The following is a 472,190-nucleotide window of genomic DNA, read 5'->3' as shown; positions in this document are numbered from 1 at the left end:
CCAGCGAGTCGAAGAAGCCCGACAGCTCGCCCAACAGCAGCAGCGTACCGACAGCCGACGCTGCAGCCTCCGACGACGCTACGTCCAGTACCAGCGTGGAGACAATTTTTGGGTTTGGACGCCAATACGTTGACGAGGACTCAATCAGAAAATCTTGCGACGCTATTTCGGACCATACAAGATCACCCGACGTGTTGGGGAACTGGACTATGAGGTGGTGCCAGACGGCATTTCGCATACACAGTGGCGCCGCGGTGGATCTTAAGTTGTCCACGTGGTTCTTTAGTTCCTTCCTTAGTTTCCTAAACTTCCTTAGTTTCTTCAGAAGAACTTCAGTTTGGCCTAGTTGGTATTTACTGCAAATCATATTGACCGCAAAAAAGACGGGGACATAGGAAGAAAACACATAAACAGCACAGGCGGTAACTTTCAACTGCTGCTTTCTTTGATAATTTCTTTGATAATTGGTTGCCACGATAAGCTGATGTGCATTCTTGTTTGCCGCGATCTGCGCATGTTCCTTTTGCCTATATATGCCCACTGGCTGCTATGAATAAATCAGTTGAAAGTTACCGCCTGTGCTGTTTATGTGTTTTCTTCCTATGTCCCCGTCTTTTTTGCGGTCAATATGATTTCCTTAGTTTCTTGTTTCTTTGCTGCGGGTGTTCTTGTTTATTACTTTTGTTTGTTTGCAGCATCGTGTCGATGCTCTTTAAGAAGGAGGTATTAACACGTGTACATGTTTATCTTTACCGGGTGACTCCGTTTCACTGCGTAACAAATGTTATCGCTCAGTGCAGGACGCGCCTACATGTATCGGAAATTTCTAGAATGTTATCGATGCTTCTATCCGCTGTCTGTTGTCTCCGAACTTTGTGTTATCTGATTGCATGTATGCGCGATGCGAATGGTGTAGAACTATGTGGAAGGCACGTTGGTCCCAGGCATTACTCTGTAGCATTCGACGACTGATGTGTAAAAGCCGACGCGCTTGACCCGCTGATAAGATTTTGACGATTGCAGACTGTGTTCGCCGTTGTCGCCGTTCTTTAAGTGTCGCCTGTGTTTGTGGGCGCAGGTTCGCCATATAAAAGTTAGTTTCGTCTTTCAGAGTATTGCTACTGTGATCTTTATACTTCACTACCACGTGGCAATATGTCTGTTCTTTTAGGTATGGTACACGGTTGTAAGTTTGTGCTTAGTGTACAAGAGCTAAGCAAACTTTCGGTAACCTTAGATAAAAACTATGGAGCCCGGTCTGTGAAAAGTTCTCGACGAGATCCGTGAAGTAAATTCACGTGTTAGAGCAGGATGTTAGTGACGTCTGTAGCTCGTGTGACGTCTGTAGCTCGTGTGATGGCGCAACAGGTAGAATAATTGGTAGCATCACCAATACACTTATTTACTGTACCTCAGGTGGAAAAAGGGCCGCGGAGGCCTAAGCCATCTCAATTAAATGGTTCGGCAGGTATTATCAACTGGCTTGAGGAATGCAGCAGAAAACAAAGCCGGCATTTTTAGACGTTGGCTTGCCTTTAAGGCAGCGACATAACGTCGTGCCGACTGGTGGAGCACAGGTAACAAAAAACACCTTCGGACCGGATATCAGCCGATTGGGCATTGCACTCCAGCGCTTCAGTCCCTATAACGACGAATTACGGCTTCTTCGCTTGGGAAGTTGACTGCCGCTCTGCGACCTCCGGGAAGTTCCAATCACCATATTTATTTTGCTTCCTGCTTCCGACATGCACAAAGTTGCTGGTGAATAAAGAATGTCAACGACTTTTACACGCTAGCCTCAGTGACCCTTTGGCTGAATTGAGAGAAAGCTTTTGGGTACTGAAGGGAAGGCAGGTCGTAAAGAAAGGAATTCGCGAATGCCAGTCTGCCAGGAATATTCCCACAAGCAATATTCGGAGGCCTTCTTGCCTCTAACAGCAGACAGTGTTCCGCTGTCTCCTTTCGAAGTCGTTGGTCTTAATCTGGCCGGATTCCATCACTAAGACAACAGTGAACCAAATATGCATTATTATTTACTCATCTTCACGTGTTAAGTCATGACAGGGTTTCATCTGGAGCTCAATTGTCGTCAGTCACGACAAATTGCTACTAACATTTAAACCACTTGCGACACGATGCAGAATGCGTAAGATTGTATATTTTTACGACTCCAAGACATTCAAAAAGGCATAAAGGGAGATTTAGCGTCTTTATGGGTTAATAAAATCATACAAAGTAGAATCCTGTTTCGGAAGTCGCATGATTATTTGCAAATATATCGCAATACATGTGAGGAGCATTTTAGGAACGACTCCTTAAATACGTACCTTACATTGAGGAAAACATTGGAAAATCATTTATTTGCATATGAAGAACTTTCGACCATGCTCATTCAAGTTGAAGCGGTGATAAATTCACGACTGATAACATATGTCTGTGGAGAAAGCGCTGAACCAACTTCGCTTGCGCCAAGTCATTTCCCTATAGATCAAACAAAGGTTGACTATGATTCCTCCAGGCTTATCAAGCACAGCATGAAAAGAGACAGCGTCATCGCTCGAAACACTTCGACGAAGATAGAAACACAGAGAACCTATGTTAAAGAATACATACAACGGATGGCGACGACAGTGCCTACAAAGGCTTCGTTCAGCTCACGGTAATGAATCTAGACACTGAGAATCAGTGAGGGTTGGGGACATTGCACTGATGAAGGAATTAAACTTGCCAAGAGAAATGTGGAACATGTGACAACTGACAGAAGTACTTGGGGCTAGCGACGCGCAAAGTTCCCTCATTTAAAGTGCGCACTTCTAGTGGCACCAGGTTGCGGAGACCGGTACAGATGCTGTACCACATAGAAGTAAATGAACAAGCTCCGATACTTGAGAAACGAAAAATCATCTTGAAAAGAAAGAGAAACACGCGAATTGTTCCACCGGGAGCTGTTGAACATGCTAAGCAAAAGGACAGGAATTACAAGTTAGAGTGCACGCGATCATGTGCCCGCATTATTTTTACTTTTTTATAAAGCGTGAAATAAACAAGTACTCTACTTCGGCTCGGCTTCCTCGTTTTCAACAGTATACCTTAATTACAGGAGCAAAAAATATTTATCCACACACCTGCGCTTTATGCCATATATTTAAGGTTGCTGTTGTATATTTATATTGTTACGTAGGAAGATACCGGCGAAAAGCTATTTACAAGTATATTTACAAGGCAATACGCCGCAGTTGGCCAAGAGGCAACAGCCCGCGCTAGCTTCCAATCGTCGTCGTCGTCTTCGTACGGCTCGGCTCTTCGTCATTGGAAATGCTATCCCGTAGCGCTACCCCCGGCGGCAAAAGCGCCGTCCCGGAGCGACTAAAGGCCGGATTCTGAAGCAGTGTAGAAGGTCTTGAGCCTACTGACATGTACGACATCACTAGATGCCAGAGTAGATGACGAGGTTGAGCTCACAGGAGCAGTTTCGTACGTCACAGGCGTCACCTGGCGCAGCACGCGGTAGGGCCCTGTGTATCGCGAAAGGAGCTTTTCGGAAAGTCCGACGTGACGAGAGGGCGACCACAGGAGCACGAGTGCACCAGGCGAAGACTGTACGTCATGGTGGCGGGCGTTGTACTGACGCTGCTGCGTGGTTTGTGATTCCGTCAGTCGAGCACGGGCAAGCTGGCGTGCAACTGTAATCAGTTGCGACGGCTACCCATTTGTTCCCAGAAAATGAAGTGGGAAAGGGACCGAGGAGATCTAATCCAACACGAAAGAACGGTTCCACAGGGGCGGTGATCGGCTGGAGATGACCGGAAGGTAGCACCTGAGGTGTATTCCGACGCTGGCAGGGATCACAGGCAGCAACATAGCGTCAGACGGAGCGAGCGAGACCAGGCCAATAGAAGCGCCAGAGGACGCGGTCGTACGTGCGGGTTACCCCAAGATGTCCTGCAGTGGGTGCGTCATGCATCTCAAAGAGTACAGTTTGACGTAGATGTTTTGGCACGACAACAACAAGATCAGGGCCATCAGGGTGGAAGTTCCTTCGGTACAGAATGCCGCCCTGGAGGACATATCGGCGAACGGATGCGTCGGTAGGTGTAGAGCGCAGACGCTCGATAAGTGCTCGCAGCGATAGGTCTCTGTACTGCTCATCGGCGATGTTGGCAAAGGCAGACACAGAGAAAATGCCGTCGACGGTACCACTGTCGGCGTCGTCAGGCTCGTCTACCGGGTAGCGAGACAGGCAGTCAGCTTCCTTGTGTAGTCGGCCAGATTTGTAGGTGACAGAGAACGAATATTCTTGGAGGCGTAAGGCCCAGCGACCAAGTCTTCCTGTACGGTCTTTCAATGAGCATAACCAGCAAAGCGCGTGATGGTCTGTGATAACGGAAAAGGGTCGGCCATGTAAGTATGGGCGGAACTTCGCAACCGCCCAAACTAGGGCCAGACACTCACGCTCAGGGATGGAATAGTTGCGCTCCAAGGGCGAGAGAAGCCTGCTGGCGTAAGCGATAACATGGTCGTGGCCACGCTGGCGTTGTGCCAGTGCTGTGCCAATTCCGTGACCGCTGGCATCAGTACGGACTTCGGTAGGCGCAGAAGGATCGAAGTGGGCATAACGGGAGGCGTTGTGAGAAGGTCGATTAGAAGCGAGAATGCAGAGGCCTCGTTATCGCCCCACTGGAAAGGGGCGTCTTTTTTCAATAGCTCGGTTAGTGGTCGTGCTATGGCCGCGAAATTTTCGACGAAACGGCGGAAGTACGAGCAAAGGCCGATGAAGCTGAGCACATCCTTGACACACTTTGGAACAGGGAACTGCGTAACAGCATGGATCTTGCCTGGGTCCGATTGCACTCCGTTCGCGTCATCGAGATGTCCAAGGACGGTAATTTGACGACGGCCGAATCGGCACTTAGATCCGTTGAGTTGCAGACCGGCTCGCCGAAAAACGTCGAGGACTGCTTAGAGGCGCTCGAGGTGCGTAGCGAATGTTGGGGAGAATACTGTAACGTCGTCCAAGTAGGACAGGCACGTGGACCATTTGAAACCGTGAAGAAGGGAGTACATCATGCGTTAAAAAGTGGCAGGAGCGTTACATAGAACGAACGGCATCACTTTGAATGGATAAAGACCATCGGGTGTTACAAAGGCAGTCTTCTCGCGGTCGAGATCGTCCACGGCAATCTGCCAATAGCCGGAGCGAAGGTCAATAGAGGAGAAATAGCGAGCACCGTGGAGGCAGTCAAGGGCGTCATCAATCCGAGGTAGGGGATACACGTCCTTTTTGGTAACCCTGTTAAGGTGCCGATAATCCACGCAAAAGCGCCATGAGCCATCCTTCGTTTTTTACCAGCACAACAGGCGACGCCCATGGACTACATAACGGTTCAATAATGTTCTTGGTAAGCATTTTGCGAACTTCGGAGTGAATAAGTTGACGCTCAGCCGGTGATACTCGATATGGGCGGCGATGAATAGGAGGGGCATTGCCGGTAATAATGCGATGTTTAACAGCTGTTGTTTGGGCCAAAGGACGAGCGTTAAAATGAAAAATATCTTGGTAGGAAATCAGAACGCGGTAGAGCTCACGAGCATGCTCGGACGGCAAGTCGGGCGCAATCATTTTCTATAAGTCGGCCATGGTACATGTTGCCGACTGCGATGGTAGAGGAGGATCGGCTGAATTGTCGTCTACTGAAATCGATGCTACAGAGTGATCCTCGAATGGGCAAAGTTGAGCCAGAGACATCCCGCGTGGCAGCACTTGTGTCGTCAAACCAAAATTGTCCACTGGCAGGCAGGCGCAAATCGCCGTAATCGATAAAACTCTATGAGGTACTGTGATTCCGTATGTAAGGAGGACGTCTTGTATAGGAGCCGCGATGTAGTGGCCGTCGGGGACTGGTGGGAATGACACGAAGTCAACGTAAGTCAGAGCCGAAGGTGGCAAGCGAACGAAGTCGACGGAACTGAGGCGAGTAGGGTGTTGTTCAGCGGGGTCCAGAACAGGCAGGTCGGGGCGGAGAGTACTAGCGGAGCAATTGATGAGAGCAGAATGTGCGGTGAGGAAGTCTAAGCCGAGGATGATGTCGTGGGGACAGTGAGCGATGACTGTGAATAGCACGGTTGTGGAGTGATCGGCGAAGGAGACGCGGGTGGCACACATGCCAATTACAGGGGCTGTTCCGCCATCGGCGACACGGACAACAGGCGTCGTGGAAGGCGTGATTATTTTCCTCAGCCGGTTACGAAGGTCAGCGCTCATTACCGACAAATGCGCCCCAGTGTCTATGGGAGCAGATACGGGAACACCATCGACTTGTACGTCAAGAAGGTTCAGATGAGTGGGCAACGTCAGGAGAGGATTTGGCGGCGTAGGGAGCAATGCAGCGTCACCTCGGGGCGCTGCATCGTCTAGTTTTCCGGCTGGGAGCGGCGTCCGAAGGGCGTCGGCGAATAGGAGCGACGGGGCTGGGGGGAGTGAGATTGTCGTCGTTGGGGCGAAGGCAAACGAGAATAGGGGCGGTTCGGCACAGGAGTATCGGTGGCGGCATTATCTGTGCGGGCAGCATAGGGACGAGAAAAGCCACCTGGGGGGCGAGAGTAGGCAGTATATGTAGACTGGTTCAGGGAACTCCAGCGACTGCGACAGTGCCGAGAAATGTGCCCAATTCGATGGCAGCGAAAACAAATTGGCTTGCCGTCTGCAGTGCGGCATTCAGAGGGGTTGCGGAAACGTGATGGGTAAGAAGGTGCTGGATGGGGCGGAATCGAAGAAGCCGGCTGGGTATCAGGGTGATGGGCCGAGCAGATGGTGTGAATACCCATGTTGGCGAACTCCTGGCGGACAACTGCCTGAATCAGGGAAACAGTGAGTGCAGGTGCATTGGAGGGGCTGGAGTCGAAGGCAGCTCGATAGGCGGCCTCGATCTCACGCCGGACAATCCTGGTAACATCGCCAGTGTTGTTGGGACGAGGAGCGTCAGCACAGGAAGTTGTCGCTGGGGTGCTGGGCAGACGGGCAAACTGTTGGTCGATACGTCGGCTTTTGGCGACTTCCAGGTGGTGGCACACTTTTATAACGGCATCCACCGTGGCCACGTTGTTAAATACGAGCAAGTTGAAGGCGTCATCGGCAATGCCTTTGAGGGTGTGGGAGACCTTGTCGGACTCAGTCATGTGTGCGTCAACTTTGCGGCACAGAGCCAAGACGTCCTGAATGTACGTGACGTAGGGCTCCGTTGACGCCTGCACACGAATGGAAAGCGCCTTCTGCGCGGCAAGTTGGTGACCGTAGGGGTTGACGAACAAGTCTCGAAGCTTTTGCTTAAGCGAATCCCAACTGCTCAGCTAATCTTCGTGCGTCCGATACCAAACTCTAGGTGTTCCACCGAGGTAAAAGACTACGTTGGCGAGCATGATAGTAGGGTCCCCCCGGTTATTGCTGCTGACGTGTTCGTGCAGGCTGATCCAGTCTTCGACGGCTTCCCCATCTTTAGCCGAGAATATGCCAGGATCACGGGGAGCGGGGGAGTGATATAGGTCGTCGAAGTGGCAGCAGGAGTCGGAGCCGGCGGAGTCGGGTTGTCGTCGCCGGGAGCCATGAAGGAAGGCTCGACGTACCGTCCACTGCGAAGCTCCGTGACAAGGTACAGGGAACGTCCACCTCCACCAGATATGTTACGTAGGAAGACACCGACGAAAAGCTATTTACAAGTACATTTACAAGGCAATACGCCGCAGTTGCCCAGGAGGCAACAGCCCGCGCTAGCTTCCAATTGTCGTCGTCGTCTTCGTACTGCTCGGCTCTTCGTCATTGGAAATACTATCCCGTAGCAATATTTTAGCTGTGCTTTTGCGGAACATGAGAAGGAAAGCTCTATTTGAATCAGTAAAGACGAGAATATTTCAAGCTGACAAGTTTTTTTTGTTTTTTGCCAGTCGCTTGCTCAAGTGAAATCCAGCCAGAGCATTTCTGGGAAGCTTGCTGTGGTGCTTCTGCAAGGATTATTCCATTCAGAATAATGCTGGCGGACCTATAACATTGTGTGCAGCTCGTTTTATTGGACACCAATGAGCTTCGTCGAATTGATAATCGAAAGCGGATTTCACCATAGAATGGCGCATTAGTGGTTCAACACGGTGTTTTTTTCCAGGGGTCTTGTGTTACATAGTGACTAAGTTGCTCGCTTGAGAAATGGTTTAGTAGTCTGTCGTACATAATAAAACGACTTAATTTTAGTGGATTGGTGCATTTAGACAAAGATACTGAAATATACATTTACTTTCTTGTCCATACTTTTTGGTCGGCCATTTTGTTTAGCCCTGCACTAGATAGTTGTGGTTAGTGATACCATGTACATATTGTCACGTACGAGTTTGTACCGCTGTAGGTAAAAGGACGTTGAGGGTGAAGAGGCGAATGCTAGATGGTGTTACCCTTACTATGAGCTATAATCTTATAACTGTATATATTGCAAATACATATATTTTCTCCATGTAACAATATGTCTTCGAATTATGGATCTGTATTACCGACGGTGAAAATATCCAAATGCGCCAAATGAAGCAGCTCAGTCGACATGCAAATGGTAATTTCTGTTCACGCGCACTTTCACTAAATGTATATACCTAATTGTAACCACGCAAGGCAGAACTACGTTCGTGTGTTAGATTACTACGTTAAACAAAATGGATCGTTGAAGACCCAATCACGTGTCTCCGAATCAAGTATATATTCAAGAGAAATTCATTGAACTCAATAGTTAGACACATATCACTCAGTACATACCATTGTCGACAAGAACCTTGGATCAAAGTGCGAAGAACTACAAGGTAAACATACACCAGACAAATAGGACAAGAAGAATATTCACTTAAGTATTAAGAGTACAAGGAACACAAATTGCCTCATGTCCTCCGCGATATTTTTTTATTCAGTTCTTGCAGCACCTAAGCTTCCTTCTGAGATCGGAGCTAGCTGTCACCACGAAGATATATGAGTCGCTGAAACACACTATTTCATAAACAAACTTACCCCTCAGAAAGTTCGCCCCACAAAGGTTGAGTTTAACACAAATAAACAAAATTGTTTAGGCTCTCTGTCATCATCGCTGACCACTGCCCAACTAACATTAGACCTGGAGGGGCCCACGCATCCCATACGCGCGCTTACCAACAATGACCGCACCTGAAGCTTGCACCTGAAGCTTCTCGGCTTTGATTAGAAAGCAATCGCCATGCTTACTCTGACATGCGAAGACCATCAGGTGGCCAGCTTTGCGTCGCCATCAACGCCGGCAGCTCACGCAGCGGCTGAAGCTGAATAACTCTTCTGATAGGGATTCGATGGCACGTCAGCAACCTCGACAATCTGCAACGCTCGTCCACATATTTCTTTTTTTACTGCGCATTTCTGTCCACACAGGTGAAAAACAGTCATAAAAACTTCCTGTTACCAAGCGGAACTGTATTTAAAATCGGCCTTAAGTGTACATTCGTAATTGTGCATTTTCCGGATGTGTTAGGGCTAACCACAGGTACAACTAAAATTAAAATCATGCGTAAAATGCTTTAGAAAGAAGGTCATAGCCTAGTGCCGGTGGTTTGTTCCCATGATGGCTGCGATAATATCACTGGAAACTTATTTAGGGGCGCTAGGAATTAGGAATGCCGGTATAGTTGGAGATTGGTCAACACGGCGCCAGTTCTGCCACACAGAAACCTGATAATTCTATCATTTTAAGTCCTCTAAAGCGAAAAGAGACAAAAACATTAGGAAGCAGACAATGTTTATTCAGGGAAAATTATATTCTTTATTCTTCATGTGCCAATACGCAATTCACTTTGTGCTAGTATCTTGGTATTAACATCCGCTTTGCCATTAAGTAGACTGCGTGTAGGATGCGTTTAGTAGAATACTTCCTGCAAAGAAAAAAGGAAGATAGATCAATATTTATTTCAACATCATCATCTTCTTCTTCTTTCTTTTTATTTTTACTACTGCATACAAGGTGAAAAAGAGAGTCGCAATAACAACGTTGGCACGCTGTTTATACAGAGTTTGGCCCTGTATCACAATGCAACCGTAGCAGCTGTGCAATAATTACATAATATTAAAAATACAAACCTTTCTATAAATGAGTACGTAGGTACACAGTTTTACACTGATACCATACCTATGGATGAGCATTTCACGAACAATATCTTCTTCTGTTTCCAAGATGACCATTTTATTTGGCGCTATACACTGACGTAAAAAATACACCAAAACGAAATAGCCGCACGTGGAATTTATGTAGCTATAAGCAGTGCAGCTACTGTTGGAAGTAGGTCTTTATTGAGGAACTTCAACAATATGCAATTTCATTGTTGTCTTCCTTCACCTGGTGTAGCAAGAACGCCTATGTGCCACTTTGAAATGCTTATCATATTGCGTAAGCAGTGTCGAAACGGCAATATTTTTTGTACCTTCTTTGTCCTTTTTGGGCCTTGTCACGAATCCTGACCAGCAAGATATTTACAATTTCGTTAAATGTTGAGGATTATTTACATCGTAGAGTCAACGTGCACTTGTATATCGAAAACACGGACAAAGAAAATCTGACGCTTTGACCAAGGAACAGTACGTTTGCACTAAGAGGGGCAGCCTTCTTTTGCAGTAAGTACTGTCGGCGTCACTCATGTGTAGAGAGCGAGAACGGCGGCCGCCGGGCCGCTCCGAGGGCAGTTAGCGCCGTCTAACGGTAGCTGCTGGGCTCCGGCGGCCGACGCATTTATTCTCGGGCCCAGCCACTACCGTTACATTTCGCTGGCTGGCTGCGGAGCACCCGGCAGCCGCCGTTCTCCCGCTCTACACAAGGGTGACGCCGACTATGCTCTTTAGACACATTAGACACTCTAGTAGTATACCGGAGTTTTATATGACTCAAACCTCGACAGTACAGAAGAGACAAATATTTCAGCCTTAAGCTGAGGTGAACATTCAGCACGCGAGGTGATGCACAGAGAAGAAGAAATTTTATATATAATTCACTGCTCAAGCATATTACATCTCAAATATTTAAAGAAGATGGCTCCGAAACTTTTAGCGGTACGAACACTTTCTATCGCTTGTATAACTAAAATAACATGTATACGCAATAGAGCTTTACCTTAGCACTACACACAGCTGCTTACTGCAAAGGGTGTACGTCCACCTATATTTGTAGGTTATGTAGTGCCAAAGATATAATCTGTGTGATTTATGTTCAGACGCACCAGTAGCGACAGGTGTGGTGTCATCTGCCTGCAAGATTGTTACTCTATAGTTCATAGGCATCAGGAATCCAAACTACCCTAATGTTGTGCCCTGTAGTACACCAGTACGCGCTTGCAATGATGATATGTCATTGCAACCCTTAGAAACTTCATTCTCAGAGAGCGATAAGATAGATCACTGGATAGCAACGGGCTGGCCAGAAATCCCGAGACCGCCTCGCGCGCTGGGCGCCCGGCTCGGGCCGGGTAAGCAATTGTTGACTTACACCCGGGCGGGCTCGTGCCTGGCGGCGTCTAACTCGCGTCGCGCCCGGATTATCGGTCCAGGCATGCTATCTGCGACTCCACAATACTGAAGAATATAAAAAGTGCAACCCTATGTAAACTTTAGTTAGGTGTTGGGGGTTTGTTGTATGGGAGAGTCGAGGCGGGCAGGCCACGACACAGAAGCTCTATGCTGTAGACATTAGTTTACATTAGCAGCATTTTTCGGCCATGGAGAAAACGGTTCCAGTTATCAACTGCGCCAACTTTTTAATGCGATCAGCATTCGTTACCAAATTGAGGTACTTTTATCGATCGCTTTATCTGCCTATGTATCGGTCTATTTATCTATCTTTCTTACACCAGCTGACCGAATGGTTGTGTGCTAAATTGAGCCACTGCGTATGTGCTCGAGGTTATGGTAGCTCCATCGTTGTCATACGGTAGCGATCATCCATTTGAAGTAATTTTGTTCTCATAAGCTGTCCTACCAATGTCATCATTTCAGAAACTTGATGAAATTGTCCTCCAGCCTTCCTGGTCACCGCCTTAGCAGTTACATCAGCGTCATTTCACCGTAAACATGCTATTGTAATTCAATCGTGGTTATGTCGCGATTGTTGTGCCACTGTCGTCATTGCGTCGTTCATATACAGCCATCGTCATGCATTTGCTGACATACCGCGGTCCTGATCGTACCTCCGTCGTCATTCCTGCTTCATCCTCTCATTCTTGTCATACCGCTCTCGTCCCACTGTATTCGTCTTACAGTCGTCACGCATCCATCCCTATGCCATCATCGTCGTACACTTGTCTTCCTGCCTTGGTCGCTCGGCCATGCCATCGCGCTGTTGTCGCACTATCGTCATCATTGAAAAAATTACATGCAATTGTGGCCAGCCGTCGTTGTCAAACCCGTTTCGTTGCTCCATCATCATAATTTCTCCTTCATTCTGTTATAATTGTGCTATCCTAAATTGTTTCTGATTTTGCAGTTATCTTCATGGCTTTGTAATTCTGTCGTGTTCATTTATCATAATCACTTCAGCAACATTCCGTCATCGACACTGAATGTGCCGGCGACATACGGTCCTCCTCCTAGCGTCGTGAGAACCATGTTGATCGATCATCATACGTAAAAAATCGGGTCAATCATGCACACAGTGTATGTAGCATATTGCCCAAGCACTTGAAATCCCAGGAGGACCACTGCCAATTCTCAATAAAGTTGTCCAAGTCAATACCGTTTGTCGCTACGTGGTCACTACATTGCGTGAACGCTGACTGCATTAACTTCGATTGTCATCTCAAGATGAGCTCTGGGGTGATCCTTTTATTTTCACGACAATAAAAAGCAGGTTGAGCATTTTTCCAAGGTTATTAATATGTCGGATTCCTAGAGGTGCTCGTGTTCAAAAGTCACATGTACGACCCGACATTCGATGAAGGTAGCGCTGTAAGGTCGACAGCGGCCCCGCCTATCAACAAGGCCAAGCGCATTGGGGAAAGTTCCTTGCAATCACAGAGTCGAATAAAAATGACGAAGGGTTAGAAATGTATTTGCATAGCGATCGCGCTAATGAGGTTGAAAACTAATTCATTTTTGCGAGACACGCCGCAAAAACAAATTCTCTGGAAGCTCTTCAGGTACCTAAGGTATCCGTCGTAAAGCAACCACAAGACGAATATATTAGAGGACTTTCGGTGCAGCTGGGTATATCTTTCAAGAGAAGACATGCCTAGAGACGCAGTCGTTTGCAATGTTTTCTTGCTGCGCAAAAATATATAGATTTAGATTATAGCCATCACTGATGCGCAGCTTTGCGTTGCTTGTGCACGATCATTCCAATGGCAAGACAGAAGTTCATTTGTGGACAAGCTTTTAGTGAATTTAAATAAAATGGTAACAAATAAATTTTGCAAAGTTCATCACCAAATATTGTTGTGTGTTAGCGGCTGGAGCCAATCCCTACAGGTTTCTGTAATTTTTCGTGGTTACCCGTTCAAGCGAGCTCAATATTCAGCTATAGTTCCTCGCAAAATTATTCTAACTAAATTCCGACCTTTAACTGGGTATGGTTCCTAGATAAATACTTTCAGCCTACGATTATGCAGTAAAATGTCTCAATATCAATGAGCGGGATGTGAAAAAGAAAACAGCACACAGAAAAGCTTACTGTATCTGTGAATTTTTATTTTAAATGCAATTTTTACATTTTTCGTGGCTCAACTCACGTGTTCGTTGGCTTTTATTTGTTTTCTAGCACGAGGTGAGTGTGCTGCGGATTTACGTGAACGAACAAGCGATCATATCTCAATCTGATGGAAAACAACCAAACCTTGGTTCTAATGCCATGTACTGGAACACAACTATGCATTGCATAAACTTCTATATGTGGCGAAATAACGATCCTAAGTTGTCGTTTCAAACACTGAAAAATTATAGCGTATCCAAAAAAAGCAATAAAAATGGTATCCTGGATAGCAAGTCATGATTGCACTTGAGCTTTAGCCACGCGGACCATCAATTTCTATTTATTGCACTATGATGTTTCCGGAAGCCAATATGTCAATGTGTTTAAATTTGCGATCGCGCCAGATATATTGGCTTGACTTTTATCACTGCGCATCCCAGTGGTTATATAAGATTCACAAGTGAGATGAGATGGCTGGCGATGGGTAAGGATGTGTTCACCTATGCCTTCGCTATAGTATATTGCTGCGCTAGCCTCTGATAATACTAACAGTCCGTCAAAGTTCGTCTGGCAGTTAATCGAAATGAAATCGTTATATCTCTCACAATTAAAGCAGCCAGCAAGATCAGACGCAGGAAAAATGCTGCTTTGATGCACCTTGAAGACCACGCACGGCTCGTTGATCACATGCCAGCGTCTCCACAATGACCGGAATCTCGAGCTAGCTTCGAATAGGCTCAAGGTATAATCCGTCGAAAAGAACTGGACTGGCTACCACTCAGGTTTAAAATACGCACGCCCGGCTCGGGCGGGCCCATGCAATATACATTGGGGCTCCAGCTCGGGACGGGGCCTGACAAACGGGCCCGTGCGGTGACTAAGATTATCAAGCATGCGTGGAATCCTCCAGGCACCTTACTTTTCTGGTATATATAGCAGTATTTCTTGGTTTATAAGGTGAATACTAGGGGCATACAAAGATTCGCAGTTTCAAAAACGAATCAAATAGACTTTTCTAATTGGTTTGTATTCATTATCAAAGTTCGCAATTCAAAATTATCAAATGTTGGTTTTTCTTGAAAATGTAAGGAATACCATTTAATAACTTCTCAGAGTAGAATAAATCGTAGTAGTGAAGACTCTTCTGAATGACTCTGTTCGAGGAGCAGCAGTAGCTACGCAAGGGCAGCAGTTCCTGTGTGAAGATATGGAGCAGATAACGTCTTCAGAAAACTCCATATATACAGGGTGCTTTTATTGGCATAACGATTATATTGATGCGTACGTCTATTCTTCTATGCAGACGACAACGAAGATAGGGACATTAACGGATTTCGTCTAGTGGGTCAGTGGGATTCTGCGTGGACGAAGAAGACGTGTCTCTGGCATGTTTTTTATTTGAACAAGTTGTCCTGCGGCTTTTGAACGTCTCCCTGTCTACTGTCCACGTTGTACTGCGACACTGGTGGAGGTGCTGGGTACTGACCGCGCCTGAAGCTCGGCATTCCTTCTGGGAGTCGCTCCTCTAGTCCGGACGCATTATTACCTAGTTTCAACACCCGTGCATCGCTTTAGTCGTCGACTGCTACGCCTTGCCCTGCAGGCCTCCCTCTTCAACCACCTCTCTCTAGGAGCTCCACACATCTCGCAATGGCCGAAACCAGCCCAACGCAAGCACCCCAAAGCAGCCGGTTTTCCAGTCCACAGCAAGTAACCATTCTGCATCCTCTGGTTCCCGATCGCTATCGCAGAGCTGTCTTCGAACACATTGAAGACTGGCTTGACAAAAATGAACGTCGCACAGATTAATCAGTGGAGTCAGCAGCAAAAGCTCTCCCACGTCTATTTCGCCCTTGACGAAAGCGGCCGTACTTGGTACGAAAACCGCGAAGCTAACCTAACGACATGGAATGACTTTCGTCAGAAAATCACAGATACTTTCGCGAGTGCCGACCGACGCGACCGTGCCCAGCAGATGATGGAGCTACGCGTACAACAACCTAATGACTCGGTTGCAATGTTCGCCGAGGACATGGCCCGCCTCTTTCGTACAGCCGACCCGAACATGACTGACGAAAGAAAGTTTCGCTACCTCATGCGAGGTGTAAAAGAGCAGTTGTTCACGGGACTTGTGCGGAGTCCACCAGTCACCGTCGCTGACTTTATCAAAACGGCTACGGCTATCGAGCGGGCCCTTCATCAGAGATGCAGACAGTACGATCGACTGTCCACCAGCACCACAATCAATGCCACCGCAGTGACTGGCGAGTATCAGAACCCCTTGCGGGAATTGATCAGAGAACTCGTCAGAGAAGAAATTCAAATGATTCTGACACCGACAGTGGAAAGACCCGTAGCGTCAGTCGCCAGAGTTGTGCGTGACGAAATCAGGCAGGTGTTATCGGCAGCCGATCTGCAAGATCACCAGCATCCCATGATCTACGCAGCCGGTGTCCGATGTCCACCACCCGTTACAACCACACCGCCGTACCACCAGCCTTCGACAGTCGCTCCTTGGTGACCGCCGCAAAAGGAGGCTTCGAGGCGCGCACCCGTCACGCAGCTACAGTCATACCACCAGCCACCGTTCACAGCGCCTTGTCCAACGCCGCAAAACGACACTACGGGATGGCCGCGATTTCGGAGAACCGACGCATGGCGCACCGTCGATTGGCGCCCACTCTGTTTTCACTGCGGAGGCATCGGCCACATTTCGCGTCATTGCTGGCATCGCGACACATCGTTTCGACCTTTTCGTCCGTGGTCCAATGGTCCACGTGTAACTGACGACTCCATGCTATGCCGCGACGAAACTGCTTTTCAGGGACCTCCAATAGCGCACGCGAATGACGAATCTGTGCCGCATGTTCAGTCCGATTTCGTCCGTCGGTCGCGCTCTCCAACCCCTCCACGTCAGATGCCTAATTTCCCTAGTGGACGTACTTTTGCTGACCTCCGAGGACAAAGGTCGCGCAGCCCATGCCGGGGAAACTGAAGGCGGCGACCTCTGGGGGTAAGGCTGCAGGTCCACCGCAAGACAATAAAAAGCCCCCGACACTCACTCTCGCCGCAGAACGACGTGCAGCCGATAAACCCCGACACCGAAGAAATTATGAGCGCCGACATTGATGTTTTGGTGGATGGACAGCCGGTGACAGCGTTAGTCGACACTGGTGCCGACTTCTCTATAATGAGTCAGCAACTCGTCCTCCGTCTGAAGAAAGTAAAGACGCCATTGACGGGAACCCACATAAGGACGGCAGGCGGGCAATTACTGATGCCTATTGGAAGATGTACTGCTAGAATTAGCATCCGGGATTCTTCTTTCGTAGCCGCTTTCATTGCTCTTCCTGTGTGCTGCAAGGATTTGATTATTGGAATGGATTTCCCTAAAGAATACGGCGCCGTAATTAACATTCCGGACCACAAGGTGACGTTTTATAAGAGCCCTGGTTTAGTCCATTGCTTATCGCCGCAACGCAACTCCTTTCGTCTAGCAGAAGACGACGTCGTCATCCCACCTCGATCATGCACCCTTGTTGTAGCATGTGACACACCGTTTCATTGCGAGGGAGTTGCCGACCAAATAACCACGTTGTTGCTTACTCACGTTATCTCGGTCGCACGAGGAATCGTAAATATCACCGACGGGCGCACTAACTTGTTGCTAACCAATTTTACCACAGAGAGACGGTACCTTCCAAAGGGTACGGCTGTGGCTTATTTTGATGGTGTTGCGGATGTTCGAGGCTGCTGTTCGCTACTCGAAGAAGCACCTACGCAAGGCCCAACTTCTGCACTAGACGTCAGCACTGCTTTGTCGCAGCACGAACGAGAGCGACTTCTCACGCTATTGTCGCAGTTCAATAACTGCTTTGCGTCGACGTACAGCGTCAGACGGACGTCTCTAACGAAGGATCGGATAATTACAGAGGATACGGCAAGACCAATTCACCAAAATCCTTATCATGTGGCTCCCAGACAACGTGAAGCCATACAACAAGTGGCAAAAATGCTGGAAGACGACGTAATTCAACCATCAACGAGTCCCTGGGCATCTCCTGTAGTTCTAGTTAAGAAAAAAGAAAGCAGCTTGCGTTTCTGCGTGGACTACCGACAACTAAATCAAGTGACAGAGAAAAACGTGTACCCGCTTCCCCGTACAAATGATTCAGTCGACAGGCTTCGTCAAGCGGGTTACTTCTCTTCAATGGACTTAAAAAGCGGATATTGGCAAATCGAGGTAGATGCGAGAGACCTTGAAAAAGCTGCTTTTGTGACGCCGGACGGCCTATACGAATTTAAAGTCTTGCCTTTCGGCTTGTGCTCTGCCCCTGTTATATTCCAACGCCTCATGGATACTGTGCTTTCGGGTCTGAAGTGGAAAACCTGCTTAGTGTACCTGGACGACGTCATCGTGTTCTCCGCAACTTTTGAAGAACACCTCCAACGGCTTGAAGCGGTTCTGCAGTCCATCCGGTCCGCCGGCCTCACCCTGAAGCCGGAGAAGTGCCACTTTGGCTTCGGGGAACAACTACAGTGTCTCGGTCACGTCGTCAGCCACGCAGGTGTTCGCCCAGATCCTGAGAAAATTGCCGCGGTAGCACAGTTTCCAGTACCAACCGATAAAAAGGCTCTCAGGCGCTTTCTGGGCCTCTCTGCCTAGTACCGGCGGTTTATTGCGGACTTTGCTCACATGCGTCAGCGTTAACTCGCCTGACGACAGACGACGTTGCTTTTGTATCAGGCGACGAAGGGCAAGGTGCATTCACTGACTTGCGGGAACGTCTCCAGACAACTCCAGTGCTTGTTCAGTTTGATGAGACCGCTCCTACATTGCTCCACACTGATGCCAGCAATGTTGACTTGGGAGCTGTTCTTGTGCAGTGGCAGGAGGGCACAGAAAGAGTACTTGCCTATGCAAGCAGAACACTCTCACGCACAGAGGACAATTTCTCCACAACTGAGAAGGAATGCCTCGCAGTAGTATGGGCTGTTATGAAATTTCGCCCATATTTGTATGGCCGCCACTTCACAGTTGTCAGCGACCACCATTCACTGTGTTGGTTGACAAACCTTAAAGACCCTTCGCGACGACTGGCGCGTTGGAGCCTACGGTTGCAAGAGTTTAACTGTCAAGTAAAAGTCGGGGAAACGACATACGGATGCTGACTGCCTGTCTCGATCGCCGATAGAGTCGTCTGCTCCACCCGAAGAAGACTCGGCATTTCTTTGTGTTCTGGACACATCCACCATCGCCCAACAACAACGGGACGACCTCGAGTTGCTTGAGCTCATCAGTTACTTAGACGGCAGATCTGCTAAACCGCCTAGAGTTTTCGCAAGCGGCCTGTTATCGTTTTGTTTGCGGGCCAAAGTTCTCTACAAAAGAAACTTTTCTTTGACCGGGTCCCCCTCTCTGCTCGTCATTCCTGCAGCTCTTCGTACGGAAGTACTTCAAGCCTGTCAAAACGAGGTGACTTCTGGTCACTTAGGCTACACGAGGACGTTGGCCAGAGTGAAGCAGAGGCACTACTACCCCAGACTTAACACCACCGTGAAACATCACGTCCGCACTTGCCTCGACTGCCAGAGGCGCAAGTCACCTCCATCGAAATCAGCCGGCCACCTGCAACCCGTCCAGGTTGCTCGAAGACCATTTCACCAAGTCGGAATTGATATATTGGGTCCGCTTCCTACTTCTACTGCCGGGAATCGCTTTGTCATCGTAGCAACCGACTATCTCACACGTTACGCTGAAACAAATGCAATCCAGAGAAGCACAGCGGAAGAGGTGGCGCGCTTGTTCATTGAGCACATTGTGTTGCGACACGGTATACCAACCGTCCTAATAACAGACCGAGGAACCGCATTCACGGCTGCGCTTTTAGATCACGTATTGCTGCTAAGTGGAACGACGCATCGGAAATCAACCGCCAACCATCCACAAACCAACGGATTTACAGAACGCCTAAACAAAACAATTGAAGACATGCTCTCCATGCACGTTGATGCTGAACATAAAAATAGGGACGACATCCTACCGTATATCACCTTTGCATATAACACGGCGAAACAAGAGATGACGCGCATGACTCCGTTCACCCTTGTTCATGGGTGGTATGTACAAGCGATGTTGGATACTATGCTTCCACATGACTTTGACGACACTGATACGGACGCCGCTGTGTTTACGCAACGCCCAGAAGAGGCTCGGCAACTCGCGCGGTTGCGGATCTGCCAGCAGCAAGACTACGACGCCGAGCGCAATGACCTTCGCCGTCGAATAGTAATCTACGACGTCGGCGACATAGTGCGGGTTTGGACACCCATACGAAAACGAGGCCTCTCCGACCAGCTGTTCAGGCGATACTTCGGTCCATATTGAGTATTGCGCCGGCAGAGTGACGTCACGTACGAGGTCGTCCCCGATAGTCCCAATTGTACGCGGCGCCGCACGCACCATCCTGAACTTGTCTACGTTGCCCGCATGAAGCCGTATGTGAACGAATAACAATGCGAGAGACCCTTAATTTCGCAACTCACACTTCTGATCTAGCGTCGGGACGATGCTCTCTTAGGGAGGGACAAATGACGCGTGCGTCTATTCATCTATGTAGACGACAACGAACATAGAAACATTAACGTATTTCGCCTAGTGGGTCAGTGGGATTCGTTGTGGACGAAGAAGACGTGTCTCTGGCCTGTTTTGTATTTGAACAAGTAGTCCTGCGGCTCTTGAACGCCTCCCTGTCTACTGTCCGCGTTGTACTGCGACAATATGGACGGTCCGTGCGCATTTCTGCAATCGCAGAAGCCGTCGCCCCGAGGATTCGTATAAAATCCAAAGGCGATAAAATCGTCGCACCGCGCCGGGTGCTCTTTGTGCGAGTGAAAGCCTTCGAGAGTGTGGCGGCGATCGCGGTTCAATCTTGAGCGCACAAACGACGGAAGCGGAGAGGACGCGCGCCGTCTTCCGTCGAGCGCAACGTTCCGGGGTGAGGTATAGGAAAGGGTGCGCGTTCTACTTCGGGCGGTCGGGGCTGCGGGGCCGTATTTTATGCGAAGCATATTACTAGAGCTCAACCCAGCTCCTCAGGCGCGGCGGTGTCGCCTTCAATGACCTTTGACCCCATGCCATACCACGTCACACCGTGACGTCACGACACAGGAAAAACGGGGCTCCTACTCGCGCCGTCGCTCGCGGCGTCGCGGCGGTATATAAGCAGCTGCGCTTGTTTCTAGGTGGCTTTGGCTCAACTCTTGCAAGATGGGCTGGGTGGAAATCGAACCAGGGTCTCCGGAGTATGAGACAGAGACGCTACCACTGAGCCACGAGTACGATGCTTCAAAGCGGTACAAAAGCGCCTCTAGTGAATGCGGTGTTGCCTTAGAAACGAGCTGTTTCTAAGGCTGAGGCGTGCGTCGCTTGCTCAGGCGCACATTTCTTTGCCGCGCCGAACGCTGCGTTGTTCGACGCTCACCGCGTCCAATGCAGGGCGCGTAGTCGCTGCGCCGTAGCACATTGTCTTACACCCATTGGCGGGTCGACGGGAACGCTGTTGCGTTCCCCTCTTGAAGGCGAGGCAGAGTAACGCATGAGTTGTTTCTTCGTCTAGCCGAACCAAATATAGCCAAGCAACAGCAGTTCACCAGGCTAAACAGTGGTTCAACAACTAAAATAAAGGCTAGTATGCTTCGCATCCTGGGCTTAACCTTAGCTAAGCCACAGCCATTTTTTTACTATTGCTCGTACGTACAACGTGGCGTGACGTTTCTCCAGGCGCTAAGCGTTTCTGCGTAGGCACGATTACGAGTGGGTTGGTGAGAGAGAAATGTGGGGGCCTTTGTTCCATGAATATCTGAGTCTGAGTAGGCACTACGGTGGAGAAGTGTCTTTTCGCGTCTTGTATGCATTCGTCCCTAGGCGTGCGGACATTGCGGAGTAGGGTCTATTTTCTTCACGCTCTGACGATGTCTGCCGGCACGGTGAAACAGGTGAATCAGTGATGAATGACGCCCCATTTGGTTGTCGCTGTGTCTCAAGATACGTCGGACAGACTTTCTTGCGCCTGCCAAGCTTGTGCTGGACCAGTCATGTCGGAGTATAACTTCGTCCCACCTTACGGCACTCTACCTCCAAAAAATTTAGGAAAAAAAAATTGGAGGACGCTTAAGCTTCGCCTTCAAGAGTGGAACGCGACAGCGTTCCCATCGACCCGCCAAGGGGTGTAAGACAATGCGCTACGGCGCAGGGATCACTTACGAGGCGCCCCGCATCGGACTTTGCGCCCACATATCACACGGTGAGCGTCGAGCAACGCAGCGTTCGGCGCAGCAGCGAAACGTGCGCCTGAGCAAACGGAACGAACCAAAGAACTCGGTGTCTCGGAGGGGGAAACGATCTACGCCAGCCAAACGTCGTGATCGGCACGGGCAGAGAGATAGATAGATAGTAATCTAAAGAAAGGAACGGTGCTTGATTCTGCAACCCGCGTGGGAGCACGGCGAAGCGTCGTCAGGGGAGAGGGAGTCGGGGGAGAGGGAACCGGACCGCGCACAGCCCCAATGCGCGTATGGCGCGCCACCTGTCGGGGCAGCGCCGTACATTGAGAGGAGGGGGTCTTCTGTGTTTGCCGCAAGATGGCTCTGCGTGTGCAGTAAGCGCAGAAGAAATGTAGCGGAAACGTACTTCTTTATCGTGTAAATGCGACTTCTGTACGTTACAGACTCATAATTACCGATATACACCGCAGTATAACTTTCTACGGCACGTTTTAAGGCAACACCGCGTTCACTAGACACGCGTTTGTACCGCTTTCAAGCATCGAACTCGTGGCTGAGTGGTAGCGTCTCCGTCTCACACTCCGGAGACCCTGGTTCGATTCCCACCCAGCCCATCTTGGAAGTTGCTTTTTATTTATGAAGTGCCTGCCATGATTTATCGCTCACGGTCAACGCCGCGGACGCCGACACCGACACCGATGCCGACGACACCGGATTTTCTGTGACACGAGCTCCTTAACGCTATCGCGTTAAAAGCATCGCTGATTTTCCAGGGGTAGACAGAGGTGCAGTAGTAGAGGCCTGGCCTGCTCTCCTCGATTTTAAGCACCATTTTTGTGTGGTCACCTTCGAGTGAAATAAACGCACAGCGCCTTATCAACCATGGTCGAACGCGAATGCCTGGTCTCACGCCGTGAGGATTATTGCAATCACGCCTAGTCACCGTTAGACTGTATTTGCTTAGGTTTAGGTTAGGTTTATGTTATCTTAGGTTACATTAGGTTAGCGTAAAAGGGGTTAGGGTGGCGCGGCGTATTCCCACAGCGGTTACACCGTGCGGATTGTTGTCTTTGCGTCTAGGTCATTTTAGGCAAGGTTAACGTTAAGTTAGGTTGCGTGAAACACGTTAGGGGGGCGCAGCGTATCCTTGTAGCGGTTGCAGGGGCGTCGAGAATCACCAGCGCCTCGCTTTCAACCACCGTTGCTAAGGCGCTCTGTCTCCTAGATTTTTATTATATGTGGCCCGCCGTCTTGTACCGTCCCTACTGCTCTCATTGAAACATCTACATTGTTATCACTTCTTTGACCATGCTGGCAGCCAGTGTCGGAGCGTAAACAAACTGGACCCCACTCCGCAATGCCGGCACCTCTAGGGACAGACGCATAGAATAGGCGCAAAGAAACTCCACCGTAGCGCCTAGGCAGAGTCATATATTCAAGGAGAAAAAGCCCCCACATTTTCTTTCTCGTACCCGCTCTTGCTCGCCCATGCGGGCAAACGTCCGACGCCTCCGCAAGTGCCACTCCCTACTGTACTTTCTAGCATTTGTAATTTCTTAAACGTTCTTTATAACTTTTTTAGTGCTCACCCTATTCTCCGTTCCTTTCATTACCCCTTCCACCTTCCTCTCTCGTTCGTTATCAGCTGCGCTACAAGCCTAAAGCAGCCATGACATACACCAACTCGCCCAAACTGCCACGCTTGTGAAGCATCTGCAATGTCGCGGCCGCGCACGCCCTGCCGGACCACTGTACTAGAGTGTACTAGATTCGAGAGTGGGTCCAACGAGGGAACCGCGCTGAGGCATTTTTTACTGAAAATCCAGATGGTGCCACCGTAGCCTTCTTCTGGACGCCACGCCTCCGCTCGCGGCGGAGGCCGCGGAGGCGCCATTCGGCAGCGTGCCGCCGCGGTCGAGCGCAGCGTTGTAGTTGCGTTCGAGGATGATCGCGCCTGGATTAGCCGGAGCCACGCAGTCAGATGGATCGCGTTTGCAGTTTGTTTTCCTTTGATGCGATGCATATTACTAGAGCTCAACCCAGCTCCTCAGGCGCGGCGGTGTCGCCTTCAATACCACGTGACACCGTGACGTCACGACAGAGGAGAAACGGGGCTCCAACTCGCGCCGTCGCTCGCGGCGTCGCGGTGGTATATAAGCAGCTCCGCTTGCCTCTGCTAGACACTCACGAGGTGAGATTCCTCCTGGAGACAGAGCTGCTCGTTGGAATGAGAAGCGAAGGTTGCGGCGTGCTACAGAGACTGTTTCTAGGTGGCTTTGCTACGGCGCAGCGACTACGCGCCCCGCATCGGACGCGGTGAGCGTCGAGAAACGCAGCGTTTGGCGCGACAACGAAATGTGCGCCTGAGCAAGCGCCGCACGCCTGAGCCGACGACACCGGCTTTTCTGCGACAGGAGCTCCTTAACGCTGTCGCGTTAAAATAAAGGCTAGTATGCTTCGCATCCTGGGCTTAACCTGAGCTAAGCCACAGCCAGTTTTTTAAACAGTATGTGCGTGTTTCACGGTGTGAAGTAAGAACGAAATGCAGAGCTCATATTCCGAAGAAATGTGGATCATGTGCAGTAATGGGATGAGGTACAGGAATAAATGAACTATGTGGCATAATGAGGGGCCAAATAAAAATTGCAAGCCTTTGTTTTTTTTTTCTTTCTCAAGGCGATATATTGAATGCTACCAAAATTTCCCCGATGCCCTAATAACGGCGGCAATTTGACATTTAGGGAGCATGTGGGCCACATTATTCGTCACGTCCAGCAAACATTTTTTGTAGTATAATTGTGTGTTTTGAAAATATTTATGGAGTAGTCGTTTTCTTTCCCATATTTATGCGTCATGTGCCTGAGATGTAGTTGGTTTTCCAGATCCCCTAGGTGAATAAAGCAAAACACATTGTTTATATTTGCTTGGATTATGAAGCATGTTATCGTTCGTCTATGCCTTTGAGCTCGCGCAGGTTTCCATTGTCACATGCCTCCAATCAGAATGACGGTTCATCTGAGAGCGGGAGCGTTCTCTTTCATGACTAGCCTTCATCTGTTGCGTATGAGACCTTTCTCTTTCGCGTGGGCTGCTCGGGTATAGGCTGTTCGTAGCGATACTCCAGAAAATACTGCAAGAGATTGTGGGTACCGCATCAGATCGAAGCACAAGCTTTTCACGCTGTAGTAGATACTCCTGGCCTTCCATGATATGCACATAGTGTATCAGTATGTACTTTACATCAAAGTGCACCTCGCAAATGGGGTTGGTGGCTTCCAAAGGGTTGATCGGTGAAGTGAAGATGGCGCTCCCACAACCGGACCTTTCTTCATCTTTTACGACGCCGAAGAGCGAGAGCTTGGCCTGGCCTTTCAACCTACTGTATGCGGTTTCGCAACCCACTACGCCGCAGTAGTTCTTCGCCGAGATGTACTGCGTGTGTTCATACTCTCATCTTTGTTGTTTGTTTGTTTGTTTGTTTATTGATTTCTTCCTTTCTGTACATCAACAGACATCGGAGCAAAAGCAAAAGGCTATACAGCCTGACGGAGGTTTTTGCTCCGAAATACAGTTCAGCACGCAGTCATAATAAATGTAGAGAAACCGCAACAATGTACAATAGGTAACATAAGATAATCATTGAACAATCTTAATTGTCTCTATAGATATATAAAAAACAACAACAACGAAACAGAAATATCACAGAGTAAAGAAAACAAGCAGATGGACATAGATATATTGTGACAAGCAGCAACAAAAGAAACAATGTGCGCTCAGAAATGAAACACAAAGTGCACATTGAGTAAGATAAAAAAGTCAATACACATGGAAGTTGTAATCAACGCTTAAACAGTGCTTAAACATATTCAATGCAGTTTTCTCGAAGAATTTTTTTAAGCCTATTTTTGGAAATTTCATTATTTAGGTTAAATATGTTGCCAAGTTTATTACGCAGACTGGGTATATGGTGCAGAATATGCTGCCGACCATAGCCAGTTCTAATTTCCGGTGTTCTTATAATTTGTGTACGGAGTCAGTATTCAACACCTCTAGAAGAAGTGTACCTGGGATATAGCTTATTATTTTGGATATGCAAAAAAAAGCTTGAGATAGTAAATTTGGTTAGCTTGTAATATGAAATGTTTTGTAAATAGCGGACGCGTGCTGAGGCATTGCGGGTGACCATAATATCCCTCAAATATCCGTAGCACCTTTTCTTTAAGGTGAGTAGTGTGGTATAATTCTGTGTTGTCGTTCTGCCCCATATCAACACGCAGTAACCAAGCCTGGAATAGAATAGCATATAACGTAGCGCTTCTTTGAGCCAAAGTGGTAATAATCCAGTTAATCTGTACATACATCCAACATTTTTCTTTAATTTTATAGCTAATGTATTTGCGTGTTCATTCCAAGACAGGTCTTCCTGAAACCATGCGCCCAGAAATTTTTGAACCTTAACTTGCTGAAGCGCCTGGCCCTCAAAGGAAACTTTTAAGTATTATTATATTCAGTGGTTAATTGATAGGTGCAAACAATATCTATTTAGTTTTTCCCGCGTTTAGCCGTAACATCTTGATTTTAAGCCAACAAGACAGCTTACTTTGAGATGTATGTAAACTTCCTTCAAGGTTTCAAATGGAAGCACCAGTAAAAAAAAATGTTAGTGTCATCGGCATGCATAATTATTTTAGGAGAATCCGGAATGCGACACAGGTCATTTAGGTAATTTGTAAATAACAGTGGACGGAGTATAGATCCTTGTGGGATATCTTTGTTGACCTTAGCATGTGAGGATGTCTCCTGATTAATAACTACATATGTTAACAGTCTGTCAAGCGTTTTTGTAGTAACCTCTTGGCAATACCATGGACGCCGTAATTATTAAGTTTTTGTAGAATAACGCTATGACACACGGTCTCGAATGATTTACGGAAATCTACAAGGTCCCCCAGCGTGTAAAGCCTTCCCTCGAAATTATTTAGTATCTCACTTTTAATACCGAGTAAAGCAAGCTCAGTGGATTTGCCTTTTTGAAAGCCAAACAGGGCCTCACTTTTGACATCATACTTATTAAATAAATTTGTAATCTCATATTAATAGCACTTTCAAACACTTTCGACAGTATCGGAAGTACCGATATTGGTCGATAATTTGCAATTTCTTTGTCGTTACCACTCTTGAAGACCGGACACGCACGAGCTATTTTCGGGGTTTTATACATACCCCGAGAGCTTGCACGACTGCGTGTCGAAAATCGCTTTTGGGAACAGTGTTACGCCTTCTGTAGAGAGATGAAAAAGGTATCCATCGAAGGCTTAGTCTTCGGACTACATGCGCTGCAGTAATTTTTACGATCGACGCCGTAGCTACAGATACCGTTCTTGTCTCAAAATCCCGTACAAATTTTCGACGTTTGCATATGCTTCCGTCGCTGAATCTTTAACCGCTCTGGGCACAACAATCTTACTTGCCAGACAGATTGTTGGACAATCCACACTGCACTTGGCTAGTGTGGATTGTCCTGCAGAACATGTATGTCGCCTGCCTTTTTCAATAATCAACCTGTAGCTTTTGTTATTTGCGAAAACCCCGCTCGTTCCATTGAAAACACGCTAGCTTTGTGCCGGGGCCGCTTGGGATGCTAGTTAGTACGTGTCCAGAAAATCTGGATGTGTTACACGGAAATGTCACGTTGGCGCCGTGAAGTCCCAGTTGCGATGATCGTTGGAGATGTACTTCCACAGCATCTCTGTGGATGTTCGGTTTACATGTTGATAGCTTGTATTCAGTGGCGCAAGAACGGAGGATGTCGTCAAGACATCGTCGACAACATCGGGACAAAAACGAGCGGCCGCGGTCTCCAAGTAACTTTCTAGATAGACCGTGGTGAATGATGGCGTGGAGGACAACATTTCAGACGTCAATTGCGCAACTAGCCGGCAACATTTTTGTTATCGCGTAGCGTGTCGCGTAATGACTAGCAATGGCGATCCACTTATTCCCTCTAGTTTTGGTCGGAAAACGGCCCAGCAGGTCAAGGCCTACACGAAAGAAAGGTTCAGAGGGAACGTCAATTGGATGGAGTCGTCCGACAGGTTGCGACATAAGAACGCACGGAGTATCAGATACCTGGTCAGAAGAGCCGGCGTCGTACGCGGTCGCACTAACGCAAAACTGCATCATGTCCCGCCGTCGGTGCATCATGAAGTTTTTGGAGAGCGATGGATCGCAGGTGACGAGGAGGGACAAGGAGCAAGACAGGGCCGTCAGGGCGGGTACTGCGGCCGTACAGGATGCCGTCGTAAAGCACGAACATGTGGCACGTGCTGTCGGTGCTGCCAGATTCCACTCCGGCGATGATGGGCTGTAAGTATTCATAGCGTTGTTGCTCAGCGCACATGTCGGTCATTTCACTAAAAGCCATCACGTAGGTCGCCGGATCGTGTGCAACAGGATCAGAAGGGTACACGTGGTACGTGAGAGGCAGTAAGCATCCTTGTGCAGACGTTCACAGTTGAAGCTGACAATAACTGAAAATTCCTGGAGCCGCATATCCGAGTGACAAAGCCATCTTGTCGGATACCGGAGGGAAGGCAGCCAACAGAAGGCGTGGTCGTCTGCAACGATCGAAAACGTGAGGCTGTACAAATATGGCGGGAATTTGGCGACAGCCCAAACTGAAGTCAGGTACGCCCGCTCAGTGATGGAGTAATTTCTCTCGGGAGGTGCCAGCAGGCGGCTGTCGTAAGTTGTCATGCACTTGGTACCATTCTGCTGTTGGGCGAGAACACTGCCGATGCCATGGCAGCATGAATCAATGTGGACTTCGGTCTGTGCAGATGGATCAAAGTGAGCAAATATGGAAGGCGGGTTCAGAAACCCAATAGAGCAGAGAATGCTTGAGCCTGTTCCCGGCCGCATGAGAAAGCCGTGTTCTTTAGAATCTTTGTCAAAGGCCGAGCAACATCCGCGAAGTTTTTGACGAAACGGCGAAAGTATGAACCCAGGCCGGACGCGCGTCAGAAGCAGAACCTATCACGGTACTGCGAACGGTGCAACTTTTATCCGGATCTGGCGTGCTATGTGCGATTCGCCGAGTTTGGTGAAACTCGGAATCTTCACGAGCTCTGGCGAAACCCGAAGATGAAAGCACAAATGGTGCCGAGACACACTTTATCTTTCGACAAACTTCCAGTTTCATTGGTATATGTAGATTCATTCTGGGTGGCTATCATTCGTTGAGCGTTGCCTTCTGTGCGGTCGAAAACTGGGGCTCACGTGATCATACCGTCGTAGAATGGTCGTGCCTTCTTTCACTTGTTTGTCATTACACCGAGTGCATTGCATACAGAAGCAAGTAGCAAAACAAATGCATTTAGTACAATAGCCTTAGTTATTAACGTGGTTTAGAAGCATTTTAAAGCATACAAGATGTACCTGAATGCGTATTAGACTAACTACGCTTCACATTAGACCACGAGGGAACGCTGTGGTGGCATCATCACATCCATTCACCGAGTGAGCATGGCGGCTAATCATCAGAGAGGCCCCGTGTAAACAAACTCGTACAACGAGTTTGCAGTGCGCGACATAGTGATCAGGCACGATGATGGCCACTATCTTTTGGATAGTTCTGTTTCTCGGTGAGCAATCTTTTCGTGCACCGCAGAAGACTGCCAATGGCTTCGGCGATTTTACAGATCGCAACGCACTCCTACCGTTCACGGCGTAATGCTGAAGAAACAACTTGTCCGGTGCTGTTGCTGTGAGTGCGCTGAGTTCCTCCACTCTGCGTAACTGCGAGCGTCACGAATATTACATAGTGTGTGCAAAAGGGAGACAGCCTATATAGCTACGATGCGACAAGGAGGTGGCACCGACGATGGATCTCCCAACCAACACAGTGAAGGAGACATCGACAAAATACGGATAAGAATATTTGTACTGTTTCATATTTAGCATAATAATAGGGCGCGGATTAAGTTACGTTCGTAGTAACGAACTGAACGTCCAGCAGTTTGAAAAAGCCATTGAGAACCAATGAGTGCTCGTGCTTTTACATGGACGTTGGCCTGCGAAAATTTAAATGTGATCGCGTTTGCCCGAGCTTCGAAGGCATGGCATGCCACGTTCATGTCATCAATCAGGTAATTGAAAAATCTGCAGAGCGCAAGGCTTCATTTATAGCAAAAAGGCGTTTGGATAAAATAGATACACATGCAGTCGTAAACGTTGTGCATCATAGAGCACAAGAACCACAATATCCTGGGAAATATCGAGACTATGCAGCTATAATAATTCGCCACTAGCAAAGTGGAATTGCATTAAAAAAATGGCTGTGGCTTAGGTAATGTTAAGCCCAGGATGCGAAGCATACTAGCCTTTATTTTAGTTATTGAACCACTGTTTAGCCTGGTGAACTGCTGTTGCTTGGCTATATTTGGTTCGGCTAGACGAAGAAACAACTCATGCATTACTTCTTCGCCTTCAAGAGTGGAACGCGACAGCGTTCCCGTCGACCCGCCAAGGGGTGTAAGACAATGGGCTACAGGGCAGCGACTACGCGCCCCGCATTGGACGCGGTGAGCGTCGAGCAAAGCAGCGTTCGGCGCGGCAACGAAATGTGCGCCTGAGCAAGAGACGCACGCCTTAGAAACAGCGCGTTTCTAAGGCAACACCGCATTCACTAGAGGCGCTTTTGTACCGCTTTGAAGCGTTGTACTCGTGGCTCAGTGGTAGCGTCTCCGTCCCACACTCCGGAGACCCTGGTTCGATTCCCACCCAGCCCGTCTTGCAAGAGTTGAGCCAAAGCCACTTCTCCTCTGTCGTGACGTCACGGTGTCACGTGATTTCATGGTCACCGCCGCGCCTGAGGAGCTGGGTTGAGCCCTCGTAATATGCTTCGCATAAAAAAGCGGTCAGGCAAGAAGAGAAAATCACCCAGGTGCTATTAACGGCACGGTTAGAAGTATTCGAACTATTACACTTCGGCGGAAGTAGAGTGAGCATTGGAAGGTTGAATAATATGGAAGAGAAAAAGGTAACCTTCACTAAATTGGTGAGATAACAGAAATTCATGAGTGACATTCAGCACACAAAATCTACGGAAGAGTACCTTTATCCAGGTGAAATATCAGTAGCAGGTACTGATATAAAGCAGGAAATTTACACAAACATTTCATGGGTTGAACAACACAGGGTAGGCGTTACCGAATCGTGATCACCACGTTACCGATATCCTTGAAAAAAGTTTAGAATCATTCCATTCTATCGGTTATGCAATATGGGACGTAAGCCTGGAAGTTAACAAAGAAACTTGAGAAGCCGAGGACTGTGCAGAAAGCGAAGTAACAAAAACTGTTGGAGATTGCATTAAGGCAGAAAGACAGTGGCGTAGTAAACCGTGGCAACTGATATGCTACTTGAGATTAAGAAAGAAAAATTGAGTCGGCGGGCAGGTCATGCACGTCTTCGATGAGTGTTGCCAATTCATAACAGGTGATTACATAAGCATGACAGCATGGTCAAGTCAAGGAGAAAGAGAGAGAACTGCAGCTGAGAATGGTAGAAAATTGCGTAATGGGACAAACATATGATGTTTGTAGGCATAGGATGCAATCAGCTCGCATAAGACGGGATTGTAGGGAGAGGCATTTGTTTTGCAGTAAACAAAAAAAGGTTTTTGTTGCTGACTGTAGAGACTCGTGAATGTGCGGGGCACCTCAGCTGCTGGCACGCTAATCAACATGACAATTGGCTCTGAAAAAGACAATGCCAGTTATGCAAAAAAAAAGCAACCTTGTCCCGACACATTGTTTTATTATGGCTACCGACGCTGAAGGCTTGCACACATAAGGGCACTTAGTGGCAATAGTGCAACGAGCATTTTTTTGGTAAATATTGGTTTGTGTGCGGTTGATTCATTCGCACAATCTCCTTTTTTGCAGCAAAACGTTCTGCCGGTGGAGGCGCTCCACTGCCTGGTGGCAGTAGGCGAGCGCCAGGCACGTGCTCTTGAGAGTGTGGCAGAGGTCCAGAGGGCTGCTCTGCAGCAGCAGTAGCGGTGCCCTCACTGCTCTCCTGTCGAGCCCCCAGATGACACTTTGTAAAGGAGCTTTCAGTTTATTATTTTGTTTATTATTCAAGAGCATGAATAAAATTATTGCAGTAAACATTGTGCTGTGCATATTAGGACGCTTGTAACACGCACTTTGTGTCTCTTCAAAATGGGTAAAAAAGTCAGACAACCTGTGCCACTCTTGGACTATGCAAATGAAAAATACACTAATGCAGCATACACGTCATTGTGCTGTTTGTGTTTTCTGTGTGCAAGAATACAGTGCGTGTTCATTAGCCACAAGATGAACGCTGCGTGTAATTCACAATGAAAAGACAGGAAACACAGCAGTAGCTTAACAATGCTATCACCTATTGGCTCTGCGTATGAATGCAACCCCCCCCCCCCCGATTCAAACGTGCCATTACATGCACGTTCCATACCACATATTCTTTAACAATGTCATACATTTGCATGTACTAATTTTTACACAATTTAAGCCCTCGCCTAGCTAACTTGTGGTGTATCCGTTTTATAGGCCAAATAATTGTACACTTTGATCTTTTGTGTTGTAGGAAAAGCGGCATGCTCTACAGTCGGATACAGCTTCAGAGGAGAGGAGAGGCCCTGCCCAGATGACCAAAGCGAAGCAGCTGATTTCCTCCCCGTCTAAAGAAATAGTCCCTCCCCAACGAGCAGGTACAGTGTGTTCTGCGGCACGACGTCAGTCTAGAGTGCGTGCCCATGGGCGTCTTGCGCTGGAGTTTGAGGTATAGTAGCGGCGCCTTGTGGCGGCGTGGCAAACGACATCTGGGTCGTACCAGCTTGGGTCGTATTGAGCCCTGGCTGTGGCGAAGCATGTTTCTAGGCCGAGTTTTTTGTCGATTCGCACTTATTTCTGCCCTGCTGCGAGTGCGAAAAGGCTCGTCACTTCTCACAGACCATGCTGAACACGCTGCGTGCTCGCCGCAGCCTATAGTTTAACGAAAACGGACTCTCCGTGTGCCGTGGGACGTAATGCTGGGAGCAGAAGGAATCGGTGACGTCGATTCGGAGAGACCTAGCCCAGCCGCGAAAAGGCGTCACCGTCATTACTTCTGCGTCGTGGGCTGCCATCAACAAAAAGGCCTGAATCCCAACATCAGGTTCTACCGTTTTTCTTCAAGGCCTCACGAAGTGGAGCGACGGGCGCGCTGCATAGCTGCAGTTCGTCGCGCTGAGTAAGCGAAACTTCGCGCCATGCTGACTGCTTCGCCTGTCTTGAAGCTTGCTTGATTATCTGCGTTTTTAATAATTTGGTCTTTTGCACCTACAGTCCCGACAGCAGACCGACATATATAGCAGCAGGCATGGCTTGTGATTCACGATTAGAGACCCGGCCACGGCGACAATTAACAATTCGACAGATGCGAAGTGGTGAAGTGACCAGGTGTGTGCAAATGACCACAAATGGCCGGTTCGACTCGGTGACAATTCACTACCGCACTACGAGCAGCACAGGTTAGAGATTTAAATGTGCTCATACTTGACCTCAAACCAGCATGTTGAGGTGGAGAAGCAAGGTAGTGTTGATGAAAGCAGATCGATGTTCGAGCGCTATCATTAAAAGCTACATCAAGCCAGCAGCGCACGAGCTCCCGCTGCAGCGCGATTAACACGCACGTGCGAGCTCATATGCATTGCATCAGTTATTACCAGCTACTAAAAGGGACAGATGGCCGCTACTACAACGCAGGCATAACTACTTGTTTAGCGGCATGCAGTCAACAAAGATTGCAGGAGGCCCGCCGTTTCGCGGCATGTCGAAAGACCGCTGCCGTCGCGGAGCGTACGATTGTGCGCTCGAGCAGTTCGTACATCGCGGCGAGTACCGTCGTGTGCTCGAGCCGTTCCGTACACATGATGTCTGCTTATCGCTGCTGCGGATTTATTTATAGCGAGCATTTCGTCGCATTTGTGCGCCTGAATCTAGCAGCGTGCAAACCTTACCTGAAGTTCTACTTCGTACGCGACTCGCTTCAGTTGCCATTGACACCGCGCTAAAACTTCACCGCTTAATTCTTGAACGGCGTACACGTAATCGGCACTGCATAATTGCTTGCCTTTACGCAGCGTGCCATCCCTGAAAACATCTTCGGCGCCCGACATTCGCTGCAGGCCGTGATACAGCACAAACGAAAGTGGGGGGTCCATATTGTAAACGTGCTTTCCGAAGCAGACGACTGGGCTTGGTACGACCCATTTTAGGACAGAGGGCGCTTTTTAGCACTTTTTTCGCAGCGCCCTCTGGGCAATGCAAGAGCCCCTTTAGTGCAGGCTTGTGTTCACCTCACTTTGAAATGAAGATTCCGCGGCCTGCTAAAGTTGTATCCGACTATTGAATCACGTAATGCCTTGCACTGGTTGCGTAGACTTTAGAACCTCGATAGCACACAAAGATCAGTAACAGAAATCTTTAAAGGCATCCAAGCAAAGCTGGCTGGCCACACTTCCTCTATGAGGGGCTGTAAAAAGGTCTCGCCAAATATTTCCATGACTTCCTTAAATATTGGTAGTGTTTGGCACTTCTTTACAGTCAAGAACAGATTACAGTGAATGTTGTGTACCACGTCCAAACAAACTGAACTTGGTTATCCGTACAGCATGAAATGGAAGCTTGTGTTGATATCCGAAAGAAATTGCACTGTCCAGTACAATTGTTAAATCCGGTGTGGCGCCTATTATGTCAACAGCGTCAATATACAGATTACACTTTTCAAAGGCCATTCATTTTACCATTATTTTTCTACGAAGGTTCTTTCAATCAGCGCTTGTATTACATGTGCAGGTGGATTTGAAAGCTAAGCTTTGTTTGCAAACTTTCAGACTTCCATATTTGTGTGGTAAGGCCCTGGCATGTTGTCGAATTGTTCACACTTCCTCGGTCCTGCACGAAAGAAGCTTAATGCTCTATTTGAAGTTGGATCGCGCAACAATTCGACGGCACACAAAGAAGAGTAACACGCACAGCAGAGCATTCTGCTGAGTGTATTTCTGTGTCCCGTCGAATTTTTGCGCAATTCAACTGCAAGCTTCTGTAGCAATACAACCAGTCTTCAGCCTCACCAACGGTCTAGATATTAGGCCACAATGGCGCACATCTTTGAAATATCCCCACACAAATTAGCTCTCCATAAAATCACCACAACCGTTAAATTTTCCAGCGCAGGTGTATGCACGTGCCATATTCTTTACAACTAAACTAAGATGAATCAAAGGGGCAAGCATTAACCAGCGTTACTGCTGCCGTTACCATCACTATCATGACACCAATGGAAAGAAGGTGCCACGTTTCAGTAAAGGGAGTAAGGGAGGGAAAGGCGTCACAGCAAGGTTTAAATTAAAAGTAGCAGTTACATGACACGTTCAATGTCAAAATGTGCTGCATGTCGCTTATCCTACTATGGCATTGCGGCAAGCTTTTACACGTTTGAGCATATCACGTTTTGTGTAATCATTGTTCTAAAGCTGTACAAAAGGTCTACTCGCTCTGCAATTTTTCTTTTTATCATGAAGGGTTAAAGACCCACTTTTTCTTGGGCGTCTGCTGCACACTGCTCCCGATATGTAATTTTGCCTTGGTGGTTCATGACATCTCTACGCACACCGAGTCCTGCAGAGCATTCGATCTGCATTGTTCTACTGCTTCAGAATTAGAGCCCCATTATGAGACTGATATATGTGATTTATCCATCCACAATAACGCTTCCTCCCCCCCCCAAAAAAGTACATTGAACCTCTGGCACATGCATCAACAGTGAACGGAACAAATGCCCTGAAGTATTTTCGTCATGCAAGGCAGCGCACTAAGATTCTCAATGCATTTTAATTGCGCCACAAGTGCATAGGCAGAACCGGCTTGTCGCAACATCCGCATCTCGCGCTGCAACGAATTGTGCAACGCCTCGCTGTTTCATAGTGCGGCGGATATATGACGCATGACCACAATTCAGCATTATGCATACTAAGTAACTTCACCAATGAATAACGCTAAGTTCTTTATGAGATTAGCATTCATAGGGTACTTCACATTATTTGTGTTAACCATTTATCTATATATACTTAATCAACCTCTTTCACATGAAAGTGAGCCATTTGGAAGGCATACGACAGACAATTAGAACAATTGCCAAAAAGTCAGCAACCAGCTATAAATTCAGTATCATAGGCAGCTGCATGTGAGATATTGGTAACACAAAATTTAAGTCGGCTACGCAGAAGTGACAAATTTGGCAATATGACGTGTCCACACATTGCTTCAATGCTAATCAAAGTAACGCTGACTTTGAAGGTGCCTTAATGCCTACCAACGTTCCGTCGACACGCCCGACTACGTTCGTAATGTTCCCGCGAAGCAGGAAGCGTTCTTCTATATATGCCCGCTAAGCCGCAGTCTTCGGGAAAGCCAGCCAGCACTAACGCACCTTCGCATCGATAACCGCGTCAGACACATCTCTGACACAGCGGCTCACAGTAGTTTGATGACCTCCAATGTTACGCTCGGCGCCGACGCTTTTCAGAAAACTCCCAGTCCCGTAGAAACGGAAGGCGCAGAGGACTTGCTCTTCGACGGTGAGTGAATGAAGCCCGCCACGCAGAGGAGTCTTCGCGCAGCTCGTCACACAGCCAGCGCACCGATGCCTTTGACAGGCGAAAATGACGCTGAAACTCCACGTCAGTCATGTACGCGAACGGGTCCAGATCGTGATACTGCCGCTTGCTGCCGTTGGATGCAATGACACAGGCTGCTGCTGCGGCCGCCATGCTCCCGAGTTGAACTCGGAGGGGGTTTCGCAACGTACGAGTTTTGCACGAGTTCGCCTGTCAATCAAAACCAGATCTCACTCTCCACGCGAGCCATGTAACCCTTGTGCGCGCACCCACCGCGGTTGGGCCACGCCACTTATTTTTTGGCAACAGCGACGTGGTGCCGAGCTGAGAGGCATCAACAATCTTCACCAACGACATAAAACATACACAACGCACTCTCATCGGTGATGTACTGAGTAACACTATGAAAAACAGAGCGTTGACTGTCACTGGCTTATGCATATATCTTCCGGGCTGAGATGGCCCCACAACACGGTTTCATTGCCTGCATTGTGGTTACTTAGCTCGCAGTACATAATTATCGGCACGTCACTGTAGCTGCTTGCATGGCGTCGAAGCGCCAAGGTGGACAACGATGCTGAGGAGTGCGTATCACAGCAGTCATTATAGATGACTGCTCTGTCATCAGTGATTTATTGGAGCCACAGCGTCGCAAACGCGATCAGCGTCCAAGAATCGCACACTTTTCTACACCCTGTGCAATGGCATTTCTTCAGCACGAGCACTGCGCACTCAACATTTCCAACACGTTCCTCCGTTCGAAGTCTCATTTCATAATTGCACACAAGAGCCCTCACCTGCCAAAATGCAATTGCTGCGGTGTCGTTACGATATCCACCTGCGATCGCTGCTGGCTCCAGCAGAGGTAATCCGCAAGCACATTGGAGTGCACAGCACATTCAAGTACTGCGTAGATTCGCTCAGAGGCACCTTCACTGGGCAAGCAATGATAAGCGATGAATTGTGTGGCTCGGAAGCACGTACTTCTTCGCAATGTATCGCAGAGGCTTCGCGCACAAAGATAAACTGGTACATTTTCACTGCACTGCGTCACTACGGACCGTAAAATAACGTACAGCCATTTTGCAGCGACAGCCGTTGTTCGCGTATCTATGACTAGTGTGTCGTTTTTAGTTGATAAACCCGACCCTTAACCCTTGGAGGGTCGAATTATGTTGACGAAAATTTTCCCAGGTGGTCAAATTACCTCATTGCGGATCTTGAATGTACAGAATGTATAAAGTCGCGAATAAACAATAAAAAATAATTAGGAACAGTATTTTGGTGTCCGCATCACTCAGAACTGCGAAATGGTCAATAGTATTTCCGAAGGTGGTACTCCTTGAAACACGGGTCTACACAAAGCGCCTTACCGCGCTCTGCACAACTAAAATGCGCGTCAGTTCTCTTGGAGCGAAGAGTTGTGTTTGCGCACACATGACATCTCTGCGTGCTGCTGCCTTGGGCAGAGGTCTGATGCACCCTCTCGCGTAAGCGCGTTGCCGCAGACAGCGAGAATACCTCGTGAGCGGTGGTGCTAAACAAGCTAAGACATTGCTGATAAACAAGCTGCGAGAGCGTGCCGACAAAGAGAAAAACCACGTTTCGCACGCCTCCATTGCGATCACGTGGCGGAACCTGAAGCGCGTTGCCACTGAGAGCGAGAATACCTCCCGAACGGCACTGATAAACTTGCTAAGAGCAGCGCCCATCAAGATAGAAATCAACTTCCACCGCCCTGCAAGGGAGTGCCGACAAAGAAAATGACGTTTCGCGCGCTTCCGTTGCGATCACGTGGCGAAACCGAAACCGCCAAAGGGGCGTTGCCGCAGTCTGAGCGAGCGCTGAAGCTAGCAATCAGTTCTGTTTATCTCCCCAAGAAGGTAGCACAAATTTCAAACGCTTCTTGTAAGTGCTAAGAGGTGGCAGCACCCCCCGGTGAGCACGCATCGTCATTATGGCGCGAAATTTCAAATGGAGGGTTGGACCGTACCCGTACGGCCAAGACCTTGCGGGACAGAAAACCGCAGCCGTACATGTACGGCTAAACCTTCAAAGGGTTATTAGCCTACTGAAGCGCCTGCAATGAACAGCCGTACCCCAGCGCGGCGTTTCCGTTACCCAATAGAGAAAGAATGGTCATGACTGACTTTATTGAGAATAGCACTGATGCGCCCCTGGGCGTCTGCTCACCATATGAACATTCTTGTGCGTGCGACCCTCTTGAGTGTATACGATTCTAACCTTTCGCCTCACTGTCGCCACTCGCGGCAAGAATGCAAAATTTATTAATTTGCTCGATCCCCGTTTGCAATCAGAAATTTCTAGAATTCAAAACGGAAAACAGATACTTCAAGAAATAGAAATGTTTGTTATTTTATTTGTTGCATTTTAACGTATTCGATTGAGCAAAAGTGTAGGTGGAAGAATGCGCCGCATGTACCCTGTTCGCATTCGATGGAGGATAGAGAGATAGTGCCCGAACGAGGAGGCACGCCCTTGACGCGCCCGAGTAGGGCGCGGCAAGCGGCTCACAGCAGGTGTGCAGATAGACAGCGGGACAGTCACGGTGTTGCTAAGTTGCGATAATGCGTTGATAAGACTACGCGGCGCGGCAGCGTTTCGCTGTGGAGGCTTCTGCGCTTGAAACTTGGAAGCAGCGTGCCGCGCAGGTTGCGCTCATGTTATATGCGCCTTTTGTCTACATTCTTTTTTGCCTATAGCTTTTGCGCATTGCACACTATCTTCGTTCACTGACTGCCGTCGAGCAAATTCGGGTAAAACACGGGCGAACGAGAAACTCGGTGTATCCTGCATAGCACCCCTGGTTGTACACCGGATTCGTCACCTGGTTGTACACCGGATGCGGCACCCGAATTCACATTTCGTGGTACTCCGTTGGAGGCCGGCTTTTCGGAAGACTGCAAGAATTGCAGTGAGTCAGTTAAGGTGGCTGCCGAACCTGTGAGAAAAAACAATAACGCCGTCAAGGTAACAAAGAGAGATGGTCCATTTTGTGCCTAGCAGAAGCGAGTCAATCGTAGGTTCAAATGTCGTAGAAGCATTGCATAGGCCAAAGGACATGTCTTTTAACTGATAAAAACCGTCAGGTGTGATGAAGGCCATCTTCTTGCGGTCCATTTCATCAACTGAAATCTTCGAGTAGCGTGATCGAAGATCAATGGACGAGAAGTATTTAGCTCCGTGCAAGCAGTCCAGGGCGTCATCAATGCGTGGTAGTGGGTAAACATCTCTTCGCGGGATCTTGTTTAAATAGCAATAATCGACGCAAAAGCGCCAGGCACCATCTTATTTTTCACAAGCATGACAGGCAAAGCTCATGGGCTGGCTAATGGTTCAATTATCCCATTGCGGAACATTTTTTTCCGCTTCGGAGTGGGTCACTCTACGTTCAGCATGTGATAGACGACAGGGACGCCGAAGAATCGGATTCGTGTATCCAGTGTTTATACGGTGGTCAACAACAGATGCTTGGCTTAAACGCCTGTCGCCGAAATCAAAGGTGTCGCTGTACGATTCCAGCAGCAGACGCAGGTCCGTGTCCTGTGCAGAGGTGCGGTCAAGTATAATCATCTTCGCGAAGCCATCCGTTAAAGAACAAGAGCTGTGAGCTGCAATTGGCGCAAAGAAACAAGTCTAGACATACAAACTCTCAATGCAAATTCCGAAGTACTAGAAACGCCGGCCAAGAACACGGCGGCCAGAAGCACTCGAAGGCACATTCGGAAATCAAGAAGCGCAAGGACGACGCCGTTATTAGCAACTGTGACCAGCGTATGAGGAAGAGCAATGTTCCGGTTCAAAGGCACGTCGACGATCGGGTGAAGCACATATTCAGCGTCAGAAATCGCGGGCTGCGCGGTCAAAGCGACGTAAGTGACTGCCTCGGTTGACAGACGCACATCTTCAAGCGAGCACAAGTGCAGTGGGGCAGTGCTCAGAGCATCGGCGAGTTGAGGCGGTTCCAACTGAAGAACGCCGATTGCGTAGTGGATGAGAGCAGAATGATTGGAGAAAAACTCCAATCCATGGATAACGTCGTTAGGGTATAGTTGTCTATCGCAGCAAAAAGAACAGAAGTAGGGAAGCCGGCTATGCTTAAAGGCGCAGTACACATTCCAAGAGCAACCATCACGCCGCTGTCTGCCGCACAATGCACTTTTGCAGCTTCTGGGGAGTGGACCTTCTTTAAACGTCCACGCAGGCGAGCAGCACGGATCCCAAATACGTGGGCTCCAGTGTAGACGATTGCTTGGATAGGTTCGCCATCTATTTTAACATAAATGACACTTCTCTTTATGGACAGAAACAGAGGATTTGCTGCAGAAGTCGGCAATGCAGCACCACCTCCGAGGGCTGCATTTCTTAGTTATGCGAAAGGGTGCGGCTGAAAGTCACAGGTGACGAAAAGTGACGAGGCTGCGGCGAACGGGAGGATATTGCGGTGTACAAGACTAGTGTCCGCGCTGCGACGGTGAGCGACTGTAACATGCGTTCGTAGCAGAGTTGTCGGCGTTGTTAGAGTCGCGCTGGGTGAAAGCTAGCGGCTATTTCCATCAAAACCGCTCAGGTTGTTAAGCATGCGAGGTGTCGAGCTCCGCGGAAACGACGTTGATCCCACGTGCTCGCCATCATTCATGGTGAGCACGGTGATGCGACGTCCACTGCTAAGCTTCGTTTCCTGCAGTGGTACCGACCAGCTCTCACAAATTCGCCAGCGTGATGCTGGGAGTATAGACAGACGGTATTTACAATATATATACAGAATCAATGTGGTTATGATAGCTGACAAGCAACGATGCGCAGCAGGCTGCGTCTCGCGATCTTGTTCCTTTCTCTTCTGTTATCCATCAACAACAGTCTGAAGCTCAGCGTAGGCTCAAAAGTTAGTTTTTAACGGATACCTGCTTTTATTAGGAAGCTAGTAACATGTGTGATATCGACAAGTGCATATTGGCCTAAAATCAATGCTGGGTAAAAAGAGTGATGTTCATTGTAAAATAAAGTAAAGCAATTTTTTCTTCTCATTGTTTCGAGTTTCACGCATGATAATAAATGTGGTTTATGGTAAGTTCATTTCCGCATTTTTCACAAGCTGGCTTGTTTGTTTTGTACTAAGGAAGTTGTATGTAGCACGCGTTTGTCCAATACGAAAGCGACATAAAATGACTTCGATGAAGCCTTCTCGGGATGAACATTACTCCCATCTTTTATGACAGGTGTTACTAGGGGAAGTCCATTGTTGTATTATTTTTCCGTGTATCTGCCATTTATTTCTCAGCTGATGGTGCACCAATTGCATGCAATCTTTATAAAAAATTCTCGCTTTGATGATTTTTGGCATGTCGAGCTTTCACTGCATATTCGTCGGCTTTCTCAGTTCCACAGATTACTGCGAGGCTCGGCGCCCATCAAAATTTTATGTTGTGTCCTTGTTTTGTGACTCTTCTTATGCGAAGTAGGATGTCGCCGATTAATGATGTAATTGCATTTCCAGGGTGAAGTTATGTTAGTACGCTTAGCGAGTGTGTTCATGATGCTGTTCTGAGTGCTCTCATTGAATATTTTTTCTACAGCCTAAGATACTGCACTCCGTAGAAAAAATTATGCACACTGAGGTAGGCCTAGTGCTTTTTTCCCAGTGGTATCGTATCGCGGTACTTCTAAGGTAGCCTCCTGATATGGAGCCATCAGTATAAAACGCCATGTAATTCGCGTATTTTTCGTTTAGTGCTAAATTTTCTCGTAATATATCTTCGTGTTCTGTTTTTTTTTTCTGAAAACATGTTCATGTGAAGTCACACACTGAAGGCTAGCAATACCATAGTGGGAGTGGATCGGGTTTCCGGGCTCTCTGTGGCAATGTGTGCGTTATGTGTAATTCTTTGTATCTCTCTTGGAAACAGACGAGGAGTGGTCTTAGTGCTTCGGGGATGTTGGTTTCGTGACGGGCACCTTGTAACTATAGGTAACGACATGTTTACGCAGTGAACGAATTTTTAGGATGTATGAGCATGTGAGCATGGTTTTTCTGTCCGAAATTTGCGGGTAATTGGTTTCTACATACCTAGTGTTTATAGGCACACTCCTATATGCGCCAGTTGAAAGACTTAAACCTAAATTGCGTACGGAGTCCAGGCGGTTCAAGGATGACTATCTTGCCGAGCCATACACTACGCACCCATAGTGTAGGCAGCAGCGTATAAAATAACGATAAATTTGTAGAAGGCAAAATGTGGTTATAAAAAGGCATCCTCCACTAATGACCATCATAATGTTCATCTTGAGTATACGGTCCAAGAAGCTTTTATGCGAAAACAATCCTGTCTTGCCGTCATTATTGATATAGAGAAGCCATAGGACAGAGCCTAAAGGTTCGGGATTCTTAAAGGCTTGGTCAAGCTTGACATGTACGGCAGCATTATTTTGGCATTTAGGCATTGCTCTCAGAAGCACACGGTTTTTGTGAAAGGACTTTATGAATTTTCAGAGATCGAAATGCTTTCTTTTTCAGGCCGTTTCTCTGTGGAGGTAAGTTTCTTGTCAAAAGTTACACCTAGCAATTTGTGCTTGTTTTGGATGGGTAATTCGGCTTTGTTCTGGTGTCGGGTGGGGCCTGTCTGTACGCCTCGTTTGGGTGAGAAAAGAATGGCCACTCTATTCGGTGGAGAAAAGCGTAAACCATTTCTCTCTGCGCATGTCGCTAGTTTATTTATTGTTAGCTTTAGTTCTTTTTCACTTGTTGATATGTTGGATAACGCGCAGGCTGTCTGACTGAGTACCTAATCGATTTAGGCGTTATTTTGCTAATAGAATTAATATTTAGTACCAAGAGTGTTATGCTTAAAGTACACCCCTGTGGTTCTCCATTTTCCTGAATGAAACTCTTCTAGGCGCACATGGAACGAACGGTTAGACAAGAAGTTTTTGGCAGTTTAACATCCTGCCGTAGATGTCAAGCTTGACCAAGTCTTTAGGAATCCCGAACCTTTAGGCTCTGTCCTATGGCTTCTCTATATCGATAATGACGGCAAGACGGGTTGTTTTCGCATAAAAGCTTCTTGGACAGTATATTCATGATGAAAATTATGATGGTCATTAGTGGAGGATGCTTTTTATAACCACATTGATAAATATAGAGATTTATAGATATAGAGACAGATATAGAGATTTATACAGTACCAGTGGCACCCGCGACGATAATGTAAGGGAAATTAGTCTAGAGGAACTCGAAATCCCAAAGGTAACGCCGGAAGAAGTAAAGAAAGCCTTGGGAGATATGCAAAGGGGGAAGGCAGCTGGGGAGGATCAGGTAACAGCAGATTTGTTGAAGGATGGTGGACAGATTGTTCTAGAGAAACTGGCCACCCTGTATACGCAATGCCTCATGACCTCGAACGTACCGGAATCTTGGAAGAACGCTAACATAATCCTAATTCATAACAAAGCAGACGCTAAAGACTTGAAAAACTATAGACCAATCAGCTTACTGTGCGTTGCCTACAAACTATTTACTAAGGTAATCGCAAATAGAATCAGGAACACCTTAGACTTCTGTCAAGCAAATGACCAGGCAGGATTCCGTAAAGACTACTCAACAATGTATCATATTCACACTATCAATCAGGTGATAGAGAAATGTGCGGAATAAAACCAACCCCTATATATAGCTTTCATTGATTACGAGAAAGCGTTTGATTCTGCCGAAACCTCAGCAGTCATGGAGGCATTACGGAATCAGGGTGTAGACGAGCCGTATGTAAAAATACTGAAAGATATCTATAGCGGCTCCACAGCCACCGTAGTCCTTCATAAAGCAAGCAACAAAATCCCAATAAAGAAAGGCCTCAGGCAGGGAGATACGATCTCTCCAATGCTATTCACAGCGTGTTTACAGGACGTATTCAGAGACCTGGATTGGGAAGAATTGGGGATAAAAGTTGATGGAGAATACCTTAGTAACTTGTGATTCGCTGATGATATTGCCTTGCTTAGTAACTCAATGGACCAATTGCAATGCATGCTCACTGACCTGGAGAGGCAAAGCAGAAGAGTGGGTTTAAAAATTAATCTGCAGAAAACTGAAGTATTGTTTAACAGTCTCGGAAGGGAACAGCAATTTACAATAGGCAGCGAGGCACTGGAAGTAGTAAGGGAATACATCTACTTAGGGCAGGTAGTGACGGCAGATCAGGATCATGAGACAGAAATAATCAGAAGAATAAGAATGGGCTGGGGTGCGTTTGGCAGGCATTCTCAGATCATGAACAGCAGGTTGCCATTATCCCCCAAGAGGAAAGTGTATAACAGCTGCGTCTTACCAGTACTCACCTACGGGGCAGAAACCTGGCGGCTTACGAAAAGGGTTCTACTCAAATTGAGGACGACGCAACGAGCTATGGAAAGAAGAATGATAGGTGTAACGTTAAGGGATAAGAAAAGGGCAGATTGGGTGAGGGAACAAAGGCGAGTTAATGACATCTTAGTTGAAATCAAGGAAAAGAAATGGGCATCGGCAGGACATGTAATGAGGAGGGAAGATAACCGATGGTCATTAAGGGTTACGGACTGGATCCCAAGGGAAGGGAAGCGTAGCAGGGCGCGGCAGAAAGTTAGGTGAGCGGATGAGATTAAGACGTTTGCAGGGACAACATGGCCACAATTAGTACATGACCGGGGTTGTTGGAGAAGTATGGGAGAGGCCTTTGCCCTGCAGTAGGCGTAACCAGGCTGATGATGATGATGATGATAAATATCAGGACGCTCACGGGCTTCAAGCACAAAAGTTATCTAATATTGAAGACACTGTCAAAGGGTTTTGCAAGACAGCTGGTGAGGGCTATAGGCCTATAGTTGCTGGGGGAGGTTGGCGGTTTCCCCGGTTTCAAAAACTGAACAATAATAGCTTTCTTCCAGGCTTCTGGTATTTTCCCCGATACCAAAACTTTGTGAAAAAATCTTAAAAGGCTTTTGCGGCAGGTACACAGAGATGGCCTAGCATTTGATACTGTATTTTATCGGGGCCAGGTGTAGTCTCTCTACCAGCGGACAGTGCTCTGGATTTCTTGAAGTGCAATTAAGCTATTGTGAGGTTCATTTCTAGTGCCATTTATTGGTGGCCTCAGCTGTATTTTTCAATTTTAGAAATGATTCTGCATAGTGCGGCGAACTGAAGGCTACCAAGAAATGTTCACCCAATATGTCGGCCTGTTCTTCAATGCTTGTCTGTATACCGGGGGCTATGAGAAGGGTAAGTGTGAATGGAGAGCAGCTGTTATTTTGCGTTCGCACCATCTTCTACATTTGTTTTGATATTGTTGAGATGTTTGTAGAGGACACGTGGCTATGCTAGAAGATTTTCCGGCACTACGGCGGATATATAGGGATTTTACTTTCACTTTTTCAATTTACAAAATTTTCTACAGCTGGGCACCTGCGAAAAGTTCCCAAGGCATTTTATTGTTCTTTTTTTCGTTTCTTTACATTCTTGTGTATACCAAATTTGGTTTATTGCTTTACTTCTCCAGAGGAGTGAATCAATGTCCAGGTTACAGCGTCAATAATATATTTGTAAAAGCTTCATTAGGTTAATTTATGCTGATATTATTTGAGACTTTTTTCGAAGGTGGCCTTTCCTTGAAACAGTGCATAGTGGGCTAAATTGAGCTTCCTCCCTCGTGATTTTCTCGGGATTACTTTCAGCGACTATGTTAAACTAACCAGCACAGGTAGATTTTTGTTTCGATATGGGTTGTCTAGGATAACGTATTTTAGGTCTGTAAACATAAAGTGTGAACTAAAAGGTAAATCAATACAGCTTATTTTTCTTCAGCTAGCTGAACGATAGGTTGTATTCCTGGTGCTTAGTAGACAGAGGCTATTACTCTGTTTAAGATGCTCAATGCCTTGGCCTCTTAATCGGTTTTGTGACTGCTCCAAAAGCTGCAGTGTGCGTTAAAACCTCCGACTATAAAATACGACTCTGGTAACTGTTCTGTAAGATTTTCGAATTCATCTAGTGACTCTAAGATGTGGCTTCAGGTATACGCAGCATAGTGTAATTCTTTTAAATGTGCGCAGGATGGCTGCGATCGCTTCTAATTTATTTTTAAGGTCATATTCTTTAGCAGCGACCCCACTTTTAACAATTGTAGCAACACCAACTGAGAGTTTGCTCGAGTGCTCAAGGTCGCGGCGGAAGACTTGGCATTTTTTTGAATGTTTTCATCTTATAACCTTAGTTTGTTTCTTGTAAAGAAAGGGTCACAGGTGAGAGTGTGTCTAGTATGTCTTTTAAGTCATTTAGGTTATCTAAAATTTCCCTGCAATTCCTGTGTATGAAAGCCATTTGGTAGTATAGGTTGAAGGTTGAAGGTTTATTTCCGCAACTGGTGTTGCGAGGACAGCCAGGGAAAAACCTGTATAGACAGCTTGAGAGGTCCTGCCTTCCTCTTACAGTGCAGCATTGACGGCGGCGGAGTACAACAACAAACAAAACGTGAGGAGAAAAACAAATAAAACAAAAAAACACGTACGTTCGGTACAGAGAATGAGACATGCACGTTCAGTACGCAGTACATTGTACTTGTACAGTACAAAACTACACGAACATTTGGGGCAATTCTTTCAGAGAAATATTAGATAAATCAATATTCTCTTAGCAGTACAAATGGTTCAGAAGTGTCGGTAAGGTGTGATGCAACATTTGTTTGCCATAGTTTGTGCGGCATTTCTTAACATTCCAAGGTTCTGTTGTGCGGGTATCATACACAGTTCTGCTCTGCTCTAACCCAACAAGTCTAAGCAAGGAGTCATCATTTTTCATCATGGCGAGTTTATATTTATAGCACAGTCTGTAGTTATACATGGACTTCATCTGTATAATGTTGTGTTGATGGAAAATGCCTGCAGTGTGGAAGAAATACGGCACTTTACATGCAATGCGTATAATACGTTTTTGTAAGACAGTGAGTTTGTTAATGTTTCCAGCTGTTGTTGTTGCCCACACCATTCATCCGTAGTTGGCTATGGAAGAGAACAAAGAGTGGTAAAGTAACAAGTTAACTGATGTAGGAAAATTAAAGCAATTGCGGCGCATGATACCAACTGTTCTGGAAAGTTTCTGAACTACGTAATTAATATGATCATTCCACGACATATCTGCTGCAAAGTAAATGCCGAGAGTTTTCACAGACTGCACAAATTCTATTCTGGTATTGATTAATTCAATTAGAGGAGGTTCAAAGTGTTTGTGACGTGGGTGAAACATGACTGCTGCAGTTTTGCTAACGTTAATTCTTAAGTGATTATCAACCGCCCAAGTATTTATTTCTTTTAAGGTTTTATTAGCTCGATTTGCGAGATCAGCAGTTGAAGTACCCGAAAGAAACAAGCTGGTGTCATCTGCGTAAATTATGTACTTAGCAGTGTTCGATGTGGACAATATCATTGACATAAAGAACAAAAAGAAACGGACCCAAAATGCTCCCTTGCGGAACGCCGGAAGCTACCGCTTTCAACTGGGAGCATTCACCGGCAATACTAACAAACTGAGACCTATGTCGCAAGTATGAGGCAATCAGCGTATGGGCTATGCCTCTAATACCGTAATGATCCATTTTTTAAGCAGCACAGAGTGATTAACAAGATCGAACGCCTTTGAAAAATCTAGAAATAATCCTAGTACCATGTTTTTTTATTCAAAATTTTCTAGTATGAATTTTTTTTGAGCAAGGAGAGCTAACTCAGTAGATCTATTTTTACGAAAGCCATATTGAGCTGAAGTGATAATGTTGTATCTTTCACTAAAACAAGATAGCCGTTTTAGAACAACTATTTCGAGGCCTTTAGAAAACACAGGTAAGATGGATATCGGGCGATAGTTTCCCGCTACATTTTTGTTCCCTTTTTTATATATTACTATAACTTTTGCCCTTTGCATCAGACGCGGGAAAACGCCGGAAACTAAAGATAAGTTGAAGATATGGGCAAGGCAAGGTGCAAGAATGTGGATAGTAAATTTTATGGGCTGTATCTGGAAACCTGACGCATCTGTAGCTTTACTATTATTGAGTGATAAAACTTCTGTAATTACTTCATTTACTGTAACCGGCACTAGAAATATTGTTTCGCTATTTCGGGAAGTCATATTAGACAGATTTACATCGCTGTTTGATGTGTCCGCAAAAGAAAGAAAGTAGTCATTAAAGGCATCTGCTAGGTCAGCACCTTTTAATTCAATCCCTTCATAAATAATTTTTCTCGTCGGTTCGGAAGAATTACCAAAGATAGATTTTAAAACCTTCCAAACTTTTTCGGACTGTCCACCAGTTGAATTGAATCGGTTATAAATATATTGCTTTTTAGCGATGCGAAGTTGCTTTGTAACGAAGTTCCTAAATTTTTTGAACGTGTTCAGCGCTTCAGGACACCTACTCTTTAAAAACAGTCTGTAAAGTTTATCTCGTTTTCTTATCAATTGCAACATATCTTTTTCGACCCATGGTTTTCTACTTTTCTTTGATTGGGAGAATTTCTTCAGTCGAAAGGAAGCGTTATAAATGTCAGTAAATATCTCTAAAAATTTTTCGTATGCTTCATCACGGTCGGTTTCCTCAAAAACATGTTCCCAGTTAAGAATAGATAAGCGTTCCTTGAACTCGCATAACGTCTGATCATTTATAACTCGATAAAATGACGATTGGTCCGGTTGTGGTTGGGAATTCGGAGTGAGATTGACAGATATGAAAATTGGCACGAGTTATGATTGGAGTCAGAGATATAGGTTGTGTTTCCAGCCTCTTGATCCGAGGCCTCTCTTTGTGGCGATCCAACAAGTCCCGTCCTTCATCCGATGTCGACGGCACAAGGGCGCCTTGATTGTGTCTATCGTTTTCTCAGATACACTGGAGGTCCATGCTGGACACATGGGTGCGATCAAGTTGGGCCTCCCCGATTGGGAAGAGGCCTTGGGGCATGCTGACCCGGGGTCCGCACAGCCTGCTTTCGAGGGAATGGTGCAACGCTAGCTGCATCCACTGAGGGCACGGGAGGCTCTGGCCCAGCCACACTGTGTGTGACCTGAGAAGGCTGTGAAGGTCGATGTGTTGCCGCACCCAATTGCCGTGCAACAGAATAGTTTTTGTTTTTCACCAACGACAGTCACTTCCACCCTTTTCTGAAATTTATATTTCCCTTTACATTCACTATGATAATGTCTTTTTCTTCTTTCCATGTTCGGCAGGCACCCGAGTTAGCTGGATTACTGCCCTCGCAGTTCATGCAGAGGTGCTCTTCAACTTTGCATGTGTGTGAAGGGTGGTCATGGGAAGCACATTTAACGCGCGTGGTTCTGCCCCGGCAGTACTGTGAGCCGTGGCCGTGCCTGTGGCACTTGCAACAGCGCGCGGGTTCGGTGTAAATGGTCGAAGTTTCAGTTTGGTGTAGTCTACCTCCACAGAGTGAGGCAGTAGGCTGAATGCGAACGTTAGGACGAAGTGCATTGTTTCTATTTAATTTTTTCCCGTCTGATTTTCATTGTCTACACATTTGCAACATTTTTTTTTCCTTTGATCGGTTTAGGAGTTCTTCTTCGGTCAAATATTTGAGGTGATTGTCAGAAATGACGCTAAGAACACTATTCAGTGATCGTTGAAGGATGATAACTAGGAAATGTCCCCAAAGGCTGCGACTCCTGAAAGGTACAACAATTCCAAAAGAAGGTCCCCATTTGCTAGATTTTTCATTTTATAACTTTGTCCAATGGCATCGGTTGGAGCTCTTGTAACATTGAAAGGAGTGGCACATCATGCAGCAATTTCTTCGTGCTCACTATGCCTCACATGAAATCTAGGAAAGTTGATTATGTTCTTCAGGAACAACTACCAGTGACATCAGTATGCCTCTTCTTGTGAAGAGGGTGATCGGTTCAAGGAAAACAATTAGCCATAAGAATTGCCTTTTTCGATCACGGCATCAGTCGCCCACCGCGGAGCCCAACGACGTGACGGGGCAGGAGCTTCCAAGCTAGACCTGCCTACGCCAGCTGCATACCGCGGCTCTAACGGAATAGGGCGTAGCTCAGGGTAGTTAGCTACGCACGGTAAACCCTTGCCGCCAGAAAATTTTAAAGTGATAAGATCTGAAGGGAAGACAGGAATAATTTAAAGAGGAAGACAAAGGCTCAGTATGGAGAGGAGGACAGGACAGGCGACTGCAGATTTCCTCCAATTGGGCCAGTCTGGATGCGCCGTCTATGTGAAGGAGAGGACAAATAGGTGTGTGGCCTCCGCTGGTGGGCCTTAAAGGTCCGAGTCCTGCTCAACCCCAAGGATCCCCCTTTCCCCGGACACGGCTAAGCCACACGCGGCTACATACGAAAGGTTCGAACTCTCGTGTGCTCGGGTAGGCGGTGTGGAAACACATCACACGGCTGCTTAAGCAAGCGGCCCTACCGGGTCCCATGACAAGGTGGTGCCATGGAGCCCACCTTGTCAAGTGTTGCAGATAGAGGGACGTGCATGTTCCCGAGTGAAACGGCCCTAGAATGTTTGTGCGCAAAAAAATACTCACTTGAAAAGAAAGTGGTGGTGAATGTTACCTCTGAGAGAAAGCGTGTGGCAGAGAAAGGAGTTACCTGAACGCCAACGCTGATTTTTGCTTTTTGTTTCTCTAACGCGTCGGACACTCCACATTGAAGCTGTCCAAGCGGAATTTCAATATCAGTATACATTAAAAAAAGTACGTTGCTTAATTGATATTCCACTTGCCATATTACCCCTGCCTCGAAACTTGACATATTTTGCACATTATGGTTCTGAAATCTAGGGGCACTTCTAAGCGAATGTATTGCTAGAATAGCACACCGTCGACCACGCTCCCCTATCTTGCTAGCACAGGTTTTTAAGCAGCTTTCTACGTAGTTTTGCCACTGTACTCGGAAGGTAGCGCGAAGCTTCGCGGGACGTGGTTGCCCTAAAAGCGTTCTCCTTATAAATCCACCATTTCACCCTATATTTCAGGCAACAGACTGATTGGTCGCTTGTAGGTCTGACCTAGCCTTGGACACTGCGTTAATTTTTTGAAAGCGAGCGGTTGACTTCTGGCATTCCACTCGATTTCTGGAATTTCTGGCATTACACGGTAGAATATGAACGCTACGGTAATTAAGCTGGAACTATCAAATGAGTTTGCTGACTTTTATGATCACTCCTGGAATGTTATTCATTGATGTCTGCTTGACGATTGAACATACTTTAACGTCTGCGGTGTAGACGTTGCTTGTGTTCCTCGTTCTGGTCATGGGCTCCGGTCACTTTTTGTCGGGTGGCCCATCACGCTTTTCAACACCAGCCTTTTTCACAGCAGAACAACGACGAGCTGCCTCGGGAGATAGCTTCTTCCTCCCTTCGGTCACAGCAGGACTTCATAAGCATTTAGGATGCGCTCTTTTATATTGGGCATGGCGACTGCGTATTATGTACAAGTGCGTAACGCTTCCAGGGCAGCAGATGGTGTTATACTCAGTGACGCAAGGTCTGTCGAAACGGTGGTAAAAATTCACCGTTATGGGAAATAGTCGTTCAATATATTGGACTCACATATGAGTTTCATTTGCCGTACAAATTACTCTGAAGCGACGTGATGTGTATATGACTTTGTTGTGACTTTAAATATATCATGCGGAACACAGATGCAGGCAAATGCAACTGCATTTGTGGTCAGTACAGCGATATTGGGTTTCTGTGTCTAATAAAGCTGCACAAAACGTTTTTTTCCGTGTGCAGAAATAGTCCTCTCCTAGAATTGTTTATTATAGATTGAAAAAAAAACATTGAATAAATAGGCAAATTTCCTTCCCTCTGTAACCAAGTGTACGGGATAGTGGCGTAACAACCGCGCGCTCCTCCATATCATTCTGATGTTCCCTGATGTCTTCTCCTTAATGTTGTCCTCTTTGAACGTGGGCGACAATAAATAGTTACCTGACCACTTTGATATAGTTACTTTTATTAAACCCCTTGAAATCTTGATTTTTGTCTATGTCTGTACCGTAGCCTTGCACATGAATGCAACAATGTCTACTCCACCTCATCGCAGATTTTTTTATACGGCCACTCTAATCGCGTTATCCAGACTGCCGACATGCTAGGGCTCCCATCGGCCTTAAAAAAGTTATGGGGTTTTACGTGGCAAATCCATTTTCTGATTATGAGGCACACCGTAGTATAAGACTGCAGAAAGTTCCACCACCTGGGGCTCTTTTACGTGCACCAAAATCTAACTACACGGGCGTTCTCGCATTCCGCCCCCATCGAACTGCGGCCACCCTGGCCGCAGTTCGATTGGGGCGATGAGCGATGGGGTAATTCGATCCCGTGATCTTCTGCTCAGCAGCCTAACAACATTGCCACTTAGCAACCTCGGAGGGTCCATCAGCTTCAAACATTAGTGCTTATGAATGATGGACGTTCCCAGCCGTTCTGTCTGGTTGAACATCTTAGCATTCCAACACAATCCACTGTGTTCCATCCAGACTTTTTCTGCAGCAAACAGATGCTGGGGTGCCGAATATGTGCCTAAGCATATCATTACGCAGCCAGCTTGTCCATCAAATAGCAAGCCACTGCCGCTTTTGTCACCGTGGAAATGTTCCCTCCTGATTTCTTCCTTGCCATAGTATATTCTCGGGATCTTTTTGCAGCGAAGCTCTATATGGCTAGTTTCAAGCAGACTGATGTCCGCACACCACAGACGTGTGGGCCGATCCCGAACATCATGCAATACCAGGACGACAAGCGTGAGAGGTGATGCTGGCTTCAAGCGCTCCACCAACTTGCAAAAACAAGTGTAATATCTTGGGCAGAAATACAACCCGAATCGAATATTCAGCTACAGATACAACACTTCGACCAGCACCGGCCATGCCTACGTTTACACTGCCCTCTTTTTGTAGGAGTTCCAAGCGCTGTGGATCTCCTCTCCTTTCCTTCCGCTCTCCCGTGGGGGCGGCCCCGTGTAAACGTCACACGCGCCTAACTTTCTCCGGCTCCCCAAGGCGATGGTGCCGTCGTCCTCGTGAACGTATCTAAATATCACAGTAAACGAGTCCATACCTATGTTCAAAACTCTGTAACCTCTGTGTTGTATGATAAACAGTTTCGCTGATCATTCACCTTCACAGAGTGGAATGGCTCATGATTTTTTTCAACTTTGCATCCGATTTACCGTCTCTTTCTCTAGATTTTTTCAGAAAATCTGTACATGGCTAGGGTTCCGTGTATTTTGTTCTTCGCGGACAAAATCTATCATCATCAATGGTTCATACCTCCGTAAGGAGGAAGAGGAATGAACGTTTATTGTGAGAAAGAGTGAGAAATTGTTCTTTCTTTTTCCTGGGTGGGCGGCTCTGTTAGTCCAGAAAGCCGGTGGCTAATGCCGCACCAAGGGTCCATTCCACCAGACTTCGCGGATCTTCCACGCTCTGTGCTTTAACATTGCCTCCCACGTTTCTTCGATCGCTTGTAGCTGTTCTGAGGCATCATCTTGGCTGTTTTTCTCGCGACATGGCCACACTAACACCATGTGTTGGGGGGTGTCTGGTATACCCCAATATTGGCATAGGTATGAGAATTTGGGGGGGGGGGTGCATCCGGTGCATGATAGTTCCGTGGACATACGTATTGGTTTGTAGTCTGCTGAGGGCGGTGGCTTCTTCCTTGCTTAGTTTTGGATGTGGTAGAGGATGCTGCCTTCCTTGCAGTCGTTAATGTTGCAATATTACGGCTTGTTGATGGGTATGTCCTACTGCCTCGTGATTTTCCGGAGACCATGCGGTAGGGAATCACGGCTGGTATGCTCTCGGGCGACAGCATGTGCTCCCTTGTTTGTGCCCAGGTGTTAGTCGCCTGGGGCCCATGAGAAGTATCTTTCGGGTAGCCCTTGGCTTCTTGTTATTACTTTTAGAATCTTCACTACTGCGGCAGAAATTCTGCCTTTTCGTAGGTTTCTACGTGTCCTTTGCGGGTCACTCTAGATGGTTGCTGCGTCTTTCTATGCGGCGATGCCGAGGACGATGGCTTCTTCCTCCACCATTTCTGGATTTCTGGCAGGTATGCTGGCAGTGACAAGCTCTTTCCCTTGATTGTTGGTCACGGTAAGTTCCTGTGCTTTTCTACATGAGTATTTTGCCGCATCTGTATATCTCGTGTTGGGGCTCTTTGAGTATTTCTGCTGAAAGCTCTAACTCTTCATTGTTTTCTGTTTTTGTGCTACGTTGCATGCATCTTGCCAGGAGTTGTGCGACTGAGATAGAGTCACGAAAAAGTGGCGGCGATGGGGCTTTCTTGTCCGAGTCTGCTGTGAATTTCTCCCTGTATGCGAGTTTGCGAAGTACTGCTGTGTCTGTTTGAGTCAGTTTAAGGGGTTCCAGATGGCTGGCTCTGTGCGCTTCACTATTTACTTCCCAGTTGTTATGGAGGTCAAGTTTGACGAGTGTCGTGGTTGAGGTGGTAGTGGGAAGTCCTAGTGTGCTCTCGGTTGCTCTTCTGATGACCATGTTGAGTTTTTAAATTTCAGCTTTCTTGAGGAGTAGATGCGGTGCACCATATGTGATCCGTCTTATAAGGAGTGCTTGGATTAATTGGATGGTTTCATGCTCTTTAAGTCCTCTTCTTTCGGTGGTTATACACTGAGTGAGATGGGTTACTTGTGTTAGGCTCTCCTGAAGCTTCGGAAGTGTAGCTGTAACAGAACCATCTTCATGTATTGTGAGGCCAAGGACGCTGAGGGAGCCAGCTTGAGCGATATCAATTCCATTGAGTCTGACGTTGCGATCTGGGGCGACGTAGGCTAGTGGTCTTCCCTGGGTCCTTGCCTTGAGTATAAGTAGCTCTGATCTTTTGGGGGCGCTCTTAAACCGCATCCGGAGAGGTACTGTTCTACCTAATCGATTCCCTCTTGGAGGGTAGGTTGTTGTTGGCCGGTTGTGGGCGCTTTTGCCCATAACGTTATATCGTCGGCGTAAATTGCATGACTTAAGCCTTAGATGTCATCGAGTTGCTGTGTGAGCCTAATCATGGCGAGTTAGAACAAAAAGGTGAAATGGCTGAACCTTGTGGAGTTCTTTGCTTGGGCATTTCGAACTTGTCGCTTCGGATGTTGCCGATACCACCGTAGCCATGCAATCGTTGAGAAAATCGTGTACGTATTGGTAGGTTCGGATTCTGCAGTTTGTGTCTTGGAGATTGTGGAGGATTGCTTGATGCTTCACGTTATCTCATCACGCCTGTAAGCAAGCAATAAGTGAAATGGCTCATGATTCTCTAGTTGAACGCTGACACTTGCATCCTTATTCAATGACCGATTTGGCAGAGCCTTGTGGCTCAAATCGCAGTTTTGTTGTTACCAGTGTATTTGTGAAGGTGCTAGGAATCTCCTAAAACCCAATTTTCGGTGTAAGACAAGCATTTTGCCATTTTCTGGAACATGATCGCCGGCGTTGGTGTGGTGGTGACCTCAGCTTAGGATTGCTCCACGGCCGCCGGGATTGAGCGTGATCCCGGTGCGAAACCATGCGACATGGCGTCTGAGATGGAGAGGGCCACGTCTCCGACGACGTCGAGTCCTGGCCACGGTCAGACGTGCGTCGCGGTGCAAGGGGCAGAGATTTCTCCGGGGGAGTTCCACAATGGGATGGGTGGGTGGCAAGTCAGCCAGCGCATAACTGCCCCGGTGAGCGAGGGCTCCGCCAGTCGTCAGTCAGGCCTAAACCGAGAGACCACTTCAACAGAAAAGTGATCGCATCGACGACAAGGGCAGCTAGGATACCAGACGTGCTGCCAAGAGAAGGCACGAAAGTGATTGCGAGACCACGGGGAGGCCTACACATCGCAAGAATGCAGACAGGGATTGTTGAGTCGGCCATCATGGCGGCGGCGAGGGTTTTGAAGGAAGACGGTGCGGTGGATACCTTCTGCCCCAACCTACGCCAGATTATCATTGCGATGCGTAGAAGAAATCCATTAGCCGGAGCGGCATCACGAATTGGCAATTTGCCTACCGTAATAGTAGTTTTTGAAGGCCAGAAGGTTCGAAATTATGTATGTTACGGCAGTGTGTTATCAAGGTCCAGTCTCTACCGCAATCATATCGATGTCTGCATACAGTGCGGCAAAGTAGGCCGCACAAGAGACGTTTGTCCTAACTCAAATTCTGAAAGTCTGCTTCGACTGTGGGGCCAACAATGCTGTCGATGGCCACGAGTGTAACCCTAAATGCAAGCTCTGTAGGGGACAACACCTAACGGCCAGTAGAAAATGCCCAACAAATGTAAAACTCCCTACGTAGTAACCAAAAGGCAGTGGGTGCGCAAGATGGTGGAACAGCGCGTACAGCAACATCTTGCGCGCAGAGAGTTTCCACCATTGCTGATGTCAGATGAGCGAGTGGAACAGCTGGTCGCCATGAGTCACGCTTGCGCTTGGAGAACAGCGAAAGCCGAAACAGAAGCATGAGCCGCCGCCGCCAATCCAAATCCAAAGGCAGAGTCGCCTCGGCAGACGCAGTAAAGCCGGGAGTAGCCAAGAGAGAGCAGCAGCAACAGCAGCAGCGACAGCTGCAGCAGTCACCGACAAAATGGCGGAATGAAATTTCAAGACAAATGTCAGGCGATGAAGGCGCTTACAGAAGCAATTGAGGCGTTGCGGAAGAACATTGAACTAAAGGCGACAGTCAACAAGATCAGTGAGAAATTGGCAGAGATTAAGAGGATGCTGCCCGTCTAGCTACAGCAGCAGCAAGCACAGCAGTTATCGCCACCACCACAACAGATGGCAATGACCGAGAATAAACGAGAAGTAGCGGTGAACTCGAGGACAGAGAACGCGGCCGCGGGGGGTCCGGCACCCAAGAGAAGGGCAATTGAAAATCTCAAAGAGCGTAGATTCACCTATAGGGTAGACAACCTTGAAGATAGGCTCAACCGCTTTGAAGAGTGTATTCGCGCGACGTTCACCAAGACAATCACTGACCGTTTAATAGCAATTCAACAGACGTTCCAGCAATTGGCTACGACAGTACAGAATTTGGCGACGCAAATGGATAACTTTCAGCAAACATGGATAGGGCATGAACCACCTCAACCACAACAACAGTGGAAGGCCTCCTGGTCTGGCATTGGAATAGCAACGCTTTTTCTGAGACAAAGGCTGTACTTGGGCAACACTTGGAGCAAGTATCAAGAAAGCCCGATATCATCATTTTGCAAGAGAGCCTCAATGAAGAGGTCAAGCTCTCATGTTACCGCTCCCAAACCTGCCCGCCAAGCCTCCGGCGGCCGGCAGTAACGGCAACGGAATTTGCCCCTTGGTGCGAAAAGGAATCACGTACGACGAGCACGACTTGTTGGTCAAAAGCACTATTGAGCACACCGTGGTAGAGGTGGTTACCGGGAAAAGGCAGAAGGGAAGCACTTTTCTGATAAGCGTGCACAGTAGCCCATCACACGGAAAGCAGAAATTCAAAGCACTGTTACACAAAGAGTGCAAGAACGCGGGTCCCGACAGCAGGCTGGTAATCTGTGGGGACCTTAAGGCACCAAATTAAGCCTGCGGTTACCCCAAAACATTGGCAAAGGGCAGGGACTTGATGCAAGATGCTACCGACTTGCGACTAAATCTAGTCACCTACCCAGCGTACCCTACAAGAATCGGGAACTCGATCAATCTGAGACGCATCGCACGATCTCACTTTCGTCTGGGGTAACGGCAGCGTTACGGTGGACTTTGAATGGCGATACACGAAGCACGAGTTCGGCAGCGATCATTACATTGTGGAAGTCGCTGTCCCGCTCGGTGGCAACGAAGAAGTCGGCAGAAACTTTCGGAAACATACATTCGAATTGGGGCACGTTTCGTGAGTTGTTACCCCCGGAGAAGAACGTAATTACAGACATTGAGGAGTGGTTCACCGAGATTGTAAACAAGGTAGAAGAGGCCACCAAGGAAGAGGAGACGGACGAGCGAGTCCACAGGGTAGACGGCCACCTGGCCCACCTCATCGTGCCCAAGCAGTCCATCCTGTCGAGGTGGAAGGTGCAGCGGACAAACAGAAAGCTACGCAAGACGGTCGCCGAACTCAACCGCGAAATTGAGCCCCAAAGCACAGCGCTATGCACTCAGCAATTGGATGTTGTTTGGAACGCAGTGGACGGCCAGGTTCACGGTGTCAAGTTACTGCGACATCTTTAGGTTACGACCACGACTAAATCTTACCAGCACCACAACCTGGCCAAGATCGTCCACAGGACGCTAACCGAGCACGGGGGAGACGAAGTGAAGAAACGCCTCCATGACAAGTACTACCAAAGCGAAGCAAACAAGTGGCTAGATCGAGACATTGAAGTATGGAAGTAAGGGTTACCTTGCGCTTTCTCAACAGCAAGTGCGCCGCTGTTCCCGACCGCGTTAGAAACAGAGCGCTGAAAAATCTTAGCGAAGCGGCCATCGAGAACTTCACGGCATGCTTCCACATTTCCTTGCGAGCCGCGTCGCTACCCCGGCAGTAGAAAGCAGCCAAGGCCATCTTGCTTCCCAAGCCGGGCAAGCCACCAAACATTGAGAACCTCCAGCTGATCTCGCTTGCGTCCCGTTTGGGCAAAGCGTTGGATCATGTACTCCTGTACAGGTGGCAGAGGTACCTGGAAAATTCGGGGCTTTACCCAAACGCCTTCATCGGTTTCCGAAACAAGCTGGGAACTCAGGACGCCATGATCCAACTGGAAAATGAAGCCCTCAATGATACTACCACCACGAAAGACGAGTGAGCCATCTTGGGTTTGGACCTGCAGACCGCTTTGGATAAAGTAGGACACTGCGACTATGGCCCAGGTCTGACGGCTAATCACGGGCAAGAGAACATAGGCGTGCATCAAGGATTTTTGACGGAGTGGACCACCGAGATCATCGCCGGTGACCTGCGGCTCCAAAAGAAGAAGCTCGGCAGTGTCAGGACCCCCCAGGGCTCGGTCATCTTGCCATTACTTTTCCACCTTGTAATGATAGGCACGGCCGAGCGGCTCTCGCGAGTGGCGGGGGTCCGATAAACCATCTATATCGACGACATAACGTTCTGGGTCCCAGGGGGAAGTGATGAACACATCGAGAGCACCTTGCAAGAGGCGGTTGACGCTACCGAAGAGCAGCTGGACGGGTCTAGGCTTGTCTGCTCCCCATGCAAGTATGAACTGTTGGGAACTGTTGGGAAGCAGCTAGGAAGACGAAAGGCAACCAACCTGCGAGGAAGCAAGAGACAATAAAGGCCAAGAAGAGCGGCGGTCACACGATCCCAGATGTCGAGAAAATCTGAGTGCTGGGGATGCTGATTGAGCGCAAACAAGTGAACGGTAAGACGGCCCACCATCTCGCGGCCAATATCAGCACGGTCATTCGCTTCATCAAGAGGGTGTCACAAAGAACAGCAGGCATGAAGGAAGAAAGCCTCACTGGGCTAGTGGAATACTTCGCTATAAGCCACATTGCATACCTTGCTATTTTCCACAACTGGAGGCAGTGCGAGATAAATAAGTTCAATGCACTCATACGCAAGCCGTACAAGGCAGCACTCAGACTTCTCGACTGCACAAGCACCGACAAGTTCCTGGCCCTGGAAGTGCAATGCGCCCTGGAAGAAATCACCGAGGCGCAGAGGACCGCCCAGGTCACGCGGCTATCGGGAACAAGAACGGGTCGACAAGTGCTGCGTGACCTATGCCTGGGACCAAATGAAGGGGGACCGGAAAATACAGGAGCTAATGTCCCAGACGCAATTATCAGACGGTTACAGATATGTTCGGTGCCAAGCAACATGAACTCTGCGTTCCACAAAGAGCGGTGGGCAGCGAGGGTCAAGGCGCTCATCGATCTCCATTCCAAAGACGCACTGCCGTGTTTGTGGGCGCGACAGAGTATCCAGATGACAGAAAGGCGTTCGCCGCAGCAGTGGTAGGGGCATCGACTGGTGAAACGAGAACTGCGGCGAGTGTGCAGATTCGGGGGCGCATAGAACCAAAGAGGTGGCCATTGCCCTGGCCATCGCCGACTCCGAGTGCACCGTTGTGCTCCGTGATTCCAGGACGGCAGTGAGAAATTACGCCAGAGGAAGGGTGTCTGGTGAAGCCTCACCTGTGTTGCGTGCTGTCGATCTTGCGAGTGAAAATCGGTGCGTCGTGATAAAGGGGTTTTCGGCGCACATGGGCAGCGATGTGTCGGATAGCGGCAACAAAAATCACAACGAGGCGGCGAACGCGGCGGCGCGAGGAGTAACCAATCCTGCCGCTGCTACTGCGGACGACCCATCGTGATGGTGGGAAACCAAGGAGAGACTGACCTTCTACAACGAAATTGTGAAGTGGCGCAGACTAGGGAGAAGGACTATGCGGCCACCTCATCCGGGCTTGACCCGTGAGGAAGCGGTGTTATATCGACAACTTTATACGGTATGGTTATTTACCCCGGTGCTGATTACGCACGTGTCTCCGAGTGTTTATGTGACTGACCTCTGTTGTGTGTGCCGAAAGGAAACAACCACTGCAACTCACCTCCTTTGGGACTGTTGCAAGAATCCTCTCGAATCTACAGCGATGACAACCATCCCACCGTGGATCGAGGCCGCAACGAGGTGCAACGATCATGAGGTCCAAGCCCAGGCCCTCCAGCAGATCTCGGCGGCCCTCAAAAGGCAACGACCGAGCGAAACTGGAGGGAGGCTGCCACCCCAAAAGAGGGGCAGGTGCGGTCGACCGAAGGGAGTAGTGCGGCTGCAGGCGGGGCAGAGGCGCCACACGCCGGGAAGACGTCGTGGCCGCGTTACGATGGCGCCTCTGTTACCGGGGAAGCCTAATTGTGTTGCAGGCATTCCTAATCAAGTTTCTTTGTCCCTCGCTCGCTCATAGCCCCGTAAGCAAGCTGCTACGAGCCCCCAGCAAAGTTAAGCGAACAGTGCTCAAATTATTTTTCATCGCGCATACAAAATACAGAGCAGCAATCAAAATAAAAAATTCAGTGTGTGCACCTTTCGTCACGATGACCAGCCATGGAGACCAAAATTTAGTTCTTTCCTTTGTTGAAAATAATGTGTCACGTCCATGTCGTGGGAAAATCAGCTTCGCTGGGCAGCCACCTTTGCAGAGTGGAATTGTTCACATTTTTTTTTCTTCAGGACTCCGTGCCTCTATTTCCACTTACAGTTTCACTCCACATGGTTGCTAACTTTCTTAATCTCTTCCCTTATTACGTGTCCGTGGCTTTGGCGCAGCTATTTCTCCAGAGTAGTCACCCTTTCATTTTCATGTATTCTATCAGTCTTTCTTTATATCTGCCTTGACAATGTGTTTATTTTACTTCCAAAGAGGCCGAACCCACGTCACTCTGCGGTGCCCCATTTGTATATTTACCGTGAGCCACCATTGCTAATCAGCCAACCCATGTTTTCTCAAGTTCCAAATCAGACATGATTTGTTATTTTAGGCACAAAAATCACATTTGCGAACTCTAGCGGTGCTGATGCCATTGCTTCTTTCCTATTACTCGTACCGCCATATGTTGATTGTAGTTCAAACATACGCTAAATAGTTTCGTGAAAAACACACGTTTCGGATTGCAATAATTTATCAAATATGAACATTTCAAAAAAGTTACGCAAATTGTATGGTCCTTTGTAATACCTCAAATGGAGCGGGGAAATTGGGCTATTCTGTCTAAAGGAAACTACCTATTATCATAGCAGCTGCTGAAGTTTTCAGTTTTAAAAACAAGCATTCAGGTCATATGAATACTCACCATATGAACTTGTCTTACGTTGAAGTTCTTCGAGAACCTTGGTACATAATGGTGGCCAGTCGACACGAGATCGTGAAAGGCTGCCACGACCGGCCTGGAAAGGTAGTCGGGGAAAAATATGTACCTGCCGAGTGTCTTCCTTATTGAGATCCTGATGGTCATGCCAGAGTGTTCGGGCCTTCCCATGTCTCGCACTGCGCCCGCAGCTATGACTGTAATTCTGTAAAATAAGAATCACAAAAATGAAGGCATGCCCTTTTGAGCAGGCAGAAAGTAAGAAATGCCGGGATATACAGTATCCGTGCAATATGATAAAAAAAACACATTAACAATTAACTAGCTTATTTCATGCGGCAGAAAAACATATCAAAAGACAGTTCTCGCAGCATAAGAAGACACAGTGTACAAACTTGGAGGCTTATGCGGCTGCCTTACACGCTATTTCACTGTGCCTCCATGAGCTCATTGCATTTAGGACTTGCATTTCTGTATCTACACCTCTATGAAAAATCAGTAAGGATAGCGCAGCCCGATATTAGCACGCCTGTGCAGTTCCGTATTATTTATTAGCCGAGGCGGTCGAAGCCCGGAAATGAAGTTCTCGGAAAAAGCTTGGGATCTCTGCATGTCTACTGAATGTAAGGTTATAAAGCAGCGGAGCTCCAAGAAAACGCAGGCCATTACGAAAAACTCGAGGCCTGATCACGTGGGCAGCGAAAGCCCAGGCGTGTATCCGAAAACCCAGCATTTATCACGCATGTAAGCCTTTTTGGCCTTTCTAGTGTCCACCATACTATTGTGTCCTCTGGTAAACAACGCCTTCTTTGCAGGATACCTAACGCGTCCAGTTTTAATTCAAACAGCATTCTTTGCCTAATTCCGCCTTTTAAAGTCTATCTATCTATCTATCTATCTATCTATCTATCTATCTATCTATCTATCTATCTATCTATCTATCTATCTATCTATCTATCTATCTATCTATCTATCTATCTATCTATCTATCTATCTATCTATCTATCTATCTATCTATCTATCTATCTATCTATCTTCTTTCGCCGACCAAGTTGCCCAAGTTGTGCACTGGCTTGGTCCACAAGGTAAGGGATGCAGTCGTGGTCGCTTAACTGTCGTCATTTCAGCTTCGTTATCTCACTTTCGCCAAGCTGTCGTCGTCCCGCCTTCAACTCTGACCCAGGGTTCCAATCGTTTAACAGCTTGGGCTATAGGATGGTGACGTGCTCTCTGCTTCGTCATCCGAATGTCGTCATGATCCCGTCGTAATCACGCCATCTTCGTGACACAGTAGTTGTCATGCCCCGTCGTCACGCTGCTGTTATATTATTGTCATCACTTCAGTAACGTCATCGAAATTTCACCATGCCATCACCGTCATACCGCCTTCGACGCTCCATAAACGTCAATCTTTCTTCGTCATTGTATTGCACTCGTATGCTGTCACCATTCTATTGCGATTATACTGGCCTTGTCCTGCCGTCATCTTCAGGAAATCGCTACCATGGTTCCATTGTGAGAACATCGTCGTAATGCCGTCGCTGATGTACCATGCTCGTCAATCTAGATTCGACCTACGGCTCTCGTTATGCTGTCGTCGTCTCGCCATCATCGCCATAACGGTGTCGAGAGGCAGTCATCAAAACTCTTTTGTCAATATACGCTCGTCGTCTTGCGACTGGCGTCATGCCGTTTTCATGCCATCGTCACTGCATCATCGTCATGGAGTCGTCGTCATGCATTCGTTGCCATACCGTCAACGGAATGCAGTAGTGGTCTTCGTCGTTTTAATTTCGACATTCGGCTTTAGGCATGCTGTGGTCGTGATACATTTGACGTCGTGCCATCATCGTCACGCTGTCACTTCATCGTCGTCATCAATTCAGCATCATCATCTAAATATCGACATACCGTCCTCATCATACTACCTCCGTCGATGTGTCAACATCATTCCTTGCCCGTCATTATGTCGCAATCATGCTGTCCCCATTCAATCGTGATAATGCCGCCGTTGACATCCCATCGTCATCTTTAGTTGTCGTCACACAGACGCTATTACGGATCCATTGTCATGCCTTCGTCATCATGCCGTCTTGGTTGTGTCACCCTCATCGTTCCCGCTTCTTCCGCTTGTCATAGAGTAATCATCACGTCATCGCTGTGATAGAGTCATCATCGTATAATTGTCCTCATGCCGTCATAGTCAAGCTTTTCTGCTTATACTATTGTCGTATTTCCAAACTCGGCATCTCAATGTCGTTATATGCCTTTGTTGTTCCGTCGCTATCATTCCTTCATTGTCATCTCATCGTCACAGTGTCAGCGTCATACAGGCGCCTTGAATCCTCCATGTTCATGTGCGACCTTGGCAAGTTACTGCCAAAACATAGTGGGACAATATCCGACTATGTGTCATATATTCGAAGCAATAGAGATATCAGAATCACCACTACACGTGTCAAAAAAACATGACTTCAGGAATGTTCTCTGTCGCTACATTACTAGACTGATATTCGCCTCACCGTCGACAGTCGTCGTGAGATGTGTTCTGCCGTAATATATCTTAAGGTGCAGCACCTAGGCACCCGTTCCTGGGTTGAGTGACGCTGTCCCTAGGCGTCCTTCGTGGTCACCGAGCAAAAGAGCACAGCGAATGATGAGAGAGCGAACGCGAATAGCATCCTGGGAGGAAAAACGACGATAACAAAGCGAGCGCAAGGAGGGAAGCGGAGAAAGTGGGCGTGGCGAAAGCGTGAGAAGAAAAGCGGTGTGCCGCGCAAGACTTGTTCTGTGGCGACGATCTCTTCAAGATGATGCCTGAGTAACGCGCCACGCCTGTTCAGCGATGACGCCATCAATAAGGCATACGGCGAGTGCGTCTACTGATATCATATATAGACACAAAGCACTGCATAAGCAGAGGTCTGCCTGCGGCGGTTGCGGCGAATCGCGCCCATGCGTCACCCATAATCTGCCTCTCGCGATCTTCCTACAAGCGAGGAAGTCGCTCCATATTTTGCTCCGTTACAATATTGCTCCATGATGGATATTGTCCGTGCTACTCAATATAGCGCAAAAAGAAACACGTATAGAGCTGCGCTCCGGTATAGCAATGCGGATTATCATAGTCATCACTGAATTTGTTGTGGCAGACTTCCCTTGTATCAGGGAATGGGTTGCATATTTTGCATAATTGTCCCACGTAGCTTTCATACGTTTTCACGGCCCCCGACAAGTCGGAAAAGCTATGCCAAACCGTGGCCATTAAGGCTCGTTTAACATTCACTGAATGTTGGGAGTCGTATGGCAGGAAACAGTTGCGTGAGCGCGTCTCATGCTACACGAAGTGTTTCTCTTCGAAGGTAAGGCCCATTGCGCCATCGTCACGATTGTTCTACACGCCGTTCTAAATAAGTCGTGCCGTCACGTATAGAGTCAAATTCCATTCACCAGATCACCGCACTCTACAGCGCTCACTACCCCCAAAGGCCTGTTGTAGTGTGGCTGAAGCAACTTCAACGTCATGAAAAAATCGGTTATTTGGGAAGTTTATTGCGCCTTTGGTTTCAGCTCATGAGTGCATCACCTTTCATCTCGAAAACGTTTTCCGCCAGACTCCGGAAATCTCCAAATCTCGACTTCGAAAAAAGCTGAGAGTCAATTAGGTATCCTTAGGTGATTTTATTGGAAAAGTGTGAAGACTTGATTATGTTATCAGCCTAAATTAAAACTCCACCTTAAATCACCCTATATGTTACGAGGAGTAAGGGGTTTACCGAGGGGCCCGATCTTTAGTAATCATATAACGAGAAGCGAACAAAAACGTCAAGGACAATATAGGGAAAAACTTGCACTTAATTATTGAATTAACGAAATGATAATTTAATGGTAATGAAAGTGGATGAGAAAAAAAACTACTTGGCGCAGGCGGGGAACGATCCCACATTTTCGAATAACGCGTGAGATGCTGTAACCGATCGAGATACCTCGGCGCCATTTGCCCGTCCACTTTCTTGCGTATTTGCGTTTTACTACCACAACTAATGCGGGGATTGTTAGCAAGCGCCACCTCACACAAACCATGGCGGCGGATTGGGAACATCCTTTCTGCCGCAGGCGTCACAAGTACGTTATTTTTTTAAATGAAGGTAAGTGGCCAATAAGCACACACGTGCTACCTGAAAACGCCTACGTTGCGGGATTCGAGACCCTCGTTACGCAAAGAACGAGAAGAAAGGGGGTTAACCGAGGGGCCCAAATTTTAATGATGATATCATGAGAATCCAACAAACGCGTCAAGCTCAACGTAATGCGAACACGAGGAATCGTTCCCCACCTAAGGCAAGTTCTTTTTCCACACAATTTTATTCGCATTAACCTATCATTTCTATAATTCAATTGGTAAGTACAATAATCTCTCCTGTGTCGTCCATGGTGACTTTGTTCGTTAGCTTCTGATGATGTGATTAATAAAGATCGGACCCCTCAGTTAACCCCCTTTCTTCTCATTCACATAACGAGGGTCTTGAATCCGACAACATTGATGCCTTCAGGTGGCATGTGTAGGCTTATTGGTCAGTTGCCTTCATTCAAAAAGGTCACGTACTCGTGATACCTGCGGCAGAAAGGATGTTCCCAAATCCGCCGCTAAGGATTGTGAGTGGTGACGCTGGGTAATACACCGACGGTTAGTTGTGATAGAAAAAACTTATATACCCAAGAAAGTAGACGGGGAAACGGCGGCGCAGTAGGTCAGTTGTTTAGAGCATCGCAGGCATAACCCGTTGGCGTGGGATCGTTCGCTACCTGCGGCAAGTTGCTTTCCCATTCACTTTCATTGTCACATATTAAAAAATTTCTCTAATATAATGAGTAGGCGGAAGTAATATAACCTATGGTGCCCTTGCCGTCTTTGTTGGATTTTCATGACTTGTAATAATTTATAACAAGCCATGATAAATTGGGCCAGCGTTATTTCACCTCTATTCATCTTAGGTCACCTGAGTCCACTTTATACTGTCTAAATCTACCTTAATCTTTTTTGGAGTGGGCCAGGTTTGTTTATTGGGTGTGGGCCATGGCGTCTGGCCAACGCCGTGGCTGTTCAACGTTGGAGTTCACAGTGCGAACCGCAGCAGTTCCAGAGCCAGGAACGCGGCGTCATCACTTGGTCACGTACGAGTTTTCTTACCATCGGAATTTGACGCTGGAGGGCACATCGTCCGCTTCATTGGGCGCTTAAGGCTATCGCCGTAATAACAGAAAAAGGGCAACGGCGTAATTTCGACACCGTCGCTTGCACTAGCTTTTTCGAAGGCGAAAGCCCGATATGCCTCATGATGCAAAAATCCGGTGTCTGGCATCAGGGCTTTATCACCCGATTATACCAAATCCCACGCGACCAAGTGATGACCTCACGTTCCCTGCACTGCGAATTCTGCGGCTCAGACTGCGAATTCCCACGGTGAAGTGAATAAAACAGGATTAAGGTGGCTTAAAGTCGTACAACGTAGGGCAAGGTGAAATATGTCGGATTACAGTGGATTAAGAGTGGTGCGAATCACAGCAAGGAGAGTCAAGGTGTACTAAAGTGGATAAAAGTAGGGGACGTGGATTAGAGTGGCATAAAGTGGATTGAATTATTACAGGCAAGAGCAAGGTGGATTGAAGAGGATTAAGGGTTGTGCAAAATAGAGCAAGGAGGGTTAAGAAACAGGACTGAAGTGGAATAAAGTTTGGTTGAATAAGTTCAATTAAGGCGGATTAAGGTTGGTACGAATAATAGCAAGGTTGATTAAGGTGCACTCTCAAGTTAAGGCGATAACTTAAACAAGCAAGTGCTCATGCTTGCATTTTCAAATTGCGCAAGTAAACTTAAATGTTTGCCAATATCGTACTGCACGGCAGCTTGCTAGCCGAGCCAGTCGCTACGCTGGTCCACGATCCCCCCCCCCCCTCCCCCGGCCGCAATTATCTCACCCCCTTCTTTCTATCACCGCTCGCGCACTTCCTCAGCTGCGCGCTACAATTTTATTGTGGCCTACAAGTCGGACTACCTTTAAAGGGACCCTGAGCCACTTTTTATCGAAGTGGACAAAGGCATTTGAAGTGAAAATAGACCATTTTAGAAACACTTTTCCGCAAGAAGTACTTCACTGCGTTCAGCAGAAGCGCATTTACTCGCAATCAAACACGGCCTCCGCTGTGCTCCCGTTCCTACTTCAATGCGTTGCATTGCGAAGTCTACGGCACAGTGAGGCGTGCCAACAATTCTCTGCCTTCTAAATGTCACGCTGGCGCGCAGTTCAAATTTGATTTTGGAGATGCCATGACTTCCGCCTTTTGTGCCTACGACGCGCTGACCTTTAGCTCATCGAGACGCAGTGCGCCTAACCAGTGGGCTCGGGGCAGCACCCTGCGGCCGCGGCTGTATCTACGCCATGTAGCCGATTGCAGCGCGATGTCAGCTATCGGCCAATAGCAGCAGTCTAAGGGGATGAGGAACAAAAGCATCAAGAAGGAAGTGCGGACAGCGCTTTCTGTCAAAAAGAGGGCGTTTGAGAGAAAGGTGACTTCGCGATCCCCTTGCGGGGACCACTCACTGAGGACGGCACCAAAACTTGGCTGAGATGTTCGCAGCGGCGCATGCTATCCGCGGACTTTGTTATTTCAGCAACCTCGAGGGCTTATTCAGGGCCACTTTAAGACAAAACCAATTATGCCCTATGAAACGAAAAATCCGGCGTCCGTCGTTAAATTTGGATGGTGAGAAAATTAACGTGACCAAGTGATGAATTCACGTTCCCGGCGCTGGACTAGCTGTGGCTCGCACTGCGAAAGCCCACGGGGAACAACCACGTGATCGGCCGTGTTCAGCCTACGTGCTGCACCGAAAGAAAACAGCGGGCCGGCCCACGCGTTTCAGTGAGATCACAGCTGGAACAGGGCGCTCACTTCGTGCTCATGCGACGGGGAGGTGTAAATGCCTCCCGACTCGTGGGTGGCTCATAAAGGTATGACAATTGCGCTCTTCCGTAGTTTCGGTTGTCGAAGTTAAATTGCCCGGAATTCATTATGACGCAGAAAGTAGCAGTGTTAGGTATGCGGATGTCAAACACTGGTTATTCTTGGATGATTGGCTTCAAGTATTGCATTAGAGTCAATAATCTTGACTGTATTCGCCTCGTAACAGTCTCTGGTGAAGATGCACGGCACAATGACCAACAATATTGCTAGGTGTATTTTGGAAAGGGTCCATGTTGTCTATGCCTGACTAATGCAATTATACTTTCATGATTTCGCTTATTCGAAACTCTGCTTATCTAAATGTTTTCCTGTTTTTACAGTTTTGTGTGAACGGGGGTTAACTGTATTTGCTTGAGGTTTTCTTATATGGAATATTATGACTGTACATCGCTAATGTAAACCTAGCCGCACCAGCAGAAGAAGAAACGTAGCTTTCTGCAGCAGTTCAAAGTGTCGTATGTCACTGACAGGGCATTACGGGGTGGCTTGTTATCACGAAATCTGCTTCGCCTCTAGTTCACAGCGGTGCGCGTAAATATTCCAAAATACTTCGTTCATTTATGCCCATGCCCATGTACGCGGGAAGTTTGCATGGGCGCTGTGAGTAAATTGATCACTCAAGTGCAGGAAATTTATGTGAGGGGCGCATTCTTCCCAAGTTAAAAACAAGGCTGTAGAAATTACGCTGTGAGGTTAAAAAAGGCAAGTAAATTTTGCAGCAAGAGAGTAGGAATTACTTGAGAAAATGACTCAGGAGCTAATTATGAGGCAGGAAAATGTAAATTCAGTTATTTTAGCACCAATTCCTAATGCTAAGCTCCATTGGCGCCAACAATCCGTCTAATATAGCGTAAATGACGGTCTTCACAAAACACCGGAGGCCGCAAATTAAAATATTTATGCACACATAAGCACTCACTCGCCCGTGCCGATGTATTCCCCGGTGTAGTGTGCTATTGTACCGAATTCCATCAAAACAAAGTGGTTCAAAAACGGATCCTGTAAATATAGCACAAAGATTTCTTGTAAAGATGTGAATGGGGGCAACACATTTAGAGAATGGACTTAAGAAAACGTTAATTAATTTGAGCACTACGCCGGACCAACTGTTGAAAGATTATGCGACAATAAACGCTGCACAGTAACATACACAGAATCCATAAATAGGAGCTTGAATTATCCATTGTGCTGCCGTTTAGGGCAGGATGTCCACTAGAAAAAATAGTTGTTTAGGAAAAGCACAACAATATTTTTACTCAACTCGTCCAGAACATCTTTGTAGGCAAATTGAATTGTTATTTATAACATGTAAAAATTTCTCAACATAACATTTTTTTTTTTAAATTCGTAACAGATGTGGTTGTGAGGCCGGCATTTAGAACTCAAATTGCGCTCGCCCTCTAATTATTTTTAGCAGTAACATATAAGTGACATGATCTGAGGAAAGAACCGAAACTAATGAGATGGGAGGAAAGCTGAAAGAAAATTGCACAAAAAAAGATGTCTTTTGTTGTCATTCCTGGCCATAAAAATCAAGCCATATCAAACCTTTTTGGACGTTTGTTGCCCAGCCAGATATGTGTGAACTAAGCATGAAAGCATCTTTGAAAACTCTTTATAACAAAAGTAGATATGCTTATTCGCGTACGAAACAGTTGCTGAAAATTGGTTTAGCGAAAGTTTTAAGAAAGTGATCAGCTGCACCAATTCGAATAAATATTATGGAGAGGTAAAATTAATCAGATTCGTAGTTTATAGGCTTCTGGTTCTTGCTTTCTGCATGACTTAGGCAATGGTGCGGCTCATTATTTCACCAGCTTCTTTGAGTCTTTGAGCGATCGGTACTGTAGCGGGATGCCCTCACATTGAAGTGACCAGTAAAGCTGAAGAGAAGTTCTTGTTGTGTAAAGGTCATGTTCTATTCTGACTAGTTTCAACTTATCAAGTGTGTATTTCTTGACATTGCTGAAGTGACTGAGAGCCTCAGATAGAGCAAACTCGAGAATCACTAGGTCCAAGTCGTACCCTTGAAACGCTCGTTAAGGGAAGACATCGCTCGGCGCAGTGCCAAGATTTAAATTTGCTTCCATCCAGTATACAGTTTCATTCCGGAATACTGAACCCTCCTTGTACATCAATAACCAAAGAGCAACGTATTTGTTGAAAGACTGCTATCCCCTGGTTTGTCGTGCATGGTAACTACCGCGGATTGATTTCTGACAAACCTTCCTTTCCCTCGCCTTCGCATCCCAACTTGGTGATACTGTAGCTACTTGTGCAATTGAGCAAGCGACCATGCATATACAAGACACATAAAGACAATCTTGCACTTATATCAGCGTATAAAAAGCCAAGAGGGCGTAAAGAACATGTTTTGAGCGCAGGGTGTCACCAATGTGAGAGCTTTTGCCTATCACATCTGTGATAGGGATAAAATGTTATCAATGATTTTTTGGCTTACCCCTTACTCGACCACTAAATTACCGAAAAAAGACAGAACAGACCAAATGCCAAAAATATTCTTCTTAAAGAAAGAAGGTTGCGTCTTCAACTTGGCGTGTAGCCTTAAAATGACAAGAAAAAAAAACGTGGAGCAATTACATCCTTTAGAATAACTGCTTCCCTCGCGTATTTCTTTGGCCTCAAAGCAATCTTGTCTCATAGTTTCAATATCATGCGTGACCAACTATCGGGCTCTTCGTGTTACACTTCAGCGGAGCAAATACGGAGAATAAGCGATACCCTTTCGGTTCGCTACGCATGATTGCTTAGTTTTTTTTACGGTGTGTATGTGCTCAGTAATGAGTATGCAATGTCTACTCAACATGGTTGATTGCTGAGCAGGAGATTGAGCGGCCACTGATTGCAGCAGAAATGCTACATGCGCAAACCCCAGTAATCCGAGATACATCTTGTAACGTACACCACGTTTTTTTTTCTGTTTCGTGTAAACTTGTGAGCGCAAATGTAAGGAGCCCAAAGCGCGTGCCCAACGCTATGCAGAACTGCATTAACGCGAAATCTTACGACGCGCCGCTTGCTGGCGGAAATGACACCAAGGAAGCGGTCTGCCTGCGCGTTCAATTTCGAAGCGAAATTGTTTGCTTGAAATCAGGCGTGCAATCAGGACAGACGGCAGCGAAAAATCTCACTCTAGCCGCCAGTTGTTCCATTGTTTCCGAAATGACGCAGACGCACAGAACTGTACACTTTATTTTAAAAGTACGCTTCTCTTATATGAGTGTGTTAGTTCAGTACGACGAGTTAAGACAAGCTTTTATGAGTATCTCACATTAGGAAGAGTTGTGTGTATAAAAGGACGAACACAAGAGAACATTAAATAGACGGGAAGAACGCAGTTTTCTTGGCTCATCTTTCTATACGCGCAGCTCTTCCTGACATAGCCATGCACCAAACCGCCCACCAAGAAGCTTTAAAATTTTCTGAGTACATGAAGATTAACAATACAGATCAGTACCGCATGCTGCTATAAAGTTACATTCTCAGTTGGCCCCTGGCGAGTAGATTAGTTTGCGTGAATCAGGGAGGCCTAAACATGCAAGTTGTTCACTTGGCGATTCTCGGATAATTAAAGCGGTGTTAGGAGATTATATTCTTGATTCATTGTCTAACTCAGTTTGCTCAATAAAGGGCACCGATTGAAATACCGTGCTCGAATAAGCAACATTCAACGTTGGACGCCATTTCAATAAGATTACTTCACGGCAAACAGCAAGGGATTATGTGCGAAGCTTCAAGAGGCACGAGAGAAGGCCGCAGGCTAAGCGGTAGTGGAAGAACTGTGATGCTTGACGGAGGAGCTTGCAAACACTGTGACCAACAAGCAGTGAAGCAGCGGCAGAGATGCGGGGTGGCACAGGGAGCGGCAGCCCGGTGAACGTTTCGTTGAGGAGCAGCATACCTCCTTGGGTAAAGTCGCAGGACACTTGACCACATGTGATGGGACGCGCGTACGTACCGCCACTACAGCGCCACTGTTGGTTCATTGTTGGTTCCTTGCTCCAATAAATACGCGAACGTCAAGAAAAAATACGATGGCAGGAGTAAACGGCAAGTGTAACACACAAACACACACACAAACACGCACGCACACACACAGACATAGGGACACACACAAAAATTAAACAAATGCACAGATTTGGCGTGCCATAATAGTGATGTGATTATGAGCTTCAGAAAAGTGACTAGCCAGGCTTGTTGGTACAAACACGTACTTAGCAAACAGCTTAAATAATATGACGCCGAAAAAGCAGGGGGGGGGTGGTACTGCGGAATAATATGTTTAAATGTTGGGTTTTACACGCCAAAACCACTTTCTGATCATGAGGCACGCCGCAGTTGCGGACTCCTGAAATTTGGACCACCTGAGGCTTTTGAACGCGCACCTAAATCTAAGTACAAGTGTCTTTTCGCCCCAAACGAAATGCGGCAGCCGTAGCCGGGATTCGATCGCGCGACTCGTGCTCAGCAGCGCAACACCATAGCCACTGCGCAACCACTGTGGGAATGGAATAATTGAGACCACCCCAGTTTCGTTAACGTGCACCCAATAAACGACACGGGGCGTTACTGAATTTCCTAGCTATCGAAACGCGGCCGCCGTGACCTGGATTCGATCCCATTCCCTTGACCTTAGAAGCGCAACGCCTAATTCATCCCGTCGGGTACACACGCACACACTCACCAACACTACTCGCAGCAGTTGCTTAATGACCGTGGTGTCGGGCTGCTAAGAACTACAGATGGCAGGATCGAATCCCGGCCGCGACGGTCGCATTTCTTTGGGGGCAAAACGCGAGAACAAACGTCTGCTTAGATTTAGGTGCGTGTTAAAGAACGCCGGGTGGTCCAAGTTTCTTCGCAATCTCCCACTACAGCGTGCCTCACAATCAGAGCGTGGTTTTGGCATGCGAAATCCCATAATTTAAAAATAAAACACGCGCCATTCCAAGGCCATTGTGAGAGAACAGATATATCTTTTTTTTTCTGTTCATGAATTAATTAATTTCGAGCATTACTTCAGAAAGCATTCGTTCGATCGTATGAGTTGGGTAGGTATCCTACGCGTAAGTATGTTAGACATTGGAGAAACTTAGCATAAAAACAAGGAATGTGGATTTTCAGGCTACTTGGTTAGTTGCATCAATTGAAATCATATCGCTGGATGGAACGCTCAAGAAAGACGATAGGACATGCGCTAAAGTTTAGGTTTAGGCGAACGTCCTGTCGTCTTTCTTGTCCGTACCACTCCAGAGCTATGCCTTCAATTGATACGACCTAGCATAGCCATTGACTTGGAGCTCTGCAAGCCAGATGTGGAGCGTACATTTTCCTAAATCAATTTTCTTACCACTCAGTGCACGGAACACAATTGCGATAGGCGTCTGACGCCATTCTGTAGAAACGGCGGTGCTCGTATTGCCGTTCTATCAAAGCCTTGTCTTCTGAGGTTCATTGTGTGTCAAATGTTGAAATTTTACAAGATTTAAACCAGCAATAGAGATGACTGCCCAGCACTGTTTACGCGCACCAGCAAAGAAGAACGTTTAAATGGCTACACCCTATTCAACATACAAGGTATAAATAATTGCTGCAAGAAAAATTTAAACTGAGGGGCTTCATCATTCGCTACAAGAAATATGGAACCACAAGAAAACTAAAACAAGGAAAACACAGGGGAAATTTGCGGGATTTTAATAAAACACAATAAATAGTATGATCACCGCAATATGAGTGGGCGAAAAGATGTCCTGTTGCCAGTGACAGCTCAAGCCACACCTCCCACATTGTTTGGGCATTACCAGTTTAACTAAGGTTGCGGCCATCCTTCAGTCAAAGTAAGCAGACTGAGATTTATTTGTCTTCCCGTTCATTTGTAACAAATACCTTGACTCTGGCAGCATCAATGGCTTCAGGCAGCACGAGAGGGTTAACTGGCCAGTTGGCTACTCCTACAGCTCTTGCACCACGGCACGCCTATTGTTTAAAATAATCTGCCGCATGATCGACCACAATCACGAATGGCGTTGGTTAACACAGCCCGGGCCAGATCTATGCTGTGTATACATAGATAAACAAGAACGTGAATGGAGTCGCCATTGAGCTACGGCCGCCATAGCCTAATTGGTAGAGTATCGCGCAGGCAAGGGCGAAGGTGCGAGTTTCGCCCTAACGTGCGGGAAGTAGCGTTTTGTGCTCTAGCATTTCCCTGTTCCTTAAAACTGTACATTTAAATTGAGACAAAATGTCTAAATTCCAAATAGTCTCTTTTTGTGGCTTCAATCACAGCTTGACCAGAGACTGCGCCTCAGTGCAAGCTATGTGTCGCCGGATATTTTCCGTTGGCCCTGGCATTCAGGTCAGTGACCTGCATGACTAATTACTATAAACGGTGGAAGCATCACCTTCACTACCAATATCGACAAAGAGATTCTAGCTTATGCGTTATGACTCACGAGTCCGCTGCTTCTCGGAAATCTTTCTGTGCCACCCTCAACTGCAACGTGTTTCGACAAGTGCACGATGCTGCCCTTGTGCATGGTCTCGAAGTGGAAAACACCTGCGCAAAAGAATTTTTAAATTGAGAATGGACAGGTGTAAATCGAGGTAGATACAGTGAGTCCTAGCTGATATTATCCACGCTACTAATGAGGGAAAAAAATGTGGCGAAATAAACGAACATGAGCCTCATGGTGTTCGGTCGTTTTTAGTCTCTCGCCACGAAGACAAGTTTTGTTTACTATTTATGTGGTGATACAGAAAGTACTTATTTACCTTGTTTGTGATCTCTAAATTATGGGCACATCTTCCGACGGCATAATTGTTATTACCTCTTAAAACAACTTATTTAGTCGTCTACATTGTGTTATGTTCTGCATAAATAGTTTATCCGCTCTCATAGATTACCAAATGCAAACAGTGCAACGTGATTCTGCGCCTACGTGCTGCGACAGAAGTGGCACTTAAGTAAATTGAACAAACAAAGTCCGCTTATTGTCTGAACCATCAAACACGTCGTCACTGCGTTAGGCTGCAACTATTACGAGTATCACGCTGTTCTCAATCTGCGGAAGCCAACACCGAGATCTGGCCACTTATGGCCGGTTGCTGCGTGATGAGAGAAATTGTTTATTTAAGTTGTGAAGTAGTGTGAAATCATGTCTCCAGTATTTACATCGTGTTATGTGCAAATAAAACAAACAGCTACTGCTCCTACGCCCTTTGCCGTGCCGGCGCCTCTCATTACAACCAAAAAAGTTTAATTTCCCATGTGACCTACTGCAATGTCTTGCTGTCAACTATGACGTCATCATATCAGACCCAGTGGAAACCATGACAGCTGACATGCATGCGACACGAACGAACTATTTGTAACCTGCCCGAATTTTTTGTATTCAATGCGATTTTAAGGCTTTTCCAGGAAAACGGATAACTAAAGTCGAATTATTACACAAGCCTACAATAGACGGCGCCCCGCTAGGGCCTCTGCGTTAGCAGGTGCTTCTTGGTTTACGACACCATGGACCCTAGCAGCTGGGGTTTGTATCCTTTGTCCCTAACCGTGTGTGGTCGAGCTGTGTCCAGCAGAACGGATACGGCAGATTGAGCCTGTGCTGAGTACTTAAACCTTTCAAAAGCCTCTTGGTGATGGCGGCACATTCCTTTGGCATTTGGGCACGTAAAACTAGAGCTCAATTTAATGCAACAAACCTGTAAATGCTCAAAGGTACAAGTAAGCCCGCACGATATTTCTTGGTCGTCTTTGTGTCTCAGTGGAAGAACCTGCCGGCGCTGAGACAAATATGAAAGAACTTGAAAAAGAGGGTACCGGCGAAACACAAAGGACGCGCGCACAAGGAAAATGCGCTAGACACGGACTGCTGCGTCCGTCCGAGTCTAACGCTGTTTCCTTGTGTGCGCGTCCTTTGTGTTTCGCTGGTACCCCCTCTTTGAAGTTCATCATGCACCAACTGATCCAAGAGCTTGAGCTATGCACCACATTTTAAATGTTGATTTTTCAATGCTATGCTGGAGTTTTAGCGCAGAGCTACTCAGCGGATGAACAGCCACGTTCGAGCGCAACAATAGAGGTAATGAGGCCTAAAAAGAAAAGCCAGCTCATAGGCTATAGTCACGCACCAAACGACGGCGCTTTCACTATACGACTTCAATGAAATGCACCTGTCTCGATCATACTCGTTAACAGCAGAACGCCGCAGCAGCTGCATTTCCGTCACGGGCGCCGATTACGAAGGGGCCAGGATTGAATTGTTGACCTCATGCTGGGCTCTGTGCGGCACTAGGTGACGGGTTAATTTCCCCGCCGTGGAGTACCACGGCGGGGAAATGAACCCAGAAACTGAAAATGTGAGTGAATTCTGGTGTGAAATGTGAGTGAAATGTGAGTGAATTCTAGTGTGAGCACTAGAAAATGTGAGTGAGGCAGAAACGCTTGCGCGCCTTCCTTTTTTTTGCATGCTTTACGCGCAGAAAAAGGTCACCAGGTGGCTAAAACAAATTTTGACTCCCCCAGTTGACGTGCCTCATCCTCAGACGGTAGCTTTAGATGTAGAAGCGCACAGGGTAATTTATTAGGACGGATGCCTTAAGTGGTTCATTGCAGCGGCTAATACCTCAAATACGCTGCGTCTAGTGAAGTGGTGCAAAAATATCATCGTCAGCAAGGGCTCCTATACCCGTAAGCAAGCAAAGTTCCAACGGCTCATACACCCCGTTAGAAGAGGCTCATACCCCCATACGCAAGCAAACATTCAATGGCTCATACCCTCTTAAGGCAGAGGCTACCAACACCCAGCAAAGTGAAGCGAATAGTGCATGCATCTACTGAAATCACCCATGCAGCTCAACGGACGGAATACGTTTCACTAAAATAAAAGCTCAAACGTAGCATCAAAACCATCCAAAACGAACCAAAACAGCATTGCATACTCACATTGAAGAACGCTTAAGGACAAGTTTGCTTGCCAAGCGAGACACAAGATACTACGTGCGAAGCGGCAGAAGCAAGGCGATTGACCGTCATCGCAGCTTTCCCCTCCTGAAAGGATCATCTTTTGCCGAGGAAAGAAGAAGAAGAACGGAACAACAGTTAAGAGTTTCTGCTAACGTCCCTGTGTTCCACGTCGGGGACATGCACCTCTCATGCCATGGCACCTAGAGCATCGAGGACTCCCCCAAAGGCCCACGTATTCGATGTTGTGGTCCCTACGGAGAATATTCCCGAGACCGTCGTCGACGTGACGGCCTCAATGGTTGTCCTCTGTGAGGTCTACTGCGTTCAGCACATGGGAGGCCTCAATTTTCAAGTCACCGTCAAGAGCATGGCTTGCATGACTCTAATCGTCGATGCTGGCTGCCTTGTCATCGGTGGTAAGTGCTGTCCTGTCGTTCCCGTCAGCCTGCAGGTCACCAACGTAACCAGCCTCGTTTTGCCGTCCTTCGTTCCGAACGAAGTCCTCCTGCAAGCACTATCAGCATACGGCAAGGTTCTATCTGTCAATGCTGGTCTTATGAGGAGACGACGTGGCGAGCTCACGGGCACACGCTTCGTTCGTAAGGAAGTGAGTACTACAACCGCAGTCCCCAATTATCGGCGAGTCTCTGGTCATCGTGTGACGTTTGACCACTACGGCGTGCAACGCGTGTGTCGTCGGTGTGGTTCCAGCGACCACTACCGCGCACAGCGCACCGGAGCGTTATGTGGCTGTTATGGTGTCCATGGCCAGGAAAGCGACGGATCTGACCATCCTTGTCGGGGATGGTCACCCTACGGTTGCGTGCCCTGAGCGGCGTTTATACTCTGGAGTCTTTCCATACTGCTGCTGGAGTCTTTCCACCCTTAGCGCCGGCGTCAGCTGTGGTTGCGACTGCGCGTGACGCATTGTGCAAAGAAACTGCCCTGACACCACATCAACCAGCATCGACAAATGAAAAATAAGAGGCATGCAGCTCGGGAAGTCATAACGTGCCACGTTCGCCGGCCTCCTCTACTGAAAAAGAAAACCGTGACGTGGCGAATCGCAACACGCCATGTTCGCCGGCCTTCTAAGCAGCGTAGGACACGCATGCTGTGGCCCACAGCGCCTCCACTTCGGCTGCTACCGTTAGTCCTCCTGATCACAGCGAGGTTTTAAACACAGACAAAACACCTGATCTTGCGATTACTATGGTCGATACAACCACAAAATCTGATGTGGCTTCATCCGCCTCAGTTACATCGCCTATAACGCCGCATCCGTTACATCTTAATGAGCCCCCGGCTGCCGAAATTTTCGGCGGCGATGAAATCAATCCCGCCGCCCTACCGCTACCGACATCTTCCTTATTAGAGAACAGCTTCAGCCTCGGAATTGATATCAGCGTTGAACTGTTGCAAGCCTGGATGAACTCGACAAGGAAATGGCGGCCGCACGAGACGTGAAGCGTGCCCATGCGTCAGCTTCTGGCTCGGACGGCGGCCCGGATCGCCGTGCCGTGTTGCAGCTGCCCAAAAAACCTCGACCTTTTTTGAGAGTGTCGAAGTGACGTGTGCACTGCATAACCCCCGGACTTATTGCCGGGGCGCCATTTTTTAAACGCACAAGGGTTCCGAAGTCCTGCAAAACAAGCCTAAATTATCAGCGTGGCCCGCGCAAGAAAATTGTGATACACCTTGTTTGCAAGAAACAAATTTTTTCACGATTGGACATGTTCTTACTTTCAAAGGCACTTTTAACCTAGACTGTTTTTTATCATTCGCAACATCAAGCTCTAGTGGAGTTGGTACTACTATTTCAACAGAACTCTCTCGAGCACGGATATTGGCATTTGATTGAGTACTATATTCATTTAGGTTACGAATTTTGTGGATATATGGGCCCTCACAGGCCATTAAGTCCAACAATTTTTTTCGTGTCCTGGACGTGTATTTCCTGGACGTTCGTCACGTAGTGCCTGTTGAGGATTTTTACTGCGTCTCAGACACGCGAGCAGATGTGCAAGGCCCGGGCTAGGGTCGCCCTGAGTGGAAGGCAGGGGAGTTGTGTCACCTCGTCCAGCACTTTTCGTTGTTGGATACAGATCGATCTTTTCATGGTTCTTTAGTGTCCTGGACGTGGCAATGCGGCGTGTCATCAAGCAGGTTAGAGCGTACCTATCTGCCAAGCTATTTAGCTCGGTATGTGACCCGATCTGATGTGATAATATTACCTATATCTCCCGTTTATATTTCCGATCACAGACCAGTTAAACTCTAAATTCGCTTCCCTACTTCCTCATCAGTAAAACATTAGCGCCTAGACATTCGCGTTCTACATGACGCGTGCTAAGGCTCTTGTTTGTGAAGAGTCTTGCACGCCTCTGTTTCTATATCTGAGCCAGTGTCATGTGACGCGTTCAAGGTGCCGCGGCGTCTGCATTGTTCAGTTGAAGGACGTGCACTCAGACAACGTATGCCGGAAGATCTTGCGGATACTGCCACGAAGTTCTGTATTGCATTTCCGGTCAGTCTACTGACACCGTTGATGCGGTCATGGCAGCGTGTGCTACGGAAGCGTTTCCAACGCCTCACCGAAGCGTCGTCTTTGTCAGGTGCTGCTTGGTGATGCAGACGTAATCCGTTTGCACACCCTGAAGTTCTGCGTATCGGAAGAGACTCGCTTTTTAGACAGGCGAATGCATTCGGGTCTGCGGCCCCAAGAGCACGTTCTGTTACGTCGCCTCCCACGCGTGATTGTTCGCTCTTTCTAACGCATTTTGAAAACATGGTACGTACGACTATGCAAATAGATCCTGGCTCTCCAGGATTTCGTGCAATGCCTAGTGGGCTGCCTCAGGTTCCACCTGAGCCAGCTGACTGTCTTTGTGCACGACCATCAGCTGATGAAGTCAAGGCAGCATTATTTTCCATGAAGCGTGGCTTGGCCTCAGGGCCAGACGGGTTACCCTTTGAGTTTTATCTAATGTTCAGGGAAGATATTGGTGCTGCTTTCGTATCTGCTATCAGCCGCTCCTTTCAGAACCTTTAATTTTCGTCTAGTTTTCGCGACGGTCGTATTGTGCTAATAGCTAAGCACGATCCATCAGCAGTTCGTCAAGAGGATTGGAGGTCAATCACGCTTCTCTCAACGCTGACTACAAAACCTTCACAGCTATTGTCACCCTGCGTTTGGGAAGCCCGATGCCTTCTTTATTAGGACACCATTACGCATGCTAAGTCTCTGGCAGAGAAATACACAGTCTTTCGTTCGTTACGCATGACGTAATGACATACACGCTGACCAGGTCAGCACATTTTCTCTTAGTTTCACTAGATCAAGAAAAGCATTCGATCGCGTTGAACATAGCTACACATTAATTGTACTGACCTCGTTTGGCTTTTCGTCAAATTTTGTTGAACATATTAGGGGCCCTAAAACGTAAAACTATTCCAATATGTTTCTATTCCAACCACCAACGAAAGCACTGGCGGTCACCCGCAGGGTTGTGTGAACAGACCAATCAAGCGCTCTCCTCGTTCATAGGAGGTCACTTTTGTTTGCTTGAAAACCGAATAACATTGCCTACACTGAGTGGCTTGTCGTATGTAATTGGCTGACAAGAGGCGAGGAGAACGCTCAAGTGGAGAGGGATTCACTGGGGCAGAGCCCGTGCTCTGAAATTGATAACCGGATGAAGAGGGATGGTGCCGGCGTCTGCGATTGGTCGGCTTTCCCTTACTTAGCTTGTGGTGGCTAGTGGAACATCACGGCGGCATGCAATGCAAGCTTAAGAATGACGCTAAAACTGACCCTCAGCAAAGAAGAGTTGGCAGAACGAAGTGGTAAACGTGCCGAAAAGGCTCGAAAACGTTACACGGCCACGCAAGAAGCTTTATTATACGCAAATGCACCCATGCTCTCCGGCAGGTGCGAGTGGCCAGCGTCTCAGCGATCGGCGGCAGCCATCTTTTATTCCTTTCGGAACGGGGCAGCCTGCGGGTATTCCGGAGAAAAGTTTTCTTCGGCATATTAATGCATCTTTATCGCGTGCACGTCACTTAGACGCGGTGAGTTTGTGCGGTTTTGTGACGTCGCGTGACAGGCAGCTGAAGTGGGTGCAGCCCGAAAACTTTTTACCAATAGCCGTGGGCTAATGGCGAAAAAGGGTTGAATCAGAAAGAACTGTTTTTTTTGTCAAATCATGCATAATCAGTGTGTACACATCATATGAGTTGGGGAGATATCGCGGTTTTCGTGACGCCGCGTGACAGATAGGTGAAGTGGGCGAGGTCGAAAAAAGTTTTTGACCAATCGTGGAAGGCTGATTGCAGAATTGGAATAGAAAAGTTTGGAATAGTTTTACGTTATAGCGCCATGGGAATGCCTATTGAAATATCCGGAGTACATTGTTCCTTGATGGTCGTGAAAGTGCACCAGTTGCCGTTAATTGTGGTGTTCGTGCAGGGTTCGCTCTATCCCCAGTACTATTTCTGCTCAGCCTTGAGCCATTTCTGCGCTCAGTAGTGAGAGACCCTTACGTATGCGGTCACCCACTGCCTTGCAGCGGTGTTGTGAAGGTGACAGCCTTCGCTGGTGACATCACATGATATCTCAGGAATGAAGGTAGCTTAACCCGTAGCTTTCCAATTTTCATTGATTACGGAGGTATTTCAGGTGCGGCACTACATTTTTCAAAATGTAGTTAATTGTTCATTGGTTCACCGCAGACACACCTAAGTCCTTTTTCGGTTTTGAAAAGAGCCGTTCTCTTGGTATTTTAGGCCTTGATTATACCTGTGATGGCATATCAGACTCTGTGCGGCTCTCAATTCTTGCCGTTCTAACGCGAAATATCCAAGAATTTCAAGGGTATGATTTACTCTATTGGAAAGAAGGTACATAGCACAGTCTGCATTTTGCGGCCGCGCGTTGCAGGTTTCTCATCATGTACAGTGTTGTGCCATTACCACAAGCCCGGATTCCGAATCTACAAGATGCAGAAATGATCCTGCGAACGCCCTTTGGACGAACCCGGGGATGCGCCGAAAGGCACAGCGCCCTAATTCTCCCTGGACAAGTCAAGATGCTGAGCCGTCTGGCAGCGTTGTCCTGCGGAGAAGCATCGGCGAGCGACATGTCCAAACATGCAACCAAGTGCCAGACAGCCCGACGCCGTACCTCCTTTTGCCTGGAGGTCACCGCGCGCGGCAGCTTTGAACTGGGTGGCCAGTGCGGTCGCTGGTTGGACCTCTCGGACGACCGTGGAGTGCTGGCTTTGTATTGGGCCGTTTGAGTGACAATGTTTTCTCGGGCATTATAAGGCCTGACGCGGCCGCCTGGAATACCGGATGCGCCGACCCACCGGGAGCAGAGTGCCGCACTCGAGTGGAGTGAGATGTGTCACGCGTTTTCGCCGGACGTCGCCGCGCCGGAACAGTCGCGTTTGTTGTGAGCTCTCGGCCACAGTGCCGATCCCATCTTGTCCTGTATGACCTGTATATAATGTATAAAGTCCCTTTCGTTATTGTCACCGACGCGCTACTCGGAGTCTTCGCTATGAACGCGCTGTCACGAAACGGGTGACGAGCGCTACGGAGCCACCTCAAAGTCGTGGTGGTGGTGCAAAGTCGTAACAGTGGTGGCAGCGGTGGGATTGACCGGCATCGGCTACCTCGGCGCGGTGAGTGCCTGAAGTTTACCTCAAACACCAGACTTTCTCTGACACAGGTTATAGTAGCTTAGGGAAGGATTTGGTGTTGCATTGGGTTAACCTTGTGTAATTCAAGCCTAGTGAGAGTGTTCTGAAAACGAGGGGATGCTGTGGGGGTAAACAGGGCAGTGTGTGAAATACTTGCGGATGTCTTACTAGTAGCGTTATAGTAGCGTACGGCACGTATATTCAGAAAGGGTAAACAGCAGGAGGACAGTGTGAAGGATACAGAAGTACAAGGTCAAGGAACTTCTCCAAATTTGTGAGGAGTTGGGCATTGAGTTGGGCTCTACCAAAAGAAAGAATGCGATGCTTGAGGTCATGAGGACTGGGGACGTAATGGCTGAGGAAGCCGAAGAGGCCTGGGAAGAGGCGAGGAGGAAAAGAGAGAGAAGGAACGCTGTGAGGTGGAAAGGAAAGAAAAGGAACGTCGGGAGTGGCGGGCAGAAAAGGAACGTCGCGAGGAGAAATGAGGGAGAAGGAACGTTATGAGGAGGAAAGGAAAGAAAAGGAACTTCGGGAGTGGCAGGCAGAGAGGGAACGTCGCGAGCACGAGCTTAAAATGAAAGAGTTGGAGACCCGAAATAGCTCGCCGGTGCCTAGTCTCACTTCTAACGTACCCAGAATTCGCGATCAACCTCCCCCCTTTGTCGTCGGAGAGGATATGGCCAAATACCTCTTGAAGTTTGAGCACGTGTGCGAACGGAATAGCATTGAGCGCTCTCTCTGGGCACAGAATCTGTTAGCCTTGCTTCCTGGGGAGGCATCAGACGTAATAACTTGCTTATCTAAAGAGGCGTTTGAGAGCTACAGTTATGTGAAGGAAGCGCTACTGTGGAAGTACAAATTGTTGCCTGAAGCTTTCCGGCAGAGGTTCCCGTATGCAAAAGAGGGCAGGGAGTCGAATGTTGACTTCGCGTTTCGTCGAAAAGCCGACCTGGTGGAATGGCTGAAGGGCGAAGAGGTTTACGACGACCGCGACGAAATTGTTGAATGCATCGCGTTGGAGCAGTTCTACCGTTGCATTGATGAGGAGGTCAGGCTCTGGCTGCAAGATAGGCTAAAGGAGTTTAAGCTAAACAAGGCAGCAGAGTTAGCGGAAGAGTATTACACCCGCCGCAGCTTGCACAGCAAGGCAGTGCGCGTAGAAAGAGCAGATAGGAGAGATGGGTTTTCCGGGGAGCCCGACAAACGGAAGGAAATCAAGCGTCGCGAGTTTCGGAAAGGCGAGTCCCTTACCAAAGAAACTGTAAGGGAAGGACAAAATGCATTTCAGAATGATAGCGATGGTCCAAAACCGCGAAACGATAAAACGCATTCTTTTGAAAAACGGAAACCATTAACCTGCTACAATTGCAAAAAGCAAGGGCACATCGCTGCGAACTGCCAAGAGAAAATTGCTTTTGCAACAATACAGTAAACGCACAAGAACATACGACTATTGCAGCCCTATGTGCAGGAACCTAAGGTAAACGGTAAGAAGTGCCGAGCACTTTGGGACTCTGCAGCAACTATGGACGTTGTCCACCCGTCTTTCGTCTCCTCGAGTGATTTTACGGGAGAGTGCGCTAGGATACGGCAAGTGGCGAGGAGGAGAGTGTCTGTTTACCGATCGCAATGGTTATCATTGAAGGAGAGTTTGGGAAACTTAACACAGAAGCCGCTGTGTCTGCTGCCCTCCCGGAGCACTTTCCCTACCTCTTCTCAAATAGCTCGAGCAGCTGCTGAAGGATCAGGACAAATTATTCTTTGCCTACGTGGCGTACATGGCACTCACTCTATCCAAATCGCGCCCGCTGTCGAGGGAACTTGACTTTGCGTCAGTGAGCGAACAGCGGCGCCGCACACGGACCGATCAAGGTCACTTGAGTGGCGAGCGGCCACGGGAGAGGCAGAGTTCCTAGGCTGGCCTGGGCGAACGGGTCCTGGAAATGAGTGGGAGTGACACGGGCAGTGCTAGCCGCGATATGGACGCCACGCCCCAGTTAGGCGACGCGGGCTCCACACTCGCTCCGGTTTCCACCAGCCGGCAGGAGCTGGCTGCAGTTGAAAGAGAAACTCGGATTCGCGAGCAGCAGGAAGACTCTTCACTAGCCGATCTGAAGAAGAGCGTCAAACGGGGAGTGAAAAAAAAGACGGTTTAATTTTACGAGGAATCTGGCTCATTGTACCGCCGCTACACGGATAAGCAGGGTCGCAAATATAAGCAGCTTCTGATTCCTCGAAAATATCATCGGAAAAAAATGAATGACCTCATTTGCTTCCTCAGTAGTATGTTTTCGGTCCAAGTGATTTCAGGGGGACCATTCTATTTGTCATTATTATGGCTGATTATAAATTGCTCCTGATATTTTGGTGTGTTGTTAATTTGAAAACGGGTTGTTTGAGCCTTGTGTACCAGATCGTACACCTGCCTCTTGTTGCAGCGGAAGCAAAAAGAGGGATAGCAATTTAGTTAGGTTGATTTGGATTATGGGCTTGTCTGGTGTTTGACGGCAAACAGAGGGAACTTGTTCGTGTTGGGTGTTCCCTTTTGCCGGTCGGTTTTGCAAGCTGCAGAACGACCAACAGGGACCAGTGGCGAGAAGCAAGGGCTTAGGAACGACCCGAGCGGAGCTAGTCGATGTGCCGTGGCGACAACGCGGTGAGCAGAGCTCCTGTCCTGGCGAGTGGGACCTGGGCACAGAAGTTACTTGGCATCCAGACACTGGACATGAACTTGGACGAGCCTGCCGAACGTGCGCGCCTGGCATCCGAGGCACGTGGAGGCAGCTCGTCTTCCCGGCGCCTTATCTGATGGAAGGTATGCTGTTGAGATATTTCCACAAGCCTGGATTCCGAATCTACAAGATGCAGAATTTATCCTGCGAACGGCCTTTTGACAAACCCGGGGCTGCGCCGAAAGGCACAGCGCCCTAATTCTCCCTGGACAAGTCAAGATGCTGAGCTGTCAGGCAGTGGTGTCCTGCGGAGAAGCATCGGCGAGCGGCATGCCCAAACGTGCAGCCAAGTGCCAGACAGCCCGGAGCCATACCTCCTTTTGCCTGAAGGTCACCGCGCGCGCCAGCTTTGAACCGGGTGGCCAGTGCGGTCGCTGGTTGGACCTCTCGGACGACAGTCGAGTGCTGGCTTTGTATTGGGCCGTTTGAGTGACAATGGTTTCTCGGGGCATTATAAGGCTTGACGCGGCCGTCTGAAAAACCGGATCCGGCGACCCAACGGGAGCAGTGCCGCTCTCGAGTGGAGTGAGATGTGTCACGCGTTTTCGCCGGACGTCGCCGTGCGGGAACAGTCGCGTTTGCTCTGAGCTCTCGGCCCCAGTGGCGATCCGACCTTGTCCTGTTTAATAGCCTGTATATAATGTACAAAGTCCCTTTCGTTATTCTCACCGACGCCTGACTCGGAGTCTTCGCTACCAACGCTCTGTCACGAAACGGGTGACGAGCGCTACGGGACCACCTCAAAGTCGTAATAGTGGTGGCAGCGGTGCAAAGTCGTAACAACAGCCACCATTACGGGCTACTAGGTCCTTGCAGTCCTTTCTCGGTTCCTTCTTCTGGTCGAGCCGTACAGCACTTGTCTGTCGCGTGGCGCCTGGGCTGCCACACTCTCGCAGTGGGTTCGCGTTCCCATCAGTGTCTGTCCTCTTCCGGCTGCTTTCTCTGCGATTTCTGCTCCTCCTGTTACAGCGTGATCAGTGTCCTACGCGTGAACTCGATTGCTATTGTCTTGGCGCAAAAATTCATTGCAGGTTACCGGGGTGCACTTAAATCGCGGACCGAAAGTTTCAAAGGTACCTACACTTTAATGTACGGCCGTGGCATTTTATCGCCACATACAACAGGTATGTCCTAATGTAGAAGTTCTCGAAACCCGTGTAGTAGACGCTATGGCAGCCTTACTGCTTCGTCTAGTTCGCCGAACGTGCCTCGCATATTCCAATAATGTGTCATGCGATGCGATAACGCCGTCATTTCTGCCTGGCCACCCAAGCGACTTCATGTGGCGTCTAGGGTGGCGAGAGATTCCAACTTGTGACAGGCTAGAGTGGAGGGGCTTTGTCCCATCTTCACATGCGCTACTGCACTGCGTCATTGCAGGGATATTCGGGAAGGCCGTCTATACTGGTTTCCGTGGCCTTGAAGTTAACCACTTTATTACACCTGGTCGCTGCTAACGTGGCGGCTTCGGGCGACATTAATTGCTGCGGGGGCATTTTGTCTATGGCGTAACCGGTGCGAGGCAGTTGCCGTGGGACATCGTTGCCGCGCTTTGTTTCCACTTATGGCGAGGCTTTACTCTGAGCAACTGTCGTTTCTGCCAGAGGAGTTGTTCTTCCTTGGAGAAGAAGAGTTGCTTCGACAGTGGTCATGCTGTTTCCTGTCCGTGGCTCATGGACGCGAATGGCTTAATTTTCGACCAACCTGGTTCTTTTAGCCAGGCCATCAGATGTATTGATTTAATGCACATAGAATGTAGGTGCCTGTGATTTCTGTGTGTTTGTGCTCTCGTATACATGACCATTTTTGTATACACACATCTCGTGCAAAATTGTTTAAAGTGTTCTGTCACATCATGATTGTACGTAACCATTGTGCACACTGTACATATGCAACATCTTTTGTACATGTGACATTTAGTTTATGTGCAACTGTGCTTTTCCGTGGGTATATGTGTTATAGTTTGGTGAGTGAGGACTTGGACATTACTTTGAAAACGTACCGTGTTTCGTGTTTTATATGTTATCGTCCTGGCGGAATTGTGCCGGGATTGTAACTCAGTGTTCATATCGTCTCTTGTCGAAACAAACTTATTCTAAACACAGAAGGGAAACGACGTTGGCGCGTGTCCGACTCCACTATACGAATGTGCAAGGGCCAACCAAGGGTCGAAATAAAGCCGAAGTACCTGAATTGCGAAGGCAGCAAGGCCACGATGCAAAACGGCAACGTTGAGTGGAGGACAAAACTCGCAGACGACGGCTTTCTGAACATTTACTTCAAACTGAGGCTTGTTATGTCTTACCTCAGGAAGGAGAATAAAACACAGATATAAATGGGGACGGCGCTGCGTGTCTTTTCTGGACTTGAATAGTGCAGTCGGCGAACAGCCAGGTTTTAGACAAATCAGACTTAAGCAGAGGACTGCAGAAAAAAATCTTTCTATTCCGTCGACAGGACTTCAGTGTGGAAGCGCAATCTCACGTATTCAAGAAGTGCACTGTGTTGTGACCGCATATTCTAAGGCTGACGCTAATACCCGGCTCAGACATCCCACTTCTCTGCCGTATTCAGAAGTGGAAGAATGTATCACTACCTGCACCCACCACCGAAGCGACCTGCCACAGTGGCCACGTATATGCGACAGGCCGCCACGGAGACTCACGGAATGAGCAACGCTGTTGACGTCACCCATGATATCACTGAGCTGTCACAACAGCTGAAAGCTATGGCCAACTGTTTATTTAAGACATTGGTGTTCTAATACAACTTCTGCTGAGACAACAGCTCTCGAATTCAATGGTTTCCAAGAAAACCATACGTTCCGGATACGAACCGTTGATTCCTTAGGCCAACATTATGCTTGGAATGAAAACGTCTGAAGATTGTTTGCTGAAAGATTCTACGGTATGCCTCCAAAGCCTGGCAAGGGTACTCCTGGAAGCACAAAACCATGTGGCCCAGTCGGCCAGCTGAGCTTCGCAGTGACAAAATCCCGCGAATGACTTGATGATGCATGGCGAAATGTGTCTGTTCGCCAACAAATACGAAAAATAACATTTTTTACTTTTCGTTATCGACATAAAATTTGTGCTAATTATTTAACTACTTTCATTCTCAGGGAAAAAAAAACTGCGTAGTCATGTCTATGGTAAAGTTGACATTAAGCGGCTTCAACCCCATGGCGGTTGCATCATTACCAACTTCCGTGAGCTCGTAGTCATCGTAATAGGCTAGAATCGGCAGTGATTCTACGAGGCTGGTGAGCGGGAAAAAAAAGGTGAAACTTGCAGCAGGCCTCAGGAATATAAAAATACTTTTTGTCTAGTATCATCAAGAGGTGTGTTTTAATTTCAAAGTCGATAAAAATTTTTCAAAATATGAACACAGGCCAGTAAAAAAGCTGGCATTTTGAGAAAGGTGAAATCGCTTGAAATCTTAGCACAGTGCTAAACTTGTCAACTTAGTGACAAAGAACTATATTGTTGACAGGGCGGCCAACTTTCGGGACGAGTTAATTGACAGTAGAAGGAGTTTGGCTAAAACTCAGAGTTGCGAAATAAGGTGCGAATGCCGATAGAAAGTGAACAGAGACGCAGACAGCCCTGTGGCCGACGCCAGGGTTCGGCAACTGTCGCGCGATTGCCTATATAGGCGAGATACGTGGCTGCCAGTCATAGCAGGGTGAGTCGGGGCTAAAATGTCACACCCTAACTCTGGCAAATGACATAACATAATTCCATGGTGCCATTCTTCGATGACTGCACGGAGAACAATGTTCGCGCATTCACTGTGCGAACAATTTGTATTGTGTGTCCCCTATCACATTCTTCAAGTGGCCAACATTCCTTACTGATGCCCTTGAAGGTCGCACAACTATTGAACACAAATAAGTGTTAGGAGTTATTCACGATGTCTTTCCGTATGTGGATAGCCTTTTTGGCTGTCATATCTGCTATTGAAGAGTGCGGATATAGTATAAATGATATAGGTATAGCATGACAAGGTACAGCACGAAAGACGATTAGGAGAACTGACAAATCCTGCATGTATACTGGTCAAGCTCCTCGCAAACGCGTAGCATTTGCGAGGAGCTTGACTGAGGAGCAAGTATTTTGACAACTACAAGTAATGGGTACATCCTAGCCAAACATATGCCCGGCCTAATGGCCAGTACATGTGACGTAGTATGACGTACTACCAGTGAACAGCGACGAGCACGGACCAACAGCGCGCTGGCCTTGCTTGTTGACGTAGGTCCAACGCCGCTTCAAAGGGCGCGGCCTAGTGCTCATTGAAGCTTCCCATTTTCTGTTTCGTGTGCTCTGACAGCCCAAGTTCCTCATGCAACAGTTCCGCAGGTATTCGGACGCTGCCAGAGAACTTCGCCAACTTGCGCGCAAGAAGTCCCAAGATCTCTGGATTTCAAGTGGCTTCAATTGCAGATTACGTCAACTGGACCCCACGCTACGGCTACAACTACCATCTAGCCTTTCCCGCGGCGAAGCAACCTTGTGTCGCTTGTGGCTGGGAGTGGCGTTTACGAACGCATATTCCTACCGTATGGGAATGGCCGAGAGCCCGATGTGCGACTCCTGTGGGTGTGAGGAGACCATCGAGCACCTATTGTGTACCTGCCCTCGCTACGATGTCCAACGCCTCTCTCTGCGGGCAACTTTACGCAGACTGGACTCGAGACCTTTCACCGAGTCAAAGATACTCGGACCGTGGCCACACCCGTCACTGGCTCGAAAAGCGATTCGTGCACTAGTGCAGTACTTGAAGTGCACGGGCTTAACAGACCGTTTATAGTGTCCTTGTGTTTGGTGTCCTTCCCACACGTACTCAGTGTTTACTCTCTCCCTTTCTTCCGCTTTCTATTCCCCTTTCCCCCACCCCAAGTGTAGGGTAGCAAACCGGATGCTGTTCTGGTTGACCTCCCTGCCTTTCTTACCCTTGTTTTCTCTCTCTCTCTCTCCGCAGGTAATAATATTTGCTCACATCAAAAGTTGATATGGCTTGTGCGGAGAGTTTGCTTCAATTTGTCAATTGCGATAAGGCTGCTAAAACAAAAGTTGAAAGGTTAATGCATATATTGTTTTTAATTAGTGCATACTTGCTGCATATCACCTTCACATTGTGGTCGCCACAACTGACGACATGTCCTTGAAGGCTGTGGCCTTTCATTTGAAAACGGCCATTTTTATAGCGAAGCACTCTAGGGCTGTTATCCAGGGATTTCTTCGCGGCGTAATATCGTCCGTAAACTATCATCAATGGCTCATACGCGCAATGCAATGGCTCATACCTGCTTAACGCCGAGGCCACAAGCACTCACCAAACTGAACCGAACAGTGACTACATTCCTTGCACTTACGCATACAACAAACCGGCCAACACACATTTCAAGAAAGAACCAGCTCAATACAAGCATCCAAACCAGATAATTGATGATAAGGCGCTCCTGCACCTGCGTGCAATGCGCAGCATGCAGCCAACCCCACATCCGTTTCCCCGTAAATATTTGTGTTAGACTAGCTGCCGTGGTGACGGCAGCTTGTAACGTCGGGAGTGACGACCCTAGGCTTTCTTACAAAATATAACGAACCTATGAGCTCATTGCAATGCTGTTCCAGCACTGCTATGGTTGGCAGCGTGCTGTCAGAATCACCATTATTCCTATTACTAGCATTACTCTAAGGTAGCATTACTGCTATTACTCTAAAGCTATAAACCATCGCACAACCATCAGCAGTCGCAATTGTGGTTTTCAACTGGTTCAGAATCAGAATCAGAATCAAAAATTTATTATTAGAAGTTGGGTCACAGTTACAAGTACTTAGTATGCAGAAGGAGGTCCCATAGTCAATGACTGTATCGTAACCTCCTGTACAAGAACCGTTATTGTAGTCAACATATAAAAGCAACAACAGCGTATAATAAGGAAGTATACAAGCAACAAGAAAAGAACTGTTACAGAACAAAATACATGATTGATTACAAAAAATAACAAGGTTTAGCATATTTCATGGTAGCAGCAAAATTTTGCGCGAGCAAAATACCAGCAGTGTATTTACAACAACAAAAGAAAAAAAAGAGGAAAAAGAAAAAGAGAAGAAAAAAGCGAACAATGACCGACTACTGTAATCCTTGTCGTTATTCTGCCAATAAAAAATGCATTTCTAGTTCTCTTTTAAAATGTGATAAAGATCTTGTGTTTTTTTTGTGAAAGGAAGCGTGTTACATATTGATATGGAAGAGAATTCTACAGTCTCTTTACAATAGCTGGTGCGGATTCTTGGTAAAAGAAAATTGTTCTTCAACGCAAATCTGGTGGTACGATGAATCATCAGGTTAGAAAGCGAAAATGAGATCGTTGGTAGCTCATTATTCACAAAACTGTAGAAAAAGATACCTAGGTTGTATTTAGTGAGTCCAGATATGGTAAGTATGTTATTCTTATGTAGTAGGGAAGTGGCATTAGAAAAGCGTGGGCTCTAAGTAATTATTCTTATGGCTCGGTTCTGAACTGTCTGGAGAGATGCAGTATGAGTATTAGAGCTGTTTCCCCAACACATTATGCCATAAGTAATGTGAGAGTGGACAAAAGAGTGGTAAGTGAGAGTAGTGTGGCACGTGAGAAGTAAGCGCGTGTTTTAATTAAGACGCGTATACCATAAGCTATTTTCTTTTTTATGTGAGCAATATGATTGTGATATTTCAAACTACAATCAAGTAGAATACCAAGAAAAGATGAACATGAACTTGGAGGAAGGCGGTCAGAACCGGAAGTGATAGGTGGAATGGATGGCATGTTTCGCTGATGAGAAGAGAATACAACAAATTTAGTCTTAGTTGCATTAATAGATAGTACGTTAACATTACACCACCTCAGGTTATTTTCTAAGTCAGCATTTCACTTATTAACGAGAGATGAGATATCTTTATGAAATGTGAATATAGTGGTGTCATCTGCACACAGAATGCATTTTGTGGAAGAAAGACAGTTAGGTAAATCATTAATATAAACCAAGAACAGAAGTGGCCCCAGAATCGATCCCTGGGGCACACCAACGTTAGTAATTTGCTGTCTAGAATAAGCGTTGGAAATGGAAAGAACTTGAACTCTGTTATATCAGTAGCTTTTTAGTAGTGAGAGGGCAGGCCTAAAAATGCCATTAGCTTCGAGCTTCGCAAAAAGCATATTATGATTTATGCTATCAAATGCTTGCGTTAGATCGATAAAAACTGAGGCGGCAAGAAATTTTTCGTCGACTAATTTTTTTAGTTTATCAGTAAGACGAATAAGTGCCATGTCTGCGGGATATCCGTGGCGAAAACCAAACTGGCATGAAGAGAGAATATTAAATTTATAAGGGTATATCGTTGGCCGTATTTCAATTAGTTTCTCAATAATTTTTCCAAAGAATGCTAGAATGCAAATAGGTCTGTAATTATTTAATATTGAGCTATCACCTTTCTCAAAAACTGGGATAATCTTGCCACGCTAAGTTCAGAAGGAAATAAACCAGTCTTGAAAAATAAATTAACAATAAATGAAAGTATATTTGAAATTAAGTGCACAATTAATTTAATGTTAGCAGGACCTCATCAATTTCAGCGCGTGTCACTTTTAGATTATTTATAACTGCAGTTATTTCTTCCGGCGTTGTAGGAAATAAAAAGAATGAATGAGGTAGACGGTTCATGCTGATGGTCTGTGTAGGGGAAGGTAAATTGTTAGGAAAGAAAAAGCTACTAGAAGCCTCAGCCATATCTGCAGGGGAACTTAGCTCGGCTCCATCATTTAAAATTCTGGATGCATGGTTCAGTCGTGTGTTGCTGTTTAAGAAACAGTTGACAATCTCCCCCTTTTTTACTGTTATTAGCCACCTGTAAACTTTTTTGCTCGAAATACAATCGCTTAGCTGATTTTCGTTTGCAGGTAAGAGTGTTACAGAAGTTTTTATATGGGGCACGTAAGTTCATGTTAAACGGTTGCCTTTTGGTTTTCCTGTATTAGTTATCCCGTTTACACAAAGCTGTTAATAACTGCTGCGGGATCCATGGATTGTGAGAAAATGGTACAGTTTTTTTGCATTACTTTGTGCAGGTGAACTGTCGTAGGTATGATATAATACGTGAAAAAAATGTAGAAAATGCTTTCTGTGTGTCGTTTAGTGATTTAATTTCAAACCAATTTGTATTAGAAACAGCACTTATGAAGCCGACTTTGTCCAGAACGGCTTTAGTATGTGAAAGTGGGCAAGGTCGTAGGTTGGAGTTGAAGCGTAAGAGCAGGGGATCATGAGCAGTAATGTCGATGTGCAAAACTTTTACCTCTGGGGAATGAAGGCGGTTAGAAAGAAGAGCACGTTGTTGGGCGAGTCGGTCGTACATACTTAAAGAAGGGAATTGGGCTAAAGAAAGACACGGGCGAGTAAGGACATGGACTTTGTTTAGCGCAATTCCCTTCTTTAAGGAGGTTAGAAAGAGCATGATCAATAAGTGTGCCTGTGCCGTTAGAAACTTCACGTGTTGGGACGTCAATTAAACAATCATACCCGTAGCTATGGAACAAACAAGTATAGTGAATACATATGGCTGATGTTTCATGTACTAAATTAATATTTATATCACCCATTGTAACAACATTCTTATTTTCTAGTGATATAGTGTGTAAGATGTGATCAAGATTAGTACAGAAATCATTACCTGATGATGAAGGAGAACGGTAAATGCAGCCAAATATGAAATCCTTTTTGTCCTGAGCAAGGAAGCAGTTACTCAATTCAATACAAACAGATTCGCAATTATTAATGGTTAAAGATAGGTCATGTCTTTTTCGATAAGCAATATTGGGAGAAACAAATATGGCCGCACCACCGTGACAGCTCGTTAATCTATTGCAGTATTCCGATTTATACTTAGGGAAGCAATATAAATTTTTGTCGTCGTCAGATAACCAAGTTTCAGTAATGGCAATCAGCGAAAACGACCTAGTTAGCGATGCGAGGAAATTATCGATTGAGTCAAAGTGCTTACGAAGTCTTCTCGCGTTAAAATGAATGATGGAATGAAATCCCCTCAAAAAGGAATTCACTTGATGAGGTTTCAGTAGGGAAGCCATAATTGTTATGTCAATTGCTTAAGCAATGAGCTCCAGTGTATTTTTGTTAGGTCAGATTCGTCTCGAATGCGGAGAACGTTGCTGTTAGTGGTTTTCCTAGCCTTGATTTGGCAGTTGTCCGTCCAAAGGAACATTCAGTTCATTTCTTTCTTCAAAGTTAGGGCATTCGAAAAGAGAGCCTTCTTGGATGGGGTTAGATGCTCATTTAAAAAGACGGGAGCATTAAATGAGCCAGAAAATCTAATGTCAATAAGACAGAGTTTGGTTTTACGCGCTTCGCTCACAAAATCAGCTTTCTTAGCTCTGGAGCAGAAGCGAGCAATGATAATTTTTCTGTCGTTAGATCTGGTGGGTACGCGATGAACAATGTCCAGATCGCTAGGCGATACGGGACAGCAAACTTTGTCTCCTACTGTTGTCATTATTGCGATATAGTCCTCTCTTTGGGAGCAGGGAATGCCCTTGACCTCAACATTGCCAAGCCGAGAGTACTGCTCAATCTCCTCCATCCTGCGAGTCAATGACTGGTTTGAGATTTTAATTGTTTGTTCTCGGCAATTAGGGTTGTATTTAGGCTACGCAGTTCTTCTACAAGAGCGTTGAAGTGCTTGGCACTTGTATTTAAGGAATCAACTTCTTTTTTTAGCTCGACAACGTCAATTCCAGACTCCTTCATTCTTAGGAGGATCTTACCAAAGACTAGTTCGTGCGTGCTTTTAGCCATGTTGATAATCTTAAGTTCCAGCTCCTCAATTTTCTTTGATAGTTCTGCATTCTTTGGCATGTTATGAGTATTAAACAAAGACTCGGATACGGAAAAAAAACAAAAAAACAGTTGATGGCAGCAGCAGCAGCAGTGGCAGAAAAATGGAATACAAAAAAACTCGGGAATACCTGCGCAAACAGAGGAATGCCAGCAGCAGACGACGAAGTGGCTACGCAGTCGCAGATTCACCCAGTGTGGATGATTCAGTGCCGTCCAGGGAAGCAAGGCGGCGTGATGGCACCACGAAGATGTTCGCCGAAGAAACAGCGGCCGAAGTGGCTACGCAGTCGCAGATTCACACAGTGTGTATGATTGAGCGCCGTCAAGGGAAGCAAGACGGCGGGATGGCACCACGAAGATGTTCACCGAAGAAACAGCGGCCGAAAAGACAGCTGCGCAAACGGAGGAATCAGGCTTCAGATGTGGGTCATGCAGTGCCGCTGCTGCCAGTGAAGAGCAGGCGTCGATGTCGGCTTGTTTATAGGGAGCGCAGCGATAGCAGCGATCTCCAGCGGTGATTTTGCCGATGCCAGCACCAGACCACGAAGTGGCTACGCAGTCGCAGATTCACAGAATGAGGATGATTCAGCGCCGTTCAGGGAAGCAAGGCGGCGGGATGGCACCACGAAGATGTTCACCGAAGAAACAGTGGCCGACAAGGACAGCTGCGCAAACAGAGGCATCAGGCTTCAGATGTGGGTCATGCAGTGCCGCTGCTGCCAGTGAAGAGCAGGCGTCGATGTCGGCTTGTTTATAGGGCGCGCAGCGATAGCAGCGATCTCCAGCGGTGATTTTGCTGATGCCAGCAGCAGACCACGAAGTGGCTACGCAGTCGCAGATTCACAAAGTGTGGATGATTCAGCGCCGTCCAGGGAAGCAAGGCGGTGGGATTGCACTACGAAGATGTTCACCGAAGAAACAGCGGCCGACAAGGACAGCTCCGCAAACAGATGAATCAGGCTTCAGATGTGAGTCATGCTATGCCGCTGCTGCCAGTGAAGGGCAGGCGTCGATGTCGGCTTGCTTATAGGGCGCGCAGCGATAGCAGCGATCCCCAGCGGTGATTTTGCCGATGCCAGCAGCAGACCAGGAAGTGGCTACGCAGTCGCAGATTCACACAGTGTGGATGATTGAGCGCCGTCCAGGGAAGCAAGGCGGCGGGATGGCACCACGAAGATTTTCAGTGAAGAAACAGCAGCCGACAAGGACGGCTGCGCAAACGGAGGCATCAGGCTTCAGATGTGGGTCATGCAGTCCCGCTGCTGCCAGTGAAGAGCAGGCGTTGATGTCGGCTTGTTTATAGGACGCGCAGCGATAGCAGCAATCTCCAGCGGTGATTTTGCCGATGCCAGCAGCAGACCACGATGTGTCTACGCAGTCGCAGATTCACCCAGTGTGGATGATTCAGCGCCGTCCAGAGAAGCAAGGCAGCGGGACGGAACCACGAAGATGTTCACCTAAGAAACAGCGGCCGACAAGGACAGCTGCGCAAACAGAGGCATCAGGCTTCAGATGTGGCTCATGCAGTGCCGCTGCTGCCAGTGAAGAGCAGGCCTCGATGTCGGCCTGTTTATAGGGCGCGCAGCGATCTCCAGCGGTGATTTTGCCGATGCCAGCAGCAGACCACGAAGTGGCTAGTCAGTCGCAGATTGACACAGTGTGGATGATTCAGCGCCGTCCAGGGAACCAAGGCGGCGGGATAGCACCACGAAGATGTTCACCGAAGAAACAGCGGCCGACAAGGACAGCTGCGCAAACAGAGAAATCAGGCTTCAGATGTGGGTCATGCAGTGCCGCTGCTGCCAGTGAAGAGCAGGCGTTGTTGTAGGCTTGTTTATAGGGCGCGCAGCGATAGCAGCGATCTCCAGCGGTGATTTTGTCGATGCCAGCAGCAGACCATGATGAGGCTACGCAGTCGCAGATTCACACAGTGTGGAGTATTCAGCGCCATCCAGGGAAGCAACGCGGCGGGATGGCACCACGAAGATGTTCACCGAAGAAAAAGTGGCCGACAAGGACAGCTGCACAAACAGAGGAATCAGGCTTCAGATGTGCGTCATGCAGTGCCGCTGCTGCCAGTGAAGAGCAGGCGTCGATGTCGGCTTGTTTATAGGGAGCGCAGCGATAGCAGCGATCTCCAACGGTGATTTTGCCGATGCCAGCAGCACACCACGAAGTGGCTACGCAGTCGCAGATTCACAGATTGTGGATGATTCAGCGCCGTCCAGGCTAGCAAGGGAGCGGAATGGCACCACGAAGATGTTCACCGAAGAAACAGCGGCCGACAAGGACAGCTGCGCAAGCAGAGGAATCAGGCTTGAGATGGGGGTCATGCAGTGCCGCTGCCGCCAGTGAAGATTAGGCGTCGATGTCGGCTTGTTTATAGGGCGCGCAGCGATAGCAGCGATCTGCAGCGGTGATTTTGCCGATGCCAGCAGCAGACCACGAAGTGGCTACGCAGTCGCAGATTCACACAGTGAGGATGATTAAGCGCCGTCCAGGGAAGCAAGGCGGCGGGATGGCACCACGAAGATGTTCCCCGAAGAAACAGCGGCCGACAAGGACAGCTCCACAAACAGAGGAATCAGGCTTCAGATGTGGGTCATTGCAGTACCGTTGCTGCCAGTGAAGAGCAGGCGTCGATGTCGGCTTGTTTATAGGGCGCGTAGCGATAGCAGCGATCTCCAGTGGTGATTTTGCCGATGCCAGCAGCAGACCACGAAGTGCCTACGCAGTCGCAGATTCACACAGTGTGGATGATTGAGCGTCGTCCAGGGAAGCAACGCGGCGGGATGGCACCACGAAGATGTTCACCGAAGAAACAGCAGCCGACAAGGACAGCTCCGCAAACAGAGGGATCAGGCTTCAGATGTGGGTCATGCAGTGCCACTGCTGTCAGTGAAGAGCAGGCGTTGTTGTAGGCTTGTTTATAGGGCGCGCAGCGATAGCAGCGATCTCCAGCGGTGATTTTGCCGATGCCAGCAGGAGACCATGAAGTGGCTGCGCAGTCGCAGATTCACCCAGTGTGGATGATTCAACGCCGTCCAGGGAAGCAAGGCGGCGGGATGGCACCACGAAGATGTTCACCGAAGAAACATCGGCTTACAAGGACAGCTGCGCAAACAGAGGAATCAGGCTTCAGATGTGGCTCATGCAGTGCCGCTGCTGCCAGTGAAGAGCAGGCCTCGATGTCGGCCTGTTTATAGGGCGCGCAGCGATCTCCAGCGGTGATTTTGCCGATGCCAGCAGCAGACCGCGAAGTGGCTAGGCAGTCGCAGATTCACACAGTGTGGATGATTCAGCGCCGTCCAGGGAACCAAGGCGGCGGGATAGCACCACGAAGATGTTCACCGAAGAAACAGCGGCCGACAAGGACAGCTGCGCAAACAGAGAAATCAGGCTTCAGATGTGGGACATGCAGTGCCGCTGCTGCCAGTGAAGAGCAGGCGTTGTTGTAGGCTTGTTTATAGGGCGCGCAGCGATAGCAGCGATCTCCAGCGGTGATTTTGTCGATGCCAGCAGCAGACCATGATGTGGCTACGCAGTCGCAGATTCACACAGTGTGGAGTATTCAGCGCCATCCAGGGAAGCAACGCGGCGGGATGGCACCACGAAGATGTTCACCGAAGAAAAAGTGGCCGACAAGGACAGCTGCACAAACAGAGGAATCAGGCTTCAGATGTGCGTCATGCAGTGCCGCTGCTGCCAGTGAAGAGCAGGCGTCGATGTCGGCTTGTTTATAGGGAGCGCAGCGATAGCAGCGATCTCCAACGGTGATTTTGCCGATGCCAGCAGCACACCACGAAGTGGCTACGCAGTCGCAGATTCACAGATTGTGGATGATTCAGCGCCGTCCAGGCTAGCAAGGGAGCGGAATGGCACCACGAAGATGTTCACCGAAGAAACAGCGGCCGACAAGGACAGCTGCGCAAGCAGAGGAATCAGGCTTGAGATGCTGCTGCCAGTGAAGATTAGGCGTCGATGTCGGCTTGTTTATAGGGCGCGCAGCGATAGCAGCGATCTGCAGCGGTGATTTTGCCGATGCCAGCAGCAGACCACGAAGTGGCTACGCAGTCGCAGATTCACACAGTGAGGATGATTAAGCGCCGTCCAGGGAAGCAAGGCGGCGGGATGGCACCACGAAGATGTTCCCCGAAGAAACAGCGGCCGACAAGGACAGCTCCACAAACAGAGGAATCAGGCTTCAGATGTGGGTCATTGCAGTACCGTTGCTGCCAGTGAAGAGCAGGCGTCGATGTCGGCTTGTTTATAGGGCGCGTAGCGATAGCAGCGATCTCCAGTGGTGATTTTGCCGATGCCAGCAGCAGACCACGAAGTGCCTACGCAGTCGCAGATTCACACAGTGTGGATGATTGAGCGCCGTCCAGGGAAGCAAGGCGGCGTGATGGCACCACGAAGATGTTCACTGAAGAAACAGCAGCCGACAAGGACGGCTGCGCAAACAGAGGAATAAGGCTTCAGATGTGCGTCATGCAGTGCCGCTGCTGCCAGTGAAGAGCAGGCGTCGATGTCGGCTTGTTTAAAGGGCGCGCAGCGATAGCAGCGATCTCCAGCGGTGATATTTCCGATGCGAGCAGCAGACCACGAAGTGGCTACGCAGTCGCAGATTCACACAGTGTGCATGATTCAGCGCCGTCCAGGGAAGCAAGGCGGCGGGATGGCATCAGAAAGATGTTCACCGAAGAAACAGCGGCCGACAAGGACAGCTGCGCAGAGGAATCAGGCTTCAGATGTGGGTCACGCAGTGCCGCTGCTGCCAGTGAAGAGTAGGCGTCGATGTCGGCTTGTTTATAGGGCGCGCAGCGATAGCAGCGATCTCCAGCGGTGATTTTGCCGATGCCAGCAGCAGACCATGAAGTGGCTACGCAGTCGCAGATTCACACAGTGTGGATGATTCAGCGCCGTCCAGGGAAGCAACGCGGCGGGATGGCACCACGAAGATGTTCACCGAAGAAACAGCAGCCGACAAGGACAGCTCCGCAAACAGAGGGATCAGGCTTCAGATGTGGGTCATGCAGTGCCACTGCTGTCAGTGAAGAGCAGGCGTTGTTGTAGGCTTGTTTATAGGGCGCGCAGCGATAGCAGCGATCTCCATCGGTGATTTTGCCGATGCCAGCAGGAGACCATGAAGTGGCTGCGCAGTCGCAGATTCACCCAGTGTGGATGATTCAACGCTGTCCAGGGAAGCAAGGCGGCGGGATGGCACCACGAAGATGTTCACCGAAGAAACATCGGCTTACAAGGACAGCTGCGCAAACAGAGGAATCAGGCTTCAGATGTGGCTCATGCAGTGCCGCTGCTGCCAGTGAAGAGCAGGCCTCGATGTCGGCCTGTTTATAGGGCGCGCAGCGATCTCCAGCGGTGATTTTGCCGATGCCAGCAGCAGACCGCGAAGTGGCTAGGCAGTCGCAGATTCACACAGTGTGGATGATTCAGCGCCGTCCAGGGAACCAAGGCGGCGGGATAGCACCACGAAGATGTTTACCGAAGAAACAGCGGCCGACAAGGACAGCTGCGCAAACAGAGAAATCAGGCTTCAGATGTGGGTCATGCAGTGCCGCTGCTGCCAGTGAAGAGCAGGCGTTGTTGTAGGCTTGTTTATAGGGCGCGCAGCGATAGCAGCGATCTCCAGCGGTGATTTTGTCGATGCCAGCAGCAGACCATGATGTGGCTACGCAGTCGCAGATTCACACAGTGTGGAGTATTCAGCGCCATCCAGGGAAGCAACGCGGCGGGATGGCACCACGAAGATGTTCACCGAAGAAAAAGTGGCCGACAAGGACAGCTGCACAAACAGAGGAATCAGGCTTCAGATGTGCGTCATGCAGTGCCGCTGCTGCCAGTGAAGAGCAGGCGTCGATGTCGGCTTGTTTATAGGGAGCGCAGCGATAGCAGCGATCTCCAACGGTAATTTTGCCGATGCCAGCAGCACACCACGAAGTGGCTACGCAGTCGCAGATTCACAGATTGTGGATGATTCAGCGCCGTCCAGGCTAGCAAGGGAGCGGAATGACACCACGAAGATGTTCACCGAAGAAACAGCGGCTGACAAGGACAGCTGCGCAAGCAGAGGAATCAGGCTTGAGATGGGGGTCATGCAGTGCCGCTGCTGCCAGTGAAGATTAGGCGTCGATGTCGGCTTGTTTATAGGGCGCGCAGCGATAGCAGCGATCTGCAGCGGTGATTTTGCCGATACCAGCAGCAGACCATGAAGTGGCTACGCAGTCGCAGATTCACACAGTGAGGATGATGAAGCGCCGTCCAGGGAAGCAAGGCGGCGGGATGGCACCACGAAGATGTTCCCCGAAGAAACAGCGGCCGACAAGGACAGCTCCACAAACAGAGGAATCAGGCTTCAGATGTGGGTCATTGCAGTACCGTTGCTGCCAGTGAAGAGCAGGCGTCGATGTTGGCTTGTTGATAGGGCGCGTAGCGATAGCAGCGATCTCCAGTGGTGATTTTGCCGATGCCAGCAGCAGACCACGAAGTGCCTACGCAGTGGCAGATTCACACAGTGTGGATGATTGAGCGCCGTCCAGGGAAGCAAGGCGGCGTGATGGCACCACGAAGATGTTCACTGAAGAAACAGCAGCCGACAAGGACGGCTGCGCAAACAGAGGAATAAGGCTTCAGATGTGCGTCATGCAGTGCCGCTGCTGCCAGTGAAGAGTAGGCGTCGATGTCGGCTTGTTTAAAGGGCGCGCAGCGATAGCAGCGATCTCCAGCGGTGATATTTCCGATGCGAGCAGCAGACCACGAAGTGGCTACGCAGTCGCAGATTCACACAGTGTGGATGATTCAGCGCCGTCCAGGGAAGCAAGGCGGCGGGATGGCACCAGAAAGATGTTCACCGAAGAAACAGCGGCCGACAAGGACAGCTGCGCAGAGGAATCAGGCTTCAGATGTGGGTCACGCAGTGCCGCTGCTGCCAGTGAAGAGTAGGCGTCGATGTCGGCTTGTTTAAAGGGCGCGCAGCGATAGCAGCGATCTCCAGCGGTGATTTTGCCGATGCCAGCAGCAGACCATGAAGTGGCTACGCAGTCGCAGATTCACACAGTGTGGATGATTCAGCGCCGTCCAGGGAAGCAACGCGGCGGGATGGCACCACGAAGATGTTCACCGAAGAAACAGCAGCCGACAAGGACACCTCCGCAAACAGAGGGATCAGGCTTCAGATGTGGGTCATGCAGTGCCACTGCTGTCAGTGAAGAGCAGGCGTTGTTGTAGGCTTGTTTATAGGGCGCGCAGCGATAGCAGCGATCTCCAGCGGTGATTTTGCCGATGCCAGCAGGAGACCATGAAGTGGCTGCGCAGTCGCAGATTCACCCAGTGTGGATGATTCAACGCCGTCCAGGGAAGCAAGGCGGCGGGATGGCACCACGAAGATGTTCACCGAAGAAACAGCGGCCGACAAGGACAACTGCGCAAATAGAGGGATCAGGCTTCAGATGTGGGTCATGCAGTGCCGCTGCTGCCAGTGAAGAGCAGGCGTCGATATCGGCTTGTTTATAGGGCGCGCAGCGATTTCCAGCGGTGATTTTGCCGATGCCAGCAGCAGACCACGAAGTGGCTACGCAGTCGCAGATTCACACAGTGTGTATGATTGAGCGCCGTCAAGGGAAGCAAGACGGCGGGATGGCACCACGAAGATGTTCACCGAAGAAACAGCGGCCGAAAAGGACAGCTGCGCAAACGGAGGAATCAGGCTTCAGATGTGGGTCATGCAGTGCCGCTGCTGCCAGTGAAGAGCAGGCGTCGATGTCGGCTTGTTTATAGGGTGCGTAGCGATAGCAGCGATCTCCAGCGGTGATTTTGCTGATGCCAGCAGCAGACCACGAAGTGGCTACGCAGTCGCAGATTCACACAGTGTGGATGATTCAGCGCCGTGCAGGGAAGCTAGGCGGCGGGATGGCACCACGAAGATGTTCACCGAAGAAACAGCGGCCGAAAAGGACAGCTGCGCAAACGGAGGAATCAGGCTTCAGATGTGGGTCATGCAGTGCCGCTGCTGCCAGTGAAGAGCAGGCGTCGATGTCGGCTTGTTTATAGGGTGCGTAGCGATAGCAGCGATCTCCAGCGGTGATTTTGCAGATGCCAGCAGCAGACCACGAAGTGGCTACGCAGTCGCAGATTCACACAGTGTGGATGATTCAGCGCCGTGCAGGGAAGCTAGGCGGCGGGATGGCACCACGAAGATGTTCACCGAAGAAACAGCGGCCGACAAGGACAGCTGCGCAAACAGAGGAATCAGGTTTCAGATGTGCGTCATGCAGTGCCGCTGCTGCCAGTGAAGAGCAGGCGTCGATGTCGGCTTGTTTATAGGGCGCGCAGCGATTGTAGCGATCGCCAGCGGTAAATTTGCCGATGCCAGCAGCAGACCATGAAGTGGTTACGCAGTCGCAGATTCACACAGTGTGGATGATTCAGCGCCGTCCAGGGGAAGCAACGCGGCGGGATGGCACCACGAAGATGTTCACCGAAGAAACAGCAGCAGACAAGGACAGCTCCGCAAACAGAGGGATCAGGCTTCAGATGTGGGTCATGCAGTGCCACTGCTGTCAGTGAAGAGCAGGCGTTGTTGTAGGCTTGTTTATAGGGCGCGCAGCGATAGCAGCGATCTCCAGCGGTGATTTTGCCGATGCCAGCAGGAGACCATGAAGTGGCTGCGCAGTCGCAGATTCACCCAGTGTGGATGATTCAACGCCATCCAGGGAAGCAAGGCGGCGGGATGGCACCACGAAGATGTTCACCGAAGAAACATCGGCTTACAAGGACAGCTGCGCAAACAGAGGAATCAGGCTTCAGATGTGGGTCATGCAGTGCCGCTGCTGCCAGTGAAGAGCAGGCCTCGATGTCGGCCTGTTTATAGGGCGCGCAGTGATCTCCATCGGTGATTTTGCCGATGCCAGCAGCAGGCCACGAAGTGGCTACGCAGTCGCAGATTCACACAGTGTGGATGATTCAGCGCCGTCCAGGGCACCAAGGCGGCGCGATAGCACCACGAAGATGTTCACCGAAGAAACAGCGGCCGACAAGGACAACTGCGCAAACAGAGGGATCAGGCTTCAGATGTGGGTCATGCAGTGCCGCTGCTGCCAGTGAAGAGCAGGCGTCGATATCGGCTTGTTTATAGGGCGCGCAGCGATTTCCAGCGGTGATTTTGCCGATGCCAGCAGCAGACCACGAAGTGGCTACGCAGTCGCAGATTCACACAGTGTGTATGATTGAGCGCCGTCAAGGGAAGCAAGACGGCGGGATGGCACCACGAAGATGTTCACCGAAGAAACAGCGGCCGAAAAGACAGCTGCGCAAACGGAGGAATCAGGCTTCAGATGTGGGTCATGCTATGCCGCTGCTGCCAGTGAAGGGCAGGCGTCGATGTCGGCTTGCTTATAGGGCGCGCAGCGATAGCAGCGATCCCCAGCGGTGATTTTGCCGATGCCAGCAGCAGACCAGGAAGTGGCTACGCAGTCGCAGATTCACACAGTGTGGATGATTGAGCTCCGTCCAGGGAAGCAAGGCGGCGGGATGGCACCACGAAGATTTTCACTGAAGAAACAGCAGCCGACAAGGACGGCTGCGCAAACGGAGGCATCAGGCTTCAGATGTGGGTCATGCAGTCCCGCTGCTGCCAGTGAAGAGCAGGCATTGATGTCGGCTTGTTTATAGGACGCGCAGCGATAGCAGCAATCTCCAGCGGTGATTTTGCCGATGCCAGCAGCAGACCACGATGTGTCTACGCAGTCGCAGATTCACCCAGTGTGGATGATTCAGCGCCGTCCAGAGAAGCAAGGCAGCGGGACGGAACCACGAAGATGTTCACCTAAGAAACAGCGGCCGACAAGGACAGCTGCGCAAACAGAGGCATCAGGCTTCAGATGTGGCTCATGCAGTGGCGCTGCTGCCAGTGAAGAGCAGGCCTCGATGTCGGCCTGTTTATAGGGCGCGCAGCGATCTCCAGCGGTGATTTTGCCGATGCCAGCAGCAGACCACGAAGTGGCTAGTCAGTCGCAGATTCACACAGTGTGGATGATTCAGCGCCGTCCAGGGAACCAAGGCGGCGGGATAGCACCACGAAGATGTTCACCGAAGAAACAGCGGCCGACAAGGACAGCTGCGCAAACAGAGAAATCAGGCTTCGGATGTGGGTCATGCAGTACCGCTGCTGCCAGTGAAGAGCAGGCGTTGTTGTAGGCTTGTTTATAGGGCGCGCAGCGATAGCAGCGATCTCCAGCGGTGATTTTGTCGATGCCAGCAGCAGACCATGATGTGGCTACGCAGTCGCAGATTCACACAGTGTGGAGTATTCAGCGCCATCCAGGGAAGCAACGCGGCGGGATGGCACCACGAAGATGTTCACCGAAGAAAAAGTGGCCGACAAGGACAGCTGCACAAACAGAGGAATCAGGCTTCAGATGTGCGTCATGCAGTGCCGCTGCTGCCAGTGAAGAGCAGGCGTCGATGTCGGCTTGTTTATAGGGAGCGCAGCGATAGCAACGATCTCCAACGGTGATTTTGCCGATGCCAGCAGCACACCACGAAGTGGCTACGCAGTCGCAGATTCACAGATTGTGGATGATTCAGCGCCGTCCAGCGAAGCAAGGCGGCGGGATGGCACCACGAAGATGTTCCCCGAAGAAACAGCGGCCGACAAGGACAGCTCCACAAACAGAGGAATCAGGCTTCAGATGTGGGTCATTGCAGTGCCGTTGCTGCCAGTGAAGAGCAGGCGTCGATGTCGGCTTGTTTATAGGGCGCGTAGCGATAGCAGCGATCTCCAGTGGTGATTTTGCCGATGCCAGCAGCAGACCACGAAGTGCCTACGCAGTCGCAGATTCACACAGTGTGGATGATTGAGCGCCGTCCAGGGAAGCAAGGCGGCGTGATGGCACCACGAAGATGTTCACTGAAGAAACAGCAGCCGACAAGGACGGCTTCACAAACAGAGGAATAAGGCTTCAGATGTGCGTCATGCAGTGCCGCTGCTGCCAGTGAAGAGCAGGCGTCGATGTCGGCTTGTTTAAAGGGCGCGCAGCGATAGCAGCGATCTCCAGCGGTGATATTTCCGATGCGAGCAGCAGACCACGAAGTGGCTACGCAGTCGCAGATTCACACAGTGTGGATCATTCAGCGCCGTCCAGGGAAGCAAGGCGGCGGGATGGCACCAGAAAGATGTTCACCGAAGAAACAGCGGCCGACAAGGACAGCTGCGCAGAGGAATCAGGCTTCAGATGTGGGTCACGCAGTGCCGCTGCTGCCAGTGAAGAGTAGGCGTCGATGTCGGCTTGTTTATAGGGCGCGCAGCGATAGCAGCGATCTCCAGCGGTGATTTTGCCGATGCCAGCAGCAGACCATGAAGTGGCTACGCAGTCGCAGATTCACACAGTGTGGATGATTCAGCGCCGTCCAGGGAAGCAAGGCGGCGTCATGGCACCACGAAGATGTTCACCGAAGAAACAGTGGCCGACAAGGACAGCTGCGCAAACAGAGGAATCAGGCTTCAGATGTGCGTCATGCAGTGCCGCTGCTGCCAGTGAAGAGCAGGCGTCGATGTCGGCTTGTTTATAGGGAGCGCAGCGATAGCAGCGATCTCCGGCGGTGATTTTGCCGATGCCAGCAGCAGACCACGAAGTGGCTACGCAGTCGCAGATTCACACAGTGTGGATGATTCAGCGCCGTCCAGGGAAGCAACGCGGCGGGATGGCACCACGAAGATGTTCACCGAAGAAACAGCGGCCGAAAAGGACAGCTGCGCAAACAGAGGGATCAGGCTTCAGATGTGGGTCATGCAGTGCCGCTGCTGCCAGAGAAGAGCAGGCGTTGTTGTAGGCTTGTTTATAGGGCGCGCAGCGATAGCAGCGATCTCCAGCGGTGATTTCGCCGATGCCAGCAGCAGACCATGAAGTGGCTACGCAGTCGCAGATTCACCCAGTGTGGATGATTCAACGCCGTCCAGGGAAGCAAGGCGGCGGGATGGCCCCACGAAGATGTTCACCGAAGAAACATCGGCTGACAAGGACAGCTGCGCAAACAGGGGAATCAGGCTTCAGATGTGGGTCATGCAGTGCCGCTGCTGCCAGTGAAGAGGAGGCCTCGATGTCGGCCTGTTTATAGGGCGCGCAGCGATCTCCAGCGGTGATTTTGCCGATGCCAGCAGCAGATCACGAAGTGGCTACGCAGTCGCAGATTCACAAAGTGCGGATGATTCAGCGCCGTCCAGGGAAGCAAGGCGGTGGGATTGCACTACGAAGATGTTCACCGAAGAAACAGCGGCCGACAAGGACAGCTGCGCAAACAGAGAAATCAGGCTTCAGATGTGGGTCATGCAGTGCCGCTGCTGCCAGTGAAGAGCAGGCGTTGTTGTAGGCTTGTTTATAGGGCGCGCAGCGATAGCAGCGATCTCCAGCGGTGATTTTGTCGATGCCAGCAGCAGACCATGATGTGGCTACGCAGTCGCAGATTCACACAGTGTGGAGTATTCAGCGCCATCCAGGGAAGCAACGCGGCGGGATGGCACCACGAAGATGTTCACCGAAGAAAAAGTGGCCGACAAGGACAGCTGCACAAATAGAGGAATCAGGCTTCAGATGTGCGTCATGCAGTGCCGCTGCTGCCAGTGAAGAGCAGGCGTCGATGTCGGCTTGTTTATAGGGAGCGCAGCGATAGCAGCGATCTCCAACGGTGATTTTGCCGATGCCAGCAGCACACCACGAAGTGGCTACGCAGTCGCAGATTCACAGATTGTGGATGATTCAGCGCCGTCCAGGCTAGCAAGGGAGCGGAATGACACCACGAAGATGTTCACCGAAGAAACAGCGGCCGACAAGGACAGCTGCGCAAGCAGAGGAATCAGGCTTGAGATGGGGGTCATGCAGTGCCGCTGCTGCCAGTGAAGATTAGGCGTCGATGTCGGCTTGTTTATAGGGCGCGCAGCGATAGCAGCGATCTGCAGCGGTGATTTTGCCGATGCCAGCAGCAGACCACGAAGTGGCTACGCAGTCGCAGATTCACACAGTGAGGATGATGAAGCGCCGTCCAGGGAAGCAAGGCGGCGGGATGGCACCACGAAGATGTTCCCCGAAGAAACAGCGGCCGACAAGGACAGCTCCACAAACAGAGGAATCAGGCTTCAGATGTGGGTCATTGCAGTACCGTTGCTGCCAGTGAAGAGCAGGCGTCGATGTTGGCTTGTTGATAGGGCGCGTAGCGATAGCAGCGATCTCCAGTGGTGATTTTGCCGATGCCAGCAGCAGACCACGAAGTGCCTACGCAGTCGCAGATTCACACAGTGTGGATGATTGAGCGCCGTCCAGGGAAGCAAGGCGGCGTGATGGCACCACGAAGATGTTCACTGAAGAAACAGCAGCCGACAAGGACGGCTGCGCAAACAGAGGAATAAGGCTTCAGATGTGCGTCATGCAGTGCCGCTGCTGCCAGTGAAGAGTAGGCGTCGATGTCGGCTTGTTTAAAGGGCGCGCAGCGATAGCAGCGATCTCCAGCGGTGATATTTCCGATGCGAGCAGCAGACCACGAAGTGGCTACGCAGTCGCAGATTCACACAGTGTGGATGATTCAGCGCCGTCCAGGGAAGCAAGGCGGCGGGATGGCACCAGAAAGATGTTCACCGAAGAAACAGCGGCCGACAAGGACAGCTGCGCAGAGGAATCAGGCTTCAGATGTGGGTCACGCAGTGCCGCTGCTGCCAGTGAAGAGTAGGCGTCGATGTCGGCTTGTTTATAGGGCGCGCAGCGATAGCAGCGATCTCCAGCGGTGATTTTGCCGATGCCAGCAGCAGACCATGAAGTGGCTACGCAGTCGCAGATTCACACAGTGTGGATGATTCAGCGCCGTCCAGGGAAGCAACGCGGCGGGATGGCACCACGAAGATGTTCACCGAAGAAACAGCAGCCGACAAGGACAGCTCCGCAAACAGAGGGATCAGGCTTCAGATGTGGGTCATGCAGTGCCACTGCTGTCAGTGAAGAGCAGGCGTTGTTGTAGGCTTGTTTATAGGGCGCGCAGCGATAGCAGCGATCTCCAGCGGTGATTTTGCCGATGCCAGCAGGAGACCATGAAGTGGCTGCGCAGTCGCAGATTCACCCAGTGTGGATGATTCAACGCCGTCCAGGGAAGCAAGGCGGCGGGATGGCACCACGAAGATGTTCACCGAAGAAACATCGGCTTACAAGGACAGCTGCGCAAACAGAGGAATCAGGCTTCAGATGTGGGTCATGCAGTGCCGCTGCTGCCAGTGAAGAGCAGGCCTCGATGTCGGCCTGTTTATAGGGCGCGCAGTGATCTCCATCGGTGATTTTGCCGATGCCAGCAGCAGGCCACGAAGTGGCTACGCAGTCGCAGATTCACACAGTGTGGATGATTCAGCGCCGTCCAGGGCACCAAGGCGGCGCGATAGCACCACGAAGATGTTCACCGAAGAAACAGCGGCCGACAAGGACAACTGCGCAAATAGAGGGATCAGGCTTCAGATGTGGGTCATGCAGTGCCGCTGCTGCCAGTGAAGAGCAGGCGTCGATATCGGCTTGTTTATAGGGCGCGCAGCGATTTCCAGCGGTGATTTTGCCGATGCCAGCAGCAGACCACGAAGTGGCTACGCAGTCGCAGATTCACACAGTGTGTATGATTGAGCGCCGTCAAGGGAAGCAAGACGGCGGGATGGCACCACGAAGATGTTCACCGAAGAAACAGCGGCCGAAAAGGACAGCTGCGCAAACGGAGGAATCAGGCTTCAGATGTGGGTCATGCAGTGCCGCTGCTGCCAGTGAAGAGCAGGCGTCGATGTCGGCTTGTTTATAGGGTGCGTAGCGATAGCAGCGATCTCCAGCGGTGATTTTGCTGATGCCAGCAGCAGACCACGAAGTGGCTACGCAGTCGCAGATTCACACAGTGTGGATGATTCAGCGCCGTGCAGGGAAGCTAGGCGGCGGGATGGCACCACGAAGATGTTCACCGAAGAAACAGCGGGCGAAAAGGACAGCTGCGCAAACGGAGGAATCAGGCTTCAGATGTGGGTCATGCAGTGCCGCTGCTGCCAGTGAAGAGCAGGCGTCGATGTCGGCTTGTTTATAGGGTGCGTAGCGATAGCAGCGATCTCCAGCGGTGATTTTGCAGATGCCAGCAGCAGACCACGAAGTGGCTACGCAGTCGCAGATTCACACAGTGTGGATGATTCAGCGCCGTGCAGGGAAGCTAGGCGGCGGGATGGCACCACGAAGATGTTCACCGAAGAAACAGCGGCCGACAAGGACAGCTGCGCAAACAGAGGAATCAGGTTTCAGATGTGCGTCATGCAGTGCCGCTGCTGCCAGTGAAGAGCAGGCGTCGATGTCAGCTTGTTTATAGGGCGCGCAGCGATTGTAGCGATCGCCAGCGGTAAATTTGCCGATGCCAGCAGCAGACCATGAAGTGGTTACGCAGTCGCAGATTCACACAGTGTGGATGATTCAGCGCCGTCCAGGGAAGCAACGCGGCGGGATGGCACCACGAAGATGTTCACCGAAGAAACAGCAGCCGACAAGGACAGCTCCGCAAACAGAGGGATCAGGCTTCAGATGTGGGTCATGCAGTGCCACTGCTGTCAGTGAAGAGCAGGCGTTGTTGTAGGCTTGTTTATAGGGCGCGCAGCGATAGCAGCGATCTCCAGCGGTGATTTTGCCGATGCCAGCAGGAGACCATGAAGTGGCTGCGCAGTCGCAGATTCACCCAGTGTGGATGATTCAACGCCGTCCAGGGAAGCAAGGCGGCGGGATGGCACCACGAAGATGTTCACCGAAGAAACATCGGCTTACAAGGACAGCTGCGCAAACAGAGGAATCAGGCTTCAGATGTGGGTCATGCAGTGCCGCTGCTGCCAGTGAAGAGCAGGCCTCGATGTCGGCCTGTTTATAGGGCGCGCAGTGATCTCCATCGGTGATTTTGCCGATGCCAGCAGCAGGCCACGAAGTGGCTACGCAGTCGCAGATTCACACAGTGTGGATGATTCAGCGCCGTCCAGGGCACCAAGGCGGCGCGATAGCACCACGAAGATGTTCACCGAAGAAACAGCGGCCGACAAGGACAACTGCGCAAATAGAGGGATCAGGCTTCAGATGTGGGTCATGCAGTGCCGCTGCTGCCAGTGAAGAGCAGGCGTCGATATCGGCTTGTTTATAGGGCGCGCAGCGATTTCCAGCGGTGATTTTGCCGATGCCAGCAGCAGACCACGAAGTGGCTACGCAGTCGCAGATTCACACAGTGTGTATGATTGAGCGCCGTCAAGGGAAGCAAGACGGCGGGATGGCACCACGAAGATGTTCACCGAAGAAACAGCGGCCGAAAAGGACAGCTGCGCAAACGGAGGAATCAGGCTTCAGATGTGGGTCATGCAGTGCCGCTGCTGCCAGTGAAGAGCAGGCGTCGATGTCGGCTTGTTTATAGGGTGCGTAGCGATAGCAGCGATCTCCAGCGGTGATTTTGCTGATGCCAGCAGCAGACCACGAAGTGGCTACGCAGTCGCAGATTCACACAGTGTGGATGATTCAGCGCCGTGCAGGGAAGCTAGGCGGCGGGATGGCACCACGAAGATGTTCACCGAAGAAACAGCGGCCGAAAAGGACAGCTGCGCAAACGGAGGAATCAGGCTTCAGATGTGGGTCATGCAGTGCCGCTGCTGCCAGTGAAGAGCAGGCGTCGATGTCGGCTTGTTTATAGGGTGCGTAGCGATAGCAGCGATCTCCAGCGGTGATTTTGCAGATGCCAGCAGCAGACCACGAAGTGGCTACGCAGTCGCCGATTCACACAGTGTGGATGATTCAGCGCCGTGCAGGGAAGCTAGGCGGCGGGATGGCACCACGAAGATGTTCACCGAAGAAACAGCGGCCGACAAGGACAGCTGCGCAAACAGAGGAATCAGGTTTCAGATGTGCGTCATGCAGTGCCGCTGCTGCCAGTGAAGAGCAGGCGTCGATGTCGGCTTGTTTATAGGGCGCGCAGCGATTGTAGCGATCGCCAGCGGTAAATTTGCCGATGCCAGCAGCAGACCATGAAGTGGTTACGCAGTCGCAGATTCACACAGTGTGGATGATTCAGCGCCGTCCAGGGAAGCAACGCGGCGGGATGGCACCACGAAGATGTTCACCGAAGAAACAGCAGCCGACAAGGACAACTCCGCAAACAGAGGGATCAGGCTTCAGATGTGGGTCATGCAGTGCCACTGCTGTCAGTGAAGAGCAGGCGTTGTTGTAGGCTTGTTTATAGGGCGCGCAGCGATAGCAGCGATCTCCAGCGGTGATTTTGCCGATGCCAGCAGGAGACCATGAAGTGGCTGCGCAGTCGCAGATTCACCCAGTGTGGATGATTCAACGCCGTCCAGGGAAGCAAGGCGGCGGGATGGCACCACGAAGATGTTCACCGAAGAAACATCGGCTTACAAGGACAGCTGCGCAAACAGAGGAATCAGGCTTCAGATGTGGGTCATGCAGTGCCGCTGCTGCCAGTGAAGAGCAGGCCTCGATGTCGGCCTGTTTATAGGGCGCGCAGTGATCTCCATCGGTGATTTTGCCGATGCCAGCAGCAGGCCACGAAGTGGCTACGCAGTCGCAGATTCACACAGTGTGGATGATTCAGCGCCGTCCAGGGCACCAAGGCGGCGCGATAGCACCACGAAGATGTTCACCGAAGAAACAGCGGCCGACAAGGACAACTGCGCAAACAGAGGGATCAGGCTTCAGATGTGGGTCATGCAGTGCCGCTGCTGCCAGTGAAGAGCAGGCGTCGATATCGGCTTGTTTATAGGGCGCGCAGCGATTTCCAGCGGTGATTTTGCCGATGCCAGCAGCAGACCACGAAGTGGCTACGCAGTCGCAGATTCACACAGTGTGTATGATTGAGCGCCGTCAAGGGAAGCAAGACGGCGGGATGGCACCACGAAGATGTTCACCGAAGAAACAGCGGCCGAAAAGACAGCTGCGCAAACGGAGGAATCAGGCTTCAGATGTGGGTCATGCAGTGCCGCTGCTGCCAGTGAAGAGCAGGCGTCGATGTCGGCTTGTTTATAGGGTGCGTAGCGATAGCAGCGATCTCCAGCGGTGATTTTGCTGATGCCAGCAGCAGACCACGAAGTGGCTACGCAGTCGCAGATTCACACAGTGTGGATGATTCAGCGCCGTGCAGGGAAGCTAGGCGGCGGGATGGCACCACGAAGATGTTCACCGAAGAAACAGCGGCCGAAAAGGACAGCTGCGCAAACGGAGGAATCAGGCTTCAGATGTGGGTCATGCAGTGCCGCTGCTGCCAGTGAAGAGCAGGCGTCGATGTCGGCTTGTTTATAGGGTGCGTAGCGATAGCAGCGATCTCCAGCGGTGATTTTGCAGATGCCAGCAGCAGACCACGAAGTGGCTACGCAGTCGCAGATTCACACAGTGTGGATGATTCAGCGCCGTGCAGGGAAGCTAGGCGGCGGGATGGCACCACGAAGATGTTCACCGAAGAAACAGCGGCCGACAAGGACAACTGCGCAAACAAAGGGATCAGGCTTCAGATGTGGGTCATGCAGTGCCGCTGCTGCCAGTGAAGAGCAGGCGTCGATATCGGCTTGTTTATAGGGCGCGCAGCGATTTCCCGCGGTGATTTTGCCGATGCCAGCAGCAGACCACGAAGTGGCTACGCAGTCGCAGATTCACACAGTGTGTATGATTGAGCGCCGTCAAGGGAAGCAAGACGGCGGGATGGCACCACGAAGATGTTCACCGAAGAAACAGCGGCCGAAAAGGACAGCTGCGCAAACGGAGGAATCAGGCTTCAGATGTGGGTCATGCAGTGCCGCTGCTGCCAGTGAAGAGCAGGCGTCGATGTCGGCTTGTTTATAGGGTGCGTAGCGATAGCAGCGATCTCCAGCGGTGATTTTGCTGATGCCAGCAGCAGACCACGAAGTGGCTACGCAGTCGCAGATTCACACAGTGTGGATGATTCAGCGCCGTGCAGGGAAGCTAGGCGGCGGGATGGCACCACGAAGATGTTCACCGAAGAAACAGCGGCCGAAAAGGACAGCTGCGCAAACAGAGGCATCAGGCCTCAGATGTTGGTCATGCAGTGCCACTGCTGCCCGTGAAGAGCAGCCGTCGATGTCGGCTTTTTTATAGTGCGCGCAGCGATAGCAGCGATCTCCAGCGGTGATTTTGCCGATGCCAGCAGCAGACCATGAAGTGGCTACGCAGTCGCAGATTCACACAGTGTGGATGATTCAGCGCCGTCCAGGGAAGCAAGGCGGCGTCATGGCACCACGAAGATGTTCACCGAAGAAACAGTGGCCGACAAGGACAGCTGCGCAAACAGAGGAATCAGGCTTCAGATGTGCGTCATGCAGTGCCGCTGCTGCCAGTGAAGAGCAGGCGTCGATGTCGGCTTGTTTATAGGGAGCGCAGCGATAGCAGCGATCTCCGGCGGTGATTTTGCCGATGCCAGCAGCAGACCACGAAGTGGCTACGCAGTCGCAGATTCACACAGTGTGGATGATTCAGCGCCGTCCAGGGAAGCAACGCGGCGGGATGGCACCACGAAGATGTTCACCGAAGAAACAGCGGCCGAAAAGGACAGCTGCGCAAACAGAGGGATCAGGCTTCAGATGTGGGTCATGCAGTGCCGCTGCTGCCAGAGAAGAGCAGGCGTTGTTGTAGGCTTGTTTATAGGGCGCGCAGCGATAGCAGCGATCTCCAGCGGTGATTTCGCCGATGCCAGCAGCAGACCATGAAGTGGCTACGCAGTCGCAGATTCACCCAGTGTGGATGATTCAACGCCGTCCAGGGAAGCAAGGCGGCGGGATGGCCCCACGAAGATGTTCACCGAAGAAACATCGGCTGACAAGGACAGCTGCGCAAACAGGGGAATCAGGCTTCAGATGTGGGTCATGCAGTGCCGCTGCTGCCAGTGAAGAGGAGGCCTCGATGTCGGCCTGTTTATAGGGCGCGCAGCGATCTCCAGCGGTGATTTTGCCGATGCCAGCAGCAGACCACGAAGTGGCTACGCAGTCGCAGATTCACAAAGTGCGGATGATTCAGCGCCGTCCAGGGAAGCAAGGCGGTGGGATTGCACTACGAAGATGTTCACCGAAGAAACAGCGGCCGACAAGGACAGCTGCGCAAACAGAGAAATCAGGCTTCAGATGTGGGTCATGCAGTGCCGCTGCTGCCAGTGAAGAGCAGGCGTTGTTGTAGGCTTGTTTATAGGGCGCGCAGCGATAGCAGCGATCTCCAGCGGTGATTTTGCCGATGCCAGCAGGAGACCATGAAGTGGCTGCGCAGTCGCAGATTCACCCAGTGTGGATGATTCAACGCCGTCCAGGGAAGCAAGGCGGCGGGATGGCACCACGAAGATGTTCACCGAAGAAACATCGGCTTACAAGGACAGCTGCGCAAACAGAGGAATCAGGCTTCAGATGTGGGTCATGCAGTGCCGCTGCTGCCAGTGAAGAGCAGGCCTCGATGTCGGCCTGTTTATAGGGCGCGCAGTGATCTCCATCGGTGATTTTGCCGATGCCAGCAGCAGGCCACGAAGTGGCTACGCAGTCGCAGATTCACACAGTGTGGATGATTCAGCGCCGTCCAGGGCACCAAGGCGGCGCGATAGCACCACGAAGATGTTCACCGAAGAAACAGCGGCCGACAAGGACAACTGCGCAAATAGAGGGATCAGGCTTCAGATGTGGGTCATGCAGTGCCGCTGCTGCCAGTGAAGAGCAGGCGTCGATATCGGCTTGTTTATAGGGCGCGCAGCGATTTCCAGCGGTGATTTTGCCGATGCCAGCAGCAGACCACGAAGTGGCTACGCAGTCGCAGATTCACACAGTGTGTATGATTGAGCGCCGTCAAGGGAAGCAAGACGGCGGGATGGCACCACGAAGATGTTCACCGAAGAAACAGCGGCCGAAAAGGACAGCTGCGCAAACGGAGGAATCAGGCTTCAGATGTGGGTCATGCAGTGCCGCTGCTGCCAGTGAAGAGCAGGCGTCGATGTCGGCTTGTTTATAGGGTGCGTAGCGATAGCAGCGATCTCCAGCGGTGATTTTGCTGATGCCAGCAGCAGACCACGAAGTGGCTACGCAGTCGCAGATTCACACAGTGTGGATGATTCAGCGCCGTGCAGGGAAGCTAGGCGGCGGGATGGCACCACGAAGATGTTCACCGAAGAAACAGCGGCCGAAAAGGACAGCTGCGCAAACGGAGGAATCAGGCTTCAGATGTGGGTCATGCAGTGCCACTGCTGTCAGTGAAGAGCAGGCGTTGTTGTAGGCTTGTTTATAGGGCGCGCAGCGATAGCAGCGATCTCCAGCGGTGATTTTGCAGATGCCAGCAGCAGACCACGAAGTGGCTACGCAGTCGCAGATTCACACAGTGTGGATGATTCAGCGCCGTGCAGGGAAGCTAGGCGGCGGGATGGCACCACGAAGATGTTCACCGAAGAAACAGCGGCCGACAAGGACAGCTGCGCAAACAGAGGAATCAGGTTTCAGATGTGCGTCATGCAGTGCCGCTGCTGCCAGTGAAGAGCAGGCGTCGATGTCGGCTTGTTTATAGGGCGCGCAGCGATTGTAGCGATCGCCAGCGGTAAATTTGCCGATGCCAGCAGCAGACCATGAAGTGGTTACGCAGTCGCAGATTCACACAGTGTGGATGATTCAGCGCCGTCCAGGGAAGCAACGCGGCGGGATGGCACCACGAAGATGTTCACCGAAGAAACAGCAGCCGACAAGGACAGCTCCGCAAACAGAGGGATCAGGCTTCAGATGTGGGTCATGCAGTGCCACTGCTGTCAGTGAAGAGCAGGCGTTGTTGTAGGCTTGTTTATAGGGCGCGCAGCGATAGCAGCGATCTCCAGCGGTGATTTTGCCGATGCCAGCAGGAGACCATGAAGTGGCTGCGCAGTCGCAGATTCACCCAGTGTGGATGATTCAACGCCGTCCAGGGAAGCAAGGCGGCGGGATGGCACCACGAAGATGTTCACCGAAGAAACATCGGCTTACAAGGACAGCTGCGCAAACAGAGGAATCAGGCTTCAGATGTGGGTCATGCAGTGCCGCTGCTGCCAGTGAAGAGCAGGCCTCGATGTCGGCCTGTTTATAGGGCGCGCAGTGATCTCCATCGGTGATTTTGCCGATGCCAGCAGCAGGCCACGAAGTGGCTACGCAGTCGCAGATTCACACAGTGTGGATGATTCAGCGCCGTCCAGGGCACCAAGGCGGCGCGATAGCACCACGAAGATGTTCACCGAAGAAACAGCGGCCGACAAGGACAACTGCGCAAACAGAGGGATCAGGCTTCAGATGTGGGTCATGCAGTGCCGCTGCTGCCAGTGAAGAGCAGGCGTCGATATCGGCTTGTTTATAGGGCGCGCAGCGATTTCCAGCGGTGATTTTGCCGATGCCAGCAGCAGACCACGAAGTGGCTACGCAGTCGCAGATTCACACAGTGTGTATGATTGAGCGCCGTCAAGGGAAGCAAGACGGCGGGATGGCACCACGAAGATGTTCACCGAAGAAACAGCGGCCGAAAAGACAGCTGCGCAAACGGAGGAATCAGGCTTCAGATGTGGGTCATGCAGTGCCGCTGCTGCCAGTGAAGAGCAGGCGTCGATGTCGGCTTGTTTATAGGGTGCGTAGCGATAGCAGCGATCTCCAGCGGTGATTTTGCTGATGCCAGCAGCAGACCACGAAGTGGCTACGCAGTCGCAGATTCACACAGTGTGGATGATTCAGCGCCGTGCAGGGAAGCTAGGCGGCGGGATGGCACCACGAAGATGTTCACCGAAGAAACAGCGGCCGAAAAGGACAGCTGCGCAAACGGAGGAATCAGGCTTCAGATGTGGGTCATGCAGTGCCGCTGCTGCCAGTGAAGAGCAGGCGTCGATGTCGGCTTGTTTATAGGGTGCGTAGCGATAGCAGCGATCTCCAGCGGTGATTTTGCAGATGCCAGCAGCAGACCACGAAGTGGCTACGCAGTCGCAGATTCACACAGTGTGGATGATTCAGCGCCGTGCAGGGAAGCTAGGCGGCGGGATGGCACCACGAAGATGTTCACCGAAGAAACAGCGGCCGACAAGGACAACTGCGCAAACAAAGGGATCAGGCTTCAGATGTGGGTCATGCAGTGCCGCTGCTGCCAGTGAAGAGCAGGCGTCGATATCGGCTTGTTTATAGGGCGCGCAGCGATTTCCCGCGGTGATTTTGCCGATGCCAGCAGCAGACCACGAAGTGGCTACGCAGTCGCAGATTCACACAGTGTGTATGATTGAGCGCCGTCAAGGGAAGCAAGACGGCGGGATGGCACCACGAAGATGTTCACCGAAGAAACAGCGGCCGAAAAGGACAGCTGCGCAAACGGAGGAATCAGGCTTCAGATGTGGGTCATGCAGTGCCGCTGCTGCCAGTGAAGAGCAGGCGTCGATGTCGGCTTGTTTATAGGGTGCGTAGCGATAGCAGCGATCTCCAGCGGTGATTTTGCTGATGCCAGCAGCAGACCACGAAGTGGCTACGCAGTCGCAGATTCACACAGTGTGGATGATTCAGCGCCGTGCAGGGAAGCTAGGCGGCGGGATGGCACCACGAAGATGTTCACCGAAGAAACAGCGGCCGAAAAGGACAGCTGCGCAAACAGAGGCATCAGGCCTCAGATGTTGGTCATGCAGTGCCACTGCTGCCCGTGAAGAGCAGCCGTCGATGTCGGCTTTTTTATAGTGCGCGCAGCGATAGCAGCGATCTCCAGCGGTGATTTTGCCGATGCCAGCAGCAGACCGCGAAGTGGCTACGCAGTCGCAGATTCACGGTGAGGATGATTCAGCGCCGTCCAGGGAAGCAAGGCGGCGGGATGACACCACGAAGATGTTCACCGAAGAAACAGCGGCTGACAAGGACAGCTGCGCAAACAGAGGAATCAGGCATTAATTTGGGTCATGCAGTGCCGTTGCTGCCAGTGAAGAGCAGGCGTCGTTGTCGGCTTGTTTATAGGGCGCGCAGCGATTGTAGCGATCGCCAGCGGTAAATTTGCCGATGCCAGCAGCAGACCACGAAGTGGCTATGCAGTCGCAGATTCGCACAGTGTGGATGATTCAGCATCGTCCAGGGAAGCAAGGCGGCGAGATGGCAGCATGAAGATGTTTACCGAGGAAACAGCGGCCAACAAGGACAGCTGCGCAAACAGAGGAATCAGGCTTCAGATGTGGGTCATGCAGTGCCGCTGCTGCCAGTGAAGTGCAGGCGTCGATGTCGGCTCGTTTATAGGGCGCACAGCGATAGCAGCGATCTCTAGCAGTGATTGTGCCGATGCCAGCAGCAGACCACGAAGTGGCTACGCAGTCGCTGAATCACACAGTGTGGGTGATTCAGCGCCGTCCAGGGAAGCAAGGCGGGATGGCACCATGAAAATGTTCACCAAAGAAACAGCGGCCGACAAGGACAACTGCGCAAACAGAGGAATCAGGCTTCAGATGATCGTCATGCAGTGCCGCTGCTGCCAGTGAAGAGCAGGCGTCGATGTCGGCTCGTTTATAGGGCGCGCAGCGATAGCAGCGATCTCCAGCGGTGATTTTGCCGATGCCAGCAGCAGACCACGAATTGGCTACGCAGTCGCAGATTCACACATTGTGGATGATTCAGCGCCGCCCAGGGAAGCAAGGCGGCGGGATGGCACCACGAAGATGTTCACCGAAGAAACAGCGGCCGACAAGGACAGCTGCGCAAACAGAGGAATCAGGCTTCAGATGTGGGTCATGCAGTGCCGCTGCTGCCAGTGAAGAGCAGGCGTCGATGTCTGCTTGTTTATAGGGCGCGCAGCGATAGCGGCGATTTCTAGCGGTGATTTTGACGATGCCAGCAGCAGACCACGAATTGGCTACGCAGTCGCAGATTCATACAGTGTGGATGATTCAGCGCCGTCCAGGGAAGCAAGGCGGCGGGATGGCACCACGAAGATGTTTACCGAAGAAACAGCGGCCGACAAGGACAGCTGCGCAAACAGAGGCATCAGGCTTCAGATTTGCGTCATGCAGTGCCGCTGCTGCCAGTGAAGAGCAGGCGTCGATGTCTGCTTGTTTATAGGGCGCGCAGCGATAGCAGTGATCTCCAGCGGTGATTTTTCCGATTCCAGCAGCTGACCACGAAGTGGCTACGCAGTCGCAGATTCACACAGTATGGATGATTCAGCGCCGTCCAGGGAAGCAAGGCGGCGGGATGGCACCACGAAGATGTTCAACGAAGAAACAGCGGCCGACAAGGACAGCTGCGCAAACAGAGAAATAAGGCTTCAGATGTGCGTTATGCAGTGCCGCTGCTGCCAGTGAAGAGCAGGCGTGCATGTCAGCTTGCTTATAGGGCGTGAAGCGATAGCAGCGATCTCCAGCGGTGATTTTGCCGATGCCAGCAGCAGACCACGAAGTGTCAACGCAGTCGCAGATTCACACAGTGTGGATGATTCAGCGCCGTCCAGGGAAGCAAGGCGGCGGGTGGCACCACGAAGATGTTCACCGAAGAAACAGCGGCCGACAAGGACAGCTACGCAAACAGAGGAATGTGACTGCAGATGTGGGTCATGCAATCCCGCTGCTGCCAGAGGTTCAATGTTCAATAAGTTCAATGGACATATGCTTTCGCAGGACCTAGATGGTGATTCAAATTTTTTGATAATAGTTTTCTCCACAGAAACACACTGTATAAAATTTGTTAATCTAGTAATTAACAAAAATCAGTGTGAAATCATATTTTATAGCCATCGCTCAATATTATAAACCAAATATTTTCATATTTGCACGAGCTCCCTAGAAGAGTACTTACTGCTCCACGGAAATATTACCCAATTCACATGCTGCTGGTCCACCATGATCTGAAGAAACAGAGGAACGTCATACGGGATCCAGAGCGTGAGCCACAGCCGACGCGGCGCACCCCAACGTACGCCGACGTACACAGGCAACACGCGGTACACAGTAGTGCACTGCGAGGTGCGCTGCGTACACAGTACGCAGTGCACCTCGTCTACTGGAACCACCGGCTGCCTATCAGCCTTTAGCACGTAGTGCACCTCATTTTGTGGAACAAAGGCCCCGGAATAGTGACGTCTGGCGTGACCACGAGCGCAGGCCTCTGTGTTTCCACTGCGGAGAAGCGGGTCACATGTATAGGTTCTGCCCATACCGTCAAGTTGGGTTAAGGGGTTTTTCCTTAAGCGCACCATGCCCCCGAAACGGTGAACGGCCAGCGGAGGTCGAAGAATACTTGTCGACGCGCCAAAGCCCCGTTACTCCTCGCCAGCGTCAACCACGATCACCGTCGCCCATGCGCTACCGATCGCCTAGCCAACGCGCATCTCCAAGATTGCCTAGGCATCGTTCACCAAGCCCACACCAGGAAAACTGAAGCAAGCGACCTGTGGAGGTGAGACCGCTGATAACAAGAGTTACGAAGATCCTCCAACGCGATTCCAGTGCGGTGACGAGATAATTCTAGTCTACAGGTGCAGGAACAAAACGATTACGTCAGATTTGCGGTTGATAATAGACGGATATGAGCTGAATGCCTTAGTCGACACTGGCGTTGATTATTCGGTAGTAAGCTTCAAGATGGCGAAGCACCTTAAAAAAGTTGTGACGAAGTGGACTGGTCCGCAGATACGCACCGCAGGCGGCCATCTTATTACGCCCCTTGGCCGATGCACCGCAAGACTTACGATAAAAGGCTTCACTTAGGTTTCTGACTTTATTGTACTGCCAGAATGTTCTCGGGAACTTATATTGGGAATGGATTTTCTACAAGCTAACGGCGCCGTAATTAACTTACGTAGGTCCAGTGTATCTTTCTCGACAAAACAAGCTATACCTGTGGAAGAATCGGAGGAGCGACGTCTCGCTGCACTACGCGTCGTTGACGATGACGTAACTGTGCTGCCACTCTGCAATATAATGGTTCTTGTGGAGAATCAAAGATTTTCCGACCGCGAAGGCATAGCGGATGGAAACATAGAGCTCCTTCCTTTTCAACAAAGGTATTTGCGTGGCTCGGGGCCTTGTTCAGTTAAGCGATGGCCGTGGAAATGTCGCACTTACAAATTTCGGTAATGAATTCCATCACATCGCACAAGGAACAGCAATTGCCTATTTCCACGAGTTCTGTGAAGCGACCAACTTATGCAGCCTAACTACGTCAACTACCCCGCCAGGAACCTGCAGTGTCGACAGTTCAATTACCGTCAGCCCAAGACTCCCTGAAGCCCAAAAGATACAGATATATGCCATGATAAAGGATTTTTCTGACTGCTTCTCCACGTCCTCGAAGGTACGGCGCACGTCTGTTGCGAAGCACAGAATCATAACAGAGGACGCCACAAGACCGGTATGCCAGCACCCGCATCGCGTTTCACCAAAAGAAAGGAAGATCACCGAGAAGCATGTAGAGGAGATGCTTTCAGATGACGTTATTCAGCCTTCCAGCAGTCCATGGGCGTCTCCGGTAGTACTGGTTAAGAAAAAAGATAACACACTTCGATTCTGCGTCGACTACCGTAAACTGAACAGCGTAACCAAGCGGGATGTGTACCCCCTTCCGCGTATCGACGATACGTTAGATCGGCTCCGATGTGCTAAATTTTTCTCCTCCCTGAATCTGAAGAGTGGATATTGGCAAATAGAGGTGGATGAACGGGACCGTGAAAAGACAGCATTCGTAACCCCTGATGGCCTCTACGAATTTAAAGCACTTCCATTCGGCCTCTGTTCCGCCCCCGCAACCTTTCAGCGAATAATGGACTCTGTGCTTGCAGGGTTGAAATGGCAGTCATGCTTAGTGTATTTGGATGATGTGGTCGTATTTTCCACTGCACTTGACCAACATCTAGAGCGCCTGCGACTAGTATTAGAAGCTATTCGCGCAGCCGACTTGACAATTAAGCCGGAAAAATGTCAATTCGGCTTCGATGAACTTCAGTTTCTCGGACACGTCATCAGTGCTGAAGGCGTTCGGCCAGATCCCGAAAAGACAGCAGGTGTTGCGAGGTTCCCAACACCCACAGACAAAAAATCAGTGCGACGTTTCTTGGATTTATGCGTATACTACAGAAGATTTGTGGAAAACTTTTCAAACATTGCTGAGCCCCTTACAATACTGCCAAGAGAAGATCAACCTTTCATGTGGAAAAACGAACAACAAGACGCCTTTGACGAGTTAAGGAAACGCCTGCAAGCTTCTCCAATCCTTGCCCATTTTGATGAGACAGCCGACACTGAAATTCATACCGATGCGAGTAACGTCGGCCTCGGTGCCATACTAGTGCAGTGGAATAATGGGCAGGAGAAAATAATTGCTTATGCCAGCCGTAAGCTCTCGAAAGCAGAGGCAAACTACTCCGCAACCAAGAAAGAGTGCCTTGCAGTCATTAGGGAAATGTGTAAATTTTGGCCCTACCTCTATGGTAGACCATTCAGAGCAGTCAGCGATCACCATTCGCTTTGCTGGCTGGCGAATCTCAAGGATCCATCCGGACGACTAGCAAGATGGAGACTTAGGCTTCAAGAGTATGACATTACTGTCGTATACCGATCCGGGAGGATACACAGCGATGCCGACTGCTTGTCACGCGCACCCGTCGAGACAACTGTGTCAGAGGAAGAGGATTTCCTGTTCCTTGGCATTGTTGACGCGACACAAATTGCTCAACAACAACGAAATGACCCGGAATTGCTTCCACTTATACAGCGCCTCGAGGGACTCGACGTTCAACTGCCGCGTATTTTCTCTAGGGGGCCGTTACGCAGAAACTGATTCCCTGTACAATGCAAGGGCTCTCGAAGTTGCAATATTCTTTGTCCAGTTGTTATTTATCCAGTTGTTATTACCGATCGTGGAACGGCCTTTACTGCGGACCTAATGAAATGCTTGTTGCAAATGACACATAATGATCATAGGAAAACTACGGCGTACGACCCTCAGACAAACGGTTTAACTGAACGCCTTAACAGGACACTGGCCGACATGCTTTCGATGTATGTCGACGTTGAACATAGGCTATGGGATGAAATTTTGCCATACATCACCTCCGCCTATAATACGGCCGTTCAGGAAACAACACAAGTCACCCCGTTTGAACTTGTATTCGGCCGAGCAGTAACCACAACTTTGGATGCTGTGTTGCCGTTAGATGAAGAAAACCATAACTCATCATACCTAGATGATTTCTTGCAAGGAGCCGAGGAGGCACGACAGATGGCAAGGTACCGAATACGCCGCCAACAACGCATCGACTCCAGCCGGTACAACCAGCGCCGTTCTGAAGCTCATTACCAGCCCGGTGACAAGGTGTGGGTCAGGACCCCAGTGCGACGCCGTGGACTGTCGGAAAAGCTTCTGGGCCGATACTTCGGCCCTTACGAAATACTTCGTCGTATAAGCGACGTCACTTACGAAGTGAAATCCGCTGGACACGAGAGCCCAAGACGGCGCAACTCCACGGAAGTTGTGCATGTTGTCCGCATGAAACCCTACCAGGAGAGTTCATGAACAACAACAACAAAAAAAGTGAGAGCCCACAGGAACCCCTACTTCCTCTCACGCATCGGGCCGATGCGGTAAGGAGGGGGATAATGCCACGACAAACTTGGTGACATTCATGTTGAGCGCCCTTGGCATTGGGCACTGTGCACGCCGTACAGTGGTGTTGTTCAGCAACAACAGGCAGTGATCTTCGTGGCACGGGCAGCCAGTTGGAGCCGGCTCGCATGCGCCACGCGCACGAGGTGTCACGCGAGGAGAAGAGGAAGACGGTTCGACCCCAGTTTGAAAACGCGACTGCCGCGGATTTCTGCACGACCGCAGTGACTTTTACTTGTGGGCACAAGTTTGCCTTTAATAAATATCCTTGTTTTACTAACATCGTTACAATATGTATCTTCTTTTCCAGGGCGTGCAGCTTCCACTCTTGTGCATTAGTCAATTGTAACTAGAAATGACTGTTTTTAGTGCGCACCTACGCACTTCTTTTTCAACTCAACGAAGTCCACATGCACTACTTCAAGAGGTGCGTCTGAGTGACGCGGGAATACGAGCTTGTCGGGCTGGGGACGGTACTTTGCCTTATTGACCTCACACAATGATATGGCCGAACATATTTGTCTGTGTCTCTTTTCATATTCTTCCCTGTGAACCTTTGTAGAAGTTTATTATAGGTTCGCCCGAAACCATCACGACCACTAGAGTCGGGAGTGTCATGCTACATGTGGAGCACTTTTGGAACGAGAGTCCCCGGCACCAGGAAGCTTCCATTGGCAAACTGTAGACTTTCGGATCCTTCCCATAGTTTCGTCATGCTTAACACTTCATGTGTAACTTCGACCACCAGTCTAGATAACGTATGTGCATCCGTCAAGCCAGTGCATACCCGGTGGATAACCTCAAAATCATACTGCTGCAGTTCGTTTATCCAGCGTGCCAGCTCTCCTCTTGGCTCCAACTGACTGAGGCGATAGGTCAGAGCCTGATGGTCCATATACAGTTTGAACTTTCTGTCGTCTTTGTACGATCTAAAGTATCGCACTGCCGTGAAGACGGCAAGGACGTCCTTCGCCGTCGTAGAGTAGTTGAGCTGCGAAGTGTTAAAGGTGCAGGAATTGTACCCTACGACAGAAAGTTGTTGATTTAGTGAAGAAGTGCAAGCCCTCTGATACAACACTGCCCTGTACCACAATTTGACGCGTCTGTGTTCATATCAAACGGCAGGCTCAAGTCAGGTAAAGTTGGTACAGGGTCAGACGAGATGCGGCACAGTAGTTCTTGATAGGCTACTTCACAATCACCCAACCAAATAAAAGGAATATCCTTTTTTGTCAACTCGGTCAGGCACTTTGTCATCTTGGCAAAGTCCTTGATGAAAGCCCTGAAGTGGCCTGCTAGTCCAAGGAAGACTCCCAGCGAATCAAGGTCGTGCCGCTTCTTAAGTGTGGAAATCCGATGTGCAGACTCTTGCTTGGTGCTTTTGGTAGCACCGTCCAACACTCTACCGAGAAAAATGACCTTGGGCTGAAATAAATTACTCTTTTTTTCGTTTATCTTCAGATCTGCATTGCTAAGTGCTTGTAAGTTCTTCGCCATGTGTTCGGTGTGCCCCTGCTCAGACCTAGAATACACAATGATGTCATCAATGTAAACATTGCAAAAAATTTCCATATATGGCTTTAGAACATTGTTCATCATCTTCTGGAAACATGCGGGTGAGTTCTTTCAGCCAAAACGTAGCCTCTTATATTCGTATATATCGAATGGTGTCATGAAGGCGGAAAACCTTTTAGTCTCCTCTGACGGTGCCACTTGCCAAAAGCTTTTGCACAAGTCCAAGCGAGAAAATATCTTACAGCCCCTGGTTTCATTGATGATTTCGGCGATAAGTGGCATTGGTAAGGGAAATAAGTCAGTCTGTTTGTTGAACTGCCTGTAATCAGTACAGAGGAGAAATGTGCCATCTGCTTTAGGGGCAATAGTGATCGGAGAAACGAAGGCAGAGGTTGATGGGCGGATTACACCGGCGTCGAGCATCTTCTTTATTTCTTCCTGCAACCAATGTTTCTTCTCTCGCGACATATTGTAAGGCTTGCGTTTACCTACAGTCTTGTCGCGAAGTTCACATGGTACTACAAACATTGATATAGCGTTCGGATAGCCCCCGACGCATATTCGCTCTGGGTACAGCTTGATAACGTCAGCCGCTGTAATGGGTTCCGTTGATGTTCAGCAAGTGAAACCGAAGACATTTGGTGGTCATCTCGAGCAGTGACTTCTCCATCCCAGAAGAGGTAAAGTCGTAGCTGTTGCATGACTGGGCGAGACAAGAGCAGCTGAAATTTTATTCCATTGAGTAAGACATCCATAGTTAAGGGGCTTTCTTCCTTTATACGTGATCAACACTTCCGCCCACTCATTATACGTCTGTTCTTTCCCGTCGTAACTATACACTATCAGAGGATAATGTTCCACGATGCGTAGGTCTGGAATTTCGCTCTTGTTTACAACTGGCTCTTGTTTACACTATCTACTAAAGCCTTGACGTATCTCCCATTTGCTAGCACAGAAACGTACACAAGCTTGGCACGATCGGTAAGAAAGATGGTCTCTTTAAATGAGCGAGGGTCATCTCCCGATATCAACTAGGTCCCGTTTTTACACCTCAGTGTTTTATCTTCATTGGACGAAGTACTGTATCCGTTAGAAGCACTCACATTATGCTACAAAGTGCACAAATATTTCATATTTGTAAGCAAGTGCCCAACAGTATGTGGAGTTCGTAATTGTACCTCTTACTGCACGCTCTTCGCCAATCCTCATATTGACACGTGTACTTAGCTTTATCGGGCAACCACGTTTCGCCGCCTAACAAATGTTATCGCACAGCGCGGGACGCGCCTACATGTATCCGCAGTTTCTGGAAAGTTATCGATGCTTCCATTGGCTGTCTATTGTCGCCGAACCTTATGCTATCTGATTTCATCGCCTGACGCGATTGGTGTAGAACTTTGTGGAAGGCACGCGGGTCCCAACGATTAGTCTGGAACATTCGACGATTGATGTATAAAAGCCGACGCGTTTGACCCGCTGATCAGGGGTGCGATCTTGTACGCGTTCCAAAATAGAACGGAGGCGGTCCGTTCCACCGAGCCGGACACGATTGGTCAGTTTGAACCGTGACGAACGCCATGACGTCAATTGTAAAGTGATATCTGCTATCAATCATTCCGAGTCGTCTGCTATCGGACGAACGCAAGGGAACGGACCGCCAATTTCGCGACGTAAAGAACGGATCGCCTCCGTTCGATTTTGGAACGCGTGCAAGATCGCACCCCAGATTTCCGACGGTTGCCGACCGTGTTCTTCTCTATCATTGTGCTATAAGTGTAGCCTGTTTTTGTGGGCACAGGTTCGCCGAATAAAAGCTAGTTTTGTATTCCACCATATTGCTGTTTTCTTCACTGTCACTACCACGTGACATCTCGTGGAGGTGCTGGGTAGCCATTGGGGTTATCTTGACCACGATCTTCTTTGTCGTCTCAGGTAGAAGACCGTGCTCTGAGGGCAGTCCTTGCAGTCTGCGGCTAGCACGCTGGTCTTGGGTGATGTTGGTTCTGTCCTCGAGCTTCGGGCTTGGATCGCGGCTTTGCGGGGGCGTTCGGTACATGAAAGCACAAGCCCTGAAGACCAGCAATCATGGCTGGAGACCTACGAACAAACGCGACATTCAACAACTGGGTCTCCGACGACTAGCTGCGGCATGTCTACTTCGCCTTAGAAGACGCCGCCAGAACGTGGTTTGAGAACAGGGAGTCTTCCTTGACAACGCGGGACCTGTTCATTAGCGACTTCCTGCGCACCTTTACAAGCGTCGTGCGCAAGGAAAGGGCCGAAGCTATGCTGGGTGCCCGAGTGCGGCTACCAAACGAGAACGTTGCCATCTTTACGGAAGAAATGAGCCGTTTGTTCCGCAACGCCATCCTGGAGGTGGCCGAGGAGAAGAAAGTCCGCCTACTGATGGTGTAAAGGAGGAAGGTTTCGCCGGAATGGTAAGAAGCCCACTGGAGACCGTCGAAGAGCTTCTTGGTGAGGCGACGAACATTGAGAATACACTCGAGATTCGAAACCGGCAATTCCATCGCCGGACGAACGCTACAAACTACGCCGGGGTTCAGTCACTGGCTACCGAGGAACTACGCAAGACTATCAGAGCGGTCGTACGGGAGGAGGTGCAGAAGTTCTACCCAATGACGCAGTCTCAAGTGGATCCAATCGCTGAAATCGTCCAAGAAGAGGTTCAGCGATCGCTTAGAGTCCCTGAGGTGCAACGACGATCACCGCAACTTCAGCCGGGAGCGATAACCTACGCCGCCTTCGCCCGCCGTGCAAGTCCCCCTCCGCGACAGCGCCTGGGCCCTGTAACGCCGCGATTCCGTCGTCCACCGCTGCCGCCGCCAGCACACCCACCCGTCGCCAAGCGCAGCTACACGAGGAAGACGGACATTTGGCGAGCCCCCGACCACCGCCCGTACTGCTACCACTGTGGCGAAGCCGGTCATGTGTATCGCCGGTGCCCATACCGCGACCTGGGATTGCGAGGATTCGCCGTCGATGCACCGCGCCCTCGGGAAAGTGAACGCCCTCGTGACATCGCGGACTACCTCACCGCTACAAAGTGGAGCCCTCGACGACGTCCCGTTTGCCGTCACCAGGCCACTACCCGTCGCCGCAGCGCCGACCATACACTGGCCCAGCCCGGGGCCACTCAGCGAGCCCTTATCCGGAAAACTAAAAGCAACAACCGATGGAGGCGTGGTTGCTGTTCGTCGAACTGACGAACATCCTCCGCCGCTGACGAAGACGACGAAGAGACCCTCGACGACATAATAACAACACGCCGCCTTCCCGACGAAGTCAGGAAGCCAAGACTACATCGATGAAAAACGACCTGACGACGCGACGTTCCAGCTTCAGTTAAACACGACGCAGCCGTGATCCGACGCCAAGACCAAATTGCAATGCCAGACAACAAAGCACCGACCTCGACGTGCTTCTCGACGGCCGCGCAGTCACCGCTCCAGTGCACACACCATCATCATCATCATCATCATCATCATCGTCATCGTCAGCCTGGTTACGCCCACTGCAGGGCAAAGGCCTCTCCCATATTTCTTCAACTACCCCGGTCATGTTCTAATTGTGGCATGTTGTCCCTGCACACTCCTTTATCTCATCCACCCACCTAACTTTCTGCCGTCCCCTGCTACGCTTCCTTTCCCTTGGAATCCATTCCGTAATCCTTAACGACCATCGGTTATCTTCCCTCCTCATTACATGTCCTGCCCATGCCCATTTCCTTTTCTTGATTTCCACTACGATGTCATTACCTCGCGTTTGTTCCCTAACCCAATATTCTCTTTTCTTATCCCTTAACGTTACACCTATCATTCTTCTTTCCATAGCTCGTTGCGTCATCCTCAATTTCAGTAGAACTCTTTTCGTAAGCCTCCAGGTTTCTGCCCCGTAGGTGAGTACTGGTAAGACACAGCTATTATATACTTTTCTCTTGAGGGATAATGGCAACCTGCTGTTCAAGATCTGAGAATGCCTGCCAAACGCACCCCAGCCCATTCTTATTCCTCTGATTATTTCCGTCTCATGATCCGGATCCACCGTCACTACCTCCCCTAAGTAGGTGTGTTCCCTTACGACTTCCAGTGCCTCGCTGCCTATTGTAAATTGCTGTTCTCTTCCGAGACTGTTAAACATTACCTTAGTTTTCTGCAGATTAATTTTTATACCCACTCTTCTGCTTTGCCTCTCCAGGTCAGTGAGCATGCATTACAGTTCGTCCCCTGAGTTACTAAGCAAGGCAATATCATCAGCGAATCGCAAGTTACTAAGATATTCTCCATAAACTTTTATCCCCGATTCTTCCCAATCCAGGTCTCTGAATACCTCCTGTAAACACGCTGTGAATAGCATTGGAGAGATCGTATCTCCCTGCCTGACGCCTTTCTTTATTGGAATTTTGTTGCTTGCTTTATGGAGGACTACGGTGGCTGTGGAGCCGCTATAGATATCTTCCAGTATCTTTCCATATGGCTCATCTACACCCTGATTCCGTAATGCCTCCATGACCGCTGAGGTTTCGACAGAATCAAACGCTTTCTCGTAATCAATGAAAGCTATATATAAGGGTTGGTTATATTCCGCACATATCTCTATCACCTGATTGATAAAGTGAATATGATCTATTGTTGAGCAGCCTTTACGGAATCCTGCCTGGTCCTTTGCTTGACAGAAGTCTAAAGTGTTCCTGATTCTATTTGCGATTACCTTAGCAAATAGTTTGTAGGCAGCGGACAGTAAGCTGATCGGTCTATAATTTTTCAAGTCATTGGCGTCTCCTTTATTATGAATTAGGATTATGTTAGCGTTCTTCCATGATTTCGGTACGCTCGAGGTCATGAGGCATTGCGTATACAGGGTGGCCAGTTTCTCTAGAACAATCTGTCCACCATCCTTCAACAAATCTGCTGTTACCTGATCCTCCCCAGCTGCCTTCCCCCTTTGCATATCCCCCAAGGCTTTCTTTACTTCTTCCGGCGTTATCTTTGGGATTTGGAATTCCTCCCCTATTGCAAAACCCAGTGCCACTGGGACCCAGTGCGCCTGATTATGGGCCCAGTGCAGCGCGCTGGATGCTGGGGCGCTGGGATCGCGCAGCGTGCTGGGAGGCACTGGCTACTCGCGCGAAAAACATCTCTAGCGCGTTCAATATGCGATACCTGGACGCCGTATATATATTTTTGAATATAGAAAGCAACAAGGAGCGTTTTAGTGCAATAAAAAAAAGGAAAAAAAAACGCCAAAAATAAAACCGCTACGACCAGGATTAGAACGTCCGACCTACAGATCCGAAGCCCGACACCTTACCACTACGCCACGCCAGCAGACGGAAATACGAGTGTAATTTACCATGTCAAAGCCGAGAAGCAGTTTGTTTCGCAAAGCTACGTCTTGTACAGGCATGGTTGATGCGCTATCGCCCAGCAGCTAAAACTCACGCCTGTACCAGAAAGAAAAGGTTGCTGTCCGTATTCAGCAGTATGCTTGGAAGTGCCAGAACATCGATTTTCACTTGCGATTGCTATTTTAACTTCCAAAAAAGTCCTAAATGAACCGCCGACCCGGGACGGTGTATGGGCTGTTTCTGCCGATTTCGATAGCCGTTTCTTGTTCTTCACGCAAAGGATGTGCAACGTTTCCTTAGTTCAGTGATGCCTTTCAGTCAACACGCCTGTCTAGTCATATATCTTCGTCAGAGAAGCGCAGGCTAGTGCTGGGAGCCTTCGGCGATAGCGCATATACCTGTGTTTATGACGCGTCACATCAGCGGTCATCGCTTCTTGTGCTGACACTGTACACATGAAAAAATTGTTTATTTAAGAACACCGATGCGAAAGCTTAAATATAGAGTGATTTATCCTTGTTATATTCCTTGATACCTGAGCCTAGACGCGCCGATAGCGTGAGGACGGACTCGGCTGATACGCTAGGCCTAAGCTTCGGTTGGGACCGATCTCGGCGCGGGTAGCTAGCGAAAGCTAAGAAGTGCGTATTTTAGCCTCAAAACTTTTTTCAGTACAATAGGGAAAGTGGAACCGCACGAATCACTTCAGCTTTGTTATCGGTGCGATAATATCATTCAGCGATAAGCTTCGAACTCGGGGTCCGTCGCGCGTCTGAACGACTTCTGCATTTCATGTCCACTCCACAACACTGCGACAATTCCCAGTCATACGTTACGTGCGAACTACTTAAAAACGCGGCGTCCTCTGCGTTTACGTGGTTTCGTTCAAGAATTTAGCTATCCGCCAAGTCCAAAGGGAAAATAAAAAAGCGAAAGTGATTTTCAGTTTCAAGTGCGCATGAATAAACATGGGCAGCTCACGCACCGTTATCCCAAGCTGGGACACGAAATAGGGTTTTATAACCCCAAGATATAGCGTTATTTGGGACAAGAGACTAGTATCAAGCGATAAAATTGTATAAATTAAGTATTAAATATTCAGCAGCGCTCGCATGCGTATGGAACCAGCGCGGCACAAACACAACCAGCGCAGTTTCCAGTGCGAACCAGCGCACTGCAGCGAGAACCAGCGCCTGTACAGCACAAACCAGTGCGCCCCAGCGTCATGGCAGTGGAACCAGCGTCTCTTCCAGTGTGACCCAGCTCTTATCCAGCGTTCTCACTGGTGTGCCAGTGAGTCCCAGCGAGTGCCAGCGTACCCAGTGCGACCCAGCGCCAAAAAGCGCGCTGGTTTCACGCTGGAAGACGCTGGGAGACGCTGGTTTTTGCAATAGGGTCTAGACTATTTTCTCTTCCATTATCGTCGTGGTTGCCACTGGTACTGTAAAAATCTCTGTAGAACACCTCAGCCACTTCAACTACCTCATCCATATTAGTAATGATATTGCCGGCTTTGTCTCTTAACGCATACATCTGATTCTTGCCAATTCCTAGTTTCTTCTTCACTGTTTTAGGCTTCCTCCGTTCCTGAGAGCATGTTCAAGTCTATCCATATTATACTTCCTTATGTCAGCTGTCTTACGCTTGTTGATCAACTTCGAAAGTTCTGCCAGTTCTATTCTAGCTGTAGGGTTAGAGGCTTTCATACATTGGCGTTTCTTGATCAGATCTTTCGTCTCCTGGGATAGTTTGCTGGTATCCTGCCTAATGGAGTTACCACCGACTTCCATTGCACACTCCTTAATGATGCCCACAAGATTGTTGTTCATTGCTTCAACACTAAGGTCCTCTTCCTGAATTAACGCCGAATACCTGTTCTGTAGCTTGATCTGGAATTCCTCTATTTTCCCCCTTACCGCTAACTCATTAATCGGCTTCTTATGTACCAGTTTCTTCCGTTCCCTCCTCAGGTCTAGGCTAATTCGAGTTCTTACCATCCTGTGGTCACTGCAGCGCACCTTGCCGAGCACGTCCACATCTTGTATGATGCCAGGGCTAGCGCAGGCGCAGAGTATGAAGTCTATTTCATTTCTAGTCTCGCCGTTCGGGCTCCTCCACGTCCACTTTCGGCTATCCCGCTTGCGGAAGAAGGTATTCAATATCCTCATATTATTCTGTTCCGCAAACTCTACTAATATTTCTCCCCTGCTATTCCTAGTGCCTATGCCATTTCTAGTGCCTATTCCTAGTGCCTAGTCCTAGTGGACACAGGAGCCGATTACTCCGTCATGAGTGGACCCATCGCCGCGCAGTTGAAGAAAGTTAAAACCGCATGGGAAGGCCCTCCAATTCGGACAGCTGGAGGACACCTCAACGCCGACTGGAATCTGCACGGCAAGGATAACCATTCTTGACCGGACTTACCGTACCATCTTTGTCATCCTCCAACAGTGTTCACGAGACGTCATTCTCGGTGTGGACTTCCTGGACCAACACGGCGCAATCATCGACCTGAAGTCGAAGTCAATAACGCTGTCGGAAGATAAAGCGATGCAGCCGGAGAGCCCTCGTAGTCACCACGCCTTGAGTGTGCTCGAAGATCAAGTGAGCATCCCGCCTCGCTCCAGCATTGTTATTCCGGCCGGCACCAAAACACCCACTGACGTAGAAGGCGTCATCGAAGGCGGCGAAAGTGTACTGCTAGACCGTGAAATTTGCGTCGCAAGAGGGATAGCTCGACTGCACGGAGGGAAAACCGAAGTGTTGCTGACAAACTTCAGCCGGGAATTCAAGCACATCCACAAGGGCACGACGATCGTGTACATCGAGGAAATTTTGGAAACCAGTAACGCGTTTGTCTTCTCGGATTCCGCCGCATCTACCCCGACGACCGTGGTTCCCGAACCAGACTACGACATTAATCCAAGTCTCCCGGTGATTAAGCAATAGCAGCTGAGAAGTTTGCTCCGACGATACAAAGGCTGCTTTTCGACGTCATCGAGGATTCGACAAACACCAGTCACCAAGCATCGCATCATCACCGAGGAGTACGCTCGACCACTCCGCCAGAGCCATTTTTTTTTTTTGCAAGTGCAAGTGCTTTATTTTCTTTACATAATCATGGTAATACAGATATCTGGACCGATAGCCAGGGAAGGCTAGTTTGCGGTCCAGTGACAAATTACAAAGACAGGTCAGGCGCAGTTTTGAACAGCACAGTATTCCGGAACATGTCATGAGTTATACAGACAACAAACATTTTGAAAATACTCGTACATAATGAAAGTAAGTTAGAGATTCTGGTTATCAAGAAAAAAGAATTTGCTACATTGCTTGAAATTACGTGCGGTTTTAACTTCTAGGGGTAAAATATTCCAGATTTTTGCACCAGTGAATTCAATTAACCTTTCACCGTATACATTGTAACACTTGGGTAAGTTGAGGTTACCTTTTAAAGCATGTCTTGTACTGCGAGTTGGAAATGAAAAGACGTTTCGAGGAATAGGAAAGTTAGTGCATAAAATATTATTAACTGAAATTGAGATCTTGTGATTACATAGTGCATTAACGGATAACACATGTTGTGTTTCGAAAACATCATTAAATGTATCACTGGCATATTTTGAAGGGCCAATTATTTTCAGGGCCCTTTTCTGTAGTTTTTGTAAAGGTTGTAAGTATGTCATGTAGGTCACACCCCATGATTCTAAACAATAACTAATATGACTATGGCAAAACGCATAGTAAAGGGATTTGAGTACATCGTGGGGGAAATATTGTTTCGCTTTAATTAGGGAGTAACAACTATATGCGACCTTCTTGCATACACTATGAATATGTGCTTCCCAATGTATATGCTGGTCAAATATGACGCCCAGATATTTGAACGAATCAACTTCTTGGATGGGGCTTTTATTTAACATGATATTTATTTGACTGGTGTCGACATTGTTTCTCCTCGATCGAAAAACTACATATTTTGTCTTATTGCTATTTAAAGTCAATTTGTTTTCTAAGAACCATGAAGAAATGTTTGATAACTCGGACGTCACATGCGTTTGCAGTGCAGAAAGTGTGTCTCTTGTGAATAATAAAGCTGTGTCATCTGCGTACATTAGAACGTTTGAGTTCTGAAGAGCATTAGGGAGGTCATTAATGTACAATGAGAATAACACAGGACCGAGCACTGAACCTTGTGGGACTCCGCTGGTGACTGTGCTGTATGTAGAATAATAATCACCCATTACTACCATTTGTTTCCGTGAGGATAAATAGCTGGAAAAAAATTTTAGGGAGTCCTTTGTGACACCATAACATTCAAGTTTTTGCAGTAGTATAGAGTGAGAAACGGTATCAAATGCTTTCTTTATATCCAAAAATATTGCTACAATTATTTTATTATGATGAAGTGCAGAATTTATTAATTGCGAAAGTGTTAGCACTGCTGTTGATGTCGATCTGGAGGGAACAAAACCATGCTGCTGCGGACAAATTACATTGTTTTCAGTTAGAAATTGCTTCAATCTCTTGGAAATAAGTTTTTCAAAAACAGTGTTTATCACACTCAGAACAGAAATTGGCCTATAATTCTCTGGTTGGTTCGAATCTCCGCACTTGTATACGGGAACGACTTTGGCTGTTTTTAATATATCTGGATACGAGCTGGAAGCTATCGCTAGATTGAATACTTTGCATATGGGACTGCAGAGAATGTCGATATTGTCTTTTAAAATCCTAATGGATATACAATCATGACCAGCCGCTTTCTTTAGATGCAGTTGATTTATCGTTGATATGAGTTCATCATGAGTTATTTCTTCTAGCTGAAAGTCGTTGTCAACTATTCTAGGTAGGGCAGGTACGGGATTACAAGATAAAATCTGGTTAGCCAAGTTCGTTCCTACGTTAGCAAAATAATAGTTAAAATCATTAGCTACTTGTGTCGATGGTTTATCAGGTTGAATGCTCTGCGTTTTGCTTTTTCCTATTACTTCTTTTACGATTTCCCATATCCTTTTCGTATTACCACTCTCGTTCTTAATAAGGTTAGTGTAGTATTGCTTTTTCGATTTTCTAATCATACTAACTGAGATATTTCTAAAGTATTTAAAGCTCTCCCTGTAATATGAATTTGATTTGTTGCGTTTCCATTTACGGTAAAAAGAGTCTTTCTGCTTTAATGTTTCCAGTATAGTGTTGTTTATCCAAGGACACAGTGGTCGCTCGTAATTGCGGCGCACATATACCCTTGTAGATTGCTTAATGGCATTGCAGATGCATTGAATAAAATTTTCACATTGAGTGTGAACATCACGCAAATCGAATACTTTCTTAAAGTCTATGCATTGGAGCAATCGTCGTACTTCTGCATAATTTATACAGGAGGATCTTCTATCGCGTGTATTACACAAAGAGGACATGTATTTACGAGGTAAAAAGAGAAACGTGGGGTTGTGATCTGCAATGATAATATCGTAAACACCAGCTGATACATTAAATTCAAAATTACACAAGATGTGATCAATAAGAGTTTCGGAGTGGTTTGTAAAGCGTGTCGGAGAAGAAATGACATTTTTTAGATTGAGTGATTCAAGTAAGAACATGTAATCATAACAATTCTGTTTTAAAAGGTCAATATTAAAATCTCCGCAAACGACTATAGTGTCATCTGTGGAAATAAGGGGTACCAATATTTTCTCCATACTTGCAACAAAATCATTCATGTTTGAAGAAGGAGGCCGGTACACGACTCCTACTTTGACACCGCATTTCAATTGAACAAATAGAATTTCAGCATGAGACTGACAGATCGAGCTTTCAGGGAGCTTAACATATTCAATGTCACTTTTAATAAATAGTGCCACCCCTCCACCTCGGGTCGTCCCCAGTCGCGGTTGCGACACAGTAACGTATCCCGGTAGCTGGACTGTTTCACCTGTTTTTAGCCATGTTTCTGTTAGAGCTATAATGTCATAATTAAATGTATGCTGCGATAAGTATGCTGATAGGCTTTCAAAGTTTTTTCCGATACTGCGTACGTTGCAGTGCAAAAGTGAAAAATTATCTTGCTTACGATGTAAGTCTTCAAGTTCGTCAAGGTTATAGGCCATCAAAACCAATTAACGTCGTTAGCGAGAGCTGCTAATTCCAAGTGTTTATACAATTTGAGCAAAATCTTCGGTGCTTGTGATATGGACTACACGTGAGTTTTCAGATTTCCTCATTAGAATTTTTCCGTCCGATACCCATGTGAATTTCCAGCCTTTTTCTCGTTTTGCTTTCAGTGCAATACCCAAAAGAACTTTATTTGCATGACACAAATGTTCATTTATAAAGATCGGGGTGACTTCGCAATCAAAACCCAGGTGACTCGTGTTAATTCTTTGTTTTTTTTTACTTTTTCAGAATTGTGTCCCTAATTTTTCGAGAAGCAAGCTTGACAATGATGTTTGGTGCAGTTGTATTATTCTTCGTAGGAACGCGGTGTATCACATCAATGTCAGAGTCTTTAATTTCTACGTTCAAGCAGCTAGAGATGGCTTGCATTGTGGTACCGAGGTTCTCTCCAGCCTTAATTGGAACACCTTTAATTTCCAAGTTGCTATTACGACTGTATTGTGCAACGGCAGTCAGCTCTTGTTTAACATTCTTCAGTTCATTTGACAGGCGACTGTTTTCCTTTCTTATTGCAATGTTGTCCGACTTGACTGCAGCGACTTCCAGTTTGATTTCTTCAAAACTCTGATTAATAAAGTTCATTGCTGATTTCACTGATTCCATTTCGCCCTCAATCACTTTGATGAGATCACGTTTTAATTCTTCGTGATTCTTTGCGATTTGTGCAGTCAAATCTGACATTGCCTTAGCCAGCTCCTTTACAGTACTCATTTTGATAAGTTTCACCCAGAGAGCAGTCCAAGAGCTACAGTGCGCGCAAGTTGAACGTTTCAAAATGCTTCAGCACATACCTGCGTGAAGTAAGGTTTGCGGTTAGTAGCCGTCCTATCCTGCAGCTGCCTGGACTGCTCTCGAATGATCCTTTTGCCCGGTCAGTACATCGCTTTTATAGTCCTGGGATGACGTCACGGTTCCGTCCGGGGGCGTTGTCCGCAGCCTCCAGCGTAGTTTCCAACTTGATAAGTGTATCGATGCGCTGACACGTGCGAGACAAGTCACGATGTGACGGCGATATGAAGTGGATGCACTGGCCTCGTTGCAGACGGGTTCCCTAGGTGGTGCCGTGGAATGCACTGCGTGAAGTAAGGTTTGCGGTTAGTAGCCGTCCTATCCTGCAGCTGCCTGGACTGCTCTCGAATGATCCTTTTGCCCGGTCAGTACATCCCTTTTATAGTCCTGGGATGACGTCACGGTTCCGTCCGGGGGCGTTGTCCGCAGCCTCCAGCGTAGTTTCCAACTTGATAAGTGTATCGATGCGCTGACACGTGCGAGACAAGTCACGATGTGACGGCGATATGAAGTGGATGCACTGGCCTCGTTGCAGACGGGTTCCCTAGGTGGTGCCGTGGAATGCACTGCGTGAAGTAAGGTTTGCGGTTAGTAGCCGTCCTATCCTGCAGCTGCCTGGACTGCTCTCGAATGATCCCGAGTTTGATCTCGAATGATCTCGAGTTTTGCCGCGAGAACTTAAAGCTATAAGAAAACAAGTCGACGAAACCCTGCGCGACGACATGATCCAGCCGTCGGAAAGCCCGTGGGCATACCCTGTTGTCCTGGTGAAGACAAAAGACGGAACTCTATGTTTCTGCGTCGATTATCGTCGACTGAGCAAGATCACAAAAAAGGATGTATGCCCCCTACCATAGATAGACGAGGCATTAGATCAGCTCTGCAACGCAAAATACTTCTCGTTGATGGATCTCAAGTCTGGCTACTGGCAAATAGAAGTTGAAGAGAGGTCGCGAAAAGACCGCCTTCATCATGCCAGATGGCCTCTACGAGTTCAAGGTCATGCCATTCGGACTGTGCTCGGCACCTGCAACGTTCCAGCGCGTAATGGACACGGTTTGAGCAGGATTGAAGTGGCAGACCTTTCTCGTTTACTTGGATGACGCCGTCGTTTTCGCCGGAAATTTCGACGATCACCTGAGGAGGCTTGCGACACTACTAGAGGCCATCAAGTCATCAGGGCTTACTCTGAAGCCGGAAAAGTGCCGCTTCGCTTACGATGAGCTTCTGTTCCTAGGCCACATCATCAGCAAGCCTGGAGTCCGCTCGGACCCGCAGAAGACAGCTGCCATTGCAAAGTTCCCGCAGCCCATCGACAAGAAGGCAGCGCGTAGATATCTTGGCATGTGTGCCTACTACAGGCGATTTGTCAAGGACTATTCACGCATCGCTGAGCCGCTGACAAAGCTAACTAAATGTGACGTCGAGTTCAAGTGGGAAACGCCGCAGGCCGACGCATTTCAAGAACTCAAACGAGGCATGCAGTCGCCGCCGGTACTTGCACACTTCAACGAGGACGCCGATACCGAAATCCACGCTGACGCCAGTAGCCTAGGCCTCGGTGCCGTCCTAGTCCAGAGGAAAGAAGGACTTGAAAGGGTGATATCGTATGCTAGCCGGTCGTTGTCAAAAGCGGAAGGGAATTATTCTACAACCGAAAAGGAATGCCTCGCCATCGTTTGCGCTACAGCGAAATTTCGCCCTAACCTCTATGGCAGGCCATTCAAAGTGATCAGCGACCATCACGCGTTGTGTTGGCTAGCTAACTTAAGGGACCCTTCAGGAGGGCTGGCACGGTGGAGCCTCAGACTACGAGAATATGACATCACTGTAACATACAGGTCCGGACGAAAACACTCAGATGCCGATTGCCTATAACGCGCCCCATTGACCCGCTGCCGCAAGATGACGAGGGTGACGACGCCTTCCATGGCATAATGAGCGCGGAAGACTTCGCCGAACAACAACGAGGGGACCCGGAGCTAAAAGCCCTAGTCAAGTATTTGGAAGGGCACACCGGCGTTGTCCCTACAGCATTTCGGCGTGGATTATCTTCATTCACGCTTCAAAACAACCTACTCGTGAAGAAGAACTTCTCACCAGTCCATGCCAACAACTTTCTTGTTGTTCCTTCGGCGCTGCGTCCAGAAGTACTTCACGCCCTACATGACGATCCGACTGCTCGGCACCTCGGTTTCGCCCGGACACTATCGAGGATCCAAGACAGGCATTACTGGCCGCACCTAACCACCGATGTCGCCCGTTACGTCAAGACATGCCGAGACTCTCAGCGACGCAAGACACCCCCGACAAGGCGAGCAGGGTTACTACAGCCGATCAAGCCTCCTTACCGACCTTTTCAGGAGATCGGGATGGACTTGTTAGGACCGTTTCCGGCATCAACATACGGAAATAAGCGGATCGTCGTAGCGACGGACTATCTCACCCGCTTCGCTGAAACTAGAGCTCTATCGAAAGGCAGTGCAGCCGAAGTGGCGAAATTTTTCGTCGAGAACATCCTGCAGTGACATGGTGCTCCAGAAGTCCTCATCACCGACAGAGGAGCGGATTTTACAGGAGAGTTCACAAATGCCATTCTGCAATACAGCCAGACAAGTCACAGGAGAACAACTGCCTACCATCCGCAGACGAATGGTCTCGCGGAGCGCCTGAACAAGACCCTCGCCGACACGCTAGCAATGTAGGTCGACGTCGAGCACAAGACGTGGGATGCGGTCCTGCCGTACGTAACATTCGCTTATAACACGGTGGTGCAAGAAACAACACAGATCACGCCATTTAAGCTGGTTTACGGCAGGAATCCGACGACGACGCTCGACGCCATGCTGCCGCACGTCACTGAAGAGGAAAATCTTGACATCGCTGCCTATCTCCAGCGCGCCAAAAAAGCCCGACAGCTCGCCCGCCTGCGAATCAAGAACCAGCAGAGGACCGACAGCCGACACTACAACCTCCGACGACGCTTAGTCGAGTACCAGCCCGGTGACCCTGTTTGGGTTCGGACCCCTATACGCCGACGAGGACTGAGCGAGAAGCTTTTGCGTCGCTATTTGGGACCGTACAAGATCATCCGACGTATTGGCGCACTGGAATATGAAGTCGTGCCAGACGGCATATCGCTATCAAAGCGGCGCCGCTCACATCCTGAAATAGTCCACGTTGTGCGACTCAAGCCGTACTACCAGCGTTAATGAGCTTTGGGGCTTCGCGTAACTGACCTTTGGACATTTTTTCTTTTAGTTGTTTTGTTACTTATGTTTCCTAATGCCATCTTCGACTGGTCGTTTCTGAGCGCTCTGGAGCGCTCTCGCGAGCGGCGTTGTCTTCGGCTGGTTGAAAGAGGGTGCCCGCCCTGCGTTCGGCTGGTTCTTCTCGATTGCTCTCCTCCACCTTCGAGCGCTCTGAGGCGCTCCGAGCCCTGTCGTCGGAGCAGTCGTCGAAATTGAAACGTCATCGCAGAGCCGCGTCGCTGCTGTTGGCGACGGCCCACCGTAACCCAGGCAACCTAGGCCACTGCGACGAACGCTCGTCCCGCCGGCGCGTCCGCCGGTTTTCCCGGCAGCGCCGGGAGCTTTCGATAAGCGAAACATCGGACGTTGGTAGTTGTCACGTGGTTTAGCATCTGCCATTGCCTCCTCCGAGTGTCACTCGCACGTTTGGCTTGCGCGCTCTTCCTCTACCTCTGAGCTCGGGGAACGCCGGATCTGCCCGACTCTGCTTCGGGGGATGGAAGCGACCAGCCGAAGATAGCATAAGTGTCCTTTATTGTTTCATTCTCTTATATTTGTAGCATCGGGACGGTGCTTTTTAAGAGGGGGGTATTGACACGTATACTTATCTTTATCGGGCAACCACGTTTCGCCGCCTAACAAATGTTATCACACAGCGCGAGACGCGCCTACATGTATCCGCAGTTTCTGGAAAGTTATCGATGATTCTATTCGCTGTCTGCTGTCGCCGAACCTTATGCTATCTGATTTCATCGCCTGACGCGAATGGTGTCGAACTTTGTGGAAGGTACGCGGGTCCCAACGATTAGTCTGGAACATTCTACGATTGATGTATAAAAGCTGACGCGCTTGACCCACTGATAAGATTTCCAACGATCGCCGACCGTCTTCGCCGCTATCGTTGTGCAGAAAGTGGAGCGTGTTTTTGTGGGCACAGGTTCGCCCAGTAAAAGCTAGTTTTGTATTCCACCGTATTGCTGCTTTCTTCACCGTCACTACCACGTGACAACATAACCAGGAATACGAGCGACAAGTCCGATAACGTTGAGTCAGCATTATGTAGCAGCCCTCTCTTCTCAAAAAGTATTCTCCAGAGTGCCAGAATTATAATTGAAGGCTATAGCTCTGTCCCAGGTCTGGAGCTTATTCTCGGAGAAACACATTACAAAACTCTCTCTCCACTCAGCCCACGACCGGTGCCTTCTTCGGGTGATTCTCAAGTTATGCGAGGTTTTTGCTATGCCTCCTAGGTACAGGCCTATATTCATAATCTTGTCAAGGTCCTCTCGACAACCATTTTGGTCGCACGCGTACTCCTAAAAACTCAGCCAAGCTTGTGCGTACGCAGGTGACGAACCGTCGTAAACATCCAGTTTTACCGTTCCAACGACGGGCTCCGAGAATGCTGGAGGAAGTTTTCCGGCACGAGCTCTAGTATTTGTAGCTTGTGTTCACTGTTTCTCTGCTACAGTTCCATTTAATGATGAAAAATGGCTTGCGCTCTCTCATATATTCGGCCTTGTTCACTCACGCTGGTCGTACAGGGTTACGTTGCACCACCGTTCACCCTCAACAGCGAACCCTTCTGCGTGAGAAAGGCTTGCCACACTCGTGTGTCTGTCGCCGTCCACGCAGATTTCCATAACGTCCGAGCAAATGGTCGTCACTGAAACGAAGCGGATGAGGTACACAACACAGCTTCGAATCCTGTCGACTGCGCCAAATTCGTACTAAAACTGAGATACGTCCCTTAGACAAGGTAGCCATCCTTGTTTATTTTCACCTCTTCTTCCTCCCCTCCCCACACCTTTCCTCTTCTTCTCCCTTATATCACATACAACACAAAAAGGAGGAGGAGCTCGTTGATTGTACTGTCAGAGTCAAGATCATAGGTTATGACAAGACTAACCTAATCTCAAGCGCCTCCCTCATCACGTACTATACTACGAAGGCAAAATGCTTCCCCATCGCTCGGCAATCCAGGACCGGCAACGGACGGGGCAGTCGTACAACACCATCATCTCAGACCTTCCTGAGGCATGCCGCACCTATATGAACGGCCGTCTCCCTTTCAAGGTTACCAACCTCCTTGAAAAGGAACTCAAGAATGTATACAGACTAGTCAGGGGCCCGGGACACAGAGGACTGGAAGGGAGTGAGATGGCTGCGCTCTAGCTCGAGAGACGATGCACGGAGCGGAGCAACCATTGCCCTCAAATTCACAACCCGCCACTTCAAAGGAAAGCCGTCGCAAGGAGCAGTATAACTATCCGGCAAGTATGAAAACTCGCGATATTCTTACTGACCAGTACGGCACGCGGCAGAGATACGGCGCCCCCCACATATCATGGCAAGGGGCAGACGCAATAAATCTCCGCAGGATTCAAACGGGGGTCTAACCAAATTTATTAGGCTTGAGCAAAATTTTCCCACCGACTTGCGCACTTGCTTGTCAGTGTTGTAGATACTCGTGACCGTCTTTGTACCACACATCATGGGGATGCCAAAATAGACCACCGCGTTTAAATGCCTACTTAGTTAGGTATAATCTAAGGAACATACCGGAACAATGGGAGGCTCAATTCGCCAGCTCAGAGCCGAAGGTGCAAACGGCTCTTCTGGGTCCCATTCGGCTAGCAGCAGAAGCCAGTGGAGTCCTGGACTTGGGGCGCCACCTACCAAGCTCGTAATCCTCTATCCCCCTTTCTCCAGTTCCATAAAGTTATTATCTCTCTCTCTACCTCTCACCAATCGTGGGAGGTATTTCCTCTCACGAGTGGTAGATGACCTCCTTCATGCCTGCTCCATTGAAGGTAAGCTCACCACCGCTGATCATCCACAGGCGATTGGACTAACGGAGTGGCTGAAACGAACGCTCACTCAGATGCTGGCCATGTATGTTTCACCCGATAACATGGCTGGAACCACATGTTGCCATTTGTTACGTTCGTGTAGGATTCGTCACGGCATGACAGCGTAGAATATTCCCCTTGTTATTTACTGTTTGGCCAACGTGCTGCACTGCCATTGGGTACCCTCCGTCCATCGGCTCCTAACGCAGTTGTATTGCGAAAGCAATACTGCTCGCACTTTCGGCCCATCGGTGGTCGTGGCGCCTCCTTACACAGCTGCGCGTCACGTGACCGTGTGATGTCATGCCAGACCGAGAGACGGGGCCCCAGCTCGCGGCATCCATGGTGGAGGCGAAGCCTTGCGCGCCGCTGCTGCGGCACTACCGAGAGAGGGCGCTCGTTGGTGTGACGTCACGCCAGACCGAGAGACGGGGCCCCAGCTCGCGGCAACGATGGTGGAGGCGAAGCCTTGCGCGCCACTGCTGCGGCGCTACCCAGAGAGGGTGCTCACTGGTGTGACGTCACGCTAGGAGGATAAATGGTGCTACAGCTCGGCTCCTCGCAGTGGTAGGCACGCTGCCTTGCGCTATGTCGAGTGATGTATAGCCATAAGTTTACCAAGAGCAACCATGTCCACACCATCAGCCGAACCAAGGCACCGCCAAGGGTATTGCTTTCACAATCTTCCAGGCTTAACCAAGCTAAGCCTTCAGCCATTTCTTTTACTATTGATATCGCGATCGTTACGCAAACAAACCACCAATGGCAGACGAAACTTAAGGGGAGAGGGTAGGTACTATTCTTGCCATGCATTTTAGGCTGACCCTTTTTTCTCACGATCTGCTGGGGTTAGAACACTAACCTTGGTGGCATTGTAATCAGCAAACTTAGGTAGCGTTATTAAACTAAGATTATATTTTTAAAGATTACTTTTTTGTTTTCTTTTTTTTACTGGATCCAGAAAATTTTAGAGCAAAGATCTGCCGTACATAGCCTTTATGTAAGAATCCCCTACAATGAAATTGATAATGCTAGTTCAGTAGACTGTCTGTAATGTATGCTCAATATCTGGAAAATATCTCCCTAGCGCTTGTAATTTCTGAAAAAAAGGGCCAAATGCAGCAAAATTTGGTGTTTTGAGATAATTGACTTTGAAGTGGAAGAAAAAGCTTTATTGCAATATAGGACTATACAAACAAACTCTGACGCATTTTTTCAATGTCCACCAGCCTGGTAGTCCCCTCCATCACCAACACTTTTCTGTGCTAGCTGCCTTGTTTTCCGGGCCTCCTTAGTGACCAGTCGTGTAGCCCTCTCTGCAAAGTACAGTCGCCGCCGGTCAGCTTCGCGCAACCACTGGACTGTGAACCGTCCTGGAGAAACTCCGAATGACCTCAAAATATCGGCTCGAGCAATGCTGCCGTCATTAAAAGTTAGCACAGCATCCATTGTCGCTATTCCTTGCTTGAACAGCAAGGAAGCCTTTGCTGTGCCCATCGGCTAATACTTAGTGTATCGAACCCCGTGTAGTTGTTTGCTTCTTTGAAATATACTCAAAGCTCCTTTGGTCTCCATTCCTTCGCTTGAACCTTTATAGATCCGTTGGCAATGATGCTTCTCTAGGTCGGCATGAGAGGTGGCTTTCGACACACACATTGCGCAATGTTTCCTCGTTACTTCCACATCAATGACCTTGCCAGAGTCAACACTGGTTGCTGAAACTATGCCATTCTTTGAGGCGTGCGCTCGCTTCTGCAAGCTTCCGTGAAGAGCAATAGCGATATCAATATGTCCGTCATTGAGGTCCGTTGCTTTAGCTGCGCATTCCATTGATCTTTCAGCGGCGGCTATAACATGATTCAGTAATTCATCATTGTACCGCGAAAATTTTGTGGGTGTTTTTGGCAACTTGAGCATCGCACACAACGTAATCTCGGCAGCTGCTCCCTTTCCTATGCATCGCAATTCATAAACAATCCTCACATTGACTTCGTAAAGGCCTCATGTTGTCCGTCTCGATGTCTCGAACCGGTGCGCTGAGAAGCACTTCACACACTGCAGGGAAAACGCGCACTGTCTTCAACAAACTGCTAGTCGCCACCGCACGCTTTATACGCACAGCTTTCGGCAACGGCACACGAGAGAAGGTCAATGTCACTCAGGCCATAACCACGGACACTATTACTTGCCTTTAGGTTCTTCAAGCGTTCCGCCGAGTGCGAAAGCTTCGATACAGACGCGCACGTTGTGGCCGCGGCGCCCACTCCTGGATATTGTGTTGCGGAGAATTGGCGCCATTGGAGATCGACTTATGGCGGTTTCCGTCGAAGAGACGTTTTTTAAAGCACTTCTTTGGCATCGTCATTGCATTAGGGCTAAATAACCAGCACCAAAGTATAAGCAAATTCGATTCTCCGCGAAAACACCCCGAAGCACGAGCAAAACGCCGCGCGTTGCGAGTAATCCAGCTGCGTCTTAGGATTTGTTTGGCTAACTGAAATAAGCTAGCTAGGTTTTAATTGTTGCCAGATGATTGACAGCCATTCAGCTAAACGTCACAAAAAATAAGCGTTCATTTTTTTTTCAGTTTAGAAGAGGCACAGATCCCGGGCAGTTGTCAAAGGGTTCATGGCTGGATGCTGCCTATGTTTCGAAAAAATGTTAATTTTTAGGTAAATAATTCGCATGCGCGCAATTGAAACACTGGGCCATGGTAAAGGGAAGCTGAAGAATCTGTCGAATTCAATAAGAAGCTCATATACGGATGCGGGAACCTTATAAACCATGTAGGTAAAATTTGGGGGTTTTTTTTCAATAAGGAGTGACGTAATCGTCGGTTGAAATTGCGCTGTAGCTCCGCCCCCCGTTGAGTGAGGGAGCGGAGCGGATACCGGAAACCGCGGTGTTGTGACGTCAACTCTAGTGTTTCGTTCCTTCGCACCGTCCGCGACAGTGCCTGACCGCGCTTGTTTCTGCGTGCGTGCCATCGTAATCTCCTTCGATCGACCCTGCATTCCTTTGTTGGTGCGTCTGCGTGTATATAGAGTGGCAGTCAACGTGCGGGGTAGTCAACGTGAGTGGTAATTAACGTGAATGGTATTCAACGTGAGTGCTAGTCAATAGATGAAGGTCACTAACGTACTGCATGAACCAGGAAGCTTTTCACGCGTTTGAACCGTCTTTGTAGATTGCCGACAGCTTTGGACAGCGCACAAATGCCGATGATCGCATCCCCGCTTACGTTCCACGAGGAGGCATGCAGGAACGCAACACTACAGTTGTTTGACCGGAAATGAGCTCACTAGATCGGCAAAACATCGGCGAGATCACTAGATCGCTTTCCGAAAAACATACTCACCAAAAAGCATTTCCAACACGAGGAGATCCCAAGACTTTGCTTTCGTTCGCGTCGAAAGCACTGCTCGCACCAGCATCGTTTGCTTCTTCGTAAGGCCGGCTCTTCGCAATCGGCTCGTACATGTAGGGAGTAACGCCGAACTCCTCAGAAAAACGCAGCCTCTCTAAATTTTCCATTACCGTCTGAGAAAAACAGCACCAAACTACCTGGCACCGCGCTTCATGTGTAGAGGCAGCGGTCAGTTACTAGAGTTGACGTCACGAGGCGAACCGACCAATCACAGGAGGAAACGAGACGCGCGAGCTGGGCATGTCCGCTGCTGCAATTTTCGTCGAAATAAAATATATTTGCGCTTTCTTGCGATCAATTTCGATACGATATTCGAATTCGGAGGGTTGAAAACCATTATGTACAGATGTTCACTCATTTTTTCTGGAAAACCTGTCAGCTTCTCTTTAAGGAACAAATGGAGATCTTAAATTACACAAAAACAAAAAATCGATGTTTTTCGGAAATTTTGCCTACCCTGTTCCCTTAAGCGACAGGGTATATCACTACGAGCCCGCAACAGACTCCCAACTCTGACAAACTTTCATAATAAAAAAATATGCGAACACGTGCGAACAAGCTAGTCAGCGCGCACGTTTCGTCGTTACAGAGCTGAGACGTGACGATGACGTTAATGCCATACTAGCAGGCATCCGTTCACGTTTACATAAGCAGAAGTCTAACAAGTCTCCCAAATGTTTTGTTATTACGACAACATGCACGACACTGTTATGCAAAAACGATACAAGCCGGAAATACACATATGGCCATATTCAGGAATGCGACCGGCTATTACGAGCAGCAACTTCTCAGATCGGAAGAAAAGCGCCAACAAAAGTTCTGTTATTCCAAACGTATGTAGTTTTACGAATACTTTCGCAATCGTGGTTACGCAAACAAAACGCCAACAACACATTTACCGAAATTGAAACGACACGGTGTTCCCTACGAGCGCGTTAAACAAACAGTGAATTGAGCAAAAAGTTTCGCTGTTACGTACTAGAAAATACGACCACGTGCGAACGAGCAATTAACTCAGCGCAGAGGTTTCATTCGTGAAAGATGGCTGAAGAGTAAAATCCTCTTGATGTCACCACCATACTACTTCCCATTACTTGTAAGAAGAACTCAAACAAGTCGCCCAAAAGATTCATTATTCGAAGAAACATACATGGCACTGTTTGGCAAGAGCAATATAGCAGCCCTAAAGACAGGCGTGCTAAAATTCAGCAGCGCGGCTGGCCATATATGCAGCAAGTGCGCCAATCGCGATACAAATTTATGCGTACAAATTTCACGTATTCCAACCTCACGCAGTTGTACGATTGCTCTCGCATTCGTGGTTACATAACAAAAAAGGAAACAAAGCTCAATCAAGGCTATTGTGGACAGTGCGGGCCTGGAATAGTTATTTAATTCATATAATTTTGTTATTATTCACCACTGTTCAGGAACGACTCAAGCGATAACTCTCGCGGACCCATCCAATGGGCTGCATGGAAGTTAGCAGTTCTAAAGTTCCTCATTCTGAAATTTCTTTTTATTGGACCCAAGCGTTGCTCAGAAACAATATAGGCCAGAATAAGCTCGGAAATTTGCAGAAAAGCGGTACGATGGAACCAAACGCAGCACAGCGCGTGGTCAATCACCCATTGATGTTACCTCGCCGCAAAGCATGGGGATGTGCAATTCCCGTCATTCGAATGGGCCCAGACACGACGACACACTAGTGGAAAAGATTGCAGGGCTGCTAATAAAAAAAACACAGACTTTATGAACTCTAACTTACATCTTGATGGACGTAAGACGTATAGGTGCCGCGGAGATCGAGCTCCTAAGCGAACGATGAAAGCGTTCACCTGGAACTGACAAACGTTCAAGCTGGAACTCATGAGCATATGACACGACCACCAGGTCCAGTGAAAACGCGCTGGCTGAACTCTGGGCGCACCAACCTTAAGGCATTCCGAGCCTACAGATAAGGACGAAGAGATCCAATAAAACGGCGGCCTTAGGTCATGGGACCGACTAGGCGCGAATGAGCACAAAGCGTCCAAATAAGTGAGATTGACCTTTTGACATGCTAAAGGCAGTTACTGCTCAGTTCTACAGCAGTAGTTGCATCCATTGCAGAAGTAGCAGTGCTCGGTTTTCTCGACATCTTCGGAGAGAGCGGGAGCGTGGGACACGATTGCTTCGCTTACGCCTTGCGGTAGTTCGCAATGCGTGGTAATGCGCAGTAGTTCCGGTGCTCTACCTACCACTTTGTGACGTTTCCTCCCGATATTCTCGCTCAGTTTCGGTCGTTCATAGCTGCTTCTCCATTTATCCCCTGCACTGGAAGTTTGATCCTGAGTACAGCAGCTTCAGAAAGACACTTAACATTCGGCGATATGATCACGTACTACGTGTTAGATTGTGTGTCTTGGTCCCACATATGTCCGGTATGGGAGATCCTTTTGCAAACATCCTTTGGACATCCCTAGGGTTAAAGTTCTGGAATTCGTTTATATTCCCGAAGTCGAAACGTTTGTATGTCCGAAGGATGTTTTAAACAGGACATCCAAAATTTAATGTACCTATGTTATGCACTGGACGTCTAAACCAGGATTTGGACGTTTGGATCTAATTGCGAGTTCCGGAGTGTAGTCGTGGTTCAATGAGCTGTGCTGTAAGGACCGACAGAAAAGCCCGATCAGAAGTTTGCTGACTTCAGTGCAGAGAAAATACGCGGACGCCCCATACGAAGGAAGGTGAGCAGAATCACTCTTCGGCGTTCCGCTGGAAGCTCGGAAGCTCCGGATGCCACCATACACATCTCCAAAACCTGTTTCCACTGGGCCCATGGGACAGGATGACCAGTTTCCGGCAGGAAAGGTGGTGGCGGTTGTAATCCCGGAGCGTAAATTGTAGTGAACTAGCAGGCGAAATCACCAGGAAGTTTCACCTTGTATTAGTTTAATTCTCGCCGCCACTATGTTGCATTTATTACATAGAAAAATGATGCAATCGATGCATGTACCTCATCTTTCTTTGTTATCGCCACACGACTCTCTGCTTCTTCTTCCATGAACGAGAACGTGAAGGCAGTATTTTGTCAAATAATAATGTATGCTTTTCGTTTCAACACAGATCGACAATATGTATGTTAACACTAGCAGCTAAACTTGGTTGAGTTGGTGGTGATCCATGTTTCAGAAATTAACCATGCAGCACAGATTACGTTGCAAGAGGTTACAAAATAGACACGTTATATGTAGATCTTCCGTTGTGTATAGGTTTCCCTTGTCATGCGGGAAGATTTATGTGGGTCAAGCCAGCCGCTGCCTGAGCATTAGATTAAATGAGCACTAGTCATCATTAAAAGGTACGGGAGCTTTGCACTTGTCTTTGCATTCAACTTAGTGCGAGTGACGACCATTAGCGAAAAAAACCGTTTGTTTGTTCTGGCATAAAGATGAACCCACAAGGAAGATTATGGGAGCTTTTCATATTGATAGGAAAGGGGAAAGGTGCGTCGGTAGACCGTTTGTCACTGTTAGTAAAAAATAGGTGAGATATTTGGAAGAAAGTGTTTCACGATTGATTGTTGTTAACTTTGATAAGGGCATTTGTTACTGGGTTTTTGGTTTTTTATATTTTGACGCACTGGTTTCATCCACATGATGACGCACTGATGTTTTCGACGTGCGTTTCGACAACTCACCAGGATAGCTCCTAATTTGCATGTACAGTAGCTCAGTTCTTGCAATGTGGTTCTGTGTTGGCGGGTGTGTATAAGTGTGACTTTCATCAAGTAAAGCAATGAAGGGGGCTAGTTGGTGAACGTTCATGCTTATATTGCGCTAGGTTTTACAAACACGATATTAAGGAAGGACAGGACGTCGACGGACTTAGCGCAACGTCCGTCCACGTCCTGTCCTTCCTTAATATCGCGTTTGTAAAACGGAGCGCAATATAACAATGGACTTTCGTCAAAATGAACGTTAGTTGTGAGTCAGCGCTAGCGTCGGGTTCTTCCTTTTGTTTGTCCTTGTCTGTTTTGCGCTGTTAATTTCCAAAACATTCATATGATTACAGTAACTCTGCTTGTGAGTATAGTCCATCGATTTTCTCCGACGCTTGATGCCTGAGATAATATATCTGCTGTTTATAGATGTTATATATTTCTTTTGATAAAGTGCCTGTTGAACAGTTAATATTCAAACCTGAAAGTATCGTACTTTTGGCATGTATGATTGAGCGGATTAATTTATACACAGCGATCAGTCTTTTGAGGCCCGAGGTTGTCCTCCATTCTGAGTGCCACTTCAGGTATACAGCAAGGTGGTGTGTTCGGCTTATTATTGTTTGTAATTGTGTTAACAATTTTGTTCAGGTCATACCTAAAACGTTTTATTGTAGTATTTGCCAGCGACTGTGTTTTTCTGAAACAAATGTGTTCATTGTATGACCACGTTTTACTTCAGGATGCACCGATGCTAAATTATGAATTGTGTGAGAAAAAGGATCATTCAACATGGAGCATGGATCCCAGACACTGGGTTGGTGTAATTGGTGTATGATCCGCAATACATCAAACCACCACAAAAACGTCACGGGCAGGACAGAGAACTGCTGCCTGAGCACGTGTGCTTTACCGTGTCCTATACGTGGCTTTCTTGCAATCTCCTAAATTATTGCGTAAAATTTTATTTTACTAGAAATGGTTTTCACAAAACGACCAACGTGCAAAATGCCCACGTTTCCAAAGGTACCTGTTAGTGGCTCCAAGCTCGACATCGGTGGCTTCGAAACAGTCGTCATTTTAAAAAAGTGGTCGGTTGTACAAGCGGCAGCATAAGACTCGACATATCGCCCTATGTTCCACTACTACAACCCTCCGCACAGTCGATCATTATTTCTCAAGCGTAAAATATGACCAGCCTTGATTGGCATCTCGATGTGATACCAGTTTGTGTGAACCGAGGGCCCATGGAACCAGTCGAGGCCATGCAGAGGTGCTTTATCATGTTTATTTATCTGCCCATGGCAGGCATGTCTTTTTTTTAAAATTTTCCGACTGCCGCTAAGATGTATTTTTGCTGTTTCAGCAAAGGTAGTCGAGAGAGGATCAATATTTATAATTACCTTTCTTTAACGAAACCTACAGATACCTATATGACCATCTTTAAATGAATAGGCAACATTTAAATTCAGTTTCAAGTGAATTGACGAAACATTACTTGACGATGTTAGGGAGACTGAATAACTACTAAAATCTTGAGTGATTCTATCGGCTTTTGAACAAATTTACTGTAACTGCAACCTCCGCTCTCAATTAAAACCGTTCTGTCGTTTTTTTCTTGTTTGTTTCTGAAGTAAGGGGGCCTAAACACGTACTGGGAGAGATTTTTTGTTCATGATAATATGCAGAGTAATGTTGTAGCATTGTCGTGGCCACGTCAGCGCTTTCACTGCGCATGTCGATGCATCCTATGTTGTTAGTAAGCAACCGGCTGAACTTTATATGCGCACGTTTCTTGTTCACCACCGCTATTCGGCGAACACCGGGTAAATTCCCCTTACTATTTGGCACAGGCGCGTAAGACAAAGTATGCAAGTATGTTCTCAACGTATAAATGGTGAATTGGCCACCAACTATTAGAGTAAATAAACGTAGATGCAAAAATTGACATTTCTATGTTTCACATATTCGATTAGCGGCCTCTCAAGGAGTGGGAAAACGTTAAATTGCATGTTCAAAAGGATAACCCTACCGGCAAACTGCGAAATGTGAAATCTTTTGCGAGTGTACACATCTAATAAAAATTGAGAATTAAGTAAGATCCCTGTCGAGTTAACAATACATTATCATTATACAAACATAATCTCAGAACACATTTTTTGTGAGTTGAGTCCACTGTCTGTATTTTTGTGAAGAATAACATTGAGATAGCAACTCACAGCGGACGCGCGTCGCGAGTGTAGCCGAAGACGCGAACGGTTACGTGCTTGTACGCATCGAATTTTCCAGGAAATTGGATGGCGAAGTCGCGTCCCAGCTAGAAGAACAAAGTACAAGCATATGATTTACCGAACTTAGCATGTGAAACACACAAAAATACTATTTTTGTCAGTAACAGCATGATCGCATCAGATATGATGTTTGATGGGATAGCAATATACAAAAGTACACGAACAGGACAATGTGCAGAATTGTAGGTAGGATTCTTAGCACTGAATAAATTGCTGCGATGGCGATGAAAAGCAAATAACGGTGCGTAAATTTCATAATACACATTCTATTGTTAATAAACTCACAAATATCTTTTATGAAATTATATAGCCGATGGAACAAGTTTACAAGAAAGCCATGCGGAGGGAGCAGCAAGTCATTGCAAGAATGCAAAAGGGCTTTCAAGCAATTGCATTTAGTGGAAAATGAATGCAATAGCAATGCCTATAAGTAACGGGTCTTCGAAACGACCTAAGTCTGTCCACAACAGTCGAACTCATTGCCGGTTCTCAATACTCGCTGATGATTTTTACCCTCTCGTCCATTTGCGTTCTGTAGTATATCTAGAAATACCTGGTCTCTTTAGCATGTGACGTAGGCAGGGTAAGCCCTATTGAGCCCTATTGATTCTGGCTGTTCGTCTAGAACTTTGTCAAATGAGATGCGTGCTGTCGTCTTGCGCTCAATCTTTCAATGTTGCATGCAATGTCTGCGTTCTCAGTTAAATAGTGCACTCATTAATGCAAAAAAAAAACGGAGAAACGCCTTGGCCCAGAAAAAAATGTGACAGTGCCTATCTCTCAATGAATTTCGACGTTATTACGATAAGCATCAATGCACTGTAGGACAGATATTGATGTGTGAGTCATGTATGTAGCGCAGCTCCTCTATCGCATTTCCCTCTGAACATGCAGCGCCACATGGCGGTGACACCGTGCAGTGGTTGCATAGCACGTGTATCACTTTGTATTCAAAGTTGTCTGAATATGCACAACGCGGGTTTGATTCCACCCAGAATCAGGGATACTTTTTTGTTATTGCGGGAGTACCTCCTAGGCCGATATTAACGGAGCGGCTACAAATAAATGCCTGCAGATCTGTTTGGTGCAGGTACCGCAGTAGAGAATAAGCACATTGTTGACTTTCATCGATCGGGCTGCGTCATATGCCACATTCAACTTGGGTTTAGCTTCATTGAGCATCTTGTGCCTAATATCTTTATTACTACGACACAGTCCACCACAAGAACAGATATTCCGGACTGCACCAGAAAGACAAGTTGGTGACAAAGAGGCTCGCGGAAGAGTAGATCGCTAGTGACACCAGGTGGTTAAATTAAATTAAATTATGGAGTTTTGCGTGCCAAAACTACGATTGATTATGACCCGAGCTCATCATAATTGGATTTCTCCGCGCTTTCTGCGCATGCACGAGGACCAGTGGTCGCGAGAGAGAAATGTCGGGACTTTCGTTCCTTGAGATTTCTCTTCGACTAGGTACTACGGAGAAGAAAGTTGTTAGCTGCGTTCGTCCCTAGCCGAGGTGGCAAAGCAATCGACAGAATGCGTGGCGTGTCCAAGGTGAGTTTGTTGTCATTTTCTTGCGACGGTAGCATATTAAATGTTTATAGTCGCAGGGGGATACATTTGGAAGTGAGGCGTCTTCTCGGATTACTTTAGTGGCAAAGCATTACATCGTGCCGCTGCATTGTTCATTAGTGTCGTTGAACAAGGTCAGCATACCGCCCACTTCAGGAGATTCGCGGGAACGGAAACGGTTTATGAATTCGACTGCCATGCCGATGCGGGTTTTTTTGCTGTTTTGATTTTTTGCGGCCGTTTCATAATAAATTTTGAATGTCGCAGTGGGATACGTGCCGACGTGAGGCGTTTTCTCGGATGACTTTAATGGCAAAGCATTACGCCACGCCGACACATTGTTCATTAGTGTCGTTGAGCATATACCACACACTTCAGGGGAATCGCGGGAATGGAAACAGTTTATGAATTCAACTGCTGTGCCGACGCATTAGTACCTAATGTAACTGAACATACAACACACTTGGAGATTCGTGGGAATGCAACATTTTGTACTCTGTTTGTGAAAGTACTTAAACTTGCTTCGTCATGCAAACTGAGCCATATATCGTTGTGAGAGCTGTACAGCCACACTGGCAAAGCACTGTTCCCTGCGGATGAATCACGAACAAATGTATGCTAAAGAAAAATGGTCGTCATTCCATTTCATAGCAGTAGATCCTTGTGAAAGCTGTACAGTTACACTGATATTGGCTACGTGGTACGTTTTTGCAATCAGCCAGCTCTTCCAAATTCAGAAAAGACTTAAGGCCGGAGGAAAATTTCTAAAACTACAAGACGGCAACCTGATTTGATAAATCGTAGTTTGGATGTTTCCAGTAGAAGCTTCTGCACCAACGGAAACTAAGTTGCAGTAAAAATTGGACTTCAGAAAATAAGTGCGAAACATTACACCAACGATAAACGGAATTCCACTATATGGATGACTTGCTTGTATTAAAAAATTGTTTTCACCTTTTGCTCTCCTGTTCGCCGAATAAGCTCTGTGGATTAAGGCGAACTCTCACTGTTTAGAGCAGAGCGTTTGTCACTGCCTGACCACAAATTAATCAATATCAATGTCGTATGATGAGCATTAAAAAGTTCTGCTCAGCTCCTACTTTATGACTGATGAGCCGGCTGTGCTTAAATAAGTGCGGATCCACCTCCAGAAGGTCATCAGTCAATTGCATTTTTTTTTTTTTACAAGAGCGTGGACACCTGAATAAATTGTGTTTTTTGACTGACTGCACATAGGTTACCAGGCTTTCTATCAATCTTTTAAATCACCCACGCAGGCGTACGTTATCCTCTTCATTTAGTAAAGAAGGGTAAACATTGACAAAATGATGCAGCTCAAAAAGCTTGAGCGTGTATGCGTTTTTTATCCGCAGTGACGGACAAGATGGCTCGAGCGTTGCACAATGCCGTTTGCCTAAAGTCAGCTTCGCCGTGAGGTACTAATGTCGCGCAATCAAGCATGCGCAGTGTATTCCGGCGAAAGCGGCTACTGTCAGAGGATATAGTGTACATATACGTGCGCACCTGCTTTCACGTCTCCTGTCGCAGTACAAGCATGGAGACGCCGCCCAAGTGTACTGGCAGGCCTTCAGAGCTATTTCGCACGCGGTTGTAGAGATCTGAGCCCTTGTTTCGCCGACAAAAAACTCCCCGTATATGAGCTAGCCATCGTAACAGCCGGGATTTGCAATACGCGCTCTTTCATATATTACCCTGAGCACAAGCACCTCTAAATCCCTACGAATCTGCACCACGTAGCCAATATCAGTGTTACTGTACAGCTTTCACAAGGGTCCACTGCTATGAAATTGCATGACGACCATTTTTCTTTAGCATACATTTGTTCCGTATTCATCCGTAGGACGTAGTGAGTTGCCAGTGTGACTGTACAGCTTTCACAACGATTTACGGCTCACATTGTATGGCGACGCAAGTTTGAGTACTTTCACATACAGAGTACAAAATGTTCCATTCCTACGAATCTCTAAGTGTGTTGCATGCTCAGTTACATTCAGAACTAATTCATCGGCACGGCAGTTGAATGCACAAACTGTTTCCGTTACCGCGATTCCCCTGAATTGTGTGGTATGCTCAACGACACTAATGAACAATGCATCAGCATGACGTAATGTTTTGCCATTAAATTCATCCGAGAAAACGCCTCACCTCCAAACCTACCCGCCTGCGACTATCAGAATTTAATATGAAACCGCCGCCAAAAACAAAAGAAACCAACGAACTCGCATCGGCACGGCAGTCAAATTCATAAACTGTTTCCGTTCCCGCGAATCTCCTGAAGTGTGCGCCATGCCAACCTTGCTAAACGACACTAATCAACAATGCATCAGCACGATGTAATGCTTTGCCACTAAAGTCATCCGAGAAGACACCTCACTTCCAGAGGTATCCCCATGCGGCTGTAAAAATTTATTATGCTACCGTCGGAACAAAATAGCAGCAAACTCACCTTGGCCACGGCTTCTTCACCTTGCCGGCCACGCATTCTGTCTTGAGCGTGTTGCCAGCTCGGCTAGAGACGAATGGAGCTAACAACTTGCTTCCCCGTAGTACCTAGGCAAAGAGAAATCTCAAGGACTAAAAGTCCCCATATTTCTCTCGCGCAACCAGTGCTCCTCGCACATGCGCAGAAAGAGCGGAGAAATCCATTTATGTGTACTCGTGATTATGACGAAATCTGTAGTGGGATCGAGTCTCCGGAAATTTGGACCATTTCGGGTTCTTTAATGTGGACCTAAATCTAAGTACAAGGGTGTTTTCGCACTTCGATCCCATTGAAATTGGTCCGCCATTGCCGGGATTCGATCCCACGACCTCGTGCTTATCAGCCCAACACCACACCACCAAGCAACCACGGCGGGCGACACCAGTATGTGTGCGTATTGATTACGCACCGGGTTTACTGAGCACAGCAGCCTAACACTCTAACCGTACGACCAAGCACGACCCAGGGAATCGAGTCGGTGGGGAAACGGCTAGAGCTTGAGCCCGATGTATATATCGGCAGGAAGGTAGCACTTGAAAATCTGTAAAGTAGCCTCACAATGCTGATCGTTTTAAAAAGAGGCAGCTTCGCCCTGAAGGTGATAGATTGATTGCGAAAGCAAAGCAGTAGACAGCTATACGAAATTAGGATAGTAGTTTTATGGGAAGTATAAAGGTGTAAACCTTCGCTTACTATCTGAATTAATAAGCATGGTGTCACGCACGCACATGCAAGTACTGAAACACCTCACTCGCTCACCGCAGAAACTGTGCTCTCAAAACAACAGTGGAAGGAAGCGCGGAAGCAGCAGCGAGCGCATTCCCCTCTGTGCTGCCTCTCACTTCAGCGCAAACTAAGCTGCGAAAATAGTGCACAACAGCGCAGATCTCCTACAAGATAGGGCCCACGTGGCTGTGCCATACCCAGCTGCTCCCGGAATAAAATGATCACCCATTCCACCTCCCCCCTGAGTCTTGCGCGCGACGAAAGGCTCAGCCTTACGTCGCGCCTCAGACGAAAGCCTTTTTCGCATGACAAAATTTTCATTCCGCTGGAAGTGTGATTTCCGTCGCATGTGACGGGAGATCGCAATAGCAGTGCCGACATTCTTGTTTTGCTGCAACTAAACGGTTGGTTGCACGTCGCAGTGATCACTGCGATTTTTCGTCGGAATTGCGCCGAGAGCTATTTGGCAGTTTGTTTTAAGAAATGGCGTCTTGCTTAACAAGCGCAATGCAGCGAAGACGTAGATTGACGGATCCGGTGAAACTTGAAGGGAGAATAAAAGATTTGTGCCCACATTTGATTCTGCCATTTCTAGGTGTGTGTTGAAACACAACGCAGCAAATGAGGTGTATTTTCACGTTTGATTCGTATGCTGTAGAGAGAGAGATAGGTAGAAAGACAAAAACGGATAGAAAGACAGGGAAGTCAGCCAGTGTAAATAACGGCTGGCTACCCTGTGCTGGTGAGGGGCAAAGGGAATAAAAGTAGAAAAAAGATAAAAAAACGACAAAAATTCACGCAGTAACACGATGCTACGCGCAACAACAGCCAACGGTGGTCGTGCAATTCACAGGCCCCCAAAAACTTCAGCAAAGCCCTTAAGGCCTCGAGTGCCGAAACCCGTCTGGACCAGTGTACTAGAACTTTCTCTTCTGTGAAGGGGTGATTGTCCAGTTTTTCCAGCGCCGTCACGAGCACTTTACTTGGCATATTGTAACGTGGACAGTCACAGAGGAGGTGCGCGATCATCTCCTCGCAGCCGCAGGTGTCGCAAGCAGGGCAGTAGGCCATAACAATCTGGAAGGAATAGAAATTCGTGAACGCCACGCTGAGGCATAGGCGGCACAGAAGTGTTACTTCCGCTCGTGGTAACCCTGGAGGAAGAGGGAGTTGCAAACGTGGATCCAATTTGGGAAGAAGTGCGTACGTGAATTCATTGGTGTTCCGAAGAGTTTGCGTAAGCTCGCGTGCAAGGGAGCGAAGGCTTATGGCTGCATCTTTTCTTGACAGTTGTATGGGTATAATATGGGCACCATCGTGGGCCCACCGGGCAGCGTCATCCGCACTGTCATTTCTCGCAATTCCGCAGTGACCCCGTATTCACTGGTAGATGACGTTGTGCCCCCTGTTGATTGCGTGATGGTGGAGTAGTCGGATGTCTGCGACTAATTGCACATTAGGTCCTTGGTTTAAACGGTACAACAGACACTGCAGAGGTGCCTTTGAATCACAAAATACAGACCATGAATGTGGTGATTTGGGACCATTAAACTCCTGAGCAGAACGAATAGGTGCGAGTTCTGAAGCCGTCGATGATGTAACGCGACACATCTTGAATTTGATGGTGACAGATTGAGCGGGAATTACCACAGCTCCAGCTGAACTTTTAGAGGAGACAGAACTGTCCGCGTAAACGTGGGTGTGTTTGTTGTGCTTGTCATGTAGTAATGAAAGCGCGGTTTGTTTGAGGAAAAAATATGACATCTCCGTTTTATTTTTGATGTCTGGAATGAGAGTGGGGCCTGGAGTGGATGCAGGCACCACATCGGTAGAGATGGTCGAGCTGCAGGTGTGATGTTTGGCGGTAAAGTTCCATGGTTGGCGGCAATAATTCTACAAAACGCTGAACGAGCTCGAGTGGCAGGAAGGGAGGCGAGATGATGTGATGGAAGTCAGCCATAGTGGCTGACGTGATGTATTTATGGGGTGGTCATGCGCGAAAAATATTTTGTAGCCGTGGATGCACACATGGGAAGGCCAAGACAAATTCGCAGAACTTGAGCTTCCACAGACTGGAGGGCTCGGAGGTTGGCCTTGCCGGTCGCGCCCAGTACAAGTAAGCTGTAGCGTAGGAGGTGCAAGAACAGTGCGTTATACAGTTGGAGCATCCCACTGACAGACGCACCCCATGAATTTCCTGCAAGAAACCTGAGCACGTGTGTTGTCATGACTAGTTTCGTTTTTAGGTAGGAGACATGAAGACTCCAGGAGAGGTCGCGATCTATTATCACTTTTAGAAAGCGCTGTTTCTTCTCGTAGGCAATAGGCTGTCTATTAAATAACACGACGTACGTACAACTCTAACAACGTACGGTCTTATTACTTTGCGCGTGAAAGCGAGCATGGAGCACTCCTTAGAGGAGGATTCCAAACCTCGTACTTGAACATAGCTTGTTGTTAGTGCGGCCGCTTTTTGGAGTCTGGCGCGCATCTGTGGACGCGTCGCTCCTGATGACCAAATATCATCTGCATATATCGACACATGGACGGATTGTGGAAGGGTATGTCCCAGGTCTAGGAACGCCCAGGAACATCGCCGCTGACAGTCTCCTTAGGCTTTTGTTGTGCTGAACAAACGAGACAAGATCTATGACTTTGTCTACAGAAGATCGTCCGCGTCGCAACCCTGCCAAAGCATCATGGTATATCCTGTAGTGTTCTAGATACCATTCTAGATACATCAGCACCATCCTCTTCATCACCTTTCCTAGACAACTGGCCAGAGCAATGGTACGATAAGACACCCCGTCTAGGGGTGACTTACCTGGTTAGAGCAGAGGCACAAGGCGGCAGGACTTTCATGCAGCAGGAACCACTCCTTCATGCAATGAATTGTGGCACACATCTAGAGGAGCATACCGGGCTGTTTGGCCGAGCTTGCCAAGAGCTGCGTATGCCACCCCGTAAGGCCCAGGCGACGAGGAACGACTGCAAGCTGCCAACGCCGCCTGCAACTCCTCGATGGAAAACAGATTGCCCATACGAGAATCCCGCGAGATCGGGACATGAAGGAGGTCATGAACGGGGAACAAAACGCTACACGAGCAACCTTCAACGAGAAACTCTCCGCTACGTAGATCTCTCGGCGACCATGAGAGAGACACAGGCATTTAAAGGTGTGTCGTTGTTGTGATGATGTTCGAATACCGCGCACTGTTCTCCATATATGTGATAGGGGTTTATGTGGATCGAGGGAATCACAAAAAGTCTTCCATTTGATAGACTGCAGGGAGTTGATCCAACGCTGGATCTTCTGTATGCGTCTCACCTCCATTGGGTCACAGATGGACTTGGTGCGCTTATACTTTAGTTCCACGTGACGGCGAATTGCTCGAAGCCACTCCAATTCTTCTTCGAATTCTGAAAACTTATGAATAGGCCTAAAAACTCTTGTGGCTTCGTGAGCAGCGTCGTTAATGAGCTCCTCGATGTTGCCCGGTGGACAGTGCTGGATTTTGGGGCAATGCTGCACCATGAGCAAGTGTATTTAGACCAGTGTATGCGTTGAATAACTGGTGGAGTGCGACTTGCGTATGCCGTAAATTTGAACATATGGTGGAACGTGGTCACCGCCATGTGTTTCGTTGTCCGGAAACCCTTTTAAACTGGCACTGAGGCATCTTGAAGCAAAAGTTAGGTTCATGCAGCTGCTGTATGTCAATCCCTACTGAATGGTGGGACTGCCATGATTTAGGCAGCAGAGTTCATGGTCTGACGCGAAGGATAGCACACGTCTTCCTCGACAATCCATCTTCAAGCTTCCCCATAGCGGGTGGTGCGCATTGAAATCGCCAGTGAGAATCCATGGTCAAGGTGTCGCTGTTAAAACTGCACTTAGTCTTGCGTTGTCAAATCGACTCGAAGGTGAAATGTAGGCACCTACGAGCGTGAGTGAATCGTTCTTGCATTTTATAGTGAAACATACGTACTGATTGTCGTTATCAGGTGCCACTGGGTGTAAAGCCAATTAAATTCCATCTGACGAAAACGATGACTTTGCTGTGGCCGCTACAGGTGGCAGACATGAAAGCTTCATGTCATGATAGGCGAATGGCGCTCTCAATGTTTGGCTCACAAATGACAACGATTGGAAATTTTTGCTTTAAAACAACCGGACGAAATCCCTAAATGCGGGATTTAAGACGTCTGTCATTCCACTGGAAGATGAACGGGTCCAGGAGTTGTGGTAAATATTATGCTCCGGAAAAAAAATGAGAAGCCGAAGTTAGAAATGAGCGTGGACCCGAGCGCATGCCTGCATTTTTTTATTATTTTGCAAGCATCCAATATACTCATCTTCACATGTGCAATCGTCAGAGATGTTCATCTCGAGCTTGTCAACTGTCTTACTTACGACAAATTTCTGCTAGCATTTAAACGATTTGTGGCACGACGAGAAATTTGTAAGATTGCGTATTCCGACAACACCAAGACATTTAGAAAAACCTCAAAGGAGATCCAGCGACTTTATGAATTAATGAAATCCCAGGAAGTACAATCATATTTCAGAATTCACAGGACTGTTTAGAAATTTATCACCGAACAAGTTCCCTGGAGGGGACGATTTTGGGAACGACTCGATAGATTTGTGATGTCTACATTTAAAAAAAAAAACACTGGGAAACAATTTCTTTAACGATGGAGAACTTTGGACCACGCTCTATCAAGCTGAAGCGAGGATAAATTCACGACCGATTACATTTGTGTATGCAGAAGCCTCTGAACCAATGCCGCCTACGCCAAGTCATTTCCTCATAGGCCATAGATTGACTACGCTTCCCCCAGAGTTATCGAGCACAGTATTAAAAGAGACACCGTCACAAAAAATCACTTAAGCGAAGATGGAATCACAGAGAACATGTGTTAAACAATATCTTGAACCGCTGCCTGTGAGAGTACCACCAAGAACGTGGTTCAGCTCACACCGCGCCTACATTCCTTTAGTTGTTTGCAAGCGTCGAATAAACAAGACGTTCTCTACTTCGACTCTGCTTCCTGGTTTTCAACAACTTGTTTAAGGAACGAGTGCTAAGGATCAGCAATAGTGCTTCTCCAGACCGGACAGTACCGGATTCAGGGTATTCAGTATTTTAAGTGCACCTCGAGCTGCCGGAGTGTGTATGGCAGTCAGTAGTACTCCTAGCATGTTCATAGGGGCCCTATCATGGTGAGGACTTGTTTGTCGGCGTCTGGGCTGCTGTCAGATGGTGAAGCATAAGTCGGCGAACGTGCTGCATCTTCTTTCTCCACTGGTTAGTCTAGCCGTGGAAACGGTGGCTACTCCTCGCATGAGGCAATGATATTGAAAACTTTCTGCTTAGGAACCTCGTTGCTAGTATTGCTAGTTGTCTTTGGAAGTTGATGGACTGTCAGTGGACATGGCGTATCCTTAGCAATAGCAGTGGGTTTTCTACGTCTCCGGCGATGTCAACGCCGACGTTGCAGCCTATCGGCAGCCTCCCTGTCTCACGAACCCTCCCTGACCATTTCCCTCGAGATATTAAGCTCATTTATCACATGTGGGCTATTCTTTGAAGTTGCATCGTGAGAACCTTGACAATTTGCGCACTTTTGGTTTTCTGCACGGCAGGCGTCGGAGCGGTACGACCCAGAGCATCGTGAACACACGGCAGCATTTGTGCAAACTGCACTAACGTCCCTATCCTTTGACGCTTCCGGCAGTGAAATGGCTTTGGCAAAAAAAAGGCCGTACTACGTGTCGGAAGTGCGCGACCTTGACGTGTGACGTAGGCTGTCTCCTTTAAAAGTTAGCTTCACACACTGCGAATTCCCCAGGCGACGGGCTTGCAATATTGTAATTCTCTCTATCGCTGGCTTGAAGAGTATATGCAGGTCAGCATCGCCTATGGAATTATCTACGTCATAGACCACACCGGCAGTAGAGTCATCATCGTCTTGTTTTAGCAGCGTGCGTTGACGCTCTCCAGCACCCTAAGGTTACTCAGAACGTCTAGCGCTGCGGTGTTTGACATATATAGCGAGAATGTTTTCACGGGCGTTGATCCTAACATTTTTGATCTGACCGAAAGAAGGGCCTCGAGCGACACAGATGTAGCTTGGCGGTTGAGCCGGTTTAGATTATCGTTAGCAGCCACAGGCACAAATAAATTTGTGTGGTCCGATGACTTTCGCGTCGGGAACACAGTTGCCTTACTTGTGGAAGGAGATGTCGTGATGAGTCTTCTCTTTGCTTTGTGATTTGCTACGGGAACGAAGTCACTGTCATCCGAGGTCTCAGCCCTGGTCGCTGAATAGATCAGATCACTGTCGGTGTCACTCGGGCGACTTAGACCGCTTGCTCGGCGCGGCCGCTGATGACGTTGAAGGACCCGGCTCCCCTCCAGGTAACTCCACGTCCATCGCCGTAGCTAAGGGAGAGGTGTCTCCCACAAATTAGCTTGAAATTCGCAAAGACAAGAAAGCAGCTTTCCACATAAAAACATTTCGTCGTCGTATGCTATAGATGTAGTACTTAATACACACCTTTGCGACTTGCCGATACTGCGATGTGTTTTATCATCAGAATACGAAACGCCTACTGGGATCGACGAAATTTTATTTACTGTTGAGTAGCATACAATGTGGCGCGCACGGAGACGCTTAAATAATTGCAACCTCGACAAGGGCGTATAAGGCAGCAACGTACCCGCAGTGTGAAAGTTGCTGTGAACGCACCTTTGCACACCTTTCCTGTCCGTTTTCCTGTCGCGCATAAGTTTTCCGATGCATATCGACAGATTGTCTCACTTCACGTGTTTTTAAATTTGAAATGCCCAACGTGGAGGTTGTAATGAATTTCATGCGATAGTACATTTAACTCCGTGGCTTGAGCAAACAGTGTCGTCAATTTGTTTTTGAATATTTCATGCAGGTTAAGTTTAATCTCTTCTCTGATGGGGAATAGTTTTTTTTTGCGTGTGTTATCTGCACTTTGTATCCCCACTGCATCCGTATTAACCATCATATGAACGGTAATTAACTGTATAATTGTATGATATTACTGACTTCCCATAGTGTCACTGAGACAACTCTTTCTTCGGCAACGTCAAGTAAAACTCGTGCAACAATTCTAAAAGCAGGCAAACCGCCTGTTCTTCTGTAGATGAAATGGTAGAAGACGGGACATTAAAATAAAGCAAATTAAAACTGTGCAGTCAAGTCAGCCAGTTACGTCACTTCCTCCGAACGATTGCATCCCATCAGTATAAATAGTTCTTCACGTCCGCAGCTAATCAAGCGTGCAAAAATATCGCTTCTAAGAAGTGCGTGATTCCCTTATTTTGTGCGTAAACCAATATAATCATATTACCTCACATTACTACCTTTAGAAGCAGTAAAGTATTGCATAGTAGCTCTGCGGGAACCCGTCAAGTGGAGATAAATAATTATTAAATAGAAAATGAGACATACACCCCAACCTAGCGAATTGCTACAAAGGAAAGTTTCCCAAAAGAGAATCCTCACTGTTGACGCAAAATTCATCTTTGTCCAGGACACGGACCAGGGACCACTGCTTTTCCGCAGCAGCCGCTCTACCACGTGAGTTAACAAAGTTGCTAGCAGATGGCAGGGGGAAATCCCGGACCAGGATGATTTTTTTTTAACTGCGAGAGCTTTCCTTCGTAGAACCCATAGGGGTTTCCTTTGTAGCAATTAGCTGCATTTGTGAGGATGTCTCATTTTCCCTTTAATGAGTAGTGAATTAGCATGCTACTTGCAAGAACGCTTCACCTCCCGATTTTTAAAGAAATTCCTTCATTTGACATTAAGTTTAATAAATAAAACATTCAGTTTAATAAATAAAGTGTCCCGAGTACATTTTCTTTTTTACACTGACACACTCATTCACTGTATTTTCGACTACATACATGCAAGAAAAAAAAGCAACGCTGTCGACAACGAAATTCTTCCTAGATTTATTCGCCTGCCAATGTGGCTGTGCCATTCTGCTGATACCACAACGCGAGGAGTTGAAGTGCGAGTAGTGGCAGTCGGATTAGGACGGTAGCCACAGGCAAAACAAAAAGCTCTTGCACGCAGGTTTTCTTGAACTCTTGAACTTCCGAAAACTATTGCCATAAGGGTGGCATGCATGTCCAAAATCTAACAAACAATACTAACTTCAAGCGCAAGCGGAGGACACAATTGTAAAGCAAACAGCTTTCCGATGCTTGAATGTGGACAACATTCATTGCGTAATATGTATCATTCAACAACGCGGTTAAGGCAGGCATGATAAGGAATAATAAGTACTTGATAAGGTAGCTGGTTAAGCCGATGTAAATGTTTCAACAAATTTGAATGCTCATACTATATCATGCACAATGCGGAAAGAAACCCTTTTTCAAGAGTTTTGAATTCTGGCAGATATGAGTGTGTGGTAAGTAGCAAAAAAGGCATTTTAGAGCGCATTGTGCAATACGTACGCCTATGAAAGAATGAAGAGAGTACCTATCAGCAATTCTTTGTAGAGAGGGCTGCCCTTGCATCAGATACTGCCTTGCGCGATGTAAAAGGAAAGAAATTACATAGTATCCGTCGTGGAGGCTAAGAACGAAGTCGTGGGAAGTAATGCCGAACGGTGCGGTCAAAATCCAATAGGGGCAAAGTGCAAAACCACCCATGTATAGTTCATTCAGTGCACATGAAACAACCCCAGGTTGTCAAAATGATTCCACAGTCTTTAACTATGGCATGCCTGGTAATCAGATCGTGGTTCCGGCACGTAAAACCAGAAAACGAAGCCTAACTATTCACTGAAGTATAAGACGAGCTGCGTTGTTTTGTTCATATCCCAAACGATTTGTCAAGATAATTCAATGAGAATTTCTACTGGAGATGCATATTCAAGCGACGAGTTAATTAAAATTTTGCAAGTAACTTATTTACTCTCACAGTTAAGAGGAACACAAAGCACGGCGAAGCGAACCCAATGTAAAGCTAGCAGGCTGTTAGGTATGGTGAGATAAACAAGTGATAGGAACGCCCCAGTATTTTCAAAAGAAACAGTACTGGTACACTAGCCTGGAGGAATTTTCCTGGCAGCAAAGAAGTTGTATGCTTGCTCGCTCATAAGTATTCATATTTATCAGCGGTAAATTGCACCATGAAGTTAGTTTGTCGACGTGCCGCTGTATATATCGTCAGATGGAAACTTGCCTTAACCATAAATCACGCAAGAATCGTAAATGCGATGTAGGTTACATGACGTGCCGTTGCACCATAAAGTTTGTATATATCATACAATGATTAATTAAGTGACACATAGTTGTCTATATCACGCATATAGACAAAGAAAGCATTATTACCCTAGGAACTCCCTAATACACTATAACATGAGAGAATGCTCTGCTGCTGCTTTTAGTGTACTGAAGATGGATTCAAGGAAAAGTTGTTTTGAAGGAGATCACCAAGGAATCAATGGCCATTGCTTTCATTTCAACGATGAAAGGTTTCTTCTGTAGCTTAACAAAGGCTTTAACACGTTCAACTTGTAGCGTGTAGACGCCTATAAAAGGATGTGTTGCAGAATGTAAGTCCGGTAAAAGATTTAATTTACAACACGAATTACAGTTCACGTTTGGTAATCACACACATATAATTTGGGGCTTCTTTCAAGGACAGACGTGTGCTTTATGGCTGGTGCTTGCTGTTGCGTTTGGCGTAAGAATACGGATAGGAGAAGGAACCACTTAGCCACCCTGGTTGCTTAGTGGCTATGGTGTGGGGCGGCTAAGCCCGAGGTCACGGGAGAAAATCCCGGCCATAGCGACCACATTTCTGTTGTGGTGAAACGAGTTTACATAGAGTTAATGCAAGATAAAGAGCTTGGTGTGATCCAAATTTGCGGAGTCCCGCACGGCGGCGTGACTCATAATCAAATCGTGGTTTTGTAGCGTAAAATCTGAGAACTTATTTAAAGGAACCCCTTATGCGCAATCACGAGCAATATACAGATGTTTTTCATAAGAAGGTCACGCTGAGCACGTGTAGTGCGAGGATCTCGTTGCGCTTGCAGGACGACTTCGCTGCAGCCGCATACTGCATATATGTCGAGGGTAGCTATGTGGGCTTCTTGGTAGCTTGTATTAGAATTTGTCGCAGAGCTGCCAGAAAGACACGGACATGGATGGCACGTTAGACAACACACAACGCTAAGCAACCAGCTCCAAACAACTTTTTAAATGAGCCGCGTCTGGGCTCTCAACTTCAGGAACCGCTGTTCCGCAGTCCAAAACAAATTTAAGCTTCAAAACGTCTTTACATAACTAAACACGCCTATGATTTGCTCCTAATCAAGACAGTTCAATAACATTACAACACGTTTCGGTATTGCATTAAACTAATTATGCCGCGTGTGTTTGAAAACTCGGAGCAAGCAACCCTGGGCGTCGCACCAATCAGGTTGTTGAAATCGCAATCTTGTGGAATGAGCCCTATAAAGATCGCATTGCGATGCGGGCGCTTGAACCGATTGGTTTCGCTCTAGCGGCTGCATTTTCAATAGGCATCACACTCGCACGTTGTCGCTCGCACATACAGGATACGGCATGCGGCGACGAACTAATCGCCCTTAGAACAGAACACCACGGCGATGGAGACGCTCACGGTAGAAGTGCGCCTGGAGAGTCCACATATTTGCTAGCGCAACCTAACGTGTTTTTGTATATATAGTCGTATTTTCCATTCAAAGAGCACACAATACCAGGATGATTAAAACAAAGTGGCCAACAGAGTTAGAGAATGAATGTTTATGGCATTAACGTCGAACACATATCCTATTGTTCACTTATTGCAAAAACAGGGCCAATTAAGTTTTTATTGTTTCGGCGTTCATATTGAAGAACATTTTTATGCTTTGCCCATAAAACTTCCTTAAGATCTGCCTGGAAATGTATTACTGAGAATAACGAATAAATTAAATTTGTTGATAGCTGCGAAGTATGGTTACAGATCTTATCGTATGGATGGATCGTATGGGATGAGAGGGCAGCCTTTATATGCTGAAGGTGAGCGTATACATATGACCAAATGTGGCATCTGCACTTAGCGATATTATTTTTTTTTAGCAGCGTACACCAAACTGCTGATTCCTTTAAAAAGCCCCTAAACCACCTCCGATATTTTTTTAACCGTTTCAAGTAAACACGCGCGTGCAGTTCAGAATGCTGGCACCATCAACGATGCGAAACGCGGCAGCGCTAAGTCCTTCAGGCGCACCACGAAATAGGAAAACCGACCCCGTGTTCCGCTCCGGGCTTTTCCAGTACCCTTAACGCTCGTCGTGACGTCATCAAGGTGCATCTGGTGACGTCATCGCGAGTAGACGGTGTCGATTGATCAAAACAAAAGCCTACGACTTCCTGCTAGTCTGCTAGCTGGTAAGCGCGCTCCCTGCTCTTTCTTGTCGTGGTACTGACTTGTGCTCACTTGCGAATTGGTAGCTATGGCCCGCAACGCAAGTGCCAAATGGCTCGCCTTCTAACACAGTCGTGCTTAGCGGTTTGATTGGCATCGCGTACTGAATTCGACTTTGTTTTGCGATGGCTAGAATTAAGACATCGATCCATGGTACTTGGCTGCAAGAGCGCCGAGTGGAAAAAGAAATGAAACGACGCAACACAGACAGCCTCATGATGACGTCCTGCTCAATGCCTCGCTTGAGTGGACGTCAGCTGTTTCAATGAGTTAACCTAGTAACAGTGTATGAACACATATTTTGCTCACTTGTGTAACTCTATCTGCGTCCCGAGCTCCCATAGTGCGTATTACGCCGCCTCGAGGACACCAGGACTCAGACATGTGCTGGGGAAGACTGGGTGCCGTGTAATGCAGTCATCGTTTCCTTTAGCAACAACTTCAGTCACCTCCCTGCAGCAAACGTTCTCCTCTGCATTTGTACTCGTCACGCTATGACCTCATGCGCACCTGCGTTGATGATGCCATTAGCGCGGAACTGGCCTACGACCAGTGGGCGAAAACAGCGGAAAGTAGCAACCCATATCGTCTCAAGGTGGAGACAGTGGCTGTTCATCTCCAGCGGAGGTGCTTGGCCACGGCGTGTCACCGTACGGACCCATTATATTGGCGAGCCTTTCTAGACGTGCGCGCTACTCGGAGTCTATTAGCGGCGAGAATTAGGAGTGGCGCCCTCTCGCGTGTGACGTCACGGCCAGGATGCCGCTCGCTCCGTCTCGCTCCGCGGCCGCGCGCGTTCGATCCCTTCGTGTATGCTTGGGGTATGGGTGGCTCGAGCCGCACTCATTGAAGGGTATGTCGGCTTCTTTCTGCTGCTATGCCTGAACCACAGTTCCTTCTCCTAAAGCACGTGAGTCATTAAAAGTTGGGGCTTGGATATCGGAAGCTATGTAGCGTTGAACAGGGCTACTGGTTTTACAATGCATATATGCGCCGTGTCTGTCCATAAATTTTGCGAAAAAAGAATGTCTGCAAATTCAATACGCGAACTTGTGTACGATGCTTGGCTAAACACTTAACATTCCCTTAGAATTTAGCTATGAGAGACATTGCATTTTACATGAAAGAAAAATCTTGGTAATTAGCGTCAGCGTGTTATCCGTGTTAGAAAGAGATTGCCCAGCTAAGATGTCATCATGATTTTTATTACTCTGGTGAGTTGTTCTAGCCAAATATGGCCATTTATTATTACGTAAAAGAAAGACTTAGGCGCCCATTTTTTATGAAAAAGTTTGCTGCTAGTTTCACCCCTCTCTGAAACAGGCCTCCAAAAAACGAATCGCTCATGGCTGCTAACACGACGGCGCGTCATGTAGGGTATTTACATAGTTAATTCACAAAGGCCATAGTAGCAATCACCTGAGAGAAAAGTTTCGTTGTTAAGATTGAGAGCCAATCGATTGCAAGCGATGAAATGTTTCATTGGGGCCCTCAGTAGCCTTTATCGACAATATGGCACACCCATCACGCAACGGTAGCAACCCACTGTCGGTATGGCGAGGCACGCTTTCTTCGTGAAACCCATCAGTTCACTACAATTTTGAATTGAAACCATAAAGCATTTTTTTACAGCTCCGATTGGAATGGCTAAAATATTCTCGAGCTACTACAGCGCAGCTAAGATTGCCTATAAAAGGAAAATTTAAGAACTTTCTGTTTCACCATGTCTCGATCCAGCGTTGTTTAATTATGCAAACGGAGAACTATTCGCTTCGTCGGTACATAAAAGAGAACCTCGCCCAACTGCAGGCAAAATAAAGTTTGCTCCAATCCAATCGCAAACATTCATAAAGAAAACACCACAAGACTTACATATATATTAAATTGATTTTTGACCCTCCACAGGGGAATTATATCTTCAATATGTCCCATACTACTAATGATTGACACTTCGACTTCTTTCTGGCTGCAGCATGCGGTCCAACAGGCATATTTCACTAAAACATTTTGGCCGAGTAGCCTGTGTCTGTTCGCTAAACAAATTCGTCATGTATATTCCTCAAGCAACACGCACCAGTAAATTTCTCAAGTGAGTTGAACGAGTAGCACAGAAAAAGGAATATATATCGATACATTCCATTTTGTATTCTGTAAATAGACGTAAGCCTTCATCAGCTTTACTTCAAATTACCGCCGCTTAAAATAAACATGTGACGAACCACCTAATTTTAAGAAGCAGTCAAAGAAGCAAGTTGTGCTTGTAGAACCTAACTACAATATTAGTTAAGTCATCGGGTTACCGCCGAGCGTTTCTGTGAAGAAACGCAAAAATTCTATATTACACCATGAACTACTCGTCGTGAGCAAACCAGTTTTAGCGGATTGTAACTGTTGTAGACGTCATGTATAGCCAGCGTCTGTGACATATTTGTTGCACCGCGGCAGGTATGGTATCATAAATGGATTCTTATTTTCTATGTTTTAGCGGTTGTCGATTGAAACACCCGCAATGGGCTGGTCTGCGATCCTTCGGCTGGCACTGTAGCGTTGCCTTCGAGAGCTGCATTGTCGTCTAAGAAATAAGCTCTTTGAATAAATTTGCGCAAATGAAGACGTCGTAAAAATATATTTGAGACGACCGCCATAAGTATATAAGCAAAGAGAACTAGGGCGCGCAAACGAAAACACCGCAGAAAGCGCCCGGACACCGCCCGAACTGTAGCAGACGATAGGCGCGAGCCCTTGCCCTGACGTCGCGCGAGCGGCGCTCGCAGCGCCCCTGTAGCTCGTTCTCGTGGCTAATAGCAGCACGCTTCGCACGAGCACGCTCTGGCTGGGCAGCAACAGCGGGTAGCCGACAAGGGCGGAGTCGCGGCAAACCGGAAGCGGACAGTGTTTTGAAAAGCGCGTCGGCGACGACGTTTGTCACGTGACATTTTGAGGAGCATTCGGCGGAGGCATGGAGGAAAGAAAACTGAGGAGGGACCCTGACCTCACTATTTGTGAAGTTAAGTGAAGCTGGAAGTTGGCGTTGCTCTCCAATCATATGGGGCCAGCTCTGCTCTCCTATGGGCGGGCAGGCCAACCCGGACGAAGGACGAGAGGACGTACCAATACGAGCGCCGACTAACAACTGTTGTTAGTCTGCACTCGTATTGCGTAGTTCCTCTCGTCCTGCGTGAGGGTTGCGCTGTATACCTATAGGAACATGTTCAATCACCAACTCGCCCAGCTTGCCGTGTTATTTCTCGCCTCCTGTTTACATTTCTCGCGAAACCAAACCAGGCTGCGCGCAGCCGGGCTGCTCGGACGCGGCCGCTCCGCAGAAATGCTAAACAAAAGGATGTTATCGCTATGTCTCATTGCGTTACCGTTGCGAAGTCAGGTTGGAAGAAGTTCATCATGAACTTCACAAATTAGGCCGTGAGATCGAATCGGCCGCTTATACCGGCTTTTATGAAAATAAACACGCTTTATCAGCCCAGTCAACTGTTTTGTTAACCGCAGGTACAGGCCGCTTCCAACTTCTTGCCTGTTTACAAAGACGATCACCTTTATCACTCCTTTCTAATTGGTTTTCTTTGCTAGAGCTTCATGGGGCTCTAAGACGGACTTGCGAGTTAGACGTCTGGCGACACGAAAAAAAAAAATGTACGCATTCTCGTTCCACTGCAAGAACGCACTGAAGACTCGTACGACACACCGACCCATTCGCGATCCATTTGGAGTTTATGAGCACAAATACATATTGCTACAGGATAGTATTTCCAATGACAAAGAGCCGAGCAGTAAAAAGACGACGACGACGATCAGAACCTAACGTGGGCTGTTGCCTCTTGGCCAAGCTCAGCGTATTTTCTTGTAAATATACTTGTACATAGCTTTTCGTCTGCGTGTTCCTACGTAATATATCTGGTGGAGGTGGACGTTCCCTGTACCTTGTCACGGAGCTGCGCAGTGACTTCGAGCTTTCCTTCATGGCTCCCGGCGACGACAACACGACTCCGCCGGCTCCGACACCTACTGCCCCTCCACCTCGACGACCTACATCTCTCTCCCCGCTCCCCGTGATCCTGGCGTATTCTCGGGCAAAGGTGGGGAAGACGTCGATGACTGGATCAGCCTGTATAAACACGTCAGCCGCAATAACCGGTGGGACCCTACTATTATGCCCGCCAACGTACTCTTTTACCTCGGTGGCAGACCTAGAGATTCATATCGCACGCACGAAGATGAGCTCACCAGTTGGGATTCACTAAAGGCACAGCTTCGAGACTTGTTCGGCAACCCCTACGGTCACCAACTTGCCGCGCAGAAGGCGCTTTCCGGCCGTGTGCAGGTGTCAACAGAGCCCTATGTCATGTACATTCAGGACATCTTGGCTCAGTGCCGCAAAGTGGACACCCACTGACTGAGTCCGACAAGGTTGCCCACATTCTCAAAGGCATTGCCGATGACGCCTTCAACTTGCTCGTTTGCAAGAAAGTAGCGACGGTGGATGCTGTTATAAAAGAGTGCTGCCGCCTGAAACTCGCTAAAAGCCGACGTATTGACCAGCATTTTGCCCGTCTGCCCAATACCCCAGCGACATCTTCTTGTGCCGACACTCCTCGTCCCAACAACACTGCCGATATCCAGTCTCACCAAAGCATATGCAGTCACGGTCTCACTGATCCAGGCAGTTGTCCGCCAAGAGTTCGAAAAAATGGGTCTTCACACCATCTGCTCGGCCCATCGTCCTGATACCCGCCCGGCTTCGATTCCGCCCCGCCCCGCATCTTCTTACCCACGATGTCCCCGCAAACCATCTGAATGGCACTCTGCTAACGACAATCCCATTTGTTTCCACTGCCATCGAATCGGGCTCATTTCTCGGCACTGTCACAGTCGCTGGAGTTCCCCGACCCGGCCTACGTATACTGCCTACTCTCGCCCCCCAGGTGGCCTTTCTCGTCCCTATGCCGCACGCTTCGATAACGTCGCCGCTGATTCTCCTGCCACGAACCGCTCCTATTCTCGTTCGCTTTCGCCCCAACGACGACAATCTCGCTCTCCCCAGCCCCGTCACACCTATTCGCCGACTCCCTTCGGACGCCGCTCCCAGCCGGAAAACTAGACGATGCAGCGCCTCGAGGTGACGCTGCATTGCTCCCTACGCCGCCAAATCCTCTACTGACGTTGCCCACTCATCTGAAGCTTCTTGACGTGGAAGTCAACGGTGTTTCTGTGTCTGCACTCATAGACACTGGGGCGCATTTGTCCGCAATGAGCGCTGACCTTCGTAACCGGCTCAAGAAAATTATCACGCCCGCCACGACTCCTGTTGTCCGGGTCGCCGATGGCAGAACAGCCCCCGTAATTGGTATGTGTACCGGCCGCGTCTCCTTCGCCGATCGCTCAACAATCGTGCTATTCACAGTCATCGCTCACAGTCCCCACGACATCATCCTCGGCTTAGACTTCCTCTCCGCACATTCTGCTCTCATCGATTGCTATGCCAGTACTCTCCGCCTCGACCTGCCTGTTCTGGATCCCGCTGAACAACACCCTACTCGTCTCAGTTCCGTCGACTTCGTTCGCTTGCCACCTTCAGCAATGACTTAAGTTGACTTCGTGTCACCCCCACCAGTCTCCGACAGTAAGTACATCGCGGCGCCTATGCAAGACGTTCTCCTTACACACGGGGTCACACACAGGTTTATCTATTAAGGCGAATTGCTTCTGCCTGCCAGTGGTCAATTTTGCCTTGACGACGCAAGTGCTGCCATGCGGGATGTCTCTGGCGCAACTTTGCTCATCGAGGACCACTCTGTAGCATCGATTTCAGTAGACGACAATTTAGCCGATCCTCCTCTACCGTCGCAGTCGGCAACTTGTACCATCGCCAACTCACAAAAACTGATTGCACCCGACATGCCTTCCGAGCACGCTGTGCGCTCTACCGTGTTCTCATTTCCTACCTAGATATTTTTCACTTTAACGATCATCCTTTGGCCCAAACAACAGCTGTAAAACATTGCATTAATACCGGTGATGCCCCTCCTATTCATCGCCGCCCGTATCGCGTGTCACTGGCTGAGCGTCAAGTTATTCACACCGAAGTTCGCAAAATGCTTGCCAAGAACATTATTACTATTATTATTATTATTATTATTATTATTATTATTATTATTATTATTATTAATTTTAGAACAGAGGTATCTCGCTGTGGCTTGAGTAATTGTTGTGGTTTATTGAAGAGACTGGCCGCCCATCACTACGACAGCGCGCAGGCACGGAGGCAGAATGTCATTTCTGACTCCGCGTTTACTTTCATTGACTACGTCCTGAGGAGCCTTCTTCCCACGGTAAGTGAACTGTCACCGAAGCAAAGTTTTGCGATACACGACGCATGGTGCAGAACAGTACGCGCGTAGAACAGGCCTATGTGCGACCACGGAGCAGCCGTTTGGGAGAGAGAAGACGGCGCTGTTGGAAGACGGTCGCATGTTTAAGGCGATACTGCCCCTGTGGAAAGGGTACGGTTGCTCCGGCGCCGGCACCTTTAAAGGGACAGCGCCATCCGAAGAAAGCCAGCATGGCGGAGGCGGCATGGCCTTGCAAGGAATGGAGCTGCCAGTCATCAGGGACGATCAGCAGTGTCCAGCGCTGAGCAGCAGTGACCAGTACAGTGCGTCATTATCGCTCAGTAGGGACGACTCAACTAACGTCGACCCTGATGAGGAAGTGACTGATGTGGCGGAAGTGGACAGCGACGCCTTCAAAGTGGTGAGTCATCGGAAGCAAAGGACGGTCGGAATCCCAGTGGTAGTTTTACCAACAGAGAAACGTGTTGATTTGAGAGAGCGGAACCCTATCAGGCTCTTCGAAGCCATTAAAGTACCGCTGGAATCTGCTCCGATTCGCACTCGCTTCACAACGCAAGGTACTCTTCATCAGGATATCGCAACGGAAGAGCAAGTTGACATTCTTCTCCGGTGCTCTCAGATTGGTGACATAAGAGTTAAAGCCCGGTTGCCCCACTCCTACATGACAAACGCGTGTGCAATTAGGGGAGTACCAGTGTGGTATTCGGAAAGCGAAATTCTTGACTACTTGAAACTGCAAGGTGTTTTGCACGTCAAACGTATGATGCGCCGGGTGGAGACTCAGGAAAAAGAATGGGCAGCCAAGCCTACTAACTCTGTTGTGCTAACGTTTGCTCCCAACACCGAGCGCCCAAAAAAAATTGACCACGGCTTTACCAAGCATGCAGTAAAAGAATTCGTTGAAACTGTTCCCCGATGCTTTAAGTGCCAACGCTTTGGGCATATACCCAAAGTTTTGCATCAAAGATCAACGTTGAAAACGTTGTGGTGGCGCCAACGATTACAAAGCCTTCAAGGCAGATTTAGCTTGCGCTAATTGTGGGGGCGGCCATCCAGCGAGTTTTGATGGCTGCCCCTTCCGTGTAAGCGCCTTTCACCGTCGAGTGTCCTTCATTAGTGGTGCCAAACCACAACCTACTGAGAAGCCGATACTTGGTAGTGACAAGTCCCCTGCGTTAGAGTCGGAAGTTCGAGGCGTGGTAACAAGCAACGTCAGTGAGCTACCTGACCCTAGCAAGACGGAAATGCCCTGTGTAGGTGACTCGGTTGTTCGATCTGCTTCAGCCAAAAGTGTCCATGTTCCTCAGCGACCTGATTACAGCCAGACTCGAAGACAAGGAGGACATTCCCTTGCCTCAAAAGAGACAAAGAAACCAGCTGCAGCGGCCAAGCGTGGGTCCCGGTCCGCATCTTTTGTTGAAGTTGTGAGGCAGTGCGTCCAGCAAAATAAGGAGCTCAAAAATCAGGATCTGTCAGACCTTCTTCCAGTTTTGTTTGAAGTCTTCCGTTCATATGTTCAAACGATACAGTCTGGCACCTGGAAGAACTTTATGCAGCTCGTTCTTTCCTTTGAGTCCATAATTACTGCCTTCGCAGCGAACTTTACCTTATAATATGGCTAGTTTCCTTCAACGTCGCGCAACTAAAACTCACCGAAAAGTGCCGTTTATTGTGCAGTGGAACTGGCTGGGTTTATACGTCGATTAGCAGAACTGACATTATTTTTGATAGAAACTTGTGTTAAGTATTGGCCTTCTCGGAAGCTGGCCTACCAAGGAGGAGATCTTTGGCTGGATATGTCGCACACAAGAATTGCAGCATAAAGTGATTTCCCGCAGGAAGTGCCACCCTTTACATACGAAGAGGGATTCCTCATGTGGCTGTGAACGTCACCGATCTTTGCACCGATAGTATTGAGGTAGCGGCTGTGTGGATGCGGCTCGGCTTCCGAACTCTTTCTGTTGCAACCGTATACGTGTCTTCGTGGAAGAAAGTAGCAACGGATTTGTTTTTCCAGCAGCTTTGTGACCAAGGCCCAGCGCCCCGCATTATCTGCGGTGACTTCACCGCCCATGACTCTGTCTGGGGTGACAGGAACACAGACTCCCGCGGCCGCAAACTTGTAGAAGGTATCGACAGTTTGGAACTGTGCGTGGCCAATGACGGTAGTCCTACTTTCTTCCGGCCTCGAGCCTCAGCCATATCTATAGACCTAACCTTGCACTCACCTGACGCTCGTGTCAAGTGGTCAACTGCACCTGACTGCATGGCTAGTTGATCAATATCCAGTTTCAGTGTTTACTGCCGACTTGAATATGCGCGGCGCTTAAATTAGCCATGTTAATTGTGACAAATACAGGGAGCAACTTGCAAGTGTTTCTGGAGATGTGATACACAGAATGATTTATGGTAAGATGGCTGCTACCACGACGGTCAAGTAGCCTAATTATTTACCGACTCCGGATTTAAAACTCAGGAAGGTTTGCGCAGCGCGCAGAGGGGGGGAGCCACAACTAATGCGGAAGAAGAACGACATACTCTTGAAGACGACCTTCAACAGGCTTATATCCGCCATTAGATGCCATACGAACAAACTCTTTCGGTCGCAGTTGGCGTCCTTCTGCGCTAGCTTGACTGTTTTTTCACCGATGACGAAAATTTGGCGAGTCATTGGTAGGCTTGCTGGTGATTCTCGTCCTAGTAAGCCTTACGAAGCGCTTGCACTGCTCAAGCAGAAAACTCTCGCGTGCATGGCAGAGGAATTTGCAGAAGCATTTGTACGTGCAAGCTAAGGAATTCATCCCTCTGTTCTGCCTGCAACATCTAAGTCTGTTATGGACATTCCGTTCGCACTTCGAGAGCTACAGACTGCACTCAGCAGCCTGCGGCGTCAATGTGCACCAGGTCCTTACGGCATTACCAACCATATGATGCAGAACCTACCTTTAGATCACAGGAACATGCTCCTAAGCTATCTGAATCGAGTATGGGAGACTGGCGATATTCCTCCTTCATGGAAGGTGGCTTGTGTTGTCCCAGCGCTGAAGCCCGAGAAAGAAATGACAGACTTGGCCTCGTATTTGTCCTGTATCACTGACGTCATGTGTGGCTAAGCTCATGGAGAAGCTAGCAAGTAAGCGTTTATCATGGTGGCTCAAAGATAGAAGGGCTCTGCCAACATGCGTGAGTGGATTTCGCACAGGATTAAGCGCGCAAGATAGCGTCATGGACTTGAAAAGCCACATCGACCTTCAAAGCGCTTTCGGCCTCTCAGCACTAGTGATTTTCCTAGATGTATCAAAGGCTTACGATAGTGTCCTTCAATGCTCAATAGTAAATAGCTTGCAGGCCACAGGCGTACAGGGCTATCTTCTGCGATTCATTCACTCACTTATCAGTGATCGTAAAGTTCAAGTGCGGCTAGGAAGTACCATAAGCACCGAAAGGGTGGTAACGCGAGGTGTACCTCAGGGAAGTGTTCTTTCCCCGACGCTGTTTAATGTTGTAATGGCTGGTCTTCCCGCTGAAGTGCAAAAACATTGCAGGCATAACCATATGTCGATATATGTGGACGACATTTTTATTTGGTTAAGTGGATATCAACACAAGCGTTTAGCTCTGATAGCTCGACAGGCATTACTTTCAGTTCAAAATTACCTTCAAGGTGTTGGGTTGACTCTCTCAGTGGAAAAACCTGGCTTCATCATGTTTCCAGGTAGAGGAAGACGGTATGCGCGGCTGAAGATAGACCTTGGTCAACCTTGCCTTCGTCAATCGAAGCACAAGCGTTTTTTGGGCGTAATTATTGACTAGCGTCTACAGCGGCGACGAGCTGTGGACTCTATTGTGACATCACTATCTCCGTGTCTTAATGTGATCCGTAGAGTTGCAAGTGAGCAATAGGGAAATCACCCTTATTCAATGATCAGGCTGCACGATGCACTAGTTACGAGTGAAATAATGTACCAGCTCCCTTTATTTTCCCCTTCACTATCACAGCTGCAACGACTTGAGGCTTTGCACAGAAAGGGCCTAAAGAGGGCTCTTGGCGTGCCGTAGACTGCTCCTAACAATGCAGTACTTTGAGTCTCTATGGAGACGTCTTAGCCTACTCGCTTCATAAAGGTTATTGATACAAATTGGCCGCCTTAAACAGACGATACCCGGGCGAGCCCTACTACAGAGCCTTCGAAGGAGATCTGAGTCCCGAGCGAACTTGGCCCTTAATACTGTTGGTGACCTGGGTCTTGACGCTAGAGGTCGAACTAAGAGGTTGAATCCACCTTGGTCCATCGCAAACCTGGATTGTTCGTTGACAATTTCTCACGTTCGTGCTAAGCGGAGTTCTCCTTTGGCGGCAACGCGTTCGCTCGTACTGGAACATCTTGAAACTGAATATTCACGTCAGGCTAAAATTTTTACACATGGCTCTGTGCAGAAGGTCAGAGGATCTAGTGCAGCTGTTTTTGACATTCCCTCTTTTAAGTATGATTGGTCGTCTCGGTTCACTGCAGTCGTGTCCTCCACAACTACCGATAGCGTTGCCATTGAGGCAGCTCTAAAGAAGCTATGATTTTGTACACCTCAACCTGTTGTCATTCTCACAGATTCCAAATCCGCCCTTCAAAGGTTAGAGCACGGGTTCCCTACTGGTGCCTTATGTCTAAGCTCCCTACGCTCGATGCACAATCTCCATATCAAAGGCTTCTCCATACGATTCCAATGGGTGCCTTCGCACATAGGTATCATAGGCAACGAGAGGGCGAACAGCGTCGCCCATAGAGCGCTGTCTGGGCACCCTTTGAGAAAAGTGCCTCAAGAGGACAAGAGACTCTTCAGAGAAGCGGTGTCGTGCCACTTCAGTTCTTTGTGGAGCTCACCTCACAAGCCATGTGTAACGAAGGGTCTCAAAAAAACCAAGCGACTTTACTGCTCCGCATTCGCAAGGGCTCTGCTCGTACCCCTGCGTGGATGTATAAGACTGGCCTGACGTTCTCTCCATTATGTTCAACATGTGGTGTGTGCGGTGACATAGAACATTACCCTATGTGTTGTAGTCTGTATAACATGGAAAGGAGTGTGTTATTCGCGTCCCTCAAGAAGACAGCAATTCCCCACAGTTCTCTTCTGGACATTGTTTTCCCGCGCGGGAACCAGTTCGATCGGAAGGAGGTTTCTCGCCTTTTTTTAAATTACCTGCAGGATACAGACTTGGTCTACATATGGTGACCTTAGGAGTGACTATGTGTAGTTGTGAGCTCTGTGTCTGATTTATATGATTTATGTATTTCAAGTGTCGCTACGGTGGAGCAACTGCTGACAGCTACTGCAAGGCTAATCCCACCAGTAGCCCACAACCACTCAACTGAACTCAACTCAGCCGTTTGATGTGTTCGCAGCCGTACGTTTTGTGGAGCCTTGGTTACTCTTGCAGCCCATCCACTCGCGTTCACTTCCCAGCTCTTCTCGCGCCCACAGGTAAGATAGGCCTGCGGTAGGGAGGATTGGTTCCTTAAGTAAATAAGGAGCCGCTTCTTTCTCACCTTCCTGGATGAAGCGTCGACTGGCCGGCCCACGGTGCCGAGGGCAGAAAAATGCTGACGCTGTACCAGCACGTGTATTGCGATACACCTGTTCAGGTGTACATAAACCTCGAACGCTCTCTGCTTAAAAGATTTCTTGCTGTCGCAAGTACTGCAAGAAACAAACAACACTTAAGCAACCTGTGTTTTAACATGCACAAAAGTAAGTAGTTACTGGACATCGAATTCTAAAACCAAAACTATGCACTCTTGCATAACGTACGTTCTACGTGCCGCAAATTCACCATGAGCTGTCAAAAGCAGGAATCACGGACCTGCAAGGCGTTCCTTGCACAGATTGTGAAACGCATCGATTTCGGCCTACAATGGCACGTTAGCATGATTCCGCCGAAGAGGGCAGAATTTCCTGCGGATATTCCCTCGTCCGTTGGCATGGCCGTGGTGCGGTACATTGCATGCAGCATGCGCGTTCATTTCACGAAACTGTGTTCCTCCTTTCCCACCTGGCCACAGCAGCATCCGGGAAAGCACGGTCCAGATAACACAGAGCAACAAAACACGGAGGCTAACGCAAAGCCACGGCACATATGCGATGGTACGAAACCTACGGAGAAACACCTGGTGGGGTGGGGATGCGCGCACAGAAACATAACAAACCCGCCATTGTGACCCGAAAGTATGGTCGCTACAGCACAAGGAATAAAAAAAGATGGTAAAAAAAGCGGAACCTTTAGGTCATTTTCTCCACACTTTGCTCTTAGGGCGCGGACGGGAATATGGTGCGAGACGCTCATTTGGGGAGTATACAGCCATTTATGCGCAGGGAAGTGGTTATTGCGGGGGGGGGGGGAGGGGGAGGAAATGCTCGCGCTATCTTGTGCAACCCTTGAGGAAGCACGGCTCAGCGCCAGCGGGGTGGCCGTCATGGGAGTAAAGGAGATACAAGGTTAGGCGCGACTAAGCGTGGGCGCGAGAGAGCAAATCTGGCGGATTTTGCTCCTTGAATATATGACTCTGCCTAGGCACTACAGAGGAGGTTTCTTCCCTGGTTTTCTAGCGCGTGTTGTAGGTGTTTGTCCCTAGGCGTGCAGGCATTGCGTAGTGGGGTTGAGTTTGTACACGCTCGGACGCTGGCTGCCGGCGCTCTAAAATAGGTGCAGCAGTGGGCAATGACGCCCAATTTGGCGACCGCTGCGTCAGACAGACTCTCTCGCATCTGCGGCACTCGTGCTGAGTCAATCGTGGCGGATCATAGGTTTCTCAGGCCTTACGGCAATGTACCTTGTAAATAACATCACAGATGTATCTGTGGGAGCAGCAGCGACCCTATTAGGGCACGGGCCTCATGTATTAAAAATAAGTCGCCGGCGCGGTAGTGCTGAACTTAGCGTCACAAGTTGGCGGTTGGATGCAAATATATTTATACAATCGTGTTTTTACTAATTATATCAAGATGTCAATATTTCGCATTATTGGCGGCGCCTCCAGAACACCAAAGCGGCAACTGGAACACCAATGCTTGAACGCGAACTGGTTCGTGGTTTGGAGCTTGCCGAGGCCTGCGCATGCCCGGGGTGTAGATCGGCTGTCGGCTATCGTGGACAGCCATTTCATTTTTATGCGAATAGCCCCTGGCACGCTTTGGCCTCCACGGTGCCAACCAACGCGGCCCTGCTTCCAGTTTTGATCCCCCTGCTACCCCTTGGTTCCCTGAATATCCTGCTTCGCCTGCTTTATCATAACCCCAGATTCTCACCTTAGGCCTCCGTTTGCCGGCTACATGTGCCATCCTGGAGCAGTGCTTGTAAAAACCCGGTCTATCGTCGCGACAAAAAAAGTTACCCGCGACTAATAGAACACCAGTCACAACATTGCCACTTCAGACACAGCGATCACCTAATGGGGCGTCCGCGCGCACTTCCTCATCGCGCGGGCAGCCAGCGGCTGAGCGTAAACTGAACCACACTCCGCAATGGGCGTCTTGCGCTGGAGTTTGAGGTATAGTAGCGGCGCCTGGTGGCGGCGCGGGAAACGACATCTGGGTCGTACCAGCTTGGATCGTATTGAGCCCTAGCTGTGGCGAAGCACGTTTCTAGGCCGAGTTTTGCGTCGATTCGCACTTTTTCCTGCCCTGTTGCGAGTGCAAAAAGGCTCGTCACTTCTCGCAGACCATGCCGACCACGCTGCGAGCTCGCCGCAGCCTATAGTTTAACGAAAACGGGCTCTCCGTGTGTCGTGGGACGCAATGCTGGGAGCAGACGGAATCGGTGGCGCCGATCCGGAGAGACCTAGCCCAGCCTCGAGAAGGCGTCACCGTCATTACTTCTGCGTCGTGGGCTGCCATGAACAAGAAGGCCTGAATCCCATCATCATATTCTGCCGTTTTCCTTCAAGGCCTCACGAAGTGGAGCGTCGGGCGCGCTGCATAGCTGCAGTTCGTCGCGCTGAGTAAGCGAAACTTCGCGCCATGCTGACTGCTTCGCCTGTCATGAAGCTTGCTTGATTATCTGCGTTCTAATGTTCGGTCTTTTGCGCCTACAGACCCGACAGCAGACCGACATAGTAGCAGGCATGGCTGGTAATTAACGATTCGAGACCCGGCCACAGCGACAATTAACAATTCGACCGATGCGAAGTGTTGAAGTGACCAGGTGTGTGCAAATGAGCACAAATGGTCGGGCTCATTCGATGACAATTCACTACTCCACTACGAGCAGCACAGGTTAAGAGAGTTAAATGCGCTCATCCTTGATCTCAAGCCAGCACGTTGAGGCAACGCAGCAAGGCAGTATTGATTGCAGCAGATCGATGTTCGAGCGCTGTCATTAAAACCTACATCAAGCGAGCGGCGTACGAGCTCGCGCTGCAGCGCGAGTCGCACGTACGTGCGAGCTCATATGTATTGCATCAGTTATTACCAGTTACTAAAAAGGACAGGTGGCCGCTACTACAACGCAGGCATAACTACTTGTTTAGCGGCATGCAGTCAACAAAGATTGCAGGAGGCCCGCCGTTTCGCGGCATGTCGAAAGACCGCTGCCGTCGCGGCGCGTACGATCGTGCGCTCGAGCAGTTCGTACATCGCGGCGCGTACCATCGTGTGCTCGAGCAGTTCCGTACACATGATGTCTGCTTATCGCCGCTGTGGATTCATTTATAGCAAGTATTTCCTCACGTTTGTGCGCCTGAATCTAGCAGCTAGCGTGCAAACCTTACCTGAAGTTCCACTTCGTACGCGACTCGCTTAACTTGCGATTGACACGGTGCTAAACCTTCACCGCCAAATTCTTGAACGGCGTACACGTATTCGGCACTGCATAATTTCTTGCCTTTACGCAGCGTGCCACCCCTGAAAAAATTTTCGGCGCCCGATATTCGCTGCAGGCCGTGAAACAACACAACCGAAAGTGGCGGGTCCATAGTGTAAACGTGCTTTCCGAAGCAGACGACCGAGCTTGGTACGACCCATTTTAGCCCAGAGGGCGCTTTTTAGCACCTTTTTCGCAGCGCCCCCTGGGCAATGCAAGAGCCCCATACCGTCATATCTGGCGACAAACGAACACAACGCGCGTGCTAAGAAACCTCCTCTGTAGTGCATAGGCAGAGACATATACTAAAGGAGAAAAAGCCCGCAGATTTTTTCTCTCTCACGCGCTCTTACTCGCGCCTGTGCACAAACGGCTGGCGAACCCTCAAATGAACGTCTCGTGTGTAGGGCCTCTCCTCAGTTTTAACGGAGGGAAGTGAAGGAAAGAGGGAAACGAATGAAGGTCACGTTTCGATCATCAAACGGATAAGGACGGAGCGTCACGTTGTTCTGCTAGTGTCGGCAAGCCAATCTCCTCTCGCTCGCCAGGGCCTTGTGCGCGGTGCCTTTTGGATAGGAATAAGCCCACATTGTTGCCGGACCGTTCGTGTTTCTTTTGGCACGTGCGAACGATTAGCGGCTTAGTGGCGCCTGACATCAAAGGCGCGGAGGTGCGGAGGAAGTACAACGCCTGGGTTTCTGATACGACGGGCGCCGTTCTTCGCTGAAGATGCGCAGCCTTGAAACGTGAAGGAAGATAACAGTGAGCTCCAAATATGGCCAGGGTCCCTTGCTCGCCGTTGCATCTTTGGGAAACAGGATGCGACAATATTTTTTAACACGGAAAAGCAGTCGCTCCAGATACTGGACAGTCGCTTGAGCGCCTGCCAATGTTTTCAGGGGCGAAAAACATCGTATTGTTTCACAGAAGATGCCCCTAAGCACGACAAATCGCCATCGTAAGGGCGGCTTGGTTGCCTTCACACGTTTGCAGGGCGAAAGGTTTCAGGGCCGAAATGCGGCCAGTGGTCCTTTAGGTGATCGTGGTGGGTTGTTGGGCATAACACCGACACCTTCGTTCGTTACTGCATTGGCGCCTGTCTGCTTCCTGTTCAAGCGGCGACCCGCGTGGTTGTTCGGTGCTATGCCTGACAGGCATAACGCAGACTGAACTATTTGACACATTTAAATTGCTCCACTAACCTCGGCGTGCGTTTGCCACGACGTCTACGTGCGGGTAATTCAATACCCCCGCAGCAGACGCAACCAAAGCGAGCTGACTAAAGCTACTGCTTTAATGCCACGTGATGGCCTTTTTGCCAACATCCCATTCCTCTAATTTTTTTTATGACTATAGCCTTCGCAATTCTCACGCAACGTTCCCGCCAAGGATGAATAAATGCGTGCGACTCCGCTATTAGCGGCGAGAATTTGGAGTGGCACCCTGTCGCGGGTCACGTCACAGCCAGGTTGCCGCTCGCTGCGGCTCCTTCGGGTGCCGTGTGCATTCGTTCCTTTGTGCATGTCTGAAGTACTGGTGACTCGAGCCGTACTTATTAAAGGATGGACCGTCTTCTCTGCGCTGTCATGCCTGAACCGCATTTTATTGAAAACTGCGTGAGCCCAGATAATTTGCGGATTGGATATCGCAAGCTATGTAGCACTGATGTTGCAATGTATATTTGCGCCGTGTCTTCCCATAAATTTTGTTTAAGTAGAAGGTCTGCAAATTCGACATGCGAAGTTGTGTATGATGTACCGTTAAAAACTTAAAATTGCCTTAGTACTTAGCCATGAGATTTTACGTCTAAGAAACCTTGTTATATATTGTCCACATTATAAATCCGTGTTAGGACAATGCCCAGCGAAGCTTTTATCATGATTCCTAATTACTTTGGCTAGTTTTAATTGTCAAATATCGCCACTATATCAATGTCTAAAAGGAATTGTAAGGCGACTTTTGTATGAAAAATGTTTTCTGCTATACTTTCACCATTCCATGAAACAGGCACAGAGAAAATGCTCATGGCTGTTGACACGATGGCGTGTAATGTATAGTATGTATATGCTTCACGAATACCATAACAACAATCGCCTAAAAGTTTCGTCATTGAGATCGAGAGACAATCAATTGACCGTATGCTTATCCTATTAGTCTGGCCTTCAGTAGCCTTTATCGACAATATGGCCTACTGCTCACGCAACCAAACCAAGCGACTGTCGTTATAGTGAGGCATGTATTGTTCGCCAAACCAATCCGATCACTTCAACTTCGGATTGAAACAATGATGCAGTTTCTTGCAGCGCCAATTGCAATGCCTAAAGCATACTTGAGGCAACACAGCGCAGCTTAGGCTGCCTTGATAATGAAAATTCAAATACCTTCCTCCCCACCATTCAATCCGGCGTTGTTTGATTATGCAAACTGAGAACTACGTAAAAGAAAACATCGCACACCTATTAACAAAGGACACCACAAGCTTCACATGAATTAACTTGAATTGTGACCTCTACCGGGGAGCAATTACATAATTAACACTACTAATGAATGCGGCATCGGCTTCTTTCTGGCTATAGCCGTACGCTCAAGAAGGCACATTTCACTCAAAGATTTGGGCCGAGCAGCATGTGTCGGTTAGCGAAAAAGATCCGTTATGTCTTCTCCTCAAGTAAAAATCACCAATACGTTGTTCAAGTGAAATGAACGCGTAGCACGAAAACGGGAACAAATTGTGGTATAGTCCTTTACGTATGCTGAAAACAGCCGCAAGCCTCAGTTGTCTTTACTTCAAGTTACCACCCCTTAAAATTAACGATGAACAGCCTAATCTTCAGAAGCAGTTGAATAAGCACGTTGTTCTGCTTGAACCAAAACTGTAGTCTTAAGTTCTCGTGTTACTGCAGAGCGTTACTGTGAAGAAATGAAAAATTTTGTTTGTACTGTGAACTACTCGCCGTGAGCAAACACGTTTTTGCGGATTAAAATCAAGGCAAATGTTCTCGAAGTCATATAGCCAGCGTTTGTGAGATGCTTGTTGCCTTACGGCAGGTATGATATTATACGTGGATTGCAATGTGTGTTTTTTTGTGCTTATGCTTTTATTATTTACTTGAGCTACCAGTACAAAGTGTAGATCCGCGCCTTAAGAACTCGGAATGGGCTGGTCTGAACTTTCTCGCCTGGCAGTATAGCGTTACCTTGTGCAAATATAATGTCCTCTAGCAAATAACCTACTTGAATAAATTTTCGCAAACGAAGACGTGGTAAAAATATATTTCAGACGGCCGTCATAGGTTTGCAAGCATATGGAACTTCAACGAACAAACGTAAACGCTTTAGAACGCACCAGGACGTCGCACGAATTGCAGCAGACGACAGGCGTGAGTCCGTGCCCTGACGTCACGCGCGCCGCACTCGCACCACCCCTGTAGGTCGTTCTTGGGGCTCATTACGGCACCATTTCTGAAAATTCTCGCAGCTACGTGTTAGTTGCAAGCTCGTGCGTAACTGTAACACTGCAACTAAAGTCCGACCAGTGGGTGGTTTAGGCGCCCTTCAAGAGCGGTCCTTTATGAAGTAGGCTTTTTTTCCCTAATTACGTAATCCTTTATTTAAAGCTTCCTGATTCTAAAATTATGGCTGATTTGAAATTTTTTTTTAGGAAATGGCTTAGTGTAAATTTACCTGTGAATGACAAAGGCGAAGGAAAATGTTTTCAGATCATAAACCTAAATTTCTGTGGTCGAATTCTGAACGCTTTTAGCGTAAGGATGTTTTGTGAATGCGGGTCCAGAGATCTCATGCTAGAAGCGCATGCTACCTGGACTGTTCGAAAAAAGTTTTGAATTTTCCTTAAGCCCAAATAAATATGGTTGTATTTGTGATAGCGCAGCACGTCATGCCGCATGTGTACTGGGCGCGCTAACTGCCATGATCCATGTGACGTCACATAGCGATATATATATGTACGCCGGCACTGAATAAACTGATTCCATTCCCGGTTTGGCTGCGTGATGACGTTATACCAACTGGCGACGAGGGTCTTGCATACCCACGTAAGCGACGGCCTTGGTCCTGCACGGGTGGACAGGCACGAACGGAAGCAAGCGAGCGGAGTTTTCGTCCAGCTTCAAGGCGCTGCACGTGCTCCCGGAGTACGGCACCATCCACCGAACACCCCTGCGGAGGAAGCACTCGGCCACAAGGAACGACAACAGGGCTTGGAGCTGGCAGCACGTCCAAGCAAGGAAACGCCAAACTGATAAGTAACGGATATATGTACTGCTGTCGAAATGCCGCCACTGGAAAGATGTCCGAGTTCGACCCGAAAACGCAAAACTTCGAGTCGTACTTAGAGCGTTTTGAACATTTCTTAACGGCTAATGATATCCCCGACGCAAAGCGCCTTCCCGTCTTTTTGACAGTCATAGGACCAGAGGCTTACAAAGTACTGAGAAGTCTTGTGCCGGCTGCCCCGGGAGAAAAGTCGAGAAAAGAAGTTAAACGCCTCCTGAAGGAGCACTACAGCCCCAGGAGTTCCGCAATAGCAGAACGATGCAAGTTGAAGCGGCGCGTACAACAGGAGGGCGAAAGCGTGGAGGGGTTCATCGTGGAACTTAAACATATTGACACGTGTACTTATCTTTATCGGGCGACCACGTTTCGCCGCTTAACAACTGTAATCGCACAGCGAGGGACGCGCCTGAATGTATCCGATGTTTCTGGAAAGTTATCGATGCTTCTACCTGGCTGTCTGTTGTCGCCGAACCTTGTGTTATCTGATTTCATCGCGTAACGCGAATGGTGTAGAACTTTGTGGAAGGCACACGGGTCCGAACGATTAGTCTGGAACATTTGACGACTGCTCTATAAAAGCCGACGCACTTGACCCGCTGATCAGATTTTCGACGATCGCCGACTGTGTTCGCCGCTATCGTTGTGCTTTAAGTGTAGCCTGTTTTGTGGGCACAGGTTCGCCCAATAAAAGCTAGTTTTGTCTTTCACAGTACTGCTACTGTGTTCTTTCTTCACCGTCACTACCACGTGACATCTGGTGGAGGTGCTAGTGCGTTCATGTACCGAACGCCCCCGCAAAGCCGCGATCCAAGCCCGAAGCCCGAGGACGACACCGCCCAAGACCAGCGTGCTAGCCGCAGACTGCAAGGACTGCCCCCAGAGCACGGACTTCTACCTGAGGCGACAAAGAAGATCGTGGTCAAGACAACCTCAATGGCTGCCCCAGCGTCCCCCGTTATCTTACAACAACCCCGGGACCCACCGACCTTCCATGGAGCAGCGACTGAAGACCCGCAATCCTGGCTGGAGACCTACGAGCGAATCACGACATTCAACAACTGGGACTCCGACGACAAAGTGCGGCATGTTTACTTCGCCTTAGAAGACGCCGCCAGAACGTGGTTTGAGAACCGGGAGTCGACCTTAACGACATGGGACCTCTTCCGTAGCGGCTTCCTGCGCACCTTTACGAGCGTCGTGCGCAAGGAAAGGGCCGAAGCCATGCTGGACGACCGAGTGCAGCTACCGAACGAGAACGTTGCTATCTTCACCGAAGAAATGAAACGTCTCTTCCGCCACGCCGACCCGGATATGCCCGAAGAGAAGAAAGTCCGCCTTCTCATGCGTGGTGTGAAGGAAGAACTTTTCGGCGCAATGGTACGAAGCCCACCGAAGAGCGTAGAAGAGTTCCTTCGCGATGCAACCAGCATTGAGAAGACACTCGAAATGCGGAACCGGCAATTCAACCGCCGTGCGAGCTCTACCCACTAAGCAGGAATTCAATCACTGGCCACAGACGATCTGCGCGAGACCATCAGGGCCATTGTGCGCGAAGAACTGCGCAAGGTCTTGCCTTCGTCGCAGCCTCAAGTGGCCTCGATCGCCGACATCGTGAAAGAAGAGGTGCACCGATCCCTTGGAGTTCCTGAGGTGGAACCAGAATCACCGCAGCCGGAGGCAATGACCTACGCCGCCGCCGTCGCCCGCCGTCAAGGCCCACCTGCGCGACCGCGCCAAGGTCCTGCAACGCCGCAATTCCGTCGTCCGCCGCCGCCGCCGCAGCCAGCACGCCAATACGTCGCGCAGCGCACCTACGCGAGGAAGACGGACATTTGGCGAGCCCCCGACCACCGCCCGCTCTGCTATCACTGCGGAGAAGCCGGCCATGTGTACCGCCGATGCCCATACCGCGACCTGGGACTGAGAGGGTTCGCCGTCAACGCGCCGCGTCCACAGCTTGGCGAGCGCCCACGTGAAATCGCCGATTACCTAGCCGCTACTCAGCGGAACTCTCGACGACCATCCCGTTCACCGTCACCAGGCCGCTACCTGTCACCGCAGCGCCGACCGTACACTGGTCCAGCTCGGGGCCGCTCTGCGAGCCCATATCCGGAAAACTAAAAGCAGCAACCGATGGAGGTGCGGTTGCTGTTCGTCGAACTGACGAAGATCCTCCGCCGCCGACGAAGTCGATGAAGAAACCATCTCTACGACCTAATGACGACACGCCGCCGTCCCGACGAAGTCGGCAAGCCAAGACTACACCGAAGAAAGACCACTTGACGACGCGACGTTCCAGTTTCAGTTCAACACGACGCAGCCGTGATCCGACGCCAAGACCTAACTGCAACGCCAGACAAAGAACCACCGACCTCGATGTGCTTCTCGACGGCCACGCAGTTACCGCCTTAGTGGACACCGGTGCTGATTACTCCGCCACGAGTGGACACATCGCCGCCCAGTTGAAGAAGGTTAAGACTGCATGGGAAGGCCCTCAAATTCGCACCGCTGGAGGACACCTGATTACGCCGACTGGAATCTGCACGGCAAGGATAACCATTCATGACCGGACTTACCCTGCCACCTTCGTTATCCTCCAACAGTGTTCTCGAGACGTCATTCTCGGTATGGACTTCCTGAAACAACACGGCGCAGTCATCGACCTGAAGTCGAAGTGGATAACGCTGTCGGAAGATAAAGCGATACCGCCGGAGAGCCCTCGTAGTCACCACGCCTTGAGTGTGCTCGAAGACCAAGTGAGCATCCCGCCCCGCTCCAGCATTGTTATTTCGGTCGGCACCGAAATACCCGCTGACGTAGAAGGTGTCATCGAAGACGACCAACGCCTCCTGCTAGGCCGTGAAATTTGCGTCGCAAGAGGGATCGCTCGACTGCATGGAGGGAAAACTGAAGTGTTGCTGACAAACTTCAGCCCGGAGTTCAAGCACATCAACAAGGGCACGACGATCGCGTACATCGAGGAAATTGTGGAAACCAGTAATGCGTTTGTCCTCTCGAATTCCGCCACATCTACCCCGACGACCACGGTTCCCGAACTAGACTACGACATTAATCCAAGTCTCCCAGTGATTAAGCAACAGCAGCTCAGAAGTCTGCTCCGACGATACAAAGACTGCTTTTCGACGACATCGAGGATTCGACAAACACCAGTCGCCAAGCATCGCATAATCACCGAGGAGTACGCTCGACCACTCCGCCAAAGCCCTTACCGAGTTTCGCCGCGAGAACGCGAAGCTATAAGAGAACAAGTCGACGAAATGCTGCGCGACGACATCATCCAGCCGTCGAAAAGCCCGTGGGCATCCCCTGTTGTCCTGGTGAAGAAAAAGGACGGAACCCTACGTTTCTGCGTCGATTATCGTCGTCTGAACAAGATCACGAAGAAGGACGTATACCCCCTTCCACGGATAGACGACGCATTGGATCGGCTCTGCAACGCTAAGTACTTCTCCTCGATGGACCTCAAGTCTGGCTATTGGCAAATAGAAGTCGACGAAAGAGATCGCGAAAAGACCGCCTTCATCACCCCAGACGGCCTCTACGAGTTCAAGGTTATGCCATTTGGACTGTGCTCGGCGCCTGCAACGTTCCAGCGCGTGATGGACACGGTTTTAGCGGGAATGAAATGGCAGACCTGTCACGTTTATTTGGATGACGTCGTTGTATTCGCCGGAAATTTCGACGATCACCTTAGGCGGCTTGCCACAGTACTAGAGGCCATCAAGTCATCAGGGCTCACTCTGAAGCCAGAAAAATGCCGCTTCGCTTACGACGAGCTTCTGTTCCTAGGCCACGTCATCAGTAAATCCGGAGTACGCCCCGACCCGCAGAAAACAGCTGCCATCGCAAAGTTCCCGCAGCCCACCGACAAGAAGGCAGTGCGTAGATTCCTTGGCATGTGTGCCTACTATAGGCGCTTTGTCAAGGACTTTTCACGCATCGCCGAGCCGTTGACACGTCGAACTAAATGTGATGTTGAGTTCAAGTGGGAAACGCCGCAGGCCGACGCATTTGAAGAACTCAAACGACGCATGCAGTCGCCGCCGGTACTTGCGCACTTCGACGAGTACGCCGATACAGAAATCCATACTGACGCCAGTAGCCTAGGCCTCGGTGCCGTTCTAGTCCAGAGGAAAAACGGAGTCGAACAGGTGATATCTTACGCTAGCCGGTCGCTGTCAAAAGCGGAAGGCAACTATTCTACGACCGAAAAGGAATGCCTCGCCATCGTTTGGGCCACAGCTAAATTTCGCCCTTATCTTTATGGCAGGCCATTCAAAGTCGTCAGTGACCATAACGCTTTGTGTTGGCTAGCGAGTATAAAGGATCTTTCAGGACGACTGGCGCGGTGGAGCCTCAGACTACAAGAATACGACATCACTGTAACCTACAAGTCCGGACGAAAACACTCCGATGCCGATTGCCTATCACGTGCCCCATTGACCCGCCGCCGCAAGATGACGAAGATGACGACGCCTTCCTTGGCATGATAAGCGCAGAAGACTTCGCTGAGCAGCAACGGGCAGACCCGGAGCTAAAAGGCCTGGTTGAATACTTGGAAGGGCACACCGACGTTGCCCCAGGGCATTTAAGCGCGGACTATCTTGCTTCACGCTTCAAAACAATCTCCTCGTGAAGAAGAACTTTTCACCAGTCCGCGCTAACTACCTTCTTGTTGTCCCGTCAGGACTTCGTCCAGAAGTATTGCACGCCCTACATGACGATCCGACCGCTGGACACCTCGGTTTTTCCCGGACACTCTCGAGGATACAACAAAAGTATTATTGGCCGCGCCTGACCGCCAACGTCGCCCATTATGTCAGAACATGCCGAGACTGTCAGCGACGTAAGACACCGCCGACAAGGCCAGCCGTATTACTGCAGCCAATCGAGCCTCCTTGCCGACCATTCCAGCAGATCGGGATGGACTTTCTGGGACCCTTTCCGACGTCAACAACCGGAAATAAGTGGATCGTCGTGGCGACAGACTACCTCACCCGCTTCGCTGAAACTAAAGCACTGCCGAAAGGTAGCGCAGCCGAAGTGGCGAAATTTTTTGTCGAAAACATCCTGCTTCGACATGGCGCCCCAGAAGTCCTCATCACCGACAGAGGAACGGCCTTTACAGCGGAGCTCACCCAAGCCATTCTGAAATACAGTCAGACAAGGCACAGGAGCACCACGGCCTACCACCCGCAGACGAATGGCCTTACGGAGCGGCTGAATAAGACCCTCGCCGACATGCTAGCGATGTACGTCGACGTCGAACACAAGACCTGGGATGCCGTCCTGCCGTACGTAACATTTGCTTACAACACGGCGGTGCAAGAAACAACACAGATCACGCCGTTTAAGCTGGTTTACGGCAGGAACCCGACGACGACGCTCGACGCCATGCTGCCCCACGTCACTGACGAAGAGAATGTTGACGTCGCTAGCTATCTCCAGCGCGCCGAAGAAGCCCGACAGCTCGCCCGCCTACGGATCAAGAACCAACAGAGGACAGACAGCCGACACTACAACCTCCGACGACGCTTTGTTGAGTACCAGCCCGCCGACAGTGTTTGGGTTTGGACACCGATACGCTGACGAGGACTCAGTGAGAAACTACTCCGACGCTATTTCGGACCCTACAAGGTCATCCGACGTATTGGCGCTCTGGACTATGAGGTCGTGCCAGACGGCATTTCGCATTCACAGCGGCGCCGCGCACGATCTGAAGTGATCCACGTGGTGCGCCTTAAATCCTTTTACGGACGCTGACGAAATTCCTTATTTTTTGTTGTTGTTTTCTTTGCTGCGGGTGTTTTTATTTCGCTTGTATGTAGCATCGGGTCGATGCTTTTTAAGAGGGGGGTATTGACACGTGTACTTATCTTGATCGGGCGACTACGTTTCGCCGCTTAACAACTGTAATCGCACAGCGAGGGACGCGCCTGAATGTATCCGATGTTTCTGGAAAGTTATCGATGCTTCTACCTGGCTGTCTGTTGTCGCCGAACCTTGTGTTATCTGATTTCATCGCGTAACGCGAATGGTGTAGAACTTTGTGGAAGGCACACGGGTCCGAACGATTAGTCTGGAACATTCGACGACTGCTCTATAAAAGCCGACGCACTTGACCCGCTGATCAGATTTTCGACAATCGCCGACTGTGTTCGCCGCTATCGTTGTGCTTTAAGTGTAGCCTGTTTTGTGGGCACAGGTTCGCCCAATAAAAGCTAGTTTTGTCTTTCACAGTACTGCTACTGTGTTCTTTCTTCACCGTCACTACCACGTGACAATATAGTCAGGAAGTGTGACTACGGTGACTTTTTGCAAGACGCCCTCCGAGATAGGCTGGTTGCTGGCATGCGGTACGAAGAGACCCAGCGTGCCCTGTTTGCTGAACGAGAGCTGACATTTGATGGCGCTTGCAAAATCGCCCTGGGTAGAGAACTAGCGGCGCGAGACACTGAACAACTGCGGGCAAGAGAACGAGAGGCACCCGTGCTAGTCGTGAAAAGCCGACCACACCAGTATCAGAGACCAGCGAATCCTAAGCATGTCGAAGCCCGCAAGAACGAAAAATGCGCAAGATGCGGCAGGGGACACTCGTCGGAAGAATGTTGGTACAAATATTTTATTTGTCGCAAGTGTTCGGCTGTAGGTCATTTGAAAAGCATGTGCCCAGTTGGTAGAGCGAAGCCAAAAAACATGCACGCGCTCGAGTGCTCTGACGAGGACTCCGAGCAGGAACCTTACCATGTCATTAACGCCAACCAATCATCATATGAAGTGAGTGTGGAAATAAAAGTGCGTAAACTGAATATGCAAATTGACGCGGGGGCGGCTGTCACAAATGTCCCGGAGCAAGTGTACCTGTCCGAATTTCCACACGTAAAATGTGAACCTTGCAAAATGTCGCTTCGCACGTATACTGGGGGGCAAATACAGCTAAAAGGGCAGTGTGGCGTGGTGGTTAAGTACAACAATCAAGGCATGACTCTACCAGTCATTGTTGTAAAGAACAACGAAGGAAGTCGCCTGTACTAATGGGGCGAAAGTGGCTAGAACGTTTGAAGCTTGACTGGCTAGAAATTGGCCAGATTGCAGTTGAAGACAGAGTCTCGGTGCTAAAACAGAAATACCCTTCCGTGTTTTCTAAAAAGCTGGGGACAATACAAAACATTGAAGCCAAGATTGTTATGAAACCGGGTACAGTTCCTGTATTTTGCCGCACTAGGCCAGTTCCATTTATGATGCAGGAAAAAGTTGAGCGGCAACTGCGAGAACACGTGGAAACAGGCATGCTGCGTCCTGTAATGCGAAGTGACTGGGCTACCCCCCTTGTCACAGTTGTGAAGGAAAACGGCAGTGTCCGGTTATGCGGGGATTACAAGACTACAGTAAACCCCTCTCTCAAAACAGATCATTACCCCCTACCCAGACCGGAGGACTTGTACACTGCCTTAGCAGGAGGAAAGGTGTTCAGTGCACTAGACCTTTCTTCCGCGTACCAGCAGCTGCCACTCACTCCGGAGTCACGACCATTTTTGACAGTAAACACTAGTCTTGGGTTGTTCAAATTTCAGCGCCTTCCTTACGGGGTGGCAAGTGCACCCGCTATCTTTCAGGCAATGATGGACGAGGCACTTCATGGCATCCCACATGTAGGCTGTTATATAGACGACGTTATCGTCACAGGGAAAGGTATCAGTGACTGCCAGGAGAAACTGGAACGTGTCTTGCAACGCCTCAGTGAATACAACATCACGCTTAACCTGGATAAATGCCGTTTTTTTCCGAAAATCGGTTACATATTTGGGTCACACAGTGACTGAGCAAGGCATTTACTCTAGCGACACCAAGAAGAGCGCAATCTTGCAAGCCCCCGAGCCCACTAAAGTTGCAGAGCTTAAGGCGTACTTGGGTATGTGGAACTTTTACTCAAAGTTTCTCAAGAACGCTTCGACAGTAGCAGAGCCGCTTTATCGGCTACTTAGAGAAGAACAAAAATGGTCGTGGACAAAGGAGTGCAGCACCACGTTTAAAGATACGAAGCACTTGCTAACAAGCCGCAAGGTGCTCACATTTTATGACGTCAAGATCGGCTCGCAATGCTTTGCGATGCATCGTCATATGGCTTAGGAGCCGTTATCTTTCACGAGACGGCTGAAGGTGAAGAAAAACCAATTGCTTTTGCTTCGCGTACACTGTCGGAAGCAGAAAAAAAATACGCGCAGTGCGAGCGCGAGGTTCTGGCGTTGATCTTTGGCCTAAAGAAATTTCACCGGTACCTGTACGGCCGAGAATTCACTATATGTACAGACCACCAGCCACTGCTTGGGATACTAGGGCATGATAAGCATTTCCCGACTATCGCTGCCGCGCATATGCAACGCTGGGCTTTAACCCTCGCAGCTTACAGGTACCGGCTGAAATTCAGGAAAGGAAAAAATGTTGAAGTGGCAGATGCCTTGTCTAGGCTGCCCCAACCAGGACCGGTGAACGACGAGTCATCAGATTGCATGTCAATCTTTCAGTGTCTCCCGCTGACAGCAGAGGAGATTGCAAGGGTCTCGAAGAGAAGCTTAACTCTATGCCGCGTGGCACATTATACGCTAAACGGGTGGCCTGGACAGCAGGCAGATGAATGGAAATCTTACTATGTTCGCCGCGATGAGCTGTCACTAGAGCAGGACTGCGTGACGTGGGGCGTAAGAGTCGTAATTCCGGAGCTGCTGAGGGACCGCGTGCTAAACATGCTGCACGAGGAGCACCCTGGCACCAGCCGCATGAAAATGCTAGCGAGGAGTTTCGTATGGTGGCCAGGAATCGATTTGGCCATTGAACAGTACGTTCAGCGGTGCAAGATTTGCCAAGCAGTTCAGCCAGCTTCTTAGCCGGTTCCTCTTCACCCTTGGCAATACCCCGTCCAGTGTTGGTCACGCGTACATGTAGATTTTGCACAGAAGGGTACGAACATGTTTCTGGTATTGGTCGACTCATTCTCGAAATGGATCGAAGTATGGCCGATGTCCTCAACCTCTGCACAAAAAACATTGGAAAAACTTCGGGGTGCTTTTGCCGCTTATGGCTTGCCCGAAGTATTGGTGAGTGACAACGGGCCACAGTTCACCTCAGAGGAGTTCGCAGAATTCATGAGCACCAACGGTGTAAAACACGTTCGTATTCCGCCTTATCACGCAGCGTTCAATGGTGCTGCAGAACGAACAGTACAAGCCGTGAATAAGGCGTTACTGAAACAGGTACTCGAGCGTGAGGCCTCGGGTAAGCAGCAGACAGCACAGGAAAATATTGATAGTATTCTGATGGCCTACCGGAACACACCGAGCCGAGTGACAAGCAAATCACCAGCTGAACTATTTTTGAGGCGCCAGCCACGCATAAAGCTTTCACTGCTCCAACCTGATTTTGCAAAATCCATGCGAGACAAGCAGGAAAAACTAAAAGAGCAGCGCGATTTGTTTCGTGGGCAGGAGCGCAGCTTCGTGGTGGGGGACCGGGTGTTGGTGAAAACTGTGCGTGGTGAACGCGTTTCGTGGGAAGAAGGTGTTGTGATCCAAATTGTCAGTGCTGTGACATATATGGTGAAAGTGCGCGATCAACTCCGGTTCACACACGCCGATCACCTGCGTCCTGGACATGCTGACCCCGGTGAGACGCCCCCGCACGCGGAGGTGGGTGTAATACAAACGCCACCAGAAGGGCTACCGGCAGACGACCGCACTCCGACACCAAGACAACCGCAGGCAGACCAGGATGGTCCCAGTTCCCCTGGGACGCCGGCAGACCCCAATCACAGAACAACACTAGAGCCCGACGAATCAGTACCACCACCTACGCAGCAGCCTGTACCGCAAGACTTGGCGGAGTCGCACGTGCCAGCGGCGCCAGCTGCACCCAACTCGGAGGAACAGCCACCACTACGTCGGGGTGCTCGTGTGCGCCGGCAACCGGACTGGTTTAGATCTGAGGACTTTAAGTAATTTCCTCCTAATTAGTCAGGTGGTAATGTTAAATTGTTAATTACACTGTACCTAATCTTGCTAGGTGTAATTCTAGTTAGCTAACCCATGTATTTATTTATCATGCGTTGAAGAAGTGATAAAAAAGAACTTCCCCACAGTAGACACGAAAGTAATGTGTGATAAGTTCAATGACACGTTCTTGCATGCGGCGGAAAAACTAAGAGCAACAAGTCGCGATGGGCACACCGAATACAAACCTAAACGCACATGCGCAAACACAGCTTTTCTGCCAGAAATATCTGAATTCGAATTATGGAATATCATCAAGGGTTTGAAGGAATGGAAGCCACCGGGTTTTGATAAGATTCGTAATCGAGACCTCCGTAGTAATTTTAAGGAACTAAAGGACGTATTATTAAAAATACTAAACGGAATATTTCAAACTGGAGATATACCGAAAGGAATGAAAATCTCCGTTGTTAGGCCAATATACAAAAACGGAAAAAAGAATGACTGCGGAAATTACAGACCGGTTTCTATCCTTTCAGCGCTTGCCCACATAATGGAAAAGCATGTAGCATCCGTGCTGCTGTCGTTCTGTGATCGATTTTCACTGAACAATAATGCGCAATTTGGCTTCACACAGAATAAAAATACAACTTCCTTGCTAGATGAGCTATCGGATTACATCAACAGTTCGATAGAAAATAACAGAGTGGTCCTGGCTTTATTTTTAGATCTAACAAAAGCTTTCGATACCATAGACCATAACATTATGATAAAAAAGTTGCAATACCTGGGTTTTCGGGGACACTTCATTAAGTTTTTTTCAAGTTATTTTGCTGACAGATTTCAGTGTGGTAGGTTGGGAGATACATATAGCAGTTTGGAGTCACTAAACTATGGAGTACCTCAGGGTAGTACGTTAGGACCCCTGCTTTTTAACATTTATGTTACAGACCTCAGCCTTCTACCATTACATTCTAAAATGTTTCAGTATGCAGACGACACTGCGATTACTATAGATGTTGCCAACATTGATACAGGGTTCCAACAACTACAAAGTGATATTGTTAAATTATGTGATTGGTTTCAGGAAAATTATATTTACATAAATAAAGGAAAAACAAAGCTTATTTGTTTTAAGAATCCCCACAAAGCTATCACAATTAATAGAAGGATTTTTTTGCATTCATCAGACTGTAATTCATGCCGTTGCCTACCTTTGCCACTCGAATCAACTGTAAAGTATTTAGGTGTGCATTTCGATCAATGTCTTAATTGGAATAGTCACGTTAAACAAGTATGTAAAAAGCTAAGATCAATTGCTGCCATGATGTATCACCTTCGAGGCAGAGCTCCATTTAAGGTAAAGCTTACTGTATTTAAGGCGCTAGCTGAGTCTACTTATGTATGGCATTACATTATACGGCACTTGCTCTGAAAACAAAAAACAAGAAATTAATCGCGTAATTCGCAAGATAGTCAAGAGCATAACCTACGGTACAGCGTTAGATAGCGCAGATACAAGGGAAAAATACCAAGCCCTGGGTATACTACCAGTGACAGAACTATTTAATTATGTAGTTTTGAAGAATCACTACTTCAGCAAAGAATTCAAGGTTGCCGTAAAAAAGAACGTGACATTGCGACAAACTGAGAGGTACGTGAAACCACGAGTCTACACTCACTATGGGAAAAGAACCCGGAACTACTATGTCCCTTCAGTATTTAATCAATTGAGTGATGAATTATGTACACTAAACACGAAACGAAAAATGAATAAAGCGATCAGAAAATGGTGTGCAAGCTCAACAAACATTTAGTAGGTAAAGCCAGTTGACTCATGCGGAATTGTTTACCGGCTTTGTTTTCAACTTTTGTTTATGTTCTTGCTTCGATACCTGTGTATAATTGTGAATTCATCAGTTTGAAGAATTGAGTTGTAGTCCTGTAAGTGACTGGTGTACTTATGTATCGCTTTGATGTTTTGACTTTGTTTTGACTTTGATGTTGTTGTTGAGAACATTGTGTAATGAAACGAAAAAACAGGAACTCAAAATGCTTGTTATTTTTTTTTCTTTTTTTTGTTTACTGCATTGGACGGTGTTCAGTGTATATATGCTAGAGAATGTATTAATTCTGGTAATATGAATTTATTATGTTGTTTCACCAACTGCCTGGTCATTTTACAAGCACTGCGTGCTTAGATTGACCTGCAATTTCACCCTGTATAAAGAAATTTGGATAAATAAATGAAATGAAATAAATGAAAAATGAAATTTGAGCGGGAAGGAGTTGTGATAGCGCAGCGCGTCATGCCGCATGTGTACTGGGCGCGCTAACTGCCATGATCCATGTGAAGTGACATAGCGATATATATATGTACGCCGGCACTGAATAAACTGATTCCATTCCCGGTTTGGCTGCGTGATGATGTTATAACAGTATTGATATTGCTATTCTTGTTTAATTTCAGCACTAACGAACTGGTGCCTTTACGCAATGGGGGTTTGCCTAATCAGACGGCTGTCAAGCCCTTAAAGGGAAGCTGAAGATTATGTCGAATTCAATAAGACGCTTATATACGGATGCGGGAACCTTATGAACCATGTAAGTAAAATTTGGGTTTTTTTTTTCAATTAGGAGCGTCGTAATCGTCGGTTGAAATTGCGCTGTAGCTCCGCCCCCTGTCGAGTGAGCGAGCGGAGCGGAGACCGGAAACCGCGGTGTTGTGACGTCAACTCTAGTGTTTCGTTCCTTCGCAGCGTCCGCAACCGTGCCCGACTACGCTTGTTTCTGCGTGCGTGCCATCGTATTCTGCTTCGGTCGACCCTGCATTCCTTTGTTGGTGCGTCTGCGTGTATGTAGAGTGGTAGTCAACGTGCGTGGTAGTCAACGTGAGTGGTAATTAACGTGAGTGGTCGTCAACGTTAGTGGTATTCAACAAATGAAGGTCAGTACACGTACTGCATGAACTCGGAAGCTTTTCACGCGTTTAAATCGTCTTTGTAGATTGCCGTCAGCTTTGGACAGCTCACAAATGCCGATGATCGCATCCCCACTTACGTTCCGCGAGGAGGCATGCAGGAACACAACACTACAGTTGTTTGACCGGAAATGAGCTCACTAGATCGGCAAGATCACTAGATTGCTTTGCAAAAAACATACTCACCAAAGAGCATTTCCAACACGAGGAGATCCCAAGACCTTGCTTTCCTTCGCGTCGAAAGCACTGCTCGCACCATCATCATTTGCTTCTTCGAGAGGCCAGCTCTTCGCAATCGGCTCGTACATGTAGGGAGTAACGCCGAACTCCCCAGAAAAACGCAGTCTCTCTAAATTTTCTTTACCGTCTCAGACAAACAGCACCAAACTACCTGGCACCGCGCTTCATGTGTAGCGACAGCGGTCGGTTACTAGAGTTGACGTCACGAGGCGCACCAACCAATCACAGGCGGAAACGAGACGCGCGAGCTGGGCGTGTCCACTGCTACACTTTTCGTCGAAATAAAATATATTTGCGCTTTCTTTACCTCAATTTCGATACTATATTCGAATTCGGAGGGTTGAAAACAACTTCGTACAAATATTCACTCATTTTTTCTGGAAAACCATTCAGCTTCCCTTTAAAGAGACCCTGAAACAATTTTCTGAATGGTTCTTTACAGGCCTAATTAATAAATTAAGTGGTCTCAGCAATTTCACGCCTCAAACACTGTTCGAATCATTCAACTATGAGTTAAGTTATTGCTCCTATGCACGGCTTTCTTTCGTTTTGTCTGCAGCAACACGCTGCAAGGTAAACAGTGTAGAAGTCATGCAGAAAAGCCGCACCCGAATGATGATTGTCGCCTCCGCGATGCATTTTTATTTTTATTTATTATTCAGAATACCCCTAAAGGCCCTCTCGCAGGAGGGTATTACATAGGGGGGTGGTGGTACAGTAACGCATACAGATAATAAGTGAGTAGTAAGCTGAAAACAAAAATTGGGAACTAATAAACAATAACCACAAAAGATAATAATACAAAACGAATAAGATTATTGTGGTAGTAAAAAATAATCAGAAGTGTACAACAAGAATACGTATCACAAACACACGAAAAATGGAGGGTAATTTGAGTCATAGAAAGCACTCAGACCATTAATGCATAACGAATCAGTAAACAATACAAAACGTAAACTTAAAAGAAAAAGGCAAAACACCACAATAAAAATAGGAACAATAACCAAAACAATATGCATGTTACATAGAGGATAAGAAGATCTTTTAACATCATTCTAAAAAAAAATGGGGGTGGGACATGACACAAGAAAGGTTTATGCACTTTCATTAAGGATTAGAAGTTTCTGAAATTCATTTATGTCGGTGACGGTTGCGATGTGTGATGGCAAGCTATTCCACTCGGTTATGGTGCGCGGTATGAATGATCTGGCATAAGTTAGTGTGCGACACGTGAAGCGTTCGATTTTAAAAGGGTTATCACGGCGGGGAAAGATGGCAGGGGGTGGCCTAAAGAAGTCCTCGCGAAGTGATGCATGATGGTAAAGCTTATGAAGAAGTGATAAGCGAGCGATTTTACGCCGACATGATAATACTTGCAGTTCAGCACGATTCTTCAATGAAGTGACGCTGGTGTGACGTGAATAATCCGAAAAAATAAAACGCACAGCACGGTTCTGCAGGGCTTCGATGTTTTTAATATTGTACACTTGATCGGGATCCCAAATGGCTGAGGCATATTCTATTTTAGGACGGATTAAAGTGATATAAGCCTGTTTACGTAAGTGCGATGGGGCATGTTTCAAGTTACGTTTATGAAACCCAAGTGAGCGGTTTGCCGAAGCAAGGGTGACGTTAATATGGTAATTCCAGGACAGGTCAGACTGAAAGTTAACTCCAAGATATTTGTACGTGGTCGTAAGTTCCACTGAAGTATTATTTAGCAAGTAAGAGGTTGGAATTCGAGAAGCTTTTTTAGAGAAAGACATCACTTTAGTTTTTGAAGGATTTAGTGTCATTAGCCAAGTTGTGCACCATGATGTTAAGGAGTCAAGGTCAGATTGTAGCGATTGGCGGTCAGCTTCAGAAGAGATGTTGCGGTAAATAACACATTTATCAGCGAATAGCCTGACTCTAGATTTGAGGGACGAGTGTAAGTCATTTATATAAATTAGGAAAAGCAATGGACCGAGTACACTTCCTTGAGGAACACCGGATGAGACTGGGACGAAAGGAGAGTCAAAGTTATTGACGGACGTGAACTGTTGTCTATTAGAGAGGAAGGCTTGCACCCATGCCAGAACAAGTGGGTGAATATTAAGATGTCTAAGTTTTAGTAAGAGCCGGTGGTGAGGAACTCGATCGAACGCTTTTGAGAAGTCAAGGAATATGGCGTCAATTTGGATGCCGGCGTCCAATGATGAGTGTAAATCCTGAGTAAATCCTGCAAGTTGTGTTTCACATGAGAAGCCCTTGCGAAAACCGTGCTGGTATTTGAAGATGATATTGTGTTGCTCTAAATATGTAATTACTTGTGAGTGTATAATGTGTTCCAAGAGTTTACAGATGGTACTAGTTAAAGATATAGGTCTGTAGTTAAGTGGGGACGAGCGATCCCCTGATTTAAATATGGGCACTACTTTTGCTATTAGCCAGTCCTGAGGAATTGTGCCTGACGACATCGACATTATGGGTGGGTGGATGATGTGAGCGTCCTCTTTGAAAAAGGCCGGTTTGCTGCGGCATCAAGCTCTTCTTAGTATTTAGCCGAATGCCCTTGCGATGCTTAAAACACATACACACCAAGAATTACTGGCATCAAGCTTTCTGAACCACCATTGGGGATTTTGTTGTTGTACACCTCCGGTTGTTTATGGTCTCTCTACTTTTCTGCCACCAAACTTCCAATAGTCCATACTAATCACTACTGTGGACATCGTTAGTCGGGTTATACGTGGCGGTGCAGGTAGAAACTGGTCGAGTCGCGAATGTAGACTCCATAAGTGCTGTGCGGCCCCTGGCGGAGTGCCTTACTGAGTGCCCAAAAACTGGCCTGAAACGCGGATTGTTGACCCATGGAGCATCTGGATGCGCTGATTCGAGGTCATCCTTGACTGTTGCTCTAAGCACCAGTAGCTTTAGAGGTAGCTTTTCCACCCAGTGCTGTATGTTGAGTGTGGAGGTCAGTGATGCCTTCAGTTGTCGGTGGAGACGCTTCACTATGGCGTTGCTCTGTGTGTGGCAAGCCATGCTGTTATGAAGGCACGAGCCCGAGCACCCTCGCCAGGGCAGAAAAAAGCAATCTTTGTAATTGTCCGCCTCGGTCACTAGTTATGCGCACAGGGCAACGCCTACGTAGCAACAAATGCTTCCGCCTCTGTTTCGGCCATCATGTCTTGTAGAGGCGTCGCCTCAGGCCACCTTTATTAGCGGTCGACATGCGGGAAGAAGTACGTGAAACGTTGGTAGAGGCCCAACGAAGTATAAATAGACGGGATCGAAACGGCTCTTTGGTGGTCAAAACAGCTGCACCGCTAGACGGGTGTGGCGGGTCACTCCAATAGCTCGACAGGCTTGGCGGGTACTTGCCCAGCTTCGAACATCTTTGTTGATCTCCGGCCAGACGAAGCGGTCTGTCACAGGCCTCTGTGTCGCTCCGATGCCAGGATGGTTTAGCCCGTGCAGGGAAGCGAGTATTGGCTGACGAAACAGATGGGGCATGAACGGGCAACGAGGTATCTGCGATGGGTCGCTCGGGACAAACCTTGTTGTGTAGAAAAGCGGCACCTCAGAAATCTGAAGCGACAAGCCTTTTTCTCTGAATTGGTGCAGCTCGGGGTTTGTTTGCTGGGCGATGGCTAGAGGTTCTAAATCCACAGGGTCATCAGGTACAGCGCCGATCTTCGACAGTGCGTCAGCTGCCTAACTTTCGGATATCACGGATGTACATAGAACATTTGTAGATAGAGGAAAGTGGCCGAAGCTCATAATCTGAGTGTCAAGAACTGTTGTTCTTTGAAATTAAGGTTAAAGGCTTGTTGTCGGTCAGAATCTAAAAGCTACAGCTTCCAAGAAAAAAGAGAAATGCTTCACAGCGCAATAGGTGGCTAACATTTCCCTCCTGGAGGTGCTGTACAGAGGTTCTGTAGGTTGGAGGCGCTATGAGAAACCCAGTGGACCCCAGTTTGTGCTATCGTACTGATGCAGTGCTGCACCCAGTTCCGTGGTTGATGCGTCTACCATAAGGTCAGGGGGCGCGCCGGGCAACGGATGAAGGAGCAATACTGAAGTCTCTAAGCACGTTTTGGCTTCATGGAAGGAGTTCTGTGCTCCGAGGACCATGGTATTCAGGCGTTATTTTTTTTAGTCGTGACGCTGTTCGTCGGTAAGCGGCTGAAGAAATTGCGCATTGCATGGTAAAAAGCGCTGTGAAAATTTATGAGCCCAGAAACTCGCGAAAGTTTCGTGAGGAGGTTGAGGAGGGGAAGTCCTCGATTGCCCGTCGTGAATACTGTGGCTTAATGCCTTGGGGTGCCTCAATGCCTTCAACTCCGAAAATGCCTTTCGAGCCTTAGGAAGATGCCGTGTTCATTGAGCCGCTTAAATAGACGGTGAAGGTGCTCTTTGTTCTCTTCGTCTGTGCGTCTTGCAATGATGATGTCGTCGAGGTTGAAGAAAATGAAGAGGACTCCGCTTGTCACTTCGTCCATAAACCTTCGAAAACTTTGCGCTCCATTCTTAAAACAATAAGCCATAAGGGCAAACTCAAAACGGCCAAATGGAATAGTGATTCCTATATTCGGAGTGTCGCAGGATTCGACAGGTATTAGGTGGTACACGCTGATCATTCGATCTTGCTGTATATTTCTTATGTATGTTTAAATATGTTTATGTATGCATATGTTTACATTGCCGCTAGGTGTAACGCGTCAGCGCTGAGAAAGAAGTGACTGGAACGCGCGCTCGGCAAGAGGTGGGCGCTGAAGAATAAGTAGTAGAGGCTGAGGACACCGGTTTGAGTTTTGTATACGCCATCTTGTACAGCTATGTGTCTCGCCGACGCCGGGTGCATCTATATTTGTCTTTTCGTGACAAAACTGGTGGAGGTGCGGGGTACGGTTCATCCGATGCCACAAACCCCTCCAGGTAGCAGGAGTACCATCCCTATACTAGTGGACACCCCTGTTCACTGGGCCAGCAGGAGAATCTGAGGATTGCCTCCGGAGGTGATCATCGCTCCGCAACAACATCGACGCCCCCACGGACCAGTATAAAAGGAACATCAACGTCTCTATCGACCATTACGCAAGGTACGGCCACAACGGCAACTCAGTACCTGTTGCAGAATCTCCGAGTGCCGAAAGTCTTCCACGGGGATATCTTCGAGGTTGTAGAAGACTGGCTAGCTCAATTTGAGCGGGTTGCTGAGATAAACGAATGGACTGAGGCGGCGAAGCTGAGAAATGTCTACTTCACCTTGGAGGACGGTGCTCGCACTTGGTACGGGAACCAAGAAGGGCTCCTCAAATCGTGGCTCGAGTTCCGCCGTGCCTTGCTGGAGACGTACACCAATGCTGATCGCCGCGAACGAGCCGAACGGGCGCTCCAATCCCACATTCATCTGCCGAATGAAAGCGTGACGTCGTACATAGAGGATATGACGCACCTCTTTCGTCGGGCGGACCCTACTATGTCAGAGGAAAAGAAGCTGCGCCATCTAATGCGGGGAGTTAAAGAACAGCTATTTGCTGGCCTGGTTCGAAGCCTGCCGAAGACCGTCGCTGAATTATTAACCGAAGCCACCACGATGGAAAAGATGCTGCACCAGCGCTTAGCTTTCTATGAAAGGCAAATGAACGCTACTTCACCTTCGGACCAGCGCTCCACTACGAATGACAGGCACGCGAATGCTGCTTCACTGACGGACGCGGTTGCCTTTGGGAACCTGGACGTTCTCCGAGACGTTAACCGCTCGGTGGTGCGTGATAAGCTTCAACGGCTCAGCTGCCCACCTCAGCCCACGTTGGGTTTCACTTCTGCCCTCGTTAGAAATGAAGTGCAGCAAGCGATCCAAGGTCCCATTCCAAGCAGCAATGCGCCACCTGTGACAACACAGTTGCAGCGGCCGTCGTATGCGGAAGTATTGGGGTGAGTCCCTGTCCGCGCTCCGACCCATTTAATCCCCGCCACGTCTTACGCTGCGTCATACGTCCCGCAGCTCCCATCAGCGCAACCGATCCAACGTATCGAGGATTGGCGCCCGCTTGAAAGGAAATCTGACGTCTGGCGTGCCGCGGACAGAAGGCCTCTGTGTTATCACTGTGGAGAAGCCCGTCACGTATACCGCGAGTGCCCATACCGCCGCCTCGGACGGCAAGGTTTTGCCGCTGATTCACCAAGGCCCAGATATGGCAGAATGCCTAAGGCAATTCAAGAGTACCTGAACCAGCAGGGTATGCCACTCTTCCCGCGGCGGCAGTCGTGCTCGCCGTCCTCCAGGCGATCTTCCCCAGCTTCTAGAAGCCCTCCAATGGCAGCGCAAGGACGATCGCCAAGCCCTCACCGGGAAAACTAAGAACAGCGACCTTCGGCGGTGAGGCCACTGATAATCGCCCTTCCGAAGACCTCCAATCGACGCGAGCACGGTCTATTCAGAACGATTAAACGACGACAGCAGCCGAACTCAGCAACAGACACTCGCTAGACATACCTGTTGTGCTCGATGGCGTTAGTGCGTTATTCTACACGGGTGCCGACTACTCAATCTTGTGCGGAAAACTAGCGACGGAACTCAAAAACGTTATCACGCCTTGGTCTGGAACGCAAGTTCGTACTGCTGGCGGGCATATCGTCACACCGTTGAGCATGTGCATGGTCAGAGTAGAAATTCGTGGGTGTAGGTTTCCAGCCAGTTGCCTTATACTACGCGATTGTTCTCGGGACCTTATCTTAGGCGTCGACTTTCTGCGAGAATATGGTGCCATTATAGACCTTCGGGAGCACACAGTTACTTTTTCGACAGAGAGAGCAGCGAACATCCGCGACAACTGCCGACGTAACGCGCTTCGGGTTTACGCTGACAGTGTAACTTTACCACCACGTGCAAGTGTCCTGGTAGCGGTCGTATGCGACGATCTGTGCGACGGCGAAGCTGTTGCATAGGGCAATTCCTCCCTAATGCTGACTCATGGTGTATGTGCAGCCCGCAGTCTCATTATGCTTCGAGGTGGATATTCTGCGCTCCTCGTGACGAATTTCAGCCAGAAACATCGGCACCTGTCTCGTCGTACTACTATCGCTTTTGTTGAGCCCATAGCGGACGTTGCTGAATGCTTTGCATCTATGACAAAGGACAACCCAGCTCAGACACTGAGCAATATTGACATCAATTCAGGCCTTTCGGAGGAAAAGCAAAAAGCGCTGCGCGAGTTGCTACTTTGGTTCAAGGAGTGCTTCGCATCTTCTTCTAAGGTACGCCAGACGCCCATCACGAGACACCGAATAATCACGTATGACAATTCTCGTCCCATACGACAACAGCCTTATCGCGTATCGGCGAAAGAGCGTAACGTGATTAATGCACAAGTGAAAGAAATGCTTGACGAGGACCTCATACAACCATCCCAAAACCCTTGGTCGTCGCCAGTGGTCCTTGTCAAAAAGAAAGACGGAACGCTTCGGTTCTGTGTTGACTATAGAAAGTTGAATAACGTCACAAACGAAGACGTTTATCCGCTTCCGCGGATCGATGATTCGTTAGATCGACTGTGGCGAACCAGGTATTTTTCATCCATAGATTTGAATTAAATCCGTATTTCGCGCGTTAAGGCGGCGCCAACCCGATGTTATACGACTTCCACACTTCCACTTTCTTTTAGTAAGCATCGTAGTTTAGTTAGCATTGCGGTCGAGGCGTTTCTGTTGGCGGGGGAATAATGCCGCTAGGTGTACCACGCCAGCGCTGAGAAAGAAGTGACTGGAACGCGCGCTCGGCAAGAGGTGGGCGCTGAAGAAGTAGTAGTAGAGGCTGAGGACGCCGGTTTGAGTTTGGTGTACGCCATCTTGTACAGCTGTCTGTCTCACCGACGCCGGGTGCATCTTCATTTGTGTGCATATGCTGCATATGTGCAATTGATGTATGTGTTGTATATACAGCGCTAGAGCCACATATGCGGGGAAGGGGATAATGATGCGGAGTAGTCACGAAATTCTAAGCTCGGTAATAACCACAAGGTCGCCAATCGCGTTGTCCTGCTTTATAACCAGATTGAGAGGTGAAGACCAATTGCTGAAGGAAGGACAAGTAACGCCGAGCTGAAGCATGTGCTCGAACTCATGGCGGGCAACTCAGTATGTCCGTCCGGCGGTCCGCCATGGCCGGGCGAAGACTGGTGGGCCGGTAGTGATGAACATGACGCATCACCTTGTGCTTCACAAGTAACACATCCTTTCGGGGCTTCCTGAGTTGCAGGTACTCAGCAAGTATCTTGTTGCGACCGGCGAAAACTGGGGTGGTAAGGTTGTACAGCAGGCCAAGTAGGATGTCATGTTATAATTTAGGCACCGATGGCGAACACTCACATCTAGGTTTAAATGGATGTGGAAGTCCACTCCTGGTATTGCAAAGTTGACATCGGAGATCACATACACCAGCCTGTCCAAGCGCCGAAACACGACGTCTAGTGTTATTGACCAGAGCCCATACGATTCGATGTCAGTATTCTTCACTGTGTAGAGCGTGGGTATGGACTTGGCGCTTTGGCGACCTGCGGTCGTGGCGGGAACGAAAGACAGCTCGGATCCCGCGTCGACGACGAGGTGACTGCCGGTGATGCCATCGAATACGAAGCCCGAGTGCCGATGTGGCATGCCTCTGTTAGCAACTGGCCGTTGCGTTTCCCATCCACAAACAGCCCTGGATGCAGCGTCCTGCTTGTTCGCGAAAGCGACGATGTAATCAGCACAACTGCCGCGGCGAGTCTCTAGGTGCACGGCGAGACAGAGAAGGTGAATTGTTGCGCCGAAGTTGGTCCCCAGTGTTGCCAACCGTCTTCAGCTTCACCAGTGCACTAGTAAGCTGGTTGACTGCTTTCTCCAGGTGCGAGAGTCGGTCTCCTTTCTCTGAGATTCTCGCAGCGGTGATTGGTAACTATGCCGCAGACGAGCAGTCACATATGTGGTCAGCGAGTGAAGCTAACCGACTGAGACTCGTTTCATTGGAACCCGCCACTACCATACACAGGTGCAGATTGTGGAAGGCGTTACAAGAATAGCTCGTGCAAAATTTGAAGGTGACTCCCCTTTGTGAAGTGTTCACCCAGTGATTGACGCAAGTGGTGCAGGAGTTCTAACAGTCTTTCGTCGCCCAGTTCTTCGGAAAGCGTCTGTTGGAGCCTACTCTGTCGCGACGGCTAGAGGCGCTGGGGGACCGTAGGTCTGAGGTCGTCGCTAGCTGTGACCCAAAGCGTAGCAGCTAGCAAGTCGCCTATGGCATCGGCGGTGTCGGATGGTGGCGCGTCGACAATGTGCAGGTAATTTGCTTTCAGTGAATTGATGTGCTGGAATTGAAAAGAATCATCTACACGTATAAACGAAACTCTGGGATTTTTCAGCCAGAAGCTGGGCAGCTGAAGCGATGCGGCGATGACAGGAGACGCAATCGTGGCGTTGTCTTTCAGCAGGAGTAGGATCAGCGTCGTCCATGGCTAGTGTTCGAACATATAACGTAAATATCCTGGTTCACCACTCTGTTAGACCTCGGTTTTGTGGGGGCAAGCAATACAGGTTCTATAGCTGGAAAATCGAGAGTCGACTGACTTTATTCAAAAGTAAAAGCAGGTTTGCCGAGTGGCAGTGGTGGCGCCCCAATCGGGCAGCCGGTCTTCTGTTCCAAGAAAGAGCAGGCGCAATGTCGCCCACGGCGAGTCAAGCTGGTTTTCCGGGTCAAGGGGCAATGACCCCCACGGGGAGGACAACGAAGTGACGGGCGGTCGCTACACACTCCTTTGTGTAACAGGTGCTACGGTATCGTATAAGTACCGGGACAAGGACTGTTCGTGCAGGGCCCTTCCGACGTAAAGAGTAAAAATGCAGGTGAACTTCAGCATGTGATAGGACAACCATTAACAAATTCTGCAGTGTACTATGACTGATTAGAGCGCAGCGAGTGTACCAGAGACTTTTTTTAGTGTACAGAGAAAGCACTAACGGACCACACGTACGGCAATCGACATTGGCGCGCCACACGAAGGATACCGCGAGCTATGTTAAGTGGTCCCAGGCGATTTGAATCATTTATGCGCACAAAAAGTACGATTTCTCTTGGCACAGCGTACAGAATGTTAATCTATACCATCAGTCGGCATCATTGCATTGCAAACGAAGTGGCAGGTGAAGACGGGAAAATAATATATGTCATTTTAACGGATGAATAGATGTATATTATGTGCGTTCCCTTTCGAACGGGGCGGGGAATTGTGCCACCAAGCTCTTGCTAATACAATGCCTAATGTCCTACCTAGGTTAAAAAAGAAAAAGAAACACGATGAAGTCTACCAATGAAATTTTCTGACCCCCTATTTTGATCTTAGCTATTGTACGTCTCCGTTTTTTGCCGTTTGCCTACTTTTCCTCCACCAATCTTCCAATCGCCTCTTACTAATCTCTATTGCGAACATGTTTAGTTTTCCCCTGATCTCGCTGAACCCAATGGCTTCAAGCAGGCCAGTGGTACTTAAATCGACCGCTGGGCAGATGTCTTCACATTCGAATAAAACGTGCACCATCGTTTCCCGGGCTCTACCGAAGCAAGCACATGCTTCTTCTTCCTTCTAATATCCCGCTTTATAGGTGCGTTTTCTAAGGCATCATGACCTCGATTCGAAAATTAAATAGCAACCCTTTGAGTTATCATAAATTGTTTCTTTCCTAATTTCGTGTTTCATTCTTATTTAGTTACTCAGGACATGTTTCTTTCCAATTGCCGCCACCCATGAGAAAATTTCAGCCTCTCTGACTTTGCATTTGATGTTCTTTGCTTCTGTGGTACTCAACCAACAGACCACATACCTGCTGGTAAGCTTCCTAGTTCTTTTCCTCCACTGTGAATGATGTTTCTGCTGTACAAATACCTCAGCACTCTCCCATCCTATTTACATTTTTTCTATATTCGTTAGTCGTGCTTCATGATTAATTAGTAAATCAATTACTATCACATGGTAAATCAATCAACGGGCGAGTTGGTTGCCGTTCATCATTATATTGCGCTTAGTGTTACAAAGACGAACGATAGGGACAGCACCCTCTACATACGTCCGCGTGCAGTCCCTATCGTTCACCTGTGTAACACTGAGTGCAATATAATCATGAATTTCCCTCACTTCAAAACTAGTCCAGCCTATATCACCCACCAGAGCTTCATTTGTAGTCTTCCCTTGAGAGGCGTCGCACTCACCTTTGGTTCCCATGGAGTCCTGATTGTACCCCTGATTTCAAACAAACCGCATTTCCTGGACAAACCACATACCCTGGACCACCTCGGATGGATGGATGGATGGATTGATGTCTTTACCGTCCCCTTTGGAACGGGGAGGGCGGTTGCACCACCAAGCTGTTGCGATTATACTGCCTAATGTGCTACCCAAGTTAAAATCGAAATAAAAACGAAAAAAAACCCTGTGAACTCCCCCAACCACCCTTTCTGGCCCCCTATTGTGAACATTGCTTTTGTGCGTCTCCATTTTGTTTTGTCATTTCCTTAATTTCCTTCCACCAATCTCCCAATCGCCTCTTACTAATCTCTATTGTGCACATGTTTACTTTTCCCCTATCTCGGTCCCTTGGGTTCAGCGAGAGCAGGCGAAAAGTTAACATGTCGGCAATACAGATTAGTAAGAGGTGATTGGAAGATTGGTGAAGGAAAAGTAGCTGAACGCAAAAAAAGAACGCAGACGGGCAAAAGCTAAGTTCACAATAAAGGGTCCGAAAATTTGGCTGTCGGACATCATCGTGTTTTTTATTTTATTATTTTATATTTTTAACATAAATAGGGATTGAATTAGTAAAAGCAAGATGCAGAAGACCAGGACCAGACCAGGACCGGCGTCGGCGCCGGTCCTGTCGTATGTGTTCTTCTTGAGTCCTGGTCTTCTGCGCCTTGCATTTACTAATTCAAGCATGAACCAACAAGCCCATGGAAGAGATTTACTAGGTAGGACATTAGGAAGTAGAATTGCAAGAGCTTGTGGGCGCAACTCACCGCCCTGTTCCAAAGGGGACGCTCATAAGATACATCTATCCACCGGTAAAATTACAGATATTATTTTCCCTTCTTCGGCTGCCACTCCGTTTGCGCGCTGCATTGACGCCGGCCGATGTTATAGTTTAACATTCTGTACACTGTGCCGAGAGAAATCGTACTTTTTGTGCACAGAACTGATCCATATTGCCTGGGGCCACTTAGCATAGCTCGCGCTATCATTCGTGTTACGCGCCGCCGTCGACGGTCGTACTTATGGCCATTAGCGCTTTCTTTGTCCTGGTGGCCGGCTCTGAAAGCTACCATGCTTTCGTTAATCGCATCGATGGTGACGGCGTAGTGTGACACCATGCATATACGTACCCACATGTGGGCAGTGAATCTACCCATAGTATAACTGCTGCATTTAATACATAAACCTTGTCATGAATTCTATAAAGCCGTGATTAATAAAGACGACTTCATCGCTCGCGTTGGTGAGCTAAATTGGTGTTCTGTGTTTTCAGAATCAAACGCTGAATTTGCATTTAATGACTTCTCGGACAACATAAAGAAATGTGTCGCTAATTCTAGAAGCTTTGTAAAATGCAGAAGACATGTCCCAGCTTTACAGAAACCTTGGTTAACCAATGGTCTACTCACTAGCCTACGTAAAAAAGATAACCTGTACCGAAAAGTTAAACACCGCCCTTTTAACATTCGACTCAAAACTCGCTATAAGATCTATTGTAACCTGTTAAACCGTCTGCTCAGGGTAGCCAAAAGAAAATATTATGAATTAAGAATAGCTGAAGCCGGCACAGATTCAAAACGGCAGTGAAATATAATAAATTCTTTCTTGAATCGAATCCATAGGGCTAAACCAATAAGTACGCTTCATTCATCAGACGCTACGTCTGAACAAGCAGATGAAATCGCGAACGCATTTAATGAGTTCTTTTGTGACTATTCCTCTGATCATACCACTGATAATCAACTATCATTTCAGCGATGCTTACAATCATTGTACCTATTTCCAACTGGCCCAGATGAAATAATTATTATCATACAAGATTTAAAGGTTACAGGAGCAGGTCTGGACGAAATCAGTTCTATTATTATTAAATTAGTACCTCATCTTATCGCTCGCCCGTTATCACATGTTATCAATTTAATCTTTAAGACTGGTGTATTTCCTAGTCAACTAAAAAAAGCTAAAATTATTCCAGTATTTAAAAAGGGTGACCGCTCCTACATTTCTAATTATCGCCCTATTGCTATTCTTCCTTTCTGTAGCGAGATTATCGAAAAAGGTCTTGAAAAACGCTTAACCAAGTACTTCTCAAAATTTAACATTCTTACGCCAAATCAATTTGCCTTCAGGGTAGGATCCTCGACTGATTGTGCTATACTTTCTTTCACGGATAAAATAAAAGGCGCTATAGATACCGGTTTCTACGCAGGATCAATTTTTATCGACTTATCCAAAGCATTTGAATCAATAAACCACGTCATCTCACTTACTAAACTACGAGCAGTAGGCATCGATGGCCCAGCATTAGCACTTATAGAAAGTTACTTAACAGACAGACAACAAGCTGTGTATTTCAGTTCCTCACTTTCTAATTTCAGAATAACCAATAAAGGGGTCCCGCAGGGGTCTGTACTTGGCCCGCTAATATTCCTGCTTTATATAAATGATTTACCCGATTGCTTAACAGAAACTGAGGCCTTTCTTTACGCCGATGACACTACATTACTTGCTACCGATCGTTCACTAACTTTCCTGACTACCAAGCTAAACACTGATCTGAAAAATATTTTAACGTGGTGCCAGCTTAACTCGCTAAGCATAAATCCTACCAAAACGTCTTTTATGCTTTTTAATTCGAATTATAGGACACCAGAGTTCATTCCCACTGTCAACCTAAACTCTCTTAACATCAGTGCAGTTAATGAATGCTCATTTCTTGGAATAATTCTTGACTCAAACTTAAAATTTACGAAGCATATCGCCTATTTAAAGCGCAAAATTTCTCCCGGTATTACAATTTTACTTATATCTAGATATTATTTTAGCAAACCCTCATTGCTGACCTTGTATTATTCTTTTATTCACAGCCATCTTAATTATTGCATTACAGCATGGGGTAACACATATCCAACTCATATAGCACCACTACAGCATTTGCAGAATCAAGCCATCCGCATATTGTCATTCAGCTCATACAACTGCAGTGCTTCTGATATGCTTTTCAACCACAGAATATTTCAGTAAAAAATATTGTTAAATATAAATTAGCCATAACGTTATTTAAGGTAATACGTAATCCTTCTCCAGCAAATATATTTTCTGCGGCTACATTGGTTAGCTTAAACCGCACAAGGTTTGCAGCTAACAACAATTTCTTATAGCCACTAATACATAATAATTTTGGAAAACAATCTGGATATTTCGCAGCATTATCCACTTGGAACAGCCTCCCATTAAATGTCAAGCACTCTTCGTCTTTGAGTTTCTTCAAGAAAACATTATTCACTTTTCTACTAGATAACCAAAATAATCCACATATCTAAGCTATTCACCTCGCTCCTGCTCATTTCCTTGCCGTTTTTTTCTTTTTTCTTTAGTTTTCTTTTTTTCTCATTTATAGCCTTTATAAGTATTTTGGTTTGTTATGTTGCGAATGCCCTAAACTACTGTTTTAATTGTACGACTAGCTATTGACTTTATATTACTTTACAGTTTGTACTTATACTTTGAATATTTTCCTCATAGTGACTACTGTATTGCTGTTTTATGCCTTGTATTTCCTTTAATGTATATATTTTCTGACAGGAGGTCCCCTTTCAGCCACATGCTTTGGGACCTCCTTCTGTATACTTATGTAAACATGCATGCCTCCTCCTTATTAAAGAAATAAACTGAAATAAACTGAACTGAAATCTCTAGTACAAATATATAAAAAGTTTTTTCGAGTAGTATTTCCCCTTATAAAGTGGGTGTCAGTGTACTCTACCAAAGTGTTAGAAAATGCCTTCAGGCGTACCATGGGGAGCTTTATAAATAGCACACAGACGCATCTGCCTAAAACGCCCCACGCCCTGCTTGCATTCCTTAGTCATTTTCGCATTCTGTTGTATGCCACCATTTGCATCCCTTAAAACTGAGTGCGCAAAACTAAAAACAGCCTTTTACGTAACACTGAATTTTTAGCCTGTAAAGCGGTTGTATACAAATGGGGGCAGCCAACTCTAGTGTGACAATGAACAAATATTTGTTCTCACGATAGTGAAACCAGCCATAAAATATATCCTCACAACTTTGGAAATAAATGCCTAAAGAACCTTGCTGATTGTCACATTGGTGTCTTAGACAAGATGTTTTGACGTTTGTAATTCCTAGTTTACTTCACTTTCTCTAGTAAATGGGCTCTGACCTAGACTACTCAGTGTAGGAGACTAATCCAGACCTGGAAGCCAATATTTAAATCTGAAATAAAGACATTCATCAAATGACCGCGCCAATGCTCTGTCATCAGAAGCGTGCATCCATGGACATATAGTCTGTAAAATAATTTTTACATGATCTCTACTGTTACTCTTGCAGTATTAAATGAGGAAAGGCATTTCCTGTTTAAAGCACTACTGTAAACCTTTGTGTTTGAGAAATGCAATACTCAAAAGTGTAACACAACCAATGTGTGCATGACACCTACGATGCCTTTGACATTCGGCAGTGTGGCAAATAGGCACTGAGAAATGCCAAGGGCATCATAGCTTTCATGTCTCAAACCTTGTATGCGAGTATTACTGGTATCTCTCCAGTGAAAAGAAGTCACATTATTATCAGACTTATGAGGGGAACTCATGTTTCTCTAGTTTAATATTTTCTTTTCTGTGCTCCTATATTGTTGACTTTTCCAAAAATAATGGGTGTTTGAAATAAGTACCCAATATTGTTCTTAAATTTTTCCTGCACCAGAGCCCACGTTAGGTTACATTTCTTGAACACTTTGAAGTGCTGTAGATTATCAAAATGAAGAAAAGAAATGCCATAACGTTGCATATAAGCCTTCTGTATAACAAGAATTATGAAGCTATCAATTACATACACAAGTACAAAAGAACTACGAAAAATTAGGCATAAAGACAGACATACAATATAGTAGTAGGAATCGATGGTGAGAATTCTAATAGAAAGGAACCATTCAAAACTAGGTACTAAACACACATATAAATTATAATACCACAAGTATTTGCTAAGTGGAAGAGACAAATAGAATGTCTCTTCAAATGTCTCCACCCCAACATTCATCCATGGTTCGATGAGTAACCACAGCTGGTGATGCTGTTTGGATAGGAGCTAGGTGTGGTACAGCTGTGAAATAGGTGGAACATGTAGAGGGGTCACCAAAGGTTGCACGCTGGTTGCACAGCAGGTTGCCTTGATCTCCGGACTCACTCGACACTCATGCGTTGAGCCTGGTTATACGTCGTTTGCAACAGGCCTGGCCTAAGTGTGTGGCGCAGCTTGGGTAAAATTTCAAGGCAACCTGAAAAACACAGATCCACATCTATAAGCACCAATATATTCTTCACCATAGGGCAAACCTGAAGTTTACCATCGGCACATAGGAGATAATGAAAACAGACACAAGTCACCAGACTTGAGGTATACAAATGCGCAAAAGTGTAAATGAATGTAAAGAGCTGCTTATAGGATGAAATGTTTCATTTTGTTTTCTGTAGATCAATAATAGTATGTTAACATAAAGTCAAGTGTACTTGGCCCTCCCTAAAAAATTTATATATGGGGTTTTACGTGCCAAAACTACTTTCTGATTATGAGGCGCGCCGTGGTGGAGGACTCCGGAAAGTACGACCACCTGGGATTCTTTACTGTGCCCCTAAATCGAAGTACACGGGTGTTTTCGCCCCCATGGAAATGCGGCCGCCGTGGCCGGGGTTCGATACCACGACCTCGAGCTCAGCAGCCCAACACCATAGCCACTGAGCAACCACGGTGGGTATGGCCCTCCCATTTCTGTAAGTAGGCTATTCCATACGAGCTGTCCCGACCTAGCACATGACCACTTGAAGTTTCGTTTTGAAAAACGGGAGGCCCTTCAATATAGGAGAAATATTAATTTCAAGAAATATTTAAAATGTTTTTTTTTACTGTCGCAAGCACTAAGTGAGATTTTGTGTAACGCACCAAACTATGCATCATAAAAGGCATAGCCAAGAAATTGGTTCCTTCATTAAGGGGGCCAAGTTTTTCAAGACAATAAAGAGAGGCCTTACAACAAAAATTGAACTGCGTATTAACCACTTCTCAGTTTATTATGGGTCATTAAACATGCACAAAATGGCCTACTAACTTTATTTTTCTAGAACTGGCTTACAGCAAAAGCTGCAAATTTATGTAATCCACATATTTAGGACTTGTGCTGCACGCAAAAACTTGTTTCAGGATGATAAATTATGCCGCAGTACACACAGATGAGGATGAACTAGCAAAAAAAGTCAGTTTTGGTGTAGGTTTATCGGCATACTTCCTATTGAGGCAGTCCTAGTAAATTTATGCCCAATACCATGCATGAGATTGGATTGTATTGTTTTTAAATTGCTAAAGTTTTATCAAAGCAGTTTTGTGTTAAGCCAAAAAAAAATTGTACAATTGGGCTCCTACTAGTTTCAAAATTTGCATCGCGTTTCGTCTAATCCACATAGCCTATTGGCGGCTAAGGCAAAATGCATGGACTTGAGCATTCCTGCACCGATAGCAAGGAGTCTAAACTTCTTTGAAGTTAATTCTTTCATTGCTGAGTGGCTACAAGCCACTTCACTCAAAAAGTTTCCACTTAATTACATGTATTTACCTTATTCTTTCCGTCGCCTTCCAGCCTGCTTGGCATCGTCACGAAGGCTGCCAACTCCCTAGTGGACTTCGTCAGGACACGGCGGTGGTAGGATGCAGGGGCGGGAGCCAACAGAGTGTACCTGCAGCAAATATGCACAAATGCTCTTAGTCCTACCATGTAACAATTTACAAGAAAATGCAGCTGTCTGTGTGACATGGATACGAATACAAATAAATGTAAACAGTTAGGTCCTACAACGCAATTAGAACGTCGACAAAGAAGAAATGGTACTTATGTTTATGAAAATCCAAGCAATGAAAAAAAATGAATGTGTACCGATTTGTGCAAGGAAGCTCAGTGGAAACCTGAGCTCATACCATCAAGTGATCTGCTAGTCAACTGCAAGCCTCTTAAAATGTCATTTTATATTTTTTGCACACACTATGTTAAGCTGCATTAAAACAAGTTCAACATCTGTAAACATAAGTAAATCACAAAGCAATTCAATTATTGAATTCCAGTGGTCGTTAATGCAACAAAGTGCAAGCTCTGAATGAAGTTGGCCAAACTGGGTAGTGACAAATAACAATGTGGTTCTCCACATCTTGTTTTTCCGGCTTTCGGTGTAGCATTAAAATACACAAGAAATTTCACATCCCTGACATTTCACCCAGCTAATTTTTATTCCATGATGCATAATACTTCATCAAGAGCAATTATGCTGTCTTTTAATCGTAAATAGTGATAGAAATTTTACTGGAGCCAATGATTTGGCAAGAAAATTATCCCCTTCTCTTTGGCATGTCAAAGCACTGGCTCCAGTGATGCTCCTTGTTCTACGGCTCTTCACCATTTCGAGTCTCTGTCTTCCTGTGTACCTCTATACTTTCAATGCTGTATCAATGAAAATGTAATAACGGAGAATTAGCAAATGTAGCTGATGAAGAGCTTGGGCTTGTTGGTAGACAACAGAGTAATTGCGCGACGTAGAGATACGGACAAAGGAGGCTTATGTGTGCCATCTCCTCCAGCCATGTAGCCATGTCTCTCCTTTGGACAATTACTCTATCTCGATGTAAAAGTATTACCCTTTGCACAATAATGCTGAAATGAATAAAGGCCAAGAAAGTGGACGCGAAAATTACAACAAATAGCATGATATCCTAATGAGATATGCGAAAGTGCTTGCTACGATCTGTCTCACCCATAACGTGCTGTATAAGATGGCGTCTTCTTCTGATGTTGCCATTTCTTGAATACCTAAAATAATGTACGTTTCAAAATTACTAAAATACACAGAACAACAGCAGTAGCAGATGTGATAACGCATTGTTTAGTTAAAGAAAGTAAACTAATCTCTCATACACCACAGACGAAATTTCCTTTATTAAATTGGTAGCAAAAAAGACCACCCTTCATTTCATTGAATGCTGTGAGCGTTTCTTGGTACAAGAAAAAAAAACGGTATTTCTGCATGAAAACAGTAAAATAATCATTGCCTTCTACTTTTACAAAATACGGTACAGCGACTAAGCCAACTACAGCTGTATATATTTAATATTGTTATATGCACTATATATTAGCCAAGACAGGATAAACTTAGGCACATATGCAGCTCACTGGGAGGTACAACTTTGCAATCAACTCATTTCTGCTTGCCAAATATCTGCGCTAAAATAGGGCTGCAAATAAAAAGGCCCTCTTTTTCATGAAACACCGGACTCAATATAGAAAACCCAGCTGGACTACCACAAATTCTCCACATAACACAGCCAGGTGTAGTAAGCCTAGTAGGATTTACTGTATAAAAGTTGCAGCAAATTCATGCTTTTAAATATTTACAACCGTGAAAATAAATATTTTATAAAAGATAACAATATACATCGGCTTATATTGTGAGCTAATGTGTTCCCGACTTGGAGCCAAATGCACATTAAATTTGTTCTGTTTCAGTGCTTTTAAAGCGTTGTGTCTGTTCACTCGTGCATGCAGTAGCGTTACCGCTACTAAAATATCTGTGCTGCCACATCGCCTGCCACTGCCATACAGCGTTGTAGCGTTTTTATTATTCGTGGTAATATACCTAAAGCGTTAGTAAACCTTCAGAATACACAAGCTGTTTTTGCGACAACCTGTCTTCGCCAGCGAAAGTCACACTGGTGCTAGTATAGTATCTATACTTCAAGTTGCGCAGCACTTGGTATTCTACGGATTTTTTGATGCGACAGACCACTCGTCATTAGAGTCGTTAAGAATGGTGTTTATCTATGGCAGTACAGCTTTGCTATAATTTCAGATGCTCTCCTGAGAATTCCCTCTGCCAATCGTATATTCGCATACATACGCGCACGCATGCCTATGAAACGTCTGTGAACTGCCAAGAGAAACGTGGCGCGAAATGTAGCCGTACTGGAAGGGCCAAGTACGCACCGTTTGTAAACTCGGAACAAAAGATGATATGCTTACCTGAGAGGTTAAGAGAAATATGGCAAAAGTCACTCTCCGCTGGTAGTCTTTCGTATGCATCTGGTGGTCTCAGCGTTGCGATCTCCCATACAACAAAGAAAACGCAGTGCAAAACGCAACACTTCCGGCGCTTGTGACGGTCCGGCGAAATGCACTCGCTCCATGTCGGCAAAGATGAAATCGGCGACACGCCGCTGCTGGTGGCGGTCCTCCTCGTCGCAATCGCACAGCATGGACGGAAGTTCCCACCGTAACTTGCCGCAACGCCTAGTTGCAGTCGCTCCTAACACAGCGCTTTCAGAACCACTCCATAGAATAAAGAACCACCATTCGACGACAACGTACTCGCGCGAGATGCAACGCAACTGCAAAATGGCGTCATGCTATTGACGGCTTCGGCTTTGGATCGTTTGTATCCACACAACTGAGCAAAACTGTTGCGCTAGTCTCGGTTTCCTTTCCCCGCGTTGAAATAAAAACTGTTTTGCTCATTGATAATTTTGCGTCACGTAAGTAAAGTTCACGAATGAAGCAGCCATGAATTTAAAACGCGTCTTGAAATACCCGCTACGTTCACTTCGGAGAAGCAAGATTTGCCCGTCCGAGTGGGGTTACGCTTGAATTATCTGTCGTTGGGCTGTCGGAGCATGCTCGAAGCTGGAAGACGTGGCGTAATTTTTTTAATTTGCCTAGCTATAACGGTGCGGCGGCCCTTGACCTCTGTCGAGTGCAGTTTGCTCTGATGTAAGGTAGAACTACAAAGCCGCCGACGTTACTGAATAATCTAGTGCACCCGCAGCTGCCAGAACTGCGGTATTTCCTCCGCAATTTTTTTCGACTGCGTTCCGCTGTCACCAAATGCGAGCGTAGTCATTTGGCGGATATTGTGCAACACATTTTCCAGAAATATCGTTTACCGCTGTATCACGATGTGGAGAAGCAGCGTTGTTGGTCCTTAGTAAAATTTTCTGTTTATTGCGAATATTGCGATAGCAGTTATATGGACACAACCGTCGAAATATATCTGCCGGTGTTACCGTGAGCTTACGTATAAAGTCCAGTGCATTAAGATCCTATCCCGCGCCGTTGGCTGTGCGCGTTAAAGGAAGTGTTCGAGGCTGTGCTGGGCTGGATGGGCGCCCCAAGTCAACATCTATATGAGGTCACGTGATAAAACGCGCGCAAGGTGGGAGAGGGAGGTGCTAGTTTAGCGCGCTTCTCCTCCTCTAGCCGTTGCTCCAGCCCGGTCTTGCTCCACACTCGCTCTGTTTTGGTGATAATGTCCGATGGGTGCAAAGCTGGGGCGGGGGGGGGGGGGGTGTGCTCGGATAGCGCAATTTTTCGGAGACGCTTTGAAGGAAGAGGCTGCAGAAGCGTTCGGTCCGCTCTGTAAGCGCCCTTCATCACGCCAATGCTGTGACAGCGGGTGTTCGCGTTCATTGAGTGAGATCTGTCGATGTGTGAACGCGCGCGCTTGACCCAGTGCTTGCTAACTTAAGGAGTAAGCGAATGTTTACTGCAGTTTATTCAGCCGATGAAACTACGAACCTTGGTACGTGCAATAGTTCGGGCAGTGGATCATGCAGCATTGGGGTGAAACTGCTATATTTTTGTTTTTATATTTCTAGGGGGTTCCAAAGCAGTGTTGCGTACGCTAATATTTGTTTCTGGTCGCGGAACGCAACGCACAGCGGTAGCCCAGTGGCTTTGGTGTTGCGCTGGTGAGCTCGAGGTGACGGGTCCAATCACAACCACGGCAGTCGCATTCCAACGGGGTCAGGATGCGAAAACGCGCGTATGCCGTGCATTCTGTACCCGCTAAATAACGCGAACTGCTGAAAATAAATCTGCCGCTTTCCATAACGGTGCGCCTCATACCAAGATTTCGATTTCGGAACTTACATCTTGAATATTTAATTTTAAGTCGCGGAATTACATTTACGATCGAAACTGTTGAGTGCGCCTACTTAAATTGGTATCTCGTTGCTGTGCTGTCTTTAGTAGCCAGTACTTTTTCTTTAAATATACTTATGGTCAGAATCCAGTGTGACATATCCAGGCCTTCCTTAGCATAGGAAACCAGCTATCGCTTAAGCGTGTGAGGTATCAACAAACATGGTCAAGGAAAATCAATATATAGAGTTCGATGTAATTGCAGAACATGACAAGGATGAAAGAATGATGCACCGCATTACAACCAGGACATGAACCCGAGGGCCTGCCTAAAACAGAAGACGGTTTCTGTTTCTTCTCCTGCATTAAAATCTTTCTCTCGCGGAACTCATCTCGAATATCAGAGGAATCGCGATCTTCCATGACGACCCTTTGCGTAATATTGAGAGCCAAACGACCCATGCGCAAATGTTGACTCTTCTTTTCTGAGTCTACTCGCGCAAAAGTGGGTCTTCGGAAGAAAAAAGAGAGTCAAGTTGCCGTGTCTCACTTTTTACTCTCTTTTTTTCTAAAGTGTAGATGCTTAGACGGCTATAGTATTTCTCCCAGTTTCATCTACTTTTCTTAATTACGTAGTTCACAGTTGGGTCGTAAATATTGTGGAATTCCAGCCTACTGTAGATACATGGGCTTCTACGGGAGGGAAACGGACACCTCCCTGTTTGTCCACTAGAATGAAACTGTAGTCTTCCAAGTTTCATTCAGCTAATTAACTTGGACGGGAGCACAATCGCAAAATTTAAGCAGATGTGTTTTTTTTAGGGAACTCCTACGACTGCGGCTCGGTCAACGCATAGCATCGGTCGCGTCGAGGCTCGCTTTAACGGCCACCTGCGTCCAATACACACGGTTGCAGTGGGCGCTGTGTGTTGTGGTTACGTCATAGTAGCCGAGGCGACCTTACATCAATTAATTACTTATTTACCTAAATAATAATAATAATAATAATAATAATAATAATAATAATAAAATTAGTAGTGCCTATATACATAGGTGCGTCGACTAAGGTAAAACACACCACAGCTTCCCTGCTTGTTCCACATCATGGAGTGGAAGAGCTGATAATTTTTTTTCTTGGTTCTTTGCTGCGAGGCGCACTTCCGATGGCGGTCTGGTGCGCGAGCTCTCGCATTTTTTTTTGTTTCGTGCAGCGAGAACAGCTGACTTGCGGTATAAGTGAGTGCTGCACGAAAACTGAGGGAAACACGAATGAACGACAGAGCATCATCGCGCGCTGGAAGCCGGCAGAAAGTGAATTACTTTCATTCTCTGCACGCGCGACTGCACGACGTGGGAAGATGCACACGAAACGTTAGTACATCTGTCTTGCGGTGGCAAAAAGTAAAAGAAAAACACTCAGACATTCAGTTTGCATGTTTTATTATATCTGTAAGCGTTATTTCTTCTATTGAAGCCATGGTTTTACCCGCCGTGCTTGTTTAGTGGCTATGGTGTTGGGCTGCTGAGCACGAGGTCGCGGGATCGAATCCTGGCCACGGCGGCCGCATTTCGATGAGAGCGAAATGCGAAAACAAACGTGTACTTAGATTTACCTGCACGTTACCTGCACTACGGGGTTGCCTTGTAATCAGCAAGTGGTTCTGGCACGTAAAACCCATTATTTAATTTTAGGCGACAGCTTCAGCAAATAATTTATATTGCCTTTCATCCAGTCTACTTAAGGCACACTGGAGAGTCTCACGTTGATTATCGAAGCGAGAACAGTGGCACAGGAGGTGACTGATGGTCTCTTCACACTTGCACTTAGCGCACATTGGTGAATCTGCCATTCCAATACGGTAGCTGTAGGAGTTGGTGAAAGCTACTCCTACCCACAGCCGACACAGCAGTGTTGCGTCACGTCGTGGAAGGTTCGCTGGTAATGTAAGTTTCAGTGATGGGTCGAGGCTGTGTAAACGACACTTAGAGTTCTGTGGTGTATGCAAGCAACCTAACGCGATTGTACGAGCCATTTACGGAAGCGAAGATCTTGGGAGCCTGGCCTCCCAGTTCATTGGCCCAGAAAGCAGTTCGAGTGCTTTTTCGCTACCTGAAGGCAACAGACTTGAGTGCCCGACTATAGACATCCTACACTTAAGTTCTCTCTCTTCCTCTTTCATTCCCCATTCCCCTCCCCTCGTGTAGGGTAGCAAACTGGACTCAGTCTGGTTAACCTCCCTGCCTTTCCGTCTTCCCTTCTCTCTCTCTCTCTCTTATATTGCCTTGAATACTTCTCGAAGTACGGCCAGACCTGGTGAGGGGCTCTTAAAATCTAATAGATGGGATTAGCTTGCTTTCCCTATTGTAACAATTCAAGTTTGTGAAACATCGCAGCAATAATAACGATTCGTAGTGATGAACTACTTGTAATAATTTCCATATAAATTTGCTCCCACTTGGCAAATTGGAAATAAGTTACACTTTCTTGCACTCCCAAACTTGCCAGTTTCCACGGTAATGTCGGTTTACGCTGATCGTATGATAATTAAATGCATCGGTAAAATCTCACAATCTCATGCAGTTGGTGTGAATATGGGGTACTGCATGTGTTGGGCATAAAATTAGGTGCGTAATACAAATACTGCATACATATATGCGTATTATCATGTATAGTATCCTCAGGGTGCCAGATTTAACGGTCTCCTTTCATATTTCAAGCAGAATAACGAAATGCGGCGTAGTACTCACCGGATAGATTATGTGGATGCCATTTTTGTTCATTAAATATTGGCGGATTTGATAATGATAAGGTCGCAAAGGTATGTGCGGTGACATGTTGATTTCTGTGGCCTGTCGTTTGGTTGCAGGGACGTATTCGTAGATCGTCTGCCAGCCGGTACGCTGCTCTACTGCGCAGAAGATGGAAGCCTTCTAGAAGCTTCGTGTATTGTGTAGGCGGCCACGCACGGCCTGAAGTTACGACTGATTTTAGTCCCATCAATATGCGTTTGACAATACAGTGCACGAAAGGTTAGCGATGCAATGCCTGAAAGGAATTACTTATCATAAAAGAAAGCCATAAATATCCCGAAACGCGACGGTTGTTTCTGCGGCTGCGCCACATTTGCTGGCGCGATGGTATTTTAGAAGAAAAGAAAAAAAACAGGCCATTATACAAGCCAATAAACATAGCATAAGTAAACATTGCATGTAGTATTTTTTCAGCAACGTAATCTAAAGCTGTTCAATTATTTCCCTAATTTAAGCCACCCTATTTCTTCTTGAAAGTATTTGCAGGGTTGGGAGAACATAAATATTGATTTCATTATTGAGGGAAAGATCAAGGCTGGTTCCAAGAAGCAGCTGCAAAGGTATACTGGAAAACTTCTGGAAGAGGTAGTATTTCATAGTTTTTTATTAGTAAAGAAACAGAAAATTACATGTGCGTAGTATAAATAAGGAGGTACCATAGCCAAAGACTGTATCGGGACCTCCTTTTAAAGACACTTATGATGGTATGCAAAGTTTAAACCCACAGGTGTACAGATGAGAGCTAAGAGCAATACCAAAACATGTGTATAGCATGTGAGTAATAAGAACACTTGTGAACAACATGACAATATAAAAGAACAGAAGGAAATTAGAAAAAAAAGAACATATCAGTAAGTATTTGTATGAACGCTTTTAGTTCTCTTTTAAATTGTTATATTTTTTTCATTTTGATTATAGGTGGTAGATTATTCCAAAGTGATATCGAAGAAAATTCCGGTCTCTTTACCACAGTTAGTTTGAACTTTAGGTGGGCGGAAATTACTACTGAGTGCAAATCTAGTGTGACTATGAGCTATCAGGTCACAAGGTGAGAAGCAGCTCGATAGCAGTACCTTGGTCAGATATTTGTAGAATAAAATTCCTAGATTATATCTGGGGAGTCCTGAAATGGTTAGTATGTTGTTTTTATGTAGTAGTGATTTTCCATTTGCAAAGCGTGAACTGCTTATAATAAGTAAGTCTTATGGATTGGTTCTGATTTACCTGGAGGGATGCGAAGTGAGTGTTATAACTGCTACCCCCGCATATTATGCCGTAGTTAATATGAAAGTGAATGAACAGTGGTATAGCGAGAACAATGTATTAGTTGTAAAGTTGCACTCTAAATAGGTCATAAATGTTCGGACAAAAAAAAAATTGGCTGATGCCCCTGAACAACATATTTCAGCATATCAAAATTTAGTAAAAACATTGGCTGCAGGTTTACGTTATAGAAAAATGTCGTTATTTTCTGTTTCAAGAAAGAGTGTACAGAAACACCTGAAACTATTAGACAAGCTATTACTTGTGAATAATTCCTTCGTCATTTAAAAACGTATCGAAAACATGACATCGATAATTTTGCACTACAATAACAATTTCAGAGGGCCATTCAAATACCCATCTCTTACAAAGAAAAAAAAGGCAGACATCTGTAACGCTGCATTGTCCCAACCCAATTACAGGCGATGTGACCTTTTTAGTAGTTGCAATAAGAAATACTATTAGGTTGCAGAAGTCATATATAAAGTTGTATATACAATATTTACAAGAACGACAACGGTGTATAAACAAGATTGCTGTTGAGACCGATTCCACCTCGACACGTGAAGTTGTCTTCTTTTGACTAGCGCCACTTTTGGTGGCGACGGCGCTAACTATAAGGGAGGTAAGCTCGCGGCAAAATGAGGATTCCGCTGGGACTCACGCAAAACGTCCGTGGGGACACGCGAGTCCAGTGGTGCGATCTTGTAGTTCACATCGCCAAGCTCACGCAATGTCGTGCATGTCCTTGTGTAGCGCGGCAGAAGCTTTTGAGACAATCCGATGCAGCAACATGGCGCCCATAGGAGCACAACGGATCGAGGAGGAAATCGAACGTCCCGATGTCATTTTATATTGTGGGGTACAGCGCGAAACACGGACAAGGGACGCAAGGAAATAACGAGGGCAAGTGCTTTCTTTCCTTGCGTCCCTTGTCCCTGCATCGCGCTTTGCCACACGATCTCAAATGGAACATCAACTGCCCAAACCATCGCCCTTCTAAGTTTCGATGTACGTAGCCTTAAGCCTACACATGGGAAAACATCGCTGATAATGGCCGTATATCAATTTGAATCACTTGATTAAGAAATATCTTGCGAAAAATGACACTTGAAGTGACCGGGCGCAAAACACTGAAAATAAAGAACAGAGAAGTAGCATACAAAATGCATGCAGTAACATACACCAATGTTATATATCAAAAACAGACACATGATGTTTTAAACCGCGTTATCTGATATACGGGAACAACACAATATTGTAATTTTCCATCCAACCACCCTAAAATCAAAGGCAAAAATAAAAAATTCAGAATGATAAAAAGTGTTTATAGGTCATTTTCACCCAATTATATACTAACACAATGTTAAACTAGAATATGTACAGAAAATAAAGCTGTAGTCCTAACTTGAATAGCAAAGCATGTTAAATAACTTTTTCATCAATATAAATATAACATGAAGAATTACAAATAACAGAGCATTCTAGTTTTATACGTACAAAAAACATTTACAACTACACTTACATAAAAGAAAACATTCACAAATTCAATTTCAAATTACTTTACATAACAGGAATAATGAAAAAAAAAATGCCGGTAGTCAATGAAGAAAGCTAGGCACGTGTTACACTCCTGTAGCACGAGAAGGCACTGGGCACTGGGTATTAAAGTTTACGAACGAAAAGATCAGTCTTCTTCCAAGATATAAGGAGCCGCAGTATGAAGTAAACGTATGGCGCTGTAGGTCATTCTCTTGAACGGCACATGCGAGCACCTTATGTAGTACGCAAAAGTTATTTTGTTTTGTCTATCTTTCTGTGTACCTTTATTTCTTTCTGTTTGTTCTTTCTTTCGTTGTTCCTTTTACAGCAAAGCTGCATATGCGTAGGCGAAGCGCTCATGGTACGACCACCGAAATCCTAATGTGGGGTATGAGCGATTGTCAAGGGGGGTATGAGCCACTGCATTGTTCTTACGTGACGCATAGATCTCTCGTTGGGTAGGCATGGAAATGCTCACGCATTTAAACCTTTTATAGTGAAGCTGTATATACCTAGCCCTTTAAGGCGCCTTGTACACAATTGTTTACATTGCATTTCAGGTGTTTTTTTCACGTTTAGGGCCCGCAATTTTCTATTAGGTTGGCTTTAGCGCATTTCCAAACTTTAAACTGACAACCATGTGCCTTTTGGGCGCCATCTGTCACATTTCGGTGACGATGTTCATATCAAAACAAGAAATGGTGGACGCTGGAGCAGCAAAGAGCGGTGAGTCAAGTTCTTATTTTTTTAGAGCCGCTTTTTTTTTTATTGTGGCAAGGGAAAAAAATTAGACGCGCTTGTGCATCATATGAAGTACCGAGGAGTGATAATTTCAACCATTTTGAGGAGATGACCGAACGCTAACGCTCGCACGCGCATGTGTACACGATTGTGTACAAAGCGCCGTGGTCGCTGCAGAAATGAAGAACGCTGAGAGTTGCTTTGATTTTCTTTCCAGGTTTTTTGGCCATTCGTAGTTCTTCTTTCTACAGTGCAAACAAGCATAAGAAAACCTAAAAGACAGCTGAAAGGCTTTTGGAGCTCATTGCTGATAAATGTTTGAGACATCGGGGAAAGTGACGAAGAAGAAGCCACGTGTGAAGCGACCGACACCTGCGTTGCAGCTGCGTTCACCAACCTCACAGAAGAGGAACATGCTGCTGCAGGGGAAACGCAAGCTGAAGAAGCGGACACTGAGAGTGCTTTTTCCTTTTGTGTACCTGGGTACCTGCAATTCTTTGCTGGACTACCACCGCGACAATCAAACGCTGCCTAGAGCTAAACTCCTATATTTGATGAATTTTCGCTTGCAAGATGCCGAAGCAATAATTAAGTCGGTACTACCCGAGAAAAAGCGTGGAAGGCCTTCTCTTGCAGAGATCCAAGCACCACAACCAAAGATTGGGCAAAAAACCAAGAATATCGCTTCCTTGCACAGACGCGCACTACGACTCCTTTGACCATTGGCCCGAATCCCGCGACCAGAAGGTGCGAATTAGGTGCAAGCTCGACAAGTGTACACGAGGCGCCCGGATATTCTGCATGAAATGCGCCGTGCCACTGTGCCTGTTGAAAGAGAGAAATTGCTTCCTCGCATTCCACAAGTGAATTTTGTGACCACCGAGGCGCTGTGTACACAATTGTGTACGATGTTGCAAATAATAAAGTTTCACGATAACTTTCAAGAATTCGATGGTTTTGTGTTTCTTAGATCCCAAAAAGAATGTTTATATATAAAAAGATTTTTTTTTTCTATGCATAATTGAATGTGGCGCCTGAAAGGGCTAGGCAAAGCAGTCGCGGTCCGACCACAGAAACTTTTCTGCAGAAGGTGTAGCACGCCAGTGACTACACCGGTAGTGACGTCGTTTCTCTCTCGCAACAATGCGCACGCGTAGAGGTCTCACTCCGGCTTCGATATAAGCGCAGAAATGTCTCCTTGTCTTTAATTGAACAAAATGTGGGGCCCCGGTGTGTAACGTGTTACTACAGTAAACAACTGAGTCATAAACACTGTGCTTAACGCATTACATAGGCGACGCATTACGAAACATAAATGCTTACCCTAATTCAGAAATACTTGGATGAATCCGCTAGATTAACACAACGAACCAGTCATTGCACGCTGCATGATGGTGATTATACGAAGCTGAATGTGCGGCATTTCAAACAAAATATGTGATACACCCAAGATAAACGTGGGCGTGTCCTCATTCAGAAGCACAAAGGTGTAACAGGTTTCATACAGGAGCGGAAGCCCACGAATACACGCAATGTGCGTCGAGCAGCCAGTCATGCAGCATTTATATCACACGACATATATATATATATATATATATATATATATATATATATATATATATGTGTGTGTGTGTGTGTGTGTGTGTGTGTGTGTGTGTGTGTGTGTGTGTGTGTGTGTGAGTGTGTGTGTGTGTGTGCACGAAAAACTTTCTGGGCTGAGAATAGTGAAAACGAAACAAGCTTCATATCGACTTTTGTCTATAGACCATCTATAAACTAGGAATTGACAAAAATAATTAACACCTTATCGAATCTGTTATAGACCAAGAATGAACAACAATAAATGGAGAGTGTATTGACTTTTGTCTATAATTACTCTATAGTGTGGAAGAAGACAGAAAACGAAGCACGTTCTCAACTTTTGTCTACATCGCAGTCTATAGACAAATAATGGACAAAAATAAATAGAGACGGTGTTGACATTTGTCTATAGGAAGTCTATAGAGCGGAAGCAGACAAAAAAGAAACAAGCAGCTTACAAACTTTTGTGTGTAGGCAATCCATAAACTGGGAGAAGACAAAAGGAAATGGAAATTTTATCGACTCTCGTCTATAGACAGTCTGTGGACTGCATCAACAAAAGTCCGAATCTTTAGAACGACAAAGTCGTCTGTAAGAAGTCCATAGAACTTCTAAAAACAGCCTAAACTCATTTTTGTAAGGGACGTCGGCAAGTAGAGAGAGAAGCTCTGAAACAGGATACGTTATAACGGAGGCGAGCGCCTCGGCAGCCAGACATGCGATTAGAAAAGCACTACACAAAGTGGGCGTACAGATTGTCATAGTTGGCATGGTAGTCTTAGGTGTTGCTTATTGCTTATAAATGCGCCAGTGTTGATATCAAGGGTACAGCATAACATTCGTAAGTAATTATTTCAAAGAATTCTTCACACTGTATGAGAATTCCATGCGAGGGAGATTCGGCTGCCATTTCCTTTATTTGATTTCGACTAGCATTACACGAAATTATTCATGAACAAACTAGTGCGGGAAAAGAAGCTTCACACAAAGGAAAAGCAGACAAACACCGCGCTCTCTGTAAGCTGTGGTTTTGTGACACGACACAAATGTATGTTTTGTCACGTGGTAGTGAAGATGAAGAACGACGCGGTGACAAAGCTGTGAGGTACAAATTCAACTCCTTGTTGGGCAAACTTCATGTTCAGCAAAGCAGGCAGCAGTGAAGCACAACGATAGCCCCGATCAATGTCAGTGATCGCCGAAAACCTTATTTGCGCAGTGATGTGCGTGGGATTTTATACGTCAGCTGTCGAAGGTTCCAGCTCATCGCTGATGCCCGCATGAATTCCAAAAAGCACTACACAGTTCGTCTCGCGCGTGCAATGTGATTAGTCGAGGTGCGCCGAGAACATACACAGCAGATAGCAACAACGATAACATTCTAGTAAGTTTCAAATGATGCCGGTGAGTCTTGCGCTCAAAGATAACACTAAGTGGTTAATGGGTGGAGTATAGTTTTCAGATACAGAAAAAAATGCGCATCGTAACCGGTGAACTTCATGAGCGCGTTTTTCTGCACACTCTAAAAGCTGCAAAGCATTGCAAGTGATACGCCCTCATTTATAATGGGAGCTGAAACGGAGGTAGTTATTGATAATGATAAAGTAAAATACATTTATCGGTTCATTCCTCGCCATGCGTATATAAAACCTATGGGAAATCTTATTTTCCACGAACGATTTGGATCGACGTTGTTGCCAGCGTATTCGCAGGTGCCTTCAAGAAGGTATTACAGAATTCACGTCACGCATACAATCTCGTTAAACCAGGTGCGACCCCAGCATGGACAAAGGATAGAATCCAAAATAACACTCCATTCCATAAAGTTCCATGTAATGCCGGCGTGTCTTGCCCTGTGCGAAAACACTAAGTTGTTAGCAGATTAAATGCAGCCCCACAAAAAAGGATAAATAAATGCACGTGTAATTACACTTACATGATATGTGTGAAAGAAAAGTAACAATTCAAGGCACATGTAAGAAGCAATGATGCACTGAGCTGTGCTTCAAAACATGTGTTTTGCGAAGAGGAGGTAATTTTAGTGCGAGAGCATTGCATTATGAAGCCGTGGTAGAAAGCCCCCGCAGAAAAAAGGGCACACAAATTACGTCATCTCCTTCTTGCTAGGAAAAATTCACCGACGATCATGATACCCGTTAATGCAAAAAATAAGCGCAGCTCTATACCTGTTCTCACGCATATATAAGGCCTGGAGACAAGAGAAAGGTCACGGGATACTATTTTGTGCGAGCCACTCAGCGACCTGCCAACGTTGCTGCCGGCGTCACCATGTCAGGACTTCAACTACGACACGACCAGCTCAGAGGCTGCTTCCATGAAAACGGAGAGATGTACGCTCTGCAGTAGGTAAAACCATGAATCGCGGTTGTGCGCATGTTCATGGCCCCAAATGTGTCTCAAACGGACGTGGTAGCGTCCGTGTACAGAAAGCCACTTTTGTTTCTACGCTGCTGGCAAGTCCATGCTCGTAATAGGATACTTGAATCACGACGCAGGTTCAACGAAGCCGAACTAAACTCCGCGATATGACTCAGCGACGCACCCAGGGACAGGTTATGCTCTTGCATTTACACATAATAAGAATTTTTTAGGTGCCCCCATAGATCTTGAGAAATTACTTGGGGGAGATGGTGCAGTTCTACTCTTTAGTACTTGATTAGGCGGAGGCTACTTGTACGAGAAATGGAAATGCATAGCACGAAATTGAACAGGAATTTACAAATGAAGCATAATTACTTCATAACCTTAAGGCACATACTGCAATTTACACATTGTAGCCGAGAAGCTCTCAAAGCTGGTCCTCTTGGAATCAATTCTAAGGAATACATCAGCTTCGATATATGATTTCTCTAGTATTGGCGGTTCAGTTACTTTTGCGCTTCACTGCAGAAAACAACGTTTTATTTTAAAAAAAGTATTGAAAAAGTCGCACTTTCTCCCTAAATGGGAAGTGTCGATTGCGATAGCAGTTAGTAGACAGCTATTCAAAGTAACGGTACTTGTGTTATCGAATGTGTAAACGTGCAAACGTTCTGTTGCTAAGAAAGTTAACATGCACGGTGTCACATGCTCACAGGTAAACATGAATATACCTCACTCGATGACCATGGAAACTCTGCCAAAATGCTGATGTAAGGAAGCGCGGCACCAGCAGCGAGCGAATAAGCGTTTGTGCTGCCTATTGCTTCAGGGCGAACTGAGCAGCGAGAACACGGAACATCCAAACCCACGAGCAGTCCGCCCAGCTAGACTCGGCCCCCAAAGCAGACAGCGTTCAAGATAAAGTCCAAGAGTTCACCCGACTTGTTTATAAAAAAATTTGTAGATCCCATCTGTCGACGGTTATGCAATTAGCGTTGTCGGAAAATAGTCACACGCCGTACTGTTGAGGTCACACCAACTGAAAATCGGCAGTGGATATTCTTAGACATTTGTTGCTTTGGCTATGTGCGCTATGAAGTCTCTCCGAAGGCAGTCTGACGATGACGGCACGAGAAAAAGGGAAGATGTTTCTGACGTGATAATCATGTTAAAACGACAGCTTGACAACTACTTGTCGACAAGGGTTTGACGACAGTGTGGCCGACGATGGTGTGACGATGATGTTATGACGCCAGTGGAATAACCAGGATAGAATAATTAAAGTGGAACAAACATTATGTCATCACGACGATGATATGGCGCACGTGCTACGATGATGAAACGATGACAACAATCACCTGGCAACGGTATGAAGACAATGAGATAACGAGTACATAAAGACGATACTTTGACGAAGATTGCAGGTCGACGGCGGCAAGACTACAATCCGACGACGAAGCTCAAGTGACGGTGATAAAATCGATGCATACAGCGAGTTTATCATAACGACACCATGAGGATGTTGTTATAAATATAGAATCATAATCACGATTGAATGGGGGCTGTGTGATTACACCAGAATGAGGGAGAAGGAATGACATTGATGCAAAGACGAAGACAGTATGACGACTACGCATGACGACAATAGGATAACATCTATGTAGTTATGACGATCGCAAAACAGCAGCCTGACAATGATGGCAGCGCGACAATGATATGATAGCTATCTAGTAAGAGTTGAACGACTAAGTTAGAATCATGACGATGGAATGACCACGACGTTGTAACGTCGTGGTCCGATAGGCGTAAGTGCGGAGGTGAGCTTGAACCAAACACGCCGTCGTCGCCATGCTTTGATTGCCATTACGTTGTCACTATTTCATCGCTTTCATGCGATCGCAATCATTCCTTCGCCGTGGTTTCAGTCCGAATATGTCCACATAAATATAATTTTAATACTCGGAGTGGACGGGGGGAGGGGGCGTAAGCTAACACATCACCATATTAGATCCACGTCTGCAACTACGTATTTCACCTGGGATACCACGAGCGGAAGCAACAATTCTGTGCCACGTGTTGCTCAGCGAGTCATTCAGGAACGCTTCTTGCTTCCTCATTGGAATGGCCGGCTGCCCTGCTTGCGACAACTGTGGCTGCGAGAAGAGGATCAGTCACCTCCTCTGTGGCTTTTTCTGCTAAAATGTCGCAAGATATGTGCCCGCGACCGCTTTATAAAAACTGCATGACCTCCCCTTGACAGAGGAAACAGTTCTAGGACACTAATCCAGACTGGTTACAGCACTCAAGGCCTTAAGTGCGCCTCTCAAGTTCTTAAGGGCTTGTGAATTGTGCGACCCACTTTAGAAGTTGTAGCGCGTGGAGCTTCCTCCCTTGTGCGGAGAAACCTCCACGGTTGTTGTGGCGTTTTCTCATTTCTTGTTCAATTATTTCTTCGGTCGCCTTTTATTTCCTTTAGCCCTTGGCCCGGCACAAGTTAGCCAGTCAGTACTTCACTGGCTAGCCACGTTCTCTTTCTTTCCCATTTTTCTCTCTCTCTCAGTTAGGCCCATTGTACTCACCTACGCGACTAACGTGTTCCAACCTTTGTCATTGCTTCTACGTGCTACGGATATTGTGCCTCATCATTCTTTAAGCTGTGCCTTCTGAGACGGAAGCATAGAGGCGTTCCAACTAAGCTTAAACGTCTTGCATACATAACAGTTATCAGATCAAAATTAGAGTACGCGTCGTTCTTATGGGACCCATGCATAAAGAAGGAAATTTACCAGCTTGGGATGGTGGAAAGGAAAGCGATTAGGTTTATTTATAACAAATACAGAAGGCTTGAGTCTCCTACGACACTGATGAAAACAAATAACATCCAACTACTTCAAGTACGTAGGAAAATGCCCCGTTGGTTGTTCGTGCGTAACCTTTTAGCGCATAAACTAAACATTTCGCATCCCACAGTACTTAAACAGCTATCGTCTAGACGAACAGACCACACAGGAAGTCATTTACTGGAACCGATTTTTGCAAGAACTGAAAGATTCGAACACAGTTTTTTCCCGAGGACCGTTTGCGACTGGAACTGTCTTCCAGCGGCGATTTTCCAGTCCCATAATCTTGCTGAAGCTCTAGAAGAGCATTTCTTTTGTGAATGAGTGCTGTATATGTACCTATAGGTGTAGTGTATTTTGTTTTACTTCCGGTGCCATGTTCTGTATACCACCCATGTATTTATTTATTTGTTATTTTGCCAGCTTTAAGACTGAAGACATCCGTCATTTTTCTGTACCACTGCAAGTGTTTTTTTTTTCAGTATTCCACTTTGTTCCCGACTGCATTCCTTGTTATGATAAATGTTATTACTGTTCCTATTTTCCTGCGTTTTTATCATGCCCTACCATTGCGCGCATCTTAAACCCTGCCAACTGTTCATGCGCGTAGATTCCGCATATTTGTCAGTCTACCTTTGGTTGTAGTTACTTTACTTGTTATTGTTGCCATTGTAATCGGTATACTTTATAGTTCTTCTATCCAGTTTTGCCATATGTATAATGCAAGCCAATATTTTTTTTCTCTCTCTTCATGTTATCCTTTTTCCCGCCCAACCTTCTACTTGCCGCCTTGCCGCATTATCATCGATTCCTCTCCTTTATGTTAAACTGCAAATTTGAGCCGTACGTTGTACTCGGACAAGTTACCTTGTACTTTTTTTTACCCCCCTTACTCAATGCCCTCTCAAGGGGCCTGTAAGGTATGTTCAATGAATAAATTAATAAATAAATAAATATATGTATAAATATGTACATGTGTATAGATATTTTTCTGCTTGTTTATTAGCGGCAATCTGTTAAACGGCCGTTCTTTTTTTCGTTTTCTTCTTATGTCGCAGTGTATTTCCATGCCTTGTAAAGCCCCTCCTGAATGTTCGATAACTGTTGGACTTCAGTATTCTGAAATAAATAAATAAATAAATAAATAAATAAATAAATAAATAAATAAATAAATAAATAAATAAATGTAATACTGTCATCGTAGTGCTTCACACGGCACCATTTAAGAGCGGGTAATGTATGAAGTATGCTATTTCCAGCGTAACAAATTCATTCTTTCTTTTGGTACGATTGAGGAAAGGGTGTATTATGATTTGCAGTACTGTCGGTGAATGACAATTTGGATGTTTCACAATATATTGTTAAGGAATGAAAACTGTACAAGCGAACGTGTACATTACATATTTGACCCTTGCTGGTGACACAAGGCAAACTGTACAAATTGGGGAACACACGCGGCTTGCAACTGGAATTTCAGTACGCGCTTTCCAGCTCTGATTTGTGTGTAAGACGGTTTACTACACCTACGATGAATTAATATGACTTACAGTACTACATACTATCCAATATATGTTGCTCTACAACGACATGTCTGTTACCAACCATCGTCATCCTCGCCGGCAGTCTTTTATACCTATACGATCTACTCCATCCGGTTTGTCATGCCTGGCGCTGCCAGGTGTGAGGTCAGAAGAATAAAAAGGAGCTTCTTGGACTTGTGCCATCGGTCCGAACGGTTCTCATTCCTTTCGCTCTATGGCTCACACATCGTTGTAGTGCACCTAACCTCGGCCCCTCTTGTCATTTCTGTGCAGGACACACCGACTTCTACCATTTTAAGTAGGAATGTTCCAAGCCAACCGGCCTTCCTACAGTATCTAATGCCTCCCGATACCAGTGGGAAGCCGCTCTTTCCAGCACAGGAGGAGGAGGAGGAAAAAACTTTATTCTTGTCCTGTACAAGGTGTTGCCACCTGCCTGGCTAGTCCTATGTTGGGACCGGGAGGTGAAGCCTATCACGGGCGTACTGGAGAGCCAGGACTTGGGGGATATGATGTGGAGATCCGATCATTCCTAAAAACCGATTCCATGAAATGCCAGGGCCGAGCGACCCACACTCCCAGAGCAGAGGTTCAAGTGTGCATATCTCCCTTTTGCATGCTTTGCACATAATATTCATGTCTGCAAAGCCATACCATTCCTTTGTTTGTGCAGGTGAATAATAAGACTCTGTCTGTAATTGCCTAAGTGTAACTGCCTGTGCTCTGTTTAGACTATAATGAGGGGGTGGAAACTCCCTCCTTCCCATGTAGTAATGTTATTGCGAAGCAATAATATTTTGGGTCGCACTTCAGCCCGTACCGTGGCGAGGCGGTGGTAGGCACCCTTGACCTTTAGCGTGACCTCGCTGCGTGACGTCACACCACGTGACCGAGAGTGACGTCACACCAGCTGTCTAAAAACGGGGCCCCATCTCACGCCATCGCGAGGCGAGGCGGTAGCCACCAACGGTGGCCTAATTCCCGCTCCTCTCACCAGGGACGATCGGTCGGTGTGACGTCACACCAGCTGTGTAAAAACGGGGCCCCATCTCACGCCGTCGCGAGGCGAGGCGGTAGCCACAAACGGCGGCCTAACTCCCGCTCCTGTGTTACCGCATCCTCGGCCAATCGATACTGGAAGATTTTGTAATGGGCACGCTGGTGAGGGAAATGTTTGTCGGCATACACGGACTCGACGGATGACTTCCTCTTAGATGATTCACTGTAAGCCGTAACACTAGCATAACCCAAGACTACAACCAGCCATACTACCAGCTGATCCGAGAATAACACACTATTGCTTCGCCATCACCAGGCTTAACCAAGCTAAGCCACGGCCGTATTTTTTTGTAATTTCATTGTACGTAATGAGCGTGTCTCTCTGTAAGTTCTCCAATCCAGCAGAATTAAAACCATATGTAAAAGCGGCCCGGTCTGTAAGGTCATGGGCGACGCTGTCGGCGGATTCAATTGGATTGACAGGAATGCCATCAAGTGAACCAAGGTACACCGGGAACCAATAAATGTAACGTGTAACATTTGTTTGCGTTTTGTTAATTGTTCTCGCAGCCTGTGGGACAATCTTTCCCCTATTGAAAGCTCTAGTAGCTGTTTTCGTGTCGCTTTATATTTCGATGAATCTATCGTCTGTTAGTGCCAAGGCAATGGCAACTTGTTCAGCGTCTTCAGGTTTGTTATTGTAGACCGTGGCGCAGTTGGTGCGATTGCCCTGATGGTCCACTACCACCGCCGCGAACTTAGCTCGATCTTTGTAGGCAGCCGAATCGACAGAGCAGGCTCCTCTGCCCCCTTTATCCATTTTCTCGATTAACGCCCTGGCTTGTGCGACTCTTCTGTTGATGTTATGTTTTGGGTGCATTTTCCTGGGTAGTGGTGCGACAATTATGTTGTCTGCGAATTCTTGATTAACTTTAACGTACTGTGCTGGATCCGTAATGGGGTTGATCATGATCTTGTCCAGGATTGATCTTCCCGTGCTGGTTGTAGGTAGTCTCGCTATTTGTGATGTTTCTTGAGCCTTCGCGATCTCCATAGTCGTGTTGTGTATTCCCAACTTGAGCAATCTTGCGGTGCTGGTTCGAATTGGGAGTCCTAATGCGCGTCTAACAACCTTCTTGATCGCTGCGTCAAGCTTCTTGAGTTAAAACTGCGTCCAGTTGTACATGGCAGTGGCGTATGATATACGACAGAGTACGAAATAGCTGATTAACCTGATGAGGTTATCTTCTTTCATGCCCTTGTGTCTTCCTGCCAGGCGTCTGATAATCCTGCACGCGTTATCCGTTTTAAGGGTGATTTTCTTGACCTCGGTATGGTTTCCACCGTTTGCATCAATGAAAAAGCCTAGTACCCTGATCACGTTGACTCTGGGTATATTGGCACCATTTTGTGTATGTATGTGTATATTGCTTTCCGATTGAGGTTTCCAGCCCTTAGGTCTGTCCCCCTTTTCACGTCTATAAAGTAGCAACTCCGATGTATGTGGGGAGCATCTGAGTCCAGTGGGCCTCAGGTATTCTTCCACCGTCTTGATCGCTTCAGTCAGTGCGTCCTGTATCTGCCCTTCACTGCCACCAGCACACCATACAGTGAGATCATCAGCATATTGTCACGGCTCACTTGAGACAAGAGCGGAGAGCGTTATTTTAATCTTGACAATTAGAACAAGCGTTCAGTGTTCGCTTCTTCTTCTCTAGCACGCTCGCTTGCACCCACGAGGTCGTCGTCCTCGTCGTCAGCGTGGTTGGGCACGGATGGCGTCGCGGCATTTGCCCCCCTTCAGAAGGAGCATCGTCCCGATGCTTGGCGGGTAGCACCCGGTGTCCAGCCCACCAGCAAGTGTCCATGTCATTCAGCCAAATAAGGTTTCATGCGCACCACGTGCACAGTCTCAGGCAGGTCCTGACGGCGCCGCGAGCAGGATTGGCTGTCAGGAATGACTTCATAGTTGACGTCGCTAAGGCGTCGTAGAACCTTGTACGGTCCGAAGTATCGGCGCAGAAGTTTCTCCGCGAGGCCACGGCAGCGCACTAGAGCCCAAACCCAGACTCTTTGGCCGGGCTGGTAGACGACGCATCGATGGCGTTGATTGTAACGTCGCGCATCACGGTCTTTCTGGCTAGTTATGCGAACGCGTGCGAGCTGTCTTGCTTCTTCGGCGCGCTCTGTAAAATCTTCGGCGTCATTCTCGGAATCGCTGGAATCATGAGGAAGCATAGCATCTAGCATTGTAGTCACTTCTCGACCGTGGAGGAGTCTGAATGGCGTCATTCTTGTTGTTTCTTGCCGAGCCGTATTGTAAGCAAACGTTACGTAGGGTAAAATTTGGTCCCAGGTCTTGTGTTCCACATCGACATACATGCACAACATGTCTGCAAAAGTCTTGTTGAGGCGCTCCGTAAGTCCATTGCTTTGCGGGTGATAAGCTGTCGTCCTTCTGTGTGCTGTGCCACTGAGCGTCAGTACAGTTCGCAAAAGTTCAGCCGTGAATGTGGTTCCCCTGTCGGTTACGATGACCGCTGGAGCACCGTGCCTAAGGACGACGTTTTCGATGAAGAACTGCGCGGCTTCGGCTGCTGTGCTGCTCGGAAGAGCTTTGGTTTCTGCATAACGCGTAAGGCCTTCTAAGAAATCAATTAGTGAAGCGAGCTCGTGGTCATCTTGCTGTTGTTGAGAGATGGTAGCTGCATTAACAACTCCTAAAAAGCCTGCGGATTCGTCATCATCTCGGCCTGATGACTCGATCGGTGATCTGGAAAGGCAGTCGGCGTCTAAGTGCTGTCTTCCCGATTTATAGACCACTGTCATGTCGTACTCTTGCAGCCGTAGGCTCCAGCGTGCCAAACGTGCAGATGGATCTTTCATGTTGGTCAACCAACAGAGAGAATGATGGTCACTTATGACTTGAAATGGGCGGCCATATATGTACGGGCGGAACTTGGTAATGGCCCATACTACAGCCAAGCATTCCTTCTCTGTGGTGGAGTAGTTCGACTCGGCAGGTGACAGTGTTCTACTCGCGTAAGCGATGACTCGCTCAGCGCCGTCTTGCCGCTGAACAAGGACGGCACCTAGACCCACATTGCTGGCGTCGGTGTGGATCATTGTCGGCGCATCCACGTCAAAGTGTGCAACAACAGGCGGAATTTGTAGACGGTGCCGCAACTCGTTAAATGCCGCCTCCTGTTCCTCGCCCCACATAAACGGGACATCCTCTCTGGTTAGGCAGGTGAGCGGTGAGGCGATGCGTGCGAAGCCCGCACTAAATCGCCGGTAATATGAGCATAGGCCCAGGAAGCGTCTGACTGCCTTCTTGTCCGTAGGCCTTGAAAACTTTGCGACGGCTGCGATTTTCTCAGGATCAGGTCTGACGCCTGTGTGACTTACAATGTGGCCCAAAAACTGTAGTTCTTGATAGCCAAAGTGGCACTTTTCAGGTTTTAAGGTAAGCCCAGCGGACCGTATGGCTTGAAGAACTGACCGTAGCCGACTGAGATGTTCATCAAATGTGGCAGAATAAACAATCACATCGCCTAGGTACACTAAGCAAGTCTTCCACTTAAGGTCTGAGAGAACAGTATCCATTAGTCTTTGGAACGTGACTGGGGCGGAGCACAAACCAAAAGGAAGAACTTTGAATTCATAGAGCCCATCAGGCGTCACAAACGCAGTCTTTTCGCGATCCCGCTCATCGACCTCTATTTGCCAGTATCCACTTTTTACGTCCGTCGATGAGAAGTAACGTGCATGCCCTAGCCTGTCGAGGGAATCGTCGATGCGTGGTAAGGGATACACATCTTTTTTCGTGACCCGATTGAGCTTGCGATAGTCGATACCAGACCTCAGGCTGCCATCCTTCTTCTTAACGAGTACCACGGGCGAAGCCCAAGGGCTTTTCGACGGCTGGATAACATCATCGTCCAGCACTTTCTTGACTTGCTGCTGTATTGCTTCACGCTCTTTCTCAGCCACGCGATACGGATGCTGTCGGATGGGTATTGCTGTTTCCTCCGTAATGATGCGGTGTTTCGTCAGTGGTGTTTGACGCACTCGGGACGTTGTAGAGAAGCAGTCTTTAAAATGGTCAATCAGTTCTCTGAGCCCTTGTTTCTGTTGCGGCGCTAAACCTGGGAAAACGTAGATGGAAACCTGGGAAACCTGGGAAACGGGTATAGATGGCATCGTATCGGTGATTGATTCCTGTTGTACAGGAAAGCAGTGTTGAACGTGGTCCATTTCGTCAAAGTACGCCACAGTGGTGCCTTTACTGATGTGCCGGCGTTCATTGGTAAAATTTGTCAGTAGTACCTCTGTGCGACCGCCGATTAGGCTGACGATACACCGAGCGATGGCAATACCTTGATGGAACAGAAGTGCAGTTAGTTGTTCGGCTACACCTTCCTTGTCAAACTGTTCTCCGCAACTTACGGAGACAAGACTGCATGATAGTGCTGGTATGCAGACGTCGTCGTCGGCGACACGTAACGATGTACGTCGGCGCTCTTCGTCTTGGCTCGTGTCTGTACTAGTTGACAAGGTTATCTCGCCGTCCCGTATGTTAACCACGGCGCCGTACTCCCGCAAGAAGTCCATTCCAAGGATGAGTGATCTGCAGCACTCTTTTAAAATCATAAAAGTGGCGACAAAAGCTGTATTTAGTACATTTTCCTGTAGGTACCATTATCTGGCCCCCGGCATTTCGGATATAAGGGCCCATCCATTGCATTCTGACTTTCTTAAGCCGGTCTGCCAACTGCTCACTCATTATCGAAAAGTCTGCACCAGTATCAACTAAAGCTGTCACGTCGTGCCCATCAATTGTTAAGAGTAGGTCGGCACTTACAAATTCGTCGGCGTCCCGTTTCTCTGGGTTGCTGTGCTCGTTTCTCAGTAATAATGGGGGATTTTCGGCGGTTCGACGACTTGCAACCTTCCTCCCGGAGGTCGCTGATTTCAGTTTCCCCGCCGTGGGCTTGGAGAGCGGCCCCGTACCACGTCGCGAAACTGCGACGGTTCGGCGAAGAATAACGTAATGGAGACGGCGAGCGCGACCGCAGATTAGCTGAGCTGCCTTGTTCCTGACTGACACTGTCGTCGAAGCGGGGATGTCTCTCTGGAAACTGGCGCGGAGTGGCAGGTGACATTTCCTGGATGCCACGCTGGCGATGAGGGCAAAAACGATAAATGTGCCCTGGTTCGCCACAGTGAAAACACAATGGTCGGCGATCAGCAGTGCGCCATACGTCGGTCCTGCGAGGCTGGGGTCGCCTGAAATGCTCCCGCTGTGTACAGGCAGCAATAGGTGGCCGCTGGTGGTACTGCTGTACCGGCATGGTGGAAAGCGGGCGACGGACAGCGTCTGCGTAGCTATATGCGCGTGGCTCGAAGTGCGGCTCGGGACGCAGTTCAGGGAGCGGCTCAGGAGGTGCTAATGCTTGCCGAATTTCTTGGCGAACAACTTCAGCGACCGAAGCGACAGTAAACTTCTTCGGTGTCACAGTTTGCTTCGCAATCTCCTCGCGCACAATGTCTCTTATCAGTTGACGCAGCGAGGTCTCGTCTGTCGCTGTCAGTACTGCGGCTCCTGCAGGCGCATCGTTAGTCAGGCGTTCGTATTGCCGACAACGCTGCTGCAGCGCCCGCTCGATTGCTGTGGCTTCCTTAATGAATTCTTCCACTGTTGTAGGCGGGTTACGCACGAGACCCGCGAATAGCTGTTCTTTGAGGCCGCGCATGAGATGGCTCAGCTTCTTCGAATCCGGCATGTTGGGATCCGCGCGACGAAACAAACGAGACATGTCCTCGGCAAACATGGAGACATTTTCATTGGGCTTCTGAATGCGCAACTCGAGAAGTCGTTGTGCATTATCTCGGCGATCAGTGCTTCCGAAGGTGTCAAGTAGCCGACGGCAAAATTCGTCCCACGTTGTCAAATGTGCCTCGCGGTTTTGGAACCACGTCCTTGCGCTACCTTCAAGAGCGAAGTACACATTAGATAGCTTCTGGTCCGGACGCCACTGATTGACCTTAGCTACGCGTTCGCACTGGTCCAGCCAGTCTTCGGCGTCTTCGTACGTGTCACCGTGGAAGCTTGAGGGGACTAGATTGTTTTGGATAGTCACCTGTGTTGGACTTGCAATCGCCATTTCCTGAGTCATTGAGGTCGCTGACGAAGTTCGTTGCAAGGGACCGAATTCCGGGCACAGACCTTGCAGGCGGCGGCTTGCACGGTGCACAGGTGTCTCGACGCGTGGATGATGTCTGGAAGGGCTGGACGCAGGGCTACTCGCAGGAGTCGTCCCTATCATGAGGTGATGATGCGATACCCAGCACCTCCACCAGTGTCACGGCTCACTAGAGACAAGAGCGGAGAGCGTTATTTTAATCTTGACAATTAGAACAAGCGTTCAGTGTTCGCTTCTTCTTCTCTAGCACGCTCGCATGCCCCCACGAGGTCGTCGTCCTCGTCGTCAGCGTGGTTGGGCACGGATGGCGTCGCGGCAATATATGGTATGGTCAATGCCGTTAATCTTGCCCAGCATTCTGGACAGACCAATCATGCACAGGTTGAAGACGGGAGAGATCACCGATCCTTGGGGGGTTCCTCGATCTCCGAGCTGAATCACTTCCGAGTTTGTGTCTCCGACCTTTATCTTCGCCGTGCGTGCTTCGAGAAAGGATTTGATGTATTTAAACATCCTCGACCCGAGTCCAATGTCTTCTATCGTTCTGAGGATGTACTCATGCTTGATGCTGTCGAACGCTTTTTCCAAGTCTAATCCCAGTATGGCCTTAGTATTTCTAGAATATCCGTAGAGAATGTGGTGTTTATATTTCCTTCTTGACATCCTGCATGGAAAGTGCGGACCTAAACCCCAGCATGTTGTGAGTGTATATATTATTGTCCTCTAAGTGGACTTTTAGCCTGTTAAGGATTGCGTGTTAAGCGACCTTCCCCACGCATGATGTAAGTGGTATTGGCCTTAAGTTGTCCGAGCGTGGCGGTTTACCCGGTTTCGGTATTAGATTAACCTGTGAAGTTTTCCATTCTTCTGGGACTTCGCCTGAGCTCCATGCTTTATTGATGAAGTCTGTCAGTGATTCAATTGACGGCTCATCGAGATTTTTGAGTGATCTGTTTGTTACTCCATCAGGACCGGGGGCTGACTTTGGATTTAGTTCACTTAACACCCTCCAGATTTCGGATATGGTGAAGGGTTGGTCGAGTTCAAGTTGAGCGGCTTCCCTGTATTCTGATGGAAGTGGCTGGCCCTGCTCATTTCTAACTGGTAGGTATTTGTCAATTAGTTGTTTGGTAACTGTTTCGATGGGCTGATCCTTAAGGGCTACGTGTATAGCCCGGGCAAGGTTGTGTCTCTGGTTGGCTTTAGTGCCTTTTTCATCCAGCAGATGCTTGATCAATTGCCATGACTTGCCGTTCCTGATTTGCCCATCGATTGCCTCACAAAACTCGTCCCACTGTTGCTGGCAAAGGGTATTTCAGTATTGTTCGATTTGTTTGTTAAGTTCTGCGATTCTTTTTCTCAGCCTACGATTTAGCCTTTGGGCCCGCCACCTTCGGGTTATGGCTTCCTTGGCTTCTATTAAGTGGGCATGTTTCGAGTCCATTGCCTCTACATTAGTGTCTGTAACAAATATTTTGAACGCTGTTTTGATGTCCTTAAATACACCTAAATACTGCGTACATGCGCCCAGAGGCACTTTCACTGGGCAAGTGATTACAAGCGATGAATTGTGTCGCTGGGAAGCACGCACTTCTTCGCAATGCATCGCCGAGGCTTCGCGCACAAAGATAAACTGGTACATTTTCACTGAACTGTGTCACTACGGGCCCTACAGACCGCCATTTTGCAGCGACAACGGTTGCTCCCGTATTTATGAATAGTGTGTCGTTTTTACTTGCTGAAGCGGCGGCCTTAAAGCGCCTGCGATGAACAGCCGTACCGCGGCGCTACGTTTCTATTCCCCTAATAGAAAATGAGTGGTGATCACAGATATTATTGAGAATAGCACTGTAGCGCCCCTAGGTGACTTATCACCGTATGAACTGCCTCGTGCATGCGACCCGCTTCAATGTATCCGCTTCTAAGCTTTCGCCTCGCTGTCGCCATTCGCGGCAAGAAGTGCAAAATGTAATAATTTGCTCGATCTTCGTTTGTCCTCAGAAACTTGTAGCATTCAAAGCGAAAAACAGACACATAAAGTAATAAAATATTTGTTACTTTATTTGTTGAATTTTAACGTATTCGTTTGAGCGAAAGTGTAGGTGCAAGAAGGCGCGCATGCATCCTGTTCGCATTCGATGGAGGATAGAAAGATAGTGCCCGAAAGAGGAGGCACGCCCTTGAAGCGCCCGGGAAAGGAGTGGCAAGCGGCTCACGGCAAGTGTGCAGACAGACAGCGATACAGTCATGGTGTTGCTAAGTTGCGATAATCTGTTGATAACAATACGCGGCGCTGGCGCGTTTCGTTGTGCAGCCGTCTGCGCTCGAAACGTGGAAGCAGCGTGCCGCGCAGGGTGCGCTCATGTGGTCATATGCGGCTTTTCGTCTACATTTTTTTTTTGCCTGCAGCCTTTGCGCATTCCACGCTATCTCCGTTCACTGACTGCCGTCGAGCAAACTCGGGTAAAACTCGGGCGAACGAGAAACTCGGCGCATCCTGCATACCACCCCATGTCTGATTTATCGCAGACGCGCTTTCTGTAGCCTAAAATAGTCATCGCATAAGCGCTGTCCAAGAATTCAAAAATGCAGCTTTCAAGGTCACCTGTTTTAGGAGCGGCTCAGAACCACATTGTTCTGGCTGCCCGTCTCGCCACCCTTTGGGTTTGGCCGTGAGCGAAAGTGTCGGTATACACATCGAGAAATGTAAATGCCAGTGCACCTTTCTCGCACCGGATGACTTAGCCTTCGGCGTAGCAAAAGGTGGGGCGTGGCACCTCCGACTCGTTCTGAAAGAACTTATCCGACGCCAGGAGCATGTAGACGCGACATTGAGCTGAGGGATCTATTGCCATGCGTGCACAACCCATGTTTTTTCCTGCGAGAGATAAAACCTGGCGGGGTATTCTGTGCGAGTCCACCTAGTGGAAATGTCCATTTTGTCTCCTGCTGAAGTTCTGATTGGCTGCGGGGCCTTGCAGCTACGGACACGCAGAGCAGTCCAGCCAATCAGGAGTTCAACCGAAGACAAAATGAACATGGCCACTGGGTGGACCCATACAGAATACCTCCCCTGTTTTTGTTCGTTTGCACACGTTTCAGGTGGTGTTCAACATCGTCGAATAATGGCCCGTGTACCTAGCCGAGTTCATGGCCGCATGCCTACGAGAGATTCTGAACCACGATGTTAATACCATTGAGACAAACCATGTTTCTGTACCCGTCACCATAACGTACAGTCTGTGCGAATAATTCAAGCGCGTTTTTAGGCTTGTAGGATCCTCTGGGGTGGATTTTTCCGATATAAGGTGGCCTTCCACCATTGCCTACACTCATCTGCGAGAGGTTAGTCAGCATAGAAGCGTGCGACATGTTGCCGCACGCTTTAATGACATCGAGGCCGAGAATGTGCGTGTCGCCCGGATGCGACCCCGGTCGAGTAGGTCGTGTTGTTTGAGCGTGTACCGGAAGAGGCGCAGAGTTGTCGATCTTCTGGCACACTTCCGCAAGACATTCTGAAGCACCAGCTTCTGGTAAGCGTCCCTGAGGTAGAGCTTCGTGAACTTCTGTCCACCCGTCAACGCTGACGTTCGCCATTGAACGGAGACACATAGCTGCCAAGTGCGTGTTCGGTACTTTTCTGCACGACGCGCTACGTGACCGCTTGGTTTTAGGGCTCCGAAACCGGCAATTCAAGCAACGCTGTTCAAGTGGAAAGAGCTCGACTTCAAAACAGTGTGCGACTTGGCAAAAGCAATGGAACTCGCTGAAAGATAGTCGAAGAGCTTCCGACCATCCAAAGTAAATCCGCAAACGGACGAAGCCATCCACGCGGTCAGCAAGAAAGGCCGTCCACAAGAAAAACATAGGGTAAGAACACGAGGAGGTGTCTAAGCGGAAATTGCTACAGCTTCAGCAGCTGCCAGTGCATGAAGATTCGCAGAAGTTGCTTACTGATAACCCCCATCTTGGCTTGTTCAAATGTCTGCGCATGCCGTACGGTATTTCAAGTGCCCCGGCTATTTTTCAGCCTGTTGTGGACGAGATGCTGAAGCGACTGGAAGGAGTCGTGTGCGCCCTGGATGACGTCGTCATAGCTGGAGCATCTATCGATGAATGCCAGAATTGGGTTGAGGCTGTACTCGCAAGGTTTCAGTTCCACGGAGATAGTGCAAAGCAAGACAAATGTAAGTTTTTCCAACCGTCTGGGAAGTATTTAGGCCACGTTATTGAAAATTCAGGCGTGCGCCCTTGCACAGAGACACTTTATGCTGTCAAAAGCGCACGAGCACCCACATGCTTACTTTTTATACCAAATAAATTCCGAACATGTCTGCGAGGCTGAATCCCCTGTAAACCTACTGAAGAAGGATCAAAGCTGGCATTGGTCAGATAAGAAAGAACGCTGCTTCCAAGAAGCAAGCATGGCTGACAAGCGGCAACGTTTTGACCTTATATCATCCCTCCAAACCTCTAGTATTAAAGGCAGGCACATTTATCTACGGAGTAGGAGCTGTTCTTTTTCTGTGAACGGCCACGAAAAGCGGACAGCATATGCTTCGCGCACCCTGAGCCCAGCAGAAATGGGTTATTCATACCTAGAAAAAGAAGCATCGGCGGTTGTTGTTGTGATAAAATGCTTCGACAAGTACAATTTCGGCCGAGAATTTACAATTTTTTCTGATAATCTGCCGCTAAAAGGGTTGCTCGGACATGATAAACCAATATCTACCTCAGCAGCAACCCGCATTCAAACATGGATTCTTTTGCTTGCAGTCTATCGCAACACGTGGCAATATCGCAAAGGCAACGCAGTGGGGAGCGGGGAACGCCGACGCATTGTCGTGCATTTCACTGAAAAAGATGACGTCAGTGACTACGTCCAATTCTTTTCGGTGACTGACGAGCTGCCGGTATCGGCTGATAAGATTCGCAATGAAACCAGCCGCGACCGAGTCTTGTCCAAAGTACTGCTGTACACGCTGCATGGATGGCCTTCAAGTGTAACCGAATTAGCGCTCATTCCGTAGTTTGCTAGGCATTATGAGTTATCTGTTGACAAGGCTTGTATCACATGGGGCGACCGGGTGCTCATACCAAATTTGCTGAAATGCCTGGTACTCCAACTATTGCATGAGGGCCACCCGGGAGAGACTCGCATGAAAATACTTGCATGAAGTCACGTCTGGTGGCCTAAGCAAACTGAGGACGTTGAAAAAATTGTGAGGAAATGCACAAGTTGTCAATTAACTCAAAATTCTGTGCCACGCCTTCCAATCACTTCGTGGCATTGGCCGACACGACGGTGGCAGACAATTCACCTTGACATCGCATACTACAAATATCATTGGTTGCTTCTTCTTGTAGACGCTTACTCGAGGTGGATACCGGTCATTTGCGTGTCTGTCAGAACTGCAGCCAAAACGGTGGAATGAAAAAAAGCTATTTTCGCAGCTTTTGGCCTGCCGGAAGAGGTCGCCACCGACAACAGCCCACAGTTCGTGTCGCGGGACTTCGGAGATTTCCTCTCATTAAACATATTCCGCCACAAGACGACACCGCCTTATAACCTGGCGTCTAATTGTGCTGCTGAACGTCTTCTTCAGACCGGGCAAAGGAACCTAGAAAAGTAGTTAAAGGAAGAAGAGCGAGCGGGAGTTTCCAAATCTATTCAACCTTGGTTCGACCAATTCATTTTCCACTACAGACACACCCGACGCGCAGCAACCGGAGAAACCCCGGCCGAATTGTGACTATCATGGAGTTCAAGGACACGACTAACCATGCTGAACCCCAACCTTCACACAACCACCTGAACAAAGACGAGCGACAACACATCCAACAGCCTGCCGCCCACTGGCGCATGTTTAATGAAGGTGACAAGGTGCGTTTGAAGCGAACCGAACCCAGGTGAGATGACATGGATTACTGGTATCATCGTCAGACGAATCAGGGCTGTGACTTATGTTGTGAATGCACAAAAAAAATGGCTGTGGCTTAGCTAAGGTTGAGCCCAGGATGCGAAGCATACTAGCCTTTATTTTAGTTGTTGAACCACTGTTTAGGCTGGTGAACTGCTGTTGCTTGGCTATATTTGGTTCGGCTAGACGAAGAAACAACTCATGCGTTACTCTGCTTCGCCTTCAAGAGTGGAACGCGACAGCGTTCCCGTCGACCCGCCAAGGGGTGTAAGACAATGGGCTACGGCGCAGCGACTACGCGCCCCGCATCGGACGCGGCGAGCGTCGAGCAACGCAGCGTTCGGCGCGGCAACGAAATGTGCGCCTGAGCAAGCGACGCACGCCTGAACCTTAGAAACAGCTCGTTTCTAAGGCAACACCGCATTCACTAGAGGCGCTTTTGTACCGCTTTGAAGCATCGTACTCGTGGCTCAGTGGTAGCGTCTCCGTCTCACACTCCGGAGACCCTGGTTCGATTCCCACCCAGCCCATCTTGCAAGAGTTGAGACAAAGCCACCCAGAAAATCAGTCTCTGTAGCACGCCGCAACCTTCGCTTCTCCTTCCAACGAGCAGCTCTATCTCCAGGAGGCATCTCACCTCGTGAGTGTCTAGCAGAGGCAAGCGCAGCTGCTTACCGCCGCGAGCGACGGTAAGCAGCGACGGTATACCGCCGCGAGCGACGGCGCGAGTTGGAGCCCCGTTTCTCCTCTGTCGTGACGTCACGGTGTCACGTGGTATTGAAGGCGACACCGCCGCGCCTGAGGAGCTGGGTTGAGCTCTCGTAATATGCTTCGCATAAAAGAGCCGTTCGTTCACGCAGTCCATCTGGTAGAGGCAGCGTTTCATGTTCCTGAGGAGGCCGTGATTCATCTCCCCGCGTCATTCCCAAGAGCTCGGCAGACACTCCCACCAACGAAATCTAACTCGCCTGCGTTGGCTCCATCTGTCGAAGACAGCCACAGGAGTCAGCAATGCAACAAGAAAAGGTACCTGCTTGCCGTTCACCTGAAGCGACTACATCCTAATCCCCCGACCTCGGCCAACCAGGCGTGGACAATGCAGAATCACCCAGGCCCATCCCTCTTCAGAGAAGCACAAGATAACGTCAGCAGCCCGAGCGCTGGGGTTACAACCTAATAAAAAAAGTGGGGGGAGGGGGAAGAGTGTAGTGTCATCTCACCAACAGTGTCTTAGAAGCGCCGGTAGCGTCTCGTAAACGCCGCTAGCGTTTCGGCAAATGCTATATAAGCGCGCGCGCTCTGGAATAATGAGCATTTCTTTGTTGGCTGCAGTGTGCGTCTGCCTTGCTATATCATAGTATAATTATCGAACTATAGAGCAATGTAAACTGGCAAGATTATAATGCAGGTAAGCACAAGCAAACAAGTAGAAACGACGAAAAAAACTTTAGGTAAAATATATTTATTTCTTGAAGTAATGTTCTTGATACTGTTGAAACGTTGTCGTTCTATAATGTCTGCAGTAACAGTAGGAAGACGGCTCCACTCCACACAAGTCCTAGGGAACTATGAATACTGTAAAGCAGAAGTTCTACAAACAGGAACGGAAACGTTGTCGGTGATCAATGCGCGATGTGACATACTGGAGAGCAACGATGAAATTATCGTGCAGTGAATAATGGTGCAATATGAGGTGAAAAAGACACAAATGCTCGATCTTACGGCGAGGTGCCAGTGATGATGGTTCAAGTTAGATTCCATATTAATCACACTTCCCGCTTGAGCCTAATTAGACATAATAAAACATGCAGAGTTATTCTGAACCGGTTCGAGTGAGCAGATTGAATTGTCGTGGGAAGGATATCAAATAGGCTGCGTATTGTACCTTCGAGCGAAGTAGTCTAATAAACTAAATAAAATTTAAGCGTCAGGGGACCACGAGAAAAATGCCGGCGAAGATATGGGAGTGTTTCGTTTGCGCTAGCGATTATTGATTTATTGTGATCATTCCAGTTAGTTTTGAGAATACAGTGGCGCCAAGATGACGCTATTAGTTCAAAAGGAATATTCAAGATTGAATGAAGCTGTTGTAATACTAGACCGAGTCACAAGCATAAGGTAGGATTTCTTAGTGTTTGATCTCGTGCGCTAAGTCTTACACGAAGCAAACACAGCATGGACATCAGAAGGTGGAATAGTAGTATGGTTAGAACTACTCTACCTATTTCTCGAAATATTACACGCACATCTGCAAGCAAGTTGGCACGGGAAGAAAAGCAGGAAGGTGCGTCGTTAACGTACATTAGAAAGAAGAAAGGGTCATATACTGATCCTCATGGTACAGCCGATGAAACAGGATTCGGGTAGAGTCACTGTTATTAACAGAAACAAACTGGGAACGACTTAGTAGGAAAAATTGAAGTCGTTGCAAACAGATTATAATTCAAATTTCGTACTTACATGCAACTTACAAAATGAATGCAACTTACACAAATGAAGATTGTAGCATAAATTATCGAAGGGTTTTGAAAAACCTGAAAATATACAGTCAACTAAACAAGAAAGATCGAGGATAGTATGAAGACTGTGAGTGAAGTAGACGAGTTGAGTTTTGCACCAGACTATCTTTAGGAACCAACGCTTTGAACACGAAACAAATGAACTCCCTTCAAAGAGTGAAACATGGCTTCAACATAGAATATGCTCGGAAATTTTACGTGGAATGCTAATTATATAATTCGGGCGATAAATTAGGAGGGAAGGTTTGTCACCAGATTTATGGACTTTGCTACCACACCTATGGAGTTATTGGAAGAGAACTGTTCTCGGGGGACTGTTTAAATATTTTGTTATTATATTTTATAAGTAGCGGTGTGTATTAATTGGAAAACTAGGATTAATGGAATGGTACCCAGGTGAGGAGATGCGTTTAATTTTTGTATAGCTTTGACTATGCTAGTGTAGTCAATTAATCTCAAACCTTAACATCAGGGAGCTTTGTTTTAGTTGTAGAAAAAGCTGTAGACATAGACTTCATTCAGCGTAAAGTGTAATAGTAGGGGATTGCTAGCGCTATAAAAAAAAAACCTGCTTAGGTCGCCGTCGCCACGTCAAGGTAGTAAGAAACAAGTAAAGAAGTTAACATATTTAACCGTTGTAATATTGCAATACCTGATTGGTAGCGTTAAAGGAAAACATGATTACGTCGTCGTCACCGCGACAAAGCAGTAATAAAAATGTAACAACACATCGTATTATTTTAGTCAAAGTTCTAAAACTGTCCGATAATCCGACAATTCCGATACTCCCTATCGCGAAATCTGAGCGCAACTCGATGCGTATTCGCAGATGTGTTTGAGGCTCATGCCCGCACACTTTCACTCACACCCAGACCTTATGGCATGCAATAAGGATGTTATCGTAAGTGGACTAAATACGTGCGACGGGTTTTATTGACAGATAGCGGAGAGCGGTACGCACAGTCACGTCCGGTCGAGCGCACAGCAGCTGAGCAGTCCCAGCCAAATGCAAGCGCTACCTACTGTGCTGGAGAGTCCGTGCTCTTCGTCGTCCGCAGACAAGCAGCAGGAGCGGTGCTGGAGATCTCTTCTTCATCTCAATGACCACGGGAGAGAAAAAGAGCCATCTTGGCGACTTATGGTGATGATACGCTAACGAGACCGCAGTAGGGCTTGAGAAGGGTGACGTGTAAGAGGCCGGGACCGCGATGGTGGAGGTCGTGCGACGGCGTGAGAGGCTCCATTGCGTTGTTCACTGGAGATGTACAGCTGCCGATGTGGTAGGGCCCATATAGTTGAGCCAGAAGCTTCGAGAAAAGACTCAGAACGTGAGTTTGAATCTTCAGCCAAGTGAAGGAGCCGGTACGAAATGTTGTATTGGTTAAGGATGGCCGTGCCTCTTGTGCTAGTGAGCTTGATCTGTCATTGTTAAAATGCGAACAAGTTCTTCGCCCTCTGCGTACTTCGCGATTTTTAAAATTGACCGGCATTCAGAAGCATCGGGTTGGTATAGTAGTACAGTGTCCAATGTCCAGAATCATTTTTCTTCCAAGAAATAGAAATAATTGTGAGAAGGCCGTCGTCGGTTACCTTGCAGTGTCATACGCATACACTACAAAAGGTAGAACCATGTCCCTGTAGGAGTGTTCAGACACACCATGCGTTGTAAGCATTTTGCCATAGGTGCGGTTGAAGCACTTAGTTAAGTTGTTCATTTGTGGGTGGTGTTTGTTGGCATGGGGTGAATTATGTGAGACAATGAGGTGGACTTCAACAATCTTGGACAGAAACACAGACCATCTCTCACTTAGAAGTTGACGAGGCTAACCCTCTCAAAGCACAAAATCAGGCACCACGAAGGCACAAACTTCACCTAGTGTAGCCGCCGGGAAGGCTGCTGTCTCAGCATAGCGGATGAGCGGGTCGGCGCCAGCAATAATGCATCGCTTCGATAGCGTGGAGGGCGGGAGTGGGCCGTAAAGGCCGAGGCGGACCCTATCGACCTTTCGTTGCTGGCAGTCGGTGCAGCGAGGAATGTACATGCGGAAAAAGGCGTACATTGCGCGCCAGTAAAAGCACTGGCCCAACGTCGTACATGTTTTCACCGCACCAACATGCGCACTCTGTAGGTTAGCGTGAAAAGTACCACAGAGGTCGAAACGCGCGGTACACGGCACGACCAGGAGCCACTTTTGACCGTGAGGCATATAATTACAGTGGTAGAGCAGGTTTTTAAAAACACTGAGATGAGCAGCTTGACGGCAGAACGCGCGGTTGGCGTATTCGAGCAACGCAAACGCCGCGCCAAGGCCGACACCACGACCATTTTGATATATATATATTGAATACTCATGTAGGACCCTGGATATCGTAACCACAGAGTATCCCAGTAGATGTTAACAGCTGGCGGAGGGTCTGGACGGCGATATCAAATTGAGGGGACCAACTACAGATGCCAGAGCCTGCGCTTTGAATATGCGTCATGGGTGCAATGATGGTGGCGAATGTAGCAACAAAATGACGCAAGTAGGAACAGAACGCGATGAAACACCCAAGTGTGTCTGTGACATCGGTTTCGGGAAGTCCGCAACAACAGAGAGTTCGATAGAGCCTCACGGAGTCGGGAAGGACGCCGTCTCTGGACACAACATGGTCTAAGATAGCCAATTTATGGGAAGCAAAAGGACATATTTTGACGCTCAGCTGCAGACCAGTATCCTTGAAGCACGTGAGAACCTGGTGAAGATGTTGAGATGAGTTAAAAATTCGGAGAAAATACAGAGAAACCGTCCAGATAGCTTGAGTAGACGTTCCACTTTAAAGAACAAAAGATAATGTCAATCATGTGCTCAAAATTGGCATTCGCATTGGAAAGAGCAAACGCCCCGACGGTAAAATTATGTAAACCCCCAGTCGTTAGGAATGCAGTCTTAGGGTGATTACATGCTGCAACCGCAATCTGCTAATCAGACCGCAGGGCGACACAAAAATGTGCGGGTACCACGCACTGTGGTAATCGATATAACCGAAGCGTTGTATGCGGTCTGCTTTGAGGTACGGTAATATTAGGGGTGACGTTGATGGCTAATGTGTCATTTCTTCAGCGTTTAGACCAATTGGAGAGTGGTGGGTTGATGATGAATGTTTCCTTGTGTGCACCACTGCTGTTTGTCTAGGCAGTCCGCAGAACACGATGTTTCAGGTATTGTCGTGCGTCATTATTCATAATCTATGAGAGAGTGGATCATTATCATTGTCTCACACTTTACATCGCATCCCAAGGTAGCGTTAAACTTTCATAGAAACATGGCACTTTCCGTATTTCGATTATTTATTATAAGTGTGTACATTGCACACATACATTCGTGGTCAGCGCCAGGATTTGCAACATAGCGAAGGCACTCCTGTTCCGCGCGACAATTATTTCGGGACTAGGTGTGGTACACGTAGGTTGCATACTTTGGAGACATTTTGCTGGCGCATGTTAGTGCTCCTTCTGCATACGTGGCCAGCATGCTGTTTAGACGCCAGCTGCAAGCTGGCGTCTAAACAGCATGGCTATGGACGATTTCAATGTTTACCCTATCACAGCCCAGCATGCAAGCTCCACAGCTCAGTACCTGCTTTTTTGTCGTATAGGTAGGCAAGCACTGCACGTGCTATGCGCACAAACCAATCCCTGTGCACAAACTGGGAAACGCTGCCGTGGCGACTCCGGCCATGATATGATGGTGGCGATGCCGATGACTTAATGGTATCCCCTTTGAAACGTATCTGTGACGAAGAGTCGCCTAGCCTGACTGTTTTATTATGGTATGCTATACGTGTTTTTTTTTTATGCAAAGAATATTACGAGAGCTCAACCCAGCTCCTCAGGCGCGGCGGTGTCGCCTTCAATACCACGTGACACCGTGACGTCACGACAGAGGAGAAACGGGGCTCCAACTCGCGCCGTCGCTCGCGGCGTCGCGGCGGTATATAAGCAGCTGCGCTTGCCTCTGCTAGACACTCACGAGGTGAGATGCCTCCTGGAGACAGAGCTGCTCGTTGGAATGAGAAGCGAAGGTTCTGGCGTGCTACAGAGACTGATTTTCTAGGTGGCTTTGGCTCAACTCTTGCAAGATGGGCTGGGTGGGAATCGAACCAGGGTCTCCGGAGTGTGAGACGGAGACGCTGCCACTGAGCCACGAGTACGATGCTTCAAAGCGGTACAAAAGCGCCTTTAGTGAATGCGGTGTTGCCTTAGAAACGAGCTGTTTCTAAGGCTCAGGCGTGCGTCGCTTGCTCAGGCGCACATTTCGTTGCCGCGCCGAACGCTGCGTTGCTCGAAGCTCACCGCGTCCAATGCGGGGCGCGTAGTCGCTGCGCCGTAGCCCATTGTCTTACACCCCTTGGCGGGTCGACGGGAACGCTGTCGCGTTCCACTCTTGTTGGCGAAGCAGAGTAACGCATGAGTTGTTTCTTCGTCTAGCCGAACCAAATATAGCCAAGCAACAGCAGTTCACCAGGCTAAACAGTGGTTCAACAACTAAAATAAAGTCTAGTATGCTTCACATCCTGGGCTTTAACTTAGCTAAGCCACAGCCATTTTTTTATTCAGAATTTCTCTATACATGTCCAAAATCTTTTTTTTTTCTTCAAGGATGTCCTTCTTTCCGCTTGCTACTGCTATTAGAGATCCGCTCGTATCAATCTGTTCCTTGCTTTTTTTTTTTCAACCAATACTGTAAACGTCTCGTACGTATCTCGACTGCTGAGTGGTTGACGCTTCCGTCCACATTAAACGCAAGCCTTTCTGGTAGGTGTACGTTAGCTACGTTTCTCACTTGTTCAATACCCTTGCATTCCAATAGTGTGTGCTGAGTGGTCGCTGGACTTCGATTTTTTTGCCTGCTTGTGCTCTCGGAATCCGTTCTGTCGTTCGGCAGTCGCTTCTCGTATCTCCCTGTTTCACCAGCTTTCCTGGCTCTTTTTTTTGCCTTTCCAATGACCATGTGATTTTCTTACCACATTTCTGTCGTTATTACACGTAGAAGTTCAATATATTCCCACTCTTTGCATGGCCTAAGAACAACAGAAAGCTGAGCTAGTTGCTAAGGATACTCCTTTGTTCTTGGACATTTGCCAAGTTCTTCCTCCGCTCTTATGACTATATTTGTTATATGTTCAGCGTTAAAATTTGGACTGGCCATTTTCGACTCCTTGCTCTTTTTCCCAACTACATATCCTATATTTTAAATGATGCGTTTATGGTCGCTGCCTATGCTGCTATAGCCTTCCTCGTCAATGACATTTTCCCTCAACTAATCATTAATTCCTTCTCTCATCAGACAGCAATCAATGGTCAATTGCTGGTTTCCCACATCCCGCGTGATCTGCCCTTCACACTTAGGCCCTGTATTCACGATGATGAGGTTACATTACTCACGAAGAGAGAACACTGACTTCACGTTGTTGTCGGTACCTAGACCCTGTATGTGGGCATTCATGTCACCTACTAGGATAATTTCGGTATCATTCCCGAAACCCTTATTATCAGCACTTAGGCATTCCATTAACTGTTCATTCATCTCTGTGCAATTATTCCCGGTACAAAAATACGTTATGCCCAGCAAAATTTTTTTACCACTCATTGTGCATTATAAGCAAAGATATTGTTGACATTTTGAATTCGCACTTTTCCACTTGGGTCCCTGATAGATCAGCACCCCTACTTCCCCTCCCTTTCTTTACGATTAGGTTCTGTTGCAACCTTCCGAAAGATTATTATCCCTCGCTGGCGGCTCTTCCTAGCCGCTAAGGTGCGTTTTTGAAGCCGCATGCACCTCTCTTTGTTCACTATTTAACGACCCCTCAATCTCTACGCACATTTAATTTCTTCTTCGACCCCGCATGTTTATGTAGCCGATAGCAAGGCCTATTTCTTGTATTTCTCTATTTCCTGTTATGGCCGATGATGCTATTCTGAGGTTCTACTAGGTACCTTCTTCATTACCACCTACACTAGCCTCATTAGTGTCTGTGGGTGCCCCGAAAGATCAAATGTGTGACCAGCAAGTCGCCAGCGCATTTCTGCAATTTAAGTGGGTCCCAGTCCGTTGAAAACAACCACACCTTCTCATTTCCCTATTTATTTTGACAACCTAGAAATATGTCGCTCTGCTCAATGTCCATGTAACAAAATTAGTAGCCACTACGGCTTTTTGTAAATTCCTGTCACGTACAGGCACCTCCGGCACCGTGTACACCACGATCTCCACAAGATGGGACACAGCTCACGCAAGTCGTCTGCGCTCTTCGCTGAGCGCGGGGCTAATCCTGTCCATTTTCTGTTTAGGACGATGCTTAGCGGACCTGCTACTACGACAAGACTGTGTCCTTGGGCATTTTCCGCGAGCTTCGCTTTTGCTCGCTCCGAGACAGAACCCAGTGTCCACCCTGGAAATTCCCCTAACACCACTCTTTTATCGCCTTTCACCCTTTCCACAATTACTTCTGAGCACCTAGCCAGGTTTGAGTCACCGGGCATATTCACCCATTCTCTGTCTCTCTTACTGCCGAGGCCTCTCCCTGCTTACCTTAGTCATCCTTTTCCGTGTGATTCGCACTTCATAAGGGGCTTGATTGTGGAAGGATGTTATGAACGTCTCCTTTAGAACGGAGCGTAGGGTCGCGCCACCAAGCTCTTGCTATTACACTGCCTAATGTCTTACCTAGGTTAAAAAGGAAAAACAAGCACGATACATTCCTATAACAAAATTTTCGGACCTCCTATTGTGAACTTTGTTTGTGCACATCTGCGTCTTTTGTCGTTTCCCTACCCTTTTCCCACCAATCTTACAATCACCACCTGCTAGGCTCTATTGAGGACATGTTTACTTTACCCGTGCTCGCGTTGAATCCAAGGGGTTCAAGGAGGCCAGTTGTTCGTAAATACGCCGCTTGGCAGATATGTTCACATTCTAATAAAACATGCTTCATCGTTTCCCTAGCTTTACTGCAACAAGCACATGCTTCGTGTACCTTCTTATATCTCGCTTTGTAGGTGCATGTTTTAAGGCATCCTGATCTCTCTTCGAAAAGTAGTGAGTTTCCCTTTGAGGTATCATAAATTGTTCATTTGCTAAGTTTGTTTTTTCCTCTAAAGTATTTACTCATAGCTGGTTCCTTTTCCATTGACGCCACCCATGAAATTATTGCAGCTTCTCTCACTTACCGCTTGACGTTCTTTTTTGCTGTGCTGCCAACCGTACGTGCCGCATACTTCCTAGTAAGCTTCATAGTTCCTTTCATCTACGGTGAATCAACGCTCCTTTTTGTGCAAGTACCTCAGCACTCTCCCAACTAGTTTACTTTCTTCCATATTCCTCAATCGTTCTTCATAACCTATATTTCTTTGACCTCGAGTCCTCATTGTATCCCTGATTTCAAGCAAACAAGCGCATTTACAAATGCGTCATGGAGCCGTTGCACCGTTTCAGTTAACCCGGAGCACCCCGTACCTAATGTATACCCATCAAGCTGTTTCATTGTGGCTGCATTTCTCGTCACCTTTTCTGCGATTCCTTTTTCGAGTGTTTCCACATATCTAATGCCTTCGTTTATCAACCGCACACCATGGTGCTTAGATTATTTTACCCGCTGTATTTCCTGGCTCTGTATTGCCACTGTATGTTGAGTGTTTTCATCGAATACCACAAAACCTTGTTTTTTAACGCTCAATGTAGAACCTAAATTCTCGCCGTCAGTCCAAAGATATTAGCCAGACATTATCAAGCACTTTGCATGTTTTCTAGGGCCCTATAAAGTAAAAGTATTCCAATATGTTTTTATTCCAATCTCCTGGCGTCAAATTTGCCTAACCGCCGACGAAAGCACTGGGCTGTCACCCGCAGGGTTGTCTGAACAGACGAATCAAACGCTCTCCTTGTTCATAGGAGGTCACTTTTGTTTGCTTGAAAAACGAATATCATAGCCTCACGGTCATCAATGCAGTATCGAACAGGCATCTTTTTTCCTCAATAGCACAAGTGGGGACAATCGTAGACTGTGGGACGGCTGAATGACACCACGTTCAAGCATGTCCATGCCCTTGCCATTGATAAGTGGCCGTTTTCCAGTTGAGACACAATTCAGGCTTTGCCGTAGTAGAGGCTGTAATTTAGCATAAATATTGCATGCGACCGTATCAGTAGGGTCCAAAGTCTGTGCGGTTGAATCGAAGGGAGTGAGAAGGTAGTCCAATAGAAAAAGAAGCTGCTCGCGGTGTTCCGTGGGAAAGTTTGAGTTAGTGCAAGAATTAGACTTTAGCAGCAAATGGTGTCAATCAGAATGTTACGTAATGGCGTGGAGTAGGCAAAAACAGAAGAGGAACCAAGCACATCCAGTGACTGAGGAGGGTTAATGACATCACCAAAAGTGACATCGACGATTGCACCTCCAAATATTCTAATTGCATCACCCCACTTAGCTTTTTACCGTCATCGGTTTCACTTCCCTTCCCTTGGCACCCATTCTGTAACTCTAACGGTGCAATGATTATCTATACTACGTACTGCATATCCTGCTGAGCTCCATATTTTTCTAATAACGAGCACTAGAATATCGGCTAGTACCGTTTTATCACGTATACACATAGCTTTACTTGCGTTTCTTAACGTTACGCCAAACATTTTTGTCCCACAGACACTTGCGCGGTCCCTAATTCATCTCTAAATTCTATTGGAACCTCCAAGTTTCTGCCCCAAATTCAGCACCGGTAGAATGCAATGATCCTACACTTTTCTTTTTAGCAACAGTGGTAAGCTCCCAGCGAGGATTTAGTAATGTCTGTCCTAGCACTCCAACCAATTTTCATTCTTCTTCAAATTTCCCTCTTATGATGAGTGTGGCCTGTGAATAATCGGCCTACATAAACGTACTCCTGTGCAGACTCTAGAGGCTGAGTGGCCATCCTGAATTCTTTTCTTGCCAAGCTATAGAAAACTATCGTTGTTTCTGCATAATAATTATCAACCTCCTCTTACACTTTATCTCTTAAGGTCATCAATCATTTGTTGTAATTCGTCCCTAGTGTCACTGAACCGGGCAATGACATCTGCAAACGGAATGTTGCTGAGGTATTCGCTGTTGACGCTTACTCTTGTGCCTTCTCAGCCTTTTAACTTGAATACTTCGTCTAAGCATGCAGTGAATAGCGCTGTATATATTGTGTCTGCTTGCCTGACATGTTTATTTGTAGGTGACTGTATACGTTCCTTGTTCATAATCAAGTAGCTGTGTAATTGTTGTCGATATATTTCGCAAGATATTCACGTATGCCTAATGTATGCCTTCGCCCCGCAATTATGTAACTACTATTTGTGACGATACAGTGTCTGCTAGACAGGCGAGTGCTTCCTAGAGGACGCCACCAGCAAACCCCCCAAAATAACGTTTTTTTCTGTGTGTGTGGCACGTCAACTAGCAAAAAGACACCCTAATTGCCTAAAGAGTGGTGGATCGGCCAATTTTTTCGCCATGCACCGCGAAAATGAAGTGCGCGCTAAGCCTGCAGTAAGACCACAAGTAGTTATGCCGCATGCTCGGGCCATGCGCTGTATAGGAAACCAAATCTATAAACCAGCAGCCGCCACTGCTTTGGATGCTCACGCACTACGCAGCCGGCCACCCACGAACTCGACATGTGCAATTCACACTGAACGGTATGCCCTTATAAGCAACCAAATAAGCAACCCCATTTTATTCGTACGTAGAAAGCACCTTCAGAAAGTGAAGTAGCTTCTCAGTCTAACCACATATACCAGCTTGAAAGCTTGTCAACGTAAGCGACAGAGCCTATGCAGTGGCAGAACGGTACCCACGTCGTTACGACCGTCGCCCATGTTTCTTAACTACGCATTTCAGCTGAACCACAGCTTAGAACTACACTGAGAACTTTACAGTGACGTCAATTCATGAAGCGAAGTTTCGAAATACACAGATGACCTTCGAGGCTGCTTGTACGCGTCAACATGCGCGCCCGCATAGATCTGGGTGCTCACAGCAGACACGCATGCCATTTATACTTAAATCACTTGATTACGTCCAAGAGAACCGTTTCCCACGTAGGCGATGCACCGTCATACTAAGTCAACCGTCACGAGCGCAAAAAGCCCGCGAGAAACTGGCGCCACGGATGTAGCTGACCTAGACACAGAGCACTCACCCTAGCCAGCTTGCCCAGTATTTCCGTAGAACACGAAGCGCATGCAGGTCTTTGTCGTTGCGATCACGCATCTGTCATTTGTTTCGGATAGCTTGTACAGGCTTTCGTCCTGTAGCGGACATAAAAAAAAATGGAGGAATCTTAAGCTTCGCCTTCAGGAGTGGAACGCTATAACGCTATTGCGCCCCGTTCTCACCGGCCACTCATTCTCTCGGCATGCGCTTGAGTCCCACAAAGACGAAACGTGCGCCTGAGCAAGAGGAAGGAACCAAAGAACTCGGTGTCTCGAGGGGAGAAACGATCTACGCGAGCCAAACCATGTGATCGGCACGGAGAGCCGGGCCGCGACGCGCCATGAAGGCGGACGCGATCATGGGGCTGACGCCTCGATGGGATTGTCCTCTATCTCCCTTGGGAGCACCACGCTGACGCATGACTCCTCACCAGCAGCCCGGCACAGATCGCAGGGTACACTATCCCACGAGACGCGCTACGGCGCAACGATCGCGTCAGATGTGTCCCGCATCGGACGCTGCACCTAGCAATCGCGCTCGTGAGCGGAAAGAGGGCGCACGTTGCGCCTGCGAGTGGCACGCCATCTGTCGGGGCAGCGCCGCACATTGCTAGGAGAGGGTCTTATGTGTTTGCTACAAGATGGCTCTGCGTGCGCGCCAAGCGCAGAAGAAATGTAGCGGAAACATACTTCATTACGCGTTCAACTGCGGCTTCTGTAATTTACATGCTCATAATTACCAATATGCACAGCAGTGTAACTTTCTACGGCACGTTTCTAAGGCAACATCGTGTTCACCAGAGTCGCTTTTGTCCCGCTTTGAAGCATCGAACTCATGCTTGAGTGGTAACGTCTCCGTCTCACACTCCGGAGCCCCTGTTTCGATTCCCACCTAGCCCATCTTGCTGGTGGCTTTATTTACAAATTGTCTACCATATTTTTCACTCATGGCCAACGCCGACGCGGCCGATGACACCGGCTTTTCCACGACGCGAGCTCCTCAACACTATCGAATTAATAGGTTGACGACGATGATGCATAACGTTCTTCCATCATCCTATCTTTTATCGCAGGTACCAGCTCTGACACATTATGCTGGCTGTCCATGAGAACGGTTTGGCGGTGCCTTACCGGAACAAGGACGTAAGCGCAACAGAGGTAACTGCAACAAGCCATTTTTAGGAAGCGACGGAGCCATTTCATTTTTATTTCGCAACCTTGCTCATAGGCAGATCAGGTTTTTGGCTGGATTAAAGGTTCTCTTTCCAACCGTAGGCAATATGTCTCAGTTAATGATTATGACTCACCTCTTGTTTCCATAACTTCTGGAGTACCTCAAGGTTCTGTGGGAGGTCCTCTACTGCTTTGAATTTACATAATTGATCTTTCTGATAATGTTATCTCCCAAATAAATGTTTTCGCAGATAATTGTGTGCTTTATAGTTCAATTACTAATCGCCCTGATGAAGCACGTTTGCAATCGGACTTGAGCGCAATGTCTTCATGGTGTAGTGAATTGCTCATTACACTGAACACCACTAAGTTCAAACACCCATGTATCTCCAGCTGTCCACCTGCATACACCCCTCCCTATCTTCTTAACAACACTCAGTTATCTGTCTCATCGTACAAATACCTGGGTATTCGCCTAACACACAATCTGTCCTGAAGAATGCACGTGAACTACATATTTAACCACGCCAACCGCACGTTCGGATTCTTACGGCGCGATTTCATAGCTTCTAACCGCAACGTTAAGCTTCATCTATATAGGACGGTAATTAGACCTAAACTAGAATACCCTTCCTCCATTTGGGATCCTAATTAAATAACCTTAATTACCGCTTTAGAATCTGTTCGAAACCGCGCCGCCCGTTTTATTGTTTGAAATTATTCCCGAACAGCAAGCGTATCTGCAATGAAATCTGAACTCAGTCTTCCCTTTCTTTCTCTCAGCCGTAAATATTTTCGCTTGTGCCTTTTTCACATATTATTATACCAACCCTATTCCCAAAGATAAGTTACTCCACTCTCCGTCTTATATATGTTCACGCACTGACCACAACTTCAAGGTAGGAATACCGCAGTGCCGAACTAGCCTTTGTACAAATTCATTTATTCCTGGAACTGGAAATGACTTGAACCACCTTTCTGCCTTGACGTCGGTTTGCCTTGACGTCGGAAGTTTGTTGACGTCGGTGATGGCAGCCTTGATGGCTGCCATCACCGACGTCAACAAATTTAAGAAAACTGCCGCCGATTTTGTATGCACCTCCTCTCTGTAATGCCTCTGGCCCTGAGAGTACTGAAATAAATAAATAAAACCTCCTGCGCAGCTTTTGTTGTTCAGAACTTGACGCCTTTGTATTGCAGTTTGGGACAACGCAAGAGAAGGCAGCCGTGTCTGGTTCGAAAATGTTCGATTTATTTCACTCGCTTCAGCAGAGGCTTTTGTCTAAGTATGGGAAAACCGATATAGGCAACATTGCGTAGGTAAAAGTAAAGCTCGCATTTTCTGAATGAGAAATTCCCGTTGCTGCAGTCATTGAAACTGCTTGGGAACATTGGGTACGAGCGTAGCAAACAAGCTGCGTTTATCGTTGAGTTCACGTGATTTCGGTTGGTAACTATATTAGTAGCGGTAGTAGAAAACTTTAGTTGTTATTTGGTAATGAAGACACAGAGGGTATAGCTGTCCTTCCAGAGCCCTATTTGCTGCTGCTATTCGGCCAATCGCTGGTCTTCCACGGCTGTGCTGGAAAGAGCGGCTTCCCACTGGTATCGGTAGGCATTAGGTACTGTAGGATGGCCGGGTGGCTTGGAACATTCCTACTTAAGATGGTAGAAGTCTGTGTGTCCTCCACAGAAAGGACAAGAGGATCCGAGGTTAGGTGCACTACAACGATGTGTGAGCCACCGAGTGAAAGGAATGAGAACCGTTCGGACCGATGGCGCAAGCCCAAGAAGCTCATTTTTTTATTCTTCTGACCTCGCACCTGGCAGCGCAAGGCATGTCACACCGGATGGAGTACATCGTATAGGTATAAAAGGCTGCCGAGAGGGATGATGATGGTTGGTAACAGGCACGTTGTATAAAAGCAACATATATTGGATAGTATGTAGTACTGTAAGCCATATTAATACTTCGTAGGTGTAGGAAACTGTCTTACGCACACATCAGCACTGGAAAGCGCGTACTGAAATTCCAGTTCCAAGCCGCGTGTGTTCCCCAATTTATACAGTTTGGCTTGTGTCACCAGCAATGGTCAAATTTCTAATGTACACGTTTGCTTGCACAGTTTTCATTCCTTAATAATATATTGTGAAACATCCAAATTGTCATTTACCGACAGCACCGCAAAACATAATACACCCTTTCCTCAATGGTACGAACAGGAAGAATGAATTTGTTAAGCTGGAAATAGCATTGTTCATACATTACCCACTCTTAAATGGTGCCGTGTGAAGCACTACGATGACAGTATTACATTTATTTATTTATTTATTTATTTATTTATTTATATGTTTATTTATTTATTTATTCATTCATTTCAGAATACTGAAGCCCAACAGTTAAACCCCATTAAGGAGGTGCTATACAAGGCGTGGAAATACGCTGCGACATAAAAAGAAAAAAGAAAAGAAGAACGGCCGTTTAACAGATTGCCGCTAATAAACAAGCCGAAAAATATTTATACACATGTACTGATTTATAGATATATACACGTATAAGCACATATACAGCACTCATTCATTCAAAAAATGCTCTTCTACAGCTTTAACAAGATTAGGGGACTGGAAAATCGCCCCTGGAAGACAGTTCCAGTCGTAAACGGTCCTCGGGAAAAAACTGTGTTTGAATATTTCAGTTCTTGCAAAAATTAGCTCCAGTAAATGACTTCCTGTGTGGTATGCTCGTCTAGACGATAGCTGTTTAAGTACTGTGGGATGCGAAATGTTTAGTTTATGTGCTAAAAGGTTATGCAGGAACAACCAACCTGACATTTTCCTACGTACTTCAAGTAGTTGGATGGTATTTATTTTCATTAGTGTTGTAGGAGAATCAAGCCTTCTGTATTTGTTATAAATAAACCTAATCGCTTTGCTTTGCACCCTCCCAAGCTGATAAATGTGATTGTTTATGCACAGGATAAATAAGAATGACGCGTACTCTCAAATTGATCTGATAAATGTTATGTATGCAAGACGTTTAGGCTTACTTGGAGCGCCTCTAAGCTTCCGTCTCAGAAGGCACAGCTTAAAAAATGATGAGGAACAATATGCGTAGCACGTAGATGCAATGATAAAGCTAGGAACACGTTAGTGGGGTAGGTGCGTACAGTGGGCCGAACTGATAGAGAGAGAAAAAATGGGAAAGGAAGAGAACGTGGCTAGCCAGTGTAAGTACCGACTGGCTAAGTTGCGCCGGGACAAGGGCTAAAGGGTATAGAAGGCGACCGAAGGAATTATTGAATAAAAAATGAGAAAACTCCACAACAACCGTGAAGGTTTCTCCAAACAAGTGAGGAAGTTCCACGCGCTACAACTTCTAAAGTCAGTCGCACAATTCACAAGCCCTTAAGAACTTGAGAGGCGCACTTAAGCCCTTGACTGCTGTAACCAGTCTGGATTAGTGTCCTAGAACTGTTTCCTCTGTCAAGGGGAGGTCATGCAGTTTTTATAAAGCGGTCGCGGGCACATATCTTGCGACGTTTTAGCAGAAAAAGCCACAGAGGAGGTGACTGATCCTCTTCTCGCAGCCACAGTTGTCGCAAGCAGTGCAGCCGGCCATTCCAATGAGTAAGCAAGAAGCGTTCCTGAATGACTCGCTGAGCAACACGTGGCACAGAATTGTTGCTTCCGCTCGTGGTATCCCAGGTGAAATACGTAGTTGCAGACGTGGATCTAATATGGTGATCTGTTAGCTTACGCCCCCTCCCCCCGTCCACTCCGAGTATTAAAATTATATTTATGCGGACATATTCGAACTGAAACCACGGCGAAGGAATAATAGCGATCACATGAAAGCGATGAAATGCGCGACAAGGTAATGGAAATCACAGCATGCCGACGATGGCATGTTTGTTTCAAGCTTAATTCCGCACTTACGCCTATCAGACCACGACGTTACAACGTCGTGGTCATTCCATCGTCATGATTCTAACTTAGCCGTTCAACTCTCACCAGATAGCCGTCATGTCAATGTCGCGCTGCCATCATTGTCAGGCTGCTGCTTTACGATCGTCATAACTACATAGATGTTATCCCATTGCATCAACGTCATTCCTTCTCCCTCATTCTAATTTAATCACACAGCACCCATTCAATCGCGTATATGATTCTATCTTTATAACAACGTCCTCATTGCGTCGTCGTGATAAACTCACTGTATGCATCTATTTTATCACCATCACTTCAGCTTCGTCGTCGGATTCTAGTCTTGCAGCCGTCGACCCGCATTCTTCATCAACCTATCGTCTTTATATATATCGCTCTAAGAAAAAATAGAGTAAAAAATTCAGTCACGGCAACTTGACTCTCTTTTTTCTTCCGTAGACCCACTTTTGCACGAGTAGAGTCAGAAAACAAGAGTCAACATTTGCGCATGGGTCGTTTGACTGTCATAAGTAGCGAAGAGTCGTCGTGGAGAATCGCAATTCCTCTGATATTCGAGATGAGTCTGGCGTGAGAAAGATTTTATTCCAGGTGAAGAAATACCAGAAAAGCTCTTCTGTTTTAACGAGGCCCTCGGGTTCCTGTCCTGGTTGTAATGCGGTGTATCATACTTTCATCCTTGTCATGTTCTGCAATTACTTCGAACTCTATATATTGAGTTTCCTTGACCATGTTTGTTGATACCTCACACGCTTAAGCGAGAGCTGTTTTCCTATGCTAAGGAAGGCCTGGATTTGTCACACTGGATTCTGACCATAAGTATATTTAAAGAAAAAGTACTGGCTACTAAAGAGAGCACAGCAACGAGATAACAAGTTCAGTAGGCGCAGTCCACAGTGTCGATTGTAAATGTAATTCCGCGACCTAAAATTAAACATTCAAGATTTAAGTTCCGAAATCAAGATCTTGGTATGAGCCGCACGCTAATGGAAAGCTGCAGATTTATTTTCAGCAGTTCGGGTTATTTAGCGGGTACAGAATGCACTGTATACGCGCGTTTTCGCATTCTGACCCCGTTGGAATGCGACTGCCCCGGTTGTAATTGGACCCGTCACCTCGAGCTCACCAGCGCAACACCAAAGCCACTGGGCTACCGCAGTGCTTTGCGTTCCGCGACCAGAAACAAATATTAGCGTACGCAACACTGCTTTCGAACCGCTAGAAATATAGGAAGAAAAGTATAGCAGTTTCACCCCAATGCTGCATGAACCACTACACGAACTATTGCACGAACCAAGGTTCCTAGTTTCATCGGCTGAGTAAACTGCAGTAAACATTCGCTTGCTCCTTAAATTAGCAAGCACTGGGTCACGCGCGCGCGTGCAACCATCAACAAATTTCACTCAATGACCGCGAACACTCGCTGTGACAGCGTTAGCGTGATGAAGGGCACGAACAGAGCAGACCGAACGCTTCTGCAGCCACTTCCTTCAAAGCGTCTCCGAAAAATTGCGCTATCTGAGCCCCTCCCCCGAGCTTTGCATCCATCGGAAATTATCTCCAAAACAGAGCGAGTGTGGAGCAAGACCGGGCTGGAGCAACGGCTAGAGGAGGAGAAGCGCGCTAAACTAGCACCTCCCTCTCCCACCTTGCGCACGTTTTATCACGTGACCTCATATAGATAGTTGACTTGGGGCGCCCATCCAGCCCAGCACAGCCTCGAACACTTCCTTTAACGCGCACAGCCAACGGCGCGGGATAGGATGTTATCGCACTGGACTTTATACGTAAGCTCACGGTAACACCGGCAGATATATTTCGACGGTTGTGTCCATATAACTGCTATCGCAAAATTCGCAATAAACAGAAAATTTTACTAAGGACCAACAACGCTGCTTCTCCACGTCGTGATACAGCGGTGAACGATATTTCTGGAAAATGTGTTGCTAACTCTCCGCCAAATGAGTACGCTTGCATTTCGTGACAGCGGAACGCAGTCGAAAGAAATTGTGGAGGAAATACCGCAGTTCTGGCAGCTGCAGGTGCACTAGATTATTCAGTAACGCCGGCGGATTTGTAGTTCTACCTTACATCAGAGCAAACTGCACTCGACAGAGGTCAAGGGCAGCCGCACCGTTATATATAGCTAAGCACATTAAGCACAATTACGCCGCGTCTTCCAGCTTCGAGCACGCTCTGACACCCCAACGACAGATATTTCAAGCGTAACCCCACTCAGACGGGAAATTTTGCTTCTGCGAAGTGAACATAGCGGGTATTTCAAGACACGTGTTAAATTCATGGCTGTTTCATTCGTGAACTTTACTTATGTGACGTAAAATTATCAGGGAGCAAAACAGTTTTTATTTCAACGCGGGGAAACAAAACCGAGACTAGCGCAACTGTTTTGCTCAGTGGTGCGGATACAAATGATCCAAAGCCGAAGCCGTCAATAGCATGACGCCATTTTGCAGTTGCGTTGCATCTCGCGCGAGTACGTTGTCGTCTAGTGGTGGTTCTTTATTCTATGGAGTGGTTCTGATAGCGCTCTGTTAGGGGCGACTGCAACCAGGCGTTGCGGTAAGTAACGGTGGGAACTTCTGTCCATGCTGTGCGATTGCGACGAGGAGGACCGCCACCAGCAGCGCCGTGTCGCCGATTTCATCTTTGCCGACATGGAATGAGTGCAGCTCGCCGGACCGTCGCAAGCGCCGTAATTGTTGCGTTTTGCACTGCGTTTTCTTTGTTGTATGGGAGATCGCAACGCAGAGACAACCACATGCATACGAAAGACTACCAGTGGAGAGTGACCTTTGCCATATTTCTCTTAACCTCTCAGGTAAGCATATAAGCTTTTGTTCCGAGTTTACAAACGGTGCGTACTCGGCCCTTCCAGTACGGCTACATATTGCGCCACGTTTCTCTTGGCAGTTCACAGACGTTTCATAGGCATGCGCGCGCGTATGTATGCGTATATATGACTGGCAAAGGGAAGTCTCAGGAGAGCATCTGAAATTATAGCAAACCAGTACTGCTATAGATAAACACCATTTTTAACGACTCTAATGACGAGTGGCCTGTCGCATCGAAAAATCCGTAGAATACCAAGTGCTGCGCAACTTGAAGTATAGATGCTATACTAGCACCAGTGTGACTTTCGCTGGCGAAGACAGGTTATCGAAAAAACAGCTTGTGTATTCTGAAGGTTTACTAACGCTTTAGGTATATTACCACGAATAATAAAAACGCTACAACGCTGTATGGCAGGGGCAGGCGCGGTGGCAGCACAGATACTTTTTGTAGCGGTAACGCAACTGCATGCACGAGCGAAGTGACACAACACTTTAAAAGCGTTGAAACAGAGCAAATTTAGAGTGCATTTGGCTCCAAGTCGGGAACACATTAGCTCACAATATAAGCCGATGTATAATGTTATTATTTTTATATATTATGTATTTTCACGGTTGTAAATATTGAAAAGCATGAATTTGCTGAAACCTTTATATAGTAAATCCTACTAGGCTTACAACACCTGGCTGTGTTGTGTGGAGAATTTGTGGCAGTCCTACTGGGTTTTCTATTTTGAGTCCGGTGTTTCATGAAAAAGAGGACCTTTTTATTTGCAGCCTTATTTTAGCGCAGATATTTGGCAAGCAGAAATGAGTTGATTGCAAAGTTGTACCTCCCGGTGAGCTGCATATGAACCTAAGTTTATCTTGTCTTGGCTATTTCAATGTGCATATAACAATTTTAAGTATATATAGCTGTAGTTGGCTTAGTCGCTGTACCGTATTTTGTAAAAGTAGAAGGCTATGATAATTTTACTGTTTTCATGCAGAAATACCGTTATTTTTTCTTGTACCAAGAAACGCTCACAGCATTGAATGAAATTAAGTGTGGTCTATTTTTCTACTAATTTAATAATGGAAATTTCGTCTGCGGTGTATCAGAGATTACTTTCAGTAGTTTAGTTTCTTTAACTAAACAATGCGTTATCTCATCTGCTACTGCTGTTGTTCTGTGTATTTTAGTAATTTTAAATTGTACTTTATTTTAGGTATTCAAGAAATTCCAACATGCAGAAGAAGACGCCATCTTATACAGCATGTTATGGGTGAGACAGATCGTAGCAGGCACTTTCGCATATCTCATTAGCATATCATGCTATTTGTTGTAATTTTCATGTCCACTTTCTTGGCCTTTATTCATTTCAGCATTATTGTGCAAAGGGTAATACTTTTACATCGAGATAGAGTAATTGTCCAAAGGAGAGACATGGCTTCATGCCTGGAGGAGATGGCACACATAAGCCTCCTTTGTCCGTATCTCTATGTTGCGCAATTACTCTGTTGTTGTCTACCAACAAGGCCAAATTCTTCATCAGCTACATTTGCTAATTCTCTGTTATTACAATTTCATTGATACAACATTGAAAGTGTGGAAGTACACAAGAAGACAGAGACTTGAAATGATGAAGAGCCGTAGAACAAGGAGCATCACTGGAGACAATGTTTCGACATTTCAAAGAGAAGGAGATAAGTTTCCGCTAAGGGCGGGCGAATATCTTAGCTGCGTTACAAACGTCGGCGAATGAATAGGGTACACTTCTAACATAAATAGTGTAAACATGGCTGCTATCATTGCCGCTCGCTATTTGTTGCGTGCCCAGGAGTGCAGACAAGAAGAATCAAAAGACGCCTTTTTGTTGTTTTTGTTGACCACAACCATTATAGAGCCTACACATAATAAAGGCAAGCTTGCTTGTAGCTTTTTTTTAGTCACAGAGGTTTGGAAAGTGAAGAAAGGGATTAAATGGGGCATCTGCTTAGGAATGTTTGGTGCGTGCAGACCGCTTGGTTTGTCTTGAAGAGTCGTTAGCATAGCAGTTGACAGATGGTAAGCACGATAATTATTAGCTAGACTTGGCACATGACATATCACATCGACAAGGTCGGGGTGCAATCATTACACGGGAAATAAAAAAATCTAATTTTGACGACAAAATTTAGGGGTGCGACCATTATGCGAGTAAGTACGGTAATAGGCTGTTTTTTGTTTCGCGCACTCAATGTTAAGGGATGCAAATGGCGACACACAACAGAAGGCATAAATGACTAAGGAATGCAAGCAGGGCGTGGGGCTTTTTAGGCAGACGCGTGCTTGTGCTATTTATAAAGCTCCCCCCGGTATGTATGAAGGCATTTTCTAACGCTTTGGTAGAATACACTGACACCCACGTATCAAGAGGAAATACTCCTCGAAACAACTTATTTATATATTTGTACTAGATATTTGAATATACTGTCATTCATGAAGTGTTTTATTAGATTTGAATTGTCATTGATTTTTGTGTAGCTGCTCTGTTTTGTTATGTCCTGCACAGTGGCAAAGTATTTTTGTGGACACTTTCTGTTGTATAAAATTTTCAGAAATAGCTTCATGCTGTATCTTATTTAGCTAGTTGTATACTGCAAAGTGGTGATACCTATCCAAACGGCTTGTACAATAACTGGAACTATGCAAAAAAATATTAGGCCACCTTAAATAATTTTACAGATTGCAATTTCAATTAGATATAAGCATTCTGCATATCTTGAAGAGTACGTATGCTAAATGTTGTTAGTATAGGACAATTAAAAGTGCAGAACGTTATTCTCATGCTATTGTGAGAAAAAGTTTTTGAAGTATATCCAATAATTTTTTCACAATAGCATGAGAAGTATGCAAGATTAGTAGGCAGGCCTGTCTGCTTGCCTACTAATCTTGCATACTTCTAGTAACTTTACATGCTGTTTGAATAGATATCGGCGCTTTGCAGTCTACAAAAAGCTTAGTTAGCTACAGCACACTGCTTTTTGTGAAAATTTAGTACACAAGAAAGTGCCCGCGAAGATCGTTGTATTTTCCCATTGGGTAGGACATAACTCAAGAAGCAGCTAAAGAAATACTAATGACATATATGAAATCTGCATGAAGAACTCTACAATTTGCTCTCTTTTCAAACCTCTAGTGCAAGTAATAAAACTGTTTCGAGTAATATTCAACATGCCCCTTGCTCATAGTGACCTACAACATAGCGACGCAAATTGAAGCCAAGTTCTTTTGTCGAAACGACTGTGGGCTGTCTTCGCAGGGGCTTCTGTTAAACACTGAAATTTCCTGCATTTACCAGAAGTGCAATACTAAAATGTTTGCGAATGTGCAATGGGTATTGGCACACTAACAGAAAAAAGACAGTTCCGTGAAATCCAGAATCGACTATAACTTTGTTTGACATTTACATTTTGACTCCATATCTCTGTTTTGTGTTTTGTACTGAGTGTTCCAGCAGTGACTGCCGCTAAAAATTATAATTACAGTACTCAATAAATCTAATTGGTAAGTACTCAGACTAGCACCAGTTCTGAGATACAGAACCCAAAAAGACATGATCAAATAGGTTTATTTTCCACACAGAATTGTCCCACAAGGCTTGCAAAATGTTTTGTGGCAAAGTAATATCTGCAACAGCAAAGCATGTTCCCCCAATTATGGCGATAAATATTTCAGAGCTGTCAGTCTGAGGACTCCGCAAACAAACCATACCTTGAGCACTGACTAGCCTCAATAATGCGAAGTCAGCCATTTTGCTGAAATAATTAAAAGGAATTATTGTGATCTTGTTTAAAAAGAAATTTTCAATTATGTTGCAGTTCTAGTCTCCGTCACTCTTGTAAATATTTTACACTTATTTTTTCAGACTACAATTTTTGGAAGTAGAGGTATTCATTGCAGAACGAGCTGGTACATGTGATGTCATTTGATGAGTCATGTCAGGTGTCTTGCTTTTGGTTGCAAGTTCGAAGTTCTTGTAATCTTGCTTGTTTTTATTTCCTTTCCTTTGTGAGCATGAGTGACTTGGTCGCCTTCGCACATAATCTCAAAACTCTTTCTTCATCACTGGGAATCACGAAATTTAATTTACGTATAAAATTCCCAGTTACTGATATGGTAGGCTTTGAGCTTAATTCTGTTATCTTACATATGTTTATCTACGAAGTAGTTTTATCGTTCATTGGTACATATCACGCAATGCACAGAGGGCACCCAAATTATAAATATCTGTTCTGGCTTTCTGCCCTGCTCTGGTGTTTTCAAAGCCTAGCATTGGTGCAATGGCCTGTCAGCACCGGTAGAAAACTAGTAAAGTAGCTAAAGTTAAAGGTCAACAACATAATTAATATACAAAGCAAAAATATAAGTTCGCAATTGTCTTCCACAACCAGAGTTTCGCTTGGAATTAAAAAATATTGACATCCTGCTCTGGTATATATATATACATATATATATATATATGTCGTGTGATATAAATGCTGCGTGACTGGCTGCTCGAAGCACATTGCGTATATTGCTGGGCTTCCGCTCCTGTATGAAACGTGTTACGCCTTTGTGCTTCTGAATGCGGACACGCAAACGTTTATCTTGGGTGTATCACACATTTTGTTTGAAATGCCGCACATTCGGCTTCGTATAACCACCATCATGCAGGCGTGCAATGACTGGTTCGTTGTGTCAATCCAGCGGATTCATCGAAGTATTTCTGAATTAGGGTAAGCATTTATGTTTCGTAATGCGTCGCCTATGTAATGCGTTAAGCACAGTGTTTATGACTCAGTTGTTTACTGTAGTAACACGTTACACACCGGGGCCCCACATTTTGTTTAATTAGAGACAAGGAGACATTTCTGCGCTTATATCGAAGCCGGAGTGAGTCCTCTGAGCATGCGCATTGTTGCGAGAGAGAAACGACGTCACTACCGGTGTAGTCACTGGCGTGCTACACCTCCTGCAGAAAAGTTTCTGTGGTCGGACCGCGACTGCTTTGCCTAGGCATATACAGCTTCACTATAAAAGGTTTAAATGCGTAAGCATTTCTATGCCTACCCAACGAGAAAACTATGCGTCACATAAGAAGAATGCAATGCCTCATACCCCCCTTGACAATCGCTCATACCCCACATTAGGATTTTGTTGGTCGGACCATGAGCGTTTCGATTACGCATATACAGCTTTGCTGTAAAAGGAACAAAGAAAGAAAGAACAAACAGAAAGAAATAAAGGTACACAGAAAGATAGACAAAACAAAATAACTTTTGCGTACTACATAAAGTGCTCGCATGTGCCGTTCAAGAGAACGACCTACAGCGCCATACGTTTACTTCATACTGCGGCTCCTTATATCTTGGAAGAAGACTGATCTTTTCGTTCGTAAACTTTAATGCCCAGTGCGCAGCAGTACATTGCCTTCACGTGCTACAGGAGTGTAACACGTGCCTAGCTTTCTTCTTTGAATACCGGCATTTTTTTTTTCATTTTGCCTGTTATGTAAGGTAATTTGAAATTTAATTTGTGAATGTTTTCATTTATGTAAGTGTAGTTGTAAATCTTTTTTGTACGTATAAAACCAGAATGCTCTGTTATTTTTAATTCTTCATGTTATATTTAGATTGATGAAAAAGTTATTGATCATGCTTTGCTATTCAAGTTAGGACTACAGCTGTATTTTCTGTACATGTTCTAGTTTAACATTGATTTAGTATATACATGGGTGAAAATGACCTATAAACACTTTTTATCATTCTGAATTTTTTTATTTTTGCCTTTGACTTTAGGGTGGTTGGATGGAAAATTACAATATTGTGTTGTTTCCGTATATCAGCTAACGCGGTTTAAAACATCATGTGTCTGTTTTTGATATATAACATTGGTGTATGTTACTGCATGAATCTTGTATGCTACTTCTCTGTTATTTATTTACAGTTTTTTGCACTCGCTCAATTCAAGTGTCATTTTTCGCAAGATATTTCTTAATCAAGTGATTCAGATTGATATACGGCCATTATCAGCTATGTTTTCCCATGTATAGGCTTAACGCTACGTACATCGGAACTTAGAAGGGCGATGGTTTCGGCAGTTGGTGTTCCATTTGAGATTGTGTGGCAAAGCGCGAAGCAGGGACAAGGGACGCAAGGAAAGAAAGTGCTTGTCCTCTTTTTTTCCTTGCCTCCCTTGTCCGTGCTTCGCGCTTTACTCCACAATCTAAAATGACATCGGGACGTTCGATTTCCTCCTCGATCCGTTGTGCTCCTATGGGCGCCATGTTGCTGCATCGGCTTGTCTCAAAAGCTTCTGCCACGCTACACAATGACATACACGATGTTGCGTGAGCTTGGCGATGTGAACTACGAGATCGCACCACTGGAACCGCGTGTCCCCACGGGCGTTGTGCGTGAGTCCCAGCGGAAGCCTCATTTTGCCGCGAGCTTACCTCCCTTATAGTTAGCGCCGTCGCCACCAAAAGTGGCGCTAGTCAAAAGAAGACAATTCCACGTGTCGAGGTGGAATCTGTCTCAACAGCAATCTTGTTTATACACCGTTGTCTCTCTTGTAAATATTGTATATACAACTTTATATATGACTTCTGCAACGTAATAGTATTTCTTATTGCAACTACTAAAAAGGTCACATCGCTTGTAATTGGGTTGGGATAATGCAGCGTTACAGATGTCTGCTTTTTTTTCTTTGTAAAAGATGGGTATTTGAATGGCCCTCTGAAATTGTTATTGTAGCGCAAAATTATCGATGTCATGCTTTGGATACCTTTTTAAATGACGGAGGAATTATTCACAAGTAATAGCTTGTCTAATAGTTTCAGGTGTTTCTGTACACTCTTTCTTGAAACCAAAAATAACGACTTTTTTTTTAACGTAAACCTAAAGCCGACATTTTTACTAAATTTTGATATGCTGAAATATGTTGTTCAGGTGACATCAGCCAGTCTTTTTTTGTCCGAACATCTGTGACCTATTTAGAGTGCAACTTTACAACTAATACATTCTTCTCGCTATACCACTGATTCGTTCACTTTCATATTAACTACGGCATAATATGCGGGGGTAACAGTTACAACACTCACTTCGCATCCCTCCAGGTAATCCAGAACCACTCCATAAGGCTTAATTATTATAAGCAGTTCACGCTTTGCAAATGGAAAATCACTACTACATAAAAACAACATACTATCCATTTCAGGCCTCCCCAGATATTATCTAGGAATTTTATTCTACAAATATCTGACCAAGGAACTGCTATCGAGCTGCTTCTCATCTTGTGACCTGATAGCTCATAGTCGCACTAGATTTGCACTCAGTAGGAATTTCCGCCCACCTAAAGTGCGAACTAACTATGGTAAAAAGACTGCGGAATTTTCTTCCATATCACTTTGGAATACTCTACCACATATAATCAAAATGAAAAAAAAATATAACAATTTAAAAGAGAACTAGAAGCGTTCATACAAATACTTACTGATGTGTTCTTTTTTTTCTAATTACCTTCTGTTCTTTTATATTGTCATGCTGTTCACAAGTGTTCTTATTACTCACATGCTATAAACATGTTTTGATATTGTTCTTAGCTCTCATCTGTACAGTGTTTGCTTTAAGCTTTGCATACCATCATAAGTGTCTTTAACAGGAGGTCCCGATAGTCTTTGGCTTTGGTACCTCCTTATTTATACTACGCACATGTAATTTTCTGTTTCTTTACTAATAAAAAAATTATGAAATACTACCTCTTCCAGAAGTTTTCCAGTATTCCTTTGCAGCTGCTTCTTGGAACCACCCTTGATCTTTCCCTCAATAATGAAATCAATATTTATGTTCTCCCAACCCTGCAAATACTTCCAAGAAGAAATGGAGTGGCTTAAATTAGGGAAATTATTGCACAGTTTTAGGTTACGTTGTTGAAAAAATACTACATGCAATGCTTACTTATGCTATGTTTAATGGCTTGTATAATTGCCTGTTTTTTTTTCTTTTCTTCTACAATTCCATCACGCCACCAAATGAGGCGCAGCCGCAGAAACAACAGTCGCGTTTCGGGATATTTACGGCTTTCTTTTATGATAAGTAATTCCTTTCAGGCATTGCGTCACTAACGTTTCGTGCACTGTGTTGTCAAACGCATATTGATGGGACTAGAATCAGTCGTAACTTCAGGCCGGGCGTGCCTGCCCACACAATACACGAACCTTCTAGAAGGCTTCCACCGTCTGCGCAGTAGAGCAGCGTACCCGCTGGCAGACGATCTACGAATACGTCCCTGCAACCGAACGACAGACCACAGAAATGCACATGTCACCGCACACACCATTGCGACCTTATCATTATGAATTGCGCAACAAAATAATGAACAATAATGGCATCCACATAATCTATCCGGTGACTACGACGCCGCATTTCGTTATTGTGCTTCAAATATGAAAGGAAGCGGTTAAATCTGGCAAACTGAGTATACTATACATGATAATACGCATATATGTATGCAGTGTTTGTATTACGCACCTAATTTTATGCACAACACATGCAGTACCCCATATTCACACACACTGCATGAGATTGTGAGATTTTACCGATGTATTTACTTATCATGCCATCAGCGTAAACCGACATTACAGTGGTAACTGACAAATTTTGCAGTGCAAGAAAGTGTAACTTATTGCCGATTTGCCATGTGGGAGCTCATATGTATGCAAATTATTCCAAGTAGTTGATCACTACAAATTGTTATTATTGCTGCAATGCTCCACATACTTGAATTGTTACAATAGGGAAAGCAAGCTAATCCCATCTATTCGATTTTAAGAGCCCCTCACCAGATCTGGCCGTTTTTTAGCTGACGAGCGCCGTGCATAAACGCGCGCTAACAATCGTGCCTGCAAAGTATCACCTCTTTACGCGCCGAGAAAAGAGCTCACATTTCGAACGAAACGCCGTTTGTCGTTCTCCTCACGGGCGCCGTGGTCCCAGCAGCAGAGTGACGTGAATCTCGCGAATGCGCTACGAACATCGCCGTGCTGTGACATCACCCTTATGAAAATGAACCATGAGCTTCTGTAGAGGACGTTATGTGTTCCTAGTGTGACATCAGACATTCATAATAAATGCATCGTCTAATGTTTTTTGGCATCACAAGTACATCAGAGACTCAAATGAGAATGCACCTTATGATTTCTGATGAGAGGAGTATACAGATCGTTTGTGTTATTGCTAATGTCAAAGTACATCATATATGACTGTGTACGATGCCAAGTCGAGAAACATTCTTTGTAATGCGATTGCATTAAATTGCTGATGAACCAGAAAATCCGGCATTGTCGGCGTAAGCACCCGGTGTACAAAGAGGTTGCAAACTCAACCTTTCATGGGAGTCGAACCCATTACCTTTGGTGGTAATTAAGGCTACAAACCCATGACCTTTGATGTTGAATAAGGCACCGTTGAGACAGGTATTGAAGATATAGTTAATCAGTGCACTCGAACGCACTTACGACCCTTAGCGGAAGTCGAAGCCTATTAAAATGTTAATCAAGGCACAGGTGAATATTATGTCGTTAATTAAGACGCTCGTACCCACGTCCTTTGGTGTTAATGAGGACGGTGTTAATTAGGGAGCAGTTAAGATATGGTTACTTCAGGCACTCGAACCCACGACATGTGTTAATGAGGACGATGCTAATTAAAGAACAGTTAATTACTACCTAGGAATTAAGTGGCATAAACTTTTTTAAAAACAGGGTTGAAGTACCTCAGACAGGCTGGCCAACGTTTCGATAGGTGGACCTATCTTCGTCAAAGGCGGCCTCGTCATCCTCGGCGTGTTAGTTTTAAAGGGTTAGTGCAGTGACGTCACGTGCGGGTGTTGTCACTGGCGGCTGGTTTTAAAGAGAGAGATTACAAGAGGGAACAGGCGTTGTCGTCCGACGTCTGTGAGCCTCATTCTCAAGACGAAGGGACAAGAGCGTGAGAGTGGGCACGCGGGGAGGAAAGAAAAGAAATAGAAGCAGAAGAAAGGGGGAAAAAAAGGAAAAAAAAAGCAGGGGGGAGCCAGGGCCGTACCAAGACACAACAAAAGGGGGGGGGTGAAAGAAAAAGAAAGAGAAAAATGAAATCTTTAAGAAATACGGGGGCTTGGGAGCGTGTTGGGGATGCGAAAGGTTAGGAGGTATTCAGGGGAGTCGTTGGCGGCATGTTTTTGAGGCATTAGAACGGCCGGTCAAGCAATAGGTCGAGTAATTTTGAAATAGTTAAGGTGGCGACGAGGAGTCTGCGGTGCAATGTGTGGGGTGACTGAAAGGCAGCGGCATGGTCTTTCAAGGGGCACTGCCCCACGCGCTTAACGTAGGTGTCGTTACGGCGGCATCCAGAAGGCGATACTCCGGGTTGAGGTGCCGAAAAAGGCATATTGACTTCGGAATGTGTTGTCGAGGGGGTTTCAAAAAAAAAAGACTAAAAAAGGGGGCAGGGGGAAGGGGGGGCGAACTCGGTATAGCAAACAGGAGGGTGACGCGTGCAGAAGCGGGCGCGGGCAAGTGTACATGGAAGAAGGGGATCGTACACTTGGTGTAGACGTAAAATCCTGAAAGAGTACATTAAATTGAGTAGTAGGCAGGAAATTTTTTTTTCCTTTTTCCTCTTCTCCCCCTCTCCCCTTTTTTCCTCCGAAATGAAAGAGTAGGTGAGGTTAAGAATTAAAGTTGGCTGGTGGCCTAATGTGTTTTGTGTATTGGTTGATGATATGAGAGTTTCAGATTTAAGTTAAGTCACTCGAACACATTACCTGGTGTGGGAATCGAAAACACGACCTTTGTTGTTAATGAAGGCGGTATTAATTGAGCTAATGTTAATTAAGATATAGTCCATTAAGACACTCGAACCCACGATCTTCGATGTTAATGAAGGCGATGTTAATTAAGGCAAAGTTATGATACAGTATTTGACGCACTCGAATCCACGACTTTTGTTAATGAAGATGGTACTAATTAATGAGCGGTTAATTAAGATCTAGCACTTAAGCCACTCGCACCCAGTACCTCGGGGGGAAATCAAACACACGACCTTTGTTGTTAATGAAGGCGATGTTAATTAGGGTACTGTAATTATTATAGTCAGTTAAGGCACTCAATCCCAGGCCTTTGTTGTTAAAGTTTATGTTAATTAAGGCACATATAATTAATATATAGTTGATGAGAGCACTCGAACCCATGATATTGTGTAGGAGTCGTGCCCACGAACTTTGTCGTTAATGAAGGCGATACTAATTATTGTACAGTTAATTAAGATATAGTTGCTGAAAGCACTCGGACCCATGACTATGGGTGGGAGTCGAACTCATTACCATTGGTGTTAATGAAGACGATATTATTTATGGTACAGTTAATTAAGACACTCGGACCCTTGGCCTATGGTGGGAGTGGTTCCGATTCATCGTTGGGGGCAGTCTAAGAGACAAAAATGCAGAAAACGATATAATACAGCGTGAGCGCCCAGTACTCTGGATCGCTTCCGATTAGCAGGGCTAGGCACAAAACAACGACGTCATTTTCTTTCCTTTTTTAAAGAGCAGTGCAAGTTCGTGTTACCCCGTATCAAATTTCGTAAACAGTGCAAACATACAGGGTATGCCTTGTTCTGAGCAGTTTGATTTCTCAGATGTGTTACTAGTCTTTTAGTGGCAAACCGACAATTGTGCAGATTGACATGATGATGACATGGAAAACTGCGCTTAAGGAAATTATGGGGTTTTACGTGCCAAAACCACTTTCTGATTATGAGGCACGCCGTAGTGGAGGACTCCGGAAATTTCGACCACCTGGAGTTGTTTAACGTGCACCTAAATCTAAGTTGAAGGGTGTTTTCGCATTTCGCCCCCTCACAAATGCGGCCGCCGAGGCCGGGATTCGATCCCGCTACCTCCGTGCTCAGCAGACCAACACCATAGCCACTGAGCAAGCACGGCGGGTAAAAAAAAAACTGCACGTAAGCGGAAGCGTCTATGTGCTGGAACGCACTATAGTACTTGGTTGCAAGCACATCGTATACCAGCGCAAATTTCTGGCATATATCACATATGACAAATGCACACTGCCGAGACATGTGGGTTGTTCGAAAAATCTTCGTGGGTAGCACGATCAACACAGAAGGCACGAGCGACAGGAGTGCAACCCACGCACATTAAACACACTTACACGGAAGCAAGATACGGACGACAGGGGCGTAAGCGGCGCCACACGAGCAGATTTGATGCTTTCCCTCTGACACTGTTGCAACGGGCACTGAAACATCGCACACTGCACGTGGACCTCGGAGATCGCGTCGACGATATCTGAGGCTATGTAGTTGATGTTAACGACAGCAGGAAGTTATTTAAATTGAAGTGACGGCGCAGGTAGCATGGGCAGCAGTGAAATGCGTAATTCACGGGTTTTATGTGAGGTAACCGAAGTGGAAATCGTTCTAATGACGTCACAGCAACGGCTTTCTATAGGGTTAACGTTTTGAGATCTCGAAGGCCATGCTTTTGCTGGCTGCAGATAGCAGAAGCGACTCAAATTGAAAATGCGTTATAGAATTTCTTTCTATGCCAAGCTGTAGCTTACAATATAGGCTTATTTGTCGTTCTGTTTGTCTTGCAACAGCCATGCGCAATTAGGTAGCCACACAAATCATCAGGTGACGCTGGCCGAGGCATTGGCTGGCCCCAACCGACCTGTTGTGGGTGCAACCCACCGCCCCGTTTTCAATTCAATCCAATCCAATCAGCCTGTCGCTCTGTTTACGAGTCGGTCGGTCGTGCGAACTAAAGCCCCTCCATCCACGCGCCACCGCCGCTTTCTTAAGTAGCGACAACCGCCTTTTCCCCTCACAAATCCGGTTGCGGCATTTCCGCTTCCGGCATTTCCGGTTCCGGCATTCTTGATTTTAAAATTTCTGGTTCCGGCGTTTACGCTTCCTGGAGTTGCGCTGCGAGAATTTCCACTGTGATTGCAGACGATGGTGAGACGCCCGTGCTTAGAAACTGGTGCTAATTTGAGTAACTCGCTCTAGCCACTCCACCAAGCGTCATTCGTGTGCATCTACGTGCTTGTTTGCGTAGGCTGCGCCCGCACGCTTTGCCTGTCGTCCCCTTTCTCTGACAAAGTGCGGAGAGCCATGGGCTGGGGCACAACACACGAACATAATTCGCCGTACACATCTGCTCGCGTCACAACACTAACACAATTCGCCGTACACCTTTGCACGCGTTACAACACGCGCGCACGCACCAATTCACTGCACACCTCCGCTCATATAGCACAAAGCAAGCACACTTGTTTTCACCATGTCACTGAATGCCCTCCACGCAAATTTCAACTTGTTATATTTCATAGCTTCACGTCATTGCAGTTCTTCACGCAGTGCACGCACTTGGGACGTTCGTTACCTTCGATCTGCCGTACGAGACAAGTTCAACCTCAGAATCAACAGCATAAACTACATGCGTCTGCCGTGCAAATTGGCGTCGCGAACTCCTTCACTAAAGTCCCTCCATACGTGCTGGCTGGAGGGGATGTATGCTTCAAAACAAGGAGAATTCAAAGGGGACAAACTGTTGTATTCCGCTGGAGTAGTAGTTTGCGGTCGCTGTTTTCCAAATGCACGAAAAACGGGAGCGGTCTCCAAGCACCGAGGCACTACATTTCACTGTACGTTGTCTCTCGTGGCACAACCCGTCGCAGGTTGACGCGAAGCAGCGAACACGACCAGATCGCCGATTACAATAGGTGGTGGTTCTTGGATGGAATCGCATTAACAGTTTCAACCGCAGCAGGTGCAATTAAAGCCTCTCCGTAGACGCGAAAGTAAACAACGCTAAAAAACATAGCGTCGCTTCCACTCAAAAAAGGAAGCTGAAGCTACGTAAGTTCCGCTTGACGCTGGAAGCTGAGGGATGCGTGGGAGAGGAGCGTGGAGAAGGAGGGTAGGTTGGAGGTACTTAACCTGGTCGGCGGTGGCGCGTGGATGTAGGGGCTTTAGTGCGAGCTGCAACGGTGTGCTTGTTTGATCGTGTGTATTTGTGTTTGCTGCAACGAAATGTGACTTAGTTCGCGTGCGCATAAGTGCCACAGACAGCTTGTGTGTCGCTGCAAACTCGCCGTGTGCGTGGCGCGCCAGCCAAATGTGGACCAACGATGTTCATGCCGTGGAGTGCGTTCCCCTTTTCTCTGGTTGTCGTACAAAGTTGGGTGGACGTCGCGACGTCGCGTCGTGGACGTTCAAATGGATGTGCGTTTGTTAGCGTGCCACTGCTCGCCCAGTATGAAGCGGCATGTCTGCTGGGAGTAACATCGAAGCACCGGCAACTTGGAGGGCGCTTTTCGACCGCGTCGTGCCATTCAAAAGGTGAGTAACCGTGTTTGCTAACTACACACATGTTGTGTTGCTTCTCGTGTGGGAATAGGGTGCCTTGCGAACGTAGGAAAGAGAACTCCCACGACAACAGTGAAACCTATGCCGATGCTTGCTGGGTGTCAGAGTTCAGTTGCGCGAATTTATTGCCATAATGCGGAATTGAAAATCTTGATAAGCGTTTTCTTCTGAAGAGAGATTACGTTCGGAAATAATCTTGTTCATCATGCGCGCTTGTGTGTGATCTCCCACTTTTCAGCTGAAGTCGCATGATAACGACTCAGCTACCTCTTGACCGATTCTTACTGAAGTGACGTTTCCTCACTTATAAATGATTCGACATTGTAGATAATCTCTGCTTACAAGGTTTTCGCTTTACGAGCAGTATTAGGAAAAAAATGTGAGCAATCACAGCGTGCTACTGGTACAGGTTTGTTTTGAAGGGGTGTTGCCATAACTTTGACGTAACTAAACATTACAAGGGATAGTTACCTAAAGTCGTGAAATAAACTCTAGAATCGTTATGTAAACAAGCATTCATGTAATGCGCTGCTGCTACTGCGTCTGAAATTTTGCCGTGTTGAAGGGGTCCCTGTTATCGTTACATTCATCAGTAACTTCGACTTTGTGCTCTGTTGCCACTCTGCACCAGTGCAGGTATTGTTTTGTGACTGTTTTTACATGCTCCTTGCATGTGTTCACGATGTGATAGTCTTATTGTGCCAAAGCTATAAGTCAACACAGAATTCTTTTTGTAGTTGTGAAGCCGTGACCCACAACAGTGTCCACATAACCCGTGGCCATGGCTGCAGCAGCACGGCGTGTAATCCGGATGGACATGTCAGGTATGCTTCAAGTGTACGTGTTCACAAAAGTAGGATCTCGGTATCATTAGTGGATAAGTGTATCGACATATTCCTTAATGCATTTTGCTAAATAGGCTAAATACTTATGTAACTGTATTCAACTTGCAGCTCGTTTGTGTTTGTAGACATTATGCACACGTTATCTTGTTCAGCTAAAACTACACCTCGCATGCCCTGACGTTTAGTATTTTTCTCGCATGAATTGCTTGGCTGCAAGTCCATTTTATTTTTGCCTATTACACAGCATGTTTCTTTTTTATTTTGGTTTTATTTGTTTGGAACTGTTTCCTATGCTGTAGCATATATTTCCTTATTTTCCTTTCTGCTTACGATCCACACATGTGCTGTTTTGTCCATGTTAGAATTGGAAGTGTAGTGTGCCATATATGTCACAGGTCTAAGCACGCAGTGTGCATGCCATTGTTTAACATTGATAGTTACGATTATGTCTGTCTTGTCGTCAGGATAACTGTCACTGGCAAATGCACATTTGATGAACTCGAATTTCTTGAAATGAAATAGGAAGGCCAGTATTCATTGTGCTGCAGTTACTTAAGTAGTGAGGTGTTTTCTGGTAAGCCATTTTTTCTCGCACTTTCTTCGTATTATTTTCTTTACAAGCTTCCCCTATTCATGCTGGTAGGCATTGTAGCACTTGTGAGTGTGTCTACTGCAGCAATGTCACAGCTAGTTTGCACACACTACAGGATGCCAATAGATACCCATCACTGTTTTTGTGCATTTCTGAGAACCACCTGTGTCCACTCGGCGAAAACTTGTAAAAAAAGCAAATCGCATTGTTCCGTCTACGGAAATTGAAAAAATTCTTGGCGCATCGCCAGTTAGGAGCCGATTTACTGCTCAAGGAGCCCGGCTTATAGATGTACAGACAGAAGAGCACGTGAACTCCCTCCTCAGCTGCAAGTCAATCTCAGGGACTGCCATCTCAGCATGAGTGCCCAATTCATACCTGCAAAACACCTGCAATATTAGTTTAGTACCGAAGTGGTACACTGACGAGGAACTGTTGCTATACCTAAAACCACAGGGAGTTTACCATGCTAGGAGACTCACGCGACGCGTCCAAATTTCCGAAACCGATTGGCAGTCCAGGAGAACCAGCTCCCTGGTTCTTACGTTCGCTCCAAATACAGACCGTCCAGAGAAGATCAACTTGGGCTCCACAAGACACGAGACCATTGACTACGTTGAGACACCACCTCGGTGCTTCAAGTGTCAGAGCTATGGACATGTGGCCAAGTACTGCCGTGGTGAGCAGCGTTGTGAGAGATGTGGAGGACCGCATGATTTAAAAACATGCGCGTGCAGCAAAAACTTTCTATGTGCAAACTGTAGTGGAGGTCATCGAGCTAGTTATAGCAAGTGTCCTACGCGTGCCGCGGCAATGAAGGGTAAGGAAACGTTTGTTTTGGGGCCAACAGGAAACGATGAGAAAAATACGACGAAGAAAAAGACAGAAAGTCAGAGAGAGTCAGACGAAATGAAATGGAGCTCAAAGAGTGAAACTGATTTTCCAATCCTGAAGCCACCTCCAGGAATCCAGGACACAGTGGTGCCATCGCGCAGTGGACCGGCGAAAACAGTCAAATCAATGAACGGAGGCCCCGTAGACGAGAAGACTGCTGAACAACCGGAAGAGCGAAGTTATGTGTCAGTACTGCAGCTACCCCAATCGGCTTGCGATGAAAACACACCTCAGGAGGACTGTCAGCGGGTGCTACGTGCTCTCTTCAAGGCCTTGCGATCACACATAGAGAATATGCCGGCGAGCTCGATGAAGGAAATGCTCGACGTACTCCTGGCTCTGGAGACAGTGATTCTTAGCTCTGCCTCTCTTTAAAGCACCTAGCAATATGGATGCGGTCAGGACACACTGTTTACCATCTCATCCACAGGTGCCCCTTATTATGCGATGGAACTGTGCGGGTTTTGCGTGCCATTTACCTGAACGGTCGCTTTTCTTACGCAACATGCATGTGCCAATATTGGCCCCGTCCGAGGCTTGTCTTCCAAGTTCCAGATCAATTGCTGCTTATGTCGCACACAGAAACCAAAGTATTCCGACATTTCCGAACGGAAGCGCCATGCGATACGTGAGACGTGAAATGCCACATTACGTTCTACCAGTTCAAGACCTTTGCAGCAGTTCTTTGGAAGTTACTGCTGTACAAGTGCGGCTGGGAAACCGAAGCCTTAGCGTGGCCTCCGTGTATGTGAGCTCTCGCCTGAAGGTCTCGATGCGAGAAATTATATGAGACCTCTGCAGCCGCTGCCCAGCTCCTAGGACTATATCTGGCAACTTCAATGCGCACCATACTCTTTGGGGCGACAAGGCGACTGATGCACGTGCAAAGAAAATTGTTAGTGCTCTAAACACCGAGGGACTCTGCGTGGCAAATGACAAACAGCCAACTTTTTTTCGACCACCGGCCTCTCACAGTGTCATTGACTTGACGTTACACTCAACGGACATCCTCGAATCGTCAACCACTAGTAAAGATAGAATGGGCAGTGATCATTTTCCTGTCTTCGTTAATATTGCTGGATATAGAACCAATGGCCGAAGATCCTGTCCTGTGACGCATTGGGATACGTACAGGGACGGCCTAAGTGAATCATCTGGAGACCTGTTCACGGACATGCTACGTAGCAAGAGGTTGGCGACCGCTGAGCCGAAGCTACCTGACCACTTCCCCGCTCCGGATCTAAAGTTCAAAAATCTATGCGCTGCCCGTAGAAGAGCGGAACGGAGGCTGATGAGGACGAAGGGCGACCCACCAATGAAGACTATATATATCAGGATTAACGCAGTAATTCGACGTTATACAAAGAAGCTAAGAAGGGATCAATGGGTATCATTTTGTGCAAGCCTATCGGTCTTCACGCCAGTTCCACGGATATGGTGGGTCGTTAATAACTTTGCTGGAAACTTTCGACCAAACAAGCCATTTGAAGCCCTAGCATTGAAGCTAGGCAAGACACTCGCTTGTCTTGCGAATGCCTTCGCTTAAATATACTCTTCCGCTAGGTCAGCCGGCACAACCAACCCGCCCCCACTGCTATCGTCGTCTCTAATGGATGCTCCTTTCACATTCAGAGAGCTGGAACTAGCTATGAGCAGCCTCCGACGTCGCGGTGCGGTGGGACCTGACTTTATCAGCGATCAGATGTTGACTAACCTACCCGTTGAGAGACAGCGTGATTTGCTGGCATTTTTTAACCCACTGGGGACCGGTTTCCTTTCTTTCTTGCTATCTTGAAATAACTTTTATATATTAACTCATCTTCGTACTAATAATTCACATAAAAAATATTACTCTTGCCTAATTAGTTTTTGAAATGTAGCCCGTGACCATATGGTCACGCTGTGCCCTAACGCTACAGCAAAATACGCGAAGTGAAAAACATTTATTTCAAGCCATGAAACATCACAAAAAACATACATAGCGAATAGTCGAGCACTTATTTAGTGTGATTTGGTTTGAATCACGGAATACACATGCCGTCATCATGCTTTGTGCGTTGTGTGTGCACTGCGCTGTTGCAATTATATCATGCACACCTCCACCTCTTGCCATTAGGTATTGGTGCAACAAAGCGGGCCACTTGGTCATACCGTGTACCAGTCAGGACATCACCAGTCTTTGGGATTCTGCGTTGACCAGGTCCTCTATGCTTATTGTCCCCTCGCATCAGATAGCTTTGTGCAATTTGCCAGCGGAATTCCACCTGCGTGACGCTGAACCCTGTGCTACAAGTTAGCGCCCAAGCGTTTCTGATAGATACGTCACAAAGTCAAGTGAAAATTGGCCACCACCACTTTTTGCCATGGATTACAATCCCTTGGGCGCCTACATTTGCATCAATCTGGTCCGCACCTCTCATAAAACTTGCACTGAGCAACAGTGTTTCTTGCGGGCCACCTCAATTTGCTCCTTCTGGAACGAAAGTACCTGTCTGCAGACGACATTGGCTCTACGCCGTGAATGGTGCTTATGATCAATACTGCAGAATTGTCCATCCAGCGGACAACAATTATTCCACTGTCACTCTGCACGGGCTCTTCGTGCCCGCGAGGTTGGCGCATGACGAATTGAGGTCGAGCGATAGGGCATTCTTTGGGAACACAGTTCTGCTTCACTGTGCCCGTGCCTTCGTAGTCCTGTGCCTTGAGATGCCTTGGGAGCGGCAAGCCTGTGAATAAATTATCAAAATAGAAGAAGAAAGGAAGGTCGTGCGTCTCTGCTGCGAGTTCATCCACCATTTGAAGAAGTGGCGCCGCTGCTTTTCCGAAGTCATTTTCATATTTTTCAGATGTTCCGGGATCCCCTGCTTGCCTCGATACTCTTTGAAGTGTACAAGGTATTCGTTCTTGGCATTTAGGCAGCATACTTTATACCCGAAGCGGATAGGCTTTCCGCGTATAAACTGTTTACAGCCATGACGATCATAACACTCAATCATACTTTCGTCATAGCTCAGGTGACGCACAGGTTCAAAGTGCTCCAGAATCTTTGCTTTCAATAGTGCCATCAATGGACGCAACTTTGCCAACTTGTCACTAAGCGTTAGGCTTACATTTCGCACAGTTAAGGAATCGCATTATCTGTACGAAGTGATTTCTCCGCAAAGCATTGTAGGCCATCGTGTTGTGCATATCCAAGCCGCTGGCCCAATAACACTTTTTCTCTGGCAAGCGGTTATAGCCGGACAAAACGAGCACTCCAAGAAAACCTAATTTGCTTTGGTAACCTCCGGATCGGGCATATTGAAAAATAACGCATACTTTCTTGTTTGTTCGGCTAGCAGCTCCACGACGGCGTTGTAAAAAAAGATTACGAACAACTCAACAGGGGAAAAGGCCCTGTAAGCAGCAAAGTTTGGGTAGGGAAATATGCCAAGGCTTTTCTGGAGATCACGGTCGTCCACTTAGAAGCAGTGGATAATTTCGCAAGATTGGCCGCATCAACTACGGCAGAAGAAACCTCGCATGTTCCGTCACCTCGCCTGCCTCGGGTCGTCATCGTCCGAGTCGAATCCACCAATGCGGCGTCCGTCACAGAAAACAGTTTCAGCGCCGGCTCATAGCTGCCACCAGATTAGATTGTCAATGAGCCCGCCTGAGTCTTCATCGGCCGACTCTTCATCCGAATAGGTGCTAGCCTCTCGCGGGTCGATATAAACCACTGAAACGTCGTCATCGTCTCCTTCGAGTATCATCGCTATTTATTCCAACATCAACCTATTCAGACACTAAAATAAGAAATAACCACTGCGGGAATGCGCCAGTAGCCGTGCAAGATATGAGAATGCCGACAAAAACAATGAAAAGTTAAGTAGCCTAAAGGCCCAGCCTGACCATATGGCCACGCGCAAGATAACGAACTCGTTGATGGATAAATCAAACAGAAATATTTCACAAATGGTCATTGAAGGTCACATATTAGAAGAGCAATATGGAGGCAAGGATATCGCACTATTTCTTAAACCAGTAGCGAAAAAAAAAACACATTACCCCTTGGAGTGATGCATGGCGACACTACTCGCACAGCAACACTTATTCCCGCTTTTGCGAGAGGCTCCCACAAAACGACTGACACCTGCAGCCACTTGATATCCATTAAGGGAACTCTCACCTGTCTAACGGCATGTCAAATGCGAATTTGGTGCCGTTTTTTCAATCCTAATTAAATGAAATTCACTGCGCAGACTACCGTGACTATGTGGTCACGCTGGTCTTTAATGGGTTAACGAAGTCTGGGCCAGTGGGGCTATCCCACATTTATGGAATGTAGCATGGGTGGTACCGGTTTCTGAAGCCTGTAAAGAATCCTGCCGCTCTCGACTCATACAGACCCGGCATCACTGACCTCGTGTGCAGCGAAGCTAATGGAGAAGATGACGTCCACAAGATTCACTTGGTATGTCGAGCACGGTCGAAAACTACCATCGTGCATGACTGGGTTTCGGCAGCGTGTGCGCTCAAGACAATGTGCTGGACCTGCTAAGCCACATAGAACATTACAGTCCGGATGGTCTGTCGACACTTGCTGTTTTCATGGATGTGTCTAAGGCTTACGACTACGTGTCTCAAAGAGCCATCATCAGCCAGTTGCAAGGTATAGGCGTCACGGGTCATCTCTTGCACTTCATACATACGTTCCTCAATGATCGCCGCATCAGAGTTCGTCTTGGCGACAGTTTGAGCGACGAAATACGTATATTTCGCGGTGCGCCGCAGGGGAGTGTTTTATCTCCCTTAACATTTAACATTGCCATGAGTAGCCTCCCAAGAATACTAAACCATCGAAAACCAGTGGAGATATCTATAAATGCCGATGATATCTGCATATGGGTCTCCGGCTACCAGCATAGCCGCCTCACACGAATAGCCCAGGGAGGAGTAAAAGCCATTCAGGGCCACTTGGCCACGATTGGATAATCACTATCAGTAGAGAAATCATCATTCGTACTATTTCCTGGAGTGAAAATAAAATCTACACACTTGACGCTGAATTTGGACGGATACCAGATTCGACAAGTCACCAACGCCCGATTTCTGGGCGTTACCTTATACCACAGGCTACTCTGGCGCCGCGGTGTTGACCACGTTGTGGCGTCATCGTCACCCAGGCTACATGTTCTCAATCGAATCCCTGGCATACGCTGGGGCAACCACCCGACGTCGATGCTACGACTACATACAGCGTTGGTTACCAGTCGAATCCTGTATCAGCTACCTCTGATGTCACCCTCAGACAGCCAATACGAGCGCTTAGAAACCATCCACAGAAAAGGTATCCGACTTTGCCTTGGAGTTCCTCAGCCAGCGTCAAACAAGAAACTGCTCTGCGAAGCTGAGTCACGCCCTCTACGACTTCAGGCTTCCCAGGCTCTGATGATCCAGCTGCTACGATAGAGTGAGTCTACGCCCCATAGAGCCCTCCTACGACGTATAGCTAACAGGCCGCGCTCATATTTTTATGGACCTGTCATGGACCTGTCACCCTTCGCAGAGGACAGGTCCATCGCAACCATTTTCTGTATGTTGCGATCGGCACCCGAAGCTGGCGCGAGGGGCCTGCGAAGCTCGGAAGAACCACCGGTTAGTAATGCTGACACATAATGGTCGCCCAGACAATCAATGTTGGCAAGGCAAATACTTTGCGGCAGAATTCATTTTGCCAATCCAAACTTAAAGATAGGTATGCGAAGGCAGTTCGCAGTAATTATTATTTTTTTTTATTTCAATACCCTAAAGACCCAATGCGGGCATTACATAGGGGGGGATTCATCAAAGAAAACTTACAAATATACAACACAGGTTATAAATGGCTGAAGACAGAAATAAACGAGTTAAGAAGCCAGGTACAAGTTATTAAGAAAAAAAAATGGCTAGGAACAGGAACGGGAAAATTGCACATGTAGCAAATTCCAAAAAAAAGAAAAAGAAAAAAAAGCACCTTCAGAAGTTCCAAAACATGGCATCTAACATTTCACGCAACGATACGGCCGGCACGCACAAAAAGAAGGAAGGAAAAAACAACGACGCACATCATTTTACGTTGGAATTTTCTGAGTATGACCAAAGAGCCGTCTGAAATGACGATGTTTCAGCGATAGCCGCAATGCTAGAAGGAAGCGAATTCCACTCTTCGATAGCCAGGACCAAAGGCGAGTATTTGAATCGTTCTGTTCGAGCGCAAATGGGTTTAATCTTCTTCATATGATCTACACGAGCCGATGTGTGCGGCGCCGGGAGAAGATGCGAACTTGCAAATGGTGTGTTATTGTGGTAGAGAGTGTGGAAAAAGGATAATCGGCTGAATTTTCTGCGCATGACCAGAGACGGGAGATGGAGCGATATTTTCAGTGATGTTACACTTTGATACCGAGAGTAACGGGAAAGGATGAATCGTGCAGTCTTGTTTTGTATATATTCTAACATGTTAATAAGATGGGTATAATGAGGGTTCCAGATCACTGAGGCGTATTCTATCACAGGCCTGATTAGCATGTTGAATGCGTGAAGTTTTGTATCCTGGTTGGCTAGGTGTTGTCGGTTTTTAAGAAGACCAAGTTTTTTTAAGGCTTCGGTAGTAGTCAGTTCTATATGAGTGCTCCAGGATAAACTAGAGGTAAGATTTACGCCGTGGTATTTTACCGACGCTGCAGTTTCTATGATAGTATTATTAACAGTGTAGGCATTAGGACTTGTGTTAGCAGCGGAAGTAAACTTGACATGTTTAGTTTTGTCTGCGTTAACAACCATTTGCCACCTGGCGCACCAATGAGTTAGTTCATCAAGGTCAGTCTGCAGAGCAATGATGTCGCAAGGGCTTGATATTGCTCGGTAAATTACGCAGTCGTCTACAAATAGCCGTATTGTTGATGTTATGTTCGACGTGATGTCATTAATATATATTAAGAAAAGCAGTGGACCCAGCACCGAACCCTGGGGTACTCCTGAAGCAACGCCTGTACGTCTTGATAAGAAGCTTCCTAACTTAACTGACTGAAAGAGGTTTGTTAGAAATGCGTTGATCCACTGCGTAGTACGTTGGTCCAGCTGCAGGTTGCGTATCTTTATCATCAAGCGGTTATGAGGCACATGGTCAAAGGCTTTAGAGAAATCAATAAAGATGGAGTCAATGTAGAAGGAAGAGTCGATTGCTTGATGAAGGTCCGTTATTAACTCAAATAACTGCGTCTGACACGATAAATGTTTGCGGAAGCCATGTTGGTTGTTATGAAGCAAGTTGTTCTGGTTAATATGAGTCATAATGTTAGTGTATAATATGTGTTCGAGTACCCTGCAACATATCGATGTTAGTGAAATTGGCCTGTAAATATTACGAACGGATCTGTCACCAGATTTAAATACCGGCATTACATAAGCGGATCTCCAATCTTCTGGCACACATGTCGTACCGAGTGACTGTTGCAAAATGAGAGATAGCAGGAAAGCTGTGTGTTGGCAGGTAATCTTTAAGAGTTTCGCGTTGATACCATCGGGTCCTGGGCTAGTGTGGTGAGGTAGGCGTTCAATTGCACGAGCCACGCCAAGCGCAGATATGTGAATGGGTGAAAACGGAGTCTGTATATCGGCCTCCGGAAGCAACAGTGGATTGTAAATGGGCAATTCTTTCGTTAAAACTTGTGAGAAGTGGCAATTGAATTGTTCTGCATACTGTTCGATAGGCAGAGTGCTGCCGTGGGCATCCAAAAGAACAGCAACCGTACTAGCGGTTTCAGGATTAACAGTGTTCCAGAATTTCTTAGGGTTGGTTTTCATCAAACTAGGAAGCGTAAAATTAAAATATTTGTTCTTGGCTTCAGAAATTAATTTTTCGGCTATTTTGGAAATGTTGTATAGTTTTCCCAGTCTGTAGCTTCTTTTGATCGAACCGCTTTACTAAATGCTCTTTTTTTCCTATTTAGTGCCCTGTTGACATCTGTGGTGAACCAAGGATCGTTGGTACGAGTAGTTATCGTTAGTTTTGGCACGCAGGAATCTTCAATTTCTTTGAGTTTGTCACGAAACAACTTCCAATTTTCGTTAGTCGTACGGTTATGAAAATTGGCCTGAAAGCTATTTGTGAAAGTTTCCAGCAACAGGTTCATTTTTTCAACATCCGCACGTGCGTAGTTGTAGATAAGCTTCGTGTTTTTTCTTTTGTCGGTCCGTGGGAGTAGATGGGACAGTGGACAACTTTGTGGTCACTTATTTCTTCCAAGACGTGAATGTCTGAGAGCTCAGGATGGGTTGTTAGGATGAGGTCCAGGATGTGTTTACCGCGAGTGGGCTCGTGAACAATTTGGGTGAGCCGGTGATATTGAAGTAAATGAAGAAAGTTAATGTTCTCCTGTCGGTTATTGTCGGAGCCAACAGTTAGCGTCGTCCAGTTAATCACGGGAAAATTAAACTCGCCAGCTAAAAATAGGAGGCAATTCGGGTGCCTAACAAGCATCTGCTCGATAGCGTCATTTAACAGTTCAATGAATTCAGGTTGGCTACTTGGTGGCCTATAACAGGCGCCAATAATGCAGAACCTATGACCAAGTTGAGCAGAAACCCAGACTATTTCTAAGGGAGAGTCGATAGGGGTAAGAGATGCATGGAAGTCTTAGTTAATCGCAATGAGCACTCCTCCTCCTCGTCGAGAATCAGCCCTATCTTTCCTAAATAAAACGAACGATGGTGGAAGCGCGATGTCGTGAGATGCAACGTCTTCGGTTAGCCACGTTTCCGTACTCACGATGATATCAGCTGAGCAGGTATGTGCTATAACTTTGATTGCGTCTACTTTGCTACGTATGCTGCGGAAGTTTGCCAAGACCAAGAAGATTGGTTTGGTTTTGTTATCGTTGACTTTCTTTGAGGTAGACTGTCAATTCCCTGAGGGCGAGTGCCTAGAAAAAAGTTTTTTCACGCTATCTGTTGCCGAATCATACCGGTAAACAAAATTTCTTATGTGAAGCTTATCAAATCTTACAGAATAACGCTCGTTTTTTCTGTTATTGGCCTTGGCAAAGTCGCGCAGCTTTTTCCGTGCATGTAGGACCCTCGGGGAGAAGTCTTCGTCTAGCCAAACTTTTGGTTCCGTGAGATGTTTTAGTTTATGCGCATTTTGAAATGCTTCGAGTTTAGATTTAAAGTTCAGAAATTTAACTATTATTGGTCGAGCTTGATCACAACGTGGCCGGCCAAGGCGATGTGCACGTTCGATGTCACCACACTGTATCTTAAGATGCTCGCTAAAGAAGTCCTTAACTTTTTTTCTCTGTTTCTGCTTAACCTTCGTGTTCTTCTTCAGGGAGTCCTTTGATAATCAAGTTGTTCCTTCTCACACTGCTGTTCATGTATTCGACTACAGCTGTAAGTTCATCGTTTGTTTTGCGTATATTTGTCTTGACGTCTTCTACAGAAGAAGACACGGTGTCGAAGTTTTTCTTCATATTGACACGTGTACTTATCTTTATCGGGCGACCACGTTTCACCGCTTGACAACTGTAATCGCACAGCGAGAGACGCGCCTGAATGTATCCGATGTTTCTGGAAAGTTATCGATGCTTCTACCCGGCTGTCTGTTGTCGCCGAACCTTGTGTTATCTGATTTCATCGCGTAACGCGAATGGTGTAGAACTTTGTGGAAGGCACACGGGTCCGAACGATTAGTCTGGAACATTCGACGACTGCTCTATAAAAGCCGACGCACTTGACCCGCTGATCAGATTTTCGACGATCGCCGACTGTGTTCGCCTATCGTTGTGCTTTAAGTGTAGCCTGTTTTGTGGGCACAGGTTCGCCCAATAAAAGCTAGTTTTGTCTTTCACAGTACTGCTACTGTGTTCTCTCTTCACCGTCACTACCACGTGACATCTGGTGGAGGTGCTAGTGCGTTCATGTACCGAACGCCCCCGCAAAGCCGCGATCCAAGCCCGAAGCCCGAGGACCAAACTAATATCGCCGAAGACCAGCGTGCTAGCCGCAGACTGCAAGGACTGCCCCCAGAGCACGGACTTCTACCTGAGTCGACAAAGAAGATCGTGGTCAAAACAACTCCAATGGCTGCCCCAGCGTCCCCCGTTATCCTACAACAACCTCGGGACCCACCGACCTTCCATGGAGCAGCGACTGAAGACCCAGAATCCTGGCTGGAGACCTACGAACGAATCGCGACTTTTAACAACTGGGACTCTGACGACAAGCTGCGGCATGTGTATTTTGCCTTGGAAGATGCCGCCAGAACGTGGTTTGAGAACCGGGAGTCGACCTTGACGACATGGGACCTCTTCCGTACCGGCTTCCTGCGCACCTTTACGAGCGTCGTGCGCAAGGAAAGGGCCGAAGCCATGCTCGACGCCCGAGTGCAGCTACCTAACGAGAATGTTGCCAACTTCACGGAAGAAATGAAACGTCTGTTCCGCCATGCCGACCCGGATATGCCCGAGGAGAAGAAAGTCCGCCTTCTCATGCGTGGTGTGAAGGAAGAACTTTTCGGCGCAATGATACGAAGCCCACCGAAGACCGTAGAAGAGTTCCTTCGCGAGGCCGCCAGCATCGAGAAGACACTCGAAATGCGGAACCGGCAATTCAACCGCCGTACAAGCTCTACCCACTACGGAGGAATTCAATCACTGGCCGCCGACGACCTGCGCGAGACTATCGGAGCTGTCGTGCGGGAGGAGCTACAAAAGCTGTTCCCATCATCACAGCCTCAAGTGGCTTCGATTGCCGACGCCGTGCGTGAGGAACTCCAACAACAACTTGGAGTAGCCCCTGAATCGCCGCAGCGTGAGCCGCAAGCGATGACCTACGCCGCCGTCGCACGCCGTCAAGGACCCCCTCCGCGACCGCGCCAGGGCCCTGTCACGCCACAGTTTCGTCGTCCGCCGCCGCCGCCGCCAGCACGACCACCCGTCGCCCAGCGCACCTACGCGAGGAAGACGGACATCTGGCGTGCTCCTGACCACCGCCCGCTCTGCTACCACTGCGGAGAAGCGGGTCACGTCTACCGACGATGTCCGTACCGGGAGATCGGACTGCGAGGTTTCGCCGTCAACGCGCCGCGTCCACAGCTTGGCGAGCGCCCACGTGACATCGCCGATTACCTCGCCGCTACTCAGTGGAGCCCTCGACGGACGTCCCGTTCGCCATCACCAGGCCGCTACCTGTCGCCGCAGCGCCGACCATACACTGGCCCAGCCCGGGGCCGGTCAGCGAGCCCATATCCGGAAAACTAAAAGCAGCAACCGATGGAGGTGCGGTTGCTGTTCGTCGAACTGACGAAGATCCTCCGCCGCCGACGAAGACGACGACGAAACGATCTCGACGACATAACAACGACACGCCGCCGTCCCGACGAAGTCAGGAAGGCAAGACTACACCGACGAACGACGACTTGACGACGCGACGTTCCAACTTCATTTCAACACGACGCAGCCGTGATCCGACGCCATGACCTAACTGCAACGCCAGACAAAGAACCACCGACCTGGACGTGCTTCTCGACGGCCACGCTGTCACTGCCTTAGTCGACACAGGGGCTGATTACTCCGTCATGAGTGGACACATCGCCGCCCAGTTGAAGAAAGTTAAGATTACGTGGGAAGGCCCTCAAATTCGAACCGCTGGAGGACACCTCATCACGCCGTCTGGAGTCTGCACGGCAAGAATTACCATTCATGACCGGACTTACCCTGCCACCTTGGTTATCCTCCAACAGTGTTCTCGAGACGTCATTCTCGGTATGGACTTCCTGAACCAATACGGCGCAGTCATCGACCTGAAGTCGAAGTCAATAACGCTGTCGGAAGATGAAGCGATACCGCCAGAGAGCCCTCGTAGTCACCACGCCTTGAGTGTGCTCGAAGACCAAGTGAGCATCCCGCCCCGCTCCAGCATTGTTATTTCGGTCGGCACCGAAATACCCGCTGACGTAGAAGGTGTCATCGAAGGCGACCAACGTCTCCTGCTAGACCGTGAAATTTGCATCGCAAGAGGGATCGCTCGACTGCATGGAGGGAAAACTGAAGTGTTGCTGACAAACTTCAGCCCGGAGTCCAAGCACATCAACAAGGGCACGACGATCGCGTACATCGAGGAAATTCTGGAAACCGGTAATGCGCTTGTCCTCTCGGATTCCGCCGCATCTACCCCGACGACCATGGTTCCCGAACCAGACTACGACATTAATCCAAGTCTCCCAGTGATTAAGCAACAGCAGCTCAGAAGTCTGCTTCGACGATACAAAGACTGCTTTTCGACGTCATCGAGGATTCGACAAACCCCAGTCGCAAAGCATCGCATAATAACCGAAGAGTGCGCTCGACCACTCCGCCAGAGCCCTTACCGAGTTTCGACGAGAGAACGCGAAGCTATAAGACACCAAGTCGACGAAATGCTGCGCGACGACATCATCCAGCCGTCGAAAAGCCCGTGGGCGTCTCCAGTTGTTTCAGTGAAGAAAAAGGATGGAACCCTACGTTTCTGCGTCGATTATCGTCGATTGAACGAAATCACGAAGAAAGACGTATACCCCCTCCCACGGATAGACGACGCATTAGATCGGCTCTGCAATGCTAAATACTTCTCATCGATGGACCTCAAGTCTGGCTACTGGCAAATAGAAGTCGACGAAAGGGATCGCGAAAAGGCCGCCTTCATCACGCCAGACGGCCTCTACGAGTTCAAGGTTATGCCATTCGGACTGTGTTCGGCGCCTGCAACGTTCCAGCGCGTCATGGACACAGTATTAGCAGGACTGAAGTGGCAGACCTGTCTCGTTTACTTGGATGACGTCGTCGTCTTCGCCGGAAATTTCGACGATCACCTTAGGCGGCTTGCCACAGTACTAGAAGCCATCAAGTCATCAGGGCTCACTCTGAAGCCAGAAAAATGCCGCTTCGCTTACGACGAGCTTCTGTTCCTAGGCCACGTCATCAGTAAATCCGGAGTACGCCCCGACCCGCAGAAAACAGCTGCCATCGCAAAGTTCCCGCAGCCCACCGACAAGAAGGCAGTGCGTAGATTCCTTGGCATGTGTGCCTACTACAGGCGCTTTGTCAAGGACTTTTCACGCATCGCCGAGCCGTTGACACGTCTAACTAAATGTGATGTTGAGTTCAAGTGGGAAACGCCGCAGGCCGACGCATTTGAAGAACTCAAACGACGCATGCAGTCGCCGCCGGTACTTGCGCACTTCGACGAGTACGTCGATACAGAAATCCATACTGACGCCAGTAGCCTAGGCCTCGGTGCCGTTCTAGTCCAGAGGAAAAACGGAGTCGAACAGGTGATATCTTACGCTAGCCGGTCGCTGTCGAAAGCGGAAGGCAACTATTCTACGACCGAAAAGGAATGCCTCGCCATCGTTTGGGCTACAGCTAAATTTCGCCCTTATCTTTATGGCAGGCCATTCAAAGTCGTCAGTGACCATCACGCTTTGTGTTGGCTAGCGAGTATAAAGGATCCTTCAGGACGACTGGCGCGGTGGAGCCTCAGACTACAAGAATACGACATCACCGTAACCTACAAGTCCGGACGAAAACACTCCGATGCCGATTGCCTATCGCGCGCCCCCATTGACCCGCCGCCGCAAGATGACGAAGATGACGATGCCTTCCTTGGCATGATAAGCGCGGAAGACTTCGCTGAACAGCAACGGGCAGACCCGGAGCTAAAAGGCCTGGTGGAATATTTGGAAGGGCACACCGACGTTGTCCCCAGGGCATTTAAGCGCGGACTATCTTCCTTCACGCTTCAAAACAGTCTCCTAGTGAAGAAGAACTTTTCACCAGTCCGCGCCAACTACCTTCTTGTTGTCCCGTCAGGACTTCGTCCAGAAGTATTGCACGCCCTACATGACGATCCGACCGCTGGACACCTCGGTTTTTCCCGGACACTCTCGAGGATACAACAAAAGTATTATTGGCCGCGCCTGACCGCCGACGTCGCCCATTATGTCAGAACATGCCGAGACTGTCAGCGACGTAAGACACCGCCGACAAGGCCAGCCGGATTACTACAGCCAATCGAGCCTCCTTGCCGACCATTCCAGCAGATCGGGATGGACTTGCTGGGACCCTTTCCGACGTCAACCACCGGAAATAAGTGGATCGTCGTGGCGACAGACTACCTCACCCGCTTCGCTGAAACTAAAGCACTGCCGAAAGGTAGCGCAGCCGAAGTGGCGAAATTTTTTGTCTAAAACATCCTGCTTCGACATGGCGCCCCAGAAGTCCTCATCACGGACAGAGGAACGGCCTTTACAGCGGAGCTCACCCAAGCCATTCTGAAATACAGTCAGACAAGGCATAGGAGGACCACGGCCTACCACCCGCAGACGAATGGTCTTACGGAGCGGCTGAATAAGACCCTCGCCGACATGCTAGCGATGTACGTCGACGTCGAACACAAGACCTGGGATGCCGTCCTGCCGTACGTGACATTTGCTTACAACACGGCGGTGCAAGAAACAACACAGATCACGCCGTTTAAGCTGGTTTACGGCAGGAACCCGACGACGACGCTCGACGCCATGCTGCCCCACGTCACTGACGAAGAGAATGTTGACGTCGCTAGCTACCTCCAGCACGCCGAAGAAGCCCGACAGCTCGCCCGCCTACGGATCAAGAACCAACAGAGGACCGACAGCCGACACTACAACCTCCGACGACGCTTTGTTGAGTACCAGCCCGGCGACCGTGTTTGGGTTTGGACACCGATACGCCGACGAGGACTCAGTGAGAAACTACTCCGACGCTATTTCGGACCCTACAAGGTCATCCGACGTATTGGCGCTCTGGACTATGAGGTCGTGCAAGACGGCATTTCGCATTCACAGCGGCGCCGCGCACGATCTGAAGTGGTCCACGTGGTGCGCCTTAAACCCTTTTACGGACGCTGACGAAATTCTTTATTTTTTTGTTGTTGTTTTCTTTACTACGGGTGTTTTTATTTCGCTTGTATGTAGCATCGGGTCGATGCTTTTTAAGAGGGGGGTATTGACACGTGTACTTATCTTTATCGGGCGACCACGTTTCACCGCTTGACAACTGTAATCGCACAGCGAGAGACGCGCCTGAATGTATCCGATGTTTCTGGAAAGTTATCGATGCTTCTACCCGGCTGTCTGTTGTCGCCGAACCTTGTGTTATCTGATTTCATCGCGTAACGCGAATGGTGTAGAACTTTGTGGAAGGCACACGGGTCCGAACGATTAGTCTGGAACATTCAACGACTACTCTATAAAAGCCGACGCGCTTGACCCGCCGATCAGATTTTCGACGATCGCCGACTGTGTTCGCCGCTATCATTGTGCTTTAAGTGTAGCCTGTTTTGTGGGCACAGGTTCGCCCAATAAAAGCTAGTTTTGTCTTTCACAGTACTGCTACTGTGTTCTCTCTTCACCGTCACTACCACGTGACAATATCAAGTACAGCGGACATACTTTTCTCTACCACAGCAACACGGCCCTGGATGTTGTTTATGTCCTCTTCGATTTGTTTTAGCGTGCTTGACGTCTCAGCATGACATTCTTTTAACAGTGCGAGCACTTCATCAACCTTGGGTCCGGGGTTTGCTTCAACATCTCCCGCACAAAGCAAAAGTAGGGTCAGACATGTATAAAGTCGGAATGAAGTGGGTCTCGGGCAAAGTTCACGGACTAGTCGCGCCCCTGCACTAAATGGATAGACTTGTTCACACACATGTACGTGACAGGAAGAAAATGAGCCGATGCGAGCGCGATACGTGCACAAATACACACCCATTGAAACGCAGCAACTGGGATCCGCGACCACAGGAATATTCTAAAAAGTGATCAATAAGTAAAAAAGGCCTACCTAGAAAGCAAAGTGCACAAGTCACCAATATGCTCTCGTGGCCGCGAAACCCAGAAGTGCGAAGCTGGAGGGTGGCTTTATAGGCGTCCCTGGTGGTGAGTCTGCTCCAGGCGGCGCTGTCTTCGTTTATGACGTCACAGTTTGGGTCCCGTTCCGCGGTGTCACGCAACGGAGGCACCAGTAGACAGTTAGGGCGCTCGATGATACGATGGGGTGAAGGGACGATGGCGAGAAGCTTGCGCGGCGCCCAGTCTTGGTAAGCACGCGGCAGGATACGAGTATCTAGAAAGCAAAGTGCACAAGTCACCAATATGCTCTCGTGGCCGCGAATCCCAGATGTGCGAAGCCGGAGGGTGGCTTTATAGGCGTCCCTGGTGGTGAGTCTGCTCCAGGCGGCGCTGTCTTCGTTTATGACGTCACAGGTTGGGTCCCGTTCCGCGGTGTCACGCAACGGAGGCACCAGTAGACAGTTAGGGCGCTCGATGATACGATGGGGTGAAGGGACGATGGCGAGAAGCTTGCGCGGCGCCCAGTCTTGGTAAGCACGCGGCAGGATACGAGTATCTAGAAAGCAAAGTGCACAAGTCACCAATATGCTCTCGTGGCCGCGAATAGTGTAGTGTGGTACACGGTGATGTCATAATGTAGTGGAATGTCGGGCACAGGAGTGGTGAGGTACTCGCCATCAGGAACTGGTGGGGAAGACTTCAGTTCAATAACGGCTATTGACTTTGTCGGCAGGCGAAGAAAGCCCGTGGGGCGCAATAGGTACTTGGGTGCGTCAGAAGGTTCTGCGAGAAGCGGCAAATCAATGCGAAGGGTACTGGCAGAGCAGTCAATGAGTACAGAATGCGAGCAGCGAAAGTCGAGGCCGAGAACCAGGTCGTGGGGGCAATGAGCAATCACGGTGAAAAGTCCAGGAGTGACGCGGCCGGCGATTCTGACACGTGCAGTACACATGCCTACGATAGGCACAGTACCGCCCATCCTCACCGCGGACGACGCGTGCCGACGCTGGGGGAGGAGCTTTTCCAGTCGTCGTCGGAAGGCAGCACTCATACTAGTAAGAAGTGCGCCTGTATCGATGAGTGCAACGACAGGATAGCCGTCAACGTCAACGCCAACAAGGTGTTGGTTTGTAGGTCATCATCATCATCATCATCAGCCTGGTTACGCCCACTGCAGGGCAAAGGCCTCTCCCATACTTCTCCAACAACCCCGGTCATGAACTAATGGTGGCCATGCCGTCCCTGCAAACTTCTTAATCTCATCCGCCTGTACAATCTTCATTTTGTACCTCATATTAAGTTTCACAACAAGACCTGCCACCCTCTCGTTAATGCTATAGAATTCCTGTATGTTACCAGCTATATTCTTCTTAATCAGAATCCGACTCCTACTTCTCTTCTCTCCGCTAAGCCCCGGTAGCACAGGACGTGCCCGCTTTTTAGCACTGTATATGCTTTTTTTGGCGTCCTAACTTCACTGAGCCCTATTATATTCCATTTACTGCCCTCTAATTCCTCCAATAGCACTGCTAGACTCGCTTCACTAGATAACGTTCTAGCGTTAAACGTTGCCAGGTTCATATTCCAATGGCGGCCTGTCCGGAGCCAGTGATTCTTAGCACCCTCTGCTACGTCGCAGGTCTGACCGCCGCCGTGGTCAGTTGCTGCGCAGCTGCTGGGGACTGAGGGCCGGGGTTTGATTGTTGTGTTCATATAGGAGGTTGTGGCCAAGTACTGCACCAGGGTGGCCAATCCTGCTCTGGTGAGGGAGTGCGTTACCGGTTCTGGTCACCGGCATCAGGCCACACTCCAGGCCTGTTTGTGCAATTTTACCAACACGCGTTTTTTTTTTAATCCGGTGGAAAATTGCCGGCACCGGGATTCGAACCACGGACCTCTTGCACGCGCGGCGGGTGTTCTACCTCTACGCCACCGCTGCCACTCTTGGTTTGTAGGTAACGTCAGCAGAATATTTGAGGGCAGGGTCGACAACGCAGCTTCACGTCCAGAAGCTGCAGTGCCTAGTTTATCGGCTGGCTTGGGGAGGCGATAGGCGGCTAAGGGAAGCTGCGAGGTTGCGGCTAACGAGACTGATGGCGTCGAGGTGAGGGAGAGTGGTTGTAGCGAAGGTTCGGAGCAGGGGCATCAGCGGCAGTGGGTTTATGGCGGGTGGCATAGGGAACAGAAGGTCCAAAGGTGCGTGAATAAGTGGCGGCGTATGCCCGAGGTGGTGGTGGCCATCGGTTGCGGTAGTGGCGAGCGACGTGGCTGCTGCGACAGCAGTGGAAGCAGATCGGTCTGTCATCAGCGGTACGCCATTCGCACGGGTTGCGGCGAGATGTGCCAAAGAAGGACTGCCGGGGACGAGGAGGGTAGCAAGAGAGCTCGGGAACGCTGGGTTGAGACGTTGAACACATGGAGTTCAGACCCATGTTCTCATATTCCTGTCTGACGACGGGCTGAATCATCGCAATCTTCATTGCTGGTGGGTCGGGAGGCGTCACTAAGATAGCTGGCAAAATGGCGGCCTCGAGTTCACAGCGAACAATACGGGTTACGTCGTCACAGGTGATAGCCTGACGCGGTCGACCCTCACATGTGGACGTAGCAGCAGTGTTGAGTAGCCGCGTGATGTGGTGTGTGATACGGCGGCTCCTAGCTTGTTCAAGGCAACGGCATTCTTATTGCTCGTGTCGATTGTCGAGACGTTGCAGAAGTCAAGCAAATTGAAAACGTCGTCGGCGCTGCCTTTTCAAACAGCTGACACTTTATCTGTTTCAAAATAGCACCGTCAGCATTGCGGCAAAGAGCCAAGCAGTCGAGGACGTATGAGACGCATGGCTCTGTACATCTCTGAACACGAGACGCAAGAGCCTTCCTTGCGGCAACCTTGCGGCCAAGGCGGTTGCCGAACAGTACCCGTAGCTCTTCTCTGAAAATGTCCCAACCTGTTATCTCGTCGTCATGCATCTGGTGCCTCATGCGTGGGGTGCCGCCGAGATAAAAGATGATATTGGCGAGCATAATCGTTGGGTCCCACTTGGTATGAGCACTGGCGTGTTCATAGAGCTTCATCTAGTCGTCAACGTCATGTCCCTCCAGGCCACAGAACACACCAGGGTCGCGATGTTGGGCAAGCGTGACGATTGCAGCAGTGGGACAAGCCGATGCTGTTACAGGGGAGGTCTGGTCACCGGGACGCATGGTGACAAGCTCGATGTACCGACCACTTCGGAGTTCTGTGGTGAGGATGCGGATCGATAAGCTCCACCAGAATGTTCCGTGTAGAAAGACACAGACGAAATAGGCTATTTACAGGCTATTTACACTACAACCAGACAGCCAGGCGGACACTCGCCCGCGCCAAGGCAAGTATCTCCCGATAATACTGTAATAATATTTACAGCTTAACTGTAAACTACATAATTAAGAAAAGTAGATTAAATTGGGAGTAATATGTTATAGTCGTCTAAGCATCTAATAGGTGTATAATTTATTTCCGGATAGTTTCGATAAAACAAGGATCACAGGGGTTTCTGTAACGATACTCTCCGCAAAAGACCATATATTGACAGCTGATGGGAAATCTGTATAGTTTACGACCTCAGTGTGAACTATAATTGTGACAAGTAGATGAAACTCGGAGTAATGATATAGTCCTCGTAGCGGCAAATTTCAGTATAATTTTTCTCAATGTATCGTCATTAGATTGAGAGGTACAGAGCATTAGCGAGAAACTGGAGAGTGAGTGAGTGAAACAACTTTATCTTGTGCACCATAGACGCGATGAAACTCAGCGTCACCTGGCTAGGCCCACTCGGGGACCACCAGGTGAAACCTGACGGCCCTCTCGCGAGCCCTCCGGACTGCCAGGATGTGAGAGGTCTGGTCCAGGTCTGGCCCTGGTCATGAGAGGTCTGTTTCTTTTTTTTCTTCGAAAATCCCATCACTCCACGATATGAAGAACAGCCGCAGAAACAACAGTCCCGTTTCAAGATATTTACGGCTTTCTTTTATCATAATTAATTCTTTTCGGGGATTGCGTCACTAACGTTTCGTGCATTGTATTGTCAAACGCATATTGATGGGACTAGAATCAGTCGTAACTTCAGGTCGGGCGTGCCGGCCCACACAATACACAAAGCTTCTAGAAGGCTTCCACCGTCTTTGCAGTACAGCAGCGTACCCGCTTGCAGACTATCTACGAATACGTCCCTGCAACCAAAGGACAGGCCACAGAAATGGACATGTCACCCCGCATACCTTTGAAACCTCATCATTATAAATTGCGCCACAAAATAGTGAACAATAATGGCATCCACATAATCTATCCGGTGAGTACTACGTCGCGCTTGAATATTGCGCTTGAAGTATGAAAAGAAGCGGTTAAATCTGGCAACCTTTGGATACTATACATGATAATGCGCATATCTGTATGCAGCATTTGTATTACGCACTTAATGTTATGCACACTACATGCAGTGGCACATATTCACACTAACTGCATGAGAATGTGAAATTTTACCAATATATTTTCCCATCATGCCATCAGCGTAAACCGACATTACAGTGGAAACTGGCAAATTTGGGAGTGCAAGAAAGTGTAACTTATTTCTAATTTGTCAAGTCGGAGCTAAATTATATGCAGATTATTCCAAGTAGTTCATCACTACAAATTGGTATTATTGCTGCAATGTTTCACAAACTTGAATTGTTACAATAGAGATAGCCAGCTAATAGCATCTCTTCGACCTTAAAGAGCCCCTCACCAGGTGTGGCCATCTTTTAGCTCAAGAGCGCCGTGCACAAACGCGTGCTAACAATCCTGCCTGCTAAGTGTCACCTCTTCACGCACCGAGAAAAGAGCTCACATTTCGAACCAAACGCCGTTTGTCGTTCTCCTCGCGGCCGCCGTGGTCCCAGCAGCAGAGTGACGTGAATCTCGCGAATGCGCTACGCACATCGCCGTGTTGTGACGTCACTCTCTGTAATAGGTGGCTTCGACAAGTATTCAAGGCAACAACAATTATTTGCTAAAGCTGTCGCTTAAAATTATATAATGGGGTTTTGCGTGCCAAAACCATTTTCTGAGTACGAGACAGCGCCCTAGTGGGGGACTCCGGAAATTTGGACCTCCTGGGGTCATCTATCGTGCAGTTAAATCTAAGTACATGGGTGTTTTCGCACTTCGTCCTTTCGCACGTCCTTCGGCCGCCGTGGCCAGGATTCGATCCCGCGACCTCGTGCTCAGCACCCCAAAACCATAGCCACAAAACAAACATGGCGAGTAAAACTATCGTTTCAATAGAAGAAGTAAAGCTTATAGATATAATAAAACGCACAAGGTCATTGTCATCGTGTTTTTGTTTTACTTTTTGCCGCCGCAAAAGATATGTACGTCCGTTTCGTGTGCATCTTCCCACATCGTGGAGTCGCGCGTGCAGAGAACGAAACTATTTCACTTTCTGCCGTCTTCCAGCGCGCGATGATGCTCTGTCGTCCGCTCGTGTTTGCCTCAGTTTTCGTGCACCACACACTCATACCGCAAGTCAGATGCTCTCGCTGCGCGAAACAAGAAAAACGCAACAGCTGGCGCACCAGTCCATTATCGGAAGTGCGCCGCGCAGCAAAGAACCGAGAATAAAAATTGTCACCTATTGCACTCCATGATGTGGAACGAGCAGTGGAGCTCTGGTGTGTTTTGCCTCGATCCACGCATGTATATAGGCACTGTTATTATTATTATTATTATTATTATTATTAGTAGTAGTAGTAGTAGTAGTAGTAGTAGTAGTAGTAGTAGTAGTAGTAGTAGTAGCAGTAGTAGTAGTGTTAGTAGAGATAGTAGTACTTCCAATCAATAATTAGGGCAGTTATTTTTATTCATTTCAGAGTAGGTAATTATTATTTAATTAAATAATCTAAGTAAAGTGGCCTCGGCGACTATGCCGTAACCACAAGACGCGACGCCCACTACAATGGTGTGTATATGTCGCAGGTGGCCGTTATATAGGGAGCCTCGACGCGAGCGATAATATGCTTTGACCGAGCCGCAGTCATAGGAATGGCCGAACCAAAACAAATGTGTTTATAATTTGCGATTGACCACTCTTACAAGTTAATTAGCTCGATGAATCATGGAAGGACTGGAGTCTCATTTCAGCGGACAAACATGGAGGTGTCCGTTTCCCTCCCGTAGAAGTCCCGTAAAAGACACAGACGAAAGAGGCTATCTTCATGCTATTTTCACTGCAACCAGACAGCCAGGCTGACGCTCGCCCGCACCAAGGCACAGACCAACTTCATCGTCGTTCTTGCGGCGGCTCGTCTATTGAGTATCTCCCGATAATATCGTAATACTACCCCACGAGCGCAAAAGCGCCGTGACGGTGCTGTTAAATATACAAGGCGCGTGGAGAGTTGTAGGGCTTCAGTCGGCCGACGTGGACACTGTCACTGGTTGTCACAGCCGAGGACGTAGTGGGCGTGGCTTGAACAATTTCTTAGGTGGCATCGGTCATTTGGCGGAGCACGCGATATGGTCCTGTATAACTCGAAAGCAGTTTCTCGCTAAGGGCAACATTACGCGGTGGAGACCGAAGCAATACGAAGGTGCCGTGTCCAAAGTGAATATCACGGGGACGGAGGTAGTAGCGTTGCTTCTGTTTGTCTTGAGGCACTTTTAGACGAACGCGCGCAAGTTGACGAGCATGGTCAGCACGGCCGATTGCATCAAGGGAGTAAGCGCTAGCTGAAGCTGTGGTGGACGGAAACAGTGTCCAGTAGTAGCGTCAGTTCTCGGCCATACAAGAGGTAAATCGGGGAAACGTCAGCAGTTTCGTGAGGGGAAAAGTTGTATGCAAAGGTAATGAAAGGTAGAGCAGGGTCCCAATCACGGTGGTCGTCTGAGATGGATTTCGATAGCATGTCTGTAAGGGTGCGGTTCAAACGCTCAGTGAGGCCGTTCGTTTGAGGGTGGTAGGAGGCGGTAAATTTCTGTTGTATTGAGCAGGCATGCATGATGTCGTCAATGATTTTGGCTAAGAAAGTATGGCCACGGTCTTTTAGCAATTGACGCGCAGCACCATGCATGAAAATTATATCATGTAGAGGGAAGTACGCAATATCAGTTGCGCAACTGGTCGGAAAAGCGCGGGTTACGGCGTAGCGGGTCGGGTAGTCAGCCGCGACTGCAACCCACTTCTTTCCTGATGTAGATTCCAGAAATGGGCCGAGAAGGTCTAAGCCAACACGATGGAAGGGCTGGGCAGGGATGTCGAGCCGCTGAAGGTAACCGGAGGGGAGCTGGGAAGCCTTCTAGCGTCGTTGGCAAAGTTTACAAGCGGCGAGGTAACGACGTACGAAACGGGCCAGGCTGGGCCAGAAAGAACGGTGACGTACACGGTAATAGTTTCGATAAACGCCGACGTATCCTGCCAGTGGTGCGTCGTGAAGCTCTTCTAGAACGGTTGAGTGGAGGTGTTTAGGTACACTCTAAGAAAAAAAGAGAGTAAAAAGTGAGTCACCGCAACTTGGCTCCCTTTTTTCTTACGAAGACACATTTTTGCGCGGGTAGAGTAACAAAACAAGAGTCAACATTTGTGTATGGGTCGTTTGACTCTTAATAGCACGCGAAGAGTCATCGTGGAAGATCGCGACTCCTCTGATGTTTGAGATGAGTCTGGCGAGAGAAAGATTAAAATGCTGGAGAAGAATAACGTCTTCTGTTTTAGGCAGGCCCTCGGGTTCCTGCCCTGGTTGTAATGCGGTGTATCATTCTTTGGTCCTTGTCATGTTCTGCAATTACATCGAACTCTAAATATCGATTTTCCTTGAGTATGTTTGTTAATATCTCACACGCTTAAGCGATAGCTGGCTTCCTATGCTAAGGAAGACCCGGATTTGTCACACTGGATTCTGACCATAAGTAAATCTTAAACAAAATCATTGGCTACTAAAGAGAGCACAGCAACGAGATAAGTTCAGTAAGGGCACTCAACAGTGTCGATTGTAAATGTGACTGCGCTACGTAAAATTAAATGTTGAGGATTTAGGTTCCTAAATCAAGATGTTATGAGGCGCACGGGGATGGAAAACTGAAGAACTATTTTCAGCAGCTCGAGTTATTTAACGTGCACAGAATGCGCAGTATACGCGCGTTTTCGCATTCTGCCCCCATTGGAATGCGACTGCCGCGGTTGTGATTGGACCCGTGACCTCGAGCTCAGCAGCGCAACACCAAAGCCGCTGAGCTACCGCAGTGCGTTGGGTTCCGCGACCAGAAACAAATATTAGCGTACGCAGCACTGCTTTTGAACCCACTAGAAATGTAAAAAATGGCTGTGGCTTAGGTAAGGTTAAGCCCAGGATGCGAAGCATACTAGCCTTTATTTTAGTTGTTGAACCACTGTTTATCTTGGTGAACTGCTGTTGCTTGGCTATATTTGGTTCGGCTAGACGAAGAAACAACTCATGCGTTACTCAGCTTCGCCTTGGACGCCCCGCATTGGACGCGGTTAGCGTCGAGCAACGCAGCGTTCGGCGCGGCAACGAAATGTGCGCCTGAGCAAGCGACGCACGCCTGAGCCTTAGAAACAGCTCGTTTCTAAGGCAACACCGCATTCACTAGAGGCGCTTTTGTACCGCTTTGAAGCATCGTACTCGTGGCTCAGTGGTAGCGTCTCCGTCTCATACTCCGGAGACCCTGGTTCGATTCCCACCCAGCCCATCTTGCAAGAGTTGAGCCAAAGCCACTTCTCCTCTGTCGTGACGTCACGGTGTCACGTGGTATTCAAGGCGACACCGCCGCGCCTGAGGAGCTGGGTTGAGCTCCCGTAATATGCTTCGCATAAAAGCAAAAATGTAGCAGTTTCCCCCCAATGCTGCATGAACCACTGCACGAACAACTGCACGAACGAAGGTTCGTAGTTTCGTCGCATGAATAAACTGCAGTAAACAATCGCTTACTCCGTAAATTAGCAAGCACGGGGTCGCGCGCGCACGTGCAAACATGAACAGATCTCACTCACCACGAACACTCGCTGTCACAGCGTCGGCGTGATGAAGAGCGCGAACAGAGCGGAGAGAACGCTTCTGCTGCCTCGTTCTTCAAAGCGTATCCGAAACTTGAAAGGGCGCTATAAAAGCGCCCTCCCTCTCCCTCCCCCCCCCCTTGCTTTGCACCTATCGGAATTTATCTCCAACACAGAGTGAGAGTGGCGCCACAGCGGGCTGTCGCAACGGCCAGAGGAGAAGTGTGCTAAACCAGCGCCTCCTTTCCCCGGCTTGAGCGCGTTTTATCACCTGACCACCTATAGATACTTGGGGGCGCCCATCCAGGCACTATACATCTCGGCTCACCCTCGTACACTTCCTTTAATGCGCACAGCCAACGGCGCAGGATAGGATCTTATCGCACTTGACTTTATCCGTAAGCTCACGGCAACACCGACAGATATATTTCGGCGGTTGTGTCCATATAATTGCTATGGCGAAATTATGCAATAAATAGAAAATTTTACTAAGGACCAACCACGCTGCTTCTCCATGTCGTGAGAGAGCGGTGAACGATAGTTCTAGAAAATGTGTTCCTAGATCTCCGCCAAATGACTACGCTCGCATTTGGTGACAGCGGCACACAGTCGCAAGAACTTGTGGAGGAAATACAGGAGTTCTGGCAGCTTCAAGTGCACTAGATCATTCAGTAACATGGGCGGCTTTGTAGTTCTACCTCACATCAGAGCAAACTGCACTCGGCAGAAATCAAGGGCAGTCGCACCATTAGAGCCAAGCAAATTAAGGACAATTACGCCGCGTCTTCACACTTCGAGCATGCTCCGACAGCCCACCGATAGATATTTCAAACGCAACTACGCTCGTACGAGCAAAGTTCGCTTCTGCCAAGTGAACGTAGCGGGTATTTCAACACGCGTGGTAAACTCATGGCTGTTTCATTCGTGAATACAACTTAAGTGACGTAAAATTATCAGTGAGCAAAACCGTTTTTAGTTCAACGCGAGGAAACAAAACCGAAACTAGCGCAACTGTTTTGCTCAGTTGTGCAGATACAATATGATCCAAAGCCGAAGCCGTCAATAGCATTACGCCATTTTGAAGTTGCGCTGTATGACGCGCGAGTACGTTGTCGTTGAGTGGTTCTGAAATCGCTGCGTTAGGGGCGACTGCAACCAAGCGTTGGGGCAAGTTACGGTGGGAGCTTCTGTCCGTGCTGTGTGATTGCGACGAGGGGACCGCCGCCAGCAGCAGCGTATCGCCGATTTCGTCTTTGCCGACATCGAGCAAGTGCAGCTCGCCAGACCCTCACAAGCGCCCGAAGTGCTGCGGTTTGCACTGCATCTTTCATTGTGATATGGGAGATCGCAACGGACAGAGACGACCAGATGCATACGAACCACTACCAGCGGGGACCTGTGACCTGTGCCATATTTCTCTTAGCGTCTCAGGTAAGCATATCAGCTTTTGTTCCGAGTTTACAAACGGCGAGTACTCGGCCCTTTCGATATGGCTACATTTTGCGCCGCGTTTCTCCTGGCAGTTCACAGACGTTTCTTAGGTATGCGTGCGCGTATGTATGCGAAAATACTACTGGCAGACAGAAGCCTCAGGCGCGCATCTGAAATTATTGCAAAGCTGTACTGCCAGGAGAAACACCGTTCTTAACGACTCTAGTGACGAGTGGCCTGTCGCATCGAAAAATCCGTAGAATATAAATTACTGCGTAACTTGAAGTGTAGATGCAATACTAGCACCAGTGTGACTTTCGCTGGCGAAGACAGGAAGTCGAAATGACAGCTTGTGTATTCTGAAGATTTACTAGCGCTTTAGGTATAATACCTCGAATATTAAAAGCGCTACAACGCTGTATGGCAGTGTCAGGCGATGTGGCAGCACAGATATTTTAAGAGCGGTAAAGCGGCTGCATGCACAAGCGAAAAGGCACAGCGCTTTAAATGCGCTGAAACAGAAAAAATTTTATGTGCATTTGGCTGTAAGAAGAAAGCGCAAAACACATTAGCTGGCAATCTAAGCCTATATATAATGTATTATTTTTACGTAATCTTTATTTTCACGGTTGTAAATATATAAAAGCATGAATATCTTGCAACATTTATATAGTAAAACCTACTAGGCTTACAAAACGTGGCTGTGTTATGTGGTGAAATTGTTATATTACTACTAGATTTTTATATTGAGTCCGGTGTTTTATGAAAAAAGGGTCCTTTTATTTGTAGTTTTATGTTAGTGCGTATAGTTGCCATGCAAAAATGAGTTGATTGCAAAGTTGTACCTTCCAGTGAGCTGCATATGAAGCCAAGTTTATCCTGTCTTGGCTATTGTAATGTGCATACAACAATTTTAAGTATATGCAGCTGTAGTTGGCTTAGTCGTTGCAGCATATTTTGTGAAAGTAGAAGGCCATTTATTATTTTGCTCCTTCCATGCAGAAATACATTTTTTCTCTTACCAATAAACGCTGACAGTATTGAATGAAAACAAGTGTGGTGTATTTTTCTACTAACTTAATAAAAGAAATTTCGTCTGCCGTGTATCAGAGATTAGTTTACCTTCTTGTACTATACAATGTGTTATGTCGTCGGCTACTGCTGTTGTCCTGTGTATTTTTAAAATTTTGAAATGTATTTAATTTAGGTATTCAAGAAATGGCAGCAGCCAGAAGTCGCCATCTTATCCAGCACGTTATGGGTGAGGCAAATCGTAGCAGGCACTTTCGCATATCTCATTAGCACATGATGCTATTTGTTGTAATTTTTGTGTCCACTTTCCTGTCTTTATCCATTTTGCTTTTATTGTGCAAAGGGTAACAGTTTTACATTGAGACAGAGTAATTGCCCAAAGGAGAGACATGGCCGGAGGAGACAACGCACACAAGCCTCCCTTGTCTGTATCTCTAAGTTGCGCAGTTACTCTGTCATTATCTACCAACAAGCCCAAGTTCCTCATCAGATACATTTACTAATGATCCATTATTACAATTTCATTGCCATAACATTGAAAGTACAGAGGTACACAGGAAGACAGACTTGAACTGATGAACAGCCATAGAACAAGGATCGCTGGAGCCAATATTTCGACAAAGAGGAGGAGACTTTTCTTCTCAGAACGTTGGCTCCAATGAATTTTCTTGTTCTATCACTATTTATGGTTAAAAGAAAGCATTATTGCTCGTGCTGAAGTATTATGCATTATGGCATAAAAATTAACATGGTGAAATATCAGGAATGTCAAAATTCTTGTATATTTCATTGCAAGAGCGAAAGCCAGGAAAACAAGATGTAGAGAACCACATTTTTATTTTTCACTGCCCAGTTTGACCAGCTTCATTCCGAGCTTGCACTTTGTTGCATTAACGACCGCTGGAATTCGTTAATTGAATTAGCTTGGTGATTTACTTTAATTAAGAGATTTTGAACTTGTAATAATGCAGCTTAAAATAATGCATGTAAAAAAATTTACAATGACATTTTAAGGTGGCAGGCTTGCAGTTGACTAGCAGATCACTTGATGGTATGAGCTCAGGATTCAGCTGAGCTTCCACGCACAAATTGGTTGCAAATTTTTTTTTCATTGTTTAGATTTTCATAAACGTAAGTACCGTTTCTTTTTTGTCGGGCTTCTAGTTGTGTCGTAGGACCTAACTGTTTACCTTTATTTGTATTGGTAGCCGTGTTACACAGACAGCTCAATTTTTATTGTAAATCGTGACATGGTAGGACTAAGAACATTTCTGCAAATTTGTTGCAGGTACACTCTGGCGGCTCCTACTCCTGTGTCCTACCAGCACCCTGTCCTCACTACGTCCACTAGGGAGTTGGGAGCATTTGGCGGCTTCTGCCACTGCATCCTGTCGCCACCATGTCCCGACTACATCCACTAGGGAGTTGGCAGCCTTAGTAATGATGCCAGCAGGCTGACAGCCGACAGAAAGATTCAGGTAAATACCTGTAATTAAGCGGCATCGTTTTGAGTAAAATGGCTTGTGGTAACTCAACAATGACAGAAGTAACTTCGAAGCAGTTTAGACTCCCTGCTATCAGTGCAGGGATGCTCAAGTCCATGCATTTTGTCTTAGCTGCCAAGAGGCTATGTGTATTAGACGAAATGCGATGCAAATTTTGAAACTACAAGAGACCACTTGTACAATCTTTTTCTTGCTTAACACAAAGACTACTTTGATAAAGCTTTACCAATTTAAAAACGACCCAATGTACTCTCATACATGGTATTTGGCATAAATTTACTAGGGCTGCCTCTTTGATAAGTAGGCCGATAAACGTACACCAAAACTTATTTCTTTTCCAAGTTCATCCTCCTCTCTCTGCACTGCTGCATAATGTATCTTTCTGATACAATTCTTGCACACAGCCCAAGTCCTAAACACACGGATTGCATAACTTTGCAGCTTTTGCTGTAGGTCACTTCTGTGAAAATAAAGTTAATAAGCTTTTTTGTCCATTTTTAATCAGCCATAATAAACTGAGCCATGGCTAATAAGCAGTTAAGTTTTTGGTATAAGGTCTCCCTTCATTGTCGTTAAAAATTTGGCCCTCTAATTGAAGGAACCAAATTTTTGGCTATGCCATTTCATGATCCATATTTTGGTGCATTACACAAAATTGGACCTAATGTTTATGCCAGTAAAAAATTTTTTGCTTTAAGTATTGCGTGAAATTGAGATTTGTTCTATATTGAAGGGCCCTCAGTTTTCAAAAAGAAATTCCAAGTAGTCGTGTGCCAGGTTGGAACAGCTGGCATAGAATAGCCTACTTACACAAATAGGGAGGGTCATGTACACTTGACTTTATGTTAAGATACTATTATTGATCCACAAAAGACAAAATGAAGGATTCCATCCAATAAGCTGTTCTTCACATTCATTTACACTTTTGCACATTTATATACCTTGAGTCTGGTGACTTGTGTCTGTTTTCATCATCTGCTATGTGCAGATGGTAAACTTCAGATTTGCCCTATGGTACAGAATATCTTGGTGCTTAAATATATGGATCTGTGTTTTTCAGGTTGCCTCGAAATTTTACCGAAGCCATGCCGCACACTCGGGCCAGGCCTCTTGCGAATGACGTATAACCAGGCTCAACGCATCAGTTTCGAGTGAGTCCACAGATCAAGGCAATCTGCTGTGCAACCAGCGTGCAACCCTTGGTGACCCCTCTACATGTTCTACCTATTTCACAGCGGTGCCTCACCTACCATCTATCCAAACAGCATCACCATCTGTGATCACTTACCGAACCATGGATGAATGTTGGGGTGGAGTGATTTGAACAGACATTCTATTTGTCTCTTCAAATTCTTTGAAAATATCTGTGCTATTATAATTCATATGTGTCTTTAGTACCTAGTTTTTAATAGTTCGTTTCTCTTAGAATTCTCACCATCTACTCCTGCTATTATAATGTATACCTGCCTTTAACCCCCGTTTCTCGTAGTTCTTTTGCACTTGTGGATGTAATTGATAGGTTCTTAATTCTTGTTGTACAGAAGGCCAAAATGCCAACTTACGGCATTTTTTCTTCGTTTGATAATCTACAGCACTACAATGTGTTCAAGAAATGTAACATAACACGGGCTCTGGTGCAGGATAAATTTAAGAGCAATATAGAGAACTTATTTCAAGCACCCGGTATTTTTGAAAAACTCGAGGATATAGGAGCACAAGAAAGAAAATATTGAACTAGAGAAACATTGCTTCCCCTCATAAGTCTGGTAATAATGCGACTTCCTTTCACTGCAATGATACTGGTACTCGCATACAAGGTTTGAGACATGAAAGCTATATTACCCTTGGCATTTATCAGTGCTTATTTGCCACACTGAAGAATGTCAAAGGCAGCATAGATTTCATGCACACATTGGTATTCTTTTGAGTATTGCATTTCTCAAACACAGGTTTGCAGCAGTGCTTTAAATAGCAGATGTATTTCCTAATTTTCAGAATTTGTTAGTGCAAGAGTAACGCTACAGCTCATGTAAATATAATTTTACAGACTATACGTCCATGGATGCATGCTTCTTCTGATGACGTAGCAGTGCCATGCGGCTGGGGGATGAATGTCTATTTCAGATTTAAATATAGGCTTCCACGCCTTGGTTAGTCTCCCACACTGAGTATTCTAGGTCAGAGCCCAGTTACCAGAGGAAAGTGAATTAAACTATGAACTATAAACATCAAAAGATCTTGTTCGGGACACTAATGTAACAATGAACAAGGTTCTTTGTGCATTAATTTCCAGATTTGCGAGATTATATTTTGACTGGTTTCATTAATGCGAAAACAAATATTTGTTTATTCTCATGCTAGAGTTGGCTGCCCCCATTCGCATACAACCCCTTTACAGGCTAAAAATTCAATGTATTAATAGGCTGTTTTTTGTTTTTGCGTCGTCAGTGTTAAGAGATGCAAACGGGGACATACAACAGAATGCAGAAAAATGTAAGGAATCGAAGCAGGGCATGGGGCTTTTTAGGCAGATCCATGGATGCGCTCTTTAAAAAGCTCCCTATGGTATGCCTCAAGGCATTTCCTAACCCTTTGGTAGAAACACTGACACCCACTTATTAAGGGAAATGCTCCTCGAAACAACTTTTTTAATTATTTGTACTAGAGATTTGAATGTGCCGCCATTCATGGGGAGTTTTATGTAGGTTTGAATTGCCATTGGTTTTTTTGTAGCTGGTGTTCTTTAGTTACGTCCTACATAATGGCAACATATTTTTATGGGCACTTTCGTGTGTGAAAAGTTTCGCAAATAGTTTTATTCTGTATCTTATTTAGCTAGTTGTATACCGCAAAGTGGCGATACCCATCCAAACAGCTTGTAGAATTACTGGAACTATGCAAAAATATATTAGGCCACAATAAATAATTTTTACAGATTGCAATTCCAATTAGATATCGGTATTCTGCATATCTTGAAGAGTATGTATGACAAATTACATTTGTATAGAACAATTATAAGTGCACAAGGTCATTCTCATGCTATTATGAGAAAAAAATGATTCAAGTATTCTCAATATTTTTTTCAGAGTACATGAGAGGTATGCAAAGGCAGGCCTGCCTGCCTGCCTACTATCTTGCATACTTCTAGCAACTTTACGTGCTGTTTGAATAGATATCGGCACCTTGCAGTCTACAGGGAGCTGAGTTAGCTGCAGCACACTTCTTTTTGTGAAAATTGAATACACAAGAAAGTGCCCGCAAATATCGCTATGTATTTTGCCATTGTGTGGGGCATAACTCAAGAAACAGCTAAACAAAAACTAATGGAATATATGAAATCTGCATGAGGAACTCTACAACTGGCTCTCTTTTCAAACCTCTGGTACAAATAATAAAAATATTTTGAGTAATATTCAATCAGCAAAACGTTCCCCTTGCTACAGTGACCTACAACATAGCGACGCAAACTTTAAGGCAAGTCTTTTTGTCGAAGCGAATCTGGGCTGTCTTTCCAAGAGCTTCTGTTAAAGTCGGTGAATTTTCCTGCTTTTGCCAGAAGTGCAATACTAAAACGTTTGTGAATGTGCAATTGGTATTGGCACACTAACTAAAAAAAAAGACAGTTCTGTGGAATGTAGACTTGATTATAACTTTGTTGGACATTTAAATTTTGACTCCATATATTTATTTTGTTTTGCACTGAGTGTTTCAGCGTTGGCTGCCACTAATTATTGAACATAACTGCTTCATGGCAGTGCGACAATTTTAACTAACAGAAATTTATAGCAGTGGCAGGCATTAAAATTACAGTACTCAATAATGTCTACTTTGTAAGAACTCAGACTAGCACCAGTTCTGAAATACACATATCCAAAAACTAATGATCAAATAGATTTCTCTTCCACACACAATTGTCCCACAAGGCTTACAGGAGGCTTTTTGGCAAAGTAATATCTGAAAGAGCAAAGCATGTTCCACCAAGTATGGTGACAAATATTTCAGAGCTGCCAGTCTGAGGACTTATACAATCTAACAATACCTTCAGCACTGACTAGCTTCAATAATGGGATGTCAGCATTTTGCTAAAATTAATGAAACTTCAATTATCGTAATCTTGTTTAAGACATTTGAAATGAACATGCAGATCTGATCTCTGTCACTTTTGTAAATATTTCCCAATATTTTTTTCAGGCTGCAATTTTTGGTAATAATGGTATTCATTGCAGAAAGAGCTAGTACATGGCATTTAATGAAAAAGGTACTGGTCATTGTAGATTTTCTGTCTTCAGCATTTGTTCTGTTCCACCACTGTTTCTTGAAATCTGGAATGATTTACCCATCTCTTTGTTAGCGATAAACAGGGAAATCTGTCAGTATGTTTTGGTTAAAATGGAGCTGATCAACCCAATAGTTTGGCTATTTGCTAATTATCAATTAAAACGATAATAGTACAGGACCGTAAAAACAGATTGATGCTGAATAACAGCTGTGCCCAGCTACATCCACGCAGCTGTGCCACAGAATGTGCATGTGTTCAGAAGAGCCAAATGCCCCAGAGAGAAAGCAACAGTAACTTATTGTTCCGCATCTTGTACAAGCAGATTATGCGCCAGATGTAAGTTATGCTCAGTAAATACATAAATCAGTCATGTGAGGTGTCTCACTTTGGCTTGCAAGTTCGAACTTCTTGTAATCTCGCTTGTTTTTATTGTTTCCTTTGTGAGCATGAGTGACTTAGTGGCCTTGGCACATATTGTCGAAATTGTTTCTTCATCACTGGGAATCACAAAATTTCAATTACACATAAAATTCCCACTTACTGCTATGGTAGACTTTGAGCTTAATTCTCTTTCATGTTTATCTACCAAATAGTTTTATCATTCATTGAAACATATGCATGCAATGCACAGTGGGAACCCAAATTAGAAATATCTGTTCTTGCTTTCTACCCTGCTCTGCAACATAATGAAGATACAAAGCAAAACTATGTTTGCAATTGTCCCCCATAACCAGAGTTTCGCTTAGAATTTGAAAAACAAAATTGACATCCTAGTATGGTGTGAGAGTTGCTTTGGGCACCAGGTGAACGGCGTAGCACCAGTGCTAGAGTACACAACAAAGCAGAAAATCGCACCAAATTGGAATGGCAGTGATAAGTTAAGAACAGATGTTTTATTTCACACACCATTAATGTGGCTTATCATCTGTTCCTGTTTTGTTTTCTGGGAACGCATACATTGGGAACACAATTTTTCGCACCAATCTTACCTTAGCGGGACACCAGAGAAAGGTAGAAATCAAGAACACGTATTCACACTTTGTTGCCCACGGTGTATTATCTGGATGTGTTTCACTCTACAAAACACTACTGTGGTAGATAATCATAAAGACAAAGACAAAAGAATTAAAAGAGGTATGTGTCAGTCATCCTTCCATGACCTCCAGTGTTTAGAGAAACACTTCTTTCTGTATACGTGCCAAGCCGTAGGGAGGCTTTACGTAAATCTGTCATGCTTGCAAAGTTAAAGATTGGAATAAGGACAATCACAAGAACATTGTATGAGTGATTGCACCTAATGTAACTTATTCATGTATGTGCTGCGGATACATTACAGCCAGTGCATAATGTGCTCTTACAGGATGACTTGTGATGAGTGAAAGAAGCCTTCCTCACATCTTCCTCTGTTTCTTTGGGATCTTTGTGCACTATGTGTATATATACAGCTGCGTGCATGCAGCTGGGTATAGTTTGTTTATGCGTTCTGCTTCCTCCCTTGTCCTCATTATTCATGAGTTATCTTTGCCGTAACAAAATACAGCTACCTGTGCTACATATTTTGTCAGTGTGTTTGCATTATGACATGTTTTGTATTAGTGGTTATTGCAATCTGTGAAATTGTCTGTGTCAGCTATTGTACTTCGTCTTGGAAAAGCATGTTTGTCAACATAAATAAACAATTAGTATAAATGCTGCTGTATTTATTTTTGTAATATTATCTATTGTGAAGCTTTTATACACTCTTGCATGTTGTATGACAGAATAAAATTGATGCATAACTTTTTAATGCGTTATTCTTCAGATCAATTTTCAACTGACGCTAACAAGCACAAGTTGTGGGGGAAAAGTGCCAACATGAGCACCATAAGGTAAGACAGCTGTTTTTACTGTTAGATTGGATTATCAATTGCCAACCAGTTGTTTTCAGCAAGCATAGTATAACGCATAGATTATAAAATCTAAGTTGGAATATTGTTTTTATTGCACTTGATTGTCTGGATCTCTTTTGTACATAAGTGCAGCCTTTTTATTTGTTATGTGTAGCTTACTTGCTTAAAATGCTAAATCATAAGTTCGAAATAAAAACATGTCTCGAAGAACAGTGAAATAGGTTTAAGTTCTAAATGTTTGGATATTAGAGACTTGAGCAGCGCTGAATTGAACTTCTACATGAGTTACATAATATTTGGTGTCTCATTATGGTTCCGAGTTGCATTGCAGTGTCATGCACACGCACCTGGAGGCTACATATATTTAGGACTGTTTTGCTTGGTTGGCTATTGATTCCAGTTTAATAGTGATGAGAACTGTCTTGCTTTCATGGTGATTCTGGGCTAATACATTTGAATTCTCCAGAAGTCAACAAAGGGTGATGAAATGTTAACTTTTTGTTGCTAACCTGTCATGTCCTCCTTGGCAAGCTTGCTATGGGTTCTTTAATATATGTTGTCTTTTCACAGTAGTCATCTTGAGAACTAGCCGTAGTCGTGTGTACTTACAGCCAAAGTTGGTGGCACATATTGAAAAGCAGCTCGATCCTGCCATCCGAGAGTCAAACGACTTACATGGATTAGTTATTTTACTCTATTTACAAGAGTCCTGTACCACGCACTCAGGATAACTTGACGCACACGACTGGAGTCATCAGACTCATCTAGAATAGTTACCCGAATCCTTCCGCAGTGGTCATGTGACTCTTAATCTTGAGTCGTCTGACTCATGCAGAATAGTTAACGGACTCTCTCAGCACTAATCATGTAACTCTTCTGTGGGGGTTAGGAGACTACTACAAGAGAGTTGCACGACTATTGTGTGTGGAGTCACGTAACCACCTTGTATCGAGCACAGATAGTCTCGGGACTTTCTGCCGAAAGAGAGTTCGGGTGTCTCCCACAAAGTATGTCGTATATGTGGCGAGTCCAGACTCTTGAAGAACAGTACGAGGTACTCTTTTTTTTCTTAGTGTGTATTACAAGTAGCAACTCAGAGCCGTCCACATGAAGGTTGCGACGGTACAGAGTACCGTCGTGGGGGACGAAGAGGCGTCGAGTGGCATCGGCCGCAGAGTGTTGAAAACGGTCGTCTTGGTGCAGGCGGCAAGACTTGTAGACCACGGAATATGACAAATCTTGTAGCCTCAAAGCCCATCGACCAAGCCGTCCTGTAGGATCTTTTAGCGACGAGCGCCAACAGAGAGCATGATGGTCAGCGACTACGGATAAAGGGTGACCTTAAAGATAAGGACGCAACTTCGCAACCGCCCAGACAACAGCAAGGCATTCTCATTCCGTAGTGGAATAGTTGCGCTCCGATTGTGCTAGGAGGTGGCTCGCATGAGCAATAACGCGATCCTGGCCGCGCTGACGCGGGGCTAAAGCGGCACCTACGCCATGACCGGTGGCATCCGTACGCAATTCTGCAGAAGCATCAGGGTCGAAGTCGATGAGAATGGATGGTGAGGTTAGAAGAGTGACGAGACGAGAGAAGGTGGCGTCTTCTGAAGTGCCCCACGATAATCGTACGACTTTCTTCAAAAAAGTAGTGAGGGGTCTAGCAAGTGTCGCAAAGTCTGGAACAAAACAAGGGAAGTACGAGCAAATTCCTTGAAAACTTCCAACGTCTACGGCTCTCTTCGGAACCGGAAAATCGCGGACAGCGCGAGGCTTCTCGGGATCAGGCTGTACTCCGGAAGCGTCAGCGAGATGGCCCAGAAGAGTAAGTTGATCGTGGCCAAAACGACATTTGGACGAGTTAACTTGCAGCTATCGCCTTTCGAAATACATCAAGTATAGTTGTTAGACGCTCAAGGTGAGTGTCCAACATAGCGAGAAGAAGATGACGTGGTCGAAGTAGCAGAGGCATGTGGACCATTTGAAACCTTGGAACAATGATTCCATCATACGCTCAAAGGTGGCAGGGGCGATACATAATCCAAACGGCATTACGTTAAATTGGTATGGACCATCAGGGGTGATGAACGCGGTTTTTTCTCTGTCCATATCGTCAACAGCAATCTGCCAGAATCCAGAACGACGATCAATAGAAGAGAAACAGCTATATCGTCAGAACAGAAACAGAATCGTCTATATGTGGGAGCGGGTAGGCATCCTTCTTAGTTATGTTGTTCAGATGACGGTATTCTATACAGAAGCGCCATGTGCCGTACGTCTTCTTAAGCAACATCAGAGGTGACGTCCAGGGACTCGAAGAGGGCTCAATGATGTTTTTATCTAGCGTTTTCTTCACTTTAAATTACTCGGCGTTCCGATGCAGAAACTGGATACGGTCACCGGTGAATAGGCGTAGCACCGCCAGTAAGATTCCCGTGCTTTACCGCGAGCGTCCAGCCTAAAGGGCGATCGGCGAAGTCCAAAATGTCTAGGTAGGATGATAATACTAATAAATGTCTAGGTAGGATGATAAAGGTCTTCAGCCTGCGCAGAGGACAGGTCCATCGCAACCATTTTCTTTATATTGGGATCGGCACCCGAAGCTGGCGCGAGGGGCCTGGGAAGCTCGGAAGAACCATTGGTTTATAACGCTGCCACATAATGGTCGCCCAGACAATCAATGTTGGCAAGGCAAATACTTTGCGTAAAAATTTGCTTTGCCAATGCAAAGTTAAAGATAGGTATGTGAGGGAAGTTCGCAGTAATAGTAAGTATAGTGTGAGACACGGTGATGTGTCTTCTATCAGGAACTGGAACTTCTATCAGGAACGCTATCAGGAACTGGTGGGGAAGACATCTGTTCAAAAAAGGATCACGAGGGTTGCAATGTGGGCTTGTTGGTAATGCATCTTCCTGTCTTTCCTTCCGTTTTTGTCTTTCTATCTCTCTCTCTCTCTCTCTATACAGCATACGAATCAAACGTGAAAATACACCTCATTTGCTACGTTGTGTTTCAACGCACACCTAGAAATGGCAGAATCAAATCTGCGCACAAGTCTTTTAGTCTCCCTTACCGTTTCAGTGCTACGTATTGGATCCGTCAATCTACGTCTTCGCTTCATTGCGTTTGTTAAGCAAGACGCCATTTCTTAAAACAAACTGCGAAATAGCTCTTGGCGCAATTCCGACGAAAAATCGCAGCGATCGCCGTGACACGTGCAACCAACCGGTTAGTTGAAGTAAAAAAGAAAGGTCGGCACTGGTATTGCGATCTCCCGTCACACTTCCAGCGGAATGAAAATTTCGTCTTGCGAAAAACGCTTGAGTCGACGATAGCAGCTCCTTCACACGCGCGAAGAGAGGAAAACGAGGAAGAAGGAGAAGTTTTTTGTCGCGCGCAAGACTCAGGGGGGAGGTGGAATGGGTGATAATTTTATTCCAGGAGCAGCTGGATATGGCGCGGCCACGTGGGCCCCATCTTGTAAGAGATCTGCGCGGTTGTGCACTGTTCTCGCAGCTTAAATTGCGCTGAAGTGAGAGGCAGCACAGAGGGGAATGCACTCGCTGCTGCTTCTGCACTTCCTTCCACTGTAGTTTTGAGAGCACAGATTCTGCGGTGAGTGAGTGAGGCATTTCAGTACTTGCATGTGCGTACGTGACACCATGCTTGTTATTTAGATAGTAAGCGAAGGTTTACACATTTATACTTCACATAAAACTACTATCCTAATTTCGTATAGCTGTCTACTACGTTGCTTTGGCAATCAATCTATCATCTTCAGGGAAAAGCTGCCAATTTTTAAAACGATAAGCATTTTGAGGCAACTTTGCAGATTTTAAAATATTACCTTCCTGCCAATATTTCCGTCGGGCTGATGCTCCAGCCATTTTCCCACCAACCCACGTCCCTGAGTCGTGCTTGGTTGTACACTTATAGTGTTGGGCTGCTGTGCTCAGTAAACCCGGTGCGTAGTCAATAAGCAAACCAGCTGGTGGCACCCGCCGTAGATGCTTGGTGGTGTGGTGTTGGGCTGATAAGCACGAGGTCGTGGGATCGAATCCCGGCATTGCCGGCCCCATTTCGATGGGATCGAAGTGCGGAAACACCCTTGTACTTAGATTTTGGTGCACGTTAAAGAACCCCAGGTGGTCCTAATTTCCGGAAACTCCCACTACAGATTTCGTCATAATCACGAGCACAGATAAATGGATTTCTCCGCTCTTTCTGCGCATGTGCGAGGAACAGTGGTTTCGAGAGAGAAATATGGGGACTTTTAGTCCTTGAGATTTCTCTTTGCCTAGGTACTACGGGGAAGCAAGTTGTTAGCTCCGTTCGTCCCTAGCCGAGCTGGCAACACGCTCGAGAAAGAATGCGTGGCCGGCAAGGCGAAGAAGCCGTGTCCAAGGTGAATTTGCTGCTATTTTGCTGCGACGGTAGCATATTAAATTTTTATAGTCGCATGGGGATACGTCTGGAAGTGAGGTGTCTTAGTGGCAAAGCATTACATCGTGCTCATGCATTGTTGATTAGTGTCGTTTACCAAGGTCGGCATATCGCGCACTTCAGGAGATTCGCGGGAACGGAAACAGTTTATGAATTAGACTGCCGTGCCAATGTGAGTTCGTCGGCTTTCTTTTTTTGGCGGCGGCTACCGCCACAACAAAATGGCAACAAACTCACCTTGGACACGCCACGCATTCTGTCGATTGCGTTGCGAGCTCGGCTAGGGACGAACGCAGCTAACAACTTTCTTCTCCGTAGTACCTAGTCGAAGAGAAATCTCAAGGAACGAAAGTCCCGACATTTCTCTCTCGCCACCACTGCTCCTCGTGCATGCGCAAAAAGAGTGGAGAAATCCAATTACGATGTGCTCGTGTCCTAATCAAGTCGTAGTTCTGGCATGTAAAACTCCATTATTTATTTTAATTTAACCACCTGGTGTCGCTAGCGATCTACTCTTCCACGACCGTCTTTCTCGCCAACTTGTGTATCTGGTGCAGTGCGGAATATCTGTTCCTCTGCTGGACTGTGCCGTGGTAATAAAGATATTAGGCAAAAGATGCTCAATGAAGCTAAACTCAAGGTAAACATGGCTCATTACTTGCTCTGGCCGTGTGGTCGGACCTACGCAAACAAGGATCAAGACTCCGCCAGGCTACAAGACGCATTATGCAGCACGGACCTGGCGGAGCAGCTCTGGGCTGTCTAGCGAGCCCACGATGCGTCCAGGGAGTTACAACTCCCGGTCTCAACGTGGGAGTAGCCCGCTCTATGGGACCTTGCGTCCCGTAGCTCGCAGGACCTTTCTATAAAGTTACTCCACCATCCATCCATTCATGACGCAGCCCGATCGATGAAGGTCAACAATGTGGTTATTCTCTACTGCGGTACCTGGACCAAACAGAGCTGCAGGAATTTATTGGTAGCCGCTCTGTTAATATCGGAGCATGTGCCTAGGAGGTACTCCACGAATAACAAAAAAGTATCCCTGATTCTGGGTGGAATCAAACCCACGTTTTGCGTATTGAGACAACTTTGTCTGAATACAAAGTGATACACGCTCTATGCAACAACTGCACGGTGTCACCGCCATGTGGCGCTGCATGTTCAGAGAGAAATGCGATAGAGGAGCTGCGCTACATACATGCCTCACACATCAATATGTGTCCTACGGTGCATTGATGCTTATCGTATTAACGTCGACATTCATTGAGAGATAGGTACTGTCACATTTTTTTTCTGTCGCGAGGCGTTTCTCCGCTTATTTTTTTTTTGCGTGAATGAGTGCACTTTTTTAAGTGAGAAGGCAGAGATTGCATGCAACATTGCCAAACTGAGCACAAGACGACAGCGTGCATTTCATTTGACAAAGTTCCTGACGACCAGCCAGAATCAACGGGCTCAGTAGGGCTTACCCTGCCTACGTCACCTGCTAAAGAGGCCAGATATTTCTAGATATAATACACAACGCAAATAGGCGAGAGCGTAAAAATCATCAGCGAGTATTGAGAACCGGCAATGACTTCGACAGTTGTGGACAGACTTAGGTCGTTTCGAAAACCCGTTACGTATAGGCATTGATAGTGCCTTCATGTTCCACTAAATGCAATATTTTGAAAGCCCATTTGCATACTGGCAATGAATTGCTGCTCGCTCCGCATGACTTTCTTGTAAACTTCTTCCATCGGCTATGTAGTTTCAGAAAAGATAGTTGTGAGTTTAATAACAATAGAATGTGTGTTATGAACTTTACGCACCATTGTTTGCTTTTCATTGCCATCGCAGCAATTTATTCAGTCCCAAGAAGCCTACCTACAATTGTGCACATTGTCCTGTTCGTGTACTTTTGTATATTGCTATCCCATCAGACATCATGTATGATGCGAGAATGCTGTTACTGGAAAAAATAGTATTTTTGCGTGTCTCACATGCTAAGTACGGTAAATCGTATGCTTGTACTATGTTCTTCTAGCTTGGACGCGACTTTCAAATCAAGTTTCCAGGAAAATTCGATGCGTACGAGGGCCTAACCGTTCGCGTCTTCGGCTACACTCGCGACGCGGGTCCGACGTGAGTTGCTATTTCAATGTTATTCTTCACAAAATTACAGACAATGGACTCAACTCACCAAAATGTGTCCTGAGATTATGTTTGTATAACCCTAATGTATTGTTAACTCGACAGGGATCTTACTTCTAAATTTTTATTAGACATGTACACTCGCACAACATTTCACATTTTGCAGTTTGCCGGTAAGGTTATCCTTTTGACATGCAATTTAACGTTTTTCCGCTCCTTGAGAGGCAGCTAATCAATTATGTGAAACATAGAAATGTCAATTTTTGCATCTACGTTCAATTTACTACAATTGTTGTTGGCCAATTCGCCATTTATACGTTGAGAACATAATTGCAGACTGTCATACGCGCATGTACAAAATAATACGGAGAACTTACCCGGTGCGCGCCGAATAGCCGTGGTGAACAAGAGACGTACCCATATCAAGTTCAGCCGGCTGCTTAATAACAACATAGGATGCATCGACATGCGCAGTGAAAGCGCTGACGTGGCCACGACAATGCTACAACATAACTGCATAGTATCATGCACAAAAAATCCCACCCAGTATGTGTTTAGGCCCCCTTACTTCAGAAAGAAAGAAGAAAAAAAACGACAGAACAGTTTTAATTGAGAGCGGAGGTTGCCATCACAGTAAATTTTTTCAAAAGCCGATGTAATCAATTAAAATTTTAGTTGTTATTCAGTCTCCCTAACATCGTCAAATAATGTTTTGTAAATTCACTTGAAACTTAATTTAAAGGTAGCCTATTCATTTTAGGTGGTCATATAGGTATCTGTAGGTTTCGCTAAAGGAAGGTAATTATAAATATTTATCCTCTCTCGAGTGCGTTTGCTGAAACAGCAAAAATACATCTTAGCGGCAGTCGTAAAATTAAAAAAAAACATCCCTGCCATGGGCAGATAAATAAACATGATAAAGCACCTCTGCATGGCTTCGACTGGTTCCATGGGCCCTCCGTTCACACAAACTGGCATCACTTCGAGATGCCAATCAAGACTGGTCATTTTTTACGCTTGAGAAATAATGATCGACTGTGCGGAGGGTTCTAGTAGTGGAACATACGGCGATATGTCTAGTCTTATGCTGCCGCTTGTACAACGGACCACTTTCATAAAATGTCGACTGTTTCGAAGCCACCGATGTAGAGCTTTGAGCCACTAATAGGTACCTGTGGAAACGTGGGCGTTTTGCACGTTGGTCGTTTCATGAAAACCATTTCTGGCAAATTAAACTTGTTACGCAATAAATTACGAGACTGCAAGAAAGCCACGTATAGGACACGGTACAGCACACGTGCTCAGGCAGCAGGTCGCTGTCCTGCCCGTGACGTTTTTGTGGTGGTTTGATGTATAACGTATCATACATCAATTACACCAACACGGTGTCTGAGTTCGATGCTCCATGTTGAATGATCCTTTTTCTCACACAATTCATAATTTAGTATCGATGCTTCCTGAAGTAAAAGACGCTCATACAATGAGCACATTTTTTTTAGAACAACACAGTCGCCGGCAGATATTACAATAAGAATGTTTAGGTATGACCTGAACTAAATTGTTAACACAATTACAAACAATAATAAGCCGAACACACAACCTTGCGGTATACCTGAAGTAGCACTCAGAATGGAGGACAAACTCGGGCCTCAAAAGACTGATCGCTGCGTATAAATTATTCTGCTCAATCATATCTGGCAAAACAAGATACTTTCAGGTTTGAATACTAACTCTTCAAGAGGCACTTTATCCAAAGAAATATAAAATATCTAAACACAGCAGATATTTTAGCTCAGGTATTAAGCGTCTGAGAAAATCGATGGACTATACTCACAAGCAGCGTTACTGTAGTTACTTTAAACACATGCATGTTTGCAAATTAACAGTGCGAAACAGACAAGTACGAAGAAAAGAAAGAACACGACACTGGCGCTGACTCACGACTAACGTTCATTTTGACGAAAATCACATTTATACACACCTGCCAACACAGAAGCAGATGTCAACAACTGAGCTACAGTACATGCAAATTAGGAACTATCCTGGTGGGTTGTGGAAACGCACTTCGAAAACATCAGTGCGTCATTAAGCGGCTAAAACCAGTGCGTCAAACTATAAAAAACCAAAAACCCAGTAACAAACGTCCGTATCAAACTTAACAACAATTAATCGTGAAACACTTTCTTCCAAATATCTCACCTATTTTTTACTAAGAGTGACAAATGGTCTACCGACGCACCTTTCCCCTTTCCTATAAATATGAAAAGCTCCCATAATCTTCCTTGTGGGTTGATCTTTATGCCAGAACAAACAAACGGTTTTTTTCGCTAATGGTCGTCACCCGCACTATGTTGAATGCAAAGACAAGTGCAAAGCTCCCGTACCTTTTAATGATGACTAGTGCTCATTTAATCTAATGCTCAGGCAGCGGCTGGTTTGACTCAAATAAGCCTTCCCGCATGACAAGGGAAACCTATACACAACGGAAGATCTACATATAACGAATCTGTTTTGTAATTCTTGCAACAGAAACTGTGCTGCACCGTTAATTTCCGAAACATGGATCACTACCAACTCAACCAAGTTTATCTTCTAATATTACCATACATATTGTGGACCTGTGTTGAAAGGAACAGAATACATTATTATTGGATAATATACTGCCTTCACTTTCTCATTCATGGAAGAAGGAGGGAGACGTGTGGCGACAACGAAGAAAGATGACGTACATGCATCGATTGCATCGATTTTCTATGTTCTATATACAGCATACTGGCGGCGAGAATTAAACTAATGCAACGGCAAATTTCGTGGTGATTTCGCCTGCTAGATCACTACAATGTACGCTCCGGGATTACAACCGCCACCACCTATCCTGCCTTCAACTGGTGATCCTGTCCCATGGGCCCTGTGGAAGCAGGCTTTGGAGAAGTATATGGTGGCATCCGGAGCTTCCGAGCTTCCATCTGAACGCCGCAGAGCGATTCTGCTCACGTTCCTTCATATGGGGCGGCCGCGGATTTTCCCTGCACTGAAGTCAGCAAACTTGTCATCGGGCTTTTCTGCCGGTCATTAGAGCGCAGCTCATTGAACGACGACTACACTCTGGAACTCGCAATTAGATCCAAACGTCCAAATCCTGGTTTAGACGTCCAGGGCATAACATGAGTACATTAATTTTTGAGTGTCCTGTTTAAAACATCCTTCGGACATAAAAACGTTTGAACTTCTGGAATCTAAGCAAATTGGATCCAGAACATTATCCCTAGGGATGTCCGAAGGGTGTTTGCAACAGAAATTCCATAACGGACATATGTGGGACCAAGACACACAATCCAACACGTGGTACGTGATAATATCGCCGAATGTTAATTGTCTTTCTGAAGCTGCTGCACTCAGGATCAAACTTCCAGTGCAGAGGATAAATGTAGAAGCAGCTATGAACGACCGAAACTGATCGAGCATATCGGAGGAAACGTCACAAATTGGTAGGCAGAGCACCGGAACTGCTGTGCATTACCACGCGTTGTGAGCAAGCGAAGCAATCGTGTCCCACGCTCCCGTTCTCTCCGAAGATGTCGAGAAAACCGAGCACTGCTACTTCTGCAACGGATGCAACTACTGCTGTAGAACGGAGCGGTAACTGCCTTTAGGCAGTCAAAAGGCCAATCTCTCATATTTACACACTTTGTGCTCCTTTGCGCCTAGTCGGTCACATGACCTAAGGCCGCAGTTTTATTGGATCTCTTCGCCCTTGTCTGTAGGCTCGGAATTCCTTAAGGTTGGTGCGCCCAGCGTTCAGTCTGCGCGTTGTCACTGGACGTGGTGGTCGTTTCATATGCTCATGAGTTCCAGCACGAACGTTTCTCAGTTCCAGGTCAACGCTTTCGTCGTTCGCTTAGGAGCTCGATCTCCGCGGCACCTGTACGCCTTACGTCTATCAAGATGTAAGTTACAGTTCATGAAGTCTGTGTTTTTCTATTAGCAGCCCTGCAATCTTTCCGACTAATGTGTCGTCGTGCCTGCGCCCATTCGTATGACGGGAATTGCACATCCCCATGCTTTGCGGCGATGGTAACATCAATGGGCGATTGACCATGTGTTGTGCTGCGTTTCGTTCCATCGTGCTGCTTTTCTGCAAATTTCCGAGCTTATTCTGTCCTATATTGTTTCTGCGCAGCGCTTGGGTCCACCCAAAAGAAATTTCTGAATGAGGATCTTTAGAACCGCTAACTTCCATGCAGCACATCAAATGGGTCCACGAGAGTTATCGCTTGTGTCGTTCCTGAACAGTGGTGAATAATAACAAAAGTATATGAATCAAATAACTATTCCAGACCCGCACTGTCCGCAATAGCCTTGATTGAGCTTTGTTTCCTTTTTTGTTATGTAACCGCGAATGCGAGAGCAATCGTACAACTGCGTAAGGTTGGAATAGCTGAAATTTGTACGCATAAGCTTGTATCGCATTTGGCGCACTTGCTGCATATATGGCCAGCCGCGCTGCTGAATTTTAGCACGCCTGTCTTTAGGGCTGCTATATTGCTCTTACCAAACAGAGCCATGTATGTTTCTTCGAATAATGAATCTTTTGGGCGACTTGTTTGAGTTCTGCTTACTTACAAGTAATCCGAACTAGTATGGTGGTGACATCAAGAGGAGTTTACTCTTCAGCCATCTTTCACGAACGAAACCTCTGCGCTGACTTAATTGCTCGTTCGCACGTGGTCGTATTTTCAAGTACGTAACAGCGAAACTTTTTCTCAATTCACTGTTTGTTTAACGCGCTCGTAGGGAACGCCGTGTCGTTTCAATTTCGGTAAATGTGTTGTTGGCGGTTTGTTTGCGTAACCACGATTACGAAAGTATTCGTAAAACTACATGCGTTCGGAATAACAGAACTTTTGTTGGCGCTTTCCTTCCGATCTGCGAAGTTGCTGCTCGTAATAGCCGGTCGCATTCCTGAATATGACCATACGTGTATTTCCGGCTTGTATTGTTTTTGCATAACAGTGTCGTGCATGTTGTCGTAATAACAAAACATTTGGGAGACTTGTTAGACATCTGCTTATGTAAACGTGAACGGAAGCCTGCTAGTATGGCATTAACGTCATCTTCACGTCTCAGCTCTGTAACGACGAAACGTGCGCGCTGAGTAGCTTGTTCGCACGTGTTCGCATATTTTTTTATTATGAAAGTTTTGTCACAGTTGGGAGTCTGTCGTGGGCTCCTAGCGATAAACCCTGTCGCTTAAGGGAACAGGGTAGGCAAACTTTTGTGTAATTTAAGATCTCCATTTGTTCCTTAACATGGCCCAGTGTTTCATTTGCGCGCACACGAAATATTTACCTAAAAATCTACATTTTTTGAAACATAGGCAGCCTCAAGCCAGGAACCCTCTGACACATGCTCGAGATCTGTGCCTCTCCTAAACTGAAAAAAAAAAATTGACGCCTAATTTTTCTGACGTTAAGCGAAATGGCTGTCACTCATCTGGCAACAATTAAAACCTAGCTACCATATTTCACATAGCCAAACAAATCCTAACACGCAGCTGGAATATTCACAACGCGCGGCGTTTTGCTTGTGCTTCGGCGTGTTTTCGCGGACAATCGAATTTGTTTATAATTTGCTGCTGGGTATTTAGTGGTAATGCAATGACGAAACCAAAGAAATGCTTTAAAAAACGTCTGTTCCAAGGAAACCGGCATAAATTGATCTCCGATGACGCCAGTTCTCCGCAACACAATCCAGGAGTGGGTGCCGTGGCCACCACGTCCGCGTCTGCATCGAAGCTTTTGCACTCGGTGGAACGCTTCAAGAACCTAAAAGCAAGTGATAGCGACCGCGGTTATGGCCTGAGTGACACTGACCTTCTCTCGTGTGCCATTGCCGAAAGCTGTGCCTGTAAAGCGTGCGGTAGCGACAAGCAGCTCGTTGAAGACAGTGCACTAAAAGGTGTTGCTTGCGCGTTTTCCCTGCACTGTGTAAAGTGCTTTTCAGCGCACCGGTTCGACACATCGAGACGGACAACATCAGGCCTTTACGAAATCAATGTGAGGATTGTTTATGCATTGTGATGCGTAGGAAAAGGAGCAGCGGCCGGGACTACGTTGTGTGCGATGCTCAACTTGCCAAAACCGCCCCCAAAATTTTCGCGGTACAATGATGAACTACTGCATCATGTTACCGCCGCCGCTGAAAGATCAATGGAATGCGCAGCTAAAGCAACGGACCTCAATGACGGAGATATTGATATCGCTGTCGCTCTTGACGGAAGCTGGTAGAAGCGAGGGCATGCCTCAAATATTAGCATAGTGTCCCCAACCAGTGTTGACTCTGGCAAGGTCATTGATGTGGAAGTAATTACGAAACATTTCGCAATGTGTGTGTCGAAAGCCACCTCTCGGGCCGACCTAGACAAGCATCATTAGCAACGGATCTATGAAGGTTCAAGCGGAGGAATGCAGACCGAAGAAGCTTTGCATATATTTCAAAGGAGCAAACAACTACAACGGGTTCGATACACTAAGTATTAGGAGATAGGGACAGCGAAGCCTTCCTTGCTGTGCAAGCAGCAGAGCCATATAGAGATCATGTTGACGTTTCAAAGCTAGAGTGTATTGGCCATGTCTAAAAAAGGATGGGGACCCGGTTGCGAAGACTCAAAAAAGAAAACAACGGAAACAAGCTGCCTGAGGGAAAGTTATTTCTGGCCGGGGATGCTTGACTGACACAGCGATCAACAAACATCGGACATATTATGGTTTGGCCATTAGGAGACAATGTTGGGAGCTTTGACGACATGCAGAAGACCGCATGGGCCACCTATTTTCATATGGCGTCCATTTATGCCCATCCTTCGCATAGCCTGTGTCCAACGGCTCCCGACACGAGGTGCCGATTCAACAAGAGCGAGATGAATGGCGAACCTTACATCCACAAGTATTCCCTCCTGGTACCGGTCCTTGAGGCAGTGCAGCCGGTATTTCAGCAGCTCTCAAAGCCTGAGCTTCTCCAGAAATGTCTCCATGGAAAAGCTCAGACCGCGAATGAGGCGTTGAACAACGTTGTATCGGAGCGCGCTCCGAAGAATGTCTTTCTTGGTGTCAAGACACTGAAAATAGCGACAATGGGTGCTGTGCTAAATTTTAACGATGGCAGCATTGCTCGAGCAGACATTTTGAGGTCATTCGGAGTTTCTCCAGGACGGTTGACAGTCCAGTGGTTGCGCGAACCTGACCGGTGGCGACTGTACTTTGCACAGAGGGCTACACGACTTGTCACTAAGGAGGCCCGGAAAACAAGGCAGCTAGCACAGAAAAGTGTTGGTGATGGAGGGGACTACCAGGCTGGTGGCCATTGAAAAAATGCGTCAGAATTTATCTGTAGAGTCCTACATTGCAATAAAGCTCTTTCTTCCCCTTCAAAGCCAATTATCTCAAAACACCAAATTTTGCTGCACTTGGCCCTTTTTTTTCAGAAACTGCAAGCGCTGCGGAGATATTTTCCAGATATTGAGCATACCTTACATACATTCTACTGAATTGTAATGTACTGCAGATCCTGGCTGTAAAATTTGGTGGGTCCAGTAAAAAAAAAGAAAACAAAAAACTAAGCTTTAAAAAATTATCCTAGTTCAATAACGCTACCTAGGTTTGCTGATTACAATGCCACCAAGGTTGATGTTCTAAACCCCGCAGATAATGAGAAAAAAGGGTCAGTCTAAAATGCATGGCAAGAATAGGACCTGCCCTGTCCTCTTAAGCTTCGTCTGCCATTGGCGTTTTGTTTGCGTAACGATCGCGATATCAATAGTAAAAAAATGGCTGAAGGGTTAGCTTGGTTAAGCCTGGAAGATTGCTAAAGCAATACCCTTGGCTGCGCCTTGCTTCGACTGATGGTGTGGACATGGTTGCCCTTGGTGAACCTATGGCTATACATCATTCGACATAGCGCAAGGCAGCACGCCGACCACTGCGATGAGCTGAGCTGTAGCCCCATTTATCCTCCTAGCGTGACGTCACACCAGCGAGCGCCCTCTCTCGGTAGCGCCGCAGCAGCGGCGCGCAAGGCTTCGCCTCCACCATCGATGCCGAGAGCTGGGGCCCCGTCTCTCGGTCTGGCGTGACGTCACACCAGCGAGCGCCCTCTCTCGGTAGCGCCGCAGCAAAGGCGCGGAAGGCTTCGCCTCCACCATCGATGCCGCGAGCTGGGCCCCGTCTCTCGGTCTGGCGTGACGTCACAGGGTGACATGCCGCGCAGCTGTCTAAGTAGGCACCACGACCACCGATGGGCCGAAAGTGCGAGCAGTATTGCTTCCGCAATAAAACTGTGTTAGGAGCCCATGGAAGGAGGGTACCCAATGGCAGTGCAGCACGTTGGCCAAACACTAAATAACAAGGGGAGTACTCTATGCTGTCATGCCGTCACGAATCCTATGCGAACGTAACAAATGGCAACATCTGGTTCCAGCCATCTTATCGGGTGAAACATACATGGCCAGCATCTGAGTTAGTGTTCGGTTCAGCCACTCCGTTAGTCCGATCTTCTGTGAATGATTAGTGGTGGTGAGCTTACCTTCAATGGAGCAGGCATGAAGGAGGTCATCTACCACTCGTGAGAGCAAACATCCCGCGATTGGTGAGAGGGAGAGAGAGATAATAACTTTATAGAACTGGGGAAAGGGGGATAGGGGATTACGAGCTTGTTGGACGGCGCCCCAAGTGCAGGACGCCACTGGCTTCTGCTGCTAGCGGAACGGGACCCAGAAGAGCCTTTTGCACCTTCGGCTCTGAGCTGGAGAGTTGAGCCTCCCATTGTTCCACTATGTTCCTTAAATTATACCTATGTGGGCATTTAAACGCGGTGGTCTATTTTGGCATCCCCATGAGCGGCGGTACAAGGTCGGTGACGAGTCGCTACACCACTGACAAGCACGCGCATACATCGGTGGGAAAATTTTGCTCAAACCTAATAAATTTTGTTAGACACCCGTTTGAATCCTGCGGAGAACTATTGCGTGTTCTTCTTGCCAAGATATGTGGGGGGAGCCGTATCTTTGCCGCGTGCCGTACTGGTGAGCAAGAATATCGCGCGTTGTCATGCGTGCCGGATCGTTATCCTGCTCCTTTCGACGGCTTTCCTGTGAAGTGGCGGGTTGTGAATGGGAGGGCAGTGGTTGCTTCGCGCCCTTCATCGTCTCTCGAGCTAGAGCGCAGCTATCTAACTCCCCTCCAGTCCTGCGTGTTCCGGGCCCCTGACTAGTCTGTATACATTGATGAGTTCCTTTCCAAGGAGGTTGGTAACATTGAAAGGGAGGCGGCTGTTCATAAAGATGTGGCATGCCTCCGGAAAGTCTGACATGATGGTGTTGTACGACTGCCCCGTCCGTTGCCGGTCCTGGATTGCCAAGGCGATGGGGAAGCATTTTGCCTTCCTAGTACTGTACGTGATGAGTGAGGCGCTTGAGATTAGGTTAGTCTTGTCATTGCCTATAATCTTGACTACCGCACGCTTGCAGTTGCACTGACAGGCGTCATTATCATTGTTTCTGACTAGTTTCCCTAATCATTTCACCCTCTTTTCGCTTCTCTTTTTGTTTCTGTCTTTGTGCATATTTCTCAGGACAGGAGCGACTGAGACCTTACTTCGAACGGCCCCGGGAATATCTGCTAGTACCTCGTCAAAGTTTTGGGGGATGTCCTCACCATTATGTCTCTGCCCGATCTTGTCTGGCTTTGTGTCTGGCTTTGTGAAAGTAAAGTTGCCGCCTTGAGCTCGTATGTTTGTATACACCAAAACCAAGGAACTTGTCTGTCAGGGCGCCTCCCGATAAGCGCAAGGCCACCCTGTAGGTGCCTCTGACAATAGAATTAACTAGCTCCTCTTTCTTTTTGTGTAGTGTGTGATGTAAGGGAGAAGAAGAGGAAAAGTGTGGGGAGGGGAGGAAGAAGAAGTGAGAATAAACAAGGATTGCTACCTCGTCTAATTGACGTATCTCAGTTTTATAATGAATTTGGCGCAGTCGACACGACTCGAACCTATGTTGTGCGCCTCATCCGCTTCGTTTCACTGAGGACAACGCTTGGACTTTATAGAAATCTGCGTGGACGGCGACAGGCGCACGAGCGTGGCAAGCCTTTTCCACGGAGGACGGTTCACTGTAGAGGGTGAACGGTGGTGCAACGTAGCCGTGTATGACCAGCATGAGTGAACAAGGCCGAATATATGAGAGAGCGCAATACATGTTTCATCATATAATGGAACTCGAGCAGAGACACATTGAACACCACCTACAAATACTAGAGCTCGTGACGAAGAACTTCCTCCAGCATTCTCGGAGCCCGTCGTTGGAACCGGTAAAACCGGATGTTTACGACGGTTCGTCCCCTGCAAACGCGCAAGCTTGGCTGAGTTTTAGGAGTACGCATGCGGCCAAAATGGTTGGCGACATGACCTTGACAAGGTTATGAATATGCGCTTGTACCTAGGAGGCATAGAAAAAACATGGCATGACTTGAGAATCACCCAAAGAGTGCACCGGTCGTGGGCTGAGTGGAGGGAGTTTTTTAATGTCTTTCACCGAGAATAAGCCCTGGAGCTGGCACAGCGCTATAGCCTTCAATTGTAATTCGGGCACTATGGTAGAATACTTTTTTAGAAGAGAAGGCTGCTACATAATGCTGACTCCACGTTATCGGACTCGTCGCTCGTACCTTTGATTAAATTAGGATTAGCGAAGAGCATGCAGTAAGAGGTACAATGACGAACTCCACATGCTGTTGGTAACTTGCTTACCAATATGAAATATTTATGCCTTTCTAGCATCAAGTGAGTGCTTCTAACGGCTACAGTACTTCATCCAATCAATATAAAACACTGGGGCGTAAAAACGGGACCAAGTTGATATCGGGAGATGACCCTCTCTCATTTAAAGAGACCATCTTTCTTACTGATCGTGCCAAGCTTGTGTAGATTTCTGTGCTAGCAAATGGGAGGGAGGGACGTCAAGGCTTTAGTAGATAGTGGAGCTAGGATAACAGTTGTAAACAAGAGCGAAATTCCTGACCTAAGCATCGTGGAACATTATCCTCTGATAGTGCATAGTTACGACGGCAAAGAACAGACGTATAATGAGTGGGCGGAAGTGTTGATCACGTATAAAGGAAGAAAGCACCTTCACTATAGCTGTCGTACTCAATAGGGTAAAATTTCCGCTGCTCTTGTCTCGCCCAGTCATGCAACAGCTACGGCTTAACCTCTACTGGGATGGAGAAGTCACTACTCGAGATGACCACCAAATGTCTTCGGTTTCACTTGCTGAACATCAACGGAACCCATCACAGCGGTGGGCGTTATCAAGCTGCATCCAGAGCGAATATGCGTCGGGGGCTATCCGAAGGCTACATCAAAGTTTGGAGTACCATTTGAACTTCCCGACAAGACTGTAGTTAAACGGAAGACTTACCATATGTCGCGAGAGAAGAAACATTGGTTGCAGGAAGAAATACAGACGATGCTCGACGCCGGTGTAATCCGCCCATCAACCTCTGCCTTCGTTTCTCGGATCGCTATTACTCCAAATGGAGATGGCTCGTTTCTTCTCTGTACTGATTACAGGCAAATCAACAAAGAACTGGCTTACTTCCCTTTCCAAGGCCACTTACCGACGAAATCATCAATGAAACCACGGGCTGTAAGATATTTTCTCGCTTGGACTTGTGCAAAAGCTTCTGGCAAGTGGCACTGTCAGAGGAGACTAAAAGGTTTTCCGCCTTCATGACACCATTCGACATATACGAAGATAAGAGGCTACCTTTTGGCTGAAAGAACTCACCCGCGTGTTTCCAGATGATGAACAATGTTCTAAAGCCATACATGGTAATTTTTTGCAATGTTTACATTGATGACATCATTGTGTATTCTAGGCCTGAGCAGGAGCACACCGAACACCTGGCGAAGGTCTTACAAGAACTCAGTAATGCCGATCTGAAGATAAACAAAAAAAGAGTAAATTATTTCAGCCCAATGTCCTTTTTCTCGGTAGAGTGTTCAACGGTGCTACCAAAAGTATTAAGCAAGAGTCTGTACATCGGATTTCCACACTAAGGAAGCCGCACGATCTTCCTTCGGTGGGAGTCTTCCTTGGACTAGCAGGCCACTTCAGGGCTTTCGTCAAGGACTTTGCAAAGATGACAAAGTGCCTGACCGAGTTGACAAAAAAGGATGTTGCTTTTATATTGTTGGGTGATTGTGAAGTAGCCTATTAAGAACTAGTGCGCCGCATCTCGTCTAAACCAGTACTAAAGGGCCGTTTATAGTTTGACGTAACGCGCGCGCGCTCGCGCACGCTACGTTACGTTGGCGAAAACAACTCCTTCTACAGTCCGACGCACTGCAGCTCTGACGTAACCGGCGCCTGCCAGCGCGCCTCGATGGGCCCGGCGCCAATTTGGCTCCTGCTCCATTCGCACGCCGGCGCCGCTGACTGCGTCGACCCACAATGCATTGCGCGCGAAGAAAAATGCGCCAACACAACTCCGCAGACGACTTTTGCGGACGGCGCGCGACTTGGCGAACCTTCTGCGCATGCTCCGAAGATAGCAGCCTACGGCGCGCGCCTTGAAGTATAGAGGGGATGGCATCTCGGCTGGCGCAGCGCAACCGACGTAGCGTGACTGAACGCGAACGACGCTCGCCCGCGCGCCGATAACGTCGGACTATAAACGACCCTTAACTCTACGTGACTTCAGCCTGCCATTTGAAATGAACACAGACGCGTAAAATTGTGGTACAGGGGCGGTGCTGTATCAGAGGGCCTGCAGTTCTTCACTAAATCGACAACTTCGTGTCGCAGGGTACTGTTCCTGCAGCTTTAACACTTCGCAGCTCAACTACTCTACGACTGGGAAGGACGCCCTTGCTGTCCTCATGGCAGTGCTATACTTTAGATCGTGCATAGACGACTAAAAGTTCAAACTGTATAAGGACCATCAGGCTCTGACCTATCTCCTCACTCAGTCGGACCAAGAGCAAAGCCGGCACGCTGGATAAACGAACTGCAGCAGTATGATTTTGAGGTTATCCACCGGGTAGCAGCGGTTTGACGGGTGCAGATGCGTTATCTAGACTGGTGGTTGAAGTTACACATGAAGTGTTAAACATGACGAAACTATGGGAAGGATCCGAAAGTCTATAGTTTGCCAATGGAAGCTTCGTGGTGCCGGAGACTCACGTTCCAAAAGTCCTCCACATGTAGCATGACACTCCCGACTCTAGTGGTCGTGATGGTTTCGGGCGAACCTATAATAAACTTCTACAAAGGTTCACAGGGAAGAATATGAAAAGAGACACAGACAAATATGTTCGGCCATATCACTTGTGTGAGGTCAATAAGGCAAAGTACCGTCCCCAGCCCGACAAGCTCGTATTCCCGCGTCACTCAGACGCACCTCTTGAAGTAGTGCATGTGGACTTCGTTGAGTTGAAAAAGAAGAGCGTTGGTGCGCGCTAAACACAGTCATTTCTAGTTACAATTGACCAGTGGTCAAGAATGGAAGCTGCACGCCCTGGAAAAGAAGATAAAAATAGTGTTATCGCGCATCTTCACCAAGCGATGTTTTCGAATTTGAAAGTCGTAGCCTCAGACAACGGGCGCGCATTCATAGGAAGAAGTTTCAGCAGTGGGCAGATAGTCGCGGGGCCGTGCCTCGGCACTGCTCACTCCCAGGCCAGTGGATTGGCAGAGAGAGTTATCCGTGATATAAAGCAGTTTAAGTCCATGTACCCAAATTTCTGAGGAGGATGAAAGCGCTGCCTAGAAGCAGTCGTTGCTCACCATAACCGGACACATACCACAAGCCTTCGATGTAGCCCCCATTTTCCACGTATGGTGAAGTGCCGAAACTGACCGCCGACAAGGAGCTTGGAATTTCCGACAAACTTCAGCTACTGAACGAATCAAAACCACTGAGGAGCGCAGCAGGCATCGCGAAGCGATGAAACGCCAGTTCGAGAAGAGGCATCGAGGACATATACTTGGTATCATGTTAAACGACTTTGTGCTTGTGCGAAAGGGAATACCAGGAACCGACGCAAAAATTCTTGGTCCATTCTAGGTGGCGAAAACATATGCGCAGAAAGGCGTACTCAAGACTGTTGGTATATGAATAGTGGACAATGAGAGGTTGCAGCTGTAAGCCACGTCCTTCCGTATCACCGCCGCTGGGGTGAGGCTTAGAAGATGGGGAGTGTAAGGGAGAAGAAGAGGAAAGGTGAGGGGAGGAGAGGAAGAAGTGAGAATAAACAAGGATGGCTACCTTGTCATATTGACGTATCTCAGTTTTATTACATGTGAAAGGGAGGCTGTATCTTAGTTTGCTGATTACGATGCTATACTAAAAGGAAAGTGTCGCTTTCTTTCATGCCTTGGTTGTGCAAGGTGATTATTTCAATCATCCCTGCCACTTGTTTTGTCGCCAACTTAAGCAAATTGATGGTGTGACCGGCCCTGCCGTTGCTCTGAACCCAGAATCCCAAGATTCGAGCAACAGCGACTTCTTTGATTTGCTTATTTTCGATTTCAATTTCTATGTTCCCATTACATCTATATCGTTTCCCGTGGATGGGAATTATCTCCGATTTATCGGGGTGCACAGCTGGGGCTGCTGACCCTGGCAAAATCTTCAACTGCAGTGGCCGCCTGTTGGAGGACTCGCTCCTTCTTTGCCAGCAACCCGCACGAGGCCCAAATGATGATGTCATCCGCGACGCCGTCTAGGGTGCGTGCAAGTCGACACATGGCGATGCTAAGTAGTCGAGGAGAGATGATCGCTCCCTGAGGGGTACCTTTGTTTGGCATTGGAAACGAATCGGATTTGACATGCGGTATTCCTAGTGTAGCCTCCCTGCCCGTGAGGGATGCTCTAATGTAATAAAGACATTTTCTCCACAGCCGATTATATTAGTACCGAACAGTATTTGCGGTGACGAAGAGGTTAGCAGTGTGAAGACGACGACTACGATTAGCGGCTAGCGCCGGCTGTAGCCTCTTTCCCAAGTGCGGCGTATTTCCTTGTAAATATTCCTGTATAAAGCTGTTACGACGAATTCCTTCTGCCTGCCAGTGGTCAATTTTGGCTTGACGACACAAGTGCTGCCGCGCGGTATTTCTGTGGCCCAGCTTTGCTCATTCGAGGATCACTGAGTAGCATCTGTTGCAGTAGACGACAGTGCAGCCGAAAATCCTCTACAATCGCAGTCGTCAACCAATACCTTCGCCAACTTACAGGAAATGATTCCACCCGACATGCTGTGCGAGCACGCTCGTGAGCTCTACCGCGCTCTGTTTTCCTACCATGATATTTTTTACTTTAACGATCGTCCTTTCGCCCAAACAACAGCTGCTAAACATCGCATTAATACCAGCGATGCCCCTCTTATTCATCGCCGCCCGTATCGCGTGTCACCGGCTGAGCGTCAAGTTATTCAAGCAGAAGTTCGCATAGTGCTTGCCAAGAAAATTATTGAACCGTCATGTAGTCCAAGGGTGTCACCTGTTGTACTGGTAAAAAAAGAAGAATCGCTTATGCGCTTTTGCTTGAATTATCGGTACCTTATCAGGGTTACCAAAAAGGACGTGAATCCCCTACCTCGGATTGATGACGCCCTTGACTGCCTCCACGGTGCTCGCTATTTCTCCTCTATTGACCTTCGCTCCGGCTACTGGTAGACTGCCGTGGACGATCTCGACCGCGAGAAGACTGCATATTTAACACCCGACGGTCTTTATTAATTCATAGTAATGCCGTTCTGTCTATGTAATGCTCCTGCAACTTTTTAACGCATGATGGACTCCCTTCTTCACGGTTTCAAATGGTCCACGTGCCTGTGCTACTTCGGCTACGTTATAGTATTCTCACCAACGTTCGCTACACACCTCGAGTGCCTCTCAACAGTCCCGGACGTTTTTCGTCGAGCCTGTCTGCAACTCAACCCATCGAAGTGCCAATTCAACCATCGCCAGATTAACGTCCTTGGATATCTCGTTGACGCTAACGGAGTGCAAACGAATCCAGGCAAGATACCTGCTGTTACGCACTTCCCTGTTCCGAAGTGTGTGAAAGATGTGCGCAGCTTCATCGACCTTTCTTCGTATTCACACCGTTTCGTGAAAAATTTCGAGGCCATAGCATGACCACTAAGCGAGCTTTTGAAGAAAGATGTCCCTTTCCAGTGGGAGGAGGACGAGGACTCTGCAGTGTCGCATCTAATCGACTCCTCACAACGCCTCCCGTTCAGGCCCATTTCGATCCTTCTGTGCCTACCGAAGTCCGTACTGATACCAGCGGTCGCGGAATTGGCGCAGTACCGGCACAACACTGCGTGGCAACGACCATGTTATCTGTTACGTCTGCAGGCTCCTCTCACCCTCGGAACGCAACTATTCCATCACTGAGCGTGAGTGTCTGGCCCTAGTTTGAGTGGTTCCGCAGTTCCGCGCATACGTATATGGCCGATAATGTTCCTTTGTCACAGACCATCACGCGCTTTACTGGTTATGCTCACTGAAAGATCCTACAGGAAGACTTGGACGCTGGACCTTACGCCCTTCAAGAATATTCGTATTCTGTCACCTACCAATTTGCCGACTAACCTATGACGCTGACTGCCTGTCTGGCTACCCGATAGACTAGCCTGACCACGCTGACAGTAGTACCGCCAACGGCATTTTCTCTGTGTCTGCCTTCGCTAGCATCGCCGATGAGCAGTACCGAGACCTATCGCTGCGAGCATTCATCTAGCGTCTCTGCTCTACACCTACCGGCCCATTCATTCGCCGATATGTCCTTCAGGACGGCATCCTCTACCGAAGGAACTTCCTGCCTGACGGATCTGATCTTCTTGTCGTGCCAAAACATCTACTACAGACTGTGCTTTTTGAGATGCATGACGCCCACAGTGCAGGACATCTTGGAGTAACCCGCACGTACGACGGCATCCGCCGCCGCTTCTACTGACCTGGTCTCGCTGGCTCCGTCCGACGATATGTTGCTCCCTGTGATCCCTGCCAGCGTCGGAAAATACCTCAAGTGATACCTGCCAGTGATCTCCAGCCTATAACTCGTCACTGTGGAACCATTCTTTCGTGTAGGATTAGACCTCCTAGGCCCCTTTCCCACGTCATCCTCTGGGAACAAATGGGTAGACGTCGCAACTGATTACCCCACCCGATGCGCTATCAAGCGCGCTCTCGCTACCACTTGCGTCTCTGACATAGCGGACTTTCTCTTCCATGACGTAATCTTGCTTCATGGCAGACCGCGAAAGCTGCTCACTGACTGTGGTCGTAACTACCTCTCGACAGTTATCGCCGACATTGTGCGTTCCTCCTCCATTCAACACAGGCTGACTACCTCATACCACCCTGAAAGCGATGACCTGACTGAGTGGTTAAACCGTGCTTTTACTGATATGCTGTCGAAGTACGTTTCCAAGGAACACCACGACTGGGACATTGTTCTTCCTTAAGTCACATTTGCGTATAATTCTTCCCGGCACGACACCGCTGGATTTTCTCCATTTTATCTACTGTACGGTCGCGAACCGACCTTGCCCCTTGACATCGCACTTCCTCCTACTGCGATCTCAACAAGCGAGTATGCGCGCGACGCCGTCGCCCTGGCCGACCATGCACGCCAGCTTGCCCGTACTCGGCTGACGTCCTCTCAAACTACTCAACAGCGTCAGTTCAACGCCCGCCACCATGAAGTACAGTTTTCGCTTGCTGCGATGGTGCTCCTGTGGTCGCCTTCTCGTCTCGTCGGACTTTCAGGGAAGCTCCTTTCGCGATACACAGGGCCCTACCACATGCTGCGCCAGGTGACGCCTGTGGCGTGCGAAATTGCTCCTGCGACTTCAACCTCGTCCTTTACTCTGGCATCTAGCGATGTCGTGCACGTCAGTCGGCTCAATGCCTACTACACTGCTTCCGAGTATGGCATTTAGTCACCCCGGGACGGCGCTTTTGCCCCCGGGGCGGTGCTACGGAACAGTATTTGCGATGATGAAGAGGCGAGCAGTGTGAAGACGACGATGACGATTGGAGGCTAGCGCGGGCTGTTGCCTCTAGGACAAGTACGGCGTATTTCCTTCTAAATATACTTGCATATAGCTTTACGTCTGCGTCTCTCTACGTAGCAGTATGAAGCTCGGATAGTATCGCTTCATGTGATATGTTGCTAAAGGCGTCCTTCAGGTTAAGAGTTAGCAGTAGGCGCTCGCCACCCTTGGGTACGCCTTTGAGTACTTCCTGTAGCAGGAGGAACACATCTTGCGCCGAAAGGCCCTTGCGGATGCCCAACATGGTGGCCGGGAACAAGCCCCAGTCTTCAATGAAATTTTTAAGCCTAGTGTGTATCTCCCGTGGAAAGAGCTTTCCATGCAAGACATCAGTGAACTATGCCTGAGCGCCTGCAGGGATGGCTTCTTTCCGGGTTTTCTAATTGTAATACTTTTTGCAGTTTTTCACTCTTCTCGGATCTCTCCCTTATGCCCAGAGTTTTCGTTAAATTCCCTTGCCATAGCTTCTATGACTTTATCGTTGTTTTCTAAGCATAGCGCTGGTATTCTAATCGGTGCCAGGAGTGAGTGAGTGAGGGAAACAACTTTATTTGGTCCACTATAAACGTAAGTGAACTCCACGTCACCTGGCTAGGCACACTCTGGGACCATCACGTGAAACCGGGCGGCCCTCTCGCGAGCCCTCTGGACTGCCAGGATTTGAGAGGTCTGATCCTGGGCACAAATTAGCTTCATCATTTCCTCTTGAGCGAAAGGGGGACTGGCAGAGGCGCAGCCCCGCAGGACATGTTCGAAGTCGGCATAACCACCACACAGAGGACAGTCCGGGCTCGGGAACCATTCGGGGTACATTGCGTGCAGCGCCGCGGGGCTCGTATAAGTGCTTGTTTGCAGAAGTCTGAGAGTGACTGCCTGGGCCCTACACAGCGAGGAGTGCGGCGAAGGTAGGAGTCTTCTGGACAGATAATTATATTTGCAGATTTCGTTGTACGAGCATAGAGGCTCGGGTCGCCCAGGAGAGGACGCGTTGCCCAGCGCAACGTCAGTCAAACCTCGTGCAGCCGAGTGAGCCTCCTCGTTGGGGTTGAGGCACCCTCATTGGTTCCAAGGTGGGCGGGGAACCACGCCAGAGAGTGATGTTTCATGTCTTTGGCACTTTGGATGATACGTAGGGCCTGGGGAGCCACCATTCCCTTATGAAAGGCCCTGACAGCGGCCTTGGAATCCGAATAAATCGTGTCTTGTACATTGTCCGTCAATGCAATAGCAATAGCAACCTGCTCTGCAACGCTGGAATTAGAAGTGCGGCTGGTAGCGCAGCTAAGGATTTTAGAATCACAGTCGATGACCGCTGAGGAGAAGGCCTCTTCTTGAACGTACGAAGCAGCGTCTATGAAGCATGTTCGGTTTTTGTTCAAGCGGGCACTGGTGAGCAGAGCTTTACCCCTGGCTCGTCTTCGTCCTTCGTTGTAGGTGGGATGCGTATTTCGTGGCATCCGGTGTATGTAAATCTTGGACCTTACGTCGCTGGGCAGCTTCACAGCGTCGAGACGGACGACCGTCTCGCCGGACGACCGTCTATGGACGAGCCATAGACGGACGACTGTCTATGGCTCGCCCCGCTGGGGTATCGGAGAGTCTGACAAACTGGGAAAATTCTTGAGCTTCAACAATTTCTTCGAACGTGTTGTGAATTCCCAAATTGAGGAGGTCTTTTGTGTGCGTTCGGATGGGAAGGCCGAGGGCAAGCTTGAAGACTCTTCTGATTAGGGCATTGATCTTGTTGCGCTCCAATACGAGCCAGTTGTGCATAGGTCCTGAATAAGCGAGTTGGCATAGCACGAAGACGTGGAAAATGCGGATCAGACTGTCTTCCTTGATTCCGCGGTACCTGTTGGCGATTCTTCGGATGAGGCCGAGGGCGCTTTCGGTCTTCGAACAAATGCGTCTGAGGGCGGCTCCATTGGCCCCATTCGACTCGATAAACATTCCTAGGACCCTGATGTTGTCTACCTGCGGTACTGGAGAGCCCTTACCCGTGAATAATGTAACTATATACTCTCTCTTGCTCGCTTCCACGACCGGTGTGAACCGCCTCTGGGCCTCATCTTGTAGAGCAAGAGCTCGGATTTAGCGGGCGAGCACCTTAGCCCGGTGGGGATAAGGTACCGCTCCGTCACATCGATGGCCTCTTGCAAAGCACTCTCGACCTGCTTCACATCCACTGGAGCACCAGATGGTGATGTCATCCGCGTAGATCGTGTGGTTAATGTTTGGGATTTTGTTCAAGGCTCTCGACAGGTTGATCATGGAGATGTTTCACAGCCACGGGGAGACCACCGCCCCCTGAGGTGTTCCCTTGGGCCCAAGCTGGATTTCATGGGTCAAAAACTCGTCTATGTCTAGTCTAGTGGACCTTGAGGAAAGGAACGAGCCCACGAAATTGTACACCCGTTTGCCGACGTTACACTCTGTCAGGCTCTTGAGAATAAAGGCATGCGATATGTTGTCAAAAGCCTTTTCTAGATCCAAGCCGAGAATTGCCTTAGTGTCGGCGGAGGTAGAGTCAATGATCTGGTGCTTGATCAGTCTCATGGCGCCCCGAGTCGAAAGCCCCGATCGAAAGCCAATCATGTTGTGTGTATATCATTCGTTAGACTCGATATGGTCAGTGAGGCGGTTAAGCATGGCGTGCTCGGCCATCTTTCCAACACACGATGTCTGGGACATGGGTCTTAAATTGTCGATGCTCGGCGCCTTACCTGGTTTCGGTATGACTACTGTGTAGGCTGCTTTTCAGCTCTTGGGAACGAGACCGCTGCACCAGATATCATTCATCTTGTGCGTAAGAAACTCGATTGAGGCGTCGTCGAGATGCTTGAGCATGTTGTTGGTGATCCCGTCGGGCCCAGGGGCAGATCTGCCGTTGAGGGATGTGAGAACTCGCTTGACTTCAGTCAAGGTAAACTCCTCGTCTATAGATGGTACGTCACGCTCCTCGTACTCGGGAAACTGTGTGTGTGGGGGGGGGGGGGCACCGGATCGCCCGTGGCCGCCAGGTACTTGTCTATGAGGTGCTCCGTGACTGCCTCATCTGGAGTCGAGTCGGTGGCCAAATGGACAGCTTTCGCCAAAGCTCTCTTCTGGTTGGTGTTGGTGTTGCCGACTTGGTGTTGCTTGGTGTTGGACCGAGTCGCAACAGCTCGTCTCATTGGTGCTTGCATAGCACCTTGCAATGAGCCTCTATCATCTTGTTTATATCGAAAATTTTCTTGCGTAGTCTTCTGTTATGGCGCTGAGTCTTCCATCGCGCGAGCAGTGCCTGCTTGGCTTCCAATAGATGCGCCAGCCTACTGCCCATCCTGTCCACCTCCAGATCGGTTGTCACCTTCTTGGTGGCTCTAGCCGCATCCTTCTTTATCTAGTCGCACCAAGAGTCTAGGTCCATATCATCGTTAAGGACGCGCTCGGAGCGGTTGGCTCGGAACAAGTCTCAGTCAGTGAACCTAAAGGTCCTCGTTTTGTTACGGGCAGCCTTGATCACCGCTTCGATGATGCAATGATCGCTGCCGAGGTCCATGGTTGTGTTGATCCACTTGACATTTTCCAGGTTCTTGAGAAAGGTAAGATCCGGTGTCGTATCTCGGTACACCGAGTTCCCTCTCCTGGTTGGAAAGTCTTTATCGGTTATCAGCGTAAGATCTTCCTCCGTTGCCGCGTCCCATATGTCTCTACCCTTCTTCGCATTGGTACAGTAGCCCCACGCTTGATGCTGGGCATTAAAATCCCCCATGACGACTAGAGGCTGACAGCCGGCCAAATGCACGGCCTTCTTGAGAATACCACCAGGCCTGGCTCTGTGAACGCTGGGTCTGCAGTAAACATTCAGAATGAAGATACTGTTTCTTCTTAAGCGCTGCATAGGGGGGTCGACAAGGAGTTCGGCCATGACGTACTCGATCCCATTTTCCGCGGGAAAAAGGTCTCGCTCAAGGCACGTGAACTTTTTACTGACCACGATAGCGACCCCCCTTCCTCCTTCAGTGGAAGCCGCCGTAAGGAAGCCGGGCTGCTTGATAGGTGATGATGTGATCGTTCCTTGCAAGGCGATTACTTGGGGTTTGTCCATTAAGGTTTTTAGGTATTGTCGCACGGTCGCCCGTTTCCTGACGAACACTGCGCAATTACACTGTCACATTGTTATGACGTTAGTTCTGTTACCCATGTTTGGGCTTGGGAATGGATTACGAAAAGGCCGCATTCATAATGGCACCCTCTGTCGGTGAGGCAATGACGTTGTGCAGCTTTGGGACTTGTGCTGTAGATGTGCTTGGGAAATATCCATGGCTGGTCCCCTCCAGCCTAAGTATTGTAGCGCTGAGAGCGACCAGGCTCAGCTGAGGGTGCGCGATCATTTCTTGTACGTGACAGATACCTGTCTGTATGTTGTAGATGGTGTTCTTGAGTTCAGACAGGAGTTCTGCCATCTCGTCTCCCCTTGAGTCGTCCAGGGCACCCCGCTTCACTGCAACCGTCTTGGGAGGGGCCTTCACTGTGTCCATGGCCGAAGAGCGTGCGGCAGGCTGAGAAGCTGGCTGTGTGAGCGCCAATATTCGTATTTCCGCAATCTCGGCGGCTAGCCGACTGATTTCCTGCTTGAACAGAGCGTTTTTCTTCCTAGGACTATCATTGGCACGCCTAAGTTCTTCGAGCTCATTCGTGAGACGCAGGTCATGTGATTCTTGAGAGTGGGACACCTGCGTTTGGTTGCCACGGGCCCTATCGGCCCATGTTAGAGAGGACTTGCCTTTACCGCCGTTGGGGGTCTTCGAACGTGAGCTGTTGGATGAGTCGCTCCCAGTGCGGGGCTCGGAGCAGCTTCTGGAGCTGGAGCGCGCCGGAGAAGGCGATGTGAGTCGCGATCTCGAGGTAGAGCGACTTCTAGAGCCTCGTCGGCTTGTAGAGCGGCTTCTCGACCGCAAGCGCGTTCTGTCCCTATGGTTGGTGCTGGATAAGGCTTGCAGATTGGAGGATCGAACGATCGACGGCGTGGGGAGCTCCTCTTGCTGCCTGGCACGCTCGAAGCGTCAATGGCGAACGGTGTACGGCGTCTTGAATCTTTGCGCACACTCTTTACCGGCTGTAAGGTGCGGACCGCCGCAGATCTTGCATTTTGGGTTGCATTGATGCTGCTCATCAGGATGTGGCAGGCTGCATCCCCGACAGATCACGTCGCTCGGTGTTGGACATACATCGGCGCGATGCCCGACTCTTCCGCAGGCGTGGCGCCACATACGTGAACTTGCTTTCGATATAGGGAACATTTCATCAGGAGCGTTCCGTACCTGACAAAATTCGGTACCCGCTGCCCGTCAAAGGCGATAATGATGGTCCCAGTCTGAGCGATTCTCTTGGCTGCTAGTGCAAGATGGTTGCCTGGCTAACAATCTTGCCATCCACCGTCGCTGGGTCGTCTTGTAACGGTATGCCACGATGACCCCCTTGTACGTGGAGTGCGGGGCTGTCTCGTACGCGCAGAGTTCGTGGATCGTGCCTGTGATGCTGATTTGCTTGATGCGGACACATCGATCGGCATTATCCCGTCGGGGAGTGCTGGCCACCATGACGTTTTGTTATAAGTTCGGGCACAGAGTGTCGTGTGTGAGCTCGTGCTGGCTGATGCCGGAGGCTGCAAGTATTGCGTCGCCACCGTGGCAGCTCTAATTTTGGAAATATTCAGCCGACCTCTTGGTCTAATAACGAACTTCGTGTCTTCTTTGTGAAGAACAGGCATTCGGCTTGCCCTAATAATCGTGGTCTTCAGCGCTGCGCCGCTAGACTTGTAGCTATGGGGAGCCAAAGGCGTTGCCATGGCGTTCGGGTTAGCATACCGCGATTTGGCGCCAGCTCTTCTACCACCTGTGGTTTGTCATCCCTGCTCTTGAGTGAATTCCTCCGGGAGAATATTTTCCCCCTCCACTTGATACTCCATGATGGTAGCGGTCGAGTGGCACTGAGCCGCCCCGGAGGCCAAGGCGTGGTCTCCGAAGTGCTTGTTAGACGCCGCCAATGGATGTACAGAAATGTCCGTAAAATGGTGAAAAATCACTCACTGTGGCAAAAGGGTATCCACGTGGTATTCTTGGGTGCCTGGGCTGCCACAAAAACCTGCTCCGTGGATATTCGGAAGTCCACCTTCCCATTTTGGACACCGGTATAAATGTTTTGTCCGGTTGGCTGTATCGCGCTCGCTTCGACATTTATTTTTTTGAGGGCCTCTAATAATTCCTCATTAGGGCCTTGAAATTACTCGGCGATTCTTTGCAATGTTCTGCTTGTCACTGATTTGGACTTTCCCGGGTCTAAGATATTCGTCACGATGGCACAGGTTTTGTAGTGCCCAGTATTCCTTGTAGCGAACTGCAGAAGTGGAACTACCCCTCAGTTGCCAATTTATTATGATATCAATTTGTTTCCTCTGCCAGAGCTGCAACCCTGCTCAGAAGGTTTCTGTTAAACGTTGTTTTCGCCACCTTTCTTGCCGCTTACGCCTGCTTTCTCACAGGCTCAGGAGGTGGCTATCCACCACCGGTGGTTCCACCGTCCATGTAATCTATTTCAATGCCTGCCCGTGTGCTGCTGTAATGAAATCGCATCATTCGCCCATGGACTCCAGTTTGATTGTGGGTGGAGGGTAGTGTAGTTCGAACATTGTCCCCGCCGCCCGGCATAGTCTGGGAGTCGATAAGGAAATGCTGATGAGACAGTGACCGCTCCCTATATTTTTACCTAGCTTGGTCCAGATGGCGTTGCTGATGTTGAGTGTAAAACTGAGTTCCGGCAACGTGTCTCTACTCATGCTGTTGCCGATCCTGGTAGGCATGGTGGGGAGCGTGATCAAGCTCAACGCCAGCCTGGATGCAGCGTGTTCGCAAATCGTACCCGTGGGTGTGTTTTTTGGATAGCCCCATGCGGCGCTGGGACCATTGAAATCTCCCAGCACCACGAGGTGGTACTTGGTGCCTGAGTCTCAGTACCCGAGCATCCGCAAGGAGTTTGCTAAAATCTTCATTCCTGTTTATTTGGGCGGACTCTGGAAATTTACTATTATAGTTTTTGCCTGGCCACATCTTAGAGGGCATAAGCTCATTATTTGGTGATTGATTTGAAGATTTTCTATCTACTCTGCTTTGGCCGCGAATGTTCTGATCACCAAGGTAGCCACGCGGGGATATTTGGAATTTAGCAGTGTGTAATATACTCGCCACTTGACCACGTTGGAGAAAATTTACTGCTGGCATACTACATCTGGCCGGATTCGTGCACCAATTGTATAATTTTTATGTACCGCAAGGTGCTTGTTAAAAGAGCGGCAATCCTATTGCCAAATTTCTGATTGTTTCCCGCGTTGAAATTTAGTTTGAGCCATGATATACGAGAGCCTCCGCGTCGTCCCGACCCCCATTTGATGGTTTCTGGGTTACAATGGGTCCATAAGAGGGCTCTTAATATTTGCTTTCGGCAAGTCTCCCACAGTCTTGTTTACGCATTGTTTCTGGATTCCTAATTCCTCGGCGATGAGCGATTTTATGCCTTACATAAAATTCGTGAGAAGTTAGTGGATATTCGCAATGCTACTTCTGTTTTCGTGGACTTGGTTCTGGATCTGTTTGATAAGGTTGTGATTATGCATGGGTATGCCAAGAAGTTCGTCACCTCTTCCCTCGCGTATTTACAGTTTGCTTTCTTGGGTGGGATGTATTTCCGTCTTGTGCCCCTCTGGGCAGACCGCCGGGTCAGAGGCCTGCAGTATTTTAATTGTGTTTTCGAAATTGTTTTGCAATGAGGAGATTGTCAATTGGAATTCTTTGCGCACGGCCGCCATTTTATTCTTAAGCTGCTCATTTTCATTCATGAGTTTTTGTTTTCATCTACAATTTTTCTGTATTGCTGACTGTCTGTTAGTAGAGCACTGGACGTTACCGCCCCCACCAAGCTCACCTGACTGTTTGGTTGGTTGGCAGCTGCTCCTTCTGCTCCGGTTCCAGTCGTAGGGGAGGTTCTTCCGGTCCTTTTTATTGTCCGAGGTGTTCTTGAGGTTTCGTGTCCAAGTAGTGTCCTCTGGTTTGTTGGCTTTGGTTTGGCATGTCCTCGATGCGGGTTTTGATCGTGATCGTGATCTTTATCGGACTTCCTTTGGCTCATCAATTCCTGCCGTTCCAAGCTGAACCATCGTGGGGGTCACTGTTGCTTTATTTCAGGGAGTCTTTTTCTAATTATTCCACACCGATTTTCGTTGACGCTACTCGATTCGAGAAGTACAGGGGGCGATGTTCTTTAGCTTCTTTCTGTATAAACGGTCGCCCGTCGCGTGTTCGTCGCCACTGATGGAACACTTCGGTGAGCACTCGTGGTGAGCACCCCGCATTTGAAACACACGCTGATATCGGGTGTTTGGCACACATTGGTACGATGATCCGTGGACCGACAAATTTTGCAAACCTGGATTGTGGGTTTGTATTTGTAGCAGACTGCTATGGCTCCTATGAAGTGCACACACCTTGAAAGCACCTTTCCGTTGAGTAACTATCACCGATTTTTATGAGATCAGCATGCGGGCTCTTTCAATCTTCATACCTTGAGTGCGGAACCACAGATTCCCCATTAGTTCCGCGTGAGCTGTTCCGAGTGGGAAGCCGTGAACAACGCCTCGCAGAACATCTAGGTCTGCCACAAATCAATTAAAGGGGTGAAGCTGCCCGCTGAATTTTAGTTGTCTAATTTCTCGCAGCCTTCCGCCACTTGTTCGTGTGGTGTGGATAATATTACAATATTGGACCCGGGATGAATCCGCAGCCAAAAATGTTGCCTCTAAAACTATTCTGCTAGGCCTCTATCACTGCTATAACGAGCTCCGATCCAAGCAGATATTTAACGATCACATCCTTGTGTGGCCTCAAAATGACATTGATGTCATCCTTCGGCAGAGGCGGCGGTCCACGGTGTTTCCTATATCGGAAGGTGGTACGATGCTCTTCACACTAATAACCTGACTGTTCTTGTGTAGTCATCACAAGAGTGAGTAGGGCCGTATCTCTTACGATAAAGCAGTATTCGTGAGGCCAATGCAATATGATGAGTTATTTCGAGGAGCCTTTTTTGTTGCAGTTATTTTCCGTCCCCTACTGCACTTCCCAGGGCATGTGGTACGGATCAAACAGTAAAATGTTGGTTACTCATTCTCCTGTACCTTTATATGCGCCAGGGGACCAGTGCAGTCATCAATATCTTGTATCATGATAGCTTAATGATTAGCGATCATTTCTTGTATTGCTGCCGTCACGTGAAGAATATGGCTTAGTCCTTCCAGGAGCATGCACAATGCTGAAATCCAGTCTATCCCCAATAAGTTTGAGCCATTTCCCTCCATGATTAGCAACGACAGTAAGTAGTCGCGGTGCCTGACCTACAGAAGTACCTGTGCGGAGACAATAACGCTGATCTCTTTTGTGGACCGCGTGCGCAGTTGCAGAGGGTGCTTGTTCAGCTTCGGAGGATGCGTCTTTCATGAGCGTCGATTTATCAACTGAGTAGAGAGGAACCATGTGGACCAAATGTCTACATCGAATTGCCGATATTAGCATTACCTACCAAGCTAACTGACAACTTTGGCATTAACTCCGGCCACTCAAAGCATTCAGCACATAGCAAGATTTGCATGTGGACCACTCATCAACTGGAGAAAATGACAAGACATTGTAGGGTTGACTCCAAATATTGGAATGTCGTAGCTTGATCTACTTTTCCTTGTTCAGCAGGTCGTTTTAAAGTGTTCTTTTGCAAAGCGTTGCCGACGCTCACAGTCCTCGAATTTGAGACTAGGCGCATCGTGCCAGCTCCAGCGTCGGTAGCAGTGGCTTTTAGTCGAACTCGCGGCCGGCCCTCTTACGTTCGAAATTTTCAGAAATTCTGCCACGCTTCACGCAGTTGTGACCCTTTGCTTACGTTTGGAGGCCGTGCCTAGTAAGATATGCAATCTCCACAGATTGCTAGAAGGCAATTCCTTTTCGGCAAAACATTGTTTGCTCAGGTGTTCGGTGTGAATTTTATGGATGAATCGATCTCGCACCATGATGTCCTGGGGAAATATCGATCTGTAACCTCTTGCTTTCATCGTCCCTGATCTTGACAAGCCATTACCGTCAGAAATCGAAAAATATATTCAATGCTAGTTTTTTAGCTCACTGTTGTAGCAGCTTAACTACACTTCTGGCAGTAGGCCATGACTCTAGAATACATAATAGCTCAATATTTCGAAAGACTTGAGATGAATGTTCTTTGCTAATGCCATCGCCACTATCTAGAAACTAGCCCAATCGAGTGTCTTTCGCGCGACCAACACGCACACCTTTTCGAATGAGTCGGAGCAGACGTATTAAGCAGGATAGTACACTGATTTTTTCACCGTCGATGTGATTGGAGTGCCGACAGAAAGCCAGGAGTAGAACCCAAGACCCCTAACTTTTGTCGGAAAAGTATTTCATATTGCCATGCAAACTGTAGTCGCCGTGTAGCGCTATAACGTAAAACTAGGGCCGTTTAACGTAAAACTATTCCAATATGTTTTTATTCCAATCTCCTGATGTCTAATTTGGGTGGCCGCCGACGTAAGAACCGGTTGGTCACCCGCAGGGTAGTCTGAACAAACCAATAAAACGCTCCCCTCGTCCATAGGAGCTCGCTTTTGTTTGCTTCAAAAACGAATAGCATCGCTTGCACTGAGCGGCTTGTCTTATCTAATTGGCTCACAAAAGGCGAAGAGCATGCAAGTGGAGAGGGATTCGAAGGGGCCGAGCCAGTGCACTGATTATTGATAAACGGATGAATAGGGTGCTGCGGGCATCTTCGATTAGTTCGCTTTCTTTTACTTAGCTTGCGGTTACTCGTCGACCATCGCGGCAGCATGGAATGGAAGCTTAAGAATAAGGCTAAAACGGATCCTCACCAAAGAAGAGTGTGCAGAACGAGGGCGTAAATGTGCCGAAAGTTATCGAAAACGTTACATGCCACGCAAAACGTTTTATGACACGCAAATACACCCATGCTCTCCGGCAGGTGCGAGTAGCCAGTGTCTGAGCGATCGGCGGCAGCCATCTTTTATTACTTTCGGAACGGGGCAGCCTGCGGCTATTCTGAAGAAAATTCAGTTTTGTTCGGCATATGAATGCATCTTTATCGCGCACACGTCACTTTGACGCGGTGAGTTCTTGCGGTTTTGTGAGGTCACGTGACAGGCAGGTAAAGTGGGTGCAGCCCGAAAACGTTTTACCAATAGCCGAGGGCTAATGGCGAAAAGTGGTTGAGTAAGAAATACCTATATTTGTTTTGTTTGGTCAAATTATGCATAATCAATGTGTACACGTCGTATCAGATGGGGAGCAATCGCGGTTTTCGTAATGTCACGTGACAGACAGGTGAAGTGGTGGTGGTCCAAAAAAGTTTTTGACCAATCGCGGTGTGCTAATTGCATAACTGCAAAAGAAAAGTTTGGAATAGTTTTACGTTATAGCGCCCCTATTCTAAATTTTTATATTCCAATTGTGCAATCAGCCCTCCGCGATTGGTCAGAAGCCTTTTTTGGACCACTCCCACTTCACCTGTCTGTCACGCAAGGTCATGAAAACTGCGATAGCTCCCTATCTGATATGACGTGTACACACTGGTTATGCATGTTTGGACTGAACAAAAGAAAAATAGTTATTTCCGATTCGACGCTTTTCGCCATTCGCCCTCTGCTACTTGTCAAAGGTTTTCGGGCTGCAGCCACTTCACCTGCATGTCACGCGACGTCACAAAGCCGCGAGGGCTCACCGCGTCAAATTGAGGTGTACGCGTTAAAGGTGCATGAATATGGAGAACAAAAGTGAATTTTCTTCTGAAAATCGCAAGCTGTCCCGTTCCGAAGGAAATAAAAGATGGCTGCCGCCGATCGCTCAGGCACTGGTTACTCACACCTGCCGGAGACCATGGATTCGTTTGCGTATACCAAAACTTTTTGCGTGGCCGTATAACGTTTTAGAGAACTTTCGGCACATTTGCGACCTCATTCTTCCAACCCTTCTTTGTTGAGCATCTGTTTTAGCGACATTATTAAGCGGCCGTTGAATGCAGGCGTGATTTTGGACAAGCCACCGCAAGCTAAGTAAGAGAAAGTGGACCAATCACAGGCGCTGGCACCACCCTATTCATCCGTTTATCGAGTGCAGTGGCTCAGCCCCTTTGAATCCCTCTCCTCTTGAGCGTGCTCATTACCTCTTGTCAGCCAATTAGATAAGACAACCCGCTCAGTGCAGGGAAGGTTATTCCTTTTTTCAGCAAATAAAAGTGACCTCCCATGAAAGAGGATAGCGTTTGATTGGTCTGTTCAGACAAGCCTGCGGCTGACCGCCCGATGCTTGCGTCGGCGGTTACGCATATTTGATAAAAACATATTGGAATAGTTTTACGCTATAGGGCCCCTGGTTGCTTTTTTTTAGAATAAGGGCTAACAAAGCGAGTTGTCGTCGATAATAGCATGTCTTAAACCAAGAGGCAATACCAAATCAGGTGCATTGTAATCTTCAACTTGGCATGCGCAATAATGGGAGAGCTTGTTTTGTTCGTCAGCAAGCGGGCAGCGCAAACGCGTAAACACTCGACCTGATTGAACTACATTTCCGTTCCTCAGTGCGCCACTGTTTCTAATCCAGCAGCTGTTCCACACCCCTTTAAACCCACTTCACAGGACCCACTTCCCAATTCATTTATGTCGTTTTTGAAGAGAATGGGGTGCATTCAACGATAAACAAAACTGGTATAGATATGACAAGAAAGCTGCGCTAGTTGGTAAGGATTCATTATGGAAACAAGAGGTGAGACGTGCAGACAGGACGCAATAATGGATAATTTGCGTTCGTGTTGTCCACTTCTCTACTCTTGTGTGCTGTCTACACACTTCACCTCTTTTTTGCATAATGGTGTAGATATGCCTGTTTTTTGCAACCAAGCCATCATGAAATGTAAACGTGGCTTTCTAGAATGTTTTTGTCACAAACAGGCAGTTTATTCGGAGGCGCGTTCCAACCCATTAGTATCTACTTAAGCCTACTAATAAAATTATGCTTATGTCTAACACGCGTGCAATTTCTGAAATTCATCTTTACTATGTGCGACAAATGTGTGCTTCTTTTCTTTCAGATACGAGCATGCGATCGGTAGAGGACGCGCGCATTGCCTGATCAAATTTTCCGAGCTTAAGCCAATCGCATATATAAAAAACAAGACCTACCGTAGCAAAAAAAACAACCATGTTTATGGACCCGGAACATTCTTTACCTTCGCGATTCGTGCGATAAAGGATAGTTACTATGGCGAATCTTTCGAGGTGAGTGCATTCTTTTCATTACCCTACAAGGTGTCAAAGTAAAACTCCACGAACGCATGCACACATCCGACGCACATCTTCGGATCTGTTTGGTGCGAACTCTGGTGAGCAACTTATTCAATTTCTATATCAATTCGTCTATTTCGTTCCTGTGGCATTGCAAGCAAACATACGCGGGCATGCGCTCGACTACACCTATGCCACGCGTTGTGGGACCCCCGGCGATTAGGTCAAATTGTTGTTTGCCGTTGGTGCGATGGAAGCACATGTCCTATTATTGCCTGATGGTCAGAGCACCAGGCTGCTGTGCTGGGGGACCGAAGCTCGCTCTCAGCTTCGAGAAGAGATAAATTTTTTTTTTCAGAACTGTTAGACTTTCAGAGAAGCGGCGAGAGGTCATGCGAACACAAAAAAAGGCTTCATGAAACAGGAAATAATAACACTCAAGGCATTTTCACAGCGTAGCGACGTTAACAGTTCTTAAAGCAATCTTGAATGTAGTAACTATTTTTTTATTGGGTCTGTTTCGAGGCTCAAAGTAAATGAACGAGAATTGCAGAGTGGCGTTTTTGGAGAGAGGAGGAGGAGAAAATTAGAAGGGAAGGCAGGATGTTAGCCAGAAATAGTGGAATGCCCTAAGGTACTCGAGGGGCCAAGCAGCACTACTAGACGCAACTATTACCGTGAGGGCGTCTTCTTTTGCCGGCGTTCCTGCTATCGGTACTATACTCTGTCACAGAATGGGTGATCATTTTAAAATTTTGCACAATTTCGAAAAGCACTTGTTGCGGATAGCATAAGGGCACATTCACACCGGCGACTTGAGGAGGTCGCGCGACCAAGGTGGTCGCTTTGCGACCAGTCGCAAATGGCCGCAAACGGTCGCCTTTCTTGAAAAGCGACCATTTTGGGCCAGTCGCTCTCTGCGCTATTTTCAAGTCGCGCGACCGTGGTCGCAAAACTGATAAACCAATCAGCGGCGCACCGGAAGTGATCTTTCGTGTGTCTACATCCGGCCTCCTCCGCCGTCGCGTTCAAATTGCGCGTAGATTCCGAGAGTTCTCGCTGAGAACGATAATCTCTGGGATTGCGACTTGCGGGTCGTGCTCAGCCGGGCTTGCCGGTGTGAACATCAGTCGCCTTCAGTCGCTTTTCGATTGCGAGTCGCCAATGGTCGCGCGACCTCCACAAGTCGCCGGTGTGAATGTGCCCTAACTCCATTACATCAGCCGGAAAAGTCAAAAGTGTGGACATGCACGGAGACTGGCCACTTAGTGGCAAACATTCATTATTCCCTTTTTTAACAAAACAAATTAACGACAACTAACGTTAATAATAAAGCAACATCAGCAAATTAACATTACAATTAACGAATTACCGTAATTAATTAACAAACATTTTATGATTAGCTTTTTATTACTGCCTTAAAGCCGGTGTAAGCAATGAATATGAAGGCAGCAGGTGCATTTTGTATGGCACCCTCATTCAGATTTTCAATCTTCAAGGGACACTAAAGGGAAAAATTATTTCTTCTACATCAATAAACTACATTTCTGCGATGACGAAAACACCACTCTTACCACGATAAGACGTTTGGCAATTCAGAAGAAGCGCAAGAACAATAGACTGGTGGCGATGCCTCCTTCAAGGTCCCGCACCTGGTCGCTGTGACTTCATAGATTTTGACGCATCATCTAGGGCCTATTTAAGTAAATAGCGGTATATATTGACTACATTGTGTTCTAAAGGAACCAAATAATAAACATGGCAAGTTCCGGGAGCCTTTACTCAGTCAACCCAGCCCAAGTTCGAAAACACACTTTGGAATCCCTGACGTCACACTGACGTACCGGCGTCGGGGTTTCGGCGCGAAATTGAAATACTGATACTTCGACCTTCATTTTCTAATCTAATAATCAAACTATTATTTTGAAATGACTGCCTTCAGAGTTCTCAAACACTGCTTTCTTAGTCTAAACTGATTTACTGTTTTGCTTCAGTGTCCCTTTAAAGGTCGCACCTAATTCGGCATATTTTCGCGAAATTTCAACGATAAATACCCACACTATGAGGAATAAGCATCGCCCTATCATAACGCATGGATATCTCCCCATGCAACGACGCCACCCACCATCGCACATCCCACAATAGAACAGTGGGTGGCCGTCTAGTCCTACTCGGACCTGTGTAACCACTGACACCTGGTGTGCCGAGCCCAGCAGGCATCCAAACCGGCGGAATTCCTGCACGGATGACGCCCTCCCCCAGGCGGGAGCATGAAAACAAAAGTCAGCTTGCGTTCCTTCTTTCCGTTGTGTTTTTTTTTTGTAGAAAAGTAAGTCTTGTTTCCTTCTCGTTCGCACTATAATTACCTGAATCGGACGCAGGCTTCGATAGCAGATGGAGTAATTACATACAAAAGGCGAAAGTTGGTGAATGTTTCGGGAATTCTAAAGTAACCCGGGGCTTTTGAGCTAAGAATGTGGGCACTTCGCAATTCTACTCGTAGTTTTACATCCTCCATTGTTCGCCAGCAAGATTATTACACAGGACGTTACGGTGAGTGATGTATAAATAGGCGACGCTTCGCGCACTCTACATTTCTTTACAGTATAGTTCTTCGTTACCGATGTCTCACAAGTCCAAGTAAGAAGATACATAATTACGTTTCAATATTGGTAGTGTTTATTTCTTCACCGTGGCTAGGACGTGACAACATTGTCACAATCTGAAAGTGTTATGAAGACGGAGCTATATTGCGGGAAATTTGTCACTGTGTGAAAATTTTGCACAAATATGATTAGCCACGCAATACCCTTACGAAAAGTCATTTGTACATTCAACGAAAGCCTTAGTAGTTATTCTGCATCATTACTGTTTTTCCATTGTCAGTCCATTTACATTTTATTTTTGGAATCTTCACACGCTCCCCTATACAAAAGAATTTTCCATAAGCAATGGCGTTTGCAACACGGCCAGCCGTTTTTGGCGCCGTCAGTGTTTTGTTCATATCGATCGTACACTGATCACAATATATTTTATCTAAACGACTGCACCCTTATATTATTTCGTTTCTTTCTTCTTCAGGCCATTGTGGAAGAAGAGGCGGTGAATTATGGAGTATTTCCGTGGAGCGGTAAGTACTCATCCAGGGAGCTCGTAGAAATATGGAAATACTTGGTTCACAATAGTGAGCAAATGCTATAAAATATGATTTCCCACTGATTTTCGCTAATTCCTAGATTAAGAAATTTTTTACAGTATGCTTCTGCAGAGAAAACTATTATGAAAAAATTCGAATCACCATCCCTGTCCTGCGAAAACATATGTCTAGAACCTGTTGAAAGCCACAACTACAACTGCTTATGGGTGTGTGATGGTTTATGGCTTTAGAGTAATAGCAGTTGTGCTACCTTAGAGTAATGCTAGTAATAGGAGGAATAGTGATTCTGACAGCACGCTGCCAACCACAGCACTGCTGCAAAAACATTGCAATGAGCTGATAGGTCGGTTATATTTTGGACGAATGCCTAGGGTCGTCACTCCCGACGTTAGAAGCTGCCGTCACCGCAGCAGCTTGTCTAACACAAATATTTACAGGGAAACGGATGTGGGGTTCGCTACGTGCTGTGCATTGCACGTAGGGGCAGAAGCGCCTTATCATCAATTATGTGGTTTGGATGCTTGTATTGAGATTTCTCTTTCTTGGAATGTGTGTTGCCCGGTTTGTTGTATGCGTAATTGCAAGGAATGTATGCACTGTTCGCTTCAGTTTGCTAAGTTCTTGTAGCCTCTGCGTTAAGCAGGTATGAGCCATTGCATTGCGCGTATGAGCCATTGATGATAGTTTGCGGTCGATATTACGCCACGAAGATATCCCTGGATAATAGCCCTAGAGTGCTTCGCTATAAAAATGGCCGTTTTCAAATCAAAGGCCACAGCCTTCAAGCACATGGTGTCAGTTGTGGCGACCACGATGTGAAGGTGATTGTGGCAAATATACACTAATTAGGAAAAATATATGCATTAACCTTTGAACATTTGTTTCAGCAGCCTTATCGCAATTGACAAATTGAAGCAAACTCTCCGCACAAGACATATCAACTTTTTATGTGGGCAAATATTATTATCTGGAAATGTTGCATGAGGAACTTCAGCTGTCAGAGAACACGAAATAGAAAATATGAAGCTGCAACGAGCACTAGGCCGCGCCCTTCCAAGCGGCGTTAGCTTTACGTGACCAAGCAAGGCCCGTGCGCTGTTGCTCCGCGCTCGTCGCTGTCCATTGCTAGTACGTCATACTACGTCACATCTACTGGCCACTAGGCTGGGGATACGGTTGGCTAGGATGTACCCATTACTTGTAGTTGTCAAAATACTTCCCCGTCAGTGTTAGGCGTGTGCGAGGAGCTTGACCAGTATACATGCAGGATTTGTCAGTTCTCCTAGTTGTCTTTCATGCTGTACCTTGTCATGCTATACCTATACCCTTTATACTATATCCGTACTCTTCAATAGCAGATACGGAAGGCCGAAAAGGCTGTCCACATAAGGAAAGACATCGCAAGTAACTCCTAACACTTTTTTGTGTTCAATAGTTGTGCGACCTGCAAGGGCATCATTAAGGAATGTTGGCCGCTTGGAGAATGTGATAGGGGACACACAAGACAAATTGTTCGCATAGTGAATGCGCGAAGATTGTTCTCCGTGCAGTCGTCGGAGAATGGCACTATGGAATCATTTTATGTCATGTGCCAGAGTTGGAGTGCGAAATTTTAGCCCCGGCTCACCCTGCTACGACTGGCAGCCACGTATGTCGCCTATATAGGCAATTGCCCGAGAGTTGCCGAACGCTGGCGTCGGCCACGGGGCTGACTGCCTCTCTCTTCAATTTCTATCGGCATTCTCACCTTATTTCGCTGCTCTTGGTTTTAGCCGAACTCCTTCCACTGTCAATTAACTCGTTCCGAAAGTTGGCCGCCCTGTCAACGATATGGGTCTTTGTCACTAAGTTGACAAATTTAGCACTGTGCTAAGATTTCAAGCGATTTCACCTATCTCCAAGTGGCGGCTTTTTTACCGGCCTGTGTTCATATTGTTACGTAGGAAGACGCAGACGAAAAGCTATGTACAAGTATATTTACAAGAAGATACGCTGCGCTTGGCCAAGAGGCAACAGCCCGCGCTAGCTTCTTATCGTCGTCGTCGTCTTCACAGTGCTCGCCTTTTCGTGATCGCATATATTGTTCTGTAGCACTACCCCCGGCTGCAAAGGCGCCAAAGATCGGACTCGGAAGCAGTGTAGTAGGCCTTGAGCCGACTGACATGCACGACATCACTAGATGCCAGAGGAGAGGACGAGGTTAAACCTACAGGGGCAATTTCGTAAGTCACAGGCGTCACCTGGTGCAGCACGCGGTAGGGCCCTGTGTATCGCGAAAGGAGCTTCTCTGAAAGTCCGAAGTGACGAGAGGGCGACCACAGGAGCACGAGTGCACCAGGCGAAAGTACGTCACCGTGGCGGGCGTTGTACTGACGCTGCTGCGTAGTTTGCGAGTCCGCCAGTCGAGCACGGGCAAGCTGGCATGCATGGTCGGCGAGGGCGATGGCGTCGCGCGCATACTCGCTTGTTGAGATCGCAGCAGGAGGAAGTGCCGTGTCTAGGGGCAAGGTAGGTTCGCGACCGTACAGTAGATAAAATGGAGGAAATCCGGCCGTGTCGTGCCGGGAAGAATTGTACGCAAATGTTACGTAAAGAAGGGCAATCTCCCAGTCGTGGTGGTCTTTGGAAACGTACTTGGACAGCATATCGGTAAGAGTACCGTTTAGCCACTCTGTCAGGCCATTGGTTTGAGGATGGTATGAGGTAGTCAGTTTGTGTTGAATGGAGCAGGAACGCACAATGTCAGCGATAACTTTCGAGACGAAGTTTCGACCACGGTCAGTAAGCAGCTGTCGCGCGGCGCCATGAAGCAAGATAATGTCACGCAAAAGAACGTCCGCGACGTCAGTGGCGCGACTGGTAGGGAGAGCCCGAGTGATAGTGTATGGGGTGGCGTAATCAGTCGCGACGGCTACCCATTTGTTCCCAGAGGATGACGTGGGAAAGGGACAGAGCAGGTCTAATCCGACGAGAAAGAACGGTTCCACAGGGACGGTGATTGGCTGGAGATGACCGGCAAGTAGCACCTGAGGTGTTTTCCGACGCTGGCAGGGATCACAGGCAGCAACATAGCGTCGAACGGAGCGAGCGAGACCAGGCCAATAGAAGCGGCGGTGGACGTGGTCGTACGTGCGGGTTACCCCGAGATGTCCTGCAGTGGGTGCGTCATGCATCTCAAAGAGCACAGTCTGTCGTTGCTGTTTTGGCACGACAAGAAGGTCACAGCCATCAGGGAGGAAGTTCCTTCGGTACAGAATGCCACCCTGGAGGACATATCGGCGAATGGATGCGTCGGTAGGTGTAGAGCGCAGACGCTCGATAAGTACTCGCAGCGATAGGTCTCGGTACTGCTCATCGGCGATGTTAGCGAAGGCAGACACAGAGAAATTGCCGTTGCCGCTACTACTGTCGGCGTCATCAGGCTCGCCGACTGGGTAGAGAGACAGGCAGTCAGCGTCCTTGTGTCGTCGGCCAGATTTATAAGCGACAGTATACGAATATTCTTAGAGGCGTAATGCCCAGCGACCAAGTCTTCGTGTAGGATCTTTCAGTGAGCATAACCAGAGAAGTGCGTGATGGTCTGTGACAACGGAAAAGGGTTGACCATATAAGTATGGGTGGAATTTCGCAACCGCCCAAACTAGGGCCAGACACTCACGCTCAGTGATAGAATAGTTGCGCTTCGCCGGTGAGAGGAGCCTGCTGGCGTAAGCGGTAACATGGTCGTGGCCACGCTGGCGTTGTGCCAGTACTGCGCCAATTCCATGACCGCTGCCATCAGTACGTACTTCGGTAGGCGCAGAAGGATTTAAATGGGCCAGAACGGGAGGCGTTGTGAGAATGTCGATTAGATGTGAGAATACACAGGCCTCGTTATCGCCCTACTGGAAAGGGGCGTCTTTTTTCAAAAGCTCGGTTAGTGGTCGTGCTATGGCGGCGAAATTTCTCACGGAAAGGCGGAAGTACGAACAAAGGCCGATGAAGCTGCGCACATTCTTGACACACTTCGGAGCAGGGAAGTGCGCAACAGCATGGATCTTGCCTGGGTCCGGTTGCACTCCGTTCGCGTCAACGAGATGTCCAAGGACGGTAATCTGACGACGGCCGAATTTACACTTCGATGCGTTGAGTTGCAGACCGGCTCGACGAAAAACGTCCAGGACTGCTGAGAGGCGCTCAAGGTGCGTAGCGAACGTTGGGGAGAAGACAATAACGTCGTCCAAGTAGCACGGGCAAGTGGACCATTTGAAACCGTGATGAAGGGAGTCCATCATGCGGTCAAAAGTGACGGGGGCGATACATAGACCGAACGGAACCACTTTGAAATGATTAAGACCGTCGGGTGTTACAAAAGCAGTCTTCTCGCGGTCGAGATCGTCCACGGCAATCTGCCAATAGCCGGAGCGAATGTCAATAGAGGAGAAATAGCGAGCACCATGGAGGCAGTCAAGGGCGTCATCAATCCGAGGTAGGGGATACACGTCCTTTGTGGTAACCCTGTTAAGTGCCGATAGTCCACGCAAAAGCGCCGCGAGCCATCTTCCTTTTTGACCAGTACAACAAGTGACGCCCATGGACTATCTGATGGTTCAATAATGTTCTTGGCAAGCATTTTGCGAACTTCTGCATGAATAACTTTACGCTCAGCTGGTGACACTCGATACTGGTGGTGATGAATAGGAGGGGCATCGCCGGTATTAATGCGATGTTTGACAGCTGTAGTTTGGGCCAAAGGACGATCGTTAAAGTCAAAAATATCGTGGTAGGAAAACAGAACGCGGTAGAGTTCACGAGCATGCTCGGATGGCAAGTCGGGCGCAATCATTTTCTGTAAGTCAGCGATGGTACAATTTGCCGACTCCGATGGTAGAGGAGTATCGGATGAAGTGTCGTCTGCTGCAATGGATGGTACTGAGTGATCCTCGAATGAGCAAAGCTGGGCCACAGACATCCCGCGTGGCAGCACTTGTGTAGTCAAGCCAAAGTTGACCACTGGCAGGCAGACGCAATTCGCCGTAATATATAAAACTGTATGAGGTACTGTGATCCCGTGTGTAAGGAGGACGTCTTGCGTAGGAGCCGCGATGTAGTGACCGTCGGGGACTGGTGGGGATGACACTAGGTCAACGTAGGTCAGTGCCGAAGGTGGCAAGCGAACGAAGTCGACGGAACTGAGGCGACTGGGGTGTGGTTCAGCAGGATCCAGAACAGGCAGGTCAAGGCGGAGAGTATTGGCGGAACAATCGATGAGAGCAGAATGTGCGGAAAGGAAGTCTAAGGCGAGGATGATGTCGTGGGGACAGTGGGCGATGACTGTGAATAGCACGATTGTGGAGTGATCGGCGAAGGAGACGAGGGTGGTACGCATACCAATTGCGGGGGCTGTTCCGCCATCAGCGACACGGACAACAGGCGTCGTGGCGGGCGTGATAATTTTCTTGAACCGGTTACGAAAATCAGCGCTCATTACGGACAAATGCGCCCCAGTGTCTATGAGTGCAGACACAGAAACACTGTCGACTTGCACGTCAAGAAGGTTCAGATGAGTGGGCAACGTCAGTAGAGGATTTGGCGGCGTGGGAGCAATGCAGCGTCACCTCGAGGCGCTGCATTGTCTAGTTTTCCGTTTGGGAGCGGCGTCCGAAGGGAGTCGGCGAATAGGAGCGACGGGGCTGGGGATAGCGAGATTGTCGGGCGGTTTTGTGCAAGAGAATGAGCGGCGGCATTATCGGAGCATGCGGCATAGGGACGAGAACGGCCACCTGGGGAGCAAGAGTAGGCAGTGTAAGTAGACCAGGGGTGCTATGCAGGATGCGCCGAGTTTCTCGTTCACCCGAGTTTTACCCGAGTTTGCTCGACGGCAGTCAGTGAACGGAGATAGCGCGGAACGCGCCGAAGGTGCAGGCAAAAAAATATGTAGACAAAAATCCTCGTATGACAACATGAGCGCACCCTGCGCGGTACGCTGCTTCCGCGTTTCAAGCGCAGAAGGCTGCACAAGGAAACGCGCGAGCGCCGCGTATTGTTATCAACGGATTATCGCAACTTAGCGATACCGTGACTGCCCCGCTGTCTGTCAGTACACTTGCCGTGGGCCGCTAGCCACGCCTTTCCCAGGCGCGTCAAGGGCGTGCCTCATCTTTCGGGCACTGTCTTTCTATCCACCATCGAATGCGAACAGGGTACATGCGGCGCATTCTTGTACCTACACCTTCACTCAAACGAATACTTTAAAATACAACAAATAAAATAACCAACACTTTTATTTCTTTAGGTATCTGTTCTTCATTTTCAACGCTAGAAATTTGTGATGACAAACTGAGATTGAGCAAATTATTAAATTTTGTACTTCTTGCCGCGAGTGGTGACAGGGAGGGGAAAGCTTACAAGCGGTACATTAAAGCGGGTCGCACGCACGAGGGCGTTCATACGGTGATAAGTCGCGTAGGGGCGCTGCAGTGCTATTCTCAATAAAGTCGGTCATGATCAATGGAGGGTCATGGCCACTCTTTCTCTATTAGGGGAACAGAAACGCAGTGCCGTGGTACGGCTGTTCATCGCAGGCGCTTCACTAGGTTATTAAGGCCCCCGCTTTATCGACTGAAAACGACGCAATAGCTCTCGCTGCAACATGGCGGTATATTATTTTAGAGTGCGTAGTGACGCAGTTCAGTGAAAATGTACCAGTTTATCTTTGTGGGCGAAGCCTCTGCGATACAGTGCGAAAAGTGCGTGCTTCCCCAGCGACACAATTCATCGCTTGTCATCGCTTGCCCAGTGAAGGCGCCTCTGAGCGCATGTACGCAGTACATGAGTGTGTTGTGCCGTCGAAGGTGCTTGCGGATTACCTCTGCTGGAGCCAGCAGCGATCGCAGATGGATATCGTAACGACATCGCAGCACTCGCATTTTGGCAGGTGAGGGCTCTTGTGTGCAGTTATGAAATCGGATTTCGAATGGAGAGAAGTGTTGGAACTGTTGAGTGCGCAGTGCTTGTGATGAAGAAATGCCATTGCACTGGGTCTAGAAGAGCGAGCGATTCTCGGACGCTGATCGTGTTTACGACGCTGTGGCTCCGTTTCATCACCGATGACAGAGCAGCCATCTCAAACGACTGCTGCAATACGCATTCCTCAGCATCGTCGTCCCCCTCGACGCATCGACGCCTTGCAAGCAGCTACAGTGACGTGCCGATAATTATTTACTGTGCGCTACGCGCCACAATGCAGGCAATGAAACCGTGTTGTGCGGCCATCTCAGCCCGAGAAGATGTATGCATAATCCAGCGACAGCCAACGTTTTGTTTTTGATAGTGGTGCTCAGTACATCCCCGATGATGGTGCGTTGTGCGTGTTTTATGTCGGCGGTCAAGATTGTTGATGCCTCTCAGCTCGACACCGCGTCGCTGTTGCCGGAAGATAAGTTGGGCGTGGCCCAACTGTAGTGGGTGCGCGCGCAATAGTTACATGCCTCGCGCGGGGCGTCACCTCTGGTTTTGATTGACAGGCGAACTCGTGCTAAACTCGTACATCGCGAAATCCCCTCCGAGTTCAACTCGGGAACATGGCGGCGGCAGCAGCAGCCTGTTTCATTGCATCCAGTGGCAGCAAGCGTCAGTATCACCGTCCGGACCCGTTCACCTGCGTGTCCGACGGGAAGTTTCAGCGTCATTTTCGCCTGTCGAAGACACCAGTGCGCTGGCTGTGTGACGAGCTAGGCGAAGACTCTCGTCCGCGGAGACAGCGTGGCGGGCTTGATTCGCTCACCGTCGTAGAGCGAGTCATCTGTGCCCTTCGTTTCTACGGGTCTGGGAGTTTTCTGGGAAGCGTCGGCGCCGAGCGTTACATTGGACGCCATCAAACTACTGTTAGCAACTGTGTCAGAGATGTGGCTGACGCGCTTATCGATGCGGCAGTGCGTAAGCGGTGGCTAGCTTTCCAGAATACTGCGGCGGAGCGCGCATATATAAAAGAATGCTTCCTACTTCATGGGAACGTTACGAACGTAGTCGGGTGTGTCGACGGAACGTACGTAGGAATTAGGGCGCCTTCAATGTCAGCGTTACTGCGATTAACAGACTTTTTCGCTGGTTGATCACTTTTTGCCGATTGTTCTACTTGTCTGTCAGGGTGCCTTCCAAATGGCTCACTTTCTTAGGAAAGAGGTTAATTAAGTATAAATAGATAAATGGATATCACAAATTGTGTGAAGTAACCTATGAATCCTAATCTCTTAAAGAACTTTGGGTTCTTCATTGGTGAAGTTACTAAGTATGCACAATGCTGAATTTTGGTCATGCGTAATCTATCGGCTGCACTATGAAACAGCGAGGCATTGCACAATTTGTTGCAGCGCGAGATGTGGATGTTGCGCCAAGCCGGTTGTGCCTATGCATTTGTGGCGAAATGAAAATGCATTGAGAATCTTAGTGTGTTGGCTTGCATGAAGAAAATACTTCAGATTGTTTGCTCTGTTCACTGTCGACGCATGTGCCAGAGGTTCAGTGCATCTTCTTTATTGGGGGGGCGGCATTATTCTGGATGGATAAATTGTATATTTTCGTCTCATAATGGGGCTCTAATTCTTAAGCAGTAAAACAATGCACATTCGATACTCTGCAGAACTCTCTGTACGTGAAGCTGTCATGAACCACCAAGGCAAAATTACATATCGGGAGAAATGTGGTGCAGATGCCAATGAAAAGTGGGTCTTTCACCCACCATGATAAAAATAAAAATTGCAGAGCAAATAGACCATTTGTACAGCTTTAGAGCAATGAATACACAAAACGTGATATGCCCAAAGGAGTAAACGCTTGCCGCAATGCCAAAGTAGGCTGAGCGACATGCAGCATATATGGGCATTGGACATGTCTCATAAGCGTCATTTTTATTGTAAGCCCTCGCTGTCACACCTTTCCCTCCAGCACTCCCTTTACTGAAGCGTGGCACTGTCTTTCCATTGGTGTCATGATGATAATGGTAATGGCAGCAGCAAGGCTGGTTAATGCTTGCCTCTTTGATTCCTGCGAGTTTAGTGGTAAAGAATATGGCACGTGCATACATACAGCTGTGCTGCAAAATTTAGCATTTTTTATTTTTTGGAGAGCTAATTTGTGTTGGGAAATTTCAAAGATGTGCACCATTGTGGCCTAATAACTAGAGCATTGGTGAGGTTGAAGACGGTGTATTGGTATAGAAGCTTGAAGTTTAATTGCACAACAATTCGACGGGACGCAAAGAGAAATACACACAGCAGAATGCTTTGCTGTGTGTATTACACTTCTTTGTGTGCCGTTGAATTGTTGTGCGATCCAACTTCAAATAGTGCATTGCGCTTCTTTGGTGCAGGACAGAGGAAGTGTGAGCTATTCGACAACATGCCAGTGCCTTGCCACACAATTATGGAAGTCGGAAGGTGTGCAAACGAAGCTTTGCTTTCAAATCCACCTGTTCATGCAATACAAGCGCTGATTGAAAGAACCATCACACAAAAATAATGGTGAAATCAATGGCCTGGGAAAAGTGTAATTTGTATATAGACACCGTTGACATAATAGGTGCTGTACGACGTGGGGTGCTGACAGACGCTAGCCGCGTCTACACAAGTGACTCGGAGCCCCTTGACCGAACGAATGAATGAACCTTTATTCCACAACCACATATATAGAACGCATGGCGCGTAGCGCCCTCTACATCTCTCCCCCGAGATATGCTCACAAACACCAAACATTTCACAAGTCAAGTCTTCTCGGCGTCTTGACACGACGACCAAACCTGGTGACCCTCACTCCACAATCCCTGGAAACCCGCGGTGTTGCTGTTGCCGTGGCCTGCTCTTCGTGCTCCTCACGGTTTTCACTCCGAGTTGGCTCGTTGAGCTGGCTCATCGTTGTGTCTGAAAATGGCACTAGATGTATCCTATTACGCACAAGCACAGCGTTGGGTGTTTCGACGACGTAGGAGCGGGGCTTGGAGGCTGGGCTGAGAACAGACGCGGTATCCTTGATATCTCGTACCCACACTGTATCACCCGGTTGCAGCGGAGGAAGTACGGTCGCAGCATGACGGCGATCGAAGTCTTTCTTCTGCCGCCCTCTCACCTCTTCGTCTTGGCACTTCACATCGTCTGGCGCAGGCCACTTCGCTTCCAGGCCGTCTACTGTCTTGGGAAGCCTGGTTCGCAATCTGCGACCCAACAGTAGCTGCGCTGGGCTGAACCCTGTGACGCCCGCAGTGTCTCTGTACGACAGAAGAGCCAAAAAGGGATCGTCGGCTTTCGCAAACAACTCTTTGATCGTACGCACCATCCTTTCCACTTCCCCATTTGACTGCGGGTAGTTTGGACTTGAGGTGATGTGTTCGAAGCCGTAGTACTTCGCAAAAGCTGCAAAGGCTCGTGAAGCGAATTGCGGTCCATTATCACTTCGTACTACGGCGGGAATGCCAAAACGAGCAAAAATGCTTTTGACTGCATTGATGACCGCCTCAGAGTTCGTGCTTCGCATGTAGATGACTTCAGGGTATCGAGAACGATAATCAACTACTAGTAGATAGTTGTGTCCCTTGTAACTAAACAAGTCCATTCCTACTTCTTGCCATGGTTGTTCTGGAGTATTCGTAACGACCAAAGGCTCTCTTCTTTGCACTCTTGTGACTGCACACTGTCTGCAGCGAGTGACTCTATCACGTATTTGCTGCGAAAGTCCATACCACCACACGGAATCCTTCGCCCTTAGTCGGCATCGGTCAATTCCCTGGTGGCCTTCATGGATAAGTTCGAGTGTATCCTTTTGCAGCAAAGCTGGGATGACAAAGCGATTACCTTTTAGCAGGATGCCGTTGCACAAGGAGAGATCACCTCGATGGCTCCAGTACTTCTTGAGGTGCTCCGGAAGCCTGTCCCGACGAGGCCAGCCTTGAGTGCAGTATTTGACGAGCTGGTTGCATTCCCAGTCCAGTTCTTGGTGCCTGCGAACCTCATCTACAGTAACCAGCTTCGTGTCTGTGACAGTAGCAACTTGAAATTCAACAAACTCCTCTACCACATCCACCGCACTGGTCGACGGCTTCTCATCCGGAGCCCTTGAAAGAGTATCCGCAGTGGCTAGCTGTTTGCCCGGAACGTAGACCACGCTAAACTGGTAACGCATAAGTTTGATGCGAAACCGTTGAATACGGGGGGGCATCGTGTCCAAGTCAGCGTTTCCAAGTAGTGTCACCAGCGGCTGGTGATCGGTTTCTACCGTGAAGTTTAGGCCACGCACATATTGGTCAAAGCGGTACACTGCCCATGCCACCGCCAGCGCTTCTTTCTCTGTTTGGCTGTAGCGCTTTTCCGCTTCAGTAAGCGACCTGGATGCGAACGCTACCGCGCGTCGCTCACCTGATGGTTGTTCCTGCAGAAGAACCGTGCCCAATCCAAATGAGCTCGCATCGCATGAGACAATGGTATTACGACAGGGATGATACTTAGCGACGCACAGGTCCGAGGTGAGCATCGCTTTTACCTGATTAAAAGCGGTCTCTTGAAGCGGTCCCCATTGCCATGCATTTTTCTCACCTAGCAAAGCGCGAATAGGGGCGGTTGCTTGCGAAAGGTTGGGCAGGAAGCGACCAATATGATTAGCCATGCCGAGGAATCGCCTAACCCCGGCCACGTCCTTAGGTGGCTCCAAGTTGCGCAGTGCCTCGAGTTTGCTGGGACTTGGCGAGATACCGTTGGCGTCGATCACCACACCCAGAAAATCTACTTTGTCTTGACCGAAGCAGCATTTTGACTTGTTGAGTTTAACTCCGGCTGTCTTTAGACGTTCAAGCACCTCCACAAGTCGCTTGTCGTGCTCTTCTCGATCTTTGCCAAAAACCAGAATGTCATCTATCATGTTGACGACGTTCGGTTGACCCTCCAGAATTCGAGCCATTTCTCTCTGAAAATATTCCGGTGCTGAAGTCAAGCCAAAAGGTAGACGACAGTAGCAGTAGCGTCCAAATGGTGTGATGAATGTGGTATACTCTTGACATTCTCGGGACAATCGCACTTGGTGAAATCCTGCTGTCGCGTCGAGCTTTGAGAACACTTTGGCGTCGCCCAGTTGCCCGAGTACCCATTCGACCGTTGGAAGCACGTGCTTTTCACGGAGAACTTCTTTGTTGAGCTTTGTTAAGTCCACACATATTCGGATTCCTGCTGATGCCTTCGGTACTGCGACCAGACCGGCACACCATGGCGTCGGCTCCGTAATGCGCCTGATGACACCTTGTTTTTCCATCTGGTCCAGCTCCTCCTTTACCTGGTTGTACAGAGGAATGGGAATTCTGCGAGGTACACTGAGAGCAAATGGCCTGGCATTTGGCTTGAGTCGAATAGTGTACTCCTCCCCTACAGAACCAAGCCCTTCGAAGATGTCCTGGCCAGGGGTTGCGTCGCTTGCAGAGCTAGCTTGCTTTTCAGGTCGCTGTGCGGCGTCGATGAACTTCACGACTCCCAATGCGAGGATAGCAGGGTAGCCTAGTAGAGGTGTAGACTGTGAAGGCATGACGTACACTGACTGTACACAGGTGCGGCTCTTCCACTCCAACGTAGCTGTGAATTGGCCTGTTACTTTCAAAGGGCAATTTCCTGGACCGGTGAGAAGACCCTCCGGTTTTTCGAGTCGCGACGGTACTCCTGAAAAAGTGCTTGGAACGACGGTAACTTCTGCTCCTGAGTCGACCTTGAATTTGAGTGGGACTCCATTCACGTGGACCCAAACAAACTTAGCCTTTGCCTCATGACTGCTCTTGACAGCATGCATCTCGATGGCATGTGACTGTCGGCTTTGCGTGCGCTGTTTGGCTAAGCAAACTGCTTCGAAGTGTCCTTTCTTTTTGCAAAACTTGCAAACAGCTTTGTTGGCTGGACAAAATTTCCGCTGATGCTCATCTCGTCCGCAGAAGTGACACGATCTGTGCGCGCCGGCGAGGAGCGTTTCTCTTGCTGTCGACGCTTGAATACGCGACGGCCTTCTCGTTGGCCTGTGTTTCGCTACATCAACGGCGACTGGCCCAGATAACTGGCTTTCTCGTTCGCGTTTTTCTCGTTCCGCATCTTCATGGAGCCGTGCATGCAGAAGCGTTTTGTCGAGAGTCAAGTCAGAAGTACGGCAGAGTTGCTCCGATAACCTGCTGTCCAGCAGACCAACAATAAAACGGTCTCGAACGACCCTGTCCTCAGTGGACGCTGAGCCGTAGTTGCATCTTTTTACCATGTTTCGCAACGCGGAATAAAAGGCATCGACGCTCTCGTCTTCTTGCTGCGTCCGCTTGTGAAAACGATAGCTCTCGTGAACTTCGTTTAGCGGGTGCACGAAATACGAGGTGAACTTGCTTTTAACAACGCTGTACGACTGAACTTCTTCGGCCGACAATTTGAAAGACGCCAGCACGCGTCGACCTTGAACACCCATGCAATAAAGAAGCGTTCGTACCCGAACCTCGTCGGCAGCTTGGTGCAATCCTGTAGCGTAGGCATAGTCCTCGAACTGCTCAATCCAGGTAGGCCATGCACTTGGGTCGGCGAAGTCAAAGTTCGATGGCTGTTGGAGTCCAGGTACCCCGACAAACACCGCAGCGTCCGGCTTGTTCGCCATTAGGGAGAGCGAACGGCGACCGCTTCTGACACCATGTACGACGTGGGGTGCTGACAGACGCTAGCCGCGTCTACACAAGTGACTCGGAGCCCCTTGACCGAACGAATGAATGAACCTTTATTCCACAACCACATATATAGAACGCATGTACGACGTGGGGTGCTGACAGACGCTAGCCGCGTCTACACAAGTGACTCGGAGCCCCTTGACCGAACGAATGAATGAACCTTTATTCCACAACCACATATATAGAACGCATGGCGCGTAGCGCCCTCTACAGGTGCCATACCGGTCTCAAAATTGTACTGGACAGAGCAGTTTGTTTCCTATGTGAAGCACAACCTCCCATTACATGCTGTGCAAATAACCAAGCTCAGTTTGTTTTGACGTGCTACACAACATTCAGTGTAATCTGTTTTTGATTCTAAAGAAGTGCCAAACACCACCTCTTTTTCAAGGACGTCATGGGAATATTTGGCGAGACCTTTTTCAGCCCCTCATAATGGAAGTGTGGCCAGCCAGCTTTGCTTGGATGCCTTTATAGATTTCTGCTCCTGATCATTGTGTGCTATTAAGTTGCAGAAGTCTATGCAACTGGTGCAAGGCATTACGTGTTTCTATAGTCGGATACAACTTTAGGAGGCTGCGGAATTTGCACTTCAAGGCAGGTGAACACAAGCCTGCACCAATGGCCACGCACTCTAGACTGACATCGTGCCGCCGGACAGACTAATACCTGCTCGTTGGAGAGGGACTATTTCTTTAGACGTGTAGGCAATCGGCTGCTGCGCTTTGGTCATCTGGGTGGGGCCTCTCCTGTCTTCTGAAGTTTTATCCGTCTGTAAAGGATGCTGCTTTTCATACAACACAAAAAGACAAAGTGTACAATTATTTGGCCTATGAAATGGATATATCAGAAGTGTGCTATGCAAGGGCTTAAGATTTGTGAAATATGGTACATGCAATTATGAGACAACGTTAAAGAACATGTGGTATCGAACATGCATGTAATGGCACATTTGAATCGGGGAGTGTTGCAGTCATATGCACAGTCTATAGGTGATAGCATTATTAGGCTCCTGCTGTTTCCTGTCTTCATTGTGAATTACACACACCGTTCATCTTATTGCTAATCAACACGCACTGTATTCTTGCACATAGAAAGAACAAACAGCACGATGACATGTATGCTGCATTAGTGTATTTTTTATTTACATGGTCCAGGAGTGGCACAGGTTGTCTTACGTTTTTGCCTATTTTGAAGGGACACCAAGTGCATACTACAAGTCTCCTAATATGCACAGCACAATGTTTACTGCAATAATTTTATTCATGTTCTTGAATAATAAACAAAATATTAAACTGAAAGCTCCTTTATAAGGTGTCTTCTGTGGGCTCGACAGGAGAGCAGTGAGGGCACCGATACTACTGTTGCAGAGCAGCCCTCTGGACCTCTGCCACACTCTCAAGAGCACGTGCCTGGCGCTCGCCTACTGCCACTAGGCGGTTGAGTGCCCCCAGCAGCCGAATGTTTTGTTGCAAAAAAGTGTATTTTAATGAATCAGCCTCATACAAACCATTATTTACAAAGAAAAATGCTCGTTGCACTATTAGTACTAAGTGCCCTTAACTGTGGAAGCCTCTAGTGTAGTATGCATAATAAAACAATGCGTTGGGGCAACGTTGCTTTATTTTTCATAACTGGGGTTTTCTTTTTCAGAGCCAATTGTCATGTTCATGTTGATTAGTGTGCCAGCAGCTGAGGTGGCCCCGCACCTTCACGAGTCTACTGTCAGCACCAGAAACCTATTTTTGTTCGCTGCAAAACAAATGTATCACCCTACAATCCCTTCTTATACGAGCTGATTGCATCCTATGCCTACAAACATCATATTTTTGTCCCATTACGCAATTTTCTACCATCCTCGGCTGTAGTTCTCTCTCCTTGACATCCATTCTGTCATGCTTATGTAATCACCTGATATGAATTGGCAACAACAATGAACGTGCATGGCCTGCCCGCCGATTCCTTTTTTTTTCTTAATCTCAACTAGCATATCAGTTGCCACGGTTTACTACGCCACTGTCTTCCTGCCTTAATGCTATCTCCAGCAATTTTTGTTACTTCGCCTTCTGCACAGTCCTTGACATCTCAAGTTTCTTTGTTAACCTCCAGGTTTATGTCCCATATTGCAAACCCGGTGGAATGCAATGATTCTAGACTTTTTTCAAGGATATCGGTAACGTGGCGATCACGATTCGGTAATGCCTTCCATGTGCTGTTCAACCCATGAAATTCTTGTATAAGTTTCCTGCTTTATATCAGTACTTGATATTGATATTTCACTTGGATAAAGATGCTCTTTCGTAAATTTTGCTGGCTTAATGTCACTCATGAATTTCTGTTATCTCACCATGTTAGTGAAGGTTACCTTCATCTTTTCCATATTTCGCGGGCCCACTTGCATGTAAAAGCACGAACACTCATTGGTTCTCACTGCCTTCTTTAAACTGCTGGACATTCAGTTCGTTACTACAAAAGTGACTTAATCCATGCACTCTTATTATGCTAAATATGAAACAGTAGAAATATACTTATCTGCAGTTTGTCGATGTCTCCTTCACTGTGTTGGTAGCGAGATCCATCGTCGGTAACACCTCCTTGTCGCATCGTAGCTATATAGGATGTCTGCCTTTTGCCCACACTATGTAATGTTCGTGACGCTCGCAGTCACGCAGAGTGGAGGAACTCAGCGCACTCGCAGAAGCAGCACCGGACAAGTTGTTTCTTCAGCACTTCGCCGTGAACAGTAGGTGCGCGTTGCGATCTGTAAAATCGCCGAAGCTATTGGCAGTCTTACAGGGTGCACGGGAAGATTGCTCACGGAGGAACAGAACTATCCAAGAAATAGTGGACATCGTCAAGCCTGATCACTACGTCGCGCACTGCAAGCTCGTTGTACGGGTTTGTTTACACTGGGCCTCACTGATGCTTAGCCGCCATGCTTGCCCGGTGAATGGATGTGATGACGCCACTACAGCGTTCGCTCGTGGTATAATGCGAAGCGTACTAAATTATAAATTAGTCTAAGACGCATTCAGTGCACATCTCGTAAGCTTCAATATGCTTCTGAACCACATTAAAGTAAATAATAATATTGCACTAAATGCATTTGTTTTACAACTTGCTTCTGCATGTAATGCACTTGGTGGAACGACAAACAAGTGAAAGAAGGCACGACCATGCACCGACAGTATGATCACGTGAGCCCCAGTTTGTCGACCGCCCAGAAGGCAACGCCCAAGGAATGATAGCCAGCCAGAGTGAATCTAGATAAACCAATGAAACTGGAGGCTTGTCAAAAGATAAGCTGTGTCTCGGTACCATTCGTGCTTTCATCTTGGGGTGTCGCCAGAGCTCGTGAAGATCCCGAGTTTCGCCAAACTCGGCGCATCCTGCATAGCACCCCGGGTTGGGTAATTCCAGCCACTGCGACAGTGCCGAGAAATGTGCCCGATTCGATGGCAGTGAAAACAAATGTGCTTGTCATCAACAGTGCACCATTCAGATGGGTTGCGGAAACGTGGTGGGTAAGAAGATGCGGGATGGGGCGGAATCGAAGAAGCCGGGCGGGTATCAGGACGATGGGCCGAGCAGATGGTGTGAATACCAATGTTTTCGAACCCTTGGCGGACAACTGCCTGGTTCAATGAGACCGTGACTGCAGATATTTTGGTGGGACTGGACTCAAAGGCAGCCGGATAGGCGGCCTCGATCTCATGCCATACCATCCTGGTAACATCGGCAGTGTTGTTGGGATGAGGAGTGTCGCTACAGGAAGTTGTCGCTGGGGTGTTGGGCAGACGGACAAACTGCAGGTCAGTACGTCGGCTGTTAGCGCGTTCCAGGCGGCGGCACTCTTTTATAACAGCATCCACCGTCGCTACGTTGTTGCAAATGAGCAAGTTCAAGGCGTCATCGGCAATGCCTTTGGGGATGTGGGCAACCTTGTCTGACTTAGTCATGTGGATGTCAACTTTGCGGCACAGAGCCAAGACGTCCTGAATGTACGTGACATAGGGCTCTGTCGACGTCTGCACACGGCGGGAAATCGCCTTCTGCGCGTCAAGTTGGTGACCGTGGGGGTTGCCGAACAAGTCTCGTAGCTGTGTCTTAACTGAATCCTAACTGGTGAGCTCATCTTCGTGGGTGCGATACCAAACTCTAGGTGTGCCACCGAGGTAAAAGACTACGTTGGCGAGCATAATGGTAGTGTCCCACCGGTTATTGCGGCTGACGTGTTCATGCAGGCTGATCCAGTCATCGACGTCTTCCCCATCTTTGCCCGAGAATACGCCAGGATCACGGGGAGCAGGGAGAGTGATGTAGGTCGTTGAAGTAGCAGCAGGTGTCGGAGCCCGCGGAGTCGGGTTGTCGTCGCCGCGAGCCATGAAGGAAGGCTCGAGTTACCGTCCACTGCGAAGCTCGGCGACGAGGTACAGGGAACGTCCACCTCCACCAGATATCTTACGTAGGAAGACGCAGACGAAAAGCTATGTACAAGTACATTTACAAGAAGATACACTGCGCTTGGCCAAGAGGCAACAGCCCGCGCTAGCTTCTTATCGTCGTCGTCGTCTTCACATGCTCGCCTTTTCGTGATCGCATATATTGTTCTGTAGCAATATATTGAAAAATGTTTATCGACATTGAAATTATAACACACCTGTTGATGATGCAAGTCAAAAATTATTTTTATATTCCTGAGGCGATAGACATCCAGGAAAAATGGCACACATGGGAGAGGAAACGCAAGAAGACTCAGGCGCATATAAAACCCACAGCCGAGGAAGCAGACCAACTACGAACGCAGCAAGCCGGAGCAACACTACCTAATGCGGGAAACATGCCACATTGTAGAAAACCAAGGCTTCCGCCTTTGCCAGTGGACGACACGAAGATCATCTACAGACCTAAGGTGGGACTACAACTCTCCCAATGGACATTGGTGGTTGTGACACATGCCATCGGCCGAGCTAGCAAGCAGCTAGCACAAGAACCCACGGAAACCGAACGAGATCTGCGAGCACAACTCCAAAATCAGCGAGCCCTCATTGACAAGCTCATACGAAGGTTCAAAGAACAAAACACCGCCAATCAAGCTTCGAAACCTCAAGGAAAGCCAAACATCCCACCGCCCCTTACGGAAGAAAGAATCAAGGAAATCGTAACAATGGAGGTGCGGAAGCAGATACAGGAGGCCATGACCACCTTTGCAAAGGAGATAACGCAACAGCTCCAGCAACACATCACCGTTCAGCTGGCCCCTATCCATGCTACCCTCCAAGACCTCAGCAACTTCATGTCCTATGCCAAGCAGAACCACGTAACGAAAGCCACAGTAGAAAAGCTGCTGAACAACACCGACACGGCTCGCAAGAAAGCACGTAAAGACCTTCACAATCCAGCCAGACCGGAATCCATGGCCCGGGGCGAAAACAACGATATCGGACAAGATGGCGAGTAATACCAAGAGATTACCATAGCTCCCAATGAAGCTCTGGCAATGAAACTGTCGCTCTATCCGAACCAAAAGAACAAACCTCCAAGAACTGACCAAATTGGAGCAACCAGATATCATCGCTATCCAAGAAACTTATCACACCAATCTGCGCATACAGGGATATGATACACACACCGGATCTCAGAGAACAGCCATCCTGATGAAGAAAAATCTAACCACGTAAGGTCACACAATTCAGGGAACAACCGTGGAACATACCCTAGTGGAAGTGCTACCTGAGAAGAAGACACACCAAAGCCTATACGTACTATGCTTATATAGTCCACCCAGGGATCCATTATCCGACTTTGTAAACTTCATCACCCAAGCCAGAAGACTATCTAAAGGCCATAAACTCGTAATAATGGGGGATTTTATTGCCCCGCACACAGCATGGCGTTACCAGCACACGCCCACGAAAGGAGCGCGAGTGTACGATTCGGCGCAACAGAATCACCTGACCCTCTGGAATGATCCTAAACTAACGACTCGAATAGGCAACAGTGTGTCCAGGGACACTAATCCTGACCTCACCTTTACAATAGGAATATCCAAGGCAGAATGGACCCGACTGGAAGAAAATCTCGGCAGCGACCACCACATCCTTCAGCTTGAAATCCTGCACCATAAAAAGCCGAGCAGAACCGGAACGGCAAGGCTGATGGACTGGAAGGCCTTCCGAGAGCATGACATTGAAGAAAACATCGAATATATTGAAGAGTGGCTCACCGAAGTGGTCAAGGCGGCGGAGAAGCATACTAAACTCATCCAACTCACAATGGACACGCCGGCCGTAGACTCTCACCTCCTACATCTTTGGGATGCCAGAAGAGGACTACTGAGGCGGTGGAAAAAGATGAAACCCAACCGCAAACTGCAGAAACGGATTGCTCACATAACAAAGAAAGCAGAAGAATACGGAGATCAACTGAGCAGTCAGAACTGGCATAAGCTGTGCGACCAACTTCAAGGCACACTCAGCACAAAGAAGACCTGGAATATACTGCGAGCACTTCTAGCTACCACAAAAAACAAGACCTAGCAAAGACATGACCTCAACAACATCATTCACTCTCATCAAGGAACTGAGAAACAAACTCTGGATGAAATCAAGCGTAAACTTGTCGGAGACCATGCCCCCAAGTTTACCGATCCCTGACCGTACAAAGGCGAACCAAATCTCACCCTCGACAGCCCTTTCACGCTTCCTGAACTCTATGCCGCCCTTGCCAAATTGACCCGTAACACATCGCCAGGAAATGACAAGGTGACCAACAAGATCCTACGAATCCTCCCAGACAAGGCCCTAAATGGGCTCCTCCACTACATGAATAACTGCTGGGAAAAAGGTAAGCTCCCGGCAGAATGGAAGCACGCAGAAGTCATTATGATCCCGAAACACAACAAGCCACTACAAATCAGCAACCTACGGCCCATATCCCTTACTTCCTGCGCTGGAAAGCTTCTCGAACACATGGTTTACGATCGCCTCACCACATACCTCGAAGACTCAGGTCGCATGCCTGACACAATGTTTGGCTTCCGACAGCACCTCTCAGCACAAGATGTACTGCTACATCTCAAGGAAGACCTCTTGGACTACATAGAACGCCACAAAAGTTCTCTATTTTAACAATAGATGGCAAAGGAACCTTCGATAATGTGAAGCATGAAGCAATCCTCGAAAATCTCCAAGACACAAACTGCGGAATCCGGACCTACCAATACATACACGACTTTCTCAAAGATCGCACGGCTACGGTGGGTATCGGCAACATCCGAAGCGACAAGTTTGAAATGCCCAACAAAAGAACTCCACAAGGGTCAGTCATTTCACCTTTGCTGTTCAATCACGCCATGATTAAGCTCCCACAACAACTCGAAGGAATCGAAGATTTAAGCCATGCAATACACGCCGACGATATAACGATATGGACAGAAGCGTCCACAATCGGCCAACAGCAAACTACCCTCCAAGAGGCAATCGATCAGATAGAACAGTACCTCTCAAGATGCGGGCTCCAGTGCGTCCCCGAAAAATCAGAGCTACTTATATTTAAGGCAAGAACCCGGGGAAGACCACCAGCCTACGTCGCTCCAGATCCCAACGTCAGACTCAATAGAATCGATGTCCCTCAAGTTGGCTCAATCCGCGCTCTTGGCCTCACAATACATAAAGACGGTTCAGGTGCAGCTACACTTCCGAAGCTTCAGAGGACCCTAACACATCTAACCCATCTCATTCGGCGTATAACCACCCAAAGAAGAGGACTTCAAAAGCAAGAAACCGTCCAATTAATCCAAGCACTCCTTATAAGCCGGATCACATATGGCACCCCGTATCTACTCCTCAAGAAAGCTGAAATGGAAAAACTCAACATCATCATCAGAAGAGCAATCAAGAGCGCACTAGGACTGCCCAATACGACCTCAACCACGACACTCCTAAAACTTGGCCTTCATAATGCCTGGGAAGAAATGAGTGAAGCGCACAGAGCCAGCCAGCTGGAACGCCTTAAGCTGACTCAAACAGGCAGAGCAGTACTTCGCAAACTCGCATACAGCGAAAACTTCATAGCAAACTCAGATGCGAAAGCCCGATTGCCGCCACTTCTTCGTGAATCTCAGTGGCTCGAATACCTCGCAGCATTCATGCAACATACCACGAAGACAGAAGACAAGCAAGAGTCAGAGCACTGAGCAAGAAATACTCAAAGGACCCCAACACGAGATATACAGATGCGGCAAAATACCCAGGTAGAAGAGCATGCGCAATTACGGTGACCAAAAACCAAGAGAAGGAGCTAATCGTTGCCACCATACCGGCCAAAGATCCAGAAACGGCGGAGGAAGTGGCCATCGTCCTCGGCATCGCCACATGCAAACACACAGCAATCATCTTGAGCGACTCGCAAGCGGCATGTAGAAACCTAGGAAAAGGCCGAATTTCTGCCGCAGCAGTGAAGATTCTGGAAGAAATAACACGACGCCAAAAGCTACCCAAAACCTACGTCGGACCCCAGGCCACGAACGTATGGCAGGACACAAAGCAGCACATGCTGTCGCCCGAGAGCATACCAGCCGGGATTTCCTGCCACATGGTCTGCGGAAAGCGACGAGGGTGAAGGACGTTCCCATCAATTACGCCGTAATATTGCAACATTACCGACTGGAAAGAAGAAAATATCCTCTGCCACATCCAAAATTAAGCAAGGAAGAAGCCACCGCCCTCCGGAGACTACAAACGAATACTTATGTCCATGGAATTATCATGCACCGAATGCACCCCTCCGAATTCTCATACCTATGCCGATATTGTGAGGTACCAGACACCCTACAACACATCGTGCTGGTGTGCCCACACCGCGAGAACAACACTCAAGATGATGCCCCTGAACCGCTACAAGACATCGAAAAAACGTGGGAGGCAATGTTAAAGGCACAGAGCCTGGAAGATCAGCGAGGTCTGGTGGACCGGGCCCGGGCTGCGGCATTAGCCAATGGCTTTCTGGACTAAGAGAGCCGCCCGCCTAGGGCGAAGAAAGAACACTTTCTCGCTGTTTCACACAATAAGCTTTCATTCCTCCTCCTCCTTCTCCTGAGGCCTGCTGCAAGCTTCCGCTTTTTTTTCCCGCTCACCAGCCTCATATGGTATGGTATGAAGAAATTTATTTAGGTCCTGAGGGATCAGTCTGGGACTGATGTGGGCCGCTCCCACGTCGGTACAGAGAGGCCGAGCCCCTCTGCCGTCACACGGGCCCTCTGGACAGCCCTGAGTTGGTCCGCCAGCACTTCACTGTGCTGCATCCCCTGCCACCAGTGTTCTCCTCGAGAGCCATCACCGGCAAACGCCAAGCAACGCCACAGCATGTGCTCTAAATCGAGCAAACCCCCACACTTACTACAATAGACTGAAACCTCGCAGTCCAGTGTAGTGTTATTCATGATGACCAGCCTCATAGAATCACTGTCGATTCTAGCCTATTACGACGACTTCAATCTCACGAAAGTCGGTAATGATGCAACCGCCATGGGGTTGAAGCCGCTTAATGTCAACGTTACCATAGACACGACAACGCAGTTTTTTTTTCTCTGAGAATGAGAGTAGTTAAATAATTAGCACAATTTTTATATCGATAACGAACAGTACAAAATTTTATTTTTCGTATTTGTTGGCGAACACACGCATTTCGCCATGCGTCATTCCGTCATTCGCGTGATTTCGTCACTGCGAAGCTCAGCTAGCCGACTGGGCCCCATGCTTTTGTGCTTTCAGGAGTACCCTTGCCAGGCTTTGGAGGCATATCGTAGTTTCTTTCAGCAAACGATCTGCAGACGTTTTCAGTGCAAGCACAATGTTTGCCTAAGGAATCAACGGTTCGTATCAGGAACGTATGGTTTTCTTGGAAACCATTAAATTTGAGAGCGCTTGTCTCGGAAGAAGTTGTACTAGTTAGAAGAACAATGTCGTTAATAAACAGCTGGCCATAGCTTTCAGCTGTTGTGACAGCTCACATATATCATGGGTAACATCAACAGCGTTGCTCAATCCGTGAGTCTCCGTGGCGGCCTGGCAAGTATACGTGGACACTGTGGCCGGTCACTGCGAAGGCGGCTGCAAGTAGTGATACATTCTTCCACTTGCGCATGCGGCAAAGAAGTGGGATGTTTGAGCGGGGTGGTAGCGTCAGCCTACAAATATACGGTCATGACAAAGTGCACTTCTTGAATCCGTGGGATTGCGTTTCCGCACTGAAGTCGTGTCGATGGAAGAGAAAGATTTTTTCTGAAGCCCTTTGCTTAACGCTGGTTCGTCTAAAACCTGGCTGTTCGCCGACTGCGCCATTGAAGCGAAGAAAAGACACGCAGTGCCGTTCCCTCCTAAATCTTTGTTTTATTCTTCTTCCTGAGGTAAGACATAACAAGCCTCAGTTTGAAGAAAACGTTTAGAAAGCCGTCGTCTGCGAGCTTTCGCCTCCATTCGTGGTTGCCGTATTGCATCGTGGCCTTGCTGCCTTCGCCATTCGGGTTCTTCGGCTTCTTTTCGACCCTTGGTTGCCCCTTGCACATTCGTATAGAGGAGTCGGACACGCCCCAACGACGTTTCCCTTCTGTGTTTAGAATAAGTTTGTTTCGACAAGAGACGATATGAACATTGACTTACAATCCCGGCACAATTTCGCGAGGACGATAACATATAAAACACGAAACACGGCACGTTTTCAAAGTAATCTCCAAGTCCTCACTCACTAAAGTAAAACACATGTACCCACGCAAAAGCAGAGTTGCACATAAACTAAATGTCACATGTACAAAAGATGTTCCATATATACAGTGTGCACAATGGTTATGTACAATGATGATGTGACAGAACACTTTACACAATTTTGCACGAGATGTGTGTATACAAAAATGGCCATGTATGCGAGAGCACACACACACACAAAAATCACGGGCACCTTTATTCTATGTGCGTTAAATAAATACTTCTGATGGCCTGGCTACAAGAACCAGGCTGGTCGAAAATTAAGCCATACGCGTCCATGAGCAACAGACAGGAAACAACATGACCACTGTCGAAGCAACTCGTCTTCTCCAAGCAAGAACAACTCCTCTCGCAGAAATGACAGTAGCTCATAGTAAAGCCTCGCCAGAAGTGGAAAGAAAGCGCGGCAACGACGTCCCACGGCAACTGCCTCGCACTGGTTACGCCATAGACAAAAGGCCGTCGCAGCAATTAAAGTCGCCCGAAGCAGCGCGTGAGCAGCGACTAGGTGTAATAAAGTCGTTAACTCCAAGGCCACAGAAACCAGTATAGAGGGCCCTCCCGAATATCCCGGCAACGACGCAGTGCAGACGCGCATGTTTATTGGATTCTTAAAGGGGGCGATTCGGACACAGCGAAGATCGGACAACGCCCTACCAATCTAGCCTGTCTCCAGTTGGAATCCCTTCCCACCCTAGACGCCACATGAAGTCGCGTGGGTGGCCAGGCTGAATTGGCTGCGTTATCGCATCCCATGACATATTACTGGAACATGCGAGGCGCGTTCGGGGAGCTAGACGAAGCAGTGAGGCTGCCATAGCGTCTACTACACGGGTTTCGAGAACGTCTACATTAGTACATGCCTGCTGTATGGGGCGATAAAATGCCACTGCCGTACAGTAAAATGTATGTGCGTTTAAAACATTTGGTCCGCAATTTAAGTGCACCCCCGGTAACATGTAATGAATATTTTGCGCCAAGGAAATACCAATCGAGTTCACGCGTAGGACACTGATCACGCTGTAACAGGCGGAGCAGAAATCGAAGAGAAAGCAGCCGGAAGCGGACAGACACTGATGCGAACGCGAACCCACCGCGACAGCGTGGCTGCCCAAGCGCCGCGCGACAGACAAGTGCTGTACGGCTCGGCCAGAAGAAAGAATCGAGAAAGGACTGCAAAGACCTAATAACCCTTAATGGTGGCTGTACATGGTGAGAAACCTACAACGTGCGGCCGCAAAATACAGACTGTGCTAAGTACCTTCTTTCCAATAGAGTAAATTATACCCTTGAACTTCCTGGATATTTCGCCTTACATCTTCAAGAATTGAGAGCCACACAGAGTCTGATATGCCATCATAGGTATAATCAAGGCCTAAAATACGAAGAGAATGGCTCTTTTGTAGACTGAAAAAAGGACTTAGGCGTGCCTAAGGTGAACCAATGAACAATTAACTACATTTTGAAAAATTTAGCGCAGAATCTGAAATATTTCTGTAATGAATGAAAATTCGAAGGCTACGGGTTAAGCTACCTTCATTACTGAGATATAATGTGATGTCATCAGCGAATGCTGCCACATTCACAACACCGCTGCAAGGCAGTGGGTGACCGCACACGCAAGGGTCTCTCACTAGTGAGCGCAGAAATGGCTCAAGGCTGATCAGAAATATTACTTGGGATAGAGCGCACCGTGGACGAACACCACGATTAACGGCAAATGGTGCACTTTTATGACCATCAAGGAACAATGTACTTCGGATATTTGAATAAGCATTACTAATGTGTTCAACAAAATTTGAGAAAAAGCAGAACGAGGTCAGTACACTAAATATGTACCTATGTTCAAGGCGATCGAATGCCCTTTCTTGATCTAGTGAAACTAAGAGACCGCGTGCTGACCTGGTCACCATGCATGTCATTATGTCATGCGTAACGAACGAAAGACTGTGTATTTTTCTGCCAGAGACTGAGCATGCATGATGGTGTCCTAGTAAGGAAGGCATCGGGCTTTCCAAACGCAGGGTGGCAGTAGTTGTGAAGGTTTTGTTGTCAACGTTGAGAGAAGCGTGATTGGCCTCCATTCCTCTCGACGAACTGCTGATGGATCGTGTTTAGCTATCACCACAATACGGCCATCGCAAAAACTGGACGGAACATAAAGGTTCTCAAAGGAGCGGCTGATAGCAGATACGAAAGCGGCACCAATATCTTCCCTGAACGTTAGATAAAACTCAACGGATAACCCATCTGACCCTGGGGCCAAGCCACGCTTCAGGGAATATAATGTTGCCTTGACTTCATCCGGTCATTGTCGTGCACAAAGACGGTCAGCTGCCGCAGGTGGAACCTGAGGCAGCCGACTAAGCATTGCACGAAATCCTCGAAAGCCAGGATATATTTGCATAGTTGTACGCGGCATGTTTTCGAAATGCGTCAAAAAGAGCGAATAATCACACGTGGGAGGCGACGTAACAGAAAGTGCTCTTGCGGCCGTAGAACCGAATGCATTCGCATGTCTAAAAAGCGAGTTTCTTGAAAACAGCAGAACTTCAGGGTGTGCACACGGATTACGTCTGCATCGCCAAGCAGCACCTGACAAAGACGACGCTGCGATGAGGCGTTGGAAATGCTTCCCTATCGCACGCTGCCATGACCGCATCAACGGTCATGGCAGTAGACTGACCCGAAATGCAATACAGAACTTCGTTGCAGTATCCGCAAGCTCTTCCGGCATACGTTGTCTGAGTGCACATCCTTCAACTGAACGATGCAGACGCCACGGCACCTTGAATGCGTCACATGACACTGCGTCAGATCTAGAAACAGAGACGTGCAAGACTCTTCACAAAAAGAGCGTTAGTGCGCGTCATGTAGAACGCGAATGTCTAAGCGCTAAGGTTTTACTGATGAGGAAGTAGGGAAGCGAATTTCCAGTTTAAGTGGTGTGTGATAGGAAATATAAACAGGGGATGAAGGTAATGTTATCACATCAGATCGGGTGACATACCGAGCTAAATATCTTGGCAAATAGGTACGCTCTAACCTGCTTGACGACACACCGCGTCACCACGTCCAGGCAACTAAAGAACCGTGAAAAGATCGATCTGTATCCAGCAACGAAACGTGCTGGACAAGGTGACGCAACTCCCGTGCCTTCCAATCAGGGCGACCCCAGCCAGGGCCTTGCACATCTGCTCGGCTCTCTGAGACGCAGTAAAAATCCTCAACAGGCACCACGTGACAAACTTCCAGGAAATACACGTCCAGGCCGCGAAAATATCGTTGGACTAAATGGCCTGCGAGGGTTCATATATCCACAATATTCGTTACCTAAATTAATATAGTACGCCCTCAAATCCCAATATTCGCGCTGTCCCATCATAGAAGACATGACGATCTCACGAGAGACTTCTGTTGAAATAATAATACCAACTCCACTAGAACTTTATGTTGCGAATGAGAAAAAACAGTCTAGGTTAAACGTGCTTTTGAAAGTAAGAACATGTCTAATCATGAAAAAATTTCTTTTTTGCAAACACAGTATATCACATTTTTTTTTTTGCGCGGGCCACGCTGATAATTTGGGCTTGTTTTGCAGGACTTCGGAACCCTTGCGCGTTTAAATAAATAACGTTCAGGGTGTCCTCCACATTTAATTAAAAGTATCACCAAACCGACCTGGTCGTGTTCTCCAAGTCGGTGCCCCGGGAATAAGTCCGGGGGTTATGCAATGCACACGTCACTTCTTCGACGCTCTCGAAGAAGGCCCAGGTTTTTTGGGCCGCTGTAACTCGGTACTGCAATCCGGGCCACCGTCCGAGCCAGAAGCTTACGCATGGGAACGCTTCACGTCTCGTGGGGCCGCCATTTATATGTCGAGTTCACCCAGGCTTGGCGCGAGTTCAACGCTGCTATCAATTCCGAGGCTGAAGCTGTTCTCTGATGAGGAAGATGTCAGTAGCGGTAGGGCGGTGGGATTGATTTCAACGCCGCCGAAAACTTCGGCAGCCGGGGACTCATTCAGATGTACCGTATGCGGCGTTGTAGGCGATGTAACTGAGGCAGATGAAGCCACAGCAGATTTCGTGGTTGTATCGACCATAGTAATCGCAAGATCAGGTGTTCTGTCTGTGTTTAAAGCCTCGCTGCAATGAGGAGGACTGACAGTAGCAGCTGCAGTGGAGGCGCTGTCGGCCACAGCAGGCGTGTCCTGCTCTGCTTGGAAGGCCAGCGAACATGGCGTGTTGCGATTCGCCACGTCACGGTTTTCTTTTTCAGTACAGGAGGCAGGCTAACATGGTGCGTTGTGACTTCCCGAGCTGCACGCCTCTTATTTTCCATTTGTCGATGCTGGTTGATGTGGCGTCAGGGCAGTTTCTTTGCTCAATGCGTCACGCGCAGTCGCAACCGCAGCTGCCGCTGGCGGCAAGGGTGGAAAGACTCCAGCAGCAGCGTCCAAGTATAAACGCCGCTCAGTGCACGCAACCGTAGGGTGACCATCCCCGTAACGCCGACAAGGATGGTCACATCCGTCGCTTTCCTGGCCATGGACAGCGCAACAGCCACAGAACGCTCCGGTGCACTTTGCGCGGTAGTGGTCGCTTGAACCACACCGACGACACACGCGTTGCAAGCCGTTGTAGTCAAACGTCCCACGATGACCAGAGACTCGCCGATAATTGGGGACCGCGGTTGCAGTGCTCACTTCCTTACGAGCGAAGCGTGTGCCCGTGAGCACGCCACGTCGTCCGCTCATAAGACCAGCGTTGACAGATAGAACCTTGCCGTATGGTGATAGTGCCTCCTTGAGGACTTCGTTCGGAACTAAGGACGGCAAAACGAGGCAGGTTACGGTAGTGACCTGCAGGCTGACGGGAACGGCAGGACAACGCTCACCATTAATCAAAAGACTAGCACAAATAGCAGGGACAAAGACAGAGAAGACGACAGGACGAGCGCTCGTCCTGTCGTCTTCTCTGTCTTTGTCCCTGCTATTTTGCGCTAGTCTTTTGAATAATGATGACACACCAACTAGCCCAGTTTTCTGCCTTGATCAACGCTCGCCACCGGTGACAAGGCTGCCAGCATCGACGATTAGAGTCATCCAAGCCATGCTCTTGACGGTGACTTGAAAATTGAGGGCTCCCATGTGCTGAACGCAGTAGACCTCACAGAGGACAACCATTGAGGCCGTCGCGTCGACGACGGTCTCGGGAACATTCTCCGTATGGACCCCAACATCGAAGACGTGGGCCTTCGGAGGAGTCCTCGATGCTCTAGGTGCCATGGCATGAGAGGCGGATGTCCCCGACGTGGAACACGCAGGGAGGTCAGCAGAAAATCTTAACTGTTGTTCCGTTCTTCTTCTTCTTTCCTCGGCAAAAAAAGCTGATGCTCCTTTCAGGAGGGGAAAGCTGCGATGACGGTCAATTGGCTTGCTTCTGCCGCTTCGCAGGTAGTATCTTGTTTCTCGCTTGGCAAGCAAACTTGTCCTTAAGCGTTCTTCAATGTGAGTATGCAATGCTGTTTTAGTTCGTTTTGGATGGTTTTGATGCTACGTTTGAGCTTCTATTTTAGTGAAACGTATTCCGTCCGTTGAGCTGCATGGGTGATTTCAGTAGATGCATGCACTATTCGCTTCACTGTGCTGGGTGTTGGTAGCCTCTGCCTTAAGAGGGTATGAGCCATTGAATTTTTGCTTGCGTATGGGGGTATGAGCCTTTTCTAACGGGGTGTATGAGCCGTTGGAACTTTGCTTGCTTACGGGTATAGGAGCCCTTGCTGACGATGATATTTTTGTACCACTTCACTAGACGCAGCGTATTTTAGGTATGAGCCGTTGCAATGAACCAATTAAGGCATCCGTCGTAATAAATTACCCTGTGCGCTTCTAGATCTAAAGCTACCGTCTGAGGGTGAGGCACGTCAACTGCGGGAGTCAAAATTTATTTTAGCCACCTGGTGACGTTTTTTTGTGCGCAAAGCATGCAAAACAAAGCAAGGCGCACAAGCGTTTCTGCCACCATCACATTTTCTAGTGCCAGTACCGCGGCGGGGAAATGAACCCGCCACCAAGTGCCGCACAGAGCCCAACATGTGGTCAACAATTCAATCCTGCGCCCCTTCGTAGTCGGCGCCCGTGACGGAAGTGCAGCTGCTGTGGCGTTCTTCTGTTAGCGAGTATGATCGAGACAAGTGCATTTTATTGAAGTATTGTGAAAGCGCCGTTGTGTGGTGCGTGACTATAGCCGATGAGCTGGCTTTCCTTTTTAGGCCTCATTACCTCTATTGTTGCGCTCGAACGTGGCTGTTGATTCGGTGTGTAGCTCTGCGCTAAAACTCCAACATAGCATTTAAAAGCAACTTTTAAAATGTGGTGCATAGCGCAAGCTGCTGGACCAGTAGCTGCATGATGAACTCCAAAGAGGGGGTACCAGCGAAACACAAAGGACGCGCACACAAGGAAACAGCGTTAGACTCGGATGGACGCAGCAGTTCGTGTCTATAGCGCATTTTCCTTGTGCGCGCGTCCTTTGTGTTTCGCTGGAACCCTCTTTTTCAAGTTCTTTCATATTTCTCTCAGCGCTAGAAGGTTCTTCCACTAAGACACAAAGACGACCAAGAAGTGTCGTGTGAGCTTACTTGTACCTTTCAGCATTTGCAGGTTTGTTGCACTAAATTGAGCTCTAGTTTTAGGTACCCGAATGCCAAAGGACTCTGCCGCCACCACCAAGAGGCTTTTGAAAGTTTTAAGTACTCAGCGCAGGCTCAATCTGCCGTATTCGTTCTGCTAGACACAGCTCGACCACACACGGTTAGGCGCAAAGGATACACACCCTAGTTGCTCGGGTCCACAGTGTCGTAAACCAAGAAGCACTTGCTGACGCAGAGGCCCTAGTTGGGCGCCGTCTATTGTAGGCTTGTGTAATGACTCGACTTTATTTATCCATTATCCAGGAAAAGCCTTAAAATCGCGTTTAATACAAAAAATTTGGGCAGGTTACATTTGTTCGTCCGTGTCCTATGCATGTCAGCTGTCATAGTTTCCATTGCGTCTGATATGATGACGTCATAGTTGACAGCAAGACATTGCAGTAGGTCACATGTGAAATGAAAGTTTTTTGGTTGTAAAGAGAGGCGCCGGCGCAGGAAAAGGCGTAGGCGCAGTAGCTATTTCTTTTATTTGCAGATAACACGATCTAAATGCTGGAGACATGACTTCACACCACTTCACAACTGAAATAAACAATTTCTCTCATCACACAGCAACCGGCCCTTAGTGGCCAGATGTCGGTGTAGGCTTCCGCAGATTGAAAGCTGCGTGATACTCGTAATAGTGCAGCCTAAGACCGTGACGAGGTGTTTGATGATTCAGACAATAAGCGGACTTGGTTTGTACAATTTACTTAAGTGCCACTTCTGTCGCAGCTCGTAGGCGCAGAATCACGTTGCACTGTTTGCTATTGCTACGGGGTCGTATTCCCACTGACGAAGAGCCGCGCAGGACGAAGACGAAGACGACGATTGGAAGCTAGCGCGGGCTGTTGCCTCTTGGTCAACTGCGGCGTATAGCCTTGTAAATATACTTGTAAATAGCTTTTCGTCGGTGTCTCCCTACGTAACATATTTGGTGGAGTCGGACGTTCCCTGTACCTCGTCACGGAGCTTCGCAGTGGACGGTCCGTCGAGCCTACCTTCATGGCTCCCGGCGACGCCAACCCGACTCCACCGGCTCCAACACCTGCTGCCACTTCGACGACCTACATCACCCTCTCCGCTCCCCGTGATCCTGGCGTATTCTCGGCAAAAGATGGGGAAGACGTCGAGGACTGGATCAGCCTTTACGAACACGTCAGCCGCAATAACCGGTGGGACCCAACTATCATGCTCGCCAACGTCGTCTTTTACCTCGGTGGCACACCTCGAGTTTGGTATCGGACGCACGAAGATGAGCTGGCCAGTTGGGATTCGCTTAAGCAAAAGCTTCGAGACTTGTTCGGCAACCCCTACGGTCACCAACTTGCCGCGCAGAAGGCGCTTTCCGGTCGTGTGCAGACGTCAACGGAGCCCTACGTCACGTACATTCAGGACGTCTTGGCTCTATGCCACAAAGTTGACGCACACATGACTGAGCCCGACAAGGTCTCCCACATCCTCAAAGGCATTGCCGATGACGCCTTCAACTTGCTCGTGTTTAACAACGTCGCGATGGTGCATGCACTTATAAAAGAGTGCCGCCGCCTGGAATTCGCTAAAAGCCGACGTATCGACCAACAGTTTGCCCGTCTGCCCAACACCCCAGCGACATCTTCCTGTGCCGACGCTCCTCGTCCCAACAACACTGGCGATGTTACCAGGATTGTCCGGCGTGAGCTCGAGGCCGCCTATCCGGCTGCGTTCGACTCCAGCCCCTCCAATGCACCTGCAGTCACTGTTTCCCTGATCCAGGCAGTTGTCCGCCAGGAGTTCGCCAACATGGGTATTCACACCATCTGCTCGGCCCATCGCCCTGATCCCCACCCGGCATCTTCGATGCCACCCCGTCCCGCGCCTTCTTACCCTCCACGTTTCCGCAACCCCTCTGAATGGCGCACTGCAGAAGACAAGCCAATTTGTTTTCACTGCCATCGAATTGGGCACATTTCTCGGCACTGCCGCAGTCGCTGGCGTTCCCTGCACCAGTCTACATATACTGCCTACTCTCGCCCCCCAGGTGGCCTTTCTCGTCCCTATGCTGCCCGCTCAGATAATCCGCCACCGATTCTCCTGCGCCGAACCGCCCCTATTCTCGCTCGCCTTCGCCCCAACGACGACAATCTCGCTCTCCCCAGCCCCGTCGTTCCTATTCGCCGACTCCCTTCGGACGCCGCTCCCAGCCGGAAAACTAGACGATGCAGCGCCTCGAGGTGACGCTGCATTGCTCCCTACGCCGCCAAATCCTCCCCTGACGTTGCCCACCCATCTGAACCTTCTTGACGTGCAAGTCGACGGTGTTCCTGTATCAGCTCTCATAGACACCGGGGCGCATTTGTCGGTAATGAGCGCGGATCTTCGTCACCGGCTGAGGAAAATAATCACGCCCGCCACGACGCCTGTTGTCCGTGTCGCCGATGGCGGAACAGCCCCCGTAATTGGTATGTGTGCCGCCCGCGTCTCCTTCGCCGATCGCTCCACTACCGTGCTATTCACAGTCATCGCTCACTGTCCCCACGACATCATCCTCGGCCTCGACTTCCTCTCCGCCCATTCTGCTCTCATCGATTGCTCCGCCAGTACTCTCCGCCTCGACCTGCCTGTTCTGGATCCCGCTGAAGAACACCTTCCTCGCCTCAGTTCCGTCGACTTCGTTCGCTTACCACCTTCGGCACTGACTTACGTTGACTTCGTGTCATCCCCGCCAGTGCCCGACGTTCACTACATCGCGGCTCCTATGCAAGACGTCCTCCTTACACACGGGATCACACTACCTCATACTATTTTATCTATTACGGCGAATTGCGTCTGCCTGCCAGTGGTCAATTTTGCCTTGACGACACAAGTGCTGCCACGCGGAATGTCTCTGGCCCAACTTTGCTCATTCGAGGATCACTCTGTAGCATCGATTTCAATAGACGACTATTCAACCGATCCTCCTCTACCATCGCAGTCGGCGACTTGTACCATCGCCAACTTACATAAAATGATTGCACCCGACATGCCGTCCGAGCACGCTCGTGCGCTCTACCGCGTTCTCATTTCCTACCAAGATATTTTTGACTTTAACGATCGTCCTTTGGCCCAAACAACAGCTGTTAAACATCGCATTAATACCGGAGATGCCCCTCCTATTCATCGCCGCCCGTATCGAGTATCACCGGCTGAGCGTCAAGTGATTCACACTGAAGTTCGCAAAATGCTTGCCAAGAACATTATTGAACCGTCATGTAGTCCATGGGCGTCACCGGTTGTGTTGGTAAAAAAGAAGGATGGCTCATGGCGCTTTTGCGTGGATTATCGGCACCTTAACAGGGTTACCAAAAAGGACGTGTATCCCCTACCTCGGATTGATGACGCCCTTGACTGCCTCCACGGTGCTCGCTATTTCTCCTCTATTGACCTTCGCTCCGGCTATTGGCAGATTGCCGTGGACGATCTCGACCGCGAGAAGACTGCCTTTGTAACACCCGACGGTCTTTATCAATTCAAGGTGATGCCGTTCGGCCTATGTAACGCTCCTGCCACTTTTGAACGCATGATGGACTCCCTTCTTCACGGTTTCAAATAGTCCATGTGCCTGTGCTACTTAGACGACGTTATAGTATTCTCCCCAACATTCGCTACGCACCTCGAGCGCCTCTCAGCAGTCCTGGACGTTTTTCGGCGAGCCGGTCTGCAACTCAACGCATCGAAGTGCCAATTCGGCCGTCGCCAGATTACCGTCCTTGGACATCTCGTTGACGCGAACGGAGTGCAACCGGACCCAGGCAAGATCCATGCTGTTACGCACTTCCCTGTTCCGAAGTGTGTCAAGGATGTGCGCAGCTTCATCGGCCTTTGCTCGCACTTCCGCCGTTTCGTCCAAAATTTCGCGGCCATAGCACGACCACTAACCGAGCTTTTGAAAAAAGACGCCCCTTTCCAGTGGGGCGATAACGAGGCCTCTGCATTCTCGCTTCTCATCGATCTTCTCACAACGCCCCCCATTCTGGCCCACTTCGATCCTTCTGCGCCTACCGAAGTCCGTACTGATGCCAGCGGTCACGGAATTGGCGCAGTACTGGCACAACGCCAGCGTGGCCACGACCGTGTTATCGCTTACGCCAGCAGGCTCCTCTCACCCGCGGAGCGCAACTATTCCATCACTGAGCGTGAGTGTCTGGCCCTAGTTTGGGCGGTTGCGAAGTTCCGCCCTTACTTATATGGCCGACCCTTTTCCGTTATCACAGACCATCACGCGCTTTGTTGGTTATGCTCATTGAAAGACTCTTCGGGAAGACTTGGTCGCTGGGCCTTACGCCTCCAAGAATATTCGTTCTCTGTCACCTACAAATCTGGCCGACTACACAAGGACGCTGACTGCCTGTCTCGCTACCCGGTACACGAGCCTGACGACGCCGACAGTAGTACCGCCGACGGCATTTTCTCTGTGTCTGCCTTCGCTAACATCGCCGATGAGCAGTACCGAGACCTATCGCTGCGAGTACTCATCGAGCGTCTGCGCTCTGCACCTACCGACGCATCCGTTCGCCGATATGTCCTCCAGGGCGGCATTCTGTACCGAAGGAGCTTCCTCCCTGACGGCCCTGATCTTCTTCTTGTCGTGCCACAACATCTACGACAGACTGTGCTCTTTCAGATCCATGACGCACCCACTGCAGGACATCTTGGCGTAACCCGCACGTACGACCGCGTCCGCCGCCGCTTCTATTGGCCTGGTCTTGCTCGCTCCGTCCGACGCTATGTTGCTGCCTGTGATCCCTGCCAACGTCGGAAAACGCCTCAGGTGCTACCTTCCGGTCATCTCCAGCCGATCGCCGTCCCTGTGGAACCGTTTTTTCGTGTTGGATTAGACCTCCTTGGTCCCTTTCCCACGTCATCGTCTCAGAACAAATGGGTAGCCGTCGCAACTGATTACGCCACCCGATACGCTATCACGCGGGCTCTACCTACCAGTTGCGCCACTGACGTCGCGGACTTTCTCTTGCGTGACATTATCTTAGTGCATGGCGCCCCGCGACAGCTGCTTACTGACCGCGGTCGTAACTTCCTCTCGAAAGTTACCGCCGACATTGTGCGCTCCTGCTCTATTCAACACAAGCTGACTACCTCATACCATCCTCAAACCAATGGACTGACAGAGCGCTTAAACCGTACCCTTACCGACATGCTGTCCAAGTACGTTTCGAAGGACCACCACGACTGGGACGTTGCCCTTCCTTACGTCACCTTTGCTTACAATTCTTCCCGGCACGACACCGCCGGAGTTTCTCCATTTTATCTACTCTACGGTCGCGAACCGACCTTGCCCCTTGACACGGTACTTCCTCCTGCTGCGACCTCAACAACCGAGTATGCGCGCGACGCCATCGCCCTCGCCGATCATGCACGCCAGCTTGCCCGTGCTCGACTGACGGCCTCGCAAACCGCGCAGCAGCGTCAGTACAACGCCCGCCACCGTGACGTACAGTTTTCGCCTGGTGCACTCGTGCTCCTGTGGTCGCCCTGTCGTCACGTTGGACTTTCCGAAAAGCTCCTTTCGCGATACACAGGGCCCTACCGCGTGCTTCGCCAGGTGACGCCTGTGACTTATGAAATTGCTCCTGTGAGCTCAACCTCGTCATCTACTCTGGCATCCAGTGATGTGCACGTCAGTAGGCTCAAGAGCTACTACACTGCTTCAGAGTCCAGCCTTTAGTCGCTCCGGGACGGCGCTTTTGCCGCCGGGGGTAATGCTACGGGGTCGTATTCCCACTGACGAAGAGCCGCGCAGGACGAAGACGAAGACGACGATTGGAAGCTAGCGCGGACTGTTGCCTCTTGGTCAACTGCGGCGTATAGCCTTGTAAATATACTTGTAAATAGCTTTTCGTCGGTGTCTCCCTACGTAACACTATTACTAGTCTATAAGAGCGGAAAAACTATTTATGCAGAACATACCACAATGTAGACGACTAAATAGGTTGTATTAAGAGGTAATAACAATCTTGCCATCGTAAGATGTGCCTATAATTTAAAGATTACAAACAAGGTAAATAAGTACTTCCTGTATCACCACATAAATATAAAGAAAAGTTGTCTTCATGGCGAGAGACGAAAAACGACCGAACGCCATGAGGCTCATGTTCCTTTATTGCGTCACATTTTTTTTCGCATTAGTAGTGTGGATAATATCATCTAGGACTCACTGTGCATACCTCGATTTAAACCTGTCCAATCTTGATTTAAAAATTCTTTTGCGCAGGTGTTAGCCACTGGGAGACCATGGTCAAAGGAAAGATGGTGCACCTTTCGAAACACATTGGAGATGAGGAAGGCACAACAAAATTTCCGACAAGCACTGGACTCGTGAGTCATAACGAATAAGCTAGAATCTCTTTGTTGATGTTGGTAGTGAAGGTGATACTTACACCGTTTATAGCTATTTGTTATGCAGGTCACTGGCCCGAATGCCAGGGCCAACGGAAAATATCAGGCGACAGAAAACTTGTACTGAGGCGCACAGTCTCTCTGATCCAACTGTGATTGAAGGCACAAAAAAGAATATCAGAAATTTAGGTTCTTTGTCTCAATTGAAATGTACAATTTTAAGGAAAAGGGAAATGCAAGAACACAAAACGCTACTTCTGGCACGTTGGAGCGAAACTCGCACCTTCGCCGTTACCTTCGCGATACTCTACCAATTAGGCTATGGCGACAGCCGTCGCTCAGTGGGGACCCCATCCACGTTCTTGTTTTTTTATGTATACGCAGCATAGATCTGGCCCTGGCAGTGTTAGCCAACGCCATTCGTGATCATGGTCGATCATGCGGCAGATTATTTTAAACAATAGGCATGCCATGGTGCACGAGCTGTAGGTGTAGCCAACTGGCCAAGTAAGCCTGGCGTGCTGCCTGAAGCCATTGATGCTGCCAGAGTCGAGATATTTGTTACCAATGAACGGGAAGGGCAAATAAATCTCAGTCTGCTTATTTTGAAGGAAGGATGGCCGCAACCTTAGCTAAACAGGTAATGCCCAAACAATGCGGGAGGTGTGGCTTGAGCTGTAACTGGCGACAGGGCATCTTTTCGCCAACTCATATTGCTGTGGTCATTGTATTTATTGTCTGTTATTAAAATCCCGCAAATTTCCCCGGTGTGTTTGTTGTTTTCGTTGTCTTGGGGTTCAACATTTCTTGTAGCGAAAAATGAAGCCCCTCGTTTTAAATTTTTCTTGGAGCAAGTATACCTTGTATGTTGAATAGGGTGTAGCCATTAAACGTTCCTCTTTGCTGGTGCGCACAAACAGTGCTGGGCAGTCTCCTCTATTGCTGGTTTCAATCTCGTAAAATTTCAACATTTCCGACACAATGAACCTCAGAAGACAAAGCTTTGATAGAACGGCGATATGAGCACCGCAGTTTCTACAGAATGGCGTCAGACGCCTATCGTAATTGCGTTCCGCGCACTGAGTGGTAAGAAAATTGTTTTAGGAAAATATACGCTCCACATCTGGCTTCCAGTGCTCCGAGTTCGCGGCTGTGCTAGGTCGCATCAATTGAAGACATAGCTCTGGAGTGGCACGGAGAAGAAAGACGACAGGACGTTCGCCTAAACATAAACTTTAGTGCATGTCCTATCGTCTTTCTTGAGCGTTCCATACAGCGTTATGACTTCTATTGATGCATCTAACCAACTAGCCCGCAAATCCGCACTCTCTGATTTTATGCTGTTTCTCCGATGTCTTACATACGTCGCGTAAGATACCTACCCTGCTCATACAATCGAACGAATGCTTTCTGGGGTAATGCTCGAAATAATTAATACATGAACAGTAAAAAACGATATAATTGTTCACTCATATTGGCCTTGGAATTACGTGTGTTTTATTTTTAAATTATGGGATTTAGCATGCCAGATCCAACCTCTGATTGTGAGGCACGCTGTAGTGGGAGATTCCAAAAAAAAAAAAATGGACAACCCGGCGTTCTTTAACACGCACCCAAATCTAAATACACGTTTGATTTCGCGTTTTGCCCCCAAAGGAATGCGACTGCCGCGGCCGGGATTGGATTATGCCATCTGTAGTGCTTAGCAGCCAGACACCACAATCACTAAGCAACGGCGGCGAGTAGTGTCGCTGACTGTCTGCGTGTGTACCCGACGGGATGAATTTGGCGTTGCCCTTCTAAGGTCAAGCGAATGGGATCGAATCCAGGTCACGGCGGCCGCGTTTCGATAGCTAGGAAATTCAGTAACGCCCCGTGTCGTTTATTGCGTACTTGGTAAGGAAACCGAGGTGGTCCCAAATAATCCGTTCCCGCCGTGCTTGCGCAGTGGCTATGGTGTTGCGCTGCTGAGCACGAATCGCGCGATCGAATCCCGGCTACGGCTGCCGCATTTCGTTGGGGGCAAAAATACACTTGTACATAGATTTAGGTGCGCGGTAAAAAACCTCAGGTGGTCCAAATTTCGGGAGTCCTCCACTTCGGCGTGCCTCATGATCAGAAAGTGGTTTTGGCATGTAAAACCTAACATTTAAATATATTATTCCGCAGTACACCCCTTTTTTTCGGTGTCCCGTCATTTAAGCTGTTTGCTAAGTACGCGTTTGTACCAACAAGCCTGGCTAGCCACTTTTCTGAAGCTCATAATCACATCAATATTTTGGCACGCCAAATGCACGCATTTGTTTATTTTATTTTTGTGAGTGTCCCTACGTCTTTGTGTGTGCGTGCGTGTTTGTGTGTGTGTTTGTGTTACGCATGCCCTTTACCTCTGCCATCGTATTTTTTCTTGACGTTCGCGTATTCATTCGAGCAAGGAACCAACAATGAACCAACAGCGGCGCTGCAGGGGCGTTATATGCGCGCGTCCCATAACATGTGGTCAAGTGTCCTGTGACTTTATCCAAACAGGTACGCTGCTCCTCAACGAAGCGTTCACCGGGCTGCCGTCCCTGTGCCACCCCGCATCTCTGCCGCTGCTTCACTGCTTGTTGGTCACAGTGTTTGCAAGCTCCTCCGTCACGCATCACAGTTCTTCCACTACCGCTTAGCCTGCGGCCTTCTCTCGTGCCTCTTGAAGATTCGCACACAATCCCTTGCTGTTTGCCGCGAAGTAATGTTATCGCAATAGCGTCCAACGATGAATGTTGCTTATTCGAGCGCGGTATTGCAGTCGGTGCCCTTTATTGAGTAAACTGAATTAGACAAAGAATCAAGAATACGATCTCCTAACACGGCTTTAATTTCTCCGACAATCGTCAAGTGAACAACTTGCATGTTTAGGCCTCCCTAAGTCACGCAACCTAATCTACTCGCCAGGGGAAAACTAAGAATGAAACTTTATAGCAGCGTGCGGTACTAATCTGTATTGTAAATCGTCATGTACTCAGAAAATTTTAATGTTTCTTGGTGGGCGGGTTGGTGCATGGCCATGATACGAAGAGCTGCGCGTATAGAAAATGAACCAAGGAAACTGCGTTCATTCCGTCTATTTAGTTTTCTCTTGTGTTCGTGCTTTTATACACACGACTCTTCCTAACGTAAGATAATCATAAAAACTTGTCATAACTCGTCGTACTGAACTAACACAATCACATAAGAGAAGCGTACTTTTTTAATAAAGCGTACAGTTTAGTCGGTCTGCGTCTTCTCAGAAACAGTAGTACAACTGGCGGCTAGGGTGAGACTTTTTGCTGCCATCTAGTCCAGATGGCACGCCTGATTTCAAGCAAACACTTTTACTTCGAAATGGGACGCGCAGGCAGACCGCTTCCTTGGTGTCATTTCCGCCAGCAAGCGCCGCGTCGTAAGATTTCGCGTTGATGTAGTTCGGCATAGCGGTGGGCACGCGCTTCGGGCTCCTTACATTTGCGCTCACGAGTTTACATGAATCATAAGAAAAAAACAACGTCGTATACATTGCAAGATTTTTCTCGGTTTACTGGGCCATGCGCATGTATCATTTCTGCTACAATCAGTTGCCGCTCAATCTCCTGCTCAGCAATCAAACATGATGAGTAGACATTGCATACTCAGTACTGAGGACAGGCACACCGTAAAAAACTAAGCAATCATGCGTAGCGAACCGAAAGGGTATCACTTATTCTCCGTATTTGCTCCGCTGAAGCGTAACATGAAGAGCCCGATAGTTGGTCACGCATGATATTCAAACTATGAGACAAGGTTGTTTTGAGCCCAAAGGAAAACGCGAGGGAAGCAGTTCTCCTGCAGCACTCTAAAGGATGTAATTCCTCCACATTTTTTTCTTGTCAGTTTAAGGCTGCACGCCAAGTTGAAGACGCAACCTTCTTTCTTTAAAAGGTTTATTTTGGGCCTTCTGTCTGTTCTTTCTTTTTTCGGTAATTTAGTGTTCGAATAAGGGGTAAGCCAAGAAGTCATTGATAACAGTTTATCCCTATCACAGATGTGATAGGTATAAGCTCTCACATTGGTTACACCCTACGCTTAAAACCTGTTCTTTACGCTCTCTTGGCTTTTTAACTGCTAAAATAAGTACAAGATTGTCTTTTTGTGTATGTATACGCACGGTAGCCTGCTTATTTGCACGAGTAGCTACAATATCACCAAGATGGGGGTGCGAAGGCGAAGGAAAGGAAGGTCTGTCAGGAATCAATCCGCGATAGTTACCATGCAAGAGAAACCAGGGGATAGTAGTCTTTCAACAAGTACGTTGCTGTTTGGTTATTGATGTGCAAGGAGGGTGCAGTATTCCGGAATGAAAATGTACACTGGATGGAAGCAAATTTAAATCTTGGCACTGCGCCGAACGATGTCTTGCCCTTAACGAGCGTTTCAAGGGTACGACTTGAGCCTAGTGATTCTCGTGTTTGCCCTATCTGAGGCTCTCAGTCACTTCAGCAATGTAAAAAAATACACACTTGATAAGTTGAAACTAGTCAGAATAGAGCATGGCCTTTACACAACGAAAACTTCTCTTCAGCTTTACTGGTCACTTCAATGTGAGGGCATCCCGCTACAGTACCGATCGCTCAAACAAGCTGGAGAAATAATGAGCCACACCATTGCCTATTACATGCAGAAAGCAAGAACCAGAAGCATCTAAACTACGAATCTGATTAATTTTACCTCTCCTGAATATTTATTCGAATTGGTGCAGCTGATAACTTTCTTAAAACTTTCGCTAAACAAATTTTGAGCATCTGTTTCGTACTCGAATATGCATATCTTCTTTCCTTATTAGGAGTTTTCAAAGACGCTTTCATGTTTACTTCACACATATCTGGCTGGGCAACAAACGTCCAAAAAGGTTTGATATGGCTTCGATTTTATAGCCAGGATTGACAGCTAAAAACATCTTTTTTTGTGCATTTTTCTTTCAGCTCTCCTCCCATCTCGTTAGTTTCGGTTCGTTGCTCAGATCATGTCACTCATATGTTACTGCTAAAAATCATTTGAGGGCGAGCGCAATTTGAATTTTAAATGCCGGCCCACCAACCACATCTGTTACGAATACTTAAAATTTTATATTGAGAAATTTTTACATGTTATAAATAACACTTCAATTTGCCTACAAAGATGTTCTGGACAAGTTTACTAAGAATATTCTTGTGCTTTTCCTCAACAACTATTTTTTCTAGTAGGCATCCTGCCCTGAAAAGCAGCACAATGGATGACGCAAGTTCCTATTTATGGATTCAGTGCATGCTACAGTGCAGCTTTTATTGTCGCATAATCTTGCAATAGTTGGTCCGGCATAGTACTCAAAGTTAATTAACGTTTTATTAGGTCCGTTCTCTAAATGTGTTGTCCCCATTCACATCTTTACAAGAAATGTTTGTGCTATACTTACAGGATCCGTATTTGAACAACTTTGTTTTGATGGAAGTCGGTACAGTAGCACACTACACCGGGGAATACAGCGGCACGAGCGAGTGAGTGCTTATGTGTGCATAAATATTTTAATTTGCGACCACCGGTGTTTCGTGAATGTCGTCGTTTACGCTATATTAGACGGATTGTTGGCGCCAATGGGGCTTAGCATTAAGAACTGGTGCTTAGATAACCTGAATTTACATTTTCCTGCCTCATCATTAGCTCCTGAGCCATGTTCTCAAGTAACTTGTATTGTCTTGTTACAAAATTTACTTGCCTTTTTTTTAGCCTCACAGCGTAATTTTATACAGTCTTGCTTCGAATTTGGGAAGAATGCGCCGCTCACATAGATTTCCTGCACTTGAGTGATCAATTTACTCACAGCGCCCATGCAAACTTCCCGCGTACATTATTTCTAACTAATAGGCAAAAATGAAAGAAGTATTTTCGAATATTTACGCGCACCGCTGTGAACTAGAGGCGAATCAGATTTCGTGAAACCTAACCACCCCGTAATGCCCTGTCAGTGACATGCGACACTTTGAACTGTTGCAGAAAGCTAGGTTTCTTCTTCTGCTGCTGCGGCTAGGTTTATATTAGCAATGAACAGCCATATTATTCCATATGACAAAACCTCGAGCAAATACAGTTAACCCCCATTCACACAAAACTGTAAAAACAGGAAAACATTTAGATAGGCAGAGTATCAAAGAAGCGAAATCATGAAAGTAAAATTCCGTTGATCACGCATGAACCCTTTCCAAAATAGACGTAGCAATACTTTCGGGAGCTGTCCCGTACATCTTCACCAGAGACTGCCATAGGGCGAAAACAGCACGCTAAGCACATAGTCAAGATGATTGACTCAATTCAATACTTGAAGCCAATCATCCAAGAATAACCGTTTTTTGACATCCAAATACCTAACACTGCTACTTTCTGCATCATGATAAATTCCGGACAATTTAACTTCGAGAACCGAAACTACCGAAGAGAGCAGTTGCCATACCTTTAACAGCCGCCCGCGAGTCAAGAGGCATTTACACCTCCCCGTCGCATGAGCACGAAGTGAGCGCCCTGTTCCAGCTGTGATCTGACTGAAACGCGTGGGCCGGCGTGCTGTCTTCTTTCGGTGCAGCGCGTAGGCTGATTACGGCCGAAGACGTGGCTGTTCCCCGTGGGCTTTCGCAGTGCGAGCCGTAGCTAACCCAGTGCCGGGAACGTGAATTCATCAATCGGTCACGTTAGTTTTCTTGCCATCCAAAGTTAACCACGGACGCAAGATTTTTCGTTTCATGGGGCATATTAGGATTTGTCTTAAAGTGGTCCTGAATAAGCCCTCGAGGTTGCCGCTGCGAACATCTCAGCCAAGTTTTGGTGCCGTCCTCATTGAGTGGTCCCCGCAAGGGGATCGCGAAGTCACCTTTTTCTCAAACGCCCTCTTTTTGACAGAAAGCGCTGTCCTGACTTCCGTCTTAATGCTTTTATTCCTCATCCCCTTAGACTGCTGCTATTGGCCGATAGCTGACATCGCGCTGCAGTCGGCTACATGGCGTACATACAGCCGCGGCCGCAGGGTGCTGCCCCGAGTCCACTGGTTAGGCGCATTGCATGTCGATGAGCTAATGGTCAGCGCGTCGTAGGCACAAAAGGCGGAAGTCGTGGCATCTCCAAAATCAAATTTGACCTGCGCGCCAGCGTGACATTTATAAGGCAGAGAATTGTGGCCACGCACCACTCCGCCGTAGACTTCGCAGTGCAGCGCATAGAAGTAGGAACTGGGAGCAAAGCGAAGGCCGTGTTTGATTGCGAGTAAATTCGCTTCTGCGGAACGCATTGAAGTACTTCTTGCGGAAAAGTGTTTCTGAAATCGCCTATATTCAATTGAAATGCCTTTGTCCACTTTGATAAAATGTGGCTCAGGGCCCCTTTAAAGGAATCCGACTTATAGGCCGCAATAATATCGTAGCGCGCAGCTGAGCAAGTACGCGAGTAGTGATAGAATGAAGGGGGCAAGATGAGCGCGGCGGGGAGGGGGAGGGGAGGTGGGTTGTGGACCAGCGTAGCGACTGGCTCGGCTGGCAAGCTGCCGTGGAGTACAATGTTGACGAACATTTAAGTTTACTTGCGCAATTTGAAAATGCAAGCATGATCACTTGCTTGTTGAAGTTATCACCTTAAGCTAAAAGTGCACCTTAATCAACCTTGCCATTATTTGTACCAACCTTAATCCGCCTTAAATCAACTTATTGCACCAAAACATATTGAATCCACTTTAATCGTGCTTCATCCTCCTTGCCCTATTTTGCATCGCCCTAAATCCACTTCAATCCACGTTGCTCTTGCCTGTATGAATTCATCAGCATCATCAGCCTGGTTACGCCCACTGCAGGGCAAAGGCATCTCCCAAACTTCTCCAACAACCCCGGTCATGTACTAATTGTGGTCATGCCGTCCCTGCAAACTTCTTAATCTCATCCGCCTACCTAACTTTCTGTCGCCCCCTGCTACGCTTCTCTTCCCTTGGGATCCAGTCCGTAACCCTTAATGACCATCGGTTATCTTCCCTCCTCATTACATGTCCTGCCCATGCCCATTTATTTTTCTTGATTTCAACTAAGATGTCATTTACTCGCGTTTGTTCCCTCACCCAATCTGCTCTTTTCTTATCCCTTACCATGACATCTATCGTTCTTCTTCCCATAGCTCGTTGCGTCGTCCTCAATTTGAGTAGAACCCTTTTCGTAAGCCTCCACGTTTCTGCCCCGTAGGTGAGTACTGGTAAGACACAGCTATTATATACTTTTCTCTAGAGGGGTAATGGCAGCCTGCTGTTCATGATCTGAGAATGCCTGCCAAACGCACCCCAGCCCATTCTTATTCTGCTGATTATTTCCGTCTCATGATCACTACCTGCCCTAAGTAGATGTATTCCCTTACGACTTCCAGTGCCTCGCTGCCTATTGTAAATTGCTGTTCTCTTCCGAGGCTGTTAAACATTACTTTAGATTTCTGCGGACTGATTTTTAAACCAACTCTTCTGCTTTGCCTCTCCAGGTCAGTGAGCATGCATTGCAATTGGTCCCCTGAGTTACTAAGCAAGGCAATATGATCAGCGAATTGCAAGTTACTACGGTATTCTCGATTAACGTTTATCCCCAATTCTTCCCAATCCAGGTCTCTGCATACCTCCTGTAAACATGCTGTGAATAGCATTGGAGAGATCGTATCTCCCTGCCTGACGCTTTTCTTTATTGGGATTTTGTTGCTTGCTTTATGGAGGTCTACGGCGGCTGTGGAGCCGCTATAGATGTCTTTCAGTATTTTTACATACGGCTCGTCTAAACCCTGATTCCTGATGCCTCCATGACTGCTGAGGTTTCGACAGAATCAAACGCTTTCTCGTAATCAATGAAGGCCATATATAAGGGTTGGTTATATTCCGCACATTTCTCTATCACCTGATTGATAGTGTGAATATGATCTGTTATTGAGCAGCCTTTGCGGAATCCTGCCTGGTCCTTTGCTTGACAGAAGACCGAGGTGTTCCTGATTCTGTTTGCGATTACCTTAGTAAATGGTTTGTAGGCAACGGACAGTAAGCTGATCGGTCTATAATTTTTCAAGTCTTTGGCGTCCCCTTTCTTATGGATTAGGATTATGTTAGCGTTCTTCCAAGATTCCGGTACGCTCGAGGTCATGAGGCATTGCGTATACAGGGTGGCCAGATTCTCTAGAACAATCTGGCCGCCATCCTTCAACAAATCTGCTGTTACCTGATCCTCCCCAGCTTCCTTCCCCCTATGCATATCTCCCAAGGCGTTCTTTACTTCTTCCGGCGTTACCGTTAGGATTTCGAATTCCTCTAGATTATTTTCTCTTCCATTATCGTCGTGGGTGCCACTGGTACTGTATATTGGATTGTATTGAATAACTTTAATGAGAGGTCCTGCGAGCTACGGGACGCAAGGTCCCATAAAGCGGGCTACTCCCACGTTGTATAAATCTCTATAGAACTCCTCAGCCAGCGTCCTCAGCGTCTCCTGCGATAGTTTGGTAGAATCCTGCCTAAGGGAGTTACCACCGACTTCCATTGCACACTCCTTATTGATGCCCACAAGATTGTCGTTCATTGCATCAACACTAAGGTCCTCTTCCTGAGTTAAAGCTGAATACCTGTTCTGCAGCTTGATCTGGGATTCCTCTATTTTCCCTCTCACCGCTAACTCATTATTCGGCTTCTTATGTACCAGTTTCTTCCGTTCCCGCCTCAGGTCTAGGCTGATTCGACTTCTTACCATCCTGTGGTCACTGTAGCGCACCTTGCCGAGCACGTCCACATCTTCTATGATGCCAGGGTTAGCGCAGAGTATGAAGTCTATTTCATTTCTAGTCTCGCCGTTCAGGCTCCTCCACGTCCACTTTCGGCGATCCCGCTTGCGGAAGAAGGTATTCATTATCCTCATATTATTCTGTTCCGAAAACTCTACTAATAACTCTCCCCTGCTATTCTTAGTGCCTATGCCATATTCCCCCACTGCCTTGTCTCCAGCCTGCTTCTTGCCTACCTTGGCATTAAAGTGGCCCATTAGTATAGTGTATTTAGTTTTCACTCTACCGTCGACGATTCCACGTCTTCATAGAAGCTTTCGACTTCCTGGTCATCATGACTGGATGTAGGGGCGTAGACCTGTACAATCTTCATTTTGTACCTCTTATTAGGCTCACAAGAAGACCTGCCACCCTCTCGTTAATGCTATAGAATTCCTGTATGTTACCATCTATATTCTCATTAATCAGGAATCCGACTCCTAGTTCTCTTCTCTCCGCTAAGCCCCGGTAGCACAGGACGTGCCCGCTTTTTAGCACTGTATATGTTTCTCTTTCCTTCTAACTTCACTGAGACCTATTATGTCCCATTTACTGCCCTCTAATTTCTCTAATAGCACTGCTAGACTCGCCTCACTAGATAACGTTCTAGCGGTAAACGTTGCCAGGTTCATATTCCAATGTCGACCTGTCCGGCGGCCTGTTCAATCCAGCTTATTCCACTCTAATCCACCATAACCTACTTTAATCCACGTTAATACACCTTGACTCTCATCGCTGTGATTTGCACCACCCTTAATCCACTGTAATCTAACCTATTCCACCTTGCCCTATCTTGTACGACTTTAAGACACCGTAATCCACTTTTGTTCACCGTGTGAATTCGCAGTCTGAGCCGCAGAATGCGCAGTGCTGGGAACGTGACGTCATCACTTGGTCACGTGTGATTTGGTACTATCGGGTCACAAAGCTCGGACGCCAGGCACCGGATTTTTGCATCATGGGGCATATCGGGCTTTCGCCTTCGAAAAAAGTTAGTGCGAGCGACAGTGTCGACACTACGCGGTTGCCCCTTTACTGGTATTACGGCGATAGCCTTATACGCCCAATGAAGCGAACGATGCGCCCTCTAGCGTCAATTTCGTATGCCAAGAAAACTCGTAGTTGAGCAAGTGATGACGCCATGTTCCTGGCTCTGGACCTGCTCTGGTTTGCACTGCGAATTCCCACGTTGAACAGCCACGGCGTTGGCCGGACGCCATGGGCCACACCGAAAAAACCAACCTGGCCCACTCCTAAAATAGATTAAGGTAGATTAAGACAGGTTAACGTGGACTCGGGTGACCTAAAATAGATTAAGCTGAAATAACGCTGGCACAATTTCTCGCGACTTCTTATAAATTATAACAAGGCATGAGAAGCCAACAAAGACGGCAAGGGGTACATATGTAAAATTACTTCTGCCTACTAATTATATTAAAGAAATCTTTAATATGTGACAATTAAAGTGGATGAAAAAACAACTTGCCGCAAGTAGCCAACGCTCCCAAGCCATCGCGTTACGCCTGCGATGCTCTAACCAATTGACCTACTGCGCCCCCGTTTCCCCGTCCACTTTCTTGGGTATATTAGATTTTTCGACCACAACTAACCATTGGAGTGTTACCCAGCGTCATCACTCACAAACCTTTGCGGCGGATTTGGGAACACCCTTTCTGCCGCAGGCATTACGAGTACGTGACCCATTAGAATGAAGGTAACTGGCCAATAACCCCACACATGCCACCTAATGGGATCAATCTTGTCGGATTCGAGGCCCTCGTTATGTAAATGAGAAGAAAGGGGGTTAACTGAGATGTCTCATTTTTATTAATCATACCATGAGAAGCCAACAGAGAGGCCAAGGACAACACAGGGGAAATTACTTGCACTTACTAATTGAATTAAAGAAATGATAAAATAATGGCAATGAAAGTGGATGAAAAAACAACTTGCCGCAGGTGGGGAACGATCCCACGTCTTTGCATAACGGGCCCGATGCTCTAACCAATTGAGCTACCGCGGCAGCGCTATTGAGTGCGTAATATAAAACATGGCCCGCAGCGAAACATTTGTGTGTAATTTCCAATTAAAAAAAACAAGAAAACAACTTGTTTCCGAGCAACGCTCACGCTGCTCTTGTGGATTCACATGCTGGCATTTAATTATTGCGATTTTCTACATATGTGGTGACGCAGATAAGTATGGCGAGCCAAGCGGGGCACCCCGAGCCGGAACCATGTGGCGCCTTAAGCAAGTTCATCCTTGCCTTACGCAAAATAGTCTGAACGTCGCTTGAAGAAAGAATTTCCTGGCGCACGAAAATTAGCTATACTGGGCCTTGTTTCTCCCAAACATGGCGCACTTACCACTGAGTCTAGATTCAAGCTTTGGCCAAATTTTAGGAGCCGACGACGCTTACGGTACTGTGTACATCTGTCTGAGTGTACTGCTGCTGTTCTTGCCGCCTTGTTCAAAATTTAGCATCTGTTGCTACACACTTCCACAAATGCTTGCCCGTGGGAGATTTTTCTTTGCCTGGGCAGAAAAGTATGATGCTCCATTCAATACCTAATTTAGGGGGCTTATAACGTAAAGCTATTCCAAACCTTTCTATTAGAATTCTGCAATCAGTCCTACATCATTGGAGAAAATTTTTTCAGGCCACCCCCCACTTCGCCTGTCTCTCACACGACGTCACAAAAACCGCAAGAACGCCCCATCTGATATGACGCGTGATGACTGATTATGCGTGATTAGCCCGAACGAAAGAAAAATGATTATTTCTCATTCAACATTAAAGTTCATTGTCTCATTAATGTTCACTGTCTGTCTGTCTGTTTCTCATTCAATGCCTTTTTCGTCATAATACTCTGCCAGTTGATCAAACGTTTTCGGGCTGCGTCTACGTCGTCTATCTTCACGCGACATCACAAAACGACGAGAACTCATGGCGTCAAAGTGACGTGTAGGCGTTAAGGACGCGTTTTTATGCCAAACAAAACTATTTTTTTAATACCCATAGGCTGCCCTGTTCCGAAAATAATAGAAGATGGCTGCCCACCGATTGCTCTGGAGCTAGATACTGGGAGCGGCCGCGGAACATGGATGATTTGCGTATGATAAACATTTTTCCGTGCAACTGGAACGTTATCGTGCCCTTTCGGCAGGTATGAGACATTACTTTGCCAACTATTCTTTGATCAGGATACGTCCTGGCGGAATTTTTACCGTTCCGTTGCACGCCACCACGATTTTCGACCATCCGCCGTAGGCTAAGTATAAGGGAAGCGTGTTATGACAGACGCCGGCACCATCCTCTATAGCAAGATATCCACTTTCACTGTTCCGGCTCGGCCTCATCGAATCCCTCTTCAATTGAGTATGCGCCTCGCCTCTTGACAGCCAATTCGATAAAGAAATCTGCTCAATGTAGGCAATGCTATTCGCTTTGAAAGGAAAAAAGAAAGTGACCTCCTAAGAAGCTGGAGTGCGTTCCATTCGGCTTCTCATACAATGCTGAGGGCTATCGCCCGATGCTTGCATTGGTGGTTGCGGAAGTTTTAAGTCAAGAGCTTGGAATAAAACAGATTGTAACAAGTTTACGTTATAGGATCCCAGTTCTCCACCCAACATAAATCACTGCTGAAATTCGAACTGACCACAGCAGCGTCGGTCACGCCGGAGTACTGGCGCAGTGTGAACATAGATTGGAGGAATACTTTTTTGTCGACTCGAAGCGTACTTTAATAGGGCTGAAGCAAGTAATACCATGACCAAAATTGAGTGATTAGCCCGCTAGTTTTGTCCAGCGAATTTCAGTCTACATTTACAGCCGGCATTTTAATGCGATATAAATTATGCGGACGCTCGGCGCTGTTGCGTATTCGGCGGATAAACGACCGCCTGTTGTCGAGGAACAATCTACAGGCACCAAAGCCCGCAAGGCAATGCGAGCTTGATCTCGTGGAACAGGTTTTTGGGGTGGTTCCTGGCTAAACACAGAAGAGAGCACGTAAAAAGTAATACGAGTTTCGTTCAATGTGGCAGTTTGAACCATGAACAGAAAGGAAGCATCAGAAATGGAATAGCTCCGCCAAAGCAAAGAAGTCCAAAAGGCATTCATGTGGCTGAAACTCCTAAGTCAACTGTAGAGAACGAGCAGCAGACTGTAGGATTGGAATGTTCCGCAGCGCATGCCAGTTGAAACAGTTTTGGCTTTTGTAAAACAGTGTTTGTCTGAGCTTGTTTTCTTCACATAGCAAGAACGATTTCCTGTAGAAAGCACTCAGAAATACACAATGAGCTACATTGTTGCTGGACGTCGCTGGGTTATCAAGTGAATGTCAAAATTCTTTTTTGACATTTTTTATACCATTTAGCAACCAATGGTGCTGTTTTCCTTGTCTTCCCGATAATACGTTTATATAGGGATATAGACCATTCTTACTACTTAGCCTGTCTCTTTTTTTGTTAGTAGTTCTGATGGTCAGCAGATGGTCATGGTGGCGCGGCTTCCGCAATCGTCATAACATTTAAATTTGCGCGACAATTCTTCTTTACACTTTTCTAAAACCTTGATGTCGTGTATTTTCCTGCGCAATAGTAATGATGAAAAGCAAGATGCCTGGCGGGAGCTGCTTTCCAGCGATTCTGCTTGTGCTCTTGTCTCGTCATGCAGACACCAGCTTGTTTGGCATATGCATCATCAGTCACATGGGTAAAGGCATACCAAAGATTACCGTTCTTTTCAGGTAGTGCATTGAACTGGAGTTTACGTGCCGAAACCACAATTTGATTTTGAGGTACGCCATAGTAGGGATTTTGGATTAATTTCGACCACAAACAAAACTTAAACGTGCTCCCAACGCATTAGAGCGGCGATTTTGCATTTAGCGCACATCGAAATGATGTCGCCGAGGCCAAGACTCGATGATCATAACAGCTAAGCAACCTCGGCGGCTAATGTCAGGCAGTTTATTCCTCGCGGTTCTTTGTGCATTGTTCATTTTCTCTGCCATCGCTGACTAGTGCAAATATTGAACACGCCTTGTTTGATGTTTAACACACTATACCGTGGCACCTTTTCTCCCAGATATGTTCTTTATTTCGTCGGTTAGGCTTGTACAGTCGCACGCTGTGTGGGCGGCCACAGGGTGCCCGAGGCTGAAAGCGCCCCACGATTACACAGCAGCGCCTACATACTAAAGGTTGGTTCCATTAATACCAGTAATCAGAATATTAATTGTTGTAGGTCGGCATGAGTAGGCTGTTTTGGCCCTCGTGAACTACGGACACCATGTCGCAGCTCATATTACGCGCGACTGTGCATACGGCACAACGGCAACCTTCTTTGTTGTCTGTCTATCGTCTACTTCCTGCCGGAGCCTGCTGTTCCAGCATCTCGCATTCTTATGCAGCGCTTCAGCCACAGCTATAAACAGGCTTTTGGGAGTAGTTAGCGCTATTGAGCCTAGTGATCTGGTGAATGTAATTTTATTCTATACTTGATGACACGACTTATTTAGAACGGCTTGTATAACAATCGTCGCGATGGCTCGATGGGCCTTACCTTCGAAGAGAAACACAGTTCAAGTAGCACGAGACGCGCTCATGCAACGATTTCCTGCCATACAACCTCCACCATTCAGAGAGTGTTAAACGAGCCACCATGGCAATGGTTTGGCATAGTTTCTCCCACTTCTTGGGGGCCATGAAACCTTTGAAAACTACGTGGGAGAACTATGCAGAATCTGCAACCTATTCGCTGATAAAAGGCACAGCTGCCACAACAAAGTCAACGACAACTATGATACTCCCTATTGCTAGATACGTGTTTCTCTTGCGTACGTGTTTTCTTCTTGCGCTATGTTGAGTGGCACGGACAATATCCATCGTGCTGCAATTTTGTAATGGCGTGAAAGATTGAGCAACTTCCTCGCTTGTAGAAAGATCGTGAGAGGTAGATTATGAGTGACGCATGGCCGCGATTCCCAGCAGCCGCCGAAGACAGACCTCTCCTTATGCAGTGCTCTGTATCCATATATGATATCAGTATACGTACTAGCCGCATGCCTAATTGATGGCGTCATCGTTGAACAGACGCGGCGTGTTACTCAGGCGTCATCTTGAAGCGATCGTCGCTACAGAACACGTCTTGGGCGGCACACCGCTTTTCTTCTCACGCTTTCGCCACGCCCTCTGTCTCCGCTTTCCTCCTTGCGCTCTCTTTGTTATCGTCGTTTTTCCTCCCAGGGTGCACTCCGTGCTCGCTCTCTCATCATTCGCTGTGCTCTTTTGCTCGGTGACCGCGAAGGACGCCTAGGTACAGCGTCGTTCCACCCAGGAATGGGCGCCAAAGAGCTGCGCCTTAAAATATATTACGGCAGAACAAATCTCACGATGACTGTCGACGGTGAGGCGAACAGCAGTCGAGGAATGTAGTGACAGGCAACATTCCTGAACCCATGTTTCTTCGATACGTGTATACGCGATTCTGAGATCTCCATTGCTTCGAATATATGACACATAGTCGCATATTGTCCCACTATGTTTCGGCAGTAACTTGCCAAGGTCGCACATGAACATGGAGGATTGAAGACGCCTGTATGACGCTGACACTGTGATGATGAAATGACGATGAAGGAATGATGTCGACGGAACAACAAAGGCATATAACGACATTCAGATGCCGATTTTGGAAATGCGACAATAGTATACCCATGAAAGCTTGACTATGACGGCACGAAGACAATTATACGATGATGACTCTATCACAACGATGACGTGATGTTTACTGTATGACAACCAGAAGAAGCGGGAATGACGAAGGTGACACAACAAAGACGGCATGATGACGAAGGCATGACAATGGATGCGTAATGGCGTCTGTGTGACGACGACTAAAGATGACGATGGGATGACAACGGCGGCATTATCACGATTGAATGGTGACAGCATGATTGCGATGTAATAACGAGCAAGGAATGACGTTGGCACATCGACGGAGGTAGTATGATGAGGACGGTATGTCGATAATTGGATGATGATACTGAATTGATGACAACGATGAAATGACAGCATGACGACGATGGCACGACGACAAAGGTGTCACGACTACAGCATGACTAAAGTCGAATGTCGAAATTAAAACGACGAAGGCCTGCATTCCGTTGGCGGTATGGCAACGAATGCATGACGATGACTCCATGACGACGGTGCAATGACGATGGCATGAAAACGGCATGACGCCAATGGCAAGACTACGAGCGTATATTGATAATAGCGTTTTGATGACTGCCTCTCGACACCTTCATGGTGATGATCGCGAGACGACGACAGCATAACGAGAGTCGTAGTTCGAATCTAGATTGACGAGCATGGTACATCAGCGACGGCATTACGACGATGTTCTCACAATGGAACCATGGTAGCGATTTCCTGAAGATGACGGCAGGAGAAGGCCAGTATACTCGCAATAGAATAGCGACAGCATACGAGTGCAATACAATGACGAAGAAACATTGACGTTTATCGAGCGTGGAAGGCGGTATGATGATAATGGCATGGTGAAATTGGGATGGCGTTACTGAAGTGATTACAATAATAAAACAACAGCGCGACGACGGGGCATGACAACTACTGTGTCACGAAGATGGCGTGATTACGACGGGGTCATGACGACATTCGGATGACGAAGCAGCGAGCACGTCGCCATCCAATATTCCAAGCTGTTAAACGATTGGAACCCTGGGTCTTAGTATAAGGCGGGACGACGACAGCTTAGCGAAAGTGAGATAAAGAAGCTGAAATGACGACAGTGAAGCGACCACGACTGCATCACGACCAGAAGCACATACCTTGTGGACCAAGCCAGCGCACAACTTGGGCCACTGGGTCGGCGAAAGAGGATAGATAGATAGATAGATAGATAGATAGATAGATAGATAGATAGATAGATAGATAGATAGATAGATAGATAGATAGATAGATAGACATACATACATACATACATACATACATACATACATACATACATACATACATACATACATACATACATACATACATACATACATACATACATGCATGCATGCATACATACAGACATACAGACAGACAGACAGACAGACAGACAGACAGACAGAGAGATAGATAGATAGATAGATAGATAGATAGATAGATAGATAGATAGATAGATAGATAGATAGATAGATAGATAGATAGATAGATAGATAGATAGATAGATAGATAGATAGATGGATGGATGGATGGATGGATGGATGGATAGATAGATAGATAGATAGATAGATAGATAGATAGATAGATAGATAGATAGATAGATAGATAGATAGATAGATAGATAGATAGATAGATAGATAGATAGATAGATTTTAAACGGCGGAATTAGGCAAAGAATGCTGTTTGAATTAAAACTGGACGCGTTATGTATCCTGCAAAGAAGGCGTTGTTTACCAGAGGACACTATAGTATGGTGGACACTAAAAAGGCCTAAAAGTCTTACATGCGTGATACATGCTGGGTTTTCGGATACATGCCTGGGCTTTGGCTGCCCATGAGATCAGGCCTCGAGTTTTCGTAATGGCCTGCGTTTTCTTGGAGATCCGCTGCATTAATAACCTGACGTTCAGTAGACATGCTGAGGTCCCAAGCTTTTTCCGGGAACTTCATTTCCGGGATTCGACCGCCTCGGCTAATAAATAATACTGAACTGCACACGCATGCTAACATCTCACTGCGCTCTCCTTAGTAATCTTTCATAGAGGTGTAGATACAGAAATGCAAGACCTAAATGCAATGAGCTCATGGAGGCACAGGCAAATAGCGTGTAAGGCAGCCGCATAAGCCTCCACGTTTGTACAATCTGTCTTCTGTGCTGTAATAACTGCCTTTGGATATGTTTTTCTGTCGTATGAAATAAGCTAGTTCATTGTAAATGTGTGTTTTTGTCATATTGCACGGATACTGTATATCCCTGCATTTCTTACTTTCTCCCTGCTCAAAAGGGCTGGCCTTCTTTCTATCATTCTTATTTTACAGAGTTACAGTCATGGCTGTGGGCGCAGTGCGAGACATGGGAAGGCCCAATCAGTCTCGCGTGACCATCAGGATCTCAATAAGGAAGTCACTCGGCAGGTACATATTTTTCTCCGACTACGGTTCGGAGCCGGTCGTGGCAGACTTTCACAATCTCGTGTCGACTGGCCACCATTACGTACCTAGATTCTCGAAGAACTTCAGCGTGAGCCAAGTTCATATAGTGAGTATTCGTATTACCTGAATGCTGGTTTTTAAAACTGAAAACTTCAGCAGCTGCTCTGATAATAGGTAGTTTACAATAGACAGAATATCCCAATTTCCCCGCTCCATTTGAGGTATTACAAAGGACCATACAATTTGCGTAACTTTTTTGGAATATTCATATTTGACAAATTATTGCAATCCGAAAGGTATGTTTTTCGTGAACCTATTTAGAGTATGTTTGAGCGACAATCAACATAATGCGGTGCGAGTAATAGGAAAGAATTAATAGTATCAGCACCGCTAGAGTTCGCAAATGTGATTTTGTGCTTAAAATAACAGATCATGTCTGACTTGGAACTTGACAAAACATGGGTTGGCTGATTAGCAATGGTGGCTCACGGTAACTATACAAATGGGGAAGCGTGAGTGACGTGGGTTCGGCTTTGTGGAAGTAAAGTAAACGCATTGTCAAGGCAAATATAATGAAAGACTGATAGAAAACATGAAAAGGAAAGGGTGACTACTCTGGAGAAATATCTGCGCCAAAGCCACGGACACGTAATAAGAGATTAAGAAAGTTAGCAACCAAGTGGAGTGAGACTGTAAATGCAAATAGAAGCACGGAGTCCTGAAGAAAAAAAATGTGACCCGTTCAACTCTGTAAAGGGCGCTGCCCAGCGAAGCTGCTTTTCCCAGGACACGGACGTGACGCATAATTTTCAACAAAGGAAATAACTCAATTTTTGTCTCTATGGCTGGTCATCGTGACGAAAGGTACGCACATTGAATGTTTCATTCTGATTGCTGCTCTGTATCTTGTATGCGTGATGATAAATATTTTAAGCACTGTTCGCTTCACTTTGCTGTGGGCTTGCAGCAGCTTGCTTTCGGGGCTGTGAGCGAGCGAGGGACGAAGAATCTTTATTAGGAATGCCTGCAACGCAATTAGCCTTCCCCTGTAAGGGAGGCGTCATCGTCACGCGGCCACGACGTCTCCCCGGCATGTGGTGCCTCTGCCCCTCCTGTTGCCGCACTACTCCCTTTGGTCGACCGCACATGCCCTTCTTTGGGGGTGGCAGCCTCCCTCCGGTTTCGCTCGCTCATTGCCTTTCGAGGGCCGCCGAGATCTGCTGGAGCGCCTGGGCTTGGACCTCGTGATCGTAGCACCTCGTTGCGGACTCGATTCATGGTGCGATGGTTGTGGTCGTTGTAGATTCGTGAGGATTCTTGCAAAAGTCCCAAAGGAGGTGAGCTGAAGTGGCTCTTTCCTTTCGGCACACACAACAGAGGTCAGTCACATAAACATTCGGATACACGTGCCTCATCACCACCGGGGTAAATAACCACACCGTAGGAAGTTCTCGATATAACACCGCTTCCTTACGGGTCAAGCCCGGATGAGGTGGCGGCATAGTTCTTATCTCTAGTCTGTCCCACTTCACAATTTTGTTGTAGAAGGTCAGTCTCTGCTTGGTTTCCACCACCAAGATGGGTTGACCGCAGTAGCAGCGGCATGGTTGGTTAGTCCTCGCGCCGCTGTGTTCGCCGTCTCGTTGTGGTTTTCGTGGCCGCTATCCGACACATCGCTGCCCATGTACGACGGAAACCACTTTATCACAACGCACCTATTTTGACTCGCGAGGTCGACCGCACGCAACACAGGTGCGGCTTCACCACACACCCTTGCTTTGGCGTAAATTTTCACTGCCGTCCTGGAATCACCGAGCACAGTGGTACACTCTGAGTCGGCGCTGGCCAGGGCAATGGCTACCTGCTTGGTTCTATGCACCCCCCGAGTCTGCACACTCGCCGCAGTTCTCGTTTTACCAGTCGATGCCCCAACGACGGCGGCGGCAGACGCCTTTCTGTCATCTGGATACTCTGTCGCGCCCACAAACACGGCGCTGCTGTCTTTGGCATGGAGATTGATCACCGCCTCGGCCCTCGCTGCCCACCGCTCTTTGTGGACCGCAGGGTTGATGCTGCTTCGCACCGAACATATCTGTAACCATCTGCTAATTGTGTCTGGTACAGGAGCTCCTATATTTTCCGGTCCCCCTTCCTTGGGCTCCAGGCATAGGTGACGTAGCACTTGTCTACCGGTTCTTGTTCCCGATTGCCGCGCGACCTGGGCGGTCCTTTGCGCCTCGGCGATTTCTTCCAGGGCGCTTGTCGGTGCTTGTCGGGACGTGTCGGTGCTTGTGCAGTCGAGTAGTCTGAGTGCTGCCTCGTACGCCTTGCGTATGAGCGCATTGATCTTATTTAGCTACCATTGGCTCCAGTTGTAGAAAGCAACCACGTATGCAATGTGGGGCTTATAGCGAAGTATTCCACTAGCCCGGTGAGGCTTTCTTCCTTCATGCCTGCTGTTCTGTGTGACACCCTCTTGACGAAGCGAATGGCCGTGCTGACTTTGGCCGCGAGACGGTTGGCCGTCTTACCGTTCACTTGTTTGCGCTCAATTAGCATCCCCAGCACTCGTATTTTCTCGACATCTGAGATCGTGTGACCGCCGCTCGTCTTGGGCTTTATTGTCCCTTGCTCCCTCGCAGGTTGGTTGCCTTTCGTCTTCCTAGTAGCTCATTTCGGTGGAATCATCAACAGCTGAGATTTGCTTGGGGAGCAGACAAGCCTAGACCCGTCCAGCTGCTCCTCGACAGCGTCAACCGCCTCTTGCAATGTACTCTCGATGTGTCCGTCGCTTCCCCCTGGGACCCAGAACGTTATGTCATCGATTTAGATGGTGTATCGGACCCCCGCGACTCGCGAGAGCCGCTCGGCCGTGCCTATCATTACAAGGTTGAAAACCCCATTATTTTTGAGGCTCGTGGGAGCACTAGCATGTCGGCTGTCTGGATAACGCGATTAGAGTGTCCGTATCAAAAAATCTGCGAAGAATTGGAGTAGACATTGTTGCATTCATGTGCGAGGCTACGGTATAGACATAGACAAAAATGTAGATTGCAAGGGGTTTAATAAAAGTAACTATATCAAAGCGGTCAGGTAACTATTTATTGTCGCCCACTTCCAAAGAGGACAACATTAAGAAGACGACGTTAGGGACCACCAGAATGATAAGGAGGAGCGCACGGTTGTAACACCGCTATCCCATGGACTTGGTTATAGCAGGAAGGAAATTGAACTATTTATTCAACGTTTTTTGTTTCAATCCATAATGAACAGTTTTTTAGATAGGACTACTTTTGCACGAAAAACCGTTTTGTGCAGCTGTATTAGACCCAGAAACCCAATGGCGTTGTACTGACCCGAAATACAGTTGCATTTGCCTGCCTCTGTGTTGTACATGACATACTTAAAAGTCACAACAAAGACATATACACATCACGTCGCTTCATAGTAATCTATACGGCAAATGAAACTCATATATGAGTCCAATATATTCAACGACTATTTACCATATTGGTAAATTTTTACCACCGTTTCGACAGCCCTTGCGTCACTGAGTATAACACCATCTGCTGCCCTGGAAGCGTCACGCACTTGTACATGATGCGCAGTCGCCGTGCCCAATATAAAAGAGCGCATCCTAAATGCTTATGAAGTCCTGCTGTGACCGAAGGGAGGAAGAAGCTATCTCCCGAGGCAGCTCGTCGTTGTTCTGCTGTGAAAAAGGCTGGTGTTGAAAACCGTGATGGGCCACCCGACAAAAAGTGACCGGAGCCCATGACCAGAGCGAGGAACAGAAGCAACGCCTACACCACAGACGTTAAAGTATGCCCAATCGTCAAGCAGACATCAATGAATAACATTCGGGGAGTGAAGTTCAGTGTTTGACGGAAGCTCGTCTGGTCGGGATGAAATATGGTTAAAGGGTAAACAAAAATCCGGGGCACTTCGCCGACCAAATAATGATTTAAAAGAAAAGAAGACATTTTGGCTCCCACACGGGAGCCTTGTTCACAGGTAAAAAAAAAAAGACGTATAAACATCACGTTTTTTTTTTTAACCTGTGGACAAGGCTTCCGTGGGGGAGCCGAAACGTCTTCTTTACTTTTAAATCTTTATTTGGTCGGCGAAGTGCCCCGGGTTTTTGTTTACCCTGTTAACCATTTCAGGAGTAATCATAATGATCATAAAAGTCAACAATATCATTTAGTAGTTCCGGCTTAATTACCGTAGCGTTCATATTCAACCGTGTAATGCCAGAAATTCGAGAAATCGAGTGGTATGCCAGAAGTCAACCGGTCGCTTTCAATAAATTAATGAAGTGTCCAAAGCTACGTCAGAACTACCAGCGAGCAATTCAGTCTGTTGCCCTAAAGATACGGTGAAATGGTGGATATATAAGGAAAACGCTTTTAGGGCAACCACATCCCGCGAAGCTTCGCGCTACCTTCGGAGCACAGTGGCTAAACTACGTAGAAAGCTGCTTAAAAACCTGCGGAAGCAAGAGAGGGGAGCGTGCTCGAGGGCTTGCTATTCTAGCAATACATTCGTTTAAGTGCCTCAAGATGTCAGAAACATAATGTGCAAAAGTCTGTGTAGTTTCGAGGCAGGGTTAATATGGCAAGTGGAATATCAATTAGGCAACGCACTTTGTTTATTGTATACTGATATCGAAATTTCTCTTGGACAGTTTCAATGTGGAGTGTCCGACACCTTATAGAAACAAACAGTAAAAATCAGCGTTGTCGTGCAGGTAACTCCTTTCACTGCCACACGCTTCCTCTCACAGGTAACATTCAGCACCAGAACGTCTTTTTTAAAGTGAGTAATTTTTTAGCGCATAAGCATTCTAGGGCCGTTTCACTCGGGAACATCCACGTCCCTCTCTCTGCAACGCTTGACATGGTGGGCTCCATAGCGATACATGGGACCCCGTAGGGCCGCTTGCTTAAGCAGCCGTTTGGTGTGTTTCCACACCAAACGAAAACTTGTATAAACTTGTCAAAAAAAAAAAACTTGTATGCTCTAAATGAATCACCGTTTCGCTTGAAAGCCAAAGCATCGATTGCCACAGCGACTTAGTCGACAAGCTTGTTATACGGAGTATTATAGGCCTTATGAATTTGTAAACATAGGCATACTACCTAAATAAACAACTTTGACGTTTTTAGCGCACGAAAAGGGACGAGAGGCAAAGGCCAGACGCCGACATAGGGCTGTGTCCGCGTCTTGCCTTTGTCTCTCGTCCCTTTTCGTGCGCTAAAAACCTCAAACTTATGGAATACCAACACGCCCTAGCCTAGGTTCTTTAAATGAACATACATGTTGTCACGCGCGCACAAGCCACCATGAACATATCCCAATCGATGACCGCAGAAACTATCTGCCAAAACGCAGTAACGATAAAACTCCGCAGCAGCAGCTGCCGAATCGACTTTCGTGCTGCGTCTCTCATCAACGCCAGCCGCAAGAACACAGCGCGCAGCCGGACTCCGGTCTCCGTCGCAGATGGCTTTCGAGGTACAGTTAGAGTGTACCAGAATGGGGGAGTGGGTCCAACGAAGGCCCCGGAAAGCGGTGAGAGTGAAGCAAAAAGCGTTGAAATTTGCGGCGGCGCTGCCATCGCCTTCTTCTTGAAGCCCCTCCTTCTTCCGACGTTCCGGCCAATCCGGTGCCTCGGCGGCCGGCGAAACCACGCCTACCGACGATGGTTACGGCGGCGCCGAGATGTCGTCTGCTCGATAGACCATCGTGGTTCCGCTTTTTTTGTCATTTTCCCTCTAATTGATTTTTTTACCTACTATGTGCAAAAAAAAACCAATACAATTATATTCATCCTCTGCCAGGACTGGAGGTTCGTCGCTGCCATGAAACGACGCCATCTGCACGATGTACACGCGCGCAGACGGCCGGCGCGTATGTCGATGGTTTGTCTTGTGACTCGGCAGAGTGTTGTAGAGTGCCTTATGATACGCCTAGAAAAAGCATTTGCTGTGCTCGTTTATCGACCACCTTCTGGGACTAAATCTGGATTTGCCAAGTTCATGGAAGACGTGCTGGAATATTTGTGTCACATTGGCTCCCTATTTGTCGTAATGGGCGACGTGAATATCGATATGCTATCTCAGGATGCATCGCCACGCCATTTAACAGTACTAGCGAAATCGTTTGCTTGCAAAAACGAAATTGCATATTGTTGTTGTTCCTCAATAAAGACCTACTTCCAACAGTAGCTGCACTGCTTATAACTACTTAACGTTCACGTGCGGCGATTTCGTTTTATTGTATTTTTTACGTCAGCGTATAGCGCCAAATAAAATGGTCATCCTGGAAAGAGAAGACGGTATTGTTCGTGAAATGCTCATCATTAGGTATGGTATCGGTTTATTACTGTGTACCTTCGTACTCATTTATAGAAAGGTTTGCATTTTTCGTATGTTATTTAATTTCTGCACAGCTGCTACGGCTGCATTGTGATACAGGGCCAAACTCCGTATAAACAGCGTCTAAACCTCGTTCTTGCGACTCACTTTTTCACCGTGTATCCAGTGGTGAAAATAAAGATCATGATGATGATGATGTTGAAATAAATATTATTGATCTATATTCCTTTTTTCTTTGCAGGAGGTATACTACTAAACCCGTCCTACACGCAGTTTACTTATTCGCAAAGCGGATATTATTACCAAGACACTAGTTCAGAGTGAATTGCGTATTGGCACATGAAGAATAAAGAATATAATTTTCCCTGCATAAATCTTGTCTGCTTCCTAATGTTTTTGTCTCTTTTCACTTTAGAGGGCTTAAATTGATAGATTTATCAGGTTCCTGCGTCGCAGAACTGGTGCGATGTTGAGCAATGTCCAATTATACCAGCATTCCTAATTCCTAGCGCTCTTGAACAAGTTTCCAGAGATAGTATAGAAAAGCACCGGCACTAGGCTATTACCTTCATTGTAAAGCATTTTTATGCATGATTTCATTTTACTCGTACCTGTGGTTGGCCCTAACACATCCGGAACAAGCACAATTACGAATGTACACTTAAGGCCGATTTTAAATACGGTTTCGCTTGGTAACAGGAAGTTTTTATGACTGTTTTTCACCTGTGTGGACAGAAATGCGCAGTAAAAAAATAAATATGTGGACGAGCGTTGCAGATTGCCGAAGTTGCTGACGTGCCATCGAATCCATATGAGAAGAGTTAATCAGCTGCAGCCGCTGCGTGAGCCGCGTGCGTTGATGGTGACGCAAAGCTGGCCACCTGATGGTCTTCGCATATCTGAGTAAGCATGACAATTGCTTTCTAGTCAAAGCCGAGAAGCTTCAGCTGCCAGACTACTTCAGGCAGCCATTGTTGGCAAGCGCGCGTATGGGATGCGTGGGCCCCTCCACGTCTAATGTTAGTTGGGCAGTGGTCAGTGATGATGACAGAGAACCTAAACAAGTTTGTTTATTTGTGTTAAACTCAACCATTGTAGCGCGAGCTTTCGGAGGGGTAGGTTTGTTTATGAAATAGTGTGTTTTTTTTTTAGTGAGTCATGTATCATCTTGGTGGCAGCTAGCTCCGATCTCAGAAGGATGCTAAGGTCCTTCAAGACCTGAATAAAAAAAATATCGCGGAGGACATGAGCGAAATTTTGTTGCTTGTACTCTTATTCTTTAAGGGAATATTATTCTTGTCTATTTGTCTGGTGTATGTTTATCTTGTAGTTCTTCGCACGTTTGTCCATGGTTATTGTCGACACTATTATGTACTGAGTCTTATGTGTCTAACTATTGAGTTCAATGAATTTCTCTTGAATATAGACTTGATTCTGAGACACGTGATGGGGTCTTCAACGATCCATTTTGTTTAACGTAGTAATCTAATACACGAACGTAGTTCTGCCTTGTCTGGTTAAAATTAGGTATATACAATTAATGAAAGTGCGCGTGAACCAGAAATGACCATTTGCATGTCGACATGAGCTGCTTCATTTGGCGCATTTGCATATTTTCACCGTCTGCAATAAAGATTCATAATTCGAGGACATACTGTTACATGGAGAAAATATATGAATTTGCAATATATACAGTTATAAGATTGTAGCGCAGTAGTAAGGGTAACACCATCTAGCGATCGTCAAAAGACTTCAACCTCCTCTTCACCACCAACGTCCTTTTCTCTACAGCGGCACAAACTCGTGCGTGACAATATGTACATGGTATCACTAAGCACAACTTTCTAGAGTAGGGATAAACAAAATGGCCAACCAAAAAATAGGGTCAAGTAAGTAAATGTATATTTGAGTATTTTTGTCCAAATGCAGCAATCCACTAAAATAAAGTCGTTTTATTATCTACGACAGACTAGTAAACCATTTCTCAAGCGAGCAACTTAGTCACCATGTAACACAACAACCCTAGAAAAACTCCGTGTTGAACAACTAATGGGCCATTCTATGGTGAAATCCGCTTTCGATTACCAATTCGACGAAGCTTATTGGTGCCCAATAAAGCGAGGTGCACAAAAAGTTATAGGCTTCGTCGTAGCGGCTCATAGTAGCTCAGGAAGCAGAGCACTGAGTGTGGATGTTGCAGAGAAGGTGTTTTGTATACTGTCTCGTCACCCACCGAAAATTGCCCGCCATGCTACTGGCCATTCCTAGAAAATTGTATATGTGACGCCCAGCCATTTGCAACACAACAACATTGTTTTGCGATGGGAGAGTCCAGGTGACAGACAGGGTGGTTATGGAGGTAAAGACATGCTATTTTCTGCAGTAACTTAGGAATGAAATAATCAATGCCTTCATTTATTTAGAAAAAGGAACAGCAAGCATTAGTGAAAGCACGTATCGGCAGATTGGGAAAGAAGTCAGGTACAAGGAGAGGAAAAACTGGAGCCCGAGTTGCAGGCGAAGTCGCAGCTTAGGGGTTGGAGAATATAAGCAAGAGTTGGGGAAACCAGTTCAATTACAGTGTAGATATGCAATGTACCCAGTAAATGATTGGAGTCACCGCCCGGCATTCGTCCTTTGAGGCAGTATAGGCTCCCGCCATTCTTGGTAACAAACCTTTACTGAAAAGCAATCTTCGGAATTACTTATTCATCAGCCATGCCTAGCCACGTATTCCTTAGTTGCAGGGTCTGTGGATTACAACTACGCTGTCCCGACAAGTTACGACCATAAAGTGACGCTTGCGGTTACGGATGCCATAATCGTGACACTTACTATACTACTACTATACTGCGCGAATACTATAAACATGGGTTTACTGCACAAGTTAGTGAACAGACATTGTAGAACCGAGTTTTTCGCCTTACATACGCTCAACGCAAGCACCACTGCAGCATGTTACGGTGCTCATCCCTTCAAGACAGAGACGCGGACGCAAGCATAAGAACGCATTGGAATACAGGGTCTTGACCCTCGTGCCAAACATATACAAGCGAACAATATGTTAATATTCATGCCATCGTTTCTATGCGAAGACGTTATGTATTTAAACTTCTGGAGTGACAGTCTAATCTGCCACCTACGGGAGTGCGTGAAGCCGCAATACGTGGCTGCAGTGTAGGCGCGACGCAACCTGTGCTTGCGGTTCTGTGATTAGAAAATAAAAAGAAGCCCCTTTAGGAAGTATATCAGTCCGCCATTGTGTGTCGCTGTTGTCAAAAATAAAATGTCGTGGTGGTGTGTGCCTAGTGTTCTCTGTACAATATGTTGCAAGAACTGAAAAATAGTCGTTTCCTGTTTTCTTCATTCAGTAACCTGCCGCGAGCACCGGCACTTTGGTGCCCTTTCGTCGATACATGGTGCCGGCCCGTATTGACACAACGACTTGACCTCGAAATATAGTATTCCCTATGCCACTTCTTGAAAAAATCACTATTTGTGTACATGAGCGTTTTTGGTTCGAACCTAGAAAACAATAAAAAAATATTCAACGGTAGGTCTCATTTTTCTCCGGCTTTTCAGTTCTAGCTGGAAAGAGTCGGTGAAAGCAAATTTACAATAAAGCTAAGGCAACCCACAATCTGCACGCAGCCGCAAGGCTACATGCGCTCCAATGAGAATAACCTGTCAAAGTTGAGGTCATGTGTCAGCTAGTGGCTCAAGCAATCTTAACTTTTTTTTTCGTTTCTGCATCCGTTCTGCATGCGTCTGCGGCAAAAACGTGAAGTGGGAAGGCAGATCAATAGAAATTGGTAGAGGCAGGTGGTCGCGTAATGGTTAGCGTGCCCATCTCCCAAATGCAAGATGGTGCATGTGGGAGATGGGCGCAAATCCCGGTGGTTTGTTTAGGAAGACAGCTTTCTGTGCTCTCTGGTGACTGCGAAGCGCAGAATGAGTCGCCAGCCTGACGACAACGGTCGCCGTCAACGTAACAGAATAAGCGAGCGTTCAAGGTCACACATCAAGCCGAAAGCACATTCAGAGGAAATACACTATGCTCTTGTCGACAAAAAAGAACGTGATGAGTAAGGAGCGGTGTTGTTGAACGAGGCTGTAGACGGATAATGTCACCATAGACAGGACTGCGCTCCAATCCCGGTGCTCACCGGAAATATACATCTACAGCATGTCAACTAGCGTGTAATTAAGGTCGTTGCGTGTTTGTGTTGTGTCTAGCAGGAGCGAGTAGTTTAAGAGATGACACTGGAGAGAAGGCGGTGAGCAAAGTCTGCGAAAAGTAATTGAGGATAGCCATATTAAACGTCGACGCCACGTTGAATAATGCCTGCGACTTCAGTTGGTCAGCCGCCAGAAAGGCTTGAGTGGTAGCATACCACTGGGCGTATTTGGTAACCACAGCGATAAACACACACTTTGCGGAAGTAAACAGAGGAAACGGACGTAGTGAGTTGGCGGCCCTTTTCCAGCTGTGGCATAGTGTGAAAAATGAAGGTGGCGAAGTATGACGCACAAGATAGTATGAGTCAACCCAAATGAATCAACTTGGTCATATTTGCGCGACACGCCATGATGGCCTGCCACCAGGACAACATGAAGTTGCACCTATGAGAGTTTTCATTGGGTACGTGAGAATAAAAGGGAGCCCACAAGAGGCGTCCGAGGGGCATTTCTAGGGTACAAGAGCTTCGCCCCACCCTCCCCCCCAAAAAAGAAAATCACGAATATAAGCCTACGAATAGGGACATCATAAGATTGAGCACTACGGCGCTTGTTGACCTTGCTTAGGATGACGTCAGCATTTCATTCAGCGTTTATTTCTGAGAAAATGCGTTGATGTTCCGTTTATTTGCATCCAAATGGCAGGCGTAATCAGGCAAACGTTGACAGCATTTCATTACAGAGTGCCTGTCTACTCTGTGGAGATTACGCATGGCAATGACAACAAACACAGAAAGCTTTGCTTACATCTATTCGCACATACATGGGATCCGCATAATTTTTTTACTGTCAATTTATGTGCTTAAAAATGGCGCTCATTAACGCAATATTTCCATTCGCGGTGAGCAAAACCGGCTGTCGTATCCACAGTAGAATTGATTTAAATGGCTTTAAATCCATGGGCATTATATCGTTGCCAACTTCCGTGGGATTGCAGTTGTCAAAATTGCATACAGTTGACAGGGAAATCAGGAGGTTGATGAACGGCAAGAAGGCAGAAGCTTGCACAAGACCTCAGGGATATAAAATGACTTTTTGAGCAGCTTGGTCAGGGGGCCACGCAAAGGTTTCCACGTCTATTCAAAAACCTCCAAAAATGTGAACAGAGGCCGACAATAATGCGGGCATTTTGGGAAAGGTGAAACCACTGGAAATTTCAGGACAGCATTAGCCTAAATATAAAAGATGACTAAAAAATAAAAAACCATAACTTTGACGGGGTGGTGAAATTTTGGCACAAATAAATTGGATGTTGAAGCAGTTAAGCTGAAATGCAATGATGCGAAATAAGGAGAGAATGTTGGCAAGTGTTGAACAAAGGTCAAGTAAGTCCTGTAGCAGACGCCAGCGCTTGTCAGCTGTCAAGCGTCTGTACGTATTAGCCAGATGCCTGGTCATCAGTAGGTACAGTACCATTCAGGTCTGAAATATTGGACGCAGACTCCATCACATTGAATACAGTGCATTCTACGGCGTCATTCTTTGACAGATGATACCGATTCTCGCGCAATGAGAATGGGAAGAAATTGTCTCACGTGCAGGCTGTCACCTTTCTCCTACTGCCAACATATCTTCGCCTCTGTAGTTGCTTAGCTTTTATTGGGTTCGGCTTCTAATCACGAGGTCTCGGGATCGAATCCCAACCACGGCAGTAGCATTTCAATGGGTGTGAAATGCGAGAACTCGCGTACTTAGAGTTTAGGCGCACGTTAAAAAATCCCAAGTTGTCTAAATTATTCCTGAATCCTCCACTACAGCGTGCCTGATAATGAAATCGTGGTTTTGGCAAGTAAAACCTCATAATGTGTTATGTAACGTTCGTTAAGGATGGCCTGGGCAGTAGCACAACTCTTGAATACGATTAAGTGTCAGGAGTTGTGTGCGAGGTCTTTGAATATGTGGAAAGTCTTTGTGGCATTCGATAGCTGCTAGTCTACGTTGCGGCTATATAACAAAGGCGGAACGCCAACATGGTAGAGAATGTGGAGAACATACAAATCCCGCATATATTACTGTACAATAATTTTACATAGCGTCCTTGCGTCACGCACGTGGATGACCGCCATAGGAGACTACTTTGGAAACTAACTGCAAGTACTGTATATGTCGTACCCAAAGGTGTGCCTGGCGTGGTGGCCAGTAAATGTGACGTAATATTGCTTCGTTAGCAGCTTCGGCCATGTGTCCTACAAGGACAAGGGCCCAGTTCGAAGTTTGCGCGTATCCTTGTCGCCTGTCTAGTGTCCCGTGTCCATTCTTGCGCTAGTCACTTTAGCATGGAACACCAGCTAGCCCGGTCTCACACCCTGCGACGACACAGGGACAGTTTCCTCAACTCTTGTGTCGTGACTTTTGTGTCAAGGTGAAAAACCAACATATCGATGTATATGTCCTAATACTTAAGCACATCTAGATTTGCACCTGTGGTGGTAGCCCATGAGTGCGCATCGCAAGGTCGCTAGTGAAATAATTCTGTGCACCTTAACGAATTCCGATAGGGGAGAATCAAAATAAGTCCACGATGGCGTCACTAGTAGACGCTGTGCGCTGTTCGGACGTTAACAATGTGTGCCGACTGAAGAAAGGCTGTCCCGAAGTGATTCTGATAGTTAGGCTAGTTTCTATGCTCCGTAGAATGAAAAAAAGAAAAAGAAAAGGAAAAAAAACAAGAAGAAAAAATACAACTGCATCAAAAGCCCAGAATCAACCATTGCTCGTCGCGACTAAACGCTCTTAGGATGACGAGTCATATCCAGGTGACGAGCGAATACGCTTGATCAAGAACACTGATAACGCCGGCAGGACAAGCATTGTGGCGAAGTTCAATGCGCTGGAATAGCTTTTATTTTTTTTTTTGGTTGACGTCATACGCGTCACCGCGGGAAGTTCGAAAGGTGGAAGGTCAGTACGCCACGTGGTGGTACTCACGCGAACTAAACCCTTGTGTGCAGAAAAGCTGGATGCGAGTCAATCATTGTTGGACCTGTAAGGAAATGACTTGGTGCAAGCGAAGTTGGTTCAGGGCTTTCTCCACGCAGATGTTATCGGTCGTGAATTTATCACCGCTTCAACTTGAATAAGCATGGCCGAAAGTTCTTCATAGGTAAATAGGCGATTTCCCAATGTTTTCGTCAATATAAGCTACGTATTTAAGGAGTCATTGCTAAAATTCTCCCCATTTGTATTGTGATATATTTCCAAATATTCATGCGACTTCGGAAACAAGATTGTACTTTGTATGATTTTATTACCACATAAACACCCTGAATCTCCCTTTATGCCTTTTCGAATGGCTAGGAGTCGTGAAAATATACAATCTTACTGATTATGCAAGGCTTCTCAAGTCGTTTAAATGAAAGTAGATATTTGTTGTTACTGACGACAATTGAGCTCAAGATGAATCACTCTCATGACTGAAAACGTGAAGATGAGTAAATGATACTGCTTACTTGGTTCACTCTTGTCTTTGTGAAGCAACCAGACAACCCTGAGACCACCGACTTCGACAGGAGGAGAGGGCGGAACACTGTCTGGTGTTAGAGGCATGGAAGGCCTCCGAGTATTGCTTGTAGGAATATTACCGGAACACTGTGCATTTGTGACTTCCTTTCTTTACGACCTGCGCTGCCCTCAGCACCCAAAATAGTTCTCTCGTTTCAGCCAAAAGGAAACTGAGGCCAGCGTATAAGAGCCGTTGACTTTCTTTATTCGCCAGCAACTTTGTGCATGTCGGAAAAAAGAAGCAAAATATATAAGGTGCTCGGAAATTCCCGGAAGTCGCTGAACGGCAGTCAACTTCCCAAGAGAAGGAGCCCTAATTTGTCGTTATAGGAACTGAACCGCTGGAGCGCAATGCCCATTTGGCTGACAGCCCGTCCGAAGGCGTTTTTCCTGGCCTGTGCTCTACCGGTACACACGACGTTATGTCGCTGCCTTCAAGGCAAGCCAACGTCGTAAAAAGCCGGCTTTTATTCCTGCTGCATTTCTCAAGCCAGTTGATAATACCTGCCGAATCATTTAATTGAGTTGGCCTCGGTCTCGACAGCCCTTTTCCCACCTCAGGTGCAGTAAATAAGTGAATTGCTGCTGCTACCAATTATCGGATCCGTTGCGCCATCACACGAGCTATCGAGTTAGTTGCGCTACAGACGTGACTGCCTTCCTGCTGTAACATCACGGAGCTTCTCGAGAACTTTTCACAGACCGGGCTCCATAGTTTTTATCTAGGGTTACCGAAAATTTGCTTAGCTCTTGTACACTCAGCACAAACAACCGCGTACCATCCCTAAACGAACAGCAATATTTTCACGTGGTAGTGACGTATAAAGATCGCAGTAGCGATACTGTAAAACACGAAACAAACTTTTATTGAGCGAACCTGTGCCCGCAAAAACAAGCTACACTTAAAGGGAAGCTGAAGAGTCTGTCGAATTCAATAAGACGCTCATATACGGATGCGGGAACCTTATAAACCATGTAGGTAAAATTTGGGTTTTTTTTTCAATTAGGAGCGACGTAATCGTTGGTTGAAATTGCGCTGTAGCTCCGCCCCCCTTTGAGTGAGCGAGCGGAGCGGAGACCGCAAACCGCGGTGTTGTGACGTCAACTCTGCTTCGTTCCTTCGCAGCGTCCGCGACCGTGCCTGACCGCGCTTGTTTCTGCGTGCGTGCCATCGTAATCTGCATCGATCGACTCTGCATTCCTTTGTTGGTGCGTCTGCGTGTATGTAGAGTGGTAGTCAACGTGCGTGGTAGTCAACGTGAGTGGTAATCAACGTGAGTGGCAGTCAACGTGAGTGGTAGTCAACAGATGAAGGTCACTACACGTACTGCATGAACCGGCAAGCTTTTCACGCGTTTAAACCGTCTTTGTAGATTGCCGACAGCTTTGGACAGCGCACAAATGCCGACGATCGCATCCCCGCTTACGTTCCACGAGGAGGCATGCAGGAACACAACACTACAGTTGTTTGACCGGAAACTAGCTCACTAGATCGGCGAAAGATCGGCGATATCACTAGATCGCTTTGCAAAAAACATACTCACCAAAGAGCATTTCCAACACGAGGAGATCCCAAAACTTTGCTTTCGTTCGCGTCGAAAGCACTGCTCGCACCAGCATCGTTTGCTTCTTCGAGAGGCCAGCTCTTCGCATTCGGCTCGTACATGTAGGGAGCAACGCCTAACTCCTCAGAAAAACGCAGTCTCTCTAAATTTTCCATTACCGTCTCGGAAAAACAGCACCAAACTACCTGGCACCGCGCTTCATGTGTAGCGGCAGCGGTCGGCAGCGTCAGAGTTGACGTCACGAGGCGCACCGACCAATCACAGGCGGAAACGAGACGCGTGAGCTGGGCGCGTCCGCTGCTGCACTTTTCGTCGAAATAAAATATATTTGCGCTTTCTTTCGCTCAATTTAGATACGATATTCGAATTCGGAGGGTCGAAAACCATTATGTACAGATGTTCACTCATTTTTTCTGGAAAACCTTTCAGCTTCCCAATAACGAATGGCGACAACGGCGAACACGGCCGTTGATCGTCAAAATCTGATCAGCGGGTCAAGTGCGTCGGCTTCCATACATCAGTCATCGGATGTTCCAGGGTAATCGCTGTGATCCGCGTGCCTTCCACAAGGTTCTGCTCCATTCGCGCGCGCATACATGAAATCAGATTGCGCAAGATTCGGCGACAACAGACAGCGGATAGAAGCATCGATAACATGCTAGACATTTTCGATACATGTACGCGCCTCCAGCGCTGAGCGATAACATTTGTTAGGCGGCCAAACGTCGTCAATCGATAAAGAAGAACATGTACACGTGTCAATACCCCCCTCCTAAAAAGACGACCTGATACTGCAAACAAAGGAAAGCAATAAACAAAACACACGTAGCAAAGAAACAACAAACTAATGCTATCTTCGGCTGGTCGCTTCCATCCCCCGAAGCAGAGTCGGGCAGATCCAGCGTTCCCCGAGCTCAGAGGTAGAGGACGAGCGCGCAAGCCAAACGTGCGACTCGCTCTCGGAGGAGGCAATGGCAGATGCTAAACCACGTGACTACTACCAACGTCCGATGTTTCGCTTATCGAAAGCTCCCGGCGCTGCCGGGAAAACCGGCGGACGCGCCGGCGGGACGAGCGTTCGTCCCAGTGGCCTAGGTTGCCTAGGTTACTGTGGGCCGTCGCCAACAGCAGCAACGCGGCTCTGCGATGACGTTTCCATTTCAACAACTGCTCCGACGACAGGGCTCGGAGCGCCTCAGAGCGCTCGAAGGTGGAGGAGAGCAATCGAGAGGAACCAGCCGATCGCAGGGCGGGCACCCTCTTTCAACCAGCCGAAGACAACGCCGCTCGCGAGAGCGCTCCAGAGCGCTCAGAAACGACCAGTCGAAGATGGCATAAGGAAGTTCGTAAACGTGCGCAAAAGGTCTTGACTCAGCGCGTGGACCACATCAGATCGATCATGGCGCCGCTGTGAATGTGAAATGTCGTCTGACGCCAGCACATAGTCCAGTTCGCCAACACGTCGGATGATCTTGTATGGTACGAAATGGCGTCGCAATATTTTCTGACTGAGCCCTCGTCGACGTATTGGGGTACAAACCCAAAAACGGTTGCCAGGCTGGTACTGGACATAGTGTCGTCGGAGGCTGTAGCGTCGGTTTGGTACGCTGCTGGTTTTTGAACAGTAGGTGGGCGAGCTGTCGGGCTTTTTCGGCTCGCTGGAAATAGGTAGTGATGCCAAGATTGTCTTCGTCGGTTATGTGCGGCAGCATGGCGTCAAGAGTCATCGCCGGGTTCCCGTGGTACAACAGCTTGAACCTTCTGATCGGTGTTTCTTGCACCAACGTGTTTTAAGCAAAGCTTACGTAGGGCAGGTCAGCGTCACACGTCTTGTGCTCGACGTCGACATACATTGCTACCATGTTGGCGAGGGTCTTGTTCAGGCACTTCGTAAGACCATTCGTCTACGGGTGGTAGGCAGTTGTCCTCCTGTGGCTTCTAAGCCTGTATTGCAGAATGGCCTGGGTGGGCTCTGCTGTAAAGGCCGTTCCTCTGTCGGTGATGAGGACTTCTGGGGCACGATGTAGCAGCAGGATGTTCTCGAAGAAAAATTTCACCACGTCGGCTGCGCTACCTTCCGGTAGAGCTTTAGTTTCAGCGAAGCGGGTCAGATAGTCCATCGCTACGACGATCCACATATTTACGGATGTTGATGTCGGAAACGGTCCCCACAAAGCCATCCCGATTTGCTGAAATGGTCGGCAAGGAGGTTCGATCGGCTGTAGTAATCCTGCAGGCCTTGTCGGTGGTGTCTTGAGTCGCTGACAGTCTCGGCATGTCTTGACGTCACGGGCGACATCGGTGTTCAGACGCGGACAGTAATACATTTCCTTTATCCTCGACAGCGTCTGGGAGAATCCGAGGTGCCGGGTGGTTGGATCCACATGCTGGGCGTGCAATAACTCTGGACGCAGCGCTGACGGACAACAAGAAGATAGTTGGCGCGGACTGGTAAGAAGTTCTTCTTCACGAGAAGGTTGTTTTGTAACGTGAACGAAGAAAATCCACGCTTTAATGCCCAAGGGATAAAGTCGGTGTTCCCTTCCAACTACTCGACGAGGCCTTTTAGCTCCTGGTCTGCTCGTTGCTGTTTCGTGAAGTCTTCCACGCCTATTATTCCAAGGTAGGCATGATACAGCATGTATTTCTGTGGTTGATTGCCAAGTTTTGTTAATTTTCTGTCCTTTCTACCATGTAGGGTACACGTGTACTTACTTCAAGATGACGACACTCCACCTCAAGAACAGCCTCTCCTCAATGATAAGTAGCGAGATTAAATGAAAGGAAAATATCACATCCGTAACCAGACTGATACTGTGTTTTCCTTTCATTTACCCTCCTTCTGCATTTAAGGAAGCATTGATATGCCCAATAAATGTTTTTGTTAAATTTCTTTCGTTGTGTAATGTCTAACATGCAGCATAAGTAGGGCCCATGTAGATTTTTTTCAAAAGTGCTGCATCTTCGCTGGACATAGATGCATACAGGCTGCATATATCAAGCACCAAAGACAGTCACGCACAGGTAACATATTTAAATAAGGTCTGACGGCCATTGGGACAAAAGAAAATTGTACGACATGTGGTGGCCAATTTTGTTATAGGAGTGCTATGAGCACCAGCAGTCGAATGTATTAGCTCATTAGAGGTTCATTTGGAAGACATGAGAAAGTCACAAGAAAACTGCTTTGGAGCACACATTAGGAACACATTTCATGCTCACAAGAAAAACACTCGTCAAGAATTCTATAGAAAGACGGTGGCCCCTATGTTTTAGAATGAGATTAGGAGTACATGAGAAATAAAGAAACTCATCAGAAAGACTAATGGCTGTGATGTGAAAACTCATCAGACTTTAATGTGAAACTCACCTCATATTTTCATTAGGGCACTCTCAATGATAGGTGACTTCGAGAAGTATTCAAGGGAATATCAATTATTTGCTAAAGCTGTCGCTTAAAATTAAATAATGGGGTTTTGCGTGCCTAAACCATTTTCTGATTACGAGGCAGCGCCCTACACACTAAGAAAAAAAAGAGTATCCCTTACTCTTTTCGAAGAGTCTGGACTCGTCACGTATACGACACACTTTGTGGGAGACACCCGAACTCTCTTTTGGCAGAGTCCCGAGACTATCTGTGCTCCATACAAGGTGTTTGCGTGACTCCGCACACAATAGTCATGCCTACTCTGTTGTAGTAGTCGCCTATACCCTCTCAAAAGGGTTACAAGACTAGTGCTGAGGGAGTCGGTTAACAATTCTAGATGAGTCAGACGACTCAAGATAAAGTGACACATGAACACTGCAAGAATGATTCAGGTAACTATTATAGATGAGTCTGATGACTCCAGCAGTGTGTGTCAAGTTACCGTTAGTGCGTGGTGCTGGTCTCTTGCAAATAAAGTAACTAATCCATGTAAGTCGTTTCACTCTTGGTTGGCAGTGTCGAGCCGCTTTTCAAAATGCGTGAACAACTCTTGGTGTAAGTACACAGGACTACGGCTAGTTCTCAAGAAGACTACTGTGAAAAGATAACAAAAGATAACAAAGAATCCACAGTAAACTTGCCATGAAGCACATGGCAGGCTAGCAAGAAAAAGTTAATATTTCATCAATCTTTGTTATTGTTTTCTGTAAAATTCAAATGCGTCAGTCAGCACAGAATCACTATGAAAGCAAGACAGTTCTCATTACTATTAAACTAGAATCAATAGCCAACCAAGCGAAATGTACCAAAAGCAAAATCCAATATGCAGCCTGCAACTGCATATGCATGACACTGCAATGCCACTCAGAACCTTAATGTGACCCCAATATATTATGTAACTCATGTAGAAGTTTAATTCACCACCGCACAAGTCTCTTATATTATGTCAAAAGATTTATAAGTTCAACCTATTTCCCTGTTCTAAACTTACGACTGAACATTCTAAGCAAGTAAGCTACACATAACAAATAAGAAAGGCTGCTCTTATGTGCAAAGGCGACCCATACAATGAAGTGCAATAAAAACAACATTCCAGCTTAGATTACATTATCTATGCATTATTCTATGCTTGTTGAAAACAACTGGTTGGAAATTGATAATCCAATCTAACAGTAAAAACCGCTGTCTCACCTTATGGTACTGTTGTTGGCACTTTTACCCACACAATTTGCGCATGTTAGTGTGAGATGAAAATTGATCTGAAAAACACCACCTTAAAAAGTTGTGCATCAATTTTATTCTGTCATACAACATGTAACAGTGTATAAAAACTTCATAACTGACAAAATTACAAAAATAAATACAGCAACACTTATACTGATCATTTATTTATGTTGAGAAACATACTTTTGCAAGACTAAGTATAATAGCTGACACAGACAATTTCACAGGTAGAAATAACCGCTAATACAAAATTTTCCATAATGCAAACACTTTGACAAAATAAGTAGCACAGGTAGCTGTATTTTGTTACGGCAAAGATGGTGCATGAATTATGAGGACAAGGAAGGAAGCAGAACACATAAACAAACTATACCCAGCTGCATGCACGCAGCTGTAACAATACACATAGTGCACAAAGATCCAAAAGAAACAAAGAAGAACATGTGAGGAAGGCTTCTTTTACTCATCACAAGTCATCCTGTAAGAGCACATTACGCGCTGGCTTTAATCTATCCTCAGCCCATACATGAATTAGTTACATTAGCAGCCACATTTGCAAATTACTCATACAATGTTCTTGTGATTTCCCTTATTCCAATCATTAACTAAGCAAGCATGACTGAGTTACGTAAAGCCTCCCTATGGCTTGGCACATATACAGAAAGAAGTGTTTCTATAAACACTGGAGGTCACGGACGGATGACTGATACATACCTATTTTAATTCCTTTGTCTTTGTCATTATGATTATCTATCACAGTAGTCTTTTGTAGAGTGAAACACTTACAGATAATACACTGCGGGCAACCAAGTGTGAATACCTGTTCTCGATTTCTACCTTTCTCTGGTGTCCCGTTAAGGTAACAATTGCGCAAAGGATTGTCTTCCCAATGTATGCGTTCCCATACAACAGGAGCAGATGATAAGCCACATTAATGGTGCGTGAAATAAAACATCTGTGCTTAACTTTCCACTGCCGCTCCAATCTGGAGTGATTTTTTTTGCTTTCTGTACACTAGCACAGGTGCTACGTAGTCCCCTTGGTGCCCTAAGCAACTCTCACACCCTAGCAGGATGTCCATTGTTTTTAAATCTAAGCAAAACTCTGGTTATGGGGGACAATTGCGAACTTATATTTTTGATTTGTATCTTAATTATGTTGTTGACCTTTACCTTAGCCACTTCACTACTTTTCTGCAGGTGGAGACAGGCGATTGCACCAATGCTGGGTTTTGAAAACACCAGAGCAGGGTAGAAAGCAAGAACAGATATTTATAATTCGGGTGCCCACTCTGCATTGCATAGATATGTTTCAATGAACGATAAAACTACTTAGTACATAAACATATGAAAGATAAGAGAATTAAGCTCGAAGCCTACCATATCAGTAACTGGGAATTTCATGTGTAAATGAAATTTTGCGATTCCCAGTGATGAAAAAACAGTTTTGACAATATGTGCCAAGGCCACCAACTCACTCATCCTCACAAAGGAAACAAAATAAAAACAAGGAAGATTTAAAGAAATTCGAACTTGCAACTTAAAGTGAGACACCTCACATGACTGATTTATGTATTTACTGAGCATAAATTACATCTGGCGCATAATCTGCTTGTACAAGATGACGAACAATGAGTTCTGTGAGCGTTGTGGGATAATTCTGTGTGAAAGAGAAATGTATTTGATCATTACCTTTTAGGTATGTGTATCTCAGGACTGGTGCTAGTCTGAGTTCTTACAAAGTAGACGTCATTGAGTACTGTATTTCTAATGCCTGCCACTGCTATAAATTTCTGTTAGTCGCACTGTCATGAAGCAGTTATGTTCAATAATTAGTGGCAGTCACCACTGAAACACTCAGTACAAAACACGATATAAATAAATGCAGTCGAAATGTAAATGTCGAACAAAGTGATAATCAAGTCTACATTTCACAGAACTGTCTTTTTTTCTGTTAGTGTGCCAATACCAATACCCCATTCGCAAACATTTTTGTATTGTACTCCTGACAAATGCAGGAAAATGCAGTCTTTAACAGAAGCCCTTGGGAAGACAGCCCAGAGTCGCTTTCGCAAGAGGACTTCCCTTAAACTTTCGTCCCTATGTTGTAGGTCACTGTAGCAAGGGGAACATTTTGCTGATTGAATATTACTCGAAATATTTTTATTATTTGTACTAGAGGTTTGAAACGTGAGCCAATTGTATAGTTCTTCATGCAGATTTCATATGTTCCATTAGTTTTTGTTTAGCTCCTTCTTGAGTTATGTCCTACACAACAGCAAAATACATAGTCATATTTGCGGGCACTTTCTTGTGTATTAAATTTTCACAAAAAGAAGTGTGCTGCAGCGAAATCAGCTCCCTGTAGACTGCAAAGTGCCAATATCTGTTCAAACAGCATGTAATGTTACTAGAAGTATGCAAGATTAGTAGGCAGGCAGACAGGCCTGCCTACTAATCTTGCATACTTCTCATGCTATTGTGAAAAAAAAAATATTGAATATACTTCAAAAATGTTTTCTCACAATAGCATGAGAATAACCTTATGCACTTATAATTGCCCGATACTAACGAAATTTGGCATACATACTCTTTAAGATATGAAGAATGCTGATATTTAATTGAAATTGCAATCTGTAAAATTATTTAATGTGGCCTAATATTTTTTGCATAGTTCCAGTAGTTGTACAAGCCGTTTGGATAGGTATCATCACTTTGCAGTATATAATTAGCTAAATAAGATACAGCATGAAGCTATTTTTGAGAATTTTATACACAGGAAAGTGCCCACAAGAATATTTTGCCACTGTGTAGGACCATAACTAAAAAACAGCAGCTACACAAAAATCAATGACAATTCAAATCTAATAAAACACTTTATGAATGACAGTATATTCAAATCCCTAGTACAAATATATAAAAAAGTTGTTTTGAGGAGTATTTTCCCTTAATAAGTGGGTGTCAGTGTTTTCTACCAAAGTGTCAGAAAATGCCTTCAGGCATACCATGGGGAGCTTTATAAATAGCACACACACGCTTCTGCCTAAAAAGCTCCACGCCCTGCTTGCATTCATTAGTCATTTTTGCATTCTTGTTATGTCACCGTTTGCATCCCTTAACATTCAGTGCGCAAAACCAAAAACAGCCTAATATCGTATTTACTCGCATAATGATCGCACCCCTAAATTTTGACGTCAAAATTCGATTTTTTTTTAATTTCCCGTGTAAGAATCCACTCCAATCTTGCCGCAGCGATATGTTATGTGCGAAGTCTGGCTAATAATGATCGCGCTTACCATCTGTCGACTGCTATGCGAACAACTCTTCAAGACAAACCAAGCAGTCAGCACGCACCAAACATTCTTAAGCAGATGCCCCATTTGATTCCTTCAATCACTTTCCGCACTTCTATGACAAAAAAAGCTACAACAAAACTTGCCTTTATTATGTGTTGGCTTTGTAATGGTTGTGGTCAACAAAAATAACAAAAAAGGCGTCTTTCGTGTCTTCTCGTCTGCACTTGTGGGCACGCAACAAATCGCGAGCGGCAATGATACCAGCCACGTTTACACTGATACGTCAGAAGTGTACCCTATTCATTCGCCGACGTTTGTAACGCAGCTAAAATATTCGCCCACCCTTAGCGGAAACGTGCCATATTAGGATAGTGGTGAAGACAAATGCCGCAGTTTCCGCAGCATGCCCGCCACGTGTTCCTATGTCACAGGCAGCCAAGCGCGCCCATCTGTTTCTGTCCCCTCAAAGTGGACATGGCTATGTTATTGCCACAAACTTGCCGATATCATTCATTACTGATACGGAAGAAACTATTTGAATGCACGTAATGTACTCACGAGAAGAAAGAAAATCGTGTTCGGCGCGTTCGGCTTGCTCTACCGGCCACCATGTTTTTTTTTTTGTGTCCCGCAGTACATACAGCGGCAGCCACCTCTGTGTTGACCTGTTGTCATCCCGTAGCAAATGCCAGAGAATATATATTTTTTTCTTTTTGCGGGAAATTTAACCAGCCTAATGATCGCACCCCTGAATTTGAGTCAATTTTTTACAATAAAGTGCGATCATTATGCTAGTAAATAGGGTAACACACTGAATTTTTAGTCTGTAAAGGGATTGTATACAAATGGGGGCAGCCAAATCTAGTCTGACAATAAACAAATATTTGTTCTCACAATATTGAAACCCTTCACAAAATATATCCTACAAATTTGGAAATGAATGGCCAAAGAACCTTGCTGATTGTCACATTTTTTTCCTACAGAAGATCTTTTGATGTTTATAATTCCTAGTTTAATTCACTCTCTCTAGTAAATGGGCTCTGACCTAGACTATTCAGTGTAGGAGACGAACCCAGACCTGGAAGCCAATATTTAACCCTCTCATGCATGAATTAAATCCAGAGGATCAAAAAATTATTTTTTGCTTAAAGGTGCTACTAGAGGCCACAAAGATTATGATAAAATTTTATTGAAAGTAATCAAGAGTCCCTGGATCACATTTCCGATCTGTCCCCAAATGAGGACAACATGCTGTAAGCCGACATTAGTCTCTTGTATAAGTACACAATAAATATATGTGACTAAAACTTATTGAGCGTTCATACTAGAACACTGACAGAAACAATTACAATTCAAATTGAAATGCTGGCGATCGGTCTTGCACATTCCACTTATGCACTGTGGAAGGACTCGAAGAACTTAGGACAAAGAGGGACGTTGCAGCGACCGCAGAGGTACCTTGTCTTGCTGCGGCAGGCGAGACTCTAACTGCGGCTGGCGTACTTTTGGTCGCTCTTCTTTGGGAAATGGCGCCCGCCTTCCAACCTCTTTTCCAGGAGCACTCTCTTTCTTATAGGCGCTGGCGAAGAATCGTTGGATGGCCGGCCTCGTCGCTTCGAGCTCTGTGCTGCTTCGCCGCGAAATATGAACGCCTTGGTAACGAAACTTCGGAACTCAAGTTGGTCCATATAATGCTCCGCACCTTTGTCCCCCCGCCACACAATCCGGGCGTTCACAACTGCTGCATTTAGTAGGTGGAAGAATATTCTCAAGTAGCCCATTTTGTTTCGTACGTCATTTCTGTCCTTGCAATCAAGGAATCCATGAGGTCGACACCTCCCATGTGTTTGTTGTAAACTTCCACGGAGTACGGCCTGGTGACATCCATTACTTTGATCTCTTTTCTGTTGTACCATCTGGTAGTACCTTCGGGCTGCCTTCCTGCATAGCTGGAAACAACGTGAACAAGCGAGTTGTCCAGCCACCTTGTCACTGTGATGTTGTCTGCTTAGATGGCAATTGATGTGCTTCCCCTTCCGCATGCTTTGAGCTCCTTCAAGGGCTTTAGCTTTTTATCCGCTCCTTGCAGACGATTTGCTCGGCATGTCCCAGCTAACATTATTCCATTCTCTCTGAGTTTTCGGACGAGGGCCATAGATGTGAAAAAGTTATCGGCATAAAGTTTATGATTTTTCCCTTCAAGTCCCTCGGACAACCTGATGACAAGGTCTCCGGCCGTACCAAATTCACTTGAAACTTCGGCTCGCCCATCAGTTGCCCTTTGGTATACCTCAAACCGATAAATGTAGCCAGACACTCCTGCTCTCACCCACACCTTGAAGCCCCAGCGGTTCGGCTTACTTGGAAGGTATTGCTTTACGGAGGAGCGCCCCTTGTATAGAATCACCATCTCGTCAACGGATTGGTATTCCTCAGAATCAACTGCCGAACAAAATGCTTCTTTGAGTGCATCAATGACTGGCCTCATCCCAGCCACGCGGTCATTCTGGTAGCTTAGAGTGTCGGTCCTATCTTTTGAAGTGAAGGAATCATCGAATCTCCTCACAACGGTTTAGAGGCATTGAATCAGCAACAATGTCCATTCTAAGGCCGGATTCTGTGGAACAGTAATTCCTGATTCTTTGGTATTTGATGTAAGTCATTACCAAGCACATGACAAGAAAGACTTTTAGCTCTAGCAAAGTGAACCGTAGGTTATCTTTGCCTCTTTTTCACTGCATACAAATTTGTTTGAAAAACAATGTGCTCCAGCAATGAGTCTGGAAATTCAGCTGGGAAATAGTCATTCGGAAGTGTGCCGTGCACGTTGACCCTATGTCACCAAGAAAATCAGGGCGCTTTCCTGCCTAGTCGTTGTCTTTGTCGGCGATCCACACTGTGCTGTCCGTTCTCGTGGCCGAAGTCTTCGAGGGGGCCTATGCAGCAGAGCTTGTTGAAGAGCCGTTAGCACGCACAGGCTCACGGTCATCACTCTCTTCTTCTGAGCTGCTTGAAGTAACAAGGTCGGCGAGTAGTTGCTCCCAATCATCCGCCTCAGAATCGTCATCAGTCAGATGAAAGGTCCAAAGGGGCATCGATTTCCTCTCTGGACAGTCCTCGCTTTGAAGACATCTGGGAAAAGTATCGTTTTTCCCATGGTCTACAGGAAATGCGGAACATATACACAGCCAAAAACTCCCACAAAAGCTGCCTCAACCGCGCACGAAAAGCGCGGGAAAATACACACGCTTTCAGCCTAGGTCTGGTTTTCTGCGGGTACATTTTTGTTTGGTGGCGCTGCAGGCAAGGCTACACTTTTCATGCATGATGTCCCCAATTGAGGACACCTGTTCTTTTCCTTGTACTGAGCCCATAGCCAGGAAAAAAATGGCAACAAAAGCAGATAATATGGATCAAAAGTTGTTCTTTGCGCAGATATTTTTACAGTCCAAGAGCACCATAGCCTGTCGAGCAATTATTTTTTTGTTTTCTACGAACATTCAGTGACCTCGAACAAGCCTACTCTCCCTTAGATCTTGGCGCTTCAAAAAGCATGGACAGCAAACGCCATCTCTGTAACAGTTTAGAAACATTGGCACGTCTTCAAATGACGACACCATGCGGCTAGTGACTCGCTGCAAGCAACTGGACGACTTTTATAGCAGGATAAATATGTGTCCTCATATGAGGCCCGTATGCATGAGAGGGTTAAATCTGAAATAAAGTCATTCATCCCACGACCACGTCACTGCTGTGTCATCAGAAGCGTGCATCCATGGACATATAGTCCGTAAAATAATTTTTACATTATCTGTACTGTTCCTCTCGCACTAATAAATTAGGAAATCCATTCCATTTGCTATTTAAAGCACTGCAGTAAACCTTTGTGTTTGAGAAATGCAATACTCAAAAGTGTAACACAACCAATGTGTGCATGAAACCTACGATGCCTTTGACATTCGTCAGTGTGACAAATAGGCACTGAGAAATGCCAAGGGCATCATAGCTTTCTTGTTTCAAACCTTGTATACCAGTATATTACTGGTATCTTTGCAGTGAAGGGAAGTCACATTATTATCAGACTTATGAGGGGTACTAATGTTTCTCTAGTTTAATAGTTTCTTTTTTGTGCTCCTATACTCTTTACTTTTCCAAAAATAATGGGTATTTGAAATAAGTAGTGTATATTGCTCTTAAATTTTTCCTGCACTAGAGCCCACGTTAGGTTACATTTCTTGAACACTTTGCAATGCTGTATATTATCAAAAGGAAGAAACACATGCCGTAAGTTTGCATTTTAGCCTTCTGTATAACAAGAAGTATGAACCTATCAATTACATAGCCAAGTACAAAAGAACTATGAAAACCTGGGCATAAAGACAGACATACAATATAATAGCAGGAATCGATGGCGAGAATTCTAATAGAAAGGAACCATTAAAAACTAGGCACTAAAGACACATATTAATTATAATAACACAAGTATTTGCTAAGAATTTGAAGAGACAAAAAGGCTGTCTCTTCAAATCACTACACCCCAACATTCTTCCATGGTTCGATGAGTGACCACAGCTGGTGATGCGGTTTGGATAGGTGGAAGCTGAGTGCAGCTGTGAAATAGGTGGAACATGTAGAGGGTCACCAAAGGTTGCACAGTAGATTGCCTTGATCTCCGGACTCACTCGACAGCATGCGTTGAGCCTGGTTATACGTCGTTTGCAAGAGGCCTGGCCCAAGTGTGTGGCACGGCTTGGGTAAAATTTCGAGGCAACCTGAAAAACACAGGTCCATATCTATAAGCAACAAAATATTCTCTATCATAGGGCAGACCCGAAGTTTACCATCGGCACAAAGCAGATAATGAAAACAGACACAAGTCACCAGACTTGAGGTATACAGATGTGCAAAAGTGTAAATTAATGTGAAGAGCTGCTTATAGGACGGAATGTTTCATTTCGTCTTTTGTAGATCAATAATAGTATCTTAACATAAAGTCAAGTGTACTGGGCCCTCCCTAAAAAAAATCAAATTATGGGGTTTTACGTGCCAAAACCCCTTTCTGATTATGAGGCACGCCGTAGTGGAGGACACCGGAAAGTTCAACCACCTGAGGTTCTTTAATGTGCACCTTAATCTAAGTACACGGGTGTTTGCGCATTTCGCCCCCCCCCCCCTGGAAATGCGGCCGCCGTGGCCGGGGTTCAAACCTGCAACCTCGTGCTCAGCAGCCCACCACCATAGCCACTGAGCAACCACGGCGGGTATCGCCCTCTCTATTTCTGTAAGTAGGCTATTTCATGCGAGCTGTCCCGACCTGGCACACGACCACTTGAAATTTCTTTTGAAAAACTGGAGGCCCTTCAATATAGGACAAATGGTAATTTCAAGAAACACTTGCGTAACGCACCAAACTATGCATCATAAAAGGCATAGCCAAAAAATTGGTTCCTTCATTAAGGAGGCCAGAGTTTTCAGGACAATAGAGGCCTTACACGAAAAATTGAACTGCGTATTAGCCACTGCTCAGTTTATTATGGGTCATTAAATATGGACAAAATGGCCTATTAACTTTATTTTCATAGAACTCGCTTACAGCAAAAGCTGCAAATTTATGTAATCCCCATATTTAGGACTTGTGCTGCATGCAAAAACTGGTTTCAGGAAGATAAATTATGCAGCAGTGCACAGAGATGAGGATGAACTAGCAAAAAAAGTCAGTTTTGGTGTAAGTTTATCGGCATACTTACTGTTGAGGCAGTCCTAGTAAATTTATGCCCAATACCATGTATGAAAGTTCACTGTATTGTTTTTAAATTGCTAAAGCTTTATCAAAGCAGTTTTGTGTCAAGCAAGAAAAACAATGGTACAAGTGGTCTCCTACTAGTTTCAAAATTTGCATAGCATTTCGTGTAGTCAACATAGCCTCTTGGCGGCTAAGGCAAAATGGATGGACTTGAGCATTTCTGCACCGATAGCAGGGAGTCTAAACTGCTTCGAAGTTAATTCTTTCATTGCTGAGTGGCTACAAGCCACTTCACTCAAAAATTTGCCACTTAATTACATGTATTTAACTCAATCTTTCTGTCGGCTTGAGCCTACTTGGCATCATCACGAAGGCTGCCAACTCCCTAGTGGACGTAGTCAGGACACGGTGGTGGCAGGACGCAGTGGCAGGAGCCGCCAAAGGCTTCGAACTCCCTAGTGAACGTAGTCAGGACGCGGTGGTGGTAGGATGCAGGGGTTGGAGCCACCAGTGTACCTGCAGCAAATTTGCACAAATGCTCTTAGTCCTACCATGTCACAATGTACCAGAAAAATTCAGCTGTCTGTGTAACATGGATACCAATACAAATAAATGTAAACAGTTAGGTCCTACAGCACAACTAGAACATCGAAAAAGAAGAAATGGTACTTATGTTTATGAAAATCCAAGATATGAAAAAAAAGAATATGCATCCGATTTGTGCGTGTAAGCTCAATGGTAACCTGAGCTCATACCATCAAGTGATCTGCTAGTGAACTGCAAGCCTCTTAAAATGTCATTGTATATTTTTTCCATGCACTATGTTAAGCTGTAGCAGAACTGATAGTTGGGCGAGTTGGTACGAATTCATAGTAAAATATTCTTGCGCGCACAATTGACAAGGACACAGTGAAGGGGACACACGAGCGCTTACTCACAACTATTTTATTTTCGGAAAGATACAGAACATATATACCTTAGCTATCAGCGCTGAGCATGTGCAAGAAGAGTGGTCAGTAAAACATAAACAGATTAAACACAGATTAAGAAGGTTCAACCAGTATTTAAGAAAGCGAATTCATTTTCAGCGATTACAACCGATGGTTGGCTTATGCATCTTTCAGCGCACTTTTTGATATGAAATGCTTCTGCGATTTCACGTGTTAGTTTATTATTATCTGAAAACAAAATGTCAGTGTTAAAAAATATCGGATCACAATGACATAGAATGCAGTGGTTCGACAAGTGCGAATGATTTTCTTTACCAAGGGAACGCTCATGTTCTTTTAGACGGGTGTTTATGCACCGACCGGTTTGTCCTATGTACATGCTGCCACAGGTCAATGGAAGCCGGTACACAACACCTATTCTGCATTTTGTGAATTTTTTATCGTCTTTTATACCGCAGCTGCATTTTTTTACCTTATTGTCTAATTTTCTGGAAATAGCTTGACACAGTTTTTGCACCTTGTTAGGAGCGCTGAAAACTACTTCAACGCCATACCGGCTGGCAACATTCTTTAGCCCATGGGAAAAATAATGTACGTAAGGTACAACTGCAAGGCGTTTTTTGTTTGTGCTAAGCCTGTTCCTTGAATCTGTATGTTGTACACCCTTTACTATTCTTATTACCTTTTCGGCCGCTCTGACTATAATGTGTTCCGGGAATCCCACTGAGGCTAGTCTAGTTACCTGATTAGCAAAGCTTTCTTTTAGTCGGTGGCAACAAGATTTTACTAACGCTGCCCGAAGGCAAGACACTGCAATTCCACTTTTTACAATCTTCGAATGTCCTGATTTGATGTGTAATGTGGGCTTTTTTGATCTAGCGCTGTACATCCAGCATGTGTGATCGGGTAGCAATCGCAGAGAAAGATCGAGAAATTGTAGTTCATTTTCTTTAGCAATCTCGTGGGTAAACTTAAGGCCTAGGCCACATTCGTGGAACACTTTCAGTACATTAACCACATTACATCCATGTTCATTCCCATCAAAAATAACAAAAAAATCATCAACAAATCGGAAAATTTTTGCCAAGCTTCCTAAAGCACTGTGAATACTTTTGTCAACATGAGCTAGAAAAATATCGCTTAGTATTCCAAGGTAGCGCCAATACTAAGCGATATTTTTCTAGCTCATGTCACTTCAAGCCCATATTACACTTCAAATCAGGACATTCGAAGATTGTAAAAAGCGGAATTGCAGTGTCTTGCCTTCGGGCAGCGTTGGTAAAATCTTTTTGCCACCGACTAAAAGAAAGCTTTGCTAATCAGGTAACTAGACTAGCCTCAGTGGGATTCCCGGAACACATTATAGTCAGAGCGGCCGAAAAGGTAATAAGAATAGTAAAGGGTGTACAACATACAGATTCAAGGAACAGGCTTAGCACAAACAAAAAACGCCTTGCGGTTGTACCTTACGTACAATATTTTTCCCATGGGCTAAAGAATGTTGCCAGCCGGTATGGCGTTGAAGTAGTTTTCAGCGCTCCTAACAAGGTGCAAAAACTGTGTCAAGCTATTTCCAGAAAATTAGACAATAAGGTAAAAAAATGCAGCTGCGGTATAAAAGACGATAAAAAATTCACAAAATGCAGAATAGGTGTTGTGTACCGGCTTCCATTGACCTGTGGCAGCATGTACATAGGACAAACCGGTCGGTGCATAAACACCCGTCTAAAAGAACATGAGCGTTCCCTTGGTAAAGAAAATCATTCGCACTTGTCGAACCACTGCATTCTATGTCATTGTGATCCGATATTTTTTAACACTGACATTTTGTTTTCAGATAATAATAAACTAACACGTGAAATCGCAGAAGCATTTCATATCAAAAAGTGCGCTGAAAGATGCATAAGCCAACCATCGGTTGTAATCGCTGAAAATGAATTCGCTTTCTTAAATACTGGTTGAACCTTCTTAATCTGTGTTTAATCTGTTTATGTTTTACTGACCACTCTTCTTGCACATGCTCAGCGCTGATAGCTAAGGTATATATGTTCTGTATCTTTCCGAAAATAAAATAGTTGTGAGTAAGCGCTCGTGTGTCCCCTTCACTGTGTCCTTGTCAATTGTGCGCGCAAGAATATTTTACTATGAATGTTAAGCTGCTTTAAAACAAGTTCAATATCTCTGAATATAAGTAAATCACGAAGAAATTCAATTAATGAATTCCAGTGGTCGTTAATGCAACAAAGTGCAAGCTCTGAATGAAGCGGGCCAAACTGGGTAGTGACAAATAACAATGTGGTTCTCTACATATTGTTTTTCTGGCTTTCGCTGTAGCATTAAAATACACAAGAAATTTCACATTCCTGAAATTTAACCCTGCTAATTTTTATTCCATAATGCATAATACTTCAGCAAGAGCACTAATGCTGTCTTTTATACGTAAATAGTGATAGAACAAGAAATTTTACGGGAGCCAATGTTTGGCAAGAAAACTTCTGTTCTTCTCTTTGTCGAAACATTGGCTCCAGCGATGCTCCTTGTTCTACGGCTCTTCACCATTTCAAGTCCCTGTGTTCCTGTGAACATCTGTACTTTCAATGTTGTATCAATTAAATTGTAATAACGAAGAATTAGTAAATGTAGCTGATGAAGAATTTGTGCTTGTTGGTAGATAATGACAGAGTAACTGCGCAACATAGAGATACGGACAAAGGAGGCTTATGTGTGTCGTCTCCTACAGCCATGTTTCTCTCTTTTGGACGATTACTCTATCTAGACGTAAAAGTATTACCCTTTGCACAATAATGCTGAAATGAAAAAGGCCAGGAAAGTGGACACAAAAATTACAATAGTATCATATGCTAATGAGATATGCAAAAGTGCCTGCTACGATCTGTCTAACCCATAACGTGCTGGATAAGATGGCGTCTTCTTCTGGATGTGGCCATTTCTTGAACACCAAAAATAAAGTACATTTCAAAATTACAAAGATACACAGAACAACAGCAGTAGCAGAGGAGATAACGCATTGTTTAGTAAAAGGAAGTAGACTAATCTCTGATACACCGCAGACGTAATTTCCTTTATTAAATTAGTAGAAAAATACACCACACCTCATTTCATTCAATGCTTTGAGCGTTTCTTGGTACAAGAAAAAAAGGTATTTCTGCATGAAAACAGTAAAATAATCATAGCCTTCTACTTTTGAAAAATACACTACAGCGACTAAGCCAACTACGGCTGCATATACTTAAAATTGTTATATGCACCTTACAATAGCCAAGACAGGATAAACTTGGGTTCATATGCAGCTCAGTGGGAGATACAACTTTGCAATCAACTCATTTCTGCTAGCCAAATATCTGCACTAACATAAGACTACAAATACAAAGACCCTCTTTTTCATAAAACACCGGACTCAGATTGAAAATCTAGTAGGAAGAGCACAAATTCTCTACATAACACAGTCAGGTTTTTTGCACCTAGTAGGATTTACTATATAAAGGTTGCAGCAAATTCATGCTTTTAAATATTTACAACCGTGAAAATAAACAATAAAAAAAAAATAATAGCATTATACATCGGCTTATACTGTAAGCTAAAGTGTTTCCGACTTGACGCCAAATGCACGTTAAGTTTGTTCTGTTTCAGCGCTTTTAAAGGGTTGTGTCTGTTCGCTCGTGCGTGCAGCCGCCTTACTGCTACGAAAATACATGTGCTGCCACATCGCCTGACACTGCCATACAGCGTGGTAGCGTTTTTATTATTCGCGGTAATATACCTAAAGCGCTAGTAAATCTTCAGAATAGACAACTGTTTTTTCGACAACCTCTCTTCGCCAGCGAAAGTCACACTGGGGCTAGTATTGTTTCTACACTTTAGGTTACGCAGTACTTGGTATTCTACGGATTTTTCGATGCGACAGGCAGCCCAACTGCACTCGTCATTGAAGTCGTTAAGAACGGTGTTTATCTATGGCAGTACAGCTTTCCTATAATTTCAGATGCTCTCCTGAGGCTTCCGTCTGCCAGTAGCATTTTCGCATACATACGCGCACGCATGCATATGAAACCTCTGTGAACTGCCAAAAGAAACGTGGCGCAAAATGCAGCCGTGCCTGAAGGGCCGAGTACGCGCCGTTTGTAAACTCGGAACAAAAGCTGACATGCTTACCTGAGAGGTTAAGAGAAAAAATTGGAGGACGCTTAAGCTTCGCCTTCAAGAGTGGGACGCGACAGCGTTCCCGTCGACCCGCCAAGGGGTATAAGGCAATGCGCTACGGCACAGCGATCACTTACGATGCGCCCCGCATCGGACTTAGCGCCCAACTATCACGCGGTGAGCGTCGAGCAACGCAGCGTTCGGCGCGGCAACGAAACGTGCGCCTGAGCGAACGGAACGAACCAAAGAACTCGGTGTCTCGGAGGGGAAACGATCTACGCCAGCCAAACGTCGTGATCGGCACGGGCAGAGAGATAGATAGTAATCTAAACCGGGAGGACGGCGAAGCGTCGTCAGGGGAGAGGGAGTCCCGCGACGCGCCTGGCAGCGGTCCCAATGCGCGCGCGGCGCGCCTCCTGTCGGGGCAGCGCCGTACATTGAGAGGAGGGGGTCTTCTGTGTTTGCCGCAAGATGGCTCTGCGTGTGCGGAAAGCGCAGAAGAAATGCAGCGGAAACGCACTTCGCAACTCGTGTAATTGTGACTTCTGTACGTTACATGTTCATAATTACCGATATACACCGCAGTATAACTTGCCACGGCTCGTTTCGAAGGCAACACCGCATTCACTAGAGGCGCGTTTGCACCGCTTGGAAGCATCGCACTCGTGGCTGAGTGGTAGCGTCTCCGTCTCACACTCCGGAGACCCTGGTTCGATTCCCACCGGGCCAATCTTGGAAGTTGCTTTTTATTTATGAAGCGCCTGCCGTGATTTATCGCTCACGGTCAACGCCGCAAACGCCGACACCGACGCCGACGACACCGGCTTTTCTGCGACACGAGCTCCTTAACGCTATCGCGTTAATATGGCAGAGGTCACTCTCCGCTGGCAGTCTTTCGTATGCATATGGTCGTCTCTGCGTTGCGATCTCCCATATCACAAGGAAAATGCAGTGCAAAACGGAACACTTCTGGCGCTTGTGACGGTCCGGCGAGCTGCACTTGCTCGATGTCGGCAAAGACGAAATCGGCGACACGCCGCTGCTGGCGGCAGTCGTCCTCGTCGCAATCACACAGCATGGACAGAAGTTCCCACCATAAGTTGCCGCAACGCCTGGTTGCAGTCGCCCCTAACGCAGCGCTTTCAGAACCACTCCATAGAATAACCACCACTCGACGACAACGTACTCGCGCGAGGTGCAACACAACTGAAAAATGGCGTCGTGCTATTGACGGCTTCGGCTTTGGATCATTTGAATCCACACAACTAGTTTCGGTTTTCTTTCCTTGTGTTGAAACAAAAACTGTTTTGCTCACTGATAATTTTACGTCACGTAAGTAATGTTCACGAATGAAATAGCCGTGAATTTAACACGCGTCTTGAAAAACCCGCTACGTTCACTTCGCAGAAGCGAAATTTGCCCGTCCGAGTGGGGTTACGTTTGAAATATCTGTCGTTGGGCTGTCGGAGCGTGCTCGAAGTGGGAAGACGCGGCGTAATTGTTCTTAATTTGCTTAGCTATAACGGTGCGGCTGCCCTTGATCTCTGTCGAGTGCAGTTTGCTCTGATGTAAGGTATAACTACAAAGCCGCCGACGTTACTGAATAATCTAGTGCACCTGAAGCTGCCAGAACTCCCGTATTTCCTCCACAATTTCTTGCGACTGCGTTCCGCTGTCACCAAATGCGAGCGTAGTCATTTGACGGAGATTAAGCAACACATTTTCCCGAAATATCGTTCACCGCTGTATCAGGACGTGGAGAAGCAGCGTTGTTGGTCCTCAGTAAATTTTTTTGTTTATTGCGAATTTTGCGATAGCAGTTATATGGGCACAACCGTCGAAATATATCTGTCGGTTTTACCGTGAGCTTACGTATAAAGTCAAGTGTGATAATATCCCATCCCGCGCCGTTGACTGTGCGCGTTAAAGGAAGTGTTCGAGGCTAAGCCGGGCTGGATGGGCGCCCCAAGTCAAGTATCTAAGCAGGTCACGTGATAAAACGCGCGCAAGCCGGGAGAGGGAGGCGCTAGTTCAGCGCGCTTCTCCTCCTCTAGCCGTTGCTCTAGCCCGGTCTTGCGCCAGCCTCGCTCTGTTTTGGAGGTAATTTCCGATGGATGTAAAGCTGGGAGGGGGGTGGGAGGGTAAGTAGGGGTAAGGGTGTGCTCAGATAGCGCAAATTTTCGGAGACGCTTGGAAGGAAGAGGCAGCAGAAGCGTTCGGTCCGCTCTGCTCGCGCCCTTCATCACGCCAACGCTGCGACACCGACTGTTCGCCGTCATTGAGTGAGATCTGTTGATGTTTGCACGTGCGCGCGTGGCCCAGTGCTTGCTAATTTAAGGAGTAAGCGAATGTTTACTGCAGTTTATTCAGCCGATGAAACTACGAACCTTGGTTCGTGCAATCGTCTGTGCAGTGGTTCATGCAGCATTGGGGTGAAACTGCTGTATTATTGTTTTTATATTTCTAGGGGGTTCCAAAGCAGTGTTGCGACGCTAATATTTGTTTCTGGTCGCGGAACGCAACGCACTGCAGTAGCCCAGTGGCTTTTGTGTTGCGCTGCTGAGCTCAAGGTGACGGGTCCAACCACAACCGCGGCAGTCACATTCCAGTGGGGTCAGAATGCGAAAACGCGTTTATACCGTGCATTCCGTACACGTGAAATAACCCGAGCTGCTGAAAATAAATCTGCAGCTTTCCATTACCGTGCGCCTCACAACAAGATCTTGATTTGTGAACTTAAATCTTCAAAATTTAATTTTAAGTCGTGGAATTACACTTACAATTGACACTGTTGAGGGCGCCTACTGAACTTGTTATCTCGTTGCTGTGCTCTCTTTGATAGCCAATACTTTTCTTTAGATTTACTTATGGTCAGAATCCAGTGTGGCAAATCCAGGTCTTCCATAGCATAGGAAACCAGCTATCGCTTAAGCGTGTGAGGTATCAACAAACATGGTCAAGGAAAATCAATATATAGTGTTCGAAGTAATTGCAGAACATGACAAGGATGAAAGAATGATACACCGCATTACAACCAGGACAGGAACCCGAGGGCCTGCCTAAAGCAGAAGAGTTTATTTGTTATTCCTTCTCCTGCATTAAAATCTTTCTCTCGCCAGACTAATCTCGAATATCAGAGGAATGACGATCTTCCATGACGACTCTTCGCGTGCTATTGAGAGTCAAACGACACATGCGCAAATGTTGACTGTTGTTTTCTGATTCTACACGCGTAAAAGCGGGTCTTCGGAAGAAAAAAGAGAGTCAAGTTGCCGTGACTCACTTTTTACTCTCTTTTTTCTTAGAGTGCAGTGGGGGACTCTGGAAATTTGGAGCTCCTGGGTTCATTTACCGTGCAGCTAAATCAAAGTACATGGGTGTTTTCACACTTCGTCCTCATCGAAATGCGGCCGTCGTGGCCAGGATTCAATCCCGCGACCACGTGCTCAGCATCCCAACACCATAACCACTAAAGAAACATGGCGGGTAAAACAATCGCTTCAATAGAAGAAATAAAGCTTATAGATTTAATAAAACCTACAAGGTCAATGTTGGTCGGCCAGGTCGGCCAGGTGGCTGCGACAATACGTGCGCAATGGCGCACCCACAAGGGACACATTTAGTCAACCATAACCGTGGAGCCGCCGTGGCCACGCAGACCGGAATTTACGTGGTATTCTTTTGAAAGGAATTTATTTACTTTTTTTACAGAAACCTCCGAGAGAAATTTGACGTCAAGTTGAGAATTCTTTATGTGGTTTTATGCTTTGCCGTTGGCCATTTTTTTGTTCCAACATTCCCCGTGCTGCCGACTGCAACACCCTCTTTTCGCTTATTAGGACATATAATTCATTCCCATTAAAAATAAATACATAAATAAATAAAGTTGCTCCAACACCCTCTCTCAAAAGATGGAGCTTTTTGCGCTACAACATTACAAGCAGAACGGCAATCTACTTCTAACTGCACTGTGCCTAACATGGCATCATTCATTTCCTAAGTAGGCAAAGCAGCAGCTATTCATGCTAAGCATGTGAGTTTGCACATAACAAAAACTTTTCTTTAAATCATAACGAGACAGGATTTAGATCACCAAAAAGATCGGCAACGCTTTTATTGCCCATTATTTCCATGAAGTTGACCTACCCATGTCCAAACAACTGCGCGCGGACAGCTCATGTCAAATAATTTATATATAGAAATGAAGAAATCCTAGCACACTGAAGCCATTCCTATGAGTTGTGAATGCGAAAACACTAACGTCCATTTTAGCGCCACTCAGCGGTCCTTTGGGTTACCAATACCTTGCGACCAAGCGAGCGCGTTCAGACGCTTGGACAACGCCTCCTAGATAACACGCGGCCGGCGAATTCCGATCCGTGACGTCATGCGATACTGCCCCACTGCCATAGACTTTAACGGGGACAGGCCAGAGTAAACCGCGTGATTGTGACGCCATCGTTTTCTTCACATCGGGCTTGCCAATTGAAATTTTGGGCTGAGGAGCAAAGTATCATCAAGCAGAGTAGAGAGGCCTCCTATCTAGGAGGTGTGGGTTAGGCCAGTAGGTTAGACACTGAGCTTAGTTTTATGTCTTAGGTTCGAAACGTAATACAACCAACATTGCTCCTTTCGAATTTACTCTCTTATACATTAATTTCTGTATGGCGATTACGGACGCAAGGTAGGAACGTAGGCGATAGCTTGCAAAGTGAGCATCCGCTGCCTCAATAGGCAGCGGATGCTCCGATTCGCCTACTTTGCTACGCCAAGACGCGCATGTGACGTGGCATCACAGCCGATGGCAATTTAGGTGTCGTTTCCCTGCTATACAAAGCGACTTCCTAGCTCAATGGACCACTTGATGCTTCGGCATCAGCCCCTACGAAAGTGGCCTTGACCTTTCAGTCACCCACCAGTCAACCCAGTCACCTCGCTGTAGACTCGTCCTTCTTGTACACCTATTACGTAGATTTTCTACAGACACCATACAGAGAGCATGCGGAGAAGAGAAGTTTGGTTCGCCACAGTCGCACTGCTGTCGCGCTCCCTAGCGTTTTTTTAATTTTGTCGACGTTTTGTCAAATAGATTTGTCGAAGAAGTCGGATGACTCGCCAAGGTACGGTGCCTGCCGGAGGCCGGGGGGGCCTTCGCCTCCCGTCGCTTCCATAGGAGCCTGCAGAAGAGCCCGATCTGGTAACGGCGAGAGCTTCGTCATGACTACGCCTGACCTGACACCGGGCCAGAGGCCAGCGACTGACCCTGAGAGCAACCGTGACTGTAAGCGATACAAGGCTACAGAAACAGACGACGAGTCTACGCTTATTGACGATTGTGACATAGGTGACATCACAGATCTGGACGATGAAGGCTTCAGGCATTTGCGTCACCGCAAGGAGTGGACCATCGGAATCCCAGTAATTGTTACGCCTGCCACAGAAGGAGCCGACCTGAAAAAAGTAAATTACATTGTTCTGTCTACGGAAATTGAAAAAATTCTTGGCGCATCGCCAGTTAGGAGCCGATTTACTGCTCAAGGAGCCCTGCTCCTTGATGTACAGACAGAAGAGCAGGTGAATTCCCTTCTCAGCTGCAAGCCAATCTCGGGGACTGCAATCTCAGCACGAGTGCCCCATTGGTACCTGCAAAACACCTGCATTATTAGAGGAGTACTCAAGTGCTACACTGACGAGGAACTGCTGCTATACCTAAAACCACAAGGAGTTTACCATGCAAGGAGAGTCACGCGACGCGTCCAAATTTCCGAAACCGATTGGGAGTCCAGGCGAACCAGCTCCTTGGTTCCTACGTTCGCTCCAAATACAGACCGTCCAGAGAAGATCAACTTGGGCTTCACAAGACACGAGACCATTGACTACGTTGAGACACCACCTCGGTGCTTCAAGTGTCAGCGCTATGGACATGTGGCCAAGTACTGCCATGGTGAGCAGTGGTGTGAGAGATGTGGAGGACCGCATTATTTCAAAACATACGCGTGCAGAGAAAACTTTCTATGTGCAAACTGTAGTGGAGGTCACCTAGCTAGTTATAGCAAGTGTCCTACTCGTGCCGCGGCAATAAAGCGTAAGAAAACGTTTGTCTTGGGGCCAACAGGAAACGATGAGAAAAATACGACGAAGAAAAAGACAGAAAGTCACAGAGACTCAGACGAAATGAAATGGAGCTGAAAGAGTGAAACTGATTTTCCAAGCCTCAAGCCACCTCCAAGAATCCAGAACACAGTGGTGCCATCGCGCAGCGGACCGGCTAAAACAGTGAAATCAATTAACAAATGCCCCGTAGACGAGAAGACTGCTGAACAGCCGGAACAGCGAAGTTATGTGTCTGTACTGCAGCGACCCCTATCGGGTTGCGATGAAAACACACCACAGGAGGACTGTCAGCGGGTGCTACGTACCCTCTTCAACGCCTTGCGATCACACATAGAGAAGATGCCGTCGAGCTCGATGAAGGAAATGCTCAAAGTAGTCCTGGCTATAGAGTCAGTGATTCCCAGCTCTGCCTCTTTTTAAAGCACCTAGAAATATGGATGCGGTCAGGACACAATGTTCACCATCTCGTCCACAGGTGGCACTTATTATGCAATGGAACTGTGCGGGTCTTGCGTGCCATTTACCTGAACTGTCGCTTTCTTACGCAACATGCCTGTGCTAATATTGGCCCTGTCCGAGGCTTGTCTTCCAAGTTCCAGATCAATTGCTGGTTATGTCGCACATAGAAACCAAAGTATTCCGACATTTCCGAACGGAAGCGCCTTGCTATATGTGGGACGTGAAATACCACATTACGTTCTACCAGTTCAAGACCTTTGCAGCAGTGCTTTGGAAGTCACTGCTGTACAAGTGCGGCTGGGAAACCGAAGCCTTAGCGTGGCCTCCGTGTATGTGAGCTCTCGCCTGAAGGTCTCGATGCGAGAAATTATAAGAGACCTCTGCAGCCGCTGCCCAGCTCCTAGGATTATATGTGGCGACTTCAACGTACACCATACTCTCTGGGGCGACAAGGTGACTGATGCACGTGGAAAGCAAATTGTTAGTGCTTTAAACACCGAGGGACTCTGCGTGGCAAATGAGAAACAGCCAACGTTTGGTCAACCACCGGCCTCTTAAGTGTCATTGACTTGACGTTACAATAAACGGATATCCTCGCATTGTCAACTACTAGTAAAGATAGAATGGGCAGTGATCATTTTCCTGTCTTCGTTAACATTGCTGGATATAGAACCAACAGCCGAAGATCCTGTCCTGTGACGCATTGGGATGCGTACCGGGATGGCCTAAGCGAATCATCTGGAGACCTGTTCGCGGACATGCTACGTAGCAAGAGGTTGGCGACCGCTGAGCCGAAGCTACACCGACCACTTTCCCGCTCCGGATCTAAAGCTCAAAAATCTACGCGCTGCCCGTAGATGAGTGCAACGGAGGCTGATCTGGACAAAGGGCGACCCACCAATGAAGACTATATATAACAGGATTAACGCAGTAATTTGGCGTTATACAAGGAAACTAAGAAGAGATCAATGCGCATCATTTTGTGCAAGCCTATCAGTCCTCACGCCAGTTGCACGGATATGGTGGGTCGTTAATAACCTTGCTGGAAACTTCCGACCGAACTAGCCATTTCAAGCCCCTAGCATTGAAGTTAGGCTAGACACTCGTTTATCTTGCGAATGCCTTCGCTGAAATATACTCTTCCGGAAGGCCAGCCGGCAAAACCAACCCGCCCCCGCTGCTATCGTCGTCTCTAATGGATGCTCCTTTCACCCTCAGAAAGCTGGAACTAGCTGTGTGCAGCCTCCGGCGTCGCTGTGCGGTGGGACCTGACCTGATCAGTAATCAGATGTTGACTAACCTACCGGGTGAGAGACGGCGTGATTTGCGGGCATTTTTTAACCAAGTCTGGGCCAGTGGGGCTATCCCACATTTATGGAATGTAGCATGGGTGGTGCCGGTTCTGAAGCCTGGTAAGAATCCTGCCGCTCTGGACTCATACAGACCGGTATCACTGACCTCGTGTGCAGCGAAGCTAATGGAGAAGATGGCGTGCACAAGATTCACTTGGTATGTGGAGCAGGGTCGAAAACCACCATCGTGCATGACTGGATTTCAGCAGCGTCTAAGCGCTCAAGACAATGCGCTGGACCTACTAAGCGACATAGAACATTACAGTGCGGATGGCCTGTCGACACTTGCTGTTTTCATGGATGTTTCTAAGGCTTACGACTACGTGTCTCAAAGAGCCATCATCAGCCAGTTGCAAGTTATAGGCGTCACGGGTCATCTCTTGCACTTCATACATACGTTCCTCAATGATCGTCGCATCAGAGTTCGTCTTGGCGACACTTTGAGCGATTAATACGTATATTTCGCGGTGTGTTACAAGGGAGTGTTTTATCTCCCTTATTATTTAAGATTGCGATGAGTAGCCTCGCAAGAGTACTAAACCATCGAACACCAGTGAAGATATCTATATATGCTGATGATATCTGCATATGGTTCTGCGGCTACCAGCATCGCCGCTTCGCACGAATAGCCCAGGGAGGAGTAAATGCCATTCAGGGCCACTTGGCAACGATTGGATTATCACTATCAGTAGAGAAATATTCATTCGTACTATTTTCTGGAGTGAAAAGAAAATCTACACGCTTGACGCTGAATTTGGACGGATACCAGATTCGACAAGTCACCAACGCCCGATTTCTAGGCGTTACCTTAGACCACAGGCTACTCTGGCACCGCGGCGTTGACCACGTTGTGGCGTCATCGTCACCCAGGCTACATGTGCTCAAGCGAGTCGCTGGAATACGCTGGGGCAACCACCCGACGTCGATGCTACGGTTACATACAGTCTTCGTTACCCGTCCAATCCTGTATCAGCTACCTCTGATGTCACCCACAGACAGCCAATACGAGCGCTCAGAAGCCATCCACAGAAAAGGTATCCGACTTTGCCTTGGAGTCCCTCAGCCAGAGTCAAACAAGAAAGTGCTCTACGAAGCTGAGTCAAACCCTCTACGACTTCAGACTTCCCAGGCTCTGATGATCCAACTCCTACGACTGAGTGAGTCTACGCCCGGTAGAGCCCTCTTACGACGTATAGCTAACAGGCCGCGCTCACATTTTTATGCAGCATTTAACACGCTTCGCGTATTAGAATTGCGCTGCTCGAAACAGAGGGAAAGGATAGAACCACCCTGGACATTCGAGGACATCACATGCAGCCTAAGTGTACCACGATTGCAATCAAGGAGCTGCATTCCATCTGCAGAAGCCAAGTCATAAGTCCGGGAACACCTGCACACAATTTACTCGAACCACCTGCAAGTATACACTTATGGCTCTGTCAAGGCAGACGAAGACCGCTGTGCAGCTGCATTCTATATTCCCTCTCTAAGATATAAGTGGTCTGGCCGTCTGGACTGTATAGCCTCGTCTACAGTTGTGGAAGGCGTAGTAATAGCTTCTGCTCTGCGCAAACTAAAGACTTTGTCTCCGCAGAATGTGGTTCTCCGTACAGACTCAAAAGTCGCATTCCAACAAATATACCGTGGTTTGTCATCCCTCACGTTCGCACGCAAATCACTAGCCATCGTGAAAGAACTCAACAACAAAGGCTTCACAGTAAAGCTTCAGTGGATTCCTTCCCATATTGGCATCTCAGGAAACGAAAAACTGTTGCGCTTGCATACGCAGCACCCTATCATCCTCCCAAAATCAAGGCTCCAAAGAGTAATCAAGTGCGAAAATCTGGCATTCGAAATCACTTTGCGTCGCTTTGGGTTCCACCACATATGCCCTGCGTAACCAAGAGATTGCACCGTGACGAAGCCACACTTCTATATCGAATAAGGACCGGATCTGCTAATACACAAGTCTGGTTATTTAAAACGGGGCGAATCAATTCTCCGAACTGTACGGCATGCAACGAGACAGGAGACATTGAGCACTTTTTGTGTTCCTGCCAGTAATTCCAAGATGAAGAGACACTCTCATGAAAAATCTGCAAAACAAGGACTTTCCGCATGCACGCCTGCAACACCTTATATTTCCCGAGGGATCAGTTTTAGCCCGCAAAGAAACTGCACGTCTCCTCATCGAACTTTTAAGAGAGATTGGTTTGATGGACATATGGTGAAACCATGCAGCTGTATTCGCTGAATGGTTTTTTTGAATGAATGGTGAATTCGCCTAACCATTCGCCAGGCTAAAGCCGCCTGTTGCTACAATGCACTACCACAACCAGCATGCGGACTTTCCTATATAATGTGCGTGCGTGCCCAGTGTATATATATATATATATATATATATATATATATATATATATATATATATATATATATATATATATATATATATATATATATATTGTTACGTGCGGAATAACAAATGAAGGAGGCTATCACTGGAGCCACACCGCCAGGCCGACACTGGCCCGCGCCAAGGGCACAAGCCCATTTCCCCACTTCGTCGTCGTTCTCGCGGCGGCTCGTCCCTTGAGCATCGCTCGATGATATCGTAATACCACCCCCGGCGGCACGGCGGCAAGAGCGCCGTCCCGGTGCTGTTAAATATCCAAGGCGCGTGGAGTGTTGTAGGGTTTGAGAAGGGTGACTGGTTGTCACTGCGGAGGACGTAGTGGGCGTGGCTTGAGCTATTTCGTAGGTGACATCCGTTACATGGCGAAGCACGCGATATGGGCCTGTGTAGCAGGAAAACAGTTTATCACAAAGCCCAACTTTACGCGATGGTGACCAAAGCAACACAAAGGTGCCGGGGAAACAATAGACATCACGGTGACGGGGGTCGTAGCGTTGCTTTTGTTTGCCTTGAGAGAATTGTAGACGAGTGCGCGCAAGTTGGCGAGCATGGTCACCATGGGCGATAGCATGCCGGGCATAAGCGCTAGTTGAAGCTGTGGTGGACGGAAGCACAGTGTCCAGTGGTAGCGTGGGTTCACGGCCATACAAGAGGTAAAAAAGCGAAAACCAGCAGTTTCGAGGCGGGAAGAGTTATACGCAAATGTAATGTAAGGTTGAGCCTGGTCCCAGTCACGGTGGTGGTCTGAAACGCATTTGGGTAGCATGTCTGTAAGGGTGCGGCTCAAACGCTCAGTGACGCCGTTCGTTTGAGGGTTGCAGGAAGTGGTAAATTTCTGTTGTATTGAGCAGGCACGCACGATGTCGTCAAGTATTTTGGCTAAGAAAGTATGGCCACGGTCTGTTAGCAATTGACACGGGGCACCGTGAATCACAATTATATCTTGCAAGAGGAAGTCCGCAACATCAGTTGCACAACTGGTCGGAAGAGTGCGGGTTACGGCGTAGCGGGTCGCGTAGTCAGCCGCTACTGCAACCCACTTCTTTCCTGATGTAGATTCCAGAAATGGGCCGAGAAGGTCTAAGCCAACACGATGGAAGGGCTGGGCAGCGATGTCGAGCGGCTGAAGGTAAGCGGAGGGGAGCTGGGAAGCCTTCTGGCGTCGTTGGCAAAGTTCACAAGCAGCGACGTAACGACGTACGAAACGGGCAAGGTTGGGCCAGACAAAACGGCGACGTACACGATCATAGGTTCGATATACGCCGAGGTATCCTGCCAATGGAGCGTCGTGAAGCTCTTCTAGAACAGTAGAGCGGAGGTGTTTAGGAATAACAAGTAGGAACTCAGAGCCGTCCGGATGAAGGTTACGACGGTACAGAGTACCGTCGCGGAGGACGAAAAGGCATCGAGTGGCATCGGCCGCAGAGTTGAAAACGGTCGTATTGGTGCAAGCGGCCAGACTTGTAGACCACGGAATATGATAATTCTTGTAGCCTCAAAGCCCATCGACCAAGCTGTCCTGTAGAATCTTTTAGCGACGAGCGCCAACAGAGAGCATGATGGTCAGTGACTACGGAGAAAGGTTGACCTTATAGGTAAGGACGCAGCTTCGCAACCGCCCGTAGAACAGCAAGGCATTCTCCTTCCGTAATGGAATAGTTGCGCTCCGATGGTGCTAGGAGGCGGCTCGCATAAGCAATAACGTGATCCTGGCCACGCTGACGCTGGGCTAAGGCTGGTGGCATCTGTACGCAATTCTGTAGGAGTATCAGCGTCGAAGTGGGCGAGAATGGGTGGTGAGGTTAGATGAGTGACGAGACGAGAGAAGGCAGCGGCTTCCGAAGAGCCCCACAAGAATTGTACGCCTTTGTTCAAAACAGTAGTGAGGGGTCTAGCAATTGTCGCAAAATCTGTAACAAAACGAGGAAAGTATGATCATAGTGATACAAAACTTCGGATGTCTGCGGCTGTCTTGGGAACCGGAAAGTCTC

At 47.5% G+C, this 472,190-nt stretch overlaps 2 protein-coding genes, 1 long non-coding RNA gene and 1 other non-coding gene across 18 annotated transcripts; 2 read left to right on the top strand and 2 right to left on the bottom strand.

Annotated features, from left to right (window-relative positions):
• Positions 1–9,787: 9,787 nt before the first annotated feature.
• LOC139056990 (uncharacterized) lies at positions 9,788–230,158 on the bottom strand. Of its 12 annotated transcripts, XM_070534784.1 has the most exons (7): positions 229,974–230,158; positions 184,159–184,309; positions 155,870–155,967; positions 76,082–76,185; positions 70,525–70,604; positions 62,565–62,784; positions 9,788–9,921 (listed from the first exon to the last, which is right to left on the bottom strand). In XM_070534784.1, exons 4-7 carry the CDS (start codon positions 76,163–76,165, stop codon positions 9,907–9,909), a joined length of 399 nt encoding a protein of 132 aa, XP_070390885.1. In that variant the 5' UTR covers positions 76,166–76,185; positions 155,870–155,967; positions 184,159–184,309; positions 229,974–230,158; the 3' UTR covers positions 9,788–9,906. The 12 variants fall into 12 exon arrangements, 10 of the variants coding, with proteins under 10 accessions (XP_070390885.1, XP_070390886.1, XP_070390883.1 ...); XR_011512493.1 differs by lacking the exon at positions 76,082–76,185; XM_070534785.1 differs by lacking the exon at positions 155,870–155,967.
• On the top strand, positions 171,806–271,475 carry LOC139056992 (uncharacterized). The gene is made up of 5 exons (XR_011512494.1): positions 171,806–171,838; positions 204,237–204,370; positions 230,514–230,621; positions 268,865–268,949; positions 271,347–271,475. It is a non-coding gene; the product is annotated as an uncharacterized lncRNA (long non-coding RNA).
• Positions 271,476–312,562: 41,087 nt separating this feature from the next.
• On the top strand, positions 312,563–432,130 carry LOC139056989 (uncharacterized). 4 transcript variants are annotated; one of them, XM_070534775.1, is made up of 8 exons: positions 312,563–312,751; positions 334,059–334,156; positions 365,486–365,672; positions 368,760–368,808; positions 406,238–406,341; positions 411,814–411,893; positions 425,263–425,358; positions 431,998–432,130. In XM_070534775.1, exons 1-8 carry the CDS (start codon positions 312,659–312,661, stop codon positions 432,068–432,070), a joined length of 780 nt encoding a protein of 259 aa, XP_070390876.1. In that variant the 5' UTR covers positions 312,563–312,658; the 3' UTR covers positions 432,071–432,130. The 4 variants fall into 4 exon arrangements, with proteins under 4 accessions (XP_070390876.1, XP_070390875.1, XP_070390877.1 ...); XM_070534774.1 differs by having other exon boundaries at positions 425,263–425,482; XM_070534776.1 differs by lacking the exon at positions 411,814–411,893.
• On the bottom strand, positions 418,156–418,228 carry TRNAN-GUU (transfer RNA asparagine (anticodon GUU)). The gene has a single exon. It is a non-coding gene; the product is annotated as a tRNA-Asn (tRNA).
• Positions 432,131–472,190: the final 40,060 nt, after the last annotated feature.

The sequence above is a fragment of the Dermacentor albipictus genome, chromosome 3 (assembly GCF_038994185.2).
Source record: "Dermacentor albipictus isolate Rhodes 1998 colony chromosome 3, USDA_Dalb.pri_finalv2, whole genome shotgun sequence".
Lineage (NCBI taxonomy): Eukaryota > Metazoa > Arthropoda > Arachnida > Ixodida > Ixodidae > Dermacentor > Dermacentor albipictus.
The sequence above is the reverse complement of the archived record's forward strand: the minus strand, read 5'-3'. Positions and strand labels throughout refer to the sequence as shown.

Excerpts from the sequence above, each read along its gene's own strand:
- LOC139056989 (XM_070534774.1), top strand. The coding sequence starts at position 312,659 with ATGGACATGTCACCCCGCATACCTTTGAAACCTCATCATTATAAATTG. Across the intron at positions 406,342-411,813 it reads TTCCGACAAGCACTGGACTC|GATCCGTATTTGAACAACTT; the intron begins GTGAGTCATAAC and ends CTATACTTACAG. Across the intron at positions 411,894-425,262 it reads GAATACAGCGGCACGAGCGA|AGTTACAGTCATGGCTGTGG; the intron begins GTGAGTGCTTAT and ends CTTATTTTACAG.
- LOC139056990 (XM_070534778.1), bottom strand. Across the intron at positions 70,605-76,081 it reads TTCCGAGAAGCAGCGGACTC|GATCCGTTTTTGAACCACTT; the intron begins GTGAGTCATAAC and ends CTATATTTACAG. Across the intron at positions 62,785-70,524 it reads GAATACATCGGCACGGGCGA|AATTACAGTCATAGCTGCGG; the intron begins GTGAGTGCTTAT and ends CTTATTTTACAG.